General features: G+C 39.2%; 42 protein-coding genes and 2 long non-coding RNA genes across 94 annotated transcripts in view; 23 read left to right on the top strand and 21 right to left on the bottom strand.

Moving 5' to 3' along the window:
• The window catches only part of rufy3 (RUN and FYVE domain containing 3), a 14,679-nt gene extending 1,841 nt beyond the window's left edge, over positions 1–12,838 (top strand). The window contains exons 1-18 of one of the 4 annotated variants that reach the window (XM_077520662.1): positions 8–458; positions 2,146–2,319; positions 3,132–3,249; positions 3,445–3,546; positions 3,626–3,749; positions 4,895–4,959; positions 5,049–5,114; positions 5,198–5,267; positions 5,344–5,436; positions 5,509–5,595; positions 6,376–6,543; positions 8,128–8,225; positions 9,778–9,897; positions 9,968–10,043; positions 10,119–10,195; positions 10,275–10,311; positions 11,233–11,310; positions 11,940–12,838. In XM_077520662.1, the coding sequence (XP_077376788.1) occupies positions 281–458; positions 2,146–2,319; positions 3,132–3,249; positions 3,445–3,546; positions 3,626–3,749; positions 4,895–4,959; positions 5,049–5,114; positions 5,198–5,267; positions 5,344–5,436; positions 5,509–5,595; positions 6,376–6,543; positions 8,128–8,225; positions 9,778–9,897; positions 9,968–10,043; positions 10,119–10,195; positions 10,275–10,311; positions 11,233–11,310; positions 11,940–12,086 (1,878 nt within the window). In that variant the 5' untranslated portion in view covers positions 8–280 and the 3' untranslated portion in view covers positions 12,087–12,838. Of the gene's footprint in view, positions 1–7; positions 459–2,145; positions 2,320–3,131; positions 3,250–3,444; positions 3,547–3,625; positions 3,750–4,894; positions 4,960–5,048; positions 5,115–5,197; positions 5,268–5,343; positions 5,437–5,508; positions 5,596–6,375; positions 6,544–8,127; positions 8,226–8,383; positions 8,837–9,777; positions 9,898–9,967; positions 10,044–10,118; positions 10,196–10,274; positions 10,312–11,232; positions 11,311–11,939 lie in introns of those variants that run through there. The other 3 variants (XM_077520661.1, XM_077520664.1, XM_077520663.1) reach the window with 3 other exon arrangements.
• Positions 12,125–19,035, bottom strand: grsf1 (G-rich RNA sequence binding factor 1). Of its 2 annotated transcripts, none has more exons than XM_077520665.1 (10): positions 18,625–19,035; positions 18,381–18,519; positions 18,019–18,174; positions 16,787–16,921; positions 16,555–16,693; positions 15,679–15,803; positions 14,345–14,427; positions 14,132–14,267; positions 13,904–13,983; positions 12,125–12,825 (listed from the first exon to the last, which is right to left on the bottom strand). In XM_077520665.1, the coding sequence occupies exons 1-9, from the start codon at positions 18,820–18,822 to the stop codon at positions 13,931–13,933; spliced, it is 1,164 nt and encodes a 387-aa protein (XP_077376791.1). In that variant the 5' UTR covers positions 18,823–19,035; the 3' UTR covers positions 12,125–12,825; positions 13,904–13,930. The 2 variants fall into 2 exon arrangements, with proteins under 2 accessions (XP_077376791.1, XP_077376792.1); XM_077520666.1 differs by having other exon boundaries at positions 12,125–13,808.
• Positions 19,036–20,302: 1,267 nt separating this feature from the next.
• On the top strand, positions 20,303–56,153 carry jak2b (Janus kinase 2b). Its single transcript, XM_077520659.1, has 24 exons — positions 20,303–20,831; positions 22,644–22,922; positions 25,529–25,652; positions 25,727–25,844; positions 30,977–31,122; positions 32,628–32,919; positions 34,577–34,696; positions 35,712–35,869; positions 35,951–36,062; positions 36,434–36,620; positions 38,185–38,309; positions 38,400–38,534; positions 39,811–39,898; positions 40,061–40,188; positions 41,969–42,107; positions 42,389–42,540; positions 49,471–49,621; positions 49,725–49,861; positions 50,679–50,868; positions 52,043–52,167; positions 52,246–52,418; positions 52,499–52,616; positions 53,315–53,428; positions 55,543–56,153. The coding sequence occupies exons 2-24, from the start codon at positions 22,658–22,660 to the stop codon at positions 55,642–55,644; spliced, it is 3,399 nt and encodes a 1,132-aa protein (XP_077376785.1). The 5' UTR covers positions 20,303–20,831; positions 22,644–22,657; the 3' UTR covers positions 55,645–56,153.
• A 300-nt stretch (positions 56,154–56,453) lies between these two features.
• LOC144018498 (uncharacterized) lies at positions 56,454–61,087 on the top strand. Its single transcript, XR_013283446.1, has 2 exons — positions 56,454–56,716; positions 60,265–61,087. It is a non-coding gene; the product is annotated as an uncharacterized LOC144018498 (long non-coding RNA).
• On the bottom strand, positions 57,367–74,690 carry gldc (glycine dehydrogenase (decarboxylating)). Of its 2 annotated transcripts, XM_077520672.1 has the most exons (25): positions 73,099–74,690; positions 72,946–73,024; positions 69,282–69,417; positions 68,713–68,877; positions 68,539–68,616; positions 68,312–68,459; positions 67,899–68,095; positions 67,624–67,720; positions 67,442–67,547; positions 67,244–67,383; positions 66,830–66,910; positions 66,640–66,737; positions 65,825–65,909; positions 65,701–65,742; positions 65,462–65,604; positions 65,231–65,306; positions 61,928–62,053; positions 60,864–61,013; positions 60,568–60,680; positions 60,278–60,419; positions 60,089–60,200; positions 59,043–59,138; positions 58,466–58,638; positions 58,280–58,360; positions 57,367–58,171 (listed from the first exon to the last, which is right to left on the bottom strand). In XM_077520672.1, exons 1-25 carry the CDS (start codon positions 73,387–73,389, stop codon positions 58,031–58,033), a joined length of 3,096 nt encoding a protein of 1,031 aa, XP_077376798.1. In that variant the 5' UTR covers positions 73,390–74,690; the 3' UTR covers positions 57,367–58,030. The 2 variants fall into 2 exon arrangements, with proteins under 2 accessions (XP_077376798.1, XP_077376799.1); XM_077520673.1 differs by lacking the exons at positions 57,367–58,171; positions 58,280–58,360; positions 58,466–58,638; positions 59,043–59,138 and adding an exon at positions 59,208–59,969.
• A 150-nt stretch (positions 74,691–74,840) lies between these two features.
• On the bottom strand, positions 74,841–96,349 carry coq2 (coenzyme Q2 4-hydroxybenzoate polyprenyltransferase). Of its 3 annotated transcripts, none has more exons than XM_077520690.1 (9): positions 96,327–96,349; positions 80,020–80,109; positions 79,310–79,644; positions 78,926–79,092; positions 78,730–78,851; positions 77,221–77,306; positions 77,002–77,135; positions 75,477–75,665; positions 74,841–75,231 (listed from the first exon to the last, which is right to left on the bottom strand). In XM_077520690.1, the coding sequence occupies exons 3-9, from the start codon at positions 79,596–79,598 to the stop codon at positions 75,115–75,117; spliced, it is 1,104 nt and encodes a 367-aa protein (XP_077376816.1). In that variant the 5' UTR covers positions 79,599–79,644; positions 80,020–80,109; positions 96,327–96,349; the 3' UTR covers positions 74,841–75,114. The 3 variants fall into 3 exon arrangements, with proteins under 3 accessions (XP_077376816.1, XP_077376817.1, XP_077376815.1); XM_077520691.1 differs by lacking the exon at positions 96,327–96,349 and adding an exon at positions 80,772–80,958; XM_077520689.1 differs by lacking the exon at positions 96,327–96,349 and adding an exon at positions 80,176–80,436.
• Positions 78,916–95,267, top strand: LOC144018487 (zinc finger protein 462-like). Of its 4 annotated transcripts, none has more exons than XM_077520671.1 (10): positions 78,916–78,921; positions 82,176–88,483; positions 88,612–88,871; positions 89,900–90,018; positions 90,172–90,297; positions 90,382–90,616; positions 91,599–91,741; positions 91,937–92,160; positions 93,588–94,299; positions 94,760–95,267. In XM_077520671.1, exons 2-10 carry the CDS (start codon positions 82,190–82,192, stop codon positions 94,849–94,851), a joined length of 8,205 nt encoding a protein of 2,734 aa, XP_077376797.1. In that variant the 5' UTR covers positions 78,916–78,921; positions 82,176–82,189; the 3' UTR covers positions 94,852–95,267. The 4 variants fall into 4 exon arrangements, with proteins under 4 accessions (XP_077376797.1, XP_077376795.1, XP_077376796.1 ...); XM_077520669.1 differs by lacking the exon at positions 78,916–78,921 and adding an exon at positions 80,571–81,221 and having other exon boundaries at positions 82,171–88,483; XM_077520670.1 differs by lacking the exon at positions 78,916–78,921 and adding an exon at positions 80,571–81,221.
• On the top strand, positions 95,409–103,296 carry LOC144018493 (major facilitator superfamily domain-containing protein 10-like). Of its 2 annotated transcripts, none has more exons than XM_077520687.1 (13): positions 95,409–95,665; positions 96,543–96,711; positions 96,892–96,988; positions 98,066–98,169; positions 98,909–99,067; positions 99,575–99,754; positions 100,239–100,341; positions 101,114–101,225; positions 101,311–101,419; positions 102,178–102,268; positions 102,581–102,628; positions 102,716–102,805; positions 102,879–103,296. In XM_077520687.1, the coding sequence occupies exons 2-13, from the start codon at positions 96,559–96,561 to the stop codon at positions 102,962–102,964; spliced, it is 1,332 nt and encodes a 443-aa protein (XP_077376813.1). In that variant the 5' UTR covers positions 95,409–95,665; positions 96,543–96,558; the 3' UTR covers positions 102,965–103,296. The 2 variants fall into 2 exon arrangements, with proteins under 2 accessions (XP_077376813.1, XP_077376811.1); XM_077520685.1 differs by having other exon boundaries at positions 99,575–99,766; positions 102,879–103,227.
• A 108-nt stretch (positions 103,297–103,404) lies between these two features.
• On the top strand, positions 103,405–118,914 carry LOC144018490 (selenocysteine insertion sequence-binding protein 2-like). Of its 2 annotated transcripts, XM_077520678.1 has the most exons (18): positions 103,405–103,579; positions 103,929–104,062; positions 104,526–104,601; positions 104,974–105,049; positions 106,394–106,596; positions 106,681–106,809; positions 107,099–107,248; positions 107,374–107,463; positions 107,539–107,622; positions 108,059–108,179; positions 108,251–108,417; positions 108,787–108,916; positions 109,684–109,858; positions 109,935–110,155; positions 110,337–110,491; positions 110,981–111,164; positions 111,674–111,794; positions 118,770–118,914. In XM_077520678.1, the coding sequence occupies exons 1-17, from the start codon at positions 103,556–103,558 to the stop codon at positions 111,778–111,780; spliced, it is 2,226 nt and encodes a 741-aa protein (XP_077376804.1). In that variant the 5' UTR covers positions 103,405–103,555; the 3' UTR covers positions 111,781–111,794; positions 118,770–118,914. The 2 variants fall into 2 exon arrangements, with proteins under 2 accessions (XP_077376804.1, XP_077376803.1); XM_077520677.1 differs by lacking the exon at positions 118,770–118,914 and having other exon boundaries at positions 111,674–113,733.
• Positions 113,124–121,937, bottom strand: prlrb (prolactin receptor b). 5 transcript variants are annotated; one of them, XM_077520683.1, is made up of 9 exons: positions 121,616–121,936; positions 119,381–119,452; positions 118,750–118,882; positions 117,698–117,867; positions 117,023–117,219; positions 115,919–116,060; positions 115,741–115,837; positions 115,379–115,448; positions 113,124–115,289 (listed from the first exon to the last, which is right to left on the bottom strand). In XM_077520683.1, the coding sequence occupies exons 2-9, from the start codon at positions 119,442–119,444 to the stop codon at positions 114,744–114,746; spliced, it is 1,419 nt and encodes a 472-aa protein (XP_077376809.1). In that variant the 5' UTR covers positions 119,445–119,452; positions 121,616–121,936; the 3' UTR covers positions 113,124–114,743. The 5 variants fall into 5 exon arrangements, with proteins under 5 accessions (XP_077376809.1, XP_077376810.1, XP_077376807.1 ...); XM_077520684.1 differs by having other exon boundaries at positions 119,381–119,455; XM_077520681.1 differs by having other exon boundaries at positions 117,698–117,862; positions 118,750–119,452; positions 121,616–121,937.
• malt1 (MALT paracaspase 1) lies at positions 119,534–137,471 on the top strand. Of its 2 annotated transcripts, XM_077520674.1 has the most exons (18): positions 119,534–119,575; positions 121,622–122,300; positions 123,077–123,243; positions 123,376–123,497; positions 124,421–124,568; positions 124,737–124,921; positions 126,178–126,274; positions 126,357–126,404; positions 127,451–127,474; positions 127,561–127,605; positions 128,889–129,092; positions 129,152–129,329; positions 130,510–130,581; positions 130,679–130,806; positions 132,258–132,398; positions 133,976–134,133; positions 134,208–134,333; positions 136,254–137,471. In XM_077520674.1, the coding sequence occupies exons 2-18, from the start codon at positions 122,152–122,154 to the stop codon at positions 136,653–136,655; spliced, it is 2,394 nt and encodes a 797-aa protein (XP_077376800.1). In that variant the 5' UTR covers positions 119,534–119,575; positions 121,622–122,151; the 3' UTR covers positions 136,656–137,471. The 2 variants fall into 2 exon arrangements, with proteins under 2 accessions (XP_077376800.1, XP_077376801.1); XM_077520675.1 differs by lacking the exon at positions 126,357–126,404.
• A 1,246-nt stretch (positions 137,472–138,717) lies between these two features.
• On the top strand, positions 138,718–142,976 carry emb (embigin). The gene is made up of 9 exons (XM_077520692.1): positions 138,718–138,958; positions 139,845–139,922; positions 140,005–140,188; positions 140,339–140,421; positions 140,544–140,680; positions 141,026–141,187; positions 141,276–141,396; positions 142,323–142,401; positions 142,467–142,976. Exons 1-9 carry the CDS (start codon positions 138,790–138,792, stop codon positions 142,525–142,527), a joined length of 1,074 nt encoding a protein of 357 aa, XP_077376818.1. The 5' UTR covers positions 138,718–138,789; the 3' UTR covers positions 142,528–142,976.
• Positions 142,977–142,978: 2 nt separating this feature from the next.
• On the bottom strand, positions 142,979–146,496 carry mrps30 (mitochondrial ribosomal protein S30). Its single transcript, XM_077520688.1, has 5 exons — positions 145,828–146,496; positions 145,523–145,668; positions 144,453–144,558; positions 144,177–144,353; positions 142,979–143,317 (listed from the first exon to the last, which is right to left on the bottom strand). The coding sequence occupies exons 1-5, from the start codon at positions 146,438–146,440 to the stop codon at positions 143,034–143,036; spliced, it is 1,326 nt and encodes a 441-aa protein (XP_077376814.1). The 5' UTR covers positions 146,441–146,496; the 3' UTR covers positions 142,979–143,033.
• On the top strand, positions 146,061–149,626 carry hint2 (histidine triad nucleotide binding protein 2). Of its 2 annotated transcripts, XR_013283445.1 has the most exons (6): positions 146,061–147,151; positions 147,316–147,453; positions 147,539–147,643; positions 147,833–147,905; positions 147,974–148,118; positions 149,480–149,626. XR_013283445.1 is itself a non-coding variant. In XM_077520693.1 (5 exons), exons 1-5 carry the CDS (start codon positions 147,050–147,052, stop codon positions 148,063–148,065), a joined length of 510 nt encoding a protein of 169 aa, XP_077376819.1. In that variant the 5' UTR covers positions 146,062–147,049; the 3' UTR covers positions 148,066–148,177. The 2 variants fall into 2 exon arrangements, 1 of the variants encoding a protein (XP_077376819.1); XM_077520693.1 differs by lacking the exon at positions 149,480–149,626 and having other exon boundaries at positions 146,062–147,151; positions 147,974–148,177.
• On the top strand, positions 149,543–165,547 carry LOC144018491 (long-chain-fatty-acid--CoA ligase ACSBG2-like). The gene is made up of 15 exons (XM_077520679.1): positions 149,543–149,633; positions 151,778–151,849; positions 152,155–152,246; positions 154,470–154,753; positions 156,706–156,794; positions 158,033–158,153; positions 158,236–158,316; positions 158,538–158,687; positions 159,770–159,937; positions 160,016–160,197; positions 160,513–160,746; positions 161,952–162,166; positions 163,650–163,789; positions 163,869–164,112; positions 165,231–165,547. Exons 2-15 carry the CDS (start codon positions 151,791–151,793, stop codon positions 165,305–165,307), a joined length of 2,136 nt encoding a protein of 711 aa, XP_077376805.1. The 5' UTR covers positions 149,543–149,633; positions 151,778–151,790; the 3' UTR covers positions 165,308–165,547.
• Positions 165,548–167,216: 1,669 nt separating this feature from the next.
• On the bottom strand, positions 167,217–172,580 carry LOC144019168 (flavin reductase (NADPH)-like). Its single transcript, XM_077522042.1, has 5 exons — positions 172,367–172,580; positions 170,604–170,808; positions 169,469–169,670; positions 168,174–168,338; positions 167,217–167,474 (listed from the first exon to the last, which is right to left on the bottom strand). Exons 2-5 carry the CDS (start codon positions 170,736–170,738, stop codon positions 167,317–167,319), a joined length of 660 nt encoding a protein of 219 aa, XP_077378168.1. The 5' UTR covers positions 170,739–170,808; positions 172,367–172,580; the 3' UTR covers positions 167,217–167,316.
• ppef2a (protein phosphatase with EF-hand domain 2a) lies at positions 168,197–191,541 on the top strand. Of its 4 annotated transcripts, XM_077522039.1 has the most exons (19): positions 168,197–168,312; positions 171,004–171,057; positions 173,585–173,876; positions 175,895–175,954; positions 177,082–177,209; positions 178,591–178,645; positions 178,718–178,893; positions 179,117–179,231; positions 179,366–179,412; positions 180,431–180,597; positions 180,679–180,715; positions 182,594–182,743; positions 182,833–183,171; positions 184,525–184,710; positions 186,633–186,775; positions 186,889–186,995; positions 188,354–188,520; positions 188,610–188,697; positions 189,862–191,541. In XM_077522039.1, exons 4-19 carry the CDS (start codon positions 175,903–175,905, stop codon positions 190,116–190,118), a joined length of 2,214 nt encoding a protein of 737 aa, XP_077378165.1. In that variant the 5' UTR covers positions 168,197–168,312; positions 171,004–171,057; positions 173,585–173,876; positions 175,895–175,902; the 3' UTR covers positions 190,119–191,541. The 4 variants fall into 4 exon arrangements, with proteins under 4 accessions (XP_077378165.1, XP_077378166.1, XP_077378164.1 ...); XM_077522040.1 differs by lacking the exons at positions 168,197–168,312; positions 171,004–171,057 and adding an exon at positions 171,488–171,561; XM_077522038.1 differs by lacking the exons at positions 168,197–168,312; positions 171,004–171,057 and adding an exon at positions 171,782–172,066.
• Positions 191,542–196,102: 4,561 nt separating this feature from the next.
• Positions 196,103–216,089, bottom strand: scarb2a (scavenger receptor class B, member 2a). The gene is made up of 13 exons (XM_077521438.1): positions 215,458–216,089; positions 209,436–209,593; positions 209,210–209,357; positions 207,894–208,088; positions 206,595–206,686; positions 205,827–205,946; positions 205,428–205,606; positions 202,929–203,047; positions 202,530–202,603; positions 202,390–202,441; positions 202,152–202,304; positions 201,135–201,182; positions 196,103–199,228 (listed from the first exon to the last, which is right to left on the bottom strand). Exons 1-13 carry the CDS (start codon positions 215,578–215,580, stop codon positions 199,097–199,099), a joined length of 1,593 nt encoding a protein of 530 aa, XP_077377564.1. The 5' UTR covers positions 215,581–216,089; the 3' UTR covers positions 196,103–199,096.
• Positions 216,090–225,830: 9,741 nt separating this feature from the next.
• Positions 225,831–241,552, bottom strand: LOC144019317 (uncharacterized). 8 transcript variants are annotated; one of them, XM_077522295.1, is made up of 18 exons: positions 241,383–241,552; positions 241,221–241,275; positions 240,772–240,878; positions 240,578–240,681; positions 240,261–240,313; positions 239,599–239,709; positions 239,502–239,523; positions 239,318–239,416; positions 238,890–239,130; positions 237,438–237,643; positions 237,127–237,285; positions 236,959–237,051; positions 234,652–234,762; positions 233,915–234,003; positions 233,313–233,357; positions 233,215–233,240; positions 232,940–233,069; positions 225,831–228,079 (listed from the first exon to the last, which is right to left on the bottom strand). In XM_077522295.1, the coding sequence occupies exons 1-17, from the start codon at positions 241,414–241,416 to the stop codon at positions 232,951–232,953; spliced, it is 1,674 nt and encodes a 557-aa protein (XP_077378421.1). In that variant the 5' UTR covers positions 241,417–241,552; the 3' UTR covers positions 225,831–228,079; positions 232,940–232,950. The 8 variants fall into 8 exon arrangements, 7 of the variants coding, with proteins under 7 accessions (XP_077378421.1, XP_077378423.1, XP_077378418.1 ...); XM_077522294.1 differs by lacking the exon at positions 225,831–228,079 and adding an exon at positions 232,147–232,841; XR_013283625.1 differs by lacking the exon at positions 225,831–228,079 and adding an exon at positions 232,827–232,841 and having other exon boundaries at positions 233,149–233,240.
• Positions 241,553–242,279: 727 nt separating this feature from the next.
• On the top strand, positions 242,280–248,513 carry LOC144019319 (cyclin-G1-like). Of its 2 annotated transcripts, XM_077522302.1 has the most exons (8): positions 242,280–242,436; positions 242,770–242,887; positions 242,967–243,098; positions 244,464–244,717; positions 246,123–246,201; positions 246,269–246,367; positions 247,258–247,460; positions 247,609–248,513. In XM_077522302.1, exons 2-8 carry the CDS (start codon positions 242,771–242,773, stop codon positions 247,697–247,699), a joined length of 975 nt encoding a protein of 324 aa, XP_077378428.1. In that variant the 5' UTR covers positions 242,280–242,436; position 242,770; the 3' UTR covers positions 247,700–248,513. The 2 variants fall into 2 exon arrangements, with proteins under 2 accessions (XP_077378428.1, XP_077378427.1); XM_077522301.1 differs by lacking the exon at positions 242,280–242,436 and having other exon boundaries at positions 242,672–242,887.
• A 256-nt stretch (positions 248,514–248,769) lies between these two features.
• On the top strand, positions 248,770–253,666 carry LOC144019318 (alpha-N-acetylneuraminate alpha-2,8-sialyltransferase ST8SIA3-like). The gene is made up of 4 exons (XM_077522300.1): positions 248,770–249,211; positions 249,818–249,940; positions 250,725–251,282; positions 253,029–253,666. Exons 1-4 carry the CDS (start codon positions 249,063–249,065, stop codon positions 253,309–253,311), a joined length of 1,113 nt encoding a protein of 370 aa, XP_077378426.1. The 5' UTR covers positions 248,770–249,062; the 3' UTR covers positions 253,312–253,666.
• Positions 253,667–254,660: 994 nt separating this feature from the next.
• On the bottom strand, positions 254,661–262,329 carry LOC144018550 (ras-related protein Rab-27B-like). The gene is made up of 6 exons (XM_077520800.1): positions 262,055–262,329; positions 260,564–260,729; positions 260,075–260,160; positions 259,540–259,643; positions 258,640–258,763; positions 254,661–258,252 (listed from the first exon to the last, which is right to left on the bottom strand). The coding sequence occupies exons 2-6, from the start codon at positions 260,714–260,716 to the stop codon at positions 258,072–258,074; spliced, it is 648 nt and encodes a 215-aa protein (XP_077376926.1). The 5' UTR covers positions 260,717–260,729; positions 262,055–262,329; the 3' UTR covers positions 254,661–258,071.
• Positions 262,330–262,474: 145 nt separating this feature from the next.
• On the bottom strand, positions 262,475–270,237 carry poli (polymerase (DNA directed) iota). Of its 2 annotated transcripts, XM_077520787.1 has the most exons (11): positions 269,484–270,237; positions 269,231–269,366; positions 269,021–269,140; positions 268,093–268,257; positions 267,717–267,854; positions 267,207–267,449; positions 266,921–267,099; positions 266,772–266,863; positions 266,390–266,523; positions 265,087–265,295; positions 262,475–263,608 (listed from the first exon to the last, which is right to left on the bottom strand). In XM_077520787.1, the coding sequence occupies exons 1-11, from the start codon at positions 269,589–269,591 to the stop codon at positions 263,183–263,185; spliced, it is 1,950 nt and encodes a 649-aa protein (XP_077376913.1). In that variant the 5' UTR covers positions 269,592–270,237; the 3' UTR covers positions 262,475–263,182. The 2 variants fall into 2 exon arrangements, with proteins under 2 accessions (XP_077376913.1, XP_077376914.1); XM_077520788.1 differs by having other exon boundaries at positions 269,231–270,237.
• On the top strand, positions 269,444–283,933 carry LOC144018542 (uncharacterized). Of its 3 annotated transcripts, XM_077520776.1 has the most exons (19): positions 269,444–269,863; positions 270,710–271,263; positions 271,433–271,831; positions 272,373–272,483; positions 273,521–273,806; positions 273,972–274,324; positions 275,023–275,166; positions 275,249–275,363; positions 275,462–275,530; positions 275,630–275,767; positions 275,861–275,974; positions 276,609–276,682; positions 276,745–276,849; positions 276,970–277,085; positions 277,145–277,283; positions 279,512–279,632; positions 279,775–279,848; positions 280,914–281,018; positions 283,785–283,933. In XM_077520776.1, exons 1-18 carry the CDS (start codon positions 269,704–269,706, stop codon positions 280,941–280,943), a joined length of 3,102 nt encoding a protein of 1,033 aa, XP_077376902.1. In that variant the 5' UTR covers positions 269,444–269,703; the 3' UTR covers positions 280,944–281,018; positions 283,785–283,933. The 3 variants fall into 3 exon arrangements, with proteins under 3 accessions (XP_077376902.1, XP_077376904.1, XP_077376903.1); XM_077520778.1 differs by lacking the exons at positions 279,512–279,632; positions 279,775–279,848; XM_077520777.1 differs by lacking the exons at positions 280,914–281,018; positions 283,785–283,933 and having other exon boundaries at positions 279,775–280,046.
• Positions 280,516–287,017, bottom strand: LOC144018547 (UDP-glucuronosyltransferase 2C1-like). The gene is made up of 6 exons (XM_077520795.1): positions 286,302–287,017; positions 285,010–285,158; positions 283,796–283,927; positions 283,637–283,724; positions 283,350–283,569; positions 280,516–281,159 (listed from the first exon to the last, which is right to left on the bottom strand). Exons 1-6 carry the CDS (start codon positions 287,014–287,016, stop codon positions 280,874–280,876), a joined length of 1,590 nt encoding a protein of 529 aa, XP_077376921.1. The 5' UTR covers position 287,017; the 3' UTR covers positions 280,516–280,873.
• On the top strand, positions 283,927–342,892 carry ptgs1 (prostaglandin-endoperoxide synthase 1). Of its 7 annotated transcripts, none has more exons than XM_077520781.1 (31): positions 283,927–283,976; positions 296,227–296,324; positions 300,322–300,436; positions 301,739–301,895; positions 302,930–303,159; positions 303,248–303,403; positions 303,505–303,854; positions 303,938–304,071; positions 305,664–305,960; positions 307,788–307,913; positions 308,067–309,501; positions 310,077–310,238; positions 311,900–312,031; positions 312,688–312,733; positions 312,839–312,867; positions 314,457–314,654; positions 314,916–315,133; positions 317,643–317,763; positions 321,287–321,736; positions 322,564–322,643; positions 323,162–323,301; positions 330,173–330,323; positions 335,971–336,087; positions 336,259–336,399; positions 336,504–336,647; positions 336,731–336,912; positions 338,135–338,218; positions 339,438–339,684; positions 340,674–340,960; positions 341,039–341,186; positions 342,420–342,892. In XM_077520781.1, the coding sequence occupies exons 21-31, from the start codon at positions 323,176–323,178 to the stop codon at positions 342,764–342,766; spliced, it is 1,974 nt and encodes a 657-aa protein (XP_077376907.1). In that variant the 5' UTR covers positions 283,927–283,976; positions 296,227–296,324; positions 300,322–300,436; positions 301,739–301,895; positions 302,930–303,159; positions 303,248–303,403; positions 303,505–303,854; positions 303,938–304,071; positions 305,664–305,960; positions 307,788–307,913; positions 308,067–309,501; positions 310,077–310,238; positions 311,900–312,031; positions 312,688–312,733; positions 312,839–312,867; positions 314,457–314,654; positions 314,916–315,133; positions 317,643–317,763; positions 321,287–321,736; positions 322,564–322,643; positions 323,162–323,175; the 3' UTR covers positions 342,767–342,892. The 7 variants fall into 7 exon arrangements, with proteins under 7 accessions (XP_077376907.1, XP_077376906.1, XP_077376908.1 ...); XM_077520780.1 differs by having other exon boundaries at positions 321,287–321,711; XM_077520782.1 differs by having other exon boundaries at positions 321,287–321,447.
• tal2 (T-cell acute lymphocytic leukemia 2) lies at positions 294,762–297,761 on the bottom strand. The gene is made up of 2 exons (XM_077520801.1): positions 297,677–297,761; positions 294,762–295,577 (listed from the first exon to the last, which is right to left on the bottom strand). The coding sequence occupies exon 2, from the start codon at positions 295,546–295,548 to the stop codon at positions 295,195–295,197; it is 354 nt and encodes a 117-aa protein (XP_077376927.1). The 5' UTR covers positions 295,549–295,577; positions 297,677–297,761; the 3' UTR covers positions 294,762–295,194.
• shoc1 (shortage in chiasmata 1) lies at positions 301,706–313,182 on the bottom strand. 2 transcript variants are annotated; one of them, XM_077520774.1, is made up of 26 exons: positions 313,028–313,182; positions 312,816–312,945; positions 312,641–312,725; positions 312,240–312,400; positions 311,869–312,043; positions 311,405–311,495; positions 311,182–311,320; positions 311,019–311,102; positions 310,325–310,457; positions 310,112–310,209; positions 309,818–310,036; positions 309,331–309,687; positions 308,764–308,961; positions 308,061–308,405; positions 307,758–307,918; positions 307,615–307,687; positions 306,278–306,341; positions 305,772–305,947; positions 305,581–305,686; positions 305,361–305,472; positions 305,166–305,287; positions 303,926–304,013; positions 303,716–303,847; positions 303,499–303,648; positions 302,874–303,420; positions 301,706–302,256 (listed from the first exon to the last, which is right to left on the bottom strand). In XM_077520774.1, the coding sequence occupies exons 1-26, from the start codon at positions 313,163–313,165 to the stop codon at positions 302,171–302,173; spliced, it is 4,170 nt and encodes a 1,389-aa protein (XP_077376900.1). In that variant the 5' UTR covers positions 313,166–313,182; the 3' UTR covers positions 301,706–302,170. The 2 variants fall into 2 exon arrangements, with proteins under 2 accessions (XP_077376900.1, XP_077376901.1); XM_077520775.1 differs by lacking the exon at positions 301,706–302,256 and having other exon boundaries at positions 303,252–303,412.
• krt1-c5 (keratin, type 1, gene c5) lies at positions 314,388–322,717 on the bottom strand. The gene is made up of 9 exons (XM_077520799.1): positions 322,570–322,717; positions 321,313–321,718; positions 319,622–319,704; positions 318,736–318,892; positions 317,352–317,516; positions 316,969–317,094; positions 314,896–315,113; positions 314,780–314,808; positions 314,388–314,673 (listed from the first exon to the last, which is right to left on the bottom strand). The coding sequence occupies exons 2-9, from the start codon at positions 321,709–321,711 to the stop codon at positions 314,558–314,560; spliced, it is 1,293 nt and encodes a 430-aa protein (XP_077376925.1). The 5' UTR covers positions 321,712–321,718; positions 322,570–322,717; the 3' UTR covers positions 314,388–314,557.
• On the bottom strand, positions 326,592–330,104 carry lhx6b (LIM homeobox 6b; the record flags this gene model as incomplete). Its single annotated transcript, XM_077521853.1, has 6 exons — positions 326,592–327,220; positions 327,364–327,562; positions 327,640–327,735; positions 328,353–328,453; positions 329,569–329,789; positions 329,953–330,104. Coding segments are annotated over 6 exons (861 nt in total), but the record flags the coding sequence as incomplete, so codon positions are not given.
• A 424-nt stretch (positions 342,893–343,316) lies between the features above and the next one.
• LOC144018545 (uncharacterized) lies at positions 343,317–359,774 on the bottom strand. 4 transcript variants are annotated; one of them, XM_077520791.1, is made up of 12 exons: positions 359,280–359,774; positions 358,894–358,999; positions 357,068–357,222; positions 356,491–356,642; positions 356,248–356,401; positions 355,039–355,192; positions 354,857–354,975; positions 354,132–354,540; positions 353,311–353,471; positions 345,232–345,301; positions 344,992–345,163; positions 343,317–344,935 (listed from the first exon to the last, which is right to left on the bottom strand). In XM_077520791.1, exons 3-12 carry the CDS (start codon positions 357,147–357,149, stop codon positions 344,495–344,497), a joined length of 1,914 nt encoding a protein of 637 aa, XP_077376917.1. In that variant the 5' UTR covers positions 357,150–357,222; positions 358,894–358,999; positions 359,280–359,774; the 3' UTR covers positions 343,317–344,494. The 4 variants fall into 4 exon arrangements, with proteins under 4 accessions (XP_077376917.1, XP_077376916.1, XP_077376918.1 ...); XM_077520790.1 differs by having other exon boundaries at positions 359,184–359,774; XM_077520792.1 differs by lacking the exons at positions 358,894–358,999; positions 359,280–359,774 and adding an exon at positions 357,379–357,523.
• On the top strand, positions 356,239–367,412 carry pmpca (peptidase, mitochondrial processing subunit alpha). 2 transcript variants are annotated; one of them, XM_077520797.1, is made up of 15 exons: positions 356,239–356,463; positions 356,539–356,800; positions 357,025–357,219; positions 361,937–362,139; positions 362,222–362,301; positions 362,420–362,502; positions 362,593–362,687; positions 362,757–362,857; positions 364,360–364,623; positions 364,729–364,821; positions 364,958–365,076; positions 365,742–365,832; positions 365,906–365,968; positions 366,053–366,197; positions 367,189–367,412. In XM_077520797.1, exons 3-15 carry the CDS (start codon positions 357,209–357,211, stop codon positions 367,356–367,358), a joined length of 1,518 nt encoding a protein of 505 aa, XP_077376923.1. In that variant the 5' UTR covers positions 356,239–356,463; positions 356,539–356,800; positions 357,025–357,208; the 3' UTR covers positions 367,359–367,412. The 2 variants fall into 2 exon arrangements, with proteins under 2 accessions (XP_077376923.1, XP_077376922.1); XM_077520796.1 differs by lacking the exons at positions 356,239–356,463; positions 356,539–356,800; positions 357,025–357,219 and adding an exon at positions 361,321–361,435.
• Positions 367,413–367,963: 551 nt separating this feature from the next.
• On the bottom strand, positions 367,964–373,703 carry inpp5e (inositol polyphosphate-5-phosphatase E). The gene is made up of 9 exons (XM_077520794.1): positions 372,601–373,703; positions 371,637–371,760; positions 371,460–371,557; positions 371,149–371,393; positions 370,907–371,014; positions 369,853–370,014; positions 369,606–369,721; positions 369,394–369,530; positions 367,964–369,270 (listed from the first exon to the last, which is right to left on the bottom strand). Exons 1-9 carry the CDS (start codon positions 373,302–373,304, stop codon positions 369,144–369,146), a joined length of 1,821 nt encoding a protein of 606 aa, XP_077376920.1. The 5' UTR covers positions 373,305–373,703; the 3' UTR covers positions 367,964–369,143.
• A 28,409-nt stretch (positions 373,704–402,112) lies between these two features.
• notch1b (notch receptor 1b) lies at positions 402,113–456,545 on the top strand. Of its 2 annotated transcripts, none has more exons than XM_077521620.1 (34): positions 402,113–402,324; positions 404,113–404,194; positions 414,356–414,618; positions 416,016–416,354; positions 417,779–417,901; positions 419,415–419,648; positions 419,860–420,015; positions 422,924–423,109; positions 425,363–425,476; positions 429,173–429,286; positions 429,410–429,643; positions 429,738–429,848; positions 430,628–430,820; positions 431,082–431,227; positions 432,680–432,793; positions 434,797–434,916; positions 435,288–435,440; positions 435,561–435,789; positions 436,061–436,262; positions 436,524–436,677; positions 437,887–438,071; positions 438,524–438,656; positions 439,691–439,948; positions 440,053–440,165; positions 442,545–443,125; positions 445,326–445,748; positions 446,118–446,266; positions 448,387–448,600; positions 449,625–449,715; positions 450,624–450,789; positions 452,718–453,016; positions 454,152–454,299; positions 454,670–454,767; positions 454,905–456,545. In XM_077521620.1, the coding sequence occupies exons 1-34, from the start codon at positions 402,267–402,269 to the stop codon at positions 456,051–456,053; spliced, it is 7,332 nt and encodes a 2,443-aa protein (XP_077377746.1). In that variant the 5' UTR covers positions 402,113–402,266; the 3' UTR covers positions 456,054–456,545. The 2 variants fall into 2 exon arrangements, with proteins under 2 accessions (XP_077377746.1, XP_077377747.1); XM_077521621.1 differs by having other exon boundaries at positions 450,627–450,789.
• Positions 456,546–459,416: 2,871 nt separating this feature from the next.
• Positions 459,417–468,394, top strand: ubac1 (UBA domain containing 1). Of its 2 annotated transcripts, none has more exons than XM_077522808.1 (10): positions 459,417–459,926; positions 461,112–461,232; positions 461,337–461,410; positions 462,825–462,932; positions 463,023–463,125; positions 463,208–463,316; positions 464,442–464,751; positions 464,833–464,919; positions 466,691–466,829; positions 467,050–468,394. In XM_077522808.1, exons 1-10 carry the CDS (start codon positions 459,789–459,791, stop codon positions 467,163–467,165), a joined length of 1,305 nt encoding a protein of 434 aa, XP_077378934.1. In that variant the 5' UTR covers positions 459,417–459,788; the 3' UTR covers positions 467,166–468,394. The 2 variants fall into 2 exon arrangements, with proteins under 2 accessions (XP_077378934.1, XP_077378935.1); XM_077522809.1 differs by lacking the exon at positions 459,417–459,926 and adding an exon at positions 460,320–460,431.
• Positions 468,395–470,957: 2,563 nt separating this feature from the next.
• On the top strand, positions 470,958–477,110 carry mthfd2 (methylenetetrahydrofolate dehydrogenase (NADP+ dependent) 2, methenyltetrahydrofolate cyclohydrolase). The gene is made up of 8 exons (XM_077521950.1): positions 470,958–471,227; positions 474,278–474,462; positions 474,554–474,676; positions 475,098–475,250; positions 475,642–475,749; positions 475,886–475,978; positions 476,076–476,201; positions 476,505–477,110. The coding sequence occupies exons 1-8, from the start codon at positions 470,980–470,982 to the stop codon at positions 476,651–476,653; spliced, it is 1,185 nt and encodes a 394-aa protein (XP_077378076.1). The 5' UTR covers positions 470,958–470,979; the 3' UTR covers positions 476,654–477,110.
• A 3,971-nt stretch (positions 477,111–481,081) lies between these two features.
• arl6ip4 (ADP-ribosylation factor-like 6 interacting protein 4) lies at positions 481,082–483,750 on the top strand. The gene is made up of 5 exons (XM_077520543.1): positions 481,082–481,349; positions 481,440–481,811; positions 482,043–482,160; positions 482,245–482,314; positions 482,400–483,750. Exons 1-5 carry the CDS (start codon positions 481,190–481,192, stop codon positions 482,454–482,456), a joined length of 777 nt encoding a protein of 258 aa, XP_077376669.1. The 5' UTR covers positions 481,082–481,189; the 3' UTR covers positions 482,457–483,750.
• Positions 482,705–542,867, bottom strand: LOC144018431 (membrane-associated phosphatidylinositol transfer protein 2-like). 3 transcript variants are annotated; one of them, XM_077520539.1, is made up of 26 exons: positions 542,181–542,867; positions 518,524–518,753; positions 512,596–512,810; positions 511,081–511,202; positions 509,630–509,863; positions 509,219–509,551; positions 507,821–507,916; positions 504,227–504,331; positions 504,082–504,143; positions 501,593–501,843; positions 501,323–501,512; positions 501,124–501,243; positions 500,841–501,058; positions 500,563–500,738; positions 500,294–500,464; positions 497,478–497,630; positions 494,342–494,506; positions 493,700–493,954; positions 493,284–493,432; positions 492,039–492,155; positions 490,571–490,687; positions 490,343–490,491; positions 489,232–489,381; positions 488,963–489,143; positions 488,762–488,890; positions 482,705–486,859 (listed from the first exon to the last, which is right to left on the bottom strand). In XM_077520539.1, the coding sequence occupies exons 2-26, from the start codon at positions 518,599–518,601 to the stop codon at positions 486,488–486,490; spliced, it is 4,308 nt and encodes a 1,435-aa protein (XP_077376665.1). In that variant the 5' UTR covers positions 518,602–518,753; positions 542,181–542,867; the 3' UTR covers positions 482,705–486,487. The 3 variants fall into 3 exon arrangements, with proteins under 3 accessions (XP_077376665.1, XP_077376666.1, XP_077376668.1); XM_077520540.1 differs by lacking the exon at positions 493,700–493,954 and adding an exon at positions 503,804–503,875 and having other exon boundaries at positions 542,181–542,862; XM_077520542.1 differs by lacking the exons at positions 493,700–493,954; positions 497,478–497,630 and adding an exon at positions 503,804–503,875 and having other exon boundaries at positions 542,181–542,859.
• mtrfr (mitochondrial translation release factor in rescue) lies at positions 541,951–546,071 on the top strand. Of its 3 annotated transcripts, none has more exons than XM_077520544.1 (4): positions 541,951–542,046; positions 545,102–545,219; positions 545,303–545,586; positions 545,657–546,071. In XM_077520544.1, exons 1-4 carry the CDS (start codon positions 541,954–541,956, stop codon positions 545,885–545,887), a joined length of 726 nt encoding a protein of 241 aa, XP_077376670.1. In that variant the 5' UTR covers positions 541,951–541,953; the 3' UTR covers positions 545,888–546,071. The 3 variants fall into 3 exon arrangements, with proteins under 3 accessions (XP_077376670.1, XP_077376671.1, XP_077376672.1); XM_077520545.1 differs by having other exon boundaries at positions 545,351–545,586; XM_077520546.1 differs by lacking the exon at positions 541,951–542,046 and adding an exon at positions 542,449–542,820.
• A 634-nt stretch (positions 546,072–546,705) lies between these two features.
• Positions 546,706–552,423, top strand: kmt5ab (lysine methyltransferase 5Ab). Its single transcript, XM_077520591.1, has 8 exons — positions 546,706–546,855; positions 546,967–547,070; positions 547,453–547,591; positions 547,664–547,817; positions 547,892–547,979; positions 548,176–548,235; positions 549,322–549,512; positions 551,565–552,423. Exons 1-8 carry the CDS (start codon positions 546,846–546,848, stop codon positions 551,773–551,775), a joined length of 957 nt encoding a protein of 318 aa, XP_077376717.1. The 5' UTR covers positions 546,706–546,845; the 3' UTR covers positions 551,776–552,423.
• rilpl2 (Rab interacting lysosomal protein-like 2) lies at positions 552,073–555,680 on the bottom strand. The gene is made up of 4 exons (XM_077520592.1): positions 554,934–555,680; positions 554,465–554,616; positions 554,199–554,312; positions 552,073–552,558 (listed from the first exon to the last, which is right to left on the bottom strand). The coding sequence occupies exons 1-4, from the start codon at positions 555,225–555,227 to the stop codon at positions 552,537–552,539; spliced, it is 582 nt and encodes a 193-aa protein (XP_077376718.1). The 5' UTR covers positions 555,228–555,680; the 3' UTR covers positions 552,073–552,536.
• LOC144018452 (uncharacterized) lies at positions 554,790–557,420 on the top strand. The gene is made up of 2 exons (XR_013283436.1): positions 554,790–555,406; positions 557,256–557,420. It is a non-coding gene; the product is annotated as an uncharacterized LOC144018452 (long non-coding RNA).
• LOC144018449 (RILP-like protein 1) lies at positions 556,513–561,791 on the bottom strand. The gene is made up of 8 exons (XM_077520590.1): positions 561,106–561,791; positions 560,124–560,277; positions 559,740–559,858; positions 559,392–559,655; positions 557,860–558,009; positions 557,625–557,776; positions 557,282–557,395; positions 556,513–557,180 (listed from the first exon to the last, which is right to left on the bottom strand). The coding sequence occupies exons 1-8, from the start codon at positions 561,391–561,393 to the stop codon at positions 557,087–557,089; spliced, it is 1,335 nt and encodes a 444-aa protein (XP_077376716.1). The 5' UTR covers positions 561,394–561,791; the 3' UTR covers positions 556,513–557,086.
• Positions 561,792–562,259: 468 nt separating this feature from the next.
• hip1rb (huntingtin interacting protein 1 related b) overlaps positions 562,260–564,735 on the bottom strand; it is a 29,549-nt gene continuing 27,073 nt past the window's right edge. For both annotated transcript variants that reach the window (XM_077520588.1, XM_077520589.1), the window contains exons 30-31: positions 563,798–564,034; positions 562,260–563,032 (exon numbers count right to left, since the gene is read on the bottom strand). In XM_077520588.1, the coding sequence (XP_077376714.1) occupies positions 563,024–563,032; positions 563,798–564,034 (246 nt within the window). In that variant the 3' untranslated portion in view covers positions 562,260–563,023. The remainder of the gene's footprint in view (positions 563,033–563,797; positions 564,035–564,735) is intronic.

A 564,735-nucleotide genomic window follows, 5' to 3' on the forward strand; every position in this document is an offset into this window, starting at 1 on the left:
CACCGACAGCCCCGAATCAGACTTCAGAGGAGGGGTGGTGGGTGATTTATTTATTTTTTTCACCCTTTTTCTTTAAATCACTCGCCAGCACAAAAGGGAAGAAGAGGGAGGGAAGGAGTGAGGAAGCGCAGCGTCTCCATCAGTCACAGGGAGGAGGAAGAGGGAGAGGAGAGAGACACCTGCTCCAGACATCCTTTTTGTCCCCTCTACTGGGAATTTCGGGGGAGCAAGCACACCACCTATTCGGTGTTTTCTGCTGAGTCATCATCCCCCCGCCATCATGTCGGATCTGACGCCCCAGAGCGAGACGCCGACGCCCACCACAGACAAGATCACGCAGGCCGCCCGCGAGACCATCTACCTGTGCAACTTCCGCGTGTCGGTGGACGGCGAGTGGCTGTGCCTGCGCGAGCTCAACGACATCTCCCTCACGCCGGACCCCGAGCCGGCCCATGAAGGTAGGAGTCACGGTGTGGGGTTGCCAAATCAGGACCCATCCCCCTCCCCACAAGAAGATGAGCGGCTCTGAGATGGTGTTGCCAAGGATTTGACGCCGCGGGATGTGTTTGTTGATGTTTTGTCATTTAGGTGATGATGTAAAAAAAAAAAAAAAAAAGTGGCCATGACGCTGCAGTTGAGGATGTGCTGCTTGTTGCTGACTCGCTTCTTCCTCATCTCTGGCCACGCCTTCCCACAAATGCCTAATTAATCCTTCTTGATAAATTTCCTTCATAAACGGAAGCAGTGACTGTTGTCATGATTCAAAATGGCCGATTGTGTCTTCAGTTGTTCTGTGGTCGAAAAATATTGTAAATTGTACAACATTTCTAAAACATGCTGAAGACTCAAAATTATCCATAGGTGTAAATGTGTGTTGTCTAAATGTGTGTGTTAATTTATTAGCTATTTTTAAATTTCATCTCAGTTTTAGTCGAATTTCAATCACACTTGTTCATTTTTATCATAGTCAACCTCATTCCATTTTTATTTAATCAACTTAATCGACTATAAGTTGAGCATTTTAGTCCAAGCAAACATTAATTTTATTCGTATAATTTTAGTCAACAGCAACTGTCAAGATTTCAGTCACTCATTTTACCCGTTTACATTTTTTTTGTCAGCAGATCACAATATTGAATAGAATAGAATATAACTTTATTTGTCTGTTTCAAGATAAACAGAAATTCAACTTTAAACACAGCTTTAAACACATCCAATACTCCCTCACAAATCACAAAATAAAAAAAATGAAAAAAATTGGATGCTTAATTAAACAAAATGAACATTTCCATCTAATCAAAAACTACAATTTTTTATACAATTTTCTCTCATCTTTTTGATTTTAATTTGATTTAAAATAACTTCACAGTCACACACAATTGCGGTATATCAACAAGTGCCGATAATGACTGCATGCTACAAGCTAGTAATTTAGCTAGCATTAGTTAGTTAGGGGGCGGATTAACATTGTTTGGACGTTATTATAACTGTTGGATTAATGTTACGTTGCACTTGCTAGCTGCAAAGTTTAAGGGGCCAGGACGTTTTTGAGTTAATTTTATTTAAAAAAAAAAAACTTCACACACAATTACAGTATATCAACAAGTGCCGATTACGACTCCATGCTACAAGCAAGTAAATTTGTTAGCTGTCGGATTAACATTGTTTGGATGTTATAACTGTTGAATTAATGTTACGTTGCAGATTTTAAAGTGGGGGTGGGATGGGGTCACTGTGAGTTAGTGATAGATTAGCAGAGGCAGGTTCATAATCTTCGTCCCATCTTTGTTGGCGCACTAAAATGTCCATAGATATTCGTCCAGTCTTGATAACGCGAGCTACATTTTCCTCTTTATTAGTTTACGAAAATAAGTATTGATTTAGTCCAAATTACTGTTTATTAATGGGGGTTGTAGTCTAGTCTAGTTTTCATCTGGTGTCAAATGTGTGCTGATGAAAATATTTTTATTTACTTTTCGTTAACGAAATTTACACAAGTGCCCTGTGATTAGCTCGCCCCTAACTCAGCTGGGCTGGACTCCAGCTCACTATAGAAAAAAGATGAAACTGAAATTGAGTAAAACTTACTCACCACTTTGTCATGGTAACCGAACCGTTGTCATGTTGTGTGTTTGTGTGGTGTAGACCCCAAGGACCCCATCACCATCGAGAGGCTCAACCTGATGAACATGGCCAAGCTGAGCATCAAAGGTCTGATCGAGTCGGCGCTCAACCTGGGACGCACCTTGGACTCGGACTACGCGCCCCTGCAGCAGTTTTTCGTGGTCATGGAGCACTGCCTTAAGCACGGCTTGAAAAGTAATGCTCAACGATGCTTTGCCTTAAAAAGTGTTTCCGGGAGATGTCATCTTCATAAAAGAGGCATATATAGTATTAGGCCTTCTTCGCAAAAGATGATGAACATTACATTGTAATAGTAGTCATGCAGTATCGGATCAATGATTTCTTGTAGTGATAGGTTGATAGGGTTTTTTTCAAGGCCGATACACATGCCCATTATTAGTAGTCAATAGACCGATTTCAAGCTAATATTCATTTGCAGTAAAAGGGAAAATATTAGCGCCCGTCAACATTTTTTTCAATGTATTATTCTTTTTCATTTTAAACATATAAAGAACTGTCAGCTTTGTTTAAAAATTATAACAAAATTGCAGGTAGCTTCCAGGGTCATCAGCAAGTAAATAGTTCCCTGAAGTTTTCCAATATTTCAACTTAATTTCTTAATTACGTTTTTTTTTGTTTTTTTAATTAAAAAAAAAAAACGTGTAGGGAGTTCCCAGTGTAAGCATCATTTTTAATAAAGTGGAAATTTAAATAAATCCATCAATGAATCTCACTAAGCGACAAACATGCGAATGGAAAGAATTTGGGGATTTCATCAGGGTTCATAAAAGGTTTCAAAAGATCTTCGCAGACAGTGAAAAATTGTCTGAGAATGCTCAAAATGTCTTTGTGACAAGTGAAAACTGTCTGTGAACATCTTACAAATCCTGATGAAAAGCCTAAATTTGCTACTTTGGCAAGCATTCACCACTCAGATTCGTAAAAAGGCCGATAATCCGCCTGTCCCTAATTTGATGTTGCTGACGTCGCCGTCTTTTCCTCCGCAGCCAAGAAGACCTTCCTGGGCCAGAACAAGTCGTTCTGGGGGGCCTTGGAGCTGGTGGAGAAGCTGACGCCCGAGGCCGGGGAGATCACCGCCAGTGTCAAAGACCTGCCTGGACTCAAGTCAGTTCAAATTCAGCCATCCTGCGTCAAAAGTTGTGCTTTTTAGAGATAACTGGAGGATGCGCTTGCTGTTGAAATTGTGTGTGAATGCTGAACTGAAATGCTGCGGGATTAATTGAATTGTTGAAATGTCGAATGTGAGAATTGGTCAAGAAAATGTGCAAGCGAGCAGGTAATAAGTTTTATGACCGGCAGGACGCCTTTAGGAAGAGGCCGCGCTTGGTTACGACTGGCCTTGATGCAGAAGAAGTTGTCTGACTACATGAAAACCATCATCAACAGGAAGGACCTGCTAAGGTGCACGACCCGCTCCGCATTTTGTCCTTTACTAGACACCAAAATATGTATTATTTTTTTCATTCTTTCATGTGTGTAGTGAATTCTACGAGCCCAACGCTCTGATGATGGAAGAGGAGGGAGCCGTCATCGCCGGACTGCTCGTCGGGCTCAACGTCATCGATGCCAACCTGTGCATGAAAGGGGAGGACTTGGACTCGCAGGTTGGTCCGCTTGCAACAGCAACCGCTTTATAAACGAGGTCAAATGCACTCAAGCAGAAGAGAACCTCGACAGTGGCTGAGGAGCGTTTGAAAAATGTCCTGAATGCACCAAACCCGTCGGCATCAGCCTGGAATGAAGCAGCGTGTTTTTATTTTTGTTGTTTTTAAACACTATTTGAGGGATGGAGTTTGTTCGAAGGAAGGATATGGTAGTCGGTCAGAAGGTTAAAGTTGAAAGAAGAAAGTTAAAAAAAAAAGAGGTGCCAGTCGACATATTATGAGCGAAGAAAGATTATTATTTTTTTTTTGGTAACATCACAACTTTTGCGAGGGAAAAAAATGTATACGTTTTTTTTTCTCGGAAAAAATGGCTTAGATTTTTTTCTGGGGGGAAAGGGGGTGGGCGTGGGTGGGGGGGGGGGTCCAACAGTTTTTTTTTGTTTTTTTGTTTCTTGGTAAAAAAAAAAAAAAATATATATATATATATATATATATATATATATATATATATATATATATATATATATATATGTATATATGTGTGTGTATATATATATATATATATATATATATATATATATATGTATATATGTGTGTATATATATATATGTATATGTGTGTGTGTGTGTATGTATGTGTATATATATATATATATATATATATATATACATATATTCCCCCTTGAAAAAAGATTGTTTGCATTATATTAATTAAAATATATTAATTAAAAATATTTAAAAAATAATAATTTATTTTCTTGATTTTTTTTTTTTTTTTTTCCCTCGGAAGAAAACATGGTCTTAATTATTTTTTCTTAAACCACTTTAGATTTAATTTTCTTGAAAAAAAAATAATTCAGTTACTTTTTCTTGAAGATTGTTATGATTTTGTTTGTTCTTAGACCTTTTTTTTTTTTAAATCTTTTTGCTTGACAACAAATTTGAACTATTAAAAAAAATACATGTTGATTATAATATTGACAATCTAAAAATTTTTTTTCCCATATTAGAATTTTTTTATTTAACTTTTATTTACCCATGTTGGCACTGTTTAAAAACCAAAAATTTGTATTTATTTAATTATCTTTTATTTATTTTCCTTTCCAGTACGGCAAGTTGTGAGTAATTCTTTTTTTTCTTCTGCAGGTTGGGGTAATTGATTTCTCAATGTACCTAAAAGATGGAGGTCACAGTAGCAAAAGTGCAGAAGGGTGAGTGCGGCTGCTTTTCTGAATATTTTAACAAGAAAGATTATTATTGTTTCTCCCAAAAAGTGTTGATGTTGTTTTGTGTCAATCAGCGACGGTCAGATCACCGCCATACTCGATCAGAAGAATTACGTGGAGGAGCTCAACAGACATTTGAGGTTTGTCATGCTAGCACTTGACGCTCATGTAAAACGCAAGTAAATAATGAAACGTTAACTTGTCTCGTCTTGTGCGTGTATAGCGCTTCGGTAAATAACTTGCAGGCCAAAGTGGACGCGCTGGAGAAGTCCAACACAAAGCTCACAGAAGAGGTGAGAGAAATGTTTTGTAGTGTGACTTCCTGTCCCATAAAAATGTACACAGCTGTGTGACTTTTGTTTTGAACAGCTGGCAGTGGCAAACAACAGGATCATCACGCTACAAGAAGACGTCGAGCGGGTGAAAGAAGAGAGCTCGTATCAGCTGGAGTCCAACAGGAAGGTGAGCTGTCGCCTCCTGCTACTTTGCATATTGTTTGCCTTGTTGTTCTGAATTCATTTTCGGCCTTTTCAGGCACTACGAAGCGACTCGGCGACGTCCGACGGGCCAGCGTTGGGCGAAACGCGCAAGCAGCTCAAGGAGGAGACGCTCCTTCGATTGGTCAGATTCCTGCTCCGTTCTACTGCTTTTCAGAATTCTCATTCATGCTCGTTCATTTTTATTGTATTTTTGTTTTTTAGCCCTTTTTTGTCCAAATGTGGTCAATTCAAATGTATTATTCTTTTCATTGATGTATTTACTCTAATACATGGGTAATTCATTCATTCATTGTAGATGGTTATTAGGGCCTGACTGACATGTTTTTTGTTTTGTTTTTTATAGGCCAATTCCAATATTTTGCTGAATAAAATTCTGATGGCCGATTAATAGGGATGTAACGATATCCAAACATGATACGATATCACAATATGAAGGCCTCAATATGATAATTATCACGATATTGTGGGGCGATATATAAAAGAGGGTACAATATTGTCAAAAAATGAGCTCATACTAAAAAAATATATAGTGCTTTTGTACATTACAGCAATGCATATAAACCACCTACAATCTCTATTACTTGCTAATGGATGCACACAATGAGTTCCTCCACATATTGACAAGCATATTACGTTCCCTTTCATCTGACCATTAGCTTGGATTTGAAACGTAGAAGGGTCAAAATATGCCTTGTGAAATTTAATCTGCACTAAAAAGAACTAGCCAGCAGAGGGTGCTAGAACTGCACAAATGGAATCAACTTGACTTTTTGAACAGATGTGCTGCTTTTAAATATCATGACACGACGACGACGATATATTGTGGCAGTTTTAATATCGCAATATCACGATGTTGCTGTTATGGTTACATCCCTGCATCTTTTATGTCTTGGCGACGTAGGACGTGGAGAAGGAGCTGGAGGTGCAGATCGGCATGAAGCAGGAGATGGAGCTGTCCATGAAGATGCTGGAGAAGGACGTGTGCGAGAAGCAGGACGCGCTGGTGGAGCTCCGGCAGCAGCTGGACGACCTGCGCGTCATCAACCAGCAGCTCAGCCACAAGTCGCAAGTACGAGACCATTTATTGATTTATATGCTGTCTAGATAAATTCACATCTTAAGAAGTGCAGTCAGCATGTTGACATAACATTTCATGAAACATGAAAGTAGAAAAAAATTCAAATTAATGGTTCGTTTGCGATAAGTATCCATCCATCCATCCATTTTCTCGACCGGTTATTACTTACAAGGGTCGCTGGAGCCTATCTCAGCTGGCTTTGGGCAGTAGGCGGGCTACACCCTGGACTGGTTTCCAGCCAATCGCAGGGCACACAGAGACGAACAACCATCCACAAACACAAGCACACCTAGGGACAATTTGGAGCGCCCAATTAACCTGCCATGCATGTCTTTGGAATGTGGGAGGAGACTGGAGTACCCGGAGAAGACCCACGCAGGCACGGGGAGAACATGCAAACTCCACCCAGGAAGGCCGGAGCCTGGACTCAAACCGGAGTCCTCAGAACTGGGAGGCAGATGTGCTAACCAGTCTTCCACCGTGCCGCCCTGCCATAAATCTAACCTATCTCTAACCGATCTCGTTTTTTGGCCCCGATACCGATTCTGATACCCAGCTTTGCAGTATCGGCTGATACCGATACCTATAGGGCTGGGTATTGCCGCCTACCTCACGATACGATACGTATCACGATACACGGGTCACGATACGATACGTATTGCCATACATATGTATCCCAATACATGAGCTTCAAGGCGATACGTAGCCCGATATTTTACATTAATTTACTTGCATTTTAGAATAGTCATATGTATACCTAAAAGATATGTTTATTATGCTGGATGACAAAATGTTTTTGTTCGTAGCTCTTCTGGTTTACCACCAAGCGGCATGCCTGGTCTAAATTTGTACGCACTTAAGAGCAGGGAGCAGTTTTCACAGACACACCGGGAAAATGTATTAATAGACATGAGCCTAATACAGCTCTAAAATGTGCTTATTTGAAATATTTGGAGAAATAATTTATTTTTTAGGTACAATGCAAGCTACAAAGGCAAACTTTAAACTGTTTATTTAAAGTTAAGGAGCAATATCGATTCTGACGCCTGCGTATCGATACGTGTATTGTAATGAGGCCCGCAACGATATATTGCCGTATCGATTTTTTGAGCACACCCCTAGATACCTAAGTTTTTTTTTTCCTCAACATGAAAAAGCTGTCCTGCCATTGGTTCAGAGCATTCAAGGGCCAATAGAATATCTTAGATCGGCATGCAGTGAGCATGTCACATACCAGTGAATGCCGTGCACGAGCAAGACACAAGATGCTGCATCCAAAATCCTATATTAGCTTTGGAATTAATGGTATTGGCATGTTACTTGTGAGTAGTCACCGATACCGATACCACTGTTTTAATGCAGTATCGGCGCCTCTGCCGATACCAGTATCGGTATCGGAACAACATTAGTAAAAACTAATAAGCATGATTGAGCAGAGACTAAAATTGGGACTAAATTTAAAAATGGCGGATAAAATTAACACTAGTTGTCGAGAGAAAAAAAAATGCAGTTAGATTAGTTTTCAAAATTATTCAGCCCGAATCCAAATGGTCTCTTCTTCTTCTTCTTCCTCAGAGCGCTGATGCGAGCTCCAAGCAGAAAAGCGACGCCATGGCCCGTATGGAGGACAAAATTAGCCAGATGTCAGGCACCATCAAACAGCTGGAGAGCAGGTGAGCTCCTTGCAACTGCACCGTATCGCCGAAACCTCTCAAATCTATTTGTTCAAATCTCTCCTGTTGTCTCCCTTTACCACCTCCTCTTTTTTTGTTTTGAATCATCACCTTTTTTTCTCCCTAATTTCCTTTATATTTAACCGCGCGTTTAATAGCGAGAAACATTTGGTGAAGCAGGCCAGGAATATCAACTCTGCCGCGGAGAAGCTCCTGCATCTGCAGCAGTAGCCCGACGCAAACGCGCTAACAGAAATAACCAAACTAGGGAGCTTCCCCCCTCTTTTTTTTTTTTAAATTTCCACTGGCTGCTTCGAGTAGAGCGGACTCAATGCATCTTTTCAGGAAATTGTGTTCTCCCACGCTCTTCGTGCTTCTTCTTGTCAGACGTGCTCATGAGCGCCCCCGTGTGCCGGGGCGGTGGTCGAGTGGGAGAAAGACGATTCATTTCTGGATTTTAGAGCTGTATGTCATCATTTGTCCTTGTAACCATTAGGCTAATAAAACAATCAACCAAAAACGAGCCCACTTCCCGATATAATCACTCGCTGTTGAGTTGGCTTATTATAGTGTGAAGGCTGAAGTTCTGATTAAATTCTTTCAAACATGTACAGTGGATACCAAAAGTCTACACACCTTGTCAAATTGTCAGTTTTTTAGAGAGAGGGAGAGACAGACAGACAGACAGACAGAGAGAGAACCGGTAAACAAAGGGAGATAAGAGAAAACAATATACATTAAAAAAAAAAAAAATATATATATATATATATATATGAATGCAACACAAAAATTCTAAAACTTTTGCTATTAAAAAGCTATATGTATATGAAAATGGCATAAAATAAGACCTGTAGAGTTTGTTTTTTTTAACTTCCATAAATTACATTTTTATTTAAAAAATAAAGATATATATATAACTACAGAAAATACTAAATTAAAAAAATATATAACTACTGTACTTATTTTTATATCTTTTATAACAGGATGAAAAATTACAATATAACAAAGTAAAAATTGAGCTGAAAGCACTAAACAAACGCAAAATAAAAACAAAACAAATTTCAATGCAATTCTGTATTTTAAAAATTACAAACAAAATACCGGTGTATATAAAACAAAAATTGGTATTTTAAAAAGCATTATTTTTAAATATTCTAAAGCATTTATAAATATTTAAGCATTGTTGTTATTATCCTTGCCGTTTTTTTGTTTTTTTTGGTACTAGCTACAAATTCCACATTTCTCAACTGATTTCAAACCATTCCTACATTCCACATATTCCAAAACAAATACAAAAAAATTATCAATGCACCTCAAACTCCAGAATTCTTAAATTACTTCAAACTTTTCCTTAAGAAAAATCTCAACATCTACACTAAAATTCAGCTTTGTTCATTATTTCAGTCCTGCGATCTACTTCATTTTGCATCCCGCAGCCACTCTTCAGCATTTACAATTTCTGCACCAATTCCTTCTTTTTCAGTTTGTTTTCCTTTCTTTTAAAGTTCCTTTTTGCATCGCCATTTTCAACCCAAAAAAAAACAAAAAACAGATGTAAACAGGCTGAGCGGGAAAAGGAGGCGGTGCTGGAGGCCAACCGCCTCTTCAAGCGAGAGTTTGGGGACAAGATCGAGAGCCTGGAGGTGGAGCTGGAGCAGCTCCGGAGACACAGGTAAACCCCGAAAAGTACAACGCGGTCAGACTTATTCAGTGTTTGCCGAACTAAGGGCTTGAAATCCTAGGCCTAACCTAGAGGTTCCGCTAAGGAGGGAGCACGACCACCACCGAGCCGGCACACAGTCCGAGGACCTCCCCCAAGTACACTCACCCTCTCTAATAAACAACATACTGTGTGCCATCCAGTGTTTGTGTAACAAGGCTTTCGCGTTGCAGCCTAACTCGGGATCTCCAGCAGTGAGGAAGGACCTCCGAGTGACAGCAGAAGACAAAAGCAGCCCAAACTCCAGCCTGTATGTACTTTCAACAACATGGTAGCCATTTTAAAGTCTGTTTGGAACTTTATAAGTTATATATTTGTCTCTCCTTAAGGTCCTTTTGCCCATCTGATGATGATGATGATGAAGTGGTAAGTTGTTTTTTTTCTGATATATAAGCATGCAGGGGTTGTCTGTACATGCTAAATATTAAAGGGATACTTTACTTATTTAGCCATTTTTGGCAGTCAAACAATATTTTGCCTATAATAAATTTGATATTTTCATTATTTTTCATGTACAATTAGTACCTTTAAAAACACATTTTGCAACTTGCTGTCAACTGAAAATGACATTACAAGGGCTCAGGTAACCAATCACAGCTCAGCTTGTGAATGTCACATGACCAAACCTAGAAAACAGGTGAGCTGTGATTGGTTACCCTGAGCCCTTGTGATGTCATTTTCAGTCGACAGCAAGTTGCAAAATGTGTTTTCAAAGGTACTAATTGTACTTGAAAAATAATGAAAGTGTCAAATTAATTACAGACAAAATATAAACTTTTTCTAAATGTATAAAATGGTTACAAGTACTTTAATGTTTTTATCCGTTTTGATTTTTTTGTATTTGTTTTATATCATGCATACTTTTTCGTCATTTTTGAAAATGTTTGTTCTACTTAAAGAATGTACTTCATTTTAAGTGAAATTTTAATGTATTTAATATATCTTATGTACAGAATCTCTTTGTTCTTCGATCCTTTTTTTTTTTTTTTTATTTGCTCATCTGTATTTAACTTTTAGATTATTTTTTTTCACCTCTATTTGTCCTCACTCACCGTCAAAATACAAAGAAAAAGCAAAACACTTGAGGACTTGATCCTACATTATCCTAAATTCACCAAGGCGAAGCCTGGCAAGATTTTGCTGACATCTATTCAGTACAGGAGACTTCCAAATGTGTCGAGAATTTCTTATATGCACCCCCATTTTGGTCACCCCACACGATTTGAAATGAAATGCTAAGTTATGCTAATGACGTGTCAGTAGTAATGTACATATGTTCATGTCCAGGATGAGCCCTTTGTGGACACCAGTCAAGCTTCCGTATGCAGCATGTGTAAGCAGGAAGACTCCCTCCTTAAGACAAAGGTACCAGGCAGTGCGAGAATCTGTACTTCGAGCTAAAAATGTCAAAAAGAACTACATGCATGTACTGTATTTAATTTTTTGTGTGTGAAAATTAAATTGTTTTACTGAAAGGAAAATTTTTAAATGTTTTTTCTACCCTTTTTATGTGGAAAAATAAGGCACCCAAAAGGATTCTAATTGCAAATTGTGGTCACAAGTTTGCGGCAAAGCACACTTTTGTGATGCTACTCAACTTGTTACAAAATGTAACACCAAGATGCCACAAGATGGCAGCAAAGGAATAATTTCCTCTGTTGGTTGGAATTTATTACAATGATGCATGCTGATTGGCTGTATTCATTAAAAAAAAAAAAAAAAGTGGGAAGGAAAACTATGTGAAATCATGATACCAAACAGTGACTACTGTTTAAAAAAAAAAAAAAAAAGTGTTTCGGTAAACCACATTATTTCATCAGCTTAGTGAGTGCTTTGATTTTATTGAAAATAATTCTTTCTTGCAATAATAATTCTTTGCTATTAAAGCATTGGAAAGGCCTTGTGTGACAAAAGATCAGGTTGCGCCCATGAAAACAAATTAGCCAATCTTCTGTGCTGATGGTAGTTTTTTTTGTTTTGTTTTTTTCCCCCAGAGACAATGCAAGAACTGTGGCGGCGTGTTCTGCGAGGGCTGCGTGTCCAACGAGCTGCCGCTGCCGTCGTCCATCTTGCCCGAGGTGGTGTGCGCCGCATGCTACGCGCTCTTACTGCAGCAGTACGCTTCCACGTCGCCCGCGTAAACAAATGCAACAAAACACGATCGCTTTCCTGCTACAACTGGAACTGCAACATGCACTTTTATTTTATTTTTTCAACTTTACAATCTAAAGTATCTCCTCATAATGGACGCTTACAGTGAACCCCACGGCAGAACCATTCATCCACCATAAGAGTCCATCTACATTTTTCCCCCCAACTTATTAACACAAACTTAGAAAAAGAGGAAAAGCATGCTTGTTTTAAGCCGTTTAGTCACACCCAGTTAAAAACAAATGAAAATATCTTGAAACAAATCATCATCTAAACATAATTTCATTTTGACGAAATTCAGTTAACTGAATGCTAATGTATAATGGAAAATGCTATAGATGGGCTAACAAATTAGCATAGATGTTGCATTTATTATAAACATTCAAACAGCTTCTGCTGTAACATACGCGGAGCAGCAACACTTACAAATTGACATAAATCAAAAGAAAGAAACACACAAATGTTGAACCAAACCATATCATTCTAACTACCCAAATACAACTCTAAAATATAATGCAAAATTCCATTGACCGGCTAGCGGAAATTAGCATCGATTTTACGTTAATTGAAAACTACCTTAGCGAAGCAGCAACAAATACGGAGCAGCAACTACTACTATTAATTTTGGCTCTTCTTCTATTACGTAGCACATCTTCCAGTACAGTTCAGTGCTGCTCTGCATGTTGTGGCACGACGTACTACACCGAGGGTGTGCAACTAGACTGCATACTGTAAAAACAAATCAAATTTTAAATCTGCCATGTAGTAGGGGACCACTGTGTCACAAAAAAAAATATATATATGGTGCCATTTTGTGTCATTATGAGGACATTTCACCTGGTTTTCCATATAAAGACAAGACTGATAGCCTTAATGTTGATGTTAAAGTCAGCCTACAATGTTTATAACCTCTTTTTTTTTTTATTGTTTAAAAAAAAAGAAAGAAAGAAAGAAAAGAACGATTTGCTTGAAATATATCAAACCCAAATAATGATCCAGTTTCCTCTGGCCTTCATGTCTTGAAGCACTTTTACAAACAAGTCTCAGTCATCTCAAGTTGCTGAATGTTATCTTTTGAGGAAAGGATATCACAGAAATGCATCTATAATAAATGGGTTTTTTTTTAACTCTGCTTTTCTGTCTTTTGTAATTGCCTCTTACAACATTACACGGAATTCAAGAATATACACCGTTTTAATTTTCTCTGAAAAAGCAACATTTTGTTTTCTTTGAAAACACGGCTCTCCAAATGCATAATTACAAATCTGAGACTTTTGTTTTTGACTCTAACACACAACAAATATTTAAAAGCATGCATCTCTAAACTGCATGAATTAATGGATTCTCTCTGAAAAATGTAGCTACTTTTGGTTTAGTTGAAAACAATGCATCTAGATAAAAATACTCAAGTGAAATTAGATTGTTTGGTTGAAAAGTCACTTTTATTCCATTAGTTTTTAAGCCTTTGTTTTAGTTTTTTATTTTAAAGAATACATGTTTTACATTTTTTTTCCAAAACAATTTAAAGCGTGTATTTTTACATTAATTAATTTCTTCAAAAAAAAAAAAAAAATTTGTTTTTTTAAGCACAAACCTTATTTGGTCATCCAAAAAAAACATTTTTGTATCAAAATAAAAAGATTTGGAGATGCATGTTCAGGTGTATCACCAGGAATAGTTTATTGTTTAACGATGTACTTGAATAATGTACTCTGTGTCATCACGAACAAAAAAAAAAGGGAAGAAAATGACTTGTTAGGGTCAAGAGGGAAGTGTAAAATCTAAAAAGGTAAAGAAACTCATTTACCTGGCATAGACGTTTTTTTGTTTGTTTTCACCTTTCGTTGTCAGGCACTGAATTGAGGAACACCTCGATGTATCTTTCACCTAAAAACCACAACATTTAACACATGACAGCTCTTAGTTGTAAGGAAGGAGAATTCCATACCTTAATCCATAGAGGGTCCACAACAAATTAATTGAGTAATTTAATTGTATATATGAATTATTTTGAACCAAATGTGTGGGTGTTCACCTATGTAATGTCTGTCTTTGGACACGGCCGCCAAGGCATCCTGATGGCTGGCGAAGTAAACGTCGGCTTCGCCGTTCAGTCTGCCGTTGGGCCCCAGATCCAGGCAGATTCTGGACACCACCATTGGTGCAAAGAACTGTGGCACAATAGAATGGATTTCTAATAATAGTATGATCACAAATAATCAAGCGGCCATATATAAATAAGGATGACCTTAACGATGTCTTCTCCAGAGACGTGGAAGGGAAGTCCTCTCAGGTGGACGTGATGTGACAGGTTGGGATGTTTTGGAGGGACTGATGCAGTGGCAAAGAAAAATAGTAGGGATAGACCGATTATCAACCGGGCCACTTATCGGTGCTGATATTTGGCTTGACAAATATCGGCATTAGTTTTTTAATCTAAATCTGGTATCTTACTGAGCGGTGAATACTTGCAAACGTAGCGAATTTGAGGTTTTCATCAGGAATTGTAAGATGTTCACAGACAGTTTTTACTTGCCGTAAACACATTTGGAACATATTCAGACAATTTTTCACGACAAAGATCTTTTGAAACGTTTCACAAACCCTTAACAAAAAGCCCAAATTAGCGACATTCGCATGCATTTGTCACTCAGTGAGATGCAGGGAACTTTTTATTTATGGATCGATTTAAATTTCCACTTTATAAAAACTAGGAACTCTCTACACTTTTTGTTTGAAGAAAAAAATAAATCAACAAATTATGTAGAAATTTTAGAAAACTTTATTTACAGTAGGGATCTATTTACTTGCTTTTTAATTTTATTATTATTTTTTAATTTAGCTTAACACATACTAATGACTGCAAATTTTGTTTTAATTTTTTAAAGATTTTTTATTTTATTTTTTGCATTTTACTGCAAATGAATATCTACTTGAAATTTCGGTCATCGGCCACCTCGATTACTAATTTATATCGGCACCAACCTTGAACTATCAGTCTATCACTAAAAGACTTCACATTAAAAATCTTCACATACCGGTAAGTATTAATGTATGATTTAGTTTCATTAAACAAAATACATACATTCTTATTTAAAATATTTTTTTGTATTTCTTTACAATAAAATGTTAAAATATACGGATGGACGAATGTTTTTTTTTGTTTGTTTTTTTTTTAAATAAGGTTACTTTTAAAAATCAAAATAAAATGTAAGGATAAAGTGATGAATTTTCTTGTTTCAAAAAAGAATATTCGAATTTATGGGTGGTTGAATGGATGGATTTTTTGTTCAAATTTGATATAAAATGTCAATGAAAAATTAAGATGATGGATAGGATTTCGTTCAGTACGTTCTACTACAATATATCTTAGTTTACTTTTTTTATTATTATTATTCTGACAACTGAATGTTAATTTGTGTTGATTTTATTTTTCCTTTTCGGTCAGCTTTAGCATGTACATTGGCCAACTTGACTTGCACCCCTTAATTAAGAGTGCAGATGCTTCATCATAAGCGTCAAATACATTTTGAATATGGACATTTCTGAAAGAGTGTCAAAAACAAATTAAAAAATTATTACCAGGTTTGTTGGGTGCAAGTAAAGGGCTGACTCTCATTCGGGTCATTTCATTTGCGTTGAGTGATGAAGAATTCCTCCAATTGGAATGAATCTCTTGAGTGTTGCTGGGAAACACTTCAATGTATCTGTCACAGTAATGGGAGGGGGGGAAACAACAGTGTTTTTTTTATTTTGTTTTCTTACTTTAAAAGTGGTATTTTAATCAGTTTAAGTGCATTTTAATTTTTTTTTCTTAACTCATTCACTCCCAGGCATTTTCACTCCTTCGCTGTTTTATTGGATTTTGACTGATTTTGCAAGGCCCACAGAATTTTGTGTTCAATTGCTATAAAAACATGGAACCTACAAAAACCAACATTAGAGTCTCTTCTTTCATCAGGAGAAAAGTATATTTCTATCAGTTTCAGTTTTGCAGCAATTAGCATTAGAATATAGCTAAGTTCCATCATTATTCACAAATCTGTTTAAAACACTGGGGAAAAACATGGCCCTGGTTGAACGCTTAGACTCTGCAGCCACCTACTGGCCGTTTTTGTAATAACTACCATTGCTTCAAGCATTCTCTTCAGTTCAGAGGTTGCTTCAAAGAATTCTTTATGCCCTAGCATTAAAAAAATAAATAAATACAATTAAATAAAATTAAATAAACTAAACTAAACTAAACTAAACTAAACTAAACTAAACTAAACTAAACTAAACTAAACTAAACTAAAATAAAAAAGTATACATACATCTTTGGGAGCATGTTAATATTTAAAATAGAACATATTTATCCGTTTTTGGGAGCAAGTGAGTTAATTATATGGCTTCTTGGTATCACATCTGGGTTTAGAACTTATTCCCTGTGAAAACAAGGGTTGACTTAAAAAGTCTTACCTGTTCCCTATGAGCTGTCTGTCTCTATGCAGAGCTTCGTCGGCTGCTTCCTGCGAGGAAAACCACACAAAAGCCTCTCCCGACCTTCTCCCTCTGCTATTTACCACCATGGTGATGCCTTTCTCCATGATCTCCAAACCTTAAACACAAACCCCGGTTTTTTTTTTTTTTTTACTTTTTACATATGTGTACGTGCCTACAAGCGTGGGACACTTGATTTTGCACACCTTACCGGAAAAGAATCGCACGATGTCGTCCTCGGTGCAGTTGTAGGGGAGACCTCGAAGCCGGACCACACGGGTGTCGCCGGGCAACGACACCGCTTTCTTCAGGATTTCCTCGGCGTCACTATTTGTTATCTCGTACACTGAAGAGGAGGAGGAGGAATAGGAAGAGGAGTGCACCATTTTATTAGGTACACCTGAACTACTGTATATTGGACCATTTTAATCAGGATATTTGCAGGTTTACGAACACATTTAAAATGTTAATGTTTTCATTTTAAATACAGCGAAATACATTAAGGTTGGACAAATACATGAAATTTGGTAAATATACAATATTCCATGAAAAATATTATATTTTTAAAAAATAAAGCAAATAATCTATTTTAATTATAGTTTTTGAAGAAATATAATCAAATTTATTTTTACTAATTTAATTAGATTTTAGTCTAAGTACAATAAAGTTAAGGATGACTGGATGTATTTTTTAAATAAATAAACTTAATAATAAACTTATTTGAAGTGCAATAAAAATTTAATTTTCAAATTGTACTTAATTTTACTTAAGTTTTGAAAGCATATTGGTGAATGTATTAATTTAGTTTTGATTTTCATTTATTTCATTGCATTGTATTAATTCTATTAATTATTAATATTTTTAAATAGAATAAAACAAGTATTAAAACTTATTTTAAATCAGATGTAATTTTGAAGTCAATTAAGTGAAAAAAATATTTTTGTTTTTATAACATGATCATAATTTTTAAATGTTATAAAATTATAGATGATGCTGTTCTCGGATACAGTTCAATAACAAATGTGGTAAATAATTTAATTACATTTGAATGAATGGATGCATGATTTTATTTGCATTTCTGAAAAATGTAATCAAATTAAAAACAAGCGATGTCTAAGATTAAATGAAATCATTTAAACTGAAACATTTTCAGATTGAACTAAATTTTAATTGTAATGAAATTAATATTACTTTATAAAAATACATATATACATACTTTTATTCAGGCCATTTTTTTTCCCCAAAATGTAAGACTTAACTTCATGTAATGATGAGTTAGTTATACGGCGGAATGAGGCAAAAAACACTTTTATCACATTCCCCAAATCTTGGTGAAGGTTTAGAGCAAACTTGAAAGGCAGAATGACTCAAAATTTTGAGCACACACATAATATAGAAAGGGTTTTAATTTTAGTTTATATTTGTGACGTCGAGGTCTCAAACCTTCCAGGTAGCGAGGACCGAGGTACTGCCGGTGCTTCTCCAGCGCCTTGCTCACGTCCTCCTCGTGTTCCAGCTCCACGAACGCACGTCCCGATGGCCTCCCCTGGTGGTCCACGGTCAGGTGCACGCCTGACACGCCGTCACGGATCTGACACTCTGGACACACAATCGTAACTTGGATTTTTTTCTTCTTCTGCATAATACATTGAATGGCGGATTTTCCTTCAAACTGGGTCAGAAAAGTAATAATAAAACACTTGAGCCAGAGGTGGAAGGGGCTTATAGGAAAAACTGGGCCACCTCTGCCTTGATTTGGGCCAGGAAAAACCCCTGCTTTCAGGTTAGTATTTTTTTGCTCTTACCTGAGAAGAAGTGCACAATGTCCTGGGCCGTACATGACCAGGGGAGGCCTTTCACTTGCACGATGTACACCTCATTCTTGGCGGGTGCCGTGTCGGAATGGTAGGCCGGAAGGGGAGGATATTCTTCCTCACATGGTGCCTGGAAATGGAGGAGGATGTACATGATGATGAACAAATAGAGGCGTCAAATGCAGTCACACTGTTAAAGTACACAAAATAACCCGTATCAAACATTGATGCTAACCTTGCTGCACAGGCGGCGCTGGGTGGCCGTCACGACGGCGACGCACTGGAGAGGACACAAGCCCCGAAGAGTGGCCGCTGTACGGGTCGTGGATGCCCAAATGGGCCGTGGAATCCGAGCACATCCGGTGGTTGTCTGCTGGCTCACCGCCACACAGCGCTGAAGTAAAGTCAACACTGACCTGCTGCGACCACTCATGCTAGCCTCGACTCAGACCAAGTTGTAAAACAAGTCAAGTGTTAATATTAGACGATATATGTTGTTTTAATAGCATAAAAAAACATTTATTTAGCAAGGAACTGAAATATTGAGGTTGAACGTGCTCACATGGAGCAATCTATCAAGGACGTCGCACGAAACGTTTGCAAGGCTCATAAGGCTCGCCGGTGGAATACTTTCAACATCCGGTCCTGGTTTCACACTAAGATATATTAGTCAAATTATTAAAAAAAAAAAAGATCGGTAATTTAACTTCAACGCTTAGCTACTATATACTAAATAGACTTGTAGTGAAAATATAAATATGAAATAATCCACCGTATGGTGTATTCTTCATTTAACGTGTCGTTCATAAGTGAACTACCTTTATTGTGAATGTGTATTTTTAGGAAACGATACTTCTATTTAACTTCCGGAATTACTTACTACTTCCGGCGTGTCACAAGAACGTCTCACATTCTACACTGCCACCTCGAGGCCTGGATGCTTTGACAAAAGCGCCAAATTCGGTGCTGTACACTACAGATTAGATATTTTGCAGAAATCTTCAACAAATGTTGGACTCCGATAGTTAAAACTCAATTAAGTGAGCTGACTAGAAGATCAATGACAGCACAACGTCCGACTTGTCTTTTTTTTGCTTCTCCACCCATTTATTTTCTCTTCTGCTTTTTGTATTTTTTGTTCTTCATTTGCAAAATTTTGTTAATCCCACAGCCCAAAAAAGACAACAACAATATAAGAAACAGTCCAATTAAACAACTAAAATCCAACGTGACACATATGTGTATAAATCAGTCTTAAGGTTCAGAACACGAACACAAGTCCTATATATCAGTTACTGTAATTGCATGTTACTGAAAATGTAAATATCAATTAATTGCATCTAATTGAAAATAGTTTATAGCGTTCAACATGGACAATCTGACACATTATGGATGGATTCAAGAAATGAAGATCTTCATAATTAATGCAAAGGGAAAGCATCAATTAAAGTTTCATTAAAAATGTAATTCACACAAAATTAACTTAGACAGACTTTGCTTTATCTTATTACTCATTTATAATTCAAATACAAACAAAAAAGGTACTGTAACATTCCAAACTTTTCAAATTGCACATATCAAGAAATTCTATCAAACAGACAAAAATAGAGGCTCACGACGGGGCATTTCCATACTGCAAAGGATAAATGCCAAGACAAATAAAATAAAAATTTCACAGGGAAATCTTTCAACAAGCGAAGCCAGTCTTGTTGCATTCTTGGTATTAAAAAGTATCAGAGAATTATTATAAGATTGCAACTCATTTTTCCATTGAGCAATATTTGTTTTTGTTTTTAAACTACATTTATACCATAAAGCTGTTTGATATTTGTCTGAGGTCCATGTACTAATCTATGGAATAAGTGGTCAAAGTGGATTATGGGATTTCCGCTGCACCTGAACGCAGCGCGCGGTGGGAGAGGCCGCTTGTTGACTTGAGCCTCAGCAGCTTTCAAGCTAGCTAGCGAAGGAAGCTCGTCCACAGTTAGCGCAACAGCGCAACAAGTGGATAAGTTATCCCGATAAGGTCAATGGACCACCGTGACACCTCTCGCACGGTCGCAACCGAGATATAGTGGGCGAACCGGGGGGATCGTTTGTGTCATTTATGTCCCGGGAGCACAGCGTAACTTTAAAGTTATGTTGACGAGATAGGACCAACGGGATAAAGTTGCTCGTCAGAGGTTGGGGGTGGTGGGGTGAAGTGACATGGGGAACTGGCACTGTTGGGCTTCCCAAAAGCGGCCAGTTTAGAAGCAACACGGTGAGAATGGAGTAAAGCGGCGACTGTTTGGAGCGTATTCGCTGGAGGAATTATTATTTTAAATTACATTTCCGAAGAAAAGTGTCAGCTGTCAAAGTCGCCCGGACTGCTGGTTGGCCTACGGGGAGCTAGCAGCGAGCTAGCTGGCTAGCCGCACCGCTGGCCGCTCATCTCGCCAAGTAAGTGTTTGACCTCCCGTCACAAATCACCTACAGCGCGACTTTTTTAACACCATATTACCCATATTAGCTGATAAACTTGTCACCGGGGATACAAAAAGGTTATTTCACTGTGACGTCACGACGTGTGCGTGTTTGCTTATCGCAAAGATTACCTACTTACACTTTAATTTGTCCTCTTTCTGGCATTGCACAAAATTACACATAGGGTCATGTTGATAGGTTTTAAAAATGTTATGAAGCTAGGCAACAGAGTGCTGAGAAGGACTGCCTCTCAATTGTCAGTAAGAATTGTCTGTAAGAATTGTCTGTAAGAAATGGGATAACATTTATTTATTGTGGAGAAGCTGATATTCCGTGTACTTGGATAATTAAAAAAAAAAAAAAAAGGCACCCAAACAATTTATCGAGTATCAAAAATAATTTTCTATTAATTTTATGCAGTCAGCTGTTTTAAGCACCCTCCCATTTTGAAAACAAGAAAAGTATGTTTATGTGCCCTTTTTTGTGGAAGGTTCAAATGATGCAACTTAATGGTGTTTTTTGTTGTTGTTTGTTTTTGCTGAAGTCGACAAAATGGATTTCCTGTGAGTAAAGGATTGCGCTCGTTCCTGAAAGCAGGGCTTCACAAACTGTCTGCGGATAGTAAAATGCCCTGAATTTGCATGAATTTATGTCAGACTCTTGCGGTCTTTTCCGACCTGTGAGCGAAGGCATATGAAAAAAGTTAACAACATACCAAACAAAATATCATCATGGTGTCAAAGGACCATTGCTATTTGTTCGAAGCAAATGTCCAATTATTTAGACTTAGACTTAGACTTGACTTTATTAATCCCTTTGGGATGGCTCCCTCTGGGAAATTTACATATCCAGCAGCAATAAGAACAGGTAATAAAATAAAAAAATAAAAATTCAATCAATCAATAAATAAGGTTATTACACCAGAGACTGAATTATTATTAATAATAATAATAATAATAATAACAATAACAATAATAAAATAAAAATTCAATCAATCAATAAATAAGATTATTACACTGGAGATTGAATTAAATAAATTAAATATTTTGCATCATAATGGTTGCAATGCAAAATCACAACTTAACATTTTATGAGTCCATTTGGCCTGCAACACAACATTGGAATTAAATAATGGCTTGTTGTTACTGTTTTGTTTTCCGTGAATGCTATATGGTTCCCTTCTTGTTTTTTTTTGTTTTTTTTTTACACAATTCTGATGTAATTACTGCGAATTGTGCAATGGTTACACAAGGGGACAACAGCACAGTTCTGAAAAATGATCATCCACTATCAGAACAATATTTAGAGGAGATACTGTAGCAGGGATTGGATCACAAATATCTTTTCCCTTTTTTTAACCTTTACCCAGACTGAGTTGTAATGTGTGCGCGTGGGGGGAGCAAGATTACATAAAGTATACTTTTTTTATTGACCTTGTGCCGTAGTGTCCCGTGAACTATTTAAAAAAAAAAAAAAAAAAAAAAATCTTTTTTTTAAGAACAGAAAAAAAGACCCCACTTTTCAAGTGAGCAAAAGTATTGGAAGCGTGACTGATGATTGTTTCTGGTTGCTCAAGCATTGCCTTTTTATAATTGCATAACCATGATATTATTCTTGTTTTCGTCTCACCTTTGAATTCTGTATTTGCTGTTAAACAAATTAGAGAAGCTGTTTATGGAAGAAAAGTCAACATTTCCAAGATGAGCAAAAGGGAAAATCGATCAGAGCTATTATTAGTATTGCTCAATTCCATTTGTCTAATCTTTGTTTACATGCAACTGACTGAAGGTGGCACGTCGCTGATGGCCTCTCAGCAACAAGCCATGGACGCTACGCCGGCGGATGCGTGCCACGCGGTGCAGCACCGCAACGGGAGCGCCCATCGGGAGTGTCCGGACGCGAACCCGGCGCCCGCTGGGACAGCAAGCACCACAGCCACCGCCTCCGCCGTTCTGAGGCTTCAGTTGTATCACAGCAACCAGGGAGAGTCCAACTGCAAATTCCTGGCCTATCCGGCCGGCGATTACATGGCGGAGGAGCTCTGCATCGCCGCCGCCAAAGCATGCAGTGAGTACTGGTCAACTTTTTGGATTCATTTCAGGTGACTGTTTTTTTTTTTTTTGTTTTTTTTTAAATAATGGAGGTGAACAGTACATCTACATTTACAAGAGTGTTTTTTTTTTTGTGTGTGTGTGTGTGTGTGTGTTTTTAACACACGTATCTGTGCTCAGGCTGAACAATTAAGAAACAAAAACTTTTGCTTAATTTCGGCCGGCTAGTTGGTCAGCTTTATTTTCTGTAAATATGTATAGTGTTTCCTCGTTTAGTATAGTGTTTCCATCTTTCGCGGCCTCGCTGTTTCACAGATTTTTTACAGTGTGCTTTTTTTTCAATGTGCTTTTTTTGGTTTGTTTATTTTTTTGGTCTTTGTGTGGCCATATCTCTCGAATCCTACATCTGACCTGGGTAATACGGACATCCGCGGATTCATCTCGATGAGACCTTTCCAATGGTGTCTGTCCCGCCGCTCCACAACATTGCATTCCGGAGATAGAAAATATATACTAACTGTGCTCTCTCTAACAAGTGTTTAAAAAAAAAAAAAAAAAAAAAAAAAATACCGGTACTTTTAATGGAGAAAAAAAAAAGAAGACTTTTAATGAAAAAAACAAACAAACATAAATGATGAATGAAAAAGCATTCATAATAAACTAAAAATCCTATGAAAATGAAAAAACATATTTAATAAATGAAAAAAAATATACTGTACTGTATACTGTAATAAGTAAAAAAAAATTAAAAAACGTACTTTTAATGGAAATATGAATGTAAATGGAAAAAAGTGATGAATGAAAAAGCATTTATAATAAAAGTAAGAATCATACCAAAATGAAAAAAAACCTAATAAACAAAAAAATAAATAAAAAATAAATAAATATATATATATATATATATATATATATATATATATATATATGTATATATATATATATATATATATATGTATATATATATATACATATATACCGGTAATTAACAGGAATTTAAAAATAAAAAAAATAAAAAATTCCATTATCACGGGTAGTTTTTGGAACGTAACGCTCGATAAACGAGGGAATACTGCATTCTAGGGCTGCACGATATTGGAAAAACATGCGATATGCGATATACTTGCTGAATATAGCGATATCGATATTATTGCGATATTTAACATGTACTTAAAGAAATTTCATTTATATTACCTAATGAAAGAAGAACATTTTTCATGTAGCAAAATAAGCAACCTTAATGTAATCTTAGTTAATTAATTGTAATTATGTCTTGATAATTTTCAACTATTGAATGGCACATTTTAATTAGCATCTGACTGGTCAAATTCATATAAAATGCATAAGATTCCATATAAAACTTATTGCATGCCTTTGCGATATGCATATTGCAAGGGCCAATATCGCGATATCGATATTTTTTCGATATATTGTGCAGCCCTACTGCATTCGATTTATTTATTTTATTTTATTTTTTTATTTTTTTTATTTATTTTTTATCCAGCCCTACGTACGATAATCTGATTTCTGATTTATGGTAGTGATTTATGTTTAAGCCACACTTGTTTTTGTAGAATTTTGAGAATTTGTTATAGTGAAATGCTGAAGACTATAAATCAAAGTAGTTAGTAAGTTAACAACACTAATTGAAGTAGATAAATAAACTGTCATTCATATTTATTAATTTGTGATTCATTTGCCTTTATTTTAACATTAACCTAACACCTATGACCGAAATATTTATGTACCTTTTTTTATTGTTTGGTTAAGAAAATACGCGGGAAGAGGACCTTGAAGAAGTAATCACATATTAAATCACATTCGCAATTACATAATTTTTAAAGTCATTCAAGCCTAATCTTTACAATAAATAAGCACCGACTTGGTGCTCGAGTACAGAGTTTGAGTACTTTTGCCACTTATGGGATCACTAAAATGGAGGATAAAGACGAGCTCACTCTCACTCTGTGTATATGACTGGATAGCCGATAGCCCATACATGCTAGTTCAAGCCGTTGAAGTCACAGGGCGGCCATCTTGTTACTCCCACCTCGCGAGCAGACTACTGAATAAACGTACGGATGAGACATATACAGCTCAGAGGCAGTTAGTATAAGGCCGGAGGCAGGGCGTTTTTTGTTTTTTTTTCCTGATTTTTTTGAATAATTTTTCTGAGTAATTTTTCCTCCTGTTTTTGTGAATATTTTTTTTCCTTTATTTTTTATTTTATTTTTTTTATTTTTTTATTTTTTTTTTAACACCAGAAACAAATATTCAGTAAAATAGAAATAAATATTCAGAAAAACAGAAAAAAATATTTAAAAAAAAAACAAATCCCCCAAAAAAGTTTTTTTTTTTTTTTCCCCTCCCAAGTGAATGCAATACGCTTCCGTATGTTACCAATGTATTTTATGGTCATTTATTTGTTAAGTTGATTATTTTTCACGATATACATAAAGTGGAGTTTTGGTCATTGAATAAATCCTATTTTTTTATATCAATGAAAAAAACTAATCAATCAATGAATAATTGTGTTCATTAATTGTGATCTCTTTGATAAAAAATGAAAGCCACTGTTTAAGATGGAGCTTCATTATGTGTTTGTTTTTGTTTGTGTGTTCGCAGGGATATCGCCTCTGTATTTCAACCTCTTCGGCCTTTTCAGAGAGCGAGATCGCTTGTGGTTCTCTCCCAACCACGTTTTTCATCTTGACGAATCCGCCTCCGAAGAAGTGTTTTTCAGGATAAGGTCACGTGTGACAATTTTGCTCGTTGACACTCTAAACGTGTCGAATAACGTCGCGTGTTGTGCGTTCGTCGCAGGTACTACTACCCTGGCTGGTACAGCGGTGGGGCATCCCGGGCTTACCGGTACGGCGTCGCAAAGGGATCGGAAAGTCCCGTTCTGGATGATAATGTGATGTCGTACCTGTTTCATCAGGTGAGTATTCTGCTTGCTGAGCGTTTTGTGTTTGCTTGTTGCCAAGCATTGAGGGGGTGAAAATAGGGCTGTGAAATTAATCGAAATTCAATTACAATTTCAATTATTACACTCCGCAATTACAAAATCAGCATAATCGTAAACAAAAAATTATATATATATATAATTATAATACTCATTTTAAAGTTGTTTAAATTTATACACTTGCACCTTTTTTAAAAATTTAAAATAACTAATTTAATACATTATATTTAATCCAAAATGAACTTAACATAATTATAGTGTTTCAAATAATTTTATTTGTCTTAATATTTATTTATTTTATTTTTTTAATACACTTGAACATTGTCTTTTCTACCAAAAAAAAAATGTCCTACAGCACAGTGTCCATGCTGAAGGAATGAATGAATGAATAAATGAATGAACGAATGAATATTATAAATTCTGTTTGGTCCAAAGGGAACTTACATAATTTATACTGTTTCTTTTTTTTTTTTTTTTAAGTTTTAATATTTTTAAATGCTTAAACATTTTCTTGTTTTGTACAAAAATAAATTAATAATAATCGTTTGAATAATCGTGATTTCAATTATTGCTAAAATAATCATGATTATTTCTCCCATGATCGAGCAGCTCTTGGTGAAAATGTTTCAGAAATATTTTAATATATAATATATAAATATTTTAATATTAAGTACCCTAAACCAGCATGTGTCATCATTGTCTGATTTATTATTAAAGGGACACTTTACTTATTGATCCATTTTTAGCAGCAAAAAGTTGCTACTTTTTCAATAATTAATTTGGTGACGTGATTATTTTTTTATGTACATTTAATAACTTTTAAACCATTGTTAAAATGAATCGAACGCCGGCATGTTTGTTACACGTGACTAAATAACCCGGATGTTTACGTCACTAGTGTGTAAACGCTACACTATGGAAGCACTATGCAACGCAGCCGTGCATCTAGCGTCAAACCCGGAAGGATTAAACCTTATCGCTTCGAGCCAACACGACAAAATAACCCTACCGAAGGAAAGTCTGCCTTGGATGTGAAAGTTGTGGCGCCAGATGGTCTTTTCGGGCACAAAATAAACTTTGACGAACGAGTGAATCAGGCGGGGGGTGAGTGGTGCTCGTGCGGGAGCTGCAGGAATGGACAATCCGCTAATGAATGTGTGCTGTCTGGAAATGAAAGAACTCGAGGATCGGTTCCTTGCGGACAATCTCAACTGCATCCTGGAACATCAGACATTCAACATGGCAATACTAAATAGACATTCTCAGGATAGCTTTGGTTGCGATGAAAGATGTGAAGAAGAAAAGTCTTGGAGGAGCAAATATCCAACAGGTAAAGTGACACACAGTACGAGCAATGCAAAACGTGTGGAACTGACGAAATATTTCAGGAAAAAGAAAAAATAGTAAAATTAAATGTATCGTCGTTACAGCACCCAACCTCCCCTAGCTGTTTTTTTTTTCTTTTTTGCGTAGCGTCCCGATGCGGTCAGGCCAGCCGCCACTCGAAAAGACGAAGTCAAGCCAGCCGCCCCAACGATTGTTAATACTGTGCATTACGGTAACGTGCCGACGTGCCCCTGCGTTGGCCACCTTCAAATGAATTATGAAATAAAACAGTCCGTGCAGTATAATAACCAATGCCCCCCCACCCCCGAAACATGCCTACCTTTCGCTTTAAATTTGCTTCGCTTCTCCGAGATCTTTCAGTGGCCGTAGTAAGACCTCGATTTGTGTCGGCTGTTGTGAGAGTGAAGGCTCCGTGTTGCTAGCAGTTGCGGCTCCTCCATCGGCTTGATTATTTCCCACGTCTGGTTCTTTAAAGATACTCGGTACTGCGTTGGGCTTTAGTATTAGGCGTGTGGCGTACCCCATCTCAAATTGTAACATATATTCGAAGTCCTCATGCCTGAAATGTTCGCTGCGCACACGCCTGCTTGTCCTTCGGGAGGTTGACAGCACTTAGCAAACAAACCATTGTCTACTCAAGTAGCTTTTTTTTTTTTTTTTTTTTTTTTTTTTTGGGGGGGGGGTCTCGCGGGTTTTTCCTTGCCGACGCCTTGCAAAATTTTGCAATACAGTAAGGCATAACTGACGTTTGTGTCTTCCTCGTTGTTATGTCTGCGTGAACTACTGTTCCCCAAGCGAGTATACACACTAGTGACGTCACCATTTGGGGGCGTTGCAACACGGAAGTACTTCTATGTTGAAAAAAGTTAAATAAATCAATATAGGAGTGTATTCTTCAGCTCTTATGCATGTTTCGTAGCTATACTAACTATTTACTGCCAATCAAGCCATACATGTAAAATTAAAGGAGCCTTCCTTTAAACTTTGGAATATTATTTGTATTTATGCGGTCTCTTGAACTATTTGGAAATAAGATGTGTGTGTGTGTGTGTGTGTGTGTGTATATATATATATATATATATATATATATATATATATATATATATATATATATATATATATATATATATATATATATATATATATATATATATATATATATATAAGAATAAAATAAATAATGTAATTATAAATAAAGATTTGTCCACTTATAGGTTAGTAATAGTATCAACATAACGTGTCATCTTTTAGGATCGTGGTAAATCTCTGTTGTAAAAAACGAAACAATTAACTGAATTTTAAATAAAGTTTTCAAGTGATTGACAGGTGATACTAGGTGGCACGTGACAAGTTGGGTCAAACCATTCTGGTATGGGGGGAATGCTGGGTTTTTAGGACCCTGAAGTCAAATTGCCTATTGAATATGGAATTCATTTTATAAACTCATATATGTTCTTTAAAAACATTTAAATAAAATGTCATGTAGCCCTTGGAGTGCCTTCATGTAAGCCCAGGGGTACTTGTACCCCCATTTGAGAACCACTGTCTTAGGGTATCAGTTGTAAGTGCCTGGGCCAAGGACACCTAAGGCTCAAGTCTAAAGTTCATCACAGCTGTTCACATGTGATTCATTGGAAACATAATCCAATTGTTTGATCATTTTAAAAGATCTAGGCCAGTTAGTGCGCCGTGAGAGGTCATCTGGTGTGCTGCGGGAAATAATAAAATTTCACATTTACTACAAATTTAAATCATTTTTGCTTATTTATAACATCCACAACAATTAAATGCTCTTCCACTAAATGGCAGAAGTTACATAACCTTTTTTTTTTTTGGTAATTTTCTATTTTTCCATTGTAAATTATTTGCCTTTCCATACACCATGTTCCAAATTAATTAATAAAAAAAAATAAAAAAAAAGCTATTCAGCAGATTACATGACATCAGCTAAATGTTATTGAAAATCTTTGGAGAGATCAAAAACAGGATGTCCCTGCAAAAACCTACTGACCCTGAAACACAGACGGTTGTAAGAAAATCCATCAAACTATTTGTTTTAGGGGTTCATGGCATGTGCTCATGATTACATAATAAAGCTGTTATATCCACTTTTACACCCGCAGTTGTTGGCAAGATATTGTCAACTGGCAGATAACATAATATGACAGCAAAAAAGAAAATGGGAAAAGTAGAGTCCTGTTTTCTTTGGTGAGGAAATGACAGATTCACCTCGATGGTCAGCTCTGACTATTATGACAAGTCGTCATGTGGTGCAACATACCACTTGTGGTTCTGCTTCCAAAGAATGTATTCTTGACAACTGGGCAACACGAAATGGGGAAGTTTTTTTTGCCTGTTGTCTAACATGGGCGGAAAATGGAATGATATTGAATGACTTTTGTCCTTTTAAAAATACAAACAAAATTGCAAGCTATTGGTTCTTAATTGGACAGGAGAGAAAAAAAAGGTCCATTATTCACTAAGAAACAAAGGGAAACATTAAAATCCTGGATTCTCACCAAAGTGTATGCATTTCGTTGCACACTCCTAAATTATTTTCATTGTCGAGCTAGCAAATTGACAAATCCAAATGTAAAAGTTTCCAAAGTGGTTGTTTAACTCATTCAAACCCAAAAACATATATATCTGTTTTTTAATACTTTGTCCTTCACTCCCAAAAACACATTTATGTTTTTGTTTTTGTTTTTTTATGCCAGAGCATACAGAAGGCTTTGATACAGCTTCAGACATTAAGCGGTTGCTTAAAAGGATACTTTACTTATTTAGCCATTTTTGGCAGTCAAACATTACTATTTTGCCTATAATAAATTTGATATTTTCATTATTTTTCATGTACAATTAGTACCTTGAAAAACACATTTTGCAACTTGCTGTTGACTGAAAATTACATCACAAAGACTCAGGTAACCAATCACAGCTCAGCTTGTGAATGTCACATGACCAAACCTAGAAAGCAGGTGAGCTGTGATTGGTTACCTTTGCCCTTTTGATGTCATTTTCAGTCTACAGCAAGTTGCAAAATGTGTTTTTAAAAGGTACTAATTGTACGTGGAAAATAATGAAAGTATCAAATTAATTATAGACAATCTATTAACTTTTTATTGCTATAATGGGCTAAATAAGTGAAGTATCTCTTTAAAGAAATAGTCGTTATTACAAAAACAGCAGGTGGCAGCAGTGTATAAGAGATCAGCCAGGGCCATGTTGCAACAAGCTATTTTTGTCATTGTTTTCACCAGGAATATTAATAATGATTAAACTTACCTATATCCTAATGCTAATTGTTGCAAAACGGAAACAGATACAAATACACTTTTTTTTTTTTTCCCTGATGAAAGAAGAGACTAATTTTTCTTTTGGTAGGTACCATGTTTTTATAGCAATAGAACAGAATATTCTGCAGATATTGCAAAATCAGTCAAAATCCAGGAAAACAGCCGAGTGAAAGGGGGTTGCTTCAGTGAAAATGGCTGCCAGGGAATGACTTAAGAAAGTTTAGGCTATTTGAAGTCCAGTGATTACTTCCAGTGTCCTTATTTTTCCTCCAAACCAGAGTCACTATTCTACATTGTCATTTTATTTATTTATTTTGATGATGACATGTTGAATCGGTAAGACTGCCGAATGAACAATACTCAGCTTTCAGGAAAAAAATAAATAAATAAAAAATCAAAGATTACTTCTGTTGTCTCTGTCTGGGAATACTGCTGAGATTGTCAAACCCCTCCCATCCCTTTTAGTGGAGGAACGATTTCATCAGCGGTTTGGTCAAGCTGTCCAACTCGCGCGAGACCCAGGAGGAGTGCCTCGGCATGGCCGTGCTGGACATGACGCGGACCGCCAATGAGAAACAGATGCCGCTGCTGGACATCTACCGCATGACAAGGTAGCCGACCTCGTTCGTCTGTGTTCTAATATCACCTGTTCAGTTTATTTATTTGTATTGTTTCGTTGCTATGTCCTTTGATCTGACCTACCGGGTATTGACACTATCAAGAATGTTTGTTGCTTTGAGTTTTTTAATACAAATGTATTTCTTCAAGTTTTATATTATAATATTTATTAATTTACTAATATCACGAAGTAGGTGCTTATTTATTGTAAATTTTAACATTAAATCATTAGTAAAATCAACATGACGGCAATTTTTGTAATATTCCTTAAACTATTTTATATTTTAACAGAACTCTAACCTCCGCCATTCAAATGATGGCTATGTTTGGTCGCGTTTTTTTGTTGTTGTTTTTTCTACTTCATTTTCACGCAAGTGCAAATGTAATGCACGCTTCGCTTATTTGAAATAATTATATCATGATTACTGAGTAATGCTTTTAAAAGTTTATTTTAATCATATTTTTGTGTATTATACGAAATTAAATAAAATCATTTAATTTAAAAAAAAACGTAAATGTAATGTACTCATATTTTTGTATTTTATATACTTTAAGAATTTGTTTTATTAATAAAATATGCATGGTTGTTTAATAATTTTATTCATTTTAATTGTATAACTAATACACCAATTGTTTTAGAAAGTGTAAATGTTTTCGTTTTACTCATGTTTGTATTTTATATAAAATTGTTTATTTTAGTAATGAAGTAATTTAAAAATTTGAAAACTCATTGTTTTTTTATTGTAATTAATGAACATAGATTACAATTATCTAAACATGAACATGCGCTTTATTTTTCAATATACTATTTGCAATAAACCTAACTAATATTTAATCAAATAAAAATGTAAAAAAAATACATTTAAAATCCTTAATTTTACCATTATTTTTCTATCATTCAGTAAATCCATCAATCCATTTTCCTATAATTAATCACTAATAACTTAATGTGATAAACAAATAAAAATGATTAAATAGCATTTAAATACTTGACTCATTGAGCCATTTTCAGCAGTAAGAAGTTAATATTTTGTCTATAATTAATGTGGTCACTTCATTATTTTTCACGTGCAATTAAAAACTTTAAAAGTATTTTTTCAACTTGCTGTCGACTGATGATGACATCACCTGTGCTGAGAAAGTAGCTAATGGCCAATCATTGCTCATCTGTTTTCTGGGGTTGGTCAGCAAACTGATCCATGATTGGTCGTTACCTACTTCCTCAGCACAGGTGATGTCATCATCAGTCGACAGCAAGTAGAAAAATTACTTTATAAAGGTTTTAATTTGTACATGAAAAATAATGAAGTGACCACATTAATTATAGACAAAATATTTACTTTTTACTGCTGACATTGGCTCAGTTAGTCAAATATCCCTTTAATGCAACCCATATTGAAGGTTACTTGATAATGTAAAAGCTTGGTGGGCCACATTAAAGAACGGTCGCCATAATTTGTCTACCATGTTAACTTCCAGCCTGCGCTTTTGCACACAGCTACAAGTCGTTCTTGCCCAAGGACATGCGCGCGCAGATCGAGGGCTGCGGCTTCCTGACGCGCAAGCGCATCCGTTTCCGCTTCAAGCGTTTCGTCCAGCAGTTCAGCCAGTTCCGCACCACCGCGCGCGACCTCAAGGTCAAGTACCTCATCAGCATGGAGTCGCTGGAGAAGGCCTTCTACACGGAGACCTTCCAGGTCCGTGAGGGGTCCAGCGCCCAGCTCGTCCTGCTGGTGGCCGCCGACACCGGCATCCAGTGGTGTCGGGAGAAGCTGAAAGATTCCGACCAGGTTGGTGCGTGTGGTGGCGGAGCCACTGGACCGATATTAAATGTTGGGAATACATTTGTGCTTTGTAAACTGCAAAGACAATCGTCCCATACCAGAACTTGTCTTTACAAAGTTTGGCAGTTGACCTGTTACTAGGGATCTAACGATAACGGCAATATCGTGATATCGCGATATTAAAACTGCCTCGATGTCGTCGTCGTCGTCGTCGTCGTCGTCATGTCACGATATTAAAAGCAACACATCTGTTAAAAAAAAAAAAAAAAAAAAGTCAGGTTGATTTCCATTTGTGCAGTTCTAGCACCCTCTGGTGGCTATTTTTTTTTTTTTTTTGTGCAGTTTAATTTTCATTAGGGATGTTTTGGCCATTCTATGTTTAAAATCTATGCTAATCATCAGATGAACGTCGTAAAATGCTTGTGAATTGAGTATGTGCGTGCATTAGCAAGTAAGTGCCTCAATATTAAGTGTTATTATTAGAGATTGTAGGTGGTTTATATGTGTTGCTGTTATGTACAAAAGCAGAATATTGTGCTTTTTTATATGAATTCATTTTTTTTTAACAATATTGTGACATTTTTTTTTATATCGTCAACATACCCACAAAATCGTGATATTTATCATATCGTGATATCATATTGTGATATCGTTACATCCCTACTTGTTACTCAGCAGTCTCACATTCTTAAAAGGTCAAGTGTTGATTATAATCAATTTAATGTCAGTAAACGCTTCCTTTCATATAATTCAATAAAACATTACCCTCCTTTTTGTATGATCAAAATTAAATATTCATTTCAAATCACAGTCATTCAATGTTATTCATGAATATATTGATTGACAACACATTAGCTCAGCCAGTTAAAATCTAATAATAGCTTGGATTTAATATTGTGTTGATCATATTAAAATAGTCCGTGTTTTTGAAAAGAAACAGAAAAATATTTTTTAATCCATTATATAGAAAACATAGCTGGAAACAAAATTGTGCTTATTGCAATATTTGTGAAATAAATAATAATAAATCATAAGCCCTATTTTCAAGACATTTCCCCCCCCCAAAAAAATCTTTGTAAACTTCCAAATGTTGGGCCTTTGTCAAGGCTGAATGTCTGTAACCTACATACATTTAGCTGCCACCCATCTATGATTTTATTATTATTATCACCTTTAAAAAAAAAAAAAAAAAAAAAAAAAAAAAAAAATTATCACCTTTCTGGCAGGTACAGGGAGTCCTCGAGTTAGGTCGGTGTTATGTTCCTACGCTAGCGATGTAACCCGAATTTCTACTTAAGTCGAATTTCCCCATCAAAGTCAACATTTAAATCAAAAATAATTTGCTTACAAAATCTAAAATACATTAAAATAACAAAATAAAAAACATACTGTATTTACCATTACTGCTTAGAGGTGGACGGAAAAAAAAGGGGGGGGAGGGGAAGTTTGATGTGGAAAAAAGAGGGCGAAAAAAAACAAAAATACTCCCACAACTGCACAAGCGCTAGCACTAGCTAAGGGATAAATAGCAGACGAGGAGCCAAAAACCCGAACGGGGCCAAAATGGGGGACCGGGCGTAACCGAGTGCGCCTTAACTCATGGACTCCCTCTATTTACTTCTCCTCTTGACTTCGATGTTGTTGTCTTTTTTTTCCCCCCCAGGAGCTGCAGACACTGTGTGACTTTCCGGAAGTTGTTGACATTAGCATCAAGCAGGCCAACAAGGAGGCCGCCTCTGAGAGCCGCCTGGTCACCATCAACAAGCAAGATGGCAAGAACCTGGTAATTTCAACATGGCGTTGAAAAGCAGGAAGTGGATTTGTAACTGTTTTTAAGGTGACATGTAATTTAAAATTGACGTGAATTGCTACCATTTAGTGTGAAGTTACATAACATAGTATTTTTATTTTATTTTTTTGTAAGCTGTCTATTTCTGAAAATGTGTCTGTGCAAAGCCGTTCAGTTTTTAGTCCAAATTTGACAGATTTTCTTATGGGCAAGATCCGCCATTTGCTTTTCTTGCAAGCTGGACTATATGGAACCACTATTATTGCAATGCAAGGAATTCAGCAGAGCTGCAGTGTTGTTGGATGCACCAAATTAGTTTGGAAGAAAACTGTAGCTCCAAAACAGGAGTTTAAAAAATATTTGACACCCGAAGTGTTTTTAAAATATGTGACTTTTGTCATCTCAGTGAAACTGAAGCTGGGTGATTTAAGAAAAAAAAAATCCTGCATCTGCATGGGATTTGCGCCAAATGTAATAGCCTGTTACATCATTCCTCCATTTTTGTGGAAATCTGATTTGTAGTTTTTATAAACTTGTAATACAATAAACGTTACTTACCAAACAGAAGAAAAATTAATGTACAAAGTAGGGATGTCCCAATCACATTATTTTTTTTTTGCTCCGAGTCCGAGTCACCTGATTTTGAGGATCTGCCGATAAAGAGTCCTAGAAAAATAGTACTTCCAATTATTTTTTTTATTTATTTATTTATTTTTTTAACAAAACCATCCCAATAATTTTGGAGGGTGCCATCAGAAGTGCACAAAACAAAAAAATAAATAAAATGCTTTGTTTGGCAATATGTTTACCTCTGGATGATTTTGTTGCTTTGTAGCCCCTAAAATAATAATAATAAAAACCAAATTGCCAAAAATTGAAAACACCAATCATTTTCTCCCAATACCAATCAGCTGAAAATGACGTGATGCCTAGTACAGGGACTAGGGACATCCCTAGTACAAAGTATATTTTGTTTAATTAAATATTTCCAATTGTCAATGTTTTCAAGGAGTTCGAGTTCCCCAGTCTATCTGAAGCGCTTTCCTTCGTGTCCCTGATCGACGGCCACTATCGGCTCACCGCTGATGCGCATCACTACCTTTGCAAAGAAGTAGCGCCCCCTAGGCTGGTGGAGGCCATCGCCTGCCATTGCCACGGCCCGGTCTCGTAAGTGATCAGCAAACAGGGTTTTTATTGGAAGCTACATTTTTTTACTTTATAATTTGAAGCTACTTGTGACCCTCATAGGATGGAGTTCGCCATCAACCGACTTCAGGCGTCCGCAAACAAGCGTGGCTTGTACATTTTAAGATGCAGCCCAAAGGACTTCAACAAGTACTTTCTGACGTTCCCCGTTGAGGTATGCAAAGAACAAAGGGAAATTGTCTTCATATCGGAATTGGCAAATTAGTTTCATTTGCCAAATGCATCATGCACGCATTCCGGACCCAGAATAGCAGCCGTTGGCCTGGCAAAGGCTGACGTTTATCACTCTCGGCACAGAGAAAAATGTGGCACTTATTTCCGGAAAACAGTCTTGGTTCTGGCATATCTGGCATAACTCTGTCTATTCAATATGTAGCCCTGAGTACAGTGTTTACGCGAATTTTCATTATCGCGGATAGTTTTTGGAACGTAACACCCACGAAAACGATGGGAACACTGTATACCAATATACTACAAACACATTGCGATTCTGATCTGGCTACTTTTGCTCGTCCCCTCTCACAGATTTATGACTCAGTTGAGTACAAACACTGCCAGATCACCAGATCGGCCGGCGGCGAGTTCAACCTCAGCGGAACCAAGAGGAACTTCAGCAGCCTGAAAGATTTACTGGGCTGCTACCAAAAGGAAGCGGTGCGCTCCGACAGCTTCATTTTCCAGTTTAGCAAGTGCTGCGCTCCGAAATCAAAAGGTAGGCAGTGGGCACTGTGTATACCAACATTTGGCGTTGTTGTTGTTTTTTTTTTTTTTTTTTTAAATATATAAATAATATATTTATACAAATAATATAATAATAATATCAAACAGCATAATCTTTGGAAAAACAGACTTTTTGATACATAGTGGCTCTCATTGACTGTAAAAGTGTACCTAATGAAGCATCCAGTGTACGTGAAAAGTTTTTTTTGAGTCGAGTCAAAGTAATTAATGCGTGCGCCTGTGGAACAATACCCGTGCTTGTCAAAGAGGATGTTTTAAAAATTATACTGTTCCAATAGTGCTCTTGCCACTTTTCCACGGCATTGGCATTGGCCATGCTAATTGCCAAAGGGTCGTCTTTGTTTGTCTATAGCTCGTCATATTCTAGCTGCTTGTCCTATCAATGCGACACACTAAACACAGGAAATTCTGGAAGAAGAAGAACTCATTGTCTTCAACCTAGACGGTGCGTTTTCTGCATGCGAAAATTGTGTGTGGCGAATTTATTTATTTCAGAGGGGTGGAGGGGGATACGTTCAAACCCCATTTGAGCTGGTGCATTCCTTCCTCTTTCGCCTCTTTGTACAGCAGAAACCGTAAAGATGAATAGAAAAAATTGATGATTTGGTGGGGAATATGCACTATAATGTCACAAAACTTGCATATACTTGTGTTCCATTCATCCATCCATCTTTTACCGCTTATCCGAGGTCGGGTCGTGGGGGCAGCAGCTTTAGGAGGGAAACCAAGCCCTCCCTCTCCCCAGCCACTTCAACCAGCTCCGCCGGCGGGATCCCAAGGCGTTCCCAAACCAGCCGAGAGACATAGTCTCTCCAGCGTGTCCTGGGTCGTCCCCGGGGCCTCCCGCCGGTGGGACATGCCCGGAACACCTCCCTGTTCCATTCAAAGACAAATAAATCATGACCAAAAAACTGACCAAGAACACAAACTGTGAACGGGAGCTAGTTACCAAAAACCTGAGACCAGAAACCATGACCAGAAACCTTTAAAAAAAAAATAATAATAATAAAAAACCTGACCATAACTACAAAAAAAACATTACCAAAACAACAACCAAAAATGGCACCAAAAATCGATCCCAGAAACAATAACCCGATAAAAATTCAAGACCCACAGATAGTGACCTAAAAACAGGGGTTCAATCAACACCAAAAAAAAACAGAGACCAAAGTAGAGTCATGGAGGGGAAAAATAATGACCAGAACCATGACCAAAAATTGAGTGTGTGTGTGTGTGTGTGTGTGTGGGGGGGGGGGGGGGGGGGGGGGGGGGGTTTACAATACATGATCAGAAACCCCCTAAATCATCGCCAATATTGATATCCAAAATTCATGCGGAATATATTTAACTCGCTGTGTCTCTATGTTTTTCATTAAAAAAGCTCAAATAAACGCTAGTCTGCATCACTAAACAACCAACAGTATGAATAAAAAATATATATATATCATGATAAACACAACCAATCAATTTGTTCGCTCATAGCCAGAAAGGCGCGTTAGATAAAAATGTTTTGTTTTGTTTTGTTTTTTCATTAGAAAAGTCCTGTCTGCTGGTGTGCCGGAGAAACAAAGCGTCCGACATGCCTCCCTCACCGTCACTGCATCGCCCCAATGTCAGCCAAATGGTCTTTCACACCATCAAGAAGGAAGATCTGGAGTTTGTACGTTTTTTATTTTCAGTTCACTTTCAATCCAAAGTTATTATTATTTTTTTGCTCATGATACCTGCATTTTCTGCAACTGGTCCTCAGATGGAGAGCCTTGGCCAAGGGACGTTTACTAAAATATTCAAAGGTGTGCGCAAGGAGCTTGGAGACTACGGACTCGTGCACCAAACCGAAGTGGTCATGAAAGTCCTGGACCAGCCCCACAGGAACTACTCTGAGGTAGGCCTTGGGGAATGGCTTTCAAATAACAACTCACATTTCAAACCTCATATTTCTGATTGTAATTATTTTTTCGCCCTTTAACTCATTCAACCCCAAAAACGTATAAATATGTTTTTTAATGCTTTGTCCTGCACTCCTGAAAACGTTTTTATACATTTTTTTTATTATTCTAGAGTATACAGAAAGCTTTGATACAGCTTCTGACATGAAGAGGTGGCTTAAAGAAATGGTAAAAATGTACAGCAGGTGGCAGCAGAGTACAAGACATCAGCCAGGGCCATAAAAACGTTCTATTTTAAATATTGCCATGGTCCCAAAAACATATTTGTTTTGTTTTTTAATTGCTCGAGCAACTTTACCAAATAAAAATGCATGCTGAAGCGCCTCTCGCCCGTTCAACAAGGAAATGGGGAGTAATTCTGCAAGAACAGAATTAATTGCAGCGCCCATTTATCTGTTAGGTTTGTTTGCCCCACTCCCCACCCCCGCCATCGGCACTTATTGGTTTTGTCCCCCCCGCCTAAACAACGCCTGATTGGCCTGAACTAAAAAAAGGTCGGCTGCAAACATATTTGCGGAAGCAATACAAGATGTATTCTCCGGAGTTTGTGAACTAACAAATACCACAATAATTCAGCTTGCTGGCAAGGTTACAAATGAAACCTTCAAAAACTACATTTTGTTTTAAAAATTCTTGTTATTGACTGAATTGAATCACGCAATTTGGGTAAAATAGCATTCAATCTAGATCTAACACTTTTTTTTTTTTTTTATTGTACACTGAAAAACGTTTTTTTTTTTTGTTTGTTTTTTAATCAGATATTGGACAAGGGAGCCATTTCATTTAATATTCTGTTTCCTAAAGGCACTGAAATGGTTTTCTGCGTTCCGATGGAGCTAGTGAAATTAGACTGTTTTTGATTTTTACAAGTGGAGATACGAGATACCCGCTTCTGACCATGGAGTACTACATTTTAATTTAAGAAATGGAAGCATTGTCTGTTATCTGTAGAAAAGACTGTGGGTTTGTGTATCCTGTTTAAAAAAAATGTTTGAACATTTTCATCAATGGTTGTTAGATTCTGTACACAGAGAATGGCAAGACAAGCTATCTTTTATCTCGTTTTGGGGGATGTGGAAAAGCTCTTGATTGACGCTCATGTGGTGGTTAAAGGAAGTGCGGATTAGTTCCGCTCGTGTCCCTTGTGTTGTCGTCACGGACATCTTACGCGTTTTTTTTTTTTTTTTTTCTTCCTTTTTGCTGTCCCCACAGTCTTTCTTCGAAGCGGCCAGCATGATGAGCCAGCTCTCCTACAAGCACTTGGTTCTCAACTACGGCGTGTGCGTGTGTGGCGAGGAGAGTACGTCAACGCTGCAACACACGCTCACTTGTCAGATACAAGAAACCGTTTGTCATCCAAAGAAAAGGGCTGTTGCTTGTTTAAGGATCCCATATTTTATCATATAAGTGTTAAGGTGCCGTTTGTTCCTATGGGGTAACTGATATTGCCTCTCTTCTTCAGACATCATGGTGCAGGAGTTTGTGAAGTTTGGATCACTGGACACCTACTTGAAGAAGAAGAAGAACTCGCTGAACCTCCTGTGGAAGCTGGAGGTGGCCAAGCAGCTGGCCTGGGCCATGAACTTCCTGGTATGTAGTCGAAACCTCTAAGGTTGAATCCATAGTGAAAAAAAATATGCCATCAGTAAAATTCTATGTATGGTCTATATTCTATGTAGGTCTTATTTCAAGGTACAGGGAGCTCTCCAGTTATGTCGGAGTTATGTTCCTACTCTAGTGATGTAACCCGATTTCCGACTAAAGTCAAATTTCCCCATTAAAGTCAATATTTACATCAAAATAATTTACATAAAAAATCTAAAATAGGTTAAAATAAAACAAATGAGATGATGTACTGACTATTACTGCTTAGAGGTGGATGGAAAAGAAGGAGGGGAGGCTGATGTGGGAAAAAAAAAAAGAGGGTGAAAAAGCCAAAGATACTCCCACAAGTGCACAAGCGCTAGCACTAGCGAAGGGCTAAATAGCGGACGGGGGGAAAAATGGTGGACGGGGCCAAAATGGCAGGCAGGGGCTTAACCGTTGTAAAGTCTAAACGCCTTAAGTCGAGTGTGCCTTAACTCGAGGACTCCCTGTATTGTATTCACAATGGCGAGTAATACCGGTTTCAGCTGCCCTTTTGTGGCTGTTTTTAGGATCAGGAAATAGAAATGAGATGAATAAAGATGCCTTTAGTTTCATACAATTTTAAGGAAAAATGCTCGAATGAGATATATAGACCTTTCTTTAAAATTAACGTATTTTGGCAGGGGTGAGAATTTATATATTAAAAGTACTAGTGGTGTCATTACTTGGTATTGGTATTGATTGACTACTCAGGAGCAAGGTTATTTTAGTTAACTAAAATTAACGAGTAAAATATCAAACAAAAATTCAAAAAACAATTTTAATGAAATCAAAAATGAAAATGCTTTTTAAAAAATGAAAACTAACTGAAACTACATTTTACGTTTACTAACTATAACTAACTATAGCAAAAATGTCCTTCGTTTTAGTCTTTGGTAATTAATTTAACACATGAGCCTTTGGGGATGATTTTAAATGTAATTTTTAAGTAGATTTATTTTAATATTAACCGGAATAAGGACTTTTGAAAGTGTGTCACACAGAAGTGGTCATCTATCAGCAGCCAATAGAAAAGCACCTTCAGATGATGTCACTACCATGGTGTTTTTAAATATTGCGCACAAGTAATACACATTAAAAAAAAAATAAATAAATAAATAAAACTAATACTGACACTAACTCAAACTAATCATTTATTAAATAACTAAACTAATAAAAACTAACAGAACCACCGTGAAAACTAAATAAAACAAATCAATTTATAAAACAACACTCAAACCGAAATAAAAACTACGTAACTACAATGAAAAAGTCCAAAACTAACCCTGCTCAAGTGTTGAGTACTCGTAAAGTGGTATCGAAGCCAAAATTTACAACCAAAACATACTCAAACGTGCAACTAAAAACAGTTTGATGAAAATCATATTTCCAAACCTCTCTCATGCTTAAACTCTTTGACTGCCAGGCGTTATAAAAACAAAACAAAAAAATCCACAGTGCCAGCCGCTTTTGAGCATTTTAACTCATCTTTCAAGGCTAAAAGAATATTGTTTGCCTTTACAACATACACAATGTGGCTACGAAATGAAAGATCGCATTCCATTCATTGGAATTTTACTAATCATCATGAAACGTCTTTGGCAGTCAAAGAGTTAAGCTTTTGAAATTAGTGTACCTAATGAAGCGTCCGGTTTCGTAGATGTTGCTCAAGTCGTCAATAAAAGCTTCCTAATCCATCAAGTCAAAATAGCTCAACACCGTTCTTTTTCTGCTCAATGCGCAGGAAGAGAAGCGCCTGGTCCACGGAAACGTGTGCGCCAAAAACGTGCTGCTGATCCGAGAGGAGGACCGCCGGGCCGGGAACACGCCCTTCATCAAGTTGAGCGATCCCGGCATCAGCATCACTGTTCTCCCGAAAGACAGTCAGTCTGCAGCTACCTTTTGCATTCTTTTCTTTTATACTATAGTGTTTTTTTTTTTGTTTTGTTCTTTTTTTAAAACAAACATGATATGAAAAATGAATGGTGGTTTTCTTGGGGACATGATCAGAATCACGGCATTTCAATTTATTTCACTGGAGGAAATCTTGGCTTGGTCATGAAATTAATTAAACTCATTAGTCAAGGCACCGTTAGAAGAACTAAAACAGCATTTGTTTTCAACAACATGATGGCTGTGTGCGTATTTTTGTGTGTGCGGCTAGTTCTTATTGAGAGGATCCCGTGGGTGGCCCCCGAGTGCATTGACGACCCCGCCAACCTGAGCCTGGCGGCGGACAAGTGGAGCTATGGCGTCACTCTCTGGGAACTCTGTAGTGGCGGAGAAAGGCCGCTAGCAGCGCTGGACGACTCCAAGGTGACTGTTGAAGGAATTGCATGGCGATATATATAAATCAGCACCAAAAAAAAACAAAAAACGATTATGACCAAGGTTATTTTAGTTAACTAAAACTAACAAAAAAAAAAAAAAAAAAAAACTAAAATTCAAAAAACAATTTCGTTAACAAAATAAAATAAAAACAAAAATGCTTTTTAAAAAACGAAAACTAAAATGACATTTTGTGTTTACAAAATTAACTATAATTATATAAAAAAAATGTCCTTTGCTTTAGTTTTTGATAATCAATTTAATGCATGAGCCTTTGGGGATGATTTTAAATGCAATTTTAAGTACTGTAGATTTATTTTCATATTAACCGGAATAAGGACGTTTGAAAGTGTGTCACACAGAAGTGACGTCATCTAGACGAAATAGAATAGAATAGAAATCCAATAGAATAGAATAGAAATAGCAAAGCACCTTCAGATGAAGTCGCTCCCATAGTGGTTTTTGAATATTGCGCACAAGTAATACATATTTATTTAAAAAAAAAAAAAAAAAAAAAAAAACTAATACTGAAACTAAGCATTTACCAAATAACTAAAACTAACAAAACCACCCTGAAAACTAATTAAAATTAACTAAATTTAAAAAACAACAACCTCAAAACAAAATATGGTTATTTTCGTTAATTAAAACTAACAAAAAAAACTACAACTAATATTCGAAAAACAATTTGGTTAATGAAATGAAAAAGAAAATGCTTTAAAAAAAAAAAAACTAAAACTAACAAACGAAAGTTACAACTGTAACTACGGTTCTATGAGTCCCGGACGACCGCCAGAAGGCGGTGCTTTAAGCACTGAATGTTCCTTTCGCGCATGCGCAGTTCGAGTAATGCATACCAAATTAGTCACCTGTGACCCCTGGGTGACCCTAGAAGGGTATAAGTTCCGGTGTCACCCAAGGTTCGTTTCCTACGGAATCTTCTCGCGTGAACACGAGGATTCCGAGCGACAGGACGCCCTGGCGGTCGTCCGGGACTCATAGAACCGTAGTTACAGTTGTAACTTTCGTTCTATTTCGTCCCTCCCGACCGCCAGAAGGCGGTGCTTTAAGCACTGAATGACCAATACCGGCGTAGTCGCGAGGGATCTCAGACACAAACCTCACTGAAAAGCCCCAGCAGGACCCAAGATCACGCCAAGCGGATGGGGAGAGGTGACATCCACGCTATAAAACCTGGAGAAGGTGCAAGGCGTCGCCCATGAGGCAGCAGCACAGATATCCTCCAGGGAAACACCCCTCAGGGCGGCCCAAGACGTGGCAACGCTCCTGGTGGAGTGACAGCGCACCCCTGAGGGCAGGGGGCGGCCCGACAGCAGGTAGGAATGACGAATGGCATCCACGACCCAGTGAGACAAGCGCTGCTTGGAGAGAGCGGAGCCCTTGGTAGGACCACCATAACAAACAAAAAGCTGGGCAGACGTACGAATGCCCGCCGTAGCGTCAATGTAACACTGCAAGGCTCTCACCGGACACAAGAGCTCCGGCCTGTCCCCACCATCAGCAGGAGTGGGTACATAACGTTTAAGCCGTAGAGGCTGGTTAGAACGAGAGCCAGACAACACCTTGGGAATGAAGGCAGTGTTCGGCCACAGAGTGACGCCGGCGCCATCCGGGTGCCATCGCAGGCAATCAGGGCTAACCGATAAAGCGTGTAGGTCGCTGACGCGCTTGGCGGAGGCAACGGCGAGCAAGAGTGCAGTCTTGCGCGACACCCACAGAAGGTCTGCCCCCGCCAGGGGCTCAAAGGGAGGCCTGCACAGGCCGTCCAGCACCAACTGCAGATCCCACGCCGGAACCCGAGGAGCCGGGCGGGGACGAAGACGCAGAGCCCCTCTGAGGAACAAGGACACCAACTCATGGCGCCCCACGGAGCCGCCATCAGCACCAACATGCCGGGCAGAAATAGCTGCCACATACACCTTCAGCGTCGACTGAGACCTGCCCTTATCCAGGAGGGACTGCAAGAAATCCAGGATGGTGGGGATGGAACACGAAGCAGGGTCCACCCCGCGTTCTCCGCACCACGCCACAAACAACTTCCACCTGTTGGCATACTGTAGCCGAGTGGACGGTGCCCTCGCATTAAGAATGGTCCGCGTGACAGACTCTGTACAGCCGGTCAGCAGCGGTTGGGGCCCCTCAGTGGCCAAACACACAAGCGAAGGCGCCGAGGGTCGGGATGCCAAACCCGACCTCCCTGTTGAGACAACAGGTCCTCCCTGTCGGGGAGACGCCACGGCTCGCCAGAGCACAGTTGACGGAGCAGGGGGAACCACGTCCGGGCCGGCCAGAAGGGGGCCACCAGCAAGAGCGTGTGACCCTCCTGAAGAACTCTCTGAAGCGTCAGCCATATCAGAGGGAGCGGCGGAAAGGCGTAGAGAAGGCACTCCGGCCACGGCTGCGCCAGTGCATCCAGACCCAGAGGGCTGGTGGCCTCGCTCAGGGAAAACCAAAGTGGGCAGTGGGTCGAGGCCTCGGAGGCGAAGAGATCGACCTCCGCCGTGCCGAAGCTGCTCCAAATCGTGCGCACCACCTCTGGGTGGAGGCGCCACTCTCCCGGAGGAGGACCCCGACGGGAGAGAGAGTCCGCGAGCTGGTTCCGAACCCCCGGCAGATAGGTGGCCCGTAGACTGGCCAGACGGGGAGCAGCCCACCTGAGAAGGTGCTGGGAGATCTCCAATAGACGGGCGGACCTGACGCCGCCCTGATGGTTTATGTGAAACACGGTCGTGGTGTTGTCCGACCGTATGAGAACATGCCGTCCGCTCAGGTATGGCAAGAAGTGCATGAGTGCCAAGTGCACCGCCCGAAGCTCCAGCACATTGATGTGATCGACCCTGTCGCGCACAGACCAACTTCCCTGAGCCGTCCTGTGCTGCCAGACAGCACCCCAGCCCGTGAGGCTGGCATCCGTGGTGACTGTTTCGCGGCGGGCCGGGGCCACACCCAGCGGGACGCCGCCCAATAGAAAAGCCCTCTCCCTCCAAGGTGCCAGGGCGAGGAGGCACCGACGGGACACCCTGAGCCTCCGGTGGCGGTGCCACTTGGCGTCCAAGTGGAAGCCGTTCAGCCACCTCTGTAGTGGGCGCAGTGTCAGCAGGCCCAACGGGACCACAGCCGTCATGGACGTCAGCTTGCCCAAAAGCCGCAAGTAGGCGACGTAAGGCAACAGCCTGCCCCCTCGAAAGTGCGCGAGGAGGCGAAGAACATCGTCGACTCGGTGAGGAGACGGGTGGGCTCTCATAACCGTGGTGTCCAACGTCACACCAATGAAGTCCGTCCGCTGAGAGGGGACCAGAGAGGACTTGGGCAAGTTGACCCTGATACCCAACCGGGCCACATGAGACAGGAGATCGGAGGTGTCCCGGATCACCTGAGTCCGCGACGGCGCGCAGAGGAGCCAGTCGTCGAGGTACGGCAGCACCTTCATGCCCACAGACTGCAGGGGCGCCAGAGCAGCCTTCACAAACCGAGTGAAGACCCGCGGAGCGAGGGAGAGCCCGAAAGGGAGCACACGGAACTGCCAGTGACGGCCTTTGTAGGCAAAACGGAGAAATCGACGGTGTCGAGGTGCGATGGGGACGTGGAAGTAGGCGTCCCTCAGGTCTATAGACGTGAACCACTCCCCCTGGGCGAGCGACTGCAAGACGTCGTTCGTGGTTAGCATGTGGAATGGCAATACCTTGAGATGTCTGTTGAGCCCCCTCAGGTCCAGTATCGGTCGGTATCCACCGGTCTTCTTTGGGACAAGGAAGTACGTCGAGTAGAAGCCCCCGGGCTGTGCCAGGGGGTCCACGGCCTCGATCGCGTCCTTTGCGAGGAGGGCGGACAGCTCCTGGTCCAGAGCCGAGGCTTTTGCCGGGTCGGCGATGAGAGTCATCCTGACCCGACAGGAAGCAGGAGGCCGGCGTCGGAACTGCAGCTCGTACCCGTGGGTCAAGATGGAGACCACCCATGGGTCTGAGGCACGAGCAGCCCAGTAACTGAGCTGCTGGTGGGAAAAATGTCCGACGGCCGGCCCCAAGGCCTCAGTCCCTGGCCCTCCGGCCCCTAGGGGCCCGAGAGGGACGGCGGGTGGGGCCTGCAGCCCGTGGTTGCCCTGAAGGCAAGCGGGTGGAGGAGCGAAAGTCCTCGGCGGGCCTCTGCGGGGGTCGCCGGGTGCCATAAGCCTCGGCAGGTCGGGGCTGAGGAAAGCGATGAAAAGCAGAGGGTGCCCCAGGCCTACCTCGTTGGGGAGGCAGGGCCCTGTTGAGGCTGGAAAGCTGCTTCCTGGTCTCATGAGCCTTAACCGTCCTTTCCAGTGCACCCACAGCGGCAGAACCAAAAAGCTCCCCCGGCTCCACAGGAACACTACGGAGGGCCCTCCTAGAGGCCTCCGACAAGGGGGACTGCGCTAGCCACACCTGGCGGCGCGCCTGCACTAGGAAGGACATGAGTCGGCCGTGTTCCCTAGTCATGAGGGCAAAAGCCTGGAGGGCTGCATCACTGAAGGACACAGCAGCCTCCACCCTGTCCGCTTGCAGGGATGTAGAGAGAGCAAGCATGAGGTGAGCCAAAGAGTTCCCAATACGAGCAGCACGTGCACCAGCGCCATAGGCCCGTGTGAGAAGGTCGTCAGTCACACGACATTGGGGTCGAGGACATCGCACAGATGGCCGAAGGGTCTCCTCCGGGGACACAATGAGGGATGCGACAGCTGGCTCCACAGCAGGCATCCGGTCCAAGCCAACACTAGCAGCACCGTGCATAGATGCTAAATCACGGCCATCAGCCGAAGGACGGGAGAGAGCCCCAGGATCCCTCCAGCAAGCATGGAGTTCCCGCAGATAGTCCTCAGATGCGGGGACAGAAAAGGCCGAGGAAGGGCGCCTGCGCCGGAAGAAGGCGCTCTCAGACGCCGATTGAGCCTGTGGAGGCACCTCCAAACGCAGGAGGTCCAAGGCATTGCGCAGGACAGCCCGTATAGAACCATCCCCCGCCTCACTGGACGAACTCTGAGCGGACGCTGGAGAGTTTGGTCCCAAAACCACAGACCCCGGGTCACGGTCGTCGTCATGAAAAAAGGAAGCCGAAGCTGCCAAGGAAATGGCGTCCTCCTCAGGAGGAAGCACTGGCATGGGCGGGGTGGATGGTCGCGGCATGGGCAGGGCAGGTGGTCCCGGCCCCCCCGTAAGTGCGGGAGGGTGACGGTCCTGCAGAAGAGATCTCACCTCTGCCAGCTCAGCCTGAAGGTGCCCAACCTCCGAAGCAAGTCGTCGCTGCGCCGCCCTCTTCCTGGGGGGGGCATGTACAGCAGAGGACACACCGAGACGTTTCCGGCGCCTCTGTTGGGAGGACGACAGATGACCCAGTGGACTGGGGTCACTGACACCAGGACTGCAGGCCCGGCCATCCCCGGCACGGTCAGAGACAAGACACCTCGGGCAGCGATCGTCCAGGACATCGGAGGCCTCAAAGAGGATACCACAGTCCACGCAGCAATGGGAGTCCTCCATTGTGAGCACAAAGAGGCCCAAACAGCGATGAGCGGGAAGCTGAGGGAAGGGGGCGTGAGCGCCACCTGCACAGCAGACCTACACCGAGCAGCCGACGCGTGAGTCGGGGCAAACAGTAAGCCGGTAAAACAGCGATAAGCCGAGGGAAGGGGGCGCGAACGCCACCTGCACAGCAGACGCACACCGAGCAGCCGACGGAGGGCGGGGGCAGACAGCCAGTTGTCAACAGTAGCAGTAAGCTGAGGGAAGGCGCGCGAACGCCACCTGCGCAGCAGACGCACACGGAGCGGCCGACGGGCGGGAGGGGCAGACAGCAGTCGCGAAAGCGGCGACAAGCTGAGAGAAGGGGCGCGAACGCCACCTGCACAGCTCAAGCCAGGTGCGCACCGCAGGCGGGACACGCACAAAAAGTAAGACAAACAATCGAGCGAAGCGCGACGCCGTAAGCTGGGAGCGGGAACGCTGACGCTGCTCTCACCAGCAAAGGCACAAAAAGAAAAGCAACAACCAAACGGCAACACCGTCGGAGAGAAGCGCTAACGCTGCCAAAGCCAGCGGAGGAAAAATTAGGTAAACCACGAGCCGTGGTAGCCAGGGCGCTAACGCGAGGCTAGCCACACAAAAAAAACTCAAAACACCGCAGTAAACGCGGAAATTAGTCAATAACCTTACCCCACGGGAGGTTAGAATACGCGACCACGTCGGGTCACAAACGAAGGAAAGAAAAAACACCGTCGCCGCAGCCTTTGGAGGGCGAACTACGCAGCTCCGACCGATCCGGTCACAAGGCTCCAAGCGGCGCGGTCAAGAGGATAAATACAAATCCCAATTCTTACACTCTTCGAAAATGTGTCGTATGCATACGCCACGCGAGAAGAAAAGAGGAAACGAACCTTGGGTGACACCGGAACTTATACCCTTCTAGGGTCACCCAGGGGTCACAGGTGACTAATTTGGTATGCATTACTCGAACTGCGCATGCGCGAAAGGAACATTCAGTGCTTAAAGCACCGCCTTCTGGCGGTCGGGAGGGACGAAATAGAACTACATTTTGTGTTTATAAAACTAACTATAATTATAGCAAAAATGTCCTTTGTTTTAGTCTTTAGTTTTAATTGAATGCATGAGGCTTTGGGGGTGATTTTAAATGTAATTTATTTTTATATTAAAAAATAACTAAAATGAAAAAACTACAATAACCCTGACCATGACTATAATAGGTAATAAAAGTCCTTGACCAAAAAGACATGGCTGTCATCACCCATCACTCATCACCCAAGTACATGCCCAAAAACCATAAACAAATAATGCTGACCAAGAACCATGACCAAAATCAATTAACGGTGCCAAAAATCATGACCAATATGGTGTCTTGAATCATCATTTTCCCCCACTACTCCAGAAATGCCTCTTTTACGAGGACCAGCATCAGCTTCCTGCACCTAAATGGACCGAGCTGGCCAATCTGATTAGCAACTGCACGGACTACGAGCCCACGTTCCGGCCGTCGTTTCGCGCCGTCATCCGTGACCTGAACAGCCTCTTCACGCCAGGTTGGTCGATGCGCTCAAAGCTGTTCTTGTTGTTCCTGTCAGGGATTTAAAAAAAAAAAAAAAAAAAAAGATTGTAGGTCAGATTTGTTCTCGTGTCCAACAGACTACGAGCTGATCGTGGACAGCGACATCCTCCCCAACCGGACGGCGGCTTCCGGCTGGACTTCGGGAGGCTTCGAAAGTCAGGAGCCGGCTCAGTTTGAAGAGAGGCACCTTATATTTTTACAGCAGCTAGGAAAGGTGGGGCTTAGCCAATAGCCATGTGGAATGGAAATTCTGAGAATTGTTTTTGAGCAAAAATCATGAATAAAAAAACACTACAAAAAATGACTAAATACATAACCAAAAATCATGACTAAAACCCATTCACAAATACCATGATCATTTTTATCTCGTGCCCCCCAACAAAGTTAAAAAAAAAAAAAAAAAAAAAAGCAACAAAAAGTATGACCAAAACTGTCTTAAAAATTAGATAAAAAAACACAACAAAAAATATTGACTAAAACCATGACCAAATGCCATGACTATTTTTGTGAGCACCAAAAATATAAAATGATAAAAAACCCAACGAAGAATCTGACCAAACAAAAACATAGCCAAAAACATGACAAAAAAAATCATCACTAAATAAAATACACTTAACCTCATGACCCGGAACTGCCATTACCAAAAATCATGATTAGAAATATGAAGAAATTATGATTAAAAAAACATGATCAAAAGTATGACCTAAAATGCAACCAAAACCATGAACACAATCACAAATCTGGCCAAACGTGACTAAAAAGCAAACTTAAACATGGCCAAATATTTTTACTTCGTGAACATAAATTGCAATGAAAAATCATGTCCAAAACAACCTTTATTACACCATTTTTAAAATTGACCAAAACTCTTGATGAAGAACGTGACCTCATTACAAAAAACATGACTATTTTCCACCACGACCAAAACAATGCAACCTAAATTCATTTCCAACAAAAAATGATGACCATCTATCTGTCTACGGTGTTATATATTTTTTTTATCTTGACTGTTGTTCATTTTTGTATTTCAGGGCAACTTTGGCAGTGTGGAAATGTGCCGCTATGACCCACTGCAGGACAACACGGGCGAAGTGGTGGCCGTGAAGAAGCTGCAGCACAGTACAGCGGAACACATCCGTGACTTTGAGCGCGAGATAGACATCCTCAAGTCTCTGCAGCACGAGAACATCGTGAAGTACAAAGGGGTCTGCTACAGTGCGGGTAATCATGAGCCAAAAAAACAAAACAAACAAAAAAAACACATAAAGCAAGAATCTTACAAAAAAATATAATAATAATTACAGCCAAAATTCAAGACCAAATACCCCCCAAAAATTGTGATCAAACACATGACCAAAAATCATGATTAAAATAATTGACAAGTACGATGACTATTTTTATCTTATGATAAAAAAAAATGCAACAAAAAAAATTTGACCAAAAACATCTCCCAAAATTGGACTAAAAACACAACCAAAAATCTTGACTGAAACCAAAACCAAGTGCCATGACCATTATGTTTTGACTAAAAAAAAAATACTAAAAACATGACCAAATGTGTGCTAGTTTTAACATCAGAAAATTATGACCATCTGAACTGAAACTTAGAACCAAAAATCAAGACCGTAATCTACAGCCAAAATTTGTAACTAAAATGTAAGACTAAAACGACGTTATCTTATAACTTTAGCTGAATGTAATAGCTGAATGCTAATAGCTGAATGCTAATAGTGAATGCTAATGAAGGAAATGAAAAGATAAATTCAGTGAAAATTACAAAGTAATTAACTATTAATTACTAGTAATAGTATGAGCCTTTGGTGATGATTTTTTTAATGTGATTTTAAGTCGATTTATTTTGATATTACCCGGAAAAAGGACGTTTAAAAGTGTGTCACACAGAAGTGACGTCGTCCAGCAACAGCAAATAGAAAAGCACCTTCAGATGACGTTGCTCCCTTGGTGTTTTTTTAAATATTGCACACAAGTAATACACATTTTTTTAAACTAAAACTAATACTGAAACTAACTAAAACTAAACTAAGCATTTATTAAATAACTAAAACTAATAAAAACTAACAGAACCACTAAATTTAAAAAACAAAATTCAAAATGAAATCAAAACTAACTAAAATAAAAAAAAAATCCAAACCTATTATAACCTTGCTTAGGACTAAAGGTCACAACCAAAGAAAAAAAAAAAAAAAGGAACCAAAATGTCATGACCAAAACTAACAATCAAAATTCACGACCAAAACTCCCAACCAAAACAAATGACAAAAAAAAAAAAAAACATGACCAAAGCTCGTGATAACCAAACATCTGACCCCACAGCACAAATAAAAAACACAACCAAAAATTCATAAATATGTTTGTATGTTTTCCTCATGGTCAGGCCGACGCAATCTGCGCCTCATCATGGAATATCTTCCCTTCGGAAGCCTCCGAGACTACCTCATGAAGAACAAGGAGAGGATCGACCACAAGAAGCTGATGCACTATACCTCCCAGATCTGCAAGGTTTTCTTTTTCTTTTCTACTTTACTACAAAATTTGCCTTCGCTCGTGAGCGTCGTCCTAGTGTACGCGTGCGCGCAGGGGATGGAGTACCTGTCCGGCAAGCGCTACATCCACCGCGACCTGGCCACGCGGAACATCCTGGTGGAAAGCGAGCAGCGGGTGAAGATCGGCGACTTCGGGCTGACCAAAGTTCTCCCTCAGGACAAGGAGTACTACATGGTCAAAGAGCCAGGAGAGAGCCCCATCTTTTGGTAGCCTCCCCCTTGCCCACTCCACAACTTCCTTATCGGCTCTCATCCCCGTTCACAAACACATCCTGACTCCTCCTCAGGTACGCCCCCGAGTCGCTGACGGAGAGCAGGTTCTCCGTGGCATCGGACGTGTGGAGCTTTGGCGTGGTGCTCTATGAACTCTTCACCCACAGCGAGAAAAACTGCAGCCCGCCAGCCGTAAGCCACCACACGCTCTTAAAAAAAAAAAAAGTGCAAATACTGGACACATTAACTCATTCACTCCCAGCCATTTTCACAGAACCAATTCCGTTGGCTCCCGGCTGTTTTACGGAATTTTGACTGATTTTGCAAGGCCCACAGAATATTGTGTTCAGTTTTATAAAAGCATGGAACCTATCAAAAGAAATATTTAAGTCTCTTCTTTCATCAGGAAAAAAAAGTATGTTCCTATCTGTTTCCGTTTTGCGGCAATTAGCATTAGAAGAGAGCTAAGTTTCATCAGTTTTCACAAATCTATTTAAAATTCTAAGTAATTTAGCTTTTTTTCTAGCTGGCCCTGGTTGTTCTCCTTTGCTCTGCTGCCACCTGCTGGCCGTTTGTGTAATTACCATTTCTCAACCGTTCTTTGCAGTTGAGAGGCGGCATCAAAGCCTTCTGTATGCTCTAGCATAAAAAAAAAACAAAAAAATGTATAAATACGTCTTTGGGACACTTAAAACATAAAAAAAAAAAAGTTTTTACACGTTATTGGGAGCAAATGAGTTAAAAAACAAAACAAAACTGGATGTAATCCAAAAAAATCAAATTTATACAATCTAACAAAGCATCATTGATTTAGCAAGTTAGCATAGCAGTTTGTTGTCCTCCATTTTGAGTCTTTTTTTTCTTTTTTTATTTTTTAAACTCCTTGTCAGATCTTCATGTCCATGATGGGCAATGACAAGCAGGGCCAGCTGATCGTCTACCACCTGATGGAGCTGCTCAAGTCGGGCAGCAGACTGCCGCAGCCCGTCCACTGTCCCGCCGAGGTAAGTTTGTCATTTGTGACAAAGGGAAAACTTTATTCGTCTTGGTGGCGTACACTTCAAAAATGCAGAATCTCCTTTAATGGCTTCTTCCACTGACTGGATTTTCCTTCCTGTCATGTCAAAAGCTTTCTGGAAATCCTGTTAAATAAAAATGTAATAAAATAAAAATACAATTAAATAAAAACGAGGTAATTTTGATTTTAAATGGAAGCTTCCTGTGTTGTACAAAGACTGTAGTATAGACTATATGCACTTCCGCATTCGCCGGATGAGCGCACACAACCTTCCAGTGTGGGCAGACTTCAGCGGAACGCACTGTTAATGTGATGTAAAACTCTAATCCTAAATCCTTAACCCACTAAAAAAGAACAGGGGCCCGCTCTTTGCTATAACACTATGTCTATCAGAATTTTAAAACTACTAATTAAATCTCCCAGAGCCGTAATTTGAATGGCTTGAGGCTGCTCTGGTAATGACGTAATTGCTTAAAATGATTACTACACGGAAATACAAGCCGTTTGAGCTAGCTAGGAAAGCTTTTTTTTTTTTAAATGTAAGTCAATAATGTAGCTCCTCTATGGGTCCACAAAATATGAATTATTTTCTTTCTTCAAATTTTTTATTTTAATTTCATTTTAGCTTCAACTTGTATTTTGTAATGTGTTAATATGTTCAATAAACCAACCAACAACTCCTCTCTGGTCTGTAGCCTACTCTACGTCTTTTTGCCGACGTCGTCAATATGTTTTAGCAGATGTAATGCCTCTGCTGTTTATTTTATTTTTTTCATGTCAGCCCATGGTGACATGCTGAAACGTGCTTGCTATGGAAATCCGACAGCATTGTCAGCGGTGCAAGAATAATGACTCATAAATATTTTCTTTTTTTTTTTTTTTATACAATAAAATGGCAGCATGGGAATAATATACATACAGGCACATGAAAAGTATAACGCCAGAAAGGCAGAAACAGATAATTTTGTAAACAGAGTAACACCACATTGTGGTGTATTGTTACTAATGTGACCCCTAGGCGGCGCTGTGGTATGTTGACATGTAGGTTGAGATCAAACAGTTCAGTAAAGACATCACCGAAGCCAAGTTGCCATCTGCCTCTTATTATACAGCACTACTCAAAGAGCTGGTAACCCACGCAATAACAAAGCCAACACAAGGTAAAGGACCACAACGCACATCAACGTTTAACTTAACAAAATACAGCTCTGGTTCTACTGTTAACAAACGGCGCCCTTGTGCGATCAAGTTATCCCTGCGAATGTGAACAAGTTACAAGAAACTGTCTCTGGTGGTCAGCATAAGAGGAAAAAAACAAGGCAGAGTTAAACCTGGCTATCTGCGCACACAGCAGTGATTGCTCGATGTACTGTCGTCTCGCCTCTTCTTCGATGCCTCGACAAATGCACGCAACCACACTCATAAGAAACAATGACGAAAATATACTCCAAAACGCTGACAACTGGTGAGGTGCTCTGAAGGAAAACAAACTTTTTCTTCGGAAAACAAAAAAAATATGAAGGAAAACAAACACTCAGAGATTTTTCCCAGAAACACGTCACGGCTATTTGTGCATAGAGTCCATCCTAAGAAAAATTGTTCACAAACAAAAGTTTTCAAAATCCAACCCCAGATTTGTGTGTTTCCTTTTGGAATTGAAATCTATTTTCAAAGTTGTTAAATTAATCAACAATATAAAAGCAGTAAACTGTCAAATCTGTTAGAAGTCTTTCTCTTATGATGATGCGTTTGTGTAATATCCAATGATGGTTGACCTGTGTTCATGTCAATGGTTATTTTTTCTTTTTTGTATTTTTCTATCTTTAAACTGTGTAACGATTTTCATATATGTTATGTGTGTAAGACGTATTCTTAAATGTATAGGTGTGTTAAACTGTGTTAATAAAAGCATTTAAAAAAAATAATAAAAATTTTTTTTTTTAAAAATCCTAAGAAAAATTGAGATACTCAGCAACATTTTTGTGTACAACCTGTGCATTTGAAAATAAGAACTGGTTTAACAAATGTTAAACATTACGCAGTACCGGCAAATGACAGGTGTAAGTGTTAACGAATGAAATTGACGTCATGTCCGTGCAGATTTACGAGATCATGGAGGAGTGCTGGGACAACGACTCGAGCCTGCGTCCGTCTTTCAATGAGCTCACGCTGCGCATTGACCTGCTCAGGGATGCAGAATGACCCAACCCATTATCATCACCCCAAGTGCTGCAGCCTGATTTTTTAACTTGATGCTACCGTTAAGTGCGGGAGTGGGGAAAGAACACGTCCAACCACATCTGGCTGAATGTTTTAATTTTTGTTTAAAAAATTTCAGATGTATTTTAAACTGTGAGTAGACTTTTTTTTTTTTTTTTTTTGGACCACATCTCAAAATGGGAGATGTTTGCTGCATGTGTGTTTGTGTGTGTGAGCCAAACAAAACGCTAGCAGGGCTAGCCATCACCATCTTGTTTCAAACCCTGGAAAAAAACAAAAAAAAGACTATTTTCTATGTAAGTGTGTGTATATACACCAACAGTATATATTTGTGTACATATGTCTAGATTGTTTTTTTTTTTCCTTTCTAATTCTACTGGAGTTGGCGATTAAAGCCCCCATATTGCTTCACATTGAAGTTTTTGTGTAAATATGTGACTTGAGTAAATATTTTTAGAATTATTAAAATAAAACGTGTCCTTCAAACAAAATCACCAGGAGCAAACTCAGCATTTTTATTTATTTATTTATTATTATTAATTTTTTTAAATTATTGTAGTGCAGTGTGTTGAGGCATTGCAATGACTTGTTAGACAAAGCAGCCATGGCACACCATAGGCAGGCAGTTCGATTCTGAGTAAAGTTTTGTTAAATGGTAAGTTATGTTTGAAACTTGTATGACGCTTTAAGTGGAAATGCTCAATTGGCTAACGTTAGCTTGCTTTGCTAATGGCGCGAGGTTTTTTGTTTTGTTTTGTTTGTTTTTTTTTGTTTTTTTTTTTTTATTTATTTACTAATGACACGAAGTGCATACTACTAGCCTCGTATTAGGAGGTAACCTACAGTTATCCTATATTCGTCAACCTGCTCATTAATATTATTGTCTGGTTGACAAATCAACAGGTTGCTGTCTTGTTGGAACTTTGACTCTTTAGGTGGAAGTGCTTATTTGTTTGGCTAACTCTAGTTTGCTTTGCTAATGGTGGAAGTGCTAGCTAGCTTCGCGTTGGCTAGCCTACATTTCAGTCCAAAATTGGCACCATTCAGTGACCAGGTATGTTCTAAATTTGTCACTCTGCTTATTAATAATACTGGCTGGTTGAAAATCAACATGTTGTGGATGAGCTGCCTCTACTACTAAATGAATGTGAGACTGCACGTTCCATTTTACATGACGTCATCGGCAAACTAGCAATATATTAGGTTTTAGGCCTACACGAAATGAGGATCAGCCACTTCAACTAGACCTTTGCTTAAAAGCAACACAACTGTACTCTGTACTGTCATTGGGTTTCCTGTACCTTGAGTGGACCAGTAAGTGAGAAACAAGATGATTGGCTTCGTTTGGTATGGCATTCATACTAGAGTCATCACAGAGGATAAAGAATGTAAGCCAGTAAGAATGTTATATCACCCAACGTAATTTCTGCATAGTTTGTGTTCAGACATCAGTTCCTTAACACCGTCACGTAGATGCTAATATTAGTTAGTCCGTGTGCCTATAGTGTTTCTCATTGTATGTTAGCATTAAGCTAATGGGAGGCTTTTTGGTTAATAATCGCAAATCTAATTGTTTGTTTCATGATTACATAGTTTAAGAGTAACCTAAAAATACTTAGTGGATCATCGCTCTTATCTTGAAAAACAGGAGTAGGGTCACTCATATCTCAGGGCACTACTGTAAAATAAAACCGACCACACATCTTAAACAAGGGTCTCGTTTAATTATTTGGTTTTCTTCGCAAAAAAACAAACAGATTGGTTAGAACGTAAACAATCGAGCATGTGGCTGAGTCCAGTTAAATTAAGGTAAAACATGTCAAAGGAGGGGAGACAGCGGTAAATATGGGGGGAAAAAATCCACTACAGAAAATACAACGGGGAAAATAAATCTAAAAACATTGAGACGTTAAAACTAACATTGACAATGCTACAAGGACATGTTATAATAAAAACAAAATGGGGTGGTCAAGGCAGCAAAAATAGAGGCACAAGGATTTTTTTTTCCCCATGTTTTTGAAAAATACTGGAAAGTTCTGTTATGGTGCAAATGTTTAAAAAAAAAAAAAAAAAAAAAAAAAAGCAAGTTGCACCTTTTGGTCCATTGAAAGAGTTGGGAACAACCCAGATTACAGTCTACTTACAGTATATAAATGAAACAAAAAATATGTAGGCATCAGTTCCAATGTCCAACTAAATTAATAGGAGAATATGATGTCATAAATGTGTATTATGATGATTTGTAGACTTTTCTAACAGTTCCTCTGAGATCTTTTTTTCAGTGTTTTTGTTCTTTTCTTTTTTTGAGAATCGCATGGTAGTGTGCATCAAATGCTCAGGCGTGGACATCGTGACTGAGACAAAAGCCCTACGAGGAGGCCCTCTTCTCCTCATAGGGGGATTCGTAGACCTCCATGGGGGGGCAGGTGCACACCAGGTGCTGGTCGCCGTAGATGTCGTCGATCCGCGAGATGGCTGGCCAGAATTTAGTCTCGGGCCGAATGAAAGGCTGTGCGGGGAAAGAAAAAATTGGAAAAACAGTTTAGTTCTGTTTTGGATATTCCAGCTAATATGCTTATTAATTCCACAAGAATGAAATACAGTGTAGGACACTCACCAAGGGGAAGGCGGCAAACTCTCTGGAGTAAGGTCTGTCCCAGGTGGAGGACGAGATGCAGGCCAGCGAGTGAGGCGACATCTAGAAGACAAACAAAGTTCAGGGGCCGGACGGATTTCCATAGTCGGTGGAATTTTATTTTATTTCTTTATTTTATTTTATTTTAACTCTGGCGACAACAAAAACCTTGAGTGGGTTGACGCGAGAGTCCATTCTGCCCTCCTCAATGTCAGCGATCTCCTGCCGGATGCCCAACAGGGCGTCACAGAAGCGGTCCATCTCCGCTTTGTCCTCTGATTCGGTTGGCTCGATCATCAGTGTACCCGACACAGGCCACGACATGGTGGGTGCGTGAAACCCTGGGGGGGGGGGGGGAGTAAAGCTCTGATTTTAATTAAAAAAAAAAAAAAAAATGACAGATTTTATAAAACTATTTGTGTCAATAGATACATTTAAATGCAATGAACCATTATTCTACTGTAGTCTGAAGCTTCCTCCAGACATTTACATGTATTTGAAAACCATCACAAAGCTGAGCCTTTTGCCCGCTACCTAAAATTAACTTTAAATCAATTAATTAAAATAAAAAATGAAACTTATCAACTTTGGCTACATCTTTCTTCCGCTGGAAGTAAACAAAACTGTGTAGTTGTTTTTGTTAGGCATTTCCTATTTTAAATTCAGCTTTGAAATGAAGACAGCCCTAACAAAAACAATGTAAAAAGTTGTCCCCAGGGAGGTAAAAGGTGAGACATGAACAAACCGTAATCTTGGAGCCTCTTGGCCACGTCCACGGCCTCCACGTTGGCTGATTTCTTGAAGGGCCTCACGTCCAAAATGAACTCATGGGCCACAAAGCCTGCTCACACACACAAATACACATCAGGTCTATGGCCTTCATTTTGTAACGTGTAAAAACAATTTAAAAAAAAAACAAAACTTTTTGGGTAAATAACATTCAATGTATGCGATACGATTTTAAAATAAAATTAGAAAATTTCACTACATAAATGTTAATACTGTATTTAGTTTATTCATACTTATAAACATAAATATATTCTAAAGGTTTAAAAGTCACAAATATCATTATTCATTAAACCTCCCTCAAAAAGACTGGTTATTAAAATGTAAACAAAATGTTGTTTTGTTTTTTTAAAATAATTAATAAATGCAATTAATAGCTGCTATTGGTAGGGGGAAATGCTTGTCTTTTTTTTTTTTTTTTTGTAAATGTGGCTTTCACGCCATCTTGTGATATCTACAAGCATTTGCATATTACGTAGGAGTAAGCCATGGAAGTTAGCAGTTTTCCCCCTAATTTTATTTAACAAGCGTAATTCGCAATAAAACATCCATTGAATTTGAATTTAGCAGGGGTGGAACGGTGATGAGTGGTTAGCAGGCCCGCCTCCCAGTGCCGAGGATGCAAAATCGAGTGCAGGCTGCGGCCTTCCTGGGTGGAGTTTGCATGTTCTCCCCGTGCCTACGTGGGTCTTCTCCGGGTACTCCGGTCTCCTCCCACATTCCAAAGACATGCATGGCAGGTTAATTGGGCGCTCCGAATTCTTCATAGGTGTGCTTGTGTTTGTGGATGGTTGTTCGTCTCTGTGTGCCCTGCAATTGGCTGGCAACCAGTTCAGGGTGTACCCCGCCTACAGCCCGAAGCCAGCTGGGATAGGCTCCAGCAACCCTTGTGAGGACTAAGAGGTAAAGAAAATAAATGGTTGGATGGATTTAGCAGTGCTTGGCCCCTGCCTTTGTGTCAGCATCATCTGTTGCTAGGCAGATTACCTGCAAACCTGAACATACCTTTGGCCCCTCTATAGAGGATCTTGTAGTGGCCCTCCAGCCTCTTGGCCATGTAGTTGGCATTGAGGATGGCGATCTCTGTGGCATGAACCAGACCCTTGGCGCCCATCATCTGTCATTCAAAAAACACATTTAATCATATCAATAATGTCTAACTGATACTGTATGTCTTGTAGGGGGAATACCAACCTTGATGTATGCCCAGGAGATGGGCAAGATGGCACTGGACCCCCACGGCGCAGCGCTGATGGTGCCCAGGGAGCTGCTGCTGTTGACTGATTGCATGGACACCACCGGGTGGCTCGGCAAGAACGGGGCCAGGTGAGATTTCCTGCTCGGGGCGAAACCGCAGCATGCTTATGCTAACGCTACTGCTGAGCAGACTAGTATTTGGATCTTAAACTGGATAGCAAGGAATGGTCAAACGGCATTCCAAAGAGGCATATTAGTACTATTGATATTAGTACAGTGGCACTTACACCCCAATGGGACCCATGCCGGGTCCTCCACCTCCATGGGGGATGCAGAAGGTCTTGTGCAGGTTGAGGTGCGACACGTCGGAGCCGTAATCTCCAGGACGACACAGCCCCACCTGCAACATTGCTCGTGCTACTTTCACTTGTGCAGTTAGAGATCCGGACGTCACTCACTATGCCCCAAACACACCCCCCTCTGGCAGGAAAGTAGCTTTTTATTTGACAAGAGGATGAAGACCAAGCGTCTCAACGATCATCGATTTATGAGCGGATAACAGACAGCACGCACGCGCGCGTACCTGGGCGTTCATGTTGGCGCCGTCAAGGTACACCTGGCCGCCAGCATTGTGGATGAGCTCGCACACGTCCTGGATTTGCTCCTCAAACACGCCGAACGTGGACGGGTATGTGATCATCATGGCCGCCAGGTTGGCCTTGTGCTTGTCCACCTGGAAGGCGTGAGACATAGTTTGTGAATTTGTATTTATTTAAAAGCATATAATGAATGATATACTTTCAATTATTAATTAGTTATTTTATTTTTTTTAAGTATTTAAACTGCGTTAATTATGGAGAAAATCTAGTAAAATGTTGGCAAACTTAAAAAATGTTAATCTAAATTTAGAATTATAACAAATCGTTAAAACACATTTGGTAATTTAAAGTGAATTATGATGAGAAAAATTAATACTTTGCGAGCAAACTTAAACATGTCCATTTAAATTTAGAATGGTAACACATTATTTAAAGATAATTAAATAAAGCACATTTTGTTATTTGTAGCAGACCTTTAGGTTGCATTATTTACTGATTCAATGTGGAAAATATTTTGTGATCAATAAAATGTTTTAAAAACAACTAAATTTAATTCATTTATTTAGTACTTGAGTGATTCATTTTAAAATTAAGACATTTAATGAACATGCTGGAAATAAAAATAGGAAGAAATAGTAATAGAATTAAAAAATAAAATAAAAATTAAAAAAATGCTAAAAGGCTTATAATTACCACAAGATGGCACCACAGCACTACATTTCTATTACAAAGCCTTTTGCGCCATCTCCTAGCTGCTCCTCCCCACACGTAACAGTTCATTTACACCAAGAATGTACCAAAACACTACATTTTAATTCGGGCTTTGACAAGGACTGCCTGGAACGAACCAAAATTAAAAGTTGCTAAGGTGCATTATTTACAAAGAAAATAGGGAAAATAATGGAAAACGGTTGTTTACAAAAATAACATTTAAACAGAAAAAGAAGTATACATATATTTTTAAACAAATATCCATTTGGTTTTTGTTTGTTTGTTTTTTATCATCAAAGAATGTCAAACTTAAAAATTTGAATTTAAAAACACGTACCAGTCCTTTGAGGTGAGCCAGGTCGATGTTGCCATCTTTGTCCACTTCCACCACTTGCACCTTCATGCCCGCCATCTGAGCGCTGGCCGGGTTTGTGCCGTGCGCAGACTTGGGGATCAAACACACCTGTGATGCACACACAAAGACATCTCGTCAATAATTGCATCAAGAAGCCATCAAAAAGCTTTTTAAAAAATGTGTTTTAATTAACAACACAAAAAATGAAATTCAGTCAAACGTTTTCCCCGTTTGTATTTATAGAAATTTCAACAATCATAACAATGTAAATGTAATAAATGAAAGAAATAACATGACAACATTAAATAAATAAAATATATAATATACAGTAATGTACATAATGAAGCATTTATACAAATGCAAATTAAATATCCCAAATTCAATAAATTTAACAATCTAATCGACAATATAATTCAAGGTCTTCTATTTAAGTCATTCTAGATTTTTTTTTTAAATAAATGTAAAAAAATATATATATAAAAATAAATAAACTCTTAAAAATCAAATTAAGATTTTTCTGTCTTTGTTTAATAATTCTTGATATGTCAAATCTAAAAAGAAAAACTTTTAAAACGTAAACTAAAATTTCAGCCAACAGTTTTATTTCTTAATTCATATTTTGTATACATGTAAAGAAAATGTATAATAACTAATATTGTAACTGTATATATTGTAATTTAAACAAGATTTTTTCAAATTAAAATCTTGATACAATACATTTACATGTAGTAAACAGTGTAAAACCATATTTTATTACATTAAAATATTATATTAATGAAATGCAGCATGGAAAAAACATCCTTCAGCAGTGACTAATGTTTTTATGTGACCTGAATGTTTAAGCGTCCTGCTGGTGGTTACTAATTGATCTGCTGCCTTATTAGGGTGACACTCATGACATTGCACAATAAATCCGGGACACTTAGACCCCACAAGTTGGGCAACGTCCACAAATAACACACAGGCGGCCTCGGCAAAACATAAACACCAAATATGGAATCTTGTCAATTTGGACTTTGACTTCTTCATGACCGGCCCACCTATCTAAGATGCATGCACAGACCATTATAAAAAAAAAAAAAAAAAAAAAAAAGGCATTAGAGTACCATGTGCAAAAAGTACAGTCAGCCGTTCTTTAATCTCAGAGGATGTCTTATCTTCAACTTGTCCTCAAGTGCTGGCCAATCGGCATGCGTGTTGAACTGTGATGTCACAGTGACCCATTGTAGCACATTGTGTGGACATGCTATGTGAGTGATAAAGATCACGCTCCTCACTTACTCACTCACAAACAGAAAGGACAAATAAAGTGACCCAAAGAAAAACATTGTAGTGTAACGTCGTAAGGTTAACAAATTGTAATATTAAAATAAAAATGTTGTAATGTTAAGAGAAAAAAAGTTGCAGTAGGTAAGAGAATTAAAGTAGCAATATATTATGAGAATAAAGTTAATGGGTTGCCTAAAGTGAAAAAAAAAGTCTGAATGATATGGGAAAATTAGCAGAAGTTACAGCTCATGAGAAAAAAAAAATCGCAAGTTTACAAAAGAAGTCGTAATATGTTCAAGAATAATTTTAATGTAATAATTACGAGAATAAAGTTGTAATGCTGCATGAAAAAACTTTACTTCTAATGAGAAAAGAATGGTGGAAGTTGCAGTAGGTACGAGAATTCATTTGCGGTGACAAAAAAGTTGCAAATATTTAAAGGGACACGATGCAAGATTCAGAATTTTTGCACATTTGCGACCCCTCTGGTGAAACGTGGAATGGACCCCAGCGACGTGCACACGGCCAGGAGCGTGCGCGACTTATCGGGCACGAGTAAACCTCTAAGTTAATCGAACAAACGTAAACACGGAGCACAACGCCTTTTTCATAGGTTTAATAATGTCTACAGAGGTAAGAAACGTATTAATCTTCAAGTTACTTTGTATGTGAAAGTCATTTTGAGTGACAAAAGCTTACGTAATTACAACCTTCCAAACGTAAATAGTGCAATCCGTGAATCCGATGACATTGAGGATAGCAATACGTTGCTAATATGCCCAAGTGCGGAGACATTAGTAAGCGACCGTGTGGTAGTTTTATTCTGCACTGCTAATCATAAGTAGACCCTATCGTATTTTCGTTACGAAGTCTTACCTTTTTAGCAAAAAGTCAGCAAGCTGTGGGTCCCGTTTCATCCCCAGGATAGCTCTGAGCTCTCTCCACCTGACGAACACTGCTCCTATATTTATCTGCGTCCTCCCGTGACGTGGTCTGAAATTTTTTTACTTCTCTTTGTCTTCCGTGGAGTCTCCATAAGGGATTGAGACGTATTGGGTGCAGGTCTCTTTAAGTCCATCTTGAATTAGCTGTCCTGTCCTGGAAGTTGCGTGAACGATCGCGAGAGCTAACAGGGACAATAGCGTGTACGCGCATGACGTCATGCTCAGAGCAAAAGCTAAAGTTTCCGGCCCGAACCCTCCAACATTTTTTCCTTTTACAGAAAAATAGGGGCAACAGTCATTGTGCCAGAGTCGTGCCTCCTGTCCATTATACAATTCTTAAAACGTGCGGGTGAAAAATATGGTTATTTTAACACTCAAATTTGAGTCTAATCTTGCATCGTGCACCTTTAAAAAAAAAAAAATCCACAATTTTTCAGGACAAAATAGTCTAATGTTGCAAGAATAAAATCTGAATTTAAATACAGACATTTGCACAAGCACAATAATAAACATTGTTAAGTAGGGGTGTGAATTGCCTAGGACCTGACGATTCGATCCGTATCACGATTCATAGGTCACGATTCGATTCGATACCGATTAATCACGATATGAATTTACAAGTCGATTGTTACGATTCTTTTTACTCAATTCAATAGCATTCAGTAAACTTTTACATTTACACTGTAAGATTTGTATGAAAATTTATTATTTATTGATCTCAAACTTCAGTGTTATAACTGTGAGCCACTGTATTTAACAAACAGGTTGTAACCTATTTCATGTTAGAACAGCATTGAAATAAAATATTAAGGCTTAATGTTCCATTAATATAACATTCTTCCATGCTTAAGGTGTGAAAGTTAGACATTTTGTTGAATATTTTTTCAGCAAAAATGGATGTTAAAAAATCGATTCGGCTGCCTATTGAATCGATTCGAGAATTGCGTGCTGTAGTATCGCGATATATTGCCGAATCGATTTTTTTTAACACCCCCTATTGTTAAGCATAGCATATCATTGACTTCAGTGCAAATACAGCATGATGACATTGTTGTTTTTGTGCATCACTTACGCTTCTTGAACTCTCCCCCTTTGAGTTGAGGTAGGCCTTAATAGCTGCCAGCCCAGCATATTCTCCTTGAGCGCCACTGGAACAGGAAAGACATGGTGCTAAATACACAATTCACATTCTAATGACAACCTACAACATTATGAATGGACAACTACAAATATGATGTATCGCAGTGGGATTTAGAAATTAGTCTTTCAAAATATGTTTTAATTTGATGCGATCTGGGCTCACCTGTTTGGCTGGAAGGAGATCTTGTCATAGCCCGTCACCTCACAGAGGTCCTTCTCCAGCTGCCCGAAGAGCTTCTGGTAGCCCTCGGCTTGATCCAGAGGCACGAACGGATGAATGTTGGCAAACTCTCTCCACGTGATTGGCTAAGGAAACAAATATACATTTTAATTAGCTAAAAGAAATAAATAGTAACTTTTAAAAACATGAAATAGACATTTGGATGGAGAAAAGTGACTCACCATGAGCTCCGAGGAGCTGTTAAGCTTCATGGTGCAAGAGCCCTAAACAGTTCCCATTATTATTATCATTATTAAATTCTTATATTTAGTAATTTTTGAAAGTGGTGCTGTGATGAGTTCTCACCAGTGGGATCATGCTGTGCACTAGTGAGATGTCTTTGTTCTCCAAGCGCTTCATATAGCGTACAATGTTAGTCTCTGAGTGGTAACTGAGGATAAACCAAAGCAGAATGGTTAGCGACATGCTAATGCTAACATTAGGAGAAAGGGCTGAATGGGTGTGATATCGTGTTACAACTCGAGTTACTCAAAGATATTAGAGGCCATGAATGGATCATTTATGGTCCCAGTAAAGATAACAGTTGCAAACGAACACTTGACATGCCTGAAAAAACCTCACAGCTTGAACTGCAAAACGTTGACAGAGAACAAGACTGACAAAAGTTTACTTGAGTGGCTAACGCTGTCAACTTCAAACCAATCAAGAGGAACAACAAATCTTGTTTGTTGTGTTGTTCAGGTTAGCATGGAATGCAAGTTAAGAGGACAAGACTGATAAAAGTAAACACATTGGCGGCCACCACTGTTAGCCTCAAAACATCAAGTAATAGATGGTTAACATAAAATGCTTGGCCCCATTTTAAAGATGTACGTTAGCAACTATCACTTGAGGAACAACAAATTTTGTTAGATAACGTACTGTATGTTATCTCATCATGGCTTAGCATTGAATGGCAGTTCTTTGACATGACAAAAAATAAAAAATAAACTACCGGTGGGTACCTGAACTACTAAAAGTTATTTAAAGAATGATAAACGTTCACCTTAGCAGCTAAGACAGTTAGCTCCAAAACACTCAAGAGGAACAACAAAACTGGTTAGATCACGTATCCCGGAGATTACACGGAATGATAGTTGATGTCACAAGTAACTTTCCACCTGTTGAAGACTTGGTGGGCCAGGTACTTGCTGGTCCTCTTGAAAGGACTTCCCATGATGCCCTTCATCCGCTCACCCATCTTCTCAGCGATAAGCTCCTACAAATAAAATGGAGCACCACCCCATCGCTGAAATTAACACAAAGCAACAAAATGGGATGGCTTGAAAATAAGTATTGGTGTCAACATACAGCAGAGGATTCACAGCCAAAGACCCATAGCAAGTCGTCCAGGTCCCTTTCGGTCACCGTCTCGTCCAGCGATACGCCCAACTGGAATGAGACAAGGAAGAGGTGTGTGGGATCATAATTGATCTGTATACTGTACACAGTACACACTACCCAAGTATCCCAAGACTAGTTTTATTGCTGCCCCTCAATCAAGTCACTTTCTCTGAGTCTTGAGGATCAATGGAAGACATTTCATTATTTTCAAGGAGAAAAGGGGTAAATCATGCCAGTTTACCACACTTCAAACATGTGCATTACTATCAAATTACGAACTGAGGCTTGGGCACCTTCGCAGACACAGAGATAAGACTAAGAAAATGGATGAAACACTGATAACGCTAGACTCAAAATATCATAAGTGTAGGAACTACTCACCACTCCATCAGCGAAGACCCTGAGGTTAATGTTCCTCTGCGCAGCTCTCTCCAAGATGTCCTTGGCCGCTACACCGCAGGTGATTTTCAGTGTGTCGAAGAACATCTCACTGTGCAGCCGATGTCCTGCTCTCTTCAGACCTACACCATACCATGACTTAATCATTGCGTTTTTGCTGGGATGGTGCAAGGACCTTACCCTCGGCGAGGATGAGAGTGGCATTGTGTGTCCTCTCAGCAATGTGTTTGAGTCCTTGTGGACCATGGTAGAGTGCAAACATGGCAGCCATGTTGGCTAGCAGAGCCTGATTTTTGGAAAATGACCCCAATTAGGACATGATGAGACATTTCTGTGAATCATCCGTGGTCTGGAGGTCCTACCTGAGCTGTGCAGATGTTGCTGGTGGCTTTGTCTCTGCGGATGTGCTGTTCCCTGGTCTGCAGTGCAAGCCGAAACACTTCCTTTCCCGCAGCATCTCTAAAATATCAACCTTTTAACTTCAACATGCACTTTTGGATGAAATTTTAGGATGAATCTAAAATGCACGATGACCCTTTCAAGTTCACCATCTCCAAACTTTTGAATTGAACACAACTTGCTGTTCCCTAACAAGGAGCTTAACGGCAAAATTCACAAACAAGTCTCAGTGTCCTACCTGGTTACGCCAACCATTCTGCCGGGCATCATTCGGACCAGATTGTCTTTGACAGAGAAGAATGCGGCGTGAGGACCCCCGTAGCACAGGGGAACCCCGAATCTCTGGGAGCTTCCCAGTGCAATGTCCACACCAAACTCGCCGGGGGGACGCAGCACGCACAGTGCCAAGAGGTCTGTCGCGCAGCAAGCCAGGGCCTAGAAAACAAAAATCAATTTCTGTGGGAAACGAAAAACAACAGTGCATTGAACAATATGGTCAAGAATCTACTCAAGAAATGAGAACTCAACACAGATTCAAAACCAGGACCTCTAACCTGTCAGGCAAACATATCAACAACTCATCCAACCATGCTGTTACCAAGTTCAAACCCTACCAATTTACTGACATTTGGGACAATGGGAATGTCTTACCCCTTCCTTGTGCGCCTGGTCCACAAGGTTCGTGAAGTCCTCCACCCTGCCGTCAGTGTCGGGGTACTGGAACAGAACGCCGCTGATGTCTTTCTTGCTGAAGTCCATCTCGTGAGGCAGCTTCAGCACCGTCTTCACACCAATGTAGCTGGAACAGAGTCAAACGGTGTGCCAATGTAGGATAACACCATTTAGGACCGTTGACAGTCATTTGCGCGTGTCCCTACTTGGCTCTGGTCTGCACCACCGCAATGGTCTGAGGGTGACAACGAGGGTCTATATAGAAGATTCTTCTTTTGTTCTGTCTGGGAGACGAACGCAAGGAAACCCAGGACAGTTACGCAGTCTCAGGATCTCTTCCTTTGCTTACCTTGTAGTACTGCTATGGCTTTTCGTCATACCTGTGGCAGAGTTGCATGGCCTCGGCGGCGGCTGTGCCCTCATCCAGCAGCGAGGCGTTGGCCATGGGCAGGCCTGTGATGTCGCAGATCATGGTTTGGTAGTTGAGGAGAGATTCCAGGCGACCTTGGGACACCTCGGGCTGGTAGGGTGTGTACTGAGTCACCCTGAGGATAAGAAATATCGAGGGGCAAGAGGGCACCAGTCGGAATGAAGAAGGGTCTTAGGGGATGCAGACCTTTTTTTTTTTTTTTTTTTTTTTTTTTTAAATGATAGTGAGTATTCCATTTAACATTCTTAAAAACATTATAATATCGGTTATCTTATTTTTTTTTGTTAAATGTAGGCTAGGATTTAGGATATGTTTCTTTTTAAAATAAAGTTAAAAAAATATCCATAATTGTTCATTGTAGTCAAGCAGACAATATCAACTGGCCGACATTGTCACGAGTTGAAGTAAAACTCAATTCACATGGCAGCTTCCTGTCGCCCGGAACATATTAGAACTAGCAACCAAAACCTTGTGGTCAGTCAGCGGATCATCAGAGGTTACTTGAGTTCTCCAACTCACCAGCCGGCGTTCTCCAGGAGGTTCCGCTGGATGGGCGGCGGCACGCAGCAGTTGTAGTAGCCCATGCCAATATAGGAACGCCAAACCTTGTTCTTGGTTGCGATTTTGTGCAGCGACTCCAAGACTTCATTCTCACCTGGAACATTCCCAGCACAAATGTAGACCATCAAAGAAGATGGGAAAAGGATCTGGTCATAAGCAGGAATGGTAAGACAGCGTACAAGATGATTATTCACAACAGCAACCAAGAACGAACGGACAAATAGCAGATTTAACAGGCTATTTTAAAATGGGCCTCAAGTTCTCAGAAGTCATTGTTGCGACCAAGCGGAAGGTTCCGTAGGCCCTTTCACGTAGAGATTCTACAAAACTGGCACAACAGGGTCGCAACACAATCTCTGGCATTTCACGCAGCTTTAACAGGCCATTGGAAATACTCTAAATCAGATATCCCAAACCAACAAGCCACAGACCAGTACGCATCTGTGGGGTACCAGGCCACACAAGAGAATAAAGACAAAAACTTTCATTTTGAACCTCAGGTCTATCTGTTTTTGCCTCTGCACCATTAAAACCACTTGTCTCAGTCATGTGATATCCTATGCCAGTAAAAAGTAAACCCATAAGCCTCTTAAAAGAGAACAAATGATGATAGATGAAAAGACAAAGGTGCTTTGAAAAGGCCAACTGTGCAGTCCTACTTATTTATCAAAACAGATGATTCTCACGCACAAAACCCGACGACAAGCTCGCACATGAGCGAATTGAAGCCTTCAATACTGCTTGGGCACGTGGAGATCATGCAGCCAGCATTAAAAGACAAAGCCTGGATTAAAATTAAAGCAGAATGTTCAGGGATTCCTTCCATTTCAACACCCCATGTGAAGCTGGATTTTCTGCAGAGATGTCAACCAAAACAAGATTACGCAGACATAGATTCTGTCTCACTCTACTGCAACATCATCATTGCATCATCTCCCATTGAACATGGTAAAATATTTTTTTGCCTGACTGATCCATGGCGCAAAAAGTGTTGAGGCCCACCGCTCTGAATTTACCAGAAGATCAGTTTCGAACCAATCTGTATGGTACGGTTCGGGACGATGCATTGTAAAGGCACCCAGATTTCAGTTGAGGTGCCGGTCACAAAGATAGTGGAGGGCGGAGTAATAAAAACCCCGCAACCTGCTGATTGGTGTGCAGAGGATAATTGAATACAACTGACTTGCATGGGTATGACATCAGCCTATTTTACCACAGCGACCTAAGATGAACCCTTTTAGTAGAAACTTTTAAAAACCGTCTGACCTCTCCCGAGTTTGATCCACTTTGTTTTATCAGAGTCACCACGTGGCCGTCACGTCGCACCACTCCTCTGCTTAATGTCAAATTATTCCTATGAGCAGCACTGGGAGCTGCGGAACAAACGGGATTAAAAACAAGCAGAAGCAGATTAGAACGTGGGCGACTGAGAGAGAGAGGAAACGAGGGCATATTTTGTTTGCAAACATCCAGAGAAGAGCTGAATCCATACAGCATGCTTCTATCTCCCCCTCCTCATTTAACGAGAGCTGTGCCAAAGCAACCACTGAGATTCCTTTGGTTGCCTAGCAACGCCGAGGAATGGGACAATGGCGCCCCATCTGAACTACTACTGGGGAAAGAAGGGAAGACACCAAAAAAAAAGAAAAGGAAAAAAAATCTTTGTGCAGTTGATTCAATGTCAGGTATGCCATAAATATAAATGCATTTGTGGAAAATTTCAGTTAAATTCACAGAAAATGTCGGGTAAATTTCCATGGGAATTCTAGATGGGTAATCTAGGAAATATTCCAAACTGGAAACTTTCCATTTTATTTTGTCCTAAGCAAACATCTATGAAAATATATCATTTCTCCTTGCCCACTTGCCACTTAAATTTCAGTTATAGAAACCATCAATACTACATGTACTACTTCAGGCAGAGCAAAACAAAAAAACAAAAAAACAAAACCCTGATTCAGATCCATGCAGGAGCTCCATTGTTGTCGTCCCCTTTGCTGGTGTTTTCTTGCAAAGCCTCATAAAGGCTGAAGCAGCAGAAAACGCCTGCACCGAGCCTCCCTGTCCCGACCAATAGAACGCCAGGTGACTCAGACAAACTTAGTTAATCATTCCCGCTTTTGTATTTATGGTCTATACTCTATACAAAAAAAAAAAAAAAAAAATGGCACTTGTGTCAGCACTCATCCGAGCTTATCAGTAAATCATCAAGCTTGGATGGTGGTGAGTTATTAAGTACACAATTGCGCAAACAAAGAGGTGATTACATTAAACTGTAAACACCCAATGGGACAAATCATTTTAATTAATAAACAAAGACCAAGCCAAAACAATGAAACTCTGAATGAAATGTGAACATATTGACTACACTGTTTGACAAAAATTTCACGTGAGGGATTAAAATCAGCATTTAACCAACAAAGTGACTCTCATCGACCAATCGTTGAGGGCATTGTTTACTTTGATAAAATTAACGTCTCGCTTCATATAAAAACGTTTGTCCTTTTTTGTTTGTTTGGTTTGACATAGAGATGCCCTGATACCGCTTTTTTTGACTGAGGCATTTGAGTACTAGTCGATGCAGAGTACCAACACTCGATCGACAATGCCATTATGTCTTGCAATTGTGATGAAAATGTGTTTCAAATGGCATTCATACTCCCTCAAATCTTTTAATATATTTAAAAAAAAAATTTTTACTGAAATATATACAATTCTGTTTTTATCCCTGCAGAGAAAATGCTGATACTCAATTTTTTTTCCGAGTATTTGTTTTAGGTGTGTTATTTGTCATGGAACAGGATGTATGTATTACTTTTTAAAATATTCGAACCACACATTTTCACCCCTTGTCACCCTAGATTAGAATAATATATTTTCCTTTGGATTTATGTGTTATACCGATTTTATTCCCAAGGAGAAATTCAAATTGTGTTGATTGATATTGACTATTTGGGTTCTTGACACTTCTGTAGCAAATATATATTTGTGAATAGAGACATAAAATGACTTCAACATTGTCATAAAAATATTCATATTAAAATTGTGTATATATATGAATTTTGACCCTGGTTGAGGGTCAATGTGACCTAGTCATTAGTCCTTTAGTGACCGTTGTAAAATGTTTTTTGATTTTTTTTTTTTTTTTTTGCAATTTTTCTTTTAAGACACACAACATAAAGAGGAAAGTTTTATTTTACCTAAACCAAAATCCAATATGACAAAAAAGGGGGGAGGGGAGCGTTACTATTGTTATTATGATCAGCATCTTTGCAAAAATTGGAAGGTCCGCCCTGTTATTCAACTGCTTTGAAGCTGGGCTCAAATGTTGCTGTTTTTGAAGTACAGCAGTAATTTGTGTCAGTGTGCAGTGAGACAAGAAGACCATAAGAATGGGGCAGATTGCATCCATCCTTGTCACCTTATTAGGAGCCCCCTCGGCTGTGATGTAATGTGACCGCTGGAACCAGATTGAACTGGACTTGGGACCTGGGCGAGAAACTTTGCACTCGCCTTTAGCGTGATGCTCATTATCATCATCATTCTTATGATCGTAATACACTCCAAATGCGTTCAAGCAAAAGCATGTGGGATAAAATGCGTGATAAAGATGTCAACTTACACACAGGGTCGTCCAGCTTCATGCTCTGCCTCATACGGATGGACGACGGCACCGTGTTCTCAATCAGCTGCTCGATGGACTAAAAACAACAATACATTTGAAATGGACCATGAAGAAGAAGTGCGATCGTAGTTTGCCTTTTGTTTTATTTACCTCCAGTCCGAGCGCGTCCAGCATGTCGCGCTTCTCCCGCTCACCTGGCCCGATGTGCCGCTCGGCGAAGTCGTCGTGCCGGGGTAAGATCCGCTCGATGCGCCGAGAGCACACGGCCGCCGAGGTCCGGATGCTCCGCGTTGCCAGGGACGCCCCCGGCACCGAGCTCCAGCGGCCGGCGGCTCTCCACATCATGCGCCCGCCTCCGGCCGCGCAAGTCCGGTTGGCCGCCCCCACCACCCCCGTCGCTTTGGCCGAGAAGATGCCCCACGACTTAGCGCAGCGTTGCATCCTTTGTTTTGGAGCAAAAAAAGTTGGGAAAAAGCCGGCAGAGTGTGACGCGATCCCCGCAGGAGAGCTGTTGTTGTTGCTGCTGCTGCTACCGCTGGTTCTGCTGGACTACTTCAGAGTTTAGACAAGTGCACACAGTTGCACAAAAGCGAGCCAATCAATGCGCGGAGGGGGGGAGTGACGTCACGGCGGGCCCAAGTTGAACAGCTGCTCAACTTTCTCACGTGATTTACCAAAATTCGCTTCTTTGTTGTCAGAGTCAGCCCGGAAGTTTCACTTAACAAAATGAAATTTCGTAATTTTGACGATTATGCAGAAAGTCTCATAAAGCCATCTTGGTTTGAAGTGACCCTCAAAATGTGTCCCCGTAACACTGAATCTGAATTTATTTATTTTTTTTCCCTTTCAGCCCCCAAATCCAGTTTTACAGAATAATATGAGAATTAGTACAAGTAGTCATGATGACGATCACGAGTTTGGAAAAAAAATGGAGGATGTTCTGGACTTGTTATTAGCAGGCAGATTGGCAGGGGAGGATGGTTTTTATCCAGAATTTTACAAGACATTTTAGGATGTGATTTACATTCTTCGTTCAACTAAATCTGAAACTGAGCATAGCTTTGCTTATCTACTTATTGGCCACGTTTGGACTGGGCCTATCATTTATTAATTGGGTCAAAGCTCTATTAACATCAACCTCAGGAAAAATGTGCATATTTCACAGAATTAATATCCTAGAAGATGACATTATTTTATACCCCCAGAGACCCTGGTAACTCTCCAGACTACATGCTGTACTTACAGTTCAATTCCAGGCGACAAGGTGAATTTGGAGAAGCGTGAAATTATCCCTCTAATGAACTTTGATCACTCCAAACTTCAGTGTAAAGTCCATTCAGATGGCCTACTAATGGTATAAAATATTTTTGTGATAATTGTAGACAATAACTACAAAAATTTGTATAGATGGATAGGTTTTATGGCGTGAGGTTTACAAAGGTCTCAGACTGAAAGTAGGACGACTGCCACCTAAAACACATTTAAAACAAAACAAAAGTCACATGACTGTACAACAGAATTTTGGATATATGACATCATGAAGGAATTCAGCACCTAGAGAACTGCTTTGATTGGGGACCGTTTAGGTCATTCGAATGCTTGAAGACAAAATATGACTTTGTGATCTCTAGATACAATCGTTGTTAAGAATTAACTTGTTTTCTGAATTGAGCTTTGTCTACCATGAGTAAGATTGAAGAATTTCTTTGTGTAGGGAACAAAATCAAATTTATTTGTAAAAAGTATCGCCTGCTGACAGATGGACATCCAAAAGGTTTAAATCATGAAATCATAAATACATGAACAGATTTTTTTTTTCAAATAAAAAAAATATACAAATAATACTCCTGCTTTTTTTTAATCCTGAAATTAAAAATATTTAATATAATAACTGTTTATGAAAATCGTTTTATTCTATTCTCGGAAATGTTTTTGTTTTTTTTGCATAATTACAACTTTATTTCTGGAAGAAAAAAACCCTGAAGTATTATTACTATTAGTAAAACGGAAGACTGCAAACAAGCATATTTGATTATGCAATCCAATGTACTTCATTGTATGCATTTTATGTACGTTCCTATTACACAGCACAGATTAAAAAAAAAAAAAAACAGGCAAAAAATAAATAAATTCTATACAGTATAACTATTTCCAGTCTTTATAACGTTATTGTTTACACAGGTTACCAGCGATGATTCCTAAAAGTAGTAAGAGTCCAAGATTTCTGTTGGATGCAAACTTCTTCCAGCAGTCCTCCGGCTTGTCCATGTCCAGAGTGGAAATCTGGAGAACAAGAAATGCATTGATACTTTGACTTACAAGTGTCCCAACTTATGAGTTTTCAAGTTAGAGCTGTCACTTGGTTATTGACATTGACACCACCTGGTGTCATCTTGGTGACAAGGACCTTCATTTAGTCAGGCCATAGCCAAAGTACTGTTTTGCTGCCATCTTATGGTGTCGATAGGCAATGGTAAACCTTTTATTGGCCTTAGGGGGTGAAGGGCTGTGAGAACACGGTCGCTCACCTGGCGCGTTAAGTGGAGGGTGACAGTGGCAAGGGCGACATAGTACGGAACAGTCTGCTCGGCGTGGACTCCCGCCGCCACCAGGCCCGCCGTCATGGCCGCCGCGAAGCCGCTCAACCAAAGTTTGGTCTGCTCGCCAAAACGAAGTGCTGTCGACTTGACGCCCACTTTGATGTCATCCTCCTTGTCCTAAGTCACATGGGTACAAATATGGACGCTTACGGGTTTGGTTTTGTTTTTGTGTGCGCGTGTTTTTTAAAATCGTATTACTATAATAATAATCATACATCGATTTCATTATGTGCTTTTCTAGATTTAGTATATATATATATATATATATATATAATAGTTACTAGCTGATGTGATGCATATACTGTAGAGTCCCCAGTCTGGCTCTCTGACAACAATGTAGAACAATACAAAATGTAAAATAAACATTGAAAAATAAAAACGACGTTTCCCTTTTGACAGAAGTCCGAATATTTATAATAAGGCCGTTTTTTGTTTTTGTGTTTTGAGGGAATTTTTTTGGGGTTAGAAAAACTCTCTTTTAAATGGTAAATGTTAGAATCCTTAAAAATAGTCAACATTTTCTTTAAAATCAAGTTTTAGGTTTTGACACAAGAAGTATTTTATTTTTTATTTTTTTTTACAAGAATAAAGTTTAACAATGTTTTTTTTAGGATAAGTCATATATTCAAAAGAAAGTGTCAGTCTAATGAGAGTAACATTTTGTTTATTATTCTCTTATTATTTTATTTTATTCTTATTTATTTATTTATTTGTTTATTTTTTAGCTAAAGACTTGTATTATTGAAAAGAAATTGAGGGCAAAAAATATATATTCTTATATGAAAATCACATACATACACACATCATATTTTCAGGTAAAATTTAATAAAGTTGTCATTTTAAAGAGACCAATTTCTTATGATAAAAGTCTTGTTTTTTTTCCCCAAGATTAATAACTTGTTTATTTTCAAGAACACAATGGTCCTATATTTACAAAAATAGTTTACATTCTATTTGCCAAAAAGTTGGTTTGGTTTATTGATTTTGAACATATAAACATAAACACATTACAAGTGTAACAAGTAAAGAAGGTAAAATAAAAATTTAAAGGAAGAAAGAAAAATTGGTAAACAATAAATTCCATAATTGTGCCCTGCGATTGGCTGGCAACCAGTTCAGGGTGTACCCTCGACTGCCCAAAGCCAGCTGGGATAGGCTCCAGCACTCCCCGCAACCCTTGTGAAGGAGCAACCGGTTAAGAAAATAGATGGATGGAAATTCCATAATTTACATGTACAAGGAGTAGGAAGAAGTACACGTACTTATCTAGTCCTACTCCCAAATTATTTCCAACAAATTGTTCCTATACAATAACATAAATATAAAATTCCAACAATAAAAAGAAACAAATCTTGCAATCTTAGGAGAACAAAGCTGTATTTTCCCAAGTTAGGGATTCTACGTGCATCATTGAAGATGCTATTACATATTGTTGTGACAATTATTTCCTCACCTGATGTGCGTAAATGGTGTCGTAGACGAGTGTCCACATGACTCCGGAGAAGTAGAGAGGGAGACACACGGACCAATCGCAGACGCCTCTGATAGCCGCCCAGCCAAGCAACGCACCCCAGTTGAAGGTCAGACCTCAATAAATTAAATACATACAACAAAGTTACACTATAAAGATAAAAATGGGGAGAAAAGAAAAAAAAAAAAAGACATTTCTTACCGAGCACCAGCTGGGGCCAGTAAGTGATCCTCTTCATCAGTGGATACGTGACCACAAGTGACAAGGAGGCAGCGCCTAGTGCAATACTGAAAATATGAAGACGATCTTAATGTTAATTTTGTCTGTCACTTTAAAATTTTGTCTCAGTTGTAGTCCAATTTCAGTCACGCTTGTTAGTTTTTATCACAGTCAACCTCATCCCATTTGTATTTCGTCCATTTTAGTCGACTATAAATCTAGCATTAGTCTTTATTTTAGTCCAAAAAAATGTAATTTTATTCGATATAATGCTGTGTGTCACATGACAGTGTCACAGACGTGAAAGAATAGGAGAGACAAGATTTTACCAAAAAAAATTTAATTTTCGTCTCGTTTTTGTTCATGAACTAAAATGTCAATAGGTTTTAGTTCAGTTTTTATTAAGTGAACATTTTCGTCTCATCTTCATTAGTCGACAAAAATGCATACTGATTTAGTCCGAGTTATTGTTTATTAATTGCGGGTTTTAGCCTAGTCTAGTCTAGTTTTTAGTCTGGTGAAAAATATGTGTTAACGAAATTAATACAAGAAGGAAGGTTGGTGAAACAGTCATTTGGGAATTGTAGCTCAAGTCACTTTATTACAAAAAAAAAATAACTGGGACATTTTATTTTAACCTTACACTCAATAAATGCGTCATAGATAAAAAAAAAAATAAAAAAAAAAAACATAAAAAAATAAATAAATAACTAAAACAAAGCATTAAAAAACAACAACAAAAACAACAACAACATAAAAACTAATCAAAACAAACCCAGTCTAAAATCTCATTTAAACTGAACTGAATTTGTGTTGGAAATGAAGATTCCACTTGTTTTTGAAATTATGTATTTAGGTAAAATACAAAATTTGAAGCTGAAAAGAAGGGAAGATTACATAATGTTCAGAATTATGCTACTGGCATGCAAAAAGGCAACAACCAGAAGATGGCGAAGGGATCTCACGCCTCAAGTAGGGGAATGGATTGATGTAATGTTAGCTATCTATAATATGGAGAAACTAACTGCATCACTTCAAATGGATGTTGAGAAATTCAAAATGATTTGTAATGGCTGGTGGATATATTGTTAGGCAACATAGATCTGATTTTATATAGGATTTGTATAAAACAAACAAAACACCGCACCTGGGTTCAAAGCTACAATGTTTAATTTTTTAGTTTATTTTTTTTCTTCTTTTTTCTTCTGTTTTTTTTCTTGTTAAGTGTGATAATGTGTCAAATACATATTGTGAATCTGAATATGTAGTGTTTAAGGGAAAAGGAGAAAAGGTTGTTGAATATGTGGAGATGTATAGGTGATTTTGTCCTTGGTCATTGCGGATAATATTTATTGTAAAATGTAAAAAGTGAATAAAATACAGATTTAAAATTTTTTATTGAGCTGAATTTGGAAAAACAAAAGTCAGAACGAAACTAAAACTAAGTAATCAAAAATCCAGACGTATTATAACCCTGTTTATGTTATGTACCTGTAATAGTTGAGACAGAGGAGCACACCAAGAGCAAGTGAAAGCTGCCCTCCCAGGAACACCAGAGCCTGCAGACGGGAAACGTCCCCGCAAGCGATGGGCCGCGTGGCCGTCCGACCCACCTGCACGGCAAAACCAGTCGCGACGACAGGTCATGTGACGCCTGTTGAAAAGCAAGGACGTGACGTGACGGTACCTTCTGGTCAAAATCTTTGTCCCACATGTCATTGATGGTGCAGCCGGCCCCGCGCATCACCACGGCGCCCGTACCGAACAGGGCCAGCATGCCCAAGTCGGGAAGGCAGCCCGGCTCGGCGGCCAGGGCGATGCTCCATGTGCACGGAAGGTACAGCAGCCATGTGCCTACCATGCACAAGTCCATTATTAAAATAGTTGATTCATTTTGACACCTCTACTAATGATGTCTATTGTCCTCATAGCTGGTTAAATGAAATTTAAGAGAGAAGGGATGAGGGATAAAATTCTCTGCAATTCAACAGACAGACCTCCACTTAGAATAAGAAAAACTCAACTAATTGTGTACCTAATATTATGTCCAGTGAGTGTTGACAATACACACCTATTGGTTTGTCCAGCCTCATTAAGCGTAGATACGGCTGGACGGGCCCCGGGGCTGCATTTACAATCGCCGCTGGGGACACGCTGAACGTTCTCCTTGCATGAGCAGCAAGTGATGGGGTGCTTCTGTGGATGCCGGGACGCACACAGAATGTTCCGAACGGTGGCTCTTCCTCTTTGGGAAACGTGCGGAGGACGGAGGAGCAGGCGGGACGTCGGTGGAGTCTCCTGAGGGCGGTCAGCGTACCCCAAGGGAGTTTAGTTGGGAGCATAGTGGCTGGTGGGGTCATTCACTGTGGGATTCCATCATCAGGACGTCAAGACGTTTGCATGATACTGAAAGGGAAAATAGGTATAAACATGAGCTTATTATTATGCCTACATTGCCTAGTACAGTAATTGCGTTGCCTACCCTATTGTTCATGCTCCGACTTACGTAATCACTCGCGTAATTACATATGTGGCACGTCGTAATTCGAGGACATCCTGTGCAATGTCATTTTCACGCGAAACGGTTGCATTGGGCTCAAGGAGACACAATTGAATAAATTACGTTTATTTCGGCAACTACGGCGCAGAAAATACAATACAAAACATCGCATCGAATAAACTAACCAACTGGTCAATTATAATTACAAGTCAAAACAAAAGAATAATAAATGTGTCGATAGTTAGTAAAAAGAAAACTTGGGAGCGGGGTCGTGCGCTTACCTTCACGTTCATGTCACTGGTCGCTTCCTTGTACAGTGATCATCCCCGAATTGTTGAACAAGGACCTCAAACTGAAACCAAGTCAAAATACTGGAAAGAAAAAATAAATAAATACAGAAAGCATTCGGATAAGTAGCAAAAGAATATTATAATCACATTTGCGGTCACTTCCTTTTGGGGGTGTCAGTCCCGAAAAAGATCCCGACAAAAACAACGCTTCAACTAGGACGCAAAACCGAGAACAAGTCAATGTTGCTCATGAAATAGCCGAAATTACAAGTTTAAATCAAATAAACCCAATAATGTCTAAATCCTCAGAAAAGGATTAAGGGGTCGGATTCTACCGCTTATTGTTTTTGGAACTTGGTCGCTTGAGACGCTTCCTGTTTGTACCAGTCGGTCCCCAAATAAGTCCGGAAGAAAACGAAGCTCCAACTCCAAAGTACCGTTGTAAAAACTGAGATTTGATTTAGCGATTTGGGTTCACATGTGAGAAAGGTATTTCAGTATTCCGACGAAGATCTTAGACCCATTAAAAAACACAAATATTTCTGTTTTTGTTTTGTTTGTTTTCTGTTTTTTAAGGAATAATAGTTTAAAATTGCATTGGTGGCAAAATATTTTTGGGTTGGGGTGGGGCATAAATAAATATGATAAAATATTATAAAACCAATTTGTGCCAAATAAACATGGTGTGTACATTTCAGTGGTACATTTAGATTTACTTAATGGAGATTCGAGGGCTTTGATACCTGCAGCATGCCTTCCACTGGGGGTGCTGTCATCAATGGGATTGAAACAATGTATTGATGCATGTTTGGTGTGATTGACGGAATGATAATTTGCATGATGAAATATAGCCTCCTTTTTTTTGCCAATATTCACCGAAGACGGTTCGCAAAGGTTTGAAACTCCGCTTTTCATGTTAAAATATAAAAGTAAAAGTGACCTAATCCCTGAGCTGTGTGACAACTTAACTTCCGTCTAAGTACATTCAGTATAAGAAAAGAATTGGCATTAAGAAACAGCATTGAGTGCGGCTAATTCGTTTTACTATGAAGGAGCCACGACCTTGACCGGAAGCTGAGTTGCTACACGCGATAGTCGGTACTCCCTCGCGCGAAAAATGGCGGAAATGTGTGCCGCTTTAGCGTCTTTTATTTGAGGTGTTGTTTAAACCTCGAACCCTGGACTATTTACAGGTGAGTATGTGTAATTTACTCACAGAAAACGGATATGCGTAGCGGCGTTATTGCTGCGGACTTCCATTCAATCACTGCCCGTCTCGGTTGGAAGTTGTACTTGCCCACTTTATAGTCACTTTTGTTATTGTTATATGTCAACATTATTGTGGCACTGCATTGACAATTAAACGCATATCAAAGCATTTTATTACAGTGACTGCGCTCTATTGCATTGACCAGTACATGCTTCTCTTATCGTTCCAACCAATATACAAAACAGCATGTAAGCCAGCCTATTCTGTTGCTTCACACTTCATTGTTGTGATGCGTTCATTTGGCTTCCACGTAATTGCGGTTACTGTGGCTATTGTGGCATCACTTAAAGCCTTGTTATAAAGTCAGGACAGGACAAAATAAGGTTTGCCACACTTGTCATTTAAAAGTAGGGCATGGTAAACAAGGAAAAAAAAACATTTTCTTCATTCCTAAGGCTATATAAATAAACTTGACTTGACTTGTCCTGTATCCATACCAGCGTTTTAACAAGAAAGACCGATTTTACATAATTTGTAAATTGAGGATCTGGATTTTGGTCCGATATTGTATTGGCTGGATGATGGTCATAGTGAGGGTGGCTCCTTGCATGATAGAAATAAAAATGTAAACTAGAAATAATACACAGCCAAAAAAAAAAAAAAAAAAAGTCTATGTGCACATATTGTACGCTTGCATCTCACCAGTTATAGAAAGATAGAGAGTGTCAAGAAAGAAAAAGTAAAAGAAAAAGCTTGATCGTGCTGTATCACGTGTCCTGAAGTAGAAAATAGAATCCTGGAAATGCAAAGGATTGTAGTGTGAGGTTTTGCTGCTGTTACAATTTGTGTTTTTCATTGTTTGATGAAAAAATATATATATTTGGCCCAGATAACATGTCTGTGTTTTTTGTATGCTTTGAAATAAATGACAGTCTAGGTTGTGTCACTGCAATGACCTCCTACAACGGGATTCAAAAAGAAGGCGACGCTGACATCATGCAAAACCAAGATGGCCGCCAAGAACAGCCCAGCCAGTCCTTCCGGTGCAGCCATTGTCAGCTCAAGTTCAAGTCCGAGGTCTTCCTGGTGGAACACGTCTGTCACGTCCACGGCTCTGATCTCGATTTGAATAGCCATGCCAATAACGATTCTTCTAAAAGCACCCTGGAAAATCCGGTTGGCGGTCTTCAAACTGATCCTTCTGAGGATTTGAACCACCTCGAAGATGGCAAGAACTTGAAAGGAGATGTAACCCAAAAGCTAGAGACTGAAATGGCTGTGTCAGCCAAACATCATGATGAAGAAAAAGAACACGACGACGAGGCACATTTAATTACTCCCTCAAGGGTGACTCTTAACTTGTCCAGGGATCTGAAGACATACAAGAAACCACCACAAACTTCCACCATCAGCAATTATTTCACAATCGCCGATGGCCAACAAGACGAGTCAGATGCTCTAGCAGATGACTTATCAGATGACGAGTCAAATGTTACCCCTGCCACCATCGACATCTCCAGCAGCTATACTTACTTGAAGGAAGACCACCTCTATGTCGAACGGATACACCCCATCATCGAAGCACCTGCCTTGGAGAGCAAGAAAACCTCCAACACCAAGAAGACACCCGAAGCAACAGACAAGAAGGAGCTGTCCTTTGAAGTAAGTGAAGATGACGAAGACGAGCCGGTAATACCCCTGACCTACAGCTCCGAGGACTGCGACCACCAAGACGACGAAGAGGCGCATTTAATTTCTACCTCAAAAGTGACTCTTAACTCGTCCACGGATCTGAAGACATACACAAAACCACTACAAACTTCCACCGTCAGCAAAAATTTCATGGTCGCCGATAGCCAGCCAGACGAGTTGGAAAACCAATCAGATGACAAGTCAAACGTTACCCCTGCCACCATCAACATCTACGGCAGCCAACGTTACTTGAAGGAAGACCACCTCTATGCCGATCGGATGCGCCCCATCATCGGAGCTCCCGCCCTACAGAGCAAGAAAACCTCCAAGACCGAGAAGGCGACACCAGAAGCAACAGACAAGAAGGAGCTCTCCTTCGAAGTAAGCGATGACGAAGACAAGCGGGTTATCCCGCTGACCTACAGCTGTAAGGATGGTGACCACCAAGGCGACGAAGAGGCACATTTAAGTTCTACTTCAAAAGGGACTCTTAACTCGTCCCGGGAGCTGAAGACATACACAAAACCACTACAAACTTCCACCGTCAGCAAAAATTTCATGGTCGCCGATAGCCAGCCAGACGAGTCGGAAAACCAATCTGATGACGAGTCAAACAACGCTACCCCTGCCACCATCGACATCTACGGCAGCCAAACTTACTCGAAAGAAGACCACCTCTATGACAATCGGATGCGCCCCATCATCGAACCTCTCGCCCTAGAGAGCAAGAAAACCACCAATACCGAGAAGACGACACCTGAAGCAACAGACAAGAAGGAGCTGTCCTTCGAAGTAAGCGAAGAGGACGAAGACAAGCGGGTCAGCCCGCTGACCTACAGCTGTAAGGATGGTGACCACCAAGATGACGAAGAGGCACATTTAATCTCTACCTCAAAAGTGACTCTGAACTCGTCCAGGGATCTGAAGACATACACAAAACCACTACAAACTTCCACCGTCAGCAAAAATGTTATGGTCGCCGATAGCCAGCCAGACAAGTCGGTAAACCAATCAGATAACGAGTCAAACAACATTACCCCTGCCACCATCGACATCTACAGCAGCCAACCGTACTCGAAAGAAGACCACCTCTATGTCAATCGGATGCGCCCCATCATCGAAACTCCCGCCCTAGAGAGCAAGAAAACCTCCAACACTGAGAAGACGACACCAGAAGCAACAGACAAGAAGGAGCTGTCCTTCGAAGTAAGCGAAGAGGACGAAGACAAGCGAGTTATCTCTTTGACCTACAGCTGTAAGGATGGTGACCACCAAGACGACAAAGAGGCACATTTAATCTCTACCTCAAAAGTGACTCTTAACTCGTCCACAGATCTGAAGACATACACAAAACCACTACAAACTTCCACCGTCAGCAAAAATTTCATGGTCACCGATAGCCAGCCAGACGAGTCGGAAAACCAATCAGATGACGAGTCAAACAACGTTACCCCTGCCACCACTGACATCTCCAGAAGCCACCCTTACTTGAAGGAAGACCGCCTCTATGTCGATCGGATGTGCCCCATCATCGAAGCTCCCGCCCTAGAGAGCAAGAAAACCTACAACACAGAGAAGACAACACAAGAAGCAACAAACAAGGAGCTCTCCTTTGAAGTAAGCGGAGATGACGAAGACAAGCGAGTAATCCCCCAGACCTACAGCTGCAAGCACTGCAACCACAAAGACGACGACCTCAATCACATGTCTGTCCATTACCGCAAAACCCACCCGTTTGTATGCTACAACTCTGACTACATCCAGGACGAGAATGATCAGAGTGCCACCTTCCGCTGTCTGGTGTGTCCCATCGAGTTCCTAAAGGAAGATGACCTGAGGAAGCACTACGGAAACAAGCATGCAGGGTCTCCAGATATTTTTACGCTGGGACTAGACCAAATCAACCTGGTGTTCAAATGTTTTACCTGTCGTTATAACACCGACAGTTTGGGTACGCTTAAGGAGCACTACAATGACAGGCATCCCCCAGCCAATGCGCTAAATGCGTTGATGTTCCTCAAATATATGTTGGTGCCATGTCAAGAAGACCCACCGCCAATCAAGTCCCCCGCTTCAGAAGCTCTTCAGCCCAATGTAGCCTTATACGTATGCAACAAGTGCCCGTTTCGTCACAAGTCTGTCATCGTGTTGCAAGTCCACTACCAAAAAAATCACCCAGAAGAAGCTGTCACCATCGACAAGATAAAACGACAGGCTGGCATTGTGTCAAATAAGAGGCCAGGATGTCCAAGCTCTAAAGCTCAAACAAAAAACAATGACAAAGTTAAAATCCAAGAACCTAATTTGGAATACTCTATTTCCAAGAAGGTCAGAGAAAGCTCCGAAGCACAAACGAAAACCAAGTACAAAGTGAATCTCCTCGAAGCTAAGTCGGAATCGTCTACATCTGAAAAAGTCAGAGACAACTCCGAAGTGCAAATGAAAACCAAAGAAAAAGTGAAGATCCTAAAAGCCAAGTCTGAATCGTCTACACCAGGAAAAGGCAGTGAAAGCTCTCAAGCTCAAACAAAATCAACGAGCAAAGTTAAGATCGTAGAAGTCAAGTCGGAATCATCTTTACCCGAGAGCGTCGAGAAAATCTCCAAAGTGCAAATGCAAAATAAGGGCAAAGTTAAGATCGAAGAAGTTAAGTTAGAATCTTTTGTACCAGAGAAAGTGGACTCCGTAGACAACCAAAGCAAAGGAGTTGACTCTGAACAAACGCATAAAGCCCAGGGGCTCGTCCAAAATCAGGTGCCCGGAGCAACCTCATCCAATTTGAATGGTGCGAAGCCCAAGGGCAAGTCAACAACTTTCAACGTTTATGGGCATGCCGAGAATTTGTTTTTCTGCTATAAGTGCAACTACGGGAATCCCACAATCAAAGGAGTGATGGTCCACCAGTTCCGAACACATGATAAACTCCGGACCAGCAGCGAAGATATTGTAAACTACACCACTAAGGTTCACAGTCAGCTGCAAAAATACGTAGCCCAAGCTGAGAATCAGTCCTTTTCTCCTTTGCTGCCTCTTCCCATCTTAAACGAGGGTGATGAACACACATTTTTCTGCCACCTCTGCCACTATCGGCGGAGTACAGTCTCCAAGGTGGTCCAGCACTACGCCAGCAAACACAGCGGCTTGGTGGCCACGCCTAAACAGATCCAATCGTACACGTTTCGGACTCTTGAGCTGTTGCAGAATACAGTCATCAGTGAAGAAACTCAACATAAGAAAACAACAAACAAAAAAACAGCTCCCCAGAAACTCAAGAGCCTCCAGTGCAAGTCTTGCGTTTACAAGACCCACAATCCAAACCTCTTCCGGATTCACGTACTCAAGTGCCAGCGAGAAAATCACTCGAGTTCAGGTGTTTTAAAAGTGTACCTAAAACAGGCTGGCTACCAATGCGATTTGTGCGCGTTCTCCCATAAAAAATCCACCATGTTGTACAAACACTACCGCCAGGAACATCCAGAGAGCAGGTCCAGCCTGGATTTTATCACCACTCGCTTAAAGGAAGGCTATAAAAGCTCTCAATTTCAAAAGAAAAACCAGATAAGACCAGATCTGGGCAATGAGGAGGAAAGTAATGCCAGTGGAGGACAGAGTGACACTAGGATGTATTCATGCCGGGCATGTTCTTTCAAAGAGAGCTCAGTGGCAGAACTTAAGGACCACTACCGTGCTGTGCACCCCTGGTGCCTGAAGGAAAATGGTAGCCGAAAGAAGTCGAACAGCGGCAAGAACAATCGCCAGAAACCGTTTGGCCGCTTTGATGATTACCAGATCCCCCTCAAGTCCCTGGCTGAGTCCCCATCTCTGATCCAGGCGGACGGCAACAGCATGTCCAAAGAATCTGAACGTAGTGTTGATATGGACGAACACACTCACCAGCATGTCTTCAAGTGTCCGTACTGCACCTACGTTAACACCAAGCATCAGGGGGTCCTCACCCACTGCCAGATGAGGCACTCGGCACTCCAGTCCCGAGCCGACAGCCTGTACGTGGATGAGGTGCACTTTCGCGACTGGGACAAGAAGCAGAAGGGCCAGGAAGGCGAAGCGTCACACTTCCGAGGCTACATGTGCGAACTCTGTCCGCAGACACACGAGACAGAGAAGAAGCTAAGGAGACACCACGAGACGGACCACGGCGAGACCCCGCCGCACAGCACCGCTGCGCCGGATGCAAGGAAGACACCTGCTAAGATTCCCAAGGGCACAACGTACAAAATCAAAATGACACTTTTCAGGTGTCAGCAGTGTTCGTACAGCTGCAGCAACAAGATGGCGTTCAGTCGACACATGCGCCTAAAGCACAAGGGGACCAATTTTCAAGTCTGTCGCTACAACTGCGTCCTGTGCTCCAATTCCTACTTCAAGAAGAAGCGCCTCGGGAGCCATTATAAGAATAAGCACGGCCAGGACGCCTACCTGAAATACTTTTCACCGCTCTATGAGCATCCCCCTGATAATCCGCCACCAGAACGCGAGGTCAAGGCTTCAACCAAGAGCAAAAGATTGGTGTATAAGTGTCCGCTTTGTCCCTATGTGAACTCGCGCCCGCACGGCATGGCCACGCACTGCCAGATGATGCATCCCGACCTTACCGTCCGGATAAGCGAGTTTGAACGGAGCGAGATCAGCATCAGTAGCAACTACCAGTCGGGTAGCAACAACAAACGAGGCTACCTGTGCGACATGTGTCAGGGGATTTGCATGTCACTCAAAAAACTTGCCATCCACTGCTCCAAGAAACACACTGGACCTTCCAAACAGGAAAAGGAAGAACCCTCTGAACCGTCTGAAGATGCAAAATCTCAGGAATCGGTTTCAGTGGACGCAAATCCCAATGGAAAACCACCAAAGAAGGTAGTCTTCTTCAAGTGCTTGTTGTGTTGTTATTCATCCGTAATCCGGAAACGCTTGGCAGTGCATTACACCACACGGCACGGAAAGGCGGCTTTCCACAAACACTTTGCACCGCTGTACCTTCGCAAGGTCCAAAAGGCACAGCTTTCCCCAGAAATAGATTCTGAACCATCGGAAGCACCCCCGGATGGCGAGGAACTGCTCTACAAATGCCAGTTGTGCGAGTACAGAACCTGGGCACGCCGCTATTTGACATACCACTACAACAAAACCCACCAATTAGATGCGGAGACGAGAGACAAGCTGCTAATGGCGTACAATAAACGCAAAAGACCTCCCTCTCACGATCTTCCTCCAGACTCGGAGCAAAGCCTGCAAGAAACCGAGCAGACCTTCTTGGGTCAATGCAAGAAGTGCCCCTACTTGTCCTTCGACTCGCCGCAGCAGCTGCTCAGCCACTACTGCGCCGCCCACTGTGCTGGCCTCCGAATGGACTTTACTGTGGTCTACCCGGTGGGCCGTTCCACAGGCGTGTATTGGTGCACTCGCTGCAACAAGACGATCAACGGCATCAGGACGCTGAGCGGCCACCTGGATCGGCACCGGGAGAAGAGTTTGATGAAGGTTACGGGCAAAAAGAAGATGGCGACACCCCTTGGGAAGAAGACATCCATATCCGTAAGTCCTCGATTTCCCTCCCAAAATTATCTGAGAGTTTAGTTTCGGACATTCTTGCTCCAGACTACGGTAAAACTTGTCCTCACCTAGGTTTTTAAAAATAGATTTCTCTTTCACACTGAAAACAGAACCTTCTGGACACTCCAGCGGAGGGGCTTTTGAGCCATAACGCGCCACTAGAAGTCCCCCCCTTGGTCAGCAGCTTGGTGGCATCACCCGCGAAGGCCGGCGAACCCGAGCAAATGGACATAGAGTCGCTAAGCGAGAGTCACGCCTGCAGCCAGTGCCAGCGTACCTTCAAGTCCCGCAACGGTCTGCGAACGCACAAGCGCAGCCACGAGGCGCTCGCGGCAATCAAGAAGCTGCCGGCGTCACTGTCACAGCTCAAGTAAGAACAAGCGTCATTGGACGTGGTCATCCTGTAAAGCAACCTGACTCATGGCTCGTGAGGACCTAACTAGAGCTGTCAAAATTAATCGATTGATAAATGGCAAGTAATCGATTATCAAATTAATCAGCAATTTTTTTTAATTAAAATTGTTCAAATCCTCTGATTTCAGCATATCAACAGTAATTGTTCGCTGATTTCTGTGGTTCTTCACGAAAGAAGACTGATTATCTTCTGTGTTTAATAAAAATAAGACACTTGCAAACATCTGTTTTTACGTTGGAAAACAATGACCAAACCGGAGTAAAAAAAATACCCGCAATAAATAAAATCCTTGAAGTAGCTAGCTTTATGTTTTGGATTTACAATAAATATTTTAAGGCTCGAAAACCCCTCACCACACATTTTATACACCTTACTTATTGAGGCATTTACTTCTTTCTCACATTTCTCTCGTTTAAACAATCTGTGTTCAAACCTTCATAAATGTTTCTATTTAAAAAAAAAATACATGCAGAATTGCACTAAAAAGAAAATCCGCAATACAGCGAGACCGCGAAAAGTGAACCGCATTATCGCGAGGAAACACTGTACAACATAATCCACCTTTTTTTTTCACAAAACGAATACAAAGTATGAAATAAACAATCACTGGTTAATAAACAGTAATGTGGGGAAAAAATGCTTTCGTATTACACTCTAATGCAAAATGAAATATGAATCTGATCAGTCTGCCTACTTGTTTGTCTTGCCACCAACTTGCATTCTGCCTACTTACCTAAATACTTAACTGTCGATATACCCACCTTATGACCGACCACTTTACCATCTATTTCCTTACCTAGCTTCCCACCTACCTAACTACAAACACACTTGTCTCCCCACATATGTAGGTGCCTACTTAAGCCACCCATCATTTCCTCATTTCCTACCTGCACTATCCCACCTACCTGTCTACCTACATGTCCATCTACAGTACCTATGTCCTCATCCAAATGTATATTTTTATTTTTTTCTGACCCCAACAGCCTGAACAAATATCTTCTCCACAAGCCTGGAACTGTCCGTCCTTTCCAGTGCTCCATCTGCTTCTATCGTACAAACCTGATGGGCCTGTGGACCAATCATTTGCTGAAAAACCACCTTGGCAAGTCAAACAATTTTTTGTTTTCATTAAATTGCAATGCTCGCTAATGGGACATTTGTAATAGCTTGTATCCAAATAGTTGGTCTCTGGAGTGCCTTCCCACCGATCAAGTGTGAAATGACAAAGTATTGAAGTGTGCGTGTGTTCCTCCAGCTATCGTCCTAGAAACCTGTGATGACAAACAGGAGACCAGCATGCCTCAGAGTGCAGACACGGATCCACCAAATTCGGGCTCCGGAGTCATTAGTTTGGCCAAAGCTAATGAAGGTTGTACCAAAGGCAAGTAATGTCATCACGAGTACATGCTAGCTACATACCAACCCATCTGTACTCACGCACATGTTCCCATGATGCCTTGCACAGACTGGTACCTGGAGTCACCGGAGGTGCGCCGTCAGCTGAGCCACCTCAGCCTGATGGCTCAGAACGGAGCGGCTACCATGCCGGCCACCCGGCAGATTGACAGCGGCGGCCTGTTCCGCTGCGAGAACTGCTCCTTCTTTTGCGACGACCTGTCCAGCATGCGGCGACACTACCTCAGCAAACATGGCCGGAAGATGTACACGTGCAAGGACTGCGACTTCTTCACCGGCTTAAAGTCAGTCAGCGTTTACTGCTGCTTCACGTAGTAGTACTATTGTTCATATTATACACTGGTTATGAACACTATCCTGCAACACGCCCCCGTATAAACGTATAAAATGCACTTTGCCACATAAATGCATACAAAACAGTGGTGTTAATCAGATTTTGAAAAATGCCTAATTAGGGGAAGAATATATTAGTCAAGTATGAACAATACTTAATAATGCTTACCCATCTACTTACAGATAAAAATACCCGCACTAATTGGTTGAAAAATATATTTAAACAACTTTTTAGGAGAAAAATTGGAGTAATATAAGTAACACTTCATAATCATTCCTAATAATATTAAATAATATATAAAAATATTTGTATATATGTGCCCGTGATTGGCCAGGGTCCAGTGGTATTCTATTGAATTGGCGTAATGTTTAAATAAAAGACAATGAACAATTAAAAAATAAAAAAAAAATAAAAAAATAAAAAAAGCAAAAAAATACAATTCTAAATAAAAAAATATTTAAAAAAAAAATGAAATATGGTTTAAAGTGGTAAAATAAAACTAATACAAATTAATATAATTACACATACATATGGTCACATATGTTTTAGAAAAATGCATGAAAACATTTTCAATAACGCCATTTATAAATGATAATATAATCAAACAAGAGTAATAGATACTTTTACATATCGATATAATGCATAATATTTAATCATATAACAACTGTAATAAAATTGATGATGTTGTTTAATAATACATATAAATATTGTCAACCATATAATAAAAATAAAAACATTGGAATGAAAAAGCAATATTAATCATACATGACAAATACAGTAGTTCTATTTTCTCGTAGCAAAAATATGAGTTCCTCATACAAATGAAAATTGACACCAAATTTCAAAATTGATTATTCTTTCTGATTGATATCAATCAATTTGGAAGGATGTATTGGTGATTGATATTGAGAACCACTTTGTGTGTCCCTTAGGAGAGCCATGAGGGTGCACATGGACACGGGTCATTCCACATTCCAGAAAGAAGCTCCGCCCCAAGACGGCTTCCGCTGCCCTTTTTGCCTCTACCAGACCAACAACAAGAACAACATGATCGACCACGTCCTGCTGCATCGCGGTACCTCACCACCACATTTTCAGTTCCAATATCAGCATTTTAATGTTAACCTTCTATTCTTTTATATCCACTAATTTTCTGCCAGCTGTACTTTTCGAAGCAGCCATTTTAGGGCATTTTGACTGATCTTTCAAGACCCACCACAGTTGTTGATAAACGATCTTCTTGTTATTGTCCAATTGTGTTGTTCGGCAGAGGAGCGCGTGGTTCCCATGGAGGTGCGTCGGCCCAAACTGTCGCGTTACCTGCAAGGCCTTGTGTTCCGCTGCCACGTGTGCACGTACACGAGCGCCAGCGCCGACAACCTGCGTTTGCACGCCGCCAAGCACGAGTGCGTCAAGCCCTACCGATGCCGCCTCTGCTACTTTGACTGCGCCAAGCTGGACGACTTGGAGGCCCATCTGTGCTCAAAGCATCAAGTGAGTGCGCAGTAATCATCATAATAATACGTTAGATTTATATGTACTCGTCAGCGCGTCACTTTGTCCACAATCCCTTGGTATAGCTTTATTCTCAAATGACTTCATTTTTTTTTTCCTGCAAATTCCACATACAACATCACATAATGGTGAGGTGAAAATCTTTAAAATTGTTTTTTTGTTTTGTTTTGTTTTGAATTTTTAGATTTTTTTCGAGTTTATTAAAAATAAGTTTCCATATCTCTTGCAAATTATTAATAAAGTAAAAATATAAAATATCGAACTCTTATTGAATATCATAAATTGTGATAAAAAGTAACATTTTGATTGTCAATAACGCTTAGCAAATTTATTATAGAAAGTATAAAAATGTTATTGAATAATAACATTATTTTCAGACACATAAGTGATTTTTTTTTTGTTTTTAAACAAACTATATTCTAATAAATTAATACCATAAGAAAAAAATAATTGTGATTAAACACATAACCCGTGTTTATTTAACTCATTCCCTCCCAGCCATTTTCACAGACGCACTCCCATTCGCTTCCGGCCGTTTTACTGGATTTTGACTGATTTTCCAAGGCCCACAGAATATTGTGTTCTATTTCTATAAAAGTATGGAACCTATCAAAAGAAAGATTAAAGTCTCTTCGTTCATCAGGAAAGAAAAGGTATGTTTCTATCTGTTTCCGTTTTGCAGCAATTAGCATTAGAAGAGAGCTAAGTTTCATCAGTTTTCACAAATCTATTTAAAATTGTAAGTACAGTAATGGCCGTGGTTGATCTCCTTTGCTCTGCTGCCACCTGCTGGCCGTTTGTGTAATAACTACCATTTCTGCAACCATTCTTTGCAGTTTAGAGGCTGCATCAAAGCCTTCTGTATGCTGTAGCATAAAAAAAATAAATAAATACAAAAATAAATAAATAAAGTGTCTTAAGTGTCTTTGGGACACTTAAAACATTTAAAAAAACGTATTTACACGTTATTGGGAGCAAATGAGTTAATCATAATTGTTATTTTGACATTTTTATAAATTGATTAATTTTGTTTTATAAATTATAATAAAATATAAAAATATATATATATATAATAAATTGTCAAAAAATGCAGAGAATAAAAGTATAGGTATTAAGTTATATTATAAAACTGCAATAAAATGTATCATTTAAATTAATATTTCCTATAAAGATATAAAAAAAAATAGAAAATTCTATTTAATAATGCCATTTTTCATCAATAAATATAATTATATTGACAAGCAAATTAAAACAACAATTAAAAACTTGACCAAAAAATTGGCAAAATAAAAGAAGGAAAATAACTCTTGTTTATAACCGTAATAATGACATTCTAATAAATGGTACTATTTTGTTCATTTTGTCTTTTTGCCACAATCTTCCTCCTTTGATTTTCTTTCATGCAGGTGATGAGGAATCATGAGCTTGTGGGACAAGTCAACCTGGAGCAAATGGAGCAGGCGAAACTCAACGAAAGACCTGAGAACGAGGACAAAGAGGAGGAGGAGGCGCACAGGTCCAGTTCTGAGAACACGGAAGACTTTTTCAGCCATGTGGAGACGGACGACGGCAAGCCCACAGAGGAAGAAAGCAGCGACCGTGAGAATCACCTCCCCGAGACAACCGCTGTTAAACAGGAGCATCACAATGACGCCGGTCCACCGAAGACGAATGGCTGCGATCATTCGCAACTTCCTCCGGAGAACCGAGAAGAAACCGAGGGAACGGTGGCGGAAGAGATGGAGGAATTGAGCCCCAAGGAACACGCCGAAAAAGACCACCACTCGAAACTGCTGACGCCGAACATGGAGACGCGCGTGGAGAACGACATTCTGGAGCCGGACGGGGAGAGCAGGACGCACGGGAAGGAACCCCCCCATGCAGACTTCTCGGAAAGCTCCGGCAAAGCGTCAAAGATGACGCTCAATAGGGAAACCTCGGCCCCACTTCTGGACCACTACTTGGAGCCACCTCGAGAGGACAAAGCTCACAAAAGGAAGCTCTGTGAAGGACTCATGAAGGAGGAGGAGGAGGAACAAGACTGTGAAGGGCAGAAGAAGCGGATCAAGATGGAGGATAGCTGCACACGGCAAGATGGAGACATGTCTGAGCTCAAAGGTAAAAAATGTCAACAAAAAAAAAGACCTTGGGTTGCTGATTGTTGCTTCTACTTGAAGGAATTACACTGTGGGTATTTAGAATAACCATGAAGCTTTGCCTGACAAAGTCCACTAGCTTAATGATAACACAAAATGCAAAATGCCATTCGACGAGCTAACAAAACTAGCATCTGTTGCGGTAGTTTTAACCTTTTAGGAAACGGGATCTTTTGAACACAACCTTTAGGCAGAGCAGTCATATAGTCTTTATCCTTCGTTACCCTTCCCCCTGGTGGTTTAGGTGTGCACACCAGAAAGATTTGCACAATCCATTCAATGAAATCGTAAGTCACAAAGAGTTTAATTTATTACATTCTGGGGGTTTTTATTAAAAGAAAAACTGTTTTAATGGGTGTAACGTGTATAATAGATGTAATGTTGGGATATTTTGTTTTTATTTATTTATTTTGGTGTTGTAGGTGCCGGCATGAATTTCTCTTGCAACTTTTGCGGACGATACCTCCAAAGTGAAGAAGAGCTGCAACGCCACGCCTCTCGCCACCGAATGTAGACCACAAACGGTTCAACAACTCAATAGGACACTATCAACAAAACTCACATTTCAGACTCCCTGCTTCGAAATAAATGATTTTCAACATTTTCAACATTTTCGAAAGTAATGTGTTTTTTTTTTTTTTTTTTTTTTTTTTTTTTAACATAGGTTTGTTTCGATAGTTTAAATAAAGCTTTGGAGAACAGCCGTTTAATGTCTTGACACTTTGTCTTGGGGGATTTTCATGTGGAAAAACACGTAGTACTACTGTATAAAAATACAAATACGCATAATATTTTATTACTTTGTGCCTTCCAGGTGTCTGTCTCAACTTTGTTTTTTCCCCATTCTTTTATCACATTTACTTGACTTTATTTGAACTGTTTTATATATTCGTTCATTGAATAAATTTCAATGTTTTGTACACTTGGTTACTTTCGGTTGTCAAACTGCTCTGTTTGGTACATTATCATTCTGTGTTAATCCTATTTGATGATGTTACTACTAGTTACTGTGTGATCTAGCTAGCGAGTTCTGAGGAGATCAATGCATCGGGTTATTTGGTGTTCTGACAGTGTTGTACAATTCATTTAAAACACGGAAGCCATAAAACGAAGAAGGGAGTTATTACGCCAGTTGAAAATTCCATATTATCCTGAAGGCCGCATTTCGAGTGTGCGCGATGACGACACACTTGGCCCGAATGTAAACCGACACCCGCTTCCTGGTACGAACTTTCTTCATAATAATGGACTGATGAGAGGAGGACTAGCAAAGAGTTCTGTTCGGGTCGGTCAACGGAACACTTAAGTCGTCATTTTACGCCAATAGTGTAAGTATTCAAGACGCTAGTTATATTTTGTGTTGTCCGTGTGCTGAGGCGGTTGGAAGATGCTGAATGACGTCGGTCAGACTCAGTAGGAAGGGATCCATGGAACTTTTAAGAGGGTCTAAATAAATAAATAAATAAATAAATAAGGAAAACTATATATCAACAAGTATTCGTCTCAAGTCATTAACCCACATGAACGTTTACGAACGTAGGGCTTTTTATTTCCTGGTACAGCTTACCACCCAAAAATGAAATCAGTGTGGATGCTTCTACACTTTTGCTATTTCTCGACAATTTAAGTTGTTTTTGCAGATGTATAACATTTCTACGGTAATTACATCTTAATAATGGAGGGGAATTTTGAAAAGAGGTGTTTCTTCATAAGACTGACAACTGATATCCGAGTGTGACCCAAGAATGGTGTTTATAACAAGTCGTTCGTTTTGTAAACGCACAAATTAAATCTAAACTAACCTGCTACGTAAAACTTGCTCACAGTTTATACAAGCACTTTTAGAACCATGTTTTAGCTTCGTTTTACAAATGAACATTTATCAAAGATGAGGCACATCTGTGAATTTTTTTTACCCATAGCAGTGATGAACTTCTTCAGTTATTTGAACAGGACAAACTGTCAAAAATCCAAAATGAGAACACTTACAATGAGCTGCTGTAGGCCACAACCGAACCCTACTTCAGCTCCTGATATCTCACTAGGCCACTCCCCTTCAAGGCACACATCCAACACACGGGTACCACAGTATGAATAGAAATTGCACTCTATAAAAAAAACAAAAACATATATGTATTTCATTTTTATATGTTATATTGTGTTTTTATACTATAAGCAAAAAATCATTCTAATTTGTCCCCCTAGACGTTCAGCGTTAAGAATGTCAAACGCAAGCAAGGCATCCAAGCATGCAACCCCGTCCTCGTCAAGGGTGATCTGCGTGGTCTTCGTCCTCTTGCTGCTGGACCTGCTCGGGTTCACTCTCATCCTACCTCTTCTGCCCTCCATCCTGGACCACTATGCACATACCGGGGTGGGTGGGCCGTTAAATGATGAACTGTCATATAGCAGGGGTTACATGTAACTCATGATGGTCGCAAGTCTAATTTGTCATAAGTAAAAGAGTGCTTTCTGGCACAGTGTTTTTCACATTAGATTGGCTTTTACATGTTTTGTGGGTGTATTTATGTCCTCATAATTTCCTGTGTGACAGGATGCTGCCTATCAGTCACTGCAGAGTGCCGTGGACGTCTTCAGAGAGGCGCTCGGGATTCCTATGGAAAGGAAGTACAACAGCGTCCTGTTCGGAGGTATTCGAATGAACTCCACTGTATATATTTTTTTTGTTCATGCCATGGGTATAGTACATTAACTATAATACCCTCCGATGTGGGAAAGGAGAGCTACAGTAGTGTGTGTTTTTCCCCCCAAGCCATTTATTGAACAGTAAAACACTCATATAGGAACAGCTGGAATTTGCCACCCCAACAAGCCTCGCCTCTGAAAGGCATTTACACAGAGTCTACCATATACTGCATTGTGAATCTAAATATATTTCACACGCATAATTTTATCTTATCATGTTTTTGAAAAGTGTGTGTTAAACTGTGTTCACTTTAGGGATAAGTAAAACAAATTTTTTTTTAAATAGTCTTTGACCTAAAATCAACAAAAAAGATCAAGCACAATAAAAAAAATACAGTTGTAGAAAGTACCTCAAGGAACAGCAAAGGACATAAAAAAAAAAAAAGAAAAAAAAGTGTATTTAATTAAATGTACTTAAAAAATTATACAGGAGGATATTGTTAATATTGTCCATATCATATGGATGTACCGGTAATTTTTTTATTCACTTTAGGTTTTTTTTTTTTTTTTAATGTGATGTGAAATGTTGCAACACAAAACAATTTAGTACAGTATTATAGTAGAGTACAGTATTATAAATTTTAAAATGACTTACAAGTCAGTCAAAACAACAAAAACAAAAAATAATTGAATGCAAAAATCTAAACCCTAAACAATTTTGAACAAATAATGCATTTATATATATGTTTTTCTAAGTAACCTTCCTCGTTTGTCTTTTTTCACAGTTTTTCCATTTTAGATGTATTTAATAAAATAAAAATGTATGCATTTAATAGAAAAAACTAAAATATATTTTTTTCATTTCTAAAATTATTTAATTTATTAATATTTAATTTAATTAATTTAAAATTATTTTACAAAAAATAGTCAAACAGTCTCAATGGTTGAATACATTTTTTTTAAGCAATTGAAGGAGTTGTGAAAATGAGAATGGTGGAGAAATGACAACAAAGTTTTCCTGTTTGTGTAAAAACATGAGCAACTTGAGAATATTTGGTTCAATCCGTAATTGTGCTTTTCAGGTCTGATCGGCTCCGTCTTTTCCCTGCTGCAGTTCTTGTCATCTCCCATTACCGGAGCTCTGTCGGATCGTTACGGCAGGCGACCTTTACTCCTCCTTACTACAGTGAGTACTTGCGTACTTTGCAGCATTAACTGAGGTGCGGTGTTTATTGATTCCAACGGACAACACACTCACCAACTAAATGAGGCACACTTTTATTTAGAGATTGTTGTGTTGTTATTTTGCGGAGAAGTCACTTAACGTTGAACAAAAACGATAATTAAGGTGAGGCATTGATTTGTTGCAATCGTGACTGTACCCACTACTGTAATTAAAAGAGGCACAATAACCCATTTATTGGAAGTACAGTTTTTTTGTATTTATTTCACAACCTTCACTTGCATTTCAACAAACAAGACACAAAATTAATTACAGTATGGTGTTTATTTATTCCATTGGATGATGGCAAGCCTATTAAAGGAAGTTTCTTGTTATATTTTGTTTTGAACAAAAATCACATCCGTTTTATCTAAGGACACAATATTAATTGAAGTAAGGTGTTTATTTGTTCTTTTGGAGCAAGGGCATTCATGTGGCATGTGGCATTTATTTGTTCAGTTGTATGATTAATTGCAGCATGATGTCATTTACTACAAGTAGAAATACTGCTGTTGTGGGGGGGGGGGTTTCCCCACAAAAATTGCTCACCTTTTAAACAAGACAACATTAATTGAGGTCAGGCATTTATTTAAGTGGATGATTGCTATTTATGAGACTAAGAAACATTTATTCCGAGTGTTAAACATCATTGCTAGGCAAACAACGTTTATGATTAATGACTGAATTGCGCTGGTCTGTGCAGGTGGGGATCATGTCTGCCTACGTGCTGTGGGCTCTGTCCCGCAGCTTCACCATGTTCCTTTTATTCCGAGTGATCGCAGGAGTGTGCAAGGGCAACGTCAGCCTCTGTACCGCCATCGTGGCCGACTTGCCCGACCCCAAAGCTCGCAACCGTGGGATGGTAAGCACACACGCATATACGGTGCATTTATGACAATTTGTCAGGTTTAAAAATACTAAAAAAAAAATTTTTAAATACACAAAGAAGACAGACACAAGGATGAGGAAAACAAGGCCTTTTTGACTCGTATACGAGGAGAAATGGACAGAGAGAATGTGTGCAGTATACAAACTCCTGGCCCACTTCTGACACATACTTACATTTCTCCTCTTTTAATGGGATTCGGCTAAACAAATGATCACTTGTTGCTCTAAAGTTGTTGGGGAAATAGCAGCAATGTGACAAACACAGCAGACATCCTTTAACGACAAAACTTTACAATCACTAGTCGTTGAAGGTTGTTGACTGCCTTGGAATGAAGTTCCTCTTTCCCGCAGCAGCTCTAACAGATGTCACAATGTTGAATACTTCACAATGTTGAATAAGTGCTTTACAATTAATTCTTTGTCAATAATAAAAGAGTACATAATAAATCTGCCACAATTCAAGTTGTGTCGTGTTGTCCAGGCCATGATTGGCGTGGCTTTCTCGGTGGGCTTCACCGTGGGACCTCTGATGGGGGCGTACTTGGCCGTCACCTCCAAAACCGCAGGACACGTCTTCTTCCAGACGCCGGCCTTGCTGGCGTTGGCCTTCAGCGTCGCAGACCTTGTTTTCATTTGGCTCATGCTGCCCGAAACGCTTTCGGTGCGTGCCAAGGTCAGTAAGAAGAAACGCGACCAAGTATTCGCATACAATCCCTCCCAAATCAATGAATAGCATCTTTTCACAAGAAGGACATCTGTATAAATGGTGAATGGCAGGTTAGCTTCACTTTTGACTTCCCGTTTGTGTGTTGTAACCTGTCTCATTACTTTTTCCCCCTATAGTACAGATGGTCCATGTTTCGCAACGTAGTTTTGGTGACGCCACCTGAATTTATACAAGAAATTGTGACATTGTAAACTGTAATTTAAATATATGTGGACTGAATAAAGAGCCTTGTGGAACACCACCAGTATCTCTCACAGGGAGTCCTCAGTTTGCAATTGCATATTTGTACCTAAGTCAGAACTCATTGTATGTAGTCACTAATGCAGTTGTGTATTTGTATGATGGCATCGTCATAAAATGAGCACCCCCCGTACCGTATGATATTGCAAACATAAAAGTTTTTATGATTTCGTTCCAGGGCTCCCATTCTGGGTTTGGGGACTTTCGAGACCTGCTTAGCCCGTTGGCCTTGTTCAGCTTTTCTGCTGTCACTAGAACCAAAGATCCACCCTCAGAGCAAAGTGAGTACAGTACGATAGAATGCAAATTAGGTGTGATGTACGCTCTTAACTCAATTGCTCCCAAAAATGTAAACGTCCTGTTTTAAATATTGGCATGGTCCAAGAAACATATTTATACATTTTTTTATGCTAGAGCATACAAAAGGCTTTGACGCAGCCTCTGACCTGAAGAGGTCCCTTAGAGCAATGGTAGCTATTACAAAAAACGGCCAGTAGTTGGCAGCAGAGTATAAGAGATCAACCAGGGCCATGTTGCAACAAGCTCTTTTACCCATTGTTTTCAACAAGTTTGTGAATAATGATGCAACTTACCTATATTCTCATGCTAATTGCTACGAAATGGAAACAGATACAAATGTACTTTTTTGATGAAAGAATAGCCTCTGATCTTTCTTTTGATAGGTTGCATGGTTTTTTATAGCAATAGAACACAATATTCTGTGAGCCTTGTAAAATCAATCAAAATCCAGTAAAACAGCCTGGTTGCTTCAGTGAAAAATGGCTGACAGTGAATGAGCTATTTAAAAGGGAGCATTTTTATGGAAAAGTGACTTTTTGATAGCTTGTGTACAAGTAGCTGGTCTATGGAGTGCCTGCCCACCTATCAAGTGTGGAACTACACAACCAAATACAAGTTCCGTTGCACCAGGCTTGACAAATTGTGTGTAAATTATTATTATTATTATTATTTAATAAACCTGGGGACTGTTTAAGATGGAGAAAAACATACTGTACATATTATAATATGTCTTATTTTAAATTGTCTGAACAGGAATGCAGAGGCTGAAAGCTTTGGGTCGTGTTTATTTCTGCTACCTCTTCCTGTTCTCCGGCCTGGAGTTCACGCTCAGTTTCCTCACGCACCAACGCTTTCACTTCACGAGGTGTGCACACCATTGCGAAACCACTTGTGCAAGAATCCAACTTTCTTTTTTTTTTAACACTTGTCTTTTTTAAATACGTCAACAGCATGCAGCAAGGAAAGATGTTCTTCTTCATCGGCGTAGCCATGGCGTCCATTCAGGGCGGATACGCACGCAGAATCAAACCTGGACACCACGTCAAAGCTGTCCGCATGGTAGAAGGAGTTTTTTTTTTTTTTTTCCATATTCAGGATGTGTTGGAATTGGATTCGATTCTGATACAGGGGGAGTTACAGATACAGTTTATGACATTTACGTCATTTGACGTTACAAATGCAGCGCAATGAATGTGTCTGCTGCAGACAGTCTGCACGCTCAGTTACCACATTATTTATTGTCTTTCTTTGTAATTATGGAACGCAAATATATTTCATAAAAATAATGAATTACTATAATTAGGGATAGACATGCAGAGGTGGGAAAGCGTTTGTGTTTATTTTAATTTTAAAAGGGACTCAGGCCATGTCATTTGTAAATTAAGAAATACAATAGAATATCCATTTATGTCGTATAAAAAATTAAAAATACACATGGAACATTTTGACATGTAGTATGTGTGTATAAACACATCTGTTTGTTACATTTGTTTATTTTGTGATTTTTATTTATCCTACTATTTACCATTGATCACTTGTAAATTATACCTATTATTATTATAGTAATAATTTAAATTGAAATTGTTATATTATTGTTGTTAATTAAAGTAATTCAATCAAAAATGTTAAGTATGACAATGTAAAGTGTTCATTTTTTTAAGTAAATTAATTGACTCATAATAAAATGAGATCACTTAAAAATAATATAATATGGGAATTGAGAAAAAACTACTAAATAAATGCAACAAACATTTCAGGATATATAATATAAAAACTATATTTATTTATATTTTTGGGGTCATGTTTTTGCTTTTTAGGCCATCGCCACGCTGATCCCAGCGTTTATCCTCGTCGGACTCGCGTGGAACGTCACCATGCTTTACGTGGGCTTGGCGCTCTATTCCTTTGGTGAGAGCAATTCCCAATTGTAGCACCAGTTTCGTGTACTTTTCCGATTTGTTTTGAAGTACATTTTTACATGGATTGTTTAAACAAACCCACATGACATACAAGAAACAGAATCACATGACATACAAGAAAGAGAAATCGAACATGATCAAACTTGATTGAGCAAAACCAACGATTAAGAAACAAGAAATAAGAAGAAACATGGAAGAAGACAAAAAAAAAAAAACAGTAAACAGTATCTCAAATTTCTGATTTTTTTTTTGTACAAATTAACACTTCCCCCCCCCCCCCCCCCCCCCCCTTTCGTTACAGCGGCAGCAGTCGTGGTCCCGTGCCTCTCAACACTTGTTTCTGAACACGGTGAGTCTTTTTGTGTTTTTATTTTTATTTTTTTGACGGGTAGGCAGAAAAACATTGCCGATGGTTTCAAATGATCGTTTCCCCCAGGCTCGGCCAGTCAGAAAGGCACGGTGATGGGCATCCTACGCAGTCTGGGTGCTCTGGCCAGAGCTTTGGGGCCAGTGGTGTCATCTTCTGGTAACTAGAAGCTAATGTATGACTTGTGTATGTAATACATGTGTTTGATATTCCTATTTTCTTGTTATTTTAGTTTACTGGCTGGCTGGTTCGCAGATCTGCTTCCTCGTCACGTCAGCCTCCTTCGTGATACCTCTGATTCTGCTGAGCAGCGCCTGACAACGGCTCATGTCCTCTCATTTTGACAATGTGGATGTCCTTGTGTTTACATGGGGTTATTTGTGATGGAATCTCACAAGGCTCAAGAACAAGGCTAACAAGAAGAGAGGAAGAGAGTGTGTGTGTGTGTAGGTGTGCGTGCGTGTGTGTTGAAATTTTTTATACTGTACTATTTTGTCACTTTAAAGAGCAAGCATACAATGTTTATGTGCCTTTAAAGAAGTCTATTTTTCTTATCATAAAAAAAAAATCAAATAACTCTGTATTTGATGAAAGAGTTTTGAGGCGAAGGTTCAAAGTTGTCAACCTAAACGGGATTATAAAATAATTATATGTTAAATACAAGCAATGAGAAACTGTAAGGATTTATACTGTATGAGCGCAGTACAGGGCGCTGCCTCTATGTGTCGCCATCCGACGCGACGGCCCGACACTGTAAACACGCTGCTGTTGGTGTCAAACGCTTGGCAGCTTCACTTGTATGCTAACCAGCAGATTGTTCAACCAACTTCCTGCCAATTTCAATTACAAAGACAATGACAGCACCGCCACGGACTCCGAGTGATTACACACGGACGTGACGGCGTAGAAATGGACAACTCGAAGATGGAGAAGGTAAAGAAGCGAGTCGGGGAAAATATCGTTGAGCTAGCGGGCTGGCTTGTTAGCTAGCTGTGGCGTTGCTAACTTTTTGGGGGAAAGATGCAAAGGCTAGTGGGTAAGCGGTTCACCGGAACCTAAGCAAAGTTGGGTTAGCTTAAAAGTAAGTCCTTTTGATTTTAGAGCAAATTAAAATGCTCAGAAATTGAGTTGATTTTCTGTCAGTTCAATAAAGTTTTGAATCAGGCTCCTCTGATTTAAAAAAAAAAATGCTATTAAAACGGCTGTCACTTTTGAACTATGTCGCATTTTAGGCTTTTATTTTATTTTAATGACGTGTACTATTTTATTTCCACTTCTGTAGGAGGGCAAAGTGACACTTGTTGAGCCGACTTGTCAACCGACGAGGAGAACCGAGTCAGCTGGGCAACAACACAGTAGCTCGAACCGTCATGTGTTCCTGCCAAACCCCCACCTGTACCAGCACAGGCCACGAGGGTAGGCTAGGCGCACCAAATAAATGTGACAGATGCGCTCATTTGTGATACAGCCAGTGATGACAAAAGCACTCACACTCAGTATTTAGGTGTATTCAGACCAGAAAGGTCCTTCCAAACGCGGACTTTTGGTGCGGTTCATATACACGCTGTGCTTTTTGCAAGTGGACTATATTTCGTAATCACGTCGACCCACGTGACGATCCGTCCTCCCATTGGACAAAAATGACGAGGGCTGTACGCGTAAGAAACCCGGAAATAGCGGAAACGTGAAATTCCGACGTGCTGCATTACTACGCTGCATATTAGTTGCGTTATTAGATGCAATATACCTGCAACAATAGTCGTTTCTTCCAGATTTTTTTTTTTTTTAGCAACTCTGAAATGTGCGCATCTGTCTGTGTGTGTGGTCTATCTCCAACAACCACGTGACTTCCTATCCATGTGTCTCCATGTGATCAAAGCAACCAGTCAGGTGGGGGCACAAAGTGGAGCCCGCCGTCAAACATTAATGGAGGCGACTTGTCCTGGAGAGCAAAGGTTAGTTGTCCAACCTTCAAGTGTGAAATTACACAACCTAGTAAATATTTTTAGATCTTTCAATTCCCCAGAAAGTGTTTATTTTGACGGCTTGTGACATCGCACTTTGGTTAAATTGCATAATTGTGTTCCCCACAATGAGTTTACTCTGTGTTAGGCCCCACGCAGGTGTGTGTGTGTATTGGGGGGGTAATTTTCACAAGACATAAAAGAGCTGTAAAGTATGCTTTAATTTTTCAGCTTGGAGGTGTTTAGACGAAAGCATGCAATTTTAAATTGTGAGCAAAAACATTGTAATATTTGTATTGCGCCTAATCGCAATTGTATCCTGTCGTGTAAACTGTTAACTCCAAGTTATTTAAACTTCCACAGGCGACAACAAAGAACAGTGACCCCCCTGTGCAAAGTGGCATCATGGGTAAAAACTCTGCCGACTCACAGAGAAGAGGTAACCCAAACGAGATTATTCATTATTATCCCTCCTAATATGATTCAGGTTAAATTGACCAAATTTAAAATTTAAAACATTAGAAAACGATAGGAAAAATGTTTGCAAATATTATACGTTATTATTAGATTTTCCAATATTTAATATATCCAATATCTGTTTTTTTTATGTTTGTTTGTTTGTTTGTTTTTTACTGTTTTTGATCCATTATTTTTTTATACCCTTTAAAAATTCTAGAATTTATTTTATTTTTTTTACATTTTACAAACATATTTTCAAATATACATTACTATCACAAAAAGGTTTTCCAATACTGTATTCACGTTTCTTTTAGTTCATCTTTATTTATTTTTATATGGAAAAACATGTAGTGTAATGTAATGTTGTTTTTTGGGCAAGGCAAGGCAAGTTTATTTGTATAGCACATTTCATACACAAGGCAACTCAATGTGCTTTACACGAGGAAAGACAACACATAAGCATCAAAAAACAATAGTTAACATTCAGAGGAAAAAAATAAAATAAAAATAGGTTACAAACTAACAATCTTAAAACATTATTCAACAAACTTTAAAAAATTTAACATAAGGAAGTTTAAAATGATAATGATAAAAATAAAAATAAAAATAATAATTAAAAAAAAACACTTAATTAAAGCTGTTTAAAAGTCCCTAATCAAAGGTATTAGAAAAAAGCAAAGTTTTTAACCTGGATTTGAAAGCATTTACACTCGGGGCTGACTTCACTTCTGTTGGTAGCTTATTCCATCTGTGTGCAGCATAATAGCTAAATGCAGCTTCACCATGTTTGCTTCGAACTCTGGGTTCCACTAGTTGGCCCAAGTCTGTAGATCTCAGAGCCCTGCTGGGTTTGTACTCAATCAGCATTTCTTGGATATATTCAGGACCCAAACCATTTAGTGATTTATAGACGAGTAGCAGAACTTTAAAATCGATTCTACAGCTGACAGGGAGCCAGTGTAAATCCTTAAGTACTGGAGTAATATGGGGGGGGGGGGTTTAGATTAGATTTTATTTTGTTATTTTTTTATAGACATGAAGTTATTCAAAGTGACCTATTTTAGTTTAACTTTAAAATCTAGGAAATAGATTTAAATATATTTTTGTTCTAATACATTTAGAAATTTTGGGGACTAACTTTCCTTTTCTGGGCAAATGTACATTATTATTAGAATTTTCTACATATTAGAATTATTTATATATTTATTAATTGCCTGATAAGTTTTTATGCATCAAAGAACCCAATATAACGGATTGTGGTTTCATTAATTTGTTGAGGGGTTTGTATTGCCAATAGATGATTGGACCCCTGCTCCGTAAACAGGTTTTAGGGACTCCAGATCGGCGAGGATACCAAAACCCGCTCAGGCCGACTTGCCCCAGTTTGAGGTGAAAATGTCCGACTTCCCGCAGCTGGACGTCGGCCCCTCCAACGCTCACAAAGAGAGCTGGGGGCCAAAAGTGACAGCAGAGAAACGCCAGCCTCCCTCAAAGTCGACCCCTCCCTGGACAGATGTGCATCAGCAGGTACTTTAGATAAATGCTAATGTGTTTTGGGGGGGTTTCTCCACAGACACGTGCTCTTTATCTAATTTTATTGGTACTACACAGGTAGGCATGAATGGATCCCCGAGTGTCCCTGACTCCCGACAAACTGACAACCTCGCTTCTACATCGTGGGCTAGCGTCGCATCTCAGCCGCCGAAAAACACCTTCCAGAAGGAAATGACCGTTGTGCTGGTCAGTGGACATATTGTATACAGTGCATCTTGAATGTTTTCACTGCGCTTAACTTTTTCCACATTTTGTAATATTACAGCCTTATTGCAATAAATGTAATTTTAAAACATCAAGACTTTTTAAATATGATGCCATCATAGTTTTGATACTAGCTGAGGCTGTAATAGCTGCCAATTATGCATCAAAAAAATCGAGCGAAGTGTTAAATACTTGCGATTTCTTAGTTGTTGATGCCACTTGCTGCTTCTAACGTAACACATTTTTGTTTTTTCCTTTCACTTCTTCACAGACGGAGGAAACGGCCGCACAGCAGGCAGAAGAGGGAACCGCGGTGGGGAGGAAAAAACGTAAGAAAAAGAAGAAGGGAAAAGAGGCAGATGATGGCACGGAAGCTGAGACGGAACATTCAGCAGTCCAAAAGGAGCCGCCAAAGATTGAGGTGAATGCATAACCTTACACTTCAATACATTTTGTATGAATTTGGGCTGTATAAAAACAAGTCAGGCAGTTGTCAGAAATGTCTGTGGTGGTTTCTATTAAAGAATTAAAAACAATGTTGTTCAGGATGAAGACGAGTTTCCGGGTTTGGCTCCAGCTCAGACTTGGTCCGATCGACTGGCAAGCAGTAGAAACACTGGAAAAGGCGGCGACGCAGTGAGTGCCGTCACACGTGGAATTCCGCAGACATTATTGTGACTGAGTAAAGTTTATGTTTTTTGTTTTACTAAGGAAAGCCAACAAGATGAAATGGTCCCAATAAGTGGGAAGAATGTCGCCAAAACGCCACATACAGAGGCAGCAAAGAAAGGACAGGTGAGGATTTTCCACTCGTAAAGTAATCCAAAAAGATGCTGATGTAAATCAAAATGTTTATTTTTTAAATTTTTTTTTTATCTAAGGTATATTTTTGGTACGTCATTTTATTCTGAATTGTCAGATTTTTGTTACAAATATGACGTTTTTGTTTAATTGGCAAAACTCCAACCAGTTCTGATTATTTTGAAATGGGTTATTATAATTGACAGACTGACTAATTGTTCAGGCCCTGCAAAAAAAATAAAAATAAAAATAGCTCAATGACTGCTCACATTCTGAAGAATGGGCCACTCGTAAGGCACCACTGTGAACATTTTTTATTTTTATTTTTTTAAGTGTAACTGCAGTACGTACAGTAGTATTTGTGTGCTCTTGTAAGTTATGGTACTTCTGTAAATGACTGTTGCTTATTTTGTGGTTCAATAATTCCCAGAAAGCAGAGAAGACCTCTGTGAAGAAAAGCAAAGCTCCCGTGCAGTTGGACATCGGGAACATGTTGTCTGTCCTGGAAAACAAACAAAAATCTCAGAAAGTCAAGCAGAATGTCATTTCAGGTGAAATTTGTGCTCCAAGCGCGGGCTATTAGTCCCGTCACAACCTGCTGAGTTTCAATATCACCCTCTAGTAGGTGGAGGTCTTCCTGTCGTTCACAAGCAAACGCCAGGCCAGAAGAAGGCGCCCTGGCAGCAGGACAAAATCGCTCACAACCCGTTGGACTCCACAAGCCCCTTGGTGAAGAAAGGCAAGCAGAGGGAGGTGCCCAAAGCCAAGAAACCCACTGCTCTTAAGAAGGTTCGCAAAATATTTTAACCTTGTTAGTTTTTGAGCGTGCTCATCTATGTTAACCCACATTTATCTGGGGGGATACATTCCAGACCCACCTGTGTTAGATTTTTTTTTTTTTTTTTTTTTTTTACTTGTTATTACTCACTTTTTAAGCACATTGTAAGTCCTTTTATCACAGAAAAAAATTGCACGCATAAAATGTGTAGAAAACACTTTTAAAGTATTTAAGTGCTGTGTGCAGTGAATACCCCTAGATGGCAGTAATGTCCAAGTTATAGAGTCATATAAACCGCTGAGTTTTGTGATATAGAAGCTCCAAATATGTGGGGGGGTTGTCGCACTGTACTGAATTCTGTTGCATTTTGTTGTCCTCAGGTCATCCTCAAAGAAAGGGAGGAGAGGAAGCAGCGGCGTTTACTGGAGGAAAGGGGAGTGCTTCCTGAAAATGATTCCACGGTCACCACTTTTGTAGCAGAAGGCGAGCGGTGTCACGCCAGTCTGACAGGTCAGTGAACATCTCATCTAATGAGACATTAAATCACATCATTTTCTTTTGTCCACCATTTTAGAAAATATTAAGGAACACGTTTTTATTATTACTAATAATAAAAAAGTGTTCCTTAATATCTACATATTATAACATATCTAATAATTTATTAGATATGTTTTTAATAGATTTTTTTTTTAAATTTATTTATTTTAAAGATGTACTGAGCACAGTCCCTTAAAACTCGGTAGTGCCCCCTGGAAAGTTAGAACTGACACAAGTGGATTTGAGATCAGTACAACTTTTGAGTTTGAGATACAGATTAACTCGTGGATTTCAGTTTGTCATGCTGATTGTGAGGAAATGCCAACACATCGGAAACCGGACAAGTCGAGGCAACGTCAAAAGCACTTTTTTCAAGCTTTTTTTTTTTTTCCTTCTTGTCGCACAAAGGTTATTTCTTTCCACAAAAAGCTTATTTTCTCAACGTTTTGGTCCGTTTTTGGTTGTCTTTCTAGTGAAACTCCCCCATATTCTACTGCAGATTATTAGAGAACGGTCAGTCAAAATGTTCTTAACTGACTGGCAGTATGAGAAACTTTGCTTGGAAACAACTTGCTGTGAATTAGGTAATTTTTTTTCGGGGCAACATAATGGTCTATAAGACCTGGTACCCATTTTGTGTCCCGAACCTTAAATTGGAGAGAGGCTGCTTCTCAACCTAATGTCATTGATATGAACATCAGAGCCATCAAATTCCACATGATTGAAAAATTTCTTCTCAGAGGAGGACGTTGGTGCCGTTTCCGGAACTGATGAGCAGCAGATAAATGAAACGGAAGGAGGGGGTGACGGAGAGCATGACCGGGCGGCGCAAGATGACGCGCAGCAGACCATACAGCAGGACCTTTCCGTCACTGTGCCGGATCGACCCAAAATCCACAGCAGGAAGTTCAGAGAGTGAGGAGAAACATGTTCGCAAAGTGCAGCTTGTGTTCGTTTGTAACGTGCGGTGTTCTATGTTTGCGATGTTCAGGTACTGCAGCCAGATGCTCAGCAAAGATGTGGACGAATGTGTGACGTCACTGCTGAAGGAGCTGGTCCGCTTCCAGGATCGCCTCTACCAGAAGGACCCCATGAAGGCCCGCATGAAGCGCAGGGTTGTGATGGGACTGCGGGAGGTCCTCAAGCACCTCAAACTCCACAAGGTCAAATGCGTCATCATATCACCCAACTGCGAGCGTGTCCAGGCTAAAGGTACGACAGTCCGTGTCCCTTTCTCAGCTTTTTGGTTATTTGACTTGAAGTGAGTTTCTGCCTGAGTAGCTAAATAAGGCCACCAAATTTTGTAAACAACGCCATAAGTTGCAGACTACAATTACATTACTGAACATATCAATTAAATCTGAGATTTACAGTGCGTGTGTATCCTTTCCAGGAGGTCTGGATGAGGCGCTCCACAAAATTATCGACACGTGCCGCGAACAGGAGGTGCCGTTCGTCTTCGCCCTCTCCCGCAAGGCGCTGGGGCGCTGCGTCAACAAGATGGTGCCCGTCAGCCTGGTGGGCATCTTCAACTATGATGGCGCACAGGTCAGTGAGCCTCTGCTCATCGCGGGAGTTATGTTTCAGACTTATATCTAAAAATCAGTAATATAACATATTTATTTGAGTAGTTTTGCCCCTCCCACACCCTTTATGTATACTGTATATTAGGGATGTAACGATAACGGCAATTTTGCAAGATTAAAACTGTCGTCGTCATGTCAAGATATTAAAATCAGGTTGATTTCCATTTGTGCAGTTCTAGCACCCTCTGGTGGCTAGTTTTTTTTTTAGTGCAGTTTAATTTTCACAAGGCATATTTTGGCCCTTCTATGCTTAAAATTCATGCAAATGGTCAGATGAAGGGGCACGTAATATGCTTGTGAACCGAGTCAATTTTTTTTTCCACAAAGAAAAACTGTGATACATAACAGGCAAAGCTTTATTAATGAACCGCGATATATTCTGGTGGAACACTATTTTAATGTCTATGTTTTCTATATTCAATGATGAGCACTTCCTGCACTGACCCCGCAGGACTACTACCACCAAATGATCGAGTTGTCTTCCGAGGCCAGGCGGGCGTACGAGGAGATGCTGGCGAGCGTGGAGCGGGCCGCCCGGGAAGAGAGCGGCGACGCAGACTTCACACACGAGCACGATGCCACCAAGCTGATTGAGCCCGCCCCGTCGGAGCCAGAGTCTCAGGAGCCGGCTTACAGTTAGTAACTTAAATGCGATTCATACACTGCTCACCAATATTGTAGTTCATGACACTAATGGAATAAAGTCAAATTCAAATTGAAAAAAATAAATAAATAAAAATCTAGAGTGCTTTCATTATAACAAAAACGAAATGAAATTAAAAATAATAATAATAATAATAATAATAATAATAAATAAATAGAATAATTAAAACAAACGAAGAAACATGCTCTACAAACTAAATGAAACTAACTGGGAAAAAAATGACCCCCGGAAAAAAAAAAAATACTATAATGAATTTAAAAATCCCTAGTTATAAACCCTAATACTCACAAAAAGTCTGGCATATTGGGTTTTGAAGTGAAATTTCAGAATGTACCAAAAATGCATTATAACCCTTACAACGTAATTTAACCATCTGTAAATTTTTGATTGCTTCAACTTTCAGTACTTTTTTCCCACAACTTTCTGTTCTCTAACAAGGAGCTGAACAGCAAAATTAATTGTAAATATGGCTTCTCTTAGGCCAGCTGTGGAGGAAGTTGCTCGAGAAGGAGTCCAACTACAAGTCGTTGAACTTTGACCCATGGCCGAGTGAATGTAACGACGAAATTGAAGACGACAAGAGTTGACATTGGCAACTCTGGTGAGATTCTCAACAAAGTAGGCTGTGATTGATTATACCAGACACAGCTTTCTTGCTCTGTACGGAAACAACCCACTTCCTTGTCACAAATTTAAATTTACACTTATCACATAACTTAAGGTGATTGCCATCCAATTTCAAGCTGTCGTTTAGTCAATTTGTGACGTACAAGCGAGCTTCAGATTCTAGTGTTGTTCCGATACCATTTTTTGGCCCCCGATACCGATACCCAGCTTTGCAGTATCGGCCGATACCGATACTTAAGTTTTGTCTTTCTGTAAAGCGCTTTGTGACAGTTCAGGCTGTTTGAAAGCGCTATATAAATAAAGTTGAGTTGATTTATTTTTTTTTTTTTCCCTCAACATGAAAAAGCTGTCCTGCCATTGGTTCAGAGCATTCAAGGGCCAATAGGATATCTTAGATTGGCATGCAGTGAACATGTCACATACCAGTGAATGTCGTGCACCAGCAAGGCACAAGATGCTGCATCCAAAATCCTATATAGGCATTGGAATTAATGGTATCGGCATGTTACTTGTGAGTAGTCACCGATACCGATACCACTGTTTTAATGCAGTATCGGCACCTCTGCCGATACCAGTATCGGTATCGGAACAACACTATCAGATACTCCTGCTTGATTGAGGGGAGAAAAAAAAAAACATTGCAATGCCCACACGTGAGGAGAATCACAGTCGCCAATGCACTTTTACCCGTTTTTTGAATGGAATAGTCAAATACAAAATAAACACACTCATGAGGAGCTGCTGTATGTCACAACTCGCTCCCACACACTCACATGACTAACTCCTGAGGCCAGTTTATTCCTTAATTTACGTATGTCGTAACTTACTTATGTTTTGATATGTTTTTCGTACAATAGTTATTTTTATTCATTAGAAACACATCAAGAAGGTTTTTTTTTTTTTGTCAAGGCAAGGTACTACTGTGCTTTGGTCTCCGGAGTGCCCATCACTTGTGAAATTACATAGCCAAGTCAATCTTTTGTTACCTATGAAACGGTAAAATTTTCTTGTGGTGGCTTAATGTGCATAAAATATATTTGCAGTCTGGACAAAGTGATCTGAACCACTACATCAAATCCAAAATGTTCAGCAGAGCTTTGTAAACAATAATTTCTTCATTTCTTGTGACCGGTTCTGTAATTCTTATTCCTGAGCTATTTTGATTGAATCATGCCACAGATTGTTAAAAAAAAAAAAAAAAAAAAAATTGGTACATGTTCCAAAGAATGTCTTACAAGCAAGAATACTTTTGTTTGTTTGTTTGTTTGTTTAAAGAAGAGCTGATGTTTCTTCGACACAGTCGTTTAACCGGTTACAATTTTATTTTTGCACGTCAAACCAGCAGGGTTTTCCCTTGTGGGCATGAACGCAATCCATTTTCAAAGGTTATTTCCTCCTAGATGCCAGAGGCTACAAGGTGTTGACACCTTTCAACCACTTGCAGTAATCTGCTCATCTTCAAACTAGCTTGAAATGTTATCCAAACAGTGAGACAGTTCATTTGAAACGCGGACCTCTCCAAAATAGCATTTGTTACGGCATACTGTATTTTCAGCTACTTGATAATGAGAGGAGACTGCTGTGTGTCTTTCAGTCATTATTTGATGTTGAAGAGCGTTCCTACCTTCACTTTACTTTGAACTTCATTGGACCAAACCAGTGGCTTAAAAGTACAAGTAATCCCGCAATATGAACCGAATGACAACATGGTTTGCCTATAGTTTACTGCAAAAACAAACTTACTTTGTGATTTTTATTTATTAGTTGTTTAAAAAAAAAAAAAAAAAGAAGTCGAGTTGTGAAAGTATTATGTATGCGAGTGTATGTAATGACATGCAATATGTGATTGAATAGTGAAAATTTTGACAAACTATTTTCAATGATGCCTAATAATAAATTACATTTTGCGCTAAGGTGTTTTTTCTGATAGTCTTCTCACAAATGAATTGCCAACACACCCGTTTTTTAGGCATTTTGAACACGACGCCCCAAAAACTCAAAAGTGCCCCCGAATGTCCTCAACATCAGTTTCACAGATCAACATGAAATGTTGTGCACTATCATAACAAAAACACGTGAAAAAGTTTTAAGTAGCAAGAAGTCCGCCATTTTTGTTTAAAGCAGCCATTTCAAACCAATTTTTGTTTTAGCTCTCAAGATAACTGAAAACAACCGTTTTTGCACACAAGTGTATCCTGGTAAAAAAAAAAAAAAGTACTGTATTTGGAGGGTCCTGGTAACCTGGCAATAGCCAGATTGATATTGTGCTTCACTCAAGAGAGTTCTCCTCAATATCCATCTGGTACCTCTCCACGGTATTTTGTTTGGGAAAGGTGGGACATTCTGTGTAATAATTCGAGCTGTTTGGACAATGTGGCATTGTACACGTTTGTTTTAACCAATCACGGCCACGGATGAAAATTTCGTCTTCGTTCTTGTCGAAGGGGGGGAAAAGCACAAACATCTTACCAGCTAGAAGTGCATGAAGCGCCTCGGCTGTTCAACATTCAACAAGGAAACGGTGAGTAATCCTGCAAGAACAGAATTAATTGTAGCAGCCATTCGTCCATGCTAGGTTTGTTTGTTAGCACCTGCGTCGGCACTGGCTTCCTGGTTTCGTGACAGTTGCATTTCCCGCCCCCAAACACAATGTTGCTATGTGATTGGTCACAGCAGTACAAGATATATTCGCCGGAGTTTGTGAACTCACAAATACCACAAGAATTCATCTTGCAAGAGCAAGGTTAGGGTTCTGGACCTCACCACCTCCAAAACACAAGCCAGTAGCGCCCCTTGGCAAGTTTGGGGGATTTTTTATTTATTTTTTTCCCAACCCCAGTTTCATGATCGACACGACAGAAGACTTGGTACACACCTCTTCTGTTTAAAACATAACCCCATGGCGGACTATCCTTCAATTGTTTTATCCGAGAGGTGGAGTCAGGATGGCGTCTACGTATCCGCCATCGATGAGATCGGCGTCCGTCTGAGGGTTACTGGGTGGCAGCTTCTTGAGGCAGTCCAACTGGTTGCTCTTTTCCTGAAGCAAAAGCATTTCACTGTCCACCACCTTGCTGTAGTCCTCGCGGAGTTTCTCAGGTCTGGGAACGTCCACGCTCTCAAGGAGGAAGATGTTGTCAGATGTCACGTCTTTGACTCTGCTGTAGTCCAACTCGAGCTCCACATGTGCCTCAAAGTCCACGTAGCTGGAGTGGATGGATAAATTGCAGCTGCAATCCTCCTGGTTGACGGTAGGCGTCGTTTTCAAGTCCTTGAAGTTCTGCTCCGCTCCGTTGTCCTTAGAGCTGAAGCTGGTAGAAATCACCAAGCTCCTCTGCTGAGTCCCTGCAGTGTTGTGGTCTGATACGATTAGGTAGTCGTCGTCGTCTATGTAGTCGTTCCAGGCCATCGCAGGAGCAAAGTCCTGCTGGATGATCAGCGCGCTGGCGAGATCTTGGGCTCGCCCGCTCTAGAATGAAATTTTGGCGTTAATTCAATCATGCTATGGCTCCAATTTGAACGGTGTGGGGGGTGGTGAGGGTTATTTTGAAAACCAACCTTGACAAGCTGGAAGTCAACCCCTCGAATCTTTGGACCGGGAACAGGCGGAAGCAGCGACTGTATCACACTGAGGGAAAACAAACCGCCACTTGAGTATCTGTAGTTGCTTTAATTAATACCAGTTAGGATTCGCACAGATTTTTCTCTTCTTTGCTATCCTGTGTGAAAGGTACAAATGCGGGATGTGGGCTAACGTTATGCCTCTGGTGCACCACTTAAGTTGGAATGACCGAGTCGCCTTCACACGGCCATTGCGCCTTTGCGAGTCTGGGACAGGTCAGCAACAGTCAATTTCAACACAAAGCGCGGCGAGTGTTAAACGTCACATTCTGAGCTGGAGATATTGACGGGGGACGCACCTTTTCCTCTTCATGACCACGATGCAAAGTGCTGCGAGAAACAAAAAGCCAGAGAGAGCCAAAATCGACATCCAAAAGGGTTTCTCCTTCCGAATACCTACAGGAGAACAGGCTACACTGATTAATCAAATAGTCTTGACGAGAGTCTTGCGTCAAAGAAAAAGATGTACTCGCGCACTGTTTGGGATATTCACATAGGAGGCGTCAGTCCAGGAGCTCCAGGCGCTATAGTCCAACCGGCAGCGCACCTGGACCACGAACACGGTCCCGGGATGGACGCCGTAGAGTGTGAATTGGGTTTGCCTACCAGCCTTGTACTCCTAGAATATGAAGTACACAACAGATGAGACAAAATGGCGGTCAAAATAAGGCTTTCATAGCTAAGTAAGAAGTAGAAGAAATGAAATCATCCAGTCATTGTTGGCTCCATTATATATTGGGTCTTCAAATGGATTATAGACCAACTGTGCATTTATGTTATCCATGTCTTAAGTCAATGCCTGTTACCAACTTTAGAGCCAATCGGGGGTAGAACAAATACATTTTTGGGTATGGAGCATTTAATACAGTACAGGGAGAATTTAGGTGTGAAGAAATAAATGTCATGCACTGTAGCTACAAGTCTACTTTATATACTGTACAGTGCAGCTCAGCCTCTCTGTGTAGACCTAGCATGGACTACACAAGACTATCCCAGCCAAAACTATGACAAACTAGACAATTCTAGACTAGACTAACACTATACTGTACTATACTAGACGAAACGAAAATAAACTGTGTAGCATCAGGAAAGCCTTGACAAGACAATTCCTGACTAAACTATGATGAATTTGATCATAGCAGGTAGAATAGATGAGACTAACATTATGCTAAACTATGTACGACGAGGATAGACTTGACTATGAAAGACTAGAAAAGACTATTGATGCTTGACTAATTAGGCTATGACAGACTACTACTTGATTAGAGTGACATACTAGACATGACTACGCTAGACAGTGTAAGGACTAAAATGGACTTGACAAAAAGACAGCACCAAGAGTGATCTGAACCATGATTTTTTTTTCTTTTTTAAATTTTTGTATTATGTTGTCCGCCAAAATCTAATGGAGTGTTTCCCAACCAGTGAGCCATAAGAAATGATCCAATTTCACGTAGTTTAGCACAAAGAAGAGACTAATTTACTACGAAGGATTTTTCTAATGTACTGTATGTTCTTTGGCTCATTATGGTTTGGAAATACTTGACCTGATTGGTTCATTTTCTGCTTCAAGACTGGCACCTTCCAGTTGTTGGTATGTCCTCCTCCTCGTCGTCGTTGTTGTTGTTGTTGTTGTCTGGCTCTTAGTTGATATTCCAGTGTGACCCAACCGGACTTGGTGTCCACATTCCGGGGATGATCCCAGCTCACGTGCAGACTCAGACTTTCCTCTCGGTCTTCTGCCTTTAGCGTGACGTGTTCGGGTGCATCAGGCTTCACTGAAATGATGGAAGCAGAGATTGTTTAACAGTTTGATTTTTTTTTTTTTTTTTTACTATTTTGATTTGGATTTTTACCAGTGGTTTGTGGTTTAAAATGTATTTTAAGGGACACTAATGCCTTGTTAATATGCTTTCTTACAGAACCAAAACAAAGGGATTTTGTAATTGGATCTACATGTTGTTTCACACCCTGTACAGACCAGTTGCGCCTCATTCTGCTTAATTTCTTTTAGAACTGGTTCTGAGTAATTCAATTCCTAGGAATCATTTGTTTACTTGCCTAACAGTTCTGCTTATCAATTTGAATGATGACATCAAGCGTAAGAAGTGTATTTTTGTTCTAACTTTTCCAACATGGCTAAAACAAAACAAACACACTTGAAATTATGTTTCATATTATATAATATCAATAATATCGGATATGTAACGATATATAATCAAGTTCAGCTTATCCCTCCCGTTTTTTGAGGCTCACCGATATCCATCACGTCGACTTTTAACTCATCCGAAGTGGAGTTTCCCAGGGCGTTGGAGGCCACCACTGTCAGGTAGTAGTCCACCCAAATGGACGTGTAGTTCCTGTCAAAGAAGCAGGCGTTGCTCCCGGCCGTGCGGTAGTCTGGACACTCTTGTGTTCCCTCTGGTCTAGACAATCAAACAGTTTTGGCCATTCGAAGATTATTTTTGTATTTATTTATTTTTTATATATACACAGCACAAAGACAAAAAAAGCATATAAAAACAAAATTGCAGTCGCTAGTAAAGTTAGCAAGTTATGAGCTAAATGCTAGCATGAAGTGTAAATTGTTTTTTTAATAGAAAGTTGCTAGCCGACATCTTTAATTATTAGCATGCTAACTTTGACTAATTATTGAAAATAAGTTGACATTCAAAATGTATCAGACAAATTGTTGACTATGCAATTAGTAAAAGGTGTATTTATTTTTTCTTTTCATTTTTGAGGGTATATTACAGAAATCTTGGCTAGCATCTTTTGCTGAAAGTTAAAGGCTAACGTGCTTGGGTTCCGGAAACGAGTCATGGAGTCTAATAAAAGCCCACGATAACAGCAGTAATTAATTTTATTTAATCTAATCTGAGCCCTGGGAATAAAAATGCTACCGTTAGCATATTAAAAGTCTTGTGTTAGCCTGCTAACATTACTAAATTCAGCAAAAGGGATCGAAAAGAAGTACAAAGAACATTTTAACGACAAAATAATTAAAAAGACTCATTTATATATAAAAGTATAACAGCAATTCGCCATTTGGAAAATCAGTTACAACTTCTAAACTGTAGTAACATAGGTAAATATCAAGTTTTTAGAGACGAGGTGTTTGATTTTACAAAATTGTTCTTGGCCCCTTCGCCAAGATGTACCTAGAGGTCTCTCATTTTTTGGAGCACTCTTCTACTGGTAGAGCAAACAGACGCTTTGATATAAGGCTTCCCAACACTCAGTTGATAGTGAGTCGCAACACACGCAGACGTTGCCGCTGATTGTTACCGTATATGCTGCCTCCTCACCGTTCTCTCTGGTAGTATAGGCGGTGCGTGGTGGGAAGTCCTCCGTCGATGCCTGGCTCCCACCAGCAGGTGAACGTCTCCTTGTCCGGCGACCGGCAGCCGAGCAGGACCGGTCTCCCCGGCGGAGACCTGCCTGGCAACCAGTGTACCTTGTGACCTTTGAACTGTACAACTCAAGTGAGTCAAAAAATATTTTCAAGAGCGAAAGTAAAAATAAAGAACTGAGGTAATATGGTTGCATAAGTGTCCACACCCGATAAACTGGATTTAGAATTGACCAGTCACACCAGCCATCATTCCAATAGGGGTGTGTAGACTTTTTATATTCACTATACAGTATATGTGTGTATAAATGTCTATTTTTTTCTATGTACTGAATGTTTGTGTGTACTTAAAGGTTTATATTTTGGGTATGCCCATTATTTGAATACTTTTATATAACAGATAACCTATGTTTGTATTAATACATAAAGTTTTTACTTCTTCCAGTCATTTTGAACGTTGTTAACCTGATCCCACACTTGCCGAAGTAATATTCAAATGTTTTCTGAAAGCAAGAAATATGAAATGTCCCTGGACCCAAAAGCGTTTAAGAAACCCCACTTTGGAACCCCCGTTAACACAAACTGACTGTTGCAACGGGCAGCCGAAAGCAGCATAGTTACGATCGTGGCAGCACACGTGTCACTCTTCATCCCGTCACCTGCTGGCACAACAGAAAAAGTGACATCACACACTTCTGTGGTTAACATAACAACATGCCACTTGGCTTGTCAAGGTGTTTGGAGCACAAACAGCAAGTAAAAGGCGCGTGACGGGCAAACAGGTTGGCATTGTTTTGTATGTTAACCGCAGAGGTGACAAGACTCTTCACATGCGAGACAAAAAAGTACAGACTCAATTATACTTAATTGCAACAGTAAAATAATTTAATACAGACTGAAATGTACAAAAAAATGTGACTGAGGTGACAAGGTACTCAATTTCTGTACTTAAGTTAGAATGAGATGCACAAAAGTATTTAGTGTAACCACCACTGTACTATTTTTGTACTTAGTGACTTCCACTATCTGAGTAGTAACGTGAACATGTACTTGACGACACTTTTTTTTTTTTTAAGGCAAAATTAACAAGAGCCATGGAAGGAATAAAACACTGCTGCTGTGCTCATTCATTTTCTTCACATTTCATCTGTACAGTTACTAAGCAACAAAAAGTAGTTTTGGTGGTGAATGAATGTCAGAGGAACACTAATAGTAGTTATGCATAAACAAAATGTAGCCGTAATAGTCAGAATCAACAAAAACAACAAACATAAAACGTTTTTTTCCGCGTGAAATTGTTGTTTTATGTTTTATGAAACACCAAATTAATGTAAAATAGGAATATAAGTAATATATGTTTATGGTTTTTAGTGTGAAATAGTTGTGTGCATAGCACTTGTAAAATGCAAGTCGGTATTAATTAATAGAGATGTTTTCCTGTAGTTTGATATTTTACCAGTCATGCAACTAATATAAACTACTAAATGTTTTTTTTTATATACACTTAATTTAGTGTCATTAATTATTTGTATTTTGTTGATTACCAAATATCTGCAAGTAATATTTAAAAACGTCAAAATGTGCAACTATTTTTTTTAAATGTAATTTTTTTTATATATATTACAAAAGCAGTTAGGAAGCATTAAGTCAAATTCTAATACATAAAATAAGTTACATTTTTGTAAAAATATTTCTTGTTTTATTTTCAAAAACAAAGTTATACATTTTACATATTTAAACATTTAGAGGGTCAAAATATGTCCTGTTTTCTTACAAAAATGTCATGTTTCTTAAATAAAATTAAGACTACAGTTTAAATGTCAACATTATTGTCATGAATTGTTTTGCGCTCTATTTCTTTTTTCCCATTGAATTCCCATTTTTATTCCTTAGACAATAGTCATGCGACTGATGATATATATATATATATTAGAGCTGTCAAACGATTACATTTTTAATCAGATTAATCACATCGTAGAATTTTGATTAATCATGATTAATCACTGACTTAAAAAAAGCTTTTTTCCCAACATTTTTGTCCGCTGCACACGCTCATCCTGCTTTTTCTAATCAATTAATTATTTGCATAATTTAAAATGGGGAAAAAATGACCTACGGCATATGTAAACATTTATTAAATGCTTTATTTTAATGCATGTAGTTATGTTTATTGCTCAAACCCCAACAGCTACCTTTAATGTGACCATCCACTGTTGGCTTAAAAGGATCATCTGCGGTCAAAATTAATAGTGCGATTAATCTGTGGTAATACAAAAATTAATGCGATAATTTTTTGTGATTAATTTTTACAAAATAATTATTTTTTTCCTGTTTAATGTTATGTCATGAAACAGTACTATTGCTTATTCACCTGAATTTTTGTTCACTGTTTTTTTTATTAAATTTCTGCTTTGTCTTATAAAAACAGGGATGCAACTCCCCCATTTTATTGCTGAAAAGTCAGAAAATCTTTTTTACAGTTTACTTTTTTTTTTTTTTTTACAGAATCTCTCTTCTGTTCTGTTGTCTAAAAGGTCACGCATTTAATGTAAAAGCTTTTTTTTCACTATTGTATTTTTGTTGTGATATATTTTTTAAGTTTTTTCCCCTTTGAAATGTTTCCTGTTATATTTCTAACAAAAACATTCACGCAACTAATACAAACAAAAGATTATTTCTCTTTTCTGACCTAAAAAACAAAACAAAACAAAACAAAAAAAAACTAAAGGAAATTTGCATTTGTGTTGTATCCCCGGCCTCGCAAAGCATATTTTTAATTTGAATACATTAAAAATGCAGTGATGCGTTGAGACGTACTGTACCTCCAGGCCCGTCAATGAAAGCTTGTCGAGCTCCACAACAACACCGACTGAGGACTACATGTAGGCGGACTGGAACGCGGCAGGGGTGGGCGAAGAAACAAGCCTCTTCTCGCCGGAAGGCTCCCCCATCCTCACAGGTGTCAATGGACGTGTCGGAACGCACCTGGGGCTAGGATCTTGTATTACGGGAGAGGTGATGTTTGGACCACAACCATGCTTTTATGTGAGCACGCCTCACACGATTGTAATGATCTCATACACATTTGTTGGGAAAAAAGAAAATCTGTATGTGTGTGTGTGAGAGAGATTGAGAGTTTCCAATCCTCGCTCGGATTCCGCTCGCTTTCGTGAGTAGTGAGTCATCTTCACAAGTAGTCGATCTTGGGAGGGGCTTCGCCAAAAGTGGGAGTGGCCGCATCCCCTATTGGATTGCTTCTTTCCCGGAAGTGGACCACTTGTCGCCTTTCCTCAAAATGAAATAACTTGTGCGTAACTTTTACATAAATAATTTTTTATCAACTGTGTGGCTTTCCGTCATGGCGGCATCTCTGGAGCGCTCGGCCAAGCTCAACCCGTTGAACGCGGAACTGAAGAAGCTGTGCGACGTGTTGGACCGAAGCCCCGCTGGCAATGGATGGCGAAGACTCGGGGAGATAGTGGCCGAGGACCGGCGCTTCAGAGTCAGGTACACATAAACAAATACCCAGGAAGCATCCTTTGTGTTCGTCTTTACACAACTGGACGTTATGTCATGATGTCATGTCACTAATTTATTGCAACTCCTTAACGTGAATAAGTAGTCTAAAAAGTTCAATAAGTGTACAGACTCTGATAATGTGCAAAAGTTACTTAATTCTCTTACTTGTACTTGTACAAGTACTTATTAACCCTTTAAATTACACTCTGAAATGTGAAATAAATTATTTTTACATTCATTTATACAGACCCGACAAAAGTACTCACACACTGTACTTAAATACTTAAAGATACTTGTTAAATGATAGTACTGCGTCAACTCCTTCACTTAGTATATAGAAGTACATATACTTGACTTAAAAAGACAAAGTGCAAAAAAAAAAAAAAAAAAAAGTACAGCCATTGAAATGTAAAAGTAAAAAAAAAAACTTTTTTTTTTTTTACTGCCAATTCTAAAACGGAGTGGTAAAAACAGAAGTACTGATTCCAGTTGATGTACTTACTTAAATATAAAACGTCCAGACTGTAGTGTATTCAACTACAAAAAATAAATAAAAAATACAGTCAATTGTCCACAATGTCCATTTTAATGACTTTGCCCAATGAAATCAATTTACATGCACTCAAAATATTTCCTGAGTTTGGCAGCTCACAAAAGATTGACTTGCTTTGCTTGTGTAATTTCAGACTTGATGGGTGGGCAGACTCTCGGGTATTCAAAAGTCCATTTTGCATAATATGTCCCTTTTAAAAATGTCTGTGCAGTCCGGACGACTTGGAGATGTGCTCTCTGAAGGTCCTGCAGACCGACGGCAGCCCGAGCCGCATGCTGCTGATGCTCCTGGCCGAGCGAGGCTGCACGTGCGGCCACCTGATGGACTTCCTGCACGCGCTGGCCAACGCGGAGGCCCTGCACTGCCTCCAAGCGCCAGGTATGCTCAAAACCAGCCTGGTAAAAAGCCACAGTGGCGCTGGTACCTCACTTCAACAGTCCGTTTTATCACTTGAATAAACTCCCGCCTCTCCAGAATGCGCACCCACATTTGTGTGTTCCTTTTTTTCAGCCTTACGGATTATCACCCAGCCGCAGTCGGTGTCGCTGCTGTGCGGTCACAACTTGCGCCTCAGCTGCCACGCCGTGGGCCAATCACCGGTGATGTACCAGTGGTTCAAGTCCAAGGAGGAGGTAAGCCCACCTATTCAACTCTCACCCCAATTGGTTACTTGTATAACTTGTCTTATTGTCCAAATGGAAAGTCGACCTCGAGAGGTCACCATTTGACTACCTTTGCTTGGCATGTGTGAATTGAATTTGTTTATAAACCATAAATGTTTTCTATAATATTTAGGAGATATAAAATATGAATACAATATATATTATTTTATTTTCTAGCTACCATATATACTTTTAATTGTATGGTGGTCCACATTATTCTTTTGTTTTTAATTATAAAATATTAAATTGTGTCCATATTGAATATTAAACTCTTTTCTCTTTGACTTATATTAACTTTTTTTTTTTACATTTTACAAATTTCCCATCATACATACTACAGATTAGCACAAAAATATTAAATATGAAATATGTAAGATTATATTGAAGTTTATTATTATTATTAATAGCCAACCCTTAATTTTAAAAGGATACTTGACTAATTAAGCCATTTTCATCAGTAAAAAGTTAATATTTTGTCTACAATTAAACTTTATTATTTTTCATATACAATTAGAACCTTGAAAAAGTAATTTTTCTACTTGCTGTCCAACGATGATATCACCTGTGCTGAGGAAGTAGGTAACAACCAATCATGGCTCAGTTTACTGACCAAACCCAGAAAACAAATGAGCCATGATTGGCCGTTACCTACTTCCTCAGCACATGTGATGTCATCATCAGTCGACAGCAAGTAGAAGAAAAAAAATACTTTTTGAAGGTATTAATTGTACATGGAAAAATAATGAAGTTATCAAATTCATTCTGGACAAAATTATATTAACTTTTCACTGTTGAAAATTGTTCAATGAGTCAAGTATCCATTTAAATTGTTTCCAACTCTAAAAATGCTTAGAATTTTGCAATCCTTGTCCGTCCCACGTGTTCCACTGCAGGTGCCAAATAGTTCCTCCGCCGACATGACCATCAGCGGCGTCCACGTGAAGGACGGCGGCTTCTACATCTGCCGTGTCAGCTGCGGCGAATCCTTCCAGTTCAGCCAGTGGGCTCAAGTAGACGTCCTGGATGCGTCCACGTGGAGCGGTGAGCCCTTGACGAAGCACGAGTGCCGTGTCTTGTAAAGTGGTGGGAAGTAGTTATTATAATCTTGGTTGGCACCGCGCATCAAAACAACATTCATGAACTTTACCTATTCTTTGATTTGTCAAAATAAATTTTTTTGCACTTTTTTTTTTTTTTTTTTTTTTAAAGGCCAGGCCCAGAACTGCCAGTCGTCAGACGGTCATCTGGAGGTGGCCGTGCAACCTCGCCCGCAGCGTCTCCTAGCTGGCGCCACCCTCCAGTTGGAGTGCGGCGCCGCGGGGTCTCCCATCCCTCGCTATCAGTGGCACCGTGATGGCGCGCCTCTCCCAGGTGCCACCAGGAGGAAACTCAGCGTGAGCTATGAGAGAAAGAATTCAATACCTCTCACACACCATTTGAAACGATCTCAAACATAATTGAAACGCTTTGATACACAGTAGGGAAATGCTGTCAGAAACACTACTGAAATGCTCCATACACACCACTGAAAATTTAAACACTCTCATACACACTACTAGAACATTCTCATATACACTCATTAAATGCTTGCACATAGACTACTAAAACGTGCACATGTACTCAACTGAAATGCTCTGTTTTACACTACTGAAACACTCTCACGCACTATTGAACCACTCTACACACCTTACTGTAATGCTCTCACACACGCTATTGTAATGCTCCAGACACCAGATTTAGACACTTTCATACATACTACTTAAAAGCTCTCATACACACTACTGAAACTCATACACACTACGTACACACTACTAAAATGTTCACATACACACTACTAGAAAATTTTCATGTCGTCAGTAAAATGTTCTCATACGCACTACTGAATTGTTCCCATACACACTACTGGAACATTGCCATAAACACCAATGAAATGCTCTCGTATACACTCCCGAAATGCTCCCATTCATACTGCTGAAATGCTTTCATACAAAATACTGAAATTGTCCCAGATACACTACTGGAATGTTGTCATAAACACTAATGAAATGCTCTCATTACACCACTGAAATGCTCCCATTCGTATTACTGAAATTCTCCCATTGACACTCCTGGAAGGCTCTCATACACACTGCTGAAATGTTCACATAAACACTACTGGAACATTGCCATAAACACAAATGAAATGTTCTCAAGTATACCCCTAAAATGCTGTCATGAAAAATACTGAAATGTTTCCATTCATACTACTGAAATGCTCCCATATACACACTGTAATGCTCCCATTGTACAACTGAAACATCCGCCAACACTCCACACGCACCCTACGGGAATTCTCTCTCAAACACATATACACACTATTGTAGTGCTACACATGCCCGACTGAAACGTTTGCATACACACTATTGCAACATTCATACATTTTACCTAAAAGCTGTTTTCAAGGATTCCAGTTGTGTGTGTGAGTGAGATAATTTGAGAAGAGGTTGTGACTGTTTCTGTAGTTTGACTAAGAAAGAACGTGCAAGGTCTCCTCGTATTATTTCCCTAACGGCCCCGCACAGCGAGTGAAGCGTCACACTTGCGATGAGTTTATCCTTCTCAGTTTGTTTGTGTTTTTTTTGTTTTTTGTTTTTTGTTTTTTTTGTTTCAGATCCCGAACACCACGCCGGACCACCAGGGCAGATATCGCTGCAAGATCGTCAGCGGGTGCAAGAGGACGTGGACCAATGAGGTGGAGGTTTTGATCGGTACGTCAGCCACGCTTTTCCGTGCAATTTCTTCCGTAATGACATCTAAACGCTTATTTGTGTATTTTTTTTGGCTAAAAAGCTCCAAGTACGCTGGTCCAGATTTCGGGAGCAATGGAGTGCTCGGAAGGTAGAGTTGGAAGGAGGTCGCGGCTAGGCGCCGTAGCAGAGACGTATTATGCAGTTTCTTCACAATTGAAAACATTTATCGAGTGTCTTCACATTTCTGTCACGTTCTTTGGCAATCTTAATCTGTGCATCCAATAAAATTCAATGCAGCTATGCTTACCTGTTGATTATGACACAGTAGTTGCTCCAGCGGAGGATATGGATGTTTTAGCATGCGAGTGTCTCTTTATGAAAATGTTCAGACGGTGTTGTTCGGCATCCAGACCAAAAAAAACTGTGGAATTTTGTGAATTAGTTTATCCCATATTGCTTAATACTAACACACAAAGCAAAATACTATAGACAGGCGAGTGACATGTTCACAGTTAATATAATGATACTCACATGCATATATTCTTTATCCTTTGCATAAAAGAAACAAACAAAAACCATTAATGTTACTGCAGCTTACTAAGTGTGTGGAATTCTTTGTATATAATGACTGTATAGATTATACTACCCCCTGGTGGCCATGATGTGCGCACCAGAAGGCGCTAAGAAAAATAATGTACTGTAGTTTTTTTGTTTGTTTTTTGTTTTTTTGTTTTTTTTGTTTTTTTGTTTTTTTTGTTTTTTTTTTTATGCTTGGCATATTTTGACTAATGAAGACATCTGGTAAATGGTTTCACTTGTACAGAAAGCTGCACTCGTCTTCTTCAACATATGCAATGGGTCCAAATGGTTTACTCAACACTCACAGGGGTGCATGGCATGAATGGGCGGTTCTGTGAGAGGGTCACTCAGGGAAAGAAAGGCTGAGGCTGATGTCACAGATGCGACCACTTTATTAGGTACACCTGCTAATGAGCTCCAGTACGTAATGAAAGATAATGCTGACTTTTTGATTGAGGAATCAGAAATTAATCGAATTGCTGTTTGAATCACTCGTGTCTATGACGGCAGCCTATTCCTTCTACTGGCATTTTGGCTAATTTCCTAATCTTTTCAATTGTTAAAAAAAATAGTTCAGGTTGTCAAGCCTTAATTGTGCTTTGTTCTCATTCCTAGATGACATTTATGCTATTGGAGGAGGTATTTCTATTCATCACGCACTATTTTATACGCATAAGACAATTCATGTACATTTTTGACATTATGCGCTGCTGTTTGTGTTTTAGGTTCTGCCGATTTCCTCCTAAACAGTATACCTGAGCAACTGTATGGTGAGTGAAATTTCACGTATATGCAAATAATTACTTGTAAGGACCATCATGTATGCCTTTTAAAGGGACACTTGACTCATTGAACAGTTTTCAGCAGTGAAAAGTTAATATTTTGTATAGAATGAATGTGGTATTTTTCCATGTACAATTAATACCTTTAAAAAGTAATTTTTCTACTTGCTGTCGACTGATGATGACGTCACCTGTGCCGAGGAAGTAGGTAACGGCCAATCATGGCTCACCTGTTTTCTGGGTTTGCTCAGTAAACTGAGCCATGATTGGTCGTCATTAGAAGCAAGTAGAAAAATTACTTTTTAAAGCTATTAATTGTACATGAAATAAAATAATGAAGTGACCACATTTTTTACAGACAAAATATTAACTTTTTACTGCAGATAATGGCTTAATGAGTCAAGTATCACTTTGTCCGATCAACCATTTGGTTCTCAAAGGAGTGCTTTAACATTTGTAACACATTTTCTAATTATAGAGATCAAATAATATTGTGCTGTTGCATCCTATACTTATGAGATATTCACTATGATATTACTTCTTGGTTTAGTTTGGAAAAAAAACTATGATTTAAAAAAAAATGCAAAAACAGAAAATTTTATTTAAACAAATAAATTAAAACATGTTTTTTTGCTTTTTTTTATTACTAGCTAAAGGAAGTCAAGTCAAAAACATTTTTTTTTTTAAATAATGAAAATCTGTGCAGTTGCAAATAGCAATTAATTAATTTATTTATTAAAAAAAAAAGGAAACAACTAGTTGGTTGGGTGCGTTGAACATATAAACATAAACACCACAAGTATAAAATACAAGTTGATGTTAATGTTGATGTTCATAAGCATAATACTTCTATCATAATAATATACTAATAAGTTATTCTTACTAACATAAGAATTAAACAATAGAAAATAAACAAAACATGTTTATCTTAAGTAGTGTTGTTCCGATATCGATACCATACGGGTATCGGGAGAGGCCCCGATACTGCATTAAAGCAGTGGTATCGGCATCTGCAATTGCTAACAACTAACATGCGGTATCGGCATTGGCCGATACTGAAAAACTGGGTATCGGACCCGGTATTGCGGGGCAAAAAAAAAAATGGTATCGGAACAACACTAATCTCAAGTGCACAGATATATTGGAATGAGTTGTAAGTCCTTATCCATTACATATATACGCAGAGTGAGGCCTCCATAACTCGAGTTACACATTTGTCTCCATTTTAACATCATCTGTTCTGCCCCTTTGCTCCCCCTCCCACAATCCAGCAACGGACAAAGTCGCCTTGCTGATTGGCAACCTGTCCTACCAGAACCACCCGCAGCTAAAAGCCCCCATGGTGGACGTGTACGACCTCACCAACGTTTTGCGGCAGCTGGACTTCAAGGTGGTCTCCCTGCTGGACCTCACTGAGTCAGAAATGCGCAACGCCGTCCACGAGTTCCTGCGGCTGCTCCACAAAGGGGTCTACGGTACGTTCCCCGCCTCGCGTTGAAGATGTCCGGGGTGATGGCAGGCTTCTCCTCGGCAGGCTTGCTGTACTACGCCGGGCACGGCTACGAGAACTACGGCAACAGCTTCATGGTTCCGGTGGACGCGCCCAACCCGTACCGCTCGGCCGACTGCTTGTGCGTGCAGAGCATCCTCAAGCTGATGCAGGAGAAGGAGACGGGCCTCAACGTCTTCCTGCTTGACATGTGCAGGAAGAGGTGGGTCAAAAAAAACTCACGGAATCACACAGTGTGTGGGAAGAATAAAACTAATAAAAAGAAACTTGATGATAGCGGCTGAACTGACTCAGTTTTGACTAGTGTTCATTTTATTCGCCATTTTTAAATTTAGTCTCAGTTATAGTCCAATTTCAGTCACCCTTTTTCGTTTTTATCACAGTCAGTATCACAGTCAATCTCATCGCGCTTTTATTTATTATAGATTCTATAATAAATATCGACTAAACTGTCAATTTAGTCGACTAAAATTGCTTTTTTTTTTGTCGACTAAAATTGGATTTAAACTAAAATACAACCAGATGACTAAATTATGACTAAAACTGTCATTAATTTTAGTCAAAAGACTATAATTGAAACTAAGAAATATTCTTGTCAAAATTAACTTTTTATTGGTCTAGTTTTAGTCAACAAAAACTGTCAACATTTTAGGCTTTTTTTCGTGGGGACAGTCACTTACCCCTGTTTAGTTTTGTCAGCAGATTATGTTGAACATTTCGGATCTAAAAATATTTCACATGACGTTTCACGTTATAGTCGTTGGATTAATGTTAAGTTATAAATTACTATAATTTCCTTGTTTTTTTGTTTGTTTGTTTGTTTTTTTCTTTAAACCTTCACCGTGAATCCACCTCCAGTCTATCCCATGTTTATGCATGTTGCACTTGCTAGCTGCAGATTTGAAAGGGGAGGGGTCACTGTGTGTCACATGACTGTGTCACAGACGTGACAGGTTAGCAGAGAGAAGATTTTACAAATCATATAATATTCGTCTCGTTTTTGTTCGTGTGCGTTTTCGTCTTGTCTTCTTCACCAGTCGACGAAAATGCATACTGATTTAGTCACAGTTATTCTTTATTAATGAGGGTTAAAAATGTGTGTTGACGATATTAGTTTTGTTTAGTTTTGGTGATGAAATTAACACTAGTTTTGACAATTATAGCTTGAGGTTGAGGTGATTTTTGGATGCCTTGCTGAAACAACAGATGGTGCATTTGTGCCACAAACTAGAAGAGTTGCCTTAAGTGTGTTCCAAAAAAAATAAAATAATCACTTGCAAAATATGACTGCCTGTCCTCAAATATAACAAAAGCACAAGTAGCATTCATTCAAATTTGGGGCTGGGCCAGCTGTGTAAAATAAATCCGGCCGTACTTTCCAGGAATTTCCACGACGACAGCACGCACAACGTCGTCTTGAGGGTGACGGCCAACATCGTTTTCGGATACGCCACGTGAGTGTGAAACTTTTCTCACGCTTGCTGTTTCTTATTCCCAAAGTGGGATTTAAAGAAAAAAAAAAAAAAAAGGGTAACATTTGTGTTCTCGAAGGTGTCAAGACGCCGAGGCCTTCGAGCTGAGCTCCAGCGACTTCACTAACGGCGTGTTCGTCAAGTTCTTGAAGAAACGCTTGCTGGATGACGAGAAGATCACCGTGGTGCTGGACAGAGTCGCAGAGGGTAACAAGAATCACAACACAGGAATAAAACTAACACTAATTTAAAAAAAAAAAAATTGTAATGTTCATCTCATGTAATGATAAAATATCCACTCACTGGCCACAATATTAGGTACACCTCTACAGTAATCTTTTCTTTTGGTTAATACATTAACAGAAAGGTCTGTTATAATTTAGGAATGTAACGATAATGGCAATATCGTGATATTGCGATATCAAAACTGCCACAATATATCGTCGTCATGTCACAATATTAAAAGCAGCATTTTTTTTTTTTAAGTAAGGTTGGTTTGCATTTGTGCAATTCTAGCACCCTCTGGTGGCTATTTTTTTTTTTTTTAAGTGCAGTTTAATTTTCATAAGGCATGTTTGGCCATATCTATGTTTAAAATCCACGCTATTGGTCAGAGGAAGCGGAACATAATATGATTGTGAAGCAAGTCAATATGTGGAGGAACTCAATGTGTGCCTGCATTAGCAGAAAGTAAGTGCCTCAATGTTAAGTGTTATTGGAGATTGTAGGTTGTTTATATGCATTGCTATAATGTACAAAGGCACAATATCGTGTTTTTTTTGTTTTTTTTTAAGTATGAGTAAAAAAATTTACAATATTGTTTTTTATATCGCAAACAATATCGTGGTAATTGTATTGTGACCTTCATATCGTGTTAAATATATCGTGATGTTTGGATATCGTTACATCCCGATTATACTTTGTAGAAAAAAAAAAAAAAAAAAAAAAAAAAAAAGCAAAAAAAAAAAACGCTTGTAATGTGATCAGTATGTTGGGGAAAAAAAAGGAAAACATTTTATACAAGTGAAAGGTTTCTATTATGTTAATTCATTTCAATTGTTCAAATCAAAAAGTGAAATCCATGATGCTGAGTAAGCGATCGTTTCTGAAAGCTGACAAAAGCCCACAATTTACCATTTCAAATGAAAATATCACATAAAAAAAAAAAGTTACAGGAATTGTATCGGTCGACGAGATGTTTTATTGAATTTATATTGATTAGTTTAGTTTCCTTTTTTTTTATTGAACTACTGAACTAAATGAACTTTTCTTTGTTATTCTAATATACTGAGATGCAAGACACATTTAGCGTGTCAAAATGGCCGACATAGGCATCACTAAGGCAATAGAATAATGCGATTGTCTTACGGCCAGTCAGCAAAGGCAATTGTAATAAGGAAACATTATTTATAGAGCACTTAAAAACCCACTGCAGTTGTAACAGAGTGCTTTACATAAGATCAAATATTAAAAAAATTAAAAAATAGTAGAATAAAAATATTGCGTTGGCGCCATTTTGGTGACATTGTTAAGTGAGTTAAGACAAAAGTGGTGCTTTGTTGCTATCATGTGGCCATCTATAGCCAATTCTAACTAAATTAGTCTTTTTTTTTTTTTTTTTTTTTTTTTTTTTCTTTTTTTTTCCTTGCCGTGCGCAGACATGGGTCAGTTTGACGCCACCAGGGGCAAGCAGGCGCTGGAGATCCGCAGCAGCCTGTCGGAGCGGCGGGCCCTGACCGACCCGGTGTTGCCCGGTGCCACCGACCTCCCCCACAGTCAACAGTGGGCCAAAGCTCACGGTGAAGTTGCCGCTCGCTCACGTTGTCCTCCCATAATTGCTTGAATGTCTTTCTGGTTATTACATCCCATCGGCATACAGAGGATATCAAATGTCGACACGTTCAAGTGTCAGATTTTTGCAATATTTAAAAAGGAGACCAAGATAAATCATTTCTAAACTTTATCGCGTTAACGTTACCAATAACCTGTACATATCAACTGAAAAAAAAACAGTATTTTAATTTTGGGGAAGTCAAACTAAACAGAGATCATATGATTGCACACCCTTTTATAACTATTCATGTGTTCAGAATTAATGACGTTAAAATGGGAGTCAACGCACTCTTACCACCATTTGAAATATCTAGCGGTTAAGAAGATGAAATAAATTAAATAAATAAAAATAATTAGAAGTCCACACAGAGGTATGTGGACTTTTTATTTATATATTCAAGCGGTTAAGAAGATGGATGGATAATAAATAAATAAATAAATAAATAAATAAATAAAAAGTCCACACACCCCTGTGGACTTTTTATAATTTTTATGTATGTATGTATTTATTTATTTATTTATTTATTTAATATCCATCTTAATCGCTTGTGAAGAGCAAGCGGTTAAGAAGATGGATGGATATTAAACAAATAAATAAAAATGATAAAAAGTCCGCACAGGGGTGTGTGGACTTTTTATTTATGTATTTATTTATTTAATATCCATTAAGAAGATGGATGGTTATTAAATAAATAAATAAATAAAAATAATAAAACATCCACACGGGTTATTTAGTCATTCATTTATTTAATATATTTTCTTTTATTTATTTAATATATTTTTTAATTTAATGTTTATTTATATATTTATTTAGTTATTTATTTTTATTTTATTTACACTTTCAGCCATAGGGCCCAACTGTCCTGGATTTTTTTTTTTTTAAAGTTAAATTCTGATGAATTAATTTTATTCATTAAATATATTTCGGATTAATTCAAAATTATATTTAATGAATAAAATAGCTTACAACACACTAAAGATATTAATTAAAATATACACTAGACTTGTGAAGCTGTAAGAAAATCTGATGAAAGTAACCAACATAGCTGCCTATGGGTGAAAAACAAGTTGAGAGAGACAATTATATATATATATATATATATATATATATATATATATATATATATATATATATATATATATATATACATATAGTCTCCGGTTCGAGTCCAGGCTCGGACCTTCCTGGGTGGAGTTTGCATGTTCTCCCCGTGCCTGCGTGGGTCTTCTCCGGGTACTCCGGTCTCCTCCCACATTCCAAAGACATGCATGGCAGGTTAATTGGGCGCTCCGAATTGTCCCTAGGTGTGCGTGTGAGTGTGGATGGTTGTTCGTCTCTGTGTGCCCTGCAATTGGTTGGCAACCAGTTCAGGGTGTCCCCCGCCTACTGCCCAGAGCCAGCTGAGATAGGCGCCAGCAGCCCCCGCGACCCTTGTGAGGAATAAGCGGTCAAGAAAATGGATGGATGGATGGATATATACATATATAAAAATCATGACAGCCATTTTGAATGCCCTGTTGACGTCACATTTGCATTTTCCAGAGCTTCCAGACAGCATGTATGTGGACTTTGAGTGCGGCGCTCGGATCAAGTTGGGCTTCGCAGCCGAGTTCTCCAACGTTCTGGTGGTTTACACGCACATCGTCAGGAAGCCCGCCGAGCTCTCCCTGTGCGAGGCGCACGTCACCGACTTCCCGCAGGTTGGGGATAGCGCCGGTAAGCGAGACGTACAACTGCGTGCCTCAATGGACCCCATCCTTTTGCCTTTTTTCAGGAGCTGGACGTGGACCCAAAGGCGATGAACCGGACCAGCCCAGAGGACACGGGCGTCTACCTGCTGTCCAGTAACCTTCCGCAGCATTGTCTCTACACCAGACTGTGCTCGCTGCAGAAGCTCAAGGCAAGTTAACCACTTCCTGATTACTGGACATTCGGGGTGGGAATTTTTGACCATTTGATTGACAATGATTTCTGTTTCATTTTATAGATGAGCACATAATTGTCACGATCTATTCCAGCCTGACTCGCTAATACTAATTCGCGACACTTTTATCCCTCGAAATAATGGCTATTCATCCAAAAGGCTTCAGGAATGTAAACAGAGAAGCATCTTGTCAGTACTCACCAGCATATGCTCTTCCTACGCTGCAAAAAAAAAAAAAAAAAATCAACTTTTATTGGCATAACTTGATCATGATTTTTTCCCTTCTACTCTCTAATGTGGCTGCAACTTAACTGTGTATCAGATCGCACAGGACCACACTGCCCATAAGTGGCCAAATAGGGTACAACATGAACAGCGTTCCCAGTACACAAACAAAGGCAAGACACTAGTGTTAATTTTGTCTGCCATTTTTAAATTTAGTTTTGGTCCAATTTTAGTCACGTTTGTTAGTTTTTAATTACAGTTAGTTAACCTCTTCCAATTTTTATGTAGTCCATTTTTAGTCGACTATAAATCTAGCATTTTAGTTTTTATTTTAGTCCAAGAAATCGGGATTTTATTCGGCTAGTTTTAGTCATCAAAAACTGTCAACATTTTACTCTAGTTTTAGTCAGAACAACCATTTTACCCCTGTATATTTTTTTGTCAGCAGATTTATTGAACTTTTTTTAATCTAAAACTATTTCACATAAAATTTTCTCATCTTTTTGATGAAAAACAACTTGACACACAGTTATTGTGGCTTACTACTTCTATGCTATTAGCTAGCATTAGTTAGCGGTCGCATTATTATTGTTGGAACGTTATAGCCGTTGGATTAATGTTAAGTTATAACCATAATTTACTTTTTTTTTTTTTTTTTTACCTTTTAAAGGTGTATTCAAGGATCTTCTCAAAAAGTAGAAGCCAAACGTCCGTTTGTCGCTTTTTAAAAAATGCGCATGGCAGACATCCTATCAGCTCTCCTGCTCGTCCGCGGGGGTGGGGCCGGGGGCGAGTGCGCATGCTCAGCTAAGAACGAGCACGCACGAGGTCGTTACGGCAGATTGATTGACAGGATTGAGAACCAATTGTTAAGATCATCCACCCAGAAGACGGAGAGACAAAAGATCCTTGAATACACCTTTAGGGGTGGGCGATATGGTAAAAATGTCATATCACGATTCTTTAAAAATAAATTCACGATCTCGAATTTATCACGATTTTTTTTTAAACATATTTTTAGACTAATCTAACACATTTCTGTACGGAGCCCCTAAGGTGCCATGGTAGAAAAAAACAAAAAAACTTTATTTACAAAGATTGCGAGGGAACGCAAAGTTTTTTTTTTTTTTTTTTCTACCATGTCACCTTAGGGGCTCCGTAGCATCAAGCATAAACCAAGCTTGAGCGCGCATAAACTGTATAAAATGTGCCCTACAGACGATCTTGTCGATCATTCAGCTTTATGAGATCGTCAAGACTTAACGATCTTTAACAATCTAATATTGTCATATCGCCCACCCCTACTTTAAGTGAAGGACATTTTTGTCTCGTCTTCATTAGTCGACGAAAATGCATACTGGTTCAGTCCTATTATTGTTTTTTAATGAGGGTTTTAGTCTAGTCTAGTTTTAGTCCGGTGAAAAGTGTGTTGACGAAATTATTTTTGTTGACGAAATTAACACTACAAGACCAGTATAAAATAATGTAAATAAAATAAATTTTAGGACATTTAAAATCGATTTTGAATTGTACTAAATGAGGATCGCAATTCTTATGAGAATTGATTTATTCATTTATTTTTATTTTTTTGGCTCACCCCTACTGGTCATCCCCTCGCAAGTTAATAGCCAAAATGAAAATGAACGGTTATCAATTCTCGTTGCCCACCAGAATGATCTGGTGTTCACCGCATGCCTGCGCGGCGCCTCGGCAGCCATGGACGCCGACGACAGCGTCTGCTGGACCGAGCGCGTCGACATCGGCAAGCCGCTGATCGCCCGCCTGGACTTGCATCATCGAGCCACGCGGCAGAACAGCTGCCTGCTGACGTGCCCCGTGCCGCACAGCCCCACGGCCCAGAACCGCCACCCGAACCCGCACCTGGATTATCCCCTGGACCGGGAAAGCGGCCGCCCGGCGCCCCGTCATCACCGCCTTGACGTTCCCGAGTGCGCGCGGACGGCGGCGGACGGCGTGGCGGCCTGCGGTTCCAGCATCCCTATCGAAGCCAGCGACGACATGGACGAGCTGCAGACGGCGTTCATCAAAAGTTTGCAGTTGCAGCAGCCCTGAAGCGACATCCAACCAGTAGGACTATTATCATATCTAGTTTTTAATAACATGAAAAATCACATTCCATTCTTTCATTAGAAAAAATATTTCTACCTTATTCTGTTCTTTAGTAATCACCATTTGAAAAGAGGTAATATGAGTGACATTGAGCGAAAATTGAAAAGATAGGAAGAAAACAAGCTTATTGTGAAAACGATACATTTTCTCCACACCAGTGACTTTGACACAAATATTATTTTGTTTAGTGGCGCTCTGTGAATTAGGTTTAATGTGACAGACTTTGATCATTCACGTCAACCTTGAAAACATTCGATTTCATCCGATTCCGTCATGTTTCATTGTAATTCCATACAGCCCATTGAAAAGAGATACAATGCTGCCATCTGCTGGCCATAGTTAGTGTCTGTTTTTGATTCCACAACTCCATTGACCAGCAGCGCTGCACTTAGACGTTGCACTTCCCATTTATTTATTTAAAAACAAAACAAAAAAAAAACAAAAAAAAACGTAGTTGACGTCATTTAACGTTTATGGTGGCATACGTCATGATTGTATGAAACATAATTAAACGTTTTTGGCAGTCAAAGTTAAGAATGATGTACTGTTTTGCCTGTAAATAGTCTGTGTGTATAAAAAAAAAAAAGATAAGAATATAAGATAAATGTTTACTCGTGAATCAGAATAGAACACTATGCATTACATTTGTACATGGAATATATTAAAAAATAAAGTATCAAAATAAAACATGACCAACTATTTACAATATAGTTATGTACATACAATAGTGTCATATAAATAAGATTAAACTCTATTTAACATGTTTATCTGTCTGCTTTATTTATTAGAATACTGTGTTTAGACCAGTAGGAGAGCATAGAACATTCAGGTATTACTGTAAAGTCCATTTTTGACTTAACTTCTCCTCCTTTGTTGAGATATGTTATGGACTTAAGGAGAATTGAAAAAGTGCTTCCTTCCGAACATACAGTAAGTACTTTTTTTTTCCTGAAGTATACGCAACTTGTTTTGTTTTATTTTAAATGTATGGTGGCAGATTTTGATTACTGGGAAACTTGGTTTAGTGGGGCAGTGAATGAGAGTGATTCGGGTGTGATTGTGTGTGTTTGTTTATGTTGTTGACTTGTGTTATGGACCAATATTTACCTTATTTTGTAGATTACTGTCATGTGTATGTGTTGGAAGGACCCTCTCGAAAATGTGATGATGCATTTCAAGGGGATATCCATAAAACCAATTAATTAAACAATTAACTCATTCAACCCCAAAAACTATAAATACATATTTAAATACTTTGTCCTTCACTCCCCAAAACATATTTATACGTTTTGTTGTTGTTGTTGTTTTTTTATGCTGTAGCATACAGAAAGCTTTGATGCAGCTTCTGATCTGAAGAGGTCGCTTAAAGCAATGGTAGTTATTACAAAAAACGGCCAGCAGGTGGCAGCAGAGTTTGAGATCAGCCAGGGCCATGTTGCAACAAGCTCTTTTCCCCAGTGTTTTCAACAAGTTTGTGAATAACTATGAAACTTGTGCAAAACGGAAACGGATACAAACATACTTTTTTTTTCCTGATGAAAGAAGAGAAACTTATCTTTCTTTTGTTAGGTTCCATGTTTTTATAGCAAAAGAACACAATATTCTCTGGGCCTTGCAAAATCAGTCAAAATCCGGGTAAAACAGCTTCAGTGAAACTGCCTGGGAGTGAATGAGATAATTATTATCACACTCCGAAAATTCACCATTCTTTGGGATGTAATGTTCTTTTTTTTTTTCTCTTTTTTTTTTAATAAGCTTATTTCAGCATAGCTAAAATAAGAAATAAATAATTAATATGTCACATTAATAAGGAAATCATATTAAAGGTACCCTTTTTGACACATGTACTTGACTTGACCTTGTACTGCTCCGCTCTGAAATGGCTTCAAGTCGTCACTCCTCTTGTAAGACGGGACCAACGTGAAAATAATATTAGCGCGCAAACACAACATTAAAATGTCACAAGCTAATTAGGAGCCTGCGGGACAGCGACTGCTTCCCTCTCCGGCAGGAGCAGCCCGCTGACTTGTCATGCGAGAGAAACGGACGCTGACGACAGCGCGGAGGCGTCACCGTGATGCAGCAAGAGAGTGAGGACGAGGACGAGGACGAAGGGGGAGGGAGGAAGGGTGAACTGCTCCACTCTGCAAGACGGGACGCACAGAATAACATCATCATCATCGTCACCATGATGCCGGCCTCCTGGATGCTCCTGCTGCTGGCCTGCTGCGGACGTGGCAACGCAAGTAAATATGTTTATCTAATATTCAGTGCAATGGTGTGTGTTTAGTTCGCAGGCCTTGTCCTTCAAGTCGCGTAACCTGCTGCAGAGGAACCAGCAGCTAAAAATAATAATTAGACTGTTTTGTTTTGGAGCCTGTTTTTTTTTTTTTTCTTCCATTTTGACAGCTACACAATTTCACTTTATTATAAAATTGTATTGTTGCTGTTGAGAATACTATATTATGGGTTATGGTGTTTATTATGGACCTTTATTTGTACAAATTATATTTTCCCAATTATATGAACAATAAATTTATAATAAGTATTTTTGTATAGAATAATGCAGTTGATGGATTAGTTTTAATATATATGTTTTAATTAACAGTATGTAAAACTAACACGCACACAAAAAAAAAAAAAAAACGTCGGATATAATGTGAAACACCATCGATGGGCTAATTGAGATTAGGATTGATGTTACAGTAGTTCTAAACCTTCAACTCACAGCGCAGTAAGACATACTAAAAGCATGCAACAATTATGGGACCTTTTCTGCCTCTTCTTCTTGTTCTTAATTCAGTACTTCTTAATTATTTTTTGCTACAAGAGATTGAAAATATTTCACGCCCCCAACAACTCTCTGTTGTGAATATAAATAGTATCGTTTGTCTACAAAATTGTGCTAATAGTGCGCCCCTCCTCGGGCGCACTCTGACAATGAAAGCGCTAGTGCCACCTACTGTAATGGATGCGCAATTACTTTATTCTAGTACAACAAGAAAACACAGTGAAGGTGCGGAACTGTAAATATCCTGTATACTGTAAAAACATATATCTAAACGATCACTATGACAAAAAATGATCCCTTAAAAATCTGCAAAATAGCGTACAGTACATATTTCTTATCAGAGACAGTCGGCCAGACGCTGCCTCCGGTGGATCCTGGTGGTCATTTCCCGTCAGATGTGCGGAGTGTGTTGCTTAAAGGTAAAAAACACAAATCAACATTATAACTGAACCATATATTGTAGTGATTTAATCGCTTCTTGAATGTTCTGGTCCAACACAGGAAAAAGCCACACGGACAAAATTGAGGTGTCAGGTGCCGTCAATCTGACGCTGCAGTGCAACTGGACGGATGACGGCAACGGTGCGGACAACGTGACGGGATACTGGAGAAAAGACGGGCAAGATATCGCCAACAGTCACGTGACGCTGCAGCTGGACAACCAGCAGTTTCAGCTTCAAAGAATGTAAGACACTCAACAGTGGTTCTCTCACCTCTCGCTATATATATATTTATATTTTAGAATACATTTACACCGTTTCTGTTCAAATCATGTGTTAAAGTGTGTGTGAAAGGCAAAACTATCTACAAAAATCTGTTTATCTTGCTTTCCGAGGTTCATCATTAAAGACGAAGAAAGTCTGGGAAGATATTCGTGCTTGTTTGGAAAAGAAGCAAAGGTTGACTTCATTTTAGCAGGTGAGTTTTTCCCCGTGAAAAGCGGCAGATCGGGACCGAGTCTTACCACCATGAGGAAAAAACTGCGTTTAATTGAAAAAGAATTTATGAAGATGATGATGATGTTGGCCATTTTCCACCAGTGCCGCACATCGGCGACGTTCGGGACAAGCCGGTGGTGAGCTATGCTGGGGACTCGGTGGTGTTGGTGTGCAAGATGGATGACAACAAGCCCAAACCCAAGACCTGGTTGTGGTTTCGAGCCAACGGCACTGACAAGGTGTGACATGCGCAAGGAATAATTTGTAACAGATCTCATCATGGGCCGTCAGTGACAATTTCTGTCTCCAATTGTGATTAAAAGGTGCATGAAGAAATTCACCAACGTTTACACTATAAGAAATGTAATGAAGCAGTCACGTTTTGCTTCTCAACAAAAAAATTTTGATAGTCATAACTGCATACCTTTTTAAAAACAACAAACTTTTCATTCCTTTTTGGTGTCTGAGTGTGCTTATTTTTATGCTACTCAGGATCTCTGTTAATGTGTAAACAAACCACTTTACGGAAGTTTGTTACTCGATGTTTTCACGTTTTTTTGTGCTATTTCCTACTCTTGTCTTAGGAGCAGATCGACTCTGTGGCGGAACCTCAAAAGTACCAAATCAAGAATGACGGCAAGGCCACCAAGCTGCAAGTGTACAATCTGACCATGGACGACTCGGTTCTGTTCTACTGCGGTGCCGTGTTCGCCATCGGCACGGCCTTCAGCCACCTGGAGCTAAAGGTAGGTGACATTAACACTTGCAGCAAAATCTATAGTAATAGGTATGTATTTTTTTTTGCATACTGTATATTTGGTTTGTACTAAAAAGGTGATCACCATTTACGAGCCCTTGAAGCCCTTTGTCGCTATCGTACTGGAAGTCCTCGTCCTGGTCGCCGCCATCTTGCTCTTTGAGAGGAGTCAGTCCAAGAAGAGCCAAGCACAAGAAGGTATGCAGGACACAACATTAGGCACATCTGCGCCATCTCATAATAATAAGCGATTTCTTTCCATTATAACACAAACGGCAGTGGGGGGAAAAATACTACCTTGCTGCTTTATTTGTTTGATTGTTGGACAACTTGACTATTTTCCGTTCTGTACATCTAACTAGCTAACTAACACACTTTTACTAGCTAGCCAACTTAATGAATAGCTAGCTAAATATCTAATACCTTAGCTAAAAAGCTAGCTAACTAGATAACTAACCAAGTATGTTTACTAGCTAACCACCTTAATGTCTAACTAGTTGACTAACTACTGAACCACCTAACTAACTTCATAACTTTCACTAGCTAGCCAACAAAATACCTTGCTCGCTAGCTCCAGCGTCTATATAAGTAGTATACAAAGTATATAACAAACTAGCTAGCTAACTAACATCTAACTAAATAACCTAGTAACTTTTGCCAGCTCATCAACTAAAGATGTAATGTAGATAACTAGACACCTAGTTAAATAGTAATGTAAGTAGCAAATGACTAACACAATGACTTTTGCTCACCAACTAATGTAACTAGTTAGCTAACCATCCGTCCATTTTATTCCTCACAATGGTCATGGGACTAGCTAACTAACTTACTGAAAAGATAGTTAACTTGATAGCTAACTAACTAGCCAGCTAACTAGAACCTGATTGTTTACTAGTTAGCCACTCAATGTTTAGCTAACTTATTAACAAGATATATATCTAACTAACGTAATAATTTTATACATTTACTAACTAGTAAACTTGTCTAACCAGTGAGCTAGCTAACTAGCCAACCTCTTGCCTTCATGCATGGGGTTGACAATGCTGTTTTAACTGGCATAAGTGTTAAATGAATCACTTTTGCATTGGGTGTGCCTAATAATATGACCACCGTGTCCTGGTCAGCCTCGGGGAACGAGGTGGCCAACACCGAGCCCCCGACGACCACCAACGTCGAGCCCCTCACGACCACCACAGCCACCACGTGAGTACCCACAATGCATTGCTTAGCTTTTGTGCGCATGTTGATTTTGTGAGCTCTTCTTTTAGGCCGTCGGGAGAAAGCAACGGGCTGGAAGAGAACACCTCGGCCAGGCAACGCAAGGCTTGAAAATGTCACTCAACAAAAGCAATATGACTGTGGATTTAATAATTATAGCTCCAAATCCAATCTATGACCTCTACCTAGTATTATAATAAAGCAGCTTTATTTATTTATTTATTTTAACAGACAAAAAGGCAATAACACTTGATTGCAAATCAGTTAGCTGATATGTCAAGGTGCTGAACATGTGCAGGTCCCTAGCTCACTAAAAATGAATATATTGTATAACTTCCTGTATTATTAGAAGTCATAGAGAATGTGGTGTGCACTTTTTTTTGGTGTACTGTACTGTAAATCCACATTTTCTGTTTCATATATGGTACATAGCTTGTGTGTCTTCCATTGTGTTTAGAGAGTCACATTCAAATGACAGTATTAGTAATTACTGTCAATAAAACACATTATGTAACACAGGAGGGCAGAAATAATAAGAATAAAAAAAAAAAGTATCAGCATCTCTGGTGAGTAACATTTTATTTTTAAACATTTTTTTTGCACAACTTCCTGCCCCTTCATGTTGCGACGATGATATCCTCTTGGGGCTGCTGGAGTAGGAATCGCACCAGTTGCCGTAGCGTGCGGTCGTTCAGGCCGACCACGCGGCCGTCCTCCACGCCGTCGTACAGCCGCATGCTCTCGGTGCCCCACAGGAGGTTCTTGCGGGCGTTGCCCACGTCCGTCCGCGTGGACAACGCCAGCGTGTTGAGTTGGTAGCAGAAGAAGGAGAAAAAGCGGCCGTCGCTGATCACCGCCTGCGACACGAACGCTCGGCTCACGTCCTCGTGGTTCCAAAAACCTAAAGTTTTGAAAACGATTCAATGATGAGATTAAATATTTCTATTCTAAATGAGGCATTAATTTCATTTGGAATAAATTAAATCCAAAATGTAAAAAACAAAAAAAACAAAACTATATGCACATTTAATTAAAATTGCAGTAAATAAATATGTATAGCTGCCAATTTTAAATGTCCTGTTTTTTAATAAATATATTTTTTATACCAGATTCTTGAATTAAATCGACCAAATAATTGACATAAATTCGTTACTTGCAGCTCTAGTCAATTAAATTATTTTAAATTATTATATAAGTTACTTTGTTTTTAAATTGTAAATATTTTTTTGGTCTACTGCATTATTTGAATACCATTTAAAATCTATTGTATGTAAAAACAGCGCCCTCTAGTGTATGGAGGACCAAAATTGACAAAATACAAAAATAATGACTAAAAGTGAAAATAAAAAGATATAAAAAATAATTACAAATTAAATACACACAAACACATAAATATATATATATATATATATATATATATATATATATATATATATATATATATATATATATATCTCCATCCATCCATCCATTTTCTTGACCGCTTATTCCTTACAAGGGTCGCGGGGGGTGCTGGCGCCTATCTCAGCTGGCTCTGGGCAGTAGGCGGGGGACACCCTGGACTGGTTGCCAGCCAATCGCAGTATATATATATATATATATATATATATATATATATATATATTGCTCTTTATTTCCATTTATTTTTTGATATTTTTAAATTATAGATTTTTTATATCCATTTTTATTTATTTATTTAGTCATTTATTTATTTTAAATTTTGGCAGTTTTGGTCCTCCATATATGTTTAGATGCGTGACCTTGATAGGTGGCCTGTGCGGCGGTCCACGCAAACAGGCTGGCGATGGCGTTGGCCCTGAGGAACACCTCCACCTGGTCCGACTGCTGGCGGCGGGCCATGCGATCCCTGTGGTAGCGGTCGGGCACCAGGTGGAACTGAGTGTGACCGTAGCACGCCGGGTCCGGCAGCTTGGAGCCTGTGGACCGCCATCCCGTTTAGTTTTAAAAAAAAAAAGGAAAAAAAAAAGACACGTATAAACTGCTCATTCACAGCGATATGAGTAGCGAGAGGTCACCTGTGAAAATGTTGTTGGTGTACTGCCTCTTGAACATCGGCAAACGGTCGGGCGGGTATGTAACTTCGGGAACGTCGGCAGCATAGGAAGCCTCCATCGGGACCAACTGCATGGGCGCACGATCAGTCAAAAACAAGGTTATGATGTGACTGCTGCGGAGCAAAGCAGGCACATATTACTATCCTAGAAAACGGCGTTCATTATTTTTCTTTATTTACCGGAATTTTTCAGACAAAATGCGGCCCGAACTGTTGAACATACCGGCACAAATGAGGTATCAAAAGACGCGGCTCTATCTGCCTCGGTGGGCAATTATTTTTTTCGGACTTCCGGGTTACCATGGCAACGCAGATCCTTGGGGGGGGGGGGGGGACAAACAAACACAAACAAACAAACAAACAAACAAAAAAAAACGCCAAACTGTCCCATAGGAATGAATGCAGAGGTGGGGGGGAATCCACAAATCAAGCACCTGATTGACCTGATTGCAACAAGGTGGCTTGATTTCAACAGGAAGTGACCGGAACTGACCTGATTTCAACAGGAAGTGACCCAAAAGTGACCTGATTTCAACAGGAAGTGACCCGAAAGTGGCCTAAAATCAACAGGAAGTGACCTGATTTCAACAGGAAGTGAGCCAGAACTGACTTGATTTCAACAGGAAGTGACTTGATTTGGCAAACTGTTAAGTTCATGCGGTACTCCCCGTTGCAAGAGTCAGCAGTCACATCCAAAATTTCCACGGAAATTTTCTAGTTTTGAATTTTTTGTTACACTGTAGTTCTGTTAATTTTAATTATTTTTAGAGCAGGTTTGTTTAGTTTAGTTTTGTTTTTTTGTAAATGCTTTGTTTAAATTTTTTTAGTATTAGTTTCATTTTTTAATTAAATATATGGAGTATATTTGTTAAGTTGTGTGAGAAAAGTAAATTTTCAAAAATAAAATTGTTTGCTTCGTGTTTGCAAACCAATTGCTAACATGTTAGCATTTGCGCAATCCTCATTGGAAATTGTATACCAGTCGAGTGCTACTCAAGAGCAAGCCTACAATTGAGTGGAAGTGATGCTAACCTGAGGCAGTTGCTGCGTTATTCTAATCTGACAGAGCGGCTGGTCGTCTATCTGGAATCTGGTGGGTTCCAGGCTCCCCCTTCTGTGGCCCCTTGGGATGATCCTCTCCCCTCTCCTCCAGTAGAAGCCCACTTGGGGATTCAAATCTGACAACACAAAAACAAATTCTCATTGTCAGAGAATATGTCAGAGAGCGGTGCCCACTACCCAGTGTAGTGAAACATTAGACATTCAAAAGTTTTTGAAAAGCTTGAATAAGTTTATCCTGTATATGTTGTGTTCAATGCCATTGGGAGATTTTATACCCAGGCTTGATTGGAGAAGCGTCGGGCTGTATTTGGCCAAGCTGTATGTTAATGCTTTGACCAAGTTCCTCAGAAAGGGTCCCTCGATGAGCTCCTGTGTTCTGTACGTGAACGGCCTACTTTTCATCGTGTGCCAGTGTTCCTGGAGAATCACGCAAATCACCAATGAACGAATGTCCTCGAACGCCTCATCGCCAATGCCGGGGTTTTCTGTTTCCATGGAGGGGGAGCTCTCCTCCTCCTTCTCCCCGGCGGCATGAGGCCGAGCCGGGATGAGTTGCTCCGGCAAGCCGGGGATGTACGCGGTCTTGGTGAAGTGCTGGTACCATTTATCCGCGTTGCGCGCGAACGTCTGTGGGTAGACGACGTACTTTTTGCGCTCGATGCGAGTGAGGAGCCGGAGTTTATCCTGCACCGGAGACGCTTTTATCCGCTCGACCTGCTCTTCGGCCTGACGCGCCCTGGCTGATTTGCTTTTGGCCGTGAGAGAGGGCTTAATGGGCGGGTAGACCGCCTCTTTGACCACAGTCGCCGCCGCTTCGGTGTGGACAAGCTTGTGGCTTGTCAGCAAGTGTAAAGGGAAGCGAAAGGGCAGCCGTGTGCGGGCCGCCATGTTGTTGTTACTTCTTCTTCGTTTCCCCACTATGGGACACGAGATGTCACACTACACAGCAGCGCCCCCCAAAATATAGGCAATAATATGTAATAAACGTCTTTATTGAGCACACGGCTAGGACGGAGTCCTAGCACACAGAGTTAAATGCCAAATAATTAATTGACTGGCCGTTGTTATTAACGTGTTATTATTACTATTAGCATGTCTATTATAGTCACTTTGAATTGGTTAACATTGAAGAATTGAGATGATCTTGAACACAACCCGCCAAGCAACGCCGGAAATGCTGCATTTAAGTACAAATTAATGTCGTAATTCTGAATTTTACCACAAATTAAAATGTCATACGTCGTTCATCTTTTCGCAAACATTCATAACTATTTACATGCAAAAATATATTAAGTTTAGTGCCAAATATAAACCCCAAAAGCTATAGTTTTCTACTGATCTACTGTTCAGTAGCGTAAAATACTCAACTTAACGAAGGCACCCTGAAGGCAACGGTAACGTAGCACTAGACTTTTTCTGTGTGAAATAAATTCTGAATCTCCCGTTTGGTTATATTTGAGGATATTACAGTGATTCGACTTGGCAATAACGATAACAATGGCTTCTCTGGCTATGTTTTATCATCATTTTCTCCGAACGTGCTTGGTGCCGAGCCGAGCGGCGTTCCAACTCGGCAGTTTGCAACTTTGCAGAGTCCAGGTAGCTGCTGTCATATCGTTTTGAGCTTGTTCTTGTGACAGTGTTGCGATATAATGTCAATATTGTTCAATTTTAGACAGTAATGTAATGTAATGTAGCGACTGTTAGCGTGTGTTTGAATCACATTTTCATTTCATTTCTATATTCCTGCCCCCCTTTTTCAGAGAGCTCTGTGTACCGGAAGTGACGAAGTACGACTGGCGGAAGATGCCAGTAAGAAATATGGCCGCCCAGCTGCCACCATCTTCTCCAAAGTGATTGACAAGAGCCTCCCTGCAGATATCATATATGAGGACGACAAGGTCCACTTCTGCTTGTAAATAAATGTTAAATCTGGTTATAATTGAGTAATTTAGTGTGTGTGTGTTTTTTTTCCCCTCCCCTCAGTGTTTGGCTTTTAGGGACATCAGTCCACAAGCTCCCGTACATTTCCTGGTCATTCCTAAGATTCTCATTCCCAGGATAAGTCAAGCCAAAGACGATGACGCTGAGGTGAGACGGCAATAATGTCATCAAGGAAATTTGTGAATGCCCATTACTAGTTATAACAAAAGATTAATTTACCCCAAATAAACATAGTCAAATAAATAGTACCACATTGCCTGTAGTGTTTGCATAAATGTTCCACTTTCTCAGTGCATAAAAAAAATACAAGTACTAATTTCCACTGTCCATTTGCAGCTCCTGGGACATTTACTGGTAGTGGCCAAGAATGTTGCCAAGCAGGAAGCGCTAACAGAAGGTTATCGTGTGGGTAAGTGGCCTTATTGACATTGGTGAAGTATTGAAGATGTGTACTGATTAAGTTCTTGTGGTCTGCAGTCATCAACGATGGCAAACATGGTGCTCAGTCTGTCTACCATCTTCACCTCCATGTGTTGGGAGGCAGACAGATGACATGGGCGCCAGGATGAATGAATACAATATAGACATACATTAGTAGTACTGCATGTTGACAACATGCAATGTGAGTATATTTCCTCTTATGTCAGCTAAACATCAAAAATAAAAATCTCACAAAATGTGTTTTTTCTTGTCTTGTAACAATATAGTAGGATTTATATTGTGTATTTTTGTACTCATGTACAGTTGAAATTTGTCTACAGTTTGATATTTTAATTAAATAGCTATTAATTAACTTGTTAGTCCAATAAATGTCTCATTGGCTTGTGAAATAATGCAGTAACTGACCAGCTAACTAATGTGTTGACTACCCTAATAAGTAGTTAGCTAACAAACCAACTAGCTAACTAGTAATCTCACTAAGTAGCTAGCTACTAACTTTTAGCTAAAAAAAACACAAACAAATTGAGCGATTACAGTTGTCAGATAACGAACTAGCAAATTTTAATCAACTTACTAACTAAAGAGCTAGCTAAACAACATGATAAATAGCTAGCTAGGGTTGGTTAGCTAGATAGTTAACAAATCTAAGAACTTTCTAGATAACTACATACTAACTAACCTGATAACTAACATGTTTGATATTTAACAAGCTATCTAAACAGCTATAATGAACTACCTAGCTATCTTGCCAGCTAACGGTAATAAAACATATGAGCTGAATTGTTTTTTTCTCTCACGGAAATTACAGTTGCTTCATTGAATGAGGAGATGGTTAAACTTTTACCAACTTCATCACCAATTGTCCCATGTTGGGATCCAAACCAGTGGTCACAGACGGGAAATGACATTTCACATTGTTCCATAATGTTTTCTATATACACAAAAAGCAAATGTCCTCTTCAAACATAAGGCGCAAGTGCAAGATATTCTACAAAACATTTCCCTTTTCCATCCTGTAATAAAGTTGGCATTGATGAGGGGCCGCGGCAATCATTGACACACAACCATGGGGTTATGTTGGGTCACATGTGGTGTGATTCATGGATCTGTGTGTGCGTGAGTGAGGTTAATATGTGTTGCTGGAAACAAAGGTAAACCTTCTTCCCCAACAAAACAGGATGCATGAAATGTAGATATAATACTGTATTTTGTGTTGTAGTGTGAGTGCCTTTAAGAGGTGTGGTGTTGAGTAGTGTCAATGCATTTTTCTGATTTAATTAATTAAAATACGTAATTAAAAAAAAAAAAAAAAATATATATATATATATATATATATATATATATATATATATATATATATATATATATATATATATAATATATATCGGCATAAAATAGCTGAATGGCAAGACAACGCTACATGCTCATCACGGTGTCGTGCAGCATAGTGTCGTGTCAACACGAGTCAGCTGACGAATACAAACAAGCCTGCTGGCGTCACCTTGGTGAGTCGCGACCTTGGCTGCCGTTTTTGTTTCACAGGGCGCCGTGGCCCTGCCGGGCAAGTGGGCGGGACTGAGAGGACAGCTTGCCCGCACTCAAGCTTGCAATTGGCCGATGATCTAGGCCTTGGGAAGCACCTGTATGGCGGGCCAGTCTAACCTTCTTCAGGTCTTCAAGTGATTCCCTGCAGGAGGTAAGATCGCATTTGTTCTTCTTCCCATGTTTACATGTTGATCTTTTGAATACACTGTACACACTTCCGCTGCAAGAGCAAGTAGTTTTTTGTTGTTGTTTTTTTTTGCTTATGAGGATCCTTTTTTTTTTTCCTCTCTCAAAAGTCATAATAATTGAATAAGTTTTTTTTTAACAGGCTATTGCAAGAGTAAAGTTGTTGAAAAAAGAATAAATAAAATAGTTAAATACTAGGCTGCGTGAAAATAGTTTTGTTTTTTAAATTGTTGAACTGTAACAAAGTTGTATATGCTAATTAAAAATTCGTTTGTATTAAAAAAAAATCACAGAAATAAAGTAATATTTGAATAATAAAAAAAAAAAGTCAATTTCTGTTTTGTTTTTTTAAAGAAGCGATTCATTTTGTTTAAAGCATGTCAATAATATGATGGTAGTCATTGTCCTCTAAAAAGTCATACAGTGTACTATTTTTTATTTTTGCGAAAGTAGACTCAGTTTCACTATGGAAAAATTAATATTCATTAAATAATAATATCTCGTTCGTCTCTGTGTGCCCTGCGATTGGCTGGCAACCAGTCCAGGGTGTCCCCCGCCTACTGCCCAGAGTCAGCTGAGATAGGCGCCAGCACCCCCCGCGACCCTTGTGAGGAATAAGCGGTCAAGAAAATGGATGGATGGATAATAATATCTCACAAGAATTCCGTCCTTTAAAAAAAAAAAAAAAAAAAAAGACTAAGCTGTATTATGTAACAAATAAATGTTTACATGCTTACATTGTTTCAAGAAAATTTTGGTTTAGACCTTATTGCCGTGGTTCTAATTTTCTTACAGTGTGGCGTTAAAATAATAGCGCTCGATTGTACTTCAGTTGATCCTTGATATTGATAATAGTCTCATCCAGAGTTTGTTGTTGCCACAGTCTCATGTTGTTGCTTAAGATGTTTTAACCCGAAGAAAAATGGAGCAAAGTTCAGTGTAATTGACAGCATGCACACACGCACAACAAGAGGTCAGACTGAGTGTATGAAATGCCATTCAATACTTTGTCCACTAGGTAGAGCAGTATTTTTATCACTGCAGATTTTTTTCATGAATGGATTCTACATTTTTAGAATCTAGTTGTATTTTTCAAGAAAATGTGATATTTGTGTGAAGTGGGGGACATTTTTATTTTTGTCAAGAAAAACAATCTTACGACAGGTATCTTTTGGAAATTAAAGGTGTATTTTTTTAAAATAAAATATTGAAAAGTGGTAATATGACAATAGCATATTTTTTAATATACAGTTAACACTGTATTTGTATATTTTTTGCAAATAAGTTCAGTTATATTTTTTATATTAAAAAAAATCATTATCGTGAATACATTTTATTTTATTGATTGAAAAGGGTCATTAAAAAGCCTATTATTGGAGGGGCAAAAATTATGTTACAGAAGAATAAATTAGAATTTTTTTTTTTAGCTTTTTTTTTTTTTTTTTTTTTTCAAATAAAAGGTGTGTAATATGAGAATAAAAATGCATTACCTTGGTTAAATATTGCAATTTCCAATTTCCCGAGAATAAAATCACATTTTTTCCAACTTTTTTCTGTAGCCATATTTTTTCGGGGTGAAAAAAAAATCCCTTTTTTTTTTTTTAAATATAAAAATGTAATTCTTCAACAGTTGTGGTTCTTCAATTATAGTTGTTTTTCAATTACCAGAATATCATGTGTTTTGAACTATATTTGTATTTTGTGATTTATTTATTTTTTTTATTGGAAAATGTGCAAATATCACAAAAGTTAATGTGTATTTTCTTCTTCCATTCCGACTTTTGTCGTCACCTGAGTTAAACTCGAACCTAAACATGTTATCGAACCTGCCCTCTGGATGGTGTCGCATTTCTGTCTTCACAACTTGACACCTTTTGGCTCTTTGCTCACGTTTGTGTTTAGGGTGTTATTTGCTGGCTCAGCATCATTTACTAGGTTAAAGGTAAAGTGAAGGAAAAAAAAAAGTGTTTGTGTCCCCATGCTGTCTGGCAGTCAAAATCCAAAGATTTCCACAACATGGTCTTGAAGTGTTGCAATTGTGTTGCTATAAATGGCCACAGAGCCTCCTCACTGCTTTTCATTGGAGCTTACTGTACGCCTGTGCCGCAGCTTTCAACGCAAGATGGCTGACGCCGTGTTGGGTTATGGGCTCAAGGCCGTAGATGGACGCCACATCGACAGGTAGACACACACGACATTTACTAACTTGGAATATTGTGTTAGTTAGTTTTAGTTGAGTTGAAAGGTTTGCTAATAAAGGAGATGATCACCCACGTACATTAAACTACACATTCAACACAAATCATTTTTAGAGTCGATAGTGACTTCACATCTCTCTCTTTACGTTGGCCATGAAGGTTGTTGGAAAAAAAGTACAGATCCATTTGCAAATGTAGTGAGTAAAAGTCAAAAGTACTCAAGTGTGGTACAGATAGCTGAAAAATCTACTCGTTATATTTCCTTATATTCTGTATGCGTATTCACAGTATGACGGAGTCCTCCACTCTCATCACTGATTCCACCAGGAATGGCACACACAGGAGTGGAGCCGCAGCTGCACCGAAACAGCCACAAGCAGGTATGAGTCAGTGGGTGGGGGGGCTCCCTAACCCCTCCCCACCCATCATAAATTATAAGGCTAGAACAGCACAATGATCCATCCATCCATTTTCTTGACCGCTTATTCCTCACAAGTGTCGCGGGGGGTGCTGGAGCCTATCTCAGCTGGCTTTGGGCAGTAGGCGGGGGACACCCTGGGCTGGTCGCCAGCCAATCGCAGGGCACACCAGCACAATGATGTTTATTATTATAATTTATGCCATCAACGTTTGCGTGGGGCCTCTTTACTAGGGATGTAACAATACCGGCAATATCGTGATATTGTGATATTAAAACTACCGCAATATCGTCGTCATCATGTTCACAATATTTAAATGCAACACATCTGTTAAAAAAAAAAAAAAAAGTCAGGTTGATTTGCATTTGTGCAGTTCTAGCACCCTCTGGTGGCTAGTTTTTTGTTTTTTGTTTTTTTGTTTTTAGTGCAATTTAATTTTCATTAGGGATGATTTGGCCCTTCTATGTTTAAAATCCATGCTAATCGTCAGATGAAGGGGAACATAATATGCCTGTGAAACAATTCAATATGTGGAGGAACTCAATGTGTGTGTACATTAACAACATAGCATAATAATAATAACATAATAATGATAAAACATAATAATAACACAACACTGTTGTTATGTATAAAAGCACTATATTATGCTTTTTTTTAGTATGAGCCCTTTTTTCTATTTTTTTATTTTTTTTTATTTTTTACAATATTGACCTTTTTTAAATATCGCCAATCTCCCCACAATATTGTGATAATTATCGAATCGTGAGCTTCATATCGTGATAATATCGTATCGTGTCGTGACTTTTGGATATCGTTACATCCCTACTCTTTACCAGACTGACAAAGAAAGGTGATAATACACAACGTTAAATTCAAGTATGTAGAAAATATCCATCCATCCATTTTTGCCCTAGGTCGGGTTAAACATCATAAAGTTGATCTTACTCGTCACAGCCACACAAAAGTGGGTGGTCAATCAAAAAGGTTGTTAAAAAATCCAAACTTTGCAATGCGCCCTCGAGCACAATTGGAAAAATGCAAGCAAACTAGAAACAGGTCATAGAAATTTTTTTTCTCTCTGTCTCGAGGAGAATATAGTCTGCATTTTAGTTTTTGGAAAAAGTCCCAATATCTAGAAAAAATAGTACAAGAATTTTTCAGTGAGAACGTCTTTTTTTTTTTTTTATTATTTTATTATTACTAAAAATAATACTAGAATAAAGTTTGGTTTTATTTTTAGAATAAAGTTTTTTTTTTTTAATAAAAAGAGTAAATATAAATGTATATTTTTCATGAAAAATTACAAAATACTATGAAAAAAAGTATATTTTTTGAATTAAGAAGTTATTTCTTAAACATCATATTTTTCTTATATTAGTTTATAATATCAACACAATGTTAGTCTTTATTTAAAATAAGATAATAAAGTTGTATTTTTAGATTTGAAAAAGTCATAATGCAATTTATTTTATGCATCCTAAATATAATCCATGCAAAATATCTGACCTTTGATGTACATGTATAAAAAGGAAAATTATTTTTCACATTTCAAGCACCTGAAAAATACATTTTGAATTTCCATAACTTTTCCATTTTTTTTTATGTTCATACTAAACCCGTGCAACCAATGAAGTCAAACTATACCACAAATAATCATCAGCATATTATTTATCTTTTGCGGAAATTATTATTTTTTAATTCTTTTTAATTGTATTTAATTACGTCATTGTATTTTTTTTTAAATACAATAAATAGAGTGGTATTTGTCATTAAGCCATTAACATTTTTTTTCCGGTTTATTTTAAGGCTTCAATGGATTGTTTTGCACATGATAGTTTTAAGGCTGCAGAATCCTTCATAATCTGCATGTGCCTGACATGAAAGTGTACTCTAAGAAAAGTCAGGCCAATTTGTGCAATGTTTGCACTGAGCAAAGTGTCTTTTAAGCTTTTAAAAAAAACCTGACTGGCAGGTACGCACACGCGCGCACACACACCTGTCTTCCTGTATCATCTCAGGTAACACGGAGACCTCGCCTCCGTGGCGTGGCCTCGACGTCACCGCCCGAGCACGACTACCCTGGCGCGATCGCTCGCCTCGCGCAGCACTCGCTCGAACGGCCGCGGTACCGAGTGTGACTAGTCACCATGGCGGGTAATTGCAGCTGCTCTTGTTGCCACCTAGATTCCTCCCCCATCATGCTGAGGCCCCGGGGGCTCGCAAACGCCGCCCTAGCCCCGGCCGGGCAGCTGTGGACCAGCAGCAAGGAGGGGGCGGTCTGCTTGAGGATGGAAGAGTCGGGGACGGCCGCCGACACCCCCGTCACGGTGCACCAGATGTTCCTGGATACGGTGGAGGCCTACGGGGGCCACGCGGCCTTGGCGTACAAGAAGGACGGCCAGTGGGTGACACTCACGTGGAGGCAGTACTACCAACAATGCCGGACGGCGGCCAAGAGCTTCATCAAGGTGTGCGCTTTTTGGACTTTAGTGCAGCGTCAGTGGCGCTGATGAAGACCACCGTTTGTCTTTACTGTTGACTAAAATTAGCTTTAAATTGTCTTTGATGTTACTTGTACATTAGGTTTATTCATAGACAAAATTATCCTTGTGTTCTTTGTTTTGTTGGAGACTAAATAGCCTTCGTAGCCGTCGTAGAGGTCTTAATTGTCTTTGATAATAACAAAAACGTGTACTTATGAATCCTACCAAAATGTCTTTGATGTTTACAAAATGCATATTTTTAAGAAAAAAAACTCACAACATTGTGACAACAAATTAATAATTTTTAGAAGAAAAAAAGCTGTAATATTAATATAGTTGTAGTTTTTCCAAGAACAAAGACAGGATCAAAATTTTACTCGAAGAAAGACTAGATTAAGTTGGAATATTACGATAAAAAAAAATTATTTTACAGGTAAAAGCTGTCATTTTATGAGAATTAAGTCTATTTTTTTTTGACGGAAAAAAACACGTAATCTTTAACAAGAACAATATATTTTTAGATTATATATTTTCAGGATAAGTTGCAATTGTATGATGTATGATTATTATTATTATTACTATAAAGTTAAAAATTAATAGCAGATGACATGCCCTTAATCCCGCCATTTTTGTTTTATTGTAAAAAAAAAATAAAATAAAAAAAAGAGGCAAAATGTTGATGTTACTTGGACATTACGTTTATTTATAGACAAAATGATCCTTCTGTACATTCTGTGTGTTGGAGACTAAATTGCCTTTGATATTTTAAGAAAACAGGAAGGTCGTTGAGGTCTTAATTGACTTTGACAATAACAAAAGCATGTACTTATGTATCGTATCAAATTTTCTTCGACGTTTAGAAAATGCACTTTTTTCAGAAAAAACTCATAACATGGCAACAAATTGTTTGTTTTTTTAGAGAAAAAAATTGTAATATTAAAATACTTGTAGTTTTGTCAAGAATAAAGACATATTTTTCATACCGATACGATACCCAGCTTTGCAGTATCGGCCGATACCGACCCCATACTTAGGGTTCTTTTTCCCTCAACATGAAAAAGCTGTCCTGCTATTGGTTCAGAGCATTCAAGGGCCAATAGAATATCTTAGATCGGTATGCAGTGAACATGTCACATATCAGTGAATGTCGTGCACGAACCAGACACAAGATGCTGCATCCAAAATCCTATATTAGCGTTGGAATTAATGGTATCGGCATGTTACTTGTGAGTACTCACCGATACCGATACCACTGTTTTAATGCTGTATCGGTGCCTCTGCCGATAGCAGTATTGGTATCGGAACAACACTAGTTATGATTAAAAAAAAAAATTACAATTATCTTAGGGGGAAAAAAGGTGTAATTTTATGAGAATTAAGTCTTTTTTTCAAGAATTTGAATATTTCACAAGAACAAATACATATTTTGTCAGCATAAAAAGTTGCAATTTTATGACTAAAAAAAGTCACAATATATATTACAATAATAAAGTTAACAATTAATAGCAGAGGAAATGCCCTAACCCCTCCATATTTTTGTTTTATTGTAAAAAACAAACAAACAAAAACAACAACAACAACAACAACAAAGGCTTTTGTCAAAAAAAATAGGGCTTTTGTAGTTTGACACTTTTAATTGGGCCGAAGCTCAGGTAGGAAATTGGTTGTTGTTTCCTGATTGGTGATTGAACTCACTTGAAGATTGAGTATGTGAGCGAGGCCTCCTGTCCGCTCTCGTTCACGCCGCCCAGCTCTTATCTGTCGCTTCTGCCGTTTTATTAGCGCCTACCCACAACCAACTCTCCAGGGGAAACCAATACCGTACTTTGGGCGTGTGAAATCTCCATCTTGTGTTACGGATCCGCTTTCCGAGACTTGTTGGCTTCCCGACGTGGATGTAGGTTCAAAGTAATTTGTGTGTGTTTTTGTTTGTGTAGCTCGGCCTCGAGCGCTACCACGGGGTGAACATCCTGGGCTTCAATTCCCCCGAGTGGTTCTTCGCCAATGTGGGCTGCATCCTGGCCGGGTAAGGACTGTACACTTTTTGTACACTGACTCGACATCTTTTCCACCCCATGCATTTATCACAGCTTGTGTTTGTTGACATTAAAGATACAATGTGCGTATCAGGTGGTCATTCTTCTCATAGCACAGACAAGACAGTCAGATGGTTATCCCGATGATGACAGGCTTAGATTACATGATAATCATTTTCTGGATTATTTACATGCTTTTGATGAATGACAAAAACAAAAACAAACAAAAAATGCTTTAAATCAAAAATATAATTATCTACATATTTGCTTTGCTTAGCTGAGATAATGAATTGTAAAATGCTAATGCTAAAAGCTAACAGAAGATGTTAAAACACCACATCCTGACAGGAACATTGCTTGAAGTGTGTTCAGTCATGTAAACGCACCATCGGAAAAGTTAGCATTTAGCTCCAATGCTAATGCTGACCCACTTTTTTTTCTATTTTGCAGAAAAGAAGGGAAACAATTCTGGAAAGATGATTTCAATAAATTATTAATTTTTTTTATTAAGAAAAAAAACTAATTAGTGTGAGTTAAGTTAAAATCAGTGCATTATGTAATTTAATATAATTAAGGATTTAGTTCATGAAAAATTGAGCTATTTCATGAATTTATTAGTAATTTTACAAGATTTTTTTTCACAAGACAGGTTGTGTTGTGATGATACTCAGAAGTTGAATTTAAACTTTTCAGAAATACTGCATAAATGACAGTAATTCGGTATTTCCTTCATGAGATTTTTTTTTAATTGAAAAGTAAAAATGTAGACAGATGTAATTAGTCTCAATATGTAGGAAAAAAATAAAATTGTAATGAAAATAGTTTGAATGCCGCATTAATAATGTTGTATATTTTACATTTTTTAATTTAGTAAGTAAAACAAATACTAGATAAATAAATCATAATAGAAAACGAAATGATCATTTAATGAGAAAAAACATGGAAAAATTTGTCAAAGTTGTCATTTTATTTCAGGAGAAAAAAAATAGAAATTAAGAAAGACATATTAGGAAAAAAAATCTGAAAAAATTGAAATATTCGTGATTTTTACATGAACAAACTAATGAGGAAAGAGTAAAACAAAAAGTGAACAATAATAATTTTATGATGAAAAAAAAATTGCAATCTAATTCGAAAAAAAAAAGTCTCAATATGATGTAAATAAAGTACATTTTACCAGGACAAATTGTATGTCAAATAGATGCATGCTAATGCATATGCATCCCAGGGGTCTGGCGGCGGGCATTTACACCAACAACCTGCCTCGAGCCTGTTGGGAAGTGGCCAGCAAGACAGAGGCGAACATCATAGTAGTGGAGGACCAGCAGCAGCTGGACAAAATCCTGCAGGTGAGCGTGCGTGCGCGTGTGTGTCATCTCCACTGTGCAAGACCAGTCCTTAAATAGAACAAGAATTTTTTTTTTCGGGCAGGTGAAAGACGAGCTGCCGCATCTCAAAGCCATTGTCCAGTACAAAGGAGAACTGAAGGAGAGGCTACCATCCCTTTACACGGTATGTTAACACGCACACTATTTGAAGAATTTTTTTTAAATAATATATATATATATATATATATATATATATGTATATGTATATTTAATAATAAACAATATTAACATGAGAAAATCATTTTAAAAAATGTGTGATTTTTACGTGAATGCGCTGAAAGTGGTGATTTTAAAAAGGGAAAAAAAATGTGAAAACATTTTTACAAGGATGGATTTTCTTTTTAGTGGGCGGAATTCATGAGGCTGGGCGACGACCTGCCTGAAGAAGACCTGAACGACTCCATCGCCCGCCTCCGCGTCAACGAATGCTGCAACCTCATCTTCACGTCGGGAGCTACCGGAGCCCCCAAAGGTGTCATGCTGAGCCACGACAATGTGAGTCGTAACATGGCTACTTCCCTCCTCACCGAGGACTGTTTTGATTACATTCATATCCAGCTTACCTCCCCCCAAAAAAGACACGGGTGTTCACTTTCACTTCGTTTTAACTCAAAAGTTCTAGTCATAGATCAATAAGGCTTCGAATTCAGAGAAGTCAAAACTTCATTTTAGTTCTCATAATATATGAAATAGTAAGTACATTAAAATTTTACCCAACCCAAACGTGATTTCAAGTTTCACCGACATTTTGTACTACGTGAAGAAATATGTATTACAATGAGGTGTTTTTTTGGTTTGTTTGTTTGTTTGTTTGTTTGTTTTTTACAAAATGTTCAAAATGCAGAATAGGCGTAATTACAATAAATTAAATAAATATAACATGAATCAAGTTTTAATTTTACAAAAATATTTTAGGAGGAAAAAAGAGAGGAAATGAATTTAATAAATAAAACAGAAATAATATGTGGATAAAGGTGTCAATTTATAAAGATGTTTCAATTTGATGGGAATAAAGTTGGAATATTAATAAAATATTTTTTTGACAAAAGCAGTATACTTAAAGGAGGATACATGTAAAATATAATGAAGATTAAGTTTTAATTTTCCAAGGAGTAAATGATTTAATGAGGAAAAACCTGAAATATTACATGAATAGTTATAATTCCAAGAAATAAAGTAAATATAGTACTTGAATAAAGTTGCAGATTTATGAGAATGTATTTATTTCTTTTGTGAAGGAAAAAATGTGGAAATATTATTAGAATAAAGTTGTATTTTTACAAGGAAAACTTTTGATTTCAACAGAAAAAAAATATGAAATAAAGTTGTAAGTCGACAAGAAAAAGAAAACTTGATTTTATGCGGTAAAAAGTCCAAATATTATGTGAATGGTGCTAATTTTAATTCTAGTCTAAATATTGAATAAAATCATGCATTTCCAAGCGGGGAAAAAAATACAATTTTATTACTATCAGATCAGTCCCAGATTAATTTAACCACTGAGAATATCCTGTCAAAAAGAAGACGAAAGGGACCTAAAATAGACCCTTGGGGAACTCCAACATTCCCCTCAACAGGTGACCTGGACAGCCCAGCGAGCAGGAGAGGCGGTGGGCCTGCGCTACGGCGAGGAGTCGGTGATCAGCTACTTGCCTCTCAGCCACGTGGCGGCTCAGCTCAACGACATGTACATCACCATGAGGTTCGCAGGAACCACATACTTCGCCGAACCTGACGCCCTCAAGGTGAGCACAGACCACGCCTTTGGCTACCTTCCTCGTGTGACGACCACTTTTTTTTGTTGTTGTAATTTTCAATCAAAGGGGTCCTTGGGGACCACAATGAAGGAAGTGAAGCCCACCGCCTTCCTGGGCGTCCCTCGTGTTTGGGAGAAGATACAGGAGAAAATGCAAGCGGCTGGGGCGAAGGCAAGCCCGTTTAAGAAGAGCGTGGCCGACTGGGCCAAGTCCATCGGGCTCATGTATAACTATAGCGCCATGTACGGGTAAGAGATTTCTGACATTGTTCATACACACACAAAAATAAAATGTGTAATTTTCTCAGAAATGTAGAATAGCCAAAATATTACTAAAATTGTTGTGAATTCATAGGAAAATAGTTTACTTTGATGACTTTTTAAAATTACTTGAGAATAGTAAAAATGTGAAGATAAATGCATAATTTTGTGATTTAAAATAATAATTAAATAAAACAATTTTTAGAATAATTGGCCAAATGTGCAGAATTTTTAAAAAATAATGTGTTTGACATCAAGTCAAACTACGCCGAGACTAAATGCCGAGCTCTCTCTTTGTTGCAGGGAGAACCGCGTGCCGTGGGGCTTCACGCTGGCCAACCAGCTGGTATTCAAGAAGGTCCGAGCGGCACTGGGCCTGGAGCGCTGCCGGATCTTGTTCACGGGCTCGGCCCCCATCTCCAAGGAGACCCTGGAGTACTTCATGAGCCTCAACATGCCCCTCCTGGAGCTGTACGGAATGAGCGAGAGCTCCGGGCCGCACACCGTCTCCAGTAACGACGACTTCCATATCTCCAGGTCAGCGTGCGCCATGCAAGAATCGTTTAATAATCATTTTGCAACCAATATTATTACTGTACTAATTTCATAACCTTTTTCAATATTAGGATTTTCAATTATGGGATGTGATTTTTATTATTTGTAATTATTAAATGGATTTTTAATTATTAAGATTTGTTTCACCCGATTGATTTTTTTTAAATGTATTTGTACTTTTTAATTATAGTTTCATTTAATATATTTTTTTGCACATTTGGAAGATGTTTTCAGTTTTATTTTCAAGATGCATATGAGCATATGATATATTTAAATATTTATTGACATTTTTATTTATTCAATAACAATTTAAGTTATTGTAATTGTTTATTTAATTGTATTGTTTGTTTGTTTTTATTCACTGAGATTTTTATATTTTATGAAAGTTTTATTTATTACATTTTCTTTTTTTTAAAAAATATGACAATTTAATTGAATACAATACTTTATCTAATAATTTTTACAATTGACGTAATTTTATTTTTTTATGTCATTAAATTAATATTTAATGTTTTTTTTGTTGTTTTTTTTACTTTTTAATATACCGTATTGTCCGCACTATAAGGCTCCAGCACTATAAGGCGCACCTTCAATGAATGACATATTTGAAAACTTTTTCCATATATAAAGCGCTACAGTAGAGGCTGGGGTTATGTTATGCATCCATTAGATGGTGCTGCGCTAAAGGGAATGTCAACAAAACAGTCAGATAGGTCAGTCAAACTTTATTAATAGATTACAAACCAGCGTTCTGACAATTCCATTCACTCCCAAAATGAATAAACAGCTGTTTTATTATTTTCTCTGAGGTAAAGTATTAGTATTAGCTAGCGATCCAAGATGGCGGGATCTTCTGCACATGCGCATCACCGATCGTGCAGGGTCACCGATAGCGTCTTGCCAGCGAGACCTGTTGCAGCTCAATATTGATGCGTATATGAGACGCACTGGATTATAAGGCGCATGGTCAGCTTTTGAAAAAATTAAAGGCTTTTAGGTGCGCCTTATAGTGCGGAAAATACAGTACTAATGTTAGCATGTGATGGCGAAGGACTCTGGATTTTTCGTTTAAATGCGTAACCAGGTGTTGATTCACATTTCTCATTTTTGTATTTTTCTGCACTGCATAGTTAATATAGGAGCATAAACTGTATTATGCTAATGCTAATGTCTACATGTGGTCCTAGCTGCGGGAAGGTGATGGCGGGCTGCAAGGTGAAGCTGGAGCAACAGGACAAGGAGGGCAACGGCGAGATCTGTTTCTGGGGGCGCAACGTCTTCATGGGCTACCTCAACATGGACGACAAGACCGCTGAAGCCCTGGACCAGGATGGCTGGCTGCACTCCGGAGACATCGGAAAGTTTCAGCGAGACTTCCTCTTCATCACCGGAAGGATTAAAGGTCAACCGCATATTTCAGACGTAGTTTTCTGATTAGAAATCAAATTAAAACAGTAATTTTAGGACAATGTTAAAATATTGTTTGAATAATATTTTAGTTTTAATGGGGGGAAAAAAAGATATTCAGTGTGTCCATTTGTTATACAGTGGAGGCAAAGCGTGCTTGCTTCAGGCTGTTAATTTTTTACTCCAAGTTGAAGTTTATTGTAAAACTGTCAACTGCTATCATAAGAGACATAGCAACCGACATCATCATCAGAAGCAAAATTGCACCTGCATAGCAACTGCTAGCGTCATCATAAGAGACATAGCAACTGACAGCGTCATCATCAGAAGCAAATTGCAGCTGCATAGCAACCGCTAGTGTCGTCATATGAAACATAGCAACTGGCAGATGTCATCATCAGAAGCATCATAACAAGTGCATAGCAACTGACAAAGCCCCAATCATAAGAGACATAGTAACCGACATCATCAGAAGTGACATTGCAGCTGCATAGCAATCATCTACGAGACATAGCAACTGACAGCGTCATCATCAGAAGGATCATAACAAGTGCATAGCAACTGACAAAGCCCCAATCATAAGAGACATAGTAACCGACATCATCAGAAGTGACATTGCAGCTGCATAGCAATCATCTACGAGACATAGCAACTGACAGCGTCATCATCAGAAGGATCATAACAAGTGCATAGCAACTGACAAAGCCCCTATCATAAGAGACATAGCAACCGACATCAGAAGAGACCTTGCAGCTGCACAGCAAGTGTAAACATCTTCATAAGAGACATAGCAACTGACAGCGTCATCATCAGAAGCGTCATAACAAGTGAATAGCAACTCACAAAGCCACTATCATAAGAGACATAGCAACAGACATCATCATAAGAGACATTGCAGTTGCATTGCAACTGCTAACATCATCATAAGAGACATAGCAACTGACAGCGTCATCAGAAGCAACATTGCAGCTGCATAGCAACCGCTAACGTAATCATAAGAGACATAGCATCTGCCAAAGCCATCATCATAAGAGAAGTATGAATTGACAACAATATCATCATAATGCAATGAGCCAACCCAAAACTCAGTCATAACAAAAACAAACTCCGAACTTTAATAAGACAATTAATTAAAGCAAAAGGAATAAAAGAACAGTGTTTTATTTATATCTAAATACCAGAATGTTGAGCCAAACCATATCAATTTTGACCAATGAAGGTCTGCTAGCTTATCATATTTCGTAAAACACAAACGAGCTAATGGAAATTAGCACTACTACACTGAAGGTGTGCCAGGGTAAATTCAAACTTTCCTATATAAAAAACAAAACAAAAAACATTTGCTTAAAAATCTGTGATATTGCGGCAGCATGAAAAAATAACCACTATAGTGAGGATTCACAGTGTCACAAAAGTCCAAATAATTCAAAATTCACTTACAGAATGTCATAATTTTTATTATCGGTGTTAACATACAGAGATCCTGATTACCGCCGGAGGCGAGAATGTGGCCCCGGTGCCCATCGAGAACGCAGTGAAGGCCGAGATGCCCATCATCAGCAACGTCATGCTGATCGGAGACAGGAAGAAGTTCCTATCCATGTTCATCACGCTCAAAGTAAGATCCCCCCCAAAAAAACCCGTCCGACCGATCGTTTGTTTGTCTTCCGCAATATTCACGACGATCCGTTGTCCAGTGCGTCATCGACGAAGAGGGCAAATCCACGGACCAGCTGAGCCCCGAGGCCGTCAGCATCTGCCGGAACCTTGGCGTGGGCGCCACCAAGGTGTCGGAGATCATCGGTAACAAGGAGCCCGCCGTCTACCAGGCCATCCAGGAGGGCATCGAGCGATACAACGCCAAGGCCATCGCCAGACCGCAGAAGGTGCAGAAGTTTGTCATCCTGCCAAGAGACTTCTCAATCCCAGGAGGGGAGCTCGGTGAGTCATCATTTTAAAATGCATATACAATTTTAGGATTTTATTTTTTTTTTTGTCCATTATTGGATTTTTATTTTTTTTTAAACTTTTTTTCATAATTTTATCAGTATTTTTTTAATTTATTTATTTAATGTAAAAATTATTACTAATTTGCTTTATATATATATATATATATATATATATGTATATATATATATATATATATATATATAAAGTCACCATTTTAAGCTTTTTTTCCCCCAACTATTTAAGTTTTCTTTTAATTTTGTTGCTGGTTCTTAATTATATTTTTTCACAATTATTAGATAATTTTGTCAATTTTGAGTCTTCAGAATTACTTAAAAAATATCTATTTTCTTTCATTATCTGTGATTTTTTGCAATTAATTTTATAATTGTTGCTTTGATCATTTTCATCATTTTGAGATTTTTTTCCCCATTTTATGATAATTTTGTCACGATTTAATTTCTCATAATTACAGTATATGAGAATAACGGGATTTTGATATTTTATTAATAATTGTATTTAATGTTTTTTATTAAATTATAAGTAATTACATTTTTTTTTAGTCAAATACAGCTAGAGTCACTTGGAAACACTTGCAGGTGTTTCAAATTAATTAAGATGATTCAACTGGTTAGTTGAATAGCCTACTAGTATACTTTTTCATGATATTCTAATATTATGAGATAGGATATTTGAGTTTTGTTTAAGCTGTAAGCCATAATCAGCAATATTTAAAATAATAAAAAGGCTTCCAATATTTCAGTTGATTTGTAATGAATCCAGAATGTATGACTTTTTTTTTTTTTTTTTTTTTTTAATTGCATTTCAGAAAATAAAGGACTTTATCACAATATTCTAATTTTCTGAGACAGTCCTGTATGACATGAGTACTGGTATATATATTTTGTATACAACTCTTAACATTTCGGACACGAGTAGAATGCAGCTTGTCACACATCACCTTGCCATCTAGGTCACTTGTCTCGTGACGAAGCAGGCCACATTCCAGGAATGTTTTTTCTACAATTCCAAAGCAAATGTTTATGTTTGATTATGTGTGTATGCACGTACACGTTACATATAGTACACACGGAATGTCATTGTGCTTACAGGACCCACCATGAAACTCCGGAGACCAACCGTCATCCAAATGTACCAGGACAAAATTGACGAGATGTACGCCGAGTAGGAGAAAACCAAGTAAACCATGAAGATCAATGAATTCTATTTATACTTTAAAGCACTTTTACTTTGTAAATAAAAGCTCCCAATCATGGCCAAAGCTTGCCCTCATACTGTAGGTCACGTGACTACTTAACACTTAAGTGCCCTGTGATTTATTTTGTATTGCAATGAACATAAGTATGTATATTTACAACTAGTGTAGTGTCATTTAAACAGGAATTGGATAATAAATTGAGACATTATAGTTGTGTTTTTTGTTTGTTTGTTTTTTAATGGGCTAAAATGTACAAGCACCACACTGACCACTTTAAACGACACTGTAGCAAAGTGTCATTTCAAACAATCAAATATTTGCAGAATATTTTATGGAATAATTGAGAAGGTCATCAGTTCTATACGTACCACATGAGTCAGTGAGGAGCCACTCGGGGAAACGGGAAAGATGCAGGAGGTGCGTAATTATACAAGAAAGACGCCCACGTTAACTGAGGCGCAGCGTGTACGGTTTCAGTAGCAGCATTCTTCTTCTTCTTTGACATTCTTGAACATATCAGATTGCGTTCCTGGACTAATAGTCGTCTGTCAGGTTTTCTTCAGATTGCTGACTGGCGCTATCTGGGCATCTTGCCCGTCAACTCTTTTTAACAGCGTCTACCATCAATGAACCCGTCGTCAGAGGAGCATGCTGTCACGTAGATGCACATACTGTACTGGGGCTTTTTTTTAACTTAAGGTCACAAAAATAGAATTTTGCTTGCTACAAATTGTGTTTTTTTATGTAGATTCTTAGCCATGTAGGCGCTAAAGTAAACCACAAAATTTGCGGCGCAAATGCATCAGGAGTTAGTGTACTATTTACTAGGATGTAACGATAAGGGCAATATCGTGATATTAAAACTGACACAATATCGTCGTCGTCATGTTCACAATATTTAAAAGGAACACATCTGTTCAAAAAAAGTCAGGTTGATTGTAATTTGTGCAGTTCTAGCACCCTCTAGTGGCTACTTTATTAGTGCAATTTTATTTTCGTTAAGGATGTTTTGGCCTTCTATGTTTAACATTTATGCTAATTGTCAGATGAAGGTGAACGTAATTTGCTTGTGAAGCGATCAATGTGTATTTGCATGAGGAATAAGTGCCTCAATATTGTTATTAGAGATTGTAGGTGGTTTATATGCATTGCTGTTATGTACAAAAGCACAATATTGTGCTTTTTTTTTTTAGTATGAGCTCTGTTTTTTTTTACGATATTGTGATCATTTTTAAATATCGCCAACACCCCCCCGCCCACCACCACCACAATATCGTGATAATTATCGTATCGTGGCCTTCATAACGTGATAATATATCGTGATGTTTGGATATCGTTACATCCCTACTATTTACCGGGACTTCTCGAGTTCCGTCGAACGCAACCTACACCGTTCGCCCCTGCCTCATCCGTAGCAACTTCTTTTTCGTTAATTTCCCACAGCAATCACATAATTTTAAAGTTAATTGAAGTTGTGTTGTTGTTGCTACCTCTAGCAACCGACGTCCAGCGAGCAGGTCGGCTCGCCATCAGGCGTGTCACTTTTCCATATTTAAACTTGAATGAGCTCCGCTCTGCTATCCATCAGCAATAAATGTCCTTGCGGAAACACAAAATAGTGGTTCCGGATCGCGCAAATATGTTTTTGTTTTTTGTTTTTTCTGTACAAGTATTTGATATAAATATTATATTTAACGCGTGAAATCCGATTTAAGTCGAAATTCTGCTTACATCGCCAGCGTAGGAACGGAACTCTGTAACTCGAGGACTCCCTATATTTGGTGTGGTTGGCATATTTTCTATTCTTGCTGGTGGCTCTTTGCTGCCCCCATGTGACTGAAACGATCATTGCATGTAGCTGCACACAATAAAAGAAACATTTGCATAAAATTGTATTTAATTGGAGCACTATTTCATACATGTCAATATGACTTATTAGTCTGTGTTAGTACATTCAAGACTATGTTAGCGGCTGCCTCTCATTTGGTGATAATGGCCACTCCCTTCTTCACCCAAGTGTTGCTGTTGAGGAGCGACAGCATGAAGCGAGCCACGTCGCCCCGTCCCATAGCGCTCCCTGCTGGACTCCCACCCTCGTCGGGCACAAAGAAGCCCTCGTGCGTCAGGAACTCCAAGGCTGGGGATCACACAGGCGGAGAATGTTGACATTTTCCTTAAGGAGTTGGTACAAATTCTGCCGAGCAACAACAGCGTGTTGAGGGGAAAAAAAAAATAGCCCCAAGCACTACCAGTATGTCCGGTCAAAAGAAATCTGGTACATGTGTTCATCGTGGACGCATTCTCTCAAACGAACAGGAAGTTGGCCATTTTGTTTATTTGGGCTCAGCCAATGAGTTCGTTGCCGGTGATTGAGTAACTTCTACCCATCCAAATCTTTGCAAATGGTAAGGTAAGTAACTTTTTTTGTAACATTTTAATAAGATATTATTGATAAGCAACTACTGTTACTAGCAAGACTTGACAAATTCTGCATCGCAACAACCTGTGTGAGTTGAGGGGGGGAAATAAAAGCCTCCATCACCAGTATGACCGAATGACATCAAGTCAGCCATTTTGTTTTTCTGGTTTCAGTTAATCGATCCCATGTCTGCTCAACATAATGTCTTTTTGTCAATCTTGTGACTGATAATTCCTGGAAATATAAACCAAATAAAGGTTAAAAAAAACAAAAAAAACATAAGAGAGGCATTTATGCAAACAAACACGGCATTAATAAGTCAGCGCCGCGACCAATCATGTCCCCGGCGGGCTTGACTGTCGCCTCCTGCTTTTCCCTCACATGAACGCACTCTTCGCCGTCCGTCTGTGTTTTTACCCGAGGAAGGCAGGTTCTTGAGACCGGGCGGGCGCACCACGGTCCAGTTGATGTCGTCCACCTGCCTGAGGTACTGCTCCATCTCCCACATGTTGCTGAGCACGCTGCGGATCAGCGGCAGCAACAGGAAGCGGATCAGGTACGGCGACTGAGTGGCAGAGTTGGCTGACGAGAGCAAAAATACATTTCACGTTTAGTCACAATAGAATTGTATTTTTTGTGTTCTTTCCGACATGCCGTGAGATGCCACAAGATGCTGCCAAAGTCCTGTCTAAATAGGAAAGTACGTTGAAGTGATAAATCTCCACCAAGGTTATTTATTTTAGTTAACTAAAATGAATGAAAAATACTCAAATTCAAAAAACAATTTTGTTAACGAAATAAAATAAAACGAAAATGCTTTTTAAAAACAAAAACTAACTGAAACTACATTTTATGTTTACAAAACTATTATTATCGCAAAATGTCCTTGTTTGAGTCTTTGGTAATTAATTAATTCATTAATAATAAAAATAATAATAATAATTCATTTAATGCATGAGCCTTTGGGGATGATTTTAAATATTATTTCAAGATTTAATTTGATATGGAAGCAGAATAAGAACGTTAAATATTGCTCACAAGTAATACACTTTTTTTTTTAAACTAAAACTAATACTGAAACTAAGATTTGTTAAATAACTAAAACTAATAAAAACTAGGGATGTAACGATATCCAAACATCACGATACGCTATCACGATATGAAGGTCACGATACAATAATTATCACGATATTGTAGGGAGGTTGGCGAATAAAAAAAAAAGGTTGCAATATTGTAAAAAATCAATATACTTAATATTGAGGCACTTACATGCTAATGCTAGCTCACATTCCTCCACATATTGACTTACTTAACAAGCAAATTATGTTCCCCTTCATCTGATCATTAGCGTGGATTACATAGAAGGGCCAAAACATGCCTTGTGAAAATTAAACTGCGCTAAAAAACTACAACTGCACAGATGGAAATCACCCCGACTTTTTTTAAACAGATGTGCTGCTTTTCATATTGTGACATGACGACAACGATATATTGTGGCAGTTTTAATATCACAATATCACGATTTTGCCGTTATCAGAACCACCATGGAAACTAAATAATAATAAAAAAACTCAAAACCAATTAAAAACTAACTAAAATGAAAAATTCCAAAAACTATAATATCCCTGATCTCCACTGAGAAACATCTCTTTGCGATTTGTAGCTCAGTGGTATCGTAAATGTAATATGGTTCCGGCGTGGCATGAACTCACGGTCGGTGTACCAGGACGTCATGGCGACGATCCTGTTGACGCGTGCCTCGCGCATGGCCGCGATCACGGCCCTCATGGAGAGCGTGTACCCCGTCACGCTGGAAAAGAAGGAGGTGGAGAAGCCCAGGCAGGAGACCACCACATCCGTCCCCTTCAAATGAGGCTTGAGGCTGTCTGCTGAGAAGACGTCCGCCTCCACGACCTGCGGGCCACATTTCAGCACTTATTTATTTATTTATTTATTTATTTATTTTGTGATGCTGGAACAAATTGGAATGAATTTCTATTCATTTGAATGGGGCATTATGATTTGTGATCCGAGCGTGGTCACAGAACGACTTCCAACTCATATCTCAAGGCACTGTACTTTATTTTTATTGTATGTACTACTCGACAACACTTCATAATCCGAATAGTATAATAGTACTTGTACGACTAGAAAAAGGCACCAAGTGAAATGAAAGTAAGTATAAGGCTGCTAGATTATGGAAAAAATATATATATTATATTATATTATATTATATTATATTATATTATATTATATTATATTATATTATATTATATTATATTATATTATATTATATTATATTATTATATGTTATATTATTATATTTTGGCAATAACTGAAATCACAATTATTCAAATGAGTATTTATTTTTTAGTACAAAACAAAAAACCAAATAAACATATTAATACAAATACAATTCTTTGAAACACCATAATTATGCAAGTTTCTTTTAGATGAAACAATTTATTAAATTACTTATTTTAAAATTTAAAAAATGTACAAATGTATAAATTTAAACAACTCAAAAATTAGTATTAATAATATACATATTTTTTTTACAATTACGCTGATTTTGTTGAGTGTAATAATTGAAATTGAATTTCGATTAATTGCACAGCCCTAAATTAAAGTATCAATGTCGACAAATTGTTGCTTAATTTCAGTTGGTTATCTAAATTATTTTTATATTCAAATGACAGATATATATATTCAAATGCTAATTGAATATAAATTTAACGTTTTCACATGCTGATCAATCGACGACTTGTCCTTGCAATTTTGCCTGCTGTAATCTTTACTCGACACCAAATGAAGTGAACTTTGAACCCTGACGTGTGTCATCATTACCTTAAGATTGTCATGGTGCACGGTGAGCTTGTCCGGGTTGCGGACGACGGCGGTGACGGCGTGGCCCTGCTGGAGCGCCTGGCTGACCACAAACTGGCCCGTCTGCCCGCTGGCTCCCAGCACGGCGATCCTCATGCTGACACAATACTGCACACTCACTCACAGCAGCGCAACGACTGTGAAAGCTTCCCAGTTGTTACCGCCCCTGTTTCATAAAGTCACACTGTTACCAAATGATTATCAAACCGACGTGATAGGCATGTCCATTTGGTGACCTAAAACACTCATCATGTGATCATGTCATAGGTAGTGAATTGCGTGGAGTTAGCTGAAGGCACTGAACGCTGCATTTCTTCACTAATTGATTATTTCTTTTTTCTTTTTATTCGTGGTTATTCAGGTCCAGCGACGGCCTTTTCTGCTGTCCCAAACACCATCAGAAGCAATATGAAAGGTCTGCAGGCGATTTTTTTTAAATGGCAGTTTTTTTGTCAAATGGAAGAAGAAAAAAAATCAGCCATATCAAAATTCCCCTATCACGTGGAAAAATACAGTCAGGTTCATTAATACTGGGACATCAACACTAAACACCACTAGAGTGGATTTGATACCAAACAAACAAACTTAAGGTTTTACAAATTGTAATTCCTACACTTCAATAAACAAAAACAAATCAAACAAACAAAACAACGAAATTCCTGGATTTTTTTATTTTTTATTTTTTTTATCCAATCAGATTTCAGATTCTGTCTGTTCTATGTCACTCTAATCTGCCCAATGCCTAACCAATCAGATTCCAAATTGGTGCCCAGTGCGCAGGCCCTTAATGACACCAGCATTTTTCTCTCCTCTGATTGGTTAGTAAGAGCCAAAATTGTTCCAGCCATGTTCGACCAGCAAAACACTAGGATCTCCACGCATTTTAAAATATTTTGAATGAACAGCACGTCCTCTGGTGGTGAGTATAATGTCTTTTGTTAATGTTTTTGTCAGGATGATTATTGATTAACTGCTCCAGGTGATGTAAATTGCAGAGGTATATGCTGTTTTTATGTAGTGTTGATAACATTGGGGTATGTAGGGTATATGCCAAGGAAGAGGCGGGACTTCCGACTTCCGTGATTTTGCACATGCGCTTTGATTCTGGTTCCGGGTTGTGAGGTGTGTGCCGCATTCCAACACTCGCATCCCCCACTCCAGCGCTCCCCAAGCGCGCGCTCGCGTCGATTTTGCGGAGCGCGCAGGGCGTCTCAGCTCTCTGACATGCTTGGACAACTGACAGACACGCTACACACTCGCACCCGTCGACGGGAACGCGCAACCGAGGGGCACAAAGTAGGAAACAAGTATTGGGACGCAGCCCAGTCGCGTACCGGAACCGGAATCAAAGTTTATGCAAAAACAGTCCCGCCTCTTCCGTGGCATATACCACATAGTGGGGGTGACAGGGATCATTTTAACAGGTGGGAAAAAAAGTTCCATAAAAACTAAATTAATACCTAATGGCATTTTAAAGGTACAGGTTATTGTTCTATTTCCAAATGTGTAATTTCCCCAAGAGACTTTACATTTGCACAAAATGGAGGTCTACAGAATGGCGATCATTCTTAAGTGGTTTTAATCAATTACATAATGGCTTTGTTTGAAAACTTACTAAAAACTTGACTGTTTTATTTCTAGAATTGCGGTGATTTAGTAAAAAACAAAACAAACTGCATCAGTACAAATATATTTCAAGTCAGTTAAACGTGTGTATATCTTACCCACGAGATGCCAATTTTGTTGCTTTTAGTTTTAGTCTTGCTTCGTCTTGTTTATCATGGTTTGGTTCAGGTACATGTAACCTGCCACTCAAATAAGCAGCACAAAAGCAAAACCACAAGAATTAGTACTTAATTGCTGTATTAAAATTGACAAATGTAATGAGGATGAGAAGTCACGTTGAGTGTACTTTATTAGTAAACGAGTTGTTATAAAACACTTCCGCATACGCTCTCGCGCTCTTGTGCAATTCAGGGCGCCGTTCAAGAGCTGCAGTCGTCCAAGAGTGTTAGTTTGTTAAGCAACCGTTTGGCTAAACAGTGCGTTTGTAGCACGTTTAATAAGTTCAATAACGTATAATAATCAAACAGTTGCTGGTAAGCGTGGTTTGAAATTAGATTTTACTTGATATTAGTCCAATTCATAATTGTGTTTTTTAATTAATGTACATTTTTTATGGTTTTAAAATGGGGTTTGTCAAGATAGTATAGACTAAAAAAAAAAATACAAAAAATCTATATTGAAAACACCTCAAACTAATTAAACACTTAATATTGCCCCGGCTAGGTTTCAGTGAGTGAATAAAACAAAACATTAATTTAATACTTTTAGAACAGGCAAACACATTTTAACCATTTAATAACCACAATTGGAAAAAAAAAAAGTTTCCTTTTTTGTGGAGTGACTTCAAAGGTTTTCACTTACTAGTAATGCAGTAAACCCCTGTTTATTGCGGAGGTTACATACCAGGACTAGTTGCAGGTGAAATTCGTATTGAGTTTTAACACTCCCATCTGCTCTAAACATCTTTAAATTAAAACACACTTATAAAGTGTTCCTTAGCACCTGTTCTCGCTCTGTGCCAAGAATAGGGTGACGAGCGTTACTCTGAGGAAATTAAAGAGTTCACCAAAATTAGAAGCACAGTGTGCTCGCTTCAAAAACTGACACACGAAGAGAATTAAATCAGCCAAATCAGTATTTTCTGACACGTGTTAGTGCAACTTAATAATCACTATTTTCCTCATTAGCATTGCTTTCTTTATAGTCAGGTATGTGACACCCATTTGGATTGATAGTTAGCAATATTACCATATAAATGCTACAGGAAAGTTATGTAAACTCGGCATATCACTCGGCACATGCACACTTAATGTTGGAAAAAAAATGCTGATATCAATGTTCACCTGCTTCCAACCATCTGTGCTTACTTCCTGCAGTCTCGTGCGGAGCGACCTGTCTCGTCTCATTAAGCAATTAGCCCCTCTAATCCACTTGTGCCTTGACGATGCCGCGAGGGACTAAAGAGCGAAGCGGCTTTGGGTCAGTGCAGCGTTGTGCAAACGACGCACAACACAACATACAAGGACTTCTTTTGGATTTGGGGTTCTCCTGTTGTTCCTCCAAGATGGCCACCCTCAACTTCTTCACCTGACTGGACGGGTGGAGGATGACGATGCACTACAGATGTCCCAATAAATGCACCCTGGACGTGGTGACTGGATAAACCACGTAAGTTTTAAAGTTTATTTATCTATCTATCTATCTATCTATCTATCTAATTTATATTTTTAATAAATTTTTACATTTACAGTATGTGACTTATAAAATACACATTAGTAATAATGTAATTTTAATCTGAAATAAATATATATATATATATATATATTAGGGGTGTAAAAAAAACGATTCGTCAATATATCGTGGTATTACATCGCACAATTCGCGAATCGATTCAACAGGCGGCTGTATCGATTTTTAAACTTCCATTTTTAATGGAAAAACATTCAACAAAACATCTTACTTTGGGTTAGGGTTCACACCTTAAACATGGAAGAATGTTATGTTATGTTATGTTATGTTATGTTATGTTATGTTATATTATCCAAAAGAATATTAATGGAACATTAAGCCTTAATATTTTATTTCAATGCTGTTCAAACATGAAAGAGATTACAACCTGTATTAGACTGAAGTTTCAGATAAATAAGTGATACATTTTCATACAAATCGTACACTGTACAAGTTTACTGATTAGCATTTTCTAAATTTGAATAAAAAAAAAAAATTGCAACAATCGAATTAATATTGGGATTAATCAGTATCGAATTGAATCGTGACCTGTGAATCGTGATACGAATCGAATCGTCAGGTAGTAGGCAATTCACACCCCTAATATATATATATATATATATATATATATATATATATAACATTTTGTACTTGACACTTCAATTTATTTATTAATTTATGATTTAATTCTTTGTTGCAACGTAAACACGTTTTTAAAGGTTTGGTTTTTTTTTTTGCTATTGTCGCATATTAATTTTTAAAATTACATATACAGTACACTGCGATTGGTTGGCAACCAGTCCAGGGTGTCCCCCGCCTACTGCCCAGAGCCAGCTGAGATAGGCGCCAGCAGCCCCCGCGACCCTTGTGAGGAATAAGCGGTCAAGAAAATGGATGGATGGATGGATATACAGTACAGTGGAAAATCAGTGAATAACTTACGCCCATTCAATTGCAATGATTTTTTTTTTAAACAAAAACAATTCTTGAATGAGTGGAGATTGTTCCCTGAAAAAAAAACATTTTCTCTCCATTTAAAATATGACATTTTTTTTTTGTTCACTTAAGTGCGCTATTTATTACAATCCCTCAAGTGATCATGAAAATGACACTTTTGTTTGCACGATAACGCAAGTTAATATTAATATTTGTTTAAACATTTTTTTTATTCTCTGTTTTAATATTCTTAGAAATAGATGCACTTTTCACAACGTATATATTTATTTTTATTCATTGTTCATTTATATGTTAGCTGTGTGCCTAATAAAAAAAATGTATGAGAAAGATTCAGTTTTTCAAACTAAATTGACTCACTTTGACTTTTCGATAGACTTCATGTCCAAATTAGTTTTTGAATGATCTTACTTTGAATTTCCAACGTTCCGTGCCGTGTGACCGATTATCGAGCTGAGTAGCGTCTTAAGCCTTCGTAGAATTTGTGCCTGAAAGGTTCCCCCACTGATTGCGCTGCTCCATTTAGGCCGATGGCAAGCAGAGGTTAGAAGTGACCCGGCAGTTAAAGGGATTAATGTGAGCCGGCATGAACAAAAGTGATGCAAAACAGCTCAATCATTGTACAGTGGTAGCTCATCTGTTGTTTCTGTTGCTCTGCATGCTTCACCACATTTGCTGTGAAAAATCTCATGCAATGGACTATTCCAATTTTTGGTGATTTGCCTCTCACCTTACTGTCCCAATACTTTTGTCCCTTTTGCATATATACAGCATCACAATGACCCTCTTCTTCTATATGTTGACTTGAGGCTGCCACATGATCAAGATAATCACGTCTTTGTGAAGCAGCATGTGGCTCACTGTCCACAGTTATTTTCAGTTTCAAGTAAATGTGGACAAATGTATGTGTGATCATAAAGCGGCTCATTGTTTGGTGTCTCTGCTTTTCATGTTTTTTTTGTTGTTGTTTTTTTTGTTTTTTTTGGTTGTGGTCATTGTTGCAGGAACAGTCATGGGATGTGGCGTCACCAAGTCCAACCAGTTCCACAAGCACCCGGTAAAAGGTGAGCTTGTGATTGTTCCACACATTTCCATGCATAAGAAAAGTATAAGAGTGAACCGTCATCAATAATTTGTTTTCTTTGCTTCCTTTTTTCTTTTTTGTTTGTTTCTGCTGCTCTTTGCAGGTGTCACATGTAAGCCGCATCTTTGGTTTTGTTTTGTGCTTATTAGTCGGACGAGATGCTTTGAATTTGTTGTTGTTGTTGTCTTGCTTTAACAACTATTTTCCATAATTAATTTCTATGAAGTCTCTTTTATTAGAATACAAGCAAATGAAACCATGAGAAAAAAAATTTGGATTGGCAAAAACGTTTTTTGTTTTTACCAAAATAAAACCAAATTTAAAAAGAAAACACACATGGCCTTAAAATTTGGTGTTTTTCAGAAATGTATGTATTTTTTCTTTTTTTTTTTTTGTTAGTGATTTTGCAAATTTTAATGAAAAGATTTTTTTTTTGTAATATATTTAACCTTCATTAATGTATTCATTATATCCGTTAAAAGAAATTAAAATTAAGACTAAAATTAACATGTGGAATCAATAAAACAAATATTTAAATTAAAAAAAGAAATATTTTATTCATGATTTGTAAAAAATAGTAAATTCATTTTATATATTACAAAAATACATGTTTTATGAAATTACAGAATAATTTAAATAATTTTTTTATAAATAAATTTATAAAATTGTTTTATTTCTAAATGCGCATAATAAAAACATAAGATCAATCAAACATGGTTGTTTTTATTTGAATTTAAATTACTTAATAAAAAAATATTTTCTTAATTTATTGAAAAGTAATTTAAAGATACGTAAAGTACATAACAACATAAATGTTAAATGAGCAATCAAATGTTTTTATGTTTCATTTATGTTAATATTTTTGTTTTGTTTTTTCATGTCCCCCCCATCCCCCCCGCACTTCATTTAGAAAACCTCTTTGTTTGTGACCTACAACATTGCTGTATTACATTTTATTTGTTATTTTTTTGGTCAAAACAACAACACAAATAGAGTTGTGCTAAAGAGTCAGCAGCCCACTCGCTGCATTGACGGATGAATGCTAAATGAAAGAAATGAAAGATCAATAAATTCTGCTTCCTGATGGCGTGCTTTTGTTTTTTGCAGCAATCAGGGCGGCCGTGCTGATCCAGCAGTGGTACCGTCAGTATGTGGCACGCATGGAGATGAGGAGGAGGTACACCTGGCACATCTTCCAGTCCATCGAGTACTCGGGAGAGCAGGCTCAGATCAAGGTGGGGGTTAATAATAAAAAATAAATAAATAAAAAATAAAATAAATAAATAAATAAAATAAAAAATAAAAAAAATAAAAAAATAAATAAAAAAAAGACACAAGCTTCCCCAATAGACACAAAATTTGGTGGACACATCTATGGCCAGTTTGGCTTGAAATTAAATTTAATTTTAAACTTTTTTTGGTGCAGGAAGAGCTGCATTAAATCATTTCAAGAATTCGTTCATCACAGCTTGTAATTTGAATTCTAGTTTTGTTTTTACGGCAAGTCATCAATTCTCGTCAACATGTTCCACCAACATGCAAGACGAAAACGGAAATTCATCGTTAACTTGGCGGCCATTGTACAAATCTCAGAGATAAGTTGGCCTTTGAAGGACCCCGCCAAATGTCCAGAGTGAGCCTAAAATGGCCGTTTTAAAGCGTTTGTTTTCTTTTCAGGCCTGCTGCGTTCATGAGACATTTTTGTGGCTCTACTCATGATAGTATTACAGAAGCGTATTGCATTCCCTTGATTAAAAACAAAAACTTTTCTGACTAATTTTTTGGGGAAGCTTTGTTTTTTTGTTGTTGTTTTTTTTGTCATTTTTTTTTTTCATTTTTCTGTTTTACTGAATTGTGTGCCCTGCGATTGGCTGGCAACCAGTTCAGGGTGTACCCCGCCTACTGCCCAAAGCCAGCTGAGATAGGCTCCAGCACCCCCCACGACCCTAGTGAGGAGTAAGCGGTTCAGAAAATGGATGGATGGATGTTTTACTGAACATTTTTTTTCTGTCATAAAAAAAAATATTCCTGAAAAAATATTCAGGAAAAACAGGAGGAAACATTACTCAGGAAAACAGGGGGAAAAACATAAAACAAAAAACAAAAAAAAATATTTAAAAAAATAAAACACACAAAAAAAAAAAGATTCCAAAAAACAGAGCATCAACTTCTGTTTTTCAGAGTATTTATTTATTTATTTTTTACCTCTGACCTCAAGTGACTTAAGACTAAAATTAACATTTGGAATCAATAAAACAAATATTTAAATAAAAAAAAAAAGAAATGTTATTTTGTTCATGTTTTGTAAAAAATAGTAAATTAAGATACTAAGCATTAGTTAAGCATTAGTTTAAGCAAATTCCAGCAGTTTTGACCACTGACCTGTATATATGACTGGATAGCCGATAGCCCATGTAAGCCACAGGGCGGCCATCTTACTCCTCCCATCTCGTGAGCAGGAGTTTTTTTGTTGTTTTTTTTTTATTCAAGTGAATGCAATATTCTACTGTATGACAGACATGCCTACTAAATGTCGTTTCTCTCCATGAAACGGACTACAAATTCTCCAAATGACAAAAGAAACAAACCCTCAAGTGTTTTCTTCTTTCTCGGCAGCTGTATAACTTCCTGGGCTACCTCATGGACAATTTCACGCCGTCAAGCAACGAACGTGAGCTTGACTCGCCGTCATTCGGACCCCCGCCTCGACCCCTTCTAAAAAGATGTTGGTGTGGCCTTGCAGGAAACCTGATCTCGCACATCTTCCGCGAGAACGAGGTGTGTCGCGACGCCGAGTGGGAGCGTCACTTTTGCTACAAGAACATCGAGGTGCCTGAGATCTACTCGGGTCCTCACCTGTGCTTCCCTCTCACCGTGGAGCAGGCCGTCAACATGGTGGAGGCCTTCAGGAACAAGAAGGTACGTTCCATTGCCTTCGACCTTAGTGTTGCATTCAGTGACAAAACAATCACAGCAGACTCGTAGCGCAGTAAATTGTTGTTGTTCAATTGAAAAGTCACTTCGACATCAGGATATGTTTTTACAAATTATTTTAAACCCCCCAAACATGCTCGCGGGAGTTTATTTTTGACACGCTGACTGTCTTGATTCGCTTCCGCTAACGGCGCCCGTTTGCTAGCAGCAGCTGCACTCGCGCTACGTCCTGCAGCTCCTCCTGGAGACGTGGAAGCTGCTGCGCATGTTGCCCAACATCAGCCGCATCTCCACATGCCACAGCAAGGAAATCACCATTTGCGGTGAGGCTTCATTTGGTCATACAAACGCTGCTCTGTATTATATATAAAACATACTGTGGGGCTAATGCTGAGTCACCACTGGTGATGATTGGATGATTTGTATTTTTTATTTCATTTTTTTTTCCTGTCATCAGGTGATTTGCACGGGCAGCTGGAAGACCTGCTGTTGATTTTCTATAAGGTAAATTTGCGACGCAAAACCATAGATAAAGTCCAACATGAAAACATTTTTATGTTTGATTAACACAAAGAGCCTTTAAAGTGGAAGTCAACCTTAAACATTTCTTGACAATAATATGTTATATGTGACCTCACTAGTCTAAATGTGACATTCTGATTAATATTATATTTGTGAAACATGAGCTATGAAGCAAAATCCAGACGTTTTTAATCAATCTCCGGGGGTGACCATCTTGTCGCTTGCTGTCGACTGAAGATGACATCACAGTTACGCAGGTCTCATGCTGCATTCGAGGATGGTTGGAAGTCAGACTTTTCCGAGTTCAAAAAAGGAAGTGTGTACGGGAACGCCCCCTTGAACTCGGAAATTCCACTTGCGAAGTCGGGGGAAAAGTCCGGGGCGGACAACAATGTGACGTCACTCTGAATGGCCAAACACAATTTACTCAAGTATAAAACTAGATAGCTTCATTCATAAATATTCGACATAACTTCACACAACGCAACGTACGTGACAGTATGGCACTATCTCCATGCATGAAATTATACGTTGAACTACTGAACTGAATGAAATGTTTATCAAATAAGATGAAAACAATAAATGAAGCAAAATTGCGAGCAGGTAAGTTTGTTGGAGGTCAAAATAAAAAACAATTTATCACTATCCGCCATTTTGGTTATTTACTTTGGCCTCGAACGTTTCCAGGGCTGAACTCGGAAAAAGGAACTCGGATGTATCCGACTTCCGACCATCCTCGAATGCAGCATCAGATAACAACCAATCACAGCTCAGCTTCAGAGAACAGGTGAGCTGTGATTGGTCGTTGAAAATGATGTCATCTTCAGTCGACAGCAAGTGGCAAAATGGCCGCCTTGTGATACTGATAAAAACTGCCGGATTTAGCTGCTTAACTCATATTCCACTAACGCAATATTAACCAGAATAGCGTATTTAGACAACTATCGTCAAGAAATGTGTTTTTGGCTGACTTCCCCGTTCTAACATCGTTTTGTCGCAGAACGGAATGCCGTCGCTGGAGAAGCCGTACGTATTCAACGGCGACTTTGTGGACCGCGGCAAGGACTCCATCGAGATCCTCCTCATCCTCTTCGCCTTCCTGCTGGTCTATCCCACCGAGGTGCACCTGAACCGAGGCAACCACGAGGACCACATCATCAACCTGCGGTAAGCAAGGCCACCACCGCCAAGGCCGGGTGGGAAAAACTACAGGAAAGAATTCATGTCTTTGCCTTGTTTGTGTGACAGGTATGGCTTCACGAAGGAAGTGTTGACCAAGTACAAGGTCGGTTTCCCCTCCTTGGTCGTCGGCACCATGTGAGCAACACGCTTGCCACTGTTGCTCCTCCTCGCTACTTAAGAGGATTAACGCTCATTCATTTGGAAGCCTGCGGGGCACTTGAGTTGATGTTGACCTCTGATGACTCGGACCGGGACACAAACACTGGCTCCATATTCTAATTATTACATCAATTCTTCAAGGACATGATTTAAAAACTCCACGAATATTACATTTCATAATAAAGTTTGCAGAGGGGCAGTAACTGGTCAAATGATTTAATTTATTAATGAAATTAACACGTGTTATAATCACTTAAGTGTTGACATCAGCAAAGATAAAATGAAAATATTTTCATAATCGAATTCAATAATTGTAAATATAAATGAAAACGATTCTGAATTGTCTGAAAGTGCAATAAGTCAGGTCTTTCATCAATGTAAGAAAATCCTTTTAAATTTATGTGAACAGTAAATAAAAAAAATAAAAAATAAAGATCGGCCTTTAAAAATTCTATTTTCTTAAGAATTTATGGTAAAAAGTGCATATATAAACTAATCGATTCATGATTTTATGAAGCGATATTGGTCTTGAAGAGGAAAATCGATTTTATATCGATTATTCCATTTTTTTAAACCCCGTCCTAATTATTAGGGATATCCAAACATTATGATACAATAAATATCTCAATATTGTGGGGACGTTTGCAATATAAAAAAAAAAAAAAAAAAAAAAAAAGCTCACAATACTGTATAAGAACTCACAATATTGTGGAAATAAAATATACATTTAAAACATTTTTTTAAACTCAGATTGTTTAAAAAAAACAAAACAAAAAACAGAATATTGTATTTTTGAAATAGGCGTGGCCATGTCATTGTCATGTTGGCTCCTATTGGCTCAGTGGCGCAAAGCATCATGGTCTATGTAGTTTACAATGTTGTGTTTGGTTGAAGCGGGCCAAACGTAATTTTTTGGACGGAGATGTTGAAAAAGATTTGCTGGTCCGCAGTGGCCAAAATATTCCTAATTAAAATGAAACTGCATTTAATACACTAACCACCAGAGGGTGCTAGAACTGCACAAATGGAATACGACGTCACCTTTTTTAACAGATGTGCTGCTTTTAATGATATTGCAGCAGTTTTAATCTCGCGATATCACAATCGTTATCGTTACATCCCTACTTATTATATATTGTAAAAATTATCAACATGATCTGGATTTAGCGGAAATAACTAAATAAAATATTTAGAATTTTAGTTAGTTTTGATTTCGTTTTGAGTTTTGTTTTTTAAATTTAGTTACTTTTAATTAGTTTTCAGGGTGGTTCTGTTAGTTTGGATTAGTTTTATTCAATAAAGGCTTAGTTTTAGTTTAGTTAGTTCAGTAATAGTTTTAGTTTAAAAAAAACAAAACAAACATGTATTACTTGTGTGCAATATTTCAAAAGCACCATAGGAGCGACGTCATCTGAAGGTGCTTTTCTATTGGCTGCTGCGAGATGACGTCACTTCTGCGTGACACACTTTCAAACGTCCTTCATATCAAAATAAATCTACTTAAAATTATCCACATCGGCTCATACCTTAAATTAATTACCAAAGACTAAAACGAAGCACATTTTAAATATAATTATATTTAGTTTTAGTTAGTTTTTTAAACATAAAGCGTTAAAATCATTGTTGTTTTATTTTTATTTTGTCCACAAAATTGTTTTTTGAATTGTACGTGTCAAAGTCTGTTCCAGATTTAGCCGCGATTGGCCACTGTGCCAAAACTAGCCAAATATTCAGCGAGTAATTGAAATTATTCGGGCCCTACAAAATGTCTGCTTGTCAAAAAAGTCGAAATGAGAAGCGTCTGACGTTGTTAATTGCGCAGATGCACGGCAAACGGATCCTAAAGCTGCTCCAGAAGATCTTCAGCTGGTTGCCGCTGGCGACGGTGATCGACCAGAAAGTCCTGGTCCTGCACGGCGGCATCTCGGACTCCACCGACCTCGGCGTGCTGGCAAGAGTGGACCGACACACCGTGAGCGAGCGAGCGAGCGAGCGACACATCCTCCTCATTTCCCGAGTCGCGGAAATGTTCTGAACTCCTCCTGCCGTTTTTTCCGCCAGTACGTTTCGGCGCTTCGTCCTCCCAAGAAGAAGAAGCAGCAGAGCTCCACGGGCACGTCCATCGACTCCGACATGGACGAGGACTGGGCCAATCAAAGGCTCTTCCAGCGGCGGGCGTCGCTCACGTGTCCGAAGCTGACGGTCAGCCGCGACGGCTTCCTCAACCGCTCCCTGCAGGACTTTTCCGACCGGCTCAAGGGCAACGTGGTGGAGGGCGAGCTGAAGCACTGCCAGCAGAGGGCCACGCTGGTCCGTTTGGGGAGCTTGCGCGTAGAAAAAGAAAGCCACGCCTCTCCTGACTCGGTCGCCAGCGACGACGCCAAGGAGGAGTGGAAGCAGGTGAGTCGGAAGTTTCTTTCCTCGGCCACCTGTTGACGGGTTCCCCGGATTGCAGCATGTCGTCCTCAAGCTGTCACGACGACGTCACTCGCTTCGAGGTCGTGACCCCTCGCGGACTAAAAGCGCCCTGACAATCAGTAATCAACACTTGAGCGGCACAGATGCGCTAATCCACGCGTCATTAAGCCTCGCTGGGCTCAATCTGCTTTTGCAGCTCTCCGTCATCCCCTTAAAGAGCTGTAAAAAAAAAAAAAAAAAGTCTGATCTGCTTCAGCTTCAGGCAGGCACGACTGGATGGAAAAGTTCCATGACCAATGGAGGTTTTGGTCTCTCTTCGTTTAGTGATTAGGGATGTAACAATATCCAAACATCACGATACGATATTATCACGATATCGTGGGGAGGTTGGCAATACAAAAAAAGGTCTCAATATTGCTCATACTAAAAAAGAATTGTGCTTTTGGTCATTGCAGCAATGCATATAAACAACCTCCAATCTCTAATAACGCTTAATATTGAGGCACTTACTTGCTAATGCACGCACACATTGAGTTCCTCCCCATATTGACTCGCTTCACAAGCATATTACGACGATCATTATCGGGGATTTTAAACATAGAAGGGCCAAAACATGCCTTGGGAAAATTAAAGTGCACTAAAAAAGCTATCCACCAGAGGGTGCTAGAACTGCACAAATGGAAATCAACTTGACTCTTTTAACAGATGCGCTGCTTTTAATAATATCATCACATGACGACGACAATGTATTGTGGCAGTTTTAATATTGTGAAAACACCATATTGCCGTTATCGTTACATCCCTATTAGTGATAGGCCGATATGTTTTTTTTCCAAGGCCGATACAGATGCCGATTATTAGTTGTCAAGGAGACCGATCGCTGATATTTCAAACTGATATTCATTTGCAGTAAAAGGGGAAATATTTGTGTCAATATTTTAAAAAAATTATTATTTCTTTTCGTTTTAAACATATAAAGAACTGACAGATTTGTTTAAAAATTATAACAAAAATTGCAGGGAGCTAAAGCTAAGCTAAATTAAAAACTAAGCATGTAAGTAGTTCCCTGAAGTTTTCTACTGTAAATAGTTTTCCAAAATAAAATTTCAACATACTTTCTTGATTGCATTTTTTATTTTTTAACAAAAAGTGTAGGGCCTTCCCAATGTCAGTATCTCACTGAGCATCAAGCAAATGTGAATGTAGCGCATTTGGGGTTTTCATCAGGGTTCATAAACGGGTTCCAAAGAATGTCAGCCGAGAGGACTTCGACACGATTGGTGACCAAATGGAAACAAAATGTGCTGTTTTTTTTTTTTTTTTTTTATCTTGCAGATCCTGGACCTGCTGTGGAGCGACCCCATGTCGCAGGACGGCTGCATACCCAACGAGCTGAGGGGCGGCGGATGCTACTGGGGCCCCGACGTCACTGAGGACTTCCTGACCAGGCACAACATGCAGCTCATCGTACGCTCGCACGAGTGCAAACAGGACGGCTACGAGTTCTGCCACAACCGCAAGGTGACCGCTCACTCCGACACGAGCTTTGATTTTATACTGGGAATGGATTGTAGAGGTGGCGGTAAGGTCCAACAAGGCCTGATGAGCATTCCTGAACATTAACCAACAAGACTGACAAATCTCAAAATAATAACCCCAGTATAATAACTTTCAGTTCTAGGGGTCTGCAATCTGTGTCTTTGGAGGCGCATGTGGCTCCTTTTCCCTCTTTTGTCTTAAAATAAATAAATAATAATAATAATAATAATAATAATAATTATTATTATTATTATTATTATTATTATTATTATTATTATTATTATTATTATTATTATTATTATTATTATTGTAAAAAATATTTTTATATTTATTTTTATTAGATAAAAAATATTTAAATCAATTAATGATTTAGATTAAAAAAAGAATTTTGTCTAAACATGTCATAAAAAGAGAGATGAAAATGTAGATGAAAGAGTTTTTTTTTTTAAATAACCTAAAAATGAGCTAATAAGTTATAAAATCTATTTTTTTTTTTAAATGAAGTAGAAAGCAGAAAATTACCGTAAAAATGTCCATGAAATTGACAAAAATGTCAGATAATTGAATAAAAAGGGCAGAAAAGAACATAAAATAACCATAAAATGTCCCAAAACAAGAGAAAGGCAGAAAATTACCATGAAATGTCTTTGGAATTGCCAAGAAATTCAGAAAATTTATCAAAAAACAAAGGCAGAAAAGAAAACGTTCAAAAAGTAACCATAAAATGTCCAAAAACAAAACAAGAAATACCAAAGTCAACAAAATTGCCAAAGAAATCTGAGAAAACTGATAGCTAAATGGGCAAAAAAATAAAAAATAAAAAAATAAAAATAAAAAATAGCCATAAAATGTCCAAGGAAGAAGAGAGGCAGAAAATTACCGTAATATAATATAATTTAAATATAAATAATATATAAGCAGAAGGTTACTGTAATATAATATACTAAAGTCCACAAAATTGCCCAAAAAAATGTCAGAAAACTGATATCAAAATGGGTAAAATAAAATAAATAAAAAAAAGTCCAAAAATAGCCATAAAATAGAAGAGGGGCAGAAAATGACCATTATATAATTTAAATGTAATTAATATAGAAAATTACCGTAATATAATATAAATACCAAAGTCCACAAAATTGCCAAAAAATGTGAGATAACTGATAGCAAGTGGGCAAAAAAAGTCGGAAAATAGCCATAAAATGTCCAAGGAAGAAGAGAGGCAGAAAATTACCATAATATAATATAATATAATATAATATAATATAATATAATATAATATAATATAATATAATATAATATAATATAATATAATATAATATAATATAATATAATATAAATACCAAAGTCCATAAAATTTCCCCCAAAAATTGAGAAAACTGATAGAAAAATGGGCAAGAAAAAAAAAAAGTCCAAAAATAGCCATAAAATATCCAAGGAAGAAGAGAGGCAGAAATATGACAAAAAAGGGCAGAAAAGTCTAAAATTGTATGAAAAACAAAGTATGAAAAACAAAAAAAGGACCAAAACAGAAAGGAAAGGCAGAAAAAATGGCTCTACATGTTTTGGATGCTGCTGTCATATTTTTGTGTTGTGGTGCAATTCTAATAAGCTCTAAGTACATTATTAAACTAATTTGAATGGTTGGTTAAAGCAAAACTGTTCAACTTGCAAAAAACACTTGTGGATCAATCTGCTGACATGAACACATTTAATAATTAGCGTATGACATGGTATTAATTGACCACAGACCGTAGACTTAATTGTAAATGCTGAATATTAAATGTATGAAGTTGAATCAGTCCGAATTGAAGGCTCAGGTAGCGAATGCAAGTCCATCCTCAAGGTGAGGATCCAGGAAAAAAGTGAACATGTAACAATCTTCTGCTCTTTGTCACCGACTTGACAAGGTCCTGACGCTCTTCTCGGCCTCCAACTACTACGACGTGGGGAGCAACCGAGGGGCCTACGTCAAGCTGGGACCCGACCTCGTGCCTTACGTGGTTCAGTACCAGGCCAGCAGCATGACCAGAGAACTCACTGCCCGACAAAGGTACCGCCCGGGTGACTCTTTAGGCCAAGAGATTATGCCCAAAAAGGGATTCCTGGGAGACGTTTCTCGTCACCCCCACATTTTTTTCTGTGTTGTGTGATTGTGGTGAGCAGCGTCGGGCAGACGGAGCGCTCGGCCCTCAAAGTCCTTCGAGAGCAGCTCTTTTCCCACAAGTCGGACCTCATTTGTGCCTTCAAAACTTTCGACTGCGACAACACGGGTGAGTTTCGCCAAACGGCCTCCTCCTCAAATCAGGTTTGTGTTTCTTAGGTGCGGTCGTCGTGCGCACATCCTTCCTGCTAGAAAATAAAGCTCAGCGTCGAGATGACAAGTAACGTGAGCCGAACCTTTTGTACTTTGGATGGTGAATCATAAGCTAAACACCATAAAAGATGTTGGCGTCGAACCAAAACGACATTGTGGGAAACGTTGAGCCTCAGCCACGCATTTTACTTGACACACAAGTTCGATATATGTGCAAATCATCTTTGCATTGTGTGAATGTGAGTGAATCAGAATTCCTTCCAATTGACGGGCTTGTGCTCACCATCTACAATTGGCATAAAATAGCCTCATATTTACCTATATAAGGATATTTGTTCAATGTGTAAAGATAAAGGAACTATTAATTCATACTCACATACTTGTGGCTTTGCACCACATATTTACAGATTTTTATTTCAATTTTTTTCTAATTAAAAAAAGTATCTAAACATTTTGTTTTAATATTTACCTAGTATTTTGCTTATTTTTAAATATTTATATTTATTTTTTTATATTGAAAAAAATATATTTTTATTCTTGCCTTATTCATGGGAAACAGTTTGTGGTTTTTCAATGATTCTTTGCGTAAGAAAGAAAGAAAAAAACAACAACAAGAACTGATCAGCAAGCAAAAAAAAAAAAAAAAAGAGATAACCTCTGGCTGTTCTGATCAGAAGATGGACTAATTTATCTATTTAAACTTTGCTCTTTGCAGGGCATTGGGACCAGCCCGGCCCACAAAAACAAAATTTGCGTGTAATTGATGGTCATTGAAATGCATTAAAAAAAAAATAAAAATGCTCCTAAAATGCTGATGTATGTGCGCGTGTGTGTGTGTGTGTGTGTGTGCGCGCGTGTGTGCGTGTGGGTGTGTATATATATAAATATAAATATTTTTGAAGAACTTAAAAAAAATTTTTTAAATCCTCCCAAAAATCCCCCACACCCCCAAAAAATTCTAAATATTATAGAAGAATAAAAAAAAAAATTGAAGTTATATGCCATAACATTTTGTATTATTAACAATAGTACCGAACGTCTGTAGTGTGAACGAGATTGTTTGCTGCATTTTCTTTCACAAATCCGATCAATGACATCACTCGTCAGCATCATTCATTCAAGTCATCATTCATCAAATTATGACATTACAGCTGATCACCAATTTGGCATAAAATTGCAAAATATGATGGGTATCCGATCCATATTTGAAAATTGCATTCGACTCCAGTGCCATGTCAATTAGAGATCAGCGTGAACGAGCAGTCAGCTTGATTAATTGCCCCGCCCCCCATGTGGTTGCATTGTGGTTTCCAGGTGTGGTGTCGGCGACGGATTGGGCGACGGCGGTGGAGAGCGTGATGCGACTGGGCCTTCCCTGGCGGATGTTGCGCTCTCAGCTGGTCAGCAGCAAGCGCAGCGACGGCCTCATCGACTACCAGCAGTGGTTCAACGAGCTCGCCATCAAGGGGGCCAACGCTGACGTAATTTCCGTTCACGTTTCCATACGCAAATTGCAATCTCTTGTTGTTATGACGTCACAGTTGTGCTTTTTTTCGCTTCCCCAATGTAGCATATTGACCAGTGTCTGCTTGAGACCTTGTACCGCCATCGCTCCACCGTGGAGACCATCTTCAGGATCGTCGACACGAATAACTCAGGTGAGAGACACGCTCGACATCACAGGTGAGCAAAATATGGCAACATAACGACCCTGCTCCGTTTTGTAATCCCGCCCATCAAGCATTTGTGTTGTATTGATTTATTTTTAAACTGCATTAAATCATTACTGAATCGTAAATAAACAACCACTTTGAAATTTTTTTTAAATAAAAACACAAGACTTTTTAGAAATGTATTTTATTGAACAATTGGTTGATTAAAAAGTATGTACACATAAAAACAAAGTTAAAAAAAAATTATTTTATTAGTCAATAAAACAATTACATTTATTTAATTAAACCTAACACAATCAATCCAAAATTTAGAAAATAATTATATAGAATTGAATTATTTTACATCCACGTTTTAACAATTTGTTAATTTCCTAAATTCCACTAATACTTATTTTATGAATTAAGTATAATTAGATTAAGCATAAATATCAGTATCTAAAAAATGAGAATAAATTATTTCATCAAGTAAAAAAATCATTTATTTTATTGTTAAAACGATTTACATACACATTTTAATTGTTTTTTAATTTATTGGTTAATTCATTCTAATTAAAATAATTTGAAGTAATGTCTAAAATTAATTTTATAATGAAAATAAACCTCTGTACAAACACATTTTATCTATTCTTTACTTTATGAAATTATTTAGCTAATTATATTTAAATTAAGTATAAATAATTAAAATGTGAGCATTAATTATTGATTTAGTATATACAATTAAACATGCTTGTCTGCTTTGGTAAATGACTGGTAATTAACTTGAATTAAATAATTCATAAAATGAGAATTTATTATTTTATTATTCACTCGGAATGGGCTGGCCAAGATTCGCCCATTGTGGTCTGCACCCACACACACAATAAATCATGTGACACACAGATGATGATGATGTCACTGTGTGGGGGTGTGCGTGCGTGCGTGCGTGTGTGTGTGTGTGTAGGCCAACGTGTGTTGCTCAAATCCGCCCATGAAGCCCTCTGGAATCCTCCAGATTAGGACGGAGATTAACCCACTGATCTACTGCTCTTCACTTCTCCCCACGGAGACACAATACTTTTTTTTTCTTTCTTTCCTCCTCCTGCTTTTTGTTTTTTGCCCGCTCAGCAACATTACATTGACCATATTTACCTAAAGTCTTTTGTTTTCCAGGTTTCATCTCGCCGTCGGACTTCCGGCAGACGTGGAAGCTGCTGAGCGCGTACCTGAAGATGGAGATCACGGACGAGGCCATCTCGGAGCTGGCGGTGGCCATCGACAGCAACCGCGACGGCGCCATCGACATCGACGAGTTCATGGAAGCCTTCCGCCTCACCGACAAGAAGAGTCGGCTGGAGAGGGGCCGCAGTATGTTCATGGCCACCGCGCCCGACCTCACCGCGCTCGACCAGGACGACGAACGCGTTTGAATCACCTCATCATTATGCATGAAAAAAAAACACTGCTCATTTGCATTTTGTTTTTAAATACAAATATGAGTGCACATACTGTATGCATTCACTGCTCTAATCTTTTGAATGAAATCGCAACGTTTGCTGTTAAATTTTTTGCATCCTGGAATGTGATTGGCTCCGAGTTGTGACATCATCACTCCTTTTGATTTGAAGAACAATTGACTGTGTGGGGACACAAAAAAAGCTTCAAAAGTGTTCAACCCTGCTCATTGTAAATATTGTGCTCATTTAAATGATAAAAAAAACAAAGTTGCAACTAACGCACGCGCTGTTGTTGATGATGTGTTACAAAATGTGTGTGTAATCTGGAGTTTATTATTTATTTTTTAGGAACTTAATGTAAAGGAAGTGCACACAAGTATGCACACGGTGCCTTTATGCTGCATTCGAGGATGGTCGGAAGTCTGATAAATCCGAGTTGTTTTTTCCCAGTTGCGACCTGAAAGCGTTCTTGGGGAACGTAAACAACCAAAATGGCGAATAGTGATAAATTGTCTTTTTATTTTGGTACTCAAAACTCATTTTCACCTCCAGCAAACTTACCTTTTTGCAATATTTGCTTCATTTATTGTTTTAATCTTATTTCATAAGCAATTAAGTAGTTCACTGTATAAATTCATGTAGGGATCGTGGCAAACTGTCACATACGTTGTGTTACGTTATGTCGAATATTTTTGAATGAAGAAAGCCATCTCGTTTTATACTCGAGTAAATTGCGCTTTACCATTCACAGTCTGTGTTTGGCAAAGGGGTCGTCATTGTAGAGTGACGTCACTTGTAGTCCGTCTGAGTTCAAGGAGGCGTTCGCGTACAGGCGTTTGAGCTGTAAAAGTCAGACTTCCGAAGTATTCGAATGTATAGTCTCGCGTGTTGTCATCTGGAGTCGAGAGTGAGCACTTTTGTCTCCGTGCCAAGCGCTTTGTCCTGGACCACAAAGGGAACTCAACAAGTGCACACGTACCAGTACATCATCATAATACAGCAAGTAGTACTTGTGAATGAGTCACAGATAGTCACTCAAATTGTTTGTTAGCCTTGTAAATGTTCACTTGAAAATGAGTTTGAATGTGATTGGTTGATTCTGAAAACATCACCATGTGCACAATTGTGCAATCAAATGATCTCAGTTTTTTGCAAGTGAGTTGTACGGGAGGTGACAATGGCGGGAAAAGTTTTGAAATGATTCATCTTGGACTCATATCTTTGTGAACCACAAAAAAAAAAGAAAAGAAAGAAAGCCATTTCAACAGGGATGTGTAGACTTTTTATATTCACTGTATGGTACTGTATAATGGAGGTATAGTTTGTGTTTTATGAAGGCGACATTGATGCTCAGAAACTGCGCTAATATGGATTAAAAAAAATGTTTTTTAATAAATTTGTGTGTGTGTTTATTTTTAATCATACTTTAAAAAATACTTTTTTTATTCTTTAAAAACAAAACATTTTATATGTAAATATAGTGAGATTTAGAAATTAAGAATTTAATGTACAAAAAAAAATCAGGCATATTTATGCATATACTGTACGTACAACAGTTTTAACTACGATATGTTGTATATACTGTAACTATGTACCAGTACATTTTTATTTTATACACATATTTAATTTCCTTTTAAAGAGTATTAGTTTATGTATATCTAAAAAAATAAAATATTTACATTTAAGAGTCTACGTACTGTATACTGTTTGTAAATATACTGTCAACGATCAAAAGTAGGACAATTGAAAAATATTGTAGTTATTTTTTTTATTTATTCTTACCTCTTTTTATATGTACATATATATATATATATATATATATATATATATATATATATATATATATGTGTGTGTGTGTGTGTGTGTGTGTGTGTGTGTGTGTGTGTGTGTGTGTGTGTGTGTGTGTGTACACAAAGTAGAATAGATAATATTTAAATTAACTACTATCATATTTTGCAACCAAATGCGAATTTTGCCGACCAACGGCAAGCAGCGTCTCAAAGTTACCACCAGGGGGTGATAAAGACCGCTTCCTGCAACTTGCAGTACTTTGTTCTGAGTTTCAAATTTGGTCTAGGGTTGCTAAGTACATTTTCAAATTACAGTTTTTTTTTCAAGGTAGGATTTTAAATTACGGTTCAAGAAAACGTGCCGCGGTTTCATAGAAGGGTCAGGTTTCAAAATGGCGTTTTACAAGAGCATTTTGTTTGCCAAGTTTGAGGATGAACGCAAGTTAATAAAGGCACACAACCATTTAACATCATAGATACTACATTGTAGAATATGACGATGACCTATATTTTGGTGTCACATGCATGAAGCTTTGAAATATTTCGAAATAATCAAAAAAATATCTGCTCGCTATACTTTTCAGATTTTGTCTCCACACTGACCGATTACGATCCTGGAATTTAAGGTTGATTAATACTGTCAGCTCATTTCATGCACTTTGCTCTACATTGACTCCACATTGACCCAGATACACACAGTGCACATTTGTTTGCATTGATGCAACTTAGTGTGCAGGGCAAAAGGTTACTAGTGCAGCCGTTCACGATTGCATCACAGGCTGCTCTTAGAAGTGCACAACAGGACACCTTTTCAGTCTGGACTCGTTCGTCCACGAGTGTAGAAAGAAGAGAAGGGAATCTCTATTCCCAAAAAGAAACAAATGTAAATTAATAAATACAAATTAAATTAACTTCCCCTTCACAGCATCTTCAAGTTGATGCAGGCCTCCCATACATTCCTTATACAGCAGCAGAGCAGGGCAGTTTTTGAAGGTCATTGACCTGTATCAGGGTTTAAATATATCGAATAAATGTATTTTATTTGAAGTATTTTTTTCCCCAAAACTGCACGTTTCATAGCATCATTTCTGAACTCTTACATAACTTCTACCATGGAGGAAAAAAAAAAAGGTTTTGTTCTTAAACATTTGTCACGAATTCTGTGGCATTCAGGCTGTAATAATGAACTTCGTGTCCAACAATACATAATTTGAATACTATTTTTCTTAGGAATGTATTACTTTTACTCCACTACGGTTGAAAGACAAATATATACCAAACACTATATACAACTAATATAAAAATAGAAAATATAATATTCAAAACTTTTTGAAAACTGATCAGTGATCATGTTAACGATTTAGCATAATATTAGGGAAAGAGATAAAGACAGTAGCATGCAGCACTTTATTTCTATAAATCTCTACCATTTTTATTTTTATTTTTTTACATTTTCAAAACATTGCTTATACAACATTACTAGGAAATCACAATGCTCCATCACTGGTGAACTATTTTTGGAACAGGCCGGGTTACTCATGGGGATACCTTGGTGCCCCCTGCCCGAAAATATTCAATCAACACTTGGAACAAAAAGACGCAAAATGGGCTTTCCAATCGAGGGCTAATGGAAGGCAGCATTAGACTAGCAACACCAATGCTCGAGTTATTTTGCCGTGGTCTCACTGGCGTGAAAAGCTATTTTACCGTGATTACAATATAGGTTGCCTGTCAACAGGTTATTTTAGCGTGATGTGTACGTTGCTGAGAATTATGATTTTACGTATTTTGTCGTGAGTCATGTTTCTTTCCTGATAGCTACATACAACTAAACCAAATACTCTTTATTTACATTAGGATATAGGCTATGCAATTAATATTTCATGTCAAGGGTGATGCAAAAAGAATGACCCTATTTCATGATCAAATATTTCGTAAGTAAATGTATGAATCAGAATGAGGGAGTGCGTGTTTGAAAGATCAGATTTCCCAGTTTTCATATAATTGTCACGTGACACTGAGAGACTCATGCGTCTGACAGCGACAGCAAAAAAAAAAAAAAAAAAAAAAAGGCAACGTGTTTGTGAAGAATTCTCATATTGTATTGATGTTTTTTTGTGCTGCAAGGGGAGGCCATATTGAGCACTTGTAACGTGAAATACAACTTGACTTTTAATAGAATACTTTTATTATAAAATGTTATTTATTTTTTGCTATTTTTCCTTCATATAATATTTGATTATGAAATAGGGTCATTCTTTTTGAATCATCGTGTATTTCGATCCTTATGCACCAGGGCGTAATTCTGTTGGATGTGTCCATTTGTTTGCTCAGGCGTGGGAGGTGACTCTTAATTGCTTTCAGGGAATTAAGCGTCAGGTCCAAACTTGTCGTGGCGCAATCGCGAGAAGCATTTGCTATAAGTGGGTGTCAAGTCAGCAGTAACGTGATGACTGTTAAAAAAAAAAAAAAAAAAAGAACCTCATAAAACAAAAATCACGGGACTCCAGTCTGTCGGAGCGGTCACTGACCTTTTTCAAACTGAACACTTCCTCTTTAACCTGGCAATTATGGAAGCCCAAATGTGTCAAAATTCAATAAATAAAAAGAACTTTTTGAAATAACTATGCTTTTGTAGCGAGCAGTGACGGGAGTCGGAGGCAGAGTATTGAAGTCCAGAGCCAAAGACTGGCGTTTTATTGACATCATCAACAACAACTCACTCTGCGCGAGGCTCACAGACTTACCAACATTTTGTTCTTTTATCCTTTCATCCTTTTATCCTTTCATCCCATCCAACTCCTCCTTCGTCCCAACGATCAGTGGGTGAATTATGTTCTCATCACCACACTTTTGATATATAACAGACAATTGTGTAATATGGACATTAAATTGTAAAATGAGGCATTAGTATTATTATGAAAAGTGTTCATACTGTTCTTTAATATGTAATTTTTTTTTATTTTGATTAAATATTTCATAATGATTATTTTAACAACATCATACTTTTTAAAAATAATGGCATAATTTTTAAAAAGTATGACGTTGTCAAAATAATGGCATTATTTTTAAAAAGTATGACGTTGTTAAAATAATGGCATTATTTTTAAAAAGTATGACGTTGTTAAAATAATCATTATGAAATATTTAATCAAAATAAAATAAATATTTGTTAAATAGTAAAGTATAGCATAGCACTTTGTTCATAATAATGCTAACACCTCATTTTAAAATTTAATGGCCATATTACATAATTGTCTGTTATTTATCTACAGGATAGTTATTTCAAAAATGACCTTTTTATTTATTTAATTTTGACACTTTTGGCCTTCCATAGGCAATAGCCAGGTTCGCCGCGCAATATCCATCTGGTACCACTCCATAGTAGTTTTGTCGGGAAAAGGCGGGACAATAATTCGAGCTGATTGGACGATGCGACATTCTACACGTTTGTTTTAACCAATCACGGCCACGGGTGAAAATTTCAAAATGTCATCTCCGTTCATGACTGGGGAAAAGCATGACCACCTTACCAGCTAGAAATGCACGAAGTGCCTTTCGCTGTTCAACTTTCAACAAGGAAACGGTGAGTCATTCTGCGAGAACAGAATTAATTGCAGCGTCCATTTGTCCATGTTATGTCCATGTTAGGTTTGTTTGTTGCATATCCCGCCACCACCGCCCCCACCTCCCCCCAACACAATGTCGCTCTGTGATTGGTCCGAACCACCGGTGGTTTGGGAACGGCGGTTGTCTGTCGGAGCGGTACAACATGGAGTTTGTGAACTCACAAATACTGCGAGAATTCATCTTGCAAGAGCAAGGTTACTTCCTCTTGGTATAGAAATGGAAATTGGTGTACAGTGTATATTAAAAAAACAAACAAAAAAAACCAAACGTTTATTTTGTTATTTTTTTAATAAAACCAATTATATCAGTATTGCAAAAGAATGTATGATGCATGTATATAAATAAAAAAAAATATCAAATATCATTTAGACCGTTTTTAAAAGTGAAGTTAAACAAACAAAAAAAACTTCCAAAAATTTCATGAAAATAAAATGAATTTTGCTTAAAGACACTTAAGACAGGCACAGAAGAAAAAGATAATTAATATTGTCACCAAATAGTTATGATGAAGTGATGTCATAAATAAAAGCAGGCCACTTTGCACTTGACAGCAAGCTTTATTTTCTTGCAAATACACTAGAAATGTTTACAAAAGCACTGTAAGAAAGGTGTGCGCAGTGGAAATTATCAAAACTAAAAATGAGTAGTACTTGGAATTTGTTCTTTTTTTTTTGCACTTCTCATGACAAGGGGGAGATTGTCATTCGGAAAACCAAAAACAACAACCATCAAACCAATGCGACGTCATCATTTTGTAGTGGAAAGAGGGGAAGGGGCGCAAACTGAAAAGAGTGTCGGGACCCTGAGTAGGTTCATGGCACAACTGCTGGTCCCTGAAGAGTGAGGAAGAGGAGGAGGAGGAGAAAGAGGAGGGGGGGCGTCATTCATCTTATTCATCACATCAAGATAATCAGCCTGGCCATCAATGCCCTCCAGTTTGACAATGTTAGCATGCCAAGTTAGCATCAGATACAGACAAAACTATACATACAAGAAAAATAAAAAATAAATTCCAGGGGAAAAAAACAAACATAAATACACGGCCCTGTTATAAAAAACTTTTTTTCACACAACTCCATATTGCTTTTATCTTACATTATAATAATAATACTGAGATTCCACGCCAAAGTGTTCCTTTTCGGCCTTGATGTCAAGAAGGCACAGCAGCGTATATGGTGGCACGAGCGGGGGCGGAAATATGGCAGGTGGTATCGGTTTGTGGCACGAGGAGCTAAGCCAGGGGTGTCTTTGGTCACAGTCGTGCGGGGCAAGTAAGGTCGGCAAAAGGAACATGTAGGTTGCAAAATGTCCTGAAAATATACAAACGTCGGAATTAACCGATCCGACATATCCGTCACCAGAAAAAAAAAAATCATTTGAATTGAAATGTATAAACACTTTTTCAACATCAGGTTCTCTCTTGAAAAGCTACCGTTCAAATTTTTCATCCACCATTTCCAAAAATATCCCGATATATATGCTTGACCAGAAGCCAAGTGAAATGTAACACTGACCAAAGAAAAAACAAACAAACATTTGGCTCGCTACAGTGAGTATGAAATCAAAGTTTACATTGTAAAGGGTCCCAAAATAACCATTACATCGGAATGCTGGTCAGGTGGGCAGACTTCAGCTCCCAAAAATTTCGACCAAGCAGTTCGCTAGCCACTTGAAATGTAATAGGTTACAGAAATCTCCCAACTCCTGACTAGGATATGTTCGTTATGTAGCCAGCCTGAAGTAGAAATGAAATTAACCAACCTCACAGTTAGCAAAATGGACACTGACAAAAACCAAAAAAGTTTCCATTCGGTGGTTCAGTTCAGTACAGTTAGCAATTGTTTTCTTTAGCGTTTCTGGTAAAAGTTTCAAAGTATGCTAGTAGTGATGCGTCATGCTGACATTTTGGTAACTAAAAGGTTAGTAAACCTGTACATGAGGTGCCGGATGGGATCCATGATTATTATGTATTATGATTGCGAAATGTTTATCAATTTAACCAAACGGTTAGCACTAACATTTTAAAATGCTACAGACAAAAGAATTGAGATGAAATACTTGAATGAACAATCAGAACCGCGCTTAACCAATGGAAACTTTTCACAATTCATAAAGAATAAAAACAAAATAAAAAAAAAGGCTTGAGGGAATGAAATGTATCACCACAGTATTTTTTGTTGAATGTGTGGCACAAATGTAACTTTTTTTTTTTCCCTTGTTGGTTTTGAAGCTCACAAACGAAGAAAAGTTTAGAATGGCAACTGGAAGGAAGCTTCATCCACAAGTTAATGGCCACTTCTTTGTAGCAAAGACACACAAGAGGGATTTGAAATGTTACGTTACAGGCGGACCACCTGATGCGGAAATCACAAAAACAATACAAACAGGGCACATTTTCTAGGCAAAAAGTATTTGTGTGTGTTTCTTTTTTTTTTTAAATGATAAGACAACGAGTGATTCAAGTGCTGCGTTTTGCACAGTAACACCGACAGTGTCTTTGACTCTTGAAAGAAAAAAAAAAGACCGAAGACTCGGTAGGCTCGTCGAGGACCGCTGGTGGTCCCAGTTGTGCTTGAGTAACAGTGTAGACGTGCCAACCGTCACGGCGCTAAGGCAGAGAAAGCGAGTTCCAGTCTCCCTTGTAAGTTCCGCAGGTGTTTTTGTTGTTGTTGTTGTTCCCCATTAGAAGGAAGAAGGAAAAAAAACTGACTAGCTTCAGGTGGAGAATTACGGAAGCATAGAGCTGTCAATGTGGGAGTAAACATTTTTGGCTGGCGAGTACGTTCGAACATACTCGCAAATATGTGCAAACATATTTCAATACGTTCTAACATATTTGCGAGTATGTTCGCACGTATCTGCGAGTATGTTCAAACTTATTTGCGACTATGTTGGAACGTATTTGCGAGTATGTTGGAACGTATTTGCGAGTATGTTCAAACGTACTCGCCAGCCAAAAATGTTTACTCCACATTGGCAGCTCTATGCTTCCGTCGGAGAATAAACCAAACAAGCTAGGAAATGTATCTAGTGTTATGAGGTGGTGCGAACACACAATTTCACAACCAGCTAGTGTGTGAAACAAAAGGAAAAAAATTACTAAATTGTTTGGCTCAGTCTCTGTTGTGGTTTTTTTTTTTTTTTTTTTATATATGTAAATATTCTTGTTAATATGACAAGGCGGTTCCCCTGACGGGGACGGTGCATCGGTGTTGGAATGGCGACCATTTTGGGCATAAGGGGGCGGAAAACAACACGTGGTTGAGTCTTCATCTTTGGAGTCAAGCAGGAGAGGAAGAGGAAACCTCTCATGGTTGACTCGGGCTCCGAGTTGGAGGGGGGTATTGATTAGTAAGTCCTAACTCCGGGCTCAGGGAGAGTTCCAACCTCAACTTCCCTTCAGCCGCCCACGGACACACGACCCCCCCCACTGTGTGCTGCCCCCTTAGCCCCCTTCCTGAGCTCCAGGCTTGGGGTGCACAGGGGTGGGGAGGATTGGGGGGGGGGGGGGGTATTGGGGGCAATCCTGGATCAACACTTTTGTGCCTCCACTGGAGACATGGCGATGTAAGAGCCGTTCCTCATGGGTTGGGCGGCGGGAGCCTCGGGCGACTCGTCCGTCTTGTCGCTAACCTGCGTGTACGCAGTCTCGTCTTTGGCCGTCTGGAGCGCCGGAAAAAAAAAGGGGGAGGTTAGTACCAGATGGCAAAAGATGTTGCGTCGCTGTCCGGTAAATATAAAAAGCACGTATTGAGTGTTTGGAGTTTGCGCAGTCATTTTTTGAAAACTTAGACCGAGAGTTGAGAAACATATCCATCATGACATCACTCATTTTTTTTGACGTCGAGTTGACTATCATCGCCTTCGCATCCACTACCAAAATATGTCAAGCCATTCAAGCGCTAGTTATTATAGACATGTCCACCAAAATCCGTGTCAGTCGGTAGGGTTACTTTTTTCCTCAAATATGCACACATTTTTGGCAAGTATACAACTTTTTGAAAATGTACTATATTATTTTCAGAATTAATAGATCTTCCCCAAAATATCAAACATCCATCAATTTTCTTGACCGCATATTCCTCGCAAGGGTCGCGGGGGGTGCTGGAGCCTATCTCAGCTGGCTTTGGGCAGTAGGTGGGGGACACCCTGGACTGGTTGCAAGCCAATCGCAGAAAATATCAAACAAATTTTATTTTTTTTTATATAAAACAGTTTTCAAAAATAATGCATGCATATATATATATATATATATATATATATATATATATATATATATATATATATATATATATATATATATATATATATATATATATATATATATATATATATATAATACAATTTAAAACATTTTACTTAGAGTTGATCCCTTGTACAGTGTTGGAAATCAGCTCTTGACATAATTTTCACCAAGACAAAATCGAGTACGTCTGTCTATCTGAACGAAATGTACAAAAACGTTTGAGGACTGATGTATGAAACAGGACAAGTTTGAAGAAGCTATTCTGGGTAAAATTCCAACACTCGTATGAGGGAATTTGCCCAAAAAAGTGACAATTTGAAGGAAGTATGTGTGAAAGTTTTTTTTTTTGTGTCTTATGCCGTCTAACCAAATCAAAATTTGGTGGTCGTTTGGAGGTGCGAGCCCGTTCATTGCTGCATGCAGCTTTCATTATGGGTGTTGGCGTTAAAAACGTAAAATTTGGAGGTACGTGCTTAATGATGGACAGCGACCATTGAAAACATTACACAAGCTTATACATTCAAAAAGACTTTTTGAAATGTTTACAGTGAAACGTCACTTTAATACCGTATTTCCTCATTAAGTGACCATTTTCTGTATTTACAGGAGGAGGACCAGGCATCTCTTGGCTAAGGTTTTTTTTTTTTTTTTTTTTTTTTTTTTTTTTTTTTTTTAAACAATCATAGTATAATATGACTGCAAATTTTATTGTACTTACTTCGATGGCTTTATCGCAACAATAATAAATTTAGACTTAAAAACAAATTGGTGATACATGCTTCGAGAGAAGCACTTTCTCCTTACAAATACTGAACCTTGATTAAAATAAAAATTAAAAAATTAATAAAACAATAAAATGCTAAAAAGACTTCAACATTATTTTTTTGCAATGTTACTCTATTAGATGTTTTTATTCTTTAATTTTACCCATTGAAACTGGAGTGTAAAACTGCACAAAATGTTTATGTGCTCCGATTTTGGTTAACAACTGTAGTCAAACATTAACATCGATGTAAGCGAAGAGGGGCAACATAATGAGTCCTGATTGGATGAGGTCTGTTACGGGACAGGTGATTTATTTTATTTATTTCCAAGATAACGATGTAGCACTCTTTGAGGAAATACGGTAAATATGAAGTCCTTGGGACAAAAGCAATAACAGCATAAAATGTATGTAACCAGACTAAATAAGTTAAATGTATTGTGTGAAGAAACAATTAAGACCCAAATGGGAATGAAAAATGATAATCAAGATGGCCAACAAAATGGAAAAAACATGAAAGAACAGCAAACAAGGCAACAAAAAATGGTCAAAAGACTTACAGCAAAAGAATGAAAAGCCTCAGTAAAATCAATGCGTTTTACTTCGTTCTAAAACAGAAAAAAGGGGAAAAGGGGGGAGGGTTACAGAAAATGTAAACAACAGGGTTAATACAACAACAAAAAATGCTTTACATGGCAATTAAGAATTTTCAACATTTTTCCACCATGCTAAGCTAACAAACCTACATTTGGGTAACTGTTTTCAACAAATATAACATTGATAAGTGAAGTTGCTTTTGTTAGCTTAGCATGCTTATCTTACAAACTATGACAAACAGCACATCATAATTGCAGCGTTATTTTGTGAATGGAGCTCTTTTAGCCTAGCCTCTAGCTGCTAGCCGGTCTAGAGGCTAGGCTAAAAGATAAAATACACATATAAATACAATTTTGCTTAGATTTAAATAATTAACTAAATTAACTAGAGGTAACAGCAGGTTATTATTAGTTTAGCTGTTTTGGTTTGCTATGCAAAAAATATATTATTACTATTATTATTTTAAATATTTTTTTTGAGAAAGGTTAATGTGACTTTTTTGTTACCTTAGCAGTTGTTTTACTCACAGCTGATAATCTATTAGCATGCTAATAGAGTTTATTCAACTAAAATTGTCTTGTTAAACATAAGATGCTTAAAAATTCAATTATGACTTTGGAGCTCAGTGCAAGTAAAAAAAAAATAAGGAAAAAAAATGAGGTAGCTGTTTCATGAGCTAGGTTAATAGATCACCAAAAACCTTTCCCAAAATAGACTTTGCACATAAATCTTTGGGGGGAGGGGGAACTGGCCATGCTGGTTTTGGTGTTAAGGATGCAATGTGTTAGTTAGCATGCGGCAAGTTTGGGGCTTAAAACCTTTCACACAGGCTAAATCTAGCATTTGTTTTAACGTAACAGTACAAATCTAGCAGGGATACTGGGAGCTAACAGATTACTGGATCATTATTATTATTATTATTATTATTGCTACGTGGTTAAGCCTCGGAGGGTTTTGCGGGGCCATGTTGGGGGACTCACCTTCTTCTGGCGGTTTCGGCAGAACAGGACCACAAGGACCAGCAGCAGGATGAGGCCCATGCCCACGATGAGCAAGGGGAAATTGGACACCAGGGTGACGATAAGCAGCAGTGTCCTCATCTGGGCGGCAGAGTCGTCATCGACCGTCGCCGTCTACCGAGAAAAAAAAAGTGGCCGTTACGGATATTGAAGGTTCAAATTTGACACCGCGTCGTGTTCCTGCGGCGGTCATTCTCACCTCATTCACGTACATGATGGGGAAAATGGTCTCGTTGAGAAACTTGGTGTCACTATGAGATAGAAGGTGACGTTTAGCCAAGATGTAAGAAGGGACCAGGGTTAAGAAAATAATAATTAAAAAATTACAAATGGACTTACGGGAAGCCGGTGACTCTCTTCAGGATAACGTTGAGCTGAGCGCGCTTACAGGCCCGAATGGGAACGCCTGTGGTCTGTAAACACAATACAACAGATTAAAAGTAGAAATAATATGTACCCTGAAGTATTAGCTTCATTTATCTGTCAACTAAGAACCTTATCATATCAAAATATTTTGCAAAGTCTGTTGAAAAGAATTTTTAAAAGCGAAGTTGTGACTTTTCAGTAGATGTTGGTACCTTAACACATTAGCTGCTACGCTAATGGCATTCTAGAAGCGTTTTCTCATTTGGAATCAACCGATTTGATTTCAGGTGCGAGGCTAATAGTCTAGCGTACTTTTAACTGAACCTTAAAAGCTGCGAAATCGTAATTGTAGGTTCTAAAAATGGTCCGTACCGGCTGCAGGTCGAGGTAGGTTTCGTGCTCCTCCTGGTTTGGATTGAGTCCTTCGATGGCGTTGATGTACTTTGGGTCGGCCTGGTAGAAGTGCGGGAAAGACACCACGATGGGGGCGCCTTGAGGCAGGACACAACAAGTAACACAAGTCAATGGCCGCTCACAAACTCCACAAGGTAGATAAGACGAAACGTGAGATAGAGACCGATTGTGTTTGTGTCGCTCTAATTGATCTACAGCTATAGATAGCGTAGACATGTGTTTTAATGACATGCTGACATGGGTAACACAAACATCCAAGAGTCCACAACAGATACGATTCTTTTACGCAGAGATTAGAAACTAACCTTCACGCTCAAAACACTTTTCATTCCTGACACTCTCAAGAAACGCATCATATCACAACACAAAGAAAATAAAAAACAAGGTAAATGGAAATAAAAGCTTTACAAAGGCTTTACGTTGTGACATCAGCAACAAAACATTGGGAACCATACACCCAAGATTGCAACGACAACTTCATCCAGAAGGTCACTAAAAAAACAAAACAAAACAAAAACAAAAAACCCAGAATGACACCAAAAGAACTGAAGGCCTCATTCACAGAATTTTGGAGAAATATTTTGTTGACTGACAAGACCCGTGTTTCATTTTGTTGTTTTGGAAGGTGTGTGGCATGTTGCATATATCTAGCGGAAAAATAACACTGCAATTGATATACAACCTCCTGTCAAACATGGTGGCGACAGTGTGATGGTGTGGGGCTGCTTTTCTCATTCAGGGCCTGGACAACTTGCTGTGACTAATAGAATGACAAATTTTGTTGTCTGCAAGGGAACTCCAGCAAGCATCTAGAATCTGGCCAATTAAAAAAAAAAAAATGCCAAGAGGAGCGAGCCAAAATTCCTCAACCTTGATGAAAAAAAGACTCATTGGCAGTTTTGCCAAAAATTTCCCAGCCAATTATTATTAGGTCAACTTTTTCCACATAGGGCCAGATGTTAGATTTTCGTTTCCCTTAAAAAACAAAACAAAAAACAATTCGAAACATTTCGAAACTGCATTTTATATTCACTTCTCTTTCTGCGGATTTCTGTTGACTCTGCTTACTGTGAAAATATTTTTCACAGCACTGTATATTGTGTTCAAAAAAAAAAAAATCCATCTAACTTATTTAGTTGATCTAATAGTCCTGTTGAAGGAGCTTAGTTTTTTTTTTTTTTTTTTTTTGTCACAGTAGTCCATCCATTACACTAATCGAGTGTCTGATAAGGAGGACGAATGGTTGAAGGAATGCAAACACCAGAGTCCAGAGGTGAGCGTGTGTCGTGTATGTCTGGGATGCTCCTGGCGCTCTTATCGCAGCAATGGGCGCTCCACTCAACACGGTCAAATACTCCAATCATTGCGACACGCGTGCTTGGCGCCGTTAATCATCAACCGCACGGTCAAAAATCTCTCAGGGAAGACCAGATAGTGCTGGCTTTCAGTAAAATCGTTATTTTCTTTTGAAGAACTGAGCTGGCGACAGTACTAACATTAAAGATATATTTCTCAGTATTTTTCAAGCGGGCAGGTCAGAATCAGGTGTCTTAATGCACTGCTATGAGTTGAGTGTAAAACGTGAATTAATTTCGTTACTTCAACGGTACCTTTCGGTTTTAATGACCAAGAGTGGCCAATGAACAACCTGTTTTGAGCTAATGATTGACAATGAAGGTATATTCCAAATATGTTTCCCAAGTATGATTGACCTACATTAATTGCTCTGCTGACATTATGAGCTTTACCTCGCTGTCACTTTGTTTCAATGAAACCCACATTGATTCCATCTTTTTACAGAAACGTGCAAGTCGTGTCGTTTGCGGTTGCGGATACAGAGACCACACTAATCCATTATTTATACAACTAAAAACTAAATTTTTACCAGTTAATATACAAATTCAATTAAAAAAAAGGGAAAGTGAGTATAAATTAAGAGGAACGGATATTTTCTCCAAAACAAAATATAGAACAAAACAAGAAGAACGATGTATTTCAACTCACGGTGTCAGTTTATGGAACAATCTGGATTGTAAAACAAAACAAAAAAAATCATCTCTGTACATCTGTATTTTTAAAAAGCTCAATTACTTGAAAAATACATATAGCACAAGGAGATGCTGCCGAATTATTTTATTCGACTGTTACATTGAATGTGTCTTGAACGCTCGCTGACATTTATTTTGTGTTGATTATTTTTTGTTGTTGTTGATCAGGGGCAGATACCACACGGTAAGTTTTACTTCTTTCTGTCCCTTTTCTTTTCTCTTTTTTTAAGGAATGAAATAAAATTGAATTGAGTGAACAAAATGTCAACAACCTCAACTACGAATGATGATCATTTTAATGCAACATCAATTTTTTTTGCGTTTTTTTGTTCAACAATAAAGCTGTTGTGTTGTATGCCTTTTAAATCTCTCAAGTCTTTTTTTTTTCTGCATCAAACTTCTAACTTACCTTGTCGGCACACGCTGACTTTGAGCACGCCGGTGCCCAGGCAGTGTCCGGCGGGCACGCAGAAGCCCTTGTTGGCCGGGTTGTCCACGGGGCTCATGAGCACGTCCTCGGGGGGCGCAAAGCGATACGCCTGGATGCCTTTCACCTCCACGTCCTTCACGTACGCAAGATGGATGGACCTGCGAGAAAAAAACAGGAGCACGCTCAGTTTGGGAACCCCGTGTTGTTCTCATCTCCAAAATGGCTTCCTGTGTATCGCTCGTTTCCAGGGTGTGCCCAACTCTTCTGGCACAAACTCCTTATCAGCCTCTGAGTCCTTTTATCTGTGATTCCTGATGTATTCTGGTTCCTCGATGGTAAACAAGGGCGGGAGCGGACATGATATTGGAGCGCGCATACCTGCAGAGATCGGCGGCGAAGATGTAGAGCAGCTCGTTCCTGCTGATGAGCGGGTGGAAGACGGCGCCGTCCGTGCCGTTGATCATGTTGCTCTGGTTGGACGACCAAAATGTCATCTCCCTAGTCGCAAAGAAAAAAAAAAAAATCATGTTTGCATCTTGATTTTGACACCAAACATCGCTGCTAACTGTCAATCTGATTGAATAAATCATGTGTGAACGTTACAAGAAAGAGTGAAAATAAAATTGTTTGTTTGTTTGATACAGAGACCTTTATTCACTGTTCAACTTCATGTTACACTCATTTCCATGTAGAATGTAAATTACTTGCTTTACTTTGACTGTACTTTGTTTTGAGGAACCAAGTGTCGAGCGACAAGAAATCAAGGGTATAATTCAGTGGTTCTGGTGCAACATCCGTGTAGTTATGCAGTGTGTTTTTTATAAAACTAATTTGCTGTAAAAATAAAGCCTTTCAGGGAATGGGACAAATGTAACATTGGTGGTTTCGCCAATCTACCAACCTGGATCTATTCAAAGTACAAAGTCACATTGGGTAGCCAAACATTCATTTTGCAATCATGCTCCACTTAAAATCGGGAGCAAAGGCTTTCCCCGCTGGACCAAACTCAAAAGTTGTATAACTGAGTAAATAGTGACAATCGCTCACTGGGCATAACTGAAGGAGTAAGGGGGAATATAGAAAATAACAAAAATAAAGCACTGATACAAATGATGAATAAAAATAGAAAAAAAAGTGATAGGTTACCTGAGTCCATTCCAGGTGTCAATTTTGCCATAGTCCATGTAGTCTTGCTCACCGGTGTTGAACACAAACTCCCCTTCGTGGGTTCCGTTTTTCTGCCAAAACGAGATGGGAGAGAGTTGACGGGTTAGACACGAAGCGCATGCTGGAGAGGCACTGAGGCAGAACGCGTTTGCGTCCCTACGCTTTAATGAGCGGCGTAAAGAAACGCCGCTTTGTGTTTGGCTGACACGACCCCCCCGTAGAGCACAATAAGCCTCAAACTGAGCACAAGGAACGCTCATAATTGGAGATCGGGAGGGGGGGAGATACAGTACAGTGTTTCTCAGTTGTTTTTTTCCATTTTCTTTTTTTTACGACAAAAGCAGCGGTCAACTTTTTTTTTTTTTTTTTAAACCAAGAGGTAATAATAATAATAATAATAATAATAATAATAATAATAATAATAATAATAAGAAGAAGAAGAAGAAGAAGAAGAAGAAGAAGAAGAATATGAAGGGCTATGAGTTTGACCTATAAAATAACACATTTCCTCAAGATACCTTGAAAAATGTTATTAAAAAATTATGATATTCATCTATGTTAAGTGAAGATAATAATGTAAAAAAAAAAAAATCTCTCACAATGATTGTCAATGATTTAAAGGAAACAGATTACAGTAGACAGTGGCTAGGGATCACATAGGGATGACATATAAAAAAAACAGAAAAGGTAAAAACCAACAAATTCTTAAAAAAAAAAAAGAAAAAAAAGGGGGAAGCGATGAAAAAACATTAATAAGCAAACATTATCATTAATTAGCTTTGATAACAACTATTTGGTGACAATATAGATTGAGCTGGCCCGTAAATAGTGAAAATCTGCATCAAAATCAATTTTGGCTCACTAGATAAAGCTAAAAAAAAAAAAAAACTCATGGTTTGGGACACATATTTCACTTTAACATTTTCACATTGAAATTAAAATCCCCTTTTTAGATAAAACAGTTACAGTTTAAGGAGGCTGTCAACTGCTCTCAGTCTGGATTTAAAAATCACTCTATGAGATAAATTCCATTAGTTTTCCAGCCCTACAAACTAAGTCAAGGTGCCACTGACTTGTAAACAAGCCATTAAAACGTCACTTCGACAAAATAAGCCCCAATGCCGTCTTTATCAGCACGAGTGGTCATCTTAATTCCCAGTCAACTCCCTGGCTGAGTCACCAAACTAAGAGGCTCATAATCTCACCGCAACATTGCAGAAGTTGCGCCACAACACTTAACAGGAAGTGTGTGAATCTGCATGACAAGTCGGCGTTTACCTTCCACATGAGCCCGAAGTACTCGTCCACGTCTGGCTTCATGGAGTGGATCTTGGTGAGGATGGGGTCCTTGAAGCCCCACAGGTACTCGTGCACCGTGCGCGTGGTGAACAGCTCGGCGCCCAGGCTTTTGATGTACATGGAGATGAAGCTGCGCAGGAAGAACGAGTACGAGTTCAGCTCGTTCATCACCACCTGGGCGGACACATGGGGGAGGAGAAAGGAGGGTGAGAGTGGGGGACATGTTTTTTTTGTTTGTTATCGTTTTAAATGGATGTGCGTGCGGGGGGAAAAAAAAGGAAAGACTTGTTTTATTTAAACATTTTATTTATAGATATTTTAATGTAATATGTATTTTTATTGTCTTATTGAACATTTAAGACTTTTTACTTCACTTAAATCAAACCTTAAATTTCTTTTGTACAATTTAATTTTTTAATTAAATGATTATTTAAATAAAAATATTTCCCCTAACATTGAAAAATATTTTTTTAATAAAAGCCCTTAGAAAATATTTAAAAATCTACATTTTTAGAAAGTGAAAAATATGTACAGTCACCTGCCATTTTACAAATTTTAGTAAAAACTTTTATTTTTTTTTAACAATAATACAAATGTGAAATTAAACATGTTCTACTATTTTAAATTAATTCTAGTATTAAATAACTTTTTATTTAAAAATATTTAATAAACAAAATATTTACACCACAAAAAAAAAAAAAAAAAAAAAAAAAAAAAAACTGTTAATGGACACTTGGAAAAGCAGATTTTTTCAACCAGTCCAGGGTGTCCCCCGCCTACTGCCCAGAGCCAGCTGAGATAGGCTCCAGCACCCCCCGCGACCCTTGTGAGGAAAAGCGGTCAAGAAAATGGATGGATGGAATTGTGAATACGGATAGTTTTATTTTTTATTTTTTAAAAACACTTTAAAAATAAAAAATATGGATAATATTGATATTATATAGTTGTATCAAAATGTTTTTTTTAAATGTTGAAAATGTGATATATAAATTAAACAGTTATTTTCTGGATAAAAAAAAATCCCACTTTTTTAAAAAATGTGATATATTTATATTGAATTAGTATTAGATATACTTTTACCTTTCTTAATATTTGTACTTATACATATACACAATAAACTACAAAAACATTATTTGAAAATATCTTTCCATCCTACATTTTAACCCACACTTTCTTCCTAACCTGACTCTAAACTGATGAAAAACTGTTGTTCTATTTAAAAAAAAAAAAAAAAAAAAAAAAAAAAAAAAAAAAAAGATGTGCAGAATGTTGACTATAAACAACACGTTGCTTACCACTAATGGGATATTGATGGTCCTGAGGATGTCCACTTCAGGGTCCCCCACTGACTTCTCCCGCATGAAGACGAAGGTTTTGGGGTTGAGTGCGTACACTTTGGTGCCGTTCTCCAGGAAGGTGACGTTCTCCCTGGGCCGGTACTCCCTGCCATGTGGGCAACAGCAGGACGTGGTCAGGCGCCGTGAGGCGATTCACCTGTGGGGGGTCCGTTAGTTCGATTACCTGTAGGTGTAGGGTCCGATCTGCTGGACGGCTGCCCTGCCGCCCTTTAAGAACACCTCCGGGTTGGTGACGTTGAAGAAGTAGTACTCCATGTAGACGGGCGGGGGAGGGTTCTTCCACGACTCGAACATCTGACTCTTCTCCGTCAACGTTATTTCCTGAACACAAAGTAAAAACTTTAGATACTGCCTCAGCAAGAGATGACATTGAATAGCTTTGTGTGAATTAACTTCTTATTCTTCTCGAAGTACATTCGAGTCCCTAAGTTGTACTGTATGACACCGTCACTGATCTTATTTGATGCAAGCTGCTGTGATGTTTGGCGCCGTTCACCATCTCTATTTTGCACGTTTCTACTTCCTGTTTTCGTTTATATCCCCTAAGGCCTGATAGGGACGACACACAATTGTTTTCACTGTTAACTGGAGTAGTGGAGTCGTTTGTTCGGTTCCTAATTGACACTAATCTGGGTTGTTTCTGCACAACTCAAGGATCATTTGAGGGCACTCGAACACGCTCACAAGATGCCGACCGTACATGTGCACCCCGGCAAGCTCGGGCAAGAACCTAAACAAAACGAGCATGCCTGTGAATTGTTGGCGTGGTTGATGAAGTTGACACAGGATTACAGTAGTGCAGTCAAGTCAAGCTAAGTTGTCCTGTTTCGGTCAATGAAAACAGACAGGGTGTTATAAACGTCTGCTTTCAAAACGTAGGAAGGAAAAGTAAAAGGAAAAAGTCGCCTGAAAAATGAATCGGAAAGTACAAATTCCTGAAAAGACCACTCAAGTATTTGCACTTCCCACCACAAAACAATCTACTTCATATTCACCGTTGAGGCCATATATATATATATATATATATATATATGCTGTACATTGTCTCGCACAAGCACGCGCCCTTAAGCTTGAGGCGCGGCCAGCGTTTCCTGTCAGAGACTTTCCAACCTTGGCAGATGTTTACAGTCGGCGTAGATGTTTGTTGGGTCGGTCGCATCCTCGCAACAACTCGAGGCTTCCCGTGAAACCACAGTAGAGCTCAGGGCGACCAAAATATGCAAGCCGGTTTCCTGCTCCAGAATGCTAAAATTGAAACTTTCTAGGGAAATAGCCATATTTTCGAAAGGTGACTTCCCTCCTCTTTCTTTTATGTCCTAGAAAATGTCTTTTCTTGGGAGAAAATAAATAAATAAATAAAAAATAATTTAAAAAAAAAAGAGCCCAGCTTTTTCCCTTAAAAAGTGCTTGAAACAAAAAAAAAAAACATTTCACCCAATTCTTGTGAGATTGCAACTTTTTCCCCTTCAAATATGTAACAAAGATCTGCTGTTGTAGCAAGTTTGTGCCGCTGCCATGAGGAACTTGATACGTTTTAAACCCTCGTGCCTCTCAGCATTTTCACATAAGAGCTGAAGTGAAACCAGGATGATGTCACGCACTTTTAAAACTAAGTTCTTCCTTTTGCGCAAAACAAAACAAAACAAAAAACCTTGTATCAGCTGTCCTCACTGTAAAAACAATCCTTGGATTTTTCAAAGGTTTCTTTGATGCTTTTTACTGTTATTTGGACAGCGTTTATCAGCGGGGAGGATATCACTCGTGCCAACAGAAACACAGCCCAAGGACACAAGTGGAAGTTGATGATGAGGACCTGTCCTTAACAAAACAGCTTTTGGGGGCGCTGTCCAGTCACGATGATATCCGACAAGAAAATTAAGTAAAAGTACACCAGATCGAACCAAGCATGACTCTCTTTAAATGCCTTCATGTTCAATCTGTCACCCCTCATTCTGTCTGTTTGCTGTTTCCTGGTTCAAGACCAGTGGAGGGGAAAAAAAAAAAAAACATGCCCTAAGGCGTTGAAGAAGGCAAGAAATTCCTCACATGATTTATACTTCCTTCCACGCCCTCGAGCAGGGATTGTCAAACTTTTTGTTCCCAAGAACCTCTCATCCTTTCTTCACTTTAACTTTTCGTCTTTCCGTTTTGTTTTGTTTTTCCCCCATCTTAATTGTAATAAAGGATGGGGAATCCAATTCAGTATCTGGCATGTAAACGAGCTCACCTCCACCTGTTGAGTAGAAGCACATGTGCCTCAAGCCAAACTGTTGCAGGCTTTTTAATTTATGGACCTGTATTTCCCCATCTCTGGTCGTAATATATGGTTCAAATAAGTTAATAAATTACAATAATACAACTTTATTCTCACATATTTAACAATTAAACTTCATTCCTGTAACAGACCTTATGTTCGAGAAAAAACAAAAACATTTTATTAATGCAGGAATCGTCAGACTTATGTGGTGTCACATCATATTTGGCCCAAGCCAAGTAGCAGTAATTATTTTATTGTTTAACTGACATTCCGTTCTCCATATCGTTAGACTAATATCTTAATAGCCTAAATCATTTTTGAACATTTTTCTTGTAGATTACAGTGACCTGGATGACTAAGAATCTGTCCAGGCATACATTTAGTCAACAAATACATTTGTATTTTTTATTAGTATGTTGACAATGAGTTAAAATGACTATTCATGCTATTAGGCCAACAAATGGTTTGGGATGCAGCTCTTTTTTTTGGTAAATGATACAACATAATTTATTGTTATCCTGACCTAAAATTTCTGAGCAAACCTGCAATTAGACTTGTTTTTTTTCTTCCCTGAGACAGATGCGGATTAACTGCCCCCCCCCCCCCCCCCCCACCCCCCGCCCCCCCCCCCCCCCCCCCGCTAAGCAACTCCTCATTTGGAGATTTTCTCAAAGAGGAAAATTAATTTACACCAAGAAGCAGAGGGAAGCTGACTTGCTGCTTGGCTTTCTCCCTAAGTAGTCCAGATGAGTTGGCACAGTGCCCCCGAAAACCTTCGTCGCTGATTCATGTCAGTAAGAGGAATGCCAACAATTCCAAAAAGGTCAAAGGAAGCGGCGGGTGTGCCATGGCGCGATATATAGCGTGTCAGCTGCTGCCCCCAATTGAGCTGCTGAATCGCCACTATACCAACTTAACCCTCCTGTTCGGTACATTATAAAGAGTTTGGAAAAGAAACTTGGATGAACATTTTGCCTCACATTTCTTATTTTTAATTCATGTTTTTAAGACGTGACATAGACATCATTTGTATTAATATTGACTTAACAAGAATAACTGGTGCTGCAAATGTGCCACTTTATAAACTGGCAAATTTGCCACTTTTTTTTCCTCGTCGCAGCTGTTTGTGTCGTGCCGGCAGAATGGAAACGCATGTGTCACGCTACACAAGTCACAGTTTGCAAAATGTCTACGGTGGAAGAACTCATTAAAATGTACTTTTCAGTCGGGTTTTCAAACAAGGAGATACTAATTGCTTTAGCAGAGATTAACAATATCATAGTTGCCAGTTTATAAAGGGGCAAATTTCTTAATTATTGTTTTTTTATTTGACACCCATGGATAGAATATACAAAAATTGTTGTATATACTGATTAAATAGTAGAGATTGAGTAGTGTTGTTCTCCCCCCCCCCTTTTTATACTGATTAAAACTCTGACTGCCACGTTATATATAAAAAAAAAAAAAAATAAAAAAAAAAAAAAAAAAACAGTGCCAGCCGATTTCGAACATTTTAACTCATCTTTCAAGGCAAAAATATTGTTTGCTTTTACTACATATACAATGTGGGTACTAAATGAAAAATCGCATTCCATTCATCGTAATTTTACTAACTGTTATTAAACGTCTTTGGCAGTCAAAGAGTTTTTAAACATCTAGCCTCATGTTGGTCTGTTAGCTTGGACTTTTTTTTTCTTTTTTTTCTTTTTTTTAATTCATCCAAATTAAGGTGAACTTGTTCTACTGGTCTACTTTTCATTTGCACCCCTGCATGTTACTTGGATTGTTAGCAAGTGTTGCTGTGCTGTCATTTTTGGTTTCACCCATGAACTTTGGTGGTGTACCTAAGAAACAAGCGGAAAAATAAATAGGAACAATCCTTGTTAGCCTTGTAAGCTAACAAGTGGCTCTAACAGCTGGAATCAGAAAGTAATGTAAGAGTGGCTGCTCTCTAAATTAAAGTCACAACACAACCCAGCGTAAACACAACTAGACAAGCCCTGAGGGTAAAAGCAAGTTCCACCCGTGAACTCCCATCCCCCATCCAAACACAGGCAACTGCCCCTCTAACCCCCCACCCCATGCTGATGTCACTGCAAGCAGACACATTGCAATGCCCATGCCTTCATTCCTTGTCTAAAAACAATTGAAACCATTAAATTTTGCCCAAATTTTGTCCACAGGGCAGGATTCCCCCAAACTGACTTCATCTGTTGTGTTTATTTCTTTTGATTCAGATTCATCTATCCATGTATTCTCAATGCTTTCTCAATCGCGGGTGCTGAATCCAATGCCAGATAACTCTGGGCGATAGGCAGACGACACCCTGAACTGGTCGCCAGTCAGTCGCAAGGCATATACATACATACATACATACATACAAGTATGCAGGCAGACAAACAAACATTCGCACTCACATTTTATACCGTCACCAAGTGAGAACTGAACTTTCTTCCTCACCATGAGCCAATTTGGCTGTGTGAACATTGGGAGATAAAAGTGGTCAAACTTTTCGCTGATTGGTCACATTGCTTAATACACACACCATGAAAATGAAAGAATGTTGTTGCAATTGTAAGGCAGCTCACTTCCCTGCAGTGAGTGTGGCTGTGAGGTTGTTACTGATGACAACAAAACCAAAGGAACATCAAAGATGAAAGACAGATTAGACATACGTTGGCCAAGTGGGTGAGTCAGCGTGTGGAGTGATTGGGTGCGAGTTGTGGCCGATAGCAGCTCTTCAATGTGTGTGACTGTCATATCATCATTTCCACAATTTAAATTTTATATTTCAAGCTGACCAGCAACACAGAAGGCGTAATGCAAATGAATGAATGACAATGAATCAAAAAGGCTTCGTGTTCAACCAAAACGATTGGAAACATACACTTATGAGTTACTTGATACTCTCAAAACGGTACTATTTTGTGGTGTTAACATATAAATGATTTTAATAACTACTTCCCCAAGAACATCATATTTAGCATACCTTGGCAATAGCCTGCTGAAGTTCTATTCTAACTAACAATATTTTTTTTGCAGACTTTCACAAGTTAATTTTCTTGGCAATATAACAGGACACATCTGTACAGAAATAAATTAATTAAACTAAAAAGACTTTAATGTGTCTATAAATTGACAAATGATGACAGTCCAGAAAGGGACCTAACACCCACTCAAGGGCCCACACCCCTGAGATTACAAATCTTCTGGTTTTAATGTAGTTGACACTGGAGTTGTCACAGAAAACATATATATCACCCCCCCCCCCCAAAAAAAGTAAAACACATGCTGCATAAGTTTTATCCTGATTTTAAAATATTAACTTGCACGTTTTAACCGGTCAATTTCATCCGTGATCCAAGAGAACACATCTGTGATCTGTGATCAAAGAGAAGACACGTACTGTGTATGAATGAATGAATGGCAATGAATGAAAAAGACTTCATGACCTTGCAAAAAGAGATCCTGCACCCGCTTTGGGACGTTTTTTTTTTTTTTTTGGTTAACCTCAAACTGACACAATTTACAGCTTTGGAACAAACCCTCTACCCCCTTTCGACCTTAAAAAAAAAAAAAAAAAAAAAAAAAAAAAAAGTACAATTACATATGGAGATGAGCAAGGAGTCCTAATGGAAGGACAGATATGGAAAATCAACATTCTGAATCGTTGTGGACACCTAGGAGGGCAAAAGTGTGCACTGTGGGCTACTTTTTAAGACGATTGTAGATGGGGATGTTCCTAAGAGAACTAATGTTCCAATTAAAGTGGTGCAAATGGGAAGACAGGGTCATAGTATGAGAGAATGTGTCAGTGGGTCATGCACAGCTGCATCAGCTGGTCTGAGCCTAAGTGCAGTGCTTTCCAGTGGAGAATTTTTAGTTGCATTTGGACGAAAAAAAAAAAAAAAGGTCAAACCGAGCTCACCTTTTTCAAGCGGTTATGTATGGTGGTCTGGAAGACTTGAGCCACTACCAGGGCGATCCCCACGATGAGGAGGTGGGCGCACACGATGCCGGTGGCGTAAATGGCACACGATCTCCGCGTCATGATGACAAAAATACAAAGAAAAAACTGAAGAAAAATGTTGCTTATTAAGCCTTTTACGGGAAAAAAAGGGCGTCCCTGAAGAGAGGTGCGCTCGATTAGTCTCCGCGGTCTACTTCTTGGAGAGGCTTTTCGTTCTCTTTGTTCCTCTTCCCTCTTCCGAGTGTTACCGTGTAAGGCTCCGGGGAGAAGGTGGCGATTTTAGCCGGGTGAAGTTTGTTTTTTAAGCGGATTGATGATGAGGAGGAGCCTTCGCGTCGCCCCCCTGCCCTTCTCGGTTCCTCTCTACAGGAATGAAGCCGGTGAGGCGGAGCGCCGCGTTTTCGGAGGCTGAGCCGGGCGGGGCGTAGCGTAGTGAGGGGGAAAAAATCCCACCCACCTACCATCTCCTCTCTACTATTTAAAAGGGATGCTACTCGTCTGACAAACGGCAAACTGGCTTCACTACAACCATATGGCGCCCTCCCCCACTCTTTAATAATTTCATTACGCCCAATTAGACAAGTTTACCACTTCTTGTTTAGTTTTTTTTTTTTTTTTTTTTTTATCTTTAGTTTTGGTATTGTAAGCCGGCGCCGCGTCATGTCACAGGGACGTTGTAGCGTCACGTGACTTTTAACCCGTTTGTGCTTAGACGTGTAGGTTTCTAACACTTTCTTTTCAACCCAAACAAACACGTATGAACATACTCCTTTTGTGGCACTTTTATTTATTTATTTTTTGTAAGTTACATTTCGAGTGCCAAATGGCCGTGACGTCACGCATCCATCACCCTCACGCCCCCTTTTCCCCCCCCTTTCACGTTTGCGTCAAACTCGGCCTCCCATTGGTTAGCGTTCGCCCGGACCACCGTCTCGACACTAGCCCCTCCGTTCGCTGATTGGTTAGAAGCCGGTGGGCACGATGTCGAATTTGATCGACTGATTTCGGGGCGGGGTTGGTATTTAAAGGGTAGCCTGCAGCGAAGTATCCGGCAGTGAGTGAAGCGTGAGCAGCAAAGAGGATGCGAGGAGACCGGCATCAGATGCTGGATGATGGAGGGGGAGAAGCTGCAGTTTAGTCAATACATGTAGAGTAGTAATGCACAAAACACACGTTTGTGTATATTAACATTTTTTTCAGTATATAATGCACATGTATTTAGCTGGATTTGAATAGCACTGCCAAGCGCCGGATGCAGATTAATTTATGAATATTGTTGACATTATTTTCACTTTTTGTTAGAGGTCTGTCACTTCAGCAACATTTTGAGGAAAAATAAGTTACAACGGTAACAAGAATTACAAGTTTAATTAATTCCTTAAACTCCATTTACTCATACAGTATATGAGATAAATTTCCCAATTGAAATGCCATAAAAAATGTTTTGTTTAAAAAAAAACAGCACTGTAGTGTATGAAAACGCAATGAAGAGAATGTAATGACATACAGATTTTATAGTGTCTACATACTGTGGAGTTTGTGTGTTGAATGTGCAATTAAGGGGCATGGCCTAGCAAGTGATGTCAACAGCTTGAATCAGAATTGCGCCTTGCCAGTGTTCTCATTTTCTGTTTGATTGTCTCAGCTTGAACAGGGCTTGCTGATGAGCTGATCATTTGAATCAGGTGTGTTGGCGAAGGGAGGCATCTGACAGGCTGGCCAGCTGGGTTAACAATAAGCCTTTGTATTCCATATAGAATGAAACTGAATGAATGAAACAGAATAAAAATGCTCCATATAAAACACTACACTCAGAATAAAAAGGCTGAATCTGAATGGAATTTCATTCGGATTTACAGGGGTGGTACAGTATTCCTTTTGCCAATCCGAACAGAAGTCGCGTCAGTCGGAAAACAGCCAGGCTGGCCCACGCGTGCTGTCTTGATGTAAATGGTAAATGCAGTGACCTCCTTGTTTACGTAATTGAAAATGGTGGCTTCCAACCAGAGCAGGTTTGTGACGGAAGATCTTCTTTTAAACTACCTGTAACTTGTTTTTATCACTCTGTTGCTTTGATAAAAGTGTCAATACAACTAGACGGAGTGCAATTTCTGGAGAAATTGCATGGGAAAGCAAATTGAGAGATAAATTATGAAACTATAACCTCCTGGTTACTGGATAATGCGCTTTACCAACTGTGCCACCGAGCAGTATCAGACACCTGGTAATGATGATAAGTTATATATATGGAAGTGGGCGTGGAAAGTGTTACTTAGAAAAAGTTCAATGACTGTCCCATTGAAAATAAATGGGGAAATGTTGACATTAAATGTTAATTTGTGCAAATACTGTAAGTAATGTGGAATCAGATGATATATACCCCGGGAGGCGTGAATTTTTTAAGCTAATTGAAATTTGAACAATGTAAATTGGAAGTATTATGTGGGAGTTGTTAGGCGGCAAAAAAGTGTGGAGAATAAAAATCACAATAACAAGCATTCCCACAATTACAACTACTACATAGACGACCAAAGTCCACCTTGATAAATCATGTGATGTTTACACTGATATGTATCTCATATAGCTGTAAAATGGCACAGATCAAAATTCATCACGTCACATGTAAACAGTTGACAATTGAAATGACAAAAAAAGTCTTCATATTTAAAGCCCACTGAAATGATTTTCATTGGCATTATGTTCTCATTGCTGTTGCCAATCTAGCAGGACTTTAGTGACGTTTTGTGGAAGGATGCGACACCGGCCAAGGTTGCCCCCAGTCAAATTATGCGTGGATCCGGATATTGTTTTTTTCCCCCCATTTTGGCTGAAATTATTTTCATTGACATTATGTTCTCAATGCTGGTGGTTAGTGATTAAGAAAGACTGCAGTGACGGTTTGTGGAAGGATATGACACCGGCCAACATGCAACCTTTTAAATATAGTTGCGCATTGAGGACATTTTTTTTTAAAATTGTGGCTATTATTTTCATTGACACTGTCATCTCTGTTTGTTCGCATGACTTCACTAATGTGAAGGATGTGACATAGGTCAAGGTACAACCCATTCAATTTGGGTGCTGCCAGGAAATAGTTTTCCCATTTTTCTTGACATTATGTTCTCATTGCTGTTTTTTTTAGCCATTCAGAAGGACTTCAGTGATGTTTTATGGAAGGATGTGCCACAGGCCAAAGTACTGTGGCAAACTGGTTAAATTTAGGTGTGGATCAAGGAAATTGTTTTTTTTTGGGGTTGACATTTTGTGATAACCCCAACCCTCCTTATTTCCCAAACTGTCTGTAAAATGGAAATGAGGAAGACTCCCGATGGTGCGTCATTAGGCTCATACAGTCTCTCCCACCGCATGAAATATCTTCTGTTTTGTCATATTTGTTAAAACTGTCATGTATGACCAGACATGACAACTGGCTCGAGTTTTTAGGTCAGGGGTGACATAGGTGGGATTTTACGAGACCTCATTGCATCGTGGAACTCGGAATATCTTGTGTGCCTGTGAGTAGGAAACGGGACACTGGACACTTGCGAGAGGCCAACAGCAAAGCTTATTTACAGACAACGCCAGCTGCTCATCTCAGCTTCATTCTTAGAACGGACAGAAACCTCGCACATGGGATGCTTCAACAAATAGCAAGTTGACTTCGACGCAGCGTTCAGTAAAATGGCTGTGTCCAAACTCCAGGGCGATTCGAAGGCCCATGACCTCGCAGAGGAACAAGAAAGGCTCTTAAATAAGGCCCGTAGAGGCTACCCTTCGAGAGTCAAAACATTTGCTACACTAGCATAAGCTAACAAGATCCAAAGCAATAATGTTTACAATATAAAACAAAAAAACAAAACAAAAATAAAGAAAATACAAAGAAAATATACAAACATTTGAAAAAAAGGAACGTTCAAAATACATAAATATGAATTGGGATAAAATATAGAAATGTATCAAATTCACAAGTATGAGACAATAATATAAAATACTAATAAAAACATATTAAACATTAATGTATAATTAAGACTTTTTCAGATTAGCTGAGAAGTACAAAAATATTAGATGAAAAATACTAAAATTTTAGGCCAAATATTTGAAAAAAAATACACAAACGTATTTGTATGTTAAAAATACGTACAAATATTGGCTAAAAAATATGAGGGGGAAAAATTGCATTCAATATTAAAAAAATGAATATATAAATAGGAATAAACTAATGGAAAAATGAGAAACATTCAGAAATATTTTGTCATTTGCTTTTGTGAAGTATTAATTAAGACTTTGATGTGGACGGTCCTACCATTTTAATCCACTGTGCGGAACATACTGAGACTAAACCCGGAATATGTAACCGCTGACTTCTTGTGTATGCTTCGCTAATGAGATTATTGCGGTTTGAGTTATATGATAGTTTGAAGATGAACTTACTAAGCTGTTGTTGTTGTTGTGTTTTTTTGTTGTTGTTTTTTTGTGACCGGTGTCTTCAGGCAAAACTTACATCCATGTTTTTATTCATACAAATATTACCACGAATGAAGCCAACACATTGAATGTCATCATCCTCATACCAACTTGAACAATGCGGTTTTTGGTAACTCAAGACGGTAGTTTTTGATTTCCTGAAAAGTGATTTTGAAGATGAGAGCATTACGCTCAAGAATGATGATACACTTCTGAAATCTTCTTTGTGTTTGCCTTTGAAAAATATGAAGTTGTTATTCAGTTAGGATTTCTAATATGCAAAGTATGATTTTTTTTCTCACATTTTTCCTAAATATATTCCTTTTAAAGTAAACATTCAAAAGGTGAGCGCGGTCGCTGCCGGTTTTATAAGGAGCATTCTTAAATTAAAGTCCTCTATTTAGTTTTGGCACAGGAAGTGACACGCGGGGCGACGTTTGATGCGTCTCTCTCTCTTGGAAAGAAACCGACTGGGCGCTGAACTCTTAATGCCACTGAGTGTTATCGCATTGTACTCCAGAGGATGGGGGGTGTGGGGGTCCAGCATCTGTTCAAACAACAGCAACGCAGAAGAGAATCATCGGGGCGGGGGGAAGGATAACAGTTGGAGTAATTTGTCTGGAAGAAAAGGGTAAAACGGTTCAAGCGCTCATTTTTTTTATGTTTGCTCGGCAGAGCGACACTGACGCCTTTTCTTTTAAGGCAGCGCAGCATTTTGCATGTCAGTACATTGAAAAATTTGTGGATCATTCGTGGTCCCCCACCTTCCCCCATTTTCAAAATGGCACTCCAAAATAATAATAATAAAAAAAGATCATTTGTTGTTATTTACTCCAACTGAAAAAAATAAATAAAAAAAGCCCATTTTTTTTTTTTTATGTTGTCAAAAAGTACAAAATGCAAAAACTGAATTTTAGTAATGCTACGTTAGCTTGCTGGCTGCCATAATCCACTTTTTTTTTTTTTTTTGTTAAATAAAAAAAACAGTCGCAATTTCTTTTCTATTTACAAATGCTGACTGATTTTATTTGTGTATTTCAGTTCTGTTTTTGTTTCCATTCCCATTGATTTGATAATACTCAAATCCTGCTGTTTTTTGTGTCAAAAAACTTTATACTGCTAAGTTAGCTTCTGGGGCTAACTGATAGCTATCTAACCGACAGCTAGATAGTTGCAAACTGATTCCATTCTGGTATTTTTGTCCTGTTATTTCCATTTGCATTGTATTGAGAGAACTCTTGACTCGAGCTGGTATGAAGCATTTTCTTGCCAACAAAGGACTCAAGACTGCTATGTTAGCTTAATGTGACAGCTGATCGGTACCTTACCGCTAGCTAGCTAACTGCTTTTTGACCAGTGTTCGTTACCATTCCTGTTGACTTTAATTGCGTCAGGGTCACTTACTGTATCCCCGACACAATTCACACGCTGCACAACAAGGAGACTTTATCCCACAGCGGGTAAAATTTTTTTTTTTTTTAGATAAACGCTTATGAATCCCACTCCTTGTTCCAGACAAGTCCCCCCCCCCCCCCCACCTCCTAGGCCTTACTGCCGAATTTTGACCTCATCATCAAACGTCCATTCATGAGAGAGAAAAAAATGAAAAAAAAATATATATATTGACTGAATCAGCCAAATGGTGCCTACTCGTTGGCAATGGTATCGCCGAGGTTGAATGCCTGAAACCTAGCAACTAGCTAGATAGCCGCATACTTATTTTATTTTATTTTGATATTTTGGTCCTGTTTTTATTTCAATTCTTGTTTGTTAGATAGGACTCTTAGCTGGAGATGGTTTTATACGACTTGTTGACAAATGAATGACTTTAGGCTAGTAATTAGCTTCTCATGCAAGGTGAAAGCTAGCTAGCTGCTAGCTCGTGAGCCAGAGAGTGAGCCTTAAGGCTTAACTCATTCACTGCCAGTCATTATAGAAAATTTTTACATTTCCAATACTCACGTGATATTACACTCAATAATTATATATAAACCGAATCTACCAAATAACAGAATAGACTCCCTACTTTTTGTCCCGTCCCGTTCTTTTATAATTGACAGCAGAAAAATGTAGGTTTGCCAAAATACAGCCATTTCTCCCATGGACTCTGAAACTGTGTTTATTTCCTATAAAATGGGGCAATGATGTCATCTACCGGTGGTTGGGCATCAGTAAAGTTGTTTCCAAGTTTGATATTTACAGTGGAGCATGCTCAGATTCGCCCCCATTTAGCACCGCTCTAAAAAATACAATTGACAAGTATACTTGTCAAAGGCAGTGAATGAGTTTTAATTGGACTCTAAGCCAGAGCTGGTATTAAACAATTTTTTGTGAACAAAAGATTTACTGACACTATATTAGCTTTTCGTGCTAGCTGATATCTAGCCATTAGTGAGATAGTCGCAAATAGAATTTATTTTGATATTTTTTGTCCTACTTTTGTTCTCATTCCGTATGTTTTGAAAGGACATTCAGCAGGTGCTGGTAATATTACTTTTTTTGTGTGTGGAAAAATGTCTTTCCTGAGGTTACGGTTACACAATCAATCAGGTGATTATGTTGAAGGAGTACACTCATAATTTGTAGTTTGGAATTGAAACATTTTGCAACTTTTCCGACACATCTCCTGGTTTGGCTGTGTGGCCGAGCGAAAAACACTTTTCCAGGATTAAGAAAACAAAGCTGGCAGCATGCAAACACTGAGTCATGTCAGCACAAGGTCGCCTCAGCCTTCAAATTACAATTTTGTCATGGAACAAATAACACACCAAGGATAAATAACAGGTGTGTTTGAATGGAGGCAAATAAAGTTCAAGTTTGAGTTTAGGGAGTGCTCTTTCCCGGATACACTTTATGTGTAGGATCATATCATCATGATAAAAAGTCAACTGCTAGCAGTTAGAGCCAACATCTACTCTTCACTTTTTTTCTATCATTGTATGGTCATGGCCAAAATGTTATGTTTCTCTAACTCAGTAAATGGAGGGCACTATATAGTCTTGTATATACTAACTATCCATTCATCCTGTCTACGGTGCATGCACAGCTCCCGTCTCCTTTACATTATCCAGTATCCACCATTAAATCCCACAGTGGGGCCTCACCACAGTGGAGCCTGGTACCGCACATTTAAGTCATGGTGCTTTGCAAAGGCCCCTGAGACAGGCCGTGTAAGGCGAGGTGAAGGTAGAGGGGGCTGATATACAAGTCAGGTTGTCAAGGCGTGGGTGGGGAGAGCCAGGGCCTTTTCACTGAAGGTGATAGATGCGTGCCAGCCAGCCATTAAAGATACAGTACAGCAGGATTTATCTACTAAGGGCTAATTCCTGGTTTCCTGGGAGAGAACGGCGGAGGACGAAAAACTGCTGGCATAGCTGGAATGCGGAGATATTTCATAGAATTTAAGGATTAATTGTGGAAAATGTTCCTCTTTTTATTACATTTTCCTTAAAAAAAAAAAAAAAAAAAAAGAAGCTTGGTCCTGTAATATTAAGAAAAACAATCCCCGCAAGTTTGGGAACCACTGCTCTAGAGCAAACACCTTTGGGATCAAAAGGAATGTGTACGTCTGAGTTTCAAGGTCAAGCCCGTGCAGTTTATTTACGCAAAGTGATGGTCCCGCCATAGGCTTGTTTTGTCCTCTGGAGGTGTGGTTCATTTCCCACCATTCAACCCCCCCAACAGGTTTTGTAATCGGACCCCGCGGCTCATTGTTTTAACGGCTTCATTTAAGATGTTTAAAAAAAAAAAAGCGCCGCGTCACAATGGCAGAGAGAAAATAAAGCGAGAACCTTGAGGGTTTTTTTTTCTTTTGTATTAAAAACTGTCCGCGGTGACCTGAGCGCGACCGCAGGTTTTGCACAGAGTTACACAACAGCAGAGCATTGTGTACCATCACAAAGCCAACCACCCGCCAATTTGCTATGCTTCATTAGAGGCCAAAAAGAGGCTCTCCATAAGCTCAGGTCAGCAGGCATCAAAGGACTAGGAGTGAGTTTAGCTTTTTCTTTGGCTTTTTTTTTCAGGCCTCAACAAGGGATGTTAAGAAAAGATGGATTTTTTTTTTTTTGTAAGCGTGAATATACTGTAAATCTTAACATATACAGTGTGTACTTGCGCATTTTGTCTTAACTCATTCCCTCACAGCCATTTTGCTGTTTTACTGGATTTTGACTGATTTTGCAAGGCCCACAGAATATTGTGCCTATTGCTATAAAAGCATGGAAACTACCAAAAGAAAGATTAAAGTCTCTTCTTTCATCAGGAGAAAAAAGTAAATTTCTATCCGTTTCCGTTTTGCAGCAATTAGCATTGTAATATACTAAGTGTCATCATTATTCACAAATCTTTTTAAAACGCTGGGGAAAAGAGCCTTTTGCGACATGTCCCTGGTTGATCTCTTATACTCTGCTGCCACCTGCTGGCCGTTTTGGGAATAACTACCATTGTCATTAGCATGCTCTTCAGTTCAGAGGCTGCATTTAAGCTCTATGCATTATGCTCTAGCATAAAAAATAAATAAATAAATAAATAAATAAACATAAATACGTATTGGGAGCATGGTAATATTTAAAATAGAACATATTTATACGTTTTTGGGAGCAAATAAGTTAATGGGCATAAAGTCCTAATATCCACCTAAATAATTGGCTGGCCGATTAGTTGGCCAGGCGCTAAACAGGGTTTATTTCTTATTATATTATTTATTTCTTTGAAGAAAAATTGTTTCCAAAACGACTTGGCAGAAGGGATGCTTTGGTCATTATTCCCAACGGTCTACATTCCTAGATTAATCATTTATTTTTATGTGTAATTCAATATGCAATTGAATGAATGAATTTGTCTTCACCGCGCAGGATGTTGCTCTCAAAAAGGGAAACATGTCACACCTTCCCTGCACAACGGTGGCTTTTTGCACATCCTTACTGGCGCATTGTTTTTTTTTTTGTAGTTGACCCACCGACATCCTCAAGATGACTATTAAAAATGGCCGTCAATCTCCTTTGAGTGGAAAGCCAGCCGGCTGCCAGAGCCTGTGATTTCTTTCTTTCTTTTTTTTTTTTTTTTTGTGACCATAACAAAAACATTTCCTGTGTATCGTACCAGTTTCCCCCGATTGTGCTCCTCCCGTCGATAAGAAGTCGAAAGTCTCTGGAGGGAAATTAATGTTCTCCCGTGGCCTTTGTCTTTTCTTCATTTATTTCCATGGGATTGCGTGGGATAAATAAACTTTACAAGGGGAATCAAAGTCATCATCATGTGCATCTGAAATTCTAGTAAAAATAAAAATCGGCAATGTTAACATATAAGTTACACTAAAGATAACAATGTGGGCCAGTGGTGACGATGTATGCCCCAACGTTCTGAGGTTATGGCTTTCAAGTCCAGCAAGGAGTTTGCATTTTTAAATGACTTCGGCCCTTATTTTATTAAGGTGATGATTTGCCAATAAAACTGACATCCCAACATAAATAAAGCTGGATTTTTATTTTTTTTTTAACAACAAACCACGCTCATAACTCAAGCCACTTGTATTACAAATTATATTTCCCCATGTTAATGAACAGAAATACCATTGATCTGTTTCATCCTCTCCAAAAACCGAACAAAAAGTTGTTGTTTTTTTAGTGCAGAAAATATCACACTCTTTATTATAATAGTTTAAATAAAATAAAGGATTCAACTTTGTGCAAGTTAAATAAATTCATTACAGTTCCTTCTAGTATGCTTGACTTGGCCACCAGGCGACAGTATAATATTGTCATTTAGACACAAATAAAGAAGAGTTTCACAACTACTGTAGGTGAATTAGTAAACTGCAGTAATATTCGTTTTTTTGTTTTTGTTTTGTTTTTTAAGAGTATCAAGAATATACGCCTGTGATTAAAGTAGATCCACACATACTCAGTAGTTTAGCACATGCAGGTTAGCCTATTCACAGATTTTTCATCAATATCTTTTTTCTAATATTTTAACTTTTAATTATTTTTTTTAGGGTGGCTAAACATTTATTGGAAGTGTTGCATGTTTTTTTTTTTTTTTTACATTTTTGGGGGAAACATTTGTGGGGTAAACAAATATATATATCTATACAGATTTATATTAGTTTTTCCTAAGCAAATTTATAACGAGCATCACTTATAGTATATGCAAGTTTTTCCCATATAACCCATCAATGGCATTTTGCATAGTTTGTTAGCATTGAGCTAAACAAACAGACTTTCTTCAGGCAAGGCAATGCGGTTGATTTCCTTACAGTAATAGTGAGCGATCGGTCAAAAGAGGGGCCGTGCTTGGCCCAGTCACACCATCCTCGCGCAGCCATTTAGAGAGTTGTTTGCGAACAATGCCTTGTCTCACAGGCTGTTCTCTTTCAATATTTATACACAACCGGGACACGCGAGAAGGAAATCCTCCCGGAGAGGATCCGGAGCTACTGTACGCGCCGTTACAAAGAAAAGCCCCTCAAGTCAACAACGTTTCCTGGCTTTTTTCCTCCCTTTGCAATCAAGTGAGAGAGAGCAAGATGGAGAAGGAGGTTGAGGGTAAAAATAAACTCTTATCTGACCACTGATCTTCAACAACACACCACAAGTGCTCTCATGTAAACATCATCTCCAAACATGTTACCTCCTCCAAGGAGGTTTGTTTGTCAGCGGGATCATTCACAATGACCTCAGCGCTTTTCCAAGAAACTTTGTCAAGGGGTGTGGCAGAAGACCAATGAAAAACATATTCGGTCCTTTGGTGTGCAGCCAGGATTTGTTTTCACACTTTTGTTAATGGCATTCCTCAATTCCTCTGTACAGTTGCCACATAAAATATTTACTGCCGACTATTCCTGCTGCCTTTTGTGCATTTTCACATCTGGAGTATTAGCTTTTAGAAAGATTATTCACTTCTCCAACCTACAGATTTTTGTCAAGTTATCTCTCTGAAGTAAAACAAAAAAAGACAACAGGACAAAATAGTGTATAACAAATGTTGTGCCTGTATCTCATATCTTTCTAATAAGCAGTAAGGGACCCCAAAAAACGTTTTTTTTTTTTTTCAAATTCAATATACAGGGAGTCCTCGAGTTACATCAGATTTACGTTCCTACGCTATTGTTGTAACACGTATTTTGACTTAAGTCGAATTTCCCCATTAAAGTCAATATTTACATCAAACTAATTTGCATTTAAAAAAAAATCTAAAATAAAAAAAAAATGAAATAAAAATAAGATGCTGTCCCACTGAAGGCCAAGTGTTTGCCGATGTTTGTCGGTGTCTCTCCTTTCTGCTATCTTTTTATGATGTCTAGCTTCGTTGCCATGGTAATTATTATTTATTTATTTTTTATTTTTTTGCTGGACCAACATCGATAGAAGACGTAGCTTTCTTCATTGGGACCATGGTGTGGAAAAAATGGAGGCGAAAAAACCAAAGATACTCCCACAAGTGCACAAGCGCTAGCACTAACTAGCTAGCAATAGGGCTAAATAGTGGATGAGGGGAAAACACTACGGCAATATGGCGGACGAGGAGCCAAAATGGCTGACCGGGTGTAACCGTTGTAAAGTCGAAACTCCTTAGGTCGAGTGCGCCTTAACTCGAGGACTCCCTGTATATATTTTAAATTAATCAGCCGATGAATTGGTTATCTGAAATTATTTCTGCTAGCAGAAGTATCATCAGCCTCAAAAAGTCCCTATCAGTCGAGCCCAAGTATTTACTACTCATGTATGATTGCCAAATGCTGCATTTTGTGCCCATTCACGTCTGCACTAACAAGGATTTGTGGCCAACAAAGACTCACATATGGAGACCTTCTGTGCTCTTGTGGCATCAGGGAGGCTCTAATGACCGCACAACTTCAACACGTGGTCACCGAGGGCGTGACCCCAAACATTTGGCCGTCGTCACCCATTACCACCGACCTAGCGGCAAACTGGCACGACGTCATGAGTTGCACCTACCCGCATGTAAATTCCTCACGGTGGGAGCTGCGCGACGCACGCCTTAAATGAATAAGCAGATCCATTCAAGGGCGACACGTAGCTGCTGTCGCTGCATCATGCTGACGCGGTTCTTGTTGTTGCTTCAGAGCGGTCCTGTGACAGCACGAGGCCTCCGTCTGCGAGATAATAAACAAAGCCTTCATAGTCTTCACAGTCAACGGGAGTCGAAGGGTTGTTATTGGAAGGGCCACGGCTATCCTAAATGCCACTTTTTCTTTGTTTTTTATTTTAATTCCCTCCTACATACAACTTTTACTCTTTATATACAGTGTTGCGGTTCATCACTTTAACGCAGATTTCTATTCAAGCATTTAGTTTTAGATCAGGTTTGTGTCTTAGTCAGGGTTATTATAGTTTTGGAATTTTTCATTTCAGTTAGTTTTGATTTCGTTTTGAGCTTTGTTTTTCTTTAAATTTAGTTAGTTTTAATTAAGTTTCAGGGTGTTTCTGTTAGTTTTGATTAGTTTTAGTTTTATTCAATAAATGCTTAGTTTTAGTTTAGTTTTAGTTAGTTTTAGTTTTTTTTTTAAAATGTGTATTACTTGTGCGCAATATTTAAAAAACACCATGGGAGCGACGTCATCTGAAGGTGCTTTTCTATTGGCTGCTGCTAGATGACGTCACTTGTGTGTGACACACTTTCAAACGTCCTCATTCCGGTAATTTCAAAATAAATCTACTTAAAATCACATTTAAAATCATCCCCAAAGGCTCATGCATTAAATTCATTACCAAAGACTAAAACAAATGACACTTTTGTTATAATTATAGTTTAGTTTTAGTTAGTTTTGTAAACATAAAATGTAGTTTGTTAGTTTTCGTTTTTTAAAAAGCATTTCCGTTTTTATTTTATTTCGTTAATGACATTATTTCTTGAATTTTAGTTTTTATTTTCTTGAAAATGCTTTCTTTCAGTTGAGTTTTTATTCATTTGAGCTTTTTTTTCTATATGGAATATTTGTTGTGTGTAAGATTTTAAAATGTACAGTGTAAAAAAAAAGTAAACCTCAATTCCCGAATACTAAAATGCATACATTTAAAATGACCACCAAAAGCTCATGTACAACATTAATTAACAAAATCGAAATTGAAACTCATGTTACATCACCTGCGCCACAACTTAGACCGGCAGGCATCAAATGTAGTCTACTGTCAGGTGCGCCAAGCGCCAAATTGCAAAGTTTACTTCCAAATGCTGTCTACGAAATAGAGCTCTTTGTCTCTTATCTATGTACTTATTTCATAGTGCCCCCCTAGTGTTCAAAACTGAAATGCCTTGTGCTACAAGCTACATTTAAGTGGAAAACATGTGGCATGCAATTGGATGTCAAAACGTCAAGATACTCTTCTAAAGCGTCTTATTTTTCAATGAAACTTTTGTTCAAGAAGTTTGTTCTTCAATACGCAGTTTCAGTGAGTGCTTAAATACTTAAACTTGTAATCAGTCTAAAAAAAGTGGTAACAGTGCATCCCTAATATATACTTAGTATCAAACAATTGTCGCATACAAACCGTGGTGATCATTTCAAGTTTAAGGTACTTTTTTTGGAGTCCCTTGACATAACTAATGATGTAAAACGCTGAACACGCTGACCCACGGAATAATGCTCACATTTAGCACACTCTGTCACTGAAGCCCATTTAAAGTGAATTTGTTTCCATCAACAGAGGTAATCAGCAGTCAAAGTGAAACCTTGGTGTCCCAGTGGTGTTCTCATTGCTCCAGGGACCCCGCCCAGCCCTTCCACGCTCCACACTGAGGCATTAATTAATGGTCCCTAAAAGGGACACTGTGTGATCACAGAGGTAAAACAAACACTAGTGTAGTAATGCCACACAAGTGTTACATAAAAATTCCCTGACAATCTTTAGCCACTTCTGGAGGAAACCACTGCCAAGAAGTTAGTCAAGCTGGTGAATTTTAGAGCAGTGGAGCAGAATGTTTGGCAAAGGTAAATAAAGGTTATTTGAGGGCAGGTGTTAAATGATACAGCTTTCGCCCAAGCATCTGTGTGTTGTGATTTACTCATACTTGTATGTGTTTTCAAGCTGGAAAAGAGAGGAACAATTTTTAAATTGATAATCGAATCATTATTTGTAATGCATGGGTATTCTTCCTCATCGTCAAATTATTTTTTAATAATGCTATTCAGCCTGAATAGTTCAGGAATTGATTGAGTGGATAACGTGATTTGGTAGTCATGGCAACATCACATGGGTCCAATTAAACATAGGGTCCATCAGTGTATGCGGGGACATGCTCGGGTCGGGTCCATTTATAGCCTCTGCAGCTGTTGCACTCGAGTCATTACCACCACTTACTTACTAGATTTGCAGCAATTCGCCCCCAAAGCATGCACGGGAGAACGTTTAATAAAGTTACTGAAGTCGTAAAGAACACATAAACTTTCCCTCCACGCAGCACTTTTATGTTAGCGTTAAGAGGACCAGTGAGTCCTCTTGTTAGGCCGGTGGTTAAGTTGCTCATCATTGCTACTACAATAGCATGACTTACAGATTTAATTCATTCATATAAATGAGGTGAAGCGATGTGGATGAAAAATAAATACGGTGGAACGCCGCCTACTCATGGTTCGGCACCTGCGGGTTTGCATATTAGAAAAAAAAATAAACAACATCAGATTTTTTTTTGTGTGTGTAACGCACATTGCAGGTTCATCAGGTTTTTTTTAAAATATTTTTTTGTGTTGGAATATATATATATATATATATATATATATATATATATATATATATATATATATATATATATATATGGTAGTATATTCTGCTTATAATGGAGGGTCCACTGCACAACTAAAATAAAGCCACATAAAAAATTATTAATTAATTATGGCACAATTGTATTGTTGGAACATACACAATACATAAATAGAAATTACCCGTAAGGTGTTTTTTTTTTTTTTTTTTTAAATTTCACAATACAAACATGAATGTTTGTTTTAATCACTGACTAATCTACAAACGTCCCAACTGGACAAACGTGGAAGATAAAAGCGTTCTATACAGCAGACAAAACAACGACAAGCCGGCAACTTCCTTCGTGAGGATGAAACAGCAATGCACTTCCTGTTCAGACATACTAAAGCCTCCTGTGACCCCTTTGCACAAAACCGTGTCACGTTCATGTAATTCCCTCCAGTGTTTACTTTAAACTGTCAGTACAGCACACAAATTAACGTACACTCAAAAAGCGATAATCACTCCCTCCTGCTGTTTAAATATTTGCTCTTTTTCCTTTTTACTTTTGTGTCTTATCAACGGTTGTCGGCACATGATGTGCTGAACGAGAGACGGCCTTGTAAACAGTGCAGGGCCATAAATCAACTTGTCAACTGCTTGTATTTTGATAAGAAATCAATTAAATATCAGTGTCATGTAAGAGGCGAAATTTGAAGGACGAGCGACACGCGAGCTGGTTAGCCTTGGTGACGTTGGATAATAGCAGCATAATAGCGTCGTCGCGTAATAGCGTCATCACAGAGTGACGAATTCCAACACTATCAATAGGCAAAAGGTGAGACTCATGAAGGACAAGTGTGCTATGACTTTTGTCAACCCAATACATTGGTTGAGAAATACATTGGTGTCTTGACTTTAGAGCTGCAATTAATAATCGATTAATCTGTCGATTGTTTCAGCCCTTACGGAATGGAGGAAACCGATTTGTCATCATAGACCTGACTAAAAGTCAAATTAGCTTGTTTATATCCTCGAATGCGGAAAACGTCTTTGTTTTGATTCCTGCGTGAGGAGGTGCTATCTGTCCTAATAGCCAAACTTGCACAAACAAGTGCCTCCTACGCTGGTGGAAGAGGACAAAGAGGCGGAGAACCACACATGAGCAGAGGAAGGAAGATGTGCATAGGCCCGAAAACAAGAAACATTTGCCCCAAGAAAGACATTTGCAGTTTCGCAAGTGTGGCTTCGTACTTCCCAGGTATGCGCTAGTGCAGCATCACGGACGCGGATGACATCAGAGCGACCCGATTGGAGAACGGCATTCTCTGACATTGTTCCTTTGACATTCAGAATCTCAACTTTTCATTTTATATTGCAGAACATTTCCAATACTGTACTTCATGACTGATAAGTTTGATTTATTCACAGCTTTATTTTTAAACAATTGGTTTGCCTTTTTATTCACAACACAAATGTATATTTTTTTTAAATCCTAACGAGGTGCCTACTGTCAAACTAATCATGAAACAAAGATATTTGATACAAATCACATACTATAACTTTGCCTCAAAGATTCATTAGCTTTAATGCTAACGCATAACATAGACAAGCTAAAAATTAGCATCTATGTGGTGGTGTGATCAAGCTTTGGCAACAGATATTCACAACATATGTTGACAGACAATACTCAACCATATATTCTTTATAAACTCCTAAAAGACTGACAGCAGATCACCGAGTGAATTATTGTACAGTAGTTGTGAAATTCCTCTTTGTCAGATTTTTTTTTTTTTTTTTTTAACAAATGTTCTCTCAGCCAAAACCTATTTTTCCCCTATGCATTTGCATTTTCAAAATATGTTTAATGTAATTTCCCCTGCCCATTTCATTTTATATTCCTGCATTTAAGCCTTGATCACTTACTATTCTGACTGTACACGATGTATTAATATATTTAAATATTGTGCATTTATTGATCATACGTTTTCCTTTTGAATGTTAGATGCTCCCATCACTTACATGTAACTGTAATAAATTACAAAACACACTCATACAGTACAAAACAGTAAATCAACCATATCACTTATGAAAAGACATTTTATTTCAATTATGACTTGCAAAAATATACACGTATTGCTGAGACTTGATTATCATCTTGCTTGAGAATGTAGATTTCTGCAAGACATAATACAAAAGGCTACACGGCTACCCACTTGCGGTAGAGTCCTTTCCTCCATTTATTTGCACGTTTTTAGTACACTATAACCACTTACTGCCGTATCCGTCAGCTGTGTCCCGGGTCAGAGGTGAGAAGAGCGTATACAGGTGACCTGCAACCCGATGCCCGCCGCCACGGGTAGAGAGTGTGCCGCGTCGCGGTCATCAAACATGACCGAACGTGACCTGGAGAATCCAGAAGGTGTGCCTTGTAAAAAACTGTCGCCGGTTTAGTGTAAAATAACAATGATTTGTTGTACTGTACTGTTTGGGGGAGAGATTTGCTATTAAGAAGGATGCCCAAGGTTAGAAAAACACAGCGGACGCTCACTCTCTGCCATCTCTGTCATCGTCTCACTGGGGGAAAAAAAACAATGACGTTAGCGGCTTGGTTAGCCACAGCATAGGCAAAAGGTCATGAGCGTTTACCCGTCGCATTTTGTTCGCCGGCGGGTTGCTTTGGCCTGCTCAATGCTGTTGGGGAAAAATAGTACTGTTTTAGAAACATAATTTTAAAAAATACAAATAAAGTGGTTTATAAAGCGTTTTTATTTTATTTTTTTAAATAAATTATTTAATTAGAAATTAACTAAAAATACACTGAATACGTTTTAATTAAAAATAAATAAATCTGAAAACGTCTAAACGAATGCAACAAATAGTAGTCCTTTTTAGAATCAAACTGCACGGTGGGCCGGATTATTGAGCACTGCAAGTGAGCACCCGAGCCCAACTTTGTCCAGCCCTGCTTTAAACCCTTGCATGTACAATTAGTGAAGATTTCATGAAGGGGATAGTTTGTCCTATGGGAACATTTTTTTGGTTGTCTATCGTGTTTGATTTTGTGGCATTTTGCTAAGCTAAGCAGTCATTCTGCTAAGCTGACATTCCCCTCCGCCCACTTTCATACAATGACTTCCTCTTACTTCTACTTTGCCACATCACATGTTTTTTTTTTGTTTTTTTTTTACCCCGGCATAGCCTGGGAACAAAGCTAATCCTCCTAGCGTATGGAGGGAGGGGAGACGTACAATGCCGGTTTGTGCGTTCTCGCTGGTGCGGACCTCCTCCTGTGTGGTCCTCCGAGGTCCTGTGAGAGCCGGCCCCGGGCGTGGCTCTCCTGCATGGGGAGAGATGTCTTAATGTTCAGAATAATTCACATACAACATGATAGATACTAAATGGATAGATACTAAATGGATAGATAGATAGATAGATAGATAGATAGATAGATAGATAGATAGATAGATAGATAGATAGATAGATAGATAGATAGATAGATAGATAGAATACAAACATAGGTTTACAATTTACACTCAAAACGCTCATCTGAAATCTTCTTTCCCCATTGAAATGAAAGGAAATGCCATTAATCAGTTACAGCCCCACAAAAAATAGAGAAAAATGTTGTTTTTTTTATTAGAAAAATAGCACCCTACAGTCTTTTTTTTTTTTTTTAACATACAGTAATAACACAGAACACACTTAGATTTGTAGCAACTAAGCTATAGTAATATGTTTTTGTTTTTGCAGAGGATAAAGAATATATGCCTGTGAGTATCATATGCTCTGGTTGCATGTGTTGCTTCCCTTTTTGTTCAAATATCTGTTGTTTAAAGGTTTATAATTATCGCAGCTTTGACGCTAGCTTCATCAGGCTGTCTGAGGATGAAGGAAAGTGATTACTGTGTACATTATTTATGACATCGAGCAGATGAGCTGAGTCACGCGTTGGTCAATAGCAGGCACAATAGATGCAGAGCGTTACCGTAATCCGGGCGTTGCGGGCGTCCCGCGTGGAGGGATGGGGATCAGCGAGTGCAACAGATGGTATCAGGGAGTCCAATCCAGGTGGAGTTACATTTTCACCTTGGAATTCCTACAGAGGGAAAAAAAAAATGCACCCCGTGTTCCTCACTATGTCCAGTGGCGAGAGATGGGAGAGGGTTTATTTATATACAGTGTTTATTTTACAGTACCCTGACGAGAGTGAGGCCTCACTATTATGTGATATACTGTATAAGCATCTCCATGTATCAAAGTGGGGTGGGGTTTTTCTCCCTGTGAACCTGCGGCTTGTCCGTAAATTGACTAATGTATTTTAAGGAACTTTATGATTCAAATTGATTGATGTTCATAAATTTCTGACTCATTTAGAGACACTAACGCTCATTTGGGTGAATTCCCTTGAGGAAGTGTGTCAAAGTATGTCCTGGAAATCACCCAAAATGGCTGCTTGAAAACCAAAATGGTTAACTTTCTGTTCAATTTCGAACATTAGTCCTTGAAACCTTTCCGTACATCCTGCTATGATAGACGACCAGCAAATTTCTCGTTGCTCTGTAAAACTAGTTTAAGAGGCACATATTTTTTGCAATTTTCCAGGGGTGTTGCTGGGTTGGGGTCATGTAGAGAGAACAAACTTTGAGTATACAGTTGAATGTTCAGATTTTATTTATTTATTTTTCATGTTTACCCCCATTTTTTCACCATTTATTCAATTTTGGCTTTTGTTTTTTAAATTTAGTTAGTTTAAATTAGTTTTTAGAGCAAATTTGTGAGTTGTATTTATTTTTGTAACTTGTTCAAGTTTAATTTGTGTTAGTTTTTTTATGAATATATAGAGTATTTGTCAAGTGCAATATGAAAAAAAAAGGTCACTAAGTATTGTGTAATAGAACTGGTGTCAATGGCTGAGTTTTTTATTTATTTATTTATTTTTTTATTTTTTTATTGTCAAACACCCCAGAGGGCGCTATTGAGCAAGTTATCTGTGCCTTACGTTATGACCAGCCAGCAGAGGTGGGTAGTAACGAGTTACATTTAGTCCGTTACATGCACTTGAGTAACTTAAAAAAAAAAAAAAAAGTACTTCTAAGAGTAGTTTTACCACACAATACTTTTTACTTTTACTTGAGTAGATGTGTGAAGAAGAATCGCTACTCTTACTCCGCTATATTTGGCTACATTAAAGTAGTTACTTTTTTTCTCCTCCTTTTTTCGTTCATTATCTTTACCAGAGACGCCAACAGCGGTTCTGCCACATGACTGCATTTCACCAATCAGACGTAGCAATAATAATCACATGACGACTCCTTCCCTTAACATTCTACCAATCAGACGTAACAATGCAGTCACGTGACGCATCGGAAACGCTGTCGGGATTTGGAAAGAGGCAGCGGGAGAGGACGAAGCCGAACACCCCATGGCCTTATATAATTAGCATGTTTACCTTACACGCCGTGCGGAATAACATCTTTATAATGCGGTGTCTTATGTGTCTGCCGAAACAAACGGACATTTCGGCATATAAAAATTCCACATCGAATCTGAGTTAACATGTCGCGGTTAGTTTGACCTAAATTCCCTTTTCACTTTGTTTACTGTTGCTATAAATGAAACAGATCACGACACGTTATATGGAGGCATGAATTGGCGGTAGCCACTAAGTGTCAAATTATTCACGGTAAAGATAGTTTTTGTAACAGATAAACACTTGACTCCATGTAATGCCAGAACCTGGTAAGAAAACATATCAATGTCTTATTCAATGCAGCAATGATAGCATATGAAAACATAAAATATTTAGGCTAAAAAGTACAAGCTTCTAATTGTTATGCTGGATGGGTATTAACAGAAATTAAGTGACTGCAATATTTTCAGTGTACACTCAGATTTAATACATTAATCATCATAAATCCTACTCTAATATAGTTAACTTAATTTAACTTTGCGAATTGAACTGAATGTGTGATTTCAATGGCTTACTTGCCAGTAAACTCATAGCCTGATATTTTTTTGTGTCAACAGAGGGTTCACCCCAACAAAATGAATGTTTTGTCTGTCTGATGACATTGTTTTTAAAAAATAAATCAGACAATGTTCAACCAGTTACTCAGTACTTGAGTATTCTTTTCAGTAAATACTTTTTTACTTCTACTTGAGTAAATTTTTTAATGACTACTTTTTACTTTTACTTGAGTAATATTATTTTGAAGTAATGCTACTCTTACTTGGAGTACAATTTTTGGCTACTCTACCCGCCTCTGCCAGCCAGCGCACATTAAATTTCTACCTTTAAGTCCAGGACGTGTTTCAGTTTGAGACGGAAGAACTCCTGCTCCTTCAGCTGGATGAACTCCTGACAGTTGGCGAAGCCCTCAGTCATCTGTACAACAAAAGCAAACGTCCTGAAAAGAAGTCATTTGTAGCTGACTTGAAAGCATGCATGGTGGAGCGTCACCTTGTGAAGGATGGCCTCTAGCTCGCTGAGCCTCTCTCTCAAGTGTTTGTCCTTGGAGTGGACGGCGTCCAGTTCGCGGGCCAGTTGCCACTTCTCTTCCCTGACCAAGGTCAGCTCCTGCGCTTGCCGTTGGCTTTCCGTGTTTTGGTAGGAACGCTCCTAATAAAGTAAGGGAATGAGGAGGTTATTTAAATAATTACTATTCGAAGGCATTTCACTTTACGTTATTAATCTGCTTGTATTGGGGTGAACACAAAAAAGCCAAATCTACAGCTGAGTGATGACTCTTCTGACATTTGTTCTTCATTCACCTGATTCACTTTCTCCAGTGTCTCCTCCAGATGCTGGACTCGGGCCTGAAGTGCGTTCGTCTGGCCCGCTTCCAGGGTCCTCAGAGCGCCCCTGACCTGGTCCAGCTCTGTCTGGGAGCTCTTCAGCCGGCCCTGGAGTCTCAGCACAATGTCGCGGTTCTTGTCGCAGGAGCAGCTGTGGAGCGGCTGCAGCTTTTTGTGCTCTTCTGGGAAAAAAATGACAGAAAAAACACAACAAAACAAAAGCGTGTAAATCACAACCGCAGGGAGTTTCACACGCATTAAAAAAGGGCTTGGTCGATAAGATAAATACATTTCTTTGTTTGGTCAATACAGCCAACATTCATCTTAAGATACTTCAAAAGACAGTTTTTATGAAAGGCCAGTGGGTCACTACTATTCATGGGGGGATATGGACCGGCCTGGCCCATGAATAGAGAAATGTTTTGTTTTGTTTTGTTTTTTTTTGGGGGGGGGGTAAATCTTTGTTTGTTTTTTGTTTTTTTGTTTGTTTTTTTGTACACCCCATAAAAATCGTCAAAAACACTGATAATCATTCAACATGCAGTGCCCCCTAAACAAAAAACAAAAACGGGGGTAAAAAAAAAAAAAAGATCTGCAAAATATTAACGAGATACTTCACTTATTTAGCCCATTATAGCAATAAAAATTAAATATTTTGTCTATAATTAATTTGATACTTTCATTATTTTTCACGTACAATTAGTACCTTTAAAAACACATTTTGCAACTTGCTGTCGACTGAAAATGACAGAAAGTGCTCAGGTAACCAATCACTGCACACCTGTTTTCTAGGTTTGGTCATGTGACATTCACAAGCTGAGCTGTGATTGGTTACCTGACCCCTTGTAATGTCATTTTCAGTTGACAGCAAGTTGCAAAATGTGTTTTTAAAGGTACTAATTGTACATGAAAAATAATGAAAATATCACATTTATTATAGGCAAAATATTAATGTTTTGCTGCCAAAAATGGCTAAATAAGTAAAGTATCCCTTTAAAAATATAAAAATATCACAATATTTTCAAGTATGCAGGGGTCAACTGTATGAATTATTACTTCAATTATTTTAATTATAATTAATTTAATAAATAAATACATTTCAAATGCAGAAAAATAACATTTATTATTTAAAATAAATCAGTTCCCTGATTATTTAATTAGATAAATGAACTCTTAAAAAAATAAGTAAGTAAAAATAGTATTAAATCATTCGATCTTCATCCAGCCTACTTTGCCAAGTCATGGTTGGAGGAACTCAAGAGTGGGGCGGTTATGATTATCCACATATTTTGCGAAATACGTCAGTTTTACTTCAGATTTACTTCATTGTGTAATTTCACAACCAACTATTTGGATACACACTACTAAAAACAACATTTGAACCTCACTGCTTCACAGTGCATTGAGCGGCCGTGGCAATGAACCCACCAGTGATGGCGAGCCGCTGCTTCTCTAGCCTCTCCATGTGCTCAGCCTGGAGCTGCTTCATCTGGGTGCCGAGGAGGTCGTTCTCCAGGTGAAGGTTGTTGATGGTCTGGCTGCTCTTCTCCAGCTGACACCGGAGCAACTCCACCAGCTTGGCTCTGTTCTCCAGTTCAAGCCTCATGCTCTCTTTTTCGGCGAGAAGGGTCCCACACTGTCTCCGAGCTTCTTCCAGTAGACAAAGGGGCTGGGAATGGAGATTTTAAGCAGCTGTCAAACACATAGCAGCATGCGGCAGCTGACATTAATGTCAGTATTTTTCTTCAATGATTGGCTAGGAGAAATTGCATCCTTCTAAATATCTCTCAAAAAGTGATTAATTGGGCAGGTGTACTCTATGCCTGCCCTAAACTTTTTCAGGTTACCTAACTTACCTGTTTGGTCTCTTGGTCACTCTCCTCCGGCGGAGCTTGTTCCTGCTCTCCTTCCGGGGTCTGCGCCTCCTCCTGGGACCAGGTCAGATCACTCTTCTTCTGGAGGAAGCACAGTGGAGCTCACCACATGGAACCATCTTCATCACAACAACTTATCTGACTGGGTTGACTACAGTTCACTGACCAGCTGCTGCTGCAACGATGTTCTGAAAATAGATTTTTAACTTTAAAATGTGGACTCAGCGGAGGCGGAAAAAAAAGTCATGAACCTTTACATTTACCTTAGAAGTTCCAGCTTGGTGCTGATGCGAAGGCCGCTTTCTTTGGATGAGTGGAGTTTGTGGTTCAACATCTCCACCTCCTGGCCAACACTTGTAATCAGCGCTCTCATTCTAACAGGTCAGGAGAGTTATTTTTATACCATTTAATAGAATGGTTATAAAAAGTCCTAACAGCCTTGTTCAAATGCCAGTTTTTTTTATATATTAAAAAAAATTAGACAGATAAAAAACAAACAAAAAAACTTTTTCAACAATTAATGTATTCTACATTATAACCTGTACAACTCAATTGAATGTCAATTGTTAATTCTCAGTTGTCAGGAAAAGCCTACTAAAACGCCTAAACATTATTTGGGGTTACTCAGAGTCAATTAAAATGGTGAGAGGTGTATGCAGACTCCTTTTTGACATGAGTTTAATTGTGATTGGTTAAATCTACAAACAGCCACATCCACAGTTATAGTACTGTACACTTGCCATTATCTCAGTTCTTTATTTTTACTTGTCCTCTCTCGTAGGACTTTTTTTCCCACCCAATGGCGTTGTAGAGGTTATAGGTTGACATTTTTTTTAATCATTTATTTTATATCACAAAAAACTTGGCACAGGGGTGTGTAGACTTTTACATGCACTGTATATAAATATTATAGGTTGACATATACCTGACATCCTGTTCATCCCTCGGGTCTCTACACATTATATGTTCCATTGGTTGCTGAAACAGAAAAATTGGACGCAGTACAACCTGTTAAGTCTAATGTCCCTACTAGCTTATTTTAATGTGGAAACATTTTGGGGAAACGTTTACGTGCCAGTTGTTTTGTTCATGATTTTGCGTTTCAACTTTAATAGATTATTTGTCATACTGAGTTTTAAGTTGAACCTCAGAAACGTAAGCACACACTTGTCCACAATTAGACACTTATTTTGTTCTCTGATGTTGATAAAACAAGTAGCAAAATTCTCTCTCTTTACAGACCTCACTAACAAGCATGACATCTTCAGTTTCCTGGGCCTTCATTCTGATGGTTCTGACGTTGCTCGGACATTGTTGATGGGATGAACTGCCCAAAGATGGATCTGCTAAAGAAGAAAAAGCAGGTTTACAAAAATCAAGAATAACATTCCATTCATTGAAGTCATAGAATTTCATTGCATTCATTTAAGTCATACAAATGTGTTTGGATGCGTAGCCAAACTTCTCCAAGGCGGCTTTGGTTGCATGTTCCACCTCCTCCTGCAGCCTCTGGGTTTCCTCCGTGCACCTCTCCAGCTCCTCACTGATTCAAATAAGAAACGTTGGTTAATGTGGGCCATAACAAAAGGCAACAAAGTCTAATTAGACTTAAGATCTGTAGCAACAATTTTGCTTTTACAATGACAATCATTATTGGCAGTTTATGCACAGCCTTTAGGCATCGTAGTGAACAATTCTTTTAAGGGGTCAAGGACCCCTCCCGCCGCAGATGAACCTGCCGCGCATCAAAAAAAAAAAAAAAACAACAACTATCACTCAGTCTCATTTTTGTGTGTGTATGTATGTAATGGTCTGAAAGGTGTTAATTAATAGTTCACTGCAAGTCTCAATGTAAACAAGCGAGAAAAGTCCAAAATAACATCACCTCAACTCCTCCAACGCCAGACTGTTGAACCTAAGCCCAGAAACGTCCTGACTGGCTGGAAAACAAGTTTCATACCATTAAACGTTGATAAAAACAATTCTGTTGAAGCTAGGCTAACATTAGCCAAGCCAGCTAACGACAATCACTGAGCTCGCAACTTACGAGCTACTGTATCCTCTCGCTGTTTAAAGTCCATCACGTCATGCCACGACGCTAAGACACATGTATGTTTTATATGTAAAACATAAGGTTTTAACTTGTATATTTCTTTGCTCAATGTCGCTTAACTGTAAACTACGACAACACCCAGTGCCAAGTTTGACTTTACGTTTCATTACCATGGTAACTACATTAATGGCGTCTTCATAGTTACGGCCGTTGACAATCAATGTTTCCAAATACATTTAGTTAAATATTATAAATATTGTGTATTATTATTCTTTTTTTAATCGAAAAACAATAACATCAATAAACGATGAAGTAATACTGCTAGCGGGCACTTTAAAAATAATATTCTTTTTGGGTATAGTGATTCGCCTCAATTGGTTGGCAACCAGTCCAGGGTGTCCCCCGCCTACTGCCCAGAGCCAGCTGAGATAGGCGCCAGCAGCCCCCGCGACCCTTGTGAGGAATAAGCGGTCAAGAAAATGGATGGATGGATGGATGATTCGCCTCAATGCATTCATCAACTATACCGCCACCTTGTGCCAGAAACTTGACCTACGATTTGTTGCTGATTACTCAAGTTTCCCTAGCTCTTAATGCATAATCTGCTCTGTATGTTTTTTTTCCCCAACCTTGCATGACAATAACAGCCAAGCAATTGAAGCCAAATTTACTGTAATCATTTCATCGATAATCTTCTTTTGGTGTTAATTGGCAAGCTATTTTACAACGGAAAACAATGAAAGAAATCCATCAGCTAATAATACATTTCATCACGGCCCCCATAAGTTACTCTTGAAAAAAAAAATAAAAAAAAATAATAATAATAAAAACGCTTTCATGCGGGAACGATGAGAGTTCACTATTTGTTTTCCGTTTTTTGTCACTGCGGTGCATGATGGGTATCGTAGTTGACCAAACTATCAGCGGTTGTTTACTTCGTCCGGCAGGCCCTCTCACGCGTAGTAATGTTTTTACGACCATAATCAACTTTTTAACGATGCACGTGTGTTCTTGAATGTTTACACTTGGAGACGCATCCTTATCTGAGGTAAATAATTGAACCTTTTTGCATTTCGACGACCTTTGAAACTTTGTTTACATTGCAGATATATTTTTAATTCTGGTTTTGTTTACGCTGCTGTTTCTGTAATGCATATGGTATTATGTGCTAAACAATGTACGTTGAGGATTTATTTTGTATTTTTTATTTTATTTTTATTTTTTAAATTTTAAGGGGGGTCGTTCAGTGAGTGATACATGACACCCAGCAGGAGTGGCCTGCTAACAGAGATTTAAAGAGCTGCTCCAGCCCTCATACACGTACAAACACTTGTGTGTTTTTGCATGAATCTTAGCGCGCTAAAAGGATGTTCTTTTCCAGGATGAGGGACCATGGAGGACTTGACAAGGCCCTGGTGAAGGAGCTGAAGTCCTGCTGTGCACGGGAGGGCAACTTTTTTCCCAGCAAGTCTGGTTTGAAGACGATGGAGTCTTCTGAGGTAACCCACCGACCCACTTTTTTTGCTCTTTGCGGTGTTTGCTCTCCCAAGAAAAGCAAATATAACCTCCAATGTTCAGAGCAGCGTGTCGGCCAAATGCAGAGACGCCCGAGTGGAGGAGCTGTGGGGTCTGACCAGCTTCTTCGGCTACAGCACGCAAACGTTTGTCCGGGCTGTCAATCTGTTCGACCGATTTCTCACAGTTATGAAGGTAAGACAGTCAACAACACATTGGAAGCATTGGGAACTGAATTAATCTGTCCATCAATCAAACTTTTTGGCCCAACAAAACCCCAAACAAATTGCACTAAGTCCCTTTTTTACAATTTTGATATAAATATATAATTCTTAGCTGTCATACAAGTGAAAAAAAAATGTTGAACACTACTTCTTGCACTTGAGCAGGAAAACAGAATAGTTTTTATCATATATTTGTTTAATATATATAAAACCAATAATAAAAAATAATTTAAAAAAAGCTATTAAAAATCTAACTTAATTGAATAAGGTTAGATGTGAGTTGAATTGAGAATCCAAATATTAGGAACCGTTTCGTCCAACAACAATAACAGCGGTCCAACTGGCTTGTGGGTTATTCCACAAAATCGCTTACTTGATCTCCAAGGAAGTTAACACGGAGATGCAGTCAATCTCTGAACAGACTCTGTTGACCAACAAACTGTTTGCAAGCAGGTTTTGAATGCCAAATCTGACTTTCTACTGCTCTCTGGGGGTGCAGCTAACGATTATTTTAATAATTAATTAATGTGTTAAGAAATAAAATAAAATGAATTGTATAATATATATATATATATATATATATATATATATATATATATATATATATATATATATATATATATATATATATATATATATATATATATATATATAATATATATTTAGGGTTAGAGATGTCCTAATGATTCACAAACGAGACGTTATTTCAAATGGACAGTTACAGAAAATGCACAATCATAAACTGATTGTGATTCGCTGACTGATTTGGTCCATAATATGTCAGAAAATAGGCGAAAATGTTGATCATTGTTTTTCAAAGAAACAAACCAAAACATTAGGTATGGGCAAGTATCAATACCAGGTATTGGTATCAGTTCACTACCAGTTCTCATTTGTCATTTAAAATCGGCATAACATCGGTTGAAGCATTCTACATGCAAATCTTAGCATTCAGCTCTCAGCATTCCCACACAATTTCTCCAGAAATTGCACTGTAGTCTAGTTAAATTTATTACTGCTAAATTTTTACGTGGACTGCTGCGTTGTGACTGGAATTCCCCCAGTACAGGCTTTCCAAGTAAGGGGCGCTCATTAATCACGTGTGAAAAAAATTAGTGGCGTTAAAAGAATTATAACTCAAAATTAATGCACTAATTTTGTCACCCCTAGTTTTAACGAATCGGCCAATGAATCCCGTAATCAGAATATGCTGTCACTCGTATGTCAAGGCGTCACTGCACGTCAGTTTCCAAGATGACCTACCTCCTGGAAATACCGCGCTGCTTTAGCGTGCTATCACGAGACCGACGTGTCGCCTCCGTGGGGATTGTGACAGGTTCAGCCCAAACAAGTGGCGTGCTTGTCCGTGTGCTGCCTCCACTTGGCGGCCGGCGCGACGGAAGCGGCCAAAGACGTGGCGCCCGGCCGGGAGCTCATCCGCATCAGCCACAGCAAGTTCACCGCCTCGGACCTGCGCCGCATGGAGACCGTCGTGGCCCAGAAGCTGGCGCCCGAGACCCCCGCGGTGACGGCCTTCACCTTTCTGCAACTCTACTACTCAGCTTTGAGTGCCGTGTGCGGCGATGAGGGGTAAGCAAGCACGTCCTTATTTACTCGTCTGGTGCACAGAGAACCGTTTATTGTGGATACATTCCAGAGCAGATTATAGAAACACCATATAAAAACATAGAGAGTTTAAATTGCAAAAGTAGACATCTCTGTTTGTTTTTTTTGTGTGTGAATTGAGTGAAATTATTCAGTTTAAATTTCTGGTCCTACTCACAGGCATACTGGATATTCATCTTTGCTCTGTGGGAATGAGTATTATTGGAGTTTAATTGGGGGCCTTCTCTGCCTTTTCTTCATACTCTTAAAATTAGGGCCCGACCAATTCATTGGCAGCCGATTATAATCGGCTGATTGTTGGCCTTCAAACATCGGCCAGTTGGGCCAAATGGCCGGTTATCTTGCCCTTAAAACGTTTTCGAAAGAAAAAAACGAAGTTTCCGACGCTGTGAAAGTACCCTGAATGCACCATTTTGCTTGCGTAGCATTACCAACTAGCAAGTGTGTGGCCTGTTTTTCAGATTATTCTGTTATCCTTAAGGGTCCTTTAAGCTGTTTAATGACACCACAGTTTGAGTTAATAGTAAAACTACATACACAACAATAATAATTACATCCGCTGTATATTGAAATACAAAATATGCTTCTTTTTTAAAACATCGCTAGCCTAGCGGTAACAGGAAGTTAGCATCAACTTCGGGTGTGTTTCTCCTTCAAAAAACGAATATCCACACACATATCTTGTGGGAACACATACATACCCACAGATGAGATAACACTACGTAAAGGCACAAATTCTTCCCAATGTGTGAGTAACTAGTTATTTTAATAGAATTCAAACGCAGCTTTATTCTGTACTCACTTTAAGTGTGTACCCCAATGGATGCACGGCTCACACTGCCCCCAAGAGGCCAAAACATACGAGAACAGTCTGTATTTGTTCTTACTGTTTTTTCAGTTGCTATTATTTTTAGTTTATTCTTATTAACTTTCTTATTGTTTTGATTTTGTCATTGTCTTTTCAAGTTAGATTATATTATAAGTCCCAAGACTTGTGAAAATAACACAAGATAAAAAATTATAAAAGAAAAGGTCAATACTTTACAGCAGTTGTAAACAAGAATGGTTTTATTATTGGCACATAAATCTATACAATAACCTTCTGTACGTTATAAAATTTTTTTTATATGGACTTGTCATTCAAAGCAGAGAATCTTAATAGCTAAAGTTTGTGCGTAAGTGGCACCCATTGAAAAGGAATTGGGGAAGGGGTTAATTTTATGTATTGTATGTATTTTTAAATAAAAAGCAGATTAATCAGTAATCAGTATTTTTTTTTTCTGCCAATAATCGGCCTCAGCCTCAAAAAAAGCATATGGGTCGAGCCCTACTCTTAATTACAGTATATATTGATTTTTTTATTTTCAAGGGCAGACATCCCAAGTATCATGAAGCTGGAAGCTCATCTGAAAACCTGCTTGTGTCAACTTGTTTTTTCCAAAGCAAAAGTAAGCCCTCGCGCTCTCACTTTGCCCTTACGAGAGATTACCGCTGACCCAAGTTTCTTCCCCGCAGTCGTCCGTGCTGGCCCTCGCTCTTGTCGCCCATGAGTTTGAAAGTCTGCAGTGTGCCGCCGTGTCCAAAATGCTGCAGCAGCTGCAAAGACTCGTAAAGGTATGGCACAGTGAAATGTTGTCTGTTTGGAACATAACGTTTCAATGTGGGCCAATGATGATATGAGCTTGTATTTGAAAATATGTTTTTAATATTTTTTTCTGTCATAAAAAAAAAAAAAAAAAAAAATCTGGTGAAGTTTTTTCTTGAAAAATTTGTTTTGAAACATTTTTAGATTTTTTTTTCCTGAAAATTATTATTTTTTTATTTTTTCCTAAATTAAACATATCACATTATTTCTCAGGGACCTTTTTTCTAACGTGTTTTTATTTTTTGTTAAACATTATTTTCAAAACAAAACAAATTCTGACTTATTTCACATTTTCGATCGCACATTTAGTATTATGTTTTTCTATTTCGATTTCCATTTGTCAATGTCCTTTTTTCAACATTTCATTCTTTTTTTTTTTAATTCCAAGATTTTTAAAAATGTTTTTTTTTTTTTTTTTTTATTTACTGATTTTATTTTTTAAAACACTTTACACATTTTTTCCAAAATCTTGAACATAGCCGACTTTTCAAAATCACGAAAAATGTTTTCTTTTCTTCCCATGCAGAATGGTTTTTTTTTTTTCAACATTAAAAAAAAATAAACGTTTTGATTTCATTCTTTTCATGAAAAAAAAATATTTGTCAATATTTTTCCAAATGACTATGTATTGCATAATGTTGAATATATTTTTAGAATATTTTGTGAACATATTTTACATTATTTTCTGCTTGATTCAGTGATCTACAAATACCAGTACTGGTCTTTTCTTTTTTTTTTTCTTTCCTAAGCTGGCATCTTTCAGAACAACTCCATGTGCTTACTTGCATAATGACATGATGAGAGCAGCTGGCCATATCGTACCCCAGTGTCCATTTATTACATTGTCATTCTTCGGCAGGTGGGTGACACCGATCTGCGCCACTGGCGGCACCTGGTGGCCACACGCATGACCGAGTACCGCTCAGCTCTGTGCCATAAGCCCGACGGCAGGAAGCTGGTGTGGGTGGTGTCCAGCAGGACGGCGCAGTGTCTGCACATCGCCCACTGCGCCACCCCCCGCCTGCCCACTATACCCGAGGACACCTGGGAACGCACACTAAGGTCAACATGACACTTTTATTCATAACCTGTGAGGTAGCATGCCGATAGGTCGAGCTTTTTACCATTTTTAAAATTATCAAAATATAAAATAAATGGTTTAACATGGTTTCCAAAAAAAAAACCTCACCTATTTGCATTTTTGTGGCAGTGAGGAGGACACGAGTAGCGGTGAAGACAGCCCGTGCGGCTCTCTGGGCAGCGTTGGTGAAGGGTCCTTCTTCTCCGCCTCCTATTTGTGATGCGGATCGACATGTTTTTTCAACTCCAACTTTGACTTGCTTCACACCTAGCGAATTTTTCTCAACTATGCAAAAAAAAAAAAAAAAACTAACAAAAAAAAAAACATTACAATATTTTTGGCAGTTGCTTGGTAGCTTTGTGTTCGTGCAAGATACATGTGAGAAAGATAAAAAATAAAAAAAAAACCTTGCTGTTGACTGTGAGCAACATGCTCAGTAGCATTATGTAAAATAATGCAATCTATGTTCTAATGTGGTCATATTAATATGAAAATTACATATTGAATACGCTGCTGTGTTATTGGTTATATTATATTTTATTTTTTTACTGTTTACTAAATTAATTTTGCTAAAAAATATTAACATTTGAAAATAGGTGAGGGGAGATGTCTCATGTACAGTATTTGAATGTATCACAAATTAGTTTGTTTTAAAATTAAAAATGATACTTGTAATGATGTTTTTTTTTGCAGTGGTTCTCAAACGTTTTAAATAAAGTACAGTACCACCTTAAAAAAAAAAAAAAAATCATAGATTTTTTCCGCACTACCGCTAGAGGGACCTCGTGCGCGCTAGTGGTGCCGCACTTCGAGGACCTACTCTGACGTGAGAGTTCAATAAGTGTTAAAAACTGTATAATTTTTCAGAGGCCACATTAGCCGAATGGGTTTCACTATATAACTACAGTAAATATGTTTCTTTTTTTTATTGTTTCAGTATTTATATTGTATTTTTAATCCGATTTTACATTTTTAATAGCGATGCAAAATTATTGTACATCATGATTAGAGTCATCTTAATACTTATAAATAAAGTTCATGTGTTACATTTCATCTTTTAGAATTATTATTATTCAACATTATATGTTGTGGGTTACATTTGGAGTTTTTTCTTTTTTATGTTTATGTTTTTTTTGTTTTTTTTTTCGTTTTTATTGTCTCGAGCGGTAAATTCTCCCTATAAATCGTGTTTAATGTGCAGCAAAAGCCCCCCCACTTCCATTATGTTATTGGACTAGCTTTCCTGCGCGTGCGTGTTTTGTGCTCGCGCGCACTCTGGCTCCATCTCCTTGATGAAGCCTGCAGGAGGAGGAGGAGGAAGGAAGAGGAAGGCAGCACTAAGGGGGGGAATGACAGCCATCAGAGCTCCATCCCCACCACAGTCATCCTCACCATGCATCCGAAAAAGGGACTCCCGCAGCCGGCTATGAACCGCCGCGGAGCGCCGGGGAACCAGCGGTAGAAGAAAACAGAAGCAAAAGCTGCGGCGACAGCGGTGATGCGGAGGCTGGGCCGGACGACGACCACCACCACCACAACGACGACGACGACGACCGCCGAGTGAGGCCGCTCCCCTCGCCAAGATGGTCCGCGTGGCCCGCGCCCTGGGTCTGATCATCCTATGCGTGGCGGTGCTCATCCTGTCGCTCATCAGCTACGTGTCCCTGCGCAAGGACAGCCTCTTCGGGACGCCCGTCGGGGGCCCCAGGATCATGTTCCACGCGGGCTTCCGGTGAGTGATGATGAGCGAGGATGTGCGTGCGTGGGGAAAGGTGCGACCAGGTGGAAGGGTGAGGTGCGAGGGCGTGGGGGATGTAACATCATGGTTGCCTTTTATGCACGCTTAGTCTGAGTGCAGGTGGAACTAGTGTATAATGTTACTAAATAATACGTAGTCAGGAGATTTAAAAAAAAAATATTATACGTGTGTTGTTTCAAAATGGGTTATTTTTCATTGGTTGCAGAGGGCACATGATGCTTTGGCTCACGAGTACTTTATAGCTCCATTCTGTTATAGAGAAGGCGCTTGATGTGGATCACGAGTTGTTACGTGTACTTTGGCTAGCATGCATTATGTTGAGATGTGGTACTTTTGGATGAACATAGTAGAAAACGTGCTGGATTATTTATTTATTATTATTGTTTGTTTTGGGAAACTATAAATTAAATATTGAGAGGGGGGGGGGGGGGTAGCTGGCTGGATTTTTAGAGAAAGCTCTTGCACTATATCTCATTAGACTGTTTCAAAAATACTACAAACGGGTTAGTCATTTTTAGAGATGGCAGCAGATGAAGACGTAACTGACACAATTACACACCAACTATGTGTCCTCATCAGATCGCAGTTCGCCATGAATTTCCTGGACCCTTCCTTCATCCCGCTGACCAACGCCCTAAACGAGGAGCTACAGGGGAAGCCGACCAAGTGGAAATTCAACAAGACTGCCTTTTTCCAACAGAGGTAAGATAAAGACGTTTTGTATCGGTGGGGGCCGATTTGATTGTGGCCTTGTTCACCGAGGCCAAAGGAAATGAAAAAGATGTGAGAGAATTCCCAGACTGGAAGAATTACGGGGGACATTCCGGCTTTAGACCCGTCTGGGAGGGAAGCCCCCTTGGACTGATGTTTGCGTTCATGTGGGATAATACATAAGTAATTGGAAAAATGAGGTCAATTACTTTACTTCGACTGCAGAGTAGAAAACATTTGAGTTTGGAAGTATTTACATAACTATTGATACCTTGAGGTAGGAGTTTCAATTATTTTGTCACCACGCTTGTATCTCAAATCATCTTTCCTTATTGAAATGAATAGAAATATCCTTAATCTGTTCCAGCCCCCCCCCAAAATATATATTTTTTGGTATCTGAAAAATCTCACTCTTTCATATTGTTCCTTGTCAAAACATGCTTTAATGATGTCATTAAATAGAATGTAAATAATTAAACCGTTGCCATTTTTTTTGGCTTGATTTTAAATGACATTATACTAGTCCTTCTGGTGTGCACACACTGGCCACCTGGGGGCAGTATAATACAGAGATAGATACGCATATGAAGAAGAATTTCACTGTCACAACTGACTCAGTAAGATGCAGTAAATATATTAGTCAATCTTTGCAATGACAATAGAGAGCTTTACGATTTCCCTCGTCACTGTTTACGCATTTTGTGGCGAAGTGCTAATAAATAAAATGCTCACCTGGAGGGGGACCAATAAACAAGCCTCCGCACTTTTGTGTCAGGAAGGACATCTTCAACTTCATCGACATTCCGCACAACTTCTCTCTGACCAAAAGCAGCGTCCGCGTGGGCCAGCTGATGCACTTCGACTACTCCAGCCACAAGTATGTGTTCTCCATCAGCAACAACTTCAAGTCCCTGCTGCCCGACGCCTCGCCCATCCTGGACAAGCACTACGGCACGTGCGCCGTGGTGGGCAACAGCGGCATCCTGACGGGCAGCCAGTGCGGCTCCGAGATCGATCGCGCCGACTTCGTCTTCCGTTGCAACTTCGCACCGACCGAGGTGTACGCGAAGGACGTGGGTCGCAAGACCAACCTGACCACTTTCAACCCCAGCATCCTGGAGAGGTACTACAACAACCTGCTGACCATCCAGGACCGTAACAACTTCTTCCTGCACCTGAAGAAGCTAGAAGGCGCCATCCTGTGGATCCCAGCCTTCTTCTTACATACGTCAGCTACCGTCACTCGCACCCTGGTGGACTTCTTTGTGGAGCACAAGGGCCAGCTAAAGGTGGAGCTGGCCTGGCCTGGAAACATCATGCACGACGTCAACAAGTAAGACCGCAAGATTGTTAATTATGAATATACTTCTAAACTGTACGAGAGATGTAACAGAAGATGCCTTTTATACACAACCCAGTAAATCAAGAGGAAAAACAAAACAATTCGATGAGAATTGACAATTCCGAACATTTGGCCATTTCTGATATTTCCACAACGAAACAATGCAAACGTTTCCTTTATACGGTGAAAACAAATGGCACATTTTATTGCTTTTACCTGTGATTAGCATACAAACCAGGAATATTGTTACTGTAGTCAAATGACATTTCATTAATTTTGAAATTAAAATAATGCTCACAAATTTAAATTACAATGATCCAAAGTCCAATGCTTTTCAATCAGCGGAGAGATTCCTTTCACCGAATTGACCGCCATTTTGACTAGTTACGTCATCTCGGCATTGTCAGTAGTCTCCGTTGAGAGGATTTGATCCTGTGTGAGGAGAACTGGATGGATTTCCAGTCCATCTCCTTAATAACCGCTCGGCTCCATCAATCTGTGAAATCTTTTCTAGATCTGATGCTACCATTAGCATAAATGCTAGCACTAACTGAAGTAGCCTAGACAGCTACAAGTATAAGGAGAAGTTCCAGAAATATTATCCGTTGCAATGATTCAAGCCCCATGATTCAAGTTAGCAGTGCTAACTCAAGTGGAAAAACGCAAGATTCCGGGAAATTCATCTGCTCTTGGCCCGATTTAAACCAAATGCCAGAAGATCTCAGTGAATTTCAACTCAATTGTCCTAACACTGCTCAGCCATAACAACCTGTAATGCAGTGTTTCTCAATTCCGGTCCTCAGGCCCCCCTAGCCAGCCTGTTTTCCATGTCTCCCAATTGCAACGCAGGTTACGATCCTTATCAGGCTTCTCCAGAGCTGGCTGATTAGCTGTCATTGGAATCTGCTGCATTGGGAATTGGGAGACATGGAAAACAGGCTGGCTAGGGGGGTCTGAGGACAGGAATTGAGAAACACTGCTGGAATGCAAGAACTGCGGAGGAAGCCATACTACAACTTTCTGGAAAGTTCTCAACATTGCTGGCAAGATTAGAACCTAATGGGGGAAACCCCGATGAGTTTTAGTCCTTCGCCTTAACCACTCGGCCAAAAATGGGGCATAAGGGACTACTTGGTGGCCACAACAACCTGTGAAAGTGCTTCTAGATTCTATCATTAGCATAAATGCTAGCAGCAATTGAATTTCAGGTTATAAAGTTTGCCACAACAAAAATGGGGCATAAAGGACTGCTTGGTGGCCACAACAACCTGTGAGAGTGCTTCTAGATTCTATCGTTAGCATAAACGCTAGCAGCAATTGAATTTTAGGTTGTAAAGTCTGCCACAACCTCCTCTGCTCCTCATAAAGGACTGCTTGGCGGCCACAACAACCTGTGAAAGTGCTTCTAGATTCCCTCATTAGCATAAATGCTAGCAGCAATTGAATTTCAGGTTGTAAAGTCTTCCACAGCCACCTCTGCTCCTTACTTGAATCATAACATGAGTATCAGTGAGACTACAAACAAGTAAACCGCGAAGTTCTGGGAAATTTTTCACTCGTTAGCAAGGATTCAAAACTGGGCGGTGAGACCCTGACGGATTTGAATGCCATGCTAATGTAGAGTCTCCTGATTACTCAAGCAGTGCTAGCATTCAGAATCTCTATATCGTGATTAGGGAGCAATGAGTTAAGGGAAATATTGTGCTATGTGTTGTCTTTTGTTGTCCTGTTGGACAGGTACTGGAAGACAAAGAACCTTTCCCCCAAGCGCCTGAGCACCGGCATTCTCATGTACACCCTGGCGTCGGCCATGTGTGACGAGATCCACCTGTACGGCTTCTGGCCCTTTGGCTGGGACCCCAACACGGGTAAGGACCTGCCGTACCACTACTACGACAAGAAGGGCACCAAGTTCACCACGAAATGGCAGGAGACCCACCAGCTACCCAGCGAGTTCAAGCTGCTCTACCGGCTGCATCGGGACGGCGTCACCAAACTCAGTCTGACGCATTGCACGTAGATGCGGGGGGCCATCACAGGGGGAGGGGGGTTCTGCGCATTACGTCGTGCCCGGATTCCGCATGCCGAGCTCTCATTCCACACGTCCATCTCGTTCGGTTTTGGTATTGTTGTGTTAAGTATTCCAGTCATTCGCCTCCGTGACGCTCCTTTCAGCATATGGCAAACACAGTGGAACCTCCACAAGGACAAAGCTAAGTTTTGCCATAACAAAAAAAAAAAATGGAAATAGTATGACACTCATTAGCTTTCACAAAACCTACAACAGTAAAACAGAACTAAGTGGTTCTAACAGAACTATTGTTGGACTTTGGAGCTTCTGGAATTGTGTTTTAAAATTCTGGCTTTTAGTTAAATTTAAAAAAAATAAATAAATCACTGCCTAATCTCAGGGAAGGAGTTAGATCAGTGTTTTGAAATCCCATCGGAAGCATCCGCACAGGCGTGGAATCCTCTTTAGCCACAAAATGAGTTGTCAGACAATCTGCACTACTCTTGTTTACAACACTTTTACATCAAGTGTCTCAATTCTAAACGTTTTGGACTGATAAGTAACATTCCAAATGAAAAGCCATAAATTCACAAAGAGAGAGAGAGAGAGAGAGAGAGAGAGAGAGAGAGAGAGAGAGAGATCATATATATATATATATATATATATATATATATATATATATATATATATATATATATACACACACATATATATATATAACATAATATATATATTTACAAACAGGATATTGTTACTGTAGTTCTGTACCGAATATTGTGAAGTTTAGTATCACTTTCTAAAATATAAGATGTCTTTAAACATGTAACATAAGAGAAATTCATAATATTGCGGCAATAATGTCGTAGAATAAAGTGGCAATGACAAGGTAACAGCAAAATATTACAAGAAAGAAAATTTTAATGGAGTGGACATAATTTTTTACATGTTTACTACTTTTCCCTGGTAAAATTTCAACATTACTGCTGTGACATCACGATTTCGTTATCGTAACTTTATGACTCTTAAAAAAAAAAATCTGTCGTCCTTGTAGCATTCTGACCTTTTTTTTTTCCTTCTAAAAGAATGACTACTCTCATAAATTACTTGTTTCCACTTTTGTCAAAACAAATTTACACAACTTAATTTATATAACAGTGCAACTTTTTCCTCATAAAAATATATCAAATTTATTTCTATATTATGACTATTTTGTTGAAAAAATATATAACTTTATTCTCATAAAAGTGTGACTTTTGTCTACAAAAATTAGACTTTATTCTCAAAACAATGACTATTTTGACAAAAAACAACAACAACTTTATTTTCGTAAGATTAGGATTTTTATTATGTGGAAATACAATTTTTCTCAACCTTTTTTTTCCTCGAATAAATTCAGACTTTTTGCGACTGAATTTGCTGGAGTAACGATGCGTTAACTAGCGTGGCTAAAATCCTAAGAAACTGCGACATTTTGAACACAAGTGTTAAATTTCACTTTCACCACAGCACCCTTCAACTACAGTATCTACATCTAAAAAAAATTCAAACACTATTATGAGAGATTTTATTGCCTCGTGTCATTAAGCAGAAACTTGCTGCATCTTGTTATGAGAGCATGCTCCACTCAGATGCATGCCAAAGGCACTAACAATCTTTTAGAATCCTTTTCTAGAATCTTCTTTAAACGGGGTACATTGCTTTGTATTGTTGACTGCGATTTTCAGGAATTTCCAGGAAAGTCACCACTTTGTATAAATAATAACATACTACTCCTATGGAAACACATTTGAATATGTATTCCATATCCTTGTTATCCAGCTTTACACTCATAAAAAAACTGCTGGGTGAAAAGTAATCCAGACTGGTTGAAGAGGATGTCGACTAAATGCTCAAACCGTTTTCTATATACTCCTGCTGTATAGTCCGAACGGGACCAAACCACACGCAGAACTGCTTTATTTATTATTTTTTTCCCATATTGTTTTGGCTGTGATTTCATTAGGAATGGGACACCCCAAGCAAGTCATCCATTGGTGGTCTTAAAAAAAAGCTGAAAGGCACATGAACGCGTGCCTCATGACTGTGCGACATGGGACCGGATGTCGTGAGCGCGCTCAAATTAATTTTTCGTTTTTGTTCCTTGGAATCCTTTCCCAAACAGAAGTGTTTTTTGTCTTTTCAGACGAGAGGCTATTTATTGTATTACTCCATGTAATTGATGTCACGGGTACAAGATGCTAACTGAGCCTGGACGTCTGGCTGTCAGCACATTTGGAATGTACGCCGAAAAGAATGTGTTTGAGGGAAATAATCTTGGATTATCTTGTAAATGACAAATTAAAATGCCATTAAAAAAAAAAAAGCATGAGTTATGTCTGAAAACACAAGGTTTTGGCACTGGGGGAAAAAAAAAATCACAATATTTTACTCACAGATTTCTTATATTATGCCAGTCTTCAGACAACTATTTGAGGAAATGTTCGTTTTTATAGTTAGTCTGCTTGTGTCGAGGCCAAACCGTGCAGTGTTTTAGAATATTCGGACTTGGTGAAGGTCCTCACTCTGTGTGCCATTCTTGACAATTTCCCCCAAAGACATTCTTGGCATTTTTAGACGAAATACGAATGTTCACGATAATAGAATCTCTAACGATTGTAATCCAGGAATAAGAGTAAATTCCTTTTTGTGTGTTCAAATCAATGACGTGAAGAAAAGGAAAGTAGTAAGTAAGCTAATGTGAATGTCTCATAAGCTCATATGACCTATTTGCCACCTGTCTGTACATAACACAGAAACAACAGTATTGATAGTTTCTTATATTTTTTTGCTCCGTTGCATGACTAACACAATTACACAGAGGCGTACGGACATGTGTCATATATGCGTTAATATGACTCCCACTTGACATTCTGACTGGCTGCCCCAATGAGGTATGACACATCTCTACAGGCAATATGTAACCCTAACCAACTTCATTGTTTCTATTTTGTATAAATGTGATACATCGATTTATTTATTTTTTGTTTGACCAGTTTAGGCAATTGGGGACAGTTTCGCATGGATACACATTTTTGGAACGGTGATCTTGTTTCATCTTTGTAGCCTTGGGCATGTCCTGACTGGATGCGACAGCCAATAATATTGCAGCTGGAGCAAATCAAGTGGGATTCATAATAACATGGCACGTTTACAAAGTCATCAATACCTGCTGGGGTTGTTTTGACCAAAGCATCTGTATATTTAAATGTCTTATTATATTCTATGATAAATATGTGCCTGCAGATCCATATGTCATCAATGCCTCCATATGTCCAATAAAACAAACAAACAAAAAAAACCTGTATTTTTTTATTCCAAATGAAGCAAACAATGGCTTTACCTTAAAAAAAAAAAAAAAAGAAATATGCAAAACATATAAAAGAATACATGTACTGAAATGTGCTAATTGCAATTTCCAAGATTCTAACCAGTTAGTGTTAATTAATGCTGAACTTTTTAATAATCTAACAAAAAGGCAGGCTAATGTAAATATTACCAGAGAAAACCAACATAGAACAGCAGTAGCCTTAGCCGTGATGCTAACTAGGGCTATTATCTACAGTTACGAACTGTAGGGTAATAGTTCAACAACATGCAATAATCCAAACACTTATCTAAATGCAAAGATCATTGTGAGATTTTTTTTTTCTTGATGATGCTAATTATTTCGGCTTTGGTAATGCTTTCAGTTTTTTTGTAATCTATCAATAATTCAGGGATTTTTTTTTTATCTTGACATTAAAGTAGCACTAAGGAACTTTTCAACCTTAATAAAATATTTTGACAACTCTTCTGATAAAACATTGACTTAAAACTAGTAGAATGCTACCTTTGCCATGGCCTGAGGAGGTCTGTATCATTTTTACAGGCACTAAGCAACTTTGAGGAGCAACTCTGCCACACAAAAAACTACAAATGTGCTGACTGCATTATGGCATACGTCACTTCCCCCTTTCCCCATTTGTTAAGAGAGAAGTCAATTTGAATGTCGACGCGCGATTACTTCTTCCTGCTAGAAGCTGCAAAACATTTTTTTTTTTGTCTGAGGCGATAAAAAAGGAAAAGGGAAGCTACCCGGATAAAAGGACAGTCAGTGAATGATCAATATTGGCCCAGCTGTCGCTCGCTGGCGTGAGCTCAAAAACGACACAATGCGCTTGTCCTCATGGGAAATGTGGTCTTCCGTCAGGCATAAGCTAATTATCTGGCAATGCTAATTGGTGTAGAGATTACACTAGAATTCAAACAGTTAGCTAGCTAAGTGCAGTTATCTGTTGTTCCTCCCCAAAATACTAAGTAACCAGCGTTGGCAACTTTTTTTTTAAATTTTGTCATCTGTGTAAATATCGCAAGAGCAAACTAACATTCAAAAGTATTTGTCTTCATTCGCCTTAGCCAAGACGCTTACTAACTCTTGTAGCTACTAGCTATGAAGCTAATGCGCAATGATGCTAGTCACCCACTAAGACTGTAACAGGCTCCAGTTAAAACACTTTCCTAATGAGTATAAGTGCTACAGCAAATTGATGCAGTTTTATAAATTCATGTTCATTTTTAAAAATTGTTAACTGAAATTTTATGGTAAAAAATAGACTGTAACTTCATTCGGTACACCCCACACCATCCAATGAGCGACAATACAATAAGCATTATTCCTAACGTAGCGCTTATATTTTCTCTCATTGGACATCATGTACCTAATAAAGTGTCCCGTGACGTCGGACGCGATGTCAGCAGGCGCACCTCCTCCAGAGGGCAACCTCCTGCGTCACCCCTGCCGCGCTACCGCCGCCGTTGTGCTCGGCCGGTGGCGCACTCTGCTCCATCCGCTTCATCACCATGTCCAGCAGGGTCTGCACCGCCTTGTCCACACCCTGGCCCGTCACGGCACTCGTTTCAAAGTAGGGGATGCTCGGGGGGGAAAAACATTGGGATTTTTATAAATTAAAAATAAAGCCTGACAGACATATTAGTTCAATAATACTGTAAAATAGATAGGGACCGAGCCTTGCCACGAATAGTGAAAATGCCCCTCTAAATAGATTTATAATTGCCTACAGTAGTAATTTTAACCATGCACACAGGACAGTTTCATACAATTTCAAATTCATTTTACATCGCCCATTCACAGCATTGACAGCGATTATCTAGCCATCCATCTGCTAAAACAGCTCTCTAGCACACCCCTGTGGTTAGTTTACATAATACCCTTGATATCTACACACTAGTTGACAACTGCATGCCAATAGAATGTATAGTTCAAGAAATGTCTGCGACAGATGTATTTACAAGACAGACCCGTATCTGTCGGCCAAATCTCGGGCCTGCCTAGCGTTCACGTCCCTGATGCTCCGGAGGTCGGCCTTGGTGCCCACCAGGACCACGTCGGGACTCTCGCAGTATGCGTTTGCCTGGAGTTGACCTGAAGAGAGTGGCATTCAGCGGCGACATAAGGCAATGGGCAAGACAGTAAAACATTAACTAGTAGAACAAGGTATACAAAACGTGTTTTGCTTGCTCTTCAGCCTGTCGATTCGGAATCAACCGCAAGTTATCAAGTAGCAAATGCCATTAATGATTCCATTGCTTTGCGATGGAGTCACTGTCACAAAACATGCTTTGATGACGTGTAATGAGTTGCTCTGCAGCCCATTTAGGCAGCTAGTTGGTTCTTAACACATTCACTGCCAGCCCAGCAAAAATCCATTATTTGACGTCTTTTTCCGTCAATGGCAGTCAATGAGTTAAGATGAGATGTAACCAAAATTGACAGATTTTTAAGCAAAATTTGCCTTAAAAGGTTAAAAAAAAAAAAAAAAAGGATGCTGCAATGTAATCACAAAATATATTGGAACTTTGTGTTTAACACATTCACTGCCAGCCCAGCAAAAATCCATTATTTGACGTCTTTTTCCGTCAATGGCAGTCAATGAGTTAACTGAGATGGTTTCTACCAATTAACAGTTGATTGACTCAGAACATTGTTGATAACTCTATTACATTTAGCTGTAGTCACTGAAGATAAACATTCTGAAAAAAACAAAACAAAACATGGATCCTCCCCAAGATGTTCCCGCACAGTTGGAAATATACAAATGTCCCAAATATGTTGATAAGATGAAAAAGAAAGATAATTTAGGCACTAAGAGGTGTAACTTAATATTTATGTCCACATGGTGGGCATGTGTTGTCACATACTCATCCAGTTCCTGACATTGAGGAAGCTTTGGTGATTGGTCAGGTCAAACATGAGCAGGAAGCCCATGGCATCTCGGAAGAAGGCTGTCGTAAGGCTGCGAAATCTGGGGGAAAGAAAAAAAAAAAAAAAGTGAGTAATTATTTTACCTGTTTGACATTCATGCAATTTTATTTTATATTTAACTTTGATGGATTACTTTATTTTTAATTTGTTAAATTTAGTTGTTAATTTCGATAAAATCATTCTTTCATATTTTATTAAATATTTAATTTAGAATTTTGGATGTAATACTACATCAATTCAATTAAAATATTATAAATTTAATTTAAATATATAATACTCTTTAAAATATATATTTTACATCTACTTTTAATAAATATTAAACACAATATGCATTTTTTGCGCTTATACATTTTGATTCGATGTTTTTATAACATTTTGAATTTATTAAATGTAAAAAATAAATAAAAAATAAAATAAAAAAAAAAGTCTCTCTTCCCTACAGGATGTGTGATATTCCGGATTAATATGTACCTCTCTTGTCCGGCCGTATCCCACAGTTGAAGATGGACTCTGAAGTTCTTTTCTGTTGCCTCATCGGAATTTGTCCCTGTGTACATCTGATGGATTTAAAAAAAACAAAAAAACATTTAAATTATATTATACTGTAATATATACGGTAATATAATTTTAATATTTTGCCCCTGCGATTGGCTGGCAACCAGTTCATGGTGCACCTCGCCAACTGCCCAAAGCCAGCTGGGATAGGCTCCAACAACCCTGCGACCCTTATGAAGAATAAGTGGCTCAGTAAATGAGTGGATATTATATGCATTCAAATATAAAAATACATTTATTTTTCATACTAATGTCAGGATCTGTTCTTATTTAAAAACGTAATGCAGTAAAATAAGCAAAAATGGGGGAAAAAAAATAAAATAAAATAACCGTCTGTACATTACAATACCTGAGCGAAATGAAATTTTATTGAACACACGAAACGGCAGAAATAGCATCACTCACCAGCCGTTTTTCCCGGAAGTCAATACCCACTGTGGTGGTGAACTTGCGGTTGAACTTGTTGTCGGTGTACCTATAAAGGAAGGTGGTCTTGCCCACGCCCGAGTCACCCAGTGCCAGCAGCTTGATCAGATAGTCGTAGTCCCACTCGGCCATGGTGCTGCTCAGCCTGCCATGTGGAGGAAAAAGGTGGTGGGGGGGAAAAAAAAGGTTGAAATGGGCTTAACGCAGCGTCTTAATGCTATGATCAGAGCGCGACGAACACATGACTCGGCCTCAGCGCCGCATGAGTAGTCAAAGGAGTGATTACTTCTCCTGTTTTTCGGAGACAGAACCCCTTTTATGGACTGCACGTCGGCACTTCCTGATGGGTCAACGAACTCGGCGTGGCCAATCAAATTTGGCTGAGAGGCCCCCAAGGCATATAATAACAGAGTCAAGTCTTGTTGTGTTATAGCTTTTATCAAGAAGATATCCCGATGATGAAAGCTAGCCCTTTCCAAAGCAAGGAACCATAGCTAAATTGCAGCAGCAGAAAGCTCATATTGATAATGCGAAAACTATAATAAAATATCATGTCATTTTTATCTTGTATTTTTACAAACGTACTCATGTAAAAAAAAAAGTTTTAGAACATAAAATAAAAGTTTGGTCATGTAAAATTAACAAAATGAGCCGCGATTGGTTGTTGCCTGAGCAACTGTGATGTCATTTTCAGCCGACAACAAGTGACAAAATGGCCGCCCCCTGAGATGGATTAAAAACAGGTAGTTTTTGCTGCCTAATTCATATTCCACATTAAACCCAATATTTTACATAATAATGTCTTTAGAGATATTTATTGCATAGTATATTTATTGTATTTATTGTATATTTGGACTCAATTTCCCCTTTATTATGGTGGTGCGAGAACAACTTCCAGCACTGCTTTCAATGTTTTGGTAAGCAAGAAATGTGGCAAATAAAGAAGAGTCAAGATAAACTCCAAGAATTTGTGGCAATTTAAAAGATTTTGTTCTTTCAAAGATAAGTTCTTGTACTTCTTCCTACTTCCTTTGAACATGTAAATTCTGGCTACTAATACATATTTTCCTTTTTTTCTTTCACTTCTATTTTATTTTTTGTATTGCATTTACATGTTCAATAAATCAAACCAAACCTTTAACTGACCAGTCCCCACATACATTTCTCAGTTCTAAACCATTTTCTTTCACACAACTTACTATTTTCTGCTCCTCTAATCACCATTGCTTTTCACGACTGTCTTTCATGACTCACGTTTGTCGCCTTTTTATGACGTATATGTTGGATTAGTGCAACCTGAGCATCCACGTGTGCAGTTGCACTGGACACACATCTGATTTCATCTACATAAAAAGTGCCACATGATGGACTCGGATGCAAACTTGCCATTTGCACCAATTTGATTGTCGGTAAGAGTTTCATCAGTCATAAATCCTAATTAATGAGAAGCATATGAAATTATGGTCTCACCAGCAAGTCTGGAAGCAGCTCTTGCGTCCATCCGCCCTGCAGCCCTGTAGCTCATTCCGCAGTCGTGCAGTATTCCCCAAACCTCCCTTACATGCGATTCAAGGGTGGAGCAACTTGGGTTGTGTGAGAATTTTCTTCTGCAAGGGAGCTGGGGGAAAAGAAAAAAAAAGACGATTAGCTGTACCTGCAGCACAAAACTGTGATGACAAACCAAGTAGCAATATGAAGAATCCAATTAATTCAATAGTAATGACAGAAATGTATTTTACCCAGAAGATGGTAATGTGCCTGTCAGGTGATTTACTTTATGACAGTTAAAAATATTAATAAAGTTATTAATGTTTAATAATGATTCCTAAATTCCACTTTTTCTTCCTTTTTATATACATTCTATAAACAAGGGGAATCCAACAGTGCAAATGTATTTCCAATATACTCCTTTATTAATATAAAAATGTGAAAAGTTGTGCAAAATTACGAAAAAGAAAAAAAACAAAATCAGGAAAGCCCAGCAATAGAAAAAGTGCTAGCTGAACCAATGACTTGCCTGTTTATGCCCGAGAACAATGCGTCAGGAATTTGGGTCGGAATGCATCACGTGAACCTAAGCTGAATCATAAAAAGTCACATTGAACTTGACGTAACTATGCTGTGTTGTTGGAGGACATTTGAGGATAACTTCTCGCATTTGCCATAACAAGGTAATATTAAACATACACAGAAACTAAAATGAAAGCTGTCTATAGGTGAAAAAAATATGAATGCTCTTGCACCTTTATCAAGAGCCTCATTAAATAAAAGAAAACAAAATTGGAGCCACCTTTACTGTTTACTATTTTCCTCCCGCTGTCTGTTTGCTCCAAAACTATCATCTGTTTTTCTCCTCAGGCCATCTTGTGTTATCTAGGTGCCAAGAAACTAAGTTGAAATGAGGTGAGGAGCTTTGCCAGCATCTTGGGGCCAAGGAACTATGCTGAAGAGAGCTAAGAGACAAGATGAGTGCTTTGCCACTACCTTGTGGTGCCAGGGAATATATGTTAAAGTGAGATGAGGAGCTTCATTCAGAAAACGTAGTGCTTGGACACTCATTGTTCTGGTAGGTCCCGGCCCCTTTTCACTGTACATCATTTAGAGCTTGTCTAAAGCGGGTTTAAAATAATCCAACAAACTGTTGGCCTGGCTTCTCCTCCCGGTGCCTTTCTTCTCTTTGGCTTCCCTCCCGGGCTTCTTGGAAACGGTGGGGATCTTCAGAACTGGCCGGCGCTGCTCCCACTCTCTCATCAGTTCCGTCTGAAGGTTGGCCGGCAGCTGGGAAAACACCTGAGGGTCCACATTTGGGGGCAATCGATACGTTGCGGTGGTGTCGGCGTCACCGCCGTACGAGAATGTGCTGCTGTGGGGCTTCGAAGGTGTGTTCTGCGTGGGTGTGGCCTGGGGTGAAGCCGCGTCACGGCTGGTCAGGCTCGACGTGTTTTTTTCCGGGATGAGTGGAGTCATCACACCGAGTGAGCAAAGATGATCATCTACACCGCTTCCACTCGTAGAGGAGTCGATCTAAAAGGAAGTTGGTTTGAAAGATGGGAATATCACATTCTTGCTTTTTTCCTTCATTATTATTTGGCAAAAATTTAAGTATAGAAGGACGGTTGAATTTATAACAAGTTGAAGAATGTGTGTGAGTTTCAAAAGATCCTGTGCAGGTTGCAAATGGCACAGTGACTCTCTTTTAATATGCTTTTAGTGATAATAATCCTTTTTGTGTAAAGCATAATGTCAAGTCAAAAATTTCACTCCAATTTTGACCCCCACTGGTCTAAACAAGTACTGAATTCTGATTAATACTGCATTGATGGAATAAGAATTAAGAAGATTAATCAACCAATTTTCATCCACCTTAGGGTGCAGCTATTTTGACTATCGCCTCCACTTTCGACTGCAATTGATGTCCAAGTGCCTTCGAGCTCGCATTGCGAACGTCACGGCTTACCTGTTTCCTGGGTTTGGTCATGTGACTTTTGCGATGCGAGCCCTAGGGCACTTTTAACACCATATCAAAATGTCTAATTATTACTGAATGTTTTTAAAATAAATTATTATACTGTAAAGTGCTACTTTTTTTTTTTTTTTTTAAACATGCTCTGAAGTGTTTTGAGTTACAAGAGATGTGTGGAAATGAATTAAACTCGTAAATCAAGGCTCCACTGTATATATACAGCTGCGAAAAAATTTTAGAGACCACCTTTGTTTCTTCACTTTTGTGTTCATTTTAAATGGCTAGCACAATTAAAGGTACACTTGTTTGGACTAATATAGCAATGAAAACAAATCCAGCTCAGGAGAGTTTAATTTAAATGCTTATTGAGACATTTGACAAAGTTTTCTTGATATTGATCAAATCACTTCATACTGTAAGTTATTACATTAACAGCTATAGTATTGTACTGCCAAAAAATGGTGCATTTAGGCATCTGTCGTTTTCTTTTGTGTCAGTTAGAAAACATGGCAGTCTCTTAATTTTTTCCATGGCTCTATGTGTATATTTTATGTATACAGTATATGTGTTTCCATATTGTAAATCATGACTTCTTTTTTCCATCTATTTTCAAATCATTTACAAAAAAAAAAGTAGTACACAAAGGTGTTATACAAATGAAAGCCCTTCTTATTAATTGTCATAAAAAATTTCTTCGAAAACATCTGATCTTGATTCGTGAAATTTGTTAGATAATAATTCTTGGGATTTTTGTTTATTTTTATTTTCTTTTTAAGTGGAAAATTAATTGTAACTAACGCCTTCAAATTCTGTAACCAACCACCTAACACTGATGTATAATAATAATAATAATTTTTTTTTTTTTTTTTAAATAGCTAAAATTTGTATTGGGTGTGCATATATATGACAAAAGTATTTTTCCTCTAATTTTTATGGCTAAAATTGGTAACACACATTTATTTGTCTGTCACGGCACCACAGAGAAATAATAATGATAAGAATGGTAACATCATGCCGGGGTTACATTAAAGGAGGCTACCTGGCTTTGAGCTGGGTTCTGTGGGGAGGCGCTGGGTGAAAAGAAGGTAGTGATGGCGCCTATGGTGCGGGCGGCCGACGCTCGCTTCTGCAGGTTGCTGAAACACACGTTGATGAGGGTCAGGTGGAATGGCGCCGCCGTGTCCACCATTTTGGAGAAGAGCTTCATGGCCATGGTGAGCAGCTGGGCCGGGACGTCGTCGGTGCTGGCTAAAATGGATCATGAGATTGAATGCAAGAAATGAAAAGCAGAGCAAAGACCTCTGCCAAGGCAAGTTGGAACAGCACCAAATTGTCCATAGAGCCACACTTCCTGTATGACTGAATGCTGACGTATCCTTCACAATCAATAAGGTTCTTGCTCTGGGAAAGAAAAACCTTTTCCTTTTTTTTTTTTCTTTCTTTTTTTTTTAATTAAATTTGTGACGATATTAATAATTTACGGACGCGTATTGCATTCACTTGAAAAAACAAAACCCTCCTGTTTTTCTGACTAATGTTTTTGTGGAGCTTTGGTTTTTTTAGGCTTTTTTTTTTTCATTTATTATTATTTTTTTAATATATATTTTTTCAGTTTTACTGATTTTTTTTGTCGCAAAAAAAAAAAAAAAGGGAAAAAATATTCAGAAAAACAGGAGGAAAATTAATCAGAACAACAGGAGAAAATAAATTATTCCGTCCCCCCCCCCCCCCCAAAAAAAAACAAAAAAAAAACAGAAAAAAACATTCAAAAAAAGAAAAAGAAAAAATATTATTCCAAAAAACAGAGCACCAACTTCTGTTTTGCGGAGTATTTTTTATTTTATTTTTTTTACCTCTGAACTCCAAGTGACCTGTTGCAGACCACTGATCTGTATATATGACTGGATATCCGATAGCCCATACACGCTAGTGCAAGCCGTTGAAGTCACTGGGCGGCCATTTGTTACCACCACCTCGCGAGCAGACTACTGTTTAAACTATACAGTATACAAACGGGTGAGAAATATACAGCTCGTAGGCACTTAGTATAAGGCCGGAGGCTGGGTGGGGAGGTTTGTGATTCACTAAAACAGAAAAGAAATTATTCATAAAAACAGGAAAAAATACTCAAAAAAAAAAAAAAACTCCCCAAAAAATTTGTCATAAAAATGTTTTTTTTTTCAAGTCAATGCAATACATTTCCGTAATAATTTGAAGTTTAATCGTTTTTTTTTTTTTTTTTAATATACGTCGGTATTTCTTGCTGTGTGTAGCTCAAATTTGAATCTGTTTTTTTGCATCATGAACAATTTGGTGCAACTTGAAAGTAGATTCTTTTTTACCCAAGGTAATCTTGTGTCCCACGTGGTTTGGAATGGGACACTGACGGCTCTCCCGACTGTACCACTTGTTGCTCGCCGAGAATTTACGAACTGAGAGGCGGAAGGTTTGAGGCTGCCTGCCATCTTTGCGCATCCTGTATTTCACACAAATGTTTCAATTAAGAATAAGAACAACAGAAAAAAGGTATTTTTACAATTTTGGCCAACACTGTTGAATTATTAAAATAAATAAATAAATAAATAAATAAATAAATAAATAAATAAATAAAAGAATTGCGATACGCCTTCATAGTGTTGAGATTTCATTGTGCCCCACACAAACAGTGTTCTTTTCTTGGAACAAAGACAAAATTGTTGGTACCCTTGAGGAAATGACTCTGACCTCTCCACCAGGCTAGTCAGGAGCTGCTGAATCTTGTCCATCACTTCTTTCACACTTGACATTTTCTTAAAGGAGTCTTCATCACTAAGAGACTAAAAATCAGGTCATTAACATGGAGGGTGTACGCCAGTGACACGTTCCAACATTACCTGAGGGGCTCCGGTGGGATTGACGGGAGAATCATCCGTGCCGAGGGACAGATTTTTCAGACGCGCCGCGCTCTGAGAACCCAACTCTTTTATCAGCTCTGCCTGCGGGAAGAGCTGCAGGTCCCTGACGGTGATCAATCCCAGTGCTTGGAGCCTTTTGGCCGTTTGGTGTCCAACCCCTGAAGAAACACAACATTGACTAACAAAGTTAGCTGACTTTTACACTTATATGACAATTCAAAATAGCAAAATGTTATGTTGTAATATGTGTTTAACGCAGCCATACCTGGTATCTTACGGAGGCTGCTCAGGCTCCCCATGATGTCATCGACGTTTTCTGGCAGCAGTGTGGTTTGCTGGTTGGGCTTAAAGGTGCCAGATACCAGCTTGGCCAACAGTTTACTGGTGGCGACACCAGCGCAGCCAGTGAGGCCCAGTTGACAGAGGATGGCTTCCCTCAGCTCAGCGGCGACGTGCGACCCTAACGCCAAATCTGGGTGAATGCTGGCTTTAGCCTTTGCGGCTTCACCTGTGCATCAAAAACCATCACATTAGAGAAACAGAAGTACAGGAATCCACCGTGAGTAACTGACACCCTGGAAAAACAATATAATCACCTATATTAATCCTTTAAACTCAACTATACCACCATCTATTAAATCCCAAGCACTTGAAGATCATTAGCAAATAGCTGGGGGCAGGTTCCACCCCAAAAAATAGGTGAATAAGTCAATAGTGTACTACAGAATAAGAAATGATTACTGTAGTTAGTCTCAAGAGCTGTTTCAGGGCTTACTTGAAGTGCTGTAGACGTGACCTTTAAACGAGAACTCTGTTGTGCATGGCAGCCGTTTCTCTATCATCTCTGTGATGTCCACGAAGTTCTCGTCAAAACCAAGCCTCTCTACCAATGGACAGAAAGACAGCAGCAGATCTTGTAGGAAGAGGAAGAAGAAAAAACATTAACATCCACTTCAATGTACTTTGTGTGATGTATGTTAGAAAAAGTCCTTTTTGAACCCAATCGTGCATACAATTTCACCAGGGAACACACTTGCAAAAACTGACATTTTCAGGCATGCTATGTAAGCTAATGACGTTGCAATGACATCTCCATCAACATGACACCTTGAGCTCCGTTATCATGCAACAATCATAGATGTGCAGCCTACCTGTGACTTGATATGACATTTCTCTGTAGTGCGTCAGGTCTTCTCCTTTCACCAGCACCAGCTGAGGACATTTCTGTTTGGCGTCGGTGACTGACATGAGCTTGGTGACACCCTGCTGTCTCGCCACATAGTTGCACGTGACTATGATGTACTTCTGCTGGATACCTGATTGTCAGAGAGCAACACCTTCTGAATTTTTTGTAGTTTTAAATAAGCCCTGGACTGTAAGAGAGAGTCTTCAACACATTTATAAAAATGAAATAATTTGTAAGCCATTTATTTTTAAGGGTGATGTAAGCAAATTCTAAATAAAATAAAATAAAACAAATGGTTTAGGGATCGTATTTTGTGGTAAATCTGTTTGTATTCATTACATCAACTGATGTGTAATTCAGCTAGGTGATGAAGTGCTGCCTTTTTTTTTTCTTTTTTCTTTTTAAAGATTCAAGGCTAAACAAGTCTTTCCGCCCCAGGTCCTCGTGATCAAGAAAACAGTGGATGAGGTGAGCAGTAGCTCACCTGCATGAACAATACTGGCTCATTAATGAGCTAATGTCAACAGATGGGGGGGGGGGGGGGGGGGGGGGGTTGACCCATTGTATTGAACATCTATAAATGTGAGGGCTGCATTTTAGAGAGAGCTTCTTTTCTTTTTGATCTGTTTCATGGGTGCGATTCATCGTGAGAGATTTAAAAAAAAAAAAAAAAAAAAAGCAGTCCGGATTGATGTACTTTTCCTGATTTCCAGAGACAGAGACAGAAAGAAACAGATGAGCAAAATCTTCTCCTCTTTTGTGGTTTTTGACTGACTTCCTTCATTGAAGAAAAAACGAAAACGCACTTTGTAAGGTAAAGTTTGGCTTTTGCCCCGGACAGTTAATTGTAATTTTAATAACTAGCCCAACATAACATATACATCCAACATTACCTAGGGGAACATCTCTCAACGCTGGGTTTCGGATCATTTCCACCTGAGCATAAAAGCAATCCAGGTCAAAATGCAAAATGACCCTGGGTGCAGGTGTTGGAGTCTTACTGATGCTCGATTCTGAAATTTCACAACATATCAGAAACACTTAGGTGTTATGTTTGGATCGAAAGTACGAATACTGTAGTAGTTGTTGTGATGTTGCTTTACCAGACGCGCGACTGGTTGGTGGCGAATCTGTTAAAAGTTGTTTCCATTCAGTTTCATCCTCTTCCAAATCGTCCTCACTACTTTCCATTGCAAATTTGTGAGTTGTAAACGTTGAAAATAGCCTCGATGCTTTCGCCTGTTGTTACCAGGGGAAAGTGACTTACCACAAAGTGAGAAACTAAAACCGCGCTCACCAACAGCGCCATCTTTCGAGAGGAGGATATTACTACTACAAGGCAGATTAAAAACTTACCTGACTTGCTGATAAATTGAAACCGCATAATATGTCGATATATAATAGTTTTAGCAACAACATATTAGATTTAAAAACATGCATTAACTTTTTAAAACCGCCGTTCATTGCGTTCCACGCGTCCCGAACTGCTTTATAAGTCGAACCGCAAGCTGGGCCTTCGGCAATCAGTCGGTTAAATTAAACCGACTCTGCTTAGCAGCTAAGCAGTCAAGTAACGATGTTCCCGTCGTCTGGCCTCTTCGCCCGGGTACCCTGCCCTTTCTCCAATCGCTACTGTGAACGACCCCACTGCTGGTACAAGCATGCCGAGAAAGGTAGACGTTTTTTAGGCTACTCCTTGCCACCTTACTGTTCATTACCGCCAGTCGGCCGAACAGGTGAGCAGCAAGTGTTACTGTTAACGTTAGCTCGATGCGCTAATTTGTCGTTTTTAAACGACGTGGGGATTTGGAAAAGTCCAAATTAATTATAGTAATAATTGGCCGCTTTAAAATTCGATTTGTATTAATTGAAGCGTGCAAAAGAATTGATTATCAAGCTAATGTTTAACCAGGGCTGTCATCTTGACCAAACCATGGAGTGATACTTCGGTCGGTCGATCGATTTGGGCCTGTCAAGTGCATGTCCACAGAAGCCATGTCCCGCGGCCATTATACGTTGCCTAACTTAAATACTGCACAATTTATCCGCGGCGGTTTCACGTTAGCTGTTAGCTGTAGCAAGTCTGGGAGAAGCGCTACATATAGCTATATTTCTTTGTTGTAAGAACCATCAACAATTAAGTGAAAGCAAAGCCCATTTAAGAAAAAAAAAAAAATCGCTGTCCCAGCATAAAACGTACTACCAACAATGTTTTCACCTAAAACGCAACTGAAGTGTCAGTAAAAGTGGCAACGTAAGATGGCAGTCCCTGGGACTGTGCTACAGTGTGAAGCTATAGGGTGAAGTAAAGTTAAAAATTGTCTTTACAGTATGTTTCATCTTAAAAACTGTACAGGAAAGAAAGATGTATATTTAGAAATGTTATAGTAAAGCTTATTTAATTTATCCTTACCCACAACTGCTAGTTATGCACATCTGTTGAGCCTCGCCACAGTCTTAAAAAATACTTTATTTACTTAACCCCCCCCCCCCCCCCCCCCCCACACACACACACACACACACACACACATACAATTCATGTATCTGCACATTTACTGAACACTGTATTTTTACTATCTCAGGTGCCCAAGATGGCATTCAGTCCACCTTTAGTGCAGCCCAAGTTGTAGACTATGCCAAAGACAAGTCCTTACAAGAGCTTGAGAGCATCAACAAGAAGATCGAAACAGCCAAATACGAAGTAGAGCAGGAGCAAAGGAAGCTATCGGGCTACCGCACAGCAAAAGTATACCCCACCATGGCAACAGGAGAAAATGCAAATGGCAATTTGTATGTACATCCCAATGGCATCAAAGCACCCTCCCAATCCAACAAGTATGTGCTTGACAACTCCAAGCCAAGGACTGACTTGGAATACGATCCCATGTCCAACTTTACAGCTGAATTTGGGTCTTACAAGTCCTCTTGTCAGCTTCTAAAAGAGAAGAGCGTGCAAAAGAGTGATGTAAAAAAGCCAATCAGCCATCCGGTGGCACCGTACCGCTCGCCGTCACCTGGGATAAAAGATGACTCCTATGACGACGGCATCCTGATAATTGACATGCAAGCATCGCCAGACAAGAAGTCTTCTCAGTCTCACCGTGATCCTGATACTTGCAGAAGACCAGTGCAGAAGGTTGGTCCCCTTATTCTGGACCTTTCTTTGTTTTTATAAATTATTTGCTTTCCTACCAAAGCAAACACCCTTCCTACGTGAACACATATTTACTGAAATGAGTTGATAAATTAGATGTGTCCTTAAAAGCTTTCAAATACTCTAACGTTTAGCATCCTCTGCTCTGCAGAAAGCCCGCAGCAAAGACTGTGAAGAATCGGCTACAAATGTGATCGACCTGACTGAGTGTGTGGAGGACCTTGATGGAAAGCTGCCCAATCCCGAAGTTGGTGGTTTCCGGTCCTCTGAAGATGAAACTAAACAAGATCATGCTTCAGATGAGGGCAACAAGCCAGTTTGTGTTGAGACAGAAATCCTCTCATCTCGCGAGGATTCTTTTTCATTGCAAGCAGCTGCAGCAGACAATAATGGCGTCAACGTCATTGTCATCAGTTCCACCTCCGATGAGGATGAAGAAGAAGAGCTGGATATGGAGCTGTCTGACAGCGATCCTGTGGAGGAGTGCTACCGCATCTTCATGGAGGCCAACAACCAGGATAGTGCTGGCCAGGAGCAGTCGGAGGTGCCTGTAAGTTTGCTTTTAAAAAATCCTAAACATTTATTCATGTTTTGACAACATAAACGTAAAGAAATTATTCAGCTTGTATTCTAAAAAATGTAGTTAATGAAATAAAGCCGGGCGGCACGGTAGTCGAGTGGTTAGCACGTCCGCTTCCCAGTTCTGAGGTCTCCGGTTGGAGTCCAGGCTCGGACCTTCCTGGGTGGAGTTTGCATGTTCTCCCTGTGCCCGCGTGGGTCTTTTTCCGGGTACTCCGGTCTCCTCCCACATTCCAAAGACATGCATGGCAGGTTAATTGGGCGCTCCGAATTGTCCCTAGGTGTGTGTGTGACTGTGGATGGTTGTTCGTCTCTGTGTGCCCTGAGATTGGTTGGCAACCAGTCCAGGGTGTCCCCCGCCTACTGCCCAGAGCCAGCTGAGATAGGCGCCAGCAGCCCCCGCGACCCTTGTGAGGAATAAGCGGTCAAGAAAATGGATGGATGGATGAAATAAAGCCGTTGAACTCTAGAGAAGTACTACTGTTGTTGTTGTTGTTGTTGTTGGTTGCTAGATGGAACCAAAGGATGTTGCGAAACCCAACAAACCACCTGAAATTCCGGCCGTCAAACCCCAAGAGCTGCCAGCGAAGAGGAGAATTGCGCACGAGTCCAAAGATACACAGGTTCTACAGTACATGTGCCATGCTCACCTAATTTGTGTTGTTTTTACGGCTGCTCACTATATCGAAAAATAGCAATATCCTCATATTGGGCCATGCAATATGCATACTGCAAAGACATGCAGTAAGTTTCATATGGAATTTTATGCTTTTATCTGAATTTGGCCAGTCAGCCACTAACTAAAATGTGTGTCGCCATCCAATACTTGAACATTATCAAGAGGTCATTACAATTAAGATTATGTTGAGTTCGCATATTTTGCTGCATGAAAAAAATAATAAATTTTTTTTAATTGGGTAATAAAAATGTTATTTCTTTAGGTACATGTTAAATATCGCAATAATATCGATTGCTATATTCATCACATATCACATGATTTTTCAATATCATGCAGCCCTTTCGAAATGGAGTAGTGGCATCAAGAAAGTATACGATGCATCTGAACTTGGGGAGGAGCTTTGTGTATCGACATTCAAATGTCAACAGTGCTCAAAAAGGGCTTTCTTTCTTTGTTCCCCCCTTTTTCTTTTCTTTTTTTTCTTTTTTCCCAATTCTTTTTTTTTCTTTTTTCTTTTTACGTTTGTTCTTTTTTGTCTTTTTTTTTTTTTTCCTTTTACTTTCTTCTTTTCGTCATGTAGGCTACATGAAATATAATCAATCATGGCCGGAGCCATGTGTCTGGGTGTTATCTTGAATCAGGCTCCCCACAGTGGTAGAGAACAATCTTGGCCACAGCTGCACACTAATTCACCTTTATTGTTATTAGATGACCAAAAGTTATTTATTATGTATTTTTTTTTAAATTAATCAGCTAATTATTAGAATTTCATTCTGCCAAATTGGAATTGACCTTAAAAAAAAAAAAAAAAAAGTATCGTCAGACCCTAATTTAAACCTTTAATAGGTAAGTACAAGGCTTGACTACACACAGCCCTCCCCGCAAACACACCCCCACACACGCGCACGCACACACCTTTCTTTGTATTACTTTTCACCTTCCACACCTGTATTTGTCTTTAAAGATGAAGTATTTTGACAGGTTGCAGCGGCAAAAAGAAGGCCGCAGCCTCAGATTCTGGTTCCGCTACGAGCGCCAGTGACTACTTCTTCGGCCTCTCAGCATGTCGCCAGTGTGCCCAAGACTCAGCAGGTCCAGAAGAAGGCGGCCATTTTGACGGCTGCCCTGAAAGGAGGTCAAGCGTTCCTCTCGTCCGTCGGCCAAAGAAAGCACGAGAGATGGCCCATGCCCGCTACTCCTTCACTTCCTTGTCTTTCAACTCCTCCTACAGCAGCTGCAAACTCTTCACCTGCTGCTCAACAGAATGGTAAAAATTCCATTCAGTTATGCTTACTGTGCTTTATAATGCAAGGAATACTACTTGAGAACTTCACTTTGTTTCTGTCGTTTTTGTGTTGTGATTTTTTTTTTTCTAATGTAAAATGTCACAGGAAAAATCTAAAATGTGCAGTTACATTCTGTCTCCACGCAGAATATGTCAACTACATCCCTCCGGGCTCCACCGTCCTCAATGTGGGCGACAACTTGCGCTTGATCCTCCCTCAGGGCACGCTGCCCCTCAACTCCACTTCCCATGAGGTCACCTCTGTCATTACCCCCATCGGTCAAGCACACCTGGGCCCCGCCGCTAGTGAAACGGTGAGCACATCGGTGCAGAGGTATCGCTCCACTGCGCCTCTGCTCATTCCCGCCACTCCACTGAGACGATCACGGTCCTCCTCTGCGGTCGAGTTTCCAGCCGCTGCCAGTAAAACACCCAGCCAAGCCGCTATTAAGGTACCCTATGCACTGGTGGGAAGTAAGAGTGCAAATGCCCCCCCGAACGTGAGTAGATTTTTCAGATATTTGTAGATTCTACATCTTTATCAAAATAGGTTTGTCTTTTTCCAACCTCCATGAATGGCTATTTAAAAGGTGTGTGTGTGTGTGCGTGTGTGTGTGTGTGTATATATATATATAGAAAGAGGATAAAAAGGAAGTCAAAAAAAAAAATTGACGGTGTTACAAGCATCACCACTCGTCTAAATATAGTGTTTTGGTTAATCTTGCATTTGTGGAATATGATTTGAGCAGCAAAAATCCAGCAGTTTTTATCAATATCAGAAGGCGGCCATTTTGTCACTTGCTGTGGAGTGAAAATGACATCGTAGTTGCTCACAGGTAACAACCAATCACAGCTCATCTTCAGAAAACGGGTGAGCTGTGATTGCTTGTTACAAATGGCTGGATTTTGCTGACTAACTTATATTCCACAAATGTAGTATTAATCAATGTCAAGTCTAGACTAGTGAGGTAACATGCAACATATTGACAAGAAATGTTTAAGGTTGACTTCCTCTTTACGTGCAGACTGCACAGAAGCAAATTTTTCATTGTGCCAAGTTATCAAATGGTTTTCTATTTTTAAGTAGAAAGTTTCAGTACTTTAACCACCTTTTTTGAGGAGGTATGAATGGGGACTATATGGCTAAAATGTTAGCACTGAAAATGTAAATTGTATTTTTTATTTTTTCCGTGAAAAGCCAGCAGCAACCAAGCGAAAAGCCAAGCAGCAGAGCGAGGCTCCCAAAGACAAAGTGCCCCATGACATTCGACAGCGCTATGTCAACCAGTTCACGGAGGTGTTCCTCGACACGTCTGCCAATATTGACGAGGCCTTCAAAAAGGTGATCCCGTCGCTTGCTGTGAATGTGACACTCCGTGACGAAGTCCCGGCGTGATAGGTTTTGGTCCCGTTATGGTCGACAGGCCCTGGCTGAGGAGAAAACTGTGTACAATCGCAGTGTCAACAAACTGAAGTATCTCAGCGTCGCCGTGAATGCGCTGAAGAGGTTGAAAAAGCAGAATTCTGTCACCTCAACAGGTGAGGAACACTTGCAAGCTGATTTGTAAACCATGAAGAAGATGCCTTTTCTTGACTACAGGTTTTTTTTTTTTTTTTCCCCCCCCCCGGATTTTTAGATGAGAACATCCATGGCAAAAACCCTAAAGGAAATATTCCACTAAACTGGAAGCAGCTCAAAGGAAACGGTGCCTGTCACTAATTTGTACATATACTGTAATTTCCCTGAAGGGAGACTTGTGCATACGCTTTGGTGCCATAACTTAAAATGGTCTTTTACCTGGCAGATGACGCTTCTTTGTACGAGATTTTATGCGATTACATTCTGAGTGAGGAGCAGCTGATTGAGAGTAACTATCCTGTCCGACACCCTGAGAAACCCAGCCAAGCTGTCGTTTTCGCAAACAAGAAGAGCATTCATGACCGTAAGCTCCCGGACATGTACTGGCTGTTGTATTCACAAGAGGGCGCACTTTAGCTGCAGCTCATGACTTCTTCATAACTGCTTGTCTGAATAGCCCTGAAGAGGATTTGCTGTCGGTGCGGAGCCACGTACTCTGTGAACAAGGCGGGCAAGCACACCCGAACGGAAGAGTGCAACTATCACTATGGGAAAGGAGTAGAGAGCAGAGGTAAGGTTGCCAAACTGGGTCTCTGAGCCATAATATCAGGGTCAGGACAATAAGTTATTTATAGAAGATTAATTGGTAAAATTATTTTTATTTTATTTTTTTAAATCACTTGATAAATATGATATTCTTCCCTTGTGAAATTGTGCCTTTTGTGTTTTAGGATTACCACTTTATTTTGGAAAAATGACTGTTCTCTGAACATTATTGACTATCGTGACAAAAGATTTGTTGTAAAGATTACAGCTTTTTGCCCCTTTTATTAAAAATGCAACTATTCTCAATAGTACAACTTTTTGCATTTAAAAATGGTAATTTGTTGGAAGAATGGGGGGGGGGGGGGGGGGGAAATACGTCTTTTTTTTTTTTTTTTTTTTTTTTTTTTTTTTTTTGGACTAATTTTTTTTAAGGCAAACTCATTACTATTAGGAAAAAATGTATTTTTGAAACAATTTCACAATTTGATATTCTTCCCTCATGTAGTGCTTTATCCTGCAAAAATACATGTATCATGACTTTTTTTTTTTTTTTTTTGTATTATGAGTTCCTTGGAAAATGCCATTTGACTCCCTTCATTATTTTGCTGTCTTTGACATAATGAACTGCAATATCATGATGCTGTGTGTAATCGCCACAGTGCCAGGTGGGGTGGAGACTCGCTATAGCTGCTGCCAGGGAGTCATGGGCGCACCAGGTTGCCAAACCTTTAAGGTGAGACACCTGTTGACACAAGACTTGGCGGCACACTTTTATTAATCACTCGACCTCTACAGTTGCATGTGCACGATTCCCTGGCCATGGATGGATTTGTGGCAACCAACCCCAGGCGTCCTGCAGATAGCAGTTCCCCCGGAGTCTACGCGTTGGACTGTGAAATGGTGATTTTTAGTCAAGTTTTGGCATTAGTTTGAACTCTGAAGTTCTACATCTTCAGAGAACTTTTTGGTTAACACATAATAATTTTTATTGAGGGAAGCACCTGCCCTTTGTGTTGTCAGTGTTACACCATTCACGGCCTGGAGTTGTCACGAGTGACTGTAGTGAACTCAAGCCTCCAAGTGGTCTACGACACGTTTGTCAAGCCACACAACGAGGTCATCGACTATAACACCAGGTAACAAGCTCATGATGACAAAACCTCCAGACAGTTTGTTGATGTGGCACTTTGTACAGGTTTTCAGGCATCAGCGAGGAGGATATGGAGGGCAATGACACATCCCTTGCTGAGGTTCAGAAGACCTTGTTGAGCTTCATCTGTGCTGACACCATTCTAATTGGGCACGGCTTGGAGACAGATCTCTCTGCCCTGAAGGTGACACTGGGATGCTTGGACAATTTTTTTTTTTTTTTTTTTTGTGTCTTGTGCTGCCCAGCAACTAGTTCAATATGCACCTTAATGGTGGGGATTACCTTAGAGTAGCTACAATTGGCTGTCTCTTGCGCTTCTAATTTAGATTTTCAAGAAAATATGGCTAACCTCACAAGCCAAATTGATAATTGTGATTCACTCAAGGGAGTTCTTCCCATTTATCAGTCTGGATTGGAACTTCACTTGGCAGAAAGGAGTGATATTCCGTACAATACCTCCAGCTGACTGGACGATGCAGCATCTTGTCCACGTTTGTTTGGCCCAATCACAGCAACAGATGAAAATTGTCTTTGGTCTTGTCTTAGGGGGAAAAAAAACAAAAAAAAACACAACAACTTTACCAGATAAAAATACACGAAGCGCCTCTCGCTGTTCAACATTCAACAAGGAAACGGCGAGTAATTCTGCGAGAACAGAATTAATTGGAGCGTCCAGTCATCTGTGAGGTTTGTTTCGTCCCGCCCTAAACAATGCCTGATTGGTCTGACCTACAAAAGGTTGGTTGCAAACATATCAGCGGGAGCGCTACAAGACATATTGTGAGAATTCAGCTTGCTAGCAAGGGGAAAACAATCAAGCAGAAACTGAATGCATGACTTGATGAGGTGGCAAATATTTTTCATGCACTTGTGGCCTGGTGCGGTTTACGCTCCAAGTTTCACGTTAGTAGTAACATCTATTCGTTACTATCCGTTTTTTCACTTGAGAAAGGGTAGCAAGTCATTTAACTTACGACAAATGAGCTGCCTGCTTTGTCAGGTAGAAAACAAAAATCTCATGATCAGCAGTAGCTATTATTTGAGGAAATCTGTGAAGAGTAATTTGACTATGATTTCTCTTTAGTGTTGCTGCCAAAGATGGGAAGGATACATGTGCAAAAGTATGTTAACCAGTTAGGTCACAGATCCCCGTGGTGGTGCGATCCAGTTAATCTCCACAAGTGACGAGATGATGAAAAAGGGATGTATGTCCAGTAGCTGTTTTATTTATTTATTTATTTATTTTTTTATTTATTTTTTGTTACAAGATCTTTAGCAAGCATAATTCCATCTTCTTCCAGTTCTGTTTAGTCATCTGTGACCAGCATTTGTCCTTTTAAGTACTCTAATATTGTAATTTTTAGCAGAGAGGAATCGATGCCAAGAAGTAGTATGACTTGTTTTGATACCATTTGCTATTATGAAGGAAATGCCAACAATTACATACTGAAACTGTGATGTTGGGAGGGCATGCTGGCATTTTATCATTCTGTTCTCATATGCTTGCTAAAAATGTTGTAAATAAATCATTTTGTAACTGATACATATACCGCTCAAATGCAGACAGAAGTGCAAGGAGTGGAAATGAGGCCCATCGAAACATTAATGGGAATCTTACCTGCTGTTTTGTTTTTATGAAAGTCGAAATTGATGACAAACTATTCATTTTGCGTGATTGTAGTTATGACAGTCGTTTGAATTGCATTTTTGATGTCACCATTCAGTTATGACTTTCTTATCTGCCTCCGTTTTTACTCACTGTGCCCAAAGTAAACTTAGTACGTTTGCTATTGGAAGCCACCACAAAATTGTTTTGAGTAATTGCCCCCGGCAAACCAAAAGTTATTATTTTCAATTATCGTCATCTTATACTCTCAAATGCTGGGGGATGTTTTTGCTTTAAGTGTTTTGGACTGTTGTGCTGCTATCTAACAAGAAGCTGAGTGACAAAATTCAGCCATGGATGGGCCACTGAATTTCTTGGTGCAATTATATTTGGGATTTGAACAGTCCTGTTTGTCGTCAAGAGGCCAATGGCGATAGTAGAACATTACCTTAACATTGAGAGGCTTCTAATGAGATGTTTTTGGAGAGAACTGGCCACTGAGCTTAATAGTGTCATCAGCAGGTTGCGGCCGAGATGCCAGAAGAGTCCCAAAGCACAAAAGTGGCTGTTCTTGAAAATTTTAATGGATTAAACACCTGTTCTGCCTCCCTTATTAGCGAACAGCAAGTTGAACCATAAGTGCTGAAACAAACATTTACTCATGTATAAAAGTCAAATTGAATCACCCAGTGGTGGTTAATCATGAAATTTCACCCAAGTAATATTTTGTAAATGGTGATAATCTGCTACTGCTGCTGCCAGTGATGGATGCTACAGGCTGGTCTGTTGATCTCTCCGACTTATAGTTATTCCACGGCACAGTGGTGGACACTGGAGTGGTCTACCCACACCGCCTGGGACCCCCACACCGGCTGAGCCTCAGCAGCCTCACGGCAGAGCACCTGACCAGGATCATCCAAGAGAGCGGTGGGTCTCTCTTGGATAAACCGCATCCTCTTGACTGCCCATCACCATGTTGTCAAATAAAGGAACAGTTTTGGTGTTTAGAGTGAGTCTGCTGATAAAAATGGCATTCTGTGTCATTCTAAAATGTTCTCGTTTCCCCCAGTGTGTGGCCACGACACGGCAGAAGACGCCGCCGCCTGCATGGAGCTTATGTTGCTGAAGGGCAAAGACAGCAAAGTGAAAAAATGATGAAAATAGCACCTCCCCCCCTTTCAAATAGTTAAAAACATTTAGCATGTTGCTTAAGTGTGTAATGCTGATGAACTTTATTTTGCTAATTTTTATATTGTTTCTGCATTTATAAGCTATGAAATTGCACTGAACTATAAAGGCATGCCTGAAGTGAGAGGAGGGTGGGGATGGGCTTCATTATGTCGAAGTAAAAACAAAAAACAATGACATTTTGTCTTTTTTTGTTGTCATTCTGAGTCAGCCAATGAGCTGCCAGATTTTAATGAGCTCAGGTGGTTAAAATGCAAATGCCACACTTGTGAGGCTTGTGATTGGCTACCGTTTCAGCAAGTCATGCAGGTGTATTTATTTCATTTTGATTTTAACCATATTACGTTTAATGTGTAAAATGAGGTTTTTCTTTTTTTTCTTTTCTCTTTTTTTTTGTGATGCAATACCACAAGTCAATAATGTGGTCCCACAACATTAGGTACACCTGTTTTGGCGTTTGCTGCCGCCATCATTCTAAAACATTGCATAAACCCAACATTTTGACTCTCAACGAAGCAATACACTGAACGACAGCTTGAAACTCGTAGGCTATCTACTGTATGGTTGGCTTTTTTTTTTTTGTATTCTTTTTTTAATTTTGTTTAATTTAATTTTATTTTTTTTACAGCTCTTGCATTCGTTTCCTTGTGCCCCAGTGAGTGGACAATTCCAAACATGGATATTTCTGTTATTTCTGCAATGCAAATGCTTCCTTTACACAGTGAAAACAAACGTCTTATATTGCTTTTGCCTGTGACTACCATACAAATCAGGCATATTGTTATAGTAGTCAAGTGACATTTCATCCCATTTTGAAATCAAAAATAATCCTCACAAATCAAATTATAACGATCCAAAGTCAGATGCTTTTCAGTGAGCGGAGAGCGGCCTTTTACCGAGTTAGAACCGCCATTTTGACTTGTGACGTAACCTTGGAATTGTTCTAAACATCAGTTATAGCACGAACTCCACTGTTTGCATTACTCAGCCTTCTTTTTTGTCTTCCTCTTTCTCCCGCAGCATTTACGCAGGCAGCACCGGCACGCCTGAACGAAGAGGAACATGGAAAGCAGGACGACGGCGAGCAGGAACCCGGCAACGTCCAGGCTGTGGTACTGGTACCAGGTGAGCTCGTGGGCTTGTACCCTGAGGTGCTTGGCGCCCTTATGTCTCATGGTGAACTCGATCCAAAACACGGCCTCGTCCAGGGCGCTCATGGGTCGGTCGTGGTGGATGACGGACAGACGCATGGCATTCTCCTTGTACCTATAGCAGGGGTGTGCAAACTTTTTCATTTGAGGGCCACATAATGCTATGAAGAGAAATTGTGTTTAGTCCAAAAAATTGTACAAATAATTTATTTGTGCTTTTGCATATTTAGAAAAATGCTACAGTATATAAACCAATTTATTTGTAATATGGCAGTAGGGTTATTATACTTTGGGAATTTTTCATTTTAGTTAGTTTTTCTTAGTTTTCAGGGTGGTTCTGTTAGTTTTTATTAGTTTAGTTCTTTAAAAAATGCTTAGTTTTAGTAGTAATAGTTAGTTTCAGTATTAGTATTAGTTTTTTTTTTTTTTTTTTTTAATTTCTTTTTTTAATGTGTATTACTTGTGCGCAATATTTAAAAAACACAGTGGGAGCGACATCATTTTTTGGTGTTTTTCTATTGGTTGCTGCTAGATGATGTCACTTCTGTGTGACACACTTTCAAACATCCTTATTCCGGTTAATATCAAAATAAATCAACTTCAAATCACATTTAAAATCATCCCCAGGCTCATGCATTAAATTAATTACCAAAGACTAAAACGACGGACATGTTTGCTATAATTATAGTTAGTTTTAGTTAGTTTTGTAAACATAAAATGTAGTTTCAGTTAGTTTTCATTTTTTAAAAAGCATTTTCATTTTTAATTTATTTCGGTAACAATATTGTTTTCAGAATTTTTCTGAGTTTTTTCATTAGTTTTAGTGAACTAAAATAAACTTTTAATGGCACCTGTTTTTCGATACCCTCCCTTCTTACTTTGACCATCTCCAAACATTTTTCTTTTTTTTTTTTATTTGATTTGAACTAAGTCAAATGCCATTTTTTAGCCTATGTCACGGGCCACTGAAAAATGGACGGCGGGCTGCAAATGGCCCCCGGGCCGTAGTTTGGACACCCTTGACCTATAGACATGTGGGATACGGGTTAACATGTATCATGGAATAGTGACCTTTTTATTAGCTTGTATCCAAATCGTTTGGTGTCTGTATATATCTGTTCCGATCAAGTTTTAACAAAACAGGCTTACTTGTGTACCGAACATATTGTCACTCGTTTTGTGGTTAAAAAAAGAAAAGAAAACATCTAGACTTTTAAGTCTTGAGATGACATGATGAGGCATGGCTTCCACAGACGCAGAGTGAGTGAAGAGTCAGTTTCACTACACTTCTCAGACATGTTGTCAAGCTGTTTTTGATCAACCATTTAAATGTGGGGAAAAACTGTGAAATATGACATTTACTCCCAACCATCATGACACATACATACTTATACTCTACAGCAGGGTGTGGGGCAAACTCATTAATTCAGGGGCCACTTTGACCCAAATTTGATCACAAGTAAATAATGACGGGTCAAAATATTTTCTTTTTTGTTTGTGTAATTACACATACATTATGAAAATATTCTCATTTAGAGGAATCTGAAATTTATTATAAATTTGCGCAAAATTTTTGCATCAATTTCTGAGTAAATGCCCGATTTCAGAATGGTTTGTCAGTGTGCCCCAAGTGGACAACATTTTTAACAATTTTTGAGTTTGTATTCTGTCCTGAAGGGCCAGATTGGACCCCTTGACAGGCCAGTTCTGACTCGCAGGCCACATTTTTGACACCACTGCTCTACAATATCTTTGTATGACTAAAGAAATATGAGTTTTCAAGTCAGTGCGGGATTCCTGCATAAATAAGTCTTGTAAAAATAAATAAAACAAAAATGCATGACATGTTCTTAATTGTGGGTAAAAAGTAGGGATGTCACGCTACGATATCACAATATGAAGGTCACAATACGATAATTATCATAATATTGTGGGGAGGTTGGCCTAACAAAAAAAAAAGGTCACAAAATTGTAAAAAAAACAAAAAAAACATTGAGCAAATTATGTACCCCTTCATCTGACAATTAGTGTGGATTTTAGACCTGGAAGGGCCAAAACATGCCTTGTGAAAATGAATGTGCACTAAGAAACTAGCCACCAGAGGGTGCTAGAACTTGACAAATGGAAATCAACCCGACTTTTTAACAGCTGTGCTGCTTTTAATATCATGACATGATGACGATGATGTGGCAGTTTTAATATCACAATATCACGATATTGCCGTTATTGTTACATCCCTCGTAAAAAGAGGTCAAATCTGCTGAGCGTAAACATTTTAAAACCCCCAAGGAGTTTAAAAACTTACGACTTGTCTTCAATGACGGTCCTGACGGCGCGGCTGAGGTCCTCGGACGACATGAAGTTGAAGTCCACGGTGAGGGCCGCACCCTTGGCCTTCATGTGTATCATGTTGTCGGGCTGGTCAGCGAACATGGGAATTCCCACCATGGGCACCCCGTGGTAGATGGCCTCGTAAATGCCGTTGGTGCCGCCGTGAGTGATGAAGGCTCGCGTCTTGGGATGACCTGGACGGGTGCAGGCTCGAATTCTAACTGATTTGCCCGATCAGGCACGTAAAATAAATGTACTAACCGAGCAGGTCATTCTGGGGGATCCAGTTGTATAGTCTTGTGTTGGGAGCCAATGTAGCTGGTTTTTCGCCACTGTACCGCCACAGCACCTACAAACGATAGTTAAAATGCAATGTTATTGTTATTCATGCAGGTGTATGTTTTTCAAGGTCAGCCCAACCTTTTGGGGGATCTGAGCAAGGCCTGCAGCAATCATGTTGGCCTTCTCGCTGCTGACATTTTTGACCATGGATCCCAGCGTGAAGACCACAATGCCGTCATCGCCTGAACTCTGCACAAACTCTTCCATGTCCTGAATAGAAGCAGAAGAAGAAGAAAAATTAAACGGCATAACCACAAAGGTGAAACACAATGCACTCAATTCTTTTCAGTTGGATATAATGAAAAATAAGTCTTTTGTATAAATCAATCAATCAATCAATCAATCAATAAATAAATAAATAAAATAATACTACTACTAATAAACAACAATAATAAACAAAAATTCAAATAATTAGAAGTGTAAAAAACAAACAAACAAACAAACAAAAAAAGCATTGCATGAATTCAGATATTCCAAATGTGAGTAAATGCACAGATCAGATGAACCCCCACAAGAGAATTTTTGCTATTCGTGGCTAGGCTCAGTCCCAATCCCCTCTGTAACCCATCAATGCCAACTTGAAGTCATCAAAATCCATCAATTGCTTAATAATACAAATCGTTAGCATGATAGCATAATTGCCAAGTCAGCTTTGAACATTTTGAGCAACCAGGAAAAAAAACATAATATTCAACAAACAAGATAAGTCCAGTTTACTGGATTCCGTCTTTGCTGATTACAACTGAGAATCTATACAGACATTAAAAAAAAGAAAAGAAAAGAAAAACACAATTTTTAGCAAGTTTATTGGTATATTTTGGGGCTATTAGGTTGATGAAAATAACACATTTAAAAACACCTGCTGAAAATCTATACTACATCGAAAACATAGCAATTAAATATGGTTTAAATATGTGTCACTCAAAACAGAAAAAAAATAATATCTGTATTAAAACCCTTATCATTCGGTCAATTTTGCCGAAAACGCCTAAAACAAAAAAGGTGCACCGTAAGTTTGAAGCAGTTCCTGGACCATTTGGAGTATCGGCATTGTGTTTTTTTTGTTTTTTGTTTTTGTTTTTTTAATATTTTCTCGCCGTCCGCATGATAACGGGTTTCAGAACTGAATTTGGGCTTGCAGTGTTATTCCCACCTAAAATAAAATATAGTACAACATGCTAGGAAAAAGGTGGTTAGTTTGAGCAAGTCCCGGTGGCTTTGCGGGCACAACATATTTTTAAGTCAGTTTCAAATATGGACTGTATGAAGAATACCTAATTAGCTCGACCTACCGCTGGTAAAGCTTTGGCGGGTCTACAGTGGATCCCGCCAACATACTTGAAGTTGGGCAGGAAAGGACGAGGATAGTCAAAATCCCAGTAAGTCCTTATCAGCCAGATGTCTGCCTTGCCCACTAACTCGCAGGCACTGGTGGTTGTGCCTGTCAAGAAAAAGACAAAAACGTTCAGCTGTGGCATCCTGCAGTGATATTTTCATAATGAAATTTAAACAAAATTAAACAAAAACTAAAATAGAAGCCATTCATTGAGACTATAACTATAACTAAAATTGACTGAGAATTTCGTCAATGAGTAAAACGAAAATGAAAACAATATAGTGACAAAAAATTCACATAATCCAATCAGAAAGAATGAAATTAATAATTAGTTAACGCTTTAACTTTAACAGCACTAATATATATATATATATATATATATATATATATATATATATATATATATATATATATATATATATATATATATATATATATATATATATATATATATATATATATATATATAATATGCACAAATTAGGTTCCCCTTCATCTGACCATTAGCATGGATTTTAAACAGAGCCAAAACATGCCTTGTGAAAATTAAACTGCACTAAAAACACTACTCACCAGAGGGTACTAGACCTGCACAAATGGAAATCAACCCGACTTTTTTAACAACTGTGCTGCTTTCAATATCATGACATGACGACGACGATATATTATGGCAGTTTTTATATTGCGATATCACGATATTGCCGTTATCCTTACATCCCTAGTTACAAATAGGTGTTTTTTAATTTTCTGTATAAAACTTGAAATGTATGCTGAAGGAAAGTATCGACTAAACTGTCAATTTAGTCGACTAAAATTGCTCTTCATTTTCGTTGACTATATGACTAAATTTTGACTAAAATTTTGAGTCAAAAGACTATAACTAAAACTAAATTAAAATTTCTTGTCAAAATTAACACTGGCATCCTGTCACAGTCATCTTCATTGGCCACAAATGTAAAAATATGGAATTCGTCTCTTGTAGTTTGAGCCACACTAGTAGTATAGGAACAAGCAACTATAGGCCTAACAAAAAGATCATTTAGGATGTAGTATACAAAGTATTTTACGTAATGTAAGTTTTCGCTTAGTATAGTAGCGAACACTAACATAACAGCTGTGAAAATGATTCGGAGAGTTCATCCATCGTGCCATAATTATGTCACAATAACAGTTGTGCAGATAATGCAGTGATTCAGTGGAGTAATGATGATACGACGGATGTTCATTAACTGGTCTGAATCAACTTACCTTTGAACTCTGTGTAGTATTTATCCACCTCCGACCAAAGGGATAATTCAATCATGACGTCGTTCAAGGCGTAAAAGAGGAAGTTCCACATTCTCTCGGAGAAGCTCATATTGTCGGTCAGCTTGCTCATGACGGCGGGCACGAAAGATGGCGGCGAAGGCAGCTGGCCGCAGTACCGCTCAAAGTTGTACACCATGGAGAAGCGCAGCGTGTAGATCAGCGGGATGCCCAGTATCTCGGCCACCAGCTCGCTGCCCATGTAAATGGGGTCCGACAGGACCAGGTCATAGTTCCCCTCTTTCAGCTTGGCCATGATGTCGTCCGACTTCACCACGCCATCCAGGTACTTCAACGCGTACTGCAGGTCCTGCTTCATCATGGTCAGGAATTTGGCGTAGAGCTCAAAGTAGTTCATGTAGTCAATTTCATAAATGGAAAAGTTGAGGAAATCCTCCATGAAGCTCTCCAGTTCTTCCAAGGAGAGGGACACGTTGAAGGGCAGGTAGTGGAAGCGGGACCGGTCGCTGGCCTTCATGAAGAGCGACACGCTGGGAATCAATACGGTCACTTGGTGCCCGCGGTCCACCAGCGCCTCCAGCACGGGCTTCATGTTGATCCAGTGGCTGGCCTCGGTGTACCACACCAAGATGCGCCCGCCCTCGGCGCCCGCCGCCGCGCCCAGCAGCAGAAGTAGGGCACAAAGCGGGATCCTCATCGTCGCGGCGGTGTGTATAACGTTGGCGTGACCCCAAAGCCTTTTTAAACAAGCTGCTCGTGGAAAATGAATCATTAACTCGACAAAGCTGAACTCTGCCTTGTAGTTGGCCTCATAACAAGGGCTTACAGGTAAAAGTTGATGACTGTAAAGGTGCATCTCAGGTCAGATCTCGCAAGAGTCTTTGGATGCACCAAAACTCAAGTCCAAGGAACAAACCAAAACAACTTTGTTTGCTTCAGCCAAACCAGTAATATATCAAATGATAAAGCCAATCTCTGGCAAGTCTTGAAAATAGTTGACATCCGTGACATCGACGACTCAAGAGTTATCTTAATTGAGTTAATTATTAGTTAGTTAAAAGGCCGTATAGCGTGTCATCAAGAATTTCTTGTGTGTTCAAAGGGAACGATAATCAATCACTACGACGACACCTAATGATTAAACTTTTACTGCCATGCTGCGCCCACATTAAAAGTTCGGCTTTTTACAGTAGCAGGGACGTAGCGATCCCAAAAATTAAAATACAATTTTTTTTTCTTTTTCCCTTTTTCTTTTTGCATTCTGTTAAAATGGACATGTCCACCCAAACTGTGGGTCAGTGAAACTATTGTCTGCGAGGGCGGAGGGCGGGATTTTATTAATTTTTTTTCCCCTCGGAGTGCTACTTAGTGAGTTTTAGAGCCTATAAAATATAATACATTTTCACTAGGATGAAAGCTTTCAGAAATTGGCGACATTTTGCAAAATGACCAAATTATTAAATATTATTTTTCAATGGTCCACTTCTTATGTTTTTTTTTTTTTTTTTTTTTTTTTTTTTTTTTTTTTTTTTTTTTTAAACCAAACACAAGCCATAAATTAACCTTTGTTATGATAAGATTTCATTATTCATTAGTCTTTTGTTCTTTTAGGTTAGGCTTACGCTAAAATGAATTCCATGAATTCATAGGAAGTCTTTCAAGGGGTCTCAAGGTTCTACCAGTCAAGTGCGGTGTAAACATACTCTTAAGTCAGTATCACGATATTGCCGTTATCCTTTCATCCTTAGTTACAAATAGGTGTTTTTTAATTTTCTGTATAAAAGTTGAAATAAATACAAAACTTGAAATAAAATATCGACTAAACGATAAATCAGATTACGACGATAATGCATACAAATCTGTGATCTTAGCACTTCAGCTTTTCATGTTTTATGAAACAATGACTGAAGTGGACTTCACTTCTTAAGCACTGAACTTATCAAGACTCTATTAAATATATAAAATAAATATATAAATGTAAAAAAATAAAATAAAGAAAATTGTCCTTCATTGCAATGTCGATTTGAATTATTGTAATTATTACCCCTTTATCGTGTGGAAAATTTATAGTGTTATCTTAAAAAAAATAAAAATAAAAAACTATGCTGATACAAATGGTTCCAGCTTTCCATTTATACTTTCTCATGAGTCAAACGTGGGCAGCTGATTTCAGAGCGCTGCAGAGGTCATGGGGTGGGGGTGGGGGGTTCTATTCGGTGTGAATGAGGGTGGTGGGGGGCTCTATTCGGTGTGAATGAGGGTGGTGGGGGGCTCTATTCGGTGTGAATGAGGGTGGTGGGGGGCTCTATTCGGTGTGAATGAGGGTGGGGTGGTCCAAGTTTGACGGTAGAGGGGCAGTGACTTCAGCCTTCAGCAGGCGCTGTTGTTTTTACTGCAAAGTGTCACCTCAAGCTAAAAGAGGGGTTCCTTCTCAAAGCTTCCTCTCTCCTCCCCCTCATTAACATTGCAGATTTGTTTTTAGAGCTGCATTCAAGTGTGTGTGGGAAAAACAATGCACATTTGAATACAGTAATCCCACACTGTTTGCACAGAATAGGGAATGAGACCTGTCGAAAATAGCGAGAAAAACGCTATTTTGAATGGACTTTTCCAGTAATTATCAAACTTTTTAGACCTAAAATGTATGACCTAAAAAAATAAAAAATAATAAAAAAGTTGTTTAATTAAAAAAATACATCTAAGCCACTGTAATAGTTTAAACATTAACACTGCATTTAATGGTAGGAATTTGGGGTTGTGGCAAACCTGTATAGAACTTAACTCATTCAAACCCAAAAACGTGTAAATGCATTATTTATTTTTTTATATCTATACTTTGTCCTTCATTCCCAAAAACGTATTTATATGTTTTGTTGTATTTTTTTATGCAAGAGCATACAGAAGGCTTTGATGCAGCTTCTGATATGAAGAGGCTTAAAGCAGTGATAGTTATTACAAAAAAATGACCAGCGGGTGGCAGCAGAGTATAAGAGATCAGCCAGTATTATGTTACAATGAGTTCTTTTTGTGAATGTGAAACTTAACTGTATTCTAATGTTAATTGCTGCAAAATGGAAATGGATACAAATATTTTTTTTCCTGATGAAAGAAGTGATGCTATTTTTTCTTTTGGTAGGTTCCATGTTTTTATAGCAATCAAACACAATATTCTGTGGGCCTTCCAAAATCAGTCAAAATCCAGCAAAACAACCGGGACCAAAGAGGTTGCTGGGAGTGAATGAGTTAAATAATCCAATTGAAATTTATTGCATGTAAAAAAAGTCAAATAAAAATTGTACCCAAGTAAATGTTTAAAAACAACTACGGTACGGTAAATATATAGATGATAAACACTGTATTAAATCCAATAAAACTCGAGTTTTCCATCTTAAATGTGCCTCGTAATTTTCCTTGACATTCCTCCCCTGGCTGCTTCCCCTCGCCGCCGGACCGAGGGGTTACAGCGTTTTGCTTTTTGAAGTAGACATTTGCATAATCAGATTAGGACGTGTGATTGTCAGCCGCCTCTGCCATCACGGGGTGCTCCAGAGGAAAGAGGGTCTTGTCCAGCCCAACAATGGACCAGAACTCCAACCCGGGCCACCCCCCACCCCCTCACCCTCCTTGCAATCCTGCACCTGCATCCATCCCACTCAGCCGCCCGGCTACCCGGTCGGAGGAGGAGGAATACGGAGGGCGTCGGGAGCGCATGAGAGTGGTGGTGGTGGGGGGGTCAGGGGGGGGCGGGTTGAGCTGGGATATTTAAACGCGGCGAGTGTGAATTGGCTTTGAGGGGATAAAGAGCTCAGGGGCCTATCGGCTGGCGCCCAAAAACTCCAGAAATTCTTTTCTCCAGCGGGAGAGCGAGGGGGCTGCCTGCACTGATCTGGCCCATTGTGATAACGGATTCAGGCGGCGTGCGCGACGCTGATAAGGAAAAAGCGCTCTCAATAGACGATTACCCGCACGCACACTTGGGAGAGAATAGTCAATCAGGCGCTCGGTGGAGGCAACCCCAGACACGTTTTCGTTATTGTCACTCTTTCGCCATTTTTTTGCTAATGCGTGCACGCTGTAAATAAAATGTATCGACGTAATGCTTCAAAACCCGACAGTGCTAAAAACAGTATAACAGTGAACAGAGGAGTTGACCTCACTGAAAATTGTCGTTATTTACAGTTAAAAATGTACATTTAAGACCAACTATGATCCCAAAAAGAGTTTAAGATCATTCAGACGTTGTTTTACATCATTACTTTTAAAATTAAATGGTTTGCAAATGACTGGTGAAGTTTTTCCATCATTTCCCTAAAAACTCAGTCGATTCCTCTTTAGACAGGGCTTTGGCAACACCTTGTAATGTCTTATAGTCAGTTAAATTTGAATTTTTTTTTACACCAAGTTCCACATACAAAGTCTCTGGTCTCCAAGTACCACCATTATGTCCAACATTAGGCAAGGTTAGTTTAGTTAACTAAAACTAACAAAAAAACTCAAATTAAACAAACCCGTTTCCTTAACGAAATAAAATAAAAATGAAAATGCTTTCTAAAAAACGAAAACTAACTGAAACTACATTTTATGTTTACAAAACTAACTAAAACTAACTATAATTATAGCAAAAATGTCCTTCGTTTTAGTCTTTGGTAATTAATTTAATGCATGCGCCTTTGGGGATGATTTTAAATGTGATTTTTAAGTAGATTCATTTTGATATTTTAGTGTGTCACACAGAAGCGACGTCGTCGAGCAGCAACCAATAGGAATGCACCTTCAGATGTCGCTCCCATGATGTTTTTTAAATATTGCGCACAAGTAATACACATTTTAAAAAAAACTAAAACTAATACTGAAACTAAAACTAAACTAAAATGAAGCCTTTATTAAATTACTAAAACTAATACAAACTAACAGAACCACCCTGAAAACTAATTAAAACTAACTAAATTTAAAAAACAAAACTGAAAACGAAATCAAAACAAAAACAATTCCCAAACTCTAATAACCCTGATATTAGGGAAACTGTAGTGACATGAGGATTCAATTAAAATGTCCAGTGGACCACCGCTATACGCAGTGGATAGAGACCGGTCCGACCCGCAAATAGCGAAAATCCGTGTATAATTGACACCCATTATAAGTACGATTGTGTAATCTTGCTAGCTAAGACAAAAATTCAGTCGTGCCTTGACTTCCAACTTTAATATGTTCTGTAAGCACCCACTTAATTAGTAACATTTGCGTAACTCGTAACATTTGTGTAAAACCAATAAGACGCATTTTGTCGGGCACGACCAAAAAGTGTCCTATCATGCAAATCTGTTGTCTTACTCGGCCGCCTAGCTTACTTAGCATTGTACGGCATTAGCTCAGCTCACCGTGAAGAGGCAAACATGCCTCAAACACACACAAGGTGGCAGTGGCGTTTTTTTTGTTTTTTTTTTACGTGATTTGCTCGTTGTTTTGGCCGCGCCACAAAGGAGTCAGCTGTCAGATTTCACAAGCCGGCCGGTGTGTCCAGCTGCCCTCTGCTCCCTTTAACACGCCATTAGCGCCACTTTAATAGCACTAACTGTTTGCTCTTGGGCTCAGTTGTCGTCGGCCTCAATGGACCACCGACGTGCAGTTTACAACTGCAAACATCCAGGAGATCCAATACAAGAGCTGCATCACACAAAAAAAAAAAATCCGTTTGATTCAATATGTTGATGCTTGTCGTTATTACACACTATGTAATCATTTGCTCCATAGTGTAGAGTGACAACAACCCTTATTAACAAATAATGGCTTTATTGTACTATTTATTTCATTCACTATTGCATTTATTTTGAATTAATTTGTCATTGGTAAATTTAACATTCAAAACTTAATTTTAATTTTAAAATGAAGGTGTAACACCTAAAAATATTGTTGTTGTTTTTTCATGTATATTAATTAATTCTTTTTACGTTAATATTGCTTTTTTTTAATTTTTATTCAGTTATCAAAATTGTGTTGTTATTGTATGGGAAATGCAATGCCCATCTAAATTAAAAACTAGTCACTAGTTTAGATTTTTGTTAAGCACTCTATAAATAGTTGGCTCAGAAATATCCTAATTTGGATCAAAAATAGACCAATACACTATTGATGACCCAACTTTCAAGCAATTGGGTTGTTTTATATAAAACAATCCTAAAAGTGGGTCAAGTTGAATCACGTAGCGTGCCTTTTTGACCCAAATTGCGTCATTTTTGACCCGACTGTTTTAAGAGTGCATTAATTTTCTTTCGTCAATTCTTTTTAGGTGAAATTACAATCAACACACTTTATTGGCAATGTATAGCTTAAAAAATAAAAAATAAATGTGGCAAGTTGTTAGCTGTATAGTATGTTTAAAATTATGGAATTATGATCATTTGTGATTTTCATTTTATTTTTAGTATTTTTTAAGGAAATAATTTTGGGCAAAATTACTGTAAATTTGAAAACGTTGTCATTGTAAACGTCACGGCAGTTACAAAAAGAAAAAGAAAAAAAAAAGATCCCATCACCAGTGTCATTCATTGATGGACTCAAAATATGGTAGACATGTCTCGAATTGAACAAGAAGTCGATCATTATGTTTTCAAGCAGCCATTTGTAGTAAATTCATACTTTGAACTCCAAGTAGAGAATTCGTCCAGTCGAGACCTGATCAAACGAAGGTATCCTGGACAGATTGGTGATGAAAGCGGAATTCAACTCCTCCTTTCTGTCCAAATGGTAAAAACCTCAAAAGCTTGCAGAATTTGAAAGTCTGCATTAAAGGACTTCAGCAATATAGGTGATAAATGATAAACGGAGGGTTGTTTATTACCCCCAAGGTCATGGGAGGGTTAAATACTTGGTAACCCAGGGCCACTGAGGCACTAAAGTGGACCCACCTCCTCCACGTTTACTCAACTGGACAGCGCTTGACTGCAGGTTGACTTTTGGGGTCACAAGTTAAGCTGCCTCTATTCAGGCCTTGTGGTCAGCGGTCAGCTTTGTGTCCATCACAATGTGTTGGCCTTGTTGAGCACAAACAAAAGGAGGTGGCAGATACACTTTAGCTTATTTCTATTTGTATCATACAGCATTAAATGTGCATGGTTGTATTTATTTTATAGTTTACATCTTTTTGTTAAGTAATTTGACTTCTTGCAATTCTAAAGAAAGACAGTAAACCAGAGGAACTAGAGTTTCTTGTTTTCTTTTTTTTCTTGCTAATCTATGTGAACAATTCTGAATATTTGATTTGCTCACCCACTTTTATACCTATTGAAAAGGCTGACACATGAAGCTAAATGATAACGCATGCTAAAAGAAGCTTGACCTGATTTCTACACAAGTGGATATTAATTTCATGACTAGAGTCCCCACCCCCAAAATAAAATTAAATAAAGTCCATTAATCCACCTCAGCGTAACACCACACCCCAAAATGTTGTCATGTACCATTATATCAAATAAAAATGCAGTGAAGTGTGATGTTAAATGCTAATGCCTGATAATATTAACTTGATTTGACCTCATTTGAGACCCCCAAAATACAATTAAGTCCTCTATTTTGAAATACAGCAAAATATGGTTGCCCGTTCTTATACCAAATGTAAATGTCGGCATTTGATGTGTGTGAATGGGTGAATGTGCGGCATTCATTGTAAAGCGCTTTGGGCACCACATGGTGTAGTTAAAACACTACATAAAAACCAGTCCATATACCATGATACGACATATGATGCTAATTGCTAATTGCTGCTAAAATTGGCTTGGTTTGACGTCACTTCCTGTTAACCGATTCACTTGCAGCCATTTACACTGAAGCACCCACCTTTTGCTCCCGGCTGTTTAACTGGATTTCGACTGATTTTGCAAGGCCCACAGCATATTGTGTTCTATTGCTACAAAAACATGGAACTCACCCAAAGAAAGAATAGAATCTCTTCATCAGGAATAAAAAGTATATTTATATCTGTTTCCGTTTTGCAGGAATTAGCATTAGAATGTAGGTAGGTTTTACCAAAAATCTGTTTAGAATTGTGGGGAAATCAGCCTGTTTTAACATGGCCCTGGTTGATCTCGTATACCCTGCCTCCACCTGCTGGCCGTTTTTGTAGTAACTACCATTGCTTCAACCGTTTTCTGCAGTAGAGAGGCTGCATCAAAGCCTTCTGTATGCTCTAGCATAAAACAAAACAAAACATAAAAACGTATAAATATGTCTTTGGGACAACGAAAACATTTAAAATAGAACGTATTTATACGTTTTGGGGAGCAAATGAGTTAAAGTAGGTCATGGCTTAATATGAAACCCCTTAAATAGAATTAGGTCCACTAACCCCGCCCCCTGCCCTTTTTTTATCCGAAATAAAAACACTCACGCTAAACGCTAATGTTAGCTAATGTTAGCAATGTCTTTCGAGGGACCGCCGGGCAAAAATTCCTCATCAACAAACAGTTTATTCAATAAATAGTTCAAATAAATAACATTTCTCACAAGCAGGAACAGAAATTCCAGAAAAAAAGAGGTAACAGATGCTAATTATGCTAGTTAGCATTGCAATGAACAGTCAAAAAACCATCAATCTTTGGCGAGATGAGTTGCAAACTGTACAAAAATGAGTCCTCACATCTTCAAGAAAAAAACAACAACAACAGTGCAATCTTTTCAGTCGAGCTGGGAAAAAGATTTAAAAGTGCTTTTTGAGGCGGTCATTAAGATAAATGGCCTCTGTTTGTAGACAACACAAATACCTAACGGGGCACGAGTAAGACATTCATGCACAATACAAACACAATGCTGCTCATCTGCAGTCCTCAAAGTCAGACCCGGAAAGAAAAGTGGGTCTGAAAGTCCGTTTTCAGCCGTGGTCCTACCAGGCCTCCGAGCTGCCGCAGCTGGACCCGGGCGAGGAGGGCGCCTCGGTGTCACTGGCCAGCGTCCAAGGACGCGAGGGCGAGCGCAGCTGCTCCATGTTGCCGCGCAGAAGCGTGAGTAAGGCGGCGGGGGCGTGGTGGTGGTTGGCTTGTCCGCCGCCGCCGCCCTGGCTCTCCAGCACTCGCGTCAGAAAGTCGATGTAGCGCATGGCCAGCCGCAGGATCTCGTTCTTGCTCAGCTTCTTCTCGGGCGGGTGCGTTGGGATGAGCTTGCGCAGCTCCGAGAAGGCGCTGTTGACGTTGTGCTGGCGCCAGCGCTCGCGCGTGTTGGTGAACACCTTCCTGGTCATGACGGAGGAAGTAGGGAGGCCTCTGGTTCCTGTGCGAAAATTAAAAAAAAAAAAGTGCATGTTAATTTTGGCTCAAGGGAGTACGTAACGTTGTCTAAAAGGAAAGTAGTGCTTTACCGCCATCTCTTGGCATCTGTAGGCAATTACAAACATTTTTAGAAAAATCGCCTGATTTTTTTTTTTTTTGCTGATTTCAAATGATCTGAAATCATCTGATTAAATCATCTGACCGACTGATTTAGGAAGTATACTCTAAAATTGTAAAAAAAAAAAAAAAAAAACATTGAAAGCATCTGCATTAAAGCATTTTGATGACGGTTGATTGCCATGCTAACGATAGGTGTTTGTTAAGCACCATACAGCCTGAAATTGACATTAATCAGGAAAAGCTGCTTAAATGTGACCAAACATCTGGTGAAGCAGCATGTGGCTCATTAGCCAAGCTTGTTTTAGAACTCATCAATTAACAGCTAATAAATTATCCGAAAAAGCTCAGAGTATCAAAAGGGGAATTGACTTGGAAAGTCCCAATTTTTCTGTGGGAAAAAAAAAAAAAAAAGACCATGCAATGATGGAAAATTGACTAGGACATTTGAGAAAATGGCTTGATAAATTTTTACATTTTCTCATTTATAAAGTATTATATTATTGTTTATTATCATTTCTTTTCTATTACAGAAAAACAGAACCTCCAAAGCGGAACACCCTGAAAGTCGTATGATTTGAAGATCAAACAACGTAAACTCCAGTTCTGAGCTTCTCTGCAGTTTCAGACGGTGAGTGGTTTTATTTTATTTTAGTCTTATTAAACAGAAGTAAACATTGCTTTTATTATCAAGAGTCCTAAAATATATGTGAGATTCATTGAGATGCCGCCCCCATAAGAAAATTGCTTAACTGAAATTTATTAAAAAAATAAATTACTTAAAACAAATATAAAATATATATTTTTTCATTTTTATTAATGACGTCACTTATTAAACATTTAAATAAAAAAATAGTTTTTTGTAAGGACTGGTTTATAAATTTATTATTGAAAAAAAAGGCATTATTATATTTTTCATATAAACTATTTTACATAAATATAAAAATATTGATAAAATTAAAAAATGCTTTGCTGTCTTGAATAAATTATTTAACAGTTATGATTAAAATGAACTATTTTGCATAATACCAAAATTTTAGCTTCATGAACAATTTTACATTATACGCTACACACTACACAGTGTAGGTTATAAATAATGGTTATGATATTTTTAAATGCGCATGAACTGTTATTTTATCATTAAGATCAAGATTTTAAACATATTTCCCTTATCTACAAATGACTGTGTCATACGTGTAATTTATCGGCACTGTATTATAGCATAGTGGCGGAATTTGACCTTGTGCATGTAATTGAATTCATCATTGAGGCACTGAGAGCAAAAGTGGGCCAACTATTTTTTTTTGTCACTGTTAAGTTCAGAAGTGAATTACAAAAAGGCAACTCTTTTTAGATGAATACGGGCAATACAAAAAAAAAAAAAGATGTTTTGGTTCCATTTTTGACATATTGCGGGCGATCCATTTTTTTGTAGTTATCACATTCCCTGGTTGATGAGTGCAACACTGGACCAACATCCCAGAAAGTAATGTTCATAGGTTGACAAGTTCAGTACATCTGCATGTTAGTGTAAGTGTAAGTTACATTTTTGTTAAAATATTTATAGTGAAGAGCAAGCGTCCAAAAGAATGGCTGTGGTTCTATTTTATTTATTATTTTTATTTTTTTGAGTTGAGGCACGTTTGGATTTAGACCACTATTGCACCAAACTTTATTTTTTTGCCCCTTCCAATCTCAGTTTCTTTTCTTTCAGGCAACGTACAGTAGACGATACTGTCCAAGATCTGATGACAGTACGTGTCATTGTATCTTAAAATCAACGTAATATTTGGCAAAATGTGAGGAAAACCACAATTTCTGTCAAAACACATTTCCAGCACAAGTAATCATTGCCATATATCATGTCCCGGATTGTATTGCAGCCATAAAACTTCAAGTCATTCTTCTTGCAAAATGACAAAAATGGAAGCAGCCCACTCGATTCACTTCAAAATGTCCTTTAAAGGCAAAAATGATCCTTACCTTGATGTCAAAGTTGTCCTCTGCGGGTCATGAGCAGGAGAGTGGAGGGAAAGAGTCGGCTTTCGACACGCAACGCAGAAGAACGACACTGCCGCATGATCGGGCCTGACGTTTTATAGCGGGCTTTTGTATGACGTGGTCATTGTGTGAGGAGGAGGAGGAGGAGGAGGGGTGGGCGGGGTCATCGTAAACGCCCCCTATTAACCCCCTCACCGTCCCATCACACCGCCCATCTATTATGACCACAATGAGGCGTCTTCCTCATCATCATCACTTATCGCTGTGTGAACACTCACAAGCAAGCATTCTCACTCACAGACTCTCCTCCCCTGATAATTGATATTTTCATCACCATTATTATTATTATTTAATGGCGACGCCGTCTCGGGACACTTATCAGGCTGATCGTATTGGTCTAATTTGCAAGCTACTTTCATGTTGAGCTCATACCAAGCAATAATGTCATGGCATTTTGTTTTTGTTTTGTTTTTTAATCTGCAAAAATTATTTAAAATTAATTTATTTTTTGGAGTTCAGGTTAATTTTAGGTCTTTCTTTCTCAGGAAAAAAAATTCTTACAGCTAAAAATATATTTAAAAGCACAATTAAAAATAATTAGCATCATAAAGCTAATATTTTTTTGGAGTTCAGGATAATTTTAGCTCTCTCTTTCTCAGAAAAAATATGTCCTTACAGGTAAAAGTATAATTAAAAAACACAATTAAAAATAATTTGTATCATAAAGCTAATATATATATATATATATATATATATATATATATATATATATATATATATATATATATATATATATATATATATATATATATACACATATATATATATATATATATATATATATATATATATATATATATATATATATATATATATATATATATATATTATTTTTTTAATCTTTAATTTATTTTTGTGTCTTTTCCCAGAACATATCTACTTAGAAATGATGTCATGGCATATTGATATATTCTTTAATTCATAAACGTATTTCATGGAAAAAAACATTGTTATATAATTTTTTATCAAGCCTATTTTTTTTTTTTAACGATTTCTCTCTCCATTGTTAAGTTAAACAAACAAGGATAAGTATTGTTAAACAGTTAAATGTTCAGCATTTGATTCATATCTTGGACTTGGATTGTTATAAGGGACCAAAATGGAAGTTGTTTCATTCACTATATTTTTTTAGTTGATCAGCTGATTAACCAGTTGTGGGAATTTCATTCTGCCAAATATCGGCGGGATTCGGCGTCAGCATCGGCTAAATAAATAAATAAATAAATAAATAAATAAATAGATAAATAAATAAATAAAATTGTTCTGTACTTTTCATTGGTCAGTGACACATTTTATTGTTTCATAAATATTTAATGCAGTTATCTAATAATATTATCTAAAATAATGGTATAAAACTATAAATTCATAAGAAATTTAGAGCAAAAAATAAATTTGGAGAAAATTGTTAAATTCATGTTCACACTCAAATTAGTGGAGGTTTTGGTTATTTATATCTGTTTTATACGTTAGAAATACAAGGTTTGGTTTTCATTCTTCATTCATTCTTATTTGTATAATCTTAGCTATTTATTTATCCCATTTATTTTATTTTTTGGGCGGTCCGGTTTAAGGCAATGATGTCATTCCAAGTCCAGAAAATCAAACAACTCACTGACTGAGCGTCCAGTCAAATTGTTGTTGTAAATGGTGCGTTTGCCTGGTAGCTTGGATTTGCTGTGATATGCTTAACCAGCATTCTTCGCTCTTTCTTTCGCCACATCTAACCGTGACCAAAATATTTGGACTTTTGCTGCCAAAAGAACAAAGTTTTTTAGTGCCCCCCCCAGTGTCAAAATGTGACTTTCCTGTAAACTGAGATGTCGTTCGCTCTTATCCTACCGCAGTGGACACGTCGGACAACCCACCGTCGCAAACACCATTACGCCGTTTAACATGGCCTCGAGCCGTATTTGAATCAGACCTGATTGGCCCACAAAAGGTAAAAGTACCACATCCAGATTGACAGGTGAACAATGTAAGTTTTGTGCGCCGCTCTGGTAATCTTGTCCGGGCCCGCACATAAATTAGCCAGGAAGCGCTTGTCCACGCTTACTAAAAAAACAGCCCCAGTTTAACCAAATTTTTTATATTTTTTTTTTACACCCTTCAAGTGTTGTTTGAAAGACGCAGCCTTCCATGACACTCTCTGTGTGGAGTAGGAATTAGCATAATCCGATTAGGGGGCCGGGATTAGCCCCCTCAGGCCCGTTTTTTTTTGTTTTTTTTCTGAATCAGCCATTCATGGGCGGCGCCCTCGTGGCCAAGAGGCAGCACCTGCAGGCCCCACGCCATCGCGCTGACCTTCTTCACGCCACCAAACTCCAAATATTTCGACATCTTGATGTTGTATCTTGACACGGATTCAACAACGTTGGATTTGTCATTTGTTTGTTCAATATTTTGTGCTCGGGGTGCTTTGAGATACGAGTGGGTTTGTGCCGGGGTGGTCGCTATTTTTTTAACAAGGGAAAAAAAAAAACAGCACAACCCCCCCAAAGCTCCGGCCTTATACTAACTGCCTACAAGCTGTATATGTCTCACCTGTACGTACCTCGTATACCATTTAGTTTATACATTCGTCTGCTCGTGAACGTGAGATGGGAGTAACCAGATGGCCGCCCTGTGACTTCAACGGCTTCCATTGGCGTGTATGGGCTATCGGCTATCCAGTCATATATACAGGTCAGTGGTCTGCAACAAGTCACTTGGAGTTTAGAGATACAAAAAAAACAAAAACAAAAACTCAGTTGGTGCTGTTTTTTTGGATATAAAAAAAAAAAAAAAAATTCTCTCCCTGTTTTTCTAAGTTTTTTTTCTGTTTTTCTGAATATTTTTTCCCCATTTTTCAGATTTTTTTTATGACAGAAAAAAATTCAGTAAAACAGAAAAGAAAAAATCTGAAAAACTGGAAAACAAAAAAAAACAAAAAACAAAAACAAAACCCAAAGTTCCCACAAAAAATTAGTCAGAAAAAACAGTTACACCCCCCCCCCAAATGAATGCAATACGCTTCCATAAGTGCAAACTTGTATTTAGTGGAAAAAAATCCTTCAATTTGTTTATTGCCACTCCCAGTTGAAGTTCAGTGTCAAACTAAACCGAATTACACCTTGTGTGTTTAAAACAACCACATAGCATAATGCTAATGCTAACAAATAACGCAAAACTCCATTTATGTGGCAGCATTGAATAGCCATGTTGCAGTGTTTCGACCCCTTAAGGAGCCTATATTTTAATAATGCAGAAAGACACGTGAACAGACAATATAACAGAACTGACAGCCATATTCTTTATCCTCTGCACAGAGCAACTGATATCATGCCATCTTAGACCTCATAGCCATCTCTTAGACTACCCCCTGGTGGCCAAGGCGGGCCCAAAATTCTATTTACATTACTGTAGTGTAATTGTATAAAGCGCAATAGTATAGTCCTACTTTGCCTGTAAGAAAACATTTCAAGTTTTTTGGGAGTAGGCAGGAACAGATTCATGTCATTTCCATTTATTTCAATGGGGAAACATGATTTGAGATCAGATCAAATTGGACGATATTAGCACTTTTCAGAATAGTCATAATCAGCTGGAGTTTTGCTGATTAAAAGCCAATATTCTGTATCCATAAATTTCATACTGTATGTAAGATTATCGTTTCTTTATGTCACATTACGATTTGGAAAGCCTCATCCCGATTTGGACGGAACCCATTTCTTCCCGCCAACCCCATCCATCACCTGTACTTGCGACACAGGTTGATGGATGCGGGCCGACACTTTAACTGTGACTGCGATCGCCGATAACGAGGCGACCTTTACACAGGCGGTCCCTTTCCCACCGTACAATCGGCGAGCCATTACGCCCGCTGTTTACCCACCGAGCCTTTAACGCAGCCATTCGGACACGCCCCCTCACCGCCTTTGTCCCCCCCCGTGCCATTAAACAACATTGTCTCTGTCTTTTTTTTTTTTTTTTTTCTGTGCGTCACAGGCTCGTTAGTTAGTTATTGATGCCGGCCAGTCGGTGTGGGATGAGCCAGCCCGGACGCTCCCAGTCCAAGTCCCTGGGGGTGGTCTTTGTCTGGAGGACTTGGGGGAGGTGGTGGTGGTGGATCATTCCTTAGGGAGCTGCTTGACTGTGCTGGCTGGTAAAGATAAGCGTTTTCTCTCTCCACATGCTTCGGTGGCGATAAGGGGATTGCTGCACTCCATACTTGAATGTTTTTTTTTTTTAACACACTCAGCATTTTATTGTTTCAATACACAAATACAGCACACAAAAATAGGATATAAATACACCAGTGTTACGAACCACAGTGTTTAAATACTACAACGCTGTCGTTGACACACTTTAGCAAGCAGAACAGTTGTGAAATGTGAATATGTGAATTATTTTATTTTATTTTTTTCAAAATAGGTTAATTTAAAAGAGTTTAAGTCTGGTCTGTCCGTCTGTCCGTCCGGGCACCCTCTCATAGCTCAGCCTGCTTTTCTTCGAAGGAGTCAGCGCTGAAAAACACCATTAATAGCACAATTATTTTTGTTTTTATTAGGGGTTCATATTTAAAGCAACACTAAGGAACTTTCCATTTATGTTGATTATGACGGCGCCATATGGACAAAAGTGGTATTGTAATGTCTGGAGGATGACCACATTTCCTATGAGGACAAGTGCATTGCATTGTTGTTTTAGCTCATGCCAGCGAGTGAAATCTGGGTTAATTTTTATCCGGGTAGCTTCCCTTTTCCTTTTTTGTCTCCTCACACAAAACTTTTCAGTTGTTTTGCAGCTTCTGCCAGGAAGGCAGTAATTGTGCGTCGACATTCAAATTGACTTCTTTTTTTGTAACGGATGGGGAAAGGTGGCAAGTGACGTATGCCATAAAGCAGTCAGCACATTTGTAGGTTTTTTTTGTGTGACAGTGTTCCTACCATCCTCCTCAAAGTTGCTTAGTGCCAGGAAAAATGATACAGACCCCCTCAGGCCATGGCAAAGGCACCATTCAACTAGCTTTAAGTCAATGTTTGATCAAGAGAGTTATGAAAATATTTTATTAAGGTTGAAAAGTACCTTAGTTCTACTTTAAGCTGCCTTATACACGACAGAAACTATTACTGTATCTCACCTATTCCAGTCAAGCCTGCCGCCTCTTCGCTTCTCTTCCTCTCTTGTCCCATCCAGCATCGTGTCCCATAGTTGTTGGCCACTCTCCCTCCCGTGCATGAACCGCCACCAGTCAGCCCTCCTCTCCACAACGGGCCCTTTGAAGGTGGACTGAGGCGGCAGAAGGGGCCATCCAGGGGCCTCAAACCTTGTTGTGGCAACTCGTCGCTTATCAACGTTCCCGCCACTCCGGCTTGGGTCGTGCCAGCAGTGGAAGCCACTTCCTGGCTGGTTTCGTCGTTCCACAGGTGGGCTCCGGACCAGTCGCTATGCTCCGGGCTTTCGGCAGGCCACGTCGGGTCGTGGGTGAAATAGGCCGTTTCTTCCTGTGAGTAGAAGCGGATCTCTGTGTCGTCTGGGCTCAACAGGAAGCTGGGGTTGACGCTGGGAAAGAGTTCCGACGCAGGAATGGCCTCTTCTGGTGGAGGAGGAGGAGAAGGAGCAGGAGGAGGAAGTGGTGCTGACTGGATTGGCTGAGCTTCATACAGGGAGGTAGCGTTGCTAAACAGCTGACATCAGGAAAGCAACATTAGGCACACCTACACCCTCACACCAATCCTCTTCTAACATGTTTCCCACGAGTATACCTTCAGGACCTTGTGCGGCACCTCCGGCAACATCTCCACCAACTGCGTCAGCGAGGCGGCCAGTAGCCACGGCAACGAGGGCGCCCTCCTAAGCATGAGCTGAGCCACCAGTGGGTTGATGCAGGGGAAGTGCAACAGTCCAAGCTCCTCCTGACGGGACACCGGCGGCGGATGTAAACGTGCGACAAATGCGAAGACGTTACGAGGAGCAGCTCACCTGTGAGGGCATGACGGCCAGCCAGTCTCGCTCCAGGTAGCCGGCGGGGTCGCGACAGCTGGACATCAGGCTGAGGAAGCAGATCCGGTTAACCCATCGGGCCACTTCCGACACCTCCGAAGCAATCAGCACCTGCCGCGTAAGAAGTAACATTTTTAATCTGATATCGCCACAGAATCCACACAAAATTGGGCAACCTCATCTCGGTACCTTGACCTCCAGGTCGTCCAGCTTCATGCCGAAGAGCACCAGTGACGAGTAGATTGCCACCAAGTTACTGAAGGCTTCGCTGGAGAACCTGCTTCAAACACAATCATCGTGCGACATCAGCAAATCTAAACAGTGAGATTATAAATGTTTGAAGTGTTTTGCTTTTTGTTTGATGTTGTAAGTAGTAGGGATGTAACGATAACTACAATATCATGATATCGCCATATTAATACTGCCACAATATAGCGTTGTCATGTCATATTAAAAGCAGCACATCTGTTAAAAGCTCAGGTTGATTTCCATTTGTCCAGTTGTAGCACCCTCTGGCGGCTAGCTTTTTAGTGCACTTTGATTTTCACAAGGCATGTTTTGGCGCTCCCACGTTAATGGTTAGATGAAACTTGTAAAGTGAGTCAATATGTGTAGCAAGTAAGTGCCTCAATATTAAGTGTTATTAGAGATTGTAGGTTGTTTATATGCATTGTTATGTACAAAACATTTATTTATTTATTTATTTTTTTTAACAATATTGTGACCTTTTTTTGTATCGCCAACATCCCCACAATATCGTGATAATTATCGTATCGTGACCATATCGTGATAATATCGTATCGCGATGTTTGGATATCGTTACATCCCTGGTAAGTAGTAAATGGAACGATGGAAACGTAGGAATCGGTCTGGTAGGAATGTTGAATGTGAGAATTTGGAAATTGGAGGAAAAAAAAACAAAACAGGATTATAGTATGGCTGCAGCTCACGAATATTTTTACAATAAAAGATTTACAACAGTTAGAAAATATGCGATTAATCGCGAGTTAACTATGGAATTACTGCGAAAAAAATTTATTGACTGGCTTAATGAATGAAATAAAATGACTGAGAATATTTGCATATTATCTTGGTGATAAAATACTAAGATAAATACATATGGATTGGGAGTCACTGCTCTAAACTATTTAATTCAATTATCAAAATAACTGAATTAATTCGTTAATTGGTTAGCTGTAAATTTGTTGTTGCACCTGTAAATGATACTTTACTATATTAATGCTAATGCACGTCATACTGTTGTTTGTTTCAGTGCTGCAACATGTGTAGGAAAAACACAAAGTTTAATTGACATTATTCTCCTGCAGCCGCCAATTACTACTTCTAATGAGCACTGATCAGTTTAAATGTCAACATGGTAGCCATGGCTATGCTAACATAGCAAGATGTCAACCTGAGTAGAACTGACCCTCCCCCCTTGCCGTCTGGGTAGTGCAGTATGATCCAGCAGGAGTTGTACTGCAGCGACAGAGCGGAGAGCCTCATCACAATCACCTCGCAGGCTCGCTCCTTACACAGTTCGTCCTGATCCTACTTCCACACACACAGGAAGTAGGTCGGGTTGCAATACTGCAAGAGTTCAATAGGTGGCGTGTTAGTCTACCTGAACAATGATGGCGGTGCTCTCGTCCACCGTGATGACGGCGTAGTGATTGGTCCCGCTCAGCATCAGCAGGGATGGACAGTGGCTCCTCTCCAGTAATGTTATGTTGAACCTGTGACAACAGCAAAAAAAATAAATTACAAGTGACCTCAAAGCACATTGTGTAGTGTGTATAGTTAGATAAATTCTACTTTTTTTTTATGCCATCTGCAATACCTACGTTGACTCCAGCATCTGCAGCAGCAGCGGGCAGTTGAGGAGTGACTCGGTCACAAACAACACGTATCCCACCTTGTCCTCCAGGCTCTCCTCGCGCTCCTGCTCATCTGTGGGAGTTAAAAAAACAAAACGAAAAAAAACTCACCTCCCTGGACCAGCAAGAAAGGGGCCGAGCGAGTCACACGTGCTGACCTCCGCCAGGGAGGACGGTGTTGAAGCTAAGGTGCTGCACTCTCCTCTCCTTGCAGACGGTCGCCCACGGCGACGGGCCCGGGTGGTCGTATTCCACCACCAGGGAGAAAAGGTCCCACGGGAAGTCTGGGCCCAGATGTTGCTCGAACACCAGCACGCACCCACTGCTCAGAATGCTATATGGACCAGGTAAAGGACTACCAGTCATGTACCGTACTGCACAGTGGTACCTAACTTTAAAGTAGGGCACGGAAAATATGTTGGGTTTTTTTAAGACAATTCCAATAAACGATTAACTTAAAAAATTATATAATAAATGAAGTAACTCTGTTGACCTTTTTCCAGGAGGTGTTTGAATGTCATTACCTTTGCCTTATTTTGTAATGTGCTAAAAAAAAAATTCTCAAACTTTTTTGTTGTTGTCAGGAGCTTAACGTTGACAGAAAAGTAGCGCTTTGCCACCACCTTGTGTCATTTATAGGCAATTAAATTCTGAATCAACTCACCTGCTGACAACACTGGCACCATTCAGTTTGCTCTTGTTGTTATCCGGGCGAGCTGTGCTTACAGCTGCAGAGATACAAACAGGACAGGGCTGTCTCATAGTATTTCATCCTTAGATAGCAAAGATGTTTTGTTCCTAAATCGACCAGTAACAGTGCTACTGACTTGGAGTCAAAGGTTTGTGGACACTTTAAATACATTTTGAATGGGTATTATATATTTTTTTATGTATAGTACTAGCCAAAGGTTTAACTGGCCATTGCTATTGATTGGCTGTATTGATTCATATTCAGTAATTATGTTGATATTAATTACTGGCAGTCACTTTCTTAATAGAATAGCCACACACTGATTTTGATCGATGATTAACCGAGCAGTTTTCGATCCATCTCATTAAATTTGAGTATGGTGGAAAAACATTTTTTTATGTAAAATCAAACTCTTATTGTAGAGGCAGGGATATGTTGTCTGAGATGCCAGTAGGGGTCAGTGGTGTCTGTGTGTTTATGTATGAGTGGGCGGAGCTGTGTGTGTGGGTGTGTCACAAAGGTAGAGTGATTGCTTAATCAATGTCACCTGTGTTGCTGAAATGTTTGCTTGTTGGTACAGGAAGAGGGAGGCAGGGTGCTGTTATTTTCTGTTGACCGCTAGATTGACGCTAGATTGACGCTATATTGACACTATATTGATGTTAGATTACCACCATTTGTCCCAACCTGCAAGTTTACCTTCAGTAATTGTACATAAGAAAGTATAGTATTGAAGAGTCAAATAAACACCTACAAACTGCAGTAAAGGCCTCAAGTTTCCATCTTGGAATCAGCGTGTCGGACAGAGCCCCGTCTTCTTATCTTAGTGACTAAATTTGGTTAGGATAGTCACAACAATTATGTTATCTAAATTCTCAATAGATAATTCATGTGTGTTTGTTTTTTTAACAAATATTGTATTTATTTATTTATTTATTACAAATATTTTATGATTGCAGCTAACTAAAACTTTCTATGATACAAATTTATTGAGATGTAACTAAATATAAATTTTCTGCCATCTTGTATTGGTGGACTGTCGCCTCATAAAAAGCTATTTTCCTCCAAATACTGTCATTGGCTGAAAGCCTAATTAAAAGTGTTGTACCGCCACCTAGTGGGCAAAGTGGTCAATCACAGTTTTATACTCTCACTGACAATTTGGTTGTCAAAAATGACTCCTCAAATACTCAACTCAACTCAACTTTATTTATATAGCGCTTTCAAACAGCCTGAGCTCTCACAAAGCGCTTTACACAATACAGTATTTCTAAAGACATAAAATGTTGTGGATGTTAATTAATGCTTACCAGTCAGTTGTTTCAAGCTTTGCAAGATTGTGGCCATCCGGTCCTCACAGTTAAGTGACATGATGACGAGAATCTGCAGCAAAGCAAAAGTATCATGTTGTTTTTTTGTGGTTAGATTCAAACCTGTTTCAAATAATACTGACTTTGTCATTGTGCATCCGCGCCGCCACCAGCTTTTGCAGCTCCAGCAGCTTCACGTCGGACTCGTGGTTCCTGAGCCCAAGGTGTGAAATGATGTGCAGCCTCCTCAGCAGTTGAATCACACACGTGTCCGTACACGTCTCCGTTGCCTTGCTCAGGTACTCTAAAGCAGGAAACTTTGTTAGTCCAGGGCGGAAAATAATCCTAAAGCCAATTATTACAATGTGCATCACTAAACTCTACATTTTTTAGTGTTCACTTCATGATGGATGGTGAAACTAGTAGACAGTAATATTGTTACTAACCCACAGCGCCACTCAGGTGACACTTGAGCAGCAGCTCTTTGGCCGTAACCAGCACATGGATCACAAACACCTGGTGGAACAGCTGCTCCTCATCTGCACGCAACATTGCATCCTTATGACTTCCCTTCATGACGACATCATCCTTCCTCCGTGTCCCACCTCCTCTCTTCGCCGGCGTCCTCCTGCACAGCGCCATCTCTCTCTGTTTGAGCACGTACCGCGTCTGGTCCGGGGCCAGGTGCTCAAAGTCCCTCCAGGTGGGGAGGTTGAGGCCCAGCTCTTTGGCAGAGGACAGACGAGGTCGGGCCAAGGACAGCAGCTCGCGGTAGGCTTGACGCTGACTGTCTGCGGGCGACATTAGAATGCATCTTGAGGTCTTCTTCAGCGTGTATCTGAAGCTGTAAAGCTTTTTAGAACAGGGGAAGATGTGATGATGTTAAATGTTATTTTGATTGGTTGGTTGGTAGACTCAAAATTTTATGTAAGCCAATAACAAACTGCGGTACTTAGAGACTAACTTTCAAGCTCCCAAGTTGTTGTACATCCTATCCAAAACATTTATTCAGTTACTTAAACAAACCCCTTACTGTGGTAGTGGACAATATCAGCCAATATTCTCAACAGTACCGTTGTTGCTTTGTTGTGTTGCCTAAAGTTACACGTGATGTATTGCCTCTGCATAGCAAGCGAAGGCGAGTCCTACCAGTGGCTTGGACTTGAACCATTCTGCTGTTGGACACTTCCTGGGCAGCAGGGGTGACCTGCCCTCGAGAGGCGTGTCCTGATACTGCGGCAGTAATGATGGAAGGGGTGGTGGCGGGCTTCCTGACTGCTTTGTGTGTCTGCTGTGGAGTAGGCTGCGCTTCGGAGACCGTTTCTTTTTCTTGTTCCTCATCTGGTGCTGAGCAAAACACACGATCACAAACTTGAAAGCTTGTCAATATCTACAAGTGAAAAATGTGTATGTTCCTGAACCTCGCTATAAGTAAAAAGCCACAGGCATACAAGATAAGATAATTTTTTTAAACCCCTCCCACACACTTAAATGGACTAGAACGGGCTTTTAAAATAGTGTAAACATAAATGAAAACCAAAAAATGCACAGTACTGTACAATATAGAATATGAATGTAAAAACAAAAACACTAAGACTACCGGCATATATATTTTTTGATCTGGTCTCTCCATATTGCAGATTTTCACCTATTGCGGTTGTGTCTGGAACGTATCCCCTACGATCAACATGGTAGCACACAATTGCTATTCCCTACCCGTGGTAGCAGAGGCACCTGCAGCGGGAGTGGACACCTGCCACGACCTCAGCATCATGAAGGTGGTCAGCGGGTCGGCGTGCTGCACCGGCTGATGTCTGGCTGCCCTGACGGCGCCTCTCTGGTTGCCCGTTTTCTGGCTTCTGAGTTTGCCGTCCATCTTACGAGAAGGTACGTGCGAGACTTGGGCAAAAATCTCGTTAGAGCTTCTGTTGTCGGCACTTGTTGAAGGTTTGACGTCCTTCGTGTCGAGAGGGAGCGTTCTTTGGGGATACTTGGCAGGACTTGTGAGTTTTTGCACCAAGACGGTGGAAGTTTGAGACTCCTCCGGGGGAGGTAGAACACTTTGGAAGCAGTCTAGAGACAGCAGAAGCAACTTTAGACAGATAATGCCCCAAAACATACTGGAAGGTAAGGGGGAAAAAAATCAGTCCCTGACACCAGTTTCAAATTTTTGAAACATAAACTGAACAATAAAAATGCCCACCCTCCTCATCATCATGTTCCAGCGACACTTTGTTGAAGTCCTGCACAATACAGTCGTCCTCATGTGAAGGAACCTCATTGCTCAGCCTCTCCAGAGACTCGCGCATGTTACCAAAAAACTCTCCAATATCTGCCTCGAGAACCAAACTCTCCAATGTGGTTATCTTCAAGGCTTCACTCAGAGGCTGGAAGTCGACGGCTGCTTCTTCTAAGTCAGGTTCTGTCAAACGATACATATGAATTGTTTTCATGTACTGTAGATCAGACGTTACAACAGGAAGATCTTGAAATGTACCTGCAAACAACAACTTCGGCAGATAGTTTGGATACTTCTCCTCGGCCTTCCAGAGTGCCACCTCCATCTGCTCCTGAGCTTCTGCTGACACCAAAGATCTGGAAAGTCATAACAACGAGTGGAAAAGGTCAGAAAAAACACATACACGAGAAATAAAAAGTCAACATACCACATTCACATGCAAAATGATGAGATTGTACCAACATCACTCACAATATGCCCAATGGAGACAAGTCTTCCCTCTGAAGGTCACATATGCTCAGATGGGCATGGTAGTGACTGGTGGCAGTAGTAGGTGGAGTCAGAGTCACCTCCAGATCCATTTCAGTCGGAAGCATCACCCATTCTATAATGAAAAAATATATAGAAAGTGGAAAATCTAATATTGATTTTTGGGATAAAAATAGGTCTCTTAAAATTACAGTATGCAATACTTTTAGTTGAACAGATGGCGCGCCAGTACCAAATAAAGTTATATTATGGTAGTTAGTTACTGTATGTCCATTACCAGTACCCAAGAGTACCTGACCAGTTATCTACCAGAACTAGAGCCAAATTATAGTACTACAACCAATACCAAGTACAGGTCCTACTAGGGCCTGTTATATAACAAAGCCAGTACCCTTGACAATTAATATCTGACTAGTTATAGAGCCAGTACAGTACCAGGTCTAGTAGCAGCACAAATTCCACAACCAGTTATACTACCAACTCCAGTTCCATAAGTTATAATACCAGGATAGGACCAGTATCAGTACCAGTACTAGTGCTATCTTTTTTTTGGACCAGAGTCACTTATAGCTCCAGTACATAAGACATTTATAGTACCATGCCCAGTTACGTGTTATAGTATAAATACTAGTTCTACAAGCAGTAGTACCAGAACCTCACTGTTCTATATTCCAACCTGGAGGGTTGTCCTTCATCCAGTCTCCTCTGACGGTTGATTCCATTGAAGAAAAATGGTAGATGTCCACTGAAGCTGAATCAGCTGAAAGACAAAAAACAACAACAACAACAACAATTTCAACATTTGCATATTTAATTAATCTCAACAATCTGTTTACTACCTTTATAAAGCGCTTCCGGGTCAGGAGGTTTCTCATCCAGCTGTTCTTCCACAACATTCATATTACCACGGCCAATGCTTGAAAAGCTCCTGGGATAGTTGACGGTCATCATGCAGTCGTTCAGAAGAAACAGCAAAGACTATTAGGAGAACAACAGTTTTTCAACTTATAAATCGGGAAAACCAAAAAAATTCTAACTTCAGTTATTTGTTAGTTATATTACCTCATTCGGTGTTTGTGAGTCGTTTGTAAACTCCTCAGTGATATCTGCTATGTGCAGTACATCACGAGACCTCTCATAAGGCGCACAGTGCCTGCAAGTTTGTAAACCCCGCTTTACGCTTGCATTAAAAAGAGCATTTATAGGCAATTGTTGGTAGGAAGTAATGAAGTACAAATACTCAACTCAACTCAAGTTTATTTTTATAGCGCTTTCAAACAGCCTGAGCTGTCACAAAGACTGTATCATTGCTGTAAATTGACAGTAAAAATGTCATTTTTATTTTCGTACTTATGTACATTTCAGAGTCTGGACCTTTTTTTTTTTTTTTTTTTTTTTTTTAACTTTTTTTTTTTAACTTTTTTTTTTTTTTTTATAATAATGTAAATACAGGAGTTGAAACAGAGCTACTACTTTTATGCAAGTATCTGTATTTCAACGTAAGTTGAGAGTGTGAGTACACTTGCCAATTCCGGTACATGGATATTGTTTCCTCAGTGATGGAGTCTCCGCCCAAGCTTACTAGCGGGTCGGCCACCAGCAGGGTCTTCAGCCAGGACAATTTGCTCTTCAGGGTGGGCAAATGTCGTTTAAAACGATGAAGGAAATTGGCGGCCACCGTGTCTTCTGGTAGGAGCTGATCTGCCAAAATTCAACAGTGATTCTAAGTGGTAACTGGATTTGTGTGTTTGATTTGTTTCGTGACCCAGCTTGAAGTTAACTAAAATAACATGAATCTGTTTTTGTTTTTAATAAGGAAAAATAACTATTCTCTGAAAAACAAAAAAAGAGAATGAAGAAATGAACTAGTTTTGTTTTCATGGAAATATTTATTTACCTTGGTCTTTAGTTCCAATATCCAGCCGCTCAGTCAAGTTGAAGAAAGATTCCTCACACAGATGGGCAAGCTTCGACGATTCCCCTTGGTGGAGAATCTCTGCTGAATTAGCAGGACAGCTCGCCATGGTCTCAATCTTGATACTTCCAGGGTCATCAAATCTGGAGTAAAACAAATCTGTCATTCGAAAAACTACAAACATTGTACTGTAAAAGAAATCTCAAATCTGCTAAGTACATAGGCCACATAAAAAAAAAAAAATGTAATAGTATTTTTTAGTATTTTTTGTTTCACCCCTAACACATTTAAACATAATGAAACAAACTATCACGAAAAAAATCTACTTTATTCTCATATGTTAAGACTTTTTTTAAGGGGAAAAAGACTAAGGGTTACATCACTTTTCTGTTGAGTTGATGTGTTGTGTTGTTCCTCTGAGGTCATCCAGGATGGAAATGCTGAGCATACAGGTGGAAATTGCCTTCCCTAAACAGGTAAATCATTACAATTACATGTTAGGATTTCATGTTGTATTCACAAATACATGAATAAGAAAACACACTCTCCTAAGTGTACCTCTGATCCATGGTTTCCTGTAGGTGTCCTCCGCCAGGGTGCCAGCGTGAGGGTAAGGGTCATCTTTGTAAGCTATGTAGGGCGTTGGTAGCGACAACAGGTCCATCATCACCGTCAGACGGTTTCTTTCCTGAAAATAGAATTTACATGTGTTAAAATGTGCTTTTTTTTTAAAATGTACGTTTGTTCAACTTTTGTAGTCATAAACTCACCTCAAAGACATAATCCAGGGCTTTAAAACTGGCACAAGGGAACATTGCTGAGTGTCTCAACTGCAAATACAAAAAAATGATTTTAAACGTTCGTATGTTGGGGGGGCTTTTTTCTTCTCCTTTGAACGGGCTACACATCAATTCGACTGCGCACCTACAGGCTAGCTAAGCTACAGCTAGCTAACTCGTAGACAAGACTACACTCGGTAGCTAACACTTTTATTCGATGATGGAAAGTACTCTGTTTTTATCAACCACTAAAATATGTAGATACAACATTTTAACACTACAACTTAACCAATTTTGTAGTTATGTTACCTTTTATCCACGTGGCAAAAAACAGCCTGAAATCGATGACCATCCAAGATATCACGAGACGATTGTCACTCCTCCGTCTGCTGCGTTTTAGGATTTCCTTAATAACAGAGCTAAAATTTAAGATTTTTTGTTGTTGTTGTAAATACTATACATAAAATGTTACACTGCTTGTTGACGTTATAAAAAGTACTAATCTTCAATTTATCGAGAGAATTATATATTTTTTTATGTTTTGAATTATTTTTTTTAAATACAGTAGTAAAATTAAAAATATAATATACTCTAGTAAAATTAAAAGAATCTATACTGTACGAATGATTACTGTGTATGAAAAAAGTTAGTAATAATCTTGTCCACCAGGTGGCGGTATATGACTACCTAATTAGAATTTTAAAATGATTTTTTGCATTTAACATCTGGTTAAACTCTTCCTGCTAAATGTACTGGTCTAAAACCTAACAAAAAATAAATAATGCGACTTGAAGAAAGATGTGGCAAAGGTACTCACACTCTACTTAATAGATATACCTAAGAAAGAAAGAAAAAAAGACACTGGTAAAAGACACGCGTGTGCGTGAGTCAAAAATAATTAACCCAATTTTGGGTAAAATAAGTAACCCAATATACTCAAATCAATTCGAAGTGTTTAATAAGTTAACAAGTCACATTTATGAATCAACTATCGTTAATTCAAGTCAAGTTTATTTATAGCCCTTAATTGCAAAAGAAAAGTTAATATTAATTGTTCATACGCTTTTATGTTAGCATAATCTATAAGAACAAAACATTTATGTATAATAAATTATGTTGTTTGCTGTAATACAGATTTATTGCTTGTTTGTCAAAACTAAAATCACATTAAATTTAAATCAAAATATTGAGGGGGAGGGGGCCAAAAATCAAAATGTGTTTATTTTTCAACAATGTTTCGCCCTTATATCTACGACAACAGGACCCAACCACCCCCCCCCCCCCCCAAAAAAAAAAACAAAAACAAAAAAACAAAAACAAATTCAACAAATTCATGAAATTGACTCATCGCTGCTTGGCTTTAATTATTGTTACATCATGATTCAATTTCTATTTAATTGCAGTTTTCCTTTTGTATTAGATTAAGGCACAACCATTCCAACAAAGAAAGTTTTCTTGAAGCGTCATCCATGGACCAGGAAGGCACGTTTTTCAGGCTACGTCGATCGACTCCACATTTGCTCATTTTTTACGCTCCTCAATCTGCTCCACCTCGCTGGACTCGTCCACCACTTTGCCGTTGACCATCGTCTGAGTGACCACCTTGACGATCTTCCTGGTGCGCACGTCGGGGTCTTCTGGGGAGGGGGGGGTGGAAACAACTTGTTTAGCTTAATTCGTTTTATGACATTTCTTTCATTCTGTGTTTTCATACAAAACAATTCTAAAAATTTGGGGACTTACTTTTCGGAGGTGGGGCGATTTCTTTCACCCTGCATGACAAGAAACTCAGTCAGAACCAGTTTTTGTTTTTTCCCCATCACCTCTCCCTCACGCCACGACAGTGAAAGCGTCCTTACATCTCCTCTCCCTCCAGCAGCTTCCTGTAAGTGGCGATCTCCATCTCCAGGTTCTGCTTGATGCGCAGTAGCTGCTCGTAGTCGGTCTTGTGGCGCTGCATGTCCAGGCGCAGCTGCGACAGCTCGTCCTCCAGCTGCACCAGCGTCGCCTGCAAGCGCTCCATCTCCACCGCGTACTTGTGGCCCGTCTCTGCCAGGTTGCCATCCAGAACGCACACCTGGGAAACACACAAGCCAGGTAATAGTTTGTATTAGCAGGCAGTGAAGCCGTGCTACTCGTGGGTTAAATTCGCCACGCTGGACTGATGTCGGTGTAAGATGTGATCGGGCTGCCAGATCGTATCGGGGTCGCCGAACGAAAGCGTCCCGCTACGGGATTGGCTGGAAATTATCCCGTTGACGTCAAACATTGGAAAGAAAATATGAAAGATGTGATTTAAATAACAAGATATACAGACTGAAATTGTAAACATGTAAATAAACCTAAGAATATAAACGCAAAATATATTGAATGAATAATAAAATAGATTGACTAAATGATAAATACACAAAATTACTGTCTCAGATGTGACAAATATTGTCAGTTTAGATTGTTAACCTGTTCCTATTATAATTAAGACTGTTTAGCTCTGAAGAGCTAAAAAACGAAGCTGACTTCATTAGAGCTGCTGTACTGACGTCACCAGTAAGCGTGAAGGCTCTTCAATCTATTTTTTTTTTTTTTTTTTTTTTAACTCTTAAAGTATCATGCTTTTATATTTTTAGGTTTATTTACGTTTTTACAATTTTATTCCATACACTTTGTTATTTTGAACAATTGTAAATGAACCACAATATCCGGACAGTCCTATAGAGTGACGTCATCTGCAGGCGACCCCGATACAGTCTGGCAGCCCTATCACGTCTGACACCGACACCGGCTTGCGTGGGTATGCAAAAATACCAAAACTTAGTCAAGTCTGCCCATGCGCAGATTTCGATGCCTCCTTATGCCAGACTTGGCATAAGGCACAAATACAGTACAGAGCCCTATGAGTCACTGTGAATGTTCACCATGCAGTGACCTCTCAGCAAGGTTATTTTAGTTAACTAAAACTAACGAAAAAGATAAAATTAAAATTCAAAAACAATTTCGTTCATGAAATAAAATAAAAACGAAAATGCTTTTTAAAAAAAAACGAAAACTACATTTTATGTTTACAAAATTAACTAAAACTATAATTATCGCATAAATCCTTCGTCTATAATTATAACAAAAATGTCCTTTGTTTTAGTCTTTGGTAATTAATTTAAAGCTTGAGCCTTTAGGGGGTGATTTTAAATGCAATTTTAAGTCGATTTATTTTGATATTAACCAGAATAAGGACGTTTGAAAGTGTGTCACCCAGAAGTGACATCATTTAGCAGCAGCCAATAGAAAAGCACCTTCAGATGACGTCGCTCCCATGGAGTTTTTTAAATATTGCGCACAAGTAATACTCGTTAAAAATAAATAAAAATAAATAAATAAATAAAATAAAATGAATAATGAATCTAACTAAAACTAAACTAAGGCTAGACGTTTATTAAATAACTGAAGCTAATACAAACTAACAGAACCACCCTGAAAACTAATTAAAACTAACTAAATTTAAAAAACTAAAACTCAAAACGAAATAAAAACAAACTAAAATGAAAATTCCAAAACTATAATAACCCTGCCTCTCAGTAAACAGACAAGGCACCAACTGCCAACACCATGATATCATTGTGATTAATAAGGTCCGTGTGTGTGTGCTGAGCAAACACTACTCATCGACTGTATGAGTCTCCATGCATCACGACTGTACTACTCTTAATTGTTTGCAAGGTGTGTATGTCACCGTTCGCCTTTTATAACTCCAGTATCTAACTTGTCACAATGATTGATTATAGCGCAATGAATGTCACCATGCAGCTGAGTACATTTTACGGTGCGACAAATAGCTCAGAAAAGGCCATTTAAATGCCACCGTTGGGTTTGCACTGTGCTCATTTTTGTATCAGTAAATTAGGGCTGGGATCAATTTTTGTGGGATTAATAGGGACAGTTACCTGCTTGCGAAGACTGTCAAGTTCCACCTCAAGTGCCTGCAGGAAACGTCGCCTCTCGCTCAGCTCGCTTTGGGCGCTTCGGAGCGCCTCGTTGCTCTCCTTTACCTCCGACTGCACAGCATCCAGCTACACACATACGCACAATAATTGAAGTAGATAAATAAACTGATCTTTCATATTAATACATGGTTTTATTTGTATATTTTAGCGTGAGCCTAATCTGTAAAACAAAACACGTATATATGAGTCTGATATTTATTGGAATACAGATTAATTTATTTATTGTCTTTGTTAAAAAAATAATACATGTTAAATTGTAATCACTATATTGAGGGGGAAAAAAACAAAAAACAATCACTTCCATTTACTCCAAACCGACTGACCTTCTTGAGGTACCAGGCCTCGGCCTCCTCCTTGTTCTTGCGTGCGATGCCCTCATACTGGACCCGCAGCTCGGCCATGATGGCGCCCAAATCCGGGCCCTGGGCAGCGTCCACCTCCACGTTCACCTGCTCGTTGGCCAGCCGGACCTTCAGGGAGCTTTTTTCCTGAATAAAAACGTGAACGAATGCCCATCAGCCAATTCTGATCAATTCAAATTTTGCACTTTAGATTTTTTTTAAACAATTCTCTGTTACTTGTGAAAAATATTTGCATATTTTATGTCTTTCTAGAACACTGCACGATGGCGCCAAAACCCTGGCCTAATAGTAATTGGTCTCAAGGAGGTACTGCATGTTGAAGTGATACATCAGGACTGACAGGCAATACAACGAAACTAAATTCAGCATAATGGTCAGTATTTTTCATAATTATTATTTTTTTATTTGTTAACATGCCGAAATATATAATAATATATCTTTACATGAAACTGGTCGGTGTGAAAAAGGTTGTGTACCACTGTGCTGCGCAGAAAAATATCAATGATGTCATCAATTAACTTCATGATCTTGTAACTTTACAAGTTTTCTAAAAAAAAAACAAAAAAATATAGCTCTTAATTAAAAAAAATAAAGCTTTTATCTCTACACACAGCCATGCGTGTCATCTGTTACATAAGCCATATTTGTTTAAAGGTAAGATTGTAAGATGACTTTTGGGATAAGCACAAAATATGTTGAATATATAATCAATTAATATATGAAATTATTTAAAACAACAACAACAGAGCATTTGGTGTGCATCATATACCGACGTTTCACTTAAGTAGTTTGCACTACTACATTATGTTTTCTGGCCTTACATGCTGGAGGCTGATTGGCCACCAAGCGGTTATTCTTGCATTGTGTGTCTACTTTCCCTACTTGAAGCTGTGGCTGATGTTTTTTTTTAAGGCTTCACCTCTGTCCAAACAGTGCCAGCTGTGTCACCGATAGCAAAAATAAACACGAGGGGATGCTTTTACAACCACTACGCCAATGGCCCACACGTATTTGTACTAAATGGACATCCTCTTGGCAAGTCAGAGATTGCAAAGTCAATCTAATGCATTTTATGGTTCCTTATAGATGGTAATGACCAAAAGGAGACATACTGTACACTAGCACTCTGAGAAACAATTTTAAGATGCCCAGTAACCACAATAGCTCCGAACACTAATGCCATGGATACATTCTAGCATGAGAGAACTCATTTTAACTTTCATTTCTTAATAATCCCATTTATATCATCATCATTAATACATATTCAATAAACAGTGGTAAAGTATCATGGAGAAGTGCCGGGAGATTGAATCCATAAAAATTCCAAACAATCCAAAAGTCTGACCTCATCGTGGTTCTTTTTGAGGAAGTAGAGCTCCTCCTTGAGGCTATCCAGGTCCCCTCTCAGCGTGGAGATGATCTGGTCGTGGTCGGACTTGGCTCGCCTCAGGGCCTGGCAGTCGCGCTCTACCGACTGACACAAGACAACCTCCGCCTCCCACCTAGACAGACAGAAACGTCGCAATAGTGATACTTGAACAGATTCCATATTAATATACAGTATGCCAATTGTATGACTGGAGCAAAAGAACCATATTGTACTGTATGTATGTAGTAACGAGTGAGTGAGTGAGTGAGTGAGTGAGTGAGTGAGTGAGTGAAAAAAAAAATCTGTGCGTGCTGTCAAGTTGCCATGGGAGTGACATCATGCAGCCGACAAATTCGCCCAGCCCTGTCTGCGACCACAACCCCAATTCCCCCCCCCCCCCCCCCCCCCCCCCGCCTCTCCCTGCTCTACGATTGGCTGGAGGGGAAAACAACTGTCTGTCCACAGAAACTTCCCGCTGTTGACAAAACAAACACAAAATGGCAACAAAAAAAAACTGGGGGAGGGGGGTCATGTGTATACATCCTGTATTTATGTAGTGCATTTTCCTGAGTGCAAACGGAAGAGTGTGCCTTTAAAAAAAAAAAAAAAAATGAATAAAATATTACAAAAAAATACTCATGCCATGCTATGACCACATCACTTAAAATGGCTGCTCCAAAGAAAATGGCCCACTTCCTGTACAATTTTGCACACGTAATGGAATGTTTCAAATGGTCGCACTCTGCCGCTGTCATTTCGCACACTGGCGGAAAAGTCGTTAATTCACGTCGCTTGGCAATCTGGCGCTCCCGTGTGAAGACGACGACTGCAGCGCGTGTTTGTGCGTGTGTGCGTGTCTCACTTGACCCTGAAGTCGTCGGCCGCCAGCTTGGCGTTGTCGATCTCCAGCATGATGCGGGCATTCTCAAGTGTTCTCTTTCTCACCTGAGGGAGACATGGGTTAGAATGATTTGTTACCTGCGCCAAGAAAGTTGGCAACATGAAGAACACTTTTTGTGCAAATCTGGATGATATATAATTTATTTAATGTTTATGCATTTGGTGCTGATCCAAATTAGATTATTTTTTTTTTGCATTGGTGTAGGTTTGAGATCACTCTTATCAAATATTGTAATGGTACTCGTTGGTAGGTAGGTAGGTAGGTAGGTAGGTAGACTGGTACACGGGTAGGTAGGTAGTTCAAAAGGTTGTTAGGTAGCTACATGGGTTGGTAAGTATGTAAATAAATATTTGGGTTAGTAGGTAGTAGACTGGTACACGGGTAGGTAGGTAGTTAAAAATGTTGTTAGGTAGCTACATGGGTTGGTAGGTATGTAAATAAATACCTGGGTTAGAAGGTAGGTAGGCAGTTAAAAAGGTTGTTAGGTAGATACATGGGTTGGTAGGTATGTAAATAAATACTAGGGTTGGTAGGTAGGTAGGTAGGTAGTTAAAAAGGTTGTTAGGTAGCTACATGGGTTAGTAGGTACGTAAATAAATACTTGGGTGGGAAGGTAGAAGGCTAGGTAGGTAGGTAGACTCGTACACGGGTAGGTACAGGTAGTTAAAAATGTTCGGTAGCTACATGGGTTGGTAGGTATGTAAATAAATACCTGGGTTAGAAGGTAGGTAGGCAGTTAAAAAGGTTGTTAGGTAGATACATGGGTTGGTAGGTATGTAAATAAATACTTGGGTTAGTAGGTAGGTATGTAGACTGGTACACGGGTAGGTAGGTAGGTAGGTAGGTAGGTAGGTAGGTAGGTAGGTAGGTAGGTAGGTAGGTAGCTACATGGGTTAGTAGGTACGGAAATAAATACTTTGGTGGGAAGGTAGAAGGCTAGGTAGGTAGGTAGACTCGTACACGGGTAGGTACAGGTAGTTAAAAAGGTTGTTAGGTAGCTACAAGGTTGGTAGGTACGTAAATATATACGTACGTAGGTAGGTAGGTAGGTAGATAGGTAGGTAGGTAGTGATAGAGATAGATAGCCTGGTAGGTAGATTGGTAAGGTTGGCAAGCAGGTAGTTTGGTAGATAGCTTGATATATATGTAAGTAGATAGTTTGCGAGATTGATTGTAGGTATATAGGTAGTTGGATCAGTAGGTTAGCAGATACATGGGTTGGTAGATAAGTAGATATATACTGTATTGGTAACTAACTAGGAAGGTAGGTAGATAGAGTGCATAGTAGGTGGGTGGGGAGGAAGCTAGACAGATAAGTCGTTAGGTAGATTGATGAGTAGGTACAGTAGGTAGGTAGATCGATGGGTAGGTAGCGAAGTAGGTAGAGAGGTTGTTAGGTAAATGCATGGTTTGTTAGGTAGGTAGATACAGTACATGGGAGAATAGGTGGGTAGGGAGATAGGTGGGCAGGAAGCTAGACAGATGGTTAAGAACGTTGTTTGGAAGATTAATGGATAAGTAGGTCGATCGATGGGTAGGTAGGTTGGTAGGTACATTGATGGGCTGTTTAGTACGTGGGTGAGACTGGTAGTTATGTTTTGTCCCCATTTTGTGTTGTTTCCCCAGGGGCACCGTCCAAGGGCCTGCCTGACCTCCTGTCCGATGGCGTGCGCCTGAGCCATCATGTTGTCCACGTCGTGTCCCTTGGGCTGCCTCTCCGCCATTAGCTGTTTGATTTTCAGCTCCAGCTCGGCGTTGGACTTCTCCAGGGAGTGGACCTTGTCCAGGTAGTTGGCCAGACGGTCGTTCAGACCCCGCATGGTCTCCTTCTCGCTGGCCCCCGCACCCAGCCCGTTCAGGGACAGGCTGGCCCCCAGCAGTTGGAGCCCGTTGCCCACCGATATCGAGCGGGACAGCGAAAAGGTGCCGGCCGTGGACGCGGCGGCTTTGGAGCGACCGCCGCCCCGGGCGCCGTCCCTCACCGACACGCTGGAGAAGGACGGCTGGCGCGTCGAGTAGCTGCGCATGGACAGCGTTGACGCCATCCTCATGTGATTTCTACACAAACAGCCCAGAGTTACTACTTTGCCTTTACTTTCAATAACACTTGTGTGCAAACTCCATTTTTCAAACTTAACCCAAGATTTATGAAACCCTAACACTTGCCTCGAAAACTATTTTTAAACCCTACTTTGAAACCATAAACTTGGATTCAAAACATGATTTGAAACAGAAAATCAAAACCCAGACTAAAAACCCGAACTTTTGTTGAAACCTTGCTTTAAAACTCTAACCATAGCATGAAACCCTATTCTTGAAACCGTACTTTGAAACCCTAACACTGACTTGAAACCATAGCCACTGCTTGAAACCCTACTTGAAACCTGAACCCAGGCTAGAAACCCTAACTACAAACCCTATTCCTAGATTGAAACTGTTTCGAAGCTGTCCTCCTGTCTTGAAACCTTACTATGAAACCCTAATTCTTCTGTGAAACTCTAACACTTGCCTTGAGACCCTATTTTTTTTAACATTAAAATGGCTTGAACCCCTGTTTTTAAAACCTACTTTCAAACCTTTGTGCTAACTTAATCTTAATCTTAAAATGTTGCTGTGAAACACTAACCTTGGCTTGAAACTCTATTTTCAAACCTTACTTTGAAACATAAAGGAGCTTGATAACTTATTTTGAAGCCCTTAAGTTTAGTCACATAAAAAAAAAAAAAAAAAATATATATATATATATATATATATATATATATATATATATATATATATATATATATATATATATATATACACCAACTTGTAACCCACCCTGCACAGTATATTACTCTAAAAATCACTCTTAATATACTACTGTATTTCTGTTACTTCAAATCCCATTATTGTCAATTTGCCAGACTTACGTGACTGCTGGTGCTGCGGATCTGCTGGCCGTTTTCCCGAAAGTGTCCTGGCCGTGGGAACCGGGGCTGTGCAGGTGAGTGTGGCTGCACGGAATCGCCTCTCTGTCCCTAAAGGGTGGAGACTTATGAGGAAGAGGAGGAGGAGGAAGATGAGGCAACACGACACCCTCGAGGTGGAAAAAGTTGCTTACCTAAATGCAACCTGTAAAAGTAGTTGATTGGTAGACGGGAAAAACGTGAATTAAATTAAAACTGGATTGAAATTTGCGGAAAGCATTTCGAGATGGAAGCGATGCACACGTGTGGTCTACTTTGCCTCCGAACTGGTACTGGTAACCTAAATGGCAAACGTACTCTGTACTTAAGTAGAAGTATAGATACAAATCTTGTTTCACCATAGAAATAAATGGAAATGATTTTAATCCATTCCTTCTTCCCCCAAAAAACAACAAAAACATTTGTTGTGTTGTTGTTTTTTTTTTTTTAAATGCTAAAAATATCACCAATTGCACCTTATAAATATATACTGCACAGTAATGGCATCATTATGTAGAATTAACCTTCTTTTGTCACATTTTCTCATTTACTTCAGTGTACGTTTTGCTGATGCCTGCCTCGGCCACTAGGGGCAGTCTGAGAGATGGAGGAATATACAGCACTGTACATGGACTTCTATACAGTATAGACATCCCACCTATTCTCAGCTCCTCGCAGAGGATAAAGTATATCACTGTGAGTATTGTATTGAATGTCTAAATGTGTTGCTGCACTGAGTTCAAATTATGTTTTAGCATTATGCTAAAGCTAAATAGGATTACAATAATTAAAACATGTTTTGATAGGCTCACTTTCTATTTATATTAAATTGAAAATGTTCATTAACTAATAAAAAAGTAAAAATGTATTCTTATCAAACTTAAGTTATTAAAAAATAGTAAAAAAAAAAAATAGTTTAGATAAAATTGAATGAGATTTTCTATGCATTTACAGTATGTCTATTTGTAGGGTATTTAAAATATATTTTATAATGAAAATTATTTCCATTTTCACCAGAGCGGCAAGGTCTCTAAAGCTCCCTTGCAACATAGAGACAAAAATCGACAAACAGCTGCTTCAAACTCCAGAAACTCAAGTTGAGGCACTCTTAAGTTGAGCTACTCTTAATTAATTAATTTATTTATTTATTTTAAACGTGGCATCCGCTGAGATTGAAAAAAAAAAGTAACAAGCCTCTTTTAACAACATACGTAGAAAGTACAGATGTCTGCTCGGTTGTCAAACATAGGGAGTCAAAGTAAAAAGGGATCCAAATTAAATACTCAAGTAAAATCACTTTAAGTATGGTAGCAAAGTACTTGTCCAACAATGTCCCTGCACGATGGGGATGTGAGAAGCGGAACCCTGGCCACGGCAACAAAGGCGCCAAAGAATGAGGAGAAAGCAAAGACCCCTGAGAAATGAAAGGGCGTTCCCCAGCCTGAAGTGGAGAGCAGGTTTTGCCTGCACGAAGCAATCACGCAGCCATGTTGACTCTTGTGTGTTCAGCCCATATTGACTTACACTTCCTGTAAGCTATCCCCCATCACAAAAGGGATTTACCATACTGGATTTAGCAATAATCTTTTGCATATAATTTACTGTATTTAACAACATGAGAGGGAATAAGCTAATATCATTTATGGAAAAAAACATTTCTTGTACTTAATATATTAAATGCACTCTTTTTGAATGTATTTCATAAATTAACTAAAAGTATTTATGTAATTAATGATCACTGCTTAGCTACAGAAACAAGTGAACCCTGATTGGTTGTTAGATGTCATTTTCAGTTGACAGCAAGTGGCAAAATGGTCGCCTCCTGAGACGTCTATTTTCATTTATTGTGTTATTTTCCCATCAGAAGATGCAATAAATTAAAAATGTGTATGTACAACCTAAAATACCTTTTTTTTTTTTTTTTTTTTTTTGTTTTTTTACACTTGGCGTGAGAGTACAGTGAAAAAAAAAAGTGTGTGATACCCATGTAGAGTCTCCAGGGAAGAGATTGTATGACCGTGACTGACTGACCTGGTTCAGTGACTCACATACAGTAACTTCCATTATACTCGATCCCTTCCACACACATTTCTTCTATTCTTGACTTGAGTTAGTCAGAGCAACTAAATACTCGACACCAAATAAAAATGAGAATCCTCTTCAAGCATTTCCCCTTTCCAACTTACCTCTTAAAGTGCCCACACTGCATTAAATATTCAGGTAAATAAACAGAACCCTTGATTACAATTTATTATTAAAATATATTTAAAAAATAAAAAATAAAAATAAAGATGCCTTACATTTAATACCTGGTACTCTCTGAAAATGACAAGACCAAAGAAAACGGTAACAAGCAAACTACTTCATGAGGAAATGTTGGCTGATAAAGGTGGGACATAAGGAGCTAAAATTCAAGACTATTTCATTTTCACGGAGCAGGATGTACTGTGCAAATACTGCCCCCTTGTGCGTAAAGACACTACACCACAGATTTGTTAAAAGAAGACAGTTACCGGTATAAACTTAATGGTGTGGGGTTTTTTTTAGTTATTTTTCGATTTTTGTGTAATAAAGAATTCTGTGTCTAGCATATGTGAATTATTCATGTTATTGATCAGATTTTTTTTAACGTATCATACTATAGAGCAGGGGTGTCAAACTCATGTTTGCTCAGGGGCCACATGGAGGAAAATATGTTACCAAGTGGGCCATATCAGTAAAATAACGGTATATAACTTAAAAATGATTGCTGTCAATTATATGCAGATTTTCGCTGTTTTTGTGCCAGTCCTAAATTACGGAGCTCAACTGTAATCATATTGTCCCAAAAAATAATACAAATGCAAATGGAACGTGGCAACACTGAATTCTGGACGTGTTAAATCTACCTGTTGTGCATATATATTGTTCCCAGAATGCATCGCATGGCACAGTTAATGACATTAGACGCTAATGCTGTCATATCTGTTTGTGTTACCAGTAATTTAATTTGTGTCGTATTTAACACGTTTGTCGGTCTATGATTAAGAAAAATAAAATAATAATAATAATAATAATAATAATTAAACAAACCGCAACTTTAACTTGTGTGTAAAATAATGACATCCAGGCTCATCTGAGGACTGCTTGTGAGGTTACAACTTTTATATATTTTGATCATGGTTGGCTGATTAATTAGTCCGCCATTACAATTTTTTTTTTTTTTTTTTTTTAACTTTACAAAATTATCTCGCGGGCCGGATTAAACCCCTTTGCGGGCCTGATCCGGCCCGCGGGCCTTATGTTTGACACCCCTGCTATAGAGTGATAGCAGGCGGCTGTGTAACGTTTGCAGCAGAATCTGTGGGGAGGGGGGTCTGACGCACGCTCAGTCGTATCCCAGATTTCTGTTCTTACCTCAAGACAGTAAGTCGGCCAGGCTGATATCTTGAAAAATTCGTCGGTCAAGGCAGGGCACTTGTATCTCAAGGCACAACTGCAGCCATATGTGATATAATGAATGAATTAATCAGTTAGGCAGTTATGTCATTCATGACAGCAGCCACCTTTAACAAAAGAAATAAATCGATCAAGTAAACAAGTAAAAAAAAAAAAAAAAAAAGTTGACGGCACAGTTCGGTTTTTTTTTTTTTATCATATAATGAATGTGATTAGTGTGCAATCAGGGGTTTATTCAGTAGCGCGGGGAAGATCCTGAGCCTTAAATGCTGGTTTTCAGCGTTTGATGCTCCGACGCTGATTTTGTTTTGTGCCGTGTAGTGCTGGCAGGTGGCCCAAAATTGCGTGGAGAAGATCAGCGTTCCTCTTCTCGGCAAGATGGCCGCTTTTGTGCTGACGTTAGCGTGGCGCTAATTGTGACTGATGATTACAGCACAGAGTTTCAAAGAGTGACATCAGTCAGGCTACTTTTCTGGAATTACAAACAAGGTGAGCTTATTTAATGTATATGTTTATTTTTCATGATGCAATAAAAAAATTAAGAAAATTATGTAAAATAAAATAGCACAGTAATTTAAAACCTACTGTTCACTGTCAGTCGGTATAGATCCTTTATGGCAAGAGTCGTAATAAATTGTCCAATCAATGACCATTAGATGTATCGATCACCCAAAATTGGTGGTGGGTAATGTGCATGTTTTCTCTTCACCTTTCAAGAGAGCCTCCTCTTTATTCAATATCTGTTTACATCAGAATGTACAAGCAACCATTTAGTTGACACAACGTGCTATTTTGGGTCCATTTTGTCACAATAACACAAAGACAGAAGACGTTAAAAGTTGCGTATGTGCTCATTAACAATACAAAAAGAAAAACGATGAAGGAAGTAGACATTTAATTTTCTGAGACCTATTTGTAAAGTCTCTGTTATGTCAAAACACTTTAGAAAGAACTGCAGTCGGACTTTTCATCTGCTTCCGACACGCTGGCCCACATTATCGTCATCTCTCGTCTGGAGTGTTGAGGGGGGCATCAGTGGCGCTGCTCTTCCAACCTTTGACTGCTAGTGTGTATGTTAGAGGATTTCACCGACTGATGGGCATTTGCGGTAGAGGTTTTGCGGTGCCAGGTTGGTTCAAGTGTCCTGGTGAAGCTGCAACTGCCGAGAAGCCATGACCTGCAGCAAGAAGGTGACGCTAATCAGTCTCCATTTTAGGTTGAATAGGATGGGTTAGTTGGTTGGGTGGTTTATGTAGATAGGTAAGCTAGCCAGGATGTTTGTTAGACGGTAGGTAAAGGTAGTTGAATCAAATATCTTACTGTCCAGGTATCCGTGCCGGGCTAGTAGACTTCTCTCTGGCCTGGTAAAGGAGGAGAACGGGCTGTGGTCTTCATGCAGAGAGGTGGAAGAGGAGGACATACTGGCCACTGAGAAACTCTGGCAGAGGAATCCACTAGTGGCAGGAGGAGGAAAAGGAAGTTGCTTCTTGTAGCGAGCACGACAATTCTGGAACCAAACCTGCAGCAATCCGCATATATTGTCAAGTCCATTCAATTAATTCATTGAGATTTTTAATCTTTTCAGACGGTTTGTACCTGTATGACCCGCCGACTCAGTCCGGTTACGTCCGCCAGTTTTTGCAGCGTCAGCGCATCCGGGTTGTTTTCCTTGGCAAACTGGCTCTGCATCACCTGCACCATACAGACTTTATGAATATACTTAGTCATCCAGGTCATTTCCTGCTCAGGTCATGTTCTGCTTGTCTTAAATAGGTATCACCTCTCATCCAAGCAGGCTTTATTTTATGCTAGGCCTAGCTAGAACTGCACTAGCTTGAGTGAGACTAGACCAGAACCAGAACAGTAGCCTGAGGCTAATCCTGGTTGCTTGAACTGATGAAGCTTGCGCTGATGAGAGGTGAAACATCATTTTAGGCAACAAAAACTGTCCAGATCAGTTCAATGCACTGCCTAGTTTTTTGTCTGTGGTCGGGTTAATCGTGTATAGTCAAAACTATGCGCAAGTTGATGGTCTATGGCCAAGTCTTTGGTCTAATTTACAGTCTATGATCAGGTCATAGTCACGTCTATGGTCAAGATAATAATCTATTGTCAAGTTTATTGCCTGTGATCAGGTTTATTTCTATGCTAGAGTTTATGGTCTACGGTCAAGTTTATGGTCTATGGTGAAATCTATGGTCAGGTTTAACGTATACGATAAACCCTATGTTCTGTGATCAAGTTTTTGGTTTACAGTCAGGTTAATGGTCTACCATGCAGTCTATGGTCAGGTCTATAGCGCCACCTACCTGCAGCTGCTCGGCTGTGAATGACGTCCGCGCCCTCTTGGCAGGCTTAGGCTGGCTGTCCTGGTCGGAGGGCAGAGCCCCTTCCAGGGTCAGACCAGTTCCTGAAAGGTGTAGACTGCTACGTTAGCTTCTCGTACTAGCCGCTATACGCTCGGGATGTTTTACTACGTTTGACTTTGATTGAGATTGTTTGGGGCTGTTGGGGAGTTGGTAAGAAGAACACTGAGTAGGATTGTAGGTTACTACATTAGCTTCTCATGCTAGCCATAGCATTTTAAGCTGTCTAGTAGTGTTAATTTCGTCAACGAAAACTAAACAAAAATATTTTCGTCAACACATTTTTCATCGGATGAAAACTAGACTAGACTAAAACTCTCATCAATAAAAATAAATAAAAAAAATAACTGGCACTTAATCAGTATGCATCTTCGCTGACTAATGAAACCAAGAAAAAAAATGTACTTTACTTAATAAAAACTGTGGACATATTAGTTCATGAACAAAAATGAGATGAAAATGATGTGATTTTGTAAAATCCTGTCTCTTCTAATATGTCACTGTCATGTGACACAGTGATACAACCCCTTTAAAAACTACAGCTAGCAGCTAGCAAGTGCAACATTCATAAGCACATGGGACAGACAGGAGGTGGATTCATGGTGAAAGGTTAAAAAAACAAAAAGAAAGAAGTAAATTATAGTTAATTAACCTAACATTAATCCAACGTCTCTAACATTCCAACAATAATGTTAATCCGACCGCTAACTAATGCTGGCTAACTTACTAGCTCGTAGCATGAAGCATGTAATTGTGTGCAAAGTTGTTTTTCATCAAAAAAGATGTGAGAAAACTTTATGTGAAATAGTTTTAGATAGATAAATGCTCATCATTATCTGCTGACAATATATATATATATATATATATATATATATATATATATATATATAAAATATGGGTAAAATGATTGTCCTGACTAAAGCTAGACTAACACGTTGACAGTTTTTGTTGACTAAAACTAGACAACTAAAATCAGGTCTTCTTGGACTAAAATAAAGACTAAAATGCCAATTTAAAGTCGACTAAAAGTTGACTAAATAAAAATGGGATGAGGTTGACTAAATTTGATTGAAACTAACAAGCGTACTTGAAACTGGACTAAATTTAAAAATGCCTGATAAAATTAACACTACTGTCTACTACCTTTTCCGAATCGTACCGTTTTGGGCGGCCCTGTGTAGGTTGTCCAGAACGGCGTCGTAGTGGGCGCGGCATAGCACCCTGCCCTCCACCAGGCCAAACTCTTCGCCCGTGGACAGCTGGCGTTTGCAGGAAAAGCAGGCGAAACAGGCCAAGTGGTAAACGCTGCCCCGCGCCCGCCGAACCCAGTCGCTGGCGTACACCTGACGGCCGCACTGGGTGCACTGAGTGCCAAACCTGCTACACAGCAAGGGAACACCGTGAATTCAACATTGTGGTACCTTGAATTACGAGTGCCCCAACTTTAGCTCTTGCAGTTAGTCGTTGCTATTTTTTATTTTTTGGTGTAAATTTTATCTTACAAATAAGTATCCCTGCTGTAGTTTGTTTATTTTTGCCTTACCTGAAGTAGTCGAGCCTGCAGTAGACCTGTTTGTTCTTCACGTAGCAACTGCTCTGCTGGCGCAGTGAAGTCCTGCACACGGAGCACTCCAAGCAGCCCAAATGCCAGTGATGCTCGTTTACCTTAAACACACACACAAAAAAATGTTTATTTCAGGTGAAATGGATAAAAGATTACTTGTTTGGGTGTGCGTGTGTGTGTGTGTGTGTACCTTGAGCAGGTATCGGTCGTGGATGTCCGCGCCGCAGCTGGCGCACAGATGCAGCTGCTGCTGAAGCTTCTCGGCCGCCGGAGGAGAGCAAAGACAGGCGGCCTGCGGGGGGTTGTGCACCCGAGCCTCCTTCTTCACCTCCCGCTTGGACTATCCAGAGGTGTGTGTGTGTGTGTTGAAATACCGTATATAGTACATTTGTGTATTAATGCTGAATGAAATCATAGATTCTAGTTTATTTTCTCTAAACATTAACTTTATTTTGTAAAAAAAAAAAAAAAAAAATGAAATCATGAAATCATTTGGTGGTCTAACCCCCAATTCCAACCTTTAATGCTGAGTGTCAAAGAGGGAGGAAAATGTGTCTCATTTTTGTCATCTTTGGTATGACCCGCCCGGGGACTGAACCCACGACCTCCCAGTCGTAGGGTGGACACTCTACCCCTCGGCCCACTGAGTAGGTAGAACCTATATGTATTAATAAGTGTATTGTAGGTAATCAATTATTTTTTTTTTAGATATTTTTATACAACAAAACATTTTTTTTTTTTTTACATTATTATAACAAATATAAAACTTAAAAACTCAATAAATTATTTTAAGAAATTAATATTTATGAAATGTATCAATGATCTATAATTCATTTATGTACAATATTTCCTAAAATATGTAGTTTAGAAAATGTGCATATAAATCATCAATAATCAATTATTTTCTCAAATCCGTATAAATACACCATCGTAAAACATGTCATACTTTGCTGAATGTATTTTAGATATGTATTCAAAATGTATAGATTTATATTAAAAATTACAATCAATTATAGCTTAAAAAGCAATATACAAATAATTTATACACTTTGTCTAAAATGTTATAAAATTAATAAATATAAAATGTATTTTAAAAAACATGAAAATTAAATATACTATAAATAACTGAAGAAATCTTCTATTAAAAATGTATTAGAAAATAATGATCCGGCATTATGTCTAAGATCAATATGATACAGTATTTATTACTATAAAATCAATGGAAATTTGGTTTTAAAATGTCCCACACCACCAAATGGAAAAAAAATAAATAAATAAAATGCAAAGAGTGAAATATAAACAAAATTTATAATTGTTCCTCATATTTTGTATTTTGCATACAATTCCCAGCTTTAGATCTTTTGAATTAAATATATCCATTCTCTACTTTTATTGATTGATTAATTGATTGATTTAGTGAACACATATACTTCACACAATTTGTAAAAATCTAACTAAAATATACGTGATTTTAGCATTTTTTGCTTTACATACATGGGTTTGATTTTAAGATTTAAAATGTATAGTCACATATATTTCATGGATTAATTTAGGCTTTGTTCAATTGTTTTTTTGACAAAATGCCCTTTGTGGCTATTTATTACTACTAAGTGCATGATTTGGGGGCTGTAAATTTTTCTTTTCTTTCATAAACAGATATACATTTTCCATTTTATATCTATGTAGATCTTTGCTATTTAAATATATTTTTAGCATGTTCTTTAATGGACAACATTTTAATTTGGGCTTTAAAATTAACTTTCTACAGCACATACTTTATTTTTTAACTTAACAAGTATTTTCTGCTTCTCTAAAGATGAATTCTATCTTGTTTGTGAATTATTATGCATGTAAATCTTTAAAAAGCAAAGCGACTCACCATGTTTTGTCTTTCGTAGGCTGTCCACCTCTCAGTAATAATGCACGGACCGCGCAGCTCTCTTTGCACATTATATTTCCGGGTCCTCCTAAAACTGATAACTAAAAAATACACTCCCGCCGATGCATTTAAATCCCGCTGAACACAATTTCACGCAATTAGACGCAAAAATCTGATCGATTAAAAGAGAAAATGTGCGTGCAATTAGCGATGGATTGAAAGGAGAGTGTCAATTTCATGTGCCAATCAAGGAGGGGGGACAAAAAAAACAAAAACGTTAATAGCTCATTTCATCATTGAATGTGCACTTTAATGCGTAAAAGTGAAGTGGCTGCAAATGCAGATTGAGCCATTGACAGGAGACAATAGTGGCGCATGAAAAGCGCCTGATTGTCACACTTTTTTTTTGCGTGTCATTATAGCTGCATTCACACACAAAATATGTCAACAGGGAAAGAAATCGGAAAGTTGAGGGGTTCTCGGTGTTCTGGTGGCAATGGCCTATTGTCACTCTGGCCACCTCCCTGACCAACCCCACACCCAAGGAGAACATTTTGATATCTGTGATTTTTCTGCCATTTACAAATGGGTGCCAGGGATATCATAGTTTTGGGATTTTTCATTCAAAGTTAGTTTTGATTTTGTTTTGAGTTTTTTTTTTTTTTTAATTTAGTTAGTTTTAATTAGTTTTCATGGTGGCTCTGTTAGTTTTTATTGGTTTTAGATATTTAATAAATGCTTCGTTTTAGTTAGTTTCAGTATTAGTTTTATATATGTGTGTATATATATATATATATATATATATATATATATATATATATATATATATATATATATATATATATAATAGGGGTGTTTAAAAAAATCGATTCGGCGATATATCGCGATACTACATCGCGCGATTCTCGAATCGATTCAATAAAAAAAATCGTTTTTTTTTTTGTTTTTTTTTTATTTATTTTTTTTTTATAAAGAGCTCAGAATTGTTCATTCGGTAGTCTTACCGATTCAACGTCTTATCATCATTTTTTGTGTGTGTGTGTGTGTGTGTGTGTGTGTGTGTGTGTGTGAATCGATTTTTAAACTTCCATTTTTAATGGAAAAATATTCAACAAAACGTCTGACTTCGGGTTAGGATTCACACCTTGAGCATGGAAGAATGTTATATGAACGGAACATTAAGCCTTAATATTTTATTTCAATGCTGTTCAAACATGAAACAGATTACAACCTCTATAAGACTGCAATTTCAGATAAATAAATAATACATTTTCATATAAATCTTACACTCTACAAGCTTACTGATTAGTATTTTCTAAATTTGAATGAAAAAAAATCGCAACAATCGACTTATAAATTCGTATCGGGATTAATCGGTATCGAATCGAATCGTGACCTGTGAATCGTGATACGAATCGAATCGTCAGGTACTAGGCAATTCACACCCCTAATATATATATATATATTATGTGTATTACTTGTGAACGGTATTTTAAAAAACACCATGGGAGCGACGTCATCTGAAAGGTGCTTTGGCTGCTAGATGACGTCGCTTCTGTGCGACACACTTTTAAACGTCTTTATTCCGGACAATTAAAAAAAAAAAAAAATCTTCTATAAATCAAATTTAAAATCATCCCCAAAGACTCATGCATTAAATTAATAGCCAAAGACAAAAACAGACATTTTTGCTATAATTATAGTTAGTTTTGTAAACATAAAATAAAATGTAGTTTCAGTTAGTTTTCGTTTTTTTTTTTAAAGCATTTACGTTTTTATTTTTTTAATTTTAGTTTTTTCGTTAGTTTTAGTTAACTAAAATAACCTTGATGGGTGCAGTATTTTTACAGTCCTCGATGCTTAGCCACAAGTTATTTATATTAGCTGCATATTAAAAGAATATACAGGACTGTCTGAATATTGAGATAAAGTCCATTATTTTCTGTAAAGCAATTAAATAAGCAAAAATACAATACATTCTGGATTCATTACAAATCAACTGAAATATTGCAAGCTTTTTATTATGTTAATATTGCTGATTATGGTTTACAGCTTAAGAAAACTCAAATATCCTATCTTAAAATATTAGAACATTTCCTCAGACCATGTAAAAAAAAAAAAAAAAAAAAAAAGCCATAAACGGCAATATTAAAATAATAAACGGCTTGCAATATTTCAGTTGATTTGAATCCATGAATCTATGAATTTTTCATAGAATTTTTATATATTATTATTTTTTTGTCAGATTCAAGTTTATTTTTTTGTCAGATTCAAGTTAATTTTGTATAATAATAATAATAAATCATAATAGAATACTTTTATCAAAGGCCTGTAGTTATATCTTCCTCCAGTAGGTGGCAACAGATTCCTTAACATGGACCCAAGTTGATATGTAGAATATATCTAAGAGCATTTGGTAGCATTTAAAGTACGTTACCGGACATTAAACATCTTTATCTTTTACAAATTAACTGAAGGATTTTTGATAAATGTTTTGTTTCTATTTTGCATGTTCCATTTAGGAAGTAGATAGTCGTCTCCCCACCCACTTCTCTTCAAACAGTAAACCAATTAGACATCAGTGTTTTTCATTTTAGTCTGACATGACTCAACATCAGTCCTGGTTTGACAGCAATCCTACATTTGTGTGCAAATGATGAACGGTATGGCTCTATTAGATTGAAAAAAATAGCAGGAACTAATATTTAAATTAATATTTTGCATAATATTAAAAACAAAAATGTCAAACTATTTAGAATTAAGCAAGCTGTCCACATGGCTGTTGTTCGTCTTGCTGCTGCTGGAGAGCTCAAACGGTGCTGGTAAGACTTTTGAACACAATGAAATCATTGGAATTATGTTTAAATATTGAAAATGATTCTCTTTGTTGTGTAGAAAGCGCTATATAAGTTGCAGTCCATTTACCATTTGTAATTCTTCAACTCTAGTATTTCTGCTGTAGCACTTGAGTCAAAGTATAGCATCTATTTTAAAGAAAAAGTTTCATACAAGGCTTGTATTTCATGCAATATATTATGCATGTAATGTATATACAAGACATGAACTGTATATTTATGTGAGGGAGGGAGGAGTGAAAACACATAGAAATCAAATTAACTATATTCAAGCGAATTTAAAATGAAAATTGACATGATTAACTTTATTTATGCCATGTCTCAATGGACCAATCACTTGGAGCCGTTCATTTGTGCTCCTTGGAGGGTTGCGTAATGTAGCGTGTGCGTGTGTTTATCTATAGCTTGTTGTTCAGCGCCAATAAGGAAGCCATAAAGCCGCAGCGGTTCATTATCTGGCGAAAACCTCCAGAAATAAAAACAGGAAGCTCACTGGAAGATGATCCGAAAGTTTCAGCTGCACAAAGACTTCCTCCACTTACATTGAATTGCATCCATTTCAATTCAATTCAATTTTCAATTCAATTTATTTCATTCCTTTAAAAAAGAGAAATGAAAAGGGGCAGAAAGAAGTAAAACTTGTGTTATCTGCCCCTGATCAACAACAACAACAACAAAAATCAACACAGAATAAATGACAGAGCGGTCAAGACACTTTCAATATAACAATCCTATAAAATATTCATCAGCATATCCTTGTGCTATATGTATTTTTCCAGTAATTGAGCTTTGGGTCGAGTTTTAAAAAATACAGATAGACTGAGATGATTTTGTTTTACAATCCAGATTGTTGATAAGCTGACACCGTGAGTTGAAATACATCATTCTTTTTGTTTTGTTCTATATTTTGTTTTGGAGAAAATATCTGTTCCTCTTAATTTTTTTTAAATTTAATTTGTATATTAACTGGTAAAAATTCACGACGGGCTTTAAACATTATTTTGAGACGGTTAAACTCCATCAATTCATTACATTTTAAAGTTTTTAGTTGTATAAATAATGGATTAGTGTGGTCTCTGTATCCGTAACCGCAAACGACACGAATTACACGTTTCCCTAAAGGAAAGAAACATGATTATCAAGTACCAAAACCACATTAGCTTACCACGATATGTGAGCTAATGGCAGGAAATAACAAAATACAAATATATTGCTCCTGCGCTTACACAGATTTTCAATTACTCCCACTTTCCTCCTTTGCAGTCAACCCTTGTTGCTACTACCCTTGTCAAAACTCGGGAGTTTGCATGCGATTGGGCGCCGAAAGCTACGAGTGCGACTGCACCCGCACCGGCTTCTACGGGAAAAACTGCACCCAGCGTAAGTCCAGTTGTCCTCTACAGATGCCTTCAGTGAGGGCGCACAATGAGTTGACAGGATGCTAAAGGAGGAAAAGGCTGAGTAGCTAACAGAAAATTGGGTTTGACATGGCACAGGATGGAAAAAAGAGACTTCTGGAGAATTTGTGCTCATTTTCTTCTTGCTTTTTAGCGGAATTCTGGACCTGGGTTCGGCTCATGCTCAAGCCCAGCCCAGAGATGACCCACTACTTCCTCACACATTTCCAGTGGTTCTGGGACTTGATCAACAACTCGTTCTTGCAGGACACCCTCATGAGACTAATGCTGACTGGTGAGCACTTAAGATTAATGAATAGACTACAGTATACGACCTTGAAAGTTCTTGTTTGTTTGTTGGATCATTTTCTGTCTATGGTATGTTTTATCATCCCAAAGCACGCAGTGACCTCATTCCCAGCCCCCCGACCTACAACACCAAATATGGCTACCTCAGCTGGGAGTCCTACCACAACACCTCCTACTACACCCGGATCCTACCTCCAATCCCAGATGACTGTCCTCTACCTATGGGAACCAAAGGCAAGACTTGCAATTTCTTGGACGACGGCAGGATAAACCCAAAACATTGAGATTTTTTATTTTTTTTTCTTCATCGGCCACAGGCAAGCCTGATTTGCCCGATCCCAAAGTTTTGGCTGAGCGTTTCTTCAGAAGGAAGAAATTCCGTGCGGATCCCAGGGGAACCAACGTGATGTTTGCCTTCATGGCTCAACATTTCACCCACCAGTTCTTCCACACCGACCATAATGTCCGGGGAGGCTTCACCAAAGCTTTGGGACACGGAGTGAGTTAGTCAATGTCAGAGCTGTAAAAACTGGACAGGATTCAATGAGGGCTTTTATGGCCAGGAAAAATGGACATCAGAGTAGATCATAAGGCATTTGGTCTTCATCGAATTGACTACAGTTGCCTTTGAATACATTTTATGTATACCAGGGGTGGCGAGATCCGGTCCTCGAGGGCCACATTCCTGCAGGTTTTGGATATTTCCCTTCAACACAGCTGATTCATGAACAGCTCATCAGCAAGCTCTGCAGAAGCCTGATAACGATCCTGTTAATTGGAATCAGCTGCACTTCAAGTTGGGAAACCTATGAAACCTGCAGAACTCCGGCCTTCGAAGACCGCAGTTTGCCACCCCTGATGTATAGGAAAATTGATAACGATGGGGATCTTCATCTTAACTCATTCACTCCCAGCCATTTTCACGGAAGCAATCCCCTTCACTCCCAGCTGTTTTACTGGATTTTGACTGATTTTGCAAGGCCCACAGAATATTGTGTTGTATTGCTATAAAAACATTAGCCAAACAAAAGAACGAAAGAAAGATTAAAATCTCTTCTTTTATCAGGAAGAAAAAGTATATTTCTATCTGTTTCCGCTTTGCAGTAATTTGCATTAGAATATTGCTAAGTTTCATCATTATTCACAAATCTATTTAGAATTTGAAGTAATAGAGCTTTTTTTCAACATGGCCCTGGTTGATCTCCTTTGCTCTGCTGACATCTGCTGGCCATTTGTGTAATAACTACCATTTCTTCAACCGTTCTTTGCATTTGAGAGGCTGCATCAAAACCTTCTGTATGCTTTAGCATTAAAAAACAACAGCAACTTACAAAACGTATAAATACATCATTGGGACACTTAAAACTTTAAAATAAAACATATTTATATGTTTTGGGGAGCAAATGAGTTAAATGTCATGACAATTTATGTCGAAACTGTACTGAAACATCCGTGGACAAGAAAATTGCGGTCTGAGTAGATCCTCATTATCCAGGTCATTAATGGCATCTGGACTCATTAAAATTCTGTGTAGTTGCCTTCAATTCAACTTTCTGGGACAGGAAATGTGTATGTCATCTGCACACGTTACGATTCAGGTCCTAGTAGTCTCCAAACTTTGAATCAGAGACAACTAGGCCAAATTCCTCAAGTTAAATTGCCTTCAATTCAGCATTGTTGGGAGGAAAGTTGCATTTGTTAGCTTATTTCTTTGTTTGCAGGTCGATGCAAGCAACATCTACGGCAATACGCTGGCACGGCAGTTGCTACTTCGTCTTCATAAGGACGGAAAGATGAAATATCAGGTAATCGAGAAAGGATGGAAAAATGGAAAGTGTTTCCATTTCGGCCAGAATCTGCAATTAGCTGTTAGCCTAGCATCAACACCTAACCCGTGAGGCTAGCTTGTCAAAGACGAGTAGTTTCAAAATTTTTACAGCTCAAGACCAAAATGTTTAAAAGTCTCTCCCGGTAACCCATCCATCCATCCATCCATCCATCCATCCATCCATCCAGTTTCTTGACCACTTATTCCTCACAAGGGTCGCGGGGGGTGCTGGAGCCTATCTCAGCTGGCTCTGGGCAGTAGGCGGGGGACACCCTGGACTGGTTGCCAGCCAATCGCAGGGCACACAGAGACGACCAGCCATCCACACTCACAAGCACACCTAGGGACAATTCGGAGCGTCTCCCGGTAACCAATTGAGGAATGTGTCATGTATTTACAGCTGCCATTAGCTGTTAGACTAGCATCAAAACCTAACCTGTGCAGCTAGCTTGTCAAACAATACATTTGTGGGAGAGGTTAGACCAGTAGTTTCAAAACCTTTACATTTCAAGACCAAAATCTTTAAAAATCTGCCCCGGTAACCAATTGAGGAAATATGTCATTTACACATCAAAGACACACATCAAATAGATTTTTACTCTTTATAATTATGCTAATATAACTAGCTTGCCTCACAGTTAGCATAGGAGTGGTCCGTACTTAAATATTTAAGTCAAGTTACGGTTTTGTTAGATTTACACACCAAAACATAGAAGAATCACAACACAAGGATGAGAAGTCAAGACTTTTACTCGCAGCGAGGAGAGCAGCGTTGCCAGGTGCAAGCTGTCAAAGATGCTCTGGCAAATCTCTTGCGACCTCTCTTTTTATTGGGATTATTCCCTATCCGGTTATAAAAAATTGCGTTGCACTACTAAGGGGTGGGGAAAGCGCAATAGTGCAGCACTGCATTATCTTAGAATAACATCTGTTTGGATGTAAGTGTGTTGCAAATAAGCATGAGATTATTCATTAGCAATGAAAGTTCTCATTTTTGCTTCTGGTCCAGACCGTGTGACTCATTTTAAACACAGCCACACAGTCTGGTACAGTTCATCTGAAGATATGGGTGCAAAGTAGTTCACTTAGAATTCATATGAGTGTGAAGCATTTTAGCAAATATATAATAACTTAGATACACTTTAAACGTAAAAGGTTTCATGACATTTGTGCTCTTGTACTTGACGCGTCCGCAGCTAGTGAATGGTGAGGTATACCCCCCGACGGTGACGGAGGCCCCCGTTCACATGGTGTACCCGGCAGGCTTCTCCCCAGAGCAGAGACTGGCTATCGGTCATGAGCTATACGGCATGCTGCCGGGCCTGACCTTGTATGCCACCTTGTGGTTGAGGGAGCACAACCGAGTGTGTGACGTCCTCAAGTCAGAGCATCCCAGCTGGGATGATGAGCAGCTCTTCCAGACCGCCAGGCTCGTTGTCATCGGTAATGTGACACTTACCCCGGGTTTTCACTGACTGCGGTTGCGGTGCGGTTGCGGTGCGGTGCGTCTTGACTGCGTGCTCCGGACGGGTCAATTTTTTTGTCAATCCACACCGGCTCCGCACAGCTGCGGTCCGGCAGCTCCGTCGCCGCCCACTTCCCAACGTGTCTCGCGGGACCGTGCGCGCGCGATCATGTGGCATTTCACAACGACAAACATACAGAAAGTCTGTGCTTCTTCTGCTATGAGATTCCATGCAGCATCTTTTTTTTGGTTGTCCTTGTAAAGTATATTAATAACGAGAGTCGGGTCAGTGCGTGCTCAAGGCGAGCGCCACTCTTTATTTCTGTCTTCCGCGTCCGGCTGCCGCTCAGTACGGCAAGCGAGACGGGCACAACAAGCAATCGCGAACATCAAACTCACAATACATTACAGTCCTTATAAAAAGGATGTGCCGTGTCATATATTATTTTGTGGTTTTCCACCTCCAATTTATTAAACCTCTCCGCGTCCATGTTCGCTGGTGTCTAAACCGTGAATGAGCACATGGCCCGGCGACGCCCACGTCACGTTCTGCTGATAAGCTTGCGAAATACGAGCTGGCGAGTGTTTTATTCTGAAAGGTAACCGGAAATTTATTTTGAAACTGCGTCGGTCTTCCTGTCCCGCTCGATGTGTTTTGTGCTAGCTTGCCATTTGCCGGAGGCCTACCGCATGCGGCGTCCGGCAAAAATAGAAAATAGGCTATCCTTGCGGAAGGCTTGCGGCACGCCGCAGGCCTTCCGCAGTCAACACGCAACGCACCCGCAAGCGGTGGAGACTGCACCATTCGAATGAATGGAATCTAATTGCTTGCGGCGCCGCACCGCACCGCAACCGCACCGCAACCGCAGTCAGTGAAAACCCGGGGTTACTGGAACTAGAAAGACCCCCACCGAGGGCCAGTTCCCACACAGTTGTGGAATCCATTTTTTCTTCTTCACCTCTGCAGGTGAGATCATCAAGATTATCACGGAAGAGTACGTGCAGCACCTGAGCGGCTACATCTTCAAACTCAAGTTTGATCCCTCCCTGCTCTTCGGCCAGCGCTTCCAGTACAGCAACCGCATCGCCCTGGAATTCTGCCACCTGTACCACTGGCACCCGCTGATGCCGGACAGCTTCCGCGTGGACGGCGACGACATTCCGCACTCGGACTTCACCTTCAACACCTCGCTACTTTTGTACTACGGCGTGGAGAAGCTAGTGGACGCCTTTTCGCGGCAACCGGCGGGACAGGTAGGAGAATATGAGTGATGGACTCTTACCAGGTACCAATTCCCCGTTATAACATGTCTTGCTGTTTATTTCCTTCAGGTATGCGGAGGTCGAAATTCTCACGAAGTGGTACTCGGAGTGTCCGAAATGGTCATCCGAGAATCGAGAGAGACCCGTATGCAGCCCTTCAATGAATACAGGAAGAAGTTCAAGTTGAAACCCTACACCTCGTTCAGAGAATTTACAGGTACACAATAGGATAAGTACAAAGAGTGATGTTAGTAGCTGTTTGTCGTTTTTATGCTAAGCTAACTGCAACAGCCTGATATTGTGGTCGTTTATTGTCAGGCACATAGGTGAATTCACACTAGCTGTTTCTACAGTATTCTTTATTCTTAGATACTCTAAGTTAACTGTAAAATATGCATGGATGATAATGTCATTTATGACACAATAAGTGAAAGGTTCATCCAAGCTAATAATTGTCTTATGCTAAGCTAAGATGGCTGTTTCTGTTAATTAAAGCTGCTCTCTGTAACAAAACAAAACAAAAACAAAAAAACAAACAAAAAAATAAAATATATATATCATTATAGTGGCTTTTTTATTTGACAGTTTATGACTGAAACATCTTCTAATTAGTAAATTAACACTTTAGCTGTTCACAATGGATATTCCTGCAAGACTCTGGCTAATAGTTTTCAGACTGGATTCGGGTTTGAATTTCCCACCTTCTGTCTGCGGATGTGACATCATGTTGCGCGTGTACAGTTTCATTTTTCGGCCACAGGTGGCTGTAGCGATTCGAAATTGAATTTTCTGCATTCAGTAATTTTTAGATAAGATACGCTAACTGTCTGTAGCCAGTTTTATATAATGATGTAATCTATTGTATTAAATGAAGGAAGAGTTGCACTGTTTCTAGTCTTTACTGTAAGCTACCTGTCAATAACGAGTTATTCACAGATATTGTTGGCACGACTGTATTGTTGGATGCTATGCTAAAAATAAACTGCTACCTGTCAATTATGATATTTCAACTTTCTGGTTACAGTCAGACCAACAGTGCATCTTTGATTCATTTTACATTGATAATAACCTGGTTAAACATGAAGTCTTTGCTTTTCTAGGCCAGTGCTTCTGAATTATTTTTTTGTTATACCCCCCTCCCTGGCAGAAAGAAATATTTCACATCCTCCCAACTCTCCGCCTTGACTAATAGTATCAATTGTCTATAAAATTGTTGTAAGTACACCTCTGCTTAATAAGCTAATACTCCTTCCGCACTCTCTGACAATGTGGGTGCCACCGCCCTCTACTGGAGTGAATTTGCAATTACACTTTACCCCCCCCCCCCCCCCCCCCCCCCCAAAAAAAAGCACTGTACTAGGCTAAGACAACAAGAAGTCTATATGCTACATTAGGCTAATCCACGTGTGAATTGTATTCAGCTCAGAATATTTCTACTTTTCCCAAATAGATGATGAGGACATGGCGGACGGTTTGCTGGAGTACTATGGCCACATCGATGCCCTGGAATTCTACCCGGGTATCCTCCTGGAGAAGCCACGTCCTGGCTCCATCTTTGGAGAGAGCATGGTAGAGATGGGCGCCCCCTTCTCCCTGAAGGGCTTGCTGGGCAACCCCTTGTGCTCGCCCGAGTACTGGAAGCCGAGCACCTTCGGAGGGGAGGTGGGCTTCGACTTGGTCAAAACGGCCACGCTGGAGAAATTGGTGTGCCTCAACACCAAGTGGTGTCCCTACGTCAGCTTTCGAGTTCCTCTCCAACAGGAGGAGACCGAGATCAAGAGAACTGAGGAGCTTTAACTCATTTAAGTAGGAGAAATGATCCCTAAAAGATCCCCAACAAATCTGCTTGGTAGGTCCACCCTGAGTTTATTATTATTTTTTTAATTCACCGAATTAAAAACCATTTCACTTAGCAACGTGAAATCTAGTGTGCAAGTCTGTCAAAAATTCTCAAGAATCCTTGTCTGAAAAGAGACAGTGAGTCAGCCATTTTGGTTTCAAGTGATTTCCTCCAAATTCAGCTTGGCAGCACCCCCCTGATTTTTTTTTTTTTTAGAAAATGTAATTCCAAAAGAACAATTTCACTCAGTAACATGAAATTTAGTCAGCCTATCTATTATAAGAAGAACAAAAATGTCTCAAGAACTCATGTTTGTAAAGACACATGACGGCAGCCATTTTGTTTTGTTCTTGTAAAGTAGTGTATTGAAATCACTGCTAGGGAAGAAATTCAAGCCCCGTGGCAAGTTTCTCCTAGCAACATGATATTAATAAGGCATGTCTATCATCAGTAGCCCCACAAAGGAAGTTTCAGGATATTTCATCTTTATTTCTGTCTTATCCAAATACAATGTAATCCGGAATAAATGCAAAGCAGAGCAATATTGCATTTTATGTCTCCAAATATGTAGTCATGGTCACAATAACGCAACATAATGAACATTACATTTTACACATAAGCATGGTTGTAGCCCCTTGTCTCCGCCCTTTGGTCCTTAAAAAGATATTTAACAGTCAGCTTTGTATTGTGACACTGAACTGAAACTAACTGTGATGCCAACTGGCATAAAATTTGCGATATTCAAAAAGTCCTTGGCTGGATTGCTAAACATTCCAAAACATATTTAAAACTTCATTTACATCAACTACTAACTCAAATAAATCAATATTAACATCGTGTAAAATACATTAATTATTTGCAACATGTAATGCATGTAATTTAATGAAAATGTAACCAAGGCATATAATAAATCATATAGTAAGACTTTTATTTACATACGACAACAAAAAAAGAGAAGAAAATTAAGAAAAAAGAAGAAGAAATGAGTTGTTTTGTGGGTTATTTATTTGACATAACTTTTGGGTTTAAATTAATAAACCAGAAAGTCGGCTCAAATTGACCCATAATTGGGTTATTTTTTTATCGATCTGTATTTAGAGTGTTGGTTGAGCCATGAATGGATCAATTTTTTTTTTTTAAATTTATTTAATTTCGACACAAAAAGTTTGAGAACCCCCTGGCTCATTAACTCATTCACTCGGAGTCATTTCCACTGAAGCAACCCCTTTCGCTCCCGGCTGGTTTGCTGGATTTAGAGTCTCTTCTTTCATCAGGAAGAAAAAAAAAAAAAATATATATATATATATATATATATATATATATATATATATATATATATATATATATATATATATATATATATTTCGATCTGTTTCCGTTTTACAGCAAATAGCATTAGAATATAACTAAGTTTCATCATTATTCACAAATCTTTTTAAAACAATGGGGAAAAGAGCCTTTGGTTGATCTCTTATACTCTGCTGCCACCTGCTGGCCGTTTTTGTTGTAACTACCATTGCTTCAAGTATTCTCTTCAGTTCAGAGGCTGATAAAAGCCTTCTGTATGCTCTAGCATAGAATAATATTTTATTTTGTTTTTAAACGTATAAATACGTCTTTGGGAGCATGGTAATATTTAAAAGAGAACGTTTTTTGACGTTTTTTGGAGCAAATGAGTTAAGAATTCATTTATTCTGCTGGAGTCTGGCCTTGTCATTCTCCTTGTTCTCCAACGTAGACGTGGCACCGCTTGTGCCCGCTGCCGCCACGCCGGCGCCCCCCACTGGGTAAAAACGAACGTCCACCGCCACGCTGGCGTGTCCCACCGAGACGTGGTGTGAGATCATCAGCGGGGTGGCCCCGTGCGACACGCTGAGGCTGTGGTGGACGGGTGCCGCCAGAGCCTCGGCCCCCCGCAGGGTGAGTGAGGACCGCAGGCCGGCGTCGTCGGGCGGGATAGGCGAGGGCGAGGGTAAGGAGGACGGCGGAGGCAAGGTGTCCTGGCACAGGCTCCGGTTGTCTGCCGCCATGCTGGGCCACTCCTCTTCTGTCAACTGCAAACTGGGAGTACTGGGAGGAGTGTGACCGTTCTCCTCATCCTCAATCTCCTCCTCACTGTGGTCAATCTAGGATAGGGAAGCAAGGTCTTACTGGTACTTTTTCCACCAATGTTTTGTTCTACCTTGGTATCCACGACAAGCTCCGGGTAGGTCTCCACGGTGACCGAGCGGGGGTCCTCGCACGTGGGCTCCATCTGTACCGTGACCAAACTCGGGCACGGAGGTCTCGCTCGGGTATCTGAGGCGTTGGCGTTGTGCTCCGTCACCGCCAAGCACTCGTCGTCTTCGAAGGCCCTGCACACACCGTTCGGAATCGCTATGTGTTTTGGGTACTTTTATAGAGTCAATATTTTTCTACGTACCGGTTTTCATACGGTCGTCCTGCGGCGTGCCGCTCCGCGTGACGCATGGGGACGCCCAGCTTCCTCTGGGCTGTTGAAGAGACCAGGAAAAGTGTGCAGTAGTCCTTAGTTGGGAGGCTGCATTTGAAGGAATTCATAATCCTTCAAATGGTACCTTTGTTGTTTTTAGAAAGGTAGTAGTAGAGGGAAAAGAAGGCTGCACCTGAAGGACCTTGCATATATGACTGGGAAGAATATTATGTGCCCTCTAGTAAACTAGAAAAAAAATCAGGCTGCATTTGAAGGCCTTCCATGGACGGTCAAATAGGATCGTAAGCGTGTCTGAAGTCGGGCTGAATTTGAAAGCCTTCCAAGAGTGGCCATGGAGGACAGTAGTGGTGTATCCTTAAAAATATAATGACAACAGAAGACTGTATTTGAAGGCCTTTCATATGCGTTTACGTAGGAAGACAAGAAAGATGTATTAAAGGCTCTCCATGAAAAGCCATTAAAGACAGTAATGGCGTGTACTGCGATAAATGAGAAAATAAGCTTGCATTTGAAGGAGTTCCAAATGTGGCCATGTATAGTAGCTGTTACCTTTAAAAGTAAATAACAAAAGACAGCAACATTTGAAGGCCTGCTCTATGTGGCCACGTAGGATAGTAGCGGTGTGTCCTTGAATGAAATGACAAAAGAAGCTCGCATTTGAAGGCAGTCAAACGGTAGCCGTGTTGGATATTTATGCATGACAAAAGACAGCCACTTTTGGTGGCCCACTTTTGAAGGCCAGTAGGATAGTAGTGGTGAGTCCTTCAATAATTAAGAAAAGAAGGCCACATTTGAAGACCTTCCATGTGTGACTGTGAAAAGCAGTATCAGTATGTCAGGACAGGGAAAATGTACACAAGCTGTCCTTAGTAGGCCACATTTGAAGGCTACTGGAGAAATGATGAGAGACAAATGCGTCCCAAGCGTAGTTGATGTCATGCTGAAAACGCACCGGTAAATGAAGAAAAAAGAAAGGGAAGGCTGACTTGGCAGCTGGCATGTGGACTGGAACGCTGCACCTGGTCTAGCTGCTTTAGAGTGCCCCATTGTTGTGTGTGAGTGTGAACACCATCATGTCAGTGTAAGAAAGGCGGAAATGCTGAGGGGCTTTTTTTTTTTTTAAGTCTAACTTGTCAGGCAGCATGTCACTTTAGAGTGCCTCATTGTCACATTGTTGAGAAACCCCGCAACAACCTGGTGGGATACATTCCAGCCTCCTAAAGGCTTGAAGCAGATCTATTTTTTATTTTCTGGTGAAGTAGCGAACCCTAAACCTGTTTTTTCAGATAGTAGTCTACATAGGTGTTTGATTGACAGTTAACAGTTGAGCAGGTAATTTTAGAGCCTTCAGTGGACACGCCCACAGCACATGAGTGCAGGCAACTTTTTTTTTCTTTTTTTTTTTTAATGATTGTGAATCCTCATTTTAATTACTTACCGATTTGTCTTTAAATCGCTCAAATTGGGCAGGCTTGTGAACAACACTTCTCAGAGGCGTGTCCAATTTTCAAGACATTTATTGGATCCTTCATGTCCACGGTGGACAAGAATGACTACTCTAATCAATGAAGTTGTTACAACACATTTTTAACGTACTCAACGGTTTCAACAAAAGGTTCTCCCAGTTTCACAACTCATCTTTGTTCAACACAACTTTTTTGTGGTTGACTTTGCTCTTGTCCTTGGTGGCCTTGCCCTTAGCCGGCTTGTCCTTCGCGGGTATGATCTTAACGGGCTTCTTCTTAGCGGGCTGTGCCTTCGGCGTTTCCTCCATTTTCGGTTCTTTCACCCCCACGCACGCGTTGGATTTCTCGTAGCAAAGGAGCAAGTCCATTCTGTTCCTCTTGCCGTGCACGAGCTCCGCGTAGAAGTCATCGTAGTGGGAGTCGAAGAGTTTGTTGCAGGCGGCTTGCAGCTTCTTCTTGGGGAAACGTTTGCTGCCTAGCAGTAAGTTGCACACGCCGTTTTCCAGGATGAGGTCGTCGGTAGCGCGCCGGCGCAGTCGGGCCGAGGGCACTTCCAGGGCTTGCTGGAACTCTTTGGCCGCCAGGAGGCAAGAGTGGCAGTAGGTCTCGGGGTCGATGGCGCCCACGGCGCCAACCTCGTCGTCGACGGCGTGAACGTGCAGGAGGGCCAAGCAGCTGCACAGCGCGAGAAGGAGCGTTGTCATGGTGCGAGACTGCAAAGCAACCGTGCTGGCTGATGGCAAACGGTTATGAATGCGTATGCGGGGAATCAGAAGCTGACATGACAACAGATTCTTCAGGTTTTTCTGGTTCCCGCTTAGCTGTTGCTTGCATACTTTTCAATCATGTTAATTAACCCTTACCGACTGTCTATTTTCTAAGATACTTAAATATCTTCCTTCATGGTCAGCCTTAGTTAGCCTTCAAATGCAACCTTGTTTTGACTTTTTTTGCAGGATATATTACTCCACTTCCTCCCTTTATAGCAATCTGCAAAAGACCTTCAAATGCGGACTTCTTTTGTTTGTCAAGGATACACCATTGCCATCCTTCATGACCACCATTACAATGCCTTCAAATGCAGCAGTCTTTGAGATTTTTGGCAGATATTTTATACCACTGCTGTCCTTCATAGCAACCCAGGCCTTCATCCAACCTTTTTTGTTTGTTTTAAGGATGCCCCACCAACATCCTCCATAGTGAACTTTAGAAGAATTGAATTCCAATCTTCTTTTGTTATATGTGCAAGATACATTAATGCCAATACTGGCTTTCATAGACACTTATTGGCCTTCAAATTGAGCCTTCTTTTGCTGTTGTTTATGATACACCACTACTGTCTTGCGTGGCCATCCGAGGAATGCCTTTAAATGCAGCCCTCTTTTGACATGTTTGCCGGATGCTTTACACCACTACTGCCCTTCATATCCACCGTTTGTCTTCAGGCATGGCAGGCTTTTGTCATTTGTCAAGGACACATCACTACTGTCCTTCATGAGCTCACTTTAAAGGGCTTCAATTGTGCCCTTCTTTAGCTACATTTGCAGGATATTTAATGTTAATACTGCTCTTCATAGCCACTGATACTGAAAAAACAGGCAAAAGGTACAGGGGACAACAAAAGGCGCTCCGCTAGGGAGGAAACAAGGCTCAAGGGGTAACTAAGGGCACTCCGCTGTGGAGGATAAGGCACAAAAACAAGGCAAAACAACAAGGCAACGGGAACAAGGACTCGAGGACTGTGGGACGCTTCCATGCACTGACTGTGACACTTCGGCAACGGAGGGGAGAATGCAGGTGGCTTTTATTGCTGTAGGTGATTGGTGGCAGGTGGTGATAATCAAGGGCGGGGACCGGTAATTATGGAGCGGCAGGAAGGGCAAGTGACCTGGGGTGAGATGAAAGTTAGGGTTTTCAAAGTAAAACAGGAAACATGGATAACAAAAACAAAAGCATGGGCCGTCACGCCGGTGGCGGCGTGACAGATACACCACCACTATCCTTCATGAGTATCGTAGGAATGCCTTCAAATGCAGCCTTCTTTTAATGTTTTTGTAGGATACTTGACACCACAACTGTCCTTCATAGCCACCCATCGCAGGCCTTAGAATACGATCTTTTGTTTGTTTTCATAAGGATACACGACCACTTTCTTTATGGCCTCTTTGGAAGGCCTTCAAATGTAGTCTTTTCTCTTTTTGGGGGAGCATTTACTATTTAATTCTGCTATTGTTCATGCCACACATAAAATGCCTTCCAGTACACCTGTTTTTGTTGTTCCTTTTTAAAGACATTTCTATACTATCCATCATGGCCACCATTAGAATGACTTCAAATACATCTTCCTTTTGATATTACTGCAGGAAAGCTGCCCGTCATAGTCACCAGTCAAAGACATGTAAGAACGGCCTTGTTTTGCTTACTACTATCCTTCATGGCTACCTTTAGAACACCTTCAAATGCAACACACTTGATGTTTTTCTCAGGATGCTTTAATGCACAAACATTTTATTCCTCTATCAAAATTGTTACAACAAAATAATAATGAGTCATCTCATCAAGGAAGTAGTCATAAAACATTTAATGTAATGATAATCAATGGTTCAACAAAGGTTGTTCATTTTTCATAACTCATCTTTCGGTGTGATCGGGGAATGTTGAGCATTGTTCACTTCTTTGTTGTTGTCCCTGAGAGAAGCATCAGTGTGCTCATCCACCAATTTGCTTTCAGTATCTCCAGAAGTCTCTTGTCCTTCGTCTTCGTCCTCTCCTTCTTCTTTTCCCACACCCACACACACCGTAGACTTCTGATAGCAAAGGATGCTGTCCAGCAAATACGGTTTGCGACTCATCAACACCCAAAAGAAGTCCTCGTAGTGGGTTTCGAAGAGTTTTACGCAGGCGGCGGCCAGCTCGTCTTCGCGGAAACCCTCGCAAGGAGGTAGCCCGTTGCACACCTTGTTCTCAAGTATGAGTTCGTCAAGAGCCTCCCGCCGTTTTCGAGGACGAGTAGCTTGCAGCTTTTTCTCAATTTCTTTGGCGGCGAGTAGGCAACTTTGGCAGCTGATCTCTGGGTCGACGTCTACGGCGGGAACAGGCGGGAAGATCAAGCAGCTACACAGAACCACAAGGACGATTTTCATTGTGTACGACTGGAAAGCAACCATGCTGTCTGCCAGCTACGAGACCTGAATGCGTATGCCGGGAATCAGCAGCTTGCAACTCAACACATCCTTCAGGTATTTCTGGTTTTACACGCACACATAATAGTACCGTCCTCTAGTCTTCACACCAGTACTGCTATTCAAATGTCTTAAAATGTGGCCTTCTTTTGTAATGTACTTTTTAAGGGTACACGGACACTTATCCTGAAAGGATCTTTGTGCAGTTTGTCACTTTTTTACTCACAACTGCCACCTCTGGCCCAACGTGTAACTGCAGCATCTGTGTCAGGCTCGTTCATTGTGTGCGTGTGAGTATGTGCATTATCTTAAATTGACAGCCACATTTGACAAACAAAGACATGACTTCAAATGAGGTAAGAAAAACTCCGCCCCTCCTCAAAGAAACTTGTGGAGTGTGCGGGGGTCTGCACACTCTACTATAAAGACAAGATAAAAGCTGATAGGTGCAGTCAAGAGTCAAACAGTCAGGGCTCTTCATACTCATCTGAGCATGCATGATGTAGAAACAGCGTTAACATTACCGTTTTAAACAGCACAATGTACCTTTAAAGGTCACCCATGGAATGCCTTCAAGTGCATCCTGCTTATGACATTCTTGAAGGATACTTACTTTAAACCAATATTCCCCTAATAGGCATAAAACGGCCATTTTTCTTTCTTTTTAAGGATGCAATGCTACTGTCCTTCATGGCCACCTTTTAAGGACCCTCAAATGCAGCTTTCTTTTGCCATTTTTGCAGGATACTTTTCACAAATGAGGCCCTTCATGGACACCCATCTACCCTTTTTTTAAGGATACACAACTACTATACATCATGGCTACCACTTGATTGCCTTCAAATGCAGCCTTCTTTTGACATTTCTGGTGGAAATAGCCACTCAGCGAAGATTTTCAAATACTTTAAAAATATTTTTTTAAGGGTTACATCCGGACCCGTCGCCATGGGCGGGCCTTGGGGGTCCGTGCCCGCCCTGTCAGTCAGCCGTGCCCGCCCTAGCAAGAGTCACGTAAACTTGCGCCTTCTGTTTTAAGTAAAGCATGGCGTGCCAGCATGTTTGGCTGTGATTGACAACTAAGCGAGCCAATGACAATCAGGATCAGGAGGGATGGGGTGGGGTGGGGGGTAGACGTGCGCTCTGCAGACGTGCCTTAGCCAAATCTACTTCCGGGTAGATAGTGCGCATTTGCCGGCTGGCGCTGGCATAAAGACTGAGCAGTGAGCACGTCGTGCCGCTTTAATGGGAGCCGCCAAACCTCGATCCAGGATGACACAGTTGACATCAATGGGAATCCTGAGTCCACTGGTTACGTTTACAAGTGAGTGTCAAACTTTTATTTTAATTAGTCAAGCCACACAGCACGGATGAATCGTAGCAATACACAGTATGCTGTTAACAGACCCAAGCAGTCACACATACACAACAACAACTATGGAGCATAAAATTATTTATCACTAAAGCAGTTGCAGTACAATGTGAGTTGAATTCTCTTTTTTTATTGCCAAGTTTGTTCATGTTGATGACTGTCACTAAGTTCTAATTTAAAAAAAACAGCACTTTACACATCCTTTTGGATTGATATTCTGCTTAGTTTTTCACTGAACCCATATGTGGTTTCTGTATATCATCGACATAACTCAACCTTATTTCTAAATCACTTTAAAACAGCCATTGCTGCATACAAAGTGCTGTGCATGGAATAGAAATTAGTCTTTTAGTAGACACAAGTGAAATAAAATAACACAAAATAAAATTAATTAGAGTAAATGTAAGTAGATAAATATACACGCAAATAAAATACTAAAAAAAAAAAAATCGGTATAAGTATAGAAATAAAATAACACAAAATACAGAAGGCACCATAAAAAAAGTAAAATGATGTGAAGTCTCATGCTGAGTCAAAGATCAAAGAATAGAGATGTCTGGCAAAAATGAAAGGAAATTTTGTCCATATCGTACAGCCCGAATCCAACACGCAAATGAAGGCAACTGCTAGCCAATTCCAGATAGAAGGGGCTGGGTCACAGGTCATTCATTCGGACATAGTTGTTTACAGAAGTGAGGAGTGGATTTGTTTCAAATGAACTTTTGAACTACACATTTTTTTTCAGTTTATCTTTTAGATTTCAGAACGAACTGCCGCTTTTAAGTGACAGAAAATATTTCTGAACACTTTTGCAGTTGTCACAATGCCGCTGTTCAACCTGATGAACATTAGATTTAGGTTGATAAAGTGTGCCCCCCCCCAAAACAAGGTAATGCCCCCCCTACAATTTCTTTCTGGTGACGGGTCTGGTTACATCACCACCGTCCTTCATGGCCACACTTGGAAGGTCTTCAAATGCAAACTTTTTTTTGCAGGATACTTGATGTGAATTCTTCCATCAAACGCCTTCAAATACAGCCATTTTTTTGTAATTTATTTTTCAAGGATATATATATTTGGTATCCTTAATAGCCAACTTCTTTTACACACATATGGCCCTTCATCAAAAAAAAAAAAAACATACGGCCCTTAACAGCCACCCACCCAAGTCCTTTAAATATGGTCGTTTTGCCGTTTATTTTTTGAGACACCCAGTTAACTATCATCATGGCCACATATGGGCTACCTTCAAATACAACCTTCTTTTAACAAGTTGGGGGATACTTTAGAGCGCTTCATAGCCAACCACTTAAATATATAATAAACTTTTTCTGCTTGTAAAGAGATACAGCCACGACTGTCCTTCATGGTCACATATGAAATGCCTTCAAAGTGGTCTTCTTTTGACATTGTTGTAGTATGCCCAGTGTGGGCCTTTAAATATATCCTTCTTTTGTAGTTTTTTTGTTTTTTTTGGGGGGGGAGAGATACTTAATGGCCACTCTTGGAATTCCTTCAAATACAGCCTTCTTTTGACATTTATGGATACTTTAAAGTGCTCTTGCCCTTCATAGCCATACATTGAAGTCCTTTAAATATGTCCTACTTTTGTCAAGTCAGTTATTTTTTAAAGTGATACACCCGCTACTGTCCTTCCTGGCAACACATTGAAGACCATCAAATATGGCCTTCTTTTCTCATTTATTAGTGGACACACCATTATTCTGCTTCATGGACACCCTTGGAATGCTTTCAAATGCAGCCTTCGTTCCTTTCTGCTTTTCACCCTCTGAATGCCTTTAAATACAGTTTTCCTATGTTGCTTATTTTCTTGCTCACACTTGGCTTACATTCAAATGTGGCTTTCTTTTCTCATTTACTGCAGGACACACTCTCATGAGCCAACCTGGTAACTGTACCTTTTCCCGGGACCAACAGGTACCAGAATTAGTCCCAGTGACCCCATTGACTTACTTTCCTTAACCACTCTTAGTTAAAGTCAAAGTAATCCAAATTTCTGCAGTTCTCCCACCTGCACGTCCGGTGAGCGCCGGCTCGTTCTTCTGTACCACGGAGTAGAAGGCCACAGTGATGAAGATGAAGGCCAGAGACACGCCCACGCCCACTACGATGGGCACGTCGTGTTGCTCCAGGGCGGGCAGCCAGGAAGGCGACTGCGGCGTCACCCTGGATCTGGAAAGGCAAACAAGAAGGCAAGTGTCAGTTGGGAAAGTGGTGCAATGCTGCAATGCGTCCAGCAGATGACACAAAAACAGGCTTGAACTCTCCGCATAAATCCTTACCCTTGAAACTTGAAATCCTGACATAAGTTTGAAACCCCAACTCAGCTCTAAATTGAAATCCCTCTATTTTGAAATCGAGATTTCAAACCCTACTTTGAAACCATAACCCTGGCTATAAACCTTTTTTTGACACCACAATCCAGACTTCAAACCCTCATCCTGCCTTGAAGTCATCAACACAAAAGTTTCAAACTTGGGTTATGTGGTGTATTAACATCTGAATGATTGACATATGTTGATTGACCTAGTAGACTTGCCGTAGTTGAGTCACGTGCTAGAGAAAGAGCATGCGTGGGTATCCAGGCAGTTTAGACATCGCTCACTTGTTGTGTGTGAATGTGTGTTCCTGCTGTTTGACACATAAAGCCGTTCAAACGTGTGCAACGCCTCGTTATTGGGAACACAACAGGTTATGTTTTTAAGTTAGGGAGTCGTGTTTGGGTTAGGGTTTCAAAATAACATTTCAAGCCAGGGATATGGTTTCAAGGCAAGATTGTGGCACCTTGTTGTAAATAAATGATCCCATTGATGCGCTGCTGTGTCCACCTACCGAGGGTCATTGCTGGCGGTAGGCGACTGTGACGTATTCCTCTGCTCGTCATCTTCAGCCTTGGACGATTGATCCCGCCGGCTTCCATCTCGCCCACCGGAAGCATCGGGCCCTTGGACCTCGGCAGGTTCCGGCGTAGGCGGACGGGTCCGTACGGAAGGGGGTCTTTGGAGAGCGTTTTCGATCTGGACTGGAGAAGATTCAGTCGCTCGGGTGAGAGGCGGCCGCGGGGATGCTCGCGCGGTGGGACGAGCGTCCGTTTGGGGTTCGGGGTGCTCAGGAAGCTCCAGTTGGAAGTTGGGGTATGGGGGTGGCGGCAGCATGGGAGGCTGCACTTGAGTCACCAAAGGCTCGCCCGGAGGGACGTTCGTGGACCGGAGTTGTGGAGGCACGGACGAGGACGAGGAGCCTGAAGGTAGTCATGAGAGAGGTACGGCTTCAAATCTGGGCGTGGCTCAAATACTGCAAACTCTTAAATACAAGTTCAAGCTTGTACTTTAAAAACCCAACCATGGCTTGAAACACTAGTTTGAAATCAGAACTCTGGATTGAAACCCTAACACAGGCTTAAAATTTGAAAAAATTGTATAAAAAAATTAGTGGACTTTTGTCAAAAGTCCATTGTGTTAATGCACAAAAAAAAATGTACTTGAGTACATTTTTAATTTTACTGTAAGTTTTCTTTCTCTGTGTTAAATCTTGCTAGTCAGAATACGAGCTCGTACCCGCGACGGCGAGCGTGACCGTGCCTTGACTGCGACCCAGCTCGTTGGCGGCGGTGCACACGTACGTTCCTTCATCGTAGCTGCGGGCCGACTCGATGCGGAGCGTGGCGTTCCTCGCTCTGTGAGGAAAAATCTGAAAAACGTCATTCAAACGACGCATGGTGACGACTACACTGACTCACCCCGACGTCATCTTGGCCCCCGTCTGCTTGGAGCGCCCTCTCTTCAGCCAGCTGATGGTCGGCGGGGGCTCTCCGGACGCCTCGCAGTGCAGAGACGCTCGGCCCCCCAAGGCTACCGTTAAGGCGGGGGGCCGCAAGGTCACCGAAGGGGCGGCTAGACCAGGAAATTAGCATTATAAAAGTCCCCTCCTGCCTCCGTAGTAGGCTCCAAAGTACGGTTTCAAGTCAGGATTAGGATTTCAAGTCCATCCATCCATCCATTTTCTGAACCAGTTGTTCCTCACAAGGGTCGCGGGAGGTGCTGGAGCCTATCTCAGCTGGCTATGGGCAGCAGGCGGGGTACACCCGGGACTGGTTGCCAGCCAATCGCAGGGATTTTACGTCAACGTTTCAAACCTTGGGTTCAAATTAGGGTTTCAAGCTTGGGTTACAGTTTCACATGAGGGTCTCAAGCCCAGTTTGTGTTTCAAAGTATGGTTTCAAACTTCAGTTAGGGGGTCAAACAGAGTCTCAGGCAAAGGTTAGGGTTTTAAGGTAGGATGTCAATCCAGAGTTAGCGTTTCATATCTCAGATAGAGACTCAAATCACGATTTAAAGATAGTCAAGGTTAAGGTTTCAAATTAGGGTTTCAAACTTCAGCTTGTGACTCAAAGAGGGATTTCAAGACAGGATTGAGGTTTCAAGTCAGGCTGTCAGGCAAAAATGAGGGTTTCAAATCAGGGTTGCAAGCCTGGGTTAAGGTTTCAAATTAGTGTTTCAAATATCAGTTAAGGGACTAAACTGAGGGTTTCAATCTAGGGTTAAGGTTTCAAATCAGGGTTTAAAGCCTGGATTAATGTTCAAATTAGGGTTTCAAACCTTGCTTAGAGAGGTTTAAATCTAGGACTAGGTCTTAAAAAAGGGTTACGGTTTTCAAATTAGGTTTCAAGATTGGTTAGGTTTTCAAGGCAAGGTGTCAGTCAAACCAGGTTTGGTTTAAGTTAGGGGCTCAAATCATGGTTTCAAGCAGGGTTAGGGTTTCAAACAAAGCTTAGTGTTGTAAAACAGAGTTTCAAAAATTATGGTTTCAGCCTAAAAACAAGGTTAAGGATACAAATTAAGGTTTTAATTGATTGATTGATTTTATTTATTTATTTATTTTCGTTCTATGTTTTGTCTTCCTAATCCAAAGCACCAGGAAGTCGGCACCGTGCGAGCGTGTTGCGTACCGAGCACGGTGAGCTTGGCCGGCCTGCTCTTCCTGCTGATGTTGAGCGAAGGGTTGACGGTCTGGCACACGTACGTGCCGCCATCTGCCACGCTCACGTTGAGCAGACGAAGCGTTCCCGACATCTTCTTCTCACGCCCGCCTCCGTATTCTCCCTGAACGGGATGGAGGAAACGCACAAAGACTGAACAGCTTCCTCGTAGAAGTCAACATCCTGGTTGTTATGTGGTCAGGCATGTAGTACCTGGCTTTGCCTGCCTGTGGTGACCACGTTGCCATCTTTGATCCACAGGATGGCGGCGGGGGACGAGCTTTCGCCGGACACGCAGCGGAAGGAGGCCTCCTCTCCTTCTTTGACCGTCTGATCCCGTGGACCAAAGAACACCTCCTCCAAACCTGATCAAGCAACAGACACTAAATGTTACTACTGTTATTTGACAAAGGGAATGTGCAGACGTGTTTCCGGCCTGCGCTGCTTTCATTATAGATAAAGATTTGACAGTAGACTAGAGCAGGCTAAAAAGCGCACCAATGTGACGGCCATGTTGTCTAAGGTAAGGTAATAAGGTAATAGAAAGCATGACCATTAGCTTAGCATCACCAGAAGCACACAGCTTAAAGGAGTGTTAAATACAGTACAGGCTAACAGAAATTAGCATGGATATTACAACAGTTATTAATCTTGAAACAACAACTATTGGCATCCATACATGCCATGACATACCAATAGAGCCTACAAAGAAATTCACAGGCATATTTTCTTTATCTCTGCTTTCAGTTGTGGGAACAACAATGAAGCGCATTTCATTGAGCGGACTCACCTAGCTGGGACGACGAGACTGTCAGACTGGACAGGACGACAAAGCAGAGGCCGGGAATCATCTGTGGAGGGCAGACGCGCATCCTACTGCAGAACTCCACTGTCAGGAAACCAGCTGGCAGCTTCAGCCATTGTGTCCACGATGAAAAGCAGGTACTGTAGTGAGGTCAAAAGTCAATAAACAACAAACCATATCGACTAATATATTAAAGGGCTCAATAAACACTTTCGAGATCTGCAATTAGTTTTTTTTACATCACAAGGTAATGAACCAATAATACATTTGGGCTGAAAAATCCATCCATCATTCACCATTCGTCCTCTTTGCTGGGTAAAGGAGACCAGCCACTTTATAGAGCGCACTGTGCCCTCAATGGAAATGACATGAAACGAGATTGCCGAGCTTTGTACCGGCAACATCAACATCTCTTTCGCCAGCGTCTGATCCTACAGTATAGACTTTCATAGCGCTCTCGCCGTGTCCATGTCGGGGGATGGAGCACACTTTTGCCTTATGTAATGTGCCATTAGCATGACACTAAAGAAGGCACAGTTTTGATCTAGCACAGGGGCGCGTCATTTGAAGTTGAATGTTTTAGGTTGGAGAGGTGAGAGGCTGGAAGAGATGGAGGAGTGGGTGAAGGCATGGGCAAGTTGGTGAATTGGTGAATATGTGATGGATGGATGGATGGATTAGGGATGCACGATAATATCTGTGGCCGATAATTATTGGCAATTATCGACCAATTTGACGTCAAACAGATAAACCAGATAATAAAGAAATCTCCCGATAATTATCGGCAATTTGATTTCATACAGATGAACCAGATAATAGAGAAATCCATCAATAATTATAGACATGCCATGTTGGTGTAACTGTTGTGGTTGTGGCTCATATCAATAAAATTCAGCTTCATGGTGTTTTACATCCATTGAAACATTGTGCAAAGTTTATACAATGTTTCAATGTATTTGTTAGACTTACAGTAGGACTTGAAAGCATATTTGTATTCAAGTTAATTTTGCAAACAATTATCGGCTTACTTATCGGTTATCGACACCGACACCTCTAAATTATTGGTTTATCGGTATTGGTTGAAAATAGCATTATCGTGCATCACTAGGATGAATGGATGGATGGATGGATGGATTATTGATGGATGGATGGATGCTGGATGATTTATTCAATGATGGATGGATGAATGGACAAATGATGGATGGATGGATGATTCAATAATGGATGGATGGATTGAATAATAGAGGGATGGACGGAATGGGAAAGGATGGATGGATGGACGGACGGATGGACGGACGGACGGATGGACAGACAGATGGAGAGATTGATGGACAAATGGATGTAGTATGTAAGGATTGCTGGTTGTGTGCATGAACGGGTGAAAGCATTAGTAAGTCAACAAACGGATGAGTGAGTGAACCATCAATATGTGAATGGAGCAGGTAACTGAACAGGTGATTAGATGAGTGTCAGGGTGAATGCAAAAGTCAATCTCCCAAGACAAGTACACAACATTGTGGGGCGTCACACAAAAGAGATTGCCTCACAAGACAAGCCTTGTTGGTCTTGAGTCATCTCGCCTGGTGGCTGCTAGCTTAATGCTAAGTGTGCGTGGGCGTCCATTTGTATGACTCACAACACATCATTTACACTTGTTAGCATGTCAATAACATCTCTACTTGCTAATTTGAAATCCTCCACCTGCACACTTCATTAACTATGTTGACTGCAGCACCCCACATTCTTAGGATCGATCATGGTAGTAATAATGCACCCTGATACACAACATGCACAGACAGTTGAATACTTACCAAATACTGAAGTCTTTGCATGTGTGGTGTTTGCGGAGCCGCTGTGTACGGACGGACCCGCTGTCCTCTTGATGCACTCAGTCACTGAGATGGTGCCGCTAAACAGCTGCCACACACACACACGCACACAAGTGTTCTTTCAAAGCCAACAGCTGTAATGCTGAAGTACAAAAAAAAGAAACCCTCCTTTGTAAGCACTTTTATGCACCTAGACGTGCAAAAAAAAAAAGACGGAAAACAAAAATCATAAAATTGTTCTTGGAGTGTTGACAAATAACGTCAATACGTACCTGTTGATCTTATTTATCTACCTTCTTACTAACTATCTAACTAAACATCTGCTAATACTAACCAATTGATCTGCAGTACCTACCCATCTAACCTACCTTTGCCAAGCTACCCATCAACCATACCTTCCTATCTACCCAGTTGACCAAGCTTTTATCCTGAGTTGTCAATCAATCCGCAGCTTGCGATCTATAATGGCGCTCATTCTAAAGTGCACTTTGCACGGCTTCCCTAGTAAACGTAGGTTAACGATCATGGAGGCTTAATGAGGGTTAATGGCCCTAATATTGGCACCTAGCACAAGAGATGCACATTTATTTGATTCACTTGGACTCGCTCCTCATCTCTGTTTGTGTCTTCATAAGCTTTGTCACTTTTATAGCTTTTATAGTTTCCCTTGTCATACTTGCCTGTCCCACCGCCTTGCATATGGAAATGGCCGCCGGTGTGCTTAGCATAATGGCATGGAAATTGAAAGTACAAATGCAGCCATTTATAGTCATGCTGGCCCAGCACTGATTTTAATTAAAAAGCGGACAAAGGTAGAATGTCACGCGCTCGCTCGCTCGGGTTGAGGACGACATCAAACAACCTCAGCGCAAAGCAAAAGGAGCTGCAGCGTCCGTACCATATTCGGATGCAATATTAGGAACCATAGCAAACTACAACAACATGGTGTTGAAAAAGTAGTATTAGCTTGTGAATTGAAACTTTTGATGCAAATTTTGTATTGTATCTCATGATCAAGATATCATCCAGAAATCCAGAACATGCAGAAATAAATTACCTTTATATTCCAGAAATTTTGAAAATTATAAATCGGCTCTGAATTGTTGTTGTTGTTATTATTATTATTAGTATTATTATTATTATTATTATTAGTATTATTATTTATTTGTATATTTATTTTTTTATATAACAGATACAAAAAAAAATCACATTCCAGAAAATAAAATGCCTTGGACTTGTTTGTCAAAGAAGAGAAACATTTTAATTAATTTTAGAATTAATTCAATGAACACCAAAATATGACAGCTAGCTCATGTTTTGTTTGTTTGTTTGTTTGTTTGTTTGTTTGTTTGTTGAGATTATAGTATTCAGTTGTGCTCAATGACTCTGTTATGTCCAAACAAATTCATTGCATAAAAAAAAAAAAAAAGAGTGAAATACTAATCTCAACAAGTGTGGTGCTCAGCAGCATCGTTTTTTTGTTTTTCTTTTTTCTTTTCAAGAGTCACTGGTGCAGCATGACAGACAAGGAAGGTGGTGGTGATAAAGAGGAGTTGCTCCAACACTTTGACGGGTGTCTGCACCCATGCCCGCACAAAATGCAATAAATCAACAGGGCACAACATTGTCATTAGGTACAGCGAAATGTCCTTTCCTAAAGATAATGTTTGATTGTGACTGTTGACGTATTTGGAGCTCACAGCATGCTTGGACTATTTCTTCTACACATGCAGGTATTCACTAACATTTTCCCCCTCGAAGGCTACAAGAGATTTTTCAGCTAGGCCAGGTCGTTTATGTAACATTGGTCAAAATGCGTATGTCATGTATGTATAATTATAACTATAACTACACTGCAGCGCATAAACAGACCCGCATAAACAGCAAAGCATTGGTGTTAATAAAAGGCCATATTGTTATGGCTGTTAGTGATGCTGCTGATCCACAATGCTGCAAATTGCATTAAAGTGCTGGAGTTATTCCAGAATGTGTGGCTTATTGTTCTTTTAATGGGAGCCAGAATTGATGCAGTAATGTGGAGCTGCATGCTCTTAGCTAGAATCAATTGTTTCGTTTGGGCTTGGAACAAATTAACAGACCTTTTAATTGTTTGTATACAAATAGTCGCGTCTCTAGACTGTCTGCTCACATTTCAATTGTAAACTTGCGTTTAAAAAAAAAATATTCTTGTCCTAAGTAAAAGTCAAACGTAATTATAGTAATGTAGTAGAATTTGAAAAGAAAAATCTCTACTTCATAATTGGTAGTTATATCAAAAAATTATTAGTTACAAAATAGACGTTTTTTTAAATGACATTTAATTATTACTACGCAATAAAGAAAATATGTAACGATTTAGGACTGTATTTAATGCATTATTCGAAACGTCGTGTATAGTCTGGTTGGTGTCATATCGGAAGTACTTCACGTAACCTCTTCCGGGTTATAGTTCTGTCGCGTCTTTCGGGGAAGTCAAGATGGCGGCTCACATATCCCGGTGTCGAACATGGAATCGTGTTCAACGGTAACAAACTACGTTGTTTAAAAGCGTAACCACCAACCAAACGTGGCCGCACTAAAGGTAGACGCGTGAAGCGGCACAGTTTGTGTAGCGATTGAGTTGTCGTGGTCTGACTTGGGTGTCGTGCAACCTTGGTGGTCGCGCAGCGTGAGCTTCGAAAGTTAGCATGATGCTAGCTTCCAGTTGTCAGTGTCGCAATGATAAGAATACATATTTAAAAGTAGTACAGTATCTGTCAAAGTCTGCTGGGGGATAAATGATCAATATTTAGTGCTCTGATAATTCAGCATATTTCATAAAAGGGGAAAATATGAAGAATTTAAAATTTGCAATGAGTGAATTGTACAAGATGTGTGTTTAAAAAATTGGTTAGGCATGAATAATTATTGATCAAGATTGTGTAATATTGCATGAATCGAGTTTTACAGAGGAATATTGAGAATGAAGTAGTAATTTCTGTGAAAAAAAAAATGTGATAGTCATAATTCTGTCAATTCCCACCAGGTTTGGCATAGCGGCATACAGAAAGTACAGCAGCGGTGGAGGCTACCCCAACATCTCGCTGTGTTCGCCACTGCCTGGCATCCCCAAACCCGTGTTTGCGTCCGTGGACGGCCAAGAAAAATACGAAACCAAGATCACCACGTTAGAAAACGGCCTCAAGGTTGCCTCGCAAAACAAGTTTGGGCAATTCTGCACCGTTGGAAGTAAATGTTTCAAATGCTCATCATGTGTTTATAGTGCCTCATTTTAAGTAAACGAAATATGTTGGGTTTTTTTTTTCCCTAGTATTAGTCAACTCTGGATCCAGACATGAAGCAAAGTACCCCAGCGGAATAGCCCATTTCTTGGAAAAACTAGCTTTTTCTGTAAGTACTTGGTTTTATTATTGGTAAGACGCTTTTATTGTTTTATTAATGATATGCGGTGTGACTAATGTTTACTCTTTTTGGTCATCGTCATATCGGACTGCGGCCATCTTTGTAGTCCACAGCTCAGTACGGGAGTAAAGATGAGATCCTACTCACGCTAGAGAAACATGGAGGAATTTGTGACTGCCAAACGTCCAGGTATTGTCACCAATAATACGCCAACGACCATTCCGCATGTTTGTTTGTTTGTTTTCTTGATGTGACTTTAACATTGTCGTTTGTGTTCAGGGACACCACGATGTACGCGGTGTCGGCCGAGGTGAAGGGCGTGGACACGGTGGTGAGCCTGCTGGCCGACGCCGTCCTGCAGCCTCGCCTGCTGGGTGAGTCTGCCGAGGATCTCTCGGCCAATCCGGCGGCGGCGTTTCTGACAGCGCGTCTTTTGCATCTAGACGAGGAGATGGAGATGACCAGGATGGCGGTTCGGTTCGAGCTGGAGGACCTGAACATGCGGCCCGACCCCGAGCCGTTACTCACAGAGATGATTCACGCCGTGAGTCAAACGTTTGGTCTGTCACTTTCAAACAATGGAGCAGTTTGTCTAGAAATGCATGCGGCTCCTTTTAGTAAATCTTCTTACAAGCACGTGTGTATGTTTTTTGTTTTTTTTGTTTGTTTGTTTTCAGGATTTTTATGTGATTTCTGTTGTTTTTTTGTACGTTTGTGTTTTTGCTGGTTTCTCTGGGCGAGTTGTATTATTATTATTTTTGGTGTCTGTTTTGTTTGTAGTTTTTAGGGGTGTGAATTGCCTAGTACCTGACGATTCGATTCGTATCACGATTCACAGGTCACGATTCGATTCGATACCGATTAATCCCGATACGAATTTATAAGTCGATTGTTGCGATTTTTTTTCATTCAAATTTAGAAAATACTAATCAGTAAGCTTGTAGAGTGTAAGATTTATATGAAAATGTATTATTTATTTATCTGAAATTTCAGTCTTATAGAGGTTGTAATCTGTTTCATGTTTAAACAGCATTAAAATAAAATATTAAGGCTTAATGTTCCGTTCATATAAAATTCTTCCATGCTCAAGGTGTGAATCCTAAAAAAAAAAAAAAAAAAAAAAAAAAAAAAAAATCGATTCTGCCGATTATTGAATCGATTCGAGAATCGCGCGATGTGGTATCGCGATATATCGCCGAATCGATTTTTTTTAACACCCCTAGTATTTAGTTTTTATGTTGTTTCTTTGTGGGGGGGTTTTTTTGTTGTTGTTGTTGCTTTCTGTTTGTGGTTTTTTTTTCAGGTTTTGTTTTAGGGTGCCTGTTTTTGTGTTGATTTTTGTTTATTTTCTGTGTGGGCTATTTGGCTATTTTTTGTTCATTTGTTTGTTTTATTTCTATTTGTATTTGTGTTTTTTTGTGGGTACATTTTTTCTGTGTGTGGTTTTTGTTGGTTTCAGCCTTTTTTTAAATTTTTTTTTCATTTTCTCTGTGGGGTAATTTTTTTTACTTTGGGTTCTTTTTAGTTGTCAGAGTTTTTGTGGTTTTTGTGTTTGTATTGATTTTTTTTATGTTTATTTTGTTTTTGTGTGTTATTTTATATTTTGAAGTATCATTAAATGTTTTAAAGCAGAATTATCACACAGTACAGCTTGTATCTCACTGAAGTTATGCAGGTGTTTTCAAAGGTAGTGAATGTTGATTTTTTTGATTTTTTTTGTTAGTTCGTTCAAGGTCGCAAATGGTTGCAAAGATGTCTCCAGTTTTAATGGTTACTGACAGTTTTTCTTGTCCCAAGCAAGTTTTGTATATATTCAAAATTTCTTGGTGACAGGAATAACTGTTTGCATTGCAACCAGTGAAACTGTTGGTGAACGTCTTTGTGACCTTGAGTGAACCCTGACAAAAAATCAATTTACCGTTCGCCGATCAGTGGGATACAGGTTGAAAGAAATAACATGTATCACAAGACTTATTTGTGAACGTTGTTAGTGTGAGCTGCGCTGTGCCCTCAGGTGTAACGTTGTGAACATGTGGTCGGTCATAGGCGGCGTACCGAGGCAACACGGTGGGACTTCCGCGTTTCTGCCCGCCCGACAACGTGGATAAAATTGACAAGGCGGTGCTGCACGATTACCTGTCGGGCTACTACCGGCCCGAGCGCATGGTCCTGGCCGGTGTGGGCGTGGAGCACGAGCTGCTGGTGGCGTGCGCCCGCCGCTACCTGGGCGTTCGGCCCGTGTGGGGCGACGCCGCGCCGGCCCCCGTCGTCGACCGCTCCGTGGCGCAGTACACGGGAGGGATTGTTAAGGTGAGTCACGCTTACACACACATGCTGAACAAATTAGGGTTTGTGAAATAATCATAATAATAATGATGATGATAATAATAATGATGATAATAATGAATGTTTCAGATGGAGAAGGACATGTCGGACGTGAGTCTCGGGCCGACGCCGATACCTGAACTCACGCACATCATGATCGGACTGGAGACCTGCTCCTACCTGGTGCTGCCACCTTACTTTCATCATTACTATCATCATTCGATTTTAATCATTCAATGTTTGTATGTTTGATGTTTGTATTTCGGGAGTTTATGTGAGCATTTTTTTTATTTATTTATTTTTTAACGTGCGTGTGCAGGAGGACGACTTCATCCCGTTGGCGGTGCTCAACATGATGATGGGCGGCGGCGGCTCTTTCTCGGCGGGCGGACCCGGCAAAGGCATGTTCACGCGCCTCTACCTCAATGTCCTCAACAGGTACCGCAAACTTTCATTCATATAGACATTAAAATGATGGGTGATGGGGATTTTACACTGTACAGAAAGGAGATATATCCCATGTTCATGTTTTGTGTTTTTTGTGTGATTAATTGATTTTGGTGAGGAGACTGTGGATTTTTAATTTTAGTTTGGTTTAGTTATTTTTGTGGGTTTTTTTTGTTTTTGTTTTTTGGTGGTGGTGTTTTCATTCTTTTTTGTGTTTGTACGTCGGGTCGTTTTTTTTTTTTTTTTTTTTTTTTTTTTGCATTTGTTGTGATGTTATGTGTTGATTAGTTTTTGTGTTTATTTTAAATTTGTTGTATTTATTATTTTAATATATATTTTTTGTTTTACTATTATATATATTTTTTATTGTATTTTTTATTTTATTTTCATTTATTTTGTTGGTGGTGTTTTCATTATTTTTTGTGTTTGTGTGTTGGGTCACGTCATTTTTTTTTTTTTGTATTTGTGATATGTTATGTGTTGATTGTGTAACTAGTTTTATTTATAGAGTTTCTTTATTATTTTGTTTATTTATTGTCACTTGTCTCTGCTACTTGATAATCATGATATTTTATCACCTACCATGGGCGCACTCCATTTTCAAATTCTGTTCATATTAATTTTGCGTGTCGTGATTGCTGTGCGCTTCCTTAAAGGCACCACTGGATGTACAACGCCACATCGTACCACCACAGCTACGAGGACAGCGGCCTGCTGTGTATCCACGCCAGCGCGGACCCCCGACAGGTCGCCGCCGACTTCCCGACATTGTCGTGGATGGAACCCCCATTCCGTTCATACTCACGACTTCTACCCGCAGGTTCGCGAAATGGTGGAGATCATAACGCGGGAGTTCATTCAGATGGCAGCAACAGCAGGAGAGGTCGGAGCACAGCTTGGACTCAAGTAGTCCTGTTGTTAAAAAAAAAAAAGACTTAAAAAAAAATCATGGCTTTATGGAGTCCAGATGGAGTTGGAGCGTGCCAAGACGCAACTCAAGTCCATGCTGATGATGAACCTGGAGGCCCGGCCTGTCATTTTCGAGGACGTCGGCCGTCAGGTGCTTTCCACGGGCAGGAGGAAGCTGCCGCATGAGCTCTGCGCGCTCATAAGTGAGTGCAAGAGGGAAATGTTCTGGGAAATGTTTTTTTCTTGTTAAAAGTAACACCAATCAAAAATGAGAGGAAAAAAAATCTACACAAATAAAAAAAAACATCACACAAATAAGAAAAAAAAAGGACTGGCAGCGAATTTCTATAGGTTGCTCTGTATTGTTGGTTAAAATATTTTAATGTTTGTTAAAAGTAAATGAAAAGACTATTTTTTAATATCAGAATAAAATCCGCTAAAAATAATATTCAAAAGAATTTCATAAAACATTTTTAATCTCCAAAGTACAGAATGTTTAAAAAAAAAAAAATTTCAGTAATGAATAACTTAATAAAAATATAAAAAATTCTATATACATTCCTAAATGTATCAATATATCTGCAATAAATATATGAACATTTATATTTTTAGAAAAAAAAAAGGATAAAAACAAGGGGAAAAAAATAAATATTAAAGAAATCTATAAAAAGTACTCTAATTTTTTTTATTGTGGTATTGTATTACATTATAATTTTCCATAGCAAAATATATACATTCCTACAAAATGTCAAAACTATTTTCAACGTGAAGCGAGAGAAAAATGTGCTTTTTTTTAAAACATTTTTAATCTTCAAAGTACAGAATATTTAAAAAAATATTTCAGTAATAAATTTCATAAAAAATATTAAACAAATTATATATACCGTACATTCCTAAAAGAGAATACAATATATCTGCAATAAATATATAAACATATTTTTGGGGAAAAAAAAGTATTTAAAGAAAAGGAAAAAAAACTTTAAATATTAAGAAAAAAATCTATAAAAGGGACTTCTGTTATATATAATATAATTTTATTATATTGTGTTGTATTACATTATAATTTTCCATAGGAAAATATATGCACTTCTACAAAAATGTCTAAAACTATTTTAAACGGGAAGAGAGAAAAATGTGCTTTTGCGTGATTGGGTGTTTTTTTTTTTTTTGTTTTGGGGTTTTTTTGCATTGCAGGTGAGGTGAAGGCAGACGACATCAAGCGAGTGACGGCCAAGATGCTGCGCAGCAAGCCGGCCGTGGCGGCGCTGGGCGACCTGACGGAGCTGCCGTCCTACGAGCACATCCAGGCCGCCCTCTCCAGCAAAGACGGACGGCTGCCGCGCACCTACCGCCTCTTCCGATAAAGGACAAAAAGACAAACAAAATGTAAATAAACAAAAACGGACGCTCACACTGAACTCTCCGGGTGCGCACTCATACCTGCAATCGGCAGTAAGTCACCTGTAATGCAAGCTGGTATTTATTCTTTCTTTTCGCTTCACTTGGAGGTGGCCAAAAAAATAGTTAAAAAAACAAAATGCAATGCAAGTGAGGGCAAATGCAAGTGCTGCTACTTGTGAACTTGTTTTTAAAATTCATGAAAATTAACAAGTATTTTTTTTAATGTTATATACACTGCTGGATTGGCTTACCTGGGGCTATAGCGCCCCCTAGCCCCAATGTAGTGCAATGCATGTGCATAATCAACATAAGCGCTGACAATAAGCCATGGCTTTCACCCAGCAGCCCTTCTTTCGGATGTACACTAATGTGTCCGAAAGGAAAAAATGAATAAAAAAAAAAAAAGTATCCTAAACATCCACTGGAGTGGTGGAAAACATGATGTGTGTATGGACAAAGATCACTTTGTATGGTTGTATAATGGACATCTCCGGCAAGATGTCGCCTTTTTATCGCTGACTAAACGTGGACATCAACTGTGAAATAAAAGCAACGTTTCTCCCCTTGAGACATTTTAAAAAATGTTTATTATCGTGCTTCTGTAGAAAAAGATCCTGAGGAGATTCAAACAGGCACTTTTTACTTTTTCATGGAACTGAAAGACAGTTAAAAGGTTTCACTACATGGACAAGTTACAACAATAGTAATATAAAGGCAGGGGTTCTCAAACATTTTGGGGCTCAGAGGGATACTTGGCTCATTGAGTCAAAAAAAAAAAATCGGCAGTAAAAAGTTAACATTTTTTTCTATAATTAATGTGGTATCTTCATTATTTTTTATGTACAATTAATACCTTTAAAAAGTATTTTTTTTTTCTACTTGCTGTCAACTGATGATGACATCACCTGTGCTGAGGAAGTAGGTAACGACCAATCATGGCTGATTTACTGACCAAACCCAGAAAACAGGCGAGCCATGATTGTCTGTTACCTACTTCCTCAGCACAGGTGATGTCATCATCAGTCGACAGCAAGTAGAAAAATGACTTTTTAAAGGTATTCATTGTACATGAAAAATATTTAAGTTATCAAATTCATTCTGGACAAAATATTAACTTCTCACTGCTGAAAATTGTTCAATGAGTCAAGTATCCCTTTAAATCTTAGTTGAATAAAATATTTTCCAAGATTTGAGATTTCAAGTTTATGATAGAATGAATTTCTTTACAGAATAATAATGTATTCATCACTTTATCAAAAAAAAAAAAAAACTTGACAATGCGGTTAGCCTAATAGCATAATTAGCATTTTAACAAAGGTATGAATTATGGACAGAACATTGAACTGGTTTATTATTGACTATTTTGTCCTTTAGTATTTACTTAACTTTAAAACAGAGAAAAACTGGGGGCCGGACTGTTATGTCATTGTCTTATGTCGTAATACATTAATGTGTGAAAACGATGATCTCCATTTGAGAACCCCTGATATAAGGCATCTGGTTAGGACCACCCACATACAATCCTTGAAATGGAAAGATGAAAATGTAGCAGCTGCTCATGATGATAAACAAACATATAAAAAAAAATCCGTTTTTTGCGATGGCATCTAGAAAACATGCTTTAGTCATGCGTTAGTTGCTCTGAAAACGTCCCAAGGCATTACATTAATACTGACGTCGAGGTTCCCGCCCTCGAGTGGTCCCCGTTCTGACCAGTAGGTGGCGCTGAGGTACCGTCTGGTTTGACTTCACGAGATGGCGCACACGCTGCTTTGGTTCTTCATGGCCTCCCTCATCTTTATCTCCCTGCTGATCCTCCTCTTGATGCCCTCCAGGTACAGACTGCGGTCAAACAGGCCCGCTCCCAATGGAATGCTGGAAAAAAAACGCGGACACGCATACATACGCTCGCTTACTAACAGACAAGCAGTTTGGACCAAATCTCAATCTTGGATTTGAAATTGGACCCAGATCAGAAAGCGTCATCCTAGTGCTCACGTGTCTCGGCCCGCCTTCAATTTGACGTGGTAGATGCCAATGACGGGCCGGTGGTCCGAAGTCTTGATGCTGGAGCAGCTGGAGTATTTGAGCACGTGGATGTCATCTGCGTACCTGGTCCGGAACAAGATCCTGTCCTGGGGAAGCACGCAAACATGTTTATTTATTTATTTTTGCCATTGCTGGAGTTGACGGCAGGTGGTGCTTCTTACGGTGTACGATGGCGTCCTCTGTTTGGTGCTGGTGTCATACATGTCGCTTCCAATGTCAAACTTGTACGTGGGCAGGAAGTGGATGTTGGCTTCCTGGAAGCCTTTGAAGATAGAACCTGGAAACACAAGACCAGTTGGAATCTATTACATTCTGTGACAAAAAAAAAAAAAAAAGTCTCCATCAACCAACCTATCTTGGTACCTCCATACCTATCAACACGTCACAAGAAAATCCATAACAATCTACCGTCTTTCATCTCCTTGGCTAGTTGGTCGTGTTCCATCAGGGCGTCCATGTCGTCCCCGGACGTGCTCTTGATGATGCTCTCCACGCTGGCCCGCTCGTAGCCCAGGCGGAAGTTGAAGTCGCCGAACCAGAAGACCTGGTCGAACCTCGTGGTGACGTCAGCTACGTGACACGCAGAGAAAAAACACACCACTGAAGGTGTTAAAAAAGGACGAAATGTCCGCTTTAAATCGGGTTTTACTTCAATGCGTTATGTTGCAGCACCCCCTAGAGGACGGTAAGGGAACATACACAGTCATCGTGACTAACTGATGATGCGAGCAAACTTGATTAATTCTGAAAATGGAGAACTGGGTCAAGTCATAAACAAATGATGCAAAAATTATGATATTATTATTATTATTATTATTATTATTACTATATATTTTAAATGTAAAAGTAAAAATGTTACAGAAAAAAATTCAACTACCCATCAATTTAATACAATAAATGTTTATACCTGTACAAATTTTTGCTCCATTATTTAGAATGATCAATTAAGAAATAATTCAATGAGCTAAATTAATACAACACAACCAAAAACATCAAAAATCCACAAGCAATAATACTTAGGTTTACTCGTGAAGCTCAGGTTTCAAGTTAAGTCATCTTTATATCAAAGCAAACATGATGAAGCAGCATTCAACCGTTATGCTGCACACAAATGGAATAACTTGCCAACAGACGTGAAGCCTGCCGCAAGTATAAATGCTTTTAAATCAAGGGTAAAAACTATACTTTCCCCCTCATACCTTTTGATTAAGGTCAAGGTCTTTGTAGCATTTTTTTTAAATCAATTTTGCGAATACAAATATGAAACTTTTTTTTTTTTTTAAACAAATATCAAATATGCCCTGTTGGTCTTGGGGAACAAAACAGGACATTATTCCTATGATAATGTTAGGTTTGTTTTATTGGTGCACTGGTCCCTTTTTTAGATAACACAGCATAATTTGTTTGCAATTTTGCAGACAGTCCCAAACTACGGCCCCCAGTTTATGAACCCCTTCCTTACATGACGTGGATCGGTAGGGGTTGGTATCCGGGAGTCCCTTGGGGAGCGCCAACGCCTCCACGATCTTGTTGTAGTCCAAAATCCTCTCGTACACTTTGGCATCTCCGGCTGGAAGACATTTTACTAAAACGCGTCAGCACCTATACAGCTAAATTTACAGCTTTCAAATGCATTTTTTTTTAGAATGCGGGAGAACAATGTGACAAAATGGCGTCTTCTGAAGTCTGCGTTTTGCTGCTTACAGGTGAAGTGTGACGTGATGAAGAGGAAGGACGTGCCGAAGAAGGTGAAGGCGACGGCCACGGCCCCTTTCGTCTTGATCTGCGAGATGATCCTGGTGGTGACGGTGGCGTGCTCCACCTCCGAGCAGAACCAGATCAGGTCCCGGCGGATGAAGGCGCTGAGGTACAGGACGCCGTGCGCCGCCGCGTATAGCATGACGTAGTGTGGACCCAGACACTCCTGGAGGCGCATCTCCCACTCCCTCCTACACACACGTGCGTACATAAAACACGATGCGCAAAATAACTTAATAGATCGTATCCGGGTGTACCTGTCAGGACATCCTTCCTGCACTCCGATAATGTAAAAGTCTTGTGCGTATTCGGAGTCTGTCGGAAGGAGGAGGTCGTCTAGGTTGGACGGGAGGCCCTGGACGACAAACAAACAAATACAAAACAAAGACAGTGACGCTCACACCAATGTGAGCGTTCAAGAATCAGCGTCATACCTTCTCCCCCTGCATGTTCCACGTGACCACGTAGACTCCGAGCCTGCGGTCGGGGAAGTAGCGCTTGAGCTCCTCCACCCCGAGCAGGGCGCCGCTGCCCAGACCGCCGCCCTCCAAAAAGCTCCTGAAACACACCACAATCGCTTCACTTCTTTGTTTACACCCATAAGACACTTAAGTAATGTTCTAATGCACGGGTGGGCTTGGGCTAAGCCACGTCCGTCATCGAGTGGTGATTGGTGGTATTACAACTTAAAACTATACAATGACTCTCCACTTTTCACAGGAGGTAAGGACCAGGCTGCCCATAGATAGCAAAAATCCGTATATATTTGACACCGATTGAAATCTATTGGTGGGGGGGATTATTATCGGGTTTGGATAGTTTTCCCTCTGGCCTCTTGAGATCTCACTAATCTGTTGTAATTTAGAGGTTTCTGGGGTTGGTGAAAGATTCTGGTTTTGGCAGGTGGTATGTCTGGTTGGTGCAGAATTTCACTTTGCGTCATCTTTCTTTCCTTTGATCTTTCCTCTGGTCTCCTGACCTTCCGAATTTCACGACTGGAGAGACTTTAGTATTCGGTTAAGGTGAAGGGTATGGGATTTTTATTAGGTTTCAGGTGAATTAATGAGCACATATACACACCCACACACAAATGGATTGGCATACTCCAAAAAACAACAACATTTCAATTATATTGAAACAAACAAAAAAAAAAGATTTCACAAGGGGCGACAAGAGTCTGGGCGTGGTCCACGTGCGGTCTCACCTGTACTGTACAATTAATAACAGTTTAGGAAAGGTCATTGTTGGTTACTTCACAAAGATGTGCAGCTACCTAACGGTGATCACCAAGTCTCCCTAACAATACAATTTGACACAAAGTCAGTGGGAACTGGGAAGTACAGTTGAGATACCTAGAACATGTATTTGTGCTTCCCACCACTGATCCTGCATTCGTACCTGTTCCTGACTTCCTGAGGTTTGATGGGGCTCAACACGCTACTTGTGGACCTCATGGAGTTGACGGACAGGCTATCCGAACCGGCGTCGCTCTCGCTCAGGTTCCGATGCAGCTGCCTCTCGGCGCTCCTCCTGGCGACGTAATCCGAGCAATCCTTGTCAATCCTATTAGCGGCCCGGAGTGCGGTCGACACGAAGTTGTGCCGCAGGGCGGGTAGCGACGCCGGGGCGGGCTTCACCGGCGACAGGCGCACCCTGGCGGACCGCAGCCGGACCTCCGGGCAGTCGCTCCGCGGCTCGGCGGCCGGGCTGCCCTCGCACTCGGATAGGCTGCTGCCTCTCTTACGGAAAGTCCCGGGGGGAGCCACGTTGTGCTCGCTAATAGTCGAACCCAATTCCTTGAGGGAGTCCGTGGACGATCCTAGCGGGTCGCTCAGGCTTTCCTGGCTGGATCTCAGCCTCCGGGCTCGGACGCTCTCCACCGGCATCTTGTTGCCCTTCCACTTGCTGGACAGCGAGGGCGGCCGAGGCTGGTAAGGGCTGTCCCCTGCCGCGTTCCGCGCAGCCTGCTGCAGTTTGAGGGCGTTGTTGAACTCCTTGCACATTTCGCGGTCCACCGAGGGGGCCTTCGGCGCTCGACCGTCAGCGGCGATCATCGTCGGGCTGCGGTTGCCCGGCCTCGCGCCGTCGCCGTTCTCCGTCATCTTTGATTCCTCGCTTCCACGCTGATTTTTAAAACGTCGGCCAGTTTCATCCTCTCACTCGAAACACATAAAATATAAATGCATTATTTAAGGATTATATAAGGATAAATGTGTCGCTCACGACACTCGGCCAGATAGCAATGCGGCTAGGCTATCAAGGTTCTCGCTAAATCAGCAATCGCAGTATAAACACGGTATAGACAATCTCGGCGGCATTAAATACATTCTCGGTGTCATTTATCTGTCATTAAAATAAAATAAACTCCACATTTAAATCCCCGTTTAGCTTAGTTTAATCGTCCCCCAGGAGCGTCTTGATTACAAATCACGACAAGTAGCCGGGCGATTTCCTTAGCAACGTTTGACAACAGCTCCTTCGTTACCAAGAGGAATTGGGCAACCGTGTCAATGAGGCGCTGCACTGCCCCGGCATGGTCGGCGGGGGAAATACATGCAATTCCCCTCACATTGCGTTGACAACAGTTTTTCGGCCAGACACCCTGATTCGAAATCCTAGCTCCTCTTTGAAAACAAAAGCTAACTTGAAACATTAACTTAAACCCCAACCCTGACCTGAAACCTTAATCATTGTTCCTATCTTAAAATGCTAACCTTGGCCTTCTTTGAAAACCTAAACCTGTCTTTAAGGTAAGTAACTAAGGAATTGGAACTTAATCTTGTTTTGAAACACTAAAAATTGGAAACCCTATCTTGAAAGACCAAATTGAAACCCCCACCCTGGCTTGAAACCCTAAACATTGCTTTAAATGTTAACCTTGGATTATAATACTTAAACTCTTATTGAAACCTTATTTTTGAAACCCTAAACGGAGACTACAGAACCCTCTAACTTGACATGGCCAGGGTATCAAGTAGAGCTGTCACTATCGTATGTTTTTAGAACTGCAGTACTCCTAAAAGCAATACCAAAATGTATATTGAGCCACTGCTCTCTATTAAATATAAAAGACGGAACATAGTGTCTCTGTCCACTAAAAGTGTTTGACTCTTCCAATAATGTAATTAGTCAAATTGCTTATTTTAGATGCTTTTTAGATGCTAGTTACAGTAAAAGTATGAAATAGAAAACTATGTTCTACTTCCCACCTCGTGTGTGAGTGAGTGACGTCTCGGGGGAGCGTATTATTAGAAACACATCTTTCCTCTCCTCCTCACTTTTTCTTTATCTTTCCTCCTCCCGAGGACGTGGATGCTGGGGGGAAATCGATGCCCTGATATGAGACGGGGTCCTTAATGAGGATCAGAAACATCTTCATAAAGACCTCCTAATCCAGCACTTAATCCCTCGTTACACAATCATCTGCATTCAGCGGGAGGCCTCGTTGTTCATCCCTCCGTCCGCCTTTGTCTTGACTCGTCTTTGTCATTTAGTTTTTTTTTTTTTTTTTCCATGGGCTCTCATTACACTTTCAGATTGGGTCCAAATTGTGCTTTTGTGTGCACTCCTGCACTATCTCAAATGGAAGACATATGCTTAATTAATGAGGGAGGAGCACACAAAAGGCCCTTTTTGGGGAGGGGGGTGAAACTGATGGCTTTCAAGTAGGACATCTGGATTAAAGTTGATGGCAAAAGTTGAACTCGTGAAATTATCGACTGGCCTTCTAATCTCAAAGGAACCCTTTGAAAATGTCTTTTTTATGACAGGAGAGGACAGAGAAGACACAGAGGGGACAATAGGCTCCAATAAGTAACAACAATCTATTGTTTTGGTCTGTCATTTATCACATCATTGTCCTAAAAATGTCACTTTTACTTATTTTGGACGCACATCCAATGACTTGGAGACTGTTTGTCATAAATGGTGAAACAAAAGACAATTTATGATCATTTGATGTCCCTGTCGGTTTTTCCCACATCAAAACAGTTCATTCCCCCCTCAGTGTTAATATTTGCATGTTTGGTTAAGAAGCTAGCGGCGAGGCTCATCCCAAAACGGTGTGTGTTGACGCCCAAAGTGCAGCTGTGTCAACAATGATCACGTGTCCTTCCTAAAGTGGCTTAAAATAATTACCAAGTTTATTAATGATATACATATATGATAGGGATTTATTTAAATGACAAAACCCTGAAACATACACACTGCATGATACATTGGTTTGATAATGTACCTCTCTGTCTTTAGTAATCCGTTTTCATCCACTTCCAGAAGGTGGCAGTGGTTGTCTAGTGCATCCTTTCTCATCTGGCCCGGTATCAAGTGATCAGGACGGAAAGGCGAGGTGAGGCATCAAGTGTGTTGAAAGTGCCTGTGGTCTGTTAATGCATGCTGTAGTATATTTAACACTGCGCTGTGTTCAAAGGGCTGTCGTGCGCATTGTTGTTGTTGGGGGTGGGTTGGGGGACATCCTGTGCGTAACAGGTGTCCTCCCTTCATGCCTGTGAATAGAACACAAGATACCTTACCACAACATCAATGAGCATACAGCTGCAGAATACATGAAAGCAAACGACAACTTCCTCTTAATTAAGCAGAAATACTACAACAATTTATTGTCCTGGAATAAAAAGACTGGTAGATTTGTAATCCATCCTTATCCTCATTGTTTATTATTACATCAATGGCCAACACATTTACTGATTTACCAACTATTACTATTTACCAACTATGCCAGCAACCTATTAAAAAGCTACCTCCCTATCTTACTTCCTACTGAGCTAGCTAGCTAGCTACCTAGGTAGCCTATAAACTACCTACATAACCACCTATTTACATGCCTTCCAAACTAGCTACCTCCACATCTTTCTATCTATCTTACTACCTCATAACTAGACTAGGTACCTAGCCACCAAGGCGCATAGACAGTAGACACAAAACCGATCTACCTTAGCTAGCTTGCTCACTAGCCATCCACCTAGCCAACAAGCTACAAAGTACCTTCTTACCTACTAGTTGTTTCTATCGCATATAGTTAGCTTCCTACACTGCTACCCAACTATCTAGTCACCAAGTAACTGAACTTACCTACTTCTTTTTTTTTTTTTTTTTTTTTTTTTTGTTTTTTTTTTTTTTCTCCCCTAAAGAGCTCAGAATTGTTCATTCGGTAGTCTTACCGATTCAACGTCTTGTCATCATTGCCCTTTTTTTTTTTTTTTTTTTTTTTTTTTTTTTTGTTGTGTGTGTGTATGTGTGCGTTTGCGTGCGTTTGCGTGCGTGCGTGTGCGTGCGTGCAAATACGTATAAATTTATACTCATTCATTCACCTAAAACCTTATAAATATCCCATTACCCTTCGCCTTAACCAGGTACTTCAGAATCTTGCCAGAGTCGTGAGATTTAAATGGTCAGGAGACCAGAGAAAAGGTCAGAAAAAAAAAAGAAATAAAGAGAAAAGAAAGGTAAATCAAAGTGACATCCAGCACCGACCAAACACTTCCTGCCTTCCCCATGATTACAAAATCAAAGTCTTACGCCAACCCCGGAAGCCTCTAAATTCCAGCAAATTTAGCGAGATCTCAAGAGCCCAGAGGAAAAACTAAAGAGAGGAAGGAGGGAAGGATCGATAAGGCAGAGTGAGATCAATAGAAGCCAGTACATCCAATCCATCAAAGTGAAGTCCAGCACCAACAAGACCCCTCCTGCGTGGTTACAAAACCAGAGTCTTATGCCAACCCCAGAAACCTCATACTTATAATAAATTAAGATCTCAAGTGACCAGAGGAAAAACTAAAGAGAGGAAGGAGGGAAGGATAGATAAAGCAAAGTGAGAACCACAGACACCAGCACCAACTGATTCAAGGGGCTGTGGGAGGGAGAGGCTACTTCTGTTGAGTTTCAGTAGATGCTGGTGCGACGGATCTGGCATGCATAAGGACCACCACCAAAGAAAGAAGCCGTCAACCGCGGTCCAGCAAAGCGAGCACCCCCCCCCCCCCCCCCCCCCCCCCCGGAATCCCCAGGCCGCGGCAGCACCAAGGCCACCCCCAAGCCACCCGAGCGGACACCGGTCGGCGAGCCGACCCAGACACCCGGAACACCCCCGCCCCAGCCCCGGCCCACACCCCCGAGCCCAAGGCCGCAGAACGAGGCCCAGCGGGCCCCCACAGCGCCCCACCGGTCCCCAGCCCCCATCCCCCCACGACCCCCCCGCACCCCACCCAAACCCGCCATCCACCACGACCCAGGCCCCACCACCCCCGACCCCCAAACCCCCGAACACACCCCGACCCCCAGCACCCAACCCCCCACCCACCCATACCTCCACCCCCCCCCCCCCAAACAAGCCGCCCCCCCCCCCCCCCCCGACGGCCGCCACCCCCCCCGCGAACCCGGCCCCCCGCGAGAACCCCCCACCCCCCCCCGGAAACCGGCACCGGGCAGCAGCGCAGAGAGGGAAGATGTGCCCACCCCAAGCCGACAAGCTACCTATAGTACTCAGCATATATGAGTACACCCCCTTCGAAAAAAAAATAAGATTTTATTCAATGTTTCAATGAACGTAAATGATACTTCGTTTATATAGCGCTTTTCCAGAACAATTTCCAAAATTTTGACAAAATGTTTTCTTTAGAATATGCGCTTAACTCACAACCTGAAAGTAAGGTTGTAATAGAATGCATGGATTACAAAATCTTCAGTTTAATCAAATTAACTAATGCAAAAAAAAATAATGCATCCCACAACAAAAACGACAACATCTTGCATTTTCTATGACCTCCATGACTGTTATGGATAGCAATGTGTCTAGGCCTGGAATTAACAAGTTGTCTATTTCTCAGGGTCTACTTATTTATGCAAAATGTACTTTAATACATTTAATTTAAGAACTACTTTTTTTGTGGATCCTAATGAACAAATCTTGTTTGCAATCAATGACCCACATTTGTGGAAGTAGTTTGTCGTATAGTATCATATAGAAAATCTTAATTCTGACAGGAAACTAAAGGTGTTCTTACACCTGTTGGGATGTACTCATTTATACTGAGCACTTGTACGTACCAACCTATGGATGACCTTACAACATAGCTACGAAGTAGTCGTACCAACCTCGCCACCATGCTATCTATGTGCCTTCCTACCCAGCTACCTACATAGCTTCCATCAAGCTAACTAAGATGCCTACCTACCTATCTACTTTTGTTCCTTGTGGGTGCCAAGTTCTCAAAACAGGAACTGTACTGTGCATAACTTACTGATTTCAGAGTTTATAATTTAGTACTTTTTAGTAATTTATTTATTTATTCATTTTTTTAAGTACACAAATATCTGTAGCCTCCTTCAACATTAGTCCAGACTATGTGAGTGCTTGAGCCACCTGCGCCCATTCCCAAACAGAGCGAGCTGTTTATTTACAGATCATTAGGGAGCTCGGGAAGAGCCTCTCGTCAGACCCGGATCGGTCGCCTTTTCTGTGGTCACGTCCGCCGGGGTGTCGACAGCCCACTGGCGGGGGGCATCAAAGAGCAAAGTGACTGATGGGAGACCGCTCACTCAGTCGTAATCTGCTGGCAGGAGGGAGGATCCAATCCGGATCTTCCCTTCCAAGCCTGAGGTTTTTTCCAAGTAAGACAATGCATTAGACAGATAAAGGCCTCTCGTCTGAGGCTGGATCTGCGGCAGCCTTACTTTCTTTTCCGCCCTATCTGCTCCACGGGCGTCTTAAGCTTGGCCTTATTTCCTGCCTCTTTTATCATGGCTCTGATACTCGTCTTCACTTTTCCACCGAAAAACATACCTGGTCCATTGAAAACATCGTTCAACATCTTTGCCATAGTACTTAATACACATTAAAGGGTTAATGATTCAAAAAGGCTTCCAATCTTATGTTTGGGTAAAAATAAACAGGGTTCCAAATAGTGTTAATTTTATCCAGCATTTTTTAATTTAGTCTCAGTTTTAGTGCAGTTTTAATTACGTTTGTTAGTTTTTTATAATAGTTAGTCCACCACACCCCATTTTTATTTAGTCTATTTTTAGTCGACTATAAATCGAGCATTTTAGTCTTTATTTTAGTCCAAGAAAACATAGATTTATTCATCTAGTTTTAGTCAACGCTTGTGAGTGTGGATGGTTGTTCGTCTCTGTGTGCCCTGCGATTGGCTGGCGACCAGTCCAGGGTGTCCCCCGCCTACTGCCCAGAGCCAGCTGAGATAGGCGCCAGCACCCCCCGCGACCCTTGTGAGGAATAAGCGGTCAAGAAAATGGATGGATGGATGGATGGATGGATGGATGGATGGATGGATGGATGGATGGATGGATGGATGGATGGATGGATAGTTTTAGTCAACAAAAACTGCCAACATTTTAGTCTAGTTTTAGTCAGGACAATCATTTTACCCTGTATATTTTTTAGTCATCATGTGTTGTACATTTCGGATCTGAAAATATTTCACGTACAATTTTCTCTAATATATTTGATGAAAAACAATTTGACACACAATTACAGTATATCAACAAGTGGCTACTACTAAATTAGCAAGCATTAGTTTGTGGTCGGATTAACATTATTGTTGGAACGTTATAGCTGTTGGCTTTTTTATTTTTATTTTTTATTTTTTTATTATTTTTTTTACAAAATCAAATCATTTTCATCTCGTTTTTGTTCATGAACTAAAATGTCCAAAGATTTTAGTCCATTTTTTATTAATTGAAGTACATTTTCGCCTCGTCTTCATTAGTCAACGAAATGTGCATACTGATTTAGTCCCAGTTATTGTTTATTTCTTAATGAAGGTTTTAGTCTCGTCTAGTTTTAGTCCAGTGAAAAACAAAATTATTTTTGTTTAGTTTTCGGTGACGAAATTAACACTCGTTCCAAATTAGCTGTAGCGTTCTAATGATGATTTTAAACCTGGATTAAGTTTGTATTTTAGGTTTCAAGTCGGGTTAGGGTTTCTTAGTAGGATTTCAAATGAGGATCGGTCTTTTAAAGTAATGTTTCCATCACTATAGTGTTTGGAACTGGATCAAGTCTCAAGAGACAAGAGCCAATCTGAGTGACCCATCATTTAGAATTTGCGACCAATCGGCGTCGAGCTGTCGTCGTGGGTATTTCCAGCGTGACGGAAGTGCAGACAGAGCGGACGACATCCAGACAACAACACCGGACAAAACGGGAAGCGAAGCGGAGGGAGGATAAGCGGGATAGCGTAGGGAGCCCCAAGACGTCACATCTGCCGCTGAAAAGTCCCATGTAAGGACCTCCAGGGCATGGGAACTTTTGGTCCTCTCAGCCGACCACCCCCACCCACCAACATTAAACCCAATGCCGATTTTAGCTCCCGAGTATGGAAAAAATATTCAAGCTCTTAAAACCAGGATGTTCACTGTCCTTGTCCTCACCTTGTTTCCATGGCAACACATGATAACGTCCCATAACAGACTTTTCAAACATGATAGAAGGAATGACCATAGTAATGTAAGGCACGGAACATTTCAATATTTTAGGGGATTCTCAGCTCCGGACAGGCATTAGATGTGTTTTTGTAAGCTTGGCAAAATCTCAGCATAATATCAACTCTGACGTGTTTTATCCACTTTATCAACACAGTTGCTCATCTGAAGAACATTCTCATATTGCTGTTTGATGGTCTTGGAACAGATTTATTGAAGGGGGGAAAACCCACTCATCTGTCTCAACACTTTAAATGCTGATCAATTTGTATAATTTGGTTGTATTTAATTTCAGGAATTTGTTCCAAATCAAACTGGAGAGGATATATTTGCATATTCACACTCAACTCAGTTTTATTTCTCATATTGATTGGATGAGGGAAATTTGTCAGGGAGGTTTTCTAATGCTTCAAGTTACAAATGGAGCTTGCTTGCTAGATTTTTCGGTTAGGTTTCATAATAAAAAAAAAAAAAGTAAGAATACCGTATTGATCCCTGGTGAAAATTTTGTGAAATAAATGAAAGAAAACGGGATCAGAATTCTTTATTGAGCATACAAGTAAAGTCAAATAAATAAAATAACAAGAAATCAAAATAAAAAACTTTGTGAAAATACAAAAAATAAATGAATCAAAACAAATTAGGAGGACATGCATAACTGAAATATAAAATAAATCTGTACACTTTAAAGGGGGAGTTTTTAAAAAAAAATAAAATTAAATAAAAACTAGGGATGGGCGAGTAGCGATACCAGGTATCGGTATCGGGCCGATACCAGCCTTTTTTCAAGTACTCGAGTACTCGTGACGCAGACGAGTACAAGCGACCCGATGGCAGAGGGGGAAGACGTTAAGTGAGTCCTCCTTGCCTGTAACTGGTGCTAGCTTTGCAGCAGTTTTTTACCAAAACTTCACCGGTTTGGAAATACTTCAAAATTGTGAATCTTAAACTAAAAGAGCATTTTTGTGTTTTATTTTGAGCGTTAAGACTATTGAATAGTGACTGTGCTGTTTTTTTTGGTCAAATTTAAAGGAAATATATTTGTTTAAAAGTATCTTTTAGTGATTTTTTTTTACTTGTCAAAATGTACTACTGGTATCGGCAGTTGGTATCAGTATCGGTGAGTACTGAGGGTCTGAGTATCGGTATCGGTCTGAAAAAAAAGTGGTATCGAACATCCATACTAAAAACAGCAAAGTTGTTAGCAGGAGTAAAGTAATAAAAATACTAATTAAAAAAAGTATGTGTGTTGTCAAAATAAACAAGTAAAATAAAATCTGAATTTTTTTATGCCTAAAGGATGCAAAATAAAACAATGAGTTTAAAAAAAGAAAAAAGAAAAAAAGAACAATCCTAGTTGAAAACTGACAATACAGAGACATTTATCATTCAAGTTCAAATGGAGGCTGATGAGTTGTGGATTTTGATCACTTTGTCTCTGTTGTGAAATTCCATCGAAGGTCACCAGTGGCCTCATTAGCCTACAGCTAAAAATAGAACTCATTGTTTGTCTACTTTTTTTTTTCTTGGCTCTTCTGTTCTGGCCTTGATGTTCTCTTCAGCAGTCAAAACACATTTGTGCAAAATGCTACCAGCTAAATGCGCAATGTGCTTGTTTGTTGCAGCCGATGCAGTTACATAAATCCATGTGCAAACGCAGAAGGGAAACGTTTTAGTGTGTGAGCTTTGCATGGAATTCACACGGAAACATGCATGCTGTTTCCTGATGTCAGAGCTTCTTTCCCAGGCTCTTGAGGAATTTGCTTGGGAAACAAACAAAACAAAAAAAAGAAAGAAAGAAAAGAAAACCAAAAAAAAGATAGTGGTCTGCATCAGAGGTTCAGAAGTTTTGTTTGTCAGTCACAGCAAGAAATCAGCCAATGGCTCGTATCTCAGGGCACCATATTTGTATTTTGTTACTTCCCACCACTAGTTATGATGACCAGAGGAAGGAGGCGGTTGGGGAAACTTTAGGTGAGAATGGATGACATGTCTAACAGATACCTGATGGCAGCTACCAATGAACACATGCGTCTCACAGTCAACATTTGCTTAGTTAGCGGGAATGTCATGTGCGAGACACACAATATGTGGGAAACTGATGGACGGTCTGATAAGAGTTGAAGAGGTGTGAACCGACTGATGTTTGCAGATTTAACTCAACAACATAAATAAACAAGCTTAAGGTTTGAACCTGCATTAATGGGGATGTTTTGCTCTATCTGCCACCGAGAAAAGTGGAGCTTTCCGGCAAACTCAATGTGCAAAATTTAAACACGAAAGAAGAAAAAGACAGAAAAGAAAGCCATTACTGCAGCTACTGTGAACGAAGGAAGCTCGATTATGTTTCTGTGGCTGCTTTGCTACATCCGGCACAGATAGAAATGGATTTTTATAGAAAGTCACATTAGCTCCACACAAACAAGAAAATAGTGTAGCTGCTTTAACACATGGATAAGTACAGCAAGCTGAGCCTTAAATAAATGTTTACTTTTAACAATTGGATTAGGGATAGTGCAAGCACAGGATCATTTGTCTGTTTAGGAAAGTGAACGCATGTTAGCTTAACACACTAGCTGCTGGCTACCTAAGCTAGCTAGCTAGCCACAGCCACTTATTGGTTTTATTTTTGATGTTTTTGGTCCTATAGTTTGTTCCCATTCCTGTTGGCTCAAGCCAGGTTTAAGTAACTTTGTGTGAACAAGACTTAAGACTGCTATAGGTCTGATAACTATAGCTACTAGCTATAAAGATGCCTACTTATTTATTTAGCTATATTTTGGTCTTGTTGTATTCATTTTCCTGTTGATTAAATTCTCAGCTGGAGCCAATATTAAGTATACTTTTTGTAAACAAATGACTGTTATGTTAGCTTTTGCTGCTATCTGATATCTACCTAGCTCCAGTAGATAGCCGCAAGCTACTATAGTAGTGGTCAAGTCAAGTCAAGTCAAGTCAAGTCAAGTCAAGTCACCTTGATTTATATAGCGCTTTCAAACAGCCATAGCTGTCACAAAGTGCTTTACAGAAGCACAACAAACAAACAACATAAAACATTACCATTATTTTATTATTATTATTTTTATTTATTTGGGTCCTGTTTTTGTCCCCACTCCCATTGGATTGATAGGACTATCACCTGGAGCCGGTTTTTTAGCACTTTTTTTTTTTTTTCCTCTCAAAGGTACGACTTTAGCCAAGCTAAGATCCCATACTAGTTGAAGCTAAATCGGGGCTCAATTGTTCCAAATAATGTCATTGGAAACTGTTTAGTGGTCAAGGTCGGCATTACCGCTGTAGTTAAATGCTATTTAATCTTCCTCCTGATTTCTTTATAAACCATCGGGTCCGAAGGTGTGTGAATTACCCCTTTCTTCCCTTCACACCCTCATGAAGCTTCACAGGTGCTGCATTGTCTTGCCCACAGAAACTCCTGCTTTCCTGCCCCTTTTGTGTGCGGTGCCGTGTCACGGGTTCTCATGCAGACATTAAATGCAGCACCACTGACAAGGAGAGCTAATCCTCACACTTCCTTTCCTCTCCCCACGACAATTATGAGATTACTCACACAAACACGCTCACACACATCCATGGAACTTTCATTTACAGTACAGAGAGGCATCAAATGTTAGAATAATAAACAAAAGAGCATCAAAGTCATCATGATTTTTCCACAAAAAAGTTTTTCCATCACAGTGGGAGGGAAGAAAGTGGAAAGATATTTATGTGTTTTGCAACTGGGAACAGACGAATAGTCTTTCTACTCTTTCTCCAAGTTATGACCTGACTGGCTCAAATATGGCGATATTTTGTTCCCATGACTGGGATCGCAAAAAAATTTACCCACAATCCCATAAGAACATTAGAATTATTCTGCTGAAAATATTAGACAATACAATCATTTTTAGACAAAATATTAGAGAAGACATTTGAAAGTAATGCAAAAACAACTGACAAAAACAATAAATATGGAAATATTTATATAACATAAAATATTTGAAAAAAATAAAGTAATAGACAAAATACGAATGGAAGAATGAACAAATTTTAAAATATATTTTAAATTAACTGAACAAATAAAAAAAAAACATACAATTATTATAAAGGCATAAGAGGAACATTACAAAAAATAGAACACAAATTTTAAAAAGTTTTTTTTTCAGCAAAATATTGTAAAGTATTTTTTTTTTTAAATTGTGTTAGTTTACTCAATGCAAGAATATTAGACCAGATACCAAATGCATATTATACTATAGAATGAAAAAATATACAAAAATACAAAATTCTGAAATATAAAAATACTGAAAAATGCTAAATTATTGAAATAATAAATAAATAAAAATATATACTGACAAAATAAAATAAACACATATTAGAAATTAATAAGATAATATTACACAAAATATACCAAAATGGTAACTCCATGTCCAAGTCTATAATAACAATAAAAAATATTAGAAATTATGCCAAAAAACATCTGATGCAAAATATCGAAAATATGTAACAAAAAAAACAAGTATTAGAAAAAACACACAATGAAATATGACACAAAAAATACAAAAAGCTTAATATAAATCTACAGGAAATAGTACAAATATTAAAGAAAAACTACTAATAGTGAAAGTATCTACTAACAAATAAATATACTATAAAGTAATAAAACTAAAGGCTGTCATTAAGGCTATATACCATAACATTATTGGCAATTTCCTGTGCTTTACCCTTGAAGCTAATTGAGCACAAGCAGCCTATTGGACATCATTAAGACTACTTCAACTTGACTTTTATGTCTGAAGCAGCTGCTTCCCAGTATTGTGGCGCCCTAACCTCTGCCGTACAATGCCTGGGCTACCAGTCGTTGTGGGCCAGTGTTCCTCCCATCTCCACTAGCAGGCAAGAGTCACAGGAGGGAGGTTCCACGGAGCCGGCATGTTTTTGAACGCGTAATCACAAACAGGAAGCTCTGCCGGACAGTCGCACGGAGCCACTTCCTCCTTTTGTTTACGGCTCGGCTTGAGTTTAAGCTACATGTTCGAGGTTTGCCACTGCGGTGATCGTTTGTTTTGTCGCTGTTGGTCTGCTTCTTTGCCATCTGGGTCAAATTATGATCTGACAGAAAGTGTAACACCTTAATCTGGCCCACTGAGCATTTACATTATCAAGAGTCCTGTAATAATTGTTTCATTGTTTCATTTAGCATTTTAAAAGCCTGTGTGTATTGTTGTATGTGCTGTTTGTATCTGTTGCTGTGTTGTTGTAGTTGCTTAACTCATTTTCTCTCAAAAACGTATAAATACATTCTATTTTAAATATTACCAGTGTCCCAAAGACATATTTATACGTTGTTGTTGTTGTTGTTTTTGTTTTTGTTTTTTGTTTTATGCTAGAGCATACATAAGGCTTTGATGCAGACTCTGAACTGAAGAGAAGGGTTGACGCATCGGTAGTTATTACAAAAGTGGCCAGCAGGTGGAAGCAGAGTATAAGAGATCAACCAGGGCCATGTTGCAACAAGCTGTTTTCCCCACAGTTTTAAACAGATTTGTGAATAAGGATGAAACTTAGCTATATTCTAATGGTAATTGCTTATGTTTTTATAAAGAGCAATAATATAGAGTGGTATTTTTCTTAAAAAGAATTACAAAAATATTTTTTTATGTGTGTGTTTTTTAGTAGATCGGATTAATTATTATTATTTCCACTCATTTCAATGGGGAAAGATTTGTATCTCAAGGCACCATAGTTGGGAATCCCCAAAAAGAGTATAACCCCCCTTCCCATCCTCCATTTTGGCTCTTCCTCAGTCAGTCTGTCTGAACTTTAGTGTCATTGGCTTTCTGCTACTGAGCTTCTGTATTTCATTTTATACACACCCCCACACACCCAAATGCAGTGCCATGAGTCAGAGGTGCAGGGCCGAGCGAATTCCCATGGCACCATTTGTACAGAGTCATTATTTCCACTTCCTTCTTTTGCTGCGCTTATGAAATGAACCAGAAATGTTCCAGTAAAAAGACTTTGGGTGATGTCACAAGACGAGGCTCCTTTTCACTCGGATTGAGTCAGATTTTAGTTGCTTCTATAAAAACGTCAGGACCTCGCCCTGCATTTTGTCCTCACGTATATTTAGGAAACATTACTCCTTGGCCCGTAACAGGAAATGGGAGAAAGGAAAGGTCAAAGTATGACCTGGCGTTTGTCTTTATTTGGGGGTGTGGTACTGCAGGACAGATAAATGTGTTTGGAGTTGCTATTCATATGGTAGATTTTTAAACATCCGGGACCCTTCTGGATCAAACTTTAACCCTTTAACCTTGCATGTAGTGCTGTCTAATATCAAACGCAAAACCTAACACCTTCTAACCAAACCTCACCTCACCTAACCCGACTTGAACTTGAGAGAATATCAAAGACTTTTCCTTCGACATTTCTCGCATTTCCCGACAAGACGTTTGGCCTCTCACACCTTCTCCCCGGCAGCAGCCGCCACCTTTTCCGTTAGCCTCCGGAAAGCAGGAGCCAAAGACCCTCGCCCGAGTTTCCTTCACATTGGGCAGCAGCAGAATATTACAATTCAACCGTAAAGTCACTGGACCCTCCTCCTCCTTGATAAGAACAATACAGACGGACCAGGATGCATTAATCTGTGTGTGAACCACTCAGGAAATAATAGGACCGCAATACAATGGCCTATTTTCCTTCCCTCAGGTATTTTTTTTGTGTGTGTTCCTTGGACATCATGTTCACAAGAATTCTGACTTCTGTGGTGTCTCTATGAAGATCAGGAATATCGATGGCGGACGTCATTTTTCATCGTCATTTCTGCAGTATCTGATCATCTCTAAACAAGTGGTTTTTACGAGACGTGTTAATTTCAACTGCCATTTTAAAATTTATTCTGAGTTTTAGTCCAGTTTCAATCACGTATATTAGTTTTTACCATAGTTAGTCAACCTCATCTCGTTTTTATTTAGTCCATGTTTAGTCGACTATAAATCTTAGTCTTTATTTTAGTCCAAGAAAATATTATTTTATTCGTCTAGTTTTAGTCAACAAAAACTGTCAACTTTTTAGCCTTTAGTCAGGACAATCATTTAACTCCTATATATTTTTTTGTCAGCAGATTATGTTGAACCTTTTGGATCTAAAACTATTTCACATCAAATTTTCTCTCATCTTTTTGATGAAAACAGTGACAGATTAGCACAAACAAAATCCAATTCCAAAATCATATCATTTTCGTCTCGTTTTTGTTTATGGACTAAAATGTTTTAGATTTTAGTCCACTTTTTATTAAATGAAGTACATTTTTGTCTCGTCTTCATTAGTCGACGAAAATGCATACTGATTTAGTCCCACTTATTGTTTATTAATTACGGGTTTAGACTAGTCTAGTCTAGTTTTAGTCCAGTGAAAAATTTGCATTGACGAAATTATTTTTCGTTGATGAAATTAACACTACTTGGAGGGAGGTCCGCAAAATATGCAATAAATTATGTTTAGCGTTTAACTCTTTGACCGCCAAAAATGTTTAATGACGTATGCTAAAATCCTAATAAATGCCGCCATAAATGTTAATTGACGTTTACTAAGGTTTTTTTTTTGTTTTTCTTTTTCTCAATGGGCAGTGCAATGTCTTGTGCAGCACTGCCTGCTCAATGGGTTGTGGAATCAAAAACACCCACTAACTATGGCCAGCAGATGGCAGCATTGTATCTCTTTTCAATGCTATATGAAATTACAATGAAACACGACTGACATGATGAAATTGAAAGTTTTCAAGGATGAAGTGAATGATCAAAGCCTTTGTCACATTAAATCTAATTCACAGAGCATCAATAAACAAAAAAAGTATCTGTCACTATTGTGCAAAAAATGTATATTTTCAATGTCACTAAAATTACCTATTTTCAAATGGTGATTACTAAAGAATGGAATAAGGTAGAAACATACTTTTTTTATTGATTGATTGATTGATTCATTGATTGATTGAACATATAAACATAAAAACAAACAGCAGAGAAACAAAAGTTAAAAAAGAAAAGAAAAGAAAAAAACAAAAGAGAAACTGTTTATGTAGTCGTAGCGCACAATATTTTGTTTGCCTTGAAAGATGAGTGAAAATGCTCGAAATTGGCTGGCACTGTTGGGGTTTTTTTTTGGATAATGTTTGGCAGTCAAAGAGTTTAAAAAAAAAAAAAAGTGTTTACATACTTCAAACATCAAGCAATTACTCCTATCCACTTTTCTTTGGGCCAATTTAAAAACTCTAGTGTTGCTATTTTTATTACTTTATTACTTTATTACTGTAAAGTAATAAAGTCACATTTTCGTCAAGAACAAAATAAGTCTTTTTTTTTTCTTTTCTTTTTTTTGGACAATAAAGTACTATTTTTGTGGAATAAATGAGTCCGAAAAAGAGTAAAAAGGTGTAAAAATGTGTGAATAAAGCTGCAGTTTTGAAATTCACATTGTAATTTTATGTGAACATAAAATTGCGTCTGTTTTCTTACAAGTTGTCAACTTTGTAATTCTTACGTTATGGAGTCAAACCAAATGAAAACAAGGGGTTCCTTGGAAAAAAAATCTTCGCTGTAAGAGGTTGAGGTTCCTTGACCCAATTTACGAACTTCTGCTCATGTTCCCCTGGATATTCACGTGGCGTTACTCTATTCGCAGAGTTTTGGTGGGAACTAATATTCCATTATCGCTGTTGTGCTCAGACCAAAGCTCTGTCTAATACAAAAACATTACTTTGGCACCATCTTGTGGTATATTTTTGCCAAGGAACTATGTTGAATTGAGATGTGGAGCATCATTTATAGCCCATTTTTTTTTGCATCTATACACAATTACAAACCTTTTTTTGACTTTTTCCGCCCGAGATGTGCGGGAACACTGAACTCAAAAGTTATTTCCAAACCAAAAATCAGGAGGACCTCAAGACAAAAACAGTTCAAATTCATACTGCTGACCGTACGACTTGTGTCTTATTCTGTGCGGATGTTTGCCTGCAAATGGTGTGCCGCTAATAATAGCACCACAAGGGATGCGGGGGTCGCAGAGGTCAACTTTTTCCCCCCTGTCCTGACAGTTGAGTTCATTACAAGCCTGTGAACCTTGCTAAAGTAGTAAACAAGGACATATAATTAGAATCCTGAGAACAACAGAAAAACTTGAAAACAAGTGCTAAGACCAAGAGTCTCTGTCGACCTGGGAAGGGTTCCGTACTAGGCAGGTGATGTTTAACGTTCCAGCACAACAGCGATGTTGCCGCACAACAACGAGCAGCCACGGGGACGGGCAAACAGAAAGCAGGAAGGGTCAAATCGTAGTCAAGGAGGGAAGGCTGTGGTGATTACAGAACATAACAAAAAACTTTCAATTCAATTATGGGAAAACCCCTTGTTTTTATGAGAAACTAATTTCCCTTTATTTTACAGTAATTTACTGGCGCCCCAGCTGCCATAAATTTACCATTGTTTTATGATTTTTTTTTATTTTTATTTTTTATTTTTTTACAGTGTGCTTTAAATGTGGTCTTGTTTGTGTGTGTCAGGCTTTACATACATGTGTGGACATGTCCCACATACACACCTGCTCCTTGCTGTGCAGCTTGCGCCCACACACACAAACACAAACAATCACTCATGAGAAGATTTGTATGCAAAGTGATTTTTTTTTCTTTTTAAGTACCGTTTCACATTCTTTGCCTTAAGGTGTGATTGGAAGGGAATGTGGTAGTTGAATCGACAACATTCCAATTGATAAAACAATTGGTATTTTTCCTTTTTAAAAACTTTACGGAGCCCCAAAAAAAAAAGTTGTGAGCAATCAACACTAAAGTAAGCACCACCTTGTTCATCTTAAATTTCATTACCAAAACGAACCACAATTCACGAAGAGAAATTTGCGCTCATCCGTGTCGAAGCAGTTGTTAAACATAGACAGCGTAACATTAAACCCAGCTGGATGAAATCAATCGGGTCTTTGATCTGGACTCATATCCAGTCATGCGTTGCTTATTAAATAATGACGGCCACTGTATTGGTGTGAACAGACTGTGCTTTGGCGCTTTTTGACCCAAGCACCCCCTCCGTGCAGCTGTCTGTGCTTGTAAAGCTGATAAAGTAGAACAGGTTTGCTCCATCTGCGCTGCATGCGCCACTTGTGGGCAAAGAACCCCGAAGTCACCCGGGTTCACACAATGAGGAGGAAATCAAGACAAATCCTGTTTACCCGCCAACCTCACAATGCCAAAGAGTAAACACGTTTCGGGCCTCGGTCACAATGGGCAACAAGCACAATGGAGCAGTTGTAAAAAAACAAAAAAACAAAAAACAAGATGTCTGAAGATTTACAAGAGGATTATTGTCCTCTGGGGTCAAAATCAAGAGGTGGTACTAATGTACTTAATTATAAGTACAGATATTTGTGTATGAACAAAAATAATAAATAAAAGCAGAGTATTTTTTTTTTTTTTTTACTTTAAATGTATTTAATTACATACGCACAATTATTTGTTACTGTCAGTGGTTCCCATTTTGATTGATTAAAAAACCCTATTTAACTAACAAAATACTTTTTTGTAATCGAATATAAGAAAGTCAAGTTGAAATCGATTAATTGATGATATAATGTATCTATATATATTTTTTACCACACTACACCGGCCTCCAGCATTTTTAGGCCATGTAAAGGCATATTTTAAGGTGCCGGCATAGCAACAAATACAGGCAAATGGATGAAAATACAACTCGCCGTTTTACTTTTAATTCATGGTCGTTCGACACATGCTTTTCTCTTTCACGAGCCAGCTGATCACAGCTTATGTCCCATATTGTAGCATGTTGTATGATGGGACACCGGCTCCAAAAATGACACATTTCTCTGTTACACTGTTTGTATTTCACTTGTACTTTTTTGGGTATAAACCTGTCATGTTTTGGTTTTGTGGGGGTGGGTTTTTGTTGTCTTTTGGTGTTTTGGGTCGTTTGTCATGTGTTCCTTGTTTCTTCCCTTGTCCCGTTATGTCAAACCACGTCCACCTGAGTGTGTCTTCCCTTCCCAGTGTATCCACCAATCAGCTTCCCTTGCCACTTGTGTCTTGCCCAGCTGTGTCTAGTCATTGTCATTAGCCTGTGTGTATTTAGTCACCTGTTTTTCGTTCGGTTCTTGTGGAGTCATTGTGCTTGTAGTATCTGTTGTGCCTGTTCATGTTCATGTCCCTGTTTTCCATGCCATGCCTTGTGTTTGTTTTTTGATCTTGTTAATTTTTTCATAGTACCTTGTTTATAGTTTTTGTTAATTAAATCCCCTTTTTTTACCTGCATCCCTGCCTTGCCCTGTTTTTTGTTGCCCCCTGCATTTGGGTCCTGCCTCCAACACCCCCACACCCGTGACAGAATGACTCCACCCGAACTGGACCCAGCGGGGGCAATGGCGGAATGGGAGCCCTGGGAGAAGGAGGGGCTTGAGGCCTGCGACCGAGCCATTGCCGGGCTAAAGGAGGTACTGGCTTTGGTCCGTGGCGTCGGGAGTGACGGTTCAGACAGGCCTCAAGGCCCTGAACCTTGCCTGCTGCAGCCTCTCGCTCCTGAACCTCGTCTGCTGCAGCCTCTCGCCCCTGAGCCTCGCCTGCTGCAGCCTCTCGCCCCTGAACCTCGCCTGCTGCAGCCTCTCGCCCCTGAACCTCGCCTGCTGCAGCCTCTCGCCCCTGAACCTCGCCTGCTGCAGCCTCTCGCCCCTGAACCTCGCCTGCTGCAGCCTCTCGCCCCTGAACCTCGCCTGCTGCAGCCTCTCGCCCCTGAACCTCGCCTGCTGCAGCCTCTCGCCCCTGAACCTCGTCTGCTGCAGCCTCTCGCCCCTGAACCTCGTCTGCTGCAGCCTCTCGCCCCTGAACCTCGTCTGCTGCAGCCTCTCGCCCCTGAGCCTCGTCTGCTGCAGCCTCTCGCCCCTGAGCCTCGTCTGCTGCAGCCTCTCGCCCCTGAACCTCGCCTGCTGCAGCCTCTCGCCCCTGAACCTCGCCTGCTGCAGCCTCTCGCCCCTGAACCTCGTCTGCTGCAGCCTCTCGCCCCTGAACCTCGTCTGCTGCAGCCTCTCGCCCCTGAACCTCGTCTGCTGCAGCCTCTCGCCCCTGAACCTCGTCTGCTGCAGCCTCTCGCCCCTGAACCTCGTCTGCTGCAGCCTCTCGCCCCTGAACCTCGTCTGCTGCAGCCTCTCGCCCCTGAACCTCGTCTGCTGCAGCCTCTCGCCCCTGAACCTCGTCTGCTGCAGCCTCTCGCCCCTGAACCTCGCCGGGCGCCGCCCAGGGTCCCGGAACCTCGCCGGGCGCCGCCCAGGGTCCCGGCGGCGCGGGCCCTGCGGCTGCCTTCGCATCTCGTCGGGTGTCGGACGCCCTCCTGACTGGCCCAGACGGGACTCTCTCGTCGGGCTTCGCGGACGGCCTCCTGAACGGGACTCTCGTCTGCCGTCATGGAGGCCCTCCGGAACTGCCTTTGGTCTGGGACGGATGGGTGGGCCGTGTTCCCACCTCCGTGCCCCCTTCCGCCCGCCCTTGTTTTTGGACATTTGATGTTGGACGTCTGGAAGTCGTCCCTTGAGGGGGGGGGGGGTTATGTCATGTTTTGGTTTTGTGGGGGTGGGTTTTTGTTGTCTTTTGGTGTTTTGGGTCGTTTGTCATGTGTTCCTTGTTTCTTCCCTTGTCCCGTTATGTCAAACCACGTCCACCTGAGTGTGTCTTCCCTTCCCAGTGTATCCACCAATCAGCTTCCCTTGCCACTTGTGTCTTGCCCAGCTGTGTCTAGTCATTGTCATTAGCCTGTGTGTATTTAGTCACCTGTTTTTCGTTCAGTTCTTGTGGAGTCATTGTGCTTGTAGTATCTGTTGTGCCTGTTCATGTTCATGTCCCTGTTTTCCTTGCCATGCCTTGTGTTTGTTTTTTGATCTTGTTAATTTTTTCATAGTACCTTGTTTATAGTTTTTGTTAATTAAATCCCCTTTTTTTACCTGCATCCCTGCCTTGCCCTGTTTTTTGTTGCCCCCTGCATTTGGGTCCTGCCTCCAACACCCCCACACCCGTGACAGAATGACTCCACCCGAACTGGACCCAGCGGGGGCAATGGCGGAATGGGAGCCCTGGGAGAAGGAGGGGCTTGAGGCCTGCGACCGAGCCATTGCCGGGCTAAAGGAGGTACTGGCTTTGGTCCGTGGCGTCGGGAGTGACGGTTCAGACAGGCCTCAAGGCCCTGAACCTTGCCTGCTGCAGCCTCTCGCTCCTGAACCTCGTCTGCTGCAGCCTCTCGCCCCTGAGCCTCGCCTGCTGCAGCCTCTCGCCCCTGAACCTCGCCTGCTGCAGCCTCTCGCCCCTGAACCTCGCCTGCTGCAGCCTCTCGCCCCTGAACCTCGCCTGCTGCAGCCTCTCGCCCCTGAACCTCGCCTGCTGCAGCCTCTCGCCCCTGAACCTCGCCTGCTGCAGCCTCTCGCCCCTGAACCTCGCCTGCTGCAGCCTCTCGCCCCTGAACCTCGTCTGCTGCAGCCTCTCGCCCCTGAACCTCGTCTGCTGCAGCCTCTCGCCCCTGAACCTCGTCTGCTGCAGCCTCTCGCCCCTGAGCCTCGTCTGCTGCAGCCTCTCGCCCCTGAGCCTCGTCTGCTGCAGCCTCTCGCCCCTGAACCTCGCCTGCTGCAGCCTCTCGCCCCTGAACCTCGCCTGCTGCAGCCTCTCGCCCCTGAACCTCGTCTGCTGCAGCCTCTCGCCCCTGAACCTCGTCTGCTGCAGCCTCTCGCCCCTGAACCTCGTCTGCTGCAGCCTCTCGCCCCTGAACCTCGTCTGCTGCAGCCTCTCGCCCCTGAACCTCGTCTGCTGCAGCCTCTCGCCCCTGAACCTCGTCTGCTGCAGCCTCTCGCCCCTGAACCTCGTCTGCTGCAGCCTCTCGCCCCTGAACCTCGTCTGCTGCAGCCTCTCGCCCCTGAACCTCGCCGGGCGCCGCCCAGGGTCCCGGAACCTCGCCGGGCGCCGCCCAGGGTCCCGGCGGCGCGGGCCCTGCGGCTGCCTTCGCATCTCGTCGGGTGTCGGACGCCCTCCTGACTGGCCCAGACGGGACTCTCTCGTCGGGCTTCGCGGACGGCCTCCTGAACGGGACTCTCGTCTGCCGTCATGGAGGCCCTCCGGAACTGCCTTTGGTCTGGGACGGATGGGTGGGCCGTGTTCCCACCTCCGTGCCCCCTTCCGCCCGCCCTTGTTTTTGGACATTTGATGTTGGACGTCTGGAAGTCGTCCCTTGAGGGGGGGGGGGGTTATGTCATGTTTTGGTTTTGTGGGGGTGGGTTTTTGTTGTCTTTTGGTGTTTTGGGTCGTTTGTCATGTGTTCCTTGTTTCTTCCCTTGTCCCGTTATGTCAAACCACGTCCACCTGAGTGTGTCTTCCCTTCCCAGTGTATCCACCAATCAGCTTCCCTTGCCACTTGTGTCTTGCCCAGCTGTGTCTAGTCATTGTCATTAGCCTGTGTGTATTTAGTCACCTGTTTTTCGTTCAGTTCTTGTGGAGTCATTGTGCTTGTAGTATCTGTTGTGCCTGTTCATGTTCATGTCCCTGTTTTCCTTGCCATGCCTTGTGTTTGTTTTTTGATCTTGTTAATTTTTTCATAGTACCTTGTTTATAGTTTTTGTTAATTAAATCCCCTTTTTTTACCTGCATCCCTGCCTTGCCCTGTTTTTTGTTGCCCCCTGCATTTGGGTCCTGCCTCCAACACCCCCACACCCGTGACAAAACCAGGGTTATTATAGTTTTGGAATTTTTCATTTTAGTCGGTTTTTATTTAGTTTTGAGTTTTTGTTTTTTAAAAGTTTTTGTTTTTTAAATGTAGTTAGTTTTAGTTTTCAGGGTGGTTCTATTAGGTTTTTTTTTATTAGTTTTAGTTATTTAATAAATGCTTAGTTTTAGTTAGTTTCAGTATTAGGGTTAGTTTTTTTAATTTTTTTATTAAATGTGGATTACTTGTGTGCAATATTTAAAAAAACACAACAAAAAAAAACACCATGGGAGCAACGTCATCTGAAGGTGCTTTTCTATTGGCTGCTGCTAGATGACGTGACTTCTGTGTAACGCACTTTCAAACGTCCTTATTCCAGTTAATATCAAAATAAATCTATTTTCAAAAAGGCTCATGCATTAAATTAATTACCTAAGACTAAAACTAAGACTTTTTGCTATAATTATAGTTATAGTTGGTTTTGTAAACATAAAATGTGGTTTCAGTTAGTTTTCGTTTTTTAAAAAGCATTTTCATTTTTATTTTATTTCATTGGCAAAATTGTTTTTTGAATTTTAGTTTTCATTTTTTCGTTAGTTTTAATTGACTAAAATAACAAACTTGCATACTTAAATGGCAATACTACTCTCATTGTAGCAGTGTACGACTGAACGCTAGACTGTGAAAAACAATATGAGACAGTGCCATAAAGCTTTGTAACATTAGTTGCTGTATTTTGTGATGTGAATAACGTTTTTGTTAATTAGTAATTTGCATTAATAAACATAACATTTTGGCGATAAAGATGGAGTTTCACTTTGCGTCGCTGCCCTCGTTCCTCACCACCAGTCCTTGGTCTTGGTATACATTTTTTTCAGAATGACAGCGATCAGATTAGCTGAAGCTAGCCAGGCTAACCGCTATTCTCACCCACAACCGGCTTATTTTTACACAATCTCACCTGCGCAGACTTATGAAGACTGTATCGCAACACTTCAGTGTTATATATTCTACGTCATCTGGCCATGAAACAGATGACAAGATGTAAGTCCTCTCTAAAAGCAAAAAACACACGATTAGCGCTTAGCGCCGTCCAGCTTTTAACGTCTTTACAGCTTCCATATGGAGCTGTAAAGTTGACTAAACAACTAATAGGTTCAACTTCTAATTTGTAATTCAGCTCCAGCTACTGTCACTATCTTATATTTTGTCACAATAAGACAGATGATATGGATCAGCATTGATATAGATCGACCTCTGTTCAGCGTGTTAAATGGGGTCACTCACTGCTTCATTCTAGTAGGCCACTGAAAGGAACAAGCAGTGGCTGTAGGTCAATGTTGGTATATGGTGGGTGTTTGGATTTTTGGGATTCGATAACTGTTTTCCCCGAATGTATTCATTGTTGTCCGTGCATTCCCTTGGGAACCAATTTAAAACACTAAATGAGGTTATGCATTAAAATACGCAAATTAATAGGGGATCAAATCAAAAGCAGATTATGGGATTAGTTGATAGAATACATTTCCATGACAATACTGATATGAGCTGATTAAATTGTGGTTTGAATGTGCTTGAAATCAGTTTACAGGTTTGCCTTTACTGTAGTTTGCCTGCCCGCCCTCGGGCTCGCTCAACGTCTACTCACTTATTTTGGCCTCCTGCAGCAGTTTAACCGGCAAGCTCGTCGCGTGTCACTCTGTGGTTTAGACAACAAAACAGGGGCAGCTGACAGTGATAAGAAAGACAGTTTAACAGTCCTTAATAACCGCTCAGGAAAAAGATGGTTTTGTTTGCCGTTCATCAAATGGTCGGAATACAGCTGTGGCAAGAAAACACAAATGTGGTTAAATACTTTTTATTCAGATTTGCTATTACTCACTTTTCTTTTCCTTTTGTTTTGTGTGTGTTGAATATGTTTACAATGTATTTAAAAAAGTATGATTTGCTAAGTGTGCATGTATTTAAAGCATTGTGGAAGGGATATTTGATGGCTTAAACTATTTTTTTTTTTAAATGTGAACAGTCTGGAATGTAACCTTCCTGATGACATCAAACCAAAACCTTTTGGGAGGCACTTCAAACTGGCTTCACACAGCACCTGATGGGAATCTGCAGCCGCGTTGTGCTGACACAACTCAAAAACGTTACCTCGCACCATCAGCGTTAGTTTATCTGTGCAAAAAGATCTTAACTGATAATAAAGCGATTCCCAGGCTATTTTCCATTGATGCCACAATGTTTTTGCTGGTGGTGATGATGATAGGACTTTGGATCGTTTGCTTTGTTTTGGTGTTGTGTTTCACTATGATTTTCACAGGTGAGATGATTCCAGAAGTTCTCCTATTTAAACTTGCTGCCATTTTGTTTTGTTGATTTTCAATTCTCTGAAAAATGACTGGGCAACTTTGAAGTTTTTACTGATTTGGTCAAAAGGAGAGTAGATATTTTGGAGAACTATTTGAAATGTTAAACTATGTCACTTGATTTGGCGTATATTCAATGACTTTTTTTTTTTTTTTCATTGCCAGTGTCAGTGACTCAGTAAACTTATGAATGGCAGCCATATTGGATTTGCAGCCGGTGTCGTTACTAGATGCGATCGGGCTGCCAGATCGTATCGGGGTCACCTAACGAACACGTCCCGCTACAGGATTGTCTGGAAATTATCCAGTTGATGTCAAACATTGTAAAGAAAATATTAAAGATGTAATTTAAATAACAAAATGTAAACCTAAGAATATAAACGCAAAATATATTGAATAAATAATTAAATAGATTGAATGAATGATAAATGCACAAAATAATTGTCTCAGATGTGACAAATATTGTCAGTTTAGATTGTTAAAGTGTTCCTATTATCATTAAGACTGTTTTTTTTTCTTTTTGTTATCGTGATTGCTTTGTGAACAGCTAAAAAAGAAACCAAACCAAACTTCGTTAGCGCTGTTGTACTGACGTCACCGGCAAGCGCAAAGGCTCTTCAATCTATTTTTTTTCACTCTTAAAGTATCATGCTTTTATATTTTTTAGGTTTATTTACGTTTTTACAATTTTAGTCCATAGAGTATGTTATTTTGAACAATTGTAAACGGACAATTTCCGGACAATCCTGTAGCGTGACGTCATCTCCAGGTGACCCCGATACAATCTGGCAGCCCGATCGCATCTGGTACGGACACCGGTGTTATTTTGTTCCTCTTATCATTAATCGTTGCCTGTAGATGGGGTAACTTACGAAACCGTAGAGCTGCCAATGTGGAGTAAACATCTTTGGTTGGTGAGTGTGTTCGAACATACTCGCAAATATGTTCGAACATACTTGCAAATATGTTCGAACGTATTGAAATATGTTCGAGCACACTCGCAAATATGTTCGAACATACTCGCAAATATGTTCGAATATACTCGCAAATATGTTCGAACATACTCGCAAATATTGTTCGAACATAGTCGCAAATACGTTCCAACATACTCGCAAAGACGTTCGAACACACTCGCAAAGACGTTTGAACATACTCGCAAATAAAGTTAGCATACCTTCCCATAATGCTGTGGTACTCAACTGCGCAAGTGCAATAGCCAGTTGCATTATGGGGCAAAAAATGATAAACCTAAATCATGCGCGGCAGACATAATAAATCGTAAAAGTTACGAATGAACACTGTTTTTTTGCCTACTTAATTTCCTAATGAATTGGTAATGTGGCCCAAATGCCTAAGAAATTGGCTTTTGTTTTCACTCGCGCATGCGCAAATAATACCCCGTGGCATTATGGGAAGGTATGCTAACTTTGTAGCATGTAGCCTACAAGTACGTTCGAACATATTTGCGAGTATGTTCAAAGATATTTGCGAGTATGTTCGAACATATTTGCGAGTATCTTCGAACGTATTTACAACTATGTTCAAACATATTTACAAGTACTGTATGTTTAAACATATTTGTGAGTATGTTCGAACATATTTTCAAGTATGTTCGAACATATTTGAGAGTAAGTTGAAACGTATTTGCGACTATGTTCGAACATACTCGCAAATATGTTTGAACATACTCGCAAATATGTTTGAACATACTCGTAAATATGTTTCAACATACTCTCAAATATGTTCGAACATATTTGCGAGTATGTTCAAACATATTTGCGAGTATGTTCAAACATATTTGCGAGTATGTTCGAACATATTCGCTAGCCAAAAATGTTTACTCCATATTGGCAGCTCTACACTTCCGTAGGTAACTTGACACTCAATGAGGAAAATATTTTCAGTTATTTTATCAAATTATTAGGGGCTTTTTGATGACTGTTTGGCGATGATTGACGATTTCTTTGAACAACAATACAAGGTCTCATACATTTTTTTACATGTCGTTTCCAAATACTGCCACAATATATATATATATATATATATATATATATATATATATATATATATATATATATATATATACATATATATATACAGACACGGCGCTCCGCATACGCTTATCACGCACTGCGCGTAGGGCACCAACTGCCTAAGGGGGCACCAAAAAACAAATCAAGCCCGTAAAAATAATCATATTAGTAATTATAATATCAGTGTCTAATATTTAAAATAAAAGCTTGTAAAGCATGTTAATAAATACAAAAAATAACGTAGCATTATTTACTGGACAAGCGGTATCGCTGGTCTACGTTGGTGCCCCCCCTCCCCTAGTAGTTTGTTCCTACGTATTAGGGAAAGGGGGAGGGGGGCGGGGTGCACTTTTGCTCCAACGAAGCAAACTACTCGGGAAAGGAGGAGGGGGTGGGGTGCACTTTATGCTTCAATCGCAAATTTGGCAGAAGTTTATTCTTGGATATCTGGACATGTCATCAAAAAGGCATCAAGAATTGGGGCAGAAAAGAGGAAAAGAAAAAACAATGAGATGATGCTCGCGCGTCACTTGCAGGTATGACAATTTGTTTATTTTGTAGCAGCTACGTTTACATGACCACAGTTAGCAAAAAAAACCAAAACAAAAACACACCAAACCGCCGCAGTGGAATGGTTGTGACCAGCACGTTCATTATACGGTATGTTAAATGGAATGTGACGAGACAATATTGTTTCATATGGAACGGCCAAGAGCGGCATGTACTGGTAAAAGTGTAATTTGAAAATAATAATAATCATCATCTTAAGGCTAAGTAGATTTCCTCATTTCATATTCATAGTTTTAACATTATGTCCAGAATTTTTACATAGTGCCCTATCAGTCCTTCTCTAAAAAGGTAGATTATTAAAATTTTCATGTACCTGTGTTTTAAATATAGGCCTGCACAATACCATAATCCTGATCAATTTAGAAAATGTTTGTACCATGGTTGGTTCAAAATCATATTTCATTTTAGAATCCCTGAATATTGTCTTGTATTTCTGAATACAGAATGCTTCAATATGTTCAAGGAGCATTTCATACCCTAACATAAATGCAGAAATTGCACAAAAGCTGTCATATGATGACCTGATAGCCGATTTTGCAGCCCAGAAATGGAGACATGTGCCTCTGTAGGGCCTCTACTAACTTGCTTGCATTTGTTTATTTCCAGATGTTTATTTGTTAATAGTAGTGGCATTGAGTTTTATTTGAATTCATTTAGCTTTATTTATTTGAGTATTTGGTGTCATTGTTAGTTTTATAAAGACTTATTATTTATCACTTATTTTTGTGAACATTTTTAAAACTTCAATATTGACACTTAGAAGTAGGGCTGGGTATCTATTCAGATTTCCAGAATCGATTTAATTCGATTCACAAGGGCCCGATTCAATTCATGATTCACAATGATTTTCGATTCAGTTGAGGAATTCATGCAGCACATATTTTAGACAGTCAAAAGTACCAATGCTGCAAAGACTAGAAACTTCTTGCTCTAATTTAATGCATTAGTAAGAATATGAATATTTACATGAGTCATTGAATCCATTGCAGTTACATTAATCTGTTTCATTTAACATGGCCTGATAAAAACAATAAATAATAATTTAAATAAATTACAACCACAGCACAGGCTGTGTAAATAAATTGACAAAAATGGGGGGGTCGATATATTGATACATGGTTTTATGTATCGATATTGGGATATGAAAAGGTGTATCGATATGATAGAGATATATCGATATTTCAAACCCAGCCCTATTTACAAGTTATTTTGTTTAATAAAGCAAAACTGACAAATACTCAGATCAGTTCATTTCCACCAGGGGAGGGGTGATGGGGTGTGCGGACGGAGTGTTGGGGGGGACACCACAAAACATTTATGCTTAGGGCACCAAAATAGCTAGCGCCGGCCCTGTATGTATATATATATATATATATATATATATATATATATATATATATATATATATATATATATATATATATATATATATATATATATATATATATATATATATATATATATGTATATTAGCCCGTATTAATAGCTGGAACACTTGGCGCGCAAAAAGAAGAAATGAAGAAAAGTGTGGAGTGAAACCACAACAACCCCCCCCCCCCCCCCCCCCCCCCCCACCCCCACGCAATCTCTCGATCAAGTGTGTGTTTGTTTGGAGGCGAGGAGAAGGGAGGGGGGCGCTGGGGGGTGCACCGTGGGACCGCGCCGAATGAGGGCCCTCCTCCCGGACTCGCCTCCCCAGATGTTAAGCGGCGAGTCGGGGTCATTTCCAGCCGGAGAAGTGTAGCGACAACATCGGCGTTTTAACTTTCACTGTGGATCTTACTCAAACTTTTCCCCCTCCTTCTCATCAGCCGTAGACAAGAAGACATTCGGATCTATGAACAAGCCCATGTGGACTTTATGTGTAAGCACTTTATAAACCAGAAGGAATGCCTATTTTCTTGGCGAAAGTAACTTTACTGTTGTGGCTGATTGGACTAGCGCGAGGTGAGTCACACTAGCATTTTACTAAAGTTCATCTAGCTTCTTGTTGTTTATTAATGTCTTTACTTCTTCAGAGGCACGCTTTGAAGTCAACCTGTTGCTGTATACTGTATTGCCAATTCCGAACATCCGGGCATTTCTGATATTTCCCCAATAACGCAATGCAAATGTTTCCTTCACGGTGACAACAAACGGCGTATTGTATTGCTTTTGCCTGTGACTAGCTGCAGGCAGATTTTTATATAGTCACATTTCATCACATTTTGAAATCTAAATGTTCCTCACAAATCAAATTAAAACGATCCAAAGTCCAATGCTTTTCAATGAGTGGAGAGCTTCCTTTCACCGAGTTAGCAGCCATTTGACTTGTGACGTAAGCTCGGAATTGTAATAAATCAGAAATGGACAGACAAATTTTTGACTTTGGCCACATTGTTGTGACAGCTCCCCTCGGAGGGCTGTTATAACTGTGAAAACATGTTTAATCACCTCCTCATATTATTACATGTACAGTATACAACAAATTAATGAATAACTAGTTTTGAAATCAGAAGTAAAGGAAAACCCTTTGTCCAACTATTGTTCAAGTTATTGTAAAATGGAATGTTGGTACAAAATTGACGCTCTTGATTTGCTTTTGCAGGCCAGATAAAATGATGTGGCAGACTAGATCTGTCCCCGGGCTTACAGTTTGACATCTTGGTCTATAGTATTGAGTGACTAAGGTGTTATATTCGTTGAAACTCCATACTAATATGTAAAACTTATATTAAACCTGATACTGAAGGGGTGCCTATAGAGCAGGGTTTCTCAAACTTTTGGAACATAACAGAAAAAAAGTTGTGTTTTACATATTTTTTTCAAGAAGTAAATTGCAATCTTCATAAGATCAAATATTTTCTTTTTTTGTGGAATTTTTAATTATAAATATTTTTTATTGAATATTTTTTGAAAATATTTTTGCAGAATTTATTTTCAGTTTTAATGCATTTTTAGATTAAAAAATATTGTAGTTTTTTTAGTATGAAAAAATGTAATGCTAAGAGAATTAAGTCATATTTTTTAAAGATTTACAATAACATATTTTCTTTTAAAAGTACATTACCTTCTAAACGTGAAATATTTTTGTTGAATATTTTTCTTATTTAAAAATATTTTTGCTAATTTTATTACTTCTTTGTAAATGTTTGTTTCTCTTTATTTTAGATTGGGAAGTTGTCATTTAATGATAATGAAGACCTTTTTTGTCAAGAAAAAAGTTGTAATCCCTACAAAGAACAAAGTTTCAGGATGAAAAGTTGATAGTACTTACAACAATAAAGCCACGCTTGTCCAAAATTAAGTCATAATATTGTGGCATTAAGGTTTAACGAGGGAAGAAAGCCAAATTTCAACTTGGAAATTTTACTATGGTATATTCTTGAAATAATACTTTTTTTTTTTTTTTTAGAAAAATGACTCACTTTATTCTTGCAGGGATGTCAGATTTCTGTCCTTCTGTCCTATTATGTCACTGCCATATCAGCTTGAAATTGGCCCAAAGTGAAGTTAAGGAAGAATAAAATGTTTAGGATGTTTGATTTAATAAAACAATTAGAAGTCCCATATCCCAGTTTGAGAACCTCTGGCCTATAGAGGGCTCCCCCATCAAACCTCTGTGATAGCAAATCACATCTCCACACTTGACATTTTTGGAGTTTTTGCACATAAAGGCCATTATTTTGTCCACATTATCCTTTCAGAATAAGCCCAGGTGTATTATTCTTATGAATTCAAACTTTTCCTTGGCAGGCCTGAGATGCTCCATGCCCACGGAGTCGTGTTTGAACCAGGGGAGGTGTGAGGCCACTCCAGACGGCAACGGACAGTGCAAGTGAGTGCAAAAAGTCAGCCAGAGTGTAAGAAATGCGGAGCGCGTGTCTAAGTTGAGTCATCGATGGTCGACGAAGGGTCCGCGCGCGAGCGAGCACCCTCTGCGGCCTAACTCCGGCGGCCCTAAATCTTGTTTTCGCTTTTCTTTCACCGAGCGACAGCTGGGGTCGCCAGAAGCCCGGCGGCCATTGTTCTCGGCAGCGATTAATTCTGTGTGACTAATCTGGGCGAGGCTTCCCAGAGAGGCCAGACTATCAGACCCTGTCCTTCTAGACACAGACCTCTATAACCTCTCTCTCTCTCTCTCTCTCTCTCTCTCTCTCTCTCTCTCTCTCTGGATTTTGTCCCTAAGTGGCCCTTAGTCACACTGGACAGATGGCAGAGGGTTTTCCAAAGTTATGCAGTCTGTCTGCAGTGAAGTGCCTTCACATTATAAAGGATCATTCCAAAAGTGCAGATTTTTTTTTCCCCCGCCGTATTCAAGGTGCTACATTAAAAGTGGCCCTTTGGCCCGGAGCCACTTATGTGATTGTCCAGCCGCTTTGACCAAATCATTAGAAGTTTGAAGTTTGTCCACCGAGTTTACTCTAGCTTAATACTAACTTACGACGTGAAACTCTATTGAAAATTGACATGGAAATGAGCAATTAGCACAAAGATTACAGTCATTTTAAAACTCCTGGAAACTGCTACTTTAACACATGCAAGCAGAGTTAGATTTAACTGTATATACTTTATTTAACCAAAATGGTAGACATATTGGTTCACTCACTATTCCTGTACAGCAAAACGCAGGCAGCCATCTTTGGCCTCCCGCCACAGCTTAATTTGGTCTGGTTGTGTTATTCACCCTTTTCAGTCCCCGGGCTACCCTCCCCGTCCTACACCCCACACGCCCCTCTCTGCCTTCCCCATCTTCTCTTTGGGGGCCACAAAGCCATCATTGTGCCTCTACAGTGTCCTCCTTCATCTCAGACTTCTCCAATTAAACATGGAGATGGGGCATGAGGCTCTCACTCAAGGTTTGCCATTTCAGAAGGGATTTTGGCGGACTCGCTAAGATTAGTGTGAGCGTATTTACTACAGTAAGGACCGGGTTTGATTTGTCTATGGAAACATCAACCTCAATTTTTAGGAGGAAGGAGAAGGAAGTGTTTTTCAGAAAATGGTTTCCATCATTATCTTATGCGAACACACTATCACAAATACAGCAAATATTTGTATGAAAAACACTTAAAGCGCGTGACCACATATTTGTATGCCACCCGCACAAGCTACTTCATCATAACCTCAGTCAAAGCGATGTATGTCGATACTGTTAAAAATCAAGAACCCCCTTTATTGATGTCATATGTCAGTAGGCATGTAACAGTACACTTAAAATCTAAAATTTACTTACGATTTAACGTCATACTTGGGTTCTCACAGTACAGTCAGGAAACAAATATTTTCTCTTTAGGAAAGTGCAGTAGTTTGTCTTCTCTGCGCTAGAAATGCGAAGCTAGAATTAGCACTGTAAACCGTTAATTTATCCACAGCTGCTACGCTAGTGTCATGACTTATTTGTAATCGTGTTGCGAAAACACTAATTGTTATTTGTTTGTGCTTGTATTTTATGGAACTTAAAACAAGTTAAAAATACAAAAGAATTAATGAACTTGGAGTACTTGTTGAGTGGAAATGTTTCTTATTCTGTGAATCCTCAGCTTCCTGAGGTCCCTTGCGCTGCTTCTTTTTGCTAGTCTTATGCCCAGTTGTTAGAGAAGGAGGGAAGGGCTTCTTTTTTTTTTCACCCTAAGGTTCATATTTAATCATAATTTCAGCAAAGCTCCGGAAGCCCAAAAAAATGTATTTTAACAAAAGATGAAAAATAAAAACAAAACATGGTTACATGCATTGGGAGGGAAAACAAAACTCAAAGGTGTGGGAGACATTACAAAACTCTTTGCAAGGCTATTGTTAGCAAACTGCTAGCTTCTCTCTGCCCTACCTAATACCTGAGCTCGACTCGCTAACCGAACTCGCAACAGAACTTCCCCATTGAAATACTCAGAGCGTAGTTTGTTTAGAAATCATTTGTGAACGAATTGCCAGCTGTTTTGCCGCATAGCTCAAAAGACGCTCGCTTTTGAACCAAGGCCTTTATGCCAAGGTCGAGTAAGTGGTATTGGAAGCTTCACTCCACAGGCTTACCTACTTGACATTCCATGCCGTAAATACCATCTCCCTCTCGTATCTGCGCTGGCATTGACTGACGTTTATTTCCAAAAAAAGTTAGCTGAAGGCCTGGTTTACTGTCAAGTTGTTTTGGATTCCAACCAGCCAGAAGAAGATGTATGTTGTCTTCTGAGTCAGTTTATGATTTATGCCATATTACAACAAATCACTGACAAGTTAAAAGGGGCATTTCACATTTGTGTCCACGTGCCAGAGGGATGTTCTTTGATAACAACCGGGGCCATTAATGGTGTACTGGTATGTGCAGTGAATGCTACAATATACCACCACTTCACTGAAAGTGAGCCCTTGTCTTTCCAGTTCTGCCGACTCTTCAATGGCACCTCTGTTTGCTCTGGTCATGTCACGATGTGGCGGTGTTGGAGGCAGGACCCAAATGCAGGGGGCAACAAAAAACAGGGCAAGGCAGGGATGCAAGTAAAAAAGGGATTTAATGAACAAAAAATGTAAACAAGGGACTATTGAAAAAATTAACAAGATCAAAAAACAAACACAAGGCATGGCATGGCATGGAAAACAGGGACATGAACATGAACAGGCACAATGACTCCACAAGAACCAAACGGAAAACAGGTGACTAAATACACACAGGCTAATTGACAATGACTAGACACAGCTGGGCAAGACACAAGTGGCAAGGGAAGCTGATTGGTGGATACACTGGGAAGGGAAGACACACTCAGGTGGACGTGGTTTGACATAACGGGACAAGGGAAGAGACAAGGAACACATGACAAACAACCAAAAACACCAAAAGAAAACAAAATCCCACCCCCCACAAAACCAAAACATGACAGGTCAGATGAGTCTGACTATAACCCCCCCGATCCCCATATTGACACACACACGCACCTCCATTGAGAGTCAGGAAATAGCCTCAAAGTGACTCAACTAGGGAAGAAAAGGTGTCATATCTCATCATATGATCACACAATGGGGAAACACACAGACTTTTTCTTTTCTTTTTTTTACATGGCTACTGCCATGTTGGATTCCCTTCAGGTAGAGTTTTGATGGAGACTGGAGCCTGAACACGGATGATTTATGTTCTTCGGTTGCCAAGAAAAACCCTGGACAGCTTCCTGGGAGTATACGGTTGGTTGTCCCCCCCGCCCCCCTCTTTGCAAGACCACCTGTCTGCAGGTTGGAAGGACAAAGGACGTGATGACTTGAGGTTTTGCTTCTGACACAAACTGTCTGTCGTTACCAGGTGTGCTCCCATCAAGGTGATGATGTTTTTCTGACTATGTAAGGCAGAGTAAATGCATACCAACAACTGGCCATACTTCAGCATTTTCCCACCCTTGTAGTCAAAGCCCCATTCTTGAATGTCCCTAAAAGCTGTCAAACTTTTTGGGACCAGGGATCGCTCACAGAGAACTTTTACCAAAGACCATAATCCAAATTACAATATAAGAGAACTACCATGGGTACACCTAGAATCCAAACGCTGTTGCTACCTTTATGTGATTTGAGGGAAACCATAACTACGACGTGGTCCTTGATGAAAACCACGTTGGCACTCCTGATGTACAGGACAATGTGATTATCCTGGAGAGCTGCTATTCCACCTCTAGACTACCCCAAATCCCTGAAGTGGTTCCCAGCCTCCGTTGTACTCATTACTACCGCTTTCCTTGCATCTGTAACCCTCCCAAATTAAGAGGGTCTCTGTAATGAAGACGTCCAGATGTGGTCCGGCCTGGTCAGCCTTCCGTACAACTCGGCTGTTCAGAAAAGGAGATGAAAGGGGAGGCGAAGTAGAAGCAGCCAAGCTCCCCTTGTCATTTGTTTTGCCCGGGGTAGGGTTGGACGATTGCATTGTTTGGGTTGTTCAAGTTCACAGCAAATCACTAGTTATGGAGAGATTACCGTCATTTCTCATGACGGCCGCCGACGCGGACTTTGAAGGAACGAGAGTAGAGGCGACTTCCCTTCAGGTGATACTTTTAACAGATCAGACAAGCACAGGACTAAATTGACAGGAAATGAAATCTATCTATTAGGGGTGTGAATTGCCTAGTACCTGACGATTCGATTCGTATCACGATTCACAGGTCACGATTCGATTCGATACCGATTAATCCCGATACGAATTTATAAGTCGATTGTTGCGATTTTTTTTCATTCAAATTTAGAAAATACTAATCAGTAAGCTTGTAGAGTGTAAGATTTATATGAACATGTATTATTTATTTATCTGAAATTTCAGTCTTATAGAGGTTGTAATCTGTTTCATGTTTGAACAGCATTAAAATAAAATATTAAGGCTTAATGTTCCGTTCATATAACATTCTTCCATGCTCAAGGTGTGAATCCTAAAAAAAAAAGAAAATCGATTCTGCCGATTATTGAATCGATTCGAGAATCGCGCGATGTAGTATCGCGATATATCGCCGAATCGATTTTTTTAACACCCCTACTATCTATCTATCTATCTATCTATCTATCTATCTATCTATCTATCTATCTATCTATCTATCTATCTATCTATCTATCTATCTATCTATCTATCTATCTATCTATCTATCTATCTATCTGTTTAGTTTCTTTGTTGCCTAAAATAAATATCCTATAATGATGTGTCCCTAAAGGGGATTATCCTAAACTATTCCAAATTATGTCAGTCCAGAACCTGACACCAATAATATCTCCCACAGGGATCTACATGGGTCAATAATTGAATAAATGCCATCCAACTAAGCTCCTTAAAAAGGGGGGTACAGCACCAGGCTTGTCCAGATGCCAAATCTGTGTGCCCCTTTTTGAGTGTACAGTACACGTCTTCTATATTCTGTATATTGTGTGACCCAGATGGCAGATTGGACCATCACTGACGGGGGAAACCCCTTTTTGAGTTGGGTCAAATGTCAGCTCAGCATCTGCTATAGAGCTCGAGCCGCCGCCCGGGTCTCCGTAAGTGCTGCCGACCTGTTGCCAAGGACTACAGCGGCAAGCATTGAAGAGCAAGGAACAATAACCAGAGAAGAGAATAACAGTATCGGCTTTACAGACGTGATAATCCGGCCACGGTTATACGATAGCTCGTACAACACCTGATATTTGTTCAGCTTCTGATTTGTGCTCCTTTTTCCACGTCGTCTTTATTTACCTTTCCTGCGGCACAGTTTTACCTGCTGCTGAGATTCTTCTTGTTGAAGCAGCTGCCTCCCACTATTTGTTTTGACTCCGCAAAAGAGCCGTTGACTGTCTTTTGTCTCACCCTGTTTCATTTATTTATTTATTTTAGTTGTTTTTTTTAAACTATATAGTTAGGTTTTAGATTCAGAATAAGAAAAAATGGCAATACAAAATGGAAAAAAAAACTAATTTTCCTAATGCAAAATAAATGTAATGTCTTTAAGGGGTGTGGCCAAGTGAGTAACATCAGAGTTCTTTGTTGTATTGTATTAAACTTGAACTCTTACCGACTTAGCGCCTTTTGAAAAGCGACTTTGTGCCGACCGTGCATTTGACGGGCCCTCGCCAAGTTAAAGATCAAACTGTTTAGCATTCTTCACGGAGTGTGCTCCGCAAGTTGACTTAGGACCAGACGGTATGTTTGGATAGTGTGTCCACGTGCGGCGACACTAGCTGTTTGTCCTTGAGGTCTCGACGTGAGACGTTGGGCAGTTTGGCAGTTTTTTTTTCTTCAGGTATAGGCAAGCAGACAGCCTGTACCGCAGTTTCATGTGTTCCGTGGAGTACAGCTATCCTCCACATATTTGCAATTCACTATGTACAATTTCAACTGTTCGCTTTTTCCTGCTCTATCTGAAATGCCGTAAAATACTACAAGATGCCACCAAAACCCTGTCTAAATAGAAACTGGTGTTAAGGAAGCAAAAAATGCAAATCCAAGTCCTGAAAGTGTAAACCTTGCCACACTTTGGCTTTAGCCGCAGGTGCTTCTACTCAAATGGCAGGTAAACGAGCTAAAGCCAAACTGTGGAAGAGTTTTACTTTTTGGACTTGGATTTGCCGGCAATGTAAGGAAGTATGTTGAAGTGATGGATCTCGATTGTGAGACAAGCCTAATATTTGTTTTGGTTTGGGCCATTCCGTCTGCACGTTTTGTGTCCAGGGGGTCGTCAATTTAAGAAGGTTACGAACAGCGCACAATGAATTAGTTTTCTAGGTGCTGCAAAATGTCAACATTTGGAATATATAACCTGTTGTGTTTTTTACGAGGGTTTGTACGTAATAGTTGATCGTAATGGGAAATTGTCACTATTGTTAGTTTTTATTTTGGTTTGAAGTTTTTTTTTTTTTTTTTTATTCAACCAGTTTTAAATAGTTTATAGAGTTGTTTTTTAGTTTACATTTTTTAATGGTTTATTTTAGTTAAATTGTTATTAATCTCTATATATAAAAAACTAAAACCAACACTAAAACTAATAACAATTTAACTAAAATAAACCATTAATAATAAATAATCTCTATATATAAAAAACTAAAACCAACACTAAAACTATTTGGGTAGTACAAGATGGTCACACAAAAAAGGTCACACAGTATTTTGTAATTAAGTAAAGTAGAATTCCCAAATGCCTGTTCAACCTTTCTTCTGTATGGACTTACAGTAATACTGATAACAAAATATATATATTAAAATAAATCCAAAAACTCATTAAATTAATTGATTCAAAACCTAATTTTGCTATAATTATAGTTTGTTATTTTTATAAACGTAAAATGTAGTTTCAGTTAGTTTGTGCAAATAAATCTTTTTTCTTTTTTCATTTTTTGTTTTAGTTCTTTTTCTCGTTTTCGTTAACTATACTAACTTTGGTCCTTACTTGAAGGCAAGTGTTGGAATGGGGGCGTCAGAGGCAGGGAGAGTGGTGGGAATATATGGAGGTGGCTGTGTTGGTGAGGGGGTTTTTCAATGTGCCAGGGCAGCAGCTGCCGTCTTGCTCATTAACATGCGCACCTGCTCCCTGCTGCCTTTTTCCAGGGGGCTCGTGCGGCGCCTCATAACCGCTGGGTCCTAAAGAAGGACCCCACCTCTTCCTTTGCACCCCCCCCCCCCCCCCCCACTCTAAACACACACAGACTTTCTCTACTGGAAGAGGCTGTTAATGTGCAAGAATTTGTGGCTCAACAAGTTTAAGAAATACAAAAACAATGCAATGAGACGTATATTGAACCCCAACTACTGTATATCCCGTTTCTTCTTTCATGACCCCCCACTAATCGCATATTTTTAAGCAATTTTTGTGCTTGTGTAGTTGTATACTCTGCTTGTATGTGTGTGTTAAAGCAGCAGTTGTTTGAAGGCTCATAATTACCGTAGCATCTATTCTATACTGTCTGTTGCCTGTCTATAGAAAATTCTAATGGCATATAAACTCAGTCAATTAGTGTTGCCCAGTGTTTAAAGCAAACACAGTGAAGCAGCATTTAGCTGTTATGCTGCATACAAATGGAAAAAGATGCTTACTTAGTAAGCTACTATTTATTACTTTTCTTTTAGATACTTTTAAATGTGGCACTTTCAATTATGTAAGATGATTTTTTTTACTTTGTTTATGAAATTGACTAAATAAATCCACCTTGCCTTGCCTATAGTATTTTACATTATGTTTAGTCCTCGGCCTTTCGTTAGAGGAAATTAGATGCTTTGGCTAAACATTTCTTTCATTCTAGCACTTGAAATACTTTAAAAGATACGTTTGTAAAGTTTGTGGGAGGGAGGGGTACAAGTATTAAAATACTTTTTTTTATATGGTCTCTCTATTTTGTTGAATTTCAGGTACTGTACAGCGCTTAGGTCTGGCTGGGATAAATTGTGATAAATGGGGTTTCACTTTTGTCAGTCTGTTGCTTGAAAATGGAGGATTTCGCTTTCGCTTCAAGCTACAAAGTTCGGTGAATCTCAGTGTAGGGAGCAGTCTTATGAACATGAGTCTAAATTGTGACATAACAAGCAGGGGAAAATTCACAAGGACGTGCTCATACATAGACACGTTTTGGGACAACTAGCCTATTTAAATACAAGTCAAAAACAAAATGTACATTTTTCCAAAACATGTCCCATTTTTAACATGTCTCAACTTGTCCGCCACATTCTGATCAGTGTTGATTGGTTAGTAAGCTTTGGTAAGCAACCAAAGCAAATGGTAGCTTTGGTAGGCATGCCACCGGTCACTCAGTAGCAGTGTTTACGCAGCGGGCAGCCTAGCATGTGATGTTTTCTTATTCTTGCCACAATCCCAAGGCTGGGTAATCCCCTGAGAGGGCCACTGTCTAAACACTCGTCTGTGCCTATAAGAGGGGTCTGCCGCTCGGCCCCCCCACACACACACATTGGACCCCCTGGGAATGTTTTGGGATGTAGTGCTGGCATCCCTTTCAGAGTTCATAGACTGTCTGTGGTCAGGTACTTGATGTGGCAGTAGGAAGGCCAGTTGGAGCCTTTATGGAACACATTCATAAGGATAGATAGATAGATAGATAGATAGATAGATAGATAGATAGATAGATAGATAGATAGATAGAATATTTATTTTTTATTTGTTTGTTTGTTTCCAACTAATGAAGCATTCAGAAAATGTACAAATGAGCTCTATGGGGTTCAGTACCTCGAACAAGATTAGTGCTGCATTCGAGGATGGTCGGAAGTCGGACTTTTCCGAGTTCAACCCAGGAAGTGTGAACTCAGAAATTCCACTCACTTCAACATTGTTCTTCGGCACCTATATACCACAAGATATACTTTAAAAAAATGGAGGGTATGTTGCAAAAAAATAAATAAAAAATCTGCGGTGTGTGTGTATGTAATAAAAAGAAAGCTGTGTAAGTATGCTTGTTTTAGTTAGCCTCATTGTTGTTTATCCTCTCGGGACGCCCCTCATCTCCACTCATTGTCATTTCAAAAGTATGCTTTTCTCCCGCTATGTGGGAACTTATTGGCCGGCGTTTTTACGACGCGAGCTGTGTGAAACATCACACAAGTTTTTTGTTCTCCTCTCCGTTTTACTGCCGCACAGCACATTGTTCACAGAGGGCGATGACGGAAACAAGGAGCTCCCATTTAAAGCCCCGTTTCTCATAGATGTGTTGCCTTGTTGTAAAAGCAGCGTTTTCAAGAGACATGGGCCCTATCGGGTAAAGGATATTGCCCTATAAGGTGATTTATGAGCACAGAAGTTTGACCCGAATAGAACTTAAATTCTTCCCTTGAGTTGCTTCAGGAATTCCCATTTTCAAATTGCGATTTTTTTTATTTTTATTCCTTTTAGGGGGGTGCTGCTTTTATTTATTAATATAGTGTGTGGATAAGTTCAGTGCTTATGAAGTGCAGTCCACGTTTACATATAAGTGCTCAATGAAACATGAAAATATGAAGTGATAAAGCCGCAGATTTGTTTGTATTATTGTTGTAAACTGATTTTTATGACTTACTGACCTAGACGTTTTCCTGTATAGAAAATCCAAACTGTTAGAGAGCACTTTGAGAATCATCTAATGAAAATCACATGCAAAAGGACCGATTTAAAATAACCTGAAGGCCATTTCTAAGAAGTGTCTGCTTATTTCTCCTTAGGCGAGGTCACGTTTACACACATGACCAGGCGAACGTGGTGCCACGCCAACCACAGACATCTTACTTTGTCTCACCACTACAAAGTGATAATACAATAACGGGAAGAGAGAGACACAAGATGTACTTTCTTACCCTCACATGAAGAAAAAAAGATTATATGTGGTTGTAATGTTATCACAATACCAAAATTTGGACTTACAGTATACCTACATATAGTACCTTGATATTGAAATGGTAGTTGTGCTTCACAATAATTCTGTACCACATAAAACCCATTATAGAATATTTACACTTTTAAAGGCTTACAGCACAAACTGTTTGATTTAAAAAAAAAAAGAAAGTAAATGTTTAATTGAATGACATTATTCCCCTCAGGTGTCGGGATGGATACGCCGGAAGCAGGTGTCAGTTTCGCGACCCGTGCACGCCCGGAGCTTGCTCGAACGGCGCCACGTGCAGCGTGGTGACCAAGACCAACACGGTGGACTTCAGCTGCGCCTGCAAGCCGGGATTCACCGACCGCCGCTGCCAGACGCTCGTCGGCAACTCCTGCGTCGGCGCCCCGTGCCGCAACGGGGGCACCTGCCAGCTGGACGGCCTGCAAGCGTATAAGTGCCGCTGCCCGCCTGGATGGTCAGGTAACGGGAAATTCTATAAATATATAGATAAAAAAAATAACTATACTTTCGTGCCGCTATTTTGTATTAAACAGTTCATTTGCAAAGTGAGGTGTTGTCTAAAGTTGGTTAGAGCTGAAAGGCCATGAAAATGTCACATCATGTGTGGAGTTTTGCAGTGGTACATAATAAACAAGAATTTATCAAATGCAAATATAATGGATGAAGAAATACAAAGCTATCAGCCAAAAATAAATAAAAAGATTAGATGAAAATGTAATAGCCAAAACTATTACTAAAATAAGAAATACTGCTGTGTTAGAAAATAGTCGTGAATCATGTTAGACCAAAAATGCACAAATATTAGGTGAAAATAAATAGTTATTCAAGAATACACACAAATTACAAATATTTTTTAAAATACACAAATATTTCACAAATAATTTTTTAAAAAGATTGATGAAAATTACATGAATATTAGACCAAAAAAATAATATTACAATAAATACAATAACATTACACAAAACGACACAAATACTAGATGGAAAAAAAATACATATTCGACCAAAAATAATAATAAAACAAAAACAGTATTAGACCAAAAATCTGCAAATTTTCGATGAAAAAGTATTTGTATTATATTTGTATTTGTATTATATTTGTATTATTCATGCAAAATGTTAGAATTAATTCAATAAGTCAGATTACTCAAATATTAGAATATTAGAATTAGAATATTAGGAGCATATACAGGAGAGCAAAACAAAATATATATCATTGAAAATCTACTGATATTATTTAAAAAAATGCACAAATATTTTATTTTAATATGCAAAAATATTAGAAAACAATGCAATAATATGAGATCAACATCTACAATTATTAGATGGAAATTATACAATAATTTCACAAGATCCAAATATTCAGGGAAAAAAAACTTGTAAACAACAAAAATAATACACAAAAGTCCCTAACTGGTTTAATCAGCCCATCTTAGCTATTTCAAAATATGTTTGACTCGTTTTTTTAACTACCGGTAGATGATATATATTTTTTTATAAAATAAAATAAAAATACTAAAGCTCAATGTAATGTAAAACAAGACATATTCTGTCTATAATTCAGATCGTGTTGTTTGTTTACCAAACAATAAGTTTTTCTTTTTTTAAATTATACTGCGGAGTAATTTGTTATTAGAATTTTACAAATACTTGAATTGCCATCAGCCTAAAAAAATAAAAAATAAAAAATCCATGTCAGTCAGGCCCTTATACATACCATCTGACAGTTTTTTTTAACAGTTTATTCATAAACACCTGATCCTAAAGTGGATGATGCACACAGTGGATGATGCGTAATGATGTCTTATCTGCAGGATGTGAGGAAATTTGATAAGCAATTCTAATCTGTATTCTTAGGTAACCAGTGCCAACACCCCGACCCCTGCGCGTCCAACCCGTGCGCCAACGACGTCCGATGCTCGGCCATCGAGTCGCACTACATCTGCGCCTGCACGCCCTTCTTCTCGGGTAAAACCTGCAAGCAGGACGTCAACGAGTGCGACGCCAGCCCGCCGCCGTGCAAGAACGGCGGCTCGTGCGTCAACGTGGTCGGCGGCTACCACTGCCGTTGCCCGGCCGAGTACGCCGGCGAGCACTGCGAGAGCCGCTACCTGCCCTGCAGCCCCTCGCCGTGCCAAAATGGGGGCACCTGCGTCCAGAAGGGCGACACCAGCTACGAATGCACCTGTGTGCCAGGTAGGAACCCCACTAAGTTCTAGGGCTTTGAATGACTTGGCGGTGACTCAAATGCATCAAAAATTCACAATAAGTCGGTCATTTTGGCTTGAAGTAGACATTTTGGGGGAAATTCCAAGGCTTTTGCTTTAATAAGATATTGGGCCAAATGTACAAACACATGAAATACATTTATAAGAAAATGTTTGTTGAAAAATACGCAAATAATATAAAATATTAATTTGAACGGATAGAGAAATAGAATACCTAAGGCAAAATCTACTAAAATATTTAAATATTACAAAAATAAAATAAAATAGAAATACAATCATCACAGAATAATACCAAATATTTGAAAAAGTACAAAAACAATACAAAATAACACAAAATATTATATAATATTATATTTGGGGAACTACTGACTTGGCGATGATGTCATTTTGCAGCTGTTGGCTTGCAAATTGAATGGAAAATATTTAAAAAATAGAATACATTAGGCAAAATATAATAAAACATTTAAATATTAAATCAATAAATAAATAAAATAGAAATACAAACATCACAGAATAATACAAAATATTTGAAAAAAGTACAAAAATATTACAAAATAATACAAAATATTATATAATAATATATTTGGGGAACTATTGACTCGGCGGTGATGTCATTTGCAGCTGTTGGCACGCACGCGTGTGTTTTGCTGCGGTTCGCTGTGTGAACCAGGCGAGAGCAGGAAAGCATCTGGGCTTATCGGAAAGGAAATGGTCACAGGGACAACATCCTTTGCGCATAGCACAGTCAGACTGCGGCATATAGGATGCCTCCCCGCCAGCTCGCCGCCTCTAAACACACATTCACACACACCTTCAATGGAATTTGACTTGTTTTGACTCTTGATGCTAAACTAATAATCGGCTTCTTTTGATTCACTTGGCATTTAACTCCTTCTTATGTTGGTTTCTTTGGTGAATGCTCATTTGTTTAATAGTTTAAGACTGCAAATGCACCTCTGATACTGAAAATACATTGAAGCTTATTTAAACACAAACACACATTGTAAAATATATTATCCACAATTTTTAAAAAGATATGTGAATCATCATCTGCATCCGATTTTGCTTTGCCATTACATTAAATGAAAGCATATATATCAAAAATGCTTTGTATTGATGAGCAACGTGTTAATGGTTAGCTTTACAGTCTCAGTCCAGTTAATTCCCATACATTCTCTTTAACTATAGCGTGAATGTTGGCTTATGGCAAAGGTGCCGCAGACCTCAATCACGCAGATGGAGGAAAGAAACAGTTGGCCACATTTAACTGCACTTTCATTACCGTGAATACCCCGCCAGAGGATTAGAAGAATAACTGACAACAGTCTGAGGTGTTCAGCTAGTGCATTCATCTGAACAGCGGGAAATAAAATCACATTTGACTGTTGGCAGGCTTCACGGGGAAAAACTGCAACCAGAACATTGACGACTGCCCGGGTCACGAGTGCCAGAATGGTGGCACCTGTGTCGACGGCGTCAACACCTACAACTGCCAGTGTCGGCCCGAGTTCACAGGTTAGTGAGTTTGGAGCTCGGCTTTTGTGCAGTTTTAATTTTTATTTTATTTTTGTATTTTATTTTATTTTTTTTTTATAAACCGACAAATGGACCAGGCATTTCATAAAAAAAAAAAAAAGCAAAAAAAAAAAAGAGTTTAATTTCACAATAACACTGTACATTTAAATATATGTATATATGTATATATATAATTTATATTTTATTTAATGCTTAATTAAACAATTATTCAATGAATTAAATAATGTAAGATGTTTGTTAGTTTGACATATTTTTTTTTACTATGAACAGATAATGTCACATGATAATGTGTATTTAAGCAATTTTGGAAAAAAATGCCTAAATTAATGCCAAACAAATATATATATATATATATATATATATATATATATATATATATATATTTTATAATTAATGAAACAGGTCATGCTCATTTTTAAATTGTATTATTTACAATTAATATAATTACAATTTATTAAACAATTATTTAATAAAATAAATAGAAACATGTTAAATGCATTTATTTTAATAGTATCATTTTGTTGTGTTTACAATAAATCAGTTAAAGTTATTAAATGAGTTAAATGAAATAATATATATTCTTTTTTTTTTTTTTTTTTAATAATATACATTCTTAACTCACCAATTTTAGGGAAGAATGGAAAAATGAATGCCAAATATTTCATGAAGATTTTTTCAAATTGTTATTACAATACATTCCTTACAAATTATCAACCAATTATTTAATAAAATATATTTTTTTTAATGTACAGGTACATGTAAAAGTGTTGATTTTGCTAAGATGTTATTATTTACCAAAAAATAAAAAATCAATCAATCAATCAATGAATTCATGGGATAAATAAATCTAAAAATTACTAAATATATTTTAACGGACCAATTTTAGGTCCAAATGTCTAAATTAATGGAGCAAATAAATTATTTACTTTAATAATGTAATAATTCATAATTATGCTTTAATTGTATTTTTAAGAACAATTTATTAACCAGGGCGGCACGGTAGTCGAGTGGTTAGCACGTCCGCTTCCCAGTTCTGAGGTCTCCGGTTCGAGTCCAGGCTCGGACCCTCCTGGGTGGAGTTTGCATGTTCTCCCCGTGCCGGCGTGGGTCTTCTCCGGGTACTCCGGTCTCCTCCCACATTCCAAAGACATGCATGGCAGGTTAATTGGGCGCTCCGAATTGTCCCTAGGTGTGCGTGTGAGTGTGTATGGTTGTTCGTCTCTGTGTGCCCTGCGATTGGTTGGCAACCAGTCCAGGGTGTCCCCCGCCTACTGCCCAGAGCCAGCTGAGATAGGCGCCAGCAGCCCCCGCGACCCTTGTGAGGAATAAGCGGTCAAGAAAATGGATGGATGGAATTTATTAACCAAAATTGTTTTACATGCATTCCATACATTTTTATCTGTTTTGTATTTATTTATAACAATTGAAATAACGTAAATACTCAGCGTGTCACTGAGACAATGCGTCAAACCCGTTTGTTCCTTTCCGACAGGTCAACTGTGCACCGAGGACGTGGACGAGTGCCAGCTGATGCCCAACGCCTGCCAAAACGGCGGCACGTGCCACAACACGTACGGCGGCTTCCAGTGCGTGTGTGTCAATGGCTGGGCGGGCGACGACTGCGGCGCCAACATCGACGACTGCGCCAGCGCCGCCTGCTTCCACGGCTCCACCTGCCACGACCGCGTGGCCTCCTTCTTCTGCGAGTGTCCCCACGGACGCACAGGTTTGTCTTGGATACCTCATGAGTACGTGATACCTTGAAATAAAGCCGGTACCGGTTCCTGTCAAACACAATTTTTGGCGACACTGTCCACCTCTGACTGCAAATGTAATCGGGGATTAAGTTTGCAAACATGCACTTCTATTCAATACGCATATAATTTTAAATACACTGCATTCTGGAGAGATTTTCCACTAAGTGTTTTTGGCTGCAGGTCTGCTGTGCCAGCTGAACGACGCCTGCATCAGCAACCCCTGTCAGAAGGGCTCCAACTGCGACACCAACCCCGTCAGCGGGAATCACCTGTGCACCTGCCCCCCGGGCTACCTGGGGGCCTCCTGCGATCAAGACGTCAACGAGTGCTCACTGGGTAAAAAAAACTCCCACACTGAACTGCAACTCTCCATCACTGTAAGACAGATGTTTTACTTTCTCTGTTGGCCTCAACATTATCATTTACTAGGGGTGGGACAAAAAACCGATTCGACCGAACCATCGGTCGTCAAGGGGAGCTAAACGGCCGTATCGGTAGCAGACTTGTCAACCGATACAAAATCCGCCGGGAATCCTTAGATACATTGCTTGTAAAGCTGTGGACCGGATATCGCGTTGCTGTGAATCGGTTGCGAGTGAAGCTTTATGGTTTTCATAACAATAGCAAGAGTTCTGCACCGTGCTCTACTTGTTTTGTTTACATTTCAGTAGCAGCACTATTCAAGCTACTTCCGTGTTTACAGAGAGCTAGCAAAGTAGCGCTCAGAGACGCTTCATTCCCCGGATGTTGTTAACATAATGCAAAGACGTTACGCACCTTTTTTGGGGGGGAGGGGGTCCGCCTACCGTCAACGCCGTGCTCGCGACACGGCACGCGCGCTCGCGCGCAATCGCGCACAATAAGTGACGTTAGCAGAAGCCGGTGCCGTACATCTCGGTATTTCCCATGGCTATCGAGCCCCTCGGTGCACTTGTATGTCCCGGGCCGGCATTGGTACTGCGCGCGAGCCAAAAAGAATAACTCCCGTGACGATCCAATGCATGGATTCAAACGACACAGGTATGTCCCACAGCCAACACACCAGCTAAGCTAAAAGCACACTGCAAGCATCTCATTTCTCAGTTTGTGGCTCCCTGTCAATGTACACAACTAGCATGAGCAGCAGGGAACTGAGACGTGCCCGCAATTACGTCATCAAACTCAAAATGAACGACAGCCCAAAAAACAAAACGAACAGTCGTGATTCCGTGGTCATCATCGTGTCTCAGATTAAAAAAAACAAAAAAGATGTCATACATTAACCAAAAATGAATGTGATGGCAAAGAAAAACAAAAATTGTTAAAAACAAAAATTGTTAATAAAAAGGGAAATGCACTTTTGGAAATATTTTTGGATATATTAAGTTGTTAAAATGTGTTTGATAGATTTATTGTTCCATAAGGCGGCTTCATATTTCTTTTGGCTGGACGGTAGGTTTATTTCATGTCTTAAATTTATGTTTCTGAAATACTTCACAATGTGGACATATTCTGTTTAATTGTGTTGGTGTCTTTTTAAAGGTTAAATACTTATATTTCAAATTGAATTGTCATCCTTTTGTTTTCCTGATCCTGATTTTGAATTTAAAAAAAAAAAAAAAAAAAAAAAAATTATAACTGTCAATAACAACTAAGAAATATTTAAACTGATACATTTTTCAGTCATATCGCCCAGCCCTTTGTTCCGGTCCATTTAAATAATTGATTCAATATATAAAAATATAGAAGACATTGTTGTTGTTCTTTTTTTACACATTTGTAGATACTGTAAAAATTTGTGGTGTTTTAAGATTAATGTTTACAAGCAACAAATGTCACTATAAGTTTTGAATATTGAAATGAATCGTATCGAATCGAAAATCGTATCGTTCCCAAACTTAATCGAACCGCATCGAACCGTTCTGTTCTGAAAGATAATCGTTTTTCAATCGAATCGCAACTTGTGTATCGAGATACATATCGAATCGGCCTCATGTCAGAGATTCCCACCCCTATCATTTACAGCCTAAATTTGTTACTTGAAATTGTTTTAATTTGTTCCCAAGGTCTAAAGATGGCACCAAAACAATACTTTTACTTTTATATTGGACAGGGTTTCGGCCTGATTACAAAAACAGGAAATAGGTGTTTTTGTAAATCTTTATTTATTTATTATTTTTGCGAATAACGGAGGCAGTGGTCTCGTCACTGTACAGTAGATCCCCAGTAGTGAAAATTGGTGCGTACTCGGAGTACTCGAGTTACTTCGGAGTTCCATTCCTACGCTAGCGATGTCACCCGAATTTCGACTTAAGTCGAATTTCCCCATTAAAGTCAATATTTACATCAAAATAATTTGCATAAACAAATCTAAAATACATTAAAATTAAAAGAACAAGATGCCCAAGTCTTTGCCGATGTTCGTCTGTGTCTCTCATTTCTGCGATCTTTTTATGATGTCTAGCTTCGTTTCCATGGTAATTGTTTTTCTTTTCGTGGGACCAACATTGATAGAAGACATAGCTTTCTTCTTCTTTGGGGCCAAGAAGTGGAAAAAAGGGCGGAAAAGCCAAAGATACTCCCACATGTGCACAAGCGCTAGCACTAGCTAAGGGCTAAATAGTGGACGAGGGGAAAACACTGCGGGCTATGTGGCAGACAAGGAGCCAAAATGGCGGACGGGTCCAAAATGGCGGACCAGGCGTTGTAAGGTCGAGTGCACCTTAACTCGAGGGCTCCCTGTAATTGACACTCCCTTATAATTGTCAAAATTCAGGAAGAAACGTAACTATGGGGTAAAAAGTTTTGGGTAAAAAAAATGCACATAGGTGAGGGATCAGGCAAAAAAAAAAAATCACAATGGGTCTGTTTCTTTAACCAATCAGATTTGAAATTCACGTCACAGAGCTAACTGGCCCACAACAGTGTCACCATTTTCCCCTCTTCTGATTGGTTGGTCAGAGCGAAACTTCCTACAGATGACAGTTGGATAAGCAAAACACCTCTGTAGTGATGTGCATACATTAATACATTTAAGGAGCAGCATCCCTGGTGGGTATGAATGAAGTATTTCATTATTTTCATGTTTATTGATTTTTTTTTTCAATAGTGCAACATGATTGTTAGCAGATACCAAACGCGTTGAATCGCATTGATAGAACTATATCGTTAACCTAACTGCACAATTGCCGAAGTCATGTTTGATTAATTTTTTGAATAAATTCCCAGCAGAGCCATCAAGTGTAAAATTTGCTGCTTTCGCCAGGTACCAACCCGTGCGAGCACGCGGGCAAGTGCATCAACACCAAGGGCTCGTTCCAGTGCAAGTGCCAGCGGGGCTACGTGGGACCGCGCTGCGAGCTGGACATCAACGAGTGCGTGTCCAACCCGTGCATGAACGAGGCCACCTGCCTGGACCAGATCGGAAACTTCCACTGCATCTGCATGCCAGGTGTGTGTCTTTGGTGACTGCTTCTGCTAAATGGGCTGAAGGCAGGACTGGACTGGCACAAATAATTGGCCATGACATTTTGACTTACGCCCGCTGGTCCAGCAAATTCCTGACCGCCCTTGGCTACGTAGCTCTACCAGTGATGTTTATTGATTCAGTTTGATATCTATATTGTAAATGGATGAATGGGCTATTCCTTCTAAACTGTGAGCCGGTGTCTTGGGGTAAAATGGAGGAAAATAATCATTGAATAGCACCCCATCGGCCCCAAAGGACACCAGCCCGCTGGGCATCTGCCCTCTATGCCAGATGGCTAGTCCAGCCTGGCTGAAGGTATTGGGACTCAATAATCAGTCAATTACTTGACCAACCACTGATTAGTGGTTGGTTTAAATCTTTACACTTAATCCTAGCGAAGACATTTTTGATTTTTTTTATTATTATTTTTTTTTATCAAAAAAAAAATCGCTCACAATAAATACTGCATAATTAAAAGAGAGTTTTGTATAAATATGAGGACATAATTGTAAAATAGTACAAAAAAATAATAATTCTAAAATCCATTAAAAAAAAAAAATTAAGTTATATATGAACAAACAAAATGCCAAGAAAAGACATTTCTAAAATATAATGCCAGTAAATAAATAATAAATAAATAGTAATAGTAGGAACTTAGGAAGCTTTAAAAATAATAATAATAATAAAAGAAAAGAAATAATATTATAGAATACTGTATTATACTGTACAGAATATTATATTGTAATACTAAAATAAATGTAAAAATATATTCCCTCAGTATTTCAACCATTGTCATTTATAGCACAATTACATTACAATACTTTTTTTTTTTTTTTTTTACCGTAGAAACATTCTTAGGATTGTAACAAACGAGCAGAAACAATGCGCAGGGATTGACCAGCACAGCCAAGCCACCTGCCAGTGTAAAAGTGCTGTAACGATAACGGCAATATCATGATATCATGATATTAAACCTGCCACAATATATCGTTGTCGTCATGTCATGATATGAAAAGCAGCACATCTGTTAAAAAAGATGGGTTGATTTACATTTCTGCAGTTTTAGCATCCTCTGGTGGCTATTTTTTTTTTAGTGCATTTAATTTTCACAAGGTATGTTTTGGCCCGTTTATGTTTAAAATCTACGCTTATGGTCATAATGAAGGGGAACGTAATATGCTTGTGAACCGAGTCAACTCAATGTGTGCTTGCATTAGCAAGAAAGTGTCTCAATATATATATATATATATATAAATATATATATATACTAGGGGTGTTAAAAAAAATCGATTCGGCGATATATCGCGATACTACATCGCGCGATTCTCGAATCGATTCAATAATCGGCAGAATAGATTTTTTGTATTTTTTTTTATTTTTAATTTTTATTTTATTTATTTATTTTTTTTAGGATTCACACCTTGAGCATGGAAGAATGTTATATGAATGGAACATTAAGCCTTAATATTTTATTTTAATGCTGTTCAAACATGAAACAGATTACAACCTCTATAAGACTGAAATTTCAGATAAATAAATAATACATTTTCATATAAATCTTACACTCTACAAGCTTACTGATTAGTATTTTCTAAATTTGAATGAAAAAAATCGCAACAATCGACTTATAAATTCGTATCGGGATTAATCGGTATCGAATCGAATCGTGACCTGTGAATCGTGATACGAATCGAATCGTCAGGTACTAGGCAATTCACACCCCTAATATATATATATATATATATATATATATATATACTGTATATATGTTATATTTATATATTTTTGTATAGAATATTTTTATATTTTTCATTGCTGTAATGTACAAACGCACAATATTGTGTGTGTGTTTTTCAGTGTGAGCTCTTGTTTTTTTGGGTTTTTTTTTTTTTTTTTTTTTTTTTTTTTTACAATATTGTGACCTTTTTTGTATCGCCAACCTCCCTACAATATTGTGATAATTATCGTATTGGCACCTTCATATCGTGATATCGTATTGTGATGCTTGGATATCGTTACATCCCAACAGTGTAATGTCCCAATACTTTTGTCCACTATTGTATCTCATCACTAATAAGCTAAGGAATGATTTTAGGCTTCCGTTTGTAAAGTTGAACGCCCTAGCATGGCGTCGTGAAGAAGCTTCCCTGAATGTGTCTTTCTCTCGTTCTGTCTAACGTGTGGACACCCCACACCCCCTCAACGCCCACACCCCCTCCCTCCCTAATTGGCTAGGCTACGAGGGGAAGTTCTGCGAGATCGATACGGACGAGTGCGCCCACAGCCCCTGCGTGAACGGCGGCAAGTGTATCGACAAGATCAACGCCTTCCACTGCCAGTGCCCCACAGGTGAGGGCGCCGAGGTGAAGCGGGTCCGACCAGGGGAGGGGTGCGGGATGCAAATAGGGTGGGCGATGGGCGCGCCGGGCCAGGGTGCGTAGAGGTCGATCTCTCTCTCTCTCTCTCTCTCTCGCTCCCTCTTTTTCTCCTCCCTCTCAAAGACAAACACACCCGACGTAGATATAAACAGCTCTGTGGACGCGCACTAATCCCAAGCCCTGAGGCAGGCTTATGCCGGCCCTGCTAACTTGAACCAAAGCAGCTATGCAGGAGGAGGAGAAGGAGAAAAATCTATGGGGGGAAAAGCTTGGAGAAGTTTTAACTTTCTATACAAGTTTTTTTCCCCCTCCTTTTATCCTTTAACTAAGTTTGATGGCTGACTGGCTTGATGTAAAAATGACTTGATTGTGTGTCGACGTGCACATTTTGTTTCAGCTCACTGTTATTTTTTTTGGCCTGGAAATTCCTGTAGTGCATGGGTGGGCATAACTTTATTACAGTTTTTCTTAAAACAGATGTGGGCCGGGTAAAAGAAAAAAAATATATGAAAGTTCATTTTCATATGTGTAATTTTCATATTATTTGATTAATAACTCATTTCATTTTGAAAGTCTTCACTTAATTTTACTGAGTATTTGAATTTTTATGAAGTTTTCGTAGTGAATCATGCTTTGTTTTGGTTTTTCTTCAGCTGGAACTGGGGCCTTAGTTAAGATGATGGGAATTATGAACAATTCCCAATAAAAGTCAATTAGTCAGGCTATAAAAGTGTCAAGAAAATCCTTAAAGACTATCTGAACTTTACTTAGGGTTAATCATAGGCACGTTTTCAACTATTTTGTTGTGACCGTCTTACATTGCAATTCCACTTTCGACCACTCGAGGCGGGCACACTTACTTAATTTGAGTCAGTGTAAAGTTGAAAGAAGAAGAAGAAGAACAAAACAGGAAGTATTTCAGCACAGCTTAGTTTTTACATTTTAGGACTACAGAAAGTGACGTCTGCAGGTTTATTTTAGTATATCTTTGGCCATGATTACTGATGTATATTGTGAGATGATAAGTTTGTTAGTTTAAAAAAAAAGGGATTTGTTTACTACTCTAAACACAGAGAGGGATAGATAGGTACAGCACAGTTACTTTTTTCTCAATGCCACATTTTTATGTTATTTGTACAAGTGTGTTTGAAACCTTAAAAAAATTAAGTGCCACAAATGCTTTAAAAACATGCTTAGAGAGTATTTTAATCCTGTATTCCTATATTGCGTATTTTACTTATTGTGGGGGTGGTCCGGAACATAACCCCATCAGAAAGAAAATAGGTCTTTTGCTCATGGAAAAAATAGGACTTTATTCCAGTAATATGCTTTTGTACTTTATTCATGCAAATAATGTCCCAATCTTATAGGAGCTTTTAATTGGGCCAAAGCAAAGGTAGGGAGGATTAATTGGTTTATTACCGTATGTTTGTTTTATTGGGGGCGCTTGTATACTTATGTAAATATGCATGTAATTTATTACCCCACTTTGAGAACCCCTACTATAGAGTATCACTATTGGGATGTTTTAATGTTTTGTTCAGTGAAGGAATGCAGCTTCTGAATCTGGAATAGAGACCAAATAAGAAAAAAAGAAAAAAATAGAGAAAAAAGGAGGATTGGAAGCTTCTTTAAACTTGCCAAACACGTTCATTGAGGTGGAAATAAATTCCCCCCCTTACTTTCATTCTTTTATTTTTCGGCAAGGATCAGAGGCAGCCTGGGTGGGGGAGAAGCAGGATTTCTCCAGTTGGAAAAAAAAGAGAGAGAGAAAGAAAGTGTTAGATGTAATGAAGCGCCAACACACGGACGAAGGCTTAGTGCCAGGGTTACGTGAGGAAGTGGTGGCAGTGAAAGTGTTTTGGCGGGAGGATGCACGGACCGTTATTGCAGAAGCAGGAAGGGAGGCGTAAAGAAGGGGGAGCACGGGGTTCTCAACCGCCGTGCTTGAAATGTAAATCCCCCCCCCCCCAGGTCCCCTCTTTTCATTTCTGTACACGCTATAGCCATGGAAACCCCGCTGAGAGCCATTGAAATGTGTCATTCCTCCAGTCTGATGCACACTCCGTTCTACTTCATTCTACTGTTTACATCTTGAGTGTTTTCAAGCTGGTGCTGGTGTAGGACGTTCACCCACTAAGACAATGGCTGTGTTTGTAATCATTCACTTATTCCTTATTTCCTAATCACTATACAGAAATCCCACCTTCGTCGCAGGGTTTGCGATACCGCTGTATGTGTTCTGTTGGGATTTTTTTGTACAGTTAGTAACTTAATTTTGTTCTGCCTCCTGTTTAGTTTGGGTGTTATTCCACTGTTGACTGCTAGATAGCAAACTTTTTTTTTTTTTAAATGTTTTAAATTTGAAAGAGGAAGAATGAAAACATGAGGTATTTGAGTTCAGCCTAATTTTTGCCGAACGTTATTGAACGTCAAATCCTCTTTGATCCTACTTTTTACGCTTACAGAAAGCAACAGGTGTCGGTTATTGTTCTTTATTAAAAACATGTAACAACAAAACTCCCGGGCCACTCGTCTGTGGATTGTTCCATCATGTGACAAAAGAGGCAACAAAAAGAGATGGAAGGGAAACAACTAGAGCAAAGAAAGAGAGCAGAGCGCCTGCTGGTGAATTTTGAATCACAAGGAGCTTGAATAGCACAAGGTTAAGGCTCAAGCTGGCTCTTTTTAGAAAGAGTGGTGGAGGAGGGGGGGGTTCAAGTTATTGTGATAGAAAAGTTATTTTGGGGGTGGGGGGTGAGTAGACAGACCCCCTTTTGTCTATGGGCCTTCTTGGTCAGGGGCAACTTTTGCTTGTTCCCTCTTTCGACTATATCTTCAGTGGTGCTGAATAGTGAAGTGAAAGGGAAAACAGAGATCTCATAGTGTTTGGTGTTGTTAATCAACATGGAGATTTCAAATTTGGAGCAAAGTGGTTTGTTTATGGTAAGAAAACATCAGGCGTGTGTAGACTTTTGCGTCCATCAGCTGGCCATATTTTTTTTTTTTTTAAGGGATGAAACTTGTATTGCACTTCAAAATGTTTGCTTTGTTCTTGTTTACTGCAAAACTGATATTTATCTTTATGTACAGCACTTTGTATACAGCAATGCCTGTTCTTAAAGCGCTTTATTAATAAAGATGAGTTGAGTTGAGTTGAGTTGAGTTGAGTTGAGTTGAGTTGAGTTGAGTTGAAACTTAGGTAAATTGTAAGCGTAAAATGTGTCAGATTTTTTTATTTAGTATAAAATAATTCCTAATCATTTTAAAATTAAATTAAATGAATTGTATTATGTTAAAAATGCATTTTTAATTATATTAAATACAATACTAAAACATGGTAAATGTATATGTAAAATTTATTTAATTTTAATAATAATAATAATAATAATAAGTTTTTATTTAATTAGATAAAAAAAATAAAAATAATAAAATGCATTTTAATTAACAAAATTGTCAAATTTAATCATAACATGATTGGTCATGGTCCTTTATTTACAATTAATGTAATCATATTATTACTCAATTTGCTCAGTGGGCCGGATTAAAGAAAGAAGGGGCTGTACGTAGCCCGCGAACTGTGCTTTGCCCACCCTGGATAGTTTCCACACTCACATTCCTTCACACCTCCACACCCTCTTGTTTTGTTTTGTTTTTTTTTCTCCAGGCTTCAGCGGGTACCTTTGCCAGATCGACATCGACGAATGTGCCAGCACACCGTGCAAAAATGGCGCCAAGTGCACAGACGGGCCCAACAATTACACCTGCGAGTGCACACAGGGTCTGTCTGTCTGTCTATCTATCTATTTATCTATCTTGCTAAACAGCCTAATCAAATGTCAATACATTTATATCAGGGAACAAATTGAACTCTTGAGTCAAGGTATTCAACTGTATTAAACAGGCTACACTGGGCAGCACTGTGAGACGGACGTGAACGAGTGCGACTCGAACCCGTGCCACTACGGTTCCTGCGTGGACGGCCTGGCTTCCTTCAGCTGCCTTTGCCACCCGGGTTACACGGGCCGGCTGTGCGAGACCAACATCAACGAGTGTCTAAGCCAGCCGTGCAGAAACGGTGGCGTCTGCCAAGACCGGGAAAACGCGTACATCTGCAACTGCCCTACGGGAACCACCGGTAGGAAGATCTATGGAGTTGTTTTCTTTTCTTTGGGGGTGACTGGATGTGTTTTGTTTTGTTTAGGTTTTGTTTTGTTTTTTTACTCTGGTAGGAATCAACTGTGAAATCAACATTGATGACTGCAAGAGCAACCCGTGTGACTACGGGACCTGCATTGACAAGATTAACGGCTATGAGTGTGCCTGCAAGCACGGATACACTGGTGAGAAACTTGTGCATTTCAAGGAAAATTAAAGGAGAAAATATGGTCGCTGTTTGTCAGATAGCAATCCGAGATCTTTGATAGAAGGCATCAAAGGCATCTGTGTGACTTGACACCGGACCAAAGCGTTGATTTACGATGGGCTGTTTGAGTCTCAGGTGACCAGTTGGCAAAACCCGGTGCAGTTTTTTAGGAAAGTCAAACTATGGCGGGAGGAGGCCGACAGTTGGCGGGCGAGCCAGCACTCTCCTCCGAGGCTGGACCGGTGTCGATTTCCCGCTCCACCCTGTCCCCAACCTGCCGCTGGTTCGGACATGCAAGCTGCCCTCCCGCACAAAGACGACGTACACAAACACACATCCCCCTTGTGCACAGCGTCACCGGGGATTTGAGCAGAAGAAAAGATTCCATGAAAGATTCCTGAAAGTTGAGCTTTTAAAAGCTCGGAAAGCCCGTCCTGGAATTGAAGCCAAATGGCCTTCTTTTGTGTTGTGAATGGCGGCAACGCTTCAAGTCGCCGACAAAAGGAGCCGAAACTGCTAAGTAGAGCTGGCGGCCCTAACTGGTCATCAAATAACATCATTGACTTTTTTTTTCTCCACAAAAATCTAGTTTTGAATTCTCATTCAATTTTCATCTGATGTCTTTGAACTTTGAAATATTTTTGCCATCATTAATTTGCATAAACCGTTTTTTGTTTTTTGTTTATTGTTTTTTTTTTCAAAAAAGAAAATAAGTGCTACAAACTCTGTACTGGATTGATCCTTTCTGTCTTCCAGGCACCATGTGTAACATCAACATAGACGAGTGCGCCATCAGCCCGTGCCACAACGGCGGCACGTGCATCGACGGCATCAACCGCTTCACCTGCGTGTGTCCCGAGGGCTACCACGACGACACCTGCTTCTCGCAGGTCAACGAGTGTCTCAGCAACCCCTGCGTCCACGGGAACTGCGAGGACAAGGTCAACGGGTGAGGCCTCACAAAGACAGCATCTGTATTTTCATCTGGGAGGGCAGCACTTCATCACCAGGCCGCCAAATTATGCTTGTCAACTACCTGCCTTGGTACATTCATGGAAACAAGAAAGGGCGAAAAAATAAGATTATGTTCTATATTTGTCTGCAATGACTATTCATAAACAGGCAATCAAAAAGTCAGCAAACTAACATTTATTCAGTTTTCTTAAAACATTTGCGCATCTAACTAAGGCATTGCTGCCTTCCATTGCAGCTACAAATGCCTATGCGACTCCGGCTGGAGTGGCAAAAACTGTGAAATCAACAGCAACGAATGCGAGTCCAACCCGTGCATGAACGGTGGCACGTGCAAGGACATGACCAGCGGCTACGTGTGCACCTGCCGCATGGGCTTCACTGGTCAGTGTGTCTCCGTTTACATACAGTAGCTAGAGTTCATTCTGTTGCCTCTTTTTAATGGAGTTAAAACAGTTCCGAGGTATCAAATTTAGAAGTAAATTGACTAACTGAGCCACTGAGCATCAGCAGCATGTCTTAGTTCAACTTGAAATTTCACCCACAAGCTGAACATTGTAACTTTTAGTGAGTTTTGTATGTGGCTCAATAATTATAATTAACAGTTTGCACATCAGGAATATTTCATTTTGGCTCCTTCTGGTGTGTGTGACTTGGCCACCACAGGCGGTATAATACATTCATGCAGACACAAACAAAGAAGACTTTCATAACTACTGTAAGTGACTCAGTAAGTTGCAGTCACTGATCTGTATATATTACTGGATAGCCGATAGCCCATACCCGCCCATGCAAGTCGTTGAAGTCACAGGGCGGCCATCTTACCCCTCCCATCTCGCGTGCAGGCGACTGTTTAAAATATATGTATACATACAGATTAGACACACATGTCCAGCTTGTAGGCTTATAGGGACTTAGTTTGGCGAGGTGTTAACTATTTTTTAACAAGTGGAGGGTATGTGCTGCTTTGAAGACCCCCTTTTTCTTTTATCGCTGTTATATGATTTAGCAGAGGCATCTTTTGTCGAATTAAAGTAAAAAATATACAAGTTTCCTTCTGTAAATATCATTTTAAGCATATAATTTATACATATATTTAAGGCAAGTTGTAAAATGTCTGCAGTGATCTTGTCTATGTTTAACAAATTTAAAACTTCATAAATCATGCTGTTTCTACTTAGTACTATCTCAAATGTTCTCCAGTTTCGATAGTGTAAATGTATAGGATCGTCTGCTGAGAAACGTTTCTTGGGAGTGGTAATATGGCGGCCTTACGGCTTCAGAAGTCTTGGCCTATTGGCTATACAGTAATATATACAGTGGTTGCAGTAATATAGTGGAACCCCACCATTTGATAGGCACCTTGCCGGCCCACAAATAGCAAAAATACACATATAATCCATATTCCAAATTTTGTTATAAACCCTAAAATTCTTGAGAAAATGGGGATTCACCATTTAGCGTTTTCCATGATATTCCAAAATATTATTTAAAAAAAAAAGAGAGGGAAAGAAACAGAAAAAAAACATTTGCAAATATTGGAATTCAGTAGGAGTCCACTCTATTATTATTATTTTTTTTATATAGGATAAATAAAATATATGCCTGTGAGTATTTTTATATTTTCTATCTGAATGTTTCTGACAGTAAGACAAAGTTGTTTTTGGTTAGTTTAAATATACATCTAATTCTCTTCATTTCACGTTTAGTTAAGTTATAGCTAATAAAAAAACAAAAACAAAAAAAACAAGCCTGCAGTTTTAGGACTGGACTGATAATTATATTGTTTACTATTAAAAAGTCAAGTTTGTTCATTTTTGTGTTTTGCAACCACAGGACCGAACTGCCAAACCAACATCAACGAATGTGCCTCCAACCCCTGCCTCAACCAGGGGACGTGTATCGACGATGTGGCAGGCTACAAATGCAACTGCGTCCTGCCTTATACGGGTACAAAATATTATTTGCCACATTGGCGTTTCCCTGCAGTTTCCCACTGCTTGTCTTCTTTGAATTATTGGCCAATAGGGAAGGAAAAAAATGCCACAAATTCAACGAGATTCCCAGTTCAAGTTCAGCAGCAAGACTTTCCTTTCCAGCCCTTCTGGCTTTCCCATGATACAAGCATCCCTGCAAAATATTTTTCATGTCATATCTTATTTCAATTGGAGTCATCTTTTTTGGAAAAATCCACACAGAACCGAAAAGTCTTGGTTTTCTCGGGTGGGAACAGGGCGCTGCGCACATTTCCTGTTTGCCTGCTTTCCCGTCTCCCAGCAGCAGCAAATGTCCTCACAATGGCCGGAAGCCGTAGCCCCGCTTCCTGTCGGAGACGTGCCTTGTGGAAACAGATAGGGAAACGTCTCCACTGGGCCTCTAAGAGTGACGGAACCTGCAGAAAATCCCGCGATAGCACTGATTGAAAGATGGTCCTCTTTTGACGGGTTATCTCCCTGAGTTCATGACTCCTTAACGATGTCACGCAGTTCAAGTTAAGCAGAGCTTGTGATCAGCTACTGTGGCTAGTGGTTTACCAGAGTTAGTGGCCAATCAGCAGTTTCATTTGACACATTGTTGTTGTTGGGAAATTGTGTTTATTATAGGGATGAATAATTAATTGGATTAAAATCGACATCGCAAGTAGTAGAATGCAATTTTCAAATCACAAAGGCTACAATTTTGGGGGAAAAAACTCTACGCTGCTTCATTTTTCTCAGGCTGTCTAGCCTTTATTTATATAAATGTGCATTTATTTGTATTGTGCAGTCCACATTTACATATGTTGAAGTGATAAAGCCACAGGTTTGTTTGTGTTATTCTTGTAATCTGACTTATGATTTACTGAATTTACGCTTTGTGACATTATTGTAGCGAACTCTTAAATGATAAATGATATTGATATTGGGGCGGCACGGTAGTCGAGTGGTTAGCACGTCTGCTTCCCAGTTCTGAGGTCTCCGGTTCGAGTCCAGGCTCGGACCTTCCTGGGTGGAGTTTGCATGTTCTCCCCGTGCCTGCGTGGGTCTTCTCCGGGTACTCCGGTCTCCTCCCACTTTCCAAAGACATGCATGGCAGGTTAATTGGGCGCTCCGAATTGTCCCTAGGTGTGCGTGTGAGAGTGGATGGTTGTTCGTCTCTGTGTGCCCTGCGATTGGTTGGCAACCAGTCCAGGGTGTCCCCCGCCTACTGCCCAGAGCCAGCTGAGATAGGTGCCAGCAGCCCCCGCGACCCTTGTGAGGAATAAGCGGTCAAGAAAATGGATGGATATTGATATTGCACTTATTGTATTTTAATAATGCTGCACTATGTGTCTGGTACTTCATATGTGATTTGTATGTAATCTGGAACATCATATGTTGTTTGTATGTCATTTTTAGATGTTCTGTAATTTTATTTTATGGGGACTACAGGTGGAAACTAGCATTGTGCTAAATCTGGTGCAGCCATTTCTTTTTAATGTTACTGCACACTGTCCTTTCAATAAACTAAAACTCAAACTTAGTATGTATGGCTTTAAATCATGGAGCCTGTTCTGGTTAATGACATGGGAGTTAGCGATATGAGAATGTAGAGTTGGTTGTTGTCCGCTCAGGTTAGCAGCTGATTGATAGCTGGCTAACTGTTCGCCAGTTTGCATGTTAGACACAAATGGCTGTCAGTTGTGGCTGTAGAAGCTGGTCTATGAATTTGCTCATTACCAAATTATTTTGTTAACTTTTGTTCAGTAAAGCGTTTGAAACTGTCATAAAAAAAAAATAGTAAAAATAAAAATCAGAAGAAAGATTATGACAATGAAGTCAGCCGTTTTGTTTTGAAGCAATCAATTCGGGCAAATTCCAGGGCAGATGCTTTGCAAACTTCTCCTAGGAAATGTGTCCAAGTTAACCCGAATACAAAGCAGGTACACTATAGTGTGATTGTGAGCTTTAATTCTTATGTTTTTTGTGTTCCAGGAGAAAACTGCGAAAGTGTAATGGCCCCTTGTAGTGGCAAACCCTGCAAACATGGAGGAGTGTGTCAGGAGTCGGAGGACTATCAGAGCTTCTCCTGCGTCTGCCCGGAAGGATGGCAAGGTAAATACTCGTGTCGGCCATCTTCCGTTTAGATAGCGACGGAAAATTGAAATTGAAAGAATTCAGAGTTGTGGCCGTATAAGCAAGCTTTTTTAAAAACACATTTATCGTTGTTCTATTTAAATGAAAGTGCATCGTCATGCTAGTCAATGAAGAATGTATACGCTCACTTATCGTCTCCTGACAATCACACTTGAAATATTGACAAAAAAAATGTGCTTTTGTACCAAAATTACTACTTCTTTGTTATTCTCATTAAAAAAACAAAAAACAAAAAGCTTTTTACGGACAAGACAGTAAGACTCTGTGTGCCTTCATCTAGTAACGTTTAAACTTTCTTTTTAACCACATTGCTTTCTTTTCTTTTTCAGGGCAAACATGCGAGGTGGACATTAAGGAGTGTGTGAAGAATCCCTGCCACAACGGAGCCACCTGCCAGAACACCTTAGGAAGTTACCGCTGCGGCTGCAAGCCCGGTTTCACCGGTCGCAACTGCGAAACGGACATTGACGACTGCAAGCCGAGTAAGTGAACGCTTGCAATGTGTTCAAAACTTGGGTTTTTAATAAGTTTAAAAGAATCACTGTTTAAAAATGTTGTAGTGATTTTTCAAGTGAATCTGTGGTCCCTTCCCTCACCTTCAGACCCGTGCAGCAACGGGGGTCTGTGTCAGGACGAGGAGAACGGCTTCCTGTGCACGTGCCAGCCGGGTTTCCGGGGCCCGGCGTGCGACGAGGACATAGACGAGTGCGAGAGCAACCCGTGCAAGAACGGCGCCAACTGCACCGACTGCGTCAATAGCTTCACCTGCACCTGCCCGCCCGGCTTCAGCGGCATCCACTGTGAAAACAACACGCCCGACTGCACAGAGAGGTATGCAGGGGATGGGGTATCTTTTTTTTTTTTTGTCCACTGCTGCCCCCTTTGGTCAATGTTGGAAGTACAAATAATTGGTTAGAGTCTGCACATAGGTACATTACTTAAATGCAGGAGGCAAATCAGTATTTTTAGTCAAGTTTTTATTTTCTTTTTACACAAGTATTTGTACTTCTACTTAACTCTGAGTACCTTGCCACCTCTTTTGTGTCCATGTATTGTGTTTTCCGATTCCGGACATGTGCTTTTTTTCTTTTGACCCACACAGTTCCTGTTTCAATGGCGGCACATGCGTGGACGGCATCAACGCCTTCACGTGTCTGTGCCCGTCCGGCTTCACCGGCAGCTACTGTCAGCATGACATCAACGAGTGCGACTCCAGGCCCTGCCTGCACGGCGGCACCTGTCAGGACAGCTACGGCACCTACAAGTGCGTGTGTCCGCACGGATACACGGGACTCAATTGTCAGGTAGGAAATAGCCTTGGAATAATGGCGTTTAGAATATTAAAGGTGAATATTATAGTCATATTAAATGTGGATGTGGCATGCCAAAATTAAGATTAAGTATCTCACCCTCACATTCTTGTAAATATTTTATTTCATATTTTCACCTAGTGGTGTACTTGCTTTTCTTGCCAGCAGTTTAGACATTAATGGGTGCGCGTCAGCTTATTTTAAGGTTTACACTGTTATATAAGCGGCACACTGACTCTAGGTTTTCTTTTGAAGAACTTGGTGAGCTGGTGCAGTTCGTCACCCTGTAAGAACGGCGGTACCTGCTGGCAAAGGGGCACCGCCTACAGCTGCGAGTGCCAGACCGGCTGGACGGGCGTCTACTGCGACATACCCAGTGTCTCCTGCGAGGTAGCAGCCAAACAGAGAGGTAAGAAAAAAGGGACTTAATATTATTATGGAAGATAGACTTTTTATTAGGGGTGTCAAAATTAGTGGGTTCATTTTGAGTTAATTTAAAGTTCCTTTAACAACACTATTTTTTTTAAATCCACAATTAATGACCGCCCTTTACTTGGAAAGCCTGCACTGGGGGAATTCCATTCGCAACAAATTTAGCACTAATACATAAAATAATAATGCTTATATTTGTGGAGACTGGGGTCAAGGTGTATTTTACAATTTTAAAACTGTGCAGAATTTCACAAGTTACTTCATGTTAAAGATTAGATAGCTTTGACTATGAAAAGAAAAATGCACTGATCTGTCACTGTCTTACAAATGCAATTATGCCATCTAGTGGCAGAAAAATGACCAACACAAATCAATATTGCACTTGTTTTTACCGTACAGTACTTTTTTTTAATGTTTTTTTTATTTTAACTCAATTTTATGAATTATTATGAAATTACTAATATCAATTACTAAAAGATGCGGCCATATTTCTATAAGTTTAACATTTTCGTTCCACTTTTATGTTAATAAGAGTGAAAACTTATAGAAAAAATATTTTATTGTACATTTTATTGTACATTTAGATCAGACATAAAATTTGCAATTAATCGTGAGTTAACTATTGAAGTCATGCGATAAATTACAATAACACATTTTAATCGCCTGACACCCTTACTTTTTATTAATAGCTTTTATTCAAATAGAGTGAAATTACACAAACAAGTCAATGTTTATGAGCTGTCTATTTCACAAGATGTGTCTGTGAACAAAGAGTTTGGCTAATTTACATAATACCGCTTCCAGGCTCAGTTTTACTGACACATGACTTTGCAGCTAAACTGGGTGAACATTCGCGATTTTATGATGTACAGTGTTAGCTGATGAATAGCACGTAAACTACGCACAATTACTCTTGCAACTGATTGTTTTGTTAAATAAGCAATTGTGACATTCAAATAATTCACTATACCACTATTATTCAATTTATGTTAAATGGTTTTGGTGAAAAAAATGCTTGAAAGTTAAGGAACATTCTAAAAATGAGGCAAAAAGTGTGATGTAATTGTTTATCATGCTGGTATTTTGACAAAGTTATGTTGCAGACATTTTATTTAGAAACCTGCCATCTGTTTTAAATGAAAGGAAACAAAAGAAAAATAATGTGTCCTCTATCCTATTTCCAAAGGGGTGGACGTCGCCAACCTGTGCCGTAACTCCGGCCAGTGTCTGGACGCAGGAAACGTTCACCGCTGCCACTGCCAGCCGGGCTATACAGGAAGCTACTGTGAGGAGCAAGTGGATGAATGCAAGCCCAACCCCTGTCAAAATGGAGCCACTTGTTTGGACTTTCTAGGTGGATACACTTGCAAGGTAACAAATGAAGATTTTAACTGTTTTTCTTTTTAATTTGGGCAAAGGAGGCTCAGGTTTGTTTTCTTGTTGTTCCTTTCAGTTCGGTAGTTGAATAAATACAGATTTGAAATCAATGAATAATCATGATTTCAATCAAATTTTCAGGATTATTTATTCCATAATTGCAGCCCTTTTTGCATGTCAATACTGTGTGATGCACACAAAATTGTTTATTTACAATACCACTCCAACATGGAAGTCGATGAAATACTTTACTGTACTGTACCTATAAGACTTATTTATAAACACCACCCACCTCCAGTAATGCTAATCTCCCCTCGATTAAAAAGCTCCAGGCCGGCCTTGGCCCGGAAAAAAAAACGCCAGGTAAACAAAAATCTTTGTGTTTCATGTCCGCCATCGATTCCGACTCTTCTTCCTCCTCCTCTTCTTCCATCTTGGCGTGGCAGTGCTCGCCAGGCTTCGTGGGGACCAACTGCTCCGACGAGATCAATGAATGCTTCTCCCAGCCGTGCCAGCACGGGGGCACCTGCATTGACCTGATCAATACCTACAAATGCTCTTGTCCCCGGGGAACGCAAGGTCAGAACACCCCCTCTTCCTCCGCTCCCACTGTCCTCTTCTCAGTGTCTCTTAATTAATTACACTTACAGTTGCAGATGGGGTGGAACTTTTTTTTGTGTGTGTGTGTGTGTAAATTTTCTGAAACTTTCGGGTACATTTTCATGCAAAGTTCAGATAGTGAATTTTGGAAACATTTCAAAATGGAAACTTTCGTGGATGTGCTTACAAATAGCATCTATGTGGCAACCAAGGTCATTATAGTTAATGAAAACGAATGACATAAATACATTTTAAAAAATAAAGATATAATAAAAATAAATACATAAAAATTACATAATACTAAATAAACAAATAAATAAATAAAATAAATGCTTATATAAAAACGAAAACTAAATAAAACTGTGTCTTAGATTTATAAATCAAAATAAAAAACGGTAAATCTGATAATAGCGAAAATGTCCTTCGTTTTTTGTCTTAGTCAATTAATATCATGCATGAGTTTTCGGGGTTCATTTTAAATGTATATATTTCGGAATTGCCGTACGTCCTTGCAGAAGAAAGCATTTCAAACAGTCGTTTGGGAATTGTAGTTTGCTTAAAACACTTAGTGACCTTTTTTGTTTTATCTTAAACTATACAAATGCTCCATATGGGCTACTGTATATTAATATTATATAAACTAATACAAAGACTAATTTACAAAAACTAAAATGAAGCACAAAAAAATAAAAACTGTTCTAAAAACTAATTAAAACTAGCTTAATTTTGAAAAGTAATAATGAAGTATAAATTAACTAACCGGTATAATGAAAAATCTAAAACTATTATAACCCTGGTGGCAGCTAACACAATTAGACAGATTATATTACAATACTTAGAGGCATATATTCTTTATCCTCTGCAAAAAACTGACTGCTATGAGAGATTGCTTAGTCACTTACAATAGTTGTCTGAATGACTGTATTATATTGCCCCCTAGTAACCAAGCACCAGCAGGAACAAATTCAGCATAATGCACAAACTATTCAAACAATTCTTTACATTCACACCAGGCGTCAACTGCGAGATCAACGTTGATGACTGCATGCCGCTGGCTGACCCGCTCACCAAGGAGCCCAAGTGCTTCAACCACGGCAGGTGCGTGGACGGTGTGGGCGGCTACCACTGCCTCTGCCCGCCAGGATACGTGGGCGAGCGCTGCGAGGGCGATGTCAACGAGTGCCTCTCCAACCCGTGCGATCCGCGCGGCACCCACAGCTGCATCCAGCTGGCCAACAACTACCGCTGCGAGTGTCGTACCGGATTCACAGGTACGTTCCAGTTAGTCCATGGGTGGGCAAAGTATGCTTTTGTTCTTTAAGAAGAATTGTTCGACATTATTAGTGAATATAATCATTTTGTAACTTGACTGTAGGTCAGCGCTGTGACACCGTGTTCGATGGCTGCAAGGGGAAACCGTGTCGCAACGGGGGGACTTGTGCTGTCGCCAGTAACACCCCGCACGGCTTCATATGCAAATGTCCTCCTGTAAGTATGCACACACTCAAACAAAGGAAGACATCTTTTAGGTTTGTAGTCAGTGGCAAGCCGTGTACTGTATTTGGCTGCTGGGCCTTCAGTGGGCAATTACCCGACTTAATCCACCTCCTAATACCACCATGGTCATGTTTCAAGTACAGTGTTCCCACGCCTATTTGCAATTGGATATTTGAGCTGTATTTGTGCTCAGGCCAAAGCCTTGTTTAATGTAAGAGTATTGCTTTGGCGCCATCTTGTGGCAGCCACGGTGCTAAGGAAGTATACTGAAGAGCAGGGAGAAGTCGCCAACATTTTTGAAGCTTTATTTTTTTGTTTAGTTTTGAACCTTTGGATTACCGTATACTATTTTTTTTTTTTAAACTGTATTGTCATTTCCAAATTAACACCAGTCGGGTGTGATTTAAAAAAGAACAGCAGCAAAAAAATAATGATGTATCTCACTGTTAACTCTTTGTTTTTTTGTTTTTGTTTTTGTTCAGACAACAACACTAAAAATATTTGGGTCATCTCACTAATGAGCTCTTTGTACTCAAAGAGTCCTGCACAAAAATACAGTTAGGTTTTCCACGGGTCATTAAAAAGCATTCAAAGTCATTAAATGAATTTTGCTGAAATTAAGGACATAGATGGAATTAAAATGCATTTAAATACAATATCCAGAGGCATTAAAAATTTAAATACAATTGATGTAAAAAGATTTTGCACACAACATTGTGCAAAGGAGTCATGCTAACACAATTTAGCAATAATAAATGTGATAAAAAAAAAAAAAGTGTATTTGTGGGTACTTGTGACTAATTGTAATTTACAATAAACAAAATGGGCTGGAGTTCACGAGTTGCTTCATGTTCTAAATAGCAGATATTAGAAATGAAACATATGCTGTTTCTGTCACCTATGTCCACCATAAAACACTAATGCCATCTAGTCGCAGAATATTACCGCAACACAAATTTATGACTTCATGTTTCACACTCCTTTTAAATGTTTGTATATATTTTAAAATTCACATAACTATAAATTACTTACTCTAAAATTACTCTATCAATGAACTAAAAGATATTAACAAATTTTTATTTGATAACTATATTAGTCCACTTTTATGTTAATTAACAAGAGTATGAAAAATTTAAAACATATTTTATTGTACAGATATGACATGTAATCTCAAATTAACTATGGAAATAAAAAATGTAAAATAAAATTGCCCTGCGATTGGCTGGCAACCGGTTAAGGGTATATCCCGCCTACTGCCCGAAGCCAGCTGGGATAGGCTCCAGCACCCCCACGACCCTTGTGAGCAAGTGGTTAAGAAAATGGATGGATTGATGGATAAAATAAAATATGAAAATGTGTTTAAATGTTTTGTATTTAAAAAAAAAAAAGCATTAAATTAGATTTGCTGAAACCTGCAAAAACCCTGGCAATGCGTAGTACAGCCTACTCAAAAGAGATGCTGACTATTTTAGATTTTAAAAGGTTTTAATGTGTTCAGATTGAGACGTGTTTTGCTCGTCAGACTTTCTTTTAAATGATTTACTCTCATCCACCAATCAGAGGACGGAAAGATACTGATGTCATTGAGGGCCAGCGATCTGGCCCTGTGAGGAGTCAGGACCAATTTAAAATAAGAAACAGGCCCATTGCGAATGCAGTTGCTGTAACTTGGTAAACAATACTGATTATGACGGCACAGGGCAGATTGTATTGACTAGGGGTGTTAAAAAAAATCGATTCGGCGATATATCGCGATACTACATCGCGCGATTCTCGAATCGATTCAATAATCGGCAAAATCGATTTTTTTTTTTTTTTTTTTTTTTTTAAGGATTCACACCTTAAGCATGGAAGAATGTTATATGAACGGAACATTAAGCCTTAATATTTTATTTTAATGCTGTTCAAACATGAAACAGATTACAACCTCTATAAGACTGAAATTTCAGATAAATAAATAATACATTTTCATATAAATCTTACACTCTACAAGCTTACTGATTATTTTCTAAATTTGAATGAAAATAAATCGCAACAATCGACTTATAAATTCGTATCGGGATTAATTTGTATCGAATCGAATCGTGACCTGTGAATCGTGATACGAATCGAATCGTCAGGTACTAGGCAATTCACACCCCTAGTATTGACATGGCAACCCATAGAGGCTAAAATCTGATTGGGCAAAACAAATCTAACAAATCATGAAGATGGAATGAAGAGAATAGACTGTTGGAAAGAAATTAAAACGATATAACGGAACAAGTATTCGACTTTAGGTTATAAATGTAGCTTCGCTTCAAGAAGCCCTTTCTGAGTTCCGATACTGACAGCCCACCATTGATTTAATTGTGACTCTTTTCCAAACAGGGATTCACTGGCTCTTCGTGTGAATACAACGCCCACGCTTGCGGCAGCCTCCGGTGCCACAACGGCGGCACCTGCATCTCGGGCCAAAAAAGTCCCAAGTGTCTGTGTACGCCGTCCTTCACGGGGCCCGAGTGCCAGTACCCCAGCGACAGCCCGTGCAAATCCAACCCCTGCTACAACTCGGGCACGTGCGAGGACAGCGTCAAGTCGCCGTACTACCGCTGCGTCTGCCCCGCCAACTTCAACGGCCTCTGGTGCCACATCTTGGACTACAGCGCCCCGGGCGGGCCGGGCCGCGACATGGCACCGCCGCTGCCGCCCTCGCCAGCGGACGAGGCCTGCCAGATCCCGCAGTGCGAGGCGCGCAAGCACAACCAAGTGTGCGACGTGCTGTGCAACAATCACGCGTGCGGTTGGGACAACGGGGACTGCTCGCTCAACTTCGACGACCCGTGGAAGAACTGCTCGGCCTCGCTGCAGTGTTGGCGCTACTTCAACGACGGCAAGTGCGACTCGCAGTGCGACAACGCCGGGTGCCTCTACGACGGATTTGACTGCCAGAATCTGGAAGGACAGTGCAAGTGAGTAGTCTATTGCTTCCGTTGCAAAATCATCAACAAAGGGATTACATCACAGAATTTTAAGCCCTTCCACAGTTAACTATAGGCATATGATTATTAAATCTTACCTTTGACGCCAAGGCAATATAATTTATAGTGGAATAGTAGGTGTTTTGCTGGTTATTTTTCTAACTGCGAAGTAAAACGCCGGTTCAGTAAAACCCCGCCTCTCACCGTGTGGTTGCGAGCCGGCTGCAGCCTGCTGTTGGATCTCTGAGTTTGGCCACGCAAAAAATCGATTCTTCAATAAACACTTGAAACAAGACGGCTCCTTGCTGCAAGAATTCGTGGAGGAAGAGGGAAGGAAGAAAGAGAGGAAAGAAGAAGCATTAAAAAAAATAAAATACCTGGGCAGGTCGCGAACCAGGTACCTGCTGCTTATAGGGCGATTGCGCTAACTACTACACTATTCCTTGAGTTACGTTCAGCACCGCAAAAGATTTACTTGTAGTTTGCACAAGTGTCAGCCAACGTGTGAAATTTTAAGACGGATAATTGTCACTGCACTGTGGTACTGCAAATAGGGCTCAACTCAGCTCAACTTTATTTATAAAGCGCTTTAAGAACAGGTGTTGCTGTATACAAAGTGCTGTACATAAACATCAGTTTTGCAGGAAACAAGAACAAAGCAAACATTTTGAAGTGCGAATACAGTTTTTTTTCTTTTTTTTTCTTTTACAAGTAAATACATTTTACATCAGTGAATAAATAAGAAGTAGTGAATAAAGAGATAAATAAATACATAAATAAGTAGACTAAACATCAAACTCATACACACCACAAAACACCAAGAACAAGTCTCATGGTGCGCCAAAAGCGAAAGAATATAGATGTGTTTTAAGACGTGTTATATCGAAAAAATATCGATATAGCGATATTGGCCTATGCAGTATGCATATCGCAAAGACATGCTATAAGTTAGATATGGAATTTTATGCTTTCATCTGAATATGACTAGTCAAACTGTCAGGTTTACCTCTTTGACATTTATCAAACATGACAAAAAAAGAGAAGACACTCAGTTCAAAGCTCGCCAGGAGAGAGGAGAGGAACTGACTGATACAATTCACTACTGCACTTTCTGAAAAAAATCCCCTCCTCACACTCTCTTTTTATTTGGTTTCCACTCCCCTAGTTACATGGGTGTTTCAATCCTAATCATGCAAATGCAAAAAACAGGTGCTGCACAGTGTACTTAACGAAAATGTGCACTGCCATCCAATAGTTGAACATTATCAAGAGGTAATTACAATTAATTAAGAATACATGGAGTTTGATTATTTTGATGCATGAAAAAAATGTAATTATTTCACAAGATAATAAAAATGTCATTTCTTTAGGTGCATGTTAAATATCGCAATAATATCGATATCGCTATATTCAGCAACTTAAATGCAGTAAAAGTACTCTTAATATTTAGAATTTGATGGACTATGTCACGGTGTGGGGGTGTTGGAGGCAGGACCAAAATGCAGGGGGCAACAAAAACAGGTCAAGGCAGGGATGCAAGTAAAAAAAAAAGGGGTTTAATTAACAAAAAGGCAAACGAGGTACTCTGTGACTAAAACAACAAAAACAGGAGGGAAACAAGACATGGCATGGAAGGCAACAGCAACAGAAACAATGACTCAACAAGAACTGAACGGAAAACAGGTGACTAAATACACACAGGCTAATTGACAATGACTAGACACAGCTGGGCAAGACACAAGTGGCAAGGGAAGCTGATTGGTGGATACACTGGGAAGGGAAGACACACTCAGGTGGACGTGGTTAGACATAACGGGACAAGGGAAGAGACAAGGAACACATGACAAACAACCAAAAACACCAAAAGAAAACAAAATCCCACCCCCCACAAAACCAAAACATGACAGACTATACATTTTAGCAAATCAATCATAAGTAATATTAATTGATAAATAATTGCTAAATACATACAGGCATGTGCCTGTTCCATTTAAGGTATTTTTGCTGCCATTACATAAATTAAAAGTAAAATGAATTATTAATAATTACATACTTACTATTCATGGTAAAGTCACTGATAATTGAGACTACAAGTTATGTTTCATATTGGAAATATTTCTCCCTGGATCCAACACTTAGAGAACCCATTTAAACTTGATGTTTGTCAACTTGGATGCTTTCTGTTCTGCAGCCCACTGTACGACCAGTACTGCAAAGACCACTACGCCGACGGCCACTGCGACCAGGGCTGCAACAACGCCGAGTGCGAGTGGGACGGCCTGGATTGCGCCGACAGAACGCCCGAGAAGCTGGCACTGGGCCAGCTGGTGGTGGTGGTCCTCATCGCGCCCGAGCAGCTCCTCAACAACTCGTTCGGCTTCCTGCGAGAGCTCAGCCGCGTCCTGCGCACCAACGTGGTGTTCCGGACGGACGCGGGTGGCCAGACCATGGTCTACCCTTACTACGGCAGCGAGCAGGAGCTGAGGAAGTACAACGTCAAGCGCTCGGCCGACACGTGGACCGACGTGCCGGGGAAAGTGCTGAACGTGGTCAGGAGGAGCGTAGCTGGACCCCGGCGGACGAAGCGGGAGCTGGATCACCTGCAGATAAAAGGGTGAGAAAGATTTTCTTCAGATTTCTGCAGAATTAACCACACTCGACCAGGGTTATTATAGTTTTGGAATTTTTCATTTTACTTCGTTTTGATTTTGTTTTGAGTTTTTTTTATTTTTTATTTTACTTAGTTTTAATTAGTTTGCAGGGTGGTTCTGTTAGTTTTTATTAGTTTGAGTTATTTAATAAATGCTTCGTTTTAGTTTGTAATCGTTTTAATTTTAGTTTTTTCATTAGTTTTAGTTAACTAAAATAACCTTGCACTCGACTGAAATAGGAGAGTAAAGTAATGGGTAGAAAGTAATCGCTTAATCAGTAATTTCTGTCTGAAGATGATCCACCAACTAAATGTGTTTTCTTGGCCCGGTAGCTCCATCGTGCATTTGGAAGTGGACAACCGTCAGTGCATCCAGCAGTCCAGTGAGTGTTTCCAGAGCACCACCGACGCCGCCGCCTTCCTCGGGGCGTTGGCCTCCAGCGGAAAACTGGACGTTCCCTACACCATTGAAGCCGTTTATAGTGAGTGATCTGAGTAGACGTCAGCCTGATTGTCGACAAAATATTAGACTCTGAAAGTGTAATTTAACATTTTGCGAGCCGTAACGACTTCCTGTGGAACTTCAAATTCAACTTTATTTAAATTGCACATTTCATACATTAAAAATGCAGCTCAATGGTTCTGAGATTTAGTTAATTTAGGAGGTGTGTTTATGGTAGTGATAACCACTAAAGTGGCCAAAACATTCCCAATTAAAATTAAACTACCCACCAGAGGGTGCTAGAACTTCACAAATGGAATACAACCTGTCTTCTTTAACAGATGTGCTGCTTTTAATATCGTGACATGACGATGAGGATATTGTGGCAACTTTAATATTTTTTAATATTTGTGATAATGCGTAGTATCCCTGATTTTTAGTAAGTGATAGTGCTCAGCAGGGGTGTGTCTAGTTAGTACCTGGCCTATTCGATCCGTATCACGAATCATAGGTCAAAATTCGATTCGATACAGATTAATCCCGATACGAATTTATAAGTTGATATATATATATATATATATATATATATATATATATATATATATATATATATTTAGATCTTTCCTCATATTTAGAAAATACTAATTAGAAAAACTTATACATGTACAACACTGGGAGATTTGTATGAAAATGTATTTATTTATCTAAAACTATAACTGAGCCACTGTATTGAACAGTTTACAATCTGTTTCATGTTTGAACAGTATGAAATAAAATATTATGTTCCATTAATATAATATTCTTCCATGCTTAAAGTATGAACCCTAACTCTAAGTAAGATGTTTTGTTGAATATTTCCATCAAAAATTGATGTTTAAACATCGATTTGGCCCACACTGAATCAATATGAGAATTGTGCACTGCAATATCGTGATATATTGCCGAATCGATTTTTTTTTTAACACCCGTATTGTTTACTAAACAATTACAGTGTAGCGCAGCCTCTGGCAAGCAAACGTCGGTTAGCAATATGCTTTGGCATTTGTTTGTTTTAGTTTGGTATGGTAGAGAACATCTAACTGAATATTCACAATTCACATTTTCCGGGCATTATAACTTGTTCAAGACATTCCTTCATTTCTTATGGATAGAGTTTACCTGAAGTGCAGAAAAAAAAAAAAAAGTGCACAGCGCACTAAAGATCAATTATGATTGCTCAATTTAAGTAGATGAAAGTCAAAATATTGAGAATCTATGATTCCTGGCATGTTGTGGCACAATGTGGTACTACAAGATGCATAACTAGAAATTTTAAGTGAACAATGAACCGTGATATAGCGGGGGAATGCTGCAATTGATGTTTTGCAGCGAATGTGCGCACAGGTGGGACACGTGCTATGGGCGCCCACATGAAGAAAAAAAAAATGGAAATGATCCACGGCACCCGCCCACCCCGGTCAGGTCCTAACCCTGCCGCTCTTTGATTGTGTATTTGTTATGCGGCCATGAACAAATGCAGTGGCGATCAATCAATCCTTTTTCCTGGCTGCTCTTAAATCCACTTGGCTTCAGGCACCAAAATGCTTAATTGCTGCAAATCAACTCATAGCAGTTCTCCATCTCTTGCTCTTTTTTTTTTTTTTTTCCCTTTCTTTTGCACGTGCGCAAAAGGGGGCTGCTGCTGCAACCTTCACCTCGCTGGATGTAATGCCAGGACTTAAGGCTTTAGGTTGGGGAGGGGAGTTTATCATTTCAAAATCGTTAGTAGAGGGGGGAGAAAAAAAGAGAAGGGGGAAAAATTGATCGGGAGTGTGCTAGAAGTTGGGAGTCTTTGTTATCTGGAAAATCCGAATAAATCCTCCGTCTTTACAGCTTAAAGCGCGTGCAGTAATTTGAAGTTCATTAATCCCCCCCCCCCCCCCCCTCCTTTTCTCCTCTTTTTCTCTTAAAGAAGAAATGGTAAAGTTGTCTCTCGGTACCCTGAGTTGAAAAGGGAGTTAAGAGGGTGGTAGTGGTCTTTTTTTTTTTTTTCTCCATCACGTCACATTCTTTGCAATGGTGATTATTACAGGATAGAATAGTCGAAGCAAGAGTTCGGGACGCGCTCACTTCTGGCCCGTCCTCGTTTTCCCGTGACCATGCTGTGCCTTCTCCCGCCAGGCGGCGCCGACCCGCAGCCGCCGCAGGAACTCTACCCGCTCTACCTGGTGGTGGGCAGCCTGGCCGTGCTGGCCTTAGTCGGCGTGGGCGTGGTGGCCGCCCGCAAGCGCCGGCACGAGCACGGGCGCCTTTGGCTCCCCGAGGGCTTCAAGACCACCGAGCCCAGCAAGAAGAAGCGACGCGAGCCTGTCGGGGAGGACTCGGTGGGATTGAAGTAAGTTACTTCTCGGCTGTTTTTTTTTTTTTTTTGACCTTCAAATTTGGGGCAAAGTTTTGCTGGAAAATGCAATTTCTGTTGAAATGATGTGTCAGGAAATGTGGAAGAAGGTAAATTGTAAGAGAACTGTTGGAATGTGGAAAATCGTTCCTGAGATGATCTGAATGTGCTGAGCAGTTTGAAGTTGGAGTGATTTGAATCGTGCAAGAAATGTGGAAGTAGGGGGTGAATATGTAAAATAACTCCTAATTTAAATTTCGGGGAATCTGATTAATCGTTCCCTGGCCCAAACGAGGTGAACATTTTCAAGTTTGAATGGCTTCAAATTGGTAAAAAAAAAATGTGGAAGGAGGAATTCATGTGTCCAATAAATCATTATTTGTAAATGTTATTGTAAGAAATTGTATATTTTGGTGTCCTGAATGAGCTGAACATTTTGAATTTGGAAAATGGTTAAGAAATATGGAAGAACAGTAGTAAAAATTGATGACTTGGGGGATTTTAATGTCAAATGTGTGGAATCAGGGTTATGTGAGAATTATTGGAATGTGGAAAATAGTTCCCACGATGTATGTATAATACATCTGAGTTAAGGAATGTCACTAATAATTGAACTTATGTCCTGCATGAAGTCAACATTTTGACGTTGGAATTGATCCAGAAATGTAGAATAAGGAGGTAAACATGTAAAGTATCTCTTAAATATTGAATTTTAGTTTGGAAATTTAAAAATTTGGAGGGCGGGGGCATATAATATAGTTCCTAATATAAGATGAGCATTTTAAGGATGGAATGGTTTCAATCGCTCAGTAACTGTGGAAGGAATAAAAAAAAAGTAACATGCGTTCACACAATGATTGGCGGTTAAGTTGCAGTTTAATTGACAACCAAGGGATGGGGTGTGGACCTGATCAATGCTTTTGTTTTTGTTTTTTTGTTGTTGTTTTTTTTTCACCATTAACGAGCTGCCGCTCCCAAGACGCGGAGCAATTTCACTGGAATCTTCTCTCATTGATTACAGGCCGCTGAAAAACACCTCGGACATTTCGCTCATGGACGACAGCCACAACGATTGGGGAGAAGACGAGACCTCGGACGGCAAACGCTTTAGGGTAAGACAGAATTTTTTTTTATTAATTTCCTTTTTATTTATTTTGACTGCTGTGAACATGCTAAAAGATTTCTCTTTTGGTGCATTGTCAAATATAAAGCATATTGAAGAGGTGGCAAAATTACTCAGACACTATACCCGTTCTTAAGTGGAAGTTAGTGATTTTTCATGTAATATTTGTGAAATTTTAGTGTAATATTTTATTTTTGTCTCAGACTTATTGAGTTTTTCTTCCAATATTTTACCCCAGTATTGTTATGATTTTATATAATAGTCTTGTCAAACTGTATTTTTCAAATATTTTTTGTAGTATTTTTGTGGAAATCTTTTTTTCATATATTTTTATGCTTTTCTTTTTTTGTCTAATCCATTTTTTTTTTACCAAGATTTGTCATTTTTATATTTTATTTTGTATTGTTGACAGCTATTTTTAACACATTTGTGTATTTTTTGTCTAATATTTTGCATTACTAAGTATTATTGTTGTCACATTTTTATATTTGCGTCCTTATTGTATTTTTTTCCCAAATCATATCTCCTGAAAGCAGATGTAGCAAAGTACTTAAGAAAGAGTACAGACAGACAAAAAAGGCACTGGTAAAAGAACTAATTCATCTCATTTTCTTAAGGCAAAAAATATGCTCAGTGCTCTACTATGAAATGTACAAAATAAGTAGGATTTTTTTTTCTTTCTTTCTTTCTTTATTTTTTTGTCAGTTAAACAAAATACCTGTTTTTATAACCTGGCACAATGTTGGAAAACCTTTGCAAGGTTGTACGTAATCGTCACTTCAATGTTATTCTAAATTGTCATTAATAAATAAAGTGTGTGGTTGTCAATATTGAAATCAGTATATGTACTTTTGAGCCCTGTTTTTTAAATATTGAATATTTCTTCTTGCTCTCCAGCAGTTTGACGAGCAAGCCATCCTGGACGCGGGCGAGCGTACCGACAACCGGCAGTGGACGCAGCAGCACCTGGACGCGGCCGACCTGCGCATCCCCTCCGTGGCGCCCACACCCCCCCAGGGCGAGATTGACAGCGACTGCATGGACGTCAACGTGCGGGGCCCAGGTGGGTGACACTCAACCTAATAGTGTGGACAAATTTATGTTGTTTTTTTTTAAATCATTTTTATCTGTGTGCAGCTTCTTCTCTGTTGAGATAAAAAAAATTCTCCAAGGATAATATGGTTCAATTTATGCAAAAATCCACATTTATGACATCATCAAAAAAATTAACATTTCCCAATCACATTTTTTTTCATTAAACATTTTTAAAGGTCCTTTTCCTCATTTGCCTCTTTATTATCTTTTGTAAATCTCATCAGGTTATTAATCATTTTGCTCATGTAGGATCTTCTGATATTGTTGTTCCCGTTATCACATTTGGTAAAATGAACAATTATGATAAAATGATCAGGCACGTGTCAAATGTAATGACGCGCTTCTAAAGTAGCCCGGTGCTAGCATGTGCGTGTCTTGTGCTTCCCGTCAAAGCACATCACGTTGTCAGTGTGTGATTTGCGTTGGTGTGCACGTGGGAGTTGCTGCAGGCCAGGGATCTTCTTCAAAGCAGCCGACGCCTGAGGGCGGTTGGGATAAGGGGGTGGTGTGGTGCACGTTGATTCCTGATCAGGTTAATCATTGCGCCAGTAATGGGCCTCCATTTTCTAACCGAGTGATGTCCAAACGGTTTTGACTGAGAAGGCGAATGGAAGGAAGAGGGAATTTACTTCAGTTTGTATTTACAAAATAAGTTACGAACTTTAAAAAAATATATATACATAAATAAAATAAATATTGAAATAGTGTGCCATAAGATACTTCAAATTTTAAAGAAAGCAGTACATGGAATTTTCTTTAGGGGTTAAAAAAAACAATTTTTAAATGAAAAGTGTGATATTGTATAACATTTAGCTTTTTTTTCCTCACACAATTTTATTTGTAAATTTAAATTCAATTGCAAACTTTTAATGTCTCAAAATGTTTTCCTAATCTGTCGATGCGGGCAATTAATTTTAATTTTAGGTCTTTTGACACTCAACTATGGCGGCACGGTGGAGAGTGGTTAGCATGTCTGCCTCCCAGTACTCAGGACTTGGGTTCAAGTCCAGGCTCCGGCCTTCCTGGGTGGAGTTTGCATGTTCTCCCCGTACCTTCGTGGGTCTTCTCCGGGTCCTCCGGTCTCCTCCCACATTCCAAAGACATGCTTGGCAGGTTAATTGGGCGCTCCGAATTGTCTCTCGGTGTGCGTGTGAGTATGGACGGTTGTTCGTCTCTGTGTGCCCTGCGATTGGCTGGCAACCAGTCCAGGGTGTCCCCCGCCTACTGCCCAGAGCCAGCTGAGATAGGCTCCAGCACCCCCGCGACCCTTGTGAGGAATAAGCGGTTTGTAGCACACGATAACAGTGCTGTCACTATCCAATCTTTTGATAATTGATTATCATATCGACTGGTTCATCAATTACTCAAGGAATCGGATGACGAAGCCTCAGGCCAAAGAGTTTATGCCAACATATTTTTATGCTCGACCTAGTCAACTTGGTCGAAGTTTTTTTTTTCCCCAGCCCTACATGCCAAATCCCCAGAAAAGAAGAGAGGACAAATCAAAGTAATAGGGTTAACAAGTAGCCTGCTCACTTTTTTTCGCCCCCGCCGTTGCCGATCGATGCGCTGGGATCGACCAAATCTTCGGGATCTGCAGCCCCGCGATTCCTTTTGAAGAGGAGGAAAGCCCGTCCGAGTCTCGCTCAGTCAGATGTTACGCTTCACCTTTTTTCCATCCCCCCAGCTTCACTTTTCTTCTTGAAGCCAAAGCCTCGATCGAAATCCATTATTCAATTTGTTTGTTGTTTTGATCGGTCTTTGCTTTGAAGTGCACCCGATTTTCTTCCTTCCTCTGCTTTCTTTTTTTTTCTTTCAACCTTTAAGTATGGTGGATCTGTATGGCCTTTAGTTCCTGAACTGTCTCCCACTTTTTTTTGCCTCTGCCCACCTCAGACGGATTCACACCACTGATGATCGCGTCGTGCAGCGGCGGCGGCCTGGAGACGGGCAACAGCGAGGAGGAGGAGGACGCCTCGGCCAACGTCATCAACGATTTCATCTACCAGGGCGCCAGCCTCCACAACCAGACGGACCGCACCGGCGAGACGGCGCTGCACCTGGCCGCCCGCTACGCCCGCTCCGACGCCGCCAAGCGGCTGCTGGAGGCCAGCGCCGACGCCAACATCCAGGACAACATGGGCAGGACCCCGCTGCACGCCGCCGTGGCCGCCGACGCGCAGGGCGTCTTCCAGGTCAGACGACGGGGGTTCGCAAACATTTTGGTCCATGGTAGAGGATTTTTCTAAGGAACCACTCATGATTATAAATGCAATAGGAATTCAAAAGTTGCCTCTTTATTTAAAAAAATAAATACATCAAATCATTTGTTTGTTAAAAATCACTGGCTTCTGATGTTCAAAAATGTATCATAAATTATATCACATAAATCTAAATTGTTTGTAATTGAGACAGTAAATAATAATTTTTTACTTTTGTAGTTAAATACTTTTCAGAGTGTGTAATTTTGTTTACTTATATTTAAGTAATACAGTTGAATGAGTAATTCCACTTTTGCCATTTTATTTATTTAATTTTATTTTTTAAGAATCTACTTTAGTAGAACATTTGATTACATTTTCAACCTAGGCTTATAGATGATTTGATTTGGAAAAAAAATGCAGTGCAAGAATGCAAATACAATAATTTTTCTAATTTTTAATAATACTATAGCCAAAAAGAAGACTAAAAACTACACAAATGTTAGACAAAAAAAAAAATCCACACAAATTAGAAAAAAATGAGAACAAGGTTAGCCAAAAAAACAAAACTAAAATGTCAAGATGAAATTAGAACAATATTTTGGGGGAAAATAAAAAATATTTTGATAAAAATACATAAATAAAAGAATATTGAATTTGGAAAAGGACAAATATTTCAACATACACTTTGGCAAAAAATTATAAATAAAATTATAAATATATTGGTGAAAAATGGAACACAATAACATATTGAACTAAATATACATCAAAAGCCGATAAACAGCAAAATGATAGAAAATTATTTTTTTCAAATACAATATATGAAAAATACAAAGATATTAGAAGAAAAAAACCAAATATATACTAAAATATTTAACAAAAAATACAACAAAATACCTGGATTGGCTGGCAACCAGTTCAGGGTGTACCCCGCCTACTGCCCGAAGCCAGCTGGGATAGGCTCCAGCACCCCTGTGACCCTTGTGAGGAATAAGCGGTTAAGAAATAAGAAAATGGATGGATGGATGGATGGATGGATGGATGGATGGATGGATGGATACAACAAAATATTTCCCAAAAAGTATGTAATCCGTGCCTGTATGTTGACTCAAATATTTGATGTGTACAGATTCTAATAAGAAACCGCGCCACCGATCTGGACGCCCGCATGAATGACGGCACCACCCCTCTCATCTTGGCCGCCAGGCTAGCTGTGGAGGGCATGGTGGACGAGCTCATCAATTGCCATGCCGACGTCAACGCCATTGATGATTTTGGTAAAAAAATAAATTAATAAATAAATAATAAATTCTGGGCGGCACGGTGGTCGAGTGGTTAGCACCTCCGCTTCCCAGTTCTGAGGTCTCCGGACATGCATGGCAGGTTAATTGAGCGCTCCGAATTGTCCCCAGGTGTGCTTGTGAGTGTGGATGGTTGTTCGTCTCTGTGTGCCCTGCGATTGGTTGGCAACCAGTCCAGGGTGTCCCCCGCCTACTGCCCACAGCCAGCTGAGATAGGCGCCAGCAGCCCCCGCGACCCTTGTGAGGAATAAGCGGTCAAGAAAATGGATGGATGGATGGATAACAAATTCTGAAATTATTACGAAAGCAAGAATTTTTGTGTATCATCTTGTGTTTGTCCTTTCAGGCAAATCAGCATTACACTGGGCCGCTGCTGTGAATAACGTAACGGCCGCTATCGTGCTGCTCAAGAGCGGCGCCAACAAGGACATGCAGAACAACAAGGTACTAAAACATTGTCAAGTATAGCGAAAACACTAAATAACAAAAAGCTGGATGGATGGATGGATGGAATGATGGATGGATGGATGGATAGATAGAAAAAATTAAAAGCTTCATGTGTCTTGTTGTGTTCACCTCAGGAGGAGACGCCGCTATTCCTGGCGGCCCGGGAAGGAAGCTACGAGACGGCCAAAGTCCTGCTGGACCACTTCGCCAACCGGGAGATCACGGATCACATGGACCGACTCCCACGTGACATCGCCCAGGAGCGAATGCATCACGACATCGTCCGTCTGATGGACGAGTACAACCTGGTGCGCAGCCCCCCCATGCACGGAGGCGGCCTGGCGACCGCGTTGTCGCCCCCGCTCTGCTCACCCAACGGCTACCTGGGCGCCATGAAGCAGCCGCTGCCTCAGGGCCAGGGACCGGCGGGCGGCAAGAAGGCTCGCAAGCCCGCCGCCAAGGTCTGCAAGGACGCCAAAGACACGAAAGTGAAGAAGAAGAACTCTCAGGACGGGAAGCCGCCCGGCGGCTTGTTGGACAGCTCGGCCGTTTTGTCCCCCGTGGACTCGCTGGAGTCGCCGCGCGGCTACGGCTCGGATGCCGCGTCCCCGCCCGTGATGACGCCAGCGGCGCTGGGCCACCTCCAAACCATGTCGGACCCTCACATGGGCGTGGGCCACATGGTCATGCCGAGCAAGCAGGAGCTGGCCCGGATGCAGTTCGACCCGCTTCCGCCCCGCCTCACTCACATGCCCGTGTCGGGCTCCGCCGGCCAGTGCGATTGGATGTCCAGGATGCAGTTCGGCGCCATGAGGGGCGGCGGTCACCACGGGATGATGAGCGCCCCCCATAACGCTCACCCACAGATGATGGCCTACGCCGGCATTCCCGGCAACCGCCTCTGCAATCCCATCATGCAGCAGATGCAGAACCTCCAGCAACTCCAGAACCAGAACTTCATCAACGCCGACCTGAGCCCGTCAAAGCTCCAGCAGGGCGCCATGCCCATCCGCACCATCCTGCCCCAGGAGGCTCAGATCATGAGCGCCCAGTTCCTCACGCCGCCCTCGCAGCACAGCTACTCGGGCCCCGTGGACGGCAACACCCCCAGCCATCAGGTCCAGGTTCCAGACCACCCCTTTCTGACGCCCTCGCCGGGCTCGCCGGACCAGTGGTCCAGCTCCTCGCCGCAGTCCAACGTGTCGGACTGGTCGGAGGGCATCTCCAGTCCGCCCACCAGCATGCCGGCCCAGATGGGACACCTCCCGGAGCAGTTCAAGTGAAAAACGCACCAGCTACTCCATATTTTGTATTTTTTATTATTTTTTTTTATTTAACCAGGTTAAAAACTCAGTGAGATTTACAATCTCTTTTGCAATAGTGACCTGGTATATTTTTGTTTAAAAAAAAAAAAAAAAAAAAAAAGAACGAAAAAATGGCAAGTTGGACTATTTTATATACTTTATAGGAGTCTTTCCCACCATTTTATTGAGCCAAGTCATATACATTACTTACAAAAAGTGAGCGATATTGGGCTTTGCGGTGAATTTTTAGGATGAACCTAAAATGCACTTTGCCTTTTTAGAATCAGGGTCCGATGTCAGGCCACCACCTACCTAACAAAAAAACAAAAAACAAACAACAAAAAAAAAAAAACTACAAATCCCATAAATAAATACAATGAGATGAACACGTTTTTTTTTTTTGTTTTTTTTTACAACAAATATATTATTTTAAATTAATAGAGTATTTTATTTAGTATGATATATATATACATATATATATATATATATATATATATATATATATATATATATATATATATATATATATATATATATATATATATATATATATATAGCTACTCAGAAAAAAATAACTATACACCATGAATATTTTTAAAAGCTTAAATATTTACTTAAAGGCACTAAATATTAAATAATAATTTAAATGTTAAATTTAAAAATCATTATGTATCATAAATGCTTGTATACGAGGCCAGTACCAGTTCAAATTTAACTGGAGGACAACACTCAAAAAAGCTTAATGTCGGCTTAACTCATTTGCTCCCAAAAACGTATAAATACGTTCTATTTTGAATGTTTTAAGTGTCCCAAAGACGTATTTATACGTTTTTTGTTATTATTTTATTTTATTTTTATTTTATTTTTTAATTATGCTAGCGCCAGAGCATACAGAAGGCTTTGATGCAGCCTCTTAACTGCAAAGAACAGTTGGGAAAAAAGGTAGTTATTACACAAATGGCCAGCAGGTGGCAGCAGAGAAGAGATCAACCAGGGGAAAAAAGCTCAATGACTCACAATTCTAAATAGATTTGTGAATAATGATGAAACTTAGCAATATTGTAATGCTAATTGCTGCAAAACGGAAACAGATAGAAATATACTTTGTTTTTTCCCAATGAAAGAAGAGACGCTAATCTTTCTTTTGATAGGTTACATGTTTTTATAGCAATAGAACACAATGTTATGTGGGCCTTGCAAAATCAATAAAAATCCAGTAAAATAGCCGGGAATGAAAGGGGTTGCTTCTGTGAATATGGCTGGGAGTGAATTTCCACTTCTGTGCCTTTCTGTGATTCCTCCAGTCTCTCCGTTTAACCTGCTGATGACAGTCGAAGCTCAGTGGCCATTTCCTCCCAAAACATCCTTATGCCGGGGCTTCAAACAGGACTGAAGTGGCCACTGAGCTTTTGAGTGTCATAATCAGGTCGCAACAGTGAGACTGGAAGAGTCACAGAAAAGGCATAGAGGAGGAAATCCGTTGAGCTTTTCATGGATCAAATACATGTGGTGAATTTTGCAGGTAAAAAGGTGCTGAAACATTGGACATGTGCATTCAATAGTTTATCGAAGGTCAAAGTAAATTTGTAATGCATTTCAAGTTCGTCCTGAAATGTCATCTGAAAGCTCAATGTGAATTTTTTTAGAGTAGGGTGCTCTACTTTAGAAAAAATATTTGTAGTAAATAATAAGTCATGTAAATTGAATCATTCCCGTAGCTTGGAATCACCATTTTAACTAACAAAAGCACATCCCTTTCATCCTCTATTTTTTTTTTCATTTTTATTTATTAATGCCTTTATTTAAACACATTGCCTGGCTATTAGAAGTTGATGGTAAATGCAGTTTCTACTTGTTATTTTCTTTTCCTTTTTCAAACATACACTGGCTATTTATTTGTTCTCATTTTTGGTTCCATTTGTTGTATAATCTTTGTTCATAAAGAAAATTGCATTCAGGAGGCATTCCGCAGAGAACCTCCAGTGAGTGTTACAGACGTATGTGTTGTTTTTTTGTATGTAAATGTCTGAACAAAAGGAAAGACACATATGTACAGTTTAAAGGCCATCTTGGAGATCGGCTGTGTTAAAACAGGCTTTATATTAAGCCCTGTGACATTTTGACAAACTGGCCCGTTTAGCCACTGAGTCTATACTTGTTAAACAGAGGGAGTCAAGGAAAAAAAAACACTTCCCTCCGATTAGTTTGAGCCTATGGCTGTGTTCTCCCATGTTGTGAATAACTCATGCATTCCTTGTGCAAGCAGGATTTTGTTGAAGAAATCTGATGTCTTAAAGCATAAAATAAATTTGTGTGCGCTCTCAAATGTTTTTGCTACAAAAGAAAATGAGTGTACATTAATACAGTTGCACACATTCACCCTGGTATAGGGTTTGTTTTGTAAAAAGATATGACTGACATAGAAATTCAGTTCACCCATATTTTCGGTGTGTAAGAAATGTTTCTCTATATAATTAAAAAAAAATACCTGTTTGTCTTAAAATTGTCTTTGTATTTTAATGAGCCACAATTGTTTGATTTTGAATACTGTAAAGCTTTGATTAAAGTGGGTTATTTGTTTAACCAAAAGTATCCACAAGTTGGAATGTGCAAGTCTTTCACTAAGGGGTTAGGGTAGGAGTGAAAGAGAAAGTCAGAATTGCAGTGATTATTCGTATGAAAAACACATTTAGGCCAGAAATGTAAAAGAACATCAAGTATGAAACACAGGGCTACCAGTATAATGACATTTAGGTGGGGTATGATATCTGTGGATTTAGTGCAGACCCTTGTGGAACACATTTTATATGTATCACTATCAACAGGCAAAAGTTATTAGTTGCATTTATGCAGAGATTAGCCCAAGCAATTATGTGCAAAATTGCTTACAATTTAAAATGTTAAATCTGAAAAACACAAAACATTTATATATCCAGTAATATATATATATATATATATATATATATATATATATATATATATATAAAAGTATAGTTTTTTTTATTATTATTTTTTTTTTTAATATGAAATTTTCCAAATTGTGACTTACGATGTTTTGACTCGACGCCAGCGATATACAAAACAAACTGCCTGAGGGCAAGCCTTGCGTTTTATGAATAATGTCTCCCCCTGCTGGAGCAAGCGTATAATTGCGTATGAGTAGTCTAGTACGTTTTAATGTTTTAAATTATTAATTTAATTGATACATATGACAATTTATGCTATTATTAAATAATTACAAAATATATAGTAAGTATCAGTTAGTCAGGTTTTTTTTTTAAACGGGGGAATGTGAGACTACCTTTCCCATGATGCACCGCCGCCACCACTGTTGCAGTTCAAAGTTCAACCGTGACAGTAAAAATAGGCTCGCCTGGCTGTCATCGTAGCTCGTCGTTGGCGCCTGGTAACTAAAGAGGCTGTAGGGGAGGTGGTGCAGGAATAAGTCAATGCTTTTGGGCCGGGCCACGGAGCGAGCTCGCCGGCCACCGATTACCCGAAAATGTCCCTCAGCCAAAAGATTTAGCCGTTAGCCGCCGCTAGCTGTGACACAACCGCCTGCAAGCTTTGCTAGATAGCTAGCCGGAGGAGGAGGAGGCGGTGGATGGTAGCGGTGGTTGTAGAGGGGGACGCCTCATTAAATAACAACCGCTGCTAAGCTAAAAGACATTTATTTATTTTTTTTAGCCCGAAAAAGCAAAAACCGGGGCCGTCATGTTCGTCCAGGAAGAGAAGATGTTCGCTGGTAAAGTGTTGAAGATTCACATCTGCACTGTGGACGGTGCCGAGTGGCTGGAGGAGATCCCGGAAGACAGCACGGTGGAGAAACTCAAGGAGAAGTGCTTGAAACATGTGAGCTTTTCCTCTTTTTTTTTTTTTTTTTTTTTTTAAATGCCGGTTCGTCTTGTGAAGTTTCGTCTGCGAGTGTCAGTGTTACCCTGCCCTCGTATTTATAGTTAAGTTAATTTAAATGGCGAGCGGGTTGGCTCGCTGGCTGTGGCTATTTTTAGGCTCGGTTGCCTTCCCTCCCTCTCCGATGATAGCAGCTAACTTTCCCTTTTTGGATGTAGCTATATTTATGACATTTATTATGACACATTGCACAGTAGTATTGAGTTTTATTAGCCTTACAGTTTGTGTAGTGTACTCTCCGGTCATAACATTAGGGACCTCAACACGTGTGGAATCGTCATTATCTTTGTGAAGTGATATTTTTTGGTGTGTGTGTGTGTGTGGACGTATCAAAGCAGCGCATGTGTTGCTGTGAAGTGTCTGTTGAAGAGTAGCAATAAAGTTGTCATTTATTGAATGAACGAGACAATAAATATAGACTTTGTTGTAGATCGTACAAAAGGAGGTAAGGGGGAATGATGAAGCAAGTATGCATGTAAGGGAGAAAGAAAAAGAGGAAGGATGGATAAAGGAACCTGATGTATGAATGGGTAAAATGGGGCTGTAGAGGGAAAGGGAAGATGGATGAGAGGATGGAGGGAAACGAGGATGTTTGAAGGGAAGGGAGGAAAGAGATGAACTGAAGGATGAAGGAAAGGGCAGAAAGAAACATAATGGGGGAAAGCAGGAAGGAATTAAACAAGGATGAGAGGAAAGAATTAATGGAAGGATGAATGATAGAAGGAAGAAAACGAGGATGTTATGAACAGAAGGATGAATATGATCATGGGAGAAAGGACAGAAAGGTGGAAGGGTGAATCAAGGATGACTAGAGGAATAAAGGAAAGATGGACGGGACCTAGTGAGGGAGCCAGGATGGTAAGTGAGGAAAGAAGAATGAAGGAAAGGCAGGAGGGTGGCAGGGTGGTATGAAGACAGGAAGGAAGGATAGAGTACTAATGGAATAATGGAGGGATAGACAAGGATATATGAAAGGAAGGAAGAAGAGATAGACAGAAAGATAAAAGTCAGTGGTAAAGCGAGGGAGGATGGAATGAAAGATTGGCATGTGTTGTTCTACCTATGTTTTGGTTTAATAATAATAATTTAATCAAGGGTTTGTGTGTTCATGTTGTTTGTTTTCAGTGTGTGCACGGAAATTTGGACGACCCCAAGATGCTGACCCACCACAAGCTCATACACGTTGCAACAGAGCGAGTGCTCAGCGACACCAAAACGGTGGCGGATGAAAGCCTCAAAGATAAAGGTAGTGAGCGAGCAAACAATTCTATCAAACTCGCAAAATCCCACCATCTTGACGACGTCACAAAGAGCCAGTCTTTATTTGTTTATGTATTTATTTTTCCTTAGACGTTTTGCTGCTAATAAAGAAAAGGCCGCCGCCAACCCCTCCCAAAATGGCCGAGGTGTGCACAGAAGAAAAGGTAGGACCTGTGGACTCTGAAATGAAGAAAAGGATCTCAGTGTTATCAAAGTATTGCTAAAAGAAATGCACATGTCAGTGACTCAGTGCTATGCTAATGGTGAGGCCATGAGTCAAAACATTAGGTATACAGGACTGTCTCAGAAAATTAGAATATTGTGATAAAGTTCTTTATTGTCTGTAATGCAATTAAAAACAACAAAAATGTCATACATTCTGGATTCATGACAAATAAACTGAAATATTGCAAGCTTTATTATTTTAATATTGCTGATTACGGCTTACAGCTTAAACAAAACTCAAATATCCTATCTCAAAATATTAGAATATTTCCTCAGACTAAGTAAAAACAAATGCCATAATGAGCAATATTAAAACAATAAAGGGCTTGCATTTCAGTTGATTTGTAACAAATCCAGAGTGTATGGCATTTTTGCTTATTTAATTGCATTCCAGAAAATAAAGGACTTTATCACAATATTCTAATTTTCTGAGACAGTCCTGTACATCTCAAGAGCAAAAGCAATTATCCTTTAAAAAAAAAAAAGTCTAAAAATCTTAAAAACAAAAAACCTACAAAAATATTAGGAACAAATACAAAATATTTAAAGCACAAAATTTGATGAAAAATCAACAAATAGTGTTTGAGGGGAAAATGTACAGTTATATTGGAAAAATGCAAAGAATTACACAGTATAAAATATTAGTTGGAAAAAAAAAATGCACAAAATAAAAACTAAAGGAAATATTAACTCAAATATATGGCGGGGAGAAAATAAATCACAAAACCAAAATATGACAAGCTATATTAGAAAATAAAGGAATGGCTTTTATTGTCATTGTACAACAGGTGTACAATGAAATTGGGAGCACTACTTCATTTGACCCAGATTAAAGGTAATAAGTATAAACAATAAAACAGCAGAATAAAATTAGAGTCAAATGGCAAAGTTAGAAGAACAAGAACATGAATTCACTAGTGCAGAATTGCAGTCATGCCCAAATGTAAAGGTAAAGTGAATTAGCAGTGCACATTAAGAAAAGTATGAAATTAATACTACTATGAATTGCACGAGTTGATTTACAAGTAGTTGCTTATGTTATTAAATAGTAGCATATTGAGGTAAGGTTGAAGATTGACAGGAGTACAAAAATTGGATGGCCAGAGGAATGTGATAGTTTATAGTTATAATTATTTCCAGTGTGTTGTTTTTTTATGTTTATTTAGAGCATGAATTGCTCCGGTGTAAAAGCTGTCCCTGAGTCTGTTTGTTAGGGTTTTGTGAGCCCTGCAGCACCAATCAAAGAATTTTTATCAGAATAACAAATTTGAACATGGTTCATCAGTTAAGATTTCATGACGGCTACAAGAATGCTCCTGCTATCTCTTTCGCTCCGCTTTTGTGTGTGGTCAGAAAAAACAGGACAACAAGGCCCCGGACAAGGACGCCATCTTGAAGGCCACCGCCAACCTCAACACTCGCCACTCAGACCGCACTGTCACGCAGCACAACATCAGAGACGTAAGTCCAACTCATTCATCCTCGTTGGGGCGGTCCTCATGAGGACTGCCAAAGAAAAAGAAAAAAAAAGAACTGCCGGACGTCTTCCAGTTTCAGACGGAGCTGCGAAAGATCCTGGTGTCCCTCATTGAAGTGGCCCAGAAGCTTCTGGCCTTGAACCCGGACGCAGTGGAGCTTTTCAAAAAGGCCAACGGTAGCGTACTGTGCCCCGCTGAATTTGAAAAAAGGCAGACAATTTTGCGTCTCGTAACCCGCGTCTTGTGCTGCGCCCGCAGACATGCTGGATGAGGACGAGGACGATCGCGTGGACGACGCGGCCCTCCAGCAACTCACCGAGATGGGCTTCCCCGAGAGCAGAGCCATCAAAGCCCTCAGACTCAACCAGTGAGTCTTTTTCTTTTTTAATATAGCGTAGGGCCCGACCAATATGCATTTTTTTTTTTTTTTTTTTTTTTTTTTTTTTTTTTTTTTAGGCCGATAATGATTTTTTGCAGAAAAAAAAATACTGATTACCGATTAATCTGCCTTTTATACATTTTTGTCTTGTTATTTTCACAAGTCTTGGGACTTAATGGGATAACCTCGGGATTGTATTTCTGCTATGTCATGGAAATGTGTGTTAAGACCAAAAAAAAAAAAAAAATCCTTGAATGTTTACGTCCTTGATTTTTGAGTAAAGAAAGTCTTTGAATCCTTGGAATATCAACTTTATAACGTAACATGAAAGGACAGTGACAAAATAAAACCAAGAAGAATGTGAAATAAGAATAGAATAAACTAAAATAATAGCAACTGAAAAAACAGTAAGAACAAATACTGACTGTTCCTGTGCGTTTTGGCCTCTTGGGGGCAATGTGGTGCCATGTATCCATGGCGTACACCGCACACACTTAAAGTGAGTACAGAAGAAAGTTGCGATTGAATTCTATTAAAATAACTACTTTTTCACACATTTGGGAAGAATTTGTGCCTTTGCGTAGCGTTATCTCATCTGTGGGTACGTGTTCCTACAAGATTTGAAGTCGATGCTAACTTCCTGTTAGCATTTACTAACTTCCTGTTAGCGCTAGGCTAGCGGGTGTTTTAAAAACGACGCATGTTTTGTATTTAAATATACAGCAGAATGTAATTATTAATGTTGTATATTTCGTTTTACAGTTTAATCCAACTGCGGTGTCATTAAACGGCTTAAAGGACGTTTAGGGACAACAGAATAACATACACTACACACTTGCTAGTTGTTAAAGCTACGCAAGCATAATGGTGCAGTCAGGGTACTTTGACAGCGTCGGTAACTTTGGTTTTCTTCGATAACGTTTTAAGGGGAAAATAATCGTCCATTTAGCCCAATTTGCTGATTGTTTTGGCCGATGTTTGAATACTAATTGTAATCGCCGGCCAATTAATCCGTCGGGCCCCTATATTGCGCCTCCTTGTGCCACTTTTTCAGACTTTAGCCCTACTTCATACTTCACTTAGCCAAACTGTTGTTGTTGTCGTCCAACGCAGCATGTCGGTGACTCAGGCCATGGAATGGCTGATCGAGCACGTTGACGACCCCAGCGTGGACACGCCGCTCCCCAGTCAAGACTCCTCATCGTCTTCCGCTACTGCTACGGCAGCCGGAGCCTCCGCTAACCCCAACTCCGCCCCAGGAGGCCCGTCGGCCGCCGACTCCTCCAAAACGCCGTCCTGCTCATCATCCGCGCCGCAACGCAGCCTGTCCGGCACAGATGAGAGCAGCAGCAGCAGACAAGACGACCTGACGGAGATTTTCAAGAGGATTCGCCGGAAAAGGGAGTTCAGGCCCGACTCAAGAGTGTGTGACCGTTCTGTCGTTATTTACTCTCCAAACTTGGCGCACTTCCTGTTCACCTGAGTGAGGCCTCTTGCTTTCCAGGCCGTGTTTGCTCTCATGGAAATGGGCTTTGAGGAGAAGCAGGTGATCGACGCTCTCAAAGTAAACAACAACCAGCAAGATGCAGCGGTAAGTAACACGACTCGGTTACTCTTTTAGGCGTTCATGGAAGCGGTTTGGGAGATGGATGGATAAGCACTATTTGTGTGACATACTTTTTCATGAACACATAAGTGTTTTTTCAAATGTCTTGTAAATATAACAATATTATTCATATAAAATAACATTTCTATTTTCTAGTTGTTGTTTTTTTTAATAAAATGTCTTGTAAATATAAACACATTCGTATAAAATACTTTTTTAAAATAACATTTCTTTTTCTATTTTCTATTTTTTTTTCTTATAAAATGTCTTATTAATATAACCACATTATTCATATAACTCAACTCAACTTTATTTATAAAGCGCTTTAAAAACAGGCATTACTGTATACAAAGTGCTGTACATGAAACAGAAATCGGTTGTGCAGTAAAGAATAAGGTAACAAAACATTTTTAACATTTTTTTTTAAATAAAATTTCTATTTTCTAGGTTTTTATTCTTATAAAATTTATGTCTTGTAAATATAACCACATTATTCGTATAAAATTAAAATGCTTTTTTTTTTTTTTAGATAAAAATTCTCTTCTTAGGAAAAAAAAATAAATAATTCTTGTAATGCATTTTTTACATAGCATTTTCCTCATATTATTCACATGAAAGCACAACCCTTTTCTCGCACAATTTATTTATTTTTCTTGTAATTTTGTTTGTATTGGATCAACTTAAAATGTCTTTTTTGTTGTAATATTAATACATATTTTAAATAGTGTTTTCCTCATATTATTCATGTGAAAGCACAACCCTTTTCTTGTACAATTATATATTTTTTTGTAATTTTGTTTGTATTGGAGCGACTTAAAATTTCTTTTTTCTTGTAATATTAATGCATTTTTTAAATAACATTTTCTACATTTTTCATGTGATAGCACAACCCTTTTCTTGTACAATTATTTTTTTTTCATGTAATTTTTTTGGTCTTGGAACAACTTTAAAAAAAAAAAAAATCTTGTTAATGTTCTCAATTTTACTCATAAAATAAACTTTTTCTTTTTTTTCGTGACTTCTGGCTTTTCTGAGACAGGGAATTTTTTTTTTTTTTTTTTTTTTTCCCCCATAACTAAAAAGTGACTTCTGTAACCTTTTTCTTGTAAACTTTTCTTCTGCTATTTTCATACAAACGGAAAATTGTATTTCTATTTATTTTTTGGAATAAAATTAAGATGTATTTTTCTTTGTAGAGTTAATTTCTCCTTACGTAAGGACTAACATTCCTGTACCACAGTGGTGTCCAAACTCGGCCCTCGAGGGCCGGCGTCCTGCAGGTTTTGGATGTGTCCTTGCTCCAACGCACCTGGGCCTCATCAGCAAGCTCTGCATAAGCCTTTGATTTTGATGCCCTTCTATGACTTTATTTTTTATTTTTTAACACATATTTGTTCCTAACAGGCCCCCTAATCGTATCGAGTTTCCATTTCTAATTAGTGATCCTGAATAGTTGCACAAAAAATTGTTTTGTTTTTTTTCTTCATCGTGAATGCAGTTATGTAATTCAGCGGTTGAGGATTCCATTTTTGTGTGTGAAATTGGAGTATGACTGAAGCTACTCCTCAACTCGTCCACATTTGACTAATGAGTTGCATGTGTGCGTTTGTCTCGTGTTTGTGTGTCTAATTTTTACAAGCCCTTGTCATCGCATTTTTACCAAAGTAATCATTGAAATCATATTATTTGTACTTATCCTTTTTTTTTTTTAATGCTTTTTGGGTGACTTTTTTTTCTTGTCTCATTCACTTTAAAGTGCGAGTGGCTGCTGGGGGACAAGAAGCCGTCTGCGGAGGACCTGGACAAAGGCATCGACACCAACAGTCCGCTCTTCCAGGCCATCCTGGAGAACCCTGTGGTCCAGTTGGGTTTAACCAACCCCAAGACTCTCCTTGGTATACACAAACGTACACGCACGCACACGTGAGGGTTGTCGTGAGTAGCGAAAATCCAGTGGGTGACACCCCACCTCTGAAACATTTTTCTAATTGCTCATATTTTCGTGCAGAAACCAGATTGTATGACTTGAAAATGAAGATAAAGTCTTAACTTATTTCTGATGTGCACTTATGTGGTCATAGAATCGATCAAATTGAAACGTTCTGCTGTGTGTAGCGTTCGAGGACATGCTGGAGAACCCGCTGAACAGCACCCAGTGGATGAACGACCCCGAGACGGGCCCCGTCATGCTGCAGATATCCAGAATCTTCCAGACCCTCAATCGCACATAGAGGCGAAAACACAACAGCACCACCCTACACGTGTGAATGTGTGAAGGACGAGTATTGTTAATGCCAGAGGAGTTGTACCGATACAGTAAATATTTATAACAGTAAAGTATACGGAAAACATTATTATTATCATTATTATTATTGTTGTTACAGGAACGATACAAAGTTTAATTTACTAGGTTGTTTTTACATTTTAACGACAGCAATTTCTAGTTATTTTACCATATCTTTTTTGCCACAATCAAACACAAACGTGCATGTTTATTGTTTACACATCATGTTTGGCAATATGTATTTTTATGTTAATTTATTTGGATTTTCTTCGTTTAACCCTCCTGTTATGATGTTTACAAAATATTGCAGCCATGCTGAAAAGGAAAAAGAGGGGAAATTCTATGAGATTAGTCATAAAATTACAAGAATAAATTTGCATATTTTCAAGAAAAGGTGTATATTAATGCTAAGATATATATATATTATAGCGATTATCTTGAAATGTACATTTTATCATAAACATACAAATTTATTATCATATTCATCTTTTAATCCCCAATGTCTTCTCCTCATTCATAAGCATTTTAATCTAGAAAATATACGACTATTATATATACGACTCCTCAAAATATAACTTTTTATTTTTTATTTTTTATTTTTTTTTATTTTATTTTATTTTTTTAATGTCAACTTTAGTCTCATAATTCTACATGTTTATTTTAGAAAATGTGACTCAATAATGTACAATTGTTCTCAAATACGTATATATCACAGTTATACAATTTTCTTGAAAATATACAACTTCAGTCTGGTTATGTTAATCTCAAATATCACTCAAATGTTTATCATTAATATATAAAACTTTTTGAATAGCCACCGTTTTCTCAAATATTAAACTTGATTTTCATATTAGTACGGCTATTTAAAATGTAAACAAAATAACGGGGGCAAAATTATTTCTTAACATAAATTCGTATGTATGTATAACATATATATATATACATATATATATATATATATATAATCCTACGTATGTATAATTCATATGTATCTGTATTTTTATTATTTTTTTAACAGTTGAACAAAACTGACAAATGAACCCATCCCAAACTCGCGGTGGTGTACTTGCCTGGCAAAAAAAAAAATTATAACACACATGCAAAATGCATCATTTTTAAGATGAAAAATTTGTTATAAATCATATTGAACTTGTAGGTTGACTTTTTAAGTCTTGGGGGGGGGGGGGGGCGGGGGGAGAGAGATATTTCAATTTTGCATTTGTATGCTTGTGAAAATGACTGCAAAGTCTAATATTAATTATGCCTTTACGCACTTCTAAACTTAATTTCACTTCAGTGCTTCATAACAGGAGGGTTAAAAGACGCGAGCTGGCGCAAAATGGTCGTCTGGAACCAAAATGGCCTGCGAAATACTGTCCTGCCTTGTCCTGTCTTTCTGTGCAATATAGCAAGCAATGATTAAACCTGTAAAGAACACTATCCATCTTGTTTTTAAGAGGTGTGGGACAAACTATTATTGATACTTTAAGAAGGAGGTGTGAACCTCTATAATGGCCTACTGTGCAATTAAAAAAAAAAAAAAAAAAAGCCACAAATGCTCATAGTACATCTTTCTTCCCACTTTGTATTGTATTGGTGGCGCGACCCTGCTTCATGAGCTGTACAATAAGGGTCGGCGGGGGTTTGCCAAGTGTTTGGAGTGTTTTATCACTTGTCACTATTTAAAAAAAAAAAAAAAGTTTCTGTTGATGTGACATATTTCTGCTCAGGGGAAGCTGAGATTTTTTTTTCTTTAGCTTTCTACTAGCTTGACAACCGAACAAAATGTCGTGAAGGAGTCGTCATGGTCTCCTAAATAAGAAAATATACATGAGTCAATTCAAGTTCATGTCATTTGGAATATGGATGATCTTCAAAAGCACTGTAAACATTTACAAATGAACCTTCTCTAATCTTGTGAATGCAACTACCTATTGAACGTGCTGTTCCCTCGCAACGACAAAATTCACATCAAGGTGTTTGATTTGTTCATGGGTTGATTAGATTTACAAGAACGTCCATGTCTTTGCCTCTGTGTGACTCTTCCGGTCTCTTTGTACCAGCTGACGACACTAAAGGTCAGTGGCTACATCCTTTCGATTTCAAGTTTGTGAATTTTGTCATTGGAGATCACCGCATGTTGTGCAAAAAAAGTACTAAAACGTTGAACATTTGCATTCAGAAGTTCACAAATTAAGTTGACTGTGAAGGTTACAGTCCATTTCAGATTTGCCCGGAATCTTATTGTGAGGTAGCCTATGTGTGAGAGTATGAGATGACCATGGCGACGGTTATTATTTATATGGAAGCCAAACTGAAATGTGATATTTATAACAATCTCAATTCAAACATGTTAGTCATCAATGCTATTATGTCACGTTTCTGATTTGTTTTTAGTTCAGTGACCTATGCAATATGTTAGCACGCGTATGTCCACTCAAACACATTTGAATCACTTATTGCATTAAAGACATTTTTTTTTTTTTTGTAGCTCGATCCTTGTTTTGTCATAATGGCTTTTTGAAAAACAAGACCCACTGGATTTTGTCTCCTGGTATTAACATAAACTTTGAATATGGAAGAAATATATAAAAAAAAAATGTAGTTTTATGTTCACCTTTAATGCATTTAGATCAGGACTCTGCAATTATTTTCAAATTTGTACTGGTGACTGAAGGTTGCTTAATCTTGTGAAGATCAGCAGCACGCCCCAGCTTCATGCGCCCAAATTAATGACGTCACCACCTCCGACTGTCACTTTTTAAGTCAACCACAAGATACCTCGTGTTACAGTTTGATGTCTGTGTGTGAATGTATAGCAGAGGTATTTTTTTTTGTTATCGGAAACCACGGAAATAAAACGTTTCGACAAGGATGCGTGGAGGCGGAGCTGAGCTATAAAAAAAAGAAAAAGAAAACAATGTATCGGTAACAAACTGATGACACTGCCTAAAAGAATGCCAAACGACTCAAAAACCAGTGCTGTGTTTCAACTACGCCAAGGTTATTATTTTGTGACTAATACATTTTTTTGTTTGCACGTATAATTAGAATTCTGAAGCGCCCTCGGGTTAACGTGCAAATGCATTTGAAACATGACAGCCAGCAATACAAGCCAACGGCTGGCAAATAAAAACAGGAAATATAGTATTAAAAGTAAAATCAAACAATATTTTCAATAATACAGCCTCAATCTTTCCCTAAGCACTTGTTTTTAGTTTTTGACTGATTTCAAAAACTAAAAAAAAATAAAGTACAAACTAAAATGTACTTTAGTATCAAAAGTGTTGTAAGTACATTTTTGTAAAAAAAAAATAATAAAAATGGTAGAAGTATCGATTTGACTCCTTATGTAAAAGTTAAAAAGGTAGTCAGACCTTTTATGTAAAAACAAAAAAGTACTGATCCGATTCACTAAGACTGAAACTTAACTGACTTAACTACAAAAGTGTAGTTTAACTACAAAGTGCACATTTCAGTCTACTTTTGGTAAAAAAAAAAAAAAAAAAAAAAAAAAAAGACAGGTTTGTTAAAAAAATGAATAAAGAACAATTAAGTCTGCAGTCGATTCAGTACTTATTAGTTGTGTTTCACAAAAGTACTTGTACTTAAGCACAATATGAATATTTTGCCACGCCTGGTTATAGTTTTGCATGCATACGTTTAAAAGACCAATCAAGCACATAGAGCAAACAAGTCAAATTATGTCATCAGCCGATTCCAAGCAGCGGGGGGTGGGGCCGCGAGGCCTGAACGTCACGATGACGCAGACAGTGGGCGGGGTCATATATAAAGCACCTCTGCGGCTCTTCCTGCCGCCACAGACTACGACGTTCTGTCAGCCCAGGGAGCTCCCCTCGCTCTTTCTTTCGCCTTCCTCGTCGCTCGGCCGGTTTGCCGTCTTCCTACTTCAGCCTTCTTCAACCACTATGGCAGCGGTCAGGACTCTCAGGAAAGTGTGCCAGCACTCTCGCCAGCAGCTGTGTCTCCTTCACACGTCCGCCTCGAGGTGAGCCCATCATCACCGCAGCCGCCATATAACCGACCACGCTATTATTTAAATCTTACTCAACATGACTTCCTCCTTCTTCTTCTTCCGTCGTCGAAAATGTATGCTTATTGTATGTGTTTTTATTTACGCTTTATTACCACTCTGTGGTTCGAATTGAGCCTTGAAAACTCGAGTTTTTAAGTGACCAAACCGACTGAATATATCGCCTCCCCCATGTTGAGAGGGCGCCCTCTATCGTCACGCCGGTATTACAGCAAGGTGGATGATGAAATCCACCCGAGCGTTTGCACCCTGTTGCAGTTTTGCAAGGAGGCGATATTAACACGCCCTTCACGCACATATGCACAAACTTATCCACTTATTTCCAACGTCAACTCCTTCACGTGCACAATATAATGACCCACACTGCTACGTGTTAAAGCATAAAATTTCCCGTGCTGGAACTTAATAAAATTAACTTTGGACCTCGTGTCCAGCACAAGTCAAGTCACAAGATGATCCAGTTTGTTATTAGTGCTTGCATGTGCATCATTAAATTTGATCTCCAGTGCATACTGTACTTGAAATAGAAATAAATGCTCACTTCATCATAGAGTGCAATACTGTATTAAGGATCTTTTTTCTCTCTCTCTCTAAAATGACTTATTGCTTCTACAAAGCAAATGGAGGTTGGTCATAACTAATAACCAGTCGTAAGCATTTAATTTATCTAAATATATTTACATTTAATTAATCTAAATATACGTGCTGGAGCATGGCATGGTTAATTAACCTTACTTGTTAAGGAAATTAAATTGAAAAAGTGTGTAGATTTTTTTGTTTTCTTCCAAAGTGCCATACTGATGCTGTTTTAATAAGATTTTACACTGTTTTTCATCTAAAATTTTGAGCAAAGAAGCACTTGTAATGTTTTTGTTGTATTTTGCTTAGCACATTTAATCCGGCGTTAGCCCCCCCCCCCCCCCCCCCATATTTCTTTAAGAATTATAATCGGGTTTTTTTTTTTAGTTTGTTTGTTTTTTTTGTATACTTGATTTTTAATTTGTTCAAAAGATTGCAAGATGGTTATTTGTGTGTTTTTTTTTATAAATGATTTTTTTTTAAAAACATTTCATTTGTTTACAAATACTGTCTTATACTGCATAGATTTTCATCCCAGATATGGTAAGGAATGATGCAAGTTCGATTTTTTTGTTTTTGTTTTGTTTTTTGTAAATTTAGATTTTCAAATATATTTTAAAGTTAAGCCACAATAAGATTTTTTAAAATATTTTTTTCCATTATATTTTTATATTTTGAAATTGATCATACAATATTTTTATCCCAACTTAAAAGCCTGAGCAAGTACACCTTGAATTTAAGAAGACCAATTGCTAACTTTGCATATTCTTTTTGAATGTAGGATGCGCCCCAGACTTGTGCTACTTTTCTTCTTCAAGTCACCTTAATTGGCTTTGCCTAACAATTGTGCTGTTACATCACCTCTTGTCGCCTCATTGCTCCCCAATTCCTTGGCATCCTCCTCCCTCTCATGTTTGTCTTCGGTTATGTAAGCGTAAAAGTTGGCTGTGGCAATTGTTTGGCTTGTGGTACGGTCACACAGTAAATTACACTGTACCACAGCTGCTCCTCAAACACTTTTTTTTTTTTTTTTTTTTTTTTTCATCTTCTTCCTTGCAACCTTCTGCACTTTGCTTCGCTGGCACGGTGAAGTCATTGGTCTGGAGTTACTGTGCGGCTCCAGTCTGACTGCGTGTGCGTGCGAACATATGGCCCAGTCAGCTTGACGGGCGACTAATTTTAGAGGCTACAGGTGCTAGCGTGTGCCAGAGTAGTCACTGTACAAGTAGGCAAAGAAATGCAACACTGGATATCTGAAAATGGGGTCGTTTTGGCGGCTTGTCTGCACAGTGGATAGAAAACGTCTACACACCCTAGCCTGTTTAAATGGAAGGTTGACCTCTCGATTCCGTGACTGTTCAAATTGAACCTCAGAAATGACTCAAAGTGAGTAAAAAGTCCAAATGTAGGCCAATAGTTGGATGTCACGAGGGAAAATATTTTGTAAGCCCAATAATATTATATTAAAATTGTTTTGTGAATGCTCCCAAAAATGTATAAATATGTTCTATTTTAAATATTACCATGCTCCCAAAGACATATTTATACGTAATTTTTTATTTTTTATTTTTTAATGCTAGAGCATACGGAAGGCTTTGATGCAGCCTCTGAACTGAAGAGAATGCTTCAAGCAGTGGTAGTTATTAACAAAAACGGCCAACAGGTGGCAGCAGAGTATAAGAGATCAACCAGTGGCCATGTTGCAACAAGCTCTTTTTGCCAGTCTTTTCACCAGGAATGTGAATATTGATGAAACTTTGCTATATTCTAATGCGAATTGCTTCAAAACAGAAACAGGTAGATATATAATTTTTCCTGATGAAAGAAGAGACTCTAATCTTTGTTTTGGGATGTTCCATGTTGGGGTGGGACCTCTGGGTACCTCATGATGCAATACGATGTGCTATACAAGGCTCACGCTAACGATTATCTCAAGATATGACGCCGCGATTATTGGTCAGGTCATAAATCCACAATAATCTACTATAATAATAATAATAATAATAATAATAATATAAATAAATACAAAAATAAAATAAATTAATAACAATAAAAAATAAATAATAAATAAATAAAAACATTAAAAAAATACAATTCATAATATAATAAAAACAATATAAATATGATATATAATATATGATATAAATATAACTATAATAATAATAATAATAATAATAATAATAATACAACTAAAACTCAGCTCATGACAAAGCATCATGATTTATCACGACACGGATATATAATCACACTCCTAGTTCCATGTTTTGATAGCAATAGGAAACAATATTCTGTGACCCTTGCAAAAATCTGTCCAAATCCAGTGAAAAATTCAAGTTAAGCCGTATGTTGTCATGTGAACTGTAATGAAACGATAGCTTGTTAATTGTCAAATAATCTTGTCGTCTTGACGTGCGCTCGCTCTCCAGGCAGGAGGCGGTGGTCATCTCAGGAAAGAAGCTGGCTCGCCAGATCCGGGACGAGGCGCGGTCCGACGTGGAAAAGTGGATGATGGCCGGACACCGGCGGCCTCACCTCAGCGTCATCCTGGTCGGCGACAACCCGGCCAGCCACTCCTACGTCCTCAACAAGACCCGATCGGCCGCCGACGTCGGTGAGGACGCACACTCGTGTATCCCAAGACCACGACTATAATCGCAATACATTGACTGCATAGTGAACTTTTTGTTCGTCGTCTCCCTCAGGAATCTCCAGCGAAACCATCCTCAAGCACTCCGACATCAGCGAGGAAGAGCTGTTGGACCTCATCTTTAAGCTCAACTCGGACCATCGTGTCGACGGCCTGCTGGTGCAGCTGCCTCTGCCGGGTACGGAAATAGTAAGATTCATCACGACAGTACGCAATTGGGTTTGAAATTGCATCAAAAGTGACAAAAAAGAAGTGTTGCTCTAGTCCATATGAAACCTAATGCAGCATAGTTACTTGACACTAAGATGCCAACAATTGGCAAACAATTATTCATTTTATTGCTTTTATTTATAGGAATAATAAACAAAAATCAGTTTCAAGTTTGCATGGTGACCAAGATAGGACTAAATATTTTTTTTTAAGAGCTGAAGTTGTAATTTACAAAATCAGACATTCTACACTCTTGGGAACTTTCATTACACATACATTACCATGGCTAAAATTGTTAAAAAAAAAAAAAAAAAGTGAGGTGGATAAATGGCTCGCATTGAGGGTTCATTATTTTATTATTTATTTATTTATATTTTGTCGGCACGCAGACCACATCGACGAGCGCGCCATCTGCAACGCCGTCGCCCCCACCAAGGATGTGGACGGCTTCCACGTGGTCAACGTGGGCCGCATGTGCCTCGATCAGTCCACCATGTTGCCCGCCACGCCCTGGGGGGTCATGGAGATCATCAAACGCACAGGTAAACCAACCAACCGCTTCAGGGCTGACACGTAGTTAGTAGGAGCAGAGGAGGAGTTGGGTGTTTGTGGCATTTAGGAGCATAGGGGATAGATGGGGAAAGGGGAAAGAGGTGGAGTTAGGAGTGCAAGATGAGGAGGAGGAGGAGTCAAGGAAGGCGGCGCTAGGAGTGCAGGGCCAAGGTGGTGTAAGGACAAACTGAAAGCTGACCAACCGGCTTAGAATTCACACATTATTATTATTTATTTATTTATTTATTTGTTTGTTTGTTGTTTACTCATTTATTTATTTCATTATTTTTTATATTATTACATCCATTCTCTTTAGAATTGAACACACCACTAAAGGCGTTTGTGTCCTTTGTTGATCGTTTTTTCCATGCATGTTTGCAGGCATTCCCACTGTGGGCAAGAACGTCGTGGTGGCGGGCCGCTCCAAGAACGTGGGCATGCCCATCGCCATGCTGCTGCACACAGACGGACGACACGAGAGACCGGGAGGTCAGCGCCTCACTACCGCTTATGCATTTTAATTTTTATTTATTTATTTATTTTTTCGTAGTACTGTCAATCTCCAAGTACATATGTTTTTAGCACAATATACATGTAAATGCTAAATGCTAATGTGTGCTAACAGGTGACGCCACAGTGACCATCTCCCACCGTTACACCCCCAAGGATCAACTCCGACATCACACTCAAATCGCGGACATCGTCATCGCCGCCGCAGGTGCGACAAAGCTTCCTCCTTTTGTTGCATAAGCCGCAATTGTGTAAACGGCTTTCACTGGATTCTTATTGTCGTCTTTGCCCTCGTTTTGGCGCAGGAATTCCCAACCTCATCACCGCTGACATGATTAAAGAGGGCGCGGCCGTCATTGACGTGGGCATCAACCGGGTGCAGGACCCCGTCACCGGGAAAAGCAGACTAGTTGGAGATGTGGATTTTGAAGGTACGTTAAAAATCAAAATAGTTTTTAATGATTGGGAATGTGTTTTCTATCTACCCCCCAAAAGCTGGAAAACAACCAGGAAGTAGTTAGATGAAGGCGGAGTTAGATTGTCAAGATTTTGCTCTAGAAAAGAACAAATAGAGACACTTGAATCGACTCCTAATGGAAAGATCTCCTCACTACCAAATAAATTTGACCCATTGGAAGCAGCCATGGTCATATATGAAACCCTAAATTTTTTATTTTTTTTGCGTTATTGTCTGGACCTATTGTTGAAATTGTGTGTTTTTGCTTGTGTGTCAGGTGTTCGACAGAAGGCGGGCTTCATCACGCCGGTGCCGGGTGGCGTGGGGCCCATGACGGTGGCCATGCTCATGAAGAACACCATCAAAGCAGCCAAGAACGTCCTGCTCTATCCTCCCGAGAGAATCCGCATGGCAGCCGCGTCCTAATGGGGGAGGGCACCAGTCCCCAAAACGAAAAGCATTCCACCACGTCCCCCAACCCCAATTCAATGTTCTTTATTTTTTTTATATTTTGGGGCTTGAAGTGTAGTTTTAGGCTCACTTCTTTTCTTTTTTTTCTTTTTCTTTTTTTTATTTTTTTTTTATTAAAACCCCTTCCTCTTGACTGTTACATCCACTCATGTGACAGTATTCAACTTTGACTTTGGGGCTGTTTTTTTTTTTTTTTTTTTTTTTTTTACGGGATCACCAGAGATTGTTTTATTTATTGCTTCAGCGGTGTTTATGGTATTTAAGAGCGCATGGCGGCGTTCACCTCAAAAGTGGTACAGTGTTGACTGAAAATAAGGGCTGACTCCATCAGGAGCGTGTTGACCAGTATACAAAAGCTTTAAAGATTCACTAATGCCTTTGTAAAAACTGAAATAAATATTTGTGACAATTATTCTCAGCCTCTGGTGTTTTTCTTTCTTTCTTTCTTAATCACAATAATTGAACAAAATTGACGTACACTTTAAATGGGAACTCCTAAGTTGTGTTTAGGCTCCATTCATGCAGCAATTGCATGAATAATTATTTCATTCTCGGCACTGAATTCTTTTTGGGTAAACTAAACAATCACTGAATGTAGGTGGAGTGACCTTGGACGTGTAGTTCGGGTGCAGGAGGATCCATCGAAGTGTAGGGAGAACAGGTGCAGTATAAGTAGGGAAGAAGGAGGTGTGGAAGAGTTGAGGTGTGAATGCTTGTATTCAAAATAAATTACATGTAAATATATGCATGTGTAATGCATGTACATACAGAATTATACACAAAAGTGATGACAGTACATCTTTTTTTACACACACTTTATATAAAAATGCCTGATGCCCTTAAATGGTCGTTTTTTTTTCTTACATGAATGTTTAAAAAAAAAAAAAAAAACGCATTACCATACATGGTCATATTAAAAAAAAAAATGGTGGTTAAAAAAAAACGCCTTACTATACATTGTCGTTTAAAAACAAAAATTCGTATACATTGTCTTTAAAAAAAAAAAAATGCCTTAGTATACATGGTCGTTTTAAAAAAGAAAAGAAAAAAGCCTTACTATACAATATACATGGTCATTAAAAAAAAAACAAAAAAAACGCATTACTATACATGGTTGGGTTTTTTTGTTTTGTTTTGTTTTAAAAAAACAAAACAAAACCTTACTATACATGTTTGTATTTTAAATAAAACAACCCAAAAAAAAAACGCCTTACTATACATGGTTTAAAAAAAAAAAAACTTACCAAATATATTATTAAAAAAAAAAAAAAAAAACACTTTACTATACATGGTCGTTTAAAAACAAAAAAACGCCTTATTATACATGGTCGTTCTTTTTTTTTTTTATTGATTTTTTGAAAAGCCTAACTATACATGGATGTTTAAAAAAACACCTTACATATATATATATGTATATATATACATATATATATATGTATATATATATATATATATATATATATATATATATATATATAAACTTCCTATACACTATAGATGGTCGTTTAAAAAAACAAAAACAAAAAACAAAAAAAACACCTTACGATATGGTTGTATTTTAAATAAAAAACAAAACAAAAAACAAACGTATTACTATACATGGTTGTATTAAAAAAACAAAAAAACTGTCATTTAAAACCAAAACTCGTATACATGGTCATTTAAAAAAAATGTCTTAGTATACATGGTCGTTTAAAAAAAACAAAAAACGTTACTATACAATATACATGGTCGTTTAAAAAAAAACAACAAAACCTTACTATACATGAATGTATTAAAAAAAAAAAAAGGTCATTTAAAAAAAATCGCCTTACTATAGTAATTTGTCGTCGTTTCATTGTCGTTTAAAAACAAAAAATCATATACACCCCCCCCCGACCCCCCCCCCCCAAAAAAAAGCATTACTATACATGGCTGTATTTAAAAAAACAAAAAACAAAAAAACAAACGCATTACTATACATGGTCGTTTAAAAACAAAAACTTGTATACATGGTCATTTAAAAAAAATGTCTTAGTATACATGGTCGTTAAAAAAAAGAAAAAGAAAACCTTACTATACAATATACATGGGTGTTTAAAAAAAAAAAGCCTTACTATACATGGTTGTATTAAAAAAAAATGGTCATTAAAAAAAATTCGTCCTACTATACATTGTCGTTTAAAAAAAAACAAAAAAAAAACGGCTTACTATACATGGTTGTATTAAAAAAAGAAATGGTCATTTAAAAAAAAATCGCCCTACTATACATTGTCGTACATTGTCAAAAAATCATATACATGGTAATTTAAAAAAAAAGCCTTAGTATACATGGTCGTTTAAAAAAAAAAAAAAAAAAAAAAAGAACAGCCTTACTATACAATATAGATGGTCGTTTAAAAAAAAAACGCCTTACTATACATGGCTGTATTTTAAGTAAAACAAACAAACAGAAAAAAACGCATGACTATACATGATTGTTTAAAAAAAACAACTTTACTATACATGGTTGTATTAAAAAAAACAACATTGTCGTTTCCATTTAAAAAAAATGTCTTAGTATACATGGTCGTTAAAAAAAACAAAAAAGAAAACCTTACTATAGAATATACATGGTCGTTTTAAAAAAAAACAAAAAACGCCTTACTATACATGGTTGTATTAAAAAAAAAAAAAAGGTCATTTCGCCTTTCGTCAAATCGCCTTACTATACATCGTCGTTTAAAAACAAAAAATCATATACATGGTCATTTAAAAAAATGCCTTAGTATATATGGTCGTTTATAAGAAAGAAAAAAAAAAAGAAAAGCCTTACTATACAATATAGATGGTCGTTTAAAACAAAACAAAACGCCATGGCTGTATTTTAAATAAAATAAATAAATAAATAAAACAAAACAACGCATTACTGTACATGGTTGTTTAAAAAAAAAAAAAAAAACTTACTTTACATGGTTGTATTAAAAAGAACTGTCGTTTAAAAACAAAAACTTGTATACATGGTCATTTAAAAAAAATGTCTTAGTATACATGGTCGTTAAAAAATAAAATAAAAAAAGAAAACCTTACTATACAATATACATGGGCGTTTAAAAAAACAAAAACAAAAAATAAATAAATAAAACGCCTTACTATACATGGTTGTATTAAAAAAAAAAAGGTCATTAAAAAAAAATCGGCCGACTATACATTGTCGTTTAAAAAAAAAAATCATATACATGGTAATTTAAAAAAATGCCTTAGTATACATGGTCGTTTAAAAAAAAAAAGCCTTACTATACAATATAGATGGTCATTAAAAAAAACAAACAAAAAACAAAACAAAAAAAAACGCCTTACTATACATGGTTGTATTAAAAAAAAAAAACATTGTCGTTTAAAAACAAAAACTCGTATACATGGTCATTTAAAAAAATGCCTTAGTATACATGGTCGTTTAAAAAAACAACAACAACAACAACAACCTTACTATACAATATATATTGTGGTTTAAAAAAAAAAAAGCATTACGTTTGTTTGTTTTTGTTTTTTTGAAACGCCTTACTATACATGGACGTATAAAAAAATGGTTGTATTTAATTCAAAACAACAACAACAACAACAACAAAAACGCTTTACTATACATGGTTGTATTAAAAAAAATGGTTGCTTGAAAAAAAAAAAATCGCCTTACTATACATTGTTGAATCGTACACGTTCATTTAAAAAAATGCCTTATACATGGTCGTTTAAAAAAATAAATAAATACCTTACGATGCAATATATATTGTCGTTTAAAAACAAAAACTCGTATACATGGTCATTTAAAAAAATGCCTTAGTATACATGGTCGCTAAAAAACAAACAAAAAAAACAAACAAAAAACCCCCTTACTATACAATATACATGGTCGTTTAAAAAAATGCCTTACTTTTTTTGGGTTATTTTTTGTTTTTTGAAATGCCTAACTATACATGGACGTTTAAAAAAAATGGTTGTATTTAAAAAAACAAAAACACAAAAAAAAAACGTCTTACTATACATGGTTGTATTAAAAAAAAATCGCCGTTTAAAAAGAAAATCGCCTTACTATACATTGTCGAATCGTATACATGGTCATTTTAAAAAATGCCTTAGTATACATGGTCGTTTAAAAACAACAACAAAAAAACGCCTTACTATACATGGTTAGTGTTTTTTTTAAACGCCTTACTCCATCCATCCATACATGGGCATTTAAAAAAACACATTATTATACATGGTTGTTAAATAAAAAAAAAAACAAAAACGAAAAAACGCCTGACCTGAGATCATGTTTGTTTGTGTGCGTGTTTGTGTGAGTGAAGTGGGAAAGGAAAAACAAACAAACAAACAAAAAAGTGGGAACTAAAAGTAGGTGACGGAATTGTCTGTCGGAATGAAATAGCAAACGGACCGACTGTAAACATCGACGCAGTCAGTGGAGACATCCGTCGTTTTGAATCCTCGTAATTTCAGTTGACATAAAAAAAGCAAAAGGCTTTTTAAACCAATATGGACCGAAGCAGGTCACCGAAAAGAAGCAGAAAAGTGGAGACAAACGACAAAGAAAAGAAGAAACGAAGAAGATCTCCGTCCTCCTCTTCCTCATCGTCGTCTTCTTCCAGCAGCAGAAGTCGGAGCAAATCGAAGAAAAAGTCACACAAAACTCAAGGTTAGCACCACACAAACCAGGCACAGTGGCAACATTACAAAAAACACTTTAAATAATTGGTCACAAATTAAATCTATTTCGTGCCGTCAGGTGTAAAAACGCAAAGAAAGAAACGAAGACCAAGCTCCACTTCATCTTCCTCCTCTTCTTCCTCCCGCGCCACCACATCATCCTCTTCGTCTTCGTCGTCGTCCAGTGACGAAACTACGAAGAAGAAGAAGAAGAACAAGAAGAAGTCAAAGAAGAAGAAAGCCAAGCTGAAGAAGCGGCGCAAGAAGGAGAAGAAAAAGAAGAAACTAAAGAAGAGGAAATTGGAGGAAGAGAAGAAGAAGATGAAGGATGACGACATTCAGAAGAGGCTGATGCAGCTCGCCGAGCCGCGTAGCATCCCGCCATCCAAACCTTCTTCCTCCTCACTGGAGCTTTGGCAGAGCGACGATGGCGGCGTGGAGCTCGGCCCAGGTGACCCACAACAACACAACCATTACTTAATGATGTACTTGTTGCTAGGCGGAAATCAGGGAGTGGAATAATTTAAGGAAGGACAATTATTTATTGGTTCATAGGTGGATTTAACTGACCACAAATATTGGTTGCTAGGCACATGAGAGCACAATTACTTGTCACTAGGCAAAATTAAAGGAATACTATAATGTTTTTCGTCTCTTGTGTATTGGCTTGTGACGTGTACAGTGATGACGGACGAGCAGAAGTCCCGGCTGGCTACCAGGAGGCCTCTGACCAAGGAGGAGTACGACGCCCGGCAGAGCGTCATTCGCCGAGTGGTCGACCCCGAAACGGGACGCACCAGGTGAGATTTTAACTGTTATTGTTATTGTTAGCCTCTTAAGATAAAATAAGATCATCGAAGGTTGTGCGTACGTACTTCCTACAGACTAGTTCGAGGTGAGGGCGAGATCATCGAAGAGATCGTCAGCAGGGAGAAACACAAAGACATCAACAAGGTAATGCACAAGAGCGTGCTTAAAAATACTACAGTTACAAATGTATATTTTCATTGTTTGTGATTTTTATTTTTGGTCCATGTAGCAAGCCACCAAGGGCGACGGAAGCTCCTTTCAGAGAATGCTAGGACTCAACAGATAAGAGTTCTCGTCCAGAATTATTTTTTTACTTTTAAGTTCAGTATTTTTTTAGATTTGTTTTTTTTTTTTTAAATCAGGGGGGAAAAGTAGTTTTCAATCAAATCAAATGTATGTTGTTGCTAAAGTTGTGCCCTTCAGACAAAAAAAAATCACTCTTTTTCTAATCAAAACACTTTAATACTGTCTTTTTGTTGTCTTGTCATAATGAATTGTATTTGTGTGAGTGGAGGACAAAAGAAACGAGACACGTTGATGTATTTCTGTTGTTTATACACTGCATAAAAAAACAAGGGAATATAGATGGATAAAAGCTGTTTACCCGTTAACACATACGCACATCCTGTTTGTTTTTTTTGTTTTTTTACTGTACATTAAAGCCATTGTCATTGAAGCTCATATCAGTGGTGCCGTATTAATTTGCATCCGTCGTGTTGATGCGCAGCTTAGTGTTGTATTTTAAATGACCCCCCCCCCCAAAAAAAAAACAAAAAAAAACAGAATATGGCTTTTCCCCAAGCACGTACCTGATTTGCAATCATCTTTTAACAGTCAATTTGTTGTCATGAATGGAAATGAAGTATAATACAGTGGCCCTTTGCTTTTGGAAATTCAGTACCACAAAGCTTGACGATAACCAATATTGTGCATGAAAACCAAAGTTCCACTGTAGGCCTACTTCTTACTTACCGCTCATGAGTCACAATATTGATGAGTTATTTAATTGCACCATATAACACTTTTTGTTGTTGTTATTTTTTGTTTTTTCTGCCAGGGGCCATTTTTATGTTTATAAAGTCTCCCAAAGATTTTATGAAATATTTAATGGCAGTGTCGAGAAAAGGAAGATGTTTTTCAGAATACGTCTTAAAAAAAGCCACACAAACAATCCCATACATTTTTTGTCCAATTTAAAAAAAAAAAAAAAAAAAAAGTATAAGGAAAAAACCCCAAAGAAACCTAAATCATACATTGTCAAGAAAAAAACCTGCTGTTTTCATGTAAGCTGTATGTTTCTGAGAAAATTCCAATATTTTAATTATTAAAAATAAATGCAATGTTACAAAACCAAAAAGTGTTGCTCGGATTTTTTTTAGAACAAAATTTGGAACATTTTGGAGAAGAAAAAAAAATACACGTTCAAAAAGTCAAATCTTTTTGAGGGAAAAAATTATCAAGAAATGTGTTTGTGGAATATATATTTTCATGAATAGTTGGGCAGTTGTATGTTCTAGCAAAAAAAAAAAAGTTTTAAAATATGTTTTAGAGAGAAAAAAATTCTCCAAGGAATTCCAGAATTTTTTTTTCACAATTTTCACAAAAGTACTGTATATTTTCGAGAAAATAACTTTTGACATACGTGTATGAAAAATCATTAAAAAAAAATATTTTTTTTTTAAAAGCATTATTGTGATAATCTATAATTTTTATGATGAAACTTGGGTAGGTCATTAGATTTGGGCTATTCCTCATTTTATGTGTTTGTGTATGTGTGGAACAAATATTGCACATTTTCCCGCCAGGCGTGTTGGTCCATTGCAGTCACTCTGGGAAATACCTCAGCATCATTGTTCTTCTTCTTCTTCTTATTATAAACATCATCTTTTATATTGTTTCATATGTGGACATGACATTTTTGTACACTCATTTACAAACACGTTCAACAACCTCATGTACAGCGTGCGGGACAAAGCCACTTCCCAGAGTTCCAAAAGAGCTTTGAACAAAAAGTTACAATATCATAATAATAATAAATAGAACACAAGTGTGATTGGCAAGAAAACAATGGTCATAATAATAGTAGTAATAATACAACCAAAAAACATTTGTTTGTGCCAGGCCACACTTAAACAAGCCCAAGAATGGAGAAAAAGAAGGAAAAAAAAAAAAAAAAGATGATTTTTGCTCCACTGTAATCAACAGAAAATATTCCAAAAATGAAGAAGAATAAAGAAGACACTTTCGAGTGGAGCAGACAGCACTTGTGCATAACCACAGTCCTCTATTAATTGAGAATCTATATCACAACAATTATGTACAAATGTGGCGGCTGGAGGTGCCCATACGCACGACACGACATGTTTGTTTCCCTCTCGTCTTTGAGAACTTTGGCACAATTCGCGTGTTGTACGAGTCGTACAACTCGTACAACAACTGATTCATGTAAGAATTTTAGTGGAATTACAGCGCATATCTTCAAGGAAAGTCCAAATATTTAACAAAAATTGTATATTTTCCAAGTGTGTGTTTTGGAGAGAGAGAGAGAAAAAAAAAGATTTTCAAGGTTGTAATTTTACCAGATGAAGTTAATTTCGATCAAAGTACATTTTTGAGAATTTGATGCAATTCAAGTTACAAATTTCAAAAGAATAAACTTGCAAAGTCTTGATGTGATCTCGTCATAAACTGTATTTTCCACAAGTCCAATACTTTTGACAAAAAAGGCAATCTTTTGTGAGTAAAATTGTATACTGCATTCTTGGTTTTAAATAAAACAAAACATTGTACTTTCCAGAATTTCAAATTTTTTAAAAAGTTAAAATTTCATGAGATTAAAATTCTATGCTTTTGAGAAAAATGTTGAACGTTTTGAGAGTCTTTAATCTTATGAAATTATTATAACATATTTTCCAGAAAATGTTGAACACTTTTGAGAAAAATATAATTCATATTTATGAGAACATATGATGATTCATGTGTTTGAGGAAAAAAATTGTAAGCATACGAGAAATTGTATGAGGCATTCAAGTCGTATTTTTTTTCAATTAAAAGTCAAGATTGTCATAAATTTATAGAATATTTCCAAGAAAATAACAATTTTGATTGAGAGAAAAAAGCCAACAAAAAAAAAAAAAAAAAAGGGTTGTCCATCTTGAGGAAAAAGATATTCAGTATTCTTGGTTCTTTATGACATTTTTTTAAAAATAGCTTGAGAAAATGTGTATTTTTAGGACTTTTTTTTTTTCCTATTAAAAAAAAATGGTTATACCCCACTTTAGTTATATTTCCAAAAGTAATTCTTTAACATGTCCTAAGCTTCTGAAATAAAAAAAAAGTTGACTATTGTCATTTGGGGGGGGGGGTGTAATTGTGTTATAATTTTTGTTTTTTTCCTTAAAAAGCTAAAAAAAACAAAAACAATTCTGGAAAATATATTCCAATAAAATTACAACTTAACGGGACACTTGAGTCATTGAACAATTTTCAGCAGTGAAAAGTTAATATTTTGTCCGTCCAGAATGAATTTGATAACTTCATTTTTCATGTACAATTAATACCTTTAGAAAGTATTTTTTTTCTACTTGCTGTCAACTGATGATGCCATCACCTGTGCTGAGGAAGTAGATAATGGCCAATCATGGCTCACCTGTTTTCTGGGTTTGGTCAGTAAACTGAGTCAATTAATTAATTACACACAAAATATTAACATCTCACTGCTGAAAATGGCTCAATGAGTCAAGTACCCCTTCAAATCTCTTTTTTTCCCCCCTCTTTGCGACCCAACTAGCAAGTGTAAAAAATGTGAGCAGGTTGTTGTGCAGTTAAAGGGTCACTCACTTCCTTGACTGATGAGGATTTTCGTGGTTTGGAAGGGGGACGCTAAATCCAGTTTTCCTCTCTGAATCCATTCCACATCAAGTCTGTGTTTGTGCTTGCAAGTTTGGAGCAGAACTGTACAGCATTTTGGACCCTACGGGATCCAAGACAAAAAAAAAAAATCCACGATTGAAGCGCAGAACCTGAAAAAGGAGTACAGTCATTCCCCCGAATGATCCCAATTGGCCTTCGTTTTTTCGGAAAAACTTGTGGCGGTTTTGTGCTCTTTCTAGATGATGTCACAAGATGGCGCCCAAGCGCTGTCCAAATATTTGGACGTATAATCGTCTATAAGCGAGTCATTTTTACGGGGAAGATTCGTTTGAAATGCTATTATTAACAGAAAGGCCATTTTGAAGGTGGTCGCCAACAACCGCCATTTTGTTTTCTTCTCATTATTTTTTTTTTATTTTGATTTTTTTGTGGACGGCGTCCTCCTCATTTGGGGCTGAGGGCCCCGCCGGCGTCCATCTTGGTGCTGCTGCTGCGTCCCCAGCATCCCGCCGTGATGCTCATGCTGCGCTGCGCGGCCGCCGCCCCCTGGCCCTGGCCGCGCTCGCCGTCCGACTGGCTCTGCGTGCGCTCGGGGCGCACGTGGTGGACGCCGGCCGCCGTGGGCGAGCCGGGCGCCGGCGGCTGCGAGGAGATGGTGCGCAGCAGGTGGTTGCGCTTGCGCAGGAAGTCGCTGTTGGCGCCCAGGCCGAAGCTGCCCTTGCGCAGGACCATGCGCGTGCTGCTGGACTTGGCCGGCCGCGAGCGGTGGTTGTGCTCCAGCTGCGACAGGTGCGACGCGTAGCCCTCCGTGATGAACTGGCGGCGTGATAAAAATATCATTCATGCGAGTAGTGCAACCCCATTGTTCCAGTTGCGCAATAAAAACATTTCAAAACATCATGGTACATTATATCGTTAGCCTAATAGCATTGCTTAATTATTAATTTTTTTTTTTGGGGGGGGGGACACAAGAACAAAACGCAACAAACAAGAAGAGTCCAGTTGTCTCAATTTAACCCGGGAAGTCACACAGACATGAAGAAATATTTTTTTTTTTATAACAGGGCTTAACTAAATTTTATTGAAAGTGTGAAGACATAAGAAATTATGCAGTCACTGCTAACGATGTGTGAAACGTACGTGTCATCATTAATTTTTATTATTATTATTATTGTTTTTTTTTTTTCAAAAGAATTCTTAGCCCAAAAATATTTTGAAGAAAAAGGCTGTATATTTTTTAGATTTATGTTTGAGAGCAATGTAATGTTTTTGAGAATTTCTATCCCGAAAAAATAATTATTTTTCTGGACCGTTGAGAATTTTTGATAAAAATGTTCCACACTTGAGATTTTTTTTTCACACATTATTTTTTTTTTTGAGAGTAGTCATATTTTTAGTTGTCATAGTTTTTGAGAATTATTATTCTGAGAAAAAAAGTTTCACTTTTGAGAAATATCGTAGCAATAAATGTCATGTATTTTTGAAAATTCTTTGTATGAGAAATATGTATGTACTTTCAAAAAATATCACAGAAGTGACGTCATCTAGCAGCAGCCAATAGAAAAGCACCTTAGGATGACATCATTCCCATGGTGTTTTTTAAAATATTGTGCACAAGTAATACACATTTTGTTTAAAAAAAAAAAAAAAAAAAAAAAAAAACTAAATCTAATCCTAAAACTAAACTAAAACTAAGCATTTATTAAATAATCCACACTAAGAAAATTAAGTTTTTTTTAGTAATCTTTCTTGCAACAAATGTAATATATTTTGGTCCTGTCTCTGGTCTGTTAGGGGGTCTTGGGTTCTCCTTTGTCAAAGACAGAATGTTTCTTTTCTAGATGAATTAAATATATTTTCAAGACAGAACGTTGTTCGCCCAATTTCAATAAAAAAAATTTCGGTCTTCTATCTATTCAAGAAATTAATTTTATTTTCACTAAAAACGTTATTTTAGGAACATTTTTAGGAGATAAATGTCTACTTTGAAGAAACCTTTTTAGACTGTCACGTTTTCAAGAAATTGTATCTTTCATTTTTAAAAAGTTGTTCTATGTGTAATACAGGGAGTCCTCGAGTTAAGGCACACTTGAAGTCATTTTGACTTTACAATGGTTACGCCCGGTCCGCCATTTTGGCTCCTCGTCCGCCATTTCGTCCGCATTGTTTTCTCCCCGGCCGCTATTTAGCCCTTAAGCAAGCGCTTGTGCACTTGTGGGAGTATCTTTTGGCTTTTTCGTCCCCTTTTTTTTTTCCCCACATCATGGCCCCAAAGAAGAACGCTACTAACTAGCTAACTCACTAACTTCTATCAATGTTAGTCCAGCCAAAAGAAAAGCAATTACCATGGAAACGAAGCTAGACATCATAAAAAGATCACAGAAAGGAGAGACACAGACGAACATCGGCAAAGACTTGGGCTTCAGTCGGACAGTATCTTATTTTTTTGTATTTTTATTTTAATGTATTTTAGATGTTTTAATGCAAATTCTTTTGATGTACGGTAAATATTGACTTTAATGTGGAAAATCGAAATTCGGGTTACATCGCTAGAGTAGGAACGGAACTCCGACGTAACTCGAGGACTCCCTGGATTTATATTTCCATCCATCCATCCATCTATCTGGTTTTCCAAAATTGCGTTAAAACCCAAATAATGATCAATGCACAATAGAAAAAAAACTGTTCTACAGTAAAACAGCTTGTTAAAGTGCGTACCTGACACTGGTGCTGCATCTTCTTGGAGGGTCGACCAACAATGAAGATCTGCGAAGGATGCAGGTTGATGGAGGCGTACACGGAGATGTCTTTGCTAGACCCGTAGCCGGCAAATATTTTCATGTTGGCCTGACGGCAGAAGAAGACGCAAAATCAATAAACAGTTGTGTCACAACATCAAAAACAATCGCTCATTCTGACCTCAGTCAAGGCCTTGAGGAAGTTGGCCTTGTGCCTGAGCGGGTCGTGCACGAGGCCGTCGCAGAAGGACACGATGCCGTGCGGGAAGTTGTGCTGCGACAACCAGGCGACCACTCGCTGCTTCTGCATGTCCGGTCGGCCCGTCACGTAGATGATCAGGTAGCCCAAATCCTGCCAGTGTCTGCAAAAAAACGAAATAAAACAAAACATCACATTCAACATTCATACACACGGGTGAGGACGGTCGTCATTTTTTGTTGTTGTTTTACCTGACGACGTCCACGGCCCCTGCTCGCACTTTGGGGTCGCTGCCCATGATGGACACGCTTGCGGCGAAGGAGCCGTCGATGCTGAACACCACAAACTCGGTGGCGCGAGGGACCACCGTCAAGTAGCTGTCGGCAAACGTGTGGTCGCCCCTAAAAACGACAACTTGATCAGACAGAAGATCTCACATCCGATTATCAGAACGTGATCTCTTCTATTTGGAAAGTATTGACAGCTTCACTTTCTCAAAAATGTGTACTTTTTTTTTTCACAAAATGAAACTGTTTTATTAGGGCCCGAGCAGCAAGATTGCTATTATTATCATTATTATTATTTATTTATTTTTGTAATTATTTTTTTTATTATTATTTTTTAAGACATTTCCCTAGAAAATATTTGACTTTTCATCTTGAAATGACTTGTTTTTTTTCCCCCACCTCTAAAAATATTGGACTTTTTTCTAAAAAATATGTAAGACTTTTTTCTAAAAAAACAAAAAAGGAATTTTTTTTCCCCCAAAGAAAATGTACAATTTAATTCTTGAAGATATATATATTTTTTTTTTTTCTAAAATGTACGGCTTGTTGTGAAAATATGCAACTTTTTTGCTTGTAAAAATGTCTCAATAATATAAAATTAAAAAAAAGTATTTTATCTTGAAATGATTTGACTTTTTTTTCTTACAGATTTCCAAAATAAAAAAAATAACATAAAAAATGATCTTGCAAGTATTTTACTTTTTTTTTTCCTTATAGATTTCCAAAAAAATTTATTCTGGAAAATGTACAACTTTTTGTAGTAAAAATATGGCATTAATTCAGAAAAATGTACATTATTCACAAAATATAAATTATTCTTGTACAATAAATATGTTTTTTTTTTTTCAAAAGTACTGTCATGTTTATAGGTATGGAGCTCCTACAATGACACAGACAAAAATAAAACAAAATGTTTCTCAGTAGGATGAGAAAACTCTTCTGTTCTAACAAGAAACTTTCTCATTTAGATGAGAATTTCTCATTAAGATGAGAAAGTGTCTCATCCTAATGAAGAACATATTTCACTTATTTTTCCCCCCTTCATGTCACTTTGGTATATAAGTGAGCGCCATACCTGACGACCATTTTGACAGGGTAGACGCCGACGCCCAGACGTTTGTCATCAGGAATGAGAAAGGACACGCGGCCGCTACTGTTGGTCACCTCCGTGTTGAAGTAGACCCACTCGCCTGACGGAGGCTGAGTCATGATGTGCAGGTCCACCTGCGGCACCACACACATTAAACACACAAGCACGCACGCACGCGCACGTGTGTCACGGCCGAGACGGGGGCACACCGACCTTCTCGCCGGCCAGAGTGACCATGTCCAGCGGGCCGTACATGAAGCGACCCGTCACCACCTGCTGGCTGTCCTCGGTGAAAACGGCATCGTTGACGCGGTGGTTGGCCGTCACGTTCTGGCAAAGAATGTTATGTGAATTGTATTATTTTCAACTTGATACAATTCATAAAAAAAAGTTCTGTTTCAAATGAAAACCAAAAATGTCTTGTTTTGAGAGAAAATACTTGAATCGCTGGATTTTACAATCAATTAATTCTCTAATTAAATCACTGGCGTTTCGCCAAAACTTGATAAGTCACAATTGGGCAAGTTTCATATAAAAAAAAAAAAAAAAAAAAAGATACTGTTGGTCAGTCCACACGTGTAGGTGTCATTTTTATGGATTATTGATAAATATAAAGTGTTTTAAAAATGGCCTGTTCTCTTTGATGATGCAACGTTAACGGTTGAAACAAACGTTCTGTAGGCAAGTGACAATTTTGGAAGCACAAAAAGGCTTTGTATAATTACTCAGTATATAAAACACAATACTTCCATAAAATATTAATTATATATATATATATATATATATAAAGTTGCTCTGGGGGCAAATTCATAAATTGCACAACTTTAAAGTTGAGAAAATTCATAAATTGTGCAATTTTAAATCAAGTTCACAAATTACATTTTCAACTGAAATTAAATTATTTGTTCTCTAATGAAATATTAAATTATTATTATTATTATTATGGGCGGCACGGTAGTCGAGTGGTTAGCACGTCCGCTTCCCAGTTCTGAGGTCTCCGGTTCGAGTCCAGGCTCGGACTTTCCTGGGTGGAGTTTGCATGTTCTCCCCGTGCACGCGTGGGTCTTCTCCGGGTACTCCGGTCTCCTCCCACATTCCAAAGACATGCATGGCAGGTTAATTGGGCGCTCCGAATTGTCCCTAGGTGTGCGTGTGAGTGTGGATGGTTGTTCGTCTCTGTGTGCCCTGCGATTGGTTGGCAACCAGTCCAGGGTGTCCCCTGCCTACTGCCCAGAGCCAGCTGAGATAGGCGCCAGCAGCCCCCGCGACCCTTGTGAGGAATAAGCGGTCAAGAAAATGGATGGATGGATATTATTATTATTATTATTGTTGTTGTTAGTAATTTCATTTATTTATTTAAAAAAATACATTGTTAAATTGCTCTCTATTACAATTAATAAGTTGCTGATTTTAATAAAAAAAAAAAAATCTAAATTAAATTTGGAAGTTATGATTGTAAATTAAATAGGATCCTTACATTTTCAGTTTGAATTAAATACAATTTTTGAATTTGCAGTACAACTCCTCCACTGCTCTATTTTGAAAGAATTTTACAAATGACGATTGGAAATGAATCAAACCAAACGTTAAATTGCTCTAGGGCAGCGATTCTCATCTGGTTGGTCAGGACGATGGACATTTATTGAAATAAGCGAGATGGAGACGAGAGAGCCAATCATACCCTGATCTTCACGTGAGTCCTCTTGCGCTGCCACTTCTCGCGAGGTTTGGACGGCGTGAACTCGGACACTTCTTTGCCGTCCAGTTCCAGGATGCTGGAGTTGTCGTGCCTCATAACCTGCGTCGTCAACATTGGATTGAGTCATATTGCGTAAGGTGAACGTTATCATGAATTGTGTCCAAATCTAAAAAGGGGCTTTGTCACATATTTAATGATGTACTTGAGACTGATTCAGTCCAACCACTAACGCTCTGGTGAAATGTAAACAAATAATTGGTCGATAATTGGTTGATGACGTCACTTCTGTGTGACACACTTCAAATGTCCTTTTTCTGGTTAATATCAAAATAACTTAAAATCACATTTAATTAAAATCATCCCCAAAGGCCCATGCATTAAATTCATTACCAAAGATGAAAACGAAGGACATTTTTGCTACAATTATAGTTAGTTTTAGTTAGTTTTGTTAACATAAAATGTAGTTTCAGTTAGCTTTCATTTTTTAAAAAGTATTTTCGTTTTTTATTTTATTTCATTAATGAAATTGTTTTTTGAATTTTATTTTTAGTGTTTTCGTTAGTTTTAGTTAACTAAAATAACCTTGTATAGGACTTTTTTTTCTTGAAAATACAAATTTTCCTCAAAATGCTCTTTTAAAAAAAAAAAAAAAAAAAAAAGAGATTTTTACCTAAAACTAATTCTCAAAAAATATAATTTTTTCTTTAAAATGTTTTTTTTTCTTTAAAGAAAAATAAAAATAAAAATTTGACACTTTTCTACAAAAAAAGTATTTATTGTACATATTTTTTGAAACCACATACATATTTCTCATACAAAGAATTTCCAAAAATACGTGACATTTATTGCTACAAAATTTCTCAAAAGTGCAACTTTTTTTTTCTGAAAAACAATTTTTTTCTCAGAAAAATAAAAAAATATGACAGAAAAAATTCTCTGGACAATACTGTGTGAAAAAAAAATTCTCAAAAGTGTGCAATATTTTTCTAAAAAATTCCCCAAAATGTAACATTGGTCTCGAAAAAGAATTGTTCTGTTGGGAAAGAAATTCTCAGACATTACATTGATCTCCAACACAAGTCTAAAGCATTTTCGTTTTTAATTTATTTCGTGAATGAAATTGTTTTTTGAAATTTAATTTTAGTTTTTTCCTTAGTTTTAGTGAACTGAAATAACCTCGGTGCACACCAAAATCAAAATGCCAATTGATGCTTTTGAGGTCCTAACCTGTCTGAGGAGGAAGGACACCACGTCGGTGGACTCCCAGTAGGACGCGTGGAAAAGATGCGGCAACGCCACTGTGGGGAAGGCGGTCAACGCGTCGGGGCAGTAGAGGGCAAAGTCCATGCGTTTGGTGCCCCACCAGCGAGCTGCAACTGAGAAAGAACGTCATGAGTTGCCGGCACAAAGTCAAGACTATAAATCATTTGACAAAAAAAACAAAAGCAAAAAACAAAGCCCAGCCATCACCACCAATCCCAGCAGCAGGTGTTGATCTACAGGAAGAGTTTTGTGGAGATTTAAAAAAAAAAAAAAAAAAAAAAAGACACCGAAAAACCATTAGAGACAAGAGAAAGGTTATTTGATTGAGGAGAAGAAAGGCAGTTAATCCTTCGCCTGGCGGGTCCGTCCGGGTGCAGTACCTTGGTCCGCCTCTGCCTGGGAGTCCAGTGAGACCAGATCGCATATAGCTCTCTGCAGGCCGGGGGACAGGCAGCTCTCAGACCCGAGACTCTGGCTGTCGCACAGCGCGGCCTCCCCGTCCTTCTCGTCGGCGGGTTCTTTGACTTTCTTGCGAGATTTGGGGGGGCTTTTCAGGAAGAATTTGTTTTGCGACGACAGGGCCAGCTCGGACAAGAGACCGGAACTTTTGGTCTGACTAAACGCGTCTTTTTGGGCTACAAAGAAAAGAAGCATGTGAAAAGCAAAACATGGACGCTGCAGTGCATCCATCTGTAAATATAATTATTGTTGTTACGGTGTGTGTGTGTGTGCGTGTAAGTGGGCGGAACAATCACACATAAACGACAACAGGACATTTGAGTTGGCCACCAGGATGCATTTGCAGCACTGGGAGAAAATGCAAGTTGCATTTCACACGCAAGACAGTGAGACAGACAGAAAGACAGGGGGCGCTCTTGAGTGGATCGCTAACAGGGCCAGGAAGGGGGCAAGGGTCTTCACGTCTACCTGCCTAAGCAAATTTCCCAGAATGTTCAGGAAAAAGTGTTTGTGTGAATGTGTATGAGATGCGATGGTGGTGGTGGCGTTGGGCGAACACTTACTGTTGGCTATGTTGCCGGCAGTGTAACTGTCTGCCATTCCTGACACCTGGCTGGCAATGCTGACCTCACTGGCGCGCCGCTGGCCCCGCGAGAAGGGGCCCGTGACGGGGGATGAGGGGTACGAACTGTCCATGAAGACACCACCATGAGACTGAACAACATCCGCTATTGAGCCAAACAAGGGAGATCCCATTAGACAAGAGACAAATGGGGGGAGGGGACAGTGTCATGTGATGGTTTCAGAGGCCAACCTGACTACTGATGGCCTCTGAAGCGTCATCAAAAGTATGTCCACAAAAACACATGATGCACGACGTCACAAGCAAATGTGCTGGGAAGCACAAAACCACAAAACATGGCAGCTGGAGAGCAGCACTTCAATGTTGAAGGAAATTCAACAAATTGGTGCTTTTGAGGCTAATTCGGTCCAACCACTAATGTTCAGCTAAAATGCAAACAAAGAACAGTGATGGGAAACCGGCGGGCAGTGGACCCAAACTCAGAGCGCTACCCGGGTACTTTTTCTTAAAAAAATAAAAAATAAAAATAAAAATGTATAGAGGACCAAAACTGCCAAAATTCTAAATAAATAAATGACTAAATAAATAAATACATGACTAAAAGTGAATATAAAAAAATATAATTCGAACATTATATCCAACAAATAAATATAAATGGAATAAATCCGTTTTTATTTTCACTTTTTGCCATTTATTTATTTATTTATTTATTTTGTCATTTATTTATTTTGAATTTTGGCACACTTAGGACCGCCCCCTCATTTGAATAACATTTCGACTTGGCAGTACGACCCAAAACTGCCAAAATTAAAAATAAATAAATGACTAAATAAATGACTAAATAAATAGATAAATAAATTACTAAATAAATAAATAAATACATAAATGACTACAAGTTAAAATAAAAATTGATTTATTTCCATTTATATTTATTTTTTTTAGATATAATTTTTAAATTATATTTTTTTATATTCATTTTTAGTTTCACTTTTAGTCATTTATTTATTTATTTAGTCATTTATTTATTTCGAATTTTGGCAGTTTTGGTCCTCCATAAAAATGTCCCCAATTTTTTTTTTTTTTTAAGGGAAATTATGTTTCCGTGACTACAGTAGACCCACACATACTTCACATATTTCCTGATTTTTTTTGGTCAATATTTTGAATTATTTTCTGTTTTTTGGGGAACCACACCAATTTTTCATGGTTAAATGCGTCTTAAAGGATTACCTGCATTTTTTAAAGATATTTTTTGGCTTTGTTACTAAAGGTAGTGTTTGTGCTTTGACATCAACCAGGTTTGTGTTTACCAATTTGCTAATATTGTTTAATTTTCTGGATTTTTGCTGCATTTTCACATAAAACACGAATTGCAAATAGTCTGTGATAGCGAATGCCATCTTTCACTATATCGCATCAAAAACGTAAGAAAACCATATGGACATGCTTGAAAAGACAAAGACATCAAAATTGTAGCAAGATGAGAATATCAATGTCATTTAAACAAAAATGTGGAATATTTAAAAAACTACAGCCAATTCAAGAAAATCCAACGTCATTTTTGGATTCAGCGACATTAAAATAACCCCCAAACCATTGAAACTTTCCTGGCACCAAAATGTGTGTTGACCAATGTTGTACATGGATTTTCACGTATTTCTTGCAAATGGCATTTTTGCCAAACTTTACATAAGGAAGTATGTGGTCCTAAGTGGCCCCCACATTAGTGCTGCAGAAAAATTATGCCCCACTCCATCATTTCAGTTGCCCATCCCTGCTTTAATAATACAACTGAAGATGTAAACGGTCATGAAGCACACATCACAACAACCAAATGCAATGCAAAGCACAAAACAGGGCAATGGCAACAGAGATGTTTACGCAATATGTAAAGATTGGAGAAATATAAATAACTCTGCTTTTTATTCATCAAAATGACTATCCACAACTTGCTGCAATGGAAAAATTGCAACTAATAGTGTTCTTAACTATGTTTTATTGCGCCTCCATCTTCTTTTTTTGAACCACAAACATGGTGCGATTGTCAAGGGAGAAGCGAATTGGCGTGCCCGCTGCAAGTTATATTATTAAGAGAAGAAAAGGCAACTATAAAGGAGAGTGTGTGGATATTTGAAAGACTGTTGGCAATAATCAGCCCATTCCTTGTCTGAACCTGTGGATGTATTTTGTCAACAGAGACACTCCACGCTTTGCTTTTTCGCTCCAGGCCAAGGTTATTTTAGTTAACTAAAACTAACAAAAAAACAAACCTGAAACTAAAATTTCATTAACAAAATAAAATAAAAACAAAAATACTTAAAAAAAACAACAACAAAAAAACAACGAAAACTAGCTGAAACTATATTTTATGTTTACAAAACTAATTCAAACTCACTATTATTATAGCAAAAATGTTCTTTGTTTTAGTCTTTGGTAATGAATTTAATGCATGAGCCTTTGGGGATGATTTTAAATGTGATTTTAAGTAGATTTATTTTGATATTAACCGGAAAAGGGACGTGAAAGTGTGTCACACAGAAGTGACGTCATCTAGCAGCAGCCAATAGAAAAGCGCCTTCAGATGACATAGTGGTTTTAAATATTGCGCAGAAGTAATACACGTTTAGAAGAGAAAAAACTGACTAAAACTAAGCATTTATTAAATAACTAAAACTAATAAAATATAACAAAACCACCCTGAAAACTAATAAAAAAAAACAACCTCAAAATGAAATAAAAACGAACTAAAATGAAAAGTTCCAAAACTATAATAACCTGAAATTCTTCCTGGTTCTGTTCAAAATGGTCAAACACGGACGGCTCACTGGAATCAAAATAGTCCACATTAAAACTCGTCATGCTGGATTGTCTCTCACATTTTTTAGGACTGTTGGTAACTTTTTTTTAAATGAATGTGTCACAATAAACGAGAAGAGACCATCCAGCAACGCGAGTTCTTTGTCGCAGACTCTTTCAATTTCCTTCTCAAGTCTATTCTCCAAGTTTTGCTGCGAGCGGGAATGGCGACAGATGACACAGAGACAGATGAAAGAGGAAGACGAGCAAGGATGATGGGGGAGATGGCGCGAGGTGACGTGACAGGAGAGGCTACACACACTCGGGTGTGGCGGGCGCGGCCTTGAGGGCGCCTTCCTGCCAGTTTAGCACGGGCACGGGGATGCACGTCTCACTGATGGTCTCCTGACAGCGGAGGGACACGGGCGGCCCGCTGTCAAGCAGCAGCAGGGCGTTGCTCTGGACTGTCTCCACTAAAGAGGCCGCAGGCGAAGGGAAGGCAAAAAGGGGTGGAGAGAAGAGGAAGGAAGAGAGGACAAGGAAGACAACAAAAACATATGAAGCAAGAACAAGAGACAAGAGAAAAGTCAAGCCCTGAGAGGAGGCCACGTTTTTTTTTTGTGTTTGTTTTGGGGGGGAACCGTTTGGACTAAACTACAGTGGACGCCCAGAAATGGGACGTATCAAGAGGACGCCAAGGTAAAAACGGGTTGTTTCTAATGCTGTACTATTAACACAAGTTGAACGTTGAACTTCTGGGGTGGGTTACTGGTTAGCAGGTTAGCAATAGGTTTAAGTTTAGACATTAAAGGTTTTGAAGTGGTGGGGGTTTTTGGGTTAGGGGCTTAAATTCTGAGGATAGGGTTGGGGCACAGGGTTGAATTTCGAGGTTAGAGTTTAAGCTTAAGCACTTTTAGCCGTGATAAAATGCTAATTCCTCACCAAAAACATGACAGAAGTGGTGTTTTCCTCCATTCGCCCCTCTCTGAGAAATTCTAGGTCATTCTGCTCTCCAAGCACCAGCCCCTCCCAACCTGAGAAAATGAGTGAGTGCTCACTTTATGACATCATAAAGTGCGGACCCACCCCCCGCACCGCGGACTCACCGCACAAGATCTCCATGGGATAGTGACCAAAAGTAGACTTTGTCAGTCAACATTCTGTCCAAATGAATTCAAAGCAATCAATTATCCTTCACATTTGCAATGCCAAATTGCAATGACAATTGGCTGTCTGAAAATGACACAAAGGTCCTGGCTGACACTTGTGTAAACTAGATGTAAAACTTTTGCACTATTGAACCTAGGGGTGGGCAATATGGTAAAAATGTCATATCACTTTTCTTTTTACAATCAATTACAATTACAATCTCCTCGAGTTTATCGCAATTCTTTTTTTCTTTTTTTTTTTTTTTTTTTACATATTTTTAGACTAATCTGCACATTTTGGAAGATTTTTGTAAAATTTAAAAACACATTTAAAATTTATATAAAACCCTAAAAGAAAAAAAAAAGACATCTTAAGCCAACTATGCTTTCTGATCAGTTTTTAATTGAAATAGTGCCTCCCAGACTACAGGAGGCAGTAAAGAGTGCCAACGGTGTATGAAGAGCGCTTAACACCACAATAGAAGTTGAAAATGTTTTTTTCCTCAATAAACTATTGACAAAAACAGTATGGGATGAGTTAGCAAAGTAAATAAAACAGAATTGGGAAGTAGAAAACACTGTTTACGACAACGTTTGCTCGTCCGCGACTCCGCGTAGTTTACAAATTCTCGCAGGTGCGCGTGTTGGCAATATGGACGTGTCACGGAGGGACGGGGATGCTGAAATTGCGTAATTTCGCATTGTGGAGTCGTGCTGACCTCACAAATGCGTCAAGCATAAACCAAGCTTGAGCCCGCATAAAGTTAAACTGTGCAGAATGTGCCCGACAGACAATCTTGACGATCTCATATCGTCATATCGCCCACCCCTAATTGAATCTAACTGAGCGAATGGTATAGTGGTTAGTGTGCTTGCTCTGTAAGCAGTAAGTCACTGGTTCGAGACCAGCTCAGTTTTTTTCCCTCCTTTTCTCTCCTTCATGTCTCTTTCCTGATTTCTTGCAGCAGGAGGAGGAGCAAAAGGAGAGATTTTGTTTCAAATGTTTATTGAATTGGATTGCATTCAAAGGAGCGCTCAAACGCAGATCTCCAACAGCAGACTGTAGTCGGCTCGCCCGGTAGGGCGTAATACTTGACTCAATGAACAATTTTCAGCAGTGAAAAGTTAATATTTTGTCCAGAATGAATTTGATAGCTTCATTATTTTTCATGTACAATTAATAGCTTTAAAAAGTAATTTTTCTACTTGCTGTCGACTGATGATGACATCACCTGTGCTGAGGAAGTCGGTAACAGCCAATCATGGCTCACCAGTTTTCTGGTTTTGGTCTGAGCCATGATTGGTCGTTACCTACTTCCTTGGCACAGGTGATGTCATCATCAGTCGGCAGCAAGTACAAAAATTACTTTTTAAAGGTATTGTACATGGAAAAATAATGAAGTTACCACATTAATTATAGACAAAATATTAACTTTTTACTGCTGAAAATGGCTCAATGAGGCAAGTATCCCTTTAAAATACCGTGGTGTAATCCCTTTAAATTTTAAGTCTATGGTTGGGGCACGGGGTTGAATTTCGAGGGTTAGGGGTTAAGGTAGCCAGATGTTCGGGTTAGGGTAACTTGAGGTTAGGGTTGGGGTATTTTAGTTCTGAGTTGATAGATAAGGTCAGAAAGAAGAGTTATAACAACTGGAATGAGCAAAAACGGTGATTTCGGACAAGTGGATCCAACCTTCACTACTTGTGACCGCACCAATATTGAAGAATCCAACTCTTGTTTTGACATTGATAACCACTGACCACAAGGGCAGGCTGTGACTCCACCATGAACCCATTTGCAGGACTGTGACCACATATGGCTTCCCAAGAAGCACAAACAGAAGAAAAATTCTCAATTTTTCTTTTGAGACGATGGCTTATCGTTACGTGACACTGATGGAAAAAACAGGACGACATCCACATGTGACAATGTCTTATATTCGCGCGTGTGTATATTTGCGCATGGTAAGCACGTCAGTGGGGCTCACCAAGCAGTGTCGAATTTCCGTCCCCTAGCGGGAAGCGTTGGTAGCGTGGCACGTTGAAGGGAGGCAACAGGTGGAACTTCCTCTCCAGAAGAGGCTCCAGGCGCGAGGCAGAAGGATCGGCCGGATGGAACAAGTTGTATACCTGCTGACAGGCCGGTCGGAGCTGGGCCACTGGGGGGTGGAGAGGAAGCAGTGGCTTTTTTATTTATTTGTTTTTGACATGGTGTGCTCTTCCAAACTCGTACGTATGACATAGCACGGTGGATTACCATCCAGCATGGGGATGACCGTCTTCCTCAGGGCCAGCACCAGACCCAGCGGCGAGCCGAAGAGGAAGAAGTCGGACACTTCGAAGTCGAGCTTGCCAAGCGCGCCTCCATCTAACATGGTGCTGCTGCTCGACCTGCGCGAGGTCCCGTCGCCCCGCAGGATGCTGGAGTGCAAACTGCAAGGACATTGCAAAGTTAACACAAGGCGGAGCAAAGCGTGTGGTAGGATGTGTGTTTGTTCTAAGAAGAAGAACAACAACGTTCTCTTGTTGCGCTACCTGGACAGGAAGGCCTGATGCTGCTTGATGGTGTCCAGCTCGTAGGTTGACGAGTCGCTTCTCTTGCGCTGCAGCTGCTGCTTCTTGGCGTCGTCGCCCGGGATGGTTCGCGGGATGTCGATGTTGCTGCGGCTCAGGTGGCGGCTGCCCTCCAGGGTGGGCGAAGCGGACCCCTGCCCACAGTTCATAATGGTCCCCGGCGACAGGAGGTCCTGGTCCTGCCATGAGAAAAAACGCTCAGTGAGCGGATATTGGCACGTTTGTGAGGTGTCGTATTGATCACCTGTACACTGACAAGACTGCCCCTCCTGCTGCTGTTCTGGCTTTCAGTGACCGTCTGGTTGCTGCTGCACAGAGCATCGAACCCGAGGATTCCTCCCACACAGTCCCCAATAAGGCAAACCTGAAAAAACAAACAAACAAACACAAAATGGCATCAAAAGAGTACAGTAATAATTCTGCACGTATAATCCAAAACCAACCTGTCCGGAGAAGGCGGCCCCGTCCAGAGACTTGATGAAATCGGCGTAGACTTGATTGGCTCTGACGATGACGGTGGCAACGGCCTCCTGGTACTGAGGCGCGGAGGTGGCCAACAGGGGAAGAGCCGCCAGCGGGATGTGATCTTGGCTGCTGGACAGACAACCTTCGTCGTAACCGTACGGGCTCAGGCTGCCGCACAAGACAAAACGCACCGTCAGCAGTGTGGAAGACAACAGTTAAGGACAAGAAAAACATACAAAAGAACTTACTTGGACACCAGGGAGAAGGCCTCGGCGCAAATGGCGGGACACGGGACGAGGCGGACGGCGAGGCGGCCCAACGCCGCCGGGTAGTGGACGCGCATGACGGAATCGAAGGCGGCGCCGATGGTGTTGACGTCGGCCTGCTTGCCGCTCTGCTCGCCGCCCCCGCCACCCGTGTCCAGGATGTTGCCGCCGTGCAGGACCAGGATGAGCACGTGGATCTTGGAGGGCTGCAGGCACTGCTGGGACGAGCTCTCCTGCGGAGCAGAGACGAGCGTCAGGTACAACTAGAGAAGACAGAGTGATTTAATGCTGATTATTTCTAGAAAGTTTCAGCGCTATCTCTCGCTTCTGAAGAAGAATGCAGGAATTACAATTTTTTTTTTTTTACAGCCAAAAGTTTGAGCATGAGTTTAAAATAATTCACATTAAAGTATGCCATCATGCTGGATGGTCTCGTTTTTAATTTGCCATAAAAAAGAAAAAAAAAAACACGTCCATTTGGCATCACAAATTTTAACTCAATTTCAGTGAGCCCTCAACATTTTTTTTTTTTTTTTTAGAGAACACAAGTGCTTTAATCCAAACTTTTTCAAATTTTGTTCTATTTGGACTAAAAGAAAAATTTCACCTTTATACCCAAATTTGATCCAGTTCACTGAGCTTCTACGTTCAAAATGGTCAAACAGCGAGAGACATAAACAGTCTGCATTAAAGCATGTTATGATGCCAGCTGGATCATTTCCCGTTTTGCTTTTGACAGTTGCTCAAGTTTTTGATTATTCATGAAAGATGAGAAGAGACCATAAATTATCATGAAGTGCTTTCTTTATGCGACCTCTTCATCTTTTTACAATTTGGCTACACAAGACTGCTAAATGTAATATAAAATGAAAAGTTATTACTGCTTCATGTTGTTAAATGGTCAAATCTTCAACAGCTCACTAAAATTGAAACTCTGTGCATTAAAGTACATCAATATTCCGGACGGTCTCTCCTTGTTCTCAAACAAACAAAACATGAAGAAGCCATCCGTCGTCATGGCATGCTTTAATGCAGATTGCTTCCATTTCAGTGAGCTCGCCAAGTTTTGTAACATGAGACAGCTAAACACAATATGCGCTCTAAGATTATTAGTCTAATGTTGTTAAGTGGTCAAAACTTTAAGAGCTCACTGAAATCAAAACACGTCAAGATTTCAGACAGTTCGTTGGGTTTGTCTTTTAATTTTATTGTATAAAATTATATTTGCAACATATGTTTTTTCTGCCACAATTTAAAACAGTTCTCAGATAGCTTAATATGGCCTCTTTATACATACCGCAATGAATTCCGTCATGAAAATTCATCCACGTTTCATAAATTCAGGACATCTTTGGAAAATTATGTTTGCAATGCTGGGAGAAAAATACAACAGACAGGCTTTGTATCATGCTGTCACTTCCCTGGTGTGCCATCAATAGTCTTACCTTATTCTGTCTTAACTCATTTGCTCCCAAAAAATGTATACATGCATTCTATTTTAAATGTTTTAAGTGTCTCAAAGACGTATTTAGATGTTTTTTTGTTTTGTTTTTTAATGCTAGAGCATACAGAAGGTTTTGATGCAGCTTCTCAACTGCAGAGAACGGGTGAAGCAATAGTAGTAATTATAAAAAACAGCCAGCAGGTGGCAGCAGAGTATAAGAGATCTGACCAGGGCCATGTTGCAAACAAACTGATTTCCCCATAATTCAAAACTGATTTATGAATAATGATGATACTTATATTCTAATGCTAATTGCTGCAAAACTGAAACAGATAGAAATATACTTTTTTCCTGATGAAAGAAGAGACTCTAGTCTTTCTTTTGGTAGTTTCCATGTTGTTATGTCAATATACTGTGGGCTTTGCAAAATCAGTCAAAATCCAGTAAAACGGCCGGGAGCGAAGGGGGTTACATCAGTGAAAATGACTGGGAGTGAATGAGTTAAGCGTTTTATTGGCGGCAACCAAAATAAGTCGAACGGCAGTTGAGATAATGTAACACAAGGTGTAGCCAAAATAAAAAAATTAAAAAAAAAACAGTAGCCAAAAACGACACAGGAGTTGAAGAGGGAGAGCGGTAAGGCTGACTGGGGGGGTGGGTATCACAACTTGGCTTAGGAAGGGCACTCAGGACTTTCCGTGAGAAACTACAGGGGTGGGCTCACAGGGAACTGGGCGCAAGCTACTTACGGACTGGTGCCGCGTTACTGTGATGCTGGGAATGGGAGCACTATTTGCTGGGACCCTAACGGAGGCTCGCATCTGAACACAAGAGGACACAGAGGCTCAGGGCTGGACCAGATGGAAAACCCATTGAGTTCATATTCTTGTTAAGGTCCATGTCATAGTATGCGTTTTGTCCTCACTAATACGACAATTCAATTGGGTCGTAACAGGAAGCATGTGCGAATCCTCCTCTGGAAAACAGAGGATTCCACCCTGAGGTGTGTTTGCGAACAGACACGTACCTCGTCTAGTCTTTCCCCGCTGGTCGCTCTGTCGTAGTCCACGATGTCCTTGAAGAGCTCACCTGCAATCACGCCAAGCAAAGCGGTCACGGCCAGGTCGTACTCACGGATTGTCTCAACCACGTCAACATTTTCTTTGTCGTACCGGAGGTTTCTTCCATGTCGGACGCCTCGATCTTGTCCATGAGGTCGTTGGAATTCCACTTGGTGATTTGCTTGGGTAAGACCTCTTCGCCATCCGAGAAATCCTCTGCAGCACACGCATACAAAAGACACAAAACATCATTTAGTAAGACGAGAATGGATAGAGGCTGGAATTTGATTATTAGCTAGTTTGACCTGATTTCCAGCCACCCTTGGCATCATGAAAATGTTCACATGCATTTAGTTGGGTGGCATTTTGAACTGCAATGGCACTATTACACCACAGTAACAGAGTGGCAGGTTTGGGGGTTTTTTAAGCTGCAAGACACACATAAAACTGTCGAGCAAGAAAACCAAAAGTACTGTAAATATTTATTTTGTAACCAACTAAGTTGTAACGTCCATCTATTGTGAAGTGCTTGGATGAGCTGGAGCTAAACTGACCAAGTTCATTTGTATTTCTCTTCATAATATACAGTATTTGCATAATGTCATAATAGCTAACAATAATATTATATACATTTTTTTTCCATATTGGCCGACTACTTGGCTGCACAATCTATGAGAAGAGCTATATGGCAAATCCCCCCTTTACAGGCAACAATGCATGAATGAAGCCAAAAAATGTGGTGAAAACGGTTTCATTTTGTCATAAAATTATGAAAGCGGGAGAGAATGGATGGATAATTTATTACCTCCTCAATATTGATTATTATCTTTTTTAAAGGCAGGTTTTCTGGAAATTTTCAGTTCAATGGAAATGTATAAAAATTGTGTGTTTTTTTTTGTTGCATATCGTCTATTTTACTTACTGCCCACTGCCATTGACAAGCTCAGGAAACAGGAAAAAAAATTGAATACACAAGTTCACTTTTTATTTGAATTTTATTGCTTTGCCATTGATTCATTAATAATCTACCTGTAGTTCATCCATCCAGTTTCTTAACCGCTTGCTCCTCACAAGGGTTGGGGGGTGCTGGAGCCTATCTCAGCTGGTTTCGGGCAGTAGGCGGGGTACACTCTGAACTAGTTGCCTGCCAATTACAGGGCACACAGAGACAAACAACCATCCACACTCACAAGCACACCTAGGGACAATTCGGAGCGCCCAATTAACCTGTGATGCATGTCTTTGGAATGTGGGAGGAGACCGGAGTACCCGGAGAAGACCCACGCAGGCACGGGGAGAACATGCAAACTCCACCCAGGAAGGCCGGAGCCTGGAATCGATATTGCTTCCTCAGTACTGGGAGGTGGACGTGCGAACCAATCAACCACAGTGCCGCCCTACCTGTAGTTCATTCCTTTTCAAAAGTATATTTTTGCTGCCGGGTAGATTTCTCGCTTCTCCAAAATCACTGCCTTCCATGAGCATTTAAAAATAAATAAATAAATAAATAAAAAATCCACAAAATTATGTTCAACTGCTAATTTCGTTCACACACAAACAAATAAATAAATAAATTGCTATTTATTACGCTGTCATTGATTAATTTGATTTCTCAGACATTTCAAGTGTCCCAGAAAGTTTATTCTCAAGCTTTTTTTAGTACTTTAAATTGATTAATAGTGTGTAAAAGTAACAGATGACATGGTAATAGTATCACTTTATGGAGGGGGGGGGAAAGACTGACCATATTTGGTCATACAGCGACTTTCGCCCAACAGCAATAATGTGAAAATTGCTTACAAGGCTTTGGAACTGAACAAAACCATAATTGCACATGTACATATGAATATGTGTGTATGGGTGTAACGGTGCGTGTACACATATTCATATTTTTCCATGTGGTCCATCGTCACAACCAGTTTTATGTACTGTACTGTACATATATCAGGCAATGGAAAGAGAGTATAACTGCCATCTACTATCGCCACAAGTCTTCCTGTAACGATAAAACTGATCCTCTGGCTAGCAAATATTTGCTAGCCGAACGTTTTGCACAATACATCAATATGTGTAGTGTTTTAGCACATCTGCATCACAGTTCTGAGGTCCTGGGTTAGAACCCTGGCTGACGCACTTCCTGCGCAAAGCCGGCTTGTTCTTCCTGTGATGTGTGGGCTTCCTCCCACATTCCAAAAAACAAGTATTTGAGGTGATTTGAAGATTTTAAATTGTTCTTAGGTGTGAATGTGAGTGTGAATGATTGTTTGTCTATATGTGCTCTGAGCTTGGCAGGCTCCAGCGCAACCGTCGCCTTAATAAGGAAAAGCGCTATAAAAAATGGATGGATGAATCTGTTCTCTTCCTGCACTCAATGCCGAACTGAAGCATCCCCTTAAAAACCAAAGCACGTACCCAAGCGTGATTTTAGTGCTTGAGTAAGACGCCCCTAATGACAAATAAAATACGTCTTGTGATGTTGGGCTTTTGTTTCATCCTGAAGACTGCATGTCATTAAAACAAGGCCACACAAACAATCAGGAAGCATTTATTGCTCGCCAGGTGTATCAAGGCAGTGAGTGTGATTTATGAACTTTTGACATTCCAACCAGCCCCTTGGCCCGAGTCCTGGGACAAAGTCATCCGGTGGGCTGGAAGGACGTAGGAGGTGGATAGGGGAGGGAGGAGGAGTTTTATTTCAACTGCAGCCCAAAGCATGCTGGGTATCTGGGAAGCTTAAGAACTGATCTGTGGTTAGAGAGATGCATGCAGAGTCAGCTTCATGGAAAAAGGCTTGGATAAAAAACACGTCTATGTATAGACAGTCGTGCACTTTTCCATAAGATCCGATACAAGACTTGCGGAAACGCTTCCAATGATCACATCAAGTTCACAATTCCTCGTCACGCCGAGGGGGAGCAAAAGCAGGTGTACATTATTTTATCTTATCTAAGGACGGGATAGAGGGTTGTAAGGAGGAAATCACGAATGGAAGGGGGGTAAGGAAGGATGGATTGATTGAATGCTACTTTGTAGGTGCAAGAAAGGAAAGAAGGGATGGAGGGAAAGAGTAAGGAAAGAAGGAAGAATGAATAGAGGAAGGAAAAGGGATGGAAAGAAAGACAGGATGGAGGAATGATAGAAAAAAGGTAAAGAAGGAAAGATAAGATAGTAAGGGGGAACAGATTGAAGGAAGTTAGGGAGAAAAGAAGGGAAAAAAGAAAGATGGTAGGTGGGGAAAAAGGATGAGAGCGAAATGATGGAACTAAGGAATGGACAAATGAAGCACGGAGGTAAGTGCAGAAGGAAGAGAAGGAGGGAATAAGTAAAGAAGACAGGAAGATCCGGTAGAAGGAAGGAAGAATGAAGATAGGATGGATAGAATGTTGGAAGAAAGAATAAAAAAAGGCTAGGAAATGGGAAGGAATGGAGGAAGAAAAGAAAAAAGAAAAGACAAAAGATGAAAAGAAAGAAAGAAAGAAAGAAAGAAAGAAAGAAAGAAAGAAAGAAAGAAAGAAAGAAAAAGAAAGAAAGAAAAATCTATTATCAATTTTGGCCCATTTTGAAATATAATGCATATTACTGCCCCCTACAGGCCTGGAGTATCATGTCTAACGTTCCAATTAAACCTATTGCCGATCTTGTATTGGATCCTGGTCAAATAGCGCCAACCTTCCTCTTCACGCCTTAGCCCTCATAGTGCCTTACCGTGGGCATCGAAGAACTCTTCGTCCGAGCTGTCGTCCGAGTCCCGCGCGATGCTTTGCATCCTCCACTCTGAGATGCTGTGTCGGGAAGGGCTCACTGCAAAGGAACAAAATATTGGACGTTAAGATAAACTCCCATTTAGATGGAAATACACATTTTTTTATATATGTATAGGCTATATAATTTTGCCTCTCACACATACTTTAAAATGTAAACACATTTAATTAAGCATAATAAAACACATTTGAAACCTATTTGTAATTGTTTAGCTGTCTTTGACTGATGTTTGTTTTTTAACACTCTCACCCAACCTAGCACAAAGATATATTGCACCACCGGCTTCCACTCCCACACACATGGTGTTACATAAATATGCAACAGGCTCATGCGCACAGCTGCCTGGCAGTTGGACTGCCCGCTGGTCAGAAAGAGGAAATTGGCAGGTCTGGTCCATCATGGCGGGGAGGAGGTTACAGCTGGATCTGGTCTAGGATGTCACGCTGCTTCTAATAATAGGCCTGCGAGGAACCACCAGCGTTTGCGTGTGTGTACGTGTGTGTGTCTGGGCGCAGGTGGCAGGCAGCCCCCAGACACCTGCCAGTGGAGTGGGGGGGTATGAGCTGCTGCTGTGGTTGCTAAAAATAGCCCAGTTGTAATCCAAAAGGTTGCAAACAGTTATGTAATACACTGAAACTCCGCCCAATTGGGGTTCATTCACTTCCAACATACTAGACTAAGTGCAATTTCTGGAGAAATTGCGTGGGAATGCAGAAAAGCTGAATGCTAAGATTTCCATGCATGTGAAATGCTTATGAAGTAAATTGAGAGATAAATTATGAAATTATAACATCCTGGTTACTGGACAATGTGCTTTACCAACTGTGCCAGACACCTGGTAATGATGATATGTTATATGGATGGAAGTGGGCGTGGAAAGTGATACTTAGAAAAAATTCAATGTCTGTCCCATTGAAAATGAATGGGGAAAAGTTGATATTGAATCTTAACGTGTGCAAATACTGTAAGTAATGCGGAATCAGACGATATATACTCCGGGAGGCGTGAATTTTTTAAGCTAGTTGCAATTTGAACAATGTAAATTGGAAGTATTATGTGGGAGTAGTTATGCAGCAAAAAAGTGTGGAGAATAAAAATCACAATAACTTATGTGAGAATGCTGAAGCATTCCCACAATTATACTATATCATGTAAAAATTTCATTAACTTTCACCACTCATTTTAAGCCCTTTAAAATGCTGGATTTTTAGGATAAACTGATTAAAAAAAAAATCAAATTCAAGACATTTAAAATAATTTTTTAGCATAGCACGGACTATGCTAAAAATCATAAACCGATGAGTGACTGTTGAACCCTATCGGGGGAGAAGAGACTCTCACCTCCTCGTTTTGAGGAGCGGGAAGAGCGCGAGGAGGTGGACCACTGCTTGGTGAGCATGCCGCGGGGCTGCAGCGTGTTGGCACCCGCGCTGCCGCTGACCGTCACCTCCGCCTCCGCCGCCTCCTTGGCCTCCTGCTCCTTGGCCGGCGGCGGCGGCGTGTCCCCGTTGGCCTCGGTGGCCTCCTCCACCTGGCAGAACTGCGCCATCTTCCTGGCCAGGGTCAGCTGGGTCTCCAGCTCCAGCTGCCTGATGTCCTCCATGGTCAGACCGTACCACTCGTCTTGCCAGCACCAGGCCTGCCGGTGGGCGCGTACCATTACTTTTCTCAGTCCTAGGAGAAAGGAATACGACAGGATAATGGTAACTGTAAAAAAGAAGGGAGAACAATAACTCAAAAAGAATTACGCACCAACGTCATGGATGAATCTCTCAATCTTGGACTGCATACCCCAGTAGCGGAATTCCACCTTGCACAGCTTGTAGGCGCACATAATGGGCATCCTGCCCGGGTTGTTGTTGTACTCTTCGATCCAGTCGTCCAGCAGAGGGCCCCGCTGGGTCTTGGCCGACTTGTACAGTCGGGGGTCCTCCTCGGCCTTGTACTCGTGGGGAGCGATGGGGTCTGTCACTATGTCGATGGGGTCTGCCGTTAAGAAAGAAAAACGAGAACAAAAAAAAAAAAAGGTAAAAATTTTAAATAATAAAATAAAATAATAATATTTAAAAAAAACACTAAATAAAATATAATTAATTAAAAATTGAAATTTAAAAAAAAAAATTTCAATGATAAAAAAAATAATTTATCATTTTATTATAATAAATACATGTAAAATACATTATTTTTCAAATACATAAAAATTGTTTATACATTTGTAAATATGTATAAAAATTGAACAACATAACAATTTAATTCTAAAAAAAATACTTTTAGGCTATCCCAATTTTCCTAAATATCCTTAAAATTAATATTTAGAAAAACATACCTTCCAAATAAGAAAAAAAATATTTTATGTAAAAAATGAAGTAAAAAAAGTCAATAGTGTTTTGATACGCCCCAAAACAAGAAAAAGTAAAAAAAAATTATTCAATTATATAAAATAGAATCCAATATCTAAAACAAATTAAATTACTCATAATTTTTTAAAATAAAACAAAGCTGTGCATTTTTTAAATATCATACAATAAAATTTAATTTTGTATAAATTTCGTTGACTGACCATTCTGCAGGGGCCGAGATCATTAGCTTTTCATTAAAATAAAATTTCACTCATAGCCATTTAATGAGGCTTAAGGCTTTAATGCCAATAGGCAACAGCTGTAAACAATGGCACTTTTCAAAATATATGCAGATAAGTGTTGTGTGATCATATCAACTAAAACAAAATTTCAATACTTTTCAACTTACGGTACATAAAAATGAGTTGGTAATATTTATTTAAAATACACCAAAAAGGGAAAAAAAAAAGTTTTTTTTTTTTTTTTTTAACCCTTAAAAAAAAAATCTAATTTAAAATAAACATTTTAAAAGACTACAATTTATTTGGGAGTAAAGAAGAAAAAAAACACAAAGCAATATTGCCTATAGTTATTATAAATATATATATATATTATATTATTATTTCTATCACTCCAAATCACAACAAACGAAATTCTTTTGCCAATGGGACTACACGTACTCCTCCGAGCTCTGAGGACATAAAAAGCATTGCAGTAGCACCTGTTAGCCACAAGTGGGCCTCAGCAGCACTTCATGTGGAAAACAGGAAGCGATTTGATTTGAAGTCAATATTGCCCATCCCTATTGCAGCATTAGTGGAGAAAATGCAGCATGAAAATTGTTTGTTGCTTTCCAGGCCTTACCGACGGTCCTCAGCCTCTTGTCGGCTGCCGACATGTTGAAAACGTCTGGCTGATTGCCGGTGTCGCTCATGTAGTACGTCTCGATATCGATGGAGAACTTCTCCACGAAGGGACACGTGTATCTGAAAGGAGCACAAAAGGGAACAGACCCTGGTTATTTATACTGTAGTTTAAGTCTTAAAATACCCATCCACATGCTGCAATTACATTAAGATATATTTAACACATTGCAATTGTACTTCAATGTCAAAAATCTGTATCTTTAACATAAAAAAAAAAAAAGAAGTGTTCTAGTCTTATTAATACTTTTTTCTCAAAAATATATATCTTTATACAAGTAAGATTCCCATGTTATTCTTTTAAAATATGAATTTAAAACAATATTTTCTTGAACTTGAACTTCCAAAATGTACAATTATTCTCAAAAATATTTGTACCTAATAATATTTTTCGAAGATATTCAACTTTGTCTTGGAAATACACAACTTGATCAATGTACACTAAGGGCTTTTTGTTGGAGGGGAAAAAATAAAAAATTCAAAAACCCTTTTTTGGTCGTATTTGCTATTTTTGCTCATAATTATACAACTTTTACTTGTAATATTGCTACTTTTTTTCCTTGCAAATATACAAGTTTTACAATTTACTTCTCAAAAAGATACAATCCAATTCTTGTAAGATTACCACTTGTTTCTTGAGAAAAAAAAAAAAACATCTTTAAAAACTTAACTTGAAGATTTGCACATTTTTATGACAAAAAAACACCTATTTATTGTTATGGTTAATCTAAAAAACATTAAATTTCTTGTAAATACATGACTTTCTTTTTTCAAATTTATAATTTTCCTCTTAAAAATACAGGACTGTCTCAGAAAATTAGAATATTGTGATAAAGTCCATTATTTTCTATAATGCAATTAAAATAAGCAAAAATGCCATAAATTCTGGATTCATTACAAATAAACTGAAATATTGCAAACCTTTTATTGTTTTAATATTGCTGATTATGGCTTACAGCTTAAGAAAACACAAATATCTTATCTCAAAATATTAGAATATTGCCTCAGACCAAGTATAAAAGAATGCCATAATCAGCAATATTAAAACAATAAAAGGCTTACAATATTTCAGTTGATTGATAATGAATCCAGAATGTATGACATTTTTTTTTTTTTTTTAATTGCATTACAGAAAATATTCTAATTTTCTGAGACAGTCCTGTATATAATCGGATTAAGATTATCACTTTTTCTCAAATATATATTTACTTATTAGAACGAATCTTCTCAAATAGGTTTTGAAATATACAATTTCATTTTCAACAATATACTGTACAAATGATCTGGAAAATATAACTATCTCTTCTCATAGTGTAAATATTTCTATCCTTTCATTGTCAACCAAGTTAGCAATCCTTAATACAATCAATTAAAAAATTGTCACTTTCATGACAGTTTGGGCTTGGTAGTATGTCGTAAATCCAGCAATCACTCGTTGCTGCTAAAGCTCTCTCACCGCGTGCGCGTATAAGGGTAGGCGTTCCAGGACTCCTCTTCCACCCGCAGCGCCGCTTTGGGCAGGATGGAGCGGAACCAGCTGGGAATGTGCATGCCGATGTGGTAAACCTTGTGGGTGTACTGGCCCGTCCCACCCGGTCCGTCCGTGTACGGTTTGTTTTTTAGGATCTCCACGCCGCTGCCCTCGCCGCAGCTCTCCTCGCGGCTCTTTTTCTGCCACCAGAAAAAAAAAAAAAAAAAAAAAAAAAAAATCATCAAACACGAGAACCTAGCTCTCAGAAATCCTTCCAAGAGATTTCCAGTAGTACTTTATATTCATGTCAAATGAAAAGGAGAAATGTGCATTTTTTTTTTAAGCTCATACTTCCTTCACCAAATATGGTTCCAATAACAAAAAAAGGTGGGGGGGGGGGGGGGGGGGGGGGGGTGTAGTCTTGTTTAAATCGTGGTAGATTTTGGACTCACACCTCTGTCACCAGATACAGCTACTACTAGCCCTGATTTTGGAGAAACATCACTTCTGTCACCAATTATGGTTCCAAGTCCCCAAAAGGTTTTGCTGTTGACAATAAAATAATCTCATGTCATTTTTAATACCGCGCAGGAAATGCAGTGTAAATTTTTATCTCTCGCTTCTGTCCCCAAATATGGTTTGCCTGCCCTTAACTCATTTTGGTCCCAAAAAGGTATAAATACATTCGGTTTTAAATGGTTTAAGTGTCCCAAAGACCTATTTATCCATGTTTGATTTTTGTTTTTTGTTTTTAAAAATGTTTTTATGCTAGAACATACAGGATTTTATGCAGCCTCTGAACTGCAGAGAACGGTTGAAACAATGGTAGTTATTACAAAAATGGCCAGCAGGTGGCAGCAGAGTATAAGAGATCAACAAGTGCATGTTGGAAAAAAGCTGATTTCCCCACAGTTCTAAACAGATTTGTGAATAATGATGAAACGGAGCTATATTCTAATGTTAATTGCTGGATGCAAGACAGACACAGATATATGATGATGAAAGAAGAGACTCTAATCTTTCTTTTGGTAGGTTCCATCCATCCATTTTCTTGACCGCTTATTCCTCACAAGGGTCGTGGGGGGTGCTGGCGCCTATCTCAGCTGGCTCTGGGCAGTAGGCGGGGGACACCCTGGACTGGTTGCCAGCCAATCGCAGGGCACACATTGACGAACAACCATCCACACTCACAAGCACACCTAGGGACAATTCGGAGCGCCCAATTAACCTGCCATGCATGTCTTTGAATGTGGGAGGAGACTGGAGTACCCAGAGAAGACCCACGCGGGCACGGGGAGAACATGCAAACTCCACCCAGGAAGGCCGGAGCCTGGACTCGAACCCGAGTCCCCAGAACTGGGAGGCGGATGTGCTAACCACTCGACCACCGTGCCACCCTGGTAGGTTCCATGTTTCACAATATTCTGTGGCCCTTGCAAAATCAGTCAAAATCCAGTAAAACAGCCGGGAGCGAAGGGGATTGCTTCTGTGAAAACGGCTGGGAGTGAATGAGTTAAAAATCGCCTCGCGTATTAGCTCCGAGCACTTTCCGTACTGGATATCTCTGCGATTTTTTTTGCGTCTGGGTGGCGTGAGCGGCGCTGCATCTGCGTTGCTGTAGAGAGTGGCACCCGCGGCTAATGAATAACCTGTCATCGGTAACAAGGTCTGCTAGGCCCGGCCGTTCAGTGTTCTCCGCCTCCCGCAGACGCAGCTGATTCATCGCACAGCCTCTCCTCGGCTTTCCCCTCCCTAAATTGACTGCAGGAATCAAGTCTGGCAATTAGCTCCTTACTTGCTGTCACGCTAAATGCAGCACAATGTTGGAATTATATTTTCTAAATATGGTGGCTCAACTGGCTTCACAACAAGCAGCAGTTTGGCAGAGAGTGGGAAAAAAATCTTTAGGCAATGTTTGTGTTATACTGCCCGAAGGTGGCCAAGGCGTGCACAACAGAGGGATCAGCAAAATCTCCATTGAAGTGAAGCAAAATATATGGCAGAAATTGTTAACTTCTTTACATTCTATACAATTTATGTCATAAACGCATGGTTTTATAAAGAACAATAAAATGGAGTTGTTGTTTTTTTTGGGGGGGGGGGCTAGAGCATTTCATTTTCATTTCAATCCATTTCAATAGAGTTAGATATAAAAATATTACTATTATTTTTGGGGAAGTTGACGCAAGTTAATGCTGTTATTGTTTGGAATTAGGAGAATTAAAATAAATTCCAGAAGGGGAAAAAATAAAATAAAATAAAAAAGACAAAAAACATTATTAAAATTGGGCGTTGGATTTTTGTGAAAAAAAAAAAAAATCAGCTTTTTTTTTTTAATTTTTATTTTAACAGTTTTTATTTGTTTCCACTGTTTAAGCCTGTGTCACGTTTTCCCCAAGCTGCTGTCAAGTCATCACTAACTAAAACGGCGTCACCGCGAAAGGCTTCTGCTGTACGTGTCAGAGAGTCACATCCTGTTTTTCTTTTTTTTCTTTTTGGTGCAAGTTAGTTCATGGAGTTTCCTGATTGAGATGCAGAGACGTGGCAGCCATATTTCATTTCTCACCCAAACTCGACAGCGGCGAGGATGAATTCAAAATGAGTCGTCAGGGACGGGAAGCGGAAAGAGGGGACCGGGGACGGAGGAGACGCAATGACGAAACAGGGAGGCCTACATTTGCTGCTGTTGCCGTGGCAACCAGGCAGCGACAGAACATCTCCATCAGGAGCGGGCAAACTTTGGCGCTCTAGGCCCAAACTGGACTTTTTTTTTTTTTTTTTTGACGGATGTTCCAGGACATGTTTAAAAACTGTTTTAAAAAATATATTACACAGTTTTGTTTATTACAGAGTTAACCAAAAATAAATTCAATTATAACTAATTGATCAATAACTAATGAATGTAAAATATTTAGTTTTATTTTTACGTTTTGATTTCAACATATAAATTAACAAAATAATGTGGGGAATCCCCCCAAAAAATTAAATGTACATTAATATTACAAATTTTCCTATTTTTGCTTCATATACTGTACAATAAATGTAAAAAGTTAAATGTTTATACAAAATGGCATATTTTACTATTTTTTTATTTCATTATTCTCAATAAATAATAATTAGTAGAAAATAAATGAAAAATTGAAAAATACAAATAAAATTAATAACACTAATAAACCAATGTTACTACTACATAATGCAGCAAATATTACAGTACAATAAGTACTCTGAGGCATTAAAATTTAAATATTTAATGTCTTTTTATGTTTTGATTTCAACATATAAATTTACAAAATGTGGGGAATACAAAAAAAATTAAATGTACATTAATATTACTAAATTTCCTATTTTGTTTCATATACTGTACAATAAACAGAAAAGGTTAAATGTTTATACAAAATGGCATATTTTCCTATTTATTATTTCATTATTCTCAATCAATAATAATTAATAGAAAATAAATGAAAAATTGATAAATACAAATACATTTAATAACATTAATAAAGCAATGTTACGTCTACAAAATGCAGCAAATTTTACAGTACGCTTGATAATGTAAATACTCTGAGGCCAAACGTCAGCCAACCCAACACACGTATACGCTTTCCCTTCCAGCTCCATCCCTTCCTCTCACTTTTTTTTTTTTTGCCGTCAACCCCTCCTGACCGCTGGCATGCTGCTGCTGCTGATGTCACGGTTGCCACGGAGACGGCAGCCTCCCATCAACGAGGCGGTGCGGGTCAGGGGGAAAGGTAACTACGGGCCACTGGCGTTAACGGCTCCCCTCCTTTGCATGCCCGACACATCGGCATGCAAAACATCAGAGAGGAGTTTTTTTTTTTTTTTTTTTTTTTTTTTTTTTTTTAAAGCAAAATAGAGAAATCCTGGAATCATTTTTGCAAACGTTCTTTTGGGGCTGATGACTCATGTTCCCCGACAACCTCAAATTGTGTATGCCGAAAAAGACTACATGTCAAAGTTAACAACTCAAGTAGAGGTAGAAAATAAACTGTTTTTTATATTTTGCCTTTATATAATACTTCATTTAGCATACATGCTAAATGAAGTACACTTATATTATGTTTGTATATGCAGCCTAACCTACAAGACCAAATCATTGATGCCTAACAAGGGTCACGACCCTTAGTAGCAGTATTTCAGCGTACACAGCACATCTAAATAAACATGTCTCAAAGGTAAAAAGGGTAGACGGGAGAGCCAAGTAAGTCCGCCGTTAAATAATGCAGACGGTTATGACGAGTCGGCCTTTCTCCTGGGTGTGCAGTGGATCAGCTGGCAGCACCGCTGGATTAAAATAAATCCTCCGGCATGTGTGCACACCAAATGAGGAGAAAAAAAATGCAGGATTTTATTTTATTTTTTTGCTGCATATAAAAATCGGAGGTGGCCACCTACGTCTAATTTTGGGCTTCTTCCGGTTCTAAAACCTTGAGCATAGTGAAAACTGCAATGGCGCAAATTTTTCCATTTCCATGTGATAAAAACTGTACCACCTCTGAAAAACCTTGATACATTATGGAAGCAATTATTTACCAGAAAAGAAACACACGTTTATCATGTATGTCTATCACCTTTTCTGGCCCTCCAGTGGGGACTTGTCAGACTTAATCCACCTCTTAATACAACCACTATAATGTCACAATTATAGAAACCATTAATACTAATATAAAAACTATAAACATGAGCAACTGTGCCACATACAAGATTTATATAATATGACTAAAATCTTAAATAAAGAAAACACATCATACTTATACTCGCTAAATAAATGCTGAAAAAATCCAATTCTTTGAAAATGGGCACTTTCCATGTATGACTTTCAGTTTGTATCATCTATATACTGTACACATATGACGAGAGACCCAACTTAAGAGTTGTTCTTTTTTTTTTAAGAATTGTTTAACAATTCTTAAAAAAAAAAAAAAAAAAAAAAAAAAAAAAAAAAAGACACTCGAGCTGTTTATTGGCAGTCCCAGTTGACGTTTACTGTCAAATTAAAAAAAATAAAATAGGAGAATTGCATGTGTAATTAAAAGAGCTACACTTAGCTTTAAAGTTAGCTAGCTTAATGCTAACACATAGGGGAAAACAACACTGCCAGGCTTGCGAGTAGCATCGGTGTAGCAGTGTTATAACTAGGGCCAAGGGATTTTTTGAGGCCGATGCCAATTCCGATATTTGGCAGTCAAAAAAAATTGTGGTAAACGATTAAATCTGGAGATTAATTTAAAAACCTATTTGTTTTTTGTTGTTGTTTTTTTTGGTCCATTACTACTCACAACAATAAACAACAATAAATATATGACTTTGGTCATTTGTTTGCTGATTTTTTTTTAAATTAATGTCAATATATTTGTCTTGTGTTGTAAAGTGTTCATTTGAAAAAATAAATTAATAATAAAAATAATAAAAAAATAATTTATATATATATATATAATTCTGCATAAATTGGCTGCTTTTTGTCGATTTTAGAAGTGCTAATATTGACTGATTTAACAGATATTTGAACACAAATGGAGCAACACGTAGCCAAAACAAATACTTATTGGCCACTGCATTACTGCAGTTTAGTAAGACAGTTGTGAAAATCTTCTTGGTGTGTGTTTGCAAAGGCATGCACGCCAGAAGGAGCATCACAATGTCCATTGAATTGAAGCAAAAAAATGTGATAAAATTGTTACATTTCTTTATATTCTATTTACTTACGTCATAACTGTGTGATTTCAGAAAGTACAATACGATAGAGTGTATTTTGTGTGTGTGTGCGTGTATGTGTTATTGGAGTGGATTTATGCCAGTTCCATTCATGTAAAAAAAAATTCCTGCCTAGAAAAAAAAAAAAAAACTACTTCCGATTGTGTTTATGCCTTGACCACCTACCACATGGTACCTCACCTGGATCATGTAGAGCTGGGCGATGCGGTACTCGTCCACACTCATGGGCATGGGGATGCGGTACTCCTTGATCAGCATGGTGGAGGGCTGGTTGGGGCTCCGGTGAAGACTGATAGGGAAAAGGGGGGAAGGGGGGCAAGGGAAGGGAGGGGGGGCGGGGGAGAAACTCGGGTTTTTTCCTACGAGCGATGCGTCAAATCAGCCACTCCGATGTTCCTCATGGATGGCTCCTGTAAAGGGGGAGGGGGAAGAGATTTAGATCCCATCAGAAAATGTTTGAAAATGCTCAAATAGCACGGCTCACAGTGAGCTGTACTCCGTATGCGCTCCCTCTCCATCCAGCATCTCCTCATCGAGTAAGGACTTCCCTTGATAAACTTCTCTACTTATACTCAGGGTCGATGCCTAGCGTGTATGCGCGTGTGAGGTCCTCACAAGCGTCACATGGGGGGGCCTATTCAGCAATAAGAGGGATTAGAGTTTTAGTGGGGAGAATTGCGTAATGTTCTCAGAGCGAGCCCCCCCCCCCCAACAATTGCACAAATAGCCGCCTTGAAACGAGCACGCGCTGGGCACAAGGTGAGGGTGGCGCTTTTACATACGCAACGTGTGGGTGCCGCGAGTTAGGCAGGATGCACAGTGGGTATAAAAAGTCTACACACCCCTGCTTCTTGAGTCAGGTTTTTGTGATATGAAAAACATAGGGGGAGGATAAATCATTTCAAAACCTTTTTTGCCAACACTAATGTGACGATAGCCAGTACAACTCAATCGCAAGCAACATTACAATCTTAAAAAATAAAAAATAAACAACTGAGATAATGTGGTTGCACGAGTAGCCACACCCTTTTATAGCTTGGTGTGGCTGTTGTTCACATTCACAATTAACCAAACTTGCCTTGAATGGGAGTCAGTACATGACACACAAACCCTGACACAATTTAAAGTTCCTCTGGTTAACACAAAATAAAGTTCTGATGTTCTAGGAGGCTTTTTCTGATTTTTTTTTCTTCTTTCTAACAGAAGCCAATACTGACTGCTACTTTGAACCGGTCATAATAACTTCCTTCACCTTGACTTCGTTTGGTGATTTGCAGGGTTTTGTTTAAGTGGCAAAACTTTGGTTTCATCGGACCAATTGAACAAACACGAGGCAGAAAACAAGTACAAGCATTTTGATGAATGACTGAAAATGAAGAGGGATGAAACTGGTAGATGGTTAAAAATAAATATTTGCTGTATGAAAATATTTTCTTTTTATAAAACTGCAACATGAGTAGTTTATCTTCTTTTTGGAAAATGAAGGATTTTAATGACTTCATTTTTTCTCTCTAAGAAACAGCTGGGAATACAATTCCATTAAATTAGATGTTACCAAATAAATATCTAATAATATACAAAAGCTGAAATCTTGTCTTTAATCATTTCAAGCTTGTTTAGTTATACGGTTTTGGTTCGGTTGAAAAACTTACCAAGCCTATTTGACAAAGTAGAGTTAGAAAGTATTTATACTAGGGATGGGCGAGTACCGATACCGGGTATCAGTATCGGGCCGAAACCAGCCTTTTTTCAAGTACTCGAGTACTTGTGACGCCGACGAGTACAAGCGACTGATGCAGGAGGGGTCAAAAAAAAAAAAAAAAAAAAAAAAAAAAAAAAAGACGTTGAGTGAGTCCTCCTTGCCTGTAGCTGGCGCTACCCTGCAGCAGTTTAACACTATGGCAAATCATGAGGATCACTTGCTGTTTTAACAACAATGAACCCACGAGTATGTCTGCATTTTTCACCAAAACGTCACCGGTTTGGAAATACTTCAAAATTGACGAGATGGAACCACACATTGCAGAATGCGAACTTTGCGGCACAAGACTCGCAAGAGGCAGAATGAAGAGTGCATCGTTCAATACTAGCAATTTGCTAAAACACCTCAAGGCTAAACATTTATTACAAGTGAATCCTAAACTAAAAGAGCATTTTTCTGTTTTATTTGTACTACTGGTATCAGCCCTTGGTATCGGTATCTGTATGAGTACTGCGGGTCTGAGTATCGGTATCGGTCTGAAAAAAAGTGGTATTGAACATCCCTAATTTATACATCTTGTTTCCAAATGTAGTGAGTCATCAACAGGAAAATAACTAATCAAGAAAAGACGTCTGAAAAGGGTAACAAAAGTATTTGTACTTGTGCATGTTTACCAGGTCCATTTCTTTTGTGCGATTGAGCACGCGCGAGTTAAGAAAGCACGACCTACACGTCCAAATGTGACTCGCAAGCATTGCATAAGCTTTAACATCCACTCATTCCTGAGCATGTTTCCCTGGCGGCCGGCCCATAATCGCTGCGCTAATAGTCCCACCGCGTTATTCATCCGGCAAACAAAGGCCAGCTTTGGTGGCGGCACCTGGAGGTGCACGTGGAGGGGAGGGAAGGGACGGGTGGGTCAACTCTTCCGTGTCCTACGTGGATGCCTCACACCACTTAAGCTTGCGGGCACATGCAGACAAGCAAGTGGCAACCAAATGGACTACAGTGGTGCCTTGAGATGTGAGTTTAAAAGAACAAGAAGTAGAAAAAGAAGACTATTTAATGATTTAGGCAACAGGTCTATGTGATACTTCACTATCATGTCAGAACTTTTAACTGACCAAAACTTAGGTAGAGAGGATTCAAAATGATACAACACAATCATGTATTGCAAATATATTTTCAGACCCCCATACAGCTCTCGGACCCCCAGGGAGCATCCTGAGTGGGCACAAAGCATAACTTGAGCTCACGCAGACAAGCGAGCGCTTACCTAACTGAACTACTGTACCTTGCTTTTTTTGGAATTACATCATCAGCACTTTGCAGGGGAAGAAGAAATAACACACACATGCACAAAAATCAGAACAGGACGCCACGTTTTTGCTGGAAATAACTGTCCACTCGGGACAAGCTGAGATAAAAGTAGGCTAGCGGAAAAGGGGCCGAAAGGAAAGCCCCCGGCACCAAAACCCGAGAGGTCTCAGGACCGAGGAACCTCAATTTAGCAGGGAAGGTCGCAAGACTAAGGAGCCCAAACCTCATTGTTATGACATGCAATTTCATCCCAACTTTATCACAATGTCTTGTTTACAAGGCACCAGGCATGAATCAGATAGACAGGAAAAGGTGGAAAAACATTTTTATTCAGCTGAAAGAAGTCAGTTATTTATTTAAAAAAAAAAAAAGAATAATTTTAAATTAATTAAAAAAAAAATATATATATGATTCATTGTAAATTAATTAAAAAAAAATACATTAAAAAAATTACGATTCATTGTAAATTAATTTAAAAAAAATACATAAAAAAAATTACGATTCATTGTAAATTAATTTATGAACCCCAAGATAAAGCCCGCGGTTCCCCAGTTTGACAACCACTGCCCTAATCTATACGTACAATCTCTTGTTACAGCAGCACAACAAACCACCCAACACAAGCAGCCCTTTATAAATCGTTTCTCCTATTTCCCTTGGAGCCCGATACAGATGCGAGACCTGTAACACTCCAATGCGTGAGCGCTGCGCTTGACCCAGAAAAAAAAAACAAAAAAAAATAAAAATAAAACACACACACACACACGAAGGGTAAAAATAGCTCCGTCACAATAATCTGAGCATACGCAAGCAGAGCGCCTGACGTTGCTTGCTAGGAGAATATGCCGGTCCAGTTCTAAAAATAGCTCCCCCTGGAGGCAGTGACGCAAGAGCGGCGCAGGAAAAAAAAAAAAAAAAGCAGGAGGCGAGGATCCCGTTGGCACTCGACTACGGTTGGCCGCGAGCACAGTGCTGCAACTGCTCGCCTCATCTGGGCCTTCTTCTGCCATCCGGCCGAGGCCATCAGTGATGCGCTCGCCAGCGGCTCTACACATGTTAAAATTAACAATTCATGTCAAATGAATAATAACTTGATGATTTAATAATCATTTAATAATAATTGTGGCATTAAAAATCAAAACATTCCTGCTCTGATGAAAAATGACCCCAAATGACTTCCACGCTCTCCCTCCTTCCATCTGACATTCCCGCTTTTAGACAGGCAGTGGAAAAAAGTTGGCGTGCCTAAAATACGCTGGATCACTTTCACAAGGCGTTCCCTCCGCACGACAAGTGGGGGGACGAATCAGGCCGTAGCGACGGCTGCCAAGACGAGACGAGACGAGACAACAACAGTCACGGCCCGACACAACAACTGTCCATCGGGGTTGATGCACTTATCCAGCCGTCCGGTTAAAATGTCACAGGGCTTCCCATAATACCGTGTGTGTGAGTGTGAGTGTGTGCGTGTAGACAATTGCTGCAATTAAGCGGGGATATGACAAGACACATATAGACTAGCTGGTAATGGACATATTTGATGGGAGCTAAACAAACGCCAGAACCCGTCTAGTCACTTCAGTGACCCATCAAAACAACGTTTGGAAACCTTTCTCTAGCAAATTTGCAATACTTTTCAAATAAAATGACAATGTATATCTTTTAAAATTTTCACATTTTCCCCCCATAGGAATTACAACTTTTTTTTCAGGAAAATTACAGCTACTTTCACAAAATGTTGAGTTTTTCACTTTTTTTTTAATCCAGATTTTTTTTTTTTTTCGTTTTTCTCTATCATAAATACCTTAAATGATTTCTTAATTGTTATCATTAGGCCCTCACAAAACTTTACATGTAAAATCTGATGGTTTTTTTGGGGTAAAATTAAGACTTTCTTCCAAACAACATTACAATTAATGATTTTTTAAATTATTATAATTTTATTTTAAAATTATTTACAACATTAAGAGTTTTTGTGTAAAATTGTTGATTTCCCGCCACATGCAACATAAACTTTTTCCTTGTAAGCAACATATTTTTGCAGATGTTATTATTCTTTTTTCATAAAACATTTTTTGACTTTTTCCCCCTGTAAAAAAAAAAAAAAAAAAGAAAAAAAATACAGGTAAAATTAAGACTTTTTTTTTTCTTTACTAAATACAATTTTAACGTAAAAGTACATCTTTTAACAGAGGAAAATTATAGCATTATAATTTTTATCACGTAAAATTACAAGTTTATACACTTTCACATAAAATTATGACTTTTTACATAAAATTACAACTTAAATAAAGTAGGTAAAAAAAGTTCTTTTTCCATTTAAATGTGAATTGTTTGCATAAAAAGTATACCTTTTTCAGGTAAAATTACATTTTTCACCTACATTTTTTAAATATATATTTTTTTTTATAAAAAAAATAAGTTATTTTGCAGGTAAAATGTTTTTTTTTCTTTTTTTTCACAGAAAATTGTGCCTTTTTCCTATGAAATATCACAACTTTTTGCATTTGTAAGTTTTTACATTTTTAGGTCAAAATTTCATTACTTTTTCCAAATTATATTGCAACCTTTTTTTCTCTGAAAAAAGCAATTATGAGAATTTTATTTTCTTAATAAATATTCGTCTGGTATGATGATGTTTGTCTTTTAGTTTAGGGGGTGTCAAATTAGATCAGATCATTTTGCAAATGTGATTTTTTTTTTTCTTGACCTTTTGTACAACACTTATTCCAAAGGAGCAACCTTGACAGTTTTCCAAACTATTCCAGTGTGGTGAACTTTTTTTTCTGGTTTTTGGCTTTTTTATAATGCTTTTTCCAAAAAAATGAACGTTTACATTTTAAAACGATGTTTGTTCAAGATTCCACGAAAATGGATTGAGGTGTGTCTAAATATTTTTGTCAACAGACAGAAAGCAAATCAGTTAAGTCAACAATTTGCCTTGTCAATAGGCCAGCCATTAGGATTGGTTTATATTGCCACATTTAGGGGAATTTGCGACAAAAAAACTTGTTTGACGTCAACAAAGCGGAGACTATGCCTGCAAAGTAACGCTCTACGGCACAGGACAAGAAGAACAGGAAGAAGAAGTAGAAGAAGACGAAGAAGAAGCTTGTGGGATGCGCAACCTGCCCTTGTTTTTTAGTCATCGTTGCAGTACGAAGGGGATGAGCTAAAAATACCCCCAACACCCTCTCAGCATCTTCTCCATTGTGTTCCTCCTCCTCATCAGCATCGTCTTCCTCCTCATCTTCCTCCTACTGTAAGACTTAAACACAGCTCTCGTTTGCACGCGGCTAAACTTCTGCTCTCAAGAGATGCTAAATATGGCATCCATGCTAACCATGCTAAAGTGTACCATCTCTCGCAGCATTTCATAAAAAAGGGACATCAACAATTTAAAAAGGGAACCATTGTTTTCGGCCTTGCTGAAATAGGGTCCCGACGCCTACCAAGTTTTTCACCCCGCATCCAAAATTAGACCACCTTATATGCAAATGACACCAGGATTAATCAGTTACGCGACAGGGTTAAACAAGGATCTCTCACGCTGCGCAGCCATTACATAACTCGCCGAGGGGCCAGGGGGTCCGATAACGGAAAAGCGTGGCTATGCTGTCATTTGGAACAGACCATTAGCTAATTCATTCAGCCCACAGGCCTGCAGGAAAATGCTTTTTGTTGCGCTTTACTTTACTTTCAACATCACAATCAAACCTTGTGTGAGAGCAATGTCTTCACATTAGATGCTGTTGGTGAAAAAAAACAAAAACAAAACTTAAAAATTGAGCCAAAACTGGCGACTTCCTTTTCAATTCTAGACATGGATCCTCGAGGCTTTCGCCCCAATTCCATGTATATTGGGGAAACTGGTATCACGGGAGGATTTTTTTTCTAACTTTACAAAAATCCTGGAAATGATCATCAAATTTTGTCGACATGCTCCGCCCTAGTGTTAATTTCGTCAACACACATTTTTCACTGGACTAAAACTAGACTATACTAGACTAAAACCTTCATTAATAACAATAAATGATATGACTTTGTCAAATCTTGTCTCTGCTAATCTGTCACGTCTGTGACACTGTCATGTGACACAGCCCAAACACATGAAACAGACAGGAGGTGGATTCACAGTGAAAGGTTAAAAAATAAATAAATAAATAAAGCTACAGCTGCAACTTAACATTAATCAAACGGCTATAACGTTTCTACAATGTCAATGCGACTGCTAACTAACGCTATCTAACTAACTAGCTCATAGCATGGAGCCATAGAAGCCAGTGTAATTGTGTTGTTTTTCATCAAAAAGAAGAGAAAATTTGATGTGAAATAGAAAACTAGTCTAAAACGACAGTTTTTGTAGACTAAAACTAGAAGAATAAAATTATGTTTTTCTTGGACTAAAATAAAGACTGAAATGCGGCGTCACAAGTACTCGAGTACTTGAAAAAAGGCTGGTTTCGGCCCGATACTGATACCCGGTATGTGATAAAAACTAACAAGCATGACTAAAATTGCACTAAAACTGAGACTAAATTTCAAAATGGCAGACAAAACTACTACTCCGCCCACATTGGACAGCATAAGTAAAAGAGTTAGGACTTATTTTCAAATTTGCCCCTGCAAACATGGCTGCCATATAGGCACGGCAGTTAGCCAGGCTACTGCAGCTAATCTGTGATTAAGGCTGGGGCAGTTTATCAAAATTTAATCGTGATTTCGATTTTGGTTTCTCTCGATCTAAAAATAACATCATAATCAAATAAAACCAATGTGCCGAACAATGCGGTGTCTATGCAAGTTCCCAAAGTTGTGAAAGTACCCTGAATACATCCCCGCTACTTGTGCAACAAGTGTGTGGTGTTATGTGATCCCGCCCTCTCCCTGAGAGTGATTATTAAACGGTTTAATTACACCACAGTTGGAGTTTTCTGTTAAACTAAACACACAACAAAAAGAATTACACACATTGTATTTTTAAATACAAGGCATGGGTTCGTTTTGAAAACAATGTTTTTGTTTTTCTTAAGAAAAAAAAAAAACACCACCACCACCAATGCTAATACTAAATTCAATGTTAAATCCTATTAGCACGCTAGCAGGAAGTTAGCAAAAATGAAAATTCACGCAAAAGCAGTACAAATACATATATACAGGTAATATAACAATTCTCAAAGGCACATATTGTTCCCAATATGTGAAAAACAAGTTATATTAAAAGAACACAACTGCAACTTTCTTCTTCTACACTTCTCATCTAATTGTGTGTACTCCAGCCACACATGGCACCACACTGCCCCTAAGAGGCCAACACATGAATAGGAGGAAGAACCTGTATTCATATTTATTATTATTGCTATTATTTTAATTTGTGACTAAATTATTATCTGGTTGTCCTTTGATTTTTTTTTCTCCAAAGGTTCAAGAAAATATGTACCGGTATTCATTTCCACATGATACGGCACAATATATGATACCCGAGGTCCCAAGTTCACTCACTACGTCCTAAGACTTGTGAAATTAAAGTTAGAGTAACAACATAAGATAAAATAAATACGATAAAGAGATAAGGGAGATGTTTATTCACGGTTGAATGTGTGTAAAGATGCAATGCAGCAAAGGCGTGGCTGCAGCAGAATGAAAATGAAAGAGGCGTGAATTTCACGGTTTGGGAACTAGCGAGACTTTTGTGCCTCCCGCCAAACAAATACATACAGTTTATAAAGGAGGAGGAAAGCCTCCGCACCCGGCGGAAGCTGGAAATGTCCGCTTCCCCGGAATCAGCACACGGCTGGGAGGGAGGTGTCGGCGACCCCACCGAATAGAATCATGACAGAAGGTAAACGGCGTCACCATCGTTAAGGTATATAGACATTGTAATTTGGATGTACAGTAGGCTACTACTCTTGACTATATTTACAATCGCGAAAGCTTATGGCCAAAATGTAGCGAGGATTAAAGACCACGTCACGTGCAGTCAAATGATTAATTTGAACACAATTATTCTCACATCATGTCCCCTTACAACTTTTTTTTTTTTTTTTTTATAAATATATTTTTTTTCTATATTGAGTGAAAAGTTGGTTGGAACTTCAAACTCATTGCGCGGCGTGTGGCAGTCTTTATGTTCTGGAAAAATAACTGCACAAAAAATGAAAACATCAATTATTAATTTCTATATTTACTGTTATACATTGATTTTTTTACTATTGCTCTCTGGCTTATTTGTTTTACATTCTTGTTATTTGTCAAAGTTTATATATTTAAAAGTAATTGTTAAATTGATTAGAAAAAAATACTGTTACATAACGATGAACATTTATTACATCCAAAAAAATAAATAAAATTGGGAAAAAAAGAAAAAAGAAAAAAAAGAAAACGAAAACAAGAGCACAAATGTACCGAAAATTGGTACCGTTGAGTACCGGTATCGATTCCCAGTTACAGAGTATCGGAACAGTATCGGTTCAAATGTGAAAGGTACCCATCCCTAGTCACGCCAGGGTCAAGTTCGGGTCATGCAAGGGTTATGTTTGGGTCATGACCGTGAGGTCAAGTGTCTGTTTTGAACTGATGTAACCATCATCTGATTTCAACTGGAAAAATGCTATGTGATTTCAGGAGCTATGTGATGTAAAGAATCTTTAACTCTTTGACCGCCAAAAACGTTTAATAACGATCAGTAAAATCACCACGTATATTGCCATAAACGTTAAACAACGTCAACTAAATTTTTTTATATTTATTCTCAGTGCAACGTCTAAGTGCAGCGCTGCCTGGTCAATGGGTTGTGGAATCTAAAACACTCTAAACTATGCAGAAGGAAGCATTATATCTCTTTTCGTCAATGATCAAAGCCTCTGTCGTATCATAGTTTTTCTTTGATAACATGTGGCAGTAAAAGAGTTAATCTCTTTACTTGATCAACAGCCAATCAGATGATTCCATGTCAGTCCTGTTACCCACATGTCTAGCCACAGCCAATCCGATTAATTGACTGTCTATATAAGCCAAACCGAGAAGTGTGTGTTTGTCGGATAATTACCTCTGTTCCTCTGTGCATCTCCACAGCCCAAGGGGGCTTGGCGTCTCGTGATTCTCAATGTATTCGCATTGTTTCTCGTCTAGTCATGTTTGTTCTACGCCTCTCGATGTTATGCGAATAAAGAGTTAAATCTTATTTGTGTCTGCGCTTTTGGGATCGAACCTCAGAACGGAACAATCACTTAGAAAATGGGCTGAAGTGTGGAGCAGAAATCAGCAATGACAAATAATATAACAGTTTTTTATAAGAAACATAAAAAAAAAACCTGCAAATTTACTGATTGCAATTGCGCGACAGGATACAAATTTTTAGTTCCACTGTCTCAAATTTTAGGGGCAAAATGCCACCATTTATAATAATTGTCTTTTTTAATCATTATTTCAATATCAATCCAAATAATTGTGATGCATATTTATTTCATAATCACCCAGCATTATCCGTGATTAGTATGCATTATGCTACTCCAATGAACGGCAATAGACCAATCAGAGGCCGGTTCATGGGGACGGTTTATGGATTCCCAGCCTAATTTAGCTCATAGTGACATTGAATTATTAAAATAGGAACAAAATTAGCAATACTAGGGTAAGTCGTTTTGGGTGGTGGTGGCTCTGACAGAACTAGCAGTGATTAATGCAGATTAATTTATTGCTTGTGTTTGTAAAAAAAAAAAAAAAAAAAGGGAAGTGGATGTGTGAAAACTAATCACAATGTGGAGGGGGCAAAAATATATATATATCAAAATTAGATTACTTTTCAAAATGTAGGTGTTGTTTTGAGAGCCAAAACTGATTTATTCCTTTTTAATTCATTTCAGCTGGAGAAAACTGATTAAGTTAAGTTACAACCGTGACCACGGAATGACTTCAACTGATAAGGAAAGGTTAGCAGCTTGTTTGCTGAGCTGATTGGAAGAACCACGAAACACGAATCGCAATCTGCCAACCTTATGAGGCGAAATGTGAACGCCCGAGGCCAAAACGCATTCTCCTTCCCTGCCCCTGAATCCGCTCCATCATTGCTTGATGGGGAGGGGAGGGGAGGGCGGATGAGGTTGCCATGGAGACACCGAGGGGGCTCGCCGGCTGCTCATTGGCCCGCAAGATGGGAGTTGAGAGTGACGGAGGGAAGCGGAGCCCGCTTGCACAAACGGGGGTCCGGATTCTGATTCTCATTGCTGCTCCCGTAGCACGGAAACGCTACGTCGAAAAATGATGCTGGGGTAAATACGTATTTTGGTTTTGAGGTGACGCTTAGGTTGACTTTGAGTACAATAAAGGAACAAAATGCACAAATTAGTCATTTTCAGGAACACAATTCATGACAAAAGACTGAAAGCCGACATTTTTAAGAGATGAATTAATTGCTTTCGGGGAAAGTGGAATTTCCATACTCTCTTTTTTTCTTTTTAGGAAGGTGTAAAGGAAAAATTTTCATGACTGATTTACAATTAAGTTGCTTTGTCACAGCTTAGTCATCCTTAGAGGGGGGAAATAGTAATACACCTATTTTGACAAAGTAACAAGTAGAAAGTACACAAGGCTATTTAATGAAGTAAAAAGTTGTCGGAAAAAGAAATACTCAAAAATCTACTACTGAATAGCAAGAAGTAACACTAAGAAAGTATTTGTACTTGTACTTGGTTACTTCTACCACTGATATTTAACATACACTCACACAAACACACACCGAGTTGTGTACTATATTAACCAAAGACACATCCTGATTTGTATACACACAAATCATGACGTGACTTTGGCGTTTGTATTTTACATTTACGAGTCGGCAGGAAGTCACCTGTGATTGTTTTGCATCACTTTCACACATGGAACCAGAGTGAAAGAATGGCAGGTGTGAGAAAATAGATGACACTTAATAATAATTTATTTACTTGTATTTTTTTTAAGCCTTAGTTATATGTTCATTGGACTTCTTCCTGATCTGGAGGCTAGCTAATACTAATCCTTTTTTTTCAAGTTTACGATATCACATTGTTACTCTTTTGTAAATGTAATTTAGAAAGATGGAATAAGGAAATAAAGGAAGTACACCAAGGGGCTGTTTACACAAGTTACGAAAACAATGTTGGAAAAAATGTCAACGGAAATGACTGTGTGTATATGCGAAATGAGTTGATTTGACAAATATTTGGAAAGTATTAATAAATATTGCAAGGAAAAGTTGTTTTTGTTGAGAAAAGTGGATCATTATGAGCATAAATTTGTATTTATAATACAAGCGAGAAAAAAAAGTCATTAAAAAAAAAAAAGTATTTTTCTGAGAAAGAAAATTGTGTTGGCTGTATGTGTAGACATTTAAGCCAAATAATAAAAGCCAACCACAGTTTTTTTTTTTTTTTTTTAATAACATTTTAAGTAGTTTTGCGGTTTCATTAGAAAAACTTACATTTTTATTACACTAATATTATTCTCCAGAGGGGAAAAGGGCTCTTTCTGCTTTGACATTTGTTATGTTTTTCCTTGGGTGTCGTAAATGTAGCGTATCTTGCAAACGTCATAAAGACGAACACGTGTTCGTCAGCAGATAGACACGGTCATATCACAGACGAGCGTACCCTGTGAAGCTTGTGATTTAGAAATATCAATGAATGAGTCATTCATCAGCGGGGGGTGCCGCCAAAACAAATGAATTTGAGACGCTCGGCTGGATTACAGTCAAATACCTCCAAACTCGCTTGTGCACGACACACCGAGTGCTCTTCCTAAAAATTTGAATCTTTCCGGCTCCGGCTCTCTGCTTGTTTTGGGAATAGTTCCTTAACTATCCAATGGGCGATTATAGAAAAGCAATAATCATGATTATTTTGAATGATATTGAAATCACAATTAAATAAACACAATTAATCAGTGATTTTAATCAGTGATTTTAAAAGTTAGGATTGATTGTGAACATACACATTTGTTACTCTCGTGACCTTACCCATCCGTACCCTCAGGCTCAACATGAGCATAAAAAAACAACAATAAAAGTTGCCTAATATGTCAGAAAACTGTAATCCCTTGTCAACAAAGTTTAGACATCTCTACTTATGCCCACATCAATCTCTTAAAATATCACATTGCCAATCTTTTGTGTTTTATGGGCAAAGAAATGTTTTCATTAAGCAACATAATCTTCTGTAGTGAGTGCCTCTGTGAAGTGAAAACACTAATTGTCCACAAAATCAATAACATTAGGGCAATTGTTCTAATATTTTCAGAAGTTGGTGTATACATAAGTTGAGACGTCAACATAAATGTTGGTGATGATTGATCACGGTTTTCGGACTTTAGGTAGCTTTTAGTTTTCAATAGAGCTGTCAAACGATTACATTTTTTTAATCAGATTGATCACATCTTAGAATTTTGATTAGTCAGCTAGTGCGGTCACTATCGAATATTTTTAGAATCGACGAATCTGATTCCTTTTAATTTTGCGTTAAAGTGTATTATGTATATGGAAAAGCATTTTTTACTTGGTTACTGTTTATTAACCAGAGATTGGTTATTTTGTACTTTGTATTTGTATAGCGATTAAAAATAAAAATGGGGATTGATGTTGTACTACTATGTTACCGGTTCTGTCCCAGCTTTCCAAAGTAAATACAGATGTTTGTAAATGTCTTATTTTGATTAAACACAGATGATAATCAGTCTTCTTTCCCGAAGGACTACATAAATGAGTGAACAATTACTGTTGGTAAGTTAAAAATAAAAAAAATTACAGTTACAAAAAAAAAAAAAAAGGCTCCAAACGATAACTCGATTATTAAAATATTTGTCGATTCATTTGATAATCGATTAATCAATTAATTTTTGACAGCTCTAGTAATCAAAAAGCAACAGTACAATGAGTTCTGTCTTGATGATACATCTCCAAGGAGCAAGTGAACAAGGAGTCTTCACAAATACTTCACTTTGCCACATCCAAGATGGCTGTGGCGTCCACATGCTTAGGATAGCGTCTACTGTATGTACCGGTAAGGGCGCCTGGGCCGCCCCATGAATTACATGCACCCCCACTAAAGTCTGCGGACGGGCCTGCCTCAACAAGGGAGAAGAGAATGAGCGAGTGATTCCAAACAGTCTCTCTCTCTCTCAGTCTCTCTCTCTCTCTCAGTCTCTCTCTCTCTCTCTCTCTCTCTCTCTCTCTCTCTCTCTCTCTGTCTCTCTCTCTCAGTCTCTCTCTCTCTCTCTCTCTCTCTCTCTCTCTCTCTCTCTCTCTCTCCCTCCCTCTCCCTCTCTCTCTCTCTCTCCCTCTCCCTCTCCCTCTCTCTCTCTCTCTCTCTCTCTCCCTCCCTCCATCCCTCCCTCCCTCCCTCTCCCTCCCTCTCTCTCCCTCTCTCTCTCTCTCCTGTTGACCATAAAAGGCCATTTGTCCTTTTCTTTCATTGAGGTCATGTTCTCCTTTTCTGCGGGAAAAACAGGACTTTTTTTTTTTTTTATTACCTTATCTTATCAGGTCAAAGCCTATAAAAGCAGCTATCGCTTCAGCATGCACATACACGTTACACTTTGAACACTTTTGTCTAAAAAACGTGCACTAAAGTAACAAGGACTTCCCAACAAAAGTGTGTAGTATGAGTGTGGGGGGCACAGGGAGGCAGATGGGGGAGGTGGTCTTATTTTTAGCCCACGTCAAAGTCAGGTGGAAAAAAAGAAGAAGCGAAGGGTAGGATTGAACAATTTCACGAAAAGACTGAATTGCGATTTAGATTTAAAAGTATAATATTCACTACATATGACAACAAAATTACATCACACCTTAAAAGTCATCACTCTAATAATGCTAGCATTAAGATACCTGACATTTTGTTAGTGGAAATCACAAAGGGGCAATCCAAGAATAGCGAAAATCAACGTATAATTGACACCCACTATAATACATTTTTTCCCTAACCCAAAACAGAATCTTCAAAGTAAAATAGGGACAACCTACAATAATAGTTTTCACTTGAAAAACAAAAATAAATAAATAAAAAAAATATGTCAATATTTAATTTAGAAATATATATTAAAGGTTTCGAATTAGCTTGTCTACGGTGTTTTACATTTATGTTATTTTTGTGTAAATATGTTTGTTCCTCATGTCAGTTTTACAGTAAACTACAACAAGAAGTGACAAATGAACAACGTGAAGCAAGCATTTTTGTTATTATTAAGAGAAGTGTGTCAGCAAGAGTGTGTAACATTTTGTTAATTAATCAACCAATTAATCAGTTTTCGTAATTTTATTCTGCCAAATATCGGAACTAGCAACAGCCTAAAAAAAAAAAAAAAAAAAAAAAAAAAAAATCCGGGCGGCACGGTAGTCGAGTGGTTAGCACGTCCGCTTCCCAGTTCTGAGGTCTCCGGTTCGAGTCCAGGCTCGGACCTTCCTGGGTGGAGTTTGCATGTTCTCCCCGTGCCTGCGTGGGTCTTCTCCGGGTACTCCGGTCTCCTCCCACATTCCAAAGACATGCATGGCAGGTTAATTGGGCGCTCCGAATTGTCCCGAGGTGTGCGTGTGAGTGTGGATGGTTGTTCGTCTCTGTGTGCCCTGCGATTGTTTGGCAACCAGTCCAGGGTGTCCCCTGCCTACTGCCCAGAGCCAGCTGAGATAGGTGCCAGCAGCCCCCGCGACCCTTGTGAGGAATAAGCGGTCAAGAAAATGGATGGATGGGATGAAAAAAAATCCACATCGGATGGGATTTTCATCACAGGTGGGTGTGGAACATACCCCCATGCCATAAACTCCGGTTGACTGTATATCCAAAAAACAAAGAAGTCATTTGTAGTTTTCCCAAACGAAAAAATACGTGTCATAAGGTACAAAAATACAGGATGTCCTCACAAAAGATTAACTGTGCAAACAACGCAATTTCCGATTAGAAGAGCCAATCCGTCATCTAACAAGGTGTCGGACTTTGACTGATTGGAAACAAATACAGAAGTCCGTTGATGACCTGTTCAGCCCTTTCACGTGCAAAAAAAAAAAAAAAAAAAGGCAAGAGGAAACAGCAACCCCCTCCCTTTACAACACGCTTACAGTACATTGAGGACACAGGAAGCGGGCGGGGGTTGTATAAAAAGAAAATGCGGGAGACGTGACGCAGGTTCCACTTCCCACATTATTGGGAACGGCATCAAGATGAGCGTCCGCTCAGAAGAACGCAGCGAATCAGACGGCTCTCGTTGCAAATGGGTGCAAAGCGGCACTTCATTTTTCCACATCTTAGGTTTCATGTCATTTTTTCCCCCTTCAAATGAAACATCCATCCATCCATCCATTTTCTTGACCGCTTATTCCTCACAAGGGTCGCGGGGGGTGCTGGCGCCTATCTCAGCTGGCTCTGGGCTGTAGGCGGAGGACACCCTGGACTGGTTGCCAGCCAATCTCAGGGAACACAGAGAAGAACAACCATCCACACTCACAACTGACAATTTGGAGCGCCCAATTAACCTGCCATGCATGTCTTTGGAATGTGGGAGGAGACCGGAGTACCCAGAGAAGACCCACGCGGGCACGGGGAGAACATGCAAACTCCACCCAGAAGGCTGGAGCCTGGACTCGAACCCGAGTCCTCAGTTCTGTGAGGCGGACGTGCTAGCCACTCAGACAACGTGCCGCTGAATGCAGTTAATGGCTTTTTTTTTTTTTTTACATTTACCAGTGGTAACAAAAAAAATAATAATAATCACCTTGTCTCCTTACTATGCTCCAAATCCCGCACAGGTAACAACCTTGAACTTTGAGCACAAGCACCACTTCTTGCTTCAAGACTGCAGGCACTCCACTACTCGGTAAAAAGGTGACCAAAATAGTTGCCGCCATGTAGCTGGCGTCTTGCGAGCAGGTGGGCTCTATTTGAGGATAAAACTTGTTAAAGCGCCCCGCTGTGCTGCCAGCGCCAATAAAAATCTATTGACTGTCAAACAAGTGACGCAAAGAAGGCGTGAGACTCTGCCTGCAGGGCTTATTAGCTATGGAGGGGGGTTGAAAAAAAAAATAAAAAATTATACTACTCGACGACCCAAGATAAAATGAAGACGTCTTGCTTCAAGTTATTCACCTGCTCATTGACACCAATTGGGGCCTTTTTTTTATCCACGTTAACTGTTTTTTTAGTCATTCCGACTGAAATCTTTCCGAATGAATATCTCGGGTCACCTGTTTACATGGGATATGATCCATTCCGATCTGCCGTTTACATGCTCCCCGATTTAATCAGATCATGGCGCGGGACGAACGGACGTGATTTATCAAGATGGAGTTAATTCGTCATTTAGCACAGTAGTGATAGTGTTAACACTTTTATTGAAGCAACATCTTGTTAAAAACAAGTTGAAAGTACTTAAAAACAAGTTATCCCCTGGCAGACAAGCTCTGGGGAGACGCCGCCATTTTAGTGTGTGGAAACAACGCTGTCATGCAGCGTTGCCAGGTGGGAACATAGGATAATCATACGGTAGATTCAAAATTATCATATTTTGATGGAAATGATCGTACACTCGTCATAACCGAAATACACTGATTGGCGACAGTCAAATATAGTCTTTCTCGTGTTTAAAAAACGCACACGGCTCACAGGCACTCAGGACTTCGTTGCGAGTTAACATCACTAATCTGTATATATTACTGGATAGGTGGTTTGAGTCTTTCCTGTTTGGGAGCGTCTCCTGGGGGCTGGCACTTACCATTTAGCCAATCAATGCATGGACGTCACTCGTTTCTCATGCTCAGCAAAGCGCGATTGGCTGGTATTATGTCACATGAGAACAAATGCATTCAGGGTTCGCAAAAACTGGCAGTTTCAGTTTTGCCAGCGATAAGACGAAATTGTCAAATTATCGTATATTTGCCATTTTTTAGGATTATTGATTGTACATCGTACAAAGGATCAAATTATCGTACAAATCCGATAATTATCGTACATCTGGCAACACTCATGTCATGATGCATTTATGTCCAGACAGAGCATGCGCGTTGCCGCACGCAGCCTCTCCATTCCGAATGAAGCTTTTACATGACGCTCATTCGGACTGAAGAAAATAATATACCACCCCTGTGATTCCAAATGAAATTCCATTCTGGTTCAGCCTTTTCATTCCGATCGAGGTGTTTATATGGTGCATTTTCATTCCGTTTTGCCATACGGATTCAGTCTAATCGGAATATACCCTTCCAGCTGACATCACTGCTTAGCTCCCGCAGCGCCTCCGGGAGGGCAAACATCCCATGACAAATGAATGTAGAGAGCTTGATTTTCGGCAAGCGTTTTTGTTAAAAGGTGGGAAATATGTCAAGTGTCACAAAAAAAGCCGCTAGGTAAAAAAAAAAAAAATTGAGTTTGTTGGGGGGCAAAGTGGAAGTCGTTGAAACATTATGTTGATCATTACTTTCATGGTGTAAATTGTCATTCATTAAATCGTTTGTGTTGTCTTGCTATATCGAAGTCTTCGAGCTATCTTAGCTTGCTAGCTGCTAATAAACAGACCGCACGTTTACTACACATTCCTCAGCAGAAATCAAGCCCGAGTTTAAGTGTTCATTGTAATAATCATGTTAAATTGTTAACTTTTTGTTCAAAATGACTTGAATACTTATGCAAAAAAAGTATGATTGTTTCAATAAAGATAATATGGCTCATTCATCACGTCTGCCTCGAGTTTACAATCAGAGGTTAATGTTATGACCAGCTGAATATGAAAAAGTCTGAGCATATCCTCGTACTTTTTATGGGTGCAAAGCAGTTGTGTCGTCGTTTTGCTCGCAGTCGCGCTAGGCATCATCGCTGTTCGAGCCGTTAGAGAATCCGTCGGACACGCACAAGTTCACCATGGCGTTGGTCTCTGATTTATCAACTGGTTGACCTATTTTCTAGCTCCCACTGATTGTTTTCCAATTCACGCGCATTGACGCCCTGCTCCCCACAGCTAGGGGCGCACTTCAACGTGACATCACACTGGAAGGGTCTATAGTGAGTTGGCCCGGATAATTTGCACGTATTTCGGATTCGACAACAATGACGTGGACCAAAAGAAATGCGCCAGATACAAAATGTGCTATCAGCGAGTAGCCAGATCTAGAGGCAACACGACCAACTTATATCAACACTTAAAAAACCACCACCGACTTCAATATGAAGCATGTCAAGCAGGTTAAAAAAAGACTGACGAAAGGGAGGCAAAACAACTGGCGGCCGTGCTAAGCAAACATCAATAACAGCAGCATTCACGTTAGTCACGCCTTATGAAAAAAGTTTGCATAGGCACAAAGAAACTACAAGAAAGGGCTATAATCCGTTATATTGTCAAGGAAAGGCTTCAAAAGCCTCATGCACACAATGGACAGACCTCAAAGTTTTGTCATGAGTATTGAGCTCTAAAGGTTTGTTTACTTGATATAAGTGCAAAATAGTGTGCAATGTTTACCTGTTTAAATGTTGACACTTGATACTTGAAGATTGTTTACATTCAGTTATTAATGGTTCTCTTTGTCTTGTTTGAATTTAATGATGCTACAAAAAAATAATTGGGATGTTATTTTCCATTCTGTGTTATTATTCTGAATATGTAACGATATTATAATCTCACCATAGCCTGAGCCACACTGTATTGTTTTTATTGGCAAATTATTTGGTTTAGAAGCATAATGTAGGTCAAAGCTCCCCCCTTAGCATATTCAACAGAAGAGGACGTCTCCGCTTCGTACTTTTTCATACTAATCAAATAGTGACATTAGTATTGCATTGTTAAAATATTGATCAAACTACTTGTCTTAAAACTAAACTGACTCACAATTGTACTGTTTCCATGCATTTTAATGTGTAAAATACAAAAATCGCAAATCGAATCGCAATCGCAATATTGGTTTGAAAAATTGCAATTAGTTTTTTTTTCCAAAATCGTGCAGCCCTAACACGTGGTACAAAAAAATACATTACAACTTGCTGACTTGAAGTGTGTTTTCTTTCATAAAATTACACAAATATTTTATATCACATGAAGTGTTGCGTTTAGTTAAATTAAATTACACCGTACATTAATGAAAGCACAAAACATGTTTTTCTTTCAGGTGTAGTATTTACTTTGGTAATGGTTTGATTTTTTCTCTATTAAAATTACAGAAAGTATGGAGTTTATTTATATATTTATTTATATAAAATTTGTATTTTTTTACACACCAACGTTCTCACAATATCACTTTAAGAGTGGCAATTTATTTTATGACATTCAAACTTTCCTATATAAATAAAGATGACTTGACTTTGCAAAATAAAAAAATTGTGCCATAATATTCCAACTTTTTTCTTTAATGTGTGTCAATTATTTTAATAATATGATTCTTTTTTCTGATAAAATTACACAAATAATTTCATTAAATCGCAAATGTTCTTCTTTAAATATTTTTGTAAAATCAATTGTATCAATTGTAAAATGTAACAAATATTCTCATAATAGCCTACCTTCAAAGATATTTTATTGTGAATGATTTGTTTTCTTTTCTCTCTGTGTGCCCTGCGATTGGCTGGCAACCAGTCCGGGGTGTCCTCCGCCTACTGCCCAGAGCCAGCTGAGATAGGCGCCAGCACCCCCCGCGACCCTTGTTTGGAATAAGCGGTCAAGAAAATGGATGGATGGATGGATGTTTCATTTGAAGGGGGAAAAAATGACATGAAACCTTTCCAGCATGATTTTTTTTCCACCTCTGAATTCAAATGTGGTAGTATTTTATTTTTGGTAATATTGCTACTTTTCCCTCATAGAATTGTGTGCAACTATTCTGAAATACCACCATGTTTTTCTTTGAAGTGTGTTTATTACTTTTTATCAAAATAATTTTCTCTGTAAAATGACACAAATATGCTCATAATCATTGCAAGTTCTTTTCTTTCAAGTGTGGTATTTATTTTCATAAACTTCATACTTTTTCCATCAGAAACTTACTTTAATACTTTAATCTTACTTTTTAATCTTTCAGTTGTTGCATTTATTCTCATAAAACGCTAATTTTACAATTTCCATTGTAAAATTATAGAAATATTCTTAAAATACTGCAACATTCTTCTTTGAGCTGTTATAATTGTGACTTTCCCCCTCGTAACGTTACTACACCACAGTGGCTTAAAAGCAAATTACACTTACAAACTGTAGGGGGAGCTCTGGCTCACAAAAAAACAGTTATCAAACAAACCTCAAATGACCTTGGAAGGATTAAATGATAAATCAACTGTGGCACTGACTTAATTAAAAGATTTTCCTTCTTGCATTGCGGTAGGCCACGCCCTGTGTGTGTGTGTACATGCATGAACAGTTCCTCGGGCGAACGTGCGAAAGTGTCACACCCCACTCTTAAAACTGGTTAGGCAAACCGGGGGAAAAAAAAAATTACAAGTTAACGCTTGAAAGGTTCACGATGATGACACATTGAAAATCCTGCGTGGTCGCCGGAAACAATAAAACAGGAAGTTAGTGTATTGGCCGCATGGAATGACATATGTCCCTTTTTGCACAAAATCCCTGGCCAACCGTCACGCGGACCTCAACATGTTACGGCGGGATGTGCGCAGATAACGTGATGATCTCGGCGCGCCGCATTTCTTGATTTGTGGAAATGCAAGTCACATCTTGTCCCGATGTACCTGACTGACTTGAGATCAGCCTTTATGTTGACAAAACAAACAGAGAGTCACATGCCACATCACGCCTGCTGGTCTTGGACACTACTGCCGATTCAATATGAGGCTAAAGGCTGTGGTTGGAAATAACCAAGTCCAAATACTTTGTTACTCTACTTGAGTACTTTTTCCAGGTTTATGAAAAGGCTTTGGATGGCCACGAAGGGCGCAGAACTTTGTTTTGGTTTTCTGCCCCACACACATCATTGACTCTGTGTTTCAGGTATCTTTGTTTTTTGCCTAAAATGGCCGCCACATCCCACAATGCAATGCAAATACTGCACTACATTGCTAGCGAACCCACTGTTATTTCCTGTCTTTCGTTACTGCACAGAAAGTAATTTTTAACCACACGATCAAACTAAGGTGCATATGACATCGTTCAGTAACTGGAGCGGATTAATTTCATTTCCCTTCATTTCAATGGGAAACGTTGCCTCGTTATGGTTTGAGAAGAGAGTCACGGAACAAATCAAATTTGTAGGTTTTTAAACCGAGTTTGTGGATTTTTTAGGCTCTTTCCATTTGGTAGACTAAAATTCAGAGAACCAATTAAATGCACAATTAATTTTTAAAAATATAAATCAATAAAATATATTTTTTGTCTTTTAGAAAGTGCATCAGGTACTGTGGCTCAATCCTTGCCCATAAGCGAAAGCATTGCAGTACCTAAAAAGGCACAATAAAAAAAAAAGAATAAAAAATAATAATTCGAAGCTGAATCATATCTCAAATTCTGCCTCGCAACACAATGCTAATAATCAACCACGGCTTGAAACCTCAAATGAAGGTACCACTGTATTTATTTTTCTTACAACTGTGTACTTTTATTCCCTGATTTGAAAATATATCTCGACTTTCTACTCCTTAGAGGAGAGGTGAAGTCCACTCGACTGACTGAGATCACATTTAATGCAGAAAAATAGGGACAGCACAGCAGTGACATGGAATAACGCGAACCAGGTATCATTAAAAATGAAGGCAGCATATTTGGAGAAGCAAGAAATTCCCAATACTTGGTCTTATTTAAGAGAATGATTTAATGTTACATATTATCGGCTACAAGAATGTGTCATGGAGAACACTTTGTGGCAGCCTAAAAAAAATCATCAGATTCTGACAGTACATCGATTATTCCTCACTAAGCTGCAGTAATATTAGTTGTTCTTTGCAGATGATAAAAAATCAATGACTGTATTTTTTTTTTTTTTTTATACATGTCTCCATGTGTTGCTCCCTTTGTTGGTGTTCAAATAGTCATTGCGTAAAGGGTAATTACACCGTGCCACTGATGCTATTTGTTAGCCCATCTATATTATTTTACATTTGTTTGTTAGCATTAAGCTAAGCAAACTTTACTTAGGCAAGGCTTTGTGGTAAAGCCTCTTTTTTGAAGAATTGTTCATTACCTGCCAAATTACCGCTTGTTTTAAAGTAACTTGAGTTTGCTGCGACAATGTAGTGTTTGTATTTTGAATGTTTGCTTGCAAGTCAAAGCAAAACAAATCAGCCAACGTTACAATGACAGGCTCACTAGAAGAAAAAAAAAAAAAAAAAAAAAAAAAAAAAAAAAAACAATGACAGGCTCACTCGGATTTCAAGGCAACGCTATACTGATTAATTTTGTTAATTTTTATCAGACCGAGACGATATTTACTATCTCACTAGAAAAATTGCATAAATTAACCCCAGCTACCTTAGTTTGGAGATTAAAAACTATACATGGGTATATAAATTTGGCTGACTCCCAAAGTCCGGTTAACAATGAGATCAACAGTCAACATTATCGACATAAATATAGGGCCACCAAAAATAAATTCAATGTCGCTTCGGTGCCCCATGAAGCGTGGGACCGGCTGTGGTAGTCGGTAAAATCTGCAAATGATTGACTGCATGTGCACTTCCTGGTTTGTGGTTGAAGACAACTCGCTGACACAGCATGAGGGTGAACATCAACATGGCGGAAGGAAACAGGTACAAAAGTTAAAATTAAAAACAAAAAGAAAAGAAAAATAGGGGTTGGGGGGGCGTTTTGAACTACAGTAAACCCACCCGGCACTTAGTTACCTAGCAACATGGCGGCCATGACAAAAATTCTCATCACATACCTGCGATGTACCTCGGCATTGGGAAGGAGGAATCCCACAGTTCATTCACCTGGCGGAGCGGGCGGCGGGTGGGGTCCTCCCCGGCGTCAGCGGGACTCAGCGGCAGCCGCCCACCCGGTGAGGTCCATGATATGGGAACGAGTGCACCCCCGCCAAAAAAAGTCCCGATTTCCTTGACGACGACTGGAAGCACAGATGACGCCACCACAAAACATCATCGCCGTCGTCATCAGCACATCCTCGGCGTGTTTACGCCGTACGCCCGATTCCTGCCCGCCGAGGTTTGTTGCCACTCAGGCCCGCATATTTGGCAACGGGAGCGGCTACAAATCACCCCACTAAAAAATATACATTTAAAAAGGCCAAAGTCAGCCCACGGGCGACGTCCACAAAAAACGCCCTTAAATCGTTTGGCGGGAGTCGGCGGCCCAGGGGCTACGACGTGTGTCCGGGTATGAGGAGCTCAGGCCAACCGGCAGGGAAGACGACGAGGACGAAGAGGAGGAGGCACCACCACCGCCATCGTGAAGTTGTCACTCCGCAAGTCTGAAACGCAGCGAGACTTCACAGTCCCTGAGCAGCACGTCACACCGAGACAAGCCAAGACACAGGAGTGACGCCATAGGCCGCCGAATATCCGGTTAGCCTTTCGAAATAAAAGCAGTATAACCATGGTGCAGGAAGCAAAGTTGGTATGAAAGAAAGGATGGAATGGAAGAAAATAAAGATTGGCGGGTCAGAAGGAAGTACAGACCATCGAAGTAAACGCAGTTTAAGTAATAAAAAGAAATTAATACATGAAACGAAAGAAGGGAGAAAAAGACAGACAGATGAAGGATGCCATGAAAGAAAGATGGAGGAAATAAGGAAATAAAATATTGTTGGAGGAAGAAGAGAAAGGAGGGAGTATATAAGGGATGAAATATGGAATTATGTCCTTAAAAAAAAATAAAAATTAGCGCGTTCAAGCGCAATATTGCGTTTAATATTGCAAGACTTCCGGTGTGTTTTTTTTTTTTTTTTTTTATAGCAGCTTGACATGGCTACTTTTAAGCAAGCACAATGACACTCCCTGCTGGTCAAATACAAATTACACCACCTTATAGTTGCTATTAAGTACAGTTTCTATTCCTTTTCGGGTTAGTTTTAGTTAGTGTGTGTGGGTGTGTGTGTCTGTGTGTGTGTGTGTGTGGGGGGGGGGGTTAACCGATAAGAAGTATTTATCGGGTGCAAGATTTAAAAAAAAAAAAAAAAGTTAACAAAAACGAATGACCTTTTATTATTTAATTACTTGGTTTGAATAATTTTTAAATGGACATTGCAGTTATCGTTTTCATTTTTTATTAGTGATTTTTTTTTCATTGTAATTTTATTATTTTGCTCGTTCTTGTTCAAATTAATAACTAATACGTATGTCCCGCGTGTGAAATTTTAAATAAAAATAACAATAAATCTTTAGTTATTAGTGTTTTATTATTTCACTCTATTAAATGCACACAATTTTATAACTTGTACATTGGGTGTTTGTTTTTTTTGTCTGTTTACACATTTGGTTTATGTGTTTGTTACCAAAATCAATAAACAACTATAAAAATTGGAGAGCATTAACCCATTTGTAAATCAGCAACATTTTAAACATTTACAATTATCCCCCAATTAATGGGTTTTCACTCTCATGGGAGATAACATTTTTGAATGTGCACGCTAAGTATTGAGGAAAAAAAAATTTCGCTTGCCGAGAGAGGTCATGGAGAGATTGTCGTTTTCTGTGGGCAACATGGGGTTTCCTGATGGACTATTTTTAGTCTACCAGGGGAGAAGACAGGAAGCACCATGGTGGTTTTCTGCAAAATGAAGGAAAAAAAAAAAAAAAAGACCATATATATTGACATTTAGATTAAAATACTTTTGTGGTATTTCATACAACATTGTCAGACACTGTTCCTCCCAACTCAGCTCCATTCGAGATATATATATATATATATATATATATATATATATATATATATATATATATATATATATATATATATATATATAGCTGAAACAACTTCATAGAAAGAAAAATAAAACATAAAAACAATTAATACAAAAAAAAGTAAAAAACAAAAACCTCTAATAATAATGATGATAACTATTTGAAAAAACAAAATATTGCAACAACAGAACACTTAAAAATATAATTTTGAACTGGAAAAAAAAGTTCTTTGATAGATATGTTGTATTTAGTTTCATAAACTTCACTTTTCTGTAAAAGTATGACTATGCTGCTTCTGTAAAATGATTACTTTTTTGTATGAATACAAAAATTCTGACAGTATTACAACTTTTTTTTTTCTTTGACACATGGTACTTTTCATTGAATTACCATTTAGTTGAAATGTCAAATTGTTAATTTTGCCCTTGTAAAATTGCATAATTTTTTTAGATGTAATTTTGCTTTGCACAAGTTACTAAAACAGTCTAATAAAATTACAACATTTTTCTTTGAATTTGAAGTGTGGCATTTATCTTCACAAATTGAAAAACTTGTCGGGCAGTGTCACAACTTTATTCATAAAAATATGAAAATATTCTCACAATGTCACAATTTGTTCTTTGAAGTGTGGTATTTATTTTCAGAAAATTTGTTCTTGTAGAACTGCTACTTTACGTTCCCTAAAATTCCAAACATGCTCATAATACTTTTATTGTTTTGTATAAAGTGTGGGACTATATTTTCATCAAAACAACATGTCTCGAATATTTGCATGGGCTTTCTAATATGTTAGTTATTTGGTCCTTTTTAAGGGTAGGGTTTATATTTACTTTTTATTTATATAGTATAAATGTGATTACATTAATTGTTTAAATTGTATTTGAAATACTGTTAAATGTATACATCACGAGTCTTTTTTTTTTTTTTTTTTTTTAAACTCCAGAGGGCGACAGAGTCTACGAAAATGGCGTATTTCCCGCAAAGAAGAAGTTTTTTGTTTTGGTTTGTCCTTTTTTTTTTTTTTTTACCGTGGAAGAAGATTCACCGGACGGGAGCCAAAGGTAAACATGATTATCTGAAAGACATTAAATTAATATGTATATAATATATACACATTTCGTTACTTCTTTGGACTTACTTGAAGGTATGTCGAGGCTTTCCTTGTTCGTTCGTTACATGTACAATGGCCTAGCGAATGGACTGGCACGGAAAAAGTACCCCGGGGTCTCCTCAGTGGTGAATCCGTTTCCGGGTGCACCGACGCGGGTCGCGGTCGCCGGAAAGAAGGACCTGGTCGACCTGGTCCACCTGGAGGAAGACGAGCTGGAGGAGCAGTTCGTAAGGGGCTCTGGACCCGGAGGACAGGCCACCAACAAGACCAGCAACTGCGTGGTGCTGAAACACGTCCCATCTGGGATTGTTGTCAAGGTTGGTGTAATTCCTTGAATTCTACACTTGCTGAGATTTTCTGAGTTGACCTCATTATTTGCCCTTGCAGTGTCATCAAACCAGATCGGTGGACATTAATCGAAAGCGAGCGCGGGAAATAATGCAGCAAAAACTGGACGTTTTCTACAAAGGAGAGAGCAGCAGCATTCTGGTCAGAAAGAAAGCGGCTGAAGTCAAAAAGAAAGCCAAACGCAGGAAAGCAAATGAGAATCTGGAGAGGAAGAGACAGTTTAAAGAAGGCCTCCTAGCCCAGACCACGTCTGGAAACGACACTGTTTAAAATACTTGAAGCATCTTTTTGGCCTCCGTATGAATGGAAAAAATGAGATTACATTTTTTTTTTAAATGTTGTCCTCAGTAAACCATATTTAACTCATAGAGATTGAACAACTCTGTGTACATGCATTTGTTATGTTTTTAACTTTAAAAATTACATTTTTATTTAAATAAACGATATAACTTTTTGGTGTGTGGTATTCATTTTCTGAAAATTATTACTTTTTCACCACAAAATTACAAATATTTGCTTTTGTTGGTGTCCAGAAATATATAATATTAAATACGTAAGTACATCTCTAATATGTGTTTTAATATTGCACATTTCTAGACACCACGCTAAAAACTTTTTTTTTCTTTGTTTTGACTTTAGTCTTAAAATTACACACATTTATATATATATATATATATATATATATATATATATATATATATATATATATATATATATATATATATATATACTGTGTATATATATATGTGTTTGTAAAATACTATTGTGAGGATTAAGCAGTTAATAAAATGGATGAATTATTTTCTCGTGTTAAATAACTGACACGTTTGCATTACAGTATCGTTAATATATTTTGCAGTGAAGCTTCTAATGTTTTGGTTAGACTTGATTAAATTAACTGATTCGTTCGCTTGATTAAATCAAACAATATTTACTAAACAATACTGGATACCGAAGTTAGAACTCGAGCTTTCTTATTGGCTGTTTGATAAGGCCTCGAATGCAGCCAATGAGAGAAGGCTGTAGACGAAGATGACCCCGCCTATTTGAAGCAAATTAACCAATTAGAGACGACCAAGGGTTTTTAAACTCGACACGTTTTCACGCACACAAACACTAGTTATTCGCATGCGCGTCGACCGTCGCCTCAGTGATAAACAAGAGAAACTCAAAGTAATATATTTAAAATAACCACCGCTCGCGTCGGACATGCAATTGCAAAGTTGATATGGCAAAAGGTAAAATATCCTCACTGTTTTGTTTGTGCGCTTATGGCTTTGCTAGCTAGTACACGGATATAAGCCGCCGGGTTGAATGAGTAACAAAACTGCTGCATTATATGTTTGCAGGGAAGAAACGTGTGCAAAGGACGGACAAAAAGTCGGAAAACGTTTTTATCGGCAAAGTCACTTCCGAAGAGACGAAAGAAAACCGCCCTGTGGCGACCAAAGAGGTATGTGACGACTACGCTGAACAAAGTAGTCCCGCCCCCGCGGATTCTTTTTATTTTGAGGTACCCGGATGTAATAGAATGGGTTACAAACATATGTACGTCATTGGTTTAAAAATCTTTAAAAAACCCTAAAACTTACACATTTATTAACTGATAACTCCCCATAATTCACTTTTTGGCTTGAGTTAAAGAAAAATGGTTGGGGTACTCACAAGTCAACATACCACTGTTGTGATTCGTTTTTAGCATGTGTAACAAACATACATCCATCAATTTTTATCCATGTGGCTCTTGAAGGGAAAAAGTTGGGATACCGCTGGGCTAATACTTTTTGTCCCTGCGTGTACAGTGTTTGATAATTAATAATGAACTTACTTTGCAGACAAATTGTACAAATAAAGCACCTGAGAGAGTTCACCTGACAACACCGAGTCCGAAACAGGCCATATCGCCTCTGAGGGACACATCCAGCATGCACATTCAAGACGGAAATGACATAGATGTCAATCATGCAGCTAAAGGTGAGGAAGCTACTGCATTAGCGTTGTAGCAGCACAAGAGAGGGCTAATTGCTAAAACTCTTGTCATTGTAGACGCCACAAACAAGATGACGCTCAAAACCAAGGTCGCCAATCATACACGGCAAAAAGAAGCGACCTTTGACACAAACACGGCTCCGGCGGACAACTACAAAGTTTTGGCACCCAAACCCCAAAGTCGGAATCCTCATAAAGGCAAAGGGAAAAAGTGAGTTGAGAAGCAAATGAATGTCACTAGCGAGGAGTAAAACGTCTTTGTAATGGTATTGTCCTTTGATATAGGATGGAGAACAACGCTTCCCAAAACAGGAAGGTCACGGACTTCTTCCCAATCAGGAGAAGTAACAGGAAAACTAAAAGGGAGTTGAAGGTTAGTTTGTCAAGTTGCTGTCAATTCCTAGTCAAGTTACATACATGTCCAACATTAACTGCTGACTATTCTTGCTGCTCTTCATATTCACGTCTGCATATGTAATACCTTTATTTTCACGTACAGTTGCTACATAAACTGCTGCTCTCATTGCCTGATGCACCTGTCTGAAACTATTTGAATGGAATGTTTTCAGAATGAAGAACACAAACACTTGGATGATCTGATAAAGAACGGCGTTGAAGAAGGAATGCAGGTAAAGACTGTGGTGCAATACATGGCTAGTTTATTATCGGCAAGCCAATGCAACCGCGTCTTCCTGTGACATTTAAGAGCTGTTATCTTTCATACATTCCTGCGTATTACAAAAATAAACATTTCATAATAGTTTTAGATGTAGTGTAGTATTCACAGTGGTACACATCTCAGTTTAGTAATCTAATTTAAACAAAGTGGAACGACATTTGCTTGCAGTTAGAAGAGCATTCCAACAGGAGGGAAAAGTATTTCTATGTCAAATTAACAGCAAAAAAATATAATAAAGCCCATAAGTGTTTAAAAAAAAAAAAATACCGCATACCTTTTTAGTTGAGTTACATTCAGTGACGCCACATTAGATGAAGTTGTCTTGAAGAATAAATGTTGCCCCAAAAAAGGGAAGAAAAGATAATTGTGTACACAAGTACTTTCACTTATGAGTAATTTGTATCATGACCAAGCTTGTAACTGAATTTATTTCTATGTCAAATTAAATTTTCCCACTGAAATTAAATGAATACTAATCAGTTGCAGCCCAAAAAATATTTTGTTGTTGCATGTTTTCAATAAACACTGTAGTGTAAAAAAAACAAACAACAAAACTAGGGAATGGCTTTTTTTTTTTAAGCAACTTCCCAATATTTAACAAAAAAAAAAAGTCAACCGATTTAATCAGCCGATTTAAAAAAAAAAAAAAAAAAAAAAAAAAAAAAGTCAACACAATAAAGATATTAATTATAAAACATTTGACTGTTTTACAACACTTTGTCCTTTAGTCTTTAACCTTAACTGAAAATAATGAAAAATCGGGGGTTGGGGTAGTGCTTAGATGTAAACTTATTTTTATTTACCGGTATTTATTTTTTTAATAGTGCTAAATGCTAAAACCAGTTTACATTGTATATCGTTAAGCGTACATCACAACACGAATGTTCTTACTTTGTTCGACTCTCCCCGAAAGTCAGCCCATGCAATTTAGCTTGCTACCCAGTTAAAAAAATAAAACATTTAAAAAGTCGTCCCGGTAGCACGGTATATTTTTGTGTGGCAGTCATGGATTTAATTTGAATGAATTTGCCCACAGGTGAGGGTGCTGGAAGGCAAAGGGCGTGGCGTGTTTGCCGAACGGCGCTTCAAGAAGGGCGACTTTGTGGTGGAGTACCACGGCGACTTGCTGGAGCTGGCCGAGGCCAAGCGGCGAGAGGACCGCTATGTGCAGGACCCCCAGGCGGGCTGCTACATGTACTACTTCCAGTACCAGGACAAGACCTTCTGGTGGGTTTGCTTTTCATTTTTAAGGCTCCTTTTTTTTTTTTTTTTTTTGTCATCCAGGAACCGAACCTTCGTGTTTGTTAAACGACAATTGGTGCTAATTTCGTCAACAAAAACTAAACAAAAATAATTTCGTCAACACACATTTTTCACTGGACTAAAACTAGACTAGAACCCTCACTAATAAAAACATAAAAATAAATAAATAAATAAATAAATAAAAAATAAAATAAAAAATAACGGACTAAATCGGTATGCATTTTCGTGGACTAATAAAGACAAGATGAAAATATACTGCACTTAATCAAAACTGGACTAAAATCTATGGACATTTTAGTTCATCAACAAAAACGAGACGAAAATTCTATGAAATTCTATGAAATTCTTTGTGTCATTTGACACAAAGCACAAACGCATGGGACAGAGGAGGTGGATTCATGGTGAAAGGTAAAAAAAAAAAAAGTAAATTATAGTTATAATTTAACATTAATCCAACGGCTAAAACATTCCAACAATAATAATGCGACTGCTAACTAATGCTGGCTTAGTAGCTAATAGCATGAAGCCACAGTAGCCACTGTAATTGTGTGTGAAGTTGGTTTTCATCAAAAAGATGAGAAAATATGAAATAGTTTGAGATTTGAAAAGGTTCAATAAATCTGCTGACAATAAAAAAAGGGGGGGGGGGGGTAAATGGTTGTTCTGACTAAAAAATTAAAATTAGATAAATATTAGATTTTCTTGGACTAAAAAAAAAAAAAAACTAAACTAAAATGATAATTTATAGAAATGGACTAAACAAAAATGGGATGAGGTTAACTGATTTAAAAACTCGCAAGCGTGACTGAAATTGGACTAAGGCTAATTTTAAAGGGATACTTCACTAATTTAGCCCATTATAGCAATAAAAAGTTAATACCCTGTCTGTAATTAGATACTTTCATTATTTTTCACGTACAATTAGTACCTTTTTGCAACTTGCTGTCGACTGAAAATGACATCACAAGGGCTCAGGTAACCAATCACAGCTCACCTGTTTTCTAGGTTTGGTCATGTGACATTCACATGCTGAGCTGTGATTGGTTACCTGAGCCCTTGTGATGTCATTTTCAGTCGACAGCAAGTTGCAAAATGTGTTTTTAAAATGTACTAATTGTACATGAAAAATAATGAAAATATCAAATTTATTAAAGGCAAAATATTTTTTGACTGCCAAAAATGGCGAAATAAGTAAAATATCCCTTTGGAAATGGCAGACAAAATTAACACTTTTGTCAATTAACCTAATGTGTTTCTGTAAACATTAAAAATTCAAGTAAACATGACAATTTACATGTATGTCTACTTTTTTTTTTTTTTTTTAAACATCCAATTTAGTCCAACATGTTTTCCTAAACCTCAAACACCGCTTCTCATAATCGTCATTTGACTTTTTGTCGCTAATTTCTTATTTCCGTTCCATGCGGTTTATGTCTGAAAGGACTAATTGTCAATATTTTGGAGAGAAAGACATTTATAGAGCTAGCTGAAGAACGTGTGATCATTCCCACGTTATTGTGATTTTTATTCTCTATACTTTTTTGCCACGTAACAACTCCCACATGGTACTTCCAATTACACTGTGCAAATTTCAACTAGCTTCAAAAATTCACGCCTCGTGAGGTATATATCATCTGATTCCCCATTTACTTGGAGTATTTACACAATTAAATGTTTAATATCAACTTTTCCGCATTCATTTTCAATGAAAAGTATCACTTTCCACTCACACTTCCATACATATAACTTATCATTACCAAGTGTCTGATGATATTGCTCGGTGGCACAGTTGGTAAAGTGCATTGTCCAGTAACCAGGAGGTCATAATTTCATAATATATCTCTCAGTTTACTTCATAAGCATTCCACATGCATTCAAATTTGAGCTATTAGCATTCAGCTTTCAGCATTCCCACGCAATTTCGCCAGAAATTGCACTTAGTCGAGTTCTCTGAGCAGTTTACGACAGCGCCTACACATCAATTCGAATCTGCTTATTTATTCCCCCCCATTGCAGCGTGGATGCCACACAAGAGACGAGCCGCCTGGGTCGTCTGATCAACCACAGCAAGGCCGGCAACTGCCAGACCAAGCTGCACGCCGTTGACGGCTCGCCTCATCTCATCCTGGTGGCGTCCAGGGACATCGAGGCGGGCGAGGAGCTGCTCTACGACTACGGCGACCGCAGCAAGGAGGCCATCTTGGCTCATCCTTGGCTCAAGTACTAAAAACAAACACAAAAAAGCGACCAAAAAAAACAAAACTACGGCTGACTAGGCCTTCCTTTTTTTTTTCTTTTTTCTTTTTTAAAGGGACATACAAAAAATATTTTAGCGTGCATTTTTTTTTCAATTTTAATCATGCTTTTTATCAATTTTCTGCTGTAAAATATTTTATCTTGGATCAAATGTTACATATTATGTACTTCTATGATATTTGCCACCCTTGTAAATTATGAGCCATGCTGTGCCCAATAAAAGACATTATGAGCTGAAATGCATTTACGGAATGAACGGGTCAAAGTGTCATGAGGAGATAAATGTTTATACTTTGTAGCTCATGTGGGGCTGAATCAAATTTCCCACCGTCACAGTAGACATTCCACGACATTAATAAAACGTCATCTTGGGAAGGATTCAGTTAAAAAGTGCTAATTATGTAATACTTTTCAGATGACTTCATCAACAAAGTAAAAATCACTGGACCGGACGCTTGATTAGGTACACCAGGGAATTTGCATCACAAGACTGCCAGTGTGATTCAAGCTTCATGAGTCGTGTTTTTGTAATGTCTTTTGTTTAAATGTACTCTTCCATGTTCTGTTTTTGTAAACAGTCTTCAATAAACTAATATAAATTCTTGTTATACATATAAAATGAAGGCAGCGTGTTAACTTTACAAATTCACTATAAGTACAAAAATATAAAAGTGGTTCTAGAAACCTTCCAAACAATCCAGTCTTGTCAGGGTCCTCTTTGTCTTCTTGTCTTTATTTCCGTCTAAATGAAAACCTAGCAATGGGGAAAAACAAGTTAGTGTGGGAAGACGTTGGGGCATTGGAGGAGAAAAGTGCATAACACCGACAAAACTCCACTGAGTCAACATCATTGGGTCACAAGTATGTGATTAGGCTCAGGATGAGTGAGCGCACCCTCATGCATTGCACTGACTGTCATGTGCTGCGTTTCAACCTGCGCTTCACAATAACATATCCACTTGCTCGACTTGTCTACTTCAGGCTCACCAGTAAGACTGAGTCGATCCTGACTGACTTCTTATTATAGTGCCTTTTATAGGGTCTCATCAATTGTCCATCATTTATCAATCTTCCATATTTTATATACAGTATGTATAACTAGTAGTCTATAACGATGTCAATTACTTTGTGGGTCTTCTCTGTGAAATTTGTTATATAAATACTTAACTGGGGCTACAGTTGAACGATTATGAAAAATAATGGATGCATGAGTATTTATTTTTCAGACATTTTACTTTTACTTCCTAGTTTTGAATACAAATATCTGTAATTTCTACACCTTATTTTGTTAAGACGCCTTTTTTGTTGATGCCCCAACAAATATGGACAATTGTTGGAAGAATAAAATTCTAATAACCAATACAAAATATAAAATGTATTGAAATAACTTGTACTTTGCCCTATAGTATTTCTTTAACTTTATAACAGAGAGAAAAAGATATCTGTTTTTAATTGTATTTTTCTTTGAGATGTATTTAAAAAACAAAAAAAAAAAAAACGGCCAATTTCAAAGGCGAAGTCAACCCAAAAACTTTTTTGACTATAACGTTCTATACCCACAATTCAAATGCAGTCTTCTGATTAACTAATTTTCTCCCAAAAATGTATAAATATGTTCTATTTTAAATATTATCATGCACCCAAAGACGTATTTATATGTTTTTTTGTTTTTCTTTTATACTTGACCATAAAGAATGCTTTGATGCGGCCTCTGTATTGAAGTGAATGCTTGAAGCAATGGTAGTTATTACAAAAACGGCCAGTAGGTGGCAGCAGAGTATAAGAGATCAACCAGGGCCATGTTTTTCCCCACTGTTTTAAACAGAGTTGTGACTAAGGATAAAACTTAGTTATATTCTAATGCTAATTGCTGCAAAACTGAAACAGATAGAACTATCCTTTTTTTCCCCCTGATGAAACACTTTAATCTTGCTTTTGGTAAGTTCCATGTTTTTATAGCAATAGAACACAATATTCTGTGGGCCTTGCAAAATCAGTCAAAATCCAGTAAAACAGCTGGGAGCGAAGGGGGTTGCTTCAGTGAAAATGCTTGGGAGTGAATGAGTTAATATTGTGTTTGTGGAATATGAATCAGGCAGTGAAATCCACCCGTTTTTATCCATGTCAGGGTGCGGCCATTTTGTCACTTGCTGAACATGACATCACAGTTACTCAGGGTCCAGATAACGACCAATCAGGGCTCAGTTTGTGAACGTCACATGACCAAACTCAGACAACAGGTGAGCCGTGACTGGTCGTTACCTGAGCAAGAAGCACCTGTGATGTCATTTTTAGCCAACAGTAAGTGGCAAAACGGCCGCCTCGCGATATTGAGTACACATCAGGTAAACACTACAGACAATTTGACTTACAGTCCCTCATCTAAGCACTCACAGTTTTCCAATGGTGGTCTTCTCTTTTGCATTGTTGACCCCGGCCGCTCCGTTCTGCGCAGGCGCGTCCAGGTCCACTTCCACCATGGCCGCTTGGCCCTGTGGCAGAATCCCGCTGCACAAACACAATTGAATCCCACGTGAGCTGTTCGCACGCCAAACTGTTACGAGAGGACATTTCAACACGTGACGGCGAACAATAAAAAGCAGAGCAGTCTGCTTTACAATACAGACTAGTGTCATAAAATTTCTGGTGGCGCTCCCCACCTCTTGTAGAGTTGCAGCTCATCTTGGGCCACCAGGAGCTGGGCCTTTAACTGGTTCCTTTCCTGCAGCACCTCCTTTAACTCCTGCATGGTGAAGCGAGGCCTGTTGGGGTCACTCAGGTCCACCACCATCTGATTGGGTCCCACCGCTTGCTTCAGTGACAACAACATTGACGTTATCATGATTAATATTGTGTTCGCGGATGAAAAATTAAGCAGATTAGTCCATCTATTTTTCATCCATCTCATAGAAAAGTCTTTCATCCTCTACCGCCCTCTGTTGTCGCCTGAAATTGATGTCATAGTGCCCTCAGTTATCCTGCAACTACCACGACTCACCTCTTTTCTGGGTTTGGCAACTATGAACACATCCTCATATTATGATAGTCAAATCCACCGGAATTAACTTGAGGGTGAAAATACTTAAATCATAATCTTGCCATTTATTTTTCCACGGGTGACTGCCTCACCGTTCCCTGGCCGGTGGAGCTTTCCGTGACGACGCGGTCCAGTTCGCTCCTCAGGTTATCCCGCTCCATTTTCAACTCCTCCATGGACAAGTTGTACTTGTTGACCATCGTCTCGAACATCTCCAGCACGCGGACGATGCGAAACTGGAGGTCGGACACCTCTTCCCCCGTGCGGCTAATTCTCAACAAGTCTCGGCCGACGACGTAAGAGATGTCGTACACGTCCTCCACAGTCAGCTCGAAGGCGTCCTTCTCGAACGCCAAAGCGGGCGACGAATCCTCATCGAACTCCATTCTCGGATGAAGAAGAACAAAAAAGAAGACGAGCCCGCTCGTTATCTTCGTCGCTTCCCAACAGTGTTTATGGCAGTAGCGGGTGACTTCTTCCAGCGGGGCAGCACTTCCCCCATCACGCGTCCGCCAATGGCGAGTGCTAGCCCGGCGGCAGAGGAGGGCTAGTATCCTAGCTACAGGTGAGAGAGCACAAAGACTAACGAGCGGAGTTGAGAGGAGTCGCCTCCATTTCGCCACTCGCCAACGAATTTTCTTCGTAGTTCAAAGTTGTTTTTAGTGGCTAAATGAACATATTTTGAACCATTGGGCTCTATAAAAAAAAAAGATCCAGTTTGGAAATGAGTTGGCATCGCTTTGAAGCGTTAAACCACTTTGGTTTGAATTGAATACTTCTCAATTCTAAAGGCGTAGCCAATAGCAGGCCGAATTCCGAAACTTTGGCCAATGGCACATAGGGTCACTGTTCGGACTCTTCCGCTTTTTTTCTTTTTTTTTTTTAAATTAAATCAAATCACCACGGCAACCAGAGAATACAAACACGCCAACATGCTTCCGATTGACCAAAGATACAATCACGAGCCCCTTGATGGGACAATCACAACAAAATGGAAACAAAATATTAGACTCCTTCAGTTTCTTGCCTGGTATAAAATTACGTTTGTTTGGACAACTATAATAATGAAAACAACAAAAGCTCATTGTAACTGCCAAAAACAGTAGGCCTACTTTTAGGCATTCCATATTTTCTTTTCTGTCTGGGCCTTTTCACAGTGCACTTGCTCAATGTAAATAAGTGGGACTTACTGAAATGTAAACATTTGTTTACTGAATTAACTCATCTAAGGTGGAATGGTTTCCGTCTGTTGTGAAATGTGGAAGGATTACCTACTACCGGTAGTTCAAAATTGTAAAAATGTCCGCATTAATTTGTGAATTTTGCTGTGGAAAATTTCTGAAACAGTGGGAATTTGGGAAGTTTGAAAAAATTGTTTTGTAGATATCACAAACGTGTTGAACATTTTGGAGTTTGAGTGATGTGAATCAGTCGAGAAATTTGTAAAAAAAATAAAATAAAAAAAAATGTCTTAAATAATTTGGGATATTTGTGATGGAAAATGTGACCGTGCAAAATGCTTACATCTCGGCAATATGAATCAACACTTCAATGTTTCACAAATCAGTTGGAACCATTTGAATAATAGCATACATATCAATTACATTTTTTTGTGGAAAAGGTGAAATTGGGAAGTTGGAAATACTGGAGGGTTATAAAAAAACTAACAAATGGAAAAAATAAAAGCTTTATTACAACATTAAAACAACTTAAATTTGTACAATGCATTTGGTTGACTGCATATAGTCGAGAAATGTGTCATAATTGGCTTCACTTGCGCGCAGCTAGCACACTTTATACGCTATATGTCGCTCATTAATTTTGCCATATATTATTTTGCTGTTCTTTAAATGAGCCGAGCTCGAGTGGGCTAACTCCATATTTGTCGCTGTATGGCGGGACGGGCAATTATTGCACTCAACACTTCCCTGATTCATCAGTGCAACATTGCAGAAACAGATAGACTCAGAAAGTAGCTTGAGTGCATCTGCAAGAAAAATGTGGAAAAAAAAAAAACAATTCTGGAAAAAAAAAAAAAAAGGATGTAGACAAAAATGGAGTTACCCCATTCTAGTTGTCAGTGGCTCAAATATAAATATATTTGTAACATGTAATACGTAACAAGTAGCATCATCCCTTAAATAAATTAAATGCAAAAAAGGAATTGATTGCACCACTCAAAAGTAACGGATAGAAGCCCAATACCCCCAACAGTTTGTGAGTCGTGTAATTTAAAAAAAAAAAATCATACAAGGGACACGAGGCGTCTGATTGGCAACAACGTTGGGTCATCCGCGATTAAACCGGCGGCGACCATGGGCATGATGGCGGTGAAGATCCTGCAAGGAAAAGTAGGGATACGTGTTCCTATATACAGTACAAACTGAACGCTTGTTTTTTTGTTTTTTTTTTAGGAGACACATGAATGTGTGACACTCACAGGTGGCGTATTCCGGATTCCGGCAGATCTGAGGAGGCGTTGCAGGGCGGTGGTGGCGGCGTCAGCGAAGATGAAGCACCGAGGAGGCAGCTGACATCCTCTTCTGAATCCTCACTAGGGAATAAAGTGTGTAAACTAATGTTTTCAGTGTTTTTGCCTAAGCGGTGTGACATTTTCAAGAAAAAAAAAAAACAATTATGGCCATTAACTCTCCACATTAGGTTGCATTGATAAAATAACAGATATGGAAAGTCCTCGCCAATACTTTTAATTTGAGTTGTGACTCAATGTGGTTTGCTGCAGATTTATTTTTGACACATTTATTTATTTATTTTTGAAGTACCTTTTGTAATAGGCCAACTCTTCCTCCAAGAGGAACACTTGAGCCTTGAGTTGGTTTCGCTCCTGCAGGACGTCGCGGAGCTCCTGCAGAGTGAAGTGAGGAGCTTCCGACTCCGTTTCTTCCTCCTCCTCCTCCTCCTCAGGCACATCATCCTGCAGATGAAACAACACACATGAAATATATACAAATATTAGCAAAACAAAAAAAGTATGATTATTAATGATGCCTATCTTACCAGTAGGAATTCAGACGTGTCTGTGTCCTGCTGACTTGTGTTGACGTCTCCTTGCGCTGAGCCGCTGAGGCAGTTGGGAAGGTTTTCCAAGAGGTCGTGTTCTCCTCCGCACTCGGCCCACACCGAGTCCGCCTCGATGCAGACGGATGCCTCAATGTGGGACACGGAGGAAGTACATCAAAACATGAGGGACAACCTAACCGCAGCCCAAGCAATAAGGCTTAGCATACGGAATATAAGAACAAATATTATAAATGCAGAACTACTAGGGAAAAAGTCTGCAAGTATTAGAAAATTAAACACAAATATTATACAACAATACTTTTGTAGTGTATAAGGTAAACTAAAAAACAAAACAAAAACATAACAGAAATATAAACTATTAGATAAAAAAAAAAAGATCTGTATGGACATTACAAAAACTTACAAAACTATTTGCCAGAATTACACAAATATTAGGGGAAAAAAACAACAATGAGGCAAAAATATGCAAATATTGGAAAAATAATTGAAAAAAACAAAAGTAAACAAACCTTGAAAATCAAATTAAAAAGGCACAAATACTAGATATATCTACATATTTTAGACAATAATACACAAATAATAGACAAAATAGATTAGTATTAGAAAAAATTTAACATAAAAAAATCACAAATATTTGCTAAAAGTACAACAATACAACCTGAAAAATATGCAGATTAAAAAAACTATTAGTAGGAATAGAAAATAGAAATAAATAGAAAACTATTTAAACTATTATACTTTTTAAAATAATAAAAAACGAAAATAAAAAAATAAAGAAATAAGTATCAAACTAAATTAGATTAAATATTTGACCAAAAAAAATATACAAAGATGAAAAAAAAATAGGAAGAAAATATTAGATGAAAAATACAAAAATATTCATATAACATACTAGAATGCAGAGACTCTGGCACCCAAGCTAAAATAGTGCTAAGTGCAATAATGCACTGCCCCCTACATGTCAACATTTAAACTACACCTTGATTTACTTAAAGGGATACTTGACTCATTGAACAATTTTCAGCAGTGAAAAGTTAATATTTTGTCCAGAATGATTTTGATAACGTCATTATTTTTCATGTACAATTACCAGTAATAATGTTAAAAAGTAATTTTTCTACTTGCTGTTGACTGATGATGACATCACCTGTGCTGAGGAAGTAGATAACGACCAATCATGGCTCACCTGTTTTCTGGGGTTGGTCAGCAAACAGAGCCATGATTGGTTGTTACCTACTTCCTCAGCACAGGTGATGTCATCATCAGTCAACAGCAAGTAGAAAAATTACTTTTTAAAGGGTATTTAATTGTACAAAAAATAACGAAGTGACCACATTAATTATAGACAAAATATTAAATTTTTACTGCTGAAAAATACTCAATGAGTCAAGTATCCCTTTAAGAAAAATGGGAGTTAGCCCAATTTTGTCCCCAGTTGCTCCATTTTAAATAGACTAATAACCATCCGGAATGTTATCAAGGTTTTCCAGGAAACTGCTTCATCTTACTTGCGGAGACGCTCTGGACGCGGACGCGGTCGGGAAGCTCTCCTCCATCTTGGCCACCTCCCTCTCCAGTTCCCACTCCTGCCTCTCCTTCTGCAACCGCCTCAACTCGTGCCGCAGGGCGTCCATTTCGCGCTGACGGGCCTGCGCCGCCGCCTCCAGCTCGGCCCGCCGCCGCACGGCCGCCTTGCCGTGCACCTCCATCTTGCCGAGCCTGTGACGGAGATCCTGATTGATCCGGATCAGACGGTGCTGCTGCATCTGGAGCTGAACGGACGACAAATTGTCACATGGCGACAAAATGGCCGACTTCCTGTGTCGTTTTGAAGCATGCGTTCTTCAGACACTCACTGCCTCCACGTCATCGTTTTTTAGCGCCAGCTGGTGGTCTTTGGCCTGGATTTCGTCCCTCTGCTTCTCCACCAACTTGTTGAGCCTGTTCATCACTTGCTTTTCCTTCTCTGTCATCCCTGTAAGGACACAGTCTATTTACCCATATGGATAAGAGGAAATAATATAGCTTGACGGTGTGTGCGCTCTTTGGTAAATATAGCTGTTGTCAACATTACAAGAGCGTCTTCAAAAATAACCTCCTGTGCTAGCTTGTCCCCCCCAGCCACATTTGGACGCTTATGTTTTGCCGACACGTAAACACAAAATGTTCATTCCCACGTATGGAAAAAGAGGAAGAGTAGGTCCTCAACTGATACTGTCGTCTGTAACAGTAACACCCACCATCATCTTGCTGGTGCATGTCTCGGTCTTCGACGGAAACATGGCTGAGAGCTCGGCTGGTCAGCAACTTTTTGTTCTCCGCCTGCAACTGAGCCACCTGTGAGAGGAGATCCTCAACCTCGGCTCTCCACACGTCCTCCACTTGCTCCAACTCCTGGCAAAAACAAAACAAAAAATAAAAAACAAATGTGTCAGTCAAAATGCTGTGTGGCGTCTTATGACAAATACACCCTCTGTGTGTACAATCTATTATAAGGGTACTGTGACAAAATGGCAAAAGTAAGCAGAGTAAATCGACAAAATGTCTGCTCCTGCCCGTCATCCAAAGTTTATCTCTCAGTTGCATTATACTTCCTTGACACCAATTTCTTGTTTTAAGCAGGGCGTTGGTGGCATGTCAGAAATAGCACAAAAACCGCTAATAGGTGAACTGGGGAAAAGCCAACTATGAACAATTTTCAACAGTTCCCAGCCAGGTGTCTTAATTATAGTTCTCGTCCATATCACATACTGGTCGAAACCCTTCGGTTTCACAGCTCGTTACTTTTTTCAACCACCGTGGATGAAAGTAAAAAAGTTGTTTTGATAGTCTGTTTATAGCTTTTGTGTATGTTTTTTTATTATTATTATAATAATCTATCTAAATTAATTTGTATGTTTTACCCCAAAAGTCACAACAAATATTTATTTCAGTTGTTTTTTTAAAAACTTTTATTCAAGTTAAGGACTTGAATTAGTACTAGCACTTTTACACAAGTATCTTGCCTTGTAAGGTGTGAGTCGTGACGCCCTGACACTTATATTGGGTAGTGAGGGGGAATTACACCAAAAAATTAATAAATAAGAAAAATACAAATCTACTAAACATTCAATGTACATTTTCTATAAAGAATTGGGGAGTGGGGGTTTAACAAAAAAAAAAACAAAAAAAAACACGAATCTGCGGAGGTCGAACCGGGAGTATGCGGGGGTCAGCGCTGACCTGGTGGTGCTTCCTCTCATGCGCCGTCCTGTCGCTGCGCTCCTGCCTCAGTCTCAGCAGCTCCCGCCGCAGCTCGTCGGCTTCCTGCCCACCACCGACGGCGTCTGCGCGGCGGCTCACCAGCGATTCCAGGTGCTCCAGGACTCGGACCACCTTGGGGACCACCCCGGCCAGAGCCTCGCAGCCGAAGCGCTCGATGGTCCGCTCGAACTCTTGCGCCAGGGCCGCGGCGATGTCATACACGTCCAACACGGTCAGCTCGGACCAGGGCTTCTCCAGAGCAGACATGACACGTGTATTGCGACTAAAAACGAACGCTTAGGACTCTTCGTCTTCCTCCACGGAACGGTCGCGTCACATCGTAAAGCGGAAAGGAGAGTTAAAGAACCGTGAGGAGGGCTCGACGACAAGGGACTACTTTTTGTCGAGTTTGTTGACAGGTTCAACTTCAATTTTAGACGACGCGTTCATGGACCTCAACAAAGCTCGGACTTATAAGACCACGAAACCATCATAACATTAACGATAGTTAAGAGCTACGCTCACTAGACCACAGTAAAAAGTTAATATAAGACGCGAGTGTTGTCTTCAGAACACAGTTTTCAAGGGAATTATCGAAATATGACAGAGAGTACGGATTTTTATAACAGTTTCTGAATGCAGCAGTCTCTGACTTCCACGCGGCCCTGAGAGTCCTACTGCGCATGTCAGAATCAGATTTCAAAAGCCTCGTACAGTAAAAGGGTCTACAAAAGTCAGATTTTAGCGTACGTTTATCAATAATATTGTTTCGACACAATATTTTTACACAGTTGACTATTTAACAGCAAGCAAGAAAATAAACCCATGCATCAGTACTTTGAAAAATAACTACATTGTGCTCTACTGGAGCAACTTTTAGTACGAAAAGAGATTCTTAAAAAATATATATATATCTTTTTGAAATGGGGCAAGTCGGTACTGGAGAAAATGATCACATTTAATTCTAAAAAAAAAAAAAAAAAAAAAAGTTAAAGTTTATGGGTATGTTGTGGTGAGATTTTTTTTCAGCAGCGAAATGAATGACAAAAATACTTTTATAGTAATTACAAAAATATTGCACAAACAAACATTTACTTGTAAAATATAAAAAACTAAACAGAGGGACAACAACGTCATTAAATTAAACGTTTATTTAATTTGTTGAACATTTACACTTGGTATACGGACAAACACCATGACCTTTGCTAAAATATATTTCCAACTAGATTTGCGCGTATATATAAAGAGAATAGAACAGCATTAAAAGGGTGCAGTAATAATAACCATAATATTAAGTACCCTGTATGAAAACTCCCAGCTATAACAAACATTTACATTCACCCTAGAAGAAGCGACTACATGTGATTGCCGTGTACAGTATGTATCCATTGCAGTTGAGCTCTATACACTACGCTTGCCGGAACTTGATGTACAACCGTGTGGCCTTACGTGAATTATTATGATCAATGTGAATAAACGAGTCATCAGTGCAGTACATTCTAAGGCCTCTACAATTTTGCAAATGAGATGAAACAGTGTTCACCGTGAAGGCAACGCAGGTGTTTGTAAAAAAAAAAAAAAAAATTCTTAAAGCAGCAATCCAGAATTTTGCCATATCGTAAAGTACTTAACGCAGAAAAAAAAAAAAAGTTTTTTTTTTATTGGGTTGCCAAATGCTAAAATAAAAAAAAGGTTAGAATGTTGTATACAAGCAAAATATATGTATGCAGCTTCTGGTCCATTTTGGCAAAGGTAATGACAAATATGAAGATATGAGGAGAAGAGCAGGACTGTCAGAAAGCAACCTAAAAATGTGAGTTTCTCCCCCCCTTCTTCCCTTAAGGCATTTGACGTTCTGTGACGATGATGATAATTTCACGTCTTTGTGCTTCTGCTTTTACTTGAACTGCAAAAAGAAAAAATGGTCAAGGCACTTAAAATACACACACACAAAAAAAAAAAAAACCCCGAAAGAAATGCTTCACGGTTATTTGAATTAAAGAGCATTTTCTTTTTATTAACTAATGAAATTATATATTTAAAAATAAAACTAATTCAAAAACAAACATTTTAAGAATTATGAAAAAAACAAAGCAAAATACATAATTTAAAAAATATTTTACAAATTCATATACAAAATAAAAAACAGTATAATAAGTATAATATAACATTTAATATTAAAAAATAATTAAGAATTCAAACAAAAGTATTTAAAAATATTTAAATACTTAAAAATATTTTAAAAAAAAACAACCTTTAAAAGATAAACTAAAAAAAAATACAATTCTCCAACACAAAAACATTTAAATATTGTTCTCCTCCCAATATGCAGTATATATATATATATATATATATATATATATATATATATATATATATATATATATATATATATACACACACTTTTTTTTTTCAACAAAATTAAAAATGTTAAAGCAATAAAATTGAACAATGTAACATTTAATATTAAAAAAGAATTAAGAATAAAAAATGTATATATTTTAAAATATTGAAATACCTAATAAAAATATTCAGAAATATTATAAAATATTCAAAAACCAAAAATAACCATTAAAAGATAACAAAAATAAAATAAAATAAATTCTCCAACGCAAAAATGATCTAAATATTTGTTCTCCCATATGCAGTATAAACATTTGCAAAGACTTACGGGAGACTTGAGCAGGACGTTGGGCTTCTGGGCCAGCGTGGGCTTCTTCATGAGCGCCGGCTTGTTGAACTTTGGCGACATCGACATTGACACCAGCGAGGCGGGATCATCGCTGCTGCCGTCGTCCAGCTGCAGCTGGTCCAGGGGCACGCCGGCCAGAGTGTAGTGTTGCTTCCTCAACTCGCCCAGACGCAGACGCTCGTTCTCCAGCTGAGACTCCAGCTCTAGCACCTTCACCTGCAGAAACATTGGCGCATTAAATCCATCAGGGGGCAGCAGTACATTGTTTCACCCAGAAGAATGGGGCCCAATTTCATTTACAGTAGGCTATACAGCAGGGGTCTCTAAGTTCGGTCCTCGAGAGCCCCGATCCAGCCAGTTTTCCATGGCTCCGTCTTTCAGCACAGCTGAATCTAATGATCAGCTAATCAGCAAGCCTGATAACGATCCGGATCATGAATCAGGTGTGTTAGTGCAGAGGAACATGGAAAACAGGCTGGATAGGGGCTCTCGAGGACCGAACTTGGAGACCCCTGCTGTACAGTGTTCCCTCGTTCATCGCAGGTTCATCTTTCACGGCCTCGCTGTTTCACGGATTTTTGGGTCTTTGTGTGACCGTACCCCTTGAATCCTATGCTTGTATGTCCACTGGGGACATGCATCCACGGATTCATCTCGATGAGACCTTTCGAACAGTGTTTGTCCCATCACTCCACGACATTGCATTAGGGACACAGAAGGCCAACAAACGCAGTCGAGGTAACTTTTGAAAAGCGACGTCTTTGGGCGGCCGTATCTCTCGAACCCTACGTCCGACCGGAGACATACGGGCATCTGCAGATTTGTCTTGACGAGACCTTCCCAATGGCGTCCCATCGCTTCACGACATTGCATTCCGGAGATAGAAAATACATATTGCTCTGTATAACAAGTTAAAA

The sequence above is a fragment of the Festucalex cinctus genome, chromosome 5 (genome assembly GCF_051991245.1).
Source record: "Festucalex cinctus isolate MCC-2025b chromosome 5, RoL_Fcin_1.0, whole genome shotgun sequence".
Taxonomy (NCBI): Eukaryota; Metazoa; Chordata; class Actinopteri; order Syngnathiformes; family Syngnathidae; genus Festucalex; species Festucalex cinctus.

What these genes read in the sequence shown, in the direction of transcription:
- LOC144018490 (XM_077520678.1), top strand. Translation starts at nt 103,556, where the DNA reads ATGGACAACTCGAAGATGGAGAAG. An exon ending in CAAGCAGAATGTCATTTCAG is followed by an intron (nt 108,180 to 108,250) that starts GTGAAATTTGTG and finishes ATCACCCTCTAG; the next exon opens with TAGGTGGAGGTCTTCCTGTC. An exon ending in GTCTCAGGAGCCGGCTTACA is followed by an intron (nt 111,165 to 111,673) that starts GTTAGTAACTTA and finishes GGCTTCTCTTAG; the next exon opens with GCCAGCTGTGGAGGAAGTTG.
- hint2 (XM_077520693.1), top strand. Translation starts at nt 147,050, where the DNA reads ATGGCTTCTCTGGCTATGTTTTATCATCATTTTCTCCGAACGTGCTTG. An exon ending in TGCAACTTTGCAGAGTCCAG is followed by an intron (nt 147,152 to 147,315) that starts GTAGCTGCTGTC and finishes CCCCTTTTTCAG; the next exon opens with AGAGCTCTGTGTACCGGAAG. An exon ending in CCAAAGACGATGACGCTGAG is followed by an intron (nt 147,644 to 147,832) that starts GTGAGACGGCAA and finishes GTCCATTTGCAG; the next exon opens with CTCCTGGGACATTTACTGGT.
- LOC144018487 (XM_077520668.1), top strand. Translation starts at nt 82,133, where the DNA reads ATGTCTGTGTTTTTTGTATGCTTTGAAATAAATGACAGTCTAGGTTGT. An exon ending in GGAAGAAGACATCCATATCC is followed by an intron (nt 88,484 to 88,611) that starts GTAAGTCCTCGA and finishes CACTGAAAACAG; the next exon opens with AACCTTCTGGACACTCCAGC. An exon ending in GACTTCTTCACCGGCTTAAA is followed by an intron (nt 90,617 to 91,598) that starts GTCAGTCAGCGT and finishes TGTGTCCCTTAG; the next exon opens with GAGAGCCATGAGGGTGCACA.
- tal2 (XM_077520801.1), bottom strand. Translation starts at nt 295,548, where the DNA reads ATGACCAGGAAGGTGTTCACCAACACGCGCGAGCGCTGGCGCCAGCAC.
- notch1b (XM_077521620.1), top strand. Translation starts at nt 402,267, where the DNA reads ATGCCTATTTTCTTGGCGAAAGTAACTTTACTGTTGTGGCTGATTGGA. An exon ending in GGTAGCAGCCAAACAGAGAG is followed by an intron (nt 436,678 to 437,886) that starts GTAAGAAAAAAG and finishes CTATTTCCAAAG; the next exon opens with GGGTGGACGTCGCCAACCTG. An exon ending in CGGACGGCAAACGCTTTAGG is followed by an intron (nt 449,716 to 450,623) that starts GTAAGACAGAAT and finishes CTTGCTCTCCAG; the next exon opens with CAGTTTGACGAGCAAGCCAT.
- malt1 (XM_077520674.1), top strand. Translation starts at nt 122,152, where the DNA reads ATGGCGGCATCTCTGGAGCGCTCGGCCAAGCTCAACCCGTTGAACGCG. An exon ending in GCACTGCCTCCAAGCGCCAG is followed by an intron (nt 123,244 to 123,375) that starts GTATGCTCAAAA and finishes CCTTTTTTTCAG; the next exon opens with CCTTACGGATTATCACCCAG. An exon ending in CCACCAGGAGGAAACTCAGC is followed by an intron (nt 124,922 to 126,177) that starts GTGAGCTATGAG and finishes TTTTTGTTTCAG; the next exon opens with ATCCCGAACACCACGCCGGA.
- LOC144018547 (XM_077520795.1), bottom strand. Translation starts at nt 287,016, where the DNA reads ATGAGGATCCCGCTTTGTGCCCTACTTCTGCTGCTGGGCGCGGCGGCG. An exon ending in CCGCCAAAGCTTTACCAGCG is followed by an intron (nt 283,928 to 285,009) that starts GTAGGTCGAGCT and finishes GCTTCTATTCAG; the next exon opens with GACATGGAAGAGTTTGTGCA. An exon ending in ACCGTCATTGAAGACAAGTC is followed by an intron (nt 281,160 to 283,349) that starts GTAAGTTTTTAA and finishes CCCCTGCTATAG; the next exon opens with GTACAAGGAGAATGCCATGC.
- arl6ip4 (XM_077520543.1), top strand. Translation starts at nt 481,190, where the DNA reads ATGGACCGAAGCAGGTCACCGAAAAGAAGCAGAAAAGTGGAGACAAAC. An exon ending in CCCGAAACGGGACGCACCAG is followed by an intron (nt 482,161 to 482,244) that starts GTGAGATTTTAA and finishes TACTTCCTACAG; the next exon opens with ACTAGTTCGAGGTGAGGGCG. An exon ending in AACACAAAGACATCAACAAG is followed by an intron (nt 482,315 to 482,399) that starts GTAATGCACAAG and finishes TGGTCCATGTAG; the next exon opens with CAAGCCACCAAGGGCGACGG.
- poli (XM_077520787.1), bottom strand. Translation starts at nt 269,591, where the DNA reads ATGAACGGCGGTTTTAAAAAGTTAATGCATGTTTTTAAATCTAATATG. An exon ending in TCACGTCTACAGCACTTCAA is followed by an intron (nt 267,450 to 267,716) that starts GTAAGCCCTGAA and finishes TTTGATGCACAG; the next exon opens with GTGAAGCCGCAAAGGCTAAA. An exon ending in CAGCCTCCGTAAGATACCAG is followed by an intron (nt 267,100 to 267,206) that starts GTATGGCTGCGT and finishes GTGTTTCTTCAG; the next exon opens with GGGTTGGACACCAAACGGCC.
- LOC144018431 (XM_077520539.1), bottom strand. Translation starts at nt 518,601, where the DNA reads ATGCTGATCAAGGAGTACCGCATCCCCATGCCCATGAGTGTGGACGAG. An exon ending in CCGCTCCTCAAAACGAGGAG is followed by an intron (nt 507,917 to 509,218) that starts GTGAGAGTCTCT and finishes GTTCCTTTGCAG; the next exon opens with TGAGCCCTTCCCGACACAGC. An exon ending in CGGAAATTCGACACTGCTTG is followed by an intron (nt 497,631 to 500,293) that starts GTGAGCCCCACT and finishes CGGCCTCTTTAG; the next exon opens with TGGAGACAGTCCAGAGCAAC.
- shoc1 (XM_077520774.1), bottom strand. Translation starts at nt 313,165, where the DNA reads ATGTGTAGCCCGTTCAAAGGAGAAGAAAAAAGCCCCCCCAACATACGA. An exon ending in ATATCCATGTACCGGAATTG is followed by an intron (nt 311,496 to 311,868) that starts GCAAGTGTACTC and finishes ACAAACTTGCAG; the next exon opens with GCACTGTGCGCCTTATGAGA. An exon ending in CTGCAGATGCTGGAGTCAAC is followed by an intron (nt 305,473 to 305,580) that starts GTAGGTATTGCA and finishes CTGTTGTCACAG; the next exon opens with GTTCAACATAACATTACTGG.
- mthfd2 (XM_077521950.1), top strand. Translation starts at nt 470,980, where the DNA reads ATGACGCAGACAGTGGGCGGGGTCATATATAAAGCACCTCTGCGGCTC. An exon ending in GGAGATCATCAAACGCACAG is followed by an intron (nt 475,251 to 475,641) that starts GTAAACCAACCA and finishes GCATGTTTGCAG; the next exon opens with GCATTCCCACTGTGGGCAAG. An exon ending in CATCGTCATCGCCGCCGCAG is followed by an intron (nt 475,979 to 476,075) that starts GTGCGACAAAGC and finishes GTTTTGGCGCAG; the next exon opens with GAATTCCCAACCTCATCACC.
- gldc (XM_077520672.1), bottom strand. Translation starts at nt 73,389, where the DNA reads ATGCAACGCTGCGCTAAGTCGTGGGGCATCTTCTCGGCCAAAGCGACG. An exon ending in TGGACGCGCTCGGACTGGAG is followed by an intron (nt 73,025 to 73,098) that starts GTAAATAAAACA and finishes TGTTGTTTTTAG; the next exon opens with TCCATCGAGCAGCTGATTGA. An exon ending in TGGCTCACCTCAAAGGACTG is followed by an intron (nt 61,014 to 61,927) that starts GTACGTGTTTTT and finishes CACGCCTTCCAG; the next exon opens with GTGGACAAGCACAAGGCCAA.
- pmpca (XM_077520796.1), top strand. Translation starts at nt 361,389, where the DNA reads ATGGCGGCTCACATATCCCGGTGTCGAACATGGAATCGTGTTCAACG. An exon ending in GCAATTCTGCACCGTTGGAA is followed by an intron (nt 362,140 to 362,221) that starts GTAAATGTTTCA and finishes TTTTTTCCCTAG; the next exon opens with TATTAGTCAACTCTGGATCC. An exon ending in ACACGGGAGGGATTGTTAAG is followed by an intron (nt 364,624 to 364,728) that starts GTGAGTCACGCT and finishes TGAATGTTTCAG; the next exon opens with ATGGAGAAGGACATGTCGGA.
- grsf1 (XM_077520665.1), bottom strand. Translation starts at nt 18,822, where the DNA reads ATGAGTGGTCGCAGCAGGTCAGTGTTGACTTTACTTCAGCGCTGTGTG. An exon ending in CGGTCCTCGCTACCTGGAAG is followed by an intron (nt 16,922 to 18,018) that starts GTTTGAGACCTC and finishes CCTCCTCTTCAG; the next exon opens with TGTACGAGATAACAAATAGT. An exon ending in CATCGTGCGATTCTTTTCCG is followed by an intron (nt 16,694 to 16,786) that starts GTAAGGTGTGCA and finishes TTTGTGTTTAAG; the next exon opens with GTTTGGAGATCATGGAGAAA.
- kmt5ab (XM_077520591.1), top strand. An exon ending in TGTCAATCATGCAGCTAAAG is followed by an intron (nt 547,592 to 547,663) that starts GTGAGGAAGCTA and finishes TTGTCATTGTAG; the next exon opens with ACGCCACAAACAAGATGACG. An exon ending in CATAAAGGCAAAGGGAAAAA is followed by an intron (nt 547,818 to 547,891) that starts GTGAGTTGAGAA and finishes CCTTTGATATAG; the next exon opens with GATGGAGAACAACGCTTCCC.
- scarb2a (XM_077521438.1), bottom strand. Translation starts at nt 215,580, where the DNA reads ATGACGCGGAGATCGTGTGCCATTTACGCCACCGGCATCGTGTGCGCC. An exon ending in ATCGGACCCTACACCTACAG is followed by an intron (nt 209,358 to 209,435) that starts GTAATCGAACTA and finishes CCCACATGGCAG; the next exon opens with GGAGTACCGGCCCAGGGAGA. An exon ending in GACACCTGGAATGGACTCAG is followed by an intron (nt 205,947 to 206,594) that starts GTAACCTATCAC and finishes CTTTGCGACTAG; the next exon opens with GGAGATGACATTTTGGTCGT.
- ptgs1 (XM_077520781.1), top strand. Translation starts at nt 323,176, where the DNA reads ATGCCTGCCTCGGCCACTAGGGGCAGTCTGAGAGATGGAGGAATATAC. An exon ending in CATGAGACTAATGCTGACTG is followed by an intron (nt 336,400 to 336,503) that starts GTGAGCACTTAA and finishes ATCATCCCAAAG; the next exon opens with CACGCAGTGACCTCATTCCC. An exon ending in CTCGTTCAGAGAATTTACAG is followed by an intron (nt 341,187 to 342,419) that starts GTACACAATAGG and finishes TTTCCCAAATAG; the next exon opens with ATGATGAGGACATGGCGGAC.
- LOC144018550 (XM_077520800.1), bottom strand. Translation starts at nt 260,716, where the DNA reads ATGGCCGAGTGGGACTACGACTATCTGATCAAGCTGCTGGCACTGGGT. An exon ending in ACTTCCGGGAAAAACGGCTG is followed by an intron (nt 260,161 to 260,563) that starts GTGAGTGATGCT and finishes TAAATCCATCAG; the next exon opens with ATGTACACAGGGACAAATTC. An exon ending in GATTTGGCCGACAGATACGG is followed by an intron (nt 258,253 to 258,639) that starts GTCTGTCTTGTA and finishes TTCCCCCCCGAG; the next exon opens with CATCCCCTACTTTGAAACGA.
- ubac1 (XM_077522808.1), top strand. Translation starts at nt 459,789, where the DNA reads ATGTTCGTCCAGGAAGAGAAGATGTTCGCTGGTAAAGTGTTGAAGATT. An exon ending in GCTTTTCAAAAAGGCCAACG is followed by an intron (nt 463,126 to 463,207) that starts GTAGCGTACTGT and finishes CTGCGCCCGCAG; the next exon opens with ACATGCTGGATGAGGACGAG. An exon ending in ACAACCAGCAAGATGCAGCG is followed by an intron (nt 464,920 to 466,690) that starts GTAAGTAACACG and finishes TTCACTTTAAAG; the next exon opens with TGCGAGTGGCTGCTGGGGGA.
- LOC144019168 (XM_077522042.1), bottom strand. Translation starts at nt 170,738, where the DNA reads ATGAGGATCGCCGTGCTGGGAGCCAGCGGGCAGACGGGCCAGTTTGTG. An exon ending in TGCACCATGACAATCTTAAG is followed by an intron (nt 169,671 to 170,603) that starts GTAATGATGACA and finishes TGTGGCCCGCAG; the next exon opens with GTCGTGGAGGCGGACGTCTT. An exon ending in GACGTCCTGGTACACCGACC is followed by an intron (nt 168,339 to 169,468) that starts GTGAGTTCATGC and finishes TGCTCTCGTCAG; the next exon opens with CCAACTCTGCCACTCAGTCG.
- prlrb (XM_077520680.1), bottom strand. Translation starts at nt 119,501, where the DNA reads ATGTTAACCACAGAAGTGTGTGATGTCACTTTTTCTGTTGTGCCAGCA. An exon ending in AGTCGACGTGATGGATATCG is followed by an intron (nt 117,220 to 117,697) that starts GTGAGCCTCAAA and finishes CCATCATTTCAG; the next exon opens with TGAAGCCTGATGCACCCGAA. An exon ending in TTGACTTCCAGCTTGTCAAG is followed by an intron (nt 115,290 to 115,378) that starts GTTGGTTTTCAA and finishes ATTTCATTCTAG; the next exon opens with AGCGGGCGAGCCCAAGATCT.
- LOC144018542 (XM_077520776.1), top strand. Translation starts at nt 269,704, where the DNA reads ATGTTCCCGTCGTCTGGCCTCTTCGCCCGGGTACCCTGCCCTTTCTCC. An exon ending in ACCTGCTGCTCAACAGAATG is followed by an intron (nt 273,807 to 273,971) that starts GTAAAAATTCCA and finishes GTCTCCACGCAG; the next exon opens with AATATGTCAACTACATCCCT. An exon ending in GTGCAAATGCCCCCCCGAAC is followed by an intron (nt 274,325 to 275,022) that starts GTGAGTAGATTT and finishes TTCCGTGAAAAG; the next exon opens with CCAGCAGCAACCAAGCGAAA.
- mtrfr (XM_077520544.1), top strand. Translation starts at nt 541,954, where the DNA reads ATGATTGACTGCATGTGCACTTCCTGGTTTGTGGTTGAAGACAACTCG. An exon ending in AACATGGCGGAAGGAAACAG is followed by an intron (nt 542,047 to 545,101) that starts GTACAAAAGTTA and finishes TTTAAACTCCAG; the next exon opens with AGGGCGACAGAGTCTACGAA. An exon ending in TCACCGGACGGGAGCCAAAG is followed by an intron (nt 545,220 to 545,302) that starts GTAAACATGATT and finishes ACTTACTTGAAG; the next exon opens with GTATGTCGAGGCTTTCCTTG.
- coq2 (XM_077520690.1), bottom strand. Translation starts at nt 79,598, where the DNA reads ATGACCCCACCAGCCACTATGCTCCCAACTAAACTCCCTTGGGGTACG. An exon ending in GAGGCTGGACAAACCAATAG is followed by an intron (nt 79,093 to 79,309) that starts GTGTGTATTGTC and finishes TGTGCATGGTAG; the next exon opens with GCACATGGCTGCTGTACCTT. An exon ending in CTGGCCCCAGCTGGTGCTCG is followed by an intron (nt 77,136 to 77,220) that starts GTAAGAAATGTC and finishes TAATTTATTGAG; the next exon opens with GTCTGACCTTCAACTGGGGT.
- jak2b (XM_077520659.1), top strand. Translation starts at nt 22,658, where the DNA reads ATGGCCTCTCAGCAACAAGCCATGGACGCTACGCCGGCGGATGCGTGC. An exon ending in CCCACAGGAACTACTCTGAG is followed by an intron (nt 38,535 to 39,810) that starts GTAGGCCTTGGG and finishes CTGTCCCCACAG; the next exon opens with TCTTTCTTCGAAGCGGCCAG. An exon ending in AGGGGTCTGCTACAGTGCGG is followed by an intron (nt 50,869 to 52,042) that starts GTAATCATGAGC and finishes CCTCATGGTCAG; the next exon opens with GCCGACGCAATCTGCGCCTC.
- LOC144019319 (XM_077522301.1), top strand. Translation starts at nt 242,756, where the DNA reads ATGTTCTTTTCCAGGATGAGGGACCATGGAGGACTTGACAAGGCCCTG. An exon ending in AGACGATGGAGTCTTCTGAG is followed by an intron (nt 242,888 to 242,966) that starts GTAACCCACCGA and finishes TCCAATGTTCAG; the next exon opens with AGCAGCGTGTCGGCCAAATG. An exon ending in AGCTGCAAAGACTCGTAAAG is followed by an intron (nt 246,368 to 247,257) that starts GTATGGCACAGT and finishes ATTCTTCGGCAG; the next exon opens with GTGGGTGACACCGATCTGCG.
- emb (XM_077520692.1), top strand. Translation starts at nt 138,790, where the DNA reads ATGCAGCAAGAGAGTGAGGACGAGGACGAGGACGAAGGGGGAGGGAGG. An exon ending in GAAGAGCCAAGCACAAGAAG is followed by an intron (nt 141,397 to 142,322) that starts GTATGCAGGACA and finishes TGTCCTGGTCAG; the next exon opens with CCTCGGGGAACGAGGTGGCC. An exon ending in ACGACCACCACAGCCACCAC is followed by an intron (nt 142,402 to 142,466) that starts GTGAGTACCCAC and finishes CTCTTCTTTTAG; the next exon opens with GCCGTCGGGAGAAAGCAACG.
- LOC144018493 (XM_077520685.1), top strand. Translation starts at nt 96,559, where the DNA reads ATGTCAAACGCAAGCAAGGCATCCAAGCATGCAACCCCGTCCTCGTCA. An exon ending in CTTTACTCCTCCTTACTACA is followed by an intron (nt 98,170 to 98,908) that starts GTGAGTACTTGC and finishes TGGTCTGTGCAG; the next exon opens with GTGGGGATCATGTCTGCCTA. An exon ending in AGATCCACCCTCAGAGCAAA is followed by an intron (nt 100,342 to 101,113) that starts GTGAGTACAGTA and finishes TTGTCTGAACAG; the next exon opens with GAATGCAGAGGCTGAAAGCT.
- LOC144018491 (XM_077520679.1), top strand. Translation starts at nt 151,791, where the DNA reads ATGGCTGACGCCGTGTTGGGTTATGGGCTCAAGGCCGTAGATGGACGC. An exon ending in CCGAACCTGACGCCCTCAAG is followed by an intron (nt 159,938 to 160,015) that starts GTGAGCACAGAC and finishes TTTCAATCAAAG; the next exon opens with GGGTCCTTGGGGACCACAAT. An exon ending in CCATGTTCATCACGCTCAAA is followed by an intron (nt 163,790 to 163,868) that starts GTAAGATCCCCC and finishes TCCGTTGTCCAG; the next exon opens with TGCGTCATCGACGAAGAGGG.
- LOC144018449 (XM_077520590.1), bottom strand. Translation starts at nt 561,393, where the DNA reads ATGTCTGCTCTGGAGAAGCCCTGGTCCGAGCTGACCGTGTTGGACGTG. An exon ending in CGTCCAGAGCGTCTCCGCAA is followed by an intron (nt 558,010 to 559,391) that starts GTAAGATGAAGC and finishes TCCCACATTGAG; the next exon opens with GCATCCGTCTGCATCGAGGC. An exon ending in GAGTTGGCCTATTACAAAAG is followed by an intron (nt 557,396 to 557,624) that starts GTACTTCAAAAA and finishes TTTATTCCCTAG; the next exon opens with TGAGGATTCAGAAGAGGATG.
- LOC144019317 (XM_077522295.1), bottom strand. Translation starts at nt 241,416, where the DNA reads ATGGACTTTAAACAGCGAGAGGATACAGTAGCTC. An exon ending in AGGGATGAACAGGATGTCAG is followed by an intron (nt 239,710 to 240,260) that starts GTATATGTCAAC and finishes CTGACCTGTTAG; the next exon opens with AATGAGAGCGCTGATTACAA. An exon ending in CGGCGAACAAAATGCGACGG is followed by an intron (nt 233,241 to 233,312) that starts GTAAACGCTCAT and finishes TTTTTCCCCCAG; the next exon opens with TGAGACGATGACAGAGATGG.
- LOC144018545 (XM_077520791.1), bottom strand. Translation starts at nt 357,149, where the DNA reads ATGCGCGTCTGCCCTCCACAGATGATTCCCGGCCTCTGCTTTGTCGTC. An exon ending in CCACAGGCAGGCAAAGCCAG is followed by an intron (nt 356,402 to 356,490) that starts GTACTACATGCC and finishes CATCCCGTTCAG; the next exon opens with GGAGAATACGGAGGCGGGCG. An exon ending in GGACGACCGTATGAAAACCG is followed by an intron (nt 345,164 to 345,231) that starts GTACGTAGAAAA and finishes CGGTGTGTGCAG; the next exon opens with GGCCTTCGAAGACGACGAGT.
- LOC144019318 (XM_077522300.1), top strand. Translation starts at nt 249,063, where the DNA reads ATGGTCCGCGTGGCCCGCGCCCTGGGTCTGATCATCCTATGCGTGGCG. An exon ending in ATGTTCCACGCGGGCTTCCG is followed by an intron (nt 249,212 to 249,817) that starts GTGAGTGATGAT and finishes TGTCCTCATCAG; the next exon opens with ATCGCAGTTCGCCATGAATT. An exon ending in ACTGCCTTTTTCCAACAGAG is followed by an intron (nt 249,941 to 250,724) that starts GTAAGATAAAGA and finishes CTTTTGTGTCAG; the next exon opens with GAAGGACATCTTCAACTTCA.
- krt1-c5 (XM_077520799.1), bottom strand. Translation starts at nt 321,711, where the DNA reads ATGAGGATGGCGTCAACGCTGTCCATGCGCAGCTACTCGACGCGCCAG. An exon ending in CGCACGCCATCGGACAGGAG is followed by an intron (nt 319,705 to 321,312) that starts GTCAGGCAGGCC and finishes TGTCTCCCTCAG; the next exon opens with GTGAGAAAGAGAACACTTGA. An exon ending in CTGCTGGAGGGAGAGGAGAT is followed by an intron (nt 314,809 to 314,895) that starts GTAAGGACGCTT and finishes CTTGTCATGCAG; the next exon opens with GGTGAAAGAAATCGCCCCAC.
- ppef2a (XM_077522039.1), top strand. Translation starts at nt 175,903, where the DNA reads ATGGGATGTGGCGTCACCAAGTCCAACCAGTTCCACAAGCACCCGGTA. An exon ending in GAGAGCAGGCTCAGATCAAG is followed by an intron (nt 177,210 to 178,590) that starts GTGGGGGTTAAT and finishes CTTTCTCGGCAG; the next exon opens with CTGTATAACTTCCTGGGCTA. An exon ending in TTTCGACTGCGACAACACGG is followed by an intron (nt 186,996 to 188,353) that starts GTGAGTTTCGCC and finishes TGTGGTTTCCAG; the next exon opens with GTGTGGTGTCGGCGACGGAT.
- inpp5e (XM_077520794.1), bottom strand. Translation starts at nt 373,304, where the DNA reads ATGACGGAGAACGGCGACGGCGCGAGGCCGGGCAACCGCAGCCCGACG. An exon ending in AGCCAAGGAGATGAAAGACG is followed by an intron (nt 369,722 to 369,852) that starts GTAGATTGTTAT and finishes TTGTGTTTCCAG; the next exon opens with GTTCTATCTTCAAAGGCTTC. An exon ending in TTGAAGGCGGGCCGAGACAC is followed by an intron (nt 369,271 to 369,393) that starts GTGAGCACTAGG and finishes TTTTTTTTCCAG; the next exon opens with CATTCCATTGGGAGCGGGCC.
- mrps30 (XM_077520688.1), bottom strand. Translation starts at nt 146,440, where the DNA reads ATGGCGGCCCGCACACGGCTGCCCTTTCGCTTCCCTTTACACTTGCTG. An exon ending in GCTTCTCCAATCAAGCCTGG is followed by an intron (nt 145,669 to 145,827) that starts GTATAAAATCTC and finishes TTGTGTTGTCAG; the next exon opens with ATTTGAATCCCCAAGTGGGC. An exon ending in CACCAACAACATTTTCACAG is followed by an intron (nt 144,354 to 144,452) that starts GTGACCTCTCGC and finishes GGCGGTCCACAG; the next exon opens with GCTCCAAGCTGCCGGACCCG.
- rilpl2 (XM_077520592.1), bottom strand. Translation starts at nt 555,227, where the DNA reads ATGGAGTTCGATGAGGATTCGTCGCCCGCTTTGGCGTTCGAGAAGGAC. An exon ending in GCTCCACCGGCCAGGGAACG is followed by an intron (nt 554,617 to 554,933) that starts GTGAGGCAGTCA and finishes TTGTCACTGAAG; the next exon opens with CAAGCGGTGGGACCCAATCA. An exon ending in GAGCTGCAACTCTACAAGAG is followed by an intron (nt 554,313 to 554,464) that starts GTGGGGAGCGCC and finishes GTGTTTGTGCAG; the next exon opens with CGGGATTCTGCCACAGGGCC.